Source organism: Podarcis bocagei (assembly GCF_964188305.1).
Source record: "Podarcis bocagei genome assembly, chromosome: 7".
Taxonomy (NCBI): domain Eukaryota; kingdom Metazoa; phylum Chordata; class Lepidosauria; order Squamata; family Lacertidae; genus Podarcis; species Podarcis bocagei.
Genome location: NC_138132.1, coordinates 4,017,609 through 4,562,382, shown reverse-complemented (window position 1 = coordinate 4,562,382; position 544,774 = coordinate 4,017,609). Strand labels below are relative to the sequence as shown.

At 49.4% G+C, this 544,774-nt stretch overlaps 12 protein-coding genes, 3 long non-coding RNA genes and 1 pseudogene across 30 annotated transcripts; 8 read left to right on the top strand and 8 right to left on the bottom strand.

Annotated features, from left to right (window-relative positions):
* Positions 1-6: 6 nt before the first annotated feature.
* Positions 7-3,656, bottom strand: LOC308590609 (uncharacterized protein). The gene is made up of 3 exons (XM_081200806.1): positions 2,194-3,656; positions 2,014-2,103; positions 7-155 (listed from the first exon to the last, which is right to left on the bottom strand). The coding sequence occupies exons 1-3, from the start codon at positions 2,261-2,263 to the stop codon at positions 61-63; spliced, it is 255 nt and encodes an 84-aa protein (XP_081056932.1). The 5' UTR covers positions 2,264-3,656; the 3' UTR covers positions 7-60.
* Positions 3,657-10,284: 6,628 nt separating this feature from the next.
* On the top strand, positions 10,285-24,967 carry ERCC1 (ERCC excision repair 1, endonuclease non-catalytic subunit). Of its 3 annotated transcripts, none has more exons than XM_081200576.1 (10): positions 10,288-10,422; positions 13,154-13,245; positions 13,995-14,306; positions 15,681-15,784; positions 16,053-16,152; positions 18,761-18,837; positions 20,548-20,647; positions 21,474-21,545; positions 22,837-22,905; positions 24,672-24,967. In XM_081200576.1, exons 2-10 carry the CDS (start codon positions 13,165-13,167, stop codon positions 24,723-24,725), a joined length of 969 nt encoding a protein of 322 aa, XP_081056702.1. In that variant the 5' UTR covers positions 10,288-10,422; positions 13,154-13,164; the 3' UTR covers positions 24,726-24,967. The 3 variants fall into 3 exon arrangements, with proteins under 3 accessions (XP_081056701.1, XP_081056702.1, XP_081056703.1); XM_081200577.1 differs by lacking the exon at positions 10,288-10,422 and adding an exon at positions 10,558-10,579; XM_081200575.1 differs by lacking the exon at positions 13,154-13,245 and having other exon boundaries at positions 10,285-10,422.
* POLR1G (RNA polymerase I subunit G) lies at positions 24,877-29,454 on the bottom strand. The gene is made up of 3 exons (XM_081200509.1): positions 29,370-29,454; positions 27,388-27,526; positions 24,877-26,343 (listed from the first exon to the last, which is right to left on the bottom strand). Exons 1-3 carry the CDS (start codon positions 29,410-29,412, stop codon positions 25,272-25,274), a joined length of 1,254 nt encoding a protein of 417 aa, XP_081056635.1. The 5' UTR covers positions 29,413-29,454; the 3' UTR covers positions 24,877-25,271.
* Positions 29,455-56,724: 27,270 nt separating this feature from the next.
* On the bottom strand, positions 56,725-110,740 carry EXOC3L2 (exocyst complex component 3 like 2). Its single transcript, XM_081200248.1, has 12 exons — positions 110,440-110,740; positions 98,086-98,780; positions 86,353-86,995; positions 81,658-81,772; positions 80,536-80,646; positions 78,061-78,161; positions 75,188-75,298; positions 73,799-73,934; positions 72,417-72,539; positions 71,031-71,186; positions 66,559-66,680; positions 56,725-58,022 (listed from the first exon to the last, which is right to left on the bottom strand). The coding sequence occupies exons 2-12, from the start codon at positions 98,756-98,758 to the stop codon at positions 57,710-57,712; spliced, it is 2,604 nt and encodes an 867-aa protein (XP_081056374.1). The 5' UTR covers positions 98,759-98,780; positions 110,440-110,740; the 3' UTR covers positions 56,725-57,709.
* A 24,662-nt stretch (positions 110,741-135,402) lies between these two features.
* On the top strand, positions 135,403-151,962 carry LOC308590467 (creatine kinase M-type-like). The gene is made up of 7 exons (XM_081200551.1): positions 135,403-135,649; positions 139,467-139,621; positions 140,096-140,228; positions 144,021-144,192; positions 145,935-146,058; positions 148,363-148,552; positions 151,533-151,962. Exons 1-7 carry the CDS (start codon positions 135,457-135,459, stop codon positions 151,709-151,711), a joined length of 1,146 nt encoding a protein of 381 aa, XP_081056677.1. The 5' UTR covers positions 135,403-135,456; the 3' UTR covers positions 151,712-151,962.
* On the bottom strand, positions 141,143-141,753 carry LOC308591476 (small nuclear ribonucleoprotein E pseudogene; annotated as a pseudogene). Its single transcript has one exon. The product of its transcript is annotated as a small nuclear ribonucleoprotein E pseudogene (transcript).
* A 2,005-nt stretch (positions 151,963-153,967) lies between the features above and the next one.
* Positions 153,968-182,249, top strand: LOC308590667. Its single transcript, XR_014009857.1, has 2 exons — positions 153,968-154,418; positions 181,376-182,249. It is a non-coding gene; the product is annotated as an uncharacterized lncRNA (long non-coding RNA).
* Positions 173,525-178,939, top strand: LOC308590506 (creatine kinase M-type-like). The gene is made up of 4 exons (XM_081200613.1): positions 173,525-173,796; positions 175,517-175,640; positions 177,457-177,646; positions 178,510-178,939. The coding sequence occupies exons 1-4, from the start codon at positions 173,540-173,542 to the stop codon at positions 178,686-178,688; spliced, it is 750 nt and encodes a 249-aa protein (XP_081056739.1). The 5' UTR covers positions 173,525-173,539; the 3' UTR covers positions 178,689-178,939.
* Positions 182,250-189,662: 7,413 nt separating the features above from the next.
* LOC308590672 lies at positions 189,663-192,423 on the top strand. Its single transcript, XR_014009861.1, has 2 exons — positions 189,663-192,108; positions 192,186-192,423. It is a non-coding gene; the product is annotated as an uncharacterized lncRNA (long non-coding RNA).
* Positions 192,424-195,576: 3,153 nt separating this feature from the next.
* On the top strand, positions 195,577-272,978 carry MARK4 (microtubule affinity regulating kinase 4). 5 transcript variants are annotated; one of them, XM_081200281.1, is made up of 18 exons: positions 195,580-196,436; positions 233,058-233,324; positions 239,908-239,961; positions 243,231-243,279; positions 243,457-243,522; positions 245,056-245,126; positions 247,204-247,260; positions 247,684-247,920; positions 250,729-250,848; positions 253,134-253,233; positions 255,606-255,715; positions 256,575-256,737; positions 259,167-259,384; positions 260,402-260,505; positions 262,863-263,132; positions 266,661-266,740; positions 267,985-268,029; positions 270,554-270,765. In XM_081200281.1, exons 1-18 carry the CDS (start codon positions 196,386-196,388, stop codon positions 270,616-270,618), a joined length of 2,127 nt encoding a protein of 708 aa, XP_081056407.1. In that variant the 5' UTR covers positions 195,580-196,385; the 3' UTR covers positions 270,619-270,765. The 5 variants fall into 5 exon arrangements, with proteins under 5 accessions (XP_081056405.1, XP_081056406.1, XP_081056404.1 ...); XM_081200282.1 differs by lacking the exon at positions 270,554-270,765 and adding an exon at positions 267,103-267,159 and having other exon boundaries at positions 195,581-196,436; positions 267,985-268,032; XM_081200279.1 differs by lacking the exon at positions 266,661-266,740 and having other exon boundaries at positions 195,577-196,436; positions 256,578-256,737; positions 270,554-272,978.
* Positions 242,701-470,961, bottom strand: PPP1R13L (protein phosphatase 1 regulatory subunit 13 like). Of its 3 annotated transcripts, XR_014009747.1 has the most exons (15): positions 470,819-470,909; positions 452,529-452,605; positions 444,830-444,948; positions 437,506-437,636; positions 436,231-436,801; positions 434,733-434,831; positions 433,124-433,221; positions 430,738-431,134; positions 428,635-429,185; positions 427,030-427,167; positions 424,460-424,593; positions 422,042-422,208; positions 419,728-419,927; positions 417,929-418,602; positions 242,701-242,762 (listed from the first exon to the last, which is right to left on the bottom strand). XR_014009747.1 is itself a non-coding variant. In XM_081200253.1 (14 exons), exons 3-14 carry the CDS (start codon positions 444,882-444,884, stop codon positions 418,564-418,566), a joined length of 2,580 nt encoding a protein of 859 aa, XP_081056379.1. In that variant the 5' UTR covers positions 444,885-444,948; positions 452,529-452,605; positions 470,819-470,909; the 3' UTR covers positions 415,213-418,563. The 3 variants fall into 3 exon arrangements, 2 of the variants coding, with proteins under 2 accessions (XP_081056379.1, XP_081056380.1); XM_081200253.1 differs by lacking the exon at positions 242,701-242,762 and having other exon boundaries at positions 415,213-418,602; XM_081200254.1 differs by lacking the exons at positions 242,701-242,762; positions 452,529-452,605 and having other exon boundaries at positions 415,213-418,602; positions 470,819-470,961.
* On the bottom strand, positions 274,657-290,374 carry CKM (creatine kinase, M-type). Its single transcript, XM_081200550.1, has 8 exons — positions 290,238-290,374; positions 287,803-288,018; positions 285,167-285,321; positions 284,509-284,641; positions 280,600-280,771; positions 278,626-278,749; positions 278,040-278,229; positions 274,657-275,087 (listed from the first exon to the last, which is right to left on the bottom strand). Exons 2-8 carry the CDS (start codon positions 287,993-287,995, stop codon positions 274,909-274,911), a joined length of 1,146 nt encoding a protein of 381 aa, XP_081056676.1. The 5' UTR covers positions 287,996-288,018; positions 290,238-290,374; the 3' UTR covers positions 274,657-274,908.
* On the top strand, positions 329,290-357,477 carry KLC3 (kinesin light chain 3). Of its 6 annotated transcripts, none has more exons than XM_081200425.1 (13): positions 329,290-329,423; positions 335,112-335,492; positions 338,507-338,734; positions 340,716-340,794; positions 342,849-343,071; positions 344,640-344,727; positions 347,120-347,221; positions 347,796-347,969; positions 352,125-352,224; positions 353,216-353,259; positions 354,240-354,373; positions 355,662-355,728; positions 356,863-357,477. In XM_081200425.1, the coding sequence occupies exons 2-13, from the start codon at positions 335,193-335,195 to the stop codon at positions 356,941-356,943; spliced, it is 1,620 nt and encodes a 539-aa protein (XP_081056551.1). In that variant the 5' UTR covers positions 329,290-329,423; positions 335,112-335,192; the 3' UTR covers positions 356,944-357,477. The 6 variants fall into 6 exon arrangements, with proteins under 6 accessions (XP_081056551.1, XP_081056554.1, XP_081056549.1 ...); XM_081200428.1 differs by lacking the exon at positions 329,290-329,423 and adding an exon at positions 329,491-329,874 and having other exon boundaries at positions 356,866-357,477; XM_081200423.1 differs by lacking the exon at positions 329,290-329,423 and adding an exon at positions 329,491-329,874.
* Positions 358,470-408,715, bottom strand: ERCC2 (ERCC excision repair 2, TFIIH core complex helicase subunit). The gene is made up of 23 exons (XM_081200289.1): positions 408,560-408,715; positions 404,599-404,698; positions 401,867-401,944; positions 399,897-399,959; positions 392,059-392,172; positions 391,692-391,808; positions 389,124-389,240; positions 379,290-379,413; positions 378,755-378,851; positions 376,790-376,923; positions 376,009-376,177; positions 375,163-375,281; positions 372,391-372,460; positions 369,950-370,019; positions 369,705-369,806; positions 369,229-369,292; positions 367,949-368,070; positions 364,982-365,074; positions 364,024-364,096; positions 362,718-362,788; positions 359,432-359,575; positions 359,157-359,300; positions 358,470-358,762 (listed from the first exon to the last, which is right to left on the bottom strand). The coding sequence occupies exons 1-23, from the start codon at positions 408,562-408,564 to the stop codon at positions 358,670-358,672; spliced, it is 2,283 nt and encodes a 760-aa protein (XP_081056415.1). The 5' UTR covers positions 408,565-408,715; the 3' UTR covers positions 358,470-358,669.
* A 4,571-nt stretch (positions 470,962-475,532) lies between the features above and the next one.
* Positions 475,533-532,517, bottom strand: LOC308590569 (snake venom vascular endothelial growth factor toxin HF-like). 2 transcript variants are annotated; one of them, XM_081200722.1, is made up of 8 exons: positions 532,359-532,517; positions 489,704-489,938; positions 487,520-487,550; positions 485,318-485,514; positions 482,635-482,714; positions 480,680-480,709; positions 479,028-479,090; positions 475,533-477,553 (listed from the first exon to the last, which is right to left on the bottom strand). In XM_081200722.1, the coding sequence occupies exons 2-8, from the start codon at positions 489,749-489,751 to the stop codon at positions 477,415-477,417; spliced, it is 588 nt and encodes a 195-aa protein (XP_081056848.1). In that variant the 5' UTR covers positions 489,752-489,938; positions 532,359-532,517; the 3' UTR covers positions 475,533-477,414. The 2 variants fall into 2 exon arrangements, with proteins under 2 accessions (XP_081056848.1, XP_081056849.1); XM_081200723.1 differs by lacking the exon at positions 532,359-532,517 and having other exon boundaries at positions 475,533-477,514; positions 489,704-490,429.
* Positions 488,578-511,965, top strand: LOC308590644. Its single transcript, XR_014009834.1, has 3 exons — positions 488,578-489,733; positions 508,743-508,862; positions 511,165-511,965. It is a non-coding gene; the product is annotated as an uncharacterized lncRNA (long non-coding RNA).
* Positions 532,518-544,774: the final 12,257 nt, after the last annotated feature.

Genomic DNA, 544,774 nt, shown 5'->3' with positions numbered 1-544,774 from the left:
TCAGTCTGGGACCACGTGAATCCTGAAGAGTGGCAGGTTACAAACAGCTTAAATAAATACTCACAAACTGACTACGAATCCGACAGTGGTGGCAAAGAAGAGGAGGGAGACGGCCAGGAGGGCCACAGCTGCATAGTAGGTTTGACGCCTCGGCCCTAGAAGAGAAACCCGGGAGGGGATGAACTGTGGAACTCCCTCCCACAGGAGGCAGGAATGTCCAACTTGGATGGCTTCAAAATCGAGCTGGGAAATTCGTGGAGGAGTAGGAGAGGGCTGCCAAAGGCTCCTAGCCACTGTGGCTCTGCTCAGTCTCCACAGTCAAGAGGCAGGAAACGATTCTGAATCCCAGTTGATGGAAACTGCAGGAGTGGGAGAGATCCTGCTTCCTGGTTTGCCTTTGGGGCATATGGTTCTTAAAAGAGGTCTTATGGCTACCTGCCGGGGATTCTCAAGTTGTGATTTCTGCAATGCAGGGGGTTGGGCTAGAGGACCCGTGGGGGCCACCTTCCAAATCTACAATTCTATGATCCCTCCCCTAATAATAATAATAATATAATTTATTATTTATACCCCACCCATCTGGCTGGGTATCTCCAGCCACTCTGGGTGGCTCCCAACAGAATATTAAAAACACTATAAAACATCAAACATTAAAAACTTCCCTAAACAGGGCTGCCTTCGGATGTCTTCTAAAAAGCTGTGGATGGGGGGGGGGGAGGGAAGAGGAACCACGGATCTGCATCTCCAGAACAAATCAGCTCACGGCAATATTCATGAAACACCATGCTGTTTCCAAATTAGAACTATGAAAGAAATGCATTTGTGAGGGGCAGGGAGAGGAGGACACTGAAATAATAATAATAATAATAATAATAATAATAATAATAATAATAATAATAATAATAATAATAATAATAATTTGTTATTTATACCCCGCCCATCTGGCTGAGTTTCCCCAGCCACTCTGGGCGGCTTCCAACAGAACACTAAAATACAATAACCTATTAAACATTAAAAGCTTCCCTAAACAGGGCTGCCTTCAGATGTCTTCTAAGGGGGCAATGACAATAAAGATATTATTATTATTATTATTATTAATTATTATTATTACTAAAAGTTTGGTAGTAATTTTTCTCTTTGACATCTGGTGGGAGGGCCTTCCACAGGGTGGGTGCCACCACCGAGAAGGCCCTCTGCCTGGTTCCCTGTAACTTGGCTTCTCGCAGCGAAGGAAACACCAGAAGGCCCTCAGCACTGGACCTCAGTGTCCGGGCAGAACGATGGAGGTGGAGACGCTCCTTCAGGTATACTGGACCGAGGCCGTTTAGGGCTTGAAAGGTCAGCACCAACACTTTGAATTGTGCTCGGAAACGTACTGGGAGCCAGTGAACTCAGCACCAAAACAGAGAAGTGTACAAGAAACCTCCTATGTATGCAGAACATTTAGTTCCTAAGAGTTCAGAAGCAGGCGCTGTCGTTATGCTTTTGTTTGAAAGATAACCTACCACCCGCCCTTTCCTAAATGATAGCCCAAAGCAGCAAACAGCATCACTACTGGAATAATAACTAAAGCATTAAACACAAGAATCGCCTCCTGGGTCAAGCCATCTAGTCCTGTAGACACTTCTTTCATTACCCAAACGTCCCAGGGAGGGTAACAGCAATTAGAGCACCATATTTAAAACAAACTACAGTCACACAAAAATAAGTTGGGTCCTTAAGAACACACACAGCCAGGGTCAAAGCCAGGGGGAAGCATCCTCTGGAAGCTGTGCAATGAGGGTGCCACAGCTTAGGGGCCGCCACAAAGGAGGCCCTGTCCTGCTGGACCACCCCAGAAGCCTCTGAGGGGAGAGGAACCACCAAGAAGGCTCCCTCTGCCAATCTCAACACCTGGGAGTTTCTGCAGGTAAGGAGGTGGGTTTTCAAGCATCTTAGCTCTAGTCCTTACTGGCAGGAGGTCTTCCTGGCAGTGGCAAGACCTACCTCACCAGGGCAATACTCAGCACTCACTTTTTGCAGGCTCTAAGCTGCTGGGGGCCTTTTCTTCCTCAGGCCTGGCCCCCTGGACGTTCTCGTAGGTGAGCTCCTCCTCAGTTGTCTCTGGAAAAGGAGACGGGAGTGAGCAGCAAACTTTGCCGTAGTATTGAAAAAGCTGCAAAGCCGTTGGAGGTTTGGACAGACAGAAAGTACCTTGCCGCTGGATCTTCTCCAGAGGAACCTTCCCGAATCTCAGGTCCGCGTAGGTCACATCCTGAGACATCCTGGGGATGGGAGAACCCGGGTCACTGCTCTTGTGGCACCCGAGAGTGACTTATGGTACTTTGGAGGGAAGTCACTTGGTCTCTGCTGAAAAGGGGTTTCATCGCCGCTGGTTCCAGTAAGCAGAAGTTTGTGGAGACCAGGTGGAGTCAGCCATGCTTGAGTAAAAACCCTCCCTTGACTGGGCTGATGTCATTTGAGAAGGGAAAGTCTTCTCTCATCTCTAACTTTCTCTTCACTTCTGTTTCCCTGGGGGAAGCAGGAGGCTGCTGAGATTGGCAAGTGATTCTTCCGATGTGTAGTTTTTGAGATGTGCTGTAGAGTCTAAGAAGAGCTTGCTTTGGGCAAGAGATGTTGGACACCATATAATGCTGGAAGATTGGGAAAAGCTGTGGAAGAAAGTGATTAAGTTTACTGCATGTACTGTGTTAAAAGAAATTATTATGAAAATGATGTCTAGATGGTACTTAGCCCCGGTGAAATTAGCAAAGATCTGTCATACAAATTAGCAAAGATCTATCATAGGGACACGGGTGGCGCTGTGGGTTAAACCACAGAGCCTAGGACTTGCCGATTGGAAGGTCGGCAGTTCGAATCCCCATGACGGGGTGAGCTCCCGTTGTTCGGTCCCTGCTCCTGCCAACCTAGCAGTTCAAAAGCACGTCCAAGTGCAAGTAGATAAATAGGTACCACTCCAGCGGGAAGGTAAACGGCATTTCCGTGCGCTGCTCTGGTTCACCAGAAGCGGCTTAGTCATGCTGGCCACATGACCCGGAAGCTGTACGCCGGCTCCGTCGGCCAATAAAGTGAGATGAGCGCCGCAACCCCAGAGTCAGTCACGACTAGACCTAATGGTCAGGGGTCCCTTTATCCTTTACCTATCATACAAATGATAATCAATGTTGGAAATGTAAAGAAAAAGAAGGTACTTTTTATCATATGTGGTGGACATGTCCCAAGGTGAAAGACTTCTGGGAAAAGATTCATAATGAGTTGAAAAAAAATGTTGAAAAATACATTTATTAAGAAACAAGAAGCCTTTCTACTTGGAATACTAGGACTGGAAATGCCCCCAAAAGATGTTAGACGGTTTTTGTATGCCACTACAGCGGCAAGACTTTTATTAGCCAAAAACTGGAAATCACAAGAAATACCAACAATAGAAGAATGGCAGATGAAGATGTTGGACTTTTTGGAGCTGGCCGACCCGACTGGAAGAATCCGCAACCAGAAAGAGGAGATACATGAGGATTGGAGGAAATGCAAAGAACATTTAGCTAAATATTGTGATATAAGATAAATAGAAAATTCTTGGAAATAATAAATAGGCTTAGGGGTAGAATAAGAATACGTGATAGTAAATATTAAGGATTAAAATATTAATAAAGGAGAGGAAGTTAGTAAAAGAAAGGAGTTAATATTATTAGAAGCATGAATTTGGAGAACTGTTATATAGGTGACATAACGAAATTCAGTTACAGGGGTTTTGAGGAAGTCAGTTATGAATGAAATGAGAATTAGGTATTTGAAGAAACAATTTTTCTTTGTGTTTAATGTATTGTAGTGTAATGTGTTTTTCCAATCCAACCCCCACCACCTTGACCGGACGAAGGAACTCCTGTTTTGCAGGGGGTTGGACTAGATGACCCATGGAGCCCTTTCTTCCCACTCTACAATCTGATGGGTCTGCGGAAAGAGGGCGAAAGGGCTCCTGCATGGCTTCCACAGTTTGTTATGTGATTTTTGTGATAAATGTGGAAAATCAATAAAAAATTGGGGGGTGGGGGTAGAAGAGTCTGCTGGGCCAGGCCAGTTGCCCATCTGCCATGGCATCCTGATCTCACAGAACCCAAACACAGGAGCCCTTTCCCCTGCAACGGTGGAGAGCAGAGCATTGCCGTTGTGGCCAATAGCCATCAATACCTTTCAACAATCAGGATTCGAACACAAAAGCGCTTTCTCCCCTCTTGTGGCTTCCAGCAACTGGGATTCGGAAACATTGCTACTGCCTCAAACTATGGCAGCAGGGCAGAGCCATTCTGGCTGGTAGCCGTCAGTAGCCCTCTCCTCCTCCATGAAATTCCCTTGTCCTCTTTTAAAGGATGCGGGTGACACTGTGGGTTAAACCACAGAGCCTAGGACTTGCCGATCAGAAGGTCGGCGGTTCGAATCCCCGCGACGGGGTGAGCTCCCGTTGCTCGGTCCCTGCTCCTGCCAACCTAGCAGTTTGAAAGCACGCCAAAGTGCAAGTAGATAAATAGGTACCGCTCCGGCGGGAAGGTAAACGGCATTTCCGTGCACTGCTCTGGTTCGCCAGAAGCGGCATAGTCATACTGGCCACACGACCCAGAAGCTGTACGCTGGCTCCCTCGGCCAATAAAGCGAGATGAGCGCCTCAACCCCAGAGTCGGCCACAACTCGACCTAATGGTCAGGGGTCCCTTTTACCTTACTAGGTTGCCTCCCGTTTGAGGGGTTGGAATTTGGAAGGGAACAAATCTGTAGATTAAAATTTAAACCTCCTGACCCACGTGTGGGAGAGACAAAGAACAAGCGACTGGGAAGCCTTTCAGCAGAGTAAAATATCGAGTGTGTTTTTCAGCTTATTAAGAAGCTTAGGAATATTATTGATTTGATTTGTATACCTCCCTTCATCCAAAGATCACAGGGGGGGTTCACAATAGGCTATTATTATCTGTTGATATTTCCCACAGGAGGTTCTACAGCTTAACTATGCACTGCATGAAGTCCTCTTTCTTTAATCTGTGCTGAATCTTCCAGCATTCATTTTCATTTTCCACGATTTCTACTACTGTAAAGGTATAGGTAAAGGGACCCCTGACCATTAGGTCCAGTCGTGACTGACTCTGGGGTTGCAGTGCTCATCTCGCTTTCTTGGCCGAGGGAGCCGGCGTACAGCTTCCGGGTCATGCGGCCAGCAGGACTAAGCCGCTTCTGGCAAACCAGAGCAGTGCACGAAAACACTGTTTACCGTATTTTTCGCCCTATAGGACACACTTTTTCCCCTCCAAAAATGAAGGGGAAATCTGGGTGCGTCCTATGGGGCGAATGCAGGCTTTTGCTGAAGCTTGGAGAGCGAGAGGGGTCAGTGCGCACCGACCCCTCTCGCTCTCCAGGCTTCAGGAACACATCCGCAGCCTAGGCAGCCCTACGGGAGGTCCGGCAGGGATGTCTAGGCTGTGGATAGCAGCCTGCTGCCCAGCGCGAGGGGCGCCCTGAAGCAGAGCGCCCCCCGCGCCAGGCAGACACCCGCAGCGTGGGGAGCCTTGCAGCAGCCTGCGGCCCGGCGGGCGGGGCGCCGGGCAGACATCCGCAGCGTGGGGAGCCTTGCAGGAGTTCCCCGCAAGGCTCCCCACGCTGCGGATAGCAGCCTGCCGCCCGGCGGATGGGGCACCCTGAAGCAGAACGCCCCCCGCACCAGGCAGACATCCGCAGCGTGGGGAGCCTTGCAGGAGTTCCCCGCAAGGCTCCCCACGCTGCGGATAGCAGCCTGCCGCCCGGCGGGCGGGGCGCCCTGAAGCAGAGCGCCCCCCGCGCAAGGCAGACATCCGCAGCGTGGGGAGCCTTGCAGGAGTTCCCCGCAGGGCTCCCCACGCTGCGGATAGCAGCCTGCCGCCCCGCAGGGGGGGCCGCCCTGATGCAGAGCGCCCCTCGCGCGGGGCAGACATCGGCCAGCCCCACAAGCTCGGGGGACAGCAGGGAGGCGCAGCGCCGCCATCCCGCTGTTCCTCGACCTGGTTCTGTTTCCTGACCTGCTTTTGGGGGGGAAATAAAGGGAATTTTTTTTCCTTTATTTCCCCCCCCCCAAAAAAAAAAACTAGGTGCGTCCTATGGGACGGAGCATCCTATGGGACGAAAAATACGGTACCTTCCCACCAGAGCAGTACCTATTTATCTACTTGCACTTTTGACATGCTTTCGAACTGCTAGATTGGCAGGAACAGGAACCGAGTGACTTCATGCAGTGCATAGTTAAGCTGTAGAACCTCCTGTGGGAAATATCAACAGATAATAATAGCCTATTGTGAACCCCCCCTGTGATCTTTGGATGAAGGGAGGTATACAAATCAAATCAATAATATTCCTAAGCTTCTTAATAAGCTGAAAAACACACTCGATATTTTACTCTGCTGAAAGGCTTCCCAGTCGCTTGTTCTTTGTCTCTCCCACACGTGGGTCAGGAGGTTTAAATTTTAATCTACAGATTCGTTCCCTTCCAAATTCCAACCCCTCAAACGGGAGGCAACCTAGTAAGGTAAAAGGGACCCCTGACCATTAGGTCGAGTTGTGGCCGACTCTGGGGTTGAGGCGCTCATCTCGCTTTATTGGCCGAGGGAGCCAGCGTACAGCTTCCGGGTCGTGTGGCCAGTATGACTATGCCGCTTCTGGCGAACCAGAGCAGTGCACGGAAATGCCGTTTACCTTCCCACCAGAGCAGTACCTATTTATCTACTTGCACTTTTGACATGCTTTCGAACTGCTAGATTGGCAGGAACAGGAACCGAGCAACAGGAGCCCATACCGTCATGGGGATTCGAACCGCCGACCTTCTGATCGGCAAGCCCTAGGCTCTGTGGTTTAGACCACAGCGCCACCCGCGTCCCTCTACTACTGTAAGAAAGGGACAAAAACCTTTCTCTACCATCTTTCCCTGTGCTATGCATCAGTTTATTAACTTCTATCATGCCACCACCTACTCGCCTTGTCTCTAAACTAAAAAGTCCCAAAAACAGCAACCTTTCCTCATAAGGGGAAGCCATCTTGACCATTTTTGCGGCTTTTCTAAAACCTTTTCCACCTCTACAATACCCTTTTGGAGGGGAGGCGACCAGAACTGTACGTGGTATTCCAAACGCAGTCACACCATAGATTGCATAATGGCATTTGGGAAAGTCATAGAAGAGTCCTTAAAATCAGGGATTAGATTACAATTGTGTACACGTTACTGGCAAAAAATGCAGGCTAGGTCATTTTCTGAGTTTGGATTGAAGCTGGTTGGGGGTGAAATCAAAATGCAGTATTTTATAAGAAACATGATAAAGATTGTGATCAATGTGTGCAGTGTGTTTCCCAAACCACCGATGAGAGCACACTGAATGCAGAGTAAATAGACTTGGTCCCAGATGGAGTTTCGGAACTGAGGCAAGTGCTTTTTGAGGTAAGTGCCTAGACTTTGGAATTCCCTTCCTAGAGAAACCAGGCTGGCTCCCTCCTCGCTGCCAAGATCTTATTCCAACAGGCTTTTGGGGAATGACTGCTTGTAATGAGGCGACTGGTGCCACGTTGTTTTTACAGTGGTACCTCGGGTTAAGTACTTAATTTGTTCCGGAGGCCCATTCTTAACCTGAAACTGTTCTTAACCTGAAGCACCACTTTAGCTAATGGGGCTTCCTGCTGCCGCCGCTGCGCGATTTCTGTTCTCATCCTGAAGCAAAGTTCTTAACCCGAGGTACTATTTCTGGGTTAGTGGAGTCTGTAACCTGAAGCATATGTAACCTGAAGCGTATGTAACCTGAAGCGTATGTAACCTGAAGCGTATGTAACCCAAGGTACCATTGTACTATCTTTTCGTTTTTAGAAATCTTATCTATGTCTGTATAAATGATTTTAATTCTATTAATGTTTAATTGTTTTCTTAATGACTGGCCCTGCCTCCCCTTTATGCTTTTAGCTGTTCTTATTTTTATCTGTAAGGCACCTTGAGTATAAATAAATATATACTAACAATAATAAATGCGGGGTGGAAGGAAAAAGCATTTGGGTTGCAGCATTTTGCTCTTGCCCGTCTAATCACAAGAAAAGTAAAAAAAAGCAGACCTTCAATTATTTCAAAAGCTTTAAAAAAAAAAAGTGTCTTGGCAACTTGCTGCTCCCTATGGAGGGAAAGAGGCAGGCAAGAGAGGGCCTCCTTCAGACCTATGAGTTACATTTATTTTATTCATTTATTATACTGCACGTCATCTGAAGATCAGAGGGCGGTTCACAACATTTAAATACAAAATAAGAGCATGAAATACATAAAATAAAAGCAGAAGCAGACCAAGAAACACCCCTTTCCAAAACACATTTACAAGGACACTGAATGTTAGCCAGCCCAAGGCCTAGCTTCGCATTTTGAGCATCTATAAGGTGCATTCTTTTACGTTTAAAAAGATCGAAAGAAGAAGCAGAGCCCTTGTGGCAGTCCAAGCATTCTTACGTCCTCACCACTTCATGGGTTCTCTGGTGTGCGATAAGCTGTGCGCTGAACTGGAAGCCCTGCTCACATTCCGAGCATTTAAAAGTCCTTTTGTTCGTGTGAACAAGTTGATGCCTAACAAGGTTTGATTGAGAACTGAACCCTCTACCACAGTCTGAACACTTGTGCAGCTTCTCTCCTACGTGGCTTCTCTGGTGTGCAGTAAGCTGCGTGCTAAGCTGGAAGCTCTGTTCACAATCCGGGCATTTGTAAGGCCTCCCTCCAGTGTGGATTTTCCGATGTTTAACAAGGCCCGACAGAGAAGTATACCTCCGGTCACAGTCTGAGCACTTGTGAGGCCTCTCCCTGGTGTGGCTTTTCCAATGTACTTTAAGGCTGTTTCTGTAATAGAAGCTCTGCCCGCATTCCGAACACTGAAAAGGCTTCTCTTTCGTGTGGATTCTCCGGTGCACACTAAGGTTGGAGTGAGAAGTATACCTCTTGCCACAGTCTGAGCACTTGTAGGGCTTCTCCCCCGTGTGGGTTCTCTGGTGCGCCTGAAGGCTGGTGCTGTAATTGAAGCTCTGCCCACATTCGGAGCATTTATACGGCCTTTCTCCGGTGTGGGTCCTTTCATGCTCAATCAGCTTCGCCTTGTAACAGAAGCCTTTCCCGCACACTCGGCACACGTACGGCCTCTCGGCGGTGTGGGTCACCTGGTGCACGGTAAGGCTCGACTTGCGCATGAAGCTCTTGTCACACCGCTCGCACTTATACGGGGTCTCCCCCGTGTGAATCCTCCGGTGGTCCGTCAGGGCGGAGTTGCGCTTGAAGCTTTTCCCACACAGCTCGCACTTGTAGGGGGCCTCTCCCGTGTGCACCCTCTGGTGCTCCGTAAGGTTCGACTTGGATTTGAAGCTTTTCTCACACAGGCTGCACCGAAAGGGTCTCTCGCTCGTCTTCTGGGTTCTGCGCACGCCGCTCCCATCTATATGCTCAGATCCTGCTGGCAGCATCGCACAAGGTCCTCCTCCTTCGTGCCTAGGATCACCTGCCAAACCTCTGGCCTCCCCGTTTTCCTTCTGCCTCTCTTCGAGGGAACACAGAGCCTGGCCTGCCTCTTCCTCCTCCTCCTCCTTTACTACCACCTGGAGGGAGCGCAGGACCTCTTCGAACCGCCCCGGTTCTCCCCTCCAGGCAGGATCCGAGGGGTCCGGGGCGCTGCTCCCCCCCAGGGAGAGAACATTGGCGTAGTTCTCCAGCGTGACCTCCTTGTACAGAGCCCTCTGCCACGGGCCCAGCAGGTCCCACTCGCCCGGGCTGAAGCGCACCGCCACCTCCGCGAAGGACACCCGCAGCCCGGAGCGGGACAAGGCAGGCCCTCCGGGAAGCGAAGGCCCCTCCTGGGCCTCCTCGGGCGCCATGGCTCTCGACCCCGAAAAGCCTCTTTCCCCTCAGCTTCACCCTCAGCGACGCTTCCGGCGGAAGCCCAACGAGGACTGCCATAGAGGACGAATGCTAGAGTGATTTCCGGCTCCGCCTTGTGCCCATGGCGGCGCCCAGGTTGGGTGTAAATTCGCTTTTTCCTGAGTCGGTTGACTGTGAGGGAAATAAATGTTTGAGAGCTTTTTTAATACGTTTATTCTGGAGGCGGATTCGCCCCAGAGATAGGAAAAGCCTTGCCTGGCTTCTCCTTAACCATAGAGTTGGGGCAAAGGAAGGGGCTAGAGCGCCCGGAAGAAGAAACATCCGGGTTCCTCTCGGGAAACGACGGCCGCCGGAAGGAGCGGCCCGGCCTCGCCTCACGCGCTGCCCGCCGCGCGGCCCTTTCCGCTATAAATGCACTGGCGGCTAAAGAAGACTCAGTGGCTGCTCTGCGCTTCGCTTGGCGTCGGTGTCTATCGTCCGGGAGTCAGAGAGAACGAGCCAGCCGCGAGAACTGATGCGCATGCGCCTGAGCAGGTGAGCCCCTGTCGTCCAATCAAGAGGCAGAATTTATGATGGACGGCGCGAAGGGGAAGGGGAGGGCGTTTCCCCGTTACCATGGTGATTCTGACACGACCCAAGTTTGGAGGTCGTGACCCCTCCCCATATCCCAATAATAAGCAACACACAAATTGTAATTGGCAAAAGAGCAGAATGGAAGGTCCCTGCCTGCAAAGAGCTCACAGTTGTGGGCATTTGGAAGAGGGAGGCTGGGGGGGGGGAAGGCTCCCCTCCCAAAATATTCTGATTTTAATGCTTTTATTTTTTATAATATTCCTGTCAAGGGTTTCCCATAAAGGGCATCTGGTCGGCCACTTTGAGAGCAGGAGGCTGGGCTGAGATGGGTCGATTCCTTGGCCTGATCCAGCAGCCAGGCTCTTCCTACACTCTAATGATCACTGTTATCCCTTTGATTTCCTTCAGAATGGAGAGGTTTGATCTTCTTGCAATCCATGGGACTCTCAAGAGTCTCCTCCAGCACCAGAATTCAAAAGCATCCATTCTTCGGCGATCAGCCTTCTTTATGGTCCAGCTCTCACTTCCATACATCACTACTGGGAAAACCAGAGCTTGAACCAGTGTTTTTCAACCACTGTTCCACGGCACACTAGTGTGCCGCGAGATGTTGCCTGGTGTGCCGTGGGAAAAATTGAAAAATTCGAAAGATTTAAAAATAAAGTATTTTATAATTTTTCACATTTCTGTTTACTTACTATTTCATAATAAAGTAATTATAAAATACTTTATTTGTGTTTATTTGATTCCTATTCAAGAGAATTACTTTATATATAGTCAATATAGGCACTGAGTTAAATTTTTTAACATTTTCTAATGGTGGTGTGCCTCGTGATTTTTTTTTCATGAAACAAGTGTGCCTTTGCCGAAAAAAGGTTGAAAAACACTGGCTTAAACTATACAGAGCTTTAACTATACAGAGCTTTAACTATACGGACCTTTGTCAGCAAGGTGATGTCTCTGCTTTTTAAGATGCTGTCTAGGTTTGTCATTGACTCTCATACTAGTAGTAATAATAATAATAATTGTTGTTGTTTAGTCGTTTATTCGTGTCCGCCTCTTCGTGACCCCCTGGACCAGAGCACGCCAGGCACTCCTGTCTTCCACAGCCTCCCGCAGTTTGGTCAAACTCATGCTGGTAGCTTCGAGAACACTGTCCCACCATCTCGTCCTCTGTCGCCCCCTTCTCCTTGTGCCCTCCATCTTTCTCAACATCAGGGTCTTTTCCAGGGAGTCTTCTCTTCTCATGAGGTGGCCAAAGTATTGGAGCCTCAGCTTCAGGATCTGTCCTTCCAGTGAGCACTCAGGGCTGATTTCCTTCAGAATGGAGAGGCTGGATCTTCTTGCAGTCCATGGGACTCTCAAGAGTCTCCTCCAGCACCAGAATTCAAAAGCATCAATTCTTTGGCAATCAGCCTTTTTTATGGTTCAGCTCTCACTTCCATATATCACTACTGGAAAAACCAGAGCTTTAACTATACGGACCTTTGTTGGCAAGGTGATGTCTCTGCTTTTTAAGATTAGTCCATCTCTATCCTGCCTTTCTTGCAGCACAGAACTTAAGAGTCTTGATGGGGTTTTTCCCAGGCAGTGTCTCCTCCAACCACTCCAAATCATACCCAGACCTGTTTAGCTGGAGCAAAAGGGCAGGTGCCCTCATACCATTCCCTTAGGGGCCCGTTGCTCCCATTTAATGGGTGAGAAAGCCGAGAGAACGTCCTGAATAAACACACAGTGCCCACTCAAACAGGTCGGGTGGAGCCAAAAGCATTTCAGCAGTTTTCACCCACTCAAGACAAAAACACATTTGCCTGGAATGCAGAAAGCATTTAGTTGTCGTGCACATAAGCTCGTTTTCGTTGACCTTCTGTGATGCATATATAAACTATTGATTTATAATAATAAATAATAAATTTTATTTATACCCCGCCCTCCCCAGCCAGAGGTTCAGGGCAGCTAACACCAGTAAAATTACAGTAAAATCATAATGGGGGGGGGACCAATTTAAAATACAGGTTAAAATGCAATTTAAAATGCAGCCTCATTTTAAAAGTAGCCCATAGATCAAAACCATAAGGGGAGGGAAACATAATTCCTAGCCTGCCCCCCATGCCTAGTTCCGCTTCTCACATAAAATGATTCCTTCCTTGCAGGGGTTGGGCTAGATGACCCTGTTGCTCCCTTCCAACTCTGATTCTGTGCTTGAGAAATGGGTGTGTGGCTGGCGGATAAGGTATTCCTCCTGGATTCTGGCAGCTGGTGAACATCATGAAATAAGAGGAGAATCTTTCAGAGCTGTGCCGTGCCAGCTTTTAGCCTGCTTCTCTTGTGCCACACTACTCTTGAGCCAGTGTGGTGTAGTGGTTAGGAGCGGGAGACTCGTAATCTGATGAACTGGGTTCGTGTCTCTGCTCCTCCACATGCAGCTGCTGGGTGACCTTGGGCCAGTCACACTTCTCTGAAGTCTCTCAGCCCCACTCACCTCACAGAGTGTTTGTTGTGGGGGAGGAAGGGAAAGGAGAATGTTAGCCGCTTTGAGACTCCTTAAAAGGAGTGAACGGCAGGATATCAAATCCAAATCCAAGCTCTTCTTGGAAAACACATGTGCTGCCATAGGGCTACAAGCTGGCATCCTACAGCAGCAGGTGGAGAGACTGAGCAAGGCTTTCAGATGTACCTTGACTCTTGCCAGGAACTGGAGACATGGAGCCCCCAGCATCTGAGAAGGCATCGGAAGGGAGGAAGAAGTTCACTGTGAAGATGGACGATGAAGACGTCGCTCCGGTACGACGGGAGGTTTTGGGTGGGGTTGTGAAGATCTCTCTTGGAGGACTATTCCCTCCCACCCCCCGAAATCTTCATCAGTTGGTTTCATGACCGGGAAGGTCTGACCTCTGTAGTCTGTATTGCATACTGGATTGCTGCAATGCGCTCTGGGTGAGGATTCCCTCACACTCGTCCCAGAAGTTGCAGTTAGTGCAGAATGCTGCAGCATGGACCGGTTCACCCGTGAGATCCCCTTACCCTACAAGTGTCCACTCGACAGCTTCGATCAGTGGAACTGGCCCTGTTACAGGTGCAACATAATACCCATTCCACATTTGTAAGAACGAAATATTTTAGTGTGGTGGCATCTACACTTAGGAACTCCCTGCCTATGGATATCAGGCAGGTGCCTTCACTAAACTCTTTCCTGCACCTGCTAAAAGCATTTTTGTTCAGAAAAGCCTAGCCAGAGATGCAAAATGAGCACGCAGAATGTTTGGTCCATGTTTTAATCTGTTTTTGGTTTATTGCTGATTTTATAATGATATAAAGAGTTGTTTTTACTGATAGTTTTGTGGTATTATTCCCATTGTAAACCACTTTGAGCTTTGTTTGTTTTTATGAAATAATCAGTAAATAATCACACTGAAACCCAACGCATGCACAGAGCTCCCTCCCTCACGGAAGCCACCGTCTCTTCTCTCCAACAGAGCCAAAATGAATTCCTCAGTCACCCAACATTCTCTCCCCACCCTCTCTATTTCCAGGTGAAACTTCTTTTCAAACCCTCTTCTGCAGCCAAAGCCTTGCCAGCCTCCGAGGCCCCAGTTGCGCCAGGGGGCGCATCGTACGCAGACTATGTCGTTGGACAAGTGGCGGCCTCCTCAGCTCCTCAGGCGAAGCAAGGAGCACCTGTTGCCACAACCGCTGCCTCTGCTCTCCCAAGAGTGCCCCCTCCACATGGCGAAAACAAGAGCCTCCCTGTCGTGCAAAGGGCAACGGAAGACAGAGCACCCCCCTTGAACCCAGCGCCGAAACCAGGAACCAAACACAATAGCATCATCGTCAGCCCCCGTCAGGTGAGAGAGGGGAGTGGGCAAGCAGGCAGGGGACTCCTCCTCCTCCTCTCTCAGCCCTTGCCCCTTTGGGCAATTCTGCTGGCGTTATGTGTTACCCAGAGGCTGCTCTAGAAAGGTCAAGCTGTGGTGGATTTCGAACAGAGCCCAGGGCAGTTCCGAAATCCCAAATGAACCATAGAATTGTAAGGGACACCACGTGCTATCTAATCCAACCCCATGCAATGCCGGAATCACAGCCAATGTGTGTAACCGACTGCACTTACTGTATAAACCTCCATGGCTTTGCAGGAATTCCAGTCCAGACCTCCTGAACTCAAATCCAGAAACTCTGTCCATTGGACGGCCCTGCTTAGTTTCGCAAAGGGAAAAGCCTCAGACCCCACCTTGCTTGTAAACCATTCTTCCTCCATCTTGGCAGCCTTCGAGGGTTCAGAGACTACCTTCTCTGTATGAGCAGGCCAGGCATTCACAACTGCTTCCAGGGCTGAGCCCCAGTTTAAATCTGAAAGAGTCACATGCTCACAGCTGTCAAGAAAACCGCTCCAGGTGTCCATGTAAAAGGGCCTTGGCAGAATTTGGCAGGAGGCGGCAAGATCTTTTGCCTCTCCTTTCTGGCCCCTTCCTTCTGTGTCTGCCTTCCCACTTTCCTCTCTCACTTACCCCACATTCTAGTTGCTTCTATTTTTTTTTAAAAAAAATATTTATTAAGCATTTTAAACATTAAATTCACCAAACACATATAAAACCAACACCAAAATGCAACAAACAAAGAAAGACAGAACAAAGCAAAAAAATTTAAACATATAGTAAAAATATACAACAAAATCAGATATCCAACATCCATCTTTTCTTAAGCTTTTGGACTTCCTCACATCTCCCAATCCTGCGTTCCAGTTCTAAGATTACAAACAGCAATTTATCACCTTATTTCAACTCTTATTTTGTAGTGTTCAAATATTATGTCCCCGACTTTAAACATTTTTATCAAATACTCAAATACTTAATTTAGACATAATGTTATTCCAAAGTTTATCTTATTTCTCAAATCTCAACTTATTCTCATTTTTCTTTTAACTAAATTGCTGGTGCCATGTTGTTTTCAGTCCTGCACCCTTCTTAACACTCATACAGTTTACAATGTTTTTGTAAATAGTCCTTAAACTTTTTCCAGTCCTCTTCCACTGCCTCTTCTCCCAGGTCTCGGATTCTGCCAGTCATTTCTGCCAGTTCCATATAGTCTATCAGTTGCGTCTGCCATTCTTCCACGGTGGGCAAATCTTGGGTCTTCCAATATTTTGCACATTCTAGTTGCTTCTATGACCTCTGAAACCCTGACGCCCATTGACTCCCCACTTTACCCCCTTCTTTCCTCAGAGGGGGAACCCTATCCTGAAGTTCATCCGCAATGTACCCTGGGAGTTTGGCGACAGTGTCCCGGATTACGTGCTGGGCCAAAGCACCTGCGCCCTTTTCCTGAGGTGAGAATTGGCAGACATGGGCATCTGAGCACACCCCAAGCCGCTCAGGCAGCCTGCAAATCAGGCATTGAACCATATAGCATCTTTGCTGGGAAAGGGGTCTCTCCAGCAATGTAACATTTCACCTGTGCCCCGAGATTTGGCAAAGGCCATTTAAAGGGCCCGGCAGCCTCTCCCACACAGCTGGTGCACCCCTTTTGACAAAATAAAATTTGCTCTGAATGGTCTCTTTTCTCTCTCTCTCTCTCTCTCTCTCTGCCACCCGCAGTCTCCGGTACCACAACCTGAACCCCGGCTACATCCACGAACGCTTGCGCCAGCTCGGAAAGACGTACATGCTACAGGTGCTGCTGCTTCAAGTCGATGTGGTGAGACACCTTGAACCACCTTACCTCCTCTGACTCCAGCCCTCTCCTTCCCTCCGGCTCGGGCTGCCAGCTCCACAAAACCCGCCAACCCCTATTCTCAGTCCCTGGACCACAGAAGCCACTTCTTTTCAATCTTCTCTTTCAGTTTAGAGAAAAGGCAAGCAAGGTGTGTCAGGGTAGCTTATCAAATTACGCATGGCAAGGAGAAAGCAGGTAAGAGAGACGTTTTTCTCTCCTAATGCTAGAACTCGTGGCCACGCAGCGAAGCTGAATGTTGGAAGATTCGGGACAGACCAAAGGAAGTCCTCCTTCGCGCAGCAGAGTTAAACTGTGGAACTCACGCCTGCAGGAGGAAGTGAAGGCCACCAAACTGGATAGTTTTAAGAGGGTTGGACAAAGTCATGGAAGATAAGGTTATCAGTCATGGCTCAGCTCTGGCTCCACAGCTGGAAACCTAAATGAAGGGAGAGGGGATCCTGCTTGTTTTATTTATTTTTTTACTTTATTTATATTTATATTTATACCCTGCCCTCCCCAGCCAAGACCGGGCTCAGGGTGGCTAACAACCGGTAATAAAAACAGGTTGATTAAAATACAATTTAAAAAATAAGATTAAAATGCAACATTAAAACATTAGGATGCAGCCTCTTCACAGGAGGAGAAAGGAAAAAGAAAGAGGGGGAGGGAATCAAACTGATTCTAACCCAAAGGCCAGCCGGAACAACTCTGTCTTACAGGCCCTGCGGAAAGAAATCAGATCCTGCAGGGCCCTGGTCTCATGAGACAGAGCGTTCCACCAGGCCGGGGCCAGTGTTGAGAAGGCCCTGGCTCTGGTTGAGGCTAATCTGACTTCCTTAGGGCCCGGGACCTCTAGGGTGTTGCTATTTATGGACCTTAAGGTCCTCCGTGGGGCATACCGGGAGAGGCAGTCTCGTAGGTACAAGGGTCCTAGGCCGTGAAGGGCTTTAAAGGTCAAAACCAGCACTTTGAACCTGACCCGATACTCCACTAGGAGCCAGTGCAGCTGGAAAAGCACTGGGTGAATATGCTCCCATGGCAGAGACCTCGTGAGGAGCCTCGCTGCAGCATTCTGCACCCGCTGGAGTTTCTGGGACAGCTTCAAGGGCAGCCCCACACAGAGCGAATTACAGTAGTCAAGCCTGGAGGTGACTGTCGCATGGAACACTGTGGCCAGGGCGGGGCGGGAAAGGTCAGGGAGTAAGTTTCCCTTTGGAGTATATGTTTGTTCACTGTGAGAACAGGATGCTGAACTAAGCCCTTTGTGGCTTAGGGCCCTTGTATCTCTGGGACCGCCTCTCCTGGTATGCCCCGCAGAGGACTTTAAGGTCCATGAATAACCATAGTTTAGAGGTCCCGGGCCCTAAGGAAGTCAGACTATCCTCCACCAGGGCCAGGGCCTTCTCAGTGATGGCTCCTACCTAGTGGAATGCTCTGTCCCAAGAGACCAGGGCCCTGCAGGATTTAACCTCCTTCCGCCGGGCCTGTAAGACAGAGCTATTCCGCCTGGCCTTTAATTTCAATTCAGCCTGATCTTTTAATTCCCTTCTCTTCCCTCCCCCTCCCCTTTTATGAAGATCACCCGCTCTGAGACCCCACAGCTAATTCTCCCCTGGTCTCCTCGCTGGCCCAAGTAGGACCAATTCAGCCAGCTAGCCCTGGGGATTGTCTAATGCTTATTTCCCCTAAATTGATTTTTATTGTTATTCATGTTATTATACTGTATTTTATGCTGCTTTTATAATTGTTTTAAAGTTGTTGTTAGCCGCCCTGAGCCCGGTTTTTGAACCGGGAAGGGCAGGGTATAAACAAAAAATTATTATTATTATTATTATTGTTATTAATATTAGCCATTGGCCTGAGCCAGGTTCTTATGTCCTTATGGATCCTCCAGGCCCAGAGGCAGTCTCATCTAGATTCCTAGGTTCGTTAGGGTATTTAGCCACTGGGAGAAGAGGATGCTAGACTAGACAAGCCCCTTTTGGCCTGATCCACCAGGCACTTCTTGTGTTCATTCCCTCTCCGTGACGTCAGAGGAATCCCCAGACACCAGTTGTGAACTGTCCCCTTCACGTTCTGCTTGAGAGAGGGAATGCTGGGCTGGGCGGGTCTTTGCTTTGATGCTGCAGCCAGATTCCCTTCCTCCCACAAGTAAAGGTAAAGGGACCCCTGACCATTAGGTCCAGTCGTGGCTGACTCTGGGGTTGTGGCGCTCATCTTGCTTTACTGGCCGAGGAAGCCGGCGTACAGCTTCCGGGTCATGTGGCCAGCAGGACTAAGCTGCTTCTGGCGAACCAGAGCAGCGCACGGAAACACCGTTTGCCTTCCCGCTGGAGTGGTACCTATTTATCTACTTGCACTTTGGTGTGCTTTCAAACTGCTAGGTTGGCAGGATCAGGGACTGAGCAATTGGAGCTCACCCCGTCGCGGGGATTCGAACCGCTGACCTTCTGATCAGCAAGCCCTAGGCTCTATGGTTTAAGCCACAGCGCCACCCACGTCCCACTCCTTCCACAGAGACACCCCTCATTCTCTACCCCCTCCAGACCTGTGTGGCTCATCTTCCCAACTCCTTCCTTGTTCCCTTTAGAAAGACCCACACCAGGCACTGAAGGAACTGGCCAAGATCTGCATCCTCGCTGACTGTACCCTCATCCTGGCCTGGAGGTGAGGACCAAAGACTGGGGGGGGGGGGAGAGGGGGCGTCTGCAGAAACTCGAAACAACAGCATAGAGGAAGTTCCCAGCTTCTGAATCACTGTCCTGAATGCGGTCTAGCTCTGGCCCAAGGTAGTTTGGAGGGGGCAGGGATTCAGCGGCAGGGCAAGCACTTGGTGTGCAGAAGACCCAGGGTGCAAATCCAGGTTAAAAAGCCAGATTTCTAGCAGCAGGACCTGGAATTCGCTCTGCCCCAGAAAACGGTGGATGGCTGCATTCTTTCAATGGCTGGTCTGTGTACTGGGAAGCCCAGCCAGATGGGCGGGGTATAAATAATAAATTATTATTATTATTATTATTATTATTATTATTATTATTATTACTCAGCGAGTTCCCTCTCAATCCAGCCCTCAGCCTCTTCCCATCACAAAGACTTTTCTGCTGCTAGAGTTCATGGCAGAGGGTGTATTCCTGTGCGTCAGGAGGCAGGCTGCCCCAGCCCACCCCTGGGGGTAATATATAATATATAATAAATAATAATATTAATTTATTATTTATACCCCGCCCATCTAGCTGGGCTTCCCCAGCCACTCTGGGCAGCTTCCAACAAAATATTAAAATACCGTAATACATCAAACATTAAAAGCTTCCCTGAACAGGGCTGCCTTCAGATGTCTTCTAAAAGTCTGGTAGTTGTTCTCTTTGACATATAGTGGGAGGGTGTTCCACAGGGAGGGCACCACTACCGAGAAGGCCCTCTGCCTGGTTCCCTGTAACTGGGCTTCTCGCAGGGAGGGAACCGCCAGAAGGCCCTCGGTGCTGGACCTCAGTGTCCGGGTAGAACAATGGGGGTGGAGATTCTCCTTCAGATATACTGGACCGTGGCCATTTAGGGCTTTAAAGGTCAGCACCAACACTTTGAATTGTGCTCGGTACTGGGAGCCAGTGTAGGTCTTTCAAGACCGGTATTATGTGGTCTTGGCCGCCACTCCCAGTCACCAGTCTAGCTGCCGCATTCTGGATTAGTTGTAGTTTCTGCGTCACCTTCAAAGGTAGCCCCATGTACAGTGCATTGCAGTAGTCCAAGTGGGAGATAACCAGAGCATTCTCCACTCTGGCGAGGCAGTCCACGGGCAGATAGGGTCTCATCCTGCGTACCAGATGGAGCTGGTAAACAGCTGCCCTGGACACAGAATTGACCTGCACCTCCATGGACAGCTGTGAGTCCAAAATGACTCGCAGGCTGCGTACCTGGTCCTTCAGCGACACAGTTACCCCATTCAGGGCCAGGGAGTCCCCCACACCCGCCCACCTTCTGTCCCCCAAAAACAGTACTTCTGTCTTGTCAGGATTCAACCTCAATCTGTTAGCCGCCATCCATCCTCCAACTGCAGTTGCATTGCTCCAAAGATCTAGGGAATGAGACGCTCCCTTTTGGAAAGCATTTCCCAGCCCCCAAAATCTTGTGAGATGACACCTGCCTCCCCTCCCCTGTCGAGGTGGCGACACACATTGCACCACGTGCAGAATCCCCAGCTTGTCAGCTACTCGAGGAACCTAAGTTTCCAGTCCTCATTGTCAATAGATTAGATTTCCCCCCCCCCCCAGGAAAAAAAAAGGCAATAATGAAACTTGCTGTCAAGCTTTGCTCACGAAACAGGGGGTGTTGTGTTCCGAGGTGGGTCTGCTGAGCCCTCCGGCTTCTCTTTCCCCTCTCCAGCCCGGAGGAAGCAGGACGCTACTTGGAAACCTACAAAGCCTACGAGCAGAAGCCGGCTGACTTGCTGAAGGAGAAAGTGGACCGGGACTACCTGTCGAGAGTAAGAAACTCCTTGCCACCAGCCTCAGCCGTGTTAGCTAGAGAGCCACAGACCTAGATCAGGCTCGTTTTCCCCAGTTGCTGATTGCCCCCTTTTTATTCCCACTCTCACACACAGAGAGCCCTTTCCAACTCTGCCACTTGGGTAACAGGTTGTCAGCATCTATTTCCTCCCATGCCTGTCATCCAAATAATCCCAGATGGAAAAAGGATGAAGGCGGCACTGTTTTTAAGGAGACAGTGGCCGTAAGTCCTTGACCACCACATGTATGACAGATCACCCTTTGCCCTGCTGTTCTTTGCCATCTCTAAAACCAAGCATCTCCCTCCCATGCTTTTACTGAAAGCACCTGAAATGCTACTAGCATTCATTCCTCTCTGAAGCTTGCAAAATAAATAGAAACACCAACCATGGTCAGGTGCTGCAGAGCTCTCCACAGAATCATAGAGTTGGCAGGGACCACGAGGCTCATCTACCGCAACTGCTTGCAACACAAGAATCTTGAACCCGCAACCCTGAGATTAAGAGCATCCTGCTGTACTGACTGAGCTATCCCAGGCTTGGCCAGTGTGGTGTAGTGCTTAAGAGCGGTGGACTCGTAATCTGGTGAACCGGGTTCGCGTCTCCGCTCCTCCACACACAGCTGCTGGGTGACCTTGGGCCAGTCACACTTCTCTGAAGTCTCTCAGCCCCACTCACCTCACAGAGTGTTTGTTGTGGGGGAGGAAGGGAAAGGAGCATGTTAGCCGCTTTGAGACTCCTTTGGGTAGTGATAAAGCGGGATATCAAATCCAAACTCTTCTTCTTCTTCCTTCTCTCATTGCAGGTGACAGACTGCCTGACCAGCGTGAAATCGGTGAACAAGACAGACACCCTGAGTCTGCTCACCACCTTCGGAGTGAGTGTCTTTCCTTGGCATGGGAGGGGCAAGTTTTCAAGAGAAGCACCCATTTCAAGTCTGGCAGCCTATGCCCTTTGACCCAAAAGCCCTTCCCTTTAATCCCAGAAATGAGATATTCTGGGGGGACAGGACTGCTTCAGCGCTAAAAATACACTCAGGGTGCCGCCACCCCCACTCCCTTTTGGAAACGCTTCCTGTGGCCCTCCTACAGAACAGGACTGGGGAACCTCAGGCCTGGGCACAAATGTGGCCCTCTAAGCCTCTTCTGCCGGGCCTTCAGGTCTCTCCCCAGCCCCCACCACCCGTCAGCCCTGCCTCAAACTCTCCTTGAGCATTTCTGACAAGCTGGAATGTTGCAATAATGCCTCTCGGGGCGGCCAGAGAGGGATGTGGGTGTCTGTGTAGCAGCTAGCTCACTGTACAAAGGTAGTATTTGCATCCACCTAGAATCATAGAATCCTAGAGTTGGAAGAGACCACAAGGGCCATCGAGTCCAACCCCCTGCCAAGCAGGAAACACCATCAGAGCACTCCTGACATATGGTTGTCAAGCCTCTGCTTAAAGACCTCCAAAGAAGGAGACTCCACCACACTCCTTGGCAGCAAATTCCACTGTCAAACAGCTCTTACTGTCAGGAAGTTCTTCCTAATGTTTAGGTGGAATCTTCTTTCTTGTAGTTTGGATCCATTGCTCCGTGTCCGCTTCTCTGGAGCAGCAGAAAACAACCTTTCTCCCTCCTCTATGTGACATCCTTTTATATATTTGAACATGGCTATCATATCACCCCTTAACCTCCTCTTCTCCAGGCTAAACATGCCCAGCTCCCTTAGCCGTTCCTCATAAGGCATCGTTTCCAGGCCTTTGACCATTTTGGTTGCCCTCCTCTGGACACGTTCCAGTTTGTCAGTGTCCTTCTTGAATTGTGGTGCCCAGAACTGGACACAGTACTCCAGGTGAGGTCTGACCAGAGCAGAATACAGTGGCACTATTACTTCCCTTGATCTAGATGCTATACTCCTATTGATGCAGCCCAGAATTGCATTGGCTTTTTTAGCTGTCGCATCACACTGTTGGCTCATGTCAAGTTTGTGGTCAACCAAGACTCCTAGATCCTTTTCACATGTACTGCTCTCAAGCCAGGTGTCTTAGCATCTGGTCCCACCCGGGGAACGCGGCCCCTAGACTTGAAAAGGGTTCCCCAGCCCTGCTGCAGAACACTTTGTGAACTCTTAAGCCCTGTTCTTCCTTCTTAGACTTCCTTTTTAACTTTTTAACTCTTGCCTTGTAGTCGCTGCAAAGCATCATCCAAGCTTCCAAGGAGGATCTGTCCCTGTGCCCAGGGATCGGGCCCCAAAAGGTACAGCTGGCCAATGCACAAATAGTTTTTCGTCGGCTTGTGGGAGGTCAAGGCCTGCCACATTGTAGTACTGTAGTCAGGTACTTTGCAAGGTAAAAGGTAAAGGACCCCCGGACGGTTAAGTCCAGTCAAAGGCGACTATGGGGTTGCGGCCCTCATCTCACTTTCAGGCCAAGGTAGCCAGTGTTTGTCCACAGACAACTTTCCAGGTCATGTGGCCAGCATGACTAAACCGCTTCTGGCACAACAGAACACTGTGATGGAAACCAGAGCGCACGGAAACGGAGGTGGCGCTGTGGTCTAAACCACCAAGCCTCTTGGGCTTGCCGATTGCAAGGTTGGCGGTTCGAATCCGCATAATGGTTGCGAGCTCCCGTTGCTTGGTCCCTGCTTCTGCCAACCTAGCAGTTCAAAAGCACACCAGTGCAAGTAGATAAATAGGTACCACTGTGGCGGGAAGGTAAACAGCATTTCTGTGCGCTGCTCTGGTTTCCGTCACGGTGTTCTGTTGCACCAGAAGCGGTTTAATCCTGCTGGCCACATGACCCAGAAAGCTGTCTGTGGACAAACGCCGACACCCTTGGCCTGAAAGCGAGATGAGCGCCGCAACCCCATAGTCGCCTTTGACTGGACTTAACTATCCAGGGGTCCTTTACCTTTTTTACCTTTACTTTGCAAGGTCTCCCAGGAACTACTTTTGAGGCCTCAATCTTCTCGCTCTCAGGACTGAAGGGGGAGAAAGTGCAAAATGGCTGGATTTGCATCCTGGGCTGCATTTCCCGTGGGTGACGCAGCTGCAGCAGCGTAGCCTCGTAGGCCCTATCAAAAGTGACTTTGAGATCGGAAGGGAGTCAGGGACTTCATTGTGGGAAACTAAGTGTGCAATGACTGGGAGGCTGCTGGTGGTGAACAGGGAGCACGGCAGAAGCACCAAATCGCAGCAGGTAATAGGAATCTCAGGGCACAAGCAGCTAAGCTGTGGGCCTTATTCTGAAAAGTAAACACCCCAGTCTTCAATGATTCTCAACTCAGAGCTGATTTACCGTATTTTTCGCTCTATAGGACGCACTTTTCCCCCTCCAAAAATGAAGGGGAAATGTGTGTGCGTCCTATGGAGCGAACGCAGGGTCCTTGGCTTCAGCGAAAGCAACGCGAAGCCTCCGAAGGAGTGCTCCCTCCACGCTCCAGAGGCTTCGCGTTGCTTTTGCTGAAGCCTGGAGAGCAAAAGCGGTCAGTGCACACCGATCCCTCTTGCTCTCCAGGCTTCGCTTCGCTGGAGAGGCGCTGCACAGTTTTCCCTCTCTGCGCAGCTCCCCTTCAGTGAAGGGGAAGGAGAAATGGAAGGGGCTCCGTTTCTTCTGCCACTTTGCTGAAGGGGTGCTGAGCAGAGGGGGGGGATTTTTTTTTCTCCTGTTCTCCCCCTTCTATGGTCGGGTGTGTCCTATAGAGCGAAAAATACGGTAAATAGCAACAGAAGCTGCTGCCTGATATCACAATAGACCATCTAACTGGCATCAGGCTCTCTAGGGTTTCAGGCATCTGTCCTGTTGGGGACTGAGCGTAGGATGCTCTCCCACTGATCTGCAATGGCCCTTCTCCAAAGGCTTTGGGGTCTCCTAGGGCTGGGACTGCTTGGGGGAAGAGGGTGACAGAGAGAGCCTCCTTTTCCACTCACAGGTCCCCACAGAGCAGCACCCACGGGAATCCCCACATACACATACGGAACATTTGTCTCCCCAATTTTCAATGGCACCCTTTTCTTCCAGGCCAGAAGGCTCTTTGACGTCCTGCACCAGCCGTTCCTCAAAGCTACGAAGTGAGCAGGGGCCTCCGTGTCAAGAAGACCAGGAGCACATTCTCTGCAAGTCTGTTGTCTGGCGCCCCGTCCCCCCACCCCTCAAACTTCCCAGCTCAAAAACTCAGCCGCCTGCAGAGCCTTGAGGAAGTCTGGCAGAGCAGCACAACCTCCTGGAAGGGGACAAAACCTTTTATTTTTCTAGCAGCCAATGATATTTCTCTTCCTCCTCACCCACTTTGCAATAAAACACCACTGTGTGGCAAACTGCCCCCGCCCCCCGATTCTCCCTTATTCTTCTTGGGTGGAGGGAGCAAGCTTTGCTGAAAAAGAAAGTTTGGTTCCTGCTTCACAGCTCCTTATCTAATCCAGAGGCAGAAAATAAGGATCTGAGCAGCTGTGGGCAAACCAAGGACCCCTTCAAATCTCCGTCTCCTGCAGCAACCGGACAAGCTGCGTAAAGAGTTTGTGGAGGTGATGGGGGGGACACTGTTCTCAGAAAAGGCAGGAGTTTCTGTCCCCCGCCCTCACACCCGCAAGATGTCCCAGACCTGAGCTGGAGGGCAGCTTTTCATTCCTGCTCGCTCGCCGGCTCCTCCTTCCATGACGCTTCCTCCTCCCTCCTGTTCTTCTTCTTTTTCTTCTTGTGATGCTTCTGGCTGAGCTCCTCCGCTCTGGGCTCAGAGGACTCCCCTTCCCACTGCCCCTCTCCTCCTCCTCCGGGTGGCCCAGAGGGGGCTTCCAGGTCCCCCCAACCCCCCAGCTCCTGCTTCACAGAGCTGGGCTCCAGCGACGCTGTCCCCCGTTCCTCCTCGGCTTTCTCCCTCTTCTTCTTTTTCTTCTTCTTGGGAGGGCTAAGCTCAGGCTCCTCTTTGACTTGTGCCAGGCAGGCCTGGGGGCAGCCCTCCAGGCTGCTCAGCTCCCTCCCCGGCTCGGTCTCGAGGCAGACAGGGCCCACCAAGACCGTTGGCACTGCAGCTGCCTCCTCTTCATGCTTCCGTTTCTTCTTATGCTTGTGTGCAGCCTTCCCCCCTGCCTGGGACCTGGGCTCAGCCTTCCCGGGTGCCACCACCCTCTCTTCCTCCTCTTCTTTCCTCTTCTCCTTCTTCCTCTTCTTGCTCCTGCGCTCCTCCTCCCCAGCCCCTTCCTCGGGGGCTATCTCCTCTCGCGCCACCAGCCCTTCGGAAATTGCCTCCAGACCTCGACTCCCCCGGGACTCCTCTTGCTTCACCAGGGGGTGCTCCTGGGGGTCTTCCACCCTCTCGAGGGTCCGCTTCTTTTTCTTCTTCTTCCGGGGGTGCTCCTCGGCAGCTTCCTGCACGGGAGGGGGCCGCTTCGGACAGCCCCCAAAAGGCAGGAAGCGCTGCTTGAGGCCTTCGGGGATCTGGGGGGCCGGTCTGGCTGCCACAGGGAAGAGGGGCTGGTTGGCACTGGGGTCTCCATACCTCTCGCAAAAAGTCAGGGAGCTGCTGAAAGGGGGTGCGCAGGTGAGGAGGTCCAAGTGGCCCGATGGGACGAGCAGGCGGGCACTGCTGCCCCGGTCCCCTGGAGTCGCTTGGACATGGTAGACCTTCTGGGTCCCGTCCGACTGCGGCGCCTTCAGAATCTGGAAGCCCACGAGGGGCACGGCGTGGCCTTCAAGGCTGCGGGGCAGGAACCAAGGAACATGTTGAGAGAGTTAGCCATGGAAGAGAACGCAGATGCATTTCCACACAGATGCAACAAAGCTTTTAAAATGGATTATTTTACAGGATGTTGGTTGCACAAGCGAACGCTGTATTTGCAGAACCTGGGAACAGCGAGACCTGCCCTGCACACTCGTACGCAGACTGTCCCCACTCCTCCCCAAGGAAAAGAGCGATTGGGGGGGGGGGTACTGCTGGTTTTGACCTACAAAGGCATACACAGCTCAGGACCCCAACGCCTCAAGGACCACCTCTCCCCATGTGAACCAGCCTGGACCCCACAACCATCATTCAAGGCCTTTCTTTGTGTCCCCCCTCAATGAAAGGTCCACAGGGTGGTGACACGAGAATGGGGCCCTTTCAGTGGTGGCTCCTCACAAGACGTTCTCCTGGCATCATTACTCCATATCTTCTGGCAGGCACCAGAAAAAAACATTCCTTTTTAACCAGGCCTTTGACTTTTAAGTCTCTAGGGCCTTTTTGCATGGATGGGACGCTTTAGTGTAAAATAAATACGGTCAAACCTTGGTTCCCGAACGGTTTAGTTGCTAAACAAATGAGCTCCCAAACGCCGTAAGTGTTCCGCTTTGCAAACATTTTTTGGAAGGTTTTCAAACGGTTTTGGGAGTCGAACGGACTTCTTGAACGGATTAAGTTCGAGAACCAAGGTACCGCTCTAAATATATTACATCCTTGTCTTTTAGATTTTTTCAAAAGTTGGTTTTAAGGTATATATGTGATTGCTTAAAATACGGCAAGTCGCTTTTGAGCAGCAAAAAAAGGTGAATATAAATGCAATTAACAATAGTAATACCCCCATCTTAAGGCAGCTTTCTCCAGCCTGGTCCCAGGACTACAACTCCCCTCGGCTGAAACCAGTGTGGCCCTGTGACGCTGAGGCTGATGGGAGTTGTAGTCCAACACGCAGGGCAGCAGGTTGTGGAAAGGTGACCTGAGGCTTCCGTAGCTCGCTCATACTCACATGCACACAAACATGCTTACCACTCAGGGCTGAAGTTAGCGGGGGCTCTGATCAGCACCAGCTTCTTCGAGGGGCTCCGGAGCGACTCAGGGCTGAGAGGCGGCCCCGGGGCAAACGGGCTGGCAGCAAACTCCTCCGGGCACTCAAAACGCAACGGTCCTGGGGGAGGGGAGAGATTGGAGAGGTCAGTAAATAGCCCCCAGTATTATGGCAAGTAAGGGACGCGGGTGGCGCTGTGGGTTAAACCACAGAGCCTAGGACTTGCCGATCAGAAGGTCGGCGGTTCGAATCCCCGCAACGGGGTGAGCTCCCGTTGCTCAGTCCCTGCTCCTGCCAACCTAGCAGTTCGAAAGCACGTCAAAGTGGTACCTCATGTTACATATGCTTCAGGTTACAGGCTCCGCTAACCCAGAAATAGTGCTTCAGGTTAAGAAGTTTGCTTCTGGATGAGAACAGAAATCGTGCTCCGGCGGCACGGCAGCAGCAGGAGGCCCCATTAGCTAAAGTGGTGCTTCAGGTTAAGAACAGTTTCAGGTTAGGAATGGACCTCCAGAACGAATTAAGTACTTAACCTGACGTACCACTGTAGATAAATAGGTACCACTCTGGCAGGAAGGTAAACGGTGTTTCCGTGCACTGCTCTGGTTCGCCAGAAGCAGCTTAGTCCTGCTGGCCACATGACCCGGAAGCTGTACGCCGGCTCCCTCGGCCAATAAAGCGAGATGAGCACCACAACCCCAGAGTCGTTCGCGACTGGACCTAATGGTGAGGGGTCTCTTTACCTTTACTATTAAGGCAAGTTCTTAAAGAAATGGGAGTGCCTGATCACCTCATCTGTCTCCTGAGAAATCTCTATGTGGGACAAGAAGCTACAGTTAGAACTGGATAAGGAACAACTGATCGGTTCAAAATTGGGAAAGGAGTACGACAAGGCTGTATATTGTCTCCCTGCTTATTTAACTTATATGCAGAATTCATCATGCGAAAGGCTGGGCTGGATGAATCCCAAGCCGGAATTAAGATTGCCGGAAGAAATATCAACAACCTCAGATATGCAGATGACACAACCTTGATGGCAGAAAGTGAGGAGGAATTAAAGAATCTTATAATGAGGGTGAAAGAGGAGAGCGCAAAATATGGTCTGAAGCTCAGCATCAAAAAAACTAAGATCATGGCCACTGGTCCCATCACCTCCTGGCAAATAGAAGGGGAAGAAATGGAGGCAGTGAGAGATTTTACTTTCTTGGGCTCCATGATCACTGCAGATGGTGACAGCAGTCAGGGAATTAAAAGATGCCTGCTTCTTGGGAGAAAAGCAATGACAAATCTAGACAGCATCTTAAAAAACAGGGACATCACCTTGCCAACAAAGGTCCGTATAGTTAAAGCCATGGTTTTCCCAGTAGTGATGTATGGAAGTGAGAGCTGGACCATAAAGAAGGCTGATCGCTGAAGAATGGATGCTTTTGAATTCTGATGCTGGAGGAGACTCTGGAGAGTCCCATGGACGGCAAGAAGATCCAACCTCTCCATTCTGAAGGAAATCAGCCCTGAGTGCTCACTGGAAGGACAGATCCTGAAGCTGAGGCTCCAAGACTTTGGCCACCTCATGAGAAGAGAAGACTCCCTGGAAAAGACCCTGATGTTGGGAAAGATGGAGGGCGCAAGGAGAAGGGGACGACAGAGGACGAGATGGTGGGACAGTGTTCTCGAAGCTACCAGCATGAGTCTGACCAAACTGCGGGAGGCAGTGGAAGACAGGAGTACCTGGCGTGCTCTGGTCCAGGGGGTCACGAAGAGGCGGACACAACTAAACATCCGGGAGACCTTGCAGGCCCTTTGGCATCAGGACCACCGGCCCCCTCTGCTCTTCAACCTCCGCAGGTACACTGCCCTTGCACATGGAGGCTCCACTCCGCTCCCACCCTCCCCGCAGCTGCCTCGCCCCCTTCTTAGGCTTCTTCTGGGAAACGGGGGCCGAAGAACCCCACCCCCAGCTCACCCTCCGGGGCTCCGCTCCGGCCGCCGCCGCCCCGCACCTCCATGGCTGCAGCGCCCACGTGGAGCTCCTGGCCGCCCCAGCCGCTTCCGGGTTCTCACCGGAGGGGGGGAGGCTCTTGGTACGCTCCACGCTCTCAGGCACTCTCGGCTGGATGACGTCAGCGGCGTCCCCCGGACAGAGCACAATGGTACCTTCCCAGCCCTTAAAGGGGAAACGAGCTCGCCTTTTCCCTTTGTTTTTTGTCCGCCGACATCAATGGGATTTTTCTACAGAGAGCTGCCGTTGTTCCAAACGGGGGTTGGCACAGGGGGATTTAGCAGGAGGGCAGCACAAGGGATGGGGAGGGACGGTCAGGGCATCTGGCTGCTAACTAGAAGGTTGCTGGTTCGAGCCCACCTAGGGTTGGCTGTGGTGGTCAGGATTCCTGCCTTGCAGCGGGTTGAGCTAGATGACCCTGGGGGAGCCCTTCCAACTCTACAATTCCATGCTCCTGAGTCGATGTGCTTAGGATTGGGTCTTCTCCATGCGTCCCCCCCCCCCCGGTTTGTCTGGACTCTTATACAGTGGTACCTCGGGTTACATACTCTTCAGGTTACAGACTCCGCTAGTTGAGGCTCCAAGACTTTGGCCACCTCATGAGAAGAGAAGACTCCCTGGAAAAGACCCTGATGTTGGGAAAGATGGAGGGCACAAGGAGAAGGGGACGCCAGAGGACGAGATGGTGGGACAGTGTTCTCAAGGCGACCAGCATGAGTTTGACCAAACTGCGGGAGGCAGTGGAAGACAGGAGTGCCTGGCGTGCTCTGGTCCAGGGGGTCACGAAGAGTCGGACACGACTAAACAACAAACAACAACAACTTCATTTTATCTTCTGACATTCAGCTTCACGGGATGCCCATGGGTTCTCGTGTTCTGAGAGAGGGAGAGAAACATTTCTCTCTGCTCTTTCTCCATGCCGTGCATAACGCTGCAAACTTCTATCACGTTGCTTCTTCCTCGCCTTTTCTCTAAACTAAAGGTAAAGGGACCCCTGACCATTAGGTCCAGTCATTTCTGACTCTGGGGTTGTGGCGCTTATCTCGCTTTATTGGCCGAGGGAGCCGGCGTACAGCTTCCGGGTCATGTGGCCAGCATGACTAAGCCGCTTCTGGCGAACCAGAGCAGCGCACGGAAACGCCGTTTACCTTCCTGCCGGAGCGGTACCTATTTATCTACTTGCACTTTGACGTGCTTTCGAACTGCTAGGTTGACAGGAGCAGGGACCGAGCAACGGGAGCTCATCCCGTCGTGGGGATTCGAACCGCCGACCTTCTGATCGGCAAGTCCTAGGCTCTGTGGTTTAGACAGTCCCAAAAGCTGCAACCTTAACTCTGTTGATATGGATGCCCCAGCCAGCAGCAATATATCCAGGGGCTCAAAGGGAAATGAAACATATCTGAGTTTCCCCAACTCGCTTATACAGTGGTACCCCGGGTTAAGAACTTAATTCGTCCTGGAGGTCCGTTCTTAACCTGAAACTGTTCTTAACCTGGAGCACCACTTTAGCTAATGGGGCCTCCCGCTGCCGCCGTGCTATTTCTGTTCTCATCCTGAAGCAAAGTTCTTAACCCGAGGTACTATTTCTGGGTTAGCGGAGTCTGTAACCTGAAGCATATGTAACCTGAAGCGTAAGTAACCTGAAGCGTGTGTAACCCGAGGTACCACTGTGGTGATGTATGGAAGTGAGAGCTGGGCCATAAAGAAGGCTGATCGCCGAAGAATTGATGCTTTTGAATTATGGTCGGGAGGAGACTCTTGAGAGTCCCATGGACTGCAAAAACGAAGAGCATATGGTTAAACTGCGGAACTCCCTGCCACAGGAGGCTGTGATGCTTCTGAATCCCAGTTGCTGGAAACTGCAGGAGCGGAGAGTTGCTCTCGCTCTCAGATCCATCTTGTGGCATCTGGTTGCTGGTCTACATGGGCCCTTGGCCTGATCCAGTAGGCTCTTCTCATGTGCTTATGTCCTTAAATGTAATAATAAGGTCAAAATCAATTCAAGTGGGGTAAAGGTAAAGGTACCCCTGCCCGTACGGGCCAGTCTTGCCAGACTCTAGGGTTGTGCGCTCATCTCACTCTATAGGCCGGGAGCCAGCGCTGTCCGCAAACACTTCCGGGTCACGTGGCCGGTGTGACAAGCTGCATCTGGCGAGCCAGCGCAGCACACGGAAACGCCATTTACCTTCCCGCTGGTAAGCGGTCCCTAATTATCTACTTGCACCCAGGGGTGCTTTCGAACTGCTAGGTTGGCAGGCGCTGGGACCGAGCAACGGGAGCTCACCCCACCGCGGGGATTCGAACCGCCAACCTTCTGACTGGCAAGTCCTAGGCTCTGTGGTTTAACCCACAGTGCCACCCGCGTAAGGGAAGTAATAAAGGTAAAGGTACCCCTGCCCGAACGGGCCAGTCTTGACAGACTCTGGGGTTTGTGCGCTCATCTCACTCTATAGGCCGTGGGCCAGCGCTGTCCGGAGACACTTCCGGGTCACGTGGCCAGCGTGACAAGCTGCATCTGGCGAGCCAGCGCAGCACACGGAAACGCCGATTACCTTCCCGCTGGTAAGCGGTCCCTATTTATCTACTTGCACCCAGGGGTGCTTTCGAACTGCTAGGTTGGCAGGCGCTGGGACCGAGCAACGGGAGCGCACCCCACCGCGGGGATTCGAACCGCCGACCATGCGATCGGCAAGCCCTAGCCGCTGACAACGCCACCCGCGTCCCCATAAAGTGGGGTTAGTTATTTACTATTTAAAGTTCGTGTTCAGTCAGGCTTCGTGGCCAAAGCGAAGCAGAGAGGCTGATGCATTTGCAGTGTGTGCTTGTGGGTAATGCATGAAGATCCCGATCAACTCTAGTGAACAGGGTCGTGACCCTTGGTTAATCCAAAGGAAAAGGAGAGTGATCTTGCATATTAATTACGGTATATAATTTGTGATCCATATGCACCCTGCAATTCTACTTTAAGCCACTGGGTGTCACTGTTGCATTGCCAGTTGGTGCTTCCGTATGTAAAAAAAATAACCTGAATTTTAATCCGGTTTGGTATTTTAACTTGTATGTTTTAAACCATTGTTGTTTCCCTCGATTTTATTGTTTTGTCTTTTTGTAAGCAGCTTTGAGGGTGTGTGTTTTTTTACTTTCAAGCGGAGTATAATTTTTATGGAGTAAATGAGTTTTTAAAAATGAATTTTGCAGCAGGAAAAAAAGATTAATGCACAGCTCGGTGTGCAACAGTACGATTCTCACCAGACGATTATTTTAACTAAATTAAGCAATGTGAGCAGGGGAGGTAAGAGCAGGAACCAACCAGAACTAAATCGGTAACGGCCTTAGAGACACAGCTGTCAACTTTTCCCTTTTCTCACGAGTAATCCTATTTGGAATAAAGGGAAACATTGACAGCTATGCTTAGAGGATCAGACCTAAGTGCTCCCACCTCCCTCAGAGCCCAGTATCCTCTTTCTCTCATTGCCCAGCCAGACACCCCAGTGGGGTCCCCATAAGGCAAAAGGCCTCTCCAGGGTTTATTCATCTTTTACGCCCAGCAACTGTCGGGCAGACGTGTGCAACCATTGATCTATCAAGCTCAGCTGGCAGCAATGGCTGTCCAGTGCTCCAGGGTAGGAATCTTTCTCAGCTCTTATTTGTTTCACAAAATCTATATACCACTTGATTGTTTAAAATAAAAAAAATCAGCAAGAACCTCCAAGTGGTTTACAAAAGGGGGGGGGGGATAAAATCAAGCGAAATTTACAACAATGGTTTAAAACATACAAAAACTTAAAATACTAAAACTTTCACACCAACTTTCTAAGCATCTGGACAGGCCTGTGTAAACAAGGATGTTTTTTTGCAGTCAGCAAAAAGAGCACAGGGAAGTTGCCTGCTTGATGTAAATAGGGAATTCCAAAGTGTGGGAATGTTCAGGGTGGCAGGAGAGGATATGTTGTTTATTAGTATCCTAATATTAGGTCCGTATAGTTAAAGCCATGGTTTTCCCAGTAGTGATGTATGGAAGTGAGAGCTGGACTATAAAGAAGGCTGATCACCAAAGAATGGATGCTTTTGAATTCTGGTGCTGGAGGAGACTCTTGAGAGTCCCATGGACTGCAAGAAGATCCAACCTCTCCATTCTGAAGGAAATCAGCCCTGAGTGCTCACTGGAAGGACAGATCCTGAAGCTGAGGCTCCAAGACTTTGGCCACCTCATGAGAAGAGAAGACTCCCTGGAAAAGACCCTGATGTTGGGAAACATGGTGGGCACAAGGAGAAGGGGACGACAGAGGACAAGATGGTGGGACAGTGTTCTCGAAGCTGCCAGCATGAGTTTGACCAAACTGCGGGAGGCAGTGGAAGACAGGAGTGCCTGGCGTGCTCTGGTCCAGGGGGTCACGAAGAGGCAGATACAACTAAATGACTAAACAAAGTATCCTTCTTAATTTGCATTAGCCAGTTTCTTTACTTAGCAGAGTTTACATCCACCTTTTTACATGCTCAGCAGATAGCTGGTTGCAGGCTCGTGTGAGCCTCTCACTATTCTACAGTTCAGTCTGTCTCAGATTGAATTGTACGTTCCTGGTATGCTCCCTTGAATCCCTCTTAAAAGAATAAAGACGCCACAATCTTATTCAAAGTCAATAAAATAAGCTTACTTACATCAGTTCACAGTTGGATCCCTGAAGGCAGACTTAGTTACCAATATGTACATGTGGATCTACCCCATATGGGGGAATAATCCCAGTGCTTCTGCTAGCTGAGAGCTAGCAGAGTCCTAGCCAAAAGCTGGTCAAATGAAGAAGGAAGTAAAAAAGAGAGAGAGAGTGCTGCGTGACTCGTCCTTTTGTTACCTGGACAGGTTAGGTCACGCCCACCTTCTATCACATGCAAAGGAAGGATGGTCCAGCCAGGAGGAACAGGAAGTTTCGACTGGCTGGACCAAACATTCCCTCATATGTCTTCTCTAGTGTTATAAGGAATGTTGTACTTGACTGCTTCTCATGGATCACATCCCACACAAAGTTTATGTGCTACCACTCTTAAGTTGTGCCAGTTCCACTAATTGAATAGGTCAAGTGGGCATACATGGGGCAAGACGATCTCGTAGGTACACCATGTTGAATGGTCTCTTTAAATTTGAAGGTTCATTATTGTTCCTCAAGATGCGTATTTCTTTAAAGGCCTGAGCAAATAATGTGACCTAGTATTACAGCTGTGAAGCAGTATACAGTGGTGCCCCGCAAGACGAATGCCTCGCAAGACGGAAAACTCGCTAGACGAAAGAGTTTTCCGTTTTGGAGGTGCTTCGCAAAACGAATCTCCTATGGGCTTGCTTCGCAAGATGACAATGTCTTGCGAGTTCCTGCGGGTTCCCCCCCCCTTTTCTAAGCCACTAAGCCGCTTATCAGCTGATCCGATCAGCAGATAAGCCGCTAAAAGCCGCTAAAAGCCGCTAAAAGCGCTAATCCGCTAATCTGTCAATGGGCTTGCCTCACAAGATGAAAAAACCGCTAGACGAAAGAGTTTTCCGTTTTGGAGGTGCTTCGCAAAACGAATCTCCTATGGGCTTGCTTCACAAGATGACAATGTCTTGCGAGTTCCTGCTGGTTTTTTCCCCTCCCCCCTTTTTCTAAGCCGCTAAGCCGCTTATCAGCTGATCCGATCAGCAGATAAGCCACTAAAAGCCGCTAAAAGCCTCTAATAGCACTAATAGCGCTAATCCTTCAATGGGATGCTTCGCAAGACGAAAAAACCGCTAGACGAAGAGAATCACAGAACAGATTCTTTTCGTCTTGCGAGGCACCACTGTAGCAGGTGCTGTTAAGTTGTGGTAATTAAGCTGTTGGGTATGGTATATAAAGAGCAGCATGTAGTTGGATGGGTCATGCTTATGGATATATTGTAATTTAGTGTAAAAGGAGTTTTTGTTATTAAAACCTAGCAAAAGTTATTTTGCGTTTCTCGAATCTGTGGTCTCCCCAGCCCACCTTCTGCAGTGCAACTAATCTGCAAAATAACCAACACACTGGTCCCAGGTTGTTAAGGGTTTTATATGCTAGTAGTAACACCTGAAAAGGGACACGGGTGGCGCTTTGGGTTAAACCACAGAGCCTAGGGCTTGCCAGTCAGAAGGTCGGCAGTTCGAATCCCCGCGATGGGGTGAGCTCCCGTTGCTCGGTCCCTGCTCCTGCCAACCTAGCAGTTCAAAAGCACCTCAAAGTGCAAGTAGATAAATAGGTACCGCTGCGGCGGGAAGGTAAACGGCGTTTCCGTGTGCTGCTCTGGTTCTCCAGAAGCGGCTTAGTCATGCTGGCCACATGACCTGGAAGCTGTACGCCGGCTCCCTCGGCCAATAAAGCGAGATGAGCGCCGCAACCCCAGAGTTGGTCACGACTGGACCTAATGGTCAGGGGTCCCTTTACCTTTAGTAAAGTAATCTGTTTAGTTAGTAATCTGAGGGTCTTGGGTTTGGGCACCACATCGGGCAAAAGGGTTCCTGCATTGCAGGGGGTTGGACTGGATGACCCTTGCAGTCCCTTTCCCACGCTACGATTCTGGGTTCCATGGCGCAGAGCAACTTTGGCTAGGCCAGTCACGAGGCTTAACCAGTCAGCCAGAACCGTTCCCCTAGACGAAGGAACTGGTTTGGCAAGCTCGCTCACCTACGTTCCACCTCCACAGATTCAGAATTCGTGGAGAAGAGGGCTGCTGATCAGGAGGCAGCAATGAAAGCCACTTGCTGGGAACCGCTCTGCACTGGTCCTGTTTACTGGTTTCCCTTTAGAGCAGTGATGGCCAAACTTGGCCCTCCTGCTGTTTTGGGACTACAACTCCCATCATCCCTAGCTAACAGGACCAGGGGTCAGGAGTGATGATGGGAACTGTAGTCCCAAAACAGCTGGAGGGCCATCGCTGCTTTAGGGTATCACTGTGAGAACAGGATGCTGGAACTAGATGGGCCTTTGGCCTGATCCAGCAGCCTCTTCTGATGTTCTTGTTATCTTCCAATCCTGAGAACAGGAAGGGACTCAGGGCATCATCCAGACTGACCCCTCCCACCAAACCCACAGCAATATGCAGACTTCGGTTTTGCATAAGTGTGCACAGCTAAAAGTACGGGGTTTGCTCTCAAGGGATACGATGATGGCCGCAGTGTCAGGATCCAGCAAATCTGTGGAGGAGGCACAAAGTTAAACAGACAAGGCCCATCGCCCGGAGCTCTCATCCGTCTCAGTTGGGCTGGTTTCTCCCTGAAAAACACACCAGTATTTGTCCTGGCACTGCCAGCTGGCTTGTGGGGAGGGCAATTCTTCTTGCCCTGCAAGTGAACCCTCTCCTTTCTGGGGCAGAGTCGCCATTACTGCATGTGGTTTGAGACTGAGCCATGAGGAGGGAGGATCCGGCCCATTTCTTTGGCTCTCTGCTCTCTCCTCCCTGGAATGGTGCCCTGACTCTACAGGAGGGGCTGGGGGGGGCTGAGCGTCTGCAGAGGGGGTGTCATCCGCCTAGATTTCTGCAGGGGTGTCTGATCAGAGAGAGCGCCTGGAGCCTGTTGCCCTCTGTGCCCCATTCCCTCGCCTTTGCCCCCCCCCACTGTCTGCTTATTTGATTAAATCCACTTATTGCACCATCGAGATCTTTGCACCTTTGCTTTCCCTTCTCACCATGAAGACTCAGGCACAAGATGTTGATGAACAGGACCAAAATGTTGATGGCATTTTCAGTGGCGTAGTGTGGGGGGTGCAGGGGGGGCCGGCCGCACCGGGCGCAACATCTGGGGGGGGGCGCTCGCTCGCACTCGCAGCTCTCTGCCCCTAGGGCAGAGGGGGCGCAAATTACTTGCCTTGCCCCGGGTGCTGACAACCCACGCTATGCCACTGGGCATTTTACCATTGTGCTGTGGAGAGAGTATTAAATTATGGTCTCTGTGTGTGGTTTGGGAGCTGCACGGTCAGGGGGAAAACAATGCTGTCCAGGGTTGTAAAGACTGCGGAGAGAATAATTGGGTGCACTCTTCCCACCTTGGATCAAATCTATGCTTCCAGGTGCCATAAGAAAGCTGCAGAGATAGCGCAGGATAGTGCACACCCCGGAAATGATCTCTTTCAGCTTCTGCCTTCTGGAAGAAGGTAAAAGGTAAAGGTAAAGGGACCCCTGACCATTAGGTCCAGTCGTGGCCGACTCTGGGATTGCAATGCTCATCTCGCTTTATTGGCCGAGGGAGCCGGCGTACAGCTTCCAGGTCATGTAGCCAGCATGACTAAGCCACTTCTGGCAAACCAGAGCAGTGCACGGAAACGCCGTTTACCTTCCCGCCAGAGTGGTACCTATTTATCTACTTGCACTTTGATGTGTTTTCGAACTGCTAGGTGGGCAGGAGCAGGGACTGAGCAACGGGAGCTCACCCCGTCACGGGGATTCGAACAGCCAACCTTCTGATTGGCAAGTCCTAGGCTCTGTGGTTTAGCCCAAAGCCCCACCTGTGTCCCTTAACATGGGGATTAGCAGCTAATAAAAGTTTGGGTTCTCTTTTGTTCGGGGCTTCCACCTTGTTCCACCTTGTGGCAGGTGGGAGTCCTGTCGCGACAGCCTTCAATCAAGACCAAGCCTACTGGCTGCTGTTTTGCTCTGGTATTCCTGGCTGGTGTCCTTGTTTTTTGTACAAAGGAGCCCTCAGAGTTCTCTGTTAACAAGCCCATGCCATGGTTCCCCTTCAGACAGTCTGCAGTGCTTCTGATTGCCTGTTGCCCAAAACCGCAGGAATGGGAGAGTTTCCTTTTGTGCTCATGACCTCCTTGTGGATTTCCCAGTGTGGCAACTGGCTGGTCACTGTGATTGCAGGATGCTGGACTCGATGGCCCTTTGGCCTCATCCTGCAGCCTCTTCCTCTGTCCTCACCCCACCCCCTCCGAACTGCATTTAAGCCAAGCACCCAGGGGTGCCGTGCAGCAAGGCCACAAATGCGTCTGTCGTTGAACTCTTGTTTTGCTTCGGTTTAATGTCCTTAAGCCTAGATTGCATTTTCTTTTCTTTTTGTTGGTAATATTGAATTTCTTGCCAAACTGTGGGATTTTTGCCATTTTATAACTCAACGGCACACTCCCCATTTTGCATAGCCGTATTTTCAATGCTCTGCATTTCGGAAGTTTTTGAATATTCACCATAACTTTGGGCAACTGCTCAAAGGGAGCTGGGATGACTGATTTGTGGTTGTTCTTATTTTTACTATTATTATTTTGTGTGTGGGGGGGGTTGTATTGTATATTTTTGGGTGGAGATCTGCCCTGGGATCAGCAGATGAAGGCGGCACACAAATTTAATTAATGAATTCTAATAGCAGCTCATGGTGGGAAAGGGCCATATCACTCAATCGATCGGTTTTCAACCCAACATCTTCACGTTCTCTGTGCCCATTCAGGAAATGACTTGAAGCTCTCAAAAGCCCAGGAAAGGCCACCTCTTCCCTCATCCGGACATTACAGCATTTGTTGTTGTTTTTTCAATATAGCGACCGGGTGGCACATTTTTGCCAAGCCCCTCCCATTTTACGCACTCTGCCCCCCCTTTCCTCCGCAACAGATACGGTCAGTACCCCCTAATAGCTTATTCCCCAGGCTTTCGTCTGTCTGGCCTAGAGGAAGCGGGTTTTCTTTTGTCGACTGGGATCCAGAACGGGGAGGGAAGGGAATTTGAAGAAAAAACAACCCCATCCATGTCCTTGGCTCACCTCGCAGCCAAAGGGATGCTTGGGCTTCCTCCAGAGGACCAGACCTCTTACGCTGGGGATGTGTCTCAAAATAGTGCGGGGCTGTTCCTGCTTCCTTGATGCGCTTAAGCAAAGTTTGTGGCACCAGACATAAAGGTGGTTGCTTTTTTATTCTCCTGGGGGTGGGGGGGTGGGAGGGAGATGACCGGTTGCTCTCAGGGGTGAAGGAAGGCCCGGAAATGCAACAGCTCTTTGGCCGCTGACAGAAATCACAGGACTGTAGAGTTGGAAGGGACCCCCAAGGGTCATCTAGTCCAACCCCCTTCATGGCCTAGGACCCTTGTAGCTACGGGACCGCCTCTCCCGGTATGCCCTCTCCCGGAGGACCTTAAGGTCGATAAACAGCAACACCCTGGTGGTCCCGGGCCCTAAGGAAGTTAGATTAGCCTCAACTAGAGCCAGGGCCTTTTCAACACTGGCCCCGGCCTGGAGGAACGCTGGAGTTTCTGGGTCAGCTTCAAGGGCAGCCCCACATAGAGCCTGGCTTGAGTACAAGCAGGATTCGAACCCAATAACAACTTTCCCCTCCTGCCTTTTCCAGCAACCAGCTCACAGGAATCGATAGTCCTCTCCTATTGCATGGGTTTGTCCCATCCTCTTTGAAAGCCATCCATGTTCGTGGCCCTCACTGCCTCCTGTGGCAGGGAGTTCCGTAGTTTAACTGTGCACTGGGTGAAGAAGAACCTCCTCTTATCCCAAATGGAAGATTTGAGACTGGGCGATAGTTGGCCATCGTGGCCGCTTCTAAAGATGGTTTTTTAAGAAGCGGTTTAATAACCGCCTCTTTCAGCGGGTCTGGGAAGGCTCCCTCACGGAGGGAAGCATTCACCACCCCACGAAGCCCATCGCCCAGTCCTTCCCGGCTAGCTTTTATAAGCCAGGATGGGCAAGGATCCAGGAGACAGGTGGTTGGTTTCACTCATCCAAGCAGCCTGTCCACATCCTCGGAGGTAACATCACAACTACTTTTCAGATACTCAGTAAATTTAGTCCAGTCTTCGGTAAACCTCTGGTCCCGCCGGTCTCGGATCCTTCCTGTTAGCTTGTCTAATTCTGCGTAGTCCTTCAATTTCATTCTCCATTCTTCTAATGTTGGTAGTTCCCTGAGATCTATGTGTGAGGAGTAAAAATGTGGCTTTTTCAAAAGGCCATAAGGTTGCAACAGCCAGGTAACCACAAACTTGCTTGATACTTATATCTAGAACGGCTTGTGATTAGAACACCCATTATCAGGGCGGCGTTGCAGCTGAAAGATGGGTTATCTGTATGTTTTCAGCAGATATAGAACTCATTCCCACCCTGCTAGTGGTCAGGTTGTGGTGTTATTGCTTGAGTCAATGTGCAAAAGCATAAAAACATGGGCAAAATAAGGTGAAAGAAGACCCCTAGGCAGAATAAACACACATTCAATTACAGAATAAACATATCGTAGGTCTTTGCCCTTCTCTCCTTTTCAGAAAAGCAGCCCTGTGAAAAAGGGTCCCCTTCACTGAATGAACCCAAAACAAACAAGATGAATTTTAACAGGGAGAAATGTAAAGTATTGCACTTGGGCAAAAAAAATGAGAGGCACAAATACAAGATGGGTGACACCTGGCTTGAGAGCAGTACATGTGAAAAGGATCTAGGAGTCTTGGTTGACCACAAACTTGACATGAGCCAACAGTGTGACGCGGCAGCTAAAAAAGCCAATGCAATTCTGGGCTGCATTAATAGGAGTATAGCATCTAGATCAAGGGAAGTAATAGTGCCACTGTATTCTGCTCTGGTCAGACCTCACCTGGAGTACTGTGTCCAGTTCTGGGCACCACAGTTCAAGAAGGACACTGACAAACTGGAACGTGTCCAGAGGAGGGCAACCAAAATGGTCAAAGGCCTGGAAATGGTGCCTTATGAGGAACGGCTAAGGGAGCTGGGCATGTTTAGCCTGGAGAAGAGGAGGTTAAGGGGTGATATGATAGCCATGTTCAAATATATAAAAGGATGTCACATAGAGGAGGGAGAAAGGTTGTTTTCTGCTGCTCCAGAGAAGCGGACACGGAGCAATGGATCCAAACTACAAGAAAGAAGATTCCACCTAAACATTAGGAAGAACTTCCTGACAGTAAGAGCTGTTCGACAGTGGAATTTGCTGCCAAGGAGTGTGGTGGAGTCTCCTTTTTTGGAGGTCTTTAAGCAGAGGCTTGACAACCATATGTCAGGAGTGCTCTGATGGTGTTTCCTGCTTGGCAGGGGGTTGGACTCGATGGCCCTTGTGGTCTCTTCCAACTCTATGATTCTATGATTCTAATACCAGTGTACTGAAAGAAGCAAAGAACACCAGTGTTGAAGCAATGATTCTTCAACATCAACTTCGCTGGACTGGTCATGTTGTGCGGATGCCTGATGATCGTCTTCCAAAGCAACTGCTCTATTCCAAACTTAAAAATGGAAAGCTTAATGCTGGTGGTCAACAAAAGAGGTTTAAAGACTGTCTCAAGGCAAATCTTAAAAAATGTAGTACAGTGGACGCTCGGGTTGCAAATGTGATCCGTGCGGAAAGCACATTCGCAACCCACAGTGTCCGCAACCCACAGCGCCACGTCTGCGCATGCATGGGTCGCGATTCAGTGCTTCTGCGCATGCGCAAGTGCCGAAACCCGGAAGTAACCCTTTCCAGTATTTCCAGGTTCGGTGTGGTGCGCAACCCAAAATTGCGCAACCCGAAGCGTCTGTAACCCGAGGTATGACTGTATAAACACCAACAATTGGGAAACACTGGCCTGTGAGCGCTCCAGTTGGAGAACAGGCTTTACCAAAGGTGTCATGGGCTTTGAAGACTCTCGAACTCAGGACGCAAGGGAGAAATGTGCCAAGAGGAAGGCACGCTTGGCAAATCCACACCGTGATCAACTTCCGCCTGGAAACCAATGTCCCCACTGTGGAAGGACGTGTGGATCCAGAATTGGCCTCCACAGTCACTCACGGACTTATTGTTAAAGCCGTGTTTATGGAAGACAATCTTACTCGGCTACAAGGGATCGCCACAGAAGAAGAGTTGGAAGGGACTCCCAAGGGGTATCTAGTCCAACCCCCTGCGATGCAGGAATCACAGCTCAAGAATCCCTAACTGAGGACTTCCTGATTCACAAATGACAACACCTTGGAGGTCCCAAGCCACAAGGTGGTTAGATTGGTCTCAACTAGGGCCAGGGCCTTTTCCGTACTGGCCCCGACTTGGTGGAACGCTCTGTCACAAGAGACCAGGGCCCTGTGGGACTTGACATCTTTCCGCAGGGCCTGCAAGACAGAGCTGTTCCGCCTGGCCTTTGGTTTGGACTCAGTCTGACCCTTATGTTTCCCTCCCCTTAGGGTTTTGATTTATCAGCTACTTTTAAAATGAGGCTGCATTTTAAATTATATTTTAACCTGTATTTTAAATTGGTTTGGTTTTTTTAATTGTAATTTTACTGGTGTTAGCCACCCTGAGCCCTGCTCTGGCCAGTGAGGGTGGGGTATAAATAAAAATATATTATTATTATTATTATTATTATTATTATTATTATTATTATTATTATTATTATTATTGGTGCGGGGAGACAGGGAATCCTCTAGACAAAGATGAGTCCTTGTTCACAGCTCATACCCTTTCCTTTTTGAAATATACCTAGCATGCTCCCCAACATTTCTCTGATGAAAATAGGGACGCCCCATTCCATAATGATAATTTTATTCTTTATACCCCACACATCTGACTGGGTTGCCCCAGCCACTCTGGGCGGCATTCAACATATATAAAAACATAACAGAGCATTAAACGTTTTAAAAAACCCCTTCACTGTACAGGATTGCCTTCAGACGGCTCGGGAGTCGGATAACTCCATACCCCCCAACATTTCTCCATTGAAAATAGGGACACCCTAAGGAAAAGAGATTAACAGTAATCCCTCTAGTTGGTTGGCTGATTGGTTTGGCTATGAGTTGGTTAATTGGTTAATTGGTGAGCTATGGTCAGATACCTTGTCAACCAATCAGAGGCAGCTTTGTCAATCCCTTCTTCTCCCCCCACACCTACGGTAAGTATATTTCAAAAAGTAAAGGGTCTGGTTGCTAGATCAGGGCACAAAGATTTGTAAACAAGAGAGAACGTTAAAGGTGTCTGTCTCTCAGCCATCCACACCCCTGGCGTGCGGGCCTGCCGCTCTCCCTGCTCCAGCGCCTGCCCCACCCGGCTGCCCCGTCGGCTCCTGACGTGGGTGATGCATGCGTATGAAGCATTTCCTCCCGTCCGTCCGTCTGTCCATCCTTCGCTTTGCTGCCTTCCAGGCCAAGAAGGTGTTATTTCTGTCCTCCAGGCCATGCCCTCCTCCGGCTTGCTCACCGCCATGGCAATGTGTCATCCTCACAACAGAAGGGCCCCCGAGACGGGCAGCTTAAAATAGCCTCCCTGCTGTTCGTTGAAAGAAAATCATAGAAAAATGATGTGCCGTTTGGTATTTTAACACCTGGTAAAATTGCCAAAATGTATAGAACCAGTTCAAACATGTGCTGGAAAAAGGAAAGAGGCTACGTTTTATCATATGTGGTGGTTGTGTGGGGTGGTAAAAGCTTTCTGGGACATGATATATAATGAGGTGGGGGAAATGTTTGTTAACTTTTGTTAAAAAAAAACCCAGAGGCTTTTTTGTTAGGCATGGCCACTGGTCCCATCACCTCCTGGCAAACAGAAGGGGAAGAAATGGAGGCAGTGAGAGATTTTACTTTCTTGGGCTCCATGATCACTGCAGATGGGGACAGCAGTCACAAAATTAAAAGACGCCTGCTTCTTGGGAGAAAAGCAATGACAAACCTAGACAGCATCTTAAAAAAGCAGAGAATCACCTTCCCGACAAAGGTCTGTATAGTTCAAGCTCTGGTTTTCCCAGGAGTGATGTATGGAAGTGAGAGCTGGACCATAAAGAAGGCTGATCGCCAAAGAATGGATGCTTTTGAATTCTGGTGCTGGAGGAGATTCTGGAGAGTCCCATGGACTGCAAGAAGATCAAACCTATCCATTCTGAAGGAAATCAGCCCTGGGTGCTCACTGGAAGGACAGATCCTGAAGCTGAGGCTCCAAGACTTTGGCCACCTCAGGAGAAGAGAAGACTCCCTGGAAAAGACCCTGATGTTGGGAAAGATGGAGGGCACAAGGAGAAGGGGATGACAGAGGACGAGATGGTGGGACAGTGTTCTCAAAGCTACCAGCATGAGTTTGACCAAACTGCGGGAGGCAGTGGAAGACAGGAGTGCCTGGCATGCTCTGGTCCAGGGGGTCACGAAGAGTCGGACACGACTAAACAACAACAACAAGGTTCTTAGGGATATTTGGCCACTGCCTCCTTTGGCCTGCCCCAGCAGGGCTCTCTGTATGAAGGTCTACTGAAACAGCAGAACCTCCATGGCTGGGGCAGTCTACCTCTGGGAATGGCAGGAACTGCTCATGAACTCAGATCCTGGGTTTCCTAGGATGGGCATCTGATTGGTCGTTGTGATACTGGACCCGACCTTTGCCCTGATTCAGCAGGCTGTAGTGTTCTTGGAGAACCTCCAGGTCCAGAGGCAGTCTATCTAGATTTCTAGGTTCCTTTTGGCCACAGGATGCTGGACTAGAGAAGGCCCTTGCCTGGTACAGAAACCGGGCTCTCCTGACGTTCTCACGCACCGCCACCCCCTTCTCTCTCCGGCCCTCGCTGGGCTGCTCCCTTCCCTGCACGAAAACGTATTTTATCCCTTTTTTGGAGAGGCAGGGCTGTTTTGAAGGAAATGCACTTCTGAGCTGGAGCGTTTTCCTGCGTTTCCCAGATAATAAACATCCCTCTGACCCCCCTCACCCCCTCGCCTTTGGTGCTCCGTCCAGGGGGAATACGTGCAGGAGGGCAGTTGGAAAAGGGGGGCCCTTCCTTCCCCCAGGCCGCTGCCCAGTGACCCACAGCGCCCTGACCCCTTGCGCCAAGCGTCTTCCCACTGAGGAGGGCTGCCAGGCGCCCCCCCTCCAAGGCCTAACCGACCTCCAGGTCTGACGCTATCGCTAGATTTATTTCTTCCCTTGCCACCTCATTCTAGTCGGGCCGGTTTCCCTGGCAGCCTCCTGACCGGCGGTGGGGTGGGGTGGGGGAAGCTGGCCAGGCCATCTGTGGGGCAGCTAATAATAGAGGCCACTTTCTTCCTCACTGGGGCTGGACACTGTTTCAAAGCAGACCGCCCCCCCCTTCCCCAAGTTGGAAATGATTCGTTTGTGGGGCTGGTTCTCTCTCCCCTCCCCCCCCATCCTGCCCTTCTTTTAGACCTGGTCATCTACTCAATAGCTAAGAGACAAGCAGCTCAGGACAGAAGTGCTCATTCTATTCCAATGGGTAGGGCCTGCGGAACTCCCTTCCACTGGATATTTGCTGTTCTCCGGCGGGATTATCGGGCCACGTAAAAACCCAGGTTGTTTTAATGGGAGTTGGCTGAGCACCCCCTTCCTTTGCGTAAAAAGCTCCCCCGCTTCTCAAAATAATCAGGCTTTTTTGCAAATAAGAAAGAGACGAGGAGATGCTACAGGAAGGGTGGAGAAGCATTTGCAGCGCCACAAAGCTGATTTTATCTTTCGAATGATTCAAAGAGTTGTTTTTACCGTGGAGCTTATTGCTTTATCTTTTTCGTAAACGGCTTCGGGGTGGGTTGGTTTGACGAGCAAGCGCTGTATAGTTTTTCCGAAATAAATTAGTAAGCAAACCTCAGCCTGCTCCTTCCATAGTTTCTACAAGAATGCAATGAGAGCCCATCTCGTCCGGCGTCCTGTTCTCGCAGTGGCCAACCAACTGCCCAGTAATATCCAAAGGCAACACGATGACCAAGTACAACAATGCGATGTCAATATACTCTGTATAATCTATACAGAACATTGAACAATATGAAATATATGAAATATGCACTCTCTGCAAAACCAAATAAACAGAAATCTTTTAAATCTTTAAAAGTCACAAAATATGCACTCTTGATGGATTCCTTTTGAAAACATAGAACCAAATAAACATAGGTCTTATAGGTCTCTGGAAGTCTTTGTGGGCTATGCAAATCTCTGAAAGAAGCAATGGGTCTTATCTGGTGAAAACAAGCTGCAAAGCTTTGTTTTATGACGCTGAAGTGGTCCGCAAACAGACGTAGTGAAGAGTGATTCTGGATATAACCGCTGTTTCATGGAATTCTTCTTCAGCGCAGCAGAAGGGTACAGAAATGCTTCATAAACCCATCTATAAGGTGAATGGAATTGTATAACGGCAATTGCTATGGACTAGACAGCATCTTGAGACGCGGGTGGCGCTGTGGGTAAAAACCTCAGCGCCTAGGGCTTGCCGATCGAAAGGTCGACGGTTCAAATCCCCGCGGTGGGTGCACTCCCGTCGCTCGGTCCCAGCACCTGCCAACCTAGCAGTTCGAAAGCACATCAAAGTGCAAGTAGATTAATAGGGACCGCTTACTGGCGGGAAGGTAAACAGCGTTTCCGTGTGCTGCGCTGGCTTGCCAGATGCAGCTTGTCATGCTGGCCACGTGACCCGGAAGTGTCTCCGGACAGCACTGGCCCCCGGCCTCTTAAGTGAGATGGGCGCACAACCCTAGAGTCTGTCAAGACTGGCCCGTACGGGCAGGGGTACCTTTACCTTTACCTTTAGACAGCATCTTAAAAAGCAGAGACATCACCTTGCCAAAAAAGGTCCGTATAGTTAAAGCTCTGGTTTTCCCAGTAGTGATGTATGGAAGTGGGAGCTGGACCATAAAGAAGGCTGATCGCCGAAGAATGGATGCTTTTGCATTATGGTGCTGGAGGAGACTCTTGAGAGTCCCATGGACTGCAAGAAGATCCAACCTCTCCATTCTGAAGGAAATCAGCCCTGAGTGCTCACTGGAAGGACAGATCCTGAAGCTGAGGCTCCAAGACTTTGGCCACCTCAGGAGAAGAGAAGACTCCCTGGAAAAGACCCTGATGTTGGGAAAGATGGAGGGCACAAAGAGAAGGGGACGACGGAGGACGAGATGGTGGGACAGTGTTCTTGAAGCTACCAGCATTAGTTTGACCAAACTGCGGGAGGCAGTGGAAGACAGGAGGGCCTGGCGTGCTCTGGTCCAGGGAGTCACGAAGAGGCGGACATGACTAAACGACTAAACGACTAAACGACTAAACGACTAAACGACTAAACGACTAAACGACTAAACATCAACAACAATTGCTATGGAGCAGTGGTCATAAAGTTATGTAGAAGTGCTGGAGAAGAATTCCACGAAACAGTGGGTCATCGTGTTGCCTTTGGATATTACTGATATTTGTTTGAAACACAGGGGTTTCATCATTATAGGAAGCCCGACAGTAGGATCTGGCAGTTCCCTCACTACGAGAAGCCAAGTTACAGGGAACCAGGCAGAGGGCCTTCTCGGTGGTGGCGCCTTCCCTGTGGAACACCCTCCCACCAGATGTCGAAGAGAACAACAACTACCAGGCTTTTAGAAGACATCTGAAGGCAGCCCTGTTTCGGGAAGCTTTTAATGTTTGATGTATTATAGTATTTTAATATTCTTTTGGAAGCCGCCCAGAGTGGCTGGGGAAGCCCAGCCAGATGGGCGGGGTATAAATAATAAATTATTATTATATTATTATTATTATTATTTCCCCTCTTGCGGTTTCCAGCAAACGGCGTTCCGAAGCATTGCGGCCTCCAACTGTGGCTAGTAGCCGCTGCTAGCCTTCTCCACGAATTTGCCCAATCCTCTTTCAAACCCATCTCTGTCGGTCATTGTAATAGAACTTTAAGGTCATATATATATAATAAATGTTCATAAATGTACCAATGTCTGGAGCAGCACAGGAAGACCTCCTGAAACCATTTTGACTCCCAAACTAAACCAAATGTTTCTCTGCAAGGAGGGAGGGTGTGTGTGAGGGAACCTTCCCATTGTCGCAGGAATTAAGTAATCACCATTTCAAAAGGAACGGGCAGACTATCAGGAAAGGCAATCAGATAAGGCATTATCAGAAAACCTTCCAGACGGGAAAAACAACAATACTCAAATTTCTGTTGTAGACCGCCTTTTCTGTTATGTATGTATGATGTATGGAGGAGTGGTCTTGAGCTGCAGGGCAGGGAATTTAAAATGTCTATATAAGAGCAGGCACACCTTTGTTCTGGGTCCTCCTCCTTTCCTGCGTGTGAGGGGAGCACCCTGTTCCAACAGATCAATAAAGATCAGGCTTACTAGCTGCTTTGCTTCTCAATATTCTCTGCTTGGCCTCTGTTATTTTCTCCTACCAATAGGGAACCTATGTAAGGACTCTATACGGGCTCTTGGATACCCCATAAGGTGACCCGGAAACTACAACTAATCCAAAATGTGCAGCTATACTGGGGACTGGGAGCGGCCGCCGAGACCACATAACACCGGTCTTGAAAGACCTACATTGGCTCCCAGTACATTTCCGAGCACAATTCAAAGTGTTGGCGCTGACCTTGAAAGCCCTAAACGGCCTCAAAGGTCCAGTATACCTGAAGGAGCATCTCCACCCTCATTGTCCAGCCCAAACACTGAGGTCCAGCGCCGAGGGCCTTCTGACGGTTCCCTCATTGCGAGAAGCAAAGCTACAGAGAACCAGGCAGCGGGCCTTCTCGGTAGTGGCACCCGCCCTGTGGAACGCCCTCCCTTCAGATGTCAAAGAGATAAACAACTACCTGACATTCAGACGACATTCAGGGAAGTTTTTAATGTGTGACATTTTTGTGTATTTTTGCTCTTTGTTGGAAGCTGCCCAGAGCGGCTGGGGAAACCCAGCCAGATGGGCGGGGGCGGGGTACAGATAATAAATTATTATTATTATTATTATTATTATTATTATTATTATTATTATTTATTATTATTATTGGAAAAGGGCAAATTTTGTTTGCAACATCATCACAGTCTCCTCTGGCAGGGAGTTCCATAGTTCAACCGTATGTTACATGAACGGCTTTCTTTTACAGTGGTACCATGGGTTAAGTATTTAATTCGTTCCTGAGGTCCATTCTTAACCTGAAATTGTTCTTAACCTGAAGTACCACTTTAGCTAATCGGGCCTCTTGCTGCTGCCGCGCCGCCAGAGAACAATTTCTGTTCTTATCCTGAAGCAAAGTTCTTAACCCGAGGTAATATTTCTGGGTTAGCGGAGTCTGTAACCTGAAGCGTATGTAACCTGAAGCGTATGTAACCCGAGGTACCACTGTATTCGTCTGGCATTCAGCTCACGAATTCTAGTGTCACGGGAGAGGGAGGCAAGCTTTTTCTGGTCACCCAGAATTGTGGGTTGGGGAGCGCAGAATATATCCTGGCACAGACATTTTTCTCAGGGTGTTTGTTTTGTTTTTGACGGAGGGGATGGCGGCCGGGGGGAGAGGAGGAGGACTGTTCTAGGAAATGTCACCGAGGACAAGTGTCAACTTTCCTAACACAAGCAGACCGCCAAGTGGTCCCTGGAGGCGTCTGCGTTGGCAGGAGGGCCCTGGCCACGGCCGCAGCTATTCTTCATCCATCAAGAGAGTTTACATCTCGCAGGATAAATGGTCCGGCCTTTTCCCGCCTGTGTTTACTTCTGGACAGGTCAGGACACGAGAGGGATTGATAGGGGATGCTGTGCTGGCGGTGGAATATCCCCTGACGGGGCCGGCGGGGAGGAGGCTGGGGGGGTTGTCTTTCCAAGTTGGATCCAAAAAAACGTCCCTTAGAAACTGAGACATAGCCTGTGTGCCGGGACAGGCCGTGCCGCCCCAGTGCGCTGCTTCCGCCAATGTGTCCGGATTGCGGCAGCCCCTGCAGGAACAGAGCATGCTGATTTATACTGAGTCAGACCACTGGTCCATGCAGCTAAGTAATGTGTCCAGGGCAACTGTCTACCAGCTCCATCTGGTACGCAGGATGAGACCCTATCTGCCCGCAGACTGTCTTGCCAGAGTGGTGCATTCTCTGGTTATCTCCCGCTTGGACTACTGCAATGCGCTCTACGTGGGGCTACCTTTGAAGGTGACTCGGAAACTGCAACTAATCCAGAATGCGGCCACTAGACTGGTGACGGGGAGTGGCCGCCGAGATCACATAACATTAGTCCTGAGAGATCTGCATTGGCTCCCCGTATGTTTCCGAGCACAATTCAAAGTGTTGTTGCTGACCTTTAAAGCCCTAAACGGCCTCGGCCCAGTAGACCTGAAGGAGTGTCTCCACCCCCATCGTTCTGCCTGGACACTGAGGTCCAGCGCCAAGGGCCTTCTGGCGGTTCCCTCCCTGCGAGAAGCCAAGTTACAGGGAACCAGTCAGAGGGACTTCTCCGTAGTGGCGCCCACCCTGTGGAAAGCCCTCCCTTCAGATGCAAAGGAAATAAGCAGCTATCTTCTCTTTAAAAGACATCTGAAGGCAGCCCTGTTTAGGGACGTTTTTAATACTTGATGCTGTATTGTTTTTAACACTTGATTGGAAGCCGCCCAGAGTGGCTGGGGAAACTCAGCCAGATGGGTGGGGTATAAATATTATTATTATTATTATTATTATTATTATTATTATTATTATTATTATTATAATAATATCATTTATCAGCTACGTTAAAATAAGGTTGCATTTTAAATTGTATTTTAACCTGTATTTTAAATTGGTTTCCCCCCCTCTCTTTCCCCCCATTATGTTTTTACTGTGATTTTATTGGTGTTAGCTGCCCTGAGCCTGGCTCTTGACGGGGAGGGCGGGGTATAAATACAATTATTATTTCTTCTTCTTCTTCTTCTTCTTCTTCTTCTTCTTCTTCTTCTTCTTCTTCTTCTTCTTCTTCTTCTTCTTCTGGCCAAGGAAGGTTCCACCAAGAAGCAAAAATGGGCAGGAATATGCTTGGGGAAATGCAAAATTGTAACAGATTTAAAACAACCACCAGCACCCATCCTCAACCCAAAAATCAGCCCACTGGCTCCCAGTATGTTTCCGAGCACAATTCAGTGTTGGTGCTGAAATTTAAAGCCCTCAACGGCCCAGTATACCTGAAGGAGCGTCCCACCCCGATCGCTGAGGTCCAGCGCCAAGGGCCTTCTGGCAGTTCCCTCACTGCAAGAAGTGAGGTTACAGGGAACCAGGGACAGGGCCTTCTCAGTGGTGGCGCCCGCCCTGGGGGACGCCCTCCCAGCAGATGTCAGGGGAGATAAAGAGCTACACAACTTTTAGAAGACATCTGAAGGCAACCCTGTATTGGGAGGTTTTTAGAGGTGGAAGGGATCTAGGATCCAGACACGGCTGGCTGGCTGGTCGCAGTCCTGAGCAGGTGGGGCATTCCTCTCAGGAGGCGAAGGTGTCATGCTGCAACATTTTGTTGCAAGCTCAGCTTTTGAATATGCGGGTGTTTGACAGTTCTCCTGTCTCCAGCGATTCCCCGGCAGGCAGTAAAAAACAGGAGGCTTGTTGTTAAATCCCCGGTTGGTTGGCTGCACTAAGTTTGAAGAGGACGCAAGCCTGTCAGCTGAGATGTAAGGCGAGAGGCTCTGGGTGCATCTGGAAGTCACGTTCTGCTGCAGGCACTCAGAGTGGAGCACCTCTGAGCCTGCACAGAGTGTCTCCTCCTGGCGAACTTCCTGCCTTACCCTGCCCTCAGAAAATGGGAGCCTCAAAAGGGAAGGAATTAATTCCATTTGAGAAGGGGATCCATTACTGGGCTCATGCTTTATTTTTTTAGAGTACCTCAGACCATGTGCAGAGTGCACCCCTGCAAGTAATCTTTTGGGGTTCATCGTTTTAAAGAAACAATATCTCTCTCTCTCTCTCTCTCTCTCTCTCTCTCTCTCTCTCTCTCTCTCTGTGTGTGTGTATATATACAAACAATTCCTCTCCCACCGTCCCCTCCTGAGTTTATTTGGTCCTAGCTCTGGCTAGGGAAGGGAAAATCTCTCTGTTTCTGGTTCTCTCAGTTCCTCCTTTTTCCAATCAAAAGCTCAGTTCTCTACATTTGCACATCAGTTTGCAACGTGCTTTTTAGGCCCTTGTGAAAATTCAGCAGCATTTTATCGGGGATTTGCTAACATTTTTGCACAACGATTTGTGTGTTCTTGATAGGATGCATTCTTGCATGCCGTTTCCCCTGCTACGGGCATCTTATATTGCATACTTTGCCCTTGTATGTGCCGCTCTGTGAGCACTATTTTAGTGGAGGTGTGTGTGATGGCCTGGGACTGGGGCTCGGACTTGGAACCAGAGGAGTCTCAGTCCGCACCGGATCCTTTGCCTCAGGCATCATCTGAACCAAGTCTGGGGCCTGATCCTGAAGAGTCCCAGTCTGCACAGGTTCCCCTGCAGCAAACCCCAGCTGGGCCGAGTCCGGGGCCTGATCCTGCCCTGGCTCCAGATACAGGGATAACCTCGTTGCCTCCAGCTGGGCCATCACTTACAGCTGCTCCACTACCAGTTGGGTCAGGGGAGGCTGAGGCGGCCCCTGGGTCTAGTAACCCACCGAAGTCTCCCGAGCTGCAGAGACTGAGGTCTGAGAGAAGGAGAGACCTGAGTACTCGCAGGAGGAGTGCTCGCCTTCGGGCGAGACAGGGAGGTGAGTCGCCGGGGGATCAGGACCGGCCGCTACCCTGACAAAGATAAAAGGCTGCCGGACCCTGTCCCAGGTTAACATTGCTGTATGCTAGATTCTGCCTAAGATCCTGTACCTGTCCTAGCCTGGTTCCAGTGGCGTAGCATGGGTTGTCAGCACCCGGGGCAAAGCAAGTAATTTGCGCCCCCTAACCTGTGGATTTGCGCCCCCTAACCCGTGGATTTGCGCCCCCTAACCCTAACCCCCAGATGTTGCGCCCGGTGCGGCCGGCCCCCCCTGCACCCCCCACGCTACGCCACTGCCTGGTTCCCTGCTTTGGCCCTGTCGGACTGACTCCTAGCGGAACCTTGTGATTCTAGACCGGTCCTGGACTGTGTTTCAAAGATTACCCCTGGACCCAGCACAGTGTGCAGTGCAAAATTCAGAGCAATGCAAATTTCAGAGAACAGCTGTGATTTGGTTCTTCGTGAAACGGTTTCCAAAAGTGCAGGTTGTTGTTGTTGTTTAGTCTTTTAGTCGTGTCCGTCTCTCCGTGACCCCCTGGACCAGAGCACGCCAGGCCCTCCTGTCTTCCACTGCCTCCCGCAGTTGGGTCAAACTCATGCTGGTAGCTTCAAGAACACTGTCCCACCATCTCGTCCTCTGTCGTCCCCTTCTCCTTGTGCCCTCCATCTTTCCCAACATCAGGGTCTTTTCCAGGGAGTCTCCTCTTCTCATGAGGTGGCCAAAGTCTTGGAGCCTCAGCTTCAGGATCTGTCCTTCCAGTGAGCACTCAGGGCTGATTTCCTTCAGAATGGAGAGGTTGGATCTTCTTGCAGTCCATGGGACTCTCAAGAGTCTCCTCCAGCACCATAATTCAAAAGCATCCATTCTTCGGCGATCAGCCTTCTTTATGGTCCAGCTCTCACTTCCATACATCACTACTGGGAAAACCATGGCTTTAACTATACGGACCTTTGTTGGCAAGGTGATGTCTCTGCTTTTTTAAGAAGCTGTCTCGGTTTGTCTTTGCTTTTCTCCCATTTCGTGACTGAAAGTGCAGGGGTCACCTTTAAATGTGACCTGAGCCAGATTCCTCTTCTGCATCCTTAGCCTCTGGCCATAGCAAACCCTGGCCCCTTGCACTCTTGCTTCCTCCACCTTGGGCTTGACCTTTCGTACCAGTCCCCTCAGCGCTCTGCCAGCCAAGATCTTCCCTGTACCTCCATCCCTTGGACGTTTCCAGGAACATACAAAGCCTACCTTTGACTCACAATGTCCCCTGACCCAGGGAGGGAGAACATTATGTCTGCAAACCATGTCTCCAAATTGATTACGATCTGGGCCTGACCTCGAACCTTCGTCACACAAAGCCCCACCAACGGCTCAGGTGGCAAACTAGCCCCGGCCCCGCTGTCGGACAGGAGGCAGAAGTGGGCTGCTTCGGACAGCTTATGAGGCACAGCTAAAACTTGCCATTCAGTTGTTAATGATTCACCACTGGAAGAGGAAGGAATAAGATGTTTTCTGCCTTAGGCACCAAAATGTCTGGGGTGTGTGTGTGTGTGATTTGAGTCCCGGACTCTGACTCCGTCTCGCTGCCCTGCCCCCTGCCCCAGCCCCCTCCATCACTGGGGGAAGCCGCTGGGATCCAGCAGATCCCAGAGGAAGGAGGCTGTGTGAGAGCAATTAAGCCGTGTGGCTGGGAAACTCATTAAGCCAGCCTCAGGTTAGCTCCTGCCCCATTGCGTCTGGGAGCTGAGGGGGCGGATGTGCTGGGAGGGGAGTCCCCGTCCTCAGCCGTTAAGTGGGGTGGGGGAGCCTGGGGTGGGCAAGAAGGGTCTTCCTGGAAGCTTTTCTGAGTCTCACCGGAGAAGGACTAATGGCAGGCCGGGAGGAAGGGGAGCTTTCCCCTCCTCTAAAAAGCAATCAAGACACATTAGCAAGAACATCAGGCAATTGTTCTTTCAAGCCCATAGCTATTAGCTCCTGAAGGCAGGCTTCCAGGAGCACTTGGCCTAGTCACCCACTGCGAGCGGATCTTGCCAGCGCGGATCTTGCCAGCAGGCGACTAGGTAGATGTTGCAGGAATTTATGTATAGGTTGGGGGGGGGGTTGCCCCTCTAGCAGATATCCTGCATATGCAGCCCACTACCAAAACCAGCACAATAGCTTTTGTGACTTGTCCCCATAAAACACCCCATCAGTTTCTTCCTATCTATTCAAAGGGCCTTTTCTGCACGATACCAAATGTAACAATTCACTGATAAATGCATCTATGTACTGGCTCACTTCAGAAATTCATATAGACATGTGAGCTCAGCTCCTCAGCAGTCCCTCTGCCTGAGTGATAATCCCTGGCATCCTGATACCTGAGTGCCAGACAGGTAGCCATGCCAGAAATAACAAACCCAGATGAAGACAAAAGGGTGTGATTGACTTGGCTGGGAAACAGGGAAATTTAAGTATCTCTTTTGCTACACATGATGGGTGTTTGGTGGAGGGCAAGGGGAACCATGGGGCAGGGTCCAGGATGCTCAGATTCCTGCCACCAGACCTCCCCTTTCATGATGTAACCATGATGTAGTTTTTTTGGGGGGTGTAACATGGGGATTAGCAGCTAATAAAAGTTTGGGTTCTCTTTTGTTCGGGGCTTCCATCTTGTTCCACCTGGTGGCAGGCGGGAGTCCTGTCGCGACAGCCTTCAATAAAGACCAAGCCTACTGGCTGCTGTTTTGCTCTGGTATTCCTGGCTGGTGTCCTCGTTTTTTGTCCAAGGGAGCCCTCAGATTTCTCCGTTAACAGTTGAAAGACCTTTGTGACTTGGAAGGCGGTTAGTCTTTCTCTCTTTGGGCTTCTCCGCCCTTCCTCTGGTCCCGCCGCTTTTCCCTGGGGAAAATCACTCTTTAGTGCTCAGTCGGAGCAAAGAGCAATACAGGTCGTCCCCTCCATTTGTTCCGATCTGTCACTAAAGAGTGTGTTTGCCCTTGAAAAGGAAATCGCTTGGACCCATTACAAGTGGAAAACCTCTGGGAACGGTGCTTTCTAGCCACAGCGCAAGTAGAACCTTCCTTGTAGGCAAGCTTTCTTTCCTGCTGCTCCAGAGGGTAGCACCTGAACCGCTGGATTCAGATGACGAGGAAGGAGATTCCAACTAATTTATTAAGAATAATTTTCTGAGGATAATAGCTGCTTGCCATTGGAACAGCCTCCCTCAGAAGGACGTTTTAAAGCAGAGATTGGATGGCCATCGGTCAGGGCTTCTTTAGCTGAGATTCCTGCATTGCAGGGGGTTGGAATAGATGACCTTTGGAGGTCCCTTCCAACTCCATAGCTCTAGGAGTCTGCAAGTGACACGGGCCAGGAATTCCTTGGTGTATCTGAACGTGTCCAGAGGAGGGCAACCAAAATGGTCAAAGGCCTGGAAACAATGCCTTATGAGGAACGGCTAAGGGAGCTGGGCATGTTTAGCCTGGAGAAGAGGAGGTTAAGGGGTGATATGATAGCCATGTTCAAATATATAAAAGGATGTCACATAGAGGAGGGTGAAAGGTTGTTTTCTGCTGCTCCAGAGAAGCGGACACGGAGCAATGGATCCAAACTACAAGAAAGAAGATTCCACCTAAACATTAGGAAGAACTTCCTGACAGTAAGAGCTGTTCGACAGTGGAAAGCTGCAAAAGATTGCAGTCATGCTAATCATGGAATTTGCTGCCAAGGAGTGTGGTGGAGTCTCCTCCTTTGGAGGTCTTTAAGCAGAGGCTTGACAACCATATGTCAGGAGTGCTCTGATGGTGTTTCCTGCTTGGCAGGGGGTTGGACTCGATGGCCCTTGTGGTCTCTTCCAACTCTAGGATTCTATGATTCTATGATTCTATCCCAAGATACACCAAGAATTCCCAAGACGAGAGAAAGGCCTCATTTGAAGATGCTGGAGGCGGTTTAGAGCCATGCACCCCCCCCCCAAATATGCAAAAGAAAGGGTGGTATTAAATTAATATGCATTTATTTATTTATTTATTTATACATACATACATACATCCAGAGCAGGTATACTTACTCCCTTAAGGCCTTGCTTACTCCAACCCTCGCTTTGCCCTGTGCCAACCATCCGCCCCCTGGTCCAAGGGAGAAACTGAGTCGCAGAAGTGGGGGGAGGTGAGGTGTGCCCCCTACTTTGAGCGGAGGGTCGGGTAACCCCCAATACATCTCTTGCCATATAAGGAACTGAATTATGCAGTGGAGCCTCGACGTGTGAACAGTTCACGTTGTAGGTGTGTGTCTGGATCTGAATGTGGCCCCCCGGAGTCCTCTCCACGTGGCCCCCAGAACATTCTCCAGGCCACACCCCTCCCTGGGCCTGCTGAAAATTTTCCACCAGGCCTGGAACTCTGGTTTGCCTCTCGAGGGAGCATGCGCAGAAACGAGCCCACTTTACATTGGTAAAAATTTACATCCATTGCCCCGCCCACTTTGACGCCTGGCACCGCCCACCTGTGGCCCTTGGGAGGTTAATTCAGAAGAAATGTGGCCCTCTGCCTGGAAAAGGTTCCCAACGCAACTTAAATAAATGATTTTGCCCATCTCTCATGATACACCAGTGGATCGATTATCCCTGTTCCAGGCAGAACTGGATTCTTTAACGGATAAAATTCTCCCTCCGTGTCCCCATTTGCAACCTTAGTTTTAAGGTTTTAAACCTGCAGCCCAGTTAATAGGAGAGGAGTCCTTTCCTTCAACTGCCCAGGTACTTTGAAAGGCAGCCAGGATGCCTGCGAAATCTGGGCTGCGGAATAAAATGCAGGCAACAGATACAGCCGGCTCTTGCAGGCAGCGGATGCCGCAGCCTTTGTTTGGAGTGTGAGCCCTCTGGGGGGGGGCAGAAAAGGCACCCCCCCATGGGAGGCTCCTAGCCCCCGCCCCGTAACCTGGCAGCTGAGAGAGGGAGTCCACCATTTGGCGGGGCGCCCGTCCTCACACCTGCGACTCGGCCCCGCTCTCTTTGGACCGCCGCCTGTGCTGCCGCTGCTGCTGCTGCTGCCGCCGCCGCCAAGGCATCTGGCGGAGCCGGGAGAGTCCGGTCACCCCCAGGACCGAGATGCACCACAGCTGGAGGCGGACGCAGAAGACCTTGCTGGTGGGGATCTCGTTGAAGAAGGCCCGGTCCAGGCAGGGAACCTCCCCATCCTCGGTCAGCTCCAGGCTCTCTATGGCGGCCAGGACGTCCTGCCGGTGGGACTGGTTCTGCAGACCGCGGATGTCCAAGATGGCAGACACATGCTTTCTCCTGCAGAAGGAAGAAGAGAAGTTTTTTCTTCTTCTTTTCTTGAATTTGCATTTTATTTGTTAACGTTCTTATATTACATTGGTAAACGTTGTCATAGTACATTACAGGACTTAAAAGGTAAAGGTAAAGAGACCCCTGACCAGTCGTGGCCGACTCTGGGGTTGCGGTGCTCATCTCGCTTTACTGGCCAAGGGAGCCAGCATACAGCTTCCGGGTCATGTGGCCAGCATGACTAAGCCGCTTCATAGAATCATAGAATCCTAGAGTTGGAAGAGACCACAAGGGCCATCGAGTCCAACCCCCTGCCAAGCAGGAAACACCATCAGAGCCCTCCTGACATATGATTGTCAAGCCTCTGCTTAAAGACCTCCAAAGTAGGAGACTCCACCACACTCCTTGGCAGCAAATTCCACTGTCGAACAGCTCTTACTGTCAGGAAGTTCTTCCTAATGTTTAGGTGGAATCTTCTTTCTTGTAGTTTGGATCCATTGCTCCGTGTCCGCTTCTCTGGAGCAGCAGAAAACAACCTTTCTCCCTCCTCTATGTGACATCCTTTTATATATTTGAACATGGCTATCATATCACCCCTTAACCTCCTCTTCTCCAGGCTAAACATGCCCAGCTCCCTTAGCCGTTCCTCATAAGGCATCATTTCCAGGCCTTTGACCATTTTGGTTGCCCTCCTCTGGACACGTTCCAGTTTTACCGTTGCGAACCAGAACAGCGTGCGGAAACGGCATTTACCTTCCCGCCGGAACACCCTTCCTGCTGTTTTTACATGACTAGAACTCGTCCTTTTATTTAAAATGCATCTCTGGGTCATTTGTGGGGCATAGCAATTCGTTCATTTTTTTTCTTCTTCAAAATATAGTCTGGCCCCCCACATGGTCTGAGGGACAGTGGACCAACCCACAGCTGATAAAGGTTGCTGACCCCTGGTCCAGCCCTACCCCAGACCCAAACAGCTCTGTCCTCCCCCTCTCGCCCCTTCTCCCGCCGCTGCCCCCACGACCAAGCGAGGCAAGAGTCCGCAGGAGCTGCCCCCTGGCTCCACAAAAACGTGCCTTTGCGAGACGGTTTATTTAAAGCCCTGCTGCTGCTGCTGCTGCTGTTACTGCTGCTTCGGATGTCTCGTTAACTTCAGGAAGCTGGCGCTGGGCCCGTGTAATCAGCCAAGCCCCGTTCTGCCGGCTGCCCAGAAGCGCGGCAGGCGGGGGCGAGAGGCCTGGCGCAAGGCTGGCCGCCGCATTAATGGGCCCTCTGTGGTCCTTTTTCCCAGCACTGGAGAACCCTGCGGTGTGGAGGGGAAGTCGCCGAGCTTCTTCGGAAAGGCCTCTGCTAATTAGGAATTTGCATCCGTCCCCTGCCGACCATCCCCACCGCTGCCACCCGGGCGCAACAGCCTTGCTGCCACCCCCCATCGTAGCAGGGTCTTCTCAGAGGAAGTCTCGCCTGGCAAAGCGCAGAGCTTCCTTCCTCCGCAATTCTCTGGGAGCACGGTCCGGCGAGGGTGGCGATTCTGGGTGACGGGGGGGGGCTGTCCTTTCCTCCCTGACCTCCCTGCAATACTCCTGTGGCAACAGGATCTGTTCCCTTCTCCCCTGCAAGCTGCAGCCGGGTTGAAGAAGAAGAAGAGTTTGGATTTGATATCCCGCCTTTCACTCCCTTTAAGGAGTCTCAAAGCGGCTAACAATCTCCTTTCCCTTCCTCCCCCACAACAAACACTCTGTGAGGTGAGTGGGGCTGAGAGACTTCAGAGAAGTGTGACTGGCCCAAGGTCACCCAGCAGCTGCATGTGGAGGAGAAGGGAATCGAACCCAGTTCACCAGATTACGAGACTACCGCTCTTAACCACTACACCACGCTGGCTGAGGTGCAAGCTCAAAGGGAAGGATTAGAGTGATTGCTCAGCAGGGCAACTTTGGGGGAATCTTTCAGGGTTCAAGGCTCCTGCTGTGCAAAAGTTTAATAGCCAGAAAGTTTAAAATGCAGAACTCGATCCTTGGGCTCGGACTCGGAACCAGAGGAGACTCAGTCCGCACCGGATCCTTTGCCTCAGGCATCACCTGAACCAAGTCTGGGGCCTGATCCTGAAGAGTCCCAGTCTGCACAGGTTCCCCTGCAACAAACACCAGCTGGGCCGAGTCAGGGGCCTGATCCTGCTCTGGCTCCAGATGCGGGGATGACCTGTGGTTCCAGATCTGTGTGCATGTGTGTGTCTGTATATGAGAAAGATGGGCTCTACGGACCCAGAGGCTGACTATTAATCTGGATCCATCCATTCGCATGCTGAGTGGCTGGGGCAACCCAGTCAGAGGGGCGCAACAAATTTCTTCTTATTATTATTACAAGGTTTGTGCTCTCCCTTCCTAAGGCCTGAAGTTAGAGACATGGCGCCGGGCGGACTTTTGCTCCAGTCCTCAACATTCTCAAAACCTTTTCTTCCTCCAAGAATTCAGAACAACACCTTACTAGCCTAAAAGGGTTGCAGAGACCTCTGGCTCCCAGCACCGCCAGCCCAATTCTTGCCCTGCCACCCACTCCAGGAAGTTGCTACAGAGCCCACTTCCCGTCTGAAAGCCAGCCGCTTGTTTTTCTCCTGCTGAATCTCTCTCTCTCTCTCTCTCTCTTTCCTCTTCCAAGAAACAAGAAACCCGAAATGGTCCAGATAAAACAGGAAACGTCCGTCAGCCACACTTAGCGGGCAATCTGTCGCCTCCGAAACAATTCCTAAGGATGCAATAAGCAGGAAGATGGAAAGGGAAACAAACAGAGGAGGCACGATAAGGCAGCGCCTTCGCCCTCTCTGAGTGACGCAGCCGGCTGGTAGCTGGAGGGAGCTGCGAGGGCAGCGTGGAAGCAGGCGGCGGGTATTTATAGCTTGCCAGCCTCCCCTCCGTCCTGGGAAAACCGGGAGTGACTCCATCCTTGGAGGAAGGAGGAAGACACCCTCTGGCATCCCTAAGGGACTTGAGCTACCTGCCTCACATTCCGCTTCAGGGGTCAAGCAGGAGTTAGGAAGATATATTGGGAATGTGTGTTGTCAAAAGAGGGGTGGGGTGGGTGGGGGAGAAGGCAAGGAGATGAGAAGAGCCAGCTGGGTCCGGCCAAAAGGGACTCATCCAGCCCAGCATCCTGTTCTCAGTAAAGGTAAAGGGACCCCTGACCGTTAGGTCTAGTAGTGGCTGACTCTGGGGTTGCGGCGCTCATCTCGCTTTATTGGCCGAGGGAGCCGGCGTACAGCTGGGTCATGTGGCCAGCAGGACTAAGCCACTTCTGGCGAACCAGAGCAGCGCACGGAAACGCCGTTTACCTTCCCACCAGAGTGGTACCTATTTATCTACTTGCACTTTTACGTGCTTTTGAACTGCTAGGTGGGCAGGAGCAGGGACCGAGCAACGGGAGCTCACCCCGTCGTGGGGATTTGAACCGCCAACCTTCTGATCGGCAAGCCCTAGGCTCTGTGGTTTAACCCACAGCGCCACCCACATCCCATCCTGTTCTCAGAGTAGAAGCCAAATACCCCAAATACTTTCCTGTGAAAAGGATCTAGGAGTCTTTGTTGACCACAAACTTGACATGAGCCAACAGTGTGACGCGGCAGCTAAAAAAGCCAATGCAATTCTGGGCCTCATCAATAGGAGTATAGCATCTAGATCAAGGGACGTAATAGTGCCACTGTATTCTGCTCTGGTCAGACCTCACCTGGAGTACTGTGTCCAGTTCTGGGCACCACAGTTCAAGAAGGACACTGACAAACTGGAACGTGTCCAGAGGAGGGCAACCAAAATGGTCCAAGGCCTGGAAACGATGCCTTATGAGGAACGGCTAAGGGAGCTGGGCATGTTTAGCCTGGAGAAGAGGAGGTTAAGGGGTGATATGATAGCCATGTTCAAATATATAAAAGGATGTCACATAGAGGAGGGAGAAAGGTTGTTTTCTGCTGCTCCAGAGAAGCGGACACGGAGCAATGGATCCAAACTACAAGAAAGAAGATTCCACCTAAACATTAGGAAGAACTTCCTGACAGTAAGAGCTGTTTGACAGTGGAATTTGCTGCCAAGGAGTGTGGTGGAGTCTCCTTCTTTGGAGGTCTTTAAGCAGAGGCTTGACAACCATATGTCAGGAGTGCTCTGATGGTGTTTCCTGCTTGGCAGGGGGTTGGACTCGATGGCCCTTGTGGTCTCTTCCAACTCTAGGATTCTAGGATTCTATTCTATGATTCTATACCCCTAAGAACCCAGGAATCTAGATAGACTGCCTCTGGGCCTGGAGGGTCCATTAGAATATGAGTCCAGCATCCTGTTCTCAGGACGCAAATGTCAAGGGATCGAACCCACCTGCTTGCAACGCATCAGGCTCAACATAGAGGCCAAGCAGATGCCTCACTGGGAGACCAGCAAGCAGGATCCGACCGCAAGAGCTCTCTCCCTTCCACAGCAACTGGTGTTAAGAAGCATTGCTCCCTCTGACCGTGGAGACAGATCATAGCAGCCATTGATAGTCCTCTCCTCCATGAATTTGTCTAATCCCCTTTTAAAGCCCTCCAAGCCGGTGGATTATACAGTGGTGCCTCGCAAGACGAAATTAATCCGTTCCGCGAGTCTCTTCGTCTAGCGGTTTTTTCGTCTTGCGAAGCAAGCCCATTGACGGCTTAGCGGATTAGCGCTATTAACGGTTTAGTGGCTATTAAAGGCTTAGCGGCTAAGCGGCTAAAGGGCTATTAGCGGCTTAGCGGCTTAGAAAAAGGGGGGGTGAAAAAAATCTCAAGACTCGCAAGACATTTTCGTCTTGCGAAGCAAGCCCATAGGGAAATTCGTCCTGCGAAGCGCATCGAAAAACAAAAAACCCTTTTGTCTAGCGGGTTTTTCGTCTTGCGAGGCATTCGTCTTGCGGGGCACCACTGTATGGAACTTGCCGAACTGACCGGGAGACTCCGAGACCAGAGAGAAGAGACGGTGGAAGAAGACTGGAAGAAGTTTAAAGAATACTTGAAAGACTATGTTAATATTTAAATCTTAGAATAGCTCTGGAAGTGGATATAGGCTGTAGGGTTAGAAGTAGAAGGTAGGGTATTTTAAAATAGTATTATTTGTAAGTGATAAAATGTGAAGATTTTTATGGTAAAAGTGAGCTTGATAAAAAAATGGCTAGAAATTATGATATATGTAAATGCTAAAGGTGAGGTAAAATGAAAATCAGATAGGAGGACTTGGGGAAGCTCAGCTAGCGATGCTTAGAAAAAATAAGGGTAAGACAAGAATTTGTTTGTATTGCTTGTTTTTCTGTTTGTGTTGTTTAGTTGTGCTATAAAATGAATAATTTTTTTTTGGGAAAAAAATAAAAATAAAGCCCTCCAAGTCGGCGGCCACTGCTGCCAACTGTGGCAGGGAGTTCCACAGTTTAACTGCGTCAAGAAAGACTTTATCTGCCCTGAACCTCCCAACGTTCAGCCCCGTTCAGGAAAGAGGCAGAGGATGCCAGAGGCAGAGAGAGAGAGAGAGAGAGGACCTCTGTGGAGCCACACGACCACAGGGTCAAGCGACCACAGAGCCCAACCCTTTTCCGCAGTGCTGAGAAACTTTATCTAGCTCCCTCTCAGAACTGGCACGAGGACAGGCATCCTCCCTGAGCAGCCAGTTCCCCCAGGGGAGCTGTTTCCCCTCCTCTTAGGAAGTCCCACCTAAGCACGCTTCCCTTGTCTCCTCTTCTCGCACCCTCAGAAGATGCGACCGGGCTGCCCGATCCACGCCAGAACCTCCAGCCACGGCACGGGAAAAGGCGCTGAGCGGCCGCTGACCCCGCTGTGGCCCTGAGCCGCTGGCTTTGCTTCTCCACAGGGAAGAGGTCAAGGTCTGGAGCGTCCTGTTTCGGGGCCTGAGAAGCTTCCTCGCTGGCCGGGAGCCACGGCCTCAGGTTGCGCACATCCCCACCTGATGGGCCTTTTCCTCTCCCGATGGGAGATCGCAGCCTTGATGGATAACTGAGCTCTGAGCTCGTGCTTCTTTCGCACGGAGCGAGGCTGCCTGGCGCTGGCCAAGGGCCCATTCGCATGGGATCAGGAGGTCAGGCAAGGACTTGGGTGAGGCCAGGGTGGCCCCTGCAGACAGCCTTGTGGCTTCACAGAAGCTGCTGCCACTCAGAACGCAGAACAGGAACTGTTCTGAAGTAGCATCACAAAGACAGAGGAATAAGCTGAAGGAGCGTTTCCACCCCCATTGTTCTGCCCGGATACTGAGGTCCAGCTCCAAGGGCCTTCTGGCGGTTCCCTCATTGCGGGAAGCAAAGCTACAGGGAACCAGGCAGAGGGCCTTCTCGGTGGTGGCGCCCGCCCTGTGGAACACCCTCCCACCAGATGTGAAGGAAATAAGCAGCTATCCTATCTTTAAAAGACATCTGAAGGCAGCCCTGTTCAGGGAGGTTTTTAATATTTAACACTGTACTGTTTTTAACACTTGATTGGGAGCCGCCCAGAGTGGCTGGGGAAACTCAGCCAGATGGGCGGGGTATAAATAATAATAATAATAATAATAATAATAATAATAATAATAATAATAATCAAAGGCCTCATGGCTAGTAGCCCTCGACAGCCCTCTCCTCCTCCATGAATTTTTCCATCCCTCTTTTAAAGCCATCCAAGCTGGTGGCCATCCCTGCCTCCTGTGGCAGGGAGTTCCACAGTTTAACACTGCACTGCACGGAGAAGGACTTTCTTTTACTGCCCTGATCCTTCCAGCGTCCAAGCTCCTTTGAATGTTCTACGACTTCTAGAATTATGGGAGGAGGAGAAAAACTTTTCTCTGTTCTCTCTTTCTCATTTTTATAAGCTTCTTGCAACCACCAATAAAAACTTTGCCTCCACTAATGTTCTAGCGTTTGTCCGGTCTTCCAATAGGAACCTGACATAGTGAGCCTCTGATTTTCCCGGGAAAGGTACCAGCAAGGGTAATTTTATCAGTTCAGCCCTGGCTTGCTCATATTTCGCACAGTGCAGCAAAATATGTTTTATGGAATCGATGTCTTGAGCACACGAGCGAAGTCTGTCCTGGTAGGGAACTCCTCTCAACCTGCCATCCAACACTGCAGAAGGAAAGACGTTTAGTCTGGCTTTGGTGAAAAGCCTTCGATAGTTTGGTACTGACAGGTTTTTAATGTAAGATGTTAACTTAAAGACATGCCCATATTGTACTCCTACTGCCAGCAGACTACAGACTGCGTGTGATCGCGATTGCAAGTCACTGTGTGCATTATCCCATAATCTTTGCTTTAACATCTTTTGGGCACCTTCATAATAAAGATTGATTGATTGATTGATTGATTGATTGATTGATTATAAGCTTCCACCTGGAGGAGGAACAGGCAAGCCACTCCAGTATCCCTGCCAAGAAAACTCCATGGACAAAGACAATAGGCATATGCTCACTGGAAGGACAGATCCTGAAGCTGAGGCTCCAAGACTTTGGCCACCTCATGGGAAGAGAAGACTCCCTGGAAAAGACCCTGATGTTGGGAAAGATGGAGGGCACAAGGAGAAGGGGACGGCAGAGGACGAGTTGGTGGGACAGTGTTCTCGAAGCTACCAGCATGAGTTTGACCAGACTGCGGGAGGCAGTGGAAGACAGGAGTGCCTGGCGTGCTCTGGTCCAGGGGGTCACGAAGAGGCAGACACGACTAAACGACTAAACAACAACAACAAATCATGTCGCCACTTCTCTAAATCCCAGAGGTTGCAACCTTTCTTCATCCCCTCGATCATTTTGGTGGCCCTTTGCTGAACCTTTTCCAGCACTACAGTATCCCTTTCGGAGACGAGGGAACCAAAACTGCACACATTGCACCGTAGATTTGCATTAATGGCATTTATGATTTCGGGACTTATATTTTCAATTCATTTCCTAATGATTCCTAGCATGCAATTCGCCTTTTTATTTGCAGCTGCCATGCCCTGGGTCATAGAATCATAGAATCATAGAGTTGGAAGAGACCACAAGGGCCATCGAGTCCAACCCCCTACCAAGCAGGAAACACCATCAGAGCACTCCTGACATATGGTTGTCAAGCCTCTGCTTAAAGACCTCCAAAGGAGGAGACTCCACCACACTCCTTGGCTGCCAATTACACTGTCAAACAGCTCTTACTGTCAGGAAGTTCTTCCTAATGTTTAGGTGGAATCTTCTTTCTTGTAGTTTGGATCCATTGCTCCGTGTCCGCTTCTCTGGAGCAGCAGAAAACAACCTTTCTCCCTCCTTTATGTGACATCCTTTTATATATTTGAACATGGCTATCGTATCACCCCTTAACCTCCTCTTCTCCAGGGTCAATGTCTGCAAACTCTGAAAACCCAGACAAGTTCTTGTTAAGTTCTGTTGTCCGTGTTACATTCTCATAAGATGCTGCCTGTTTTGTTTTTTTCTAGCCTTCAGATCTGGGAAATGTTCTGCTACAAATGTTGATGGGTACAACAACCCGCCCCCCCCCGGCAATTAAAGAAGGTTTGGCTTCCCCACCCCCACAAAAAATGAGTGCGGGAACTCACTGCACGTCGGGAAAATCTCTTGCGAGGAAGCCCACTTGCAGTTGGATGGCAGCGATGTTTTCCAGCTCTATGATCTCTGCCAGGTGTGGAACAACCTTGTCCAGCCAGGATGAGGTGGATTCCTGCGAGGAAGGGGAGGGAGACAGGAGACGGTCAAGCAAGGGACATCGGCAGCCTTAAAGTAGGGACGGGAGTTAATTATAGATAACCCCTTCCTCGTCCCGACTCGCGAGTTTATGAACTGCTTCTGCAAAACAAACACCAGGAAATGACTTTTTTGGGGGGAGAAAAACAAAATAAAATCAGAACTGACCTTTGGAACTCCCTGCTATGGGTCACACCCAGTGAGCCTCGTGCTCGTGTGGAGGATTTGAACCCAGGTCCCTCCCAGGTCCTAACCACACCGCCATCACTGGCTCTCAGCAGCTGGCAAACCACACCCAGAATCCCCTATTGTGTTTTATGCTTCTTTAATTTTGTTTCCATAAAGAGGGCTGATTTCCAAAGAATGGATGCTTTTGAATTCTGGTGCTGGAGGAGACCCTTGAGAGTCCCATGGACTGCAAGAAGATCAAACCTCTCCATTCTGAAGGAAATCAGCCCTGAGTGCTCACTGGAAGGACAGATCCTGAAGCTGAGGCTCCAAGACTTTGGCCACCTCAGGAGAAGAGAAGACTCCCTGGAAAAGACCCTGATGTTGGGAAAGATGGAGGGCCCAAGGAGAAGGGGACGCCAGAGGACGAGATGGTGGGACAGTGTTCTCGAAGCTACCAGCATGAGTTTGACCAAACTGGGGGAGGCAGTGGAAGACAGGAGTGCCTGGCGTGCTCTGGTCCAGGGGGGTCACAAAGAGTCGGTCATGACTAAACAACAACAACAAATTTTGTTTCGCTTTACATTGTGTTGTCACGGACCGCGATAATAACGATTTGATCTTATTTTGTTTGACCCAACATCCCCTTGTACACCTCCTCTGTGCTGGCACCTACAATAGCACGTCCTTCCTGACCTTTCTGGAATATATTGGTTGGTGCCTCTAACTCAGCTTCAGGGAGAGAAGATGATAATCTTGCACCCTCAGCCATCCATCTTTTTCACAGAATCATAGCTGGAAGGGACCCGGAGGTCATCCAGTCCAACCCAAGCTTTCTCCATGTGATAACCTTTCAGATATTTAAAGATGGCTGCCCTATTGCGCTCTAAAGGGCAGGACTCGAACCCACGGCTTCCAGTTACAAGAATGGAAATTCAAGCTAAACACCAGGAAGAACTTTCAGAGCTGTTCGTAGAGCACCACCGAAAACATTTTTCTTCTGACCGGCTTTTAATGCCAACCATTCTACCATTTTAAAAGGGATTTCAGAAATTCGGCTGATTTCAAGTTGCCTTTGTGTCGTGACTGGCCGGGTGCAGAGGATTGGGGGGGGGGGGAACCCCCTAGGGAAGAAAGGTCAGAGCCAGGGGTGGTGGGATGTGGTCAGAGGGAGAAGGAGGAGCAGACTGGGGGGAGGAGTTGCTGGAAGCTGGAAGCGTAGCAGGATTTGGTGAGCGGGAAGAGGCTGTGGCGGAGAGCAGTCTAGACTCAGAGGCAGGAGAGGAAGCTGGAGAGGAGAAGGTCCAAGAGGCAGAGTGAAGGCAGACTGGGGAAGAAGCCAGGGAGTCTCCCCCTCCTGCTGCGACAGGCTCCCCTCCCCTCTGGTCTCCCAGGACCCAAAGAGGTATGAAGAGAGAGGACAGATACAGGCACATTGGCATAGTCTCAGATTGCTGGGGAAGGACTAGGTGGAGGAGGAGACTTAGAGTTGAGGGAAGACGTGGATCTTTAGCCTCCACAACTGCTTCGTAGGGGCAAGACCTTCCGAGAAGAGTTGCTGTGCTCCTGAGCCGACCAGGATAAATAAAGAGCTGGCTTGCTCCATGTGATTTAATGCTGACCCAGTCCTGACAACCGCCCTGACACTTCGTGAACATTGCTCTTGGGACAGCTGGTTTTAAGTTTCAGGAACAAAGGAATCTGCTGCCATGGAATTGTAGAATTGGAAGGGGCACCAAGAGTCATCTAGTCCAACCCCCTGCAATGCAGGAATCTCAGCTAAAGCATCCATGACGGATGGCCATCCAACCTCTGCTTTATACCTCTGCTTTATACTGAGTCAGACTACTGGGTCCATCTAGCTCAGGACGGTCTGGGCTGGCAGTAGCAGCTGCTCCCCAGGACTTCAGGCAGGGTTCCTGGCGATGCTTTCAGGGATGGGATCCCTCGCCAGGGGATCACACTCACCCGGTGCTATACCAGCTGCACTGGCTACCGGTGGAATACAGGATCAGGTTCAAGGTGCTGGTTTTAACCTTTAAAGCCATATATGGCCTAGGACCCTCATACCTACGGGACCGCCTCTCCTGGTATGTCCCACGGAGGTCCTTACGGTCTTCAAACAAAAATATCTTGGAGGTCCCGGGCCACAGGGAGGTTAGGCTGGCCTCAACCAGAGCCAGGGCTTTTTTGGCAGTGGCCCCGATCTGGTGGAATGCTCTGTCACAAGAGACTAGGACCTTGCAGGACTTGACATCTTTCCGCAGGGCCTGCAAGACGGAGCTGTTCCACCAGGCCTTTGGCCAAGGCACAGTCTTGAAGGAAGGTGAGGACAGGTGACCTCACCTAGGCCCAAAGTCACCCCCCCACCAAAGCAGGCTCAAAGCTTCTCAAAGTTTTTCAAGATCATTTTCTCAGCAGCTAAGCATCAGAAACATTCCGCTTGCTGTAACTAAAAAGATTGCAACAAGGTAGAGAACAGAGCCCATTGTCTTCTCAGGCCTTTCTCAGAACCACATTGCAACTTGCTTTCTCTCCGGGAACCATGCCAAAGCAGAAGAATGAAACAACGGGAACACTCTGAAAACCCCCTCACCCCCTTTCCTGCCAAGAGTCCAATAGTCCCAAGACAGCTTTCTGTTCATGCTCAGAGGACTCCTGAGGGAGGAGAAAGGAGGAGGGAACTGGAAAGGGGTATATATGTTTGTGCACATGACTGTGAACTTTGTGCATGCTTTTTGTGACTTATCACACTTGCTCCTTCTACCAGTTCATGGATGGTAGAAATAAAACCTTTTTCTCCGAAACTATTCCTTGAGTGTCTGTTGACTCCCACTTCCCTTTCCCAGGCGCAATCTTTTTCCCACCCGAGGGCAAAGCCTCATAAGGCTACAGTCTGACCCCCTCCTTCTGTAATCCTCATAGAACTCTAGCCCAAAGGTTGCCATTAATTTGATTCTGAATTGATTTTAGAAGGTATTTTAATTAATTGACTGTGTGATTTTATGTACACTGTGCTATTTTGACTTGCTGTTAGCCGCTCTGAGCCCGGCTTTGGCTGGGGAGGGCGGGATATAAATAAAATATATTATTATTATTATTATTATTATTATTATTATTATTATTATTATTATTATTATTATTATTATTATTATTATTATGGACCTCCTGTATGCAGAACAGACTCTGCCAACTGAGCTATGGCCCTTTGAGAGCCTGCTATTTTTACTGCTTTTGTTTTTGATTGCACCTTTTTTAAAAAAACAAAACAAAACACTGCTTCTATTTTTGCAGCAATCTGCCTTGAATGATTCTCAGAGAAGGGGATATAATTACTACCCCGGCTCCTCCTCCTAGAACAACAAGGAAAGCAACTCTGATAAACAATGCCTTGGCGCTGGGGGTGACTGGAGGTAAAGGACACGGAAGAAAGCTCAGTTTTCGGCACCCCTGTGCGGGTGCCTGATGAAATCCGACTATTTATCAGGACTTTCGCTTTAGTAGAAGAAGGCAAGGTGTTTTAGCAGTAGGGGAAAAAACAACTCAGAAATTACGTGTTGCCAAAAGTTCAGAGAACACCCCCCCCCAAAAAAAACCCCCATAATTCTGGCATTTTATCACACGTGAATTGTCGGTGATGGGGTATCAGTCTGCAGGTGGGGTATAAATAATAAATTATTATTATTATTATTATTATTATTATTATTATTATTATTATTATTATTATTCAACTTCTGAGCCCCTCCCAGCCAAAGGCAGAAAGCCCAGCCAGCAGCCAAACGAAGCCTCAAGCGGTGGTTCCCACAGCGCAGCAACCCGGCAAAAGGGATGCAGCAAGGGAAACCACCGTCACCTCTCCGCTGGGAAGCGCTGAGCAAAGGCGAGTCCCCAGGCAACGCGGCCGATTTGATCTGCACAAGGCATGCAAGCTCCACCCCCCAGTCGTTCTGAGACTCCTTATTGGGTGAGCAACGCAGCCAAGCAACCCAGTTGGAGCCTCCCTCCTCCCTGGCCGGCAGGGAGGGAGGGAGAGGAGCTGCTTCCTTTGAAACCCGGGAAATTTAAGGGACATCATCAATAAGGGACAGCAGCGGGACACGGCGCTGGGATAAGGGACTTTCCCGCCAAATTAGGGACGGTTGACAGCTATGGTCCTCACCAGCTGGATGAAGAACTCCTCCAGCTGTTTGGCTTCGCACCGCAGCTTGTTTGCCATCTTGATCCTCATCTTGGAGGTGGTGCAGACGAAGCGCACTCGCATCAGGGGCCGGACGTACTCGATGAGCACCCGGCGGTGCACATCCTTCAGCAACATCTGGCGAGAGACAGGGAAACAGCTGCCTAAATTGCAGAGAAACTTATTCATGTATGCAGCTACAGAGGCAAGAACAGTACTTGCCCAAAAGATGGACAGAAGAAGTCCCAGCAAAGGAGAAAGAATGGATACAAAAACCTATGGAATACAGTGGTACCTTGGGTTACATACGCTTCAGGTTACAGACTCCGCTAACCCAGAAATAATACCTCGGGTTAAGAACTTTGCTTCAGGATGAGAACAAAAATTGCGCGGCAGCAGAGGGAGGCCCCATTAGCTAAAGTGGTGCTTCAGGTTAAGAACAGTTTCAGGTTAAGAACGGACCTCCGGAACGAATTAAGTACGTAACCAGAGGTACCACTGTATGCAGAAATGGCGAAACTTACCGGAAGGATAAGACATCAAGATAACAAACTTTTTATAAAAGAGTGGAAATGGTTTACGGAACGTTTACAGATAAATTGTAAACAGATAAAAGCACTGGCAGGATAACTGTAATAACCTGCATAAGAGTATCTATTTAAAGAAGATAAATAAATCAGTAAGTTGCGAATTTGGATATGCAGAAGGTATTAAAAATAAATTTAAGGAACCGCAGAAAGATGGGAAAGGAAGTCCAGTTTTGAAATGTCATAATGATTGCGAAACCAGTGAAATGTGTATATCTGAAAAGTATAAATAATAATACTGGTCTGGAAACAACAGCAAATACCAACAGTAGAAGAATGGCGACAGAAGGTAATGGAATATGCAGCAATAGCCAAACATTTGGTCAGTTTGGGAGTCAAAATGGTTTCAGGTTGGTCTTCCTGTGCCGGTAAATGTACCAACATGCTTGGTTGGTACATTTATGAACATTGATTACCGTATTTTACGCTCCATAGGGTGCACCGGACTATAGGGTGCACGGAGTTTTTAGGGAGGGAAATAAAAAAAAAAATGCGCACCGACCCCTCTCGCTCTCCAGGCTTCAGCGAAAGCAACGCAAAGCCTCTGGAGCGCAGAGGGAGCGCTCCCTCTGTGCTCCGGAGGCTTCCCGTTGCTATCGCTAAAGCCAAGGACCCTGCATTCGCTCCATAGGACGCACACACATTTCCCCTTCATTTTTGGAGGGGGAAAAGTGCGTCCTATAGAGCGAAAAATACGGTATATATCTAAGACCTGAAAATTCTTATCACAGCAGCAATGGCTTGGGGGCAGGGCCATTTGACTTCCTGGCAGGACACTCACCTGGTACGGCTCCAGCTTCATCTTCCTCAGCTTCCGGGCGTGTTCTTCCAGGGTGCCCATGATGGTGGAGAAGGCCTCTGAGTTGCTGAGCCACTTTCTTTTCATCAGCTTTTGGAAGTGGGGCTACATGGGGCAGAGGAGGGAAGGAGGAGGAATGAGAAACGATTGAGAAAGATTGTGGAAAGAAAGAATAAAATTTACAGCTTGTGATGCCTTGAAAAAGAACATGATGATGATGATTTATTATTTATACCCCGCCCATCTGGCTGGGTTTCCCCAGCCACTCTGGGCGGCTTCCAACGGAATATTAAAATACAATAACCTATTAAACATTAAAAGCTTCCCTAAACAGGGCTGCCTTCAGGTGTCTTCTAAAAGTCTGGTAGTTATTTTTCTCTTTGACATCTGACAGGAGGGTGTTCCACATGGCGGGTGCCACCACCGAGAAGGCCCTCTGCCTGGTTTCCTGTAACTTGGCTTCTCGCAGTGAAAATGATGTATAGATGGTATATTACACCTGTGAAATTAGCTAGAATGTATAAGACAAATAACAAATATTGGAAATGTAAAGAAAAAGAAGGAACAATATGTGGTGGGAATGTAAGAAAGTCAAAAACTTCTGGGAAATGATATATAATGAGATGAAAAGATGTTGAAATATACATTTTTTAAAACACCAGAAGCATTTTTACTTGGTATTATAGGTGAGGACATTAATAGACAAGATGTTAAATTGTTTTTATATGCAACAACAGAGGCAAGCGTATTGTTAGCCCAGAAATGAAAGCAAGAAGAAATCCCGACAAAAGAAGAATGGAAGATAAAATTAATGGGCTACGCAGAATTGGATAAAATGACAGGAAGGATTCGAAATCTGCGAGACCAGAGATTTACAGAAGATTGGAAGAAATATACAAACTATTTGAAGAGCAACTGTAATCAACAAATTACGCTAGTAGGACTACAAGAAGTTTGTAAGGGGAAATATATGAAATATTGCAAAGTAGAGAAAGAACAGAGATATTAGTTACGAGTTTAAATGCAATAGTGAAAGCAAGAAATGCAAATTAAGTGAATAGATTGGGAAATTTTCAGATGTGATTGATGGAAGTCAAAAAAAAATTGTATAAGATATAAAAGTATGTTTAATTATTGTTGAAAATGACATGTTAAAAAATTATAAATAAATAAATAAAGCCGTCTTCGGTGGGGGAAATCACTGCTTCCTGCAGCAGTGAGTTCCACAGTTTAACCATGCGTTAGTTCCTCCCCGATATTCCTCACCCACTCCGAGATCATGTTGGACGAGGCCATTGATTTCTCCCTCCCGCAGTCTGCTCCCACTAACATCCCTCTGGGGAGGTCTTCCCCAAAACCAGTACCTTGAGGTTTTGAAAGAGGTGGTCAGCCAAGACCCTGTTGCACAGTCGAGTCACTCTGTCAAGAGAGGCGTTGGCCTGGCATCTCACCGCCTCGCTCTCGGGGTGGCCGAACCTCGCCAAACGCTCCACGTAATCCCTGTGGGAGAGATTCTGGTCAGGGGGGCAGCACACAGGGCCTACATTCTCGCCATGGGGAGGAGGCACGGGCAGAGAATCGTATGGAAAATCCAGAGAGAGATTTTGCTTGACCGAGCTTCGGTTCAGCAGGTAGGGTTGGATTGCCGCAAAAGGAGCAAAGCTCTCAGATCCGAGAAAATAATAATAAATTTTTATTTATACGCCGCCCTTCCCGGTTCAAAAACCGGGCTCAGGGCGGCTAACAACAAATTTAAAACACTTAATTGATGCAACAAAAAACAGCATAAAATACAGTATAAAACGTGAATAACAATAAATTCAAAATCCAAAAATCAATTTAGGGGGGAAATCCATCCAATAAACATTAGACGATCACCAGGGCTAGCTGGCTAAATTAGTCCTATTTGGGTGAGCGTGGAGACCAGGGGAGAATTAGCTGTGGGATCCCAGAGCGGGTAATCTTCATAAAAGGGGGACGGAAGGAAGGGGAATAAAAGATCAGGCTAAGTTCAAGTTGAAAGCCAGGTGGATTAGCTCTGTCTTACAGGCCCTGCGAAAGGAGGTTAAATCCTGCAGGGCCCTGGTCTCATGGGACAGAGCATTCCACCAGGTCGGAGCCACCACTGAGAAGGCCCTGGCCCTGGTGGAGGATAGTCTGACTTCCTTAGGGCCCGGGACCTCTGAACTATTATCATTCATGGAGGTCCTTAAGGTCCTCTGCGGAGCAGACCAGGAGAGGCGGTCCCGTAAAAACGAATGAGTACCCAATACAACCCAAATAGGGGTGAAGTGAAAATGGGGGTGAGCTTTTCAATGTCGTTGTGCAAGTGGAGAGGGTCCACGTTCAGGCCGATACACAACAGGTTAGGACATGGTTGTGGGGGGACAGGAGAATTTGCAACGATTGTGGGGGCCAGAGGAGAAGGGGTTGAACTTTCAGCTGCTCTGGTTTTCCCCTGGCACTCAAGGCTTAAACGGGGATAATAATAATAATAATAATAATAATAATAATAATAATAATAATTATTATTATTATTATTATTATTATTATTATTATTATTATTTATACCCTGCCCTTCCCAGCCAAGGCCGGGCTCAGGGTGGCTAACAAGCAATAATAAAAAGAAGTTGAATGAATACAACTTAAAAACAAGATTAAAAGACAACATTAAAATATTGAAATATTAAAATATTAAAATGCAGCCTCATCACAGGAGGAGAAAGGAAAAAGAATGAGAGTCCGTCTCTCACCTAAAAGGTGGGCAGTGGTTGATGAGCATGATGGTCCGGTCCATTAAGGCGTCGGCAGTGAGGGGGGTCTCAATCTGCCCCTCGTGGAACCTTTCGACCTTCCTCTGAAAACTGAGGGGGGGGGCGCAAAGAGGGAGAGAAAAGGCAGAGTGAAATTCAGGCGGTGCAAAGAGTACCTGGAGTACTGTGTCCAGTTCTGGGCACCACAGTTCAAGAAGGACACTGACAAACTGGAACGTGTCCAGAGGAGGGCAACCAAAATGGTCAAAGGCCTGGAAACGATGCCTTATGAGGAACGGCTAAGGGAGCTGGGCATGTTTAGCCTGGAGAAGAGGAGGTTAAGGGGTGATATGATAGCCATGTTCAAATATATAAAAGGATGTCACATAGAGGAGGGAGAAAGGTTGTTTTCTGCTGCTCCAGAGAAGCGGACACGGAGCAATGGATCCAAACTACAAGAAAGAAGATTCCACCTAAACCTTAGGAAGAACTTCCTGACAGTAAGAGCTGTTCGACAGTGGAATTTGCTGCCTGGGAGTGTGGTGGAGTCTCCTACTTTGGAGGTCTTTAAGCAGAGGCTTGACAACCATATGTCAGGAGTGCTCTGATGGTGTTTCCTGCTTGGCAGGGGGTTGGACTCGATGGCCCTTGTGGTCTCTTCCAACTCTATGATTCTATGATTCTAAGTCCTGCTCAAAGGCACCCGCCGTGCTTCACAGCATCTTCCCACAACCATCTGTCATGGTTGGACCTGGGAAATCGGGGTTCAAATCCCGCCAAGGCCAGGAAGCTCACTGGGCGCTGCTAAAACCAGTAGGTGGCTCTTCCAAGCCCCCATCATCCCACTGTTAACCGGGGTAGCAGCCCCACGGTGAACCTCTGGACTTCCTTGGGTTTTCGCGTCCCCACAGGACACGGACATCCCATTCAGACAAACAACGACACACACACCCAGCTTTCTGAAACAGGCGCACCAGGAAGCAGACCTGCTAAGAATAGCTTTGGATTTCCATCCCTGGCTGACTCCACCGGGGGCAGGGGGGGGCCTTTGTCCTCTGGCTCCATCTTGCTGGCATTTCCTTACGGAGCGGCTATTTATACCCCGGGATGACCCTGGTCCTCGGCGGCCAGTTTGAAATGGAAACGGCATGCCATTCTGCTGCCACCGTCCGGGGGGGGGGGTGTTCCTAAACCCGCTACCCCAGCCTCAGCTGCCTCCTGCGTGCCACCCACACGGAAAGCGGTTGCGGCAAGAGCAGTTCAGGGCAGGCTTTGGTTTCCTTGGGACGATTGCCTCCTCCCCAGGCCGGCGGGAAAACAAGGGGGGTTTTTTGCAACCCTCGCCTGCGCAGCTTATTCCTTGGTCCTGTGCCACAACATGCTTTGCCGCCGCCACTGCTGCCTTCTGCAGCACACCCGCTGCCTTGCAAGTGGCGCAGACTGCAAGACTCAGGCTGGCCTACCTCGCCAGATTGTTGCAAAAAGAGAGAGGGAACGACCGGGTTATGTTCCCTCAGAGGAAGGGCAGGATAGAAGGGCTATTATTTGGGGTTCAGCTCCCTCCCCCTGGATCTCCAGAAGCATGCAGTATATTTGCATCTGAATATTGTGTTTAATACTGTATTGCAGTATTGTAATGTTGTTTACAGTGGTACCTCATGTTAAGAACTTAAGTCGTTCCGGAGGTCCATTCTTAACCTGAAACTGTTCTTAAACTGAAACACCACTTTAGCTAATGGGGCCTCCTGCTGCCGCTGCGCAGCCGCCGCACGATTTCTGTTCTCATCCTGAACCAAAGTTCTTAACCCGAGGTACTATTTCTGGGTTAGCGGGGTCTGTAACCTGAAGCGTCTGTAACCCAAGGTACCACTGTTACCCCACATTGTTTCTCTGTCCGTCTTGTCCTCTCCAGGGCCTCATGCGACTTGAGATCCTTTTGACTGAGACGGGAGGGCTGGATCCTGCACGCTAAGCCTTTGCTCTGTCGTCAGCTGCAGCGAAGCCACATATTGTGTTTTCATAGAATCATAGAATCATAGAGTTGGAAGAGACCACAAGGGCCATCGAGTCCAACCCCCTGCCAAGCAGGAAACACCATCAGAGCACTCCTGACATATGGTTGTCAAGCCTCTGCTTAAAGACCTCCAAAGTAGGAGACTCCACCACACTCCTTGGCAGCAAATTCCACTGTCGAACAGCTCTTACTGTCAGGAAGTTCTTCCTAATGTTTAGGTGGAATCTTCTTTCTTGTAGTTTGGATCCATTGCTCCGTGTCCGCTTCTCTGGAGCAGCAGAAAACAACCTTTCTCCCTCCTCTATGTGACATCCTTTTATATATTGGAACATGGCTATCATATCACCCCTTAACCTCCTCTTCTCCAGGCTAAACATGCCCAGCTCCCTTAGCCGTTTCAAAGAGCCTAGGGCTTGCCGATCAGAAGGTCGGCAGTTCGAATTAAAATATATATATTATATTATAATATATATATAATTTAAAATTCCACCAGGCCTTTGGCCAAGGCACAGTCTGACCCCCTCCTTTGGTAATCCTCACAGAACTCTAGCCCAATGGTTGCCATTAATTTAGCTTGATTTTGAATTGATTTTAAAATGAATTGATTTTAGAATGCTGTGTTACTTTTATTGTTGTTAGCTGCTCTGAGCCTGGTTTCGGCTGGGGAGGGCAGGATATAAATAAATTATTATTATTATTATTATTATTATTATTATTATTATTATTATTATTATTATTAGCAAGGCTTCTATCAATGCTCTAGACCACGCGCTGCTTCCCCACCGAACCCGCAGCGAAAAGAAGAGCTTGGTTTTCTTTTCCCGGGGTCCCCCTCGCCCGTCCTTCAGAAGGGAACTACCTCTGCAGGAAGTCCGCCAAGCAGCTCAGGCAGCAATGTGCCATCCTCCTTCCAAAATCTTCTGTGATCTGGGGCGCTTTGTCTACGTGAGCCTTTAGCACCTGTAGAGAGGGAGAAAAGGCCTGTCAGAAAATCAAGAGATGGGTGCCTTTGGAGAGCCACGCTGTCAACATTCCCTTTTTTGCGGGATATTCCCTTATTCCAGTGCTGTTTCCCGCTGCTATCCCTGATTGTTAGATATCCTCTATAAATCATATATATCGCAAAGGGTACCCACCGGAACACCAGGTCCTCAGAACGCTCGATCTGAGGGTTTTTTGGGGTTCTGCGACGCTCTCGCGGTCACCCCAAACTTCAAAGCTCTGGGGCTCTTTCATCTGAAAGAGCTCCCATCCAGCATTAATTGTGCGGCCAACCGGAAGTCTATCCCGGATTGTTAAGATATCCCGTAGACTGTCCCTGGGGCAGGTGAGGCTGCTGATCCCTTATTTTCAGATCTGAAAGTTGACAGCTATGCACCCTGCCCAGTCCCAAAGGACTCCCCCCAGCCACCCTTCAGTCCCAGGAGAGGGAACATCTCAGAGAAAGATGAAGCAGGGAAGGAACAGGCAAGAGTAGGAAGGGATGAAGTCTTTCTTAAGAGGAAGTACTGGAGTCCCGTGCCCAGTTCCCGGTTTAAGAAGGGTACGAACAAGCTGGAAGGTGTGCAGAAGAGGGCAAGCAACATGATCAAAGGTCTGGAAGCCGAGCCTTGGGAGCTGGGTATGTTCAGCATGGAGAAGAGTAGATGGACAGCTGCCTTCAAACATCTGAAGGCCCATGCAAGCTCGTATTCTGCTACTCCAGTGGGCAGGACCTGAACCAGTGGATTCAAATGGAGGTGCCAACTAAATGTCATGAAGAACTTTCTGGTGGTAAAAGCCTTTTGACAGTGGAACAGATCACTTCAGAAGGTCTTGAGGTTTTTAAGCAGAGGTTGGGTGGTCACCCGCCAGGGACTCTTCAGCTGTGATTCCTACATTTCAGCGGGTGTGGGAACGTTCAGGGATGCAGGAGAGGCTATATTGTTTTCTTATATCCTTTCCAACTTGTGTTAACAAGTTCTACAATTTAGCAGAGTAACATTCCCCTTTTTAAACTTTGCATAGCGGATGCGTTTGCTCAGGCTCGCAAAAGCCTCTAAATAAATTTTAAAGGTAATTCCCCATTTAGAAGAGTTTGAATTTGATATCCTGCTTTATCACTACCCGAAGGAGTCTCAAAGCAGCTAACATTCTCCTTTCCCTTTCTCCCCCACAACAAACACTCAGTGAGGTGAGTGGGGCTGAGAGACTTCAGAGAAGTGTGACTGGCCCAAGGTCACCCAGCAGCTTTATGTGGAGGAGCAGGGAAGCGAACCCGGTTCACCAGATTACGAGTCCACCGCTCTTAACCACTACACCACACTGGCTCCCTAGTCCCTCATAAAAAGATAAGACACAATACAGTCTTCTATAAAAGTATAAAAAGAGTTTACTCACTCACATTCTGTTCACAGTTGGATCCCAGAAGGCAGACTTAGCTTAGAAGAGTAATGTACACCGGGAAACTATCTCATAAGGAGACAGTCCCTTTGTCCTCTCTTGGCTGGAAGAGAGCATCTTAGGCTAAGCAAAAGTTGCTTCTTCAACGAAAGTAGTCAGAGAGAGAGAGATGGCTGACCGGTCCTATGCTTTTGTTACCTGCACAGGTGTGGCCACGCCCACCTCTAGTCACATGCAGAGGAAGTCTGTCCCAGACAGGAGAAACAGGAAGTTCCGACTGGCTGGTCCAGAGATCCCCTTTTATGTCCACTCTAGGGATGTTGTACTTGACTGCTCTTGTGTTTCACATCCCACAGTGGGCTGCACTAAGTGATCCTTGAGGTCCCTTACAACTCTTTGATCCTATGATTCTAGGTGGTCCAGCCCTTCTCTCCTGGTGACATTGAGAATGCACACTGGCAAAAACACCTGCATGTATGCCAACCCAGGAACTCAGTATCACAAGGGAACAGGGCGGCTAGCTCCAAGCACCGGATAGTTCATTGTTCCAGGAGGTGAGACCAAAAGAGCGAGGAATTGGCTAGCTGGCACCACACTCGGCAACACCAGCGAATCTCCCAGACGGGTTTGTTTGCCTCCGATTCTCCCATGTCAGAAGTCACAGGAATGAGTGAGAATCCAGTCTGGGTTTCTAAGGGACATTCCATGGGAAAGAGACATGGCTCAGGGACAGAACACCTGTTCAACCCCTTGGATTTCTGGGCAGGGCTGGGAAAGATCCAGAATCCTGCCTAGTGACCGTAATAAACAAATTGCCGCCTTGCCAAACTGCGGCCAGTAAGTGTAAATGGCTGAAGCTCCATGCGGACATGAAGGAAGAGCGAGAGCATGCAGGCAGAAGTCCAACAGACGGAGCCGCTGGCTCCTTTGGGTGGCCAAGTCTCCCACCTACCAGTATGACTTTGCCAGACAGGCCGAACTGGAAGCCGTCGCCTGCATCTTCTTGTGCCCACCTCTCCTCCTCCTTCTGAAGCTCTTGGTTCATGTCCTCGGTGATCTTCGCCTACGAACAAGCAAGGAAAGGCGCATACCAGGGAGGGAATGGGCAAAATCGGCGGCTTGTCTACATGCCTGCCACCCTAAGAACGTAAGAAGAGCCTTGCAGGATGAGGCCCGTGGCCCTTCTGGTCCAGCAACCTGTTCTCCCAGTGGCCAACAAGATGCCCATTATGGGAAATCTGCAAGCAAGGCCCCTCTCTCCTCCTCTGGCTCCCAGACCCTGACATTCAGAAGAATTGCTTCCTCCAACTGGCCCTCTCTGCCATGAATTTGCCCAGTTGCTCTTTTAAACCCAATTAGCTTGGTGGCCGTCCCTGACTCCTACAGGAGGGACTTCTTACGTTCTCATTAGCTGCCATGATGGCCTGGGACTCAGACTTGGAACCAGAGGAGTCTCAGTCCACACTGTCCACACTGTCCACTCAGTCCTTTGCCTCAGGCATCATCTGAACCAAGTCTGGGGCCTGATCCTGAAGAGTCCCAGGTTCCCCTGCAACAAACACCAGCTGGGCCGAGTCAGGGGCCTGATCCTGCCCTGGCTCCAGATGCGGGGATTCCCCCGTTGCCTCCAGCTGCGCCATCCCTTACAGCTGCTCCACTACCGGTTGGGTCAGGGGAGGCTGAGGCGGCCCCTGGGTCTAGTCACCCACCGACGTCTCCTGAGCTGCAGAGACTCAGGTCCGAGAAAACGAGAGACCTGAGTACTCGCAGGAGGAGTGCTCGCCTTCGGGCGGAACAGGGAGGTGAGTCGCCGGGGGATCAGGACCGGCCGCTACCCCGACAAAGATAAAAGGATGTCGGACCCTGCCCCAGGTTGCAGGAGCAATATTGCTGTATGCTAGATCCTGCACCTGTCCTTGCCTGGTTTCCTGCCTTGGCCCTGTCAGACTGACTCCTAGCGGAACCTTTAGATTCTGGACTAGTCCCGGACCACGTTTCCTGGGTTACCCCCGGGCCCAGCGCAGCCACAGCGGAAAGCTGCTTCCCCATCACCCTTTTGCGATTCACCGCTTACCTTCACAGCAGCGACGAGGTCCTCTTCTAGGCTCAGCTGGGTCTCGGGGGACAGCAGTGGGCCCAGCTCCTGGCTCTTGACCAGGGAGGAGATTTCTGCTCGGCCGAGAACTTCTCTGTGCAGCGGAGAGAAAGAGAGCGGGGGTGAGAAGCACGAACTCCTCCAGAGGGATGCAAAGTACATCACACACACTGACCCAAAAAAATGCCCTCACATGGACGCTTTATGGGGCAGCGGGAGAGAGCTTTGTTGGCGGCGGCAGCTGCCAAACAACTTTGGAACTCCCTTCTTAGAGAAGCCAAACTGGACCCCTCCTTGCCGTCCTTCCACTGGCAGGCGAAGATATATTGATACAGTGGTACCTCGGGTTACATACGCTTCAGGTTACAGACTCCGCTAACCCAGAAATAGTATCTCAGGTTAAGAACTTTGCTTCAGGATGAGAACAGAAATCGCGCAGCGGCGGCAGCAGGAGGCCCCATTAGCTAAAGTGGTGCTTCAGGTTAAGAACAGTTTCAGGTTAAGTACGGACCTCCGGAACGGATTAAGTACATAACCTGAGGTAACACTGTATATCAATATATCGTCCAGTTTGAAGTCCATATTGTGATGATGATGATGATTTATTTATTCCCCAGCCACTCTGGGCGGCTCCCAACAAAATATTAAAATACAGTAATGCATCAAACATTAAAAGCTTCCCTAAACAGGGCTGCCTTCATGTCCTCTAAAAGTCTGGTTGTTGTTTATCTCTTTGACATCTGATGGGAGGGCGTTCCACAGGGCGGGTGCCACTACCAAGAAGGCTCTCTGCCTGGTTCCCTGTAGCTTTGCTTCTCGCAGTGAGGGAACCGCCAGAAAACCCTTGGTGCTGGACCTCAGTGTCCGGGCAGACTGATGGGGGTGGAGACGCTCCTTCAGGTCTACTGGGCCTTTGAGGCCGTTTAGGGCTTTCAAGGTCAGCACCAACACTTTGAATTGTGCTCGGAAACGTACTGGGAGCCAATGTAGGTCTTTCAAGACTGGTGTTATGTGATCTCGACAGCCACTCCCAGTCACTAGTGTAACTGCCGCATTCTGATAATGGTTTCATAATTTTTGTTCTGGCGATATATTGCAAATCATGGTGTGTGGGTATGTGGGTGTGTGTGCACTATGCAACAATCGCAATGTGGGGAAAACCATGAAGCCAGCCAATGCCGCTACATAGCTCCATCCTTATTTCAGACTTCACAACATATAGGTATATCACAATGTTTAGCTGGTGATATATGACAATGCTGAAAACCAGATATCGCCCAATCCTACAGAAGACTTTGTTTTGATAGGCCTTAGGGACTAATTGTTTTTAAAGGAAAGGACGTATACATAGCGTTCTGCTGCTTTTACTATCTGTAGTCAAATATATCTATTTTAAAATATTGTTTCAACTCTATTAGAGTTTAATGACTCTTTAATGATGGTCTTTTATACAATTTTAGCTTCTTATATTTTATATGAAAGTTTTAATTTGTGTAAGCTGCCTTGATCCCCGATCTGGAGGGAAGCTGGGATATTAATAATAATTAATAAGTTTCGCTCACAACCTCCCTACCTTCTGTGCGCAAAGGCAAGACTGTGACAGCCTCTCAGGCTGGAGTCAGATGCGTCTGGGGCAAAGCTTGTAGTGAGCAAGGAGTCACTCTGGACATGCTCAAGGGTTGCTCTGTTATGACTTCATACATCCCTGCGCTGAACTTTACCCTCCAAAATCAGCTGCGGGATTAACATTGGCTTTGGTGTTCAAAGCCCTTAATCAAGGGAGCTTCATCAAAGGGACAGGCTGTGTGTTAAGTATTAGTCACATATCTGAACTATCTTGTTTATTACGAAGAAAAATAAGAACAAAACCAGGTCAGAACAAACGTCTGACTTCCCCAAGCCTGGGTGCATGGGGTCATTTGGCTCTGTGAGGATCAGTGCTTGGTAAAACATGCCTATAAATAGAAGGGGGAAAGGGAATAACAGAATCCTAGAGGTGGAGGGAACCCTAAGGGTCATCTAGTCCAGCCCCCTCCAGTGCAGGAACATATACATTTCCAAGCACAATTCAAAATGTTGGCGCTGACCTTGAAAGCCCTAAACGGCCTCAAAAGCCCAGTATACCTGAAGGAGCGTCTCCATACCCATCGTTCAGCCCAGACACTGAGGTCCAGCGCTGAGGGCCTTCTGGCGGCTCCCTCACTGCGAGAAGTGAGGTTACAGGGAACCAGGCAGAGGGCCTTCTCGGTGGTGGCACCCGCCCTGTGGAATGCCCTCCCATCAGATGTCAAGGAAATAAACAACTATCTGACTTTTAGAAGACATCTGAAGGCAGCCCTGTACAGGGAAGTTTTTAACGTTTGACGTTTACCGTGTTTTTAGTATTCTGTTGGGAGCCGCCCAGAGTGGCTGGGGAAACCCAGCCAGATGGGCGGGGTATAAATAAATAAATAAATAAATTATTATTATTATTATTATTATTATTATTATTATTATTATTATTATTATGCTGCCCCGTACGGGGATTGAACCTGCAACCTTGGCATTATCACACCAGGCTCTAACCCACTGAACTGTCCAGGACGAGCCCACACTAATGCCCCACAGACGCTGTTGGTCTCCCAGCTCCCTTGTCCCTGGAGGTGGTAGACTCTTCTCCACTGGAGATTTTTTGAGCAGAGGTTGGGCGGCCCTCTGCCAGGGTTCCTTTCACTAAGGTTCCTGCATCACAGAGGGTTGGACTGGATGACCTTTGGGGCTCCCTTCCCACTCGACAATTATATGACCATCAGCCCACACTGGCTGGAGCCCATAGGAGAGAACCATGCTAGCTACCTCAGTATATAGGGTGACCTTTGGACAGCAATGATGTGTGGGAGATCCGCCCTTCGGAGGAGGTGGGGTTGCAAGCTTCACGGCCCCACAGCACGGGGTGGATGGAACCCAGCCCCCACGAGATTGGGGGGGAATCCCGGCCGCGTCACCTCCTGGCCAGCCAATCGGCTGGCTCTGGGGGCATGGCCTACCCTATTTAAACCAGGACACAGCCAGGGATCTCCCTCTTTGCCGCCTGCCAGCTGTTCCTGCTTTCCCCACCCTACCACCCTATAAGGTTTTTGACCTTGCTATGGACCTTGGTTGGTCGCCATTAAGCGGCCTGGTAGGAATTTTTCCACTTGACAAATTGGCACCAGCCACTTGGTTTTCGCCTAGGTAAAGGTAAAGGGACCCCTGACCATTAGGTCCAGTCGTGGCCGACTCTGGGGTTGCGGCGCTCATCTCGCTTTACTGGCTGAGAAAGCCGGCGTACAGCTTCCGGGTCATGTGGCCAGCATGACTAAGCCGCTTCTGGCGAACCAGAGCAGCGCACGGAAACGCCGTTTACCTTCCTGCCGGAGCGGTACCTATTGATCTACTTGCACTTTGACGTGCTTTCGAACTGCTAGGTTGGCAGGAGCAGAGACCGAGCAACGGGAGCTCACTCCGTCGCGGGGATTCGAACCGCTGACCTTCTGATCGGCAAGTCCTAGGCTCTGTGGTTTAACCCACAGCGCCAACTGCATCCCCTCTTTTCCCTGGGACGTCCCTATTTTGATTGGAAAACGTTGGAGGGTCTGGGGTTATGTGATCCCCGAGTCACGGAGATATGTAACTATACAACCTTTAGAAGACATTTGAAGGCAGCCCTGTATAGTGGTACCTGAGGTTACAGACGCTTCAGATTACAGACTCCACTAACCCAGAAATAGCACCTCAGGTAAAGAACTTTGCTTCAGGATGAGACCAGAAATCGCGTGGCAGCAGCAGCAGCAGGGGGAGGCCCCATTAGCTAAAGTGGAACCTCAGGTTAAGAACAGTTTCAGGTTAGGAACGGACCTCCAGAACGAATTAAGTTCTTAACCTGAGGTACCACTGTATAGGGATGATTTTTTATTTTATTAAAAAGTTCAGTGTTTAACTATCTTTTTATATATAGTGGTACCTCGGGTTAAGTGCTTAATTCGTTCCGGAGGTCCTGAAACTGTTCTTAACCTGAGGTACCACTTTAGCTAATGGGGCCTCCCGCTGCTGCCACAAAATTTCTGTTCTCATCCTGAAGCAAAGTTCTTAACCTGAGGTACTGTTTCTGGGTTAGCGGAGTCTGTAACCTGAAGTGTATGTAACCCGAGGTACCACTGTATGTTGGAAGCCACCCAGTCACTGGGGCAACTTAGTCAGATGGGCGAGGTATATATAATAAAATTATTATTAATATTATTATAGAATAATAATACAGTGGTGCCTCACAAGACGAAAAGAATCCGTTCTGTGATTCTCTTCGTCTAGCGGTTTTTTCGTCTTGCGAAGCAAGCCCATTGACGGAATAGCGGATTATCGCTATTAGCGCTATTAGCGATTTTTAGCGGCTTATCTGCTGATCGGATCAGCTGATAAGCGGCTTAGCGGCTTAGAAAAAGGGGGGGAAGGGAAAAAAACAGCAGGAACTCGCAAGACATTGTCGTCTTGTGAAGCAAGCCCATAGGAAATTCGTTTTGCGAAGCACCTCCAAAACGGAAAACTCTTTCGTCTAGCGAGTTTTCCGTCTTGCGAGGCATTCGTCTTGCGGGGCACCACTGTATCAGAAAAATGATGGAGGGCATGCCGACCGCCCAGACCCGTCCCTGCCCTTTTTACCTCTGGTAGATGTTGCTGCTCCAATCCAGGACGAAGTAGAGGTCTGAGATGCTCAGCTTCTTCTGGACCGCCTCGGCCAGGCACCTGGCAAGTCCCTGGTGGAAGCTGCACAGGTAGACCCCGAAGGCCTCGTATTCCTTGGGGTAGGCGTGCAAGAGGTGGAACTTGACGGTGCACAGGTCCTCCAGGGCGCACTTGGCCAGGCGGTCCATCTTCGTGGCCACGGGGAGGACCCTGCCCTCGGTGCACTGGCGCAGCCGCTCTCCGACCAGCTGGCTCACTGCCTCGGCCCACTGCTGCTTCATGGCCCGTGGCCGGGGTCCGCAACCCCCTGCCCGGTCCCCTTGAGCCGCCAGCCACTTGCGGTCGGTGTCCTCCTCCTGCTCGATCACTCGCACCACGAGCTCCAGGGCCGGGCAGGAGCTCTTGGCGGCCAGAGACTCGGCCAGGACAGCCCAGAGCTCCTTCTGCAAGGCCTCGTACAGCAGCGCCACATCCTTGGCCTTCCGGCTCCCGGATTTCCGGACCTCGCTGCCCTCCGTGCTCTGCTGCCCATCCTGCTCACACTCGGCCTCCAGTTCGATGATGTGTTCGTCGGCCACCATGAGATCCCTTTTGTGGATCAGGTTCAGGATTTCCAGAACTGGAGCACAAGGAGGAAAAAGAGATCCAAAGTGTGTCTAGGAGCCATTTCAGCGTACAGCATGTAAAGGTAAAGGGACCCCTGACCATTAGGTTCAGTCGTGACTGACTCTGGGGTTGCGGCGCTCATCTCGCTTTACTGGCCGAGGGAGCCGGTGTACAGCTTCCAGGTCATGTGGCCAGCATGACTAAGCTGCTTCTGGCGAACCAGAGCAGCCCACGGAAACGCCGTTTACCTTCCCACCAGAGAGGTACCTATTTATCTACTTGCACTTTGACATGCTTTCGAACTGCTAGGTTGGCAGGAGCAGGGACCGAGCAACGGGATTTGAACCGCCGACCTTCTGATCAGCAAGCCCTAGGCTCTGTGGTTTAACCCACAGCGCCACCTGTGTACAGCATAGCTGTCAACTTTTCCCTTTTTTAAAGGGAAACTCCCTTATTCCGAATAGGATTCCTCACAAGAAAAGGGGAAAGTTGACAGCCATGGCGTACAGTCATTCCTTGAAAGCCAAACGCCTTGCGAGTCGAGTGTTTTGGCTCCCGGATGCCGCAAACCCGGAAGTGAGTGTTCCGGTTTGCGCACGTCCTTTGGAAATATTAGCAGGATTTGAAACCCACTTCTAATGTAACAAATACTATGGATAATACGGATTGATTTAAAACATAGATTATGGAATATTATGCAGTTGTAAATGTTGACCCATGGAAGTCTCAAGATTCAGAGTAATCTCTATACCTCAGCACAAAGGGCTGCCGGCAATTTGATGGTGAAAATAGAAAAACACGCCACAAAAGCTGTTCGACGTCCGAGGCGCGTTCGAAAATGGAAGCAATTACTTCTGGGTTTTCGGTGTTCAGGTTCCGAAATGTTCGGCTTCCGAGACACTCGAAAACCGAGGTTCCACTGTATATGGATATGCATTACAAATTTATATTTGTAAAATCAAATAAAAACGATTTCAAAAAAGCAAAAACAAAGTGTGTCCAGGGGTGTATGTAACAGACTGGAGGTTTGTTTGTTGTATATTGCATTTATATCCTACCTTTTCCTTCAAGGTGCCCTGCACATGGTTCTCCCCTTGCTCATTTTAACTGCCACAACAACCTTGCAAGGTAGGGTAGGCTGAGAGGCAGTGGCTGGCTCCCAAGGTCCCATGGCTGCATGGAGATTTGAACCCTGGTCTCCCAGGTCCTGGTCTGACACTAACCATTGTACCGCACTGGCTCTCACCTCTCTGCCTGCCAAGGGTCACCAGGGCGATGCGCCTGGAGCCTTGTAGTTAGTATGCTTGAGGGGTGCCCCTCTGGGATGCAAGGAAGAGGGCATCAAAGGTGGCGTTAACCTTCACCCTCTGCCAGCCCACTGGTTCTCTGGGTCCTGCCCAAGCTACGGTTTGGATAGGTCAGTGGTTCTCAAAGCAGGTGGTATTTCCCTCCTGGGGTCAGCAGGATTACCTAGGCAGCGTGATAAGGGTCAAGTGGACATCAGGGGGCACTGGCAGGGGTAAATGACTATCAGACTTTGAAAAGCTGGTATCTCTGGATCAAGTTCATCAATTTGGGCAAATTAATTTAACTAGTTTTCCTTTGTCACTGCAGATGGTAACAGCAGTCACGAAATTAAAAGACGCCTGCTTCTTGGGAGAAAAGCAATGACAAACCTGGACAGCATCTTAAAAAGCAGAGACATCACCTTGCCGACAAAGGTCCGTATAGTTAAAGCTATGGTTTTCCCAGTAGTGATGTATGGAAGTGAGAGCTGGACCATAAAGAAGGCTGATCGCCGAAGAATGGATGCTTTTGAATTCTGGTGCTGGAGGAGACTCTTGAGAGTCCCTTGGACTGCAAGAAGATCCAACCTCTCCATTCTGAAGGAAATCAGCCCTGAGTGCTCACTGGAAGGACAGATCGTGAAGCTGAGGCTCCAAGACTTTGGCCACCTCGTGAGAAGAGAAGACTCCCTGGAATAGACCCTGATGTTGGGAAAGATGGAGGGCCCAAGGAGTAGGGGATGACAGATGGTGGGACAGTGTTGTCGAAGCTACCAGCATGAGTCTGACCAAACTGCGGGAGGGAGTGGAAGACAGGAGTGCCTGGCGTGCTCTGGTCCAGGGGGTCACGAAGAGGCGGACACGACTAAACGACTAAACAACAACAAGTTTTCCTTTTATTTTGAATAGACGTGCAATTCATTGTTGGCTGTTTTGCGTTTTATTATGTTATTATCTTCCTTAGTGGACCATGCAAAGTGCTAGGATGCTTTTTATAGGACCGAGTCAAGGGCACTGGGAACGACTTTATGGAACCAATGGAACGGTGGTCTAATGAAAACCTTTGGGGACCACTGCAATAGGTGAAGGGTTTGGTTTCAGACAGCTCCTCCCCGCACGCTGCCCCCAACCTCAGACCAAAAAGGGTCTTGGAGCAACCTGGGAAGTGATGACCTCTGACCCCAGAGGTACTTGGTCTGGCTATGCGTCTGACGGCACTTCACGGCAATCTTGGTGTGACCTTGCAAGGAGATAATGTCTGCCCACACACAGACTGAAACAACGGCTGGATTTTGGGGTTGCCGTCACTAATGCCATTATCTCTGGCGATCCCGTGTTGACTCTGCACACAGACAATGCACCCTTGTTCCATGTTCCAAGTCACAAGGTTTTCCATCATTTCTCAGCTCCTGGCCCCTTCCTAACCCACATTCCTGCATTAGCCAGGGGCTAATATTTAAAAGGTGATCAGGCTTGCTTGGAATCTGCGCTTCCTGGCTTGTAAACCCCGATGCCTTATGTCTTGTGTTTAATCTCTGGTGCGAGAAACAATGTCACAAGACACATGGGGCGCGACCTGAGACATCCTGCATCACGTTATACGTGGGGCCGCCTATTAAGACAGTTTGGAAACTCCAGCTGGGGCAGAATTTGGCAGCTAGGTTGTTCACCGGGTCAAGACGGTCTTGCACGGGCTACCAATTAGTTTCCGGGCCCAATTCAAAGTGCTGGTTTTGATCTATAAAGCCTTAAATGGCTCAGGACCGCAATACTTCAAGGATGGCCTCTTTCCATATTGTAATGGGTATGAGTTACTCGTGCGTAAACTGGTGCCTTTCTCGGTTAATTTGCCTTGTTAAACCTTTCTGACTGCACAGCCCCTTCTCATGGTGGCTGCCTCAGTCACTGGCAGAATCCATCAGTGGGCGTTTCTTGAACCTCTTCCAACATAAAAGTTGTTTGACACCCAGTCTCCTCCTCCTCTCACTGCGCGGGAGTCTTCTGCGCAGGGAAGGCGTGGGTAGCGGAGGACCCGTGCTCTCCCCGCTGGTGTCCAGTGAAGAGTCCTGGAGCCCTCTCTCCAATTCCCCCGTCTGCCTCTCTTTATCCCCGGTGTTGCGCTGATTGGCTTCCCCCTCTACTGAGATGTTTCTCCCCCTGCTGCTGGGTCCTTCGCCAGCATCATCTGGGAGCCTCCCCTTCGCCTCTCGCTCCGATGTCAGTTCCCTGACACATATAAACCCACCCGGACCCTGAAATCATCTCCTGAGGCCCTTCTTTGTGTGTCTTCTCCACGTGGGGTCCGTAGGGTGGCAACACAAGAACGGGGCCTTTTCTGCGGTGGCTCCCCATTGTGGAATGCTCTCCCCAGGGAAGTCCACCTGGTGCCTTCATTATACACCTTTAGGTGCTAGGCAAAAACGTTCCTCTTCAACCAGGCCTTTGACTGATTGGCATGCGATACCCTTTTAAATTTGTTGTGGGAGGGAGTGGAGAGGTTACGTTTTTATTCTTTTTTATATATTTTGTGGGTTTTTTATCTTTTATTTTAATATTGTGAACCACCCCGAGATTTACAGATGAAGGGTGGTACGGTGGTACCTCGGGTTAAGTACTTAATTCGTTCTGGAGGTCTGTACTTAACCTGAAACTGTTCTTAACCTGAAGCACCACTTTAGCTAATGGGGCCGCGCTGCCAGAGCACAATTTCAGTTCTCATCCTGAAGCAAAGTTCTTAACCTGAAGTGTATGTAACCTGCAGCCTATGTAACCCGAGATACCACTGTATAACAAACAAACAAATGGATAAATAAATAAATAAGACCCTGTACACCCCACCAGCGACCCATCCTTGGTGGATGATGGGAGACACCACAGCACAGTGACGGAGTAGGTGCTTTGCGTGTACAGTCAACCCCTCTCAACTCCACTTCAAAGAATCTCAGATAGCATGAGACCCTGTAGGGAACTCGACTAGATGAATGGAGAGCCAGCACAGTTTAGTGGTTAGAGCAGGGGTGAGCAAACTTTTCCAGCAGGGGGCCATTCCAGCGTTCCTCAGACCATGTGGTGGGCCGGACTATATTTTGAAAAAATAATAATGAACCAATTCCTATGTCCCACAAATAACCCAGAGATGCATTTTAAATAAAAGGACACATTCTGCTCATGTAAAAACACGCTGATTCCCGGACCATCCGCAGGCCGGATTTAGAAGGTGATTGGGCCGGATCCGGCCCCTGGGCCTTAGTTTGCCTACCCATGGGTTAGAGCAGGGGTTGGCAACGTGCGGCCCACGGGCTGGATGCAGCCCATGAAAACCGTTTTACCGTCCCACAACCCACCCCCAAACCAAGTCGCCCATTCGGCAAGTCCCCCGCACGCTGCGCTAAACCAGCGCAGCACAGTGCAGCGACACGCTGAGCGGCGCCTGAAATCGCATCTGCGCATGTGCAGGTACCGGAAATCATGTCTGCGCATGTCCATATGCCGAAAATCGCTTCTGCGCATGCCCAGACGCCGAAAATCATGGCTGCGCAGAAGCGATTTTCGGCATTGCGCTGCGCCAGTACGGCCCACGGACGATCTCTGTGGGAGTGATCTGGCCCATGGGCGGTAAATCTTGCTGACCCCTGGATTAGAGTGTCAGACTAGGGTTCGAATCACCACTCAACCATAAAGCTCCAGTGGCCAGTCGCCCTCTCAGCCTAACCTACCTCGCAGGGTCGTAGTGGGGGTTGAAAGGGGGCAGGAACCATCCTTTGGGAGGCAAAGGTGGGATATCAAGAGGGAAAGCGGTGACAGGGTGGGCACTGGAGGTGCAAAGGATGGCCAGGCTTTGAAAAGCTCTGGATCAAGTTCATCTGTTTTGCAGAAATTAATTCAACTGAAGAGTTTTAACGGGGCTCTGAATAAATGTGCAATTACCGTCTTTTTCACTCCACAAGACACACTTTTTTCTTCCTAAAAAGTAAGGGGAAATGTCTGTGCATCTTGTGGAGCAAATGCATGGTCCCTGGAGCCCAATTGCCCAGGGGCAAAAAACAGATCATGCTCTTTTTTTTGGAAAGAGGGAAGTGGGTGTTGAAACAAAGCCGCTAATCGGCAAGTGATCGGGGAAGGAGATAAGGGACTCTAGCAATAAAGGAGGCTGCCTGGGAGCGGGGGAGGTAAAGACAGCGAACTTGCAAGGAGAGGAGACAGGAAGACTAAAGCAAGGAGCAGAGAAATTAGAAGAAAAGGAGGAGCAAAAAACTGCTCCAGCTAAGGAAAAGACACTAAGGCAAAGAAGAGGGAAGGGGGTGTTGAAAGGAAACAGCTGATCGGTGGGATCGGAAGAGAGATAAGGGACCCTAGTGGAGGCTGCCTGGGAGGGGGGAGGTAAAAGCCCATGGAGCCTCAGGATTTTTACATTGGGTCACCCCAAATTCACCATCAGATCACATAGCATGTCCATGGCTACAGCCTGCACCAAAAAAACACGCACCCACTGTTTCCTGGGGCCGCAATGGTGCAAAAACATGGTTACAAAGGACGGATCCACATGGATCCTCAGGATTTTTGCATTTGCTCACCCCAAATTCACTATCAGATCACATAGCATGTCCATGGCTACAGCCTGCACCAAAAAAATCACGCACCCACTGTTGCCTGGGGCCGCAACGGCGCAAAAACGTGGTTACAAAGCATGGATCCACGTGGATTTTTGCATTGAGCTACCCCAAACTCACCATCAAATCACATGTCTGTGGCCACAGCATGAACCACAAAAATCATACATCCACTGTTTCGTTCAGAATATTTTTTTCTTCTTGTTTTCCTCTAAAAACTAGGTGCGCCTTATGGTCGGGTGCGACTTATGGAGCGAAAAATACGGCAATTGCCCCTTGTTTTGAATCTGAGTGTGCTACAGTATTCCTTAGCAGGCCATGCAAACTGCTCTTCCGAATAATGCTTTTTTATCGGGCAGGATAGCGGGCAATTGCGGGGGGGGGGACACAAGTTCATGGAACCAAGCGGGTGTGGGGGCCCAACAAAAGTTTGGGAGCCACTGGGCCACAACCTCCATCGTCCTAAATGACCTTGACCGACCCCGATGAGAGCTGGGAGACCCAAGGACATCTTATGGGTCACAGGGTCTCCCTGCCTGTAAGCTCACAGCTCCACAGGCTGTGGGGCACCCCATCAGCCTCGGTGCTTTGGGTGCTGTTTCTACTTGTTGCAGCGGTGCGTGCAGCCCGGTGGTGGGGTCAGGGGCGACAGAACTGGCTCCCGGCCGCAGTCCTCACCTCTCCCAGCCCCAGAAACATGTTGTTTAACTTATTGCTTCCGTTAGCTGCCTCCGCTGTGTATTTATACAGCAGCCTCCCACCACCCTGGGCGGAACGGCTGCCAGGACTCAAGATCTTCCCCGCATGGGATGGCAGATGCACGGATACAGAAACACAAGCTTGACCCCTGCCGGTCGGGGTGGGATGGAAGCCCCCTGGCGCTGGGCAACCTGGGCAAAATTGGGCCGCTTCCGTTCAGCCATAGAAACCCCCGTTTTGAAACAGCGGAGAGGGTTCCCAGGTCGTTTCAGGGCCCAATTTGAGGTGCTCACGTTGGGGACCCAGGGTCTGAGGACCTGGAAACCCGCCTCCTTCCCGGCAGACCCTCTCAGGCAGGGCAAGGCGAGGCGATGGCCTCAGGCAGCAGGATGCAGAGGGACGGCCAGGAATGCATTGCCTACTGCAGTCTGCCCCTAGGAGGCCCGTTTTGTTTTTGTTTTTTATAAAATATTTATTAAGATTTTCAAAATATTACAAAAATAAATAAATAAATAAAAATACAGAATAAAAATAATTAAAAACAACCCCATCTTTCCATTACTTATTTTTCATTAGCTTATTTCCCGGACCTCCTCACGCCTCCCTTTTTTGTATTCCAATTCAGTTTGTTGGTTCAGCAAATCCTTCCCCTCTTTGTTTATCCAAATCTTTAATCTTAAAATATTATAACATTAAATCTTTACCTATTAATAATCCATTTTTCATATTCCCTTATAGTATTGCAGCTAAAAACCCCTTAGTTTCTATCCAACATCATTCTAACATTCATTAATTTTACAATATTTCTGTAAATAGTATTTAAATTTCTTCCAATCTTCTTCCACCGACTCTTCTCCCTGGTCTAGGAGGCCAGTTTTGTTGCCTCTTTGGCAGCCCCCCATGTCGCCTCTACAGCAGCCCCTTGGCGGAAAAAAGGGGCTGCAGCCATGGGCATAGCTGGGGGTTGGCAGAGGGGCAGCTGCCCCCCCCCCAAATCAAGTAAATAAACAAAAATCCTTTACTAAATGACCAATTGCATCTCAGGTAAGTCGGTTCTGCCGCCCAAACTTAAAGCCTGCCACCCCAAAAATAAATCCCGCGTATGCCCATGGCTACCACCCCCAGCTCAGTCAGTAGACATGAGACTCTTAATCTTGCGGCCATGGGTTCAAACCCCACATTGGGCAAAAGATTCCTGCCTTGCCAAGGGTTGGACTCTCGGCGTCCCTTCCAATTCTACAGTTCTACGATTCCTCCTGCCCTTGTTCCTGCTGTAGATCTTCACTCACACCATTGTGGGGGGCGCACAACATTTTGTGGTTCGCCTCTCTTGGGCCAGCCCTACTCTTGGGTGCTGAGCTGGCCAGAGTTGGCAGTTCCTCTACCCTCAGAGGCTTGTGGGGTGGCCCAGCGGGAGACACTTTTCTCTAGGGCAGCCCCTAAACTGTGGAACTCCTTCCCCACAGAGACATCCCTGAACCTTCATTGCACACCTGACATTGCACACCTGTTCACCCTGGCGTTTGGTACCCAAGGTCATGGGTCGGCAACCTAAGGCCCGGGGGCCGGATGCGGCCCCACCACCTTCTAAATCCAGCCTGCGGACAGTCCGGGAATCAGCATGTTTTACATGAGTAGAATGTGTCCTTTTATTTAAAAGGCATCTCTGGGTTATTTGTGGGGCATAGGAATTTGTTCATTCCCCCCCAAAAAAAAAAAATTAGTCCGCCCCCCCAAGGTCTGAGGGACAGTGGACCAGCCACCTGCTGAAAAAGTTTGCTGACCCCTGCCCAAGGTGTATGTTTCTACGAGCCTTTTGTGACTGTAAAGGTAAAGGGACCCCAGACGACTCTGCGGTTGTGCGCTCATCTCGCTCTACAGGCCGAGGGAGCCAGTGTTTGTCTGTAGACAGCTTCCGAGTCATGTGGCCAGCATGACTAAGCTGCTTCTGGCGAAACCAGAGCAGCGCACGGAAACGCCGTTTACCTTCCCGCCGGAGCGGTACCTATTTATCTACTTGCACTCTGATGTGCTTTCGAACTGCTAGGTTGGCAGGAGCAGGGACCGAGCAACGGGAGCTCACCCCGTCGCAGGGATTCGAACCGCCGACCTTCTGATCGGCAAGCCCTAGGCTCTGTGGTTTAGACCACAGCGCCACTTGTTTTAAAACGTTTTCAGTACTGTGATTAAACTGCTGTCGCCCATCCTGGGACCTTAGTTGAAGAACTAACAAGTAAATAATACGAATTGCCACGTCTGGTTGCATTCAAGAGTCAGTGTGGTGCAGCGGTTTGTTATAGTGTCAGGCTGGGACCCAGAAGACCTGGGTTCGAATTCCCCACTTCGCCATGAGGCTTGTGGGGCAGGCAGTCTAGCCTACCTCTCAGCCTAGCCTCCCTCACAAGGTTGTTCTGGGGATGGGGTGAATAAGGAGAGAACCATGTGTGTCACCTTCAGCTGATTGGAGGAAAAGTTGGGATATAAAGGCAAATTAATAACTGGTTTTATAGGTGTTTTGTTTTTTAATTTAGAAGAATGCTTTGGGTTGAGTTTCTGAGCACCGCAGATCTTCGAAATGGGTGTTTTGCAGGTCACATTGGGCAGAAGATTTCTGCGTTGCGGGGGGTTGGACTAGATGACCCTCGTGGTTCCTTCCAACTCAACAATGCTATGATTCTGTGCTGGGGCAGCAGAAGGCAGCCAGGCAAACAAGCCAGCAAGCAGAGGCGTGAGACACAGTTTTATAAGGAGGGGGGGGGTTGTTTTCAGTCTTGCAATCTAGGGTGATGGAGGCTATCTTTGGCAAGCGGCTGAAATTTTGGGAGAGGAAGGAAGGCTCTCTCTCCAGGCTTGTGGAGCAAAGTTGAATTGCATATTCATTTCCCCCCTTTGCCCTGCTCTCTCCCAAGCGCTCTTGGAGTCTTTTTCCTTCCCTCTGGGCACATTCTCCAGCAAGGTCAATGGGCTGCATTTCTACCTCTGCAATCAGGCTGGAACAATGAGCCGGGGAGAACAAAAAGCAAAAAATAAGCAAAAAAAGAAAGACCCCTTCATTAGCTTCTCCCCAGTCATAACCTGAGTAAACAGGCTGGCCCTGGAGCGAAGAGGGGGAAAAATAAAACCATCAGGTCTTGTTTCCAGTCCCCTTGGGAAGGACTTTGCAGACAGCCAAAGATCAGCTGCCAAAGCACAACTTTCAACAGCTCAACATTAAAGTCTTTTCGATGAGAAACGGCCGGGTCAATTCTGTGAGGTTCTGGGCCAAGGCTGATCCCGTCAGAAGAAAGGAAGCTGGCTTACACAGTGTCCCGTCTTTGCCCAGTGTCCATCACAGCACTGCACACACCAGCTCTCTCCAGAACAGTGTACATTGTGAAGGGGATACGCCAGCCGTTTTCAAATAGGCGAAAGGCTGTCACATAGAAGAAGGAGAAAGCTCCTTTTCCGCTGTTCCAGAGGGGATGGCCCAACGAGAAAGGAGATTCCAATTAAACATTAGAAGGCTTCGAAAAATGCAGAAGAGCTAGGGGGTGAACCAATGGAGGAAAAAACTGAATAAGCCAAGGCGTGCTCGAAAACAGAAGCATTCTGGGTTGTCGACGTTCGAAAGCCGAAACGTTTGGCAACCGAAGTTCCACTGTGTATAGAAGCAAGAACAACACAACTAATCCAGAATGCGGCAGCTAGACTGGGGACCGGGAGCGGCCGCCGAGACCACATAACACCAGTCCCGAAAGACCTACATTGGCTCCCAGTATGTTTCCGAGCACAATTCAAAGTGTTGTTTAAAGCCCTAAACGGCCTCGGTCCAGTATACCTGAAGGAGCGTCTCCACCCCCATCGTTCTGCCTGGACGTTGAGGTCCAGCGCCGAGGGCCTTCTGGTGGTTCCCTCGGTGCGAGAAGCAAAGCTACAGGGAACCAGGCAGAGGGCCTTCTTGGTGGTGGCACCCGCCCTGTGGAACACCCTCCCACCAGATGTCAAAGAGATAAACAACTACAGTGGTACCTCGGGTTACATACGCTTCAGGTTACATACGCTTCAGATTACAGACTCCAGTAACCAGAAAAAGTACCTCGGGTTAAGAACTTTGCTTCAGGATGAGAACAGAAATTGTGCTCCGGCAGCACAGCAGCAGCAGGAGGCCCCATTAGCTAAAGTGGTGCTTCAGGTTAAGAACAGTTTCAGGTTAAGAACGGACCTCCGGAACGAATTAAGTACTTAACCCGAGGTACCACTGTACCTGACATTTAGAAGACATCTGAAGGCAGCCCTGTTCAGGGAGGTTTTTAATGTGTGAAATGTATTTTAAATTTTTGTTGGAAGCCACCCAGAGTGGCTGGGGAAACCCAGCCAGATGGGCGGGGTGCAAATAATAAATTATTATTATTATTATTATTATTATTATTATTATTATTATTATTATTATTATTATTATTATTATCAACAACTCCAACATGAAGGCTGGGGAACTCTCCTGCTGAAGAAGGCAAAAATGACAGACTCACCAGAAAGCGGCTCCTTGACCTTGACCTCGGCCTCCTCTGTGACGGGGGCCGGATCCGGCGCCTCGGTCTGGTTGAGCTTCTCCACCAGCGAAGCCCTGCGCACCTTCCCTCCCAGCCCGATCTTGAGGAAGGACATGCGCTTGTCTCCCCCACCGTTCTCCTTCTCCGAGAGGCCGCAGTCGAGACCGTAGAGGCTCTCCTTGCGGCGGCCGTTCAGGAGCTGGAGCAGGCTGAAGTCTTCGGAGCTGCGCCGGGTCTTCCTCTTCTCCGGCGTCCCCTGGTTGCCCTCCGTCAAGGGGATCATCATGCGTCCCAAAAAGGACCTCCTGTCCGAGCCCTTCTCCCCGGGGGACTTCTTCTCGCCGCTCTTCTTCCCTTTGCCCATGCGGAAGGGGGACAGCCCCACCAGCTTCTCCAGTGTCGCCCGCCGCCTGTAGCGCCCCTCGGGGCTGCCGTTGAAAAGGCCCCGCTCGAAGGTGCCGCTGCCGCCGTCCGGGGAAGGGTTCCTGCTCTCGGGGGAGTCGCTGCCCAGGAAAGAGTCTCTCTCGTTCTCCTCAAGGTCTTCCTCAAAAGGGTTGGTTCCCCGGTGGCTTTCCTTCTCAAGGATCAGCGAGCCGCTGCTGGTGTCACCGTTGGCCATCTTGGGCTTGCAGGGGTTCTTAAGGACCGGCATGGCAGCCAACGCACTGCAGGACCTGGAAGGGAAGGTGGGAAAATGGTCAAGTGGTTGCAATGGGAGAGGCTGAGGAGGTTTTGGGGAGACATTCTGAACATTTTAATGTGTAATGTTTCCTTCTGTTTTTATATACCGTATTTTTCGCCCTATAGGATGCACTTTTTCCCCTCCAAAAATGAAGGGGAAATGTGTGTACGTCCTATGGGGCGAATGCAGGCTTTCGCTGAAGCCTGGAGAGCGAGAGGGGTCGGTGCGCACCGACCCCTCTCGCTCTCCAGGCTTCGCGGACCTCTCTGCAAGCAGCGGGAGCGCTCCTGCTGCTTGCGGAGAGTTGCCGGCATGCCGAAGCCTGCGCGCGCTGAGATCAGCGCGTCCAGGCTTCGCGGACCTCTCTGCAAGCAGCGGGAGCCAGCGCTGGGCTCCCACGACTTGCAGAGAGCTGCCGGTTTGGGGGCTGGGGTCGGGGGAAGCTCGGGCCTCCCCAGCCCCGCGCCTGGGGGGGGGAATATTTTTTTCCCCTTTATTTCCCCCCCCAAAAAACTAGGTGCGCCTTATGGGACGGTGCGTCCTATAGGGTGAAAAATACGGTATGTTGGAAGCCACCCAGGGGAGATGGGGCAACCCATTCAGATCGATGGGGTATAACAACAACAACAACAACAACAACAACAACAACAACAACAACAACAACAACAACAATGCTTTGGGAGCTTTGCTTGTTTTCCACAGGTATAAATTTTATTTATACCCCGCTGTCCCCAGCTAAGACCAGGCTCAGGGCGGCTAACAGCAGATATAAAAACAACTGATTGAAATACAGTGGTACCTCAGGTTACATACGCTTCAGGTTACATACGCTTCAGGTTACAGACTCCGCTAACCCAGAAATAGTGCTTCAGGTTAAGAACTTTGCTTCAGGATGAGAACAGAAATCGTGCTCCAGTAGCGCGGCGGCAGCAGGAGGCCCCATTAGCTAAAGTGGTGCTTCAGGTTAAGAACAGTTTCAGGTTAAGTATGGACCTCCGGAACGAATTAAGTACTTAACCTGAGGTACCACTGTACAACTTAAAAAACAAGATTAAAATACAACATTAAAACATTAAAATGCAGCCTCATTTCAGTGGAAACTCAAATCAAAAACTTTTTGGGGGGATGGAAGCATCAAGTCTTCACCAAGGCTAATATTTTAATGTGTAATGTTTCCTTCTGTTTTTATATCTGTTGGAAGCTGGGGCAACGCATTCAGATGGGTGGGATATAATAAAAACAACAACAATAACAATAATAATAATAATGCTTTGGGGAGCTTTGCTTGTTTTTCACAGGTGCCCGGCCTCAGCATATACCCCTGAAATCCTAACCAAAATCAAATTCCAACCCCCGTTCGCCAAATCTTATTATTATTCTTCATTTATGGATAAGCCATGGATAAGGAACATAAATGAATACTGTCACAGCAGGTTGAAATCAGCATAAGGTTGGATATTAACATGGGACTTGTTCTTAATATAGAGGAAGAAGAAGAGTTTGGATTTGATATCCCGCTTTATCACTACCCGAAGGAGTCTCAAAGCGGCTAACATTCTCCTTTCCCTTCCTCCCCCACAACAAACACTCTGTGAGGTGAGTGGGGCTGAGAGACTTCAGAGAAGTGTGACTGGCCCAAGGTCACCCAGCAGCTGCATGTGGAGGAGTGGGGAATCGAACCCGGTTCACCAGATTACGAGTCGACCGCTCTTAACCACTACACCACACCATGTGTGTTTATTGCAATCGTGCTGAAATGCAAGCTTAACAGAGGAATGGGGGGGGGGAGCACAGAGGGAGGTGTACATGAAAGTTTTAGAAGCTCACTAAGCCATGATATTTAAGAAAAGGTGAAAACAGAAACATGTCTTCAGCCCAGGTCTGCCTTTGCCGTTAAGCCGACTGTCAGCTCATAGCAACAAATGGCTTGCAGATCCAACCTAGGTCTGACTTATTGTACTGTTATGGATTCGGGGGTGCCCTGACTCCCCCTAGATTCCTGGCTGTTGGGGTTTAATCAGTGTTTAGAGAATTAAGGTGCGCTAACAGGGGTTGTAAAAGTACAGACTACACTGGTTTTCCTGTTCAGGAGATCAGTTGATAGAGGTGCCATTAAGAAACAAAGAGACCAGAGGACAGGACCATTAAGAGTGATTAACAAGGCAATTACTGTCCTTCATCTGCCCTGAGTAATGGGAGGAGATAATAAAAAAAAAAAGTTGGGAGGGAGAGGGCACCAGGGTTATGAGGAGCCTGATGTCAGCACAGGAAAAAAGTGTCCTTTTGCCGGAGGGTTTTGGAAACAGCTAAAAGGATGTGGGGCAGCAGAACTCCATGGAGGCTGGCTGGGAGCGTCTGAAGGAGTGTCTCCACCCCCATCGTTCTGCCCGGACACTGAGGTCCAGCGCCGAGGGCCTTCTGGTGGTTCCCTCACTGCGAGAAGCCAACTTACAGGGAACCAGGCAGAGGGCCTTCTTGGTGGTGGCGCCCGCCCTGTGGAACGCCCTCCCACCAGATGTCAAAGAGAAAAGCAGCTACCAAACTTTTAGAAGACATCTGAAGGCAGCACTGTTTTGGGAAGCTTTTAATGTTTAATAGGTTATTGCATTTTAGTGTTTTGTTGGACGCCGCCCAGAGTGGCTGGGGAAACCCAGCCAGATGGGCGGGATATAAATAATAAAATTATTATTATTATTATTATTATTATTATTATTATTATTATTATTATTATTATTAGGGAGAGATTGGGGAGCGCGGCTGCCTTCTGCTCTGGACCCCAGGTTTCATGAAGCTCTAGGAGACGCAACCAGAGGCACACTTTGAGGTGTAACGTTCTGCACTCCCTCCATCAAAACTCAGGTTCATATATGGGCAAATAAAACGTGGAACTGTGATCTAAACCACAGAGCCTTGGGTTTGCCAATCGGAAGGTCGGCAGTTCGAATCTCTGCGACGGGGTGAGCTCCCATTGCTCGGTCCCTGCTCCTGCCCACCTAGCAGTTCGAAAGCACGTCAAAGTGCAAGTAGATAAATAGGTACCGCTCCGGTGGGAAGGTAAACGGCATTTCCGTGCACTGCTCTGGTTCGCCAGAAGCAGCTTAGTCATGCTGGCCACATGACCCGGAAGATGTACGCCGGCTCCCTCAGCCAATAAAGCGAGATGAGCGCCGCAACCCCAGAGTCGTCCACGACTGGACCTAACGGTCAGGGGTACCTTTACCTTTATCACATTTATACATACATAATCTTACTTGTATGCCACCTTTCCACTGTTCAAACCATGCTCTGGGCGGCTTACGACATGAAGAAAGCACATAACTACAACAGAAGTGTTAGCGAGCGGCCACTCATATCCCAACAAGAAGTCGTCATAAACCACGTCAGAAAATAGACAAGCGAATTAAACCACTTACATCCCGCCATTTTTCTCCAAGGAGCACAAGATGGTCTGCATGGTTCTGTTAGCCCCCAAATGGAAAGTGAGCCAGGTCCCACAGAGAGGATTGGCAACTTTAAGACGTTAGAGTATGCAGAACTTGCAAGCTTAATACACAGAATAAGAGAGCAAGAATAATGCATATTTAAAGAAGAGTGGAGAATAACACAGAAAATAATTGTACACAGCTAAAAACGCTGGCAGCATGAAGATAAATTAAACAGAGTAAACAATATTGGATGTAAAAGGGGGAAATTGATTTGAATGGTTACAGCAAAATGTGCAGGAATGTATGATATGTGATATGAACCGTGGGAGGAGAAGAAGGGAAGTCATTGGGTATGTTAAAAGTTTGCAAAATGTTTATTTTGAAATGGAAAAAACCCTGAAAACTCAATAAAAAAAGTTTTTTTAAAAAATAAATAGAAACACATCTGGGGCACACGGGGCACCAGGAAAGGCAGCGCCCCAGAGAGAGCGCAAGAGGTCCAAGCCCTGCTTGACCCTTGCACCCCTCTGCAAAGTCTTGACCGGGACCAGGGACCCACAGTGTGGGAGCAGGAAGTTTATGAAGAAGGGATCTTCCACACTGGGAATCCCCAGAGCTGGGTTGACCCAAAGTCAGCGTACAGGAAGCCCTACCTGAGTTTCCATGCTCCTGTTTGCAGAAGGGGCTTTTTCGCTCCTGCTTTTTCACGCCAGCCAGATAACAGCTGAACCTCTCTCTGTGTGGAAGTGTCTCAAATGACCAGCTGATAGCAGATTTATCTGCCGGTCTATGGACCCTCCCCTTGCTGCCACGTGAGCTGCCTTCTCTTAAAACTGCCCTCATTCCGGGAAGGCAGAAGGGAGGGGACCCTGCACAGTGGCGTATCGTGGGTTGTCAGCACCTGGGGCAAGGCAAGTAATCTGCGCCCCCTAACCCGTGGATTTGCGCCCCCTAACCCTAACCCCCAGATGTTGCACCCGGTGCGGCCGGCCCCCCCTGCACCCCCCACGCTACGCCACTGACCCTGCAAGAGAGATCCATGAGACCTTTTTCTTTCCTTCCTTCTTTTTAAAATCCTCTTTCTGACTCTTCTTTGTCTACATTGCAGCTGCAACACATACAGGGGCTACAATCCAGTTTCAAATATCTCTCTCCTCCCTTTTATCCCCATGTAAATGCTCCCGTTTGCGGACACCTGCTTTGGATGCAGAAGGTCCTGGGTTCAGGTGCTGACAGCATCTCCGGCTAGGGCTGGGAGTGCCCCCTGCCTGAAATCCTGGACAGCTGCTGCCAGTCAGTGTAGACTGAACTAGGCGGGCCAGTTGCCTGAGGCTAAGGCAGTTTTTTGCGTCCGTATAGTTAAAGCTATGGCTTTCCCAGTACAATAGTACCTGGGGTTAAGTACTTAATTTGTTCCGGAGGTCCGTTCTTGACCTGAAACTGTTCTTAACCTGAAGCACCACTTTAGCTAATGGGACCTCCTGCTGCCGCCACACATTTTCTGTTCTCATCCTGAAGCAAAGTTCTTAACCCGAGGTACTATTTCTGGGTTAGCGGAGTCTGTAACCTGAAGCGTATGTAACCAGAGGTACACTGTCGTGATGTAGGGAAGTGAGAGCTGGACCATAAAGAAGGCTGATCGCTGAAGAATGGATGCTTTTGAATTCTGGTGCTGGAGGAGACTCTTGAGAGTCCCATGGACTGCAAGAAGATCAAACCTCTCCATTCTGAAGGAAATCAGCCCTGAGTGCTCACTGGAAGGACAGATCCTGAAGCTGAGGCTCCAAGACTTTGGCCAACTCATGAGAAGAGAAGACTCCCTGGAAAAGACCCTGATGTGGGGAAAGATGGAGGGCACAAGGAGAAGGGGATGACAGAGGACGAGATGGTTGGACAGTGTTCTCAAAGCTACCAGCATGAGTTTGACCAAACTGCGGGAGGCAGTGGAAGACAGGAGTGCCTGGCGTGCTCTGGTCCAGGGGGTCACGAAGAGGCGGACACCACTAAACGACTAAACAACAACAACAAAGGCAGTTTCTTGCGTTCCTGTGCAGCCAGTACTGTACGTGTTTCTGGCATTGCGCCCGCTTGAATGCCAGGGGTCTTAATGAGAATCCCTGCTGTTTCTTCCCGCTCAGGGTGTGCTCTGACGGGTGGTACGGATCTGACCTTGGGGTGGGGGTGGGGGCGTTGGAAGTCGGGCCGTTCTTCCAGAGCGGCCAGCCATTTGGGAGACCCTGAGTCATAATTTCGCAGAAGTTCTGGGAGACGAGGAAATTACACAGCAGGATGGAGAGGCAGGAAACCGGTTTTTTCTCAAGGAGGAGAGCCTTCGTGTATATATATGCACAGCAGAGAGTCGCGCTCCTTATAATGTATAAGCGGCTCACGTCCAGCACCCCTGTTCTCACAGTGGCTGATCAGCTGCCTCTTGTGGGAAACCAGCAACCAGGATCCGGGCACAAGAGAAATACTATCTCCTAATGGGTTCCAGCAACTGGGATCCAGAAGCATTTATTGCCTCTGACCAAAGAGCAAAGTACGTTTCCGAGCACAATTCAAAGTGTTGGTGCTGACCTTGAAAGCCCTAAACAGCTTCAGTCCTGTATACCTGAAGGAGTGTCTCCACCCCCATCATTCAGCCCAGACACTGAGATCCAGCTCCGAGGGCCTTCTGGCGGTTCCCTCATTGCGGGAAGTGAGGTTACAGGGAACCAGACAGAGGGCCTTCTTGGTGGTGGCGCCCGCCCTGTGGAACGCCCTCCCTTCAGATGTGAAGGAAATAAGCAGCTATCCTATCTTTAAAAGACATCTGAAGGCAGCCCTGTTTAGGGAAGTTTTTAATATTTAATGCTGTATTGTTTTTAACACGTGATCGGAAGCCGCCCAGAGTGGGGGAAACTCAGCCAGATGGGCGGGGTATAAATAATAAATTATTATTATTATTATTATTATTATTATTATTATTATTATTATTATTGTTATTATTATTATTATTATCATTATCATCATGGCTAGTAGCCATTGAGAGCCCTCTCCTCCTCCATGAATTGGTCCAATCCTGTTTGAAAGCCACCCAAGAAATAGGAACAATAATACATATGTGGTGGAGGTGTGAGGAAATTAAGAAATTTTGGATAGTAGTATATGAAGAACGAAAGAAGATGTTGAAAATATCAATAACAAAGAAACCAGAGACATATCTCCTCGGACTGATAGCTAGAATAGTGATTGCTGCTAGGTGGAAGTCACAAACAATACCCACAGAGGGGGAATGGATTTGTAAACTAAATGAATATATAATTTTGGCAAAATTAACTGCTATAATAAGAAAGCAGTCGAATCAAAAATGAAAAAAGGAGTGGAAATGTTTTGATGAATATTGCTCAGAAAAAGATATGCTAACATGCCTAGATTAAAACTTGAAGTACTGGAGGGAAGAAAAATTTGTAAGGGAAGATAATGAGAATAGATAGATAGATGATTTGAGAAGACTGTGGAATGCAAAGATTATTGTAAATTGTGTAACGTGGAGGAAATTGAGTGGGGGCAGAGGGAAGTGGGAGGAGGGAGAAAAGAATAATATGGTGGATTGAGGAAATATAAATGTAAATGTATGGGGGGATGGGGAGGAAATGGTGTTGGCTTTGGTACATTTGTATTGTAATGTAATATGTGAAAACCAATAAATAAATAAACAAACAAAGAAGAAGAAGAAGACCACCCAAGTTGGCTTCCTGTGGCAGGGAGTTCCACAGTTTAACATGCACTGCATAAAGAAGTGCTTCCTTTTATGTGTCCTGAATCTTCCAACATCCTGCGTCGCTGCATACCCACACGTTCTGGTGTTAAGAGAGAGGGAGAGCAACTTTTCCCCGTGCACTTTCTCTGTGACAGGCCTAATTTTGTCAACTTCTAGCATGTCGCCTCTTTACTTTTCTCTAAACTAAAAAGTCCCAAACTCTGCAAGCTTTCTTTGTAGGGGAGCAGTTGTAGCTTCTAAAGAGCTACACAAGAGGCCTTGTATTCTTAGAAGCCGGAGTTCCCCGACCCAGTGCCCTCCAGGTATCATGGATTACATTTCCTATCAGCACCAACCAGCCCTGCCACACTGCCACCTGCCCCAGAATCATATGACTGGTTTCACTGGCGCTGAGTTGCAGTCTTCACTATCAGCGCCGGCCAGCAAAGCCACACAACCAGCGTCACGCGACTTGGGCTGGTAGGAACTGTGGTGTGGCTTCCTTTTTTTCTTTTTGCACTGCAGCAAAAAAATAACCCCAAATAACACTGGGGCACCTTAATGGAGAGCTGCTTTAAATCTGCCACAGCAAAATTGTTGGTCCCTAAAATGCCCAAAGCCTCTCTTGTTGTTTTTTCTCTCAAGGCTGAGCTCTGGGGAGCGCCAGCATAAATTCAGCCCCACTGGCAACCTACCATATTTTTTGCTCCGTAAGACGCAAGTTTTTCCTCCTAAAAAGTAAGGGGAAATGTCTGTGTGTCTTATGGAGCGAATGCGTGGTCCCTGGAGCCAAATTGCCCAGGGGAGAAAAGCAGACCGTGCTTTCTTTTTTTTTAGAAAGAGGGAAGGGGGTGTTGAAACAAAGCCGCTGATCATTTGCCGATCGGGAGGGAGATAAGGGACGCTAGCAATAAAGGAGGCTGCCTGGGAGTGGGGAGGTAAAGACAGCGAACTTGCAAGGAGAGGAGACAGGAAGATTAAAGCAATGAGGAGAGAAATTAGAAGAATAGGAAGAGCAAAAAACTGTTCCACCTAAGGAAAAGACACTAAGGCAAACAAGAGGGAAGGGGGTGTTGAAACAAAGCCGCTGATCAGCTGATCAGCAAGCGATTGGGAGGGAGATAAGGGACTCTAGAGATAAAGGAGGCTGCCTGGGAGGGGGGAGGTAAAAGCACATGGATCCTCAGGATTTTTGCATTGGGTCACCCCAAATTCACCATCAGATCACACAGCATGTCCATGGCTACAGTCTGCACACAAAAAAATCATACATCCATTGTTTCGTTCAGAATACTTTTTCCCCTTGTTTTCCTCCTCTAAAAACTAGGTGCGTCTTATGGTCAAGTGTGTCTTATGGAGCGAAAAACACGGTATATGTGGGCATAAATCATCCTCTTACTCCTCCTCCTCCTCGAGAGGAGGCACATTCATTGCCAGGAACTGTACCTAAGAGGCAGGTAGACTGCAGGCTTGCTGAATTTTACTAGGAATCACACACACACACCCTCAAGATCAACCAACAAGAGCCCAGTAGCCATACAAGACATAACAATTAGAATTTAAGGGCAGGGTGCCTCTTTCCATTCCAGAACCAGATATTCCACGCAACTCCTGGCTCCAACTCAGGTGGGCATAGCAGTTTTGTTGCTGATGTTACGAAACAGTCGGCGCAGAATTTCGGAATGGGCAATGTACCTTAAATGGTGGGAAGTTTACTTGAGACATTAGGCCTGCAAACAGATGTAAAGTTCTGCCAATGGACTGCAGCCCTTCTCCCCACTTTAAGGTGAATACCCCCCCCAAAAAAACCCCCACTTGCGATCTGCAATAGATGGAGGGGTGGGGGAAGAGGTGCCTGCACACACCTGGGCTACTCACCTGCCTGGGGCCTGAAAGAAAGGAAATCACAGCCAGAGTTTGCGGTGCTTCGCTGCCTGGCTGCAGGGAGGCAAGCAGCAATTTGCAGGATATTTTTTTGCCCCATTTTTTTGCATTTATACCCCACACTTTTGTTATCCAAGGAGCTGAAGGAGGCATGCATGTCTGCCCCCTTCCTCATTTAATACCCGCAACAATCCTGTGAGGTAGTCTAGACTGAGAAGAAGACAGCCCTCTGATGTATAGATTTAAAAAGGGGTAAAGGGGACCCCTGACCATTAGTTCCAGTCGTGTCCGACTGGGGTTGCGGCGCTCATCTTGCTTTATTGGCCAAGGGAGCCGGCGTACAGCTTCCGGGTCATGTGGCCAGCATGACTAAGCCGCTTCTGGCAAACCAGAGCAGCGCACAGAAATGCTGTTTACCTTCCTACCGGAGCGGTACCTGTTTATCTACTTGCACTTTGAGGTGCTTTTGAACTGCTAGGTTGGCAGGAGCAGGGACCAAACAACGGGAGCTCACCCTGTCGCAGGGATTCGAACCGCCGACCTTCTGATCGGCAAGCCCTAGGCTCAGTGGTTTAACCCACAGCACCACCCGTGTCCCTTGGAGATGGTATATTACACCAGTGAAATTAGCTAAAATGTATAAGACAAATAATAAATGTTGGAAATGTAAAGAAAAAGAAGGAACATTTTATCATATGTGGTGGGAATGTAAACAAGTAAAGAACTTCTGGGAAATGATATATAATGAGATGAAAAAGGTGTTAAAATATACATTTTTTTAAAAACCAGAAGCATTCTTACTTGATATTATAGGTCAGGACATTAAAAGGCAAGATGTTAAATTGTTTTTATACGCAACAACAGCGGCAAGAGTATTGTTAGCCCAGAAATGGAAACAAGAAGAAATTCCGACGAAAGAAGAATGGCAGACAAAATTAATGGACTGTGCAGAATTGGACAAAATGACAGGAAGGATTTGAAACCTGCGGGACCAGAGATTTACAGAAGATTGGAAGAAGTACCAGTATATAAACTATTTAAAAAGCAACTGTAATCAACAAATTACGCTACTACAAGAAGTTTTGTAAGGTGAGATATACGAAGTGTTACAAAGTAGAAAAAAATAGAGATATTGGTTATGAGTTTGAAATGTAATAGGGAAAATAAGAAATGCATACTGAGAGATTAGATTGGAAAATTATCAGGCAGGATTGATGGAAGTCAAAAATTTGAATAAGATGCAAATGTATGTTTAATTACTGTTGAAAATGATACGTTAAAAAAAAACTAATAAAAATTTATTTTAAAAAAGAGAGAGAGAAAGAAGACCTTGATAGAATCAGATTTTGCCAGGGGTGGGAAGGAGGGATACTTTCAAGGAAAAGAAAGCATAACTTGCAACTCTGAGCAAATGGAAATAGGGCCATGCCTGTCATTCCAGAATAATTTTCATATGAGGAGTTATCGCCTGAGGGGTCCCCACATTGGAGGCAGTGTGGTGTAGTGGTTGGAGCGTCAGGCTAGGAACTGGGAGACTGGGGTTCAAATCCCCCCACTCAGCCTCTTTCAGCCTAACCTACCTTGCCAACAAAGGTCTGTATAGTTAAAGCTATGGTTTTCCCAATAGTGAGAGCTGGACCATAAAGAAGGCTGATCGCTGAACAATTGATGTATGGTGCTGGAGGAGGCTCTTGAGAGTCCTATAAACTGCAAGAAGATCAAACCTCTCCATTCTTAAGGAAATCAGCTCTGAGTGCTCACTGGAAGGACAGATCCTGAAGCTGAGGCTCCAAGACTTTGGCCACCTCAGGAGAAGAGAAGACTCCCTGGAAAAGACCCTGATGTTGGGAAAGATGGAGGGCACAAGGAGAAGGGGACGACAGAGGACGAGATGGTGGGACAGTGTTCTCGAAGCTACCAGCATGAGTTTGACCAGACTGCGGGAGGCAGTGGAAGACAGGAGTGCCTGGCGTGCTCTGGTCCAGGGAGTCACAAAGAGTCGGACACGACTAAACGACTAGACAACAACCTCACAGGGATGTTGCGTGGATTAAATGAGGGGGAAGAATAACGCGAGGCACCTTGAGTGGCCGGGAGAAAAATGCGGGATATAAATGCAATCGGTCATTAACACCGGGAGACTCTGTGCAACAGCCTCCCCCGGAACATAATTCCTCACAAAACTTTGCAAAAATATACCTTGGCATTTTGCAGTGCGCGCGCGTAAAACTAAGACTCTGCGCGACGCCTTAGCTTTCATGCGCTAGTGCATTTATCCACATGCGCTCGGGGGAGACTTGATACACCCCCCCCCCTTATCCACCCAGAGAGCATCCTGGGGAGGGACCCGATATTGAAGAAGGGCGACTCTAGCAACTGATGCGAACAGCGTTTCCCACGAAGCACCCCCAGCCGGCAAAAGCAGACGTGAAAAAGGACCGTGGGAAAATGTGGGGGGAACAGGGGGCTGCTGCGCCCTGGCTGGTGGGAACAGCTGGAGATCAAAAGAGCAAAGAATACCATTTAGCAGCAGTGAAACCTGCACCTCCAGGAAACTGCGGGGGGGGGCAGGGGATGGGGGCGCACGAGGAGGACCCTACCTGATTCGTGCGTCCTTTGGATCAATCCCTGGTGCTCAGTCCATTCTCTGCGCGCTCGACTCCTCGTCTTCCAGCTCTGTGCGATTCCTCGGCTGCTCTGAAGGAGGAAAGTGGAGGTGGGGACCTCTGAGGCGAAGGAAGCTTGGGGCTCGATTCTTTGTCGTTGTTGTTTTTTGGAGAGGATGTCCCTCCCAGTAGCCTTGGTAGTTAAAACTGCTGCTTTATATAATCAGGGAAACCGACCCTTCTGGCGCACTTAGCGCTGCTGGGTCAAGGAGCTGCGACCACAGTGCGGGACGTATTTTCCTTTTCCTTTCCTTTTATTTGAGAGGGGGAGGAAAACCTTTGGATCAGGGCGAGAGAGAATGTCCGTGATGTGTTTCCCCCCAGCAACAAGGCTAATAACTGATGCGTGCAAAGTCACAATAAAGGGTCTCCTGACCATGGGCAGAGTGCCCTTTCCTTCCGCCTTGCAAACGAGTGGACACAGTCCGCCAGCTCCCCACCACACGTACAGGTGTGTGTTTTTTTGGGGGGGGGAGAGTATTAATGTTGCTTTTCATTCAAAGGATTCCCAAAGCAGCTTGCAAACGATAAATAATAAGAACACGACAGAATACCACAGACACAGCACAAGTCATATAGAATAATCGACAAATCGTCGGTGAAACAACTGGAATCTATAAAACACTGTTAAAGCAACAGCTAAAAAAAATTAAGCTAAGCGTCACAATTAAAGCAAAAGTCCTATTATATGATTAACAAATCCATACAGCATTTATGATCTATAAATCAGTTTTAACAACGTTAACGAAACGGCAGCCAGAATCTAAAACAAACGCTGAGATGTCCCAGTGGGGCTCAAGTCTTTCAGAACCCTGTTTTTTGTGTTGTTTTGAGAGCACTGCCAGCATTTGCACATATATTCTGATTCTTTTTTATTATTTAACTGCCTTTCACCCTCAGGTGACTTACAGCATTAAGACACAATGCTAAAAACAGCTAAAAACAACTTACAGTCACAAAACTAAAGGTAGGGCCTACACAGTCAATTTCCTGCAGGATGTGAACAACCAACAGTTGATCTGTATGTATAATCTAGCATATTTTGGGGGTGCAAATCTGCCTCCTGGACCTTGTGCACCGGCCGCCCCCTTTCTGCCTGAGTATTTGAAATGCCTAGCAGTGCCTTTGCCTACCATGAGGCCAGGACAGGTAGCTGAAGGTAGCAAGCGGCCACGGGCCTGTCATTTTTAGAGAAAAGGCAGTCAAGTGGAGATATTAGAGAAGTTCATAAAATGATGTCTGGCATGGAGAAAGTGGAGAGAGGAATGTCTGTCCGTCCCCAAAACTGGACATCCAGTGAAGCTGAACCCTGGAAGATTTGGGACACGTAAATGGAAGTAATTCTTTATGCAGTTAAACTGTGGAACTCCCTGCCACAGGAAGCAGCGATGGCCACCAACTTGGATGGCTTTAGAAGAGGATTAGGCAAATTCAAGGGGGAGGAGAGGGCTTTTGATGGGTGTTAGCCAGGATAGCTGTGTGGCAGCGATGCTTCTGAATCACAGTTGCTGGAGGCCACAGGAGGAGAGAACATTCTCATGCTCGGATCCTGCGTGCGAGGTCCTGCGTGCGAGGCATCCGCTGAGCCCTCCATTAATAATAATAATAATAATAATAATAATAATAATAATAATAATAATAATAATAATAATAATTTATTATTTATACCCCACCCATCTGGTTAGGTTTCCTCAGCCATTCTGGGCGGCTTCCAACAGAATATTAAAATGCAAAACCTATTAAACATAAAAAGCTTCCTTGAACAGGGCTTCCTTCAGATGTCTTCTGAATGTCAGATAGTTGTTTATCTCTTTGACAACTGGTGGGAGGGTGTTCCACAGGGCGGGTGCAACCACCGAGAAGGCCCTCTGCCTGGTTCCCTGTAACTTGGCTTCTCGCAGCGAGGGAACCACCAGAAGGCCCTCGGTGCTGGACCTCGGTGTCCGGGCAGAACAACGGGGGTGGAGACGCTCCTTCAGGTATACTGGGCCTTTGAGGCTATTTAGGGCTTTAAAGGTCAACACCAACACTTTGAGTTGTGCTCGGAAACTTAAGGCTCTTTGCACCTCTTGTTCATGCCAATGAGGCTCAGGCAAGTGGGATAACTGCCCAGCTCACGGGAACCAGCGGGCTAGAATTGGTTTACCCTTTGGAATTTTCCATCCCAGCCTTGTTTGTGGGCAGGCAATCCTGCCCTTGGAATCTCCTGCTTCAGTTGCTACTTGGGCAGACTCCCTGCCCCGGACACGCAAGCTCATCTAAGCCAAGTCTAGCTCTCTCCTGCCACCCTGTGGACACTCCTTTTGGGGAAAAAGAACAAAAGAAAATATTTTTATGCAGAAAGTGGGTGCCGTTTAAATAACATAATAGCAGCAGGAGAACAAATGAACCAGTAAGGTCAATGTCAATTTTGTTGTTGTTGTTTAGTCGTTTAGTCGTGTCCGCCTCTTCGTGACCCCCTGGACCAGAGCACACCAGGCACTCCTGTCTTCCACTGCCTCCCACAGTTCGGTCAAACTCATGCTGGTAGCTTCAAGAACACTGTCCCACCATCTCGTCCTCTGTCATCCCCTTCTCCTTGTGTTATTTTTGCCATCTCGTTTTTGACCACATCCAACTTACCGAGGTTCATGGTTCTTACATTCCAGGTTCCTATGCAATATTTTTCTTTACAGCATTGGACTTTCCTTTCGCTTCCAGTCAATTTCAATATCAACACCCCCCCCAAAAAAAAAAAAGAAAAGAAAGAAAAAGAAAAGAAAAGAAAAGGAGAGAGAGAGAGAGAGAGAGAAAAGAAAAGAAAACACGACATATTCTGATCGTCTTGTATGAGCACTCTCCGCGTGTCAAGAAAGGTAGCAAAAATCCCATGTTTCACCAGAAAACAAAACCATACTACAGTGGTACCTCGGGTTACATACACTTCAGGTTACATATGCTTCAGGTTACAGACTCCGCTAACCCAGAAATAGTGCTTCAGGTTAAGAACTTTGCTTCAGGACGAGAACAGAAATCATGCTCTGGCGGCGCGGCAGCAGCGGGAGGCCCCATTAGCTAAATTGGTGCTTCGGGTTAAGAACAGTTTCAGGTTAAGAACGGACCTCCAGAACGAATTAAGTACTTAACCCGAGGTACCACTGTATAATGTTGTGGAAGGGCACCAGTTGGTGTGGAAGCAGTGCAAACTCAGTGTGGCCATGTCTGGCCATGGGGTGGGGGCTGTATGGCGTGGGGCAGGGCGGAACAGCATGGATCAGTTTGTCATTGGTCACAATAAAGGAAACTCAGGAGATACAATACCATGGTCTGTCCAGAGGACAGGACGCTGTCCATCTCTCGAGTGCTTCGATATTAACATTCAGTTAAAACGAGTCTAACCGGTAAGGTCACAGCTGGCCCATACATTTGAAGAGAGACAGTGTGGTGCAGTGGTTAGAGCAGAGCTTTCCAAACCGTGCGTCGCGACACGTTGGTGTGCCGGCTTGCAGTGTGCAGGTGCGTCGTGCAAATGCTCCTCCCAGGGCTGGAAAGGGGTTAGTTCAAGCTCCGGTTTGCTAGTAAAACTGAATTACTGTGTCGTGAAATGAGGCATGTCTAAAAGGGGGGTCACCAAGAGGAAAAGTTTGGAAAGCTCTGGGTTAGAGTGATGGGACTCGGACCTGGGAAGGAGCAGGGCTCGGATTCTCATTCTACCCGGACACTGAGGTCCAGTGCCGAGGGCCTTCTGGCGATTCCCTCCCTGCGAGAAGCGAAGTTACAGGGAACCAGACAGAGGGCCTTCTCGGTGGTGGCGCCCTCCGTGTGGAACGCCTTCCCATCAGATGTCAAAGAGAAAAACAACAGCTACCAGATTTTTAGAAGACATCTGAGGCAGCCTTGTTTAGGGAAGCTTTTAATGTTTGATGCATTACTGTATTTTAATATTTTGTTGGAAGCCGCCCAGAGTGGCTGGGGAAGCCCAGCCAGATGGGCAGGGTATAAATAAATTATTATTATTATTATTATTATTATTATTATTATTATTATTATTTCTCCCACTCATTGGCCATGAAGCTCCCTGGGCGACCTTGGGGGCCAGTCACTGCCTCTCTCAGACTGACCTACCTTGCAGGATCGTTGTTGGGATTAGATGGAGGACCGCGTAGGCCACTGTGAGCTCCTTGGAGGAAAATATGGGATGCAAATAAAATAAACAAATAATGCAGCCCAGGACTGTTGGCACCTAGCCATGATGGCTGTGCTCTTTCTCCACAGTCAGCCATGCTTCTGAATCCCAGTTTCTGGAAACCACAGGAGGGGAGAGTGTTGGTCTTGTGTTCGAATCCTGCTTCTGGTTTTCCAATGGGGCAGCTGGTTGGCCACAGCGAGAGCAGGAGGCTGGACCCGATGGGCCACTGGTCTGATCCAGCAGCCAGGCTTTTTCTTTCGTTCTCATGGAACCTCCAGGCCCAGAGCAGTCTATCTGGATTCCTGGGTTCTTTTTTCCCCCTTCAATTTTTTTTATTGATTTTATTGATTTTCCAGATTTTTAAACAAACAAACATAAATCTTAGCTGTACTTACTCCAACCTTAGTAACATTGTTAAGTGACTTCCTCGCATCCCCCAGCTGAGTTTCAGTGTATATCGTCGTAACAGTTTTCCGAAACCAAATTCCTCATAAAAGTTAACTTAATCACTTAACATCTTTCTTTCTTTTCATTTTAACTTTAAACATATTATTCTCTAAGATCACATATTTAAATCCTAAGCCTATCTGGTATTTGCATGTTTTTCCAATTAAGTTATCTTAGCATATTTAACTCCATGATCACTGCAGATGGTGACAGCAGCCACAAAATTAAAAGACTCCTGCTTCTTGGGAGAAAAGCAATGACAAACCTAGACAGCATCTTAAAATGCAGAGACATCACCTTGCCAACAAAGGTCTGTATAGTTAAAGCTATGGTTTTCCCGGTAGTGATGTATGGAAGTGAGAGCTGGACCATAAAGAAGGCTAATCGCCGAAGAATGGATGCTTTTGAATTCTGGTGCTGGAGGAGACTCTTGAGAGTCCCATGGACTGCAAGAAGAGCAAACCTCTCCATTCTGAAGGAAATCAGCCCTGAGTGCTCACTGGAAGGACAGATCCTGAAGCTGAGGCTCCAAGACTTTGGCCACCTCATGAGAAGAGAAGACTCCCTGGAAAAGACCCTGATGTTGGGAAAGATGGAGGGCACAAGGAGAAGGGGACGACAGAGGACGAGATGGTTGGACAGTGTTCTCGAAGCTACCAGCATGAGTTTGACCAAACTGTGGGAGGCAGTGGAAGACAGGAGGGCCTGGCGTGCTCTGGTCCAGGGGGTCACGAAGAGTCGGACACGACTAAACGACTAAACAACAACAAAGCATATTTAACTTAATAGTCTTTAAATTTCACCCATTCCTTCTGGTACTCCTCCTCCTTTGGGTCGTGGACTCTTCCAGTCAGGTCGGCTAGCTCCGGAAAGTCCATCATCTTCATGGATTCCTGGGTTCTATGGGGCATTTGGTCCATGGTGAGAACAGGAGATGGGTCTCCTCTGGCTCTTCTTATGCCACTGTAAGAGCCCTGAGAATCAGCTGCGCATGATTCTAAAATTTTGTCTGAAATGTATAAATTGCTGCTTGAATGGCATTTGAAGGGCGAGGATGTTAAGTCAGTTATGATTCACTGGGCCAAAGATTTTGGGTATAATACATAGCTGTCAACCGTCCCTTATTTGGCGGGAAAGTTCCTTATCCCAGCACTGTGTCCCGCTGCTGTCCCTTATTGATGATGTCCCTTATATTTCCTGGGTTTCAAAGGAAGCAGCTCCTCTCCCTCCCTCCCTGCCGGCCAGGGAGGAGGGAGGCTCCAGCTGTGTTGCTTGGCTGCGTTGCTCACCCAATAAGGAGTCTAAGAACGACTGGGGGGTGGAGCTTGCATGCCTTGTGCCGATCCAATCGGCCGCGTTGCCTGGGGACTCGCCTTTGCTCAGCGCTTCCCAGCGGAGAGGTGACGATGGTTTTCCTTGCTGCATCCCCTTTGCTGGGTTGCTGCGCTGTGGGAACCACCGCTTGAGGCTTCATTTGGCTGCTGGCTGGGCTTTCTGCCTTTGGCTGGGAGAGGCTCAGAAGTTGAACATACCTGTGCCCTGAAAATCCCTTATTTTGGCTCCTGGTCCCTTATTTTTGAGGCTGCTGGTCCCTTATTTTCAAATCTGTAAGTTGACAGCTATGGTATAACATACAGCTGAGTGATTGGGTAAAATTATGGAAAGAGGGTTTAAAATTTATTGCATGCAATGCGCTAAAAGAAAATGTGATGAAAATGATGTATAGATGGTATATTACACCTGTCAAGTTAGCGAAAATATATAAAGTCAGTAATAAATGTTGGAAATGTAAAGAAAAGGAGGGAACATTTTATCACATTTGGTGGGAATGTAAAAAGGTGAAATGCTTCTGGGAGATGATATATAATGAGAAGGAAAAAATGTTGAAATATACATTTATAAAGAAACCAGAAGCATTTTTACTGGGCATTGTTGGGAGTGATATAAATAGAAAGGAATATAAGCTCTTTTTATATGCAATAACAGCAGCAAGAATATTACTGGCCCAAAAATGGAAGCAAGAAGAATTACCGACGATTGAAGAATGGAGGATGAAGTTAATGGACTATGCAGAACTAGATAAACTAGCAGGAAGGATTCGAAACCGGCGGGACCAGAAATTCACGGAAGACTGGAGTAAATTTACGGACTATTTGAAAAGTAATTGTGAAGATCAGACGATGTTTGGAGGTTTGCAAGAAGTTTTGTGAGGTGTGTTATTGGAAGTATTGCAAAAATGGAGAAGGGGAAGGATGATTTGTTAAGAGACTTAAAGGCAATATAAAGTTAAGAAATGCATAAGAAGAGGTTAAAACGGTGGATCATCAGAGGTGCTGATGGAAGTCTAAAAAGATTGTATAAGTGATAAGTTTTGTGGTACATTTTATAATTTATATGTTAAGATAAAGGTAAAGGGACCCCTGACTATTAGGTCCAGTCGTGGCCGACTCTGGAGTTGCGGCGCTCATCTCGCTTTATTGGCCAAGGGAGCCGGTGTACAGCTTCCGGGTCATGTGGCCAGCAGGACTAAGCCGCTTCTGGTGAACCAGAGCAGCACACGGAAACGCCATTTACCTCCCCGCTGGAGCGGTACCTATTTATCTACTTGCACTTCGTGCTTTCAAACTGCTAGGTTGGCAGGAGCAGGGACCGAACAACAGGAGCTCACCCCGTTGCGGGGATTCAAACCACCGACCTTCTGATCGGCAAGCCCTAGGCTCAGTGGTTTAACCCACAGCGCCACCCGCGTCCCAATTTATATATTAAATCAATAAAAATTATTTAAAGAGAGAGAGAGAGAGATTCAACTGTGCAGGCTGTTGCTGCTGATGCGACTCAGAAAGGCTTTTCCAGCGGCCTTTGTTTTGTTGCCGATGAAAAGCAGCCAGAAAGAGACAACTGGCCTGTGTTGCATCCCCAAGCTCCTATCCGAGGAACCCTCAGTCCTTCCCCAGCTCCATTATTGTCTCCAGGAGTCCAATTTCAAGACGGGAACCATCCGTGGGGACTTCATATGTCGCTGGCCACGTGCGGAGAGAGGAGTCTGGCTGGCCGCTGGCCAAGCCCAGACAAAGGCCCAGTGAGAGAGGCACACGTGGTCGGTCCTGAGGGACGCCTTGCCGCTCAGCAGCCTTCCACAACTGGGTGCCCTCCAGATGTTTTATTGTTATTCGTTGCATTTGTGGCCTTTTCCTCTAAAGAGCTCAATGGGGCGTACAAGGTCTCGCCACAACAACCCTGTGAGGCAGGGACTGCCCCAAGGTCAGCTTCAAGGCCTGTGGGTGGGGATTCGAACCCTGGTCTCCCAGTTCCTAGTCCCACACTCTAACCACTGTGCCACACTGCCTCCAGTCCAAAGTCATATTAAAAAAAATCCCTCTGTAATGTTCTTCCTGCGAGCTTCAGTTCTGGTTCGTGTGTTTGTTTGTCTGTGTGTGTGTGTCAAGTTTAGTGGTGAAGCACAGAAGATTTCATCTTAAATCCCTCCAGACTGAGAAACACCGTGCTCTAAGAACCCGCAGAACTGCTGGAGGTCCCTTCAGGCCTGCCTTTCCCCGAACTGGATGTCCTCCAGATGTTTCAGACTACAATCCCCATCAGCCCCAGCACCATGCAGCTGTTCTCGCCGGGGCTGATGGGAATTGTAGTCCAAAACATTAGGCATATGCACAGCTCTTAGCTAGATAGTCTGGGCTGGCATAATGGCAGCTTTTGATGTTCTGCCTGCGCGTACAGTCACAGAGTCATAGAACTGTGGAATTGGAGGGACCCCCAAAGGTCATCCAGTCCAACCCCCTGCAATGCAGGAATCCCAGCTAAGGAATCCTTGAGGGAGGGCCATCCAATCTCTGCTTAAAAACCTCCAATGTGGGCGAGCCCACCGTCTTTGAGGTAGTCACCTCCACTGTCAAACAGCTTTTACAATACAGTGGACGCTCGGGTTGCGAATGTGATCCATGCGGGATACATGTTTGGCGCATCTGTGCACGTACGGGTTGCGATTCAGCACTTCTGCACATGCACAAAGCACAATTTAGTGCTTCTGCGCATGCGTGACTGCCGAAACCCGGAAGTAACCCATTCCAGTACTTCCAGGTTTTGGCAGGTCTGTAACCCAAAAAAAACCGCAATTCTGAAGCATTTGTAACCCGAGGCATGACTGTAATAAGAATAAGAATAAGAATAATTTATTATTTATACCCTGCCCATCTGGCTGGGTTTCCGCAGCCACTCTGGGCGGCTTCCAACAAAATATTAAAATACAATGTTATTCCTAAGGTTTACTTAGAATTTCCTTTCTTGCAATTTAAACCCATTGGTTAGAGTCCTCTCCTTTGGAGCATCAGAAAACAAGCTTGCTCTGTCTTCCACGTGACAACCCCTTTATGCATTTGCAAATGGCTATCCTAGCAGTTTGAAAGCATGTCAAAGTGCAAGTAAATAAATAGGTACCACTCCGGAGAGAAGGTAAACGGCGTTTCCGTGCGCTGCTCTGGTTCGCCAGAAGCGGCTTAGTCATGCTGGCCACATGATCCAGAAGCTGTACGCCGGCTCCCTTGACAAAAAAATGAGATAAGCGCCGCAACCCCAGAGTCGGCCATGAGTGGACCTAATGGTCAGGGGTCCCTTTACCTTTAAGAAGATCAAACCGATCCATTCTGAAGGAAATCAGCCCTGAGTACTCACTGGAAGGACAGATCCTGAAGCTGAGGCTCCAAGACTTTGGCCAACTCATGAGAAGAGAAGACTCCCTGGAAAAGACCCTGGTGCTGGGAAAGATGGAGGGCACAAGGAGAAGGGGACGACAGAGGACGAGATGGTGGGACAGTGTTCTCGAAGCTACCAGCATGAGTCTGACCAAACTGCAGGAGGCAGTGGAAGACAGGAGTGCCTGGTGTGCTCTGGTCCAGGGGGTCACGAAGAGTCGGACACGACTAAACGACTAAACAACCTGATTGGCTCCTGCAAGAACTAGATGGGCACTTGGCCTCATCCTGCAGGCTCCTCCAATATTCTGATGTTATGTTCTTACGAAGTTCCTTCAGTGGAGAGGCCAAATCCTAATGTTGTTGATTTTTCTGGCTGAACAGCAGATGGCACCTGAGTCCTGCTTGTTCCCTCCTTCCCTTTCCAAGAAGACTTTTTCCTTCGGGGTCATCTCCGTGGAGCAAAAGGGCTGGTGGCGCTTCTACAGTTCACCACCCACCCGGTCCACTTCCTCATCTTCCTCTCCATAATTATATCGGTGCCCCAGATATTACCAGTGGAATAGGTCAGGAGGGCCAGTGAGAAAAGCCTCACCCTATCAGGTGGTGCTATTAAAGGAGGAGAGCGCAAAATATGGTCTGAAGCTCAACATCAAAAAAACCAAGATCTTGGCCACTGGGCCCATCAGCTCCTGGCAAATAGAAGGGGAAGAAATGGAGGCAGTGAGAGATTCTACTTTCTTGGGCTCCATGATCACTGCAGATGGGGACAGCAGTCACGAAATTAAAAGACGCCTGCTTCTTGGGAGAAAAGCGATGACAAACCTAGACAGCATCTTAAAAAGCAGAGACCTCACCTTGCCAACAAAGGTCCGTATAGTTAAAGCTCTGGTTTTCCCAGTAGTGATGTATGGAAGTGAGAGCTGGACCATAAAGAAGGCTGTTCGCCGAAGAATGGATGCTTTTGAATTCTGGTGCTGGAGGAGACTCTTGAGCGTCCCATGGACTGCCAGAAGATCAAACCTCTCCATTCTGAAGGAAATCAGCCCTGAGTGCTCACTGGAAGGACAGATCCTGAAGCTGAGGCTCCAATACTTTGGCCAACTCATGAGAAGAGAAGACTCCCTGGAAAAGACCCTGATGTTGGGAAAGATTGAGGGTACAAGGAGAAGGGGGCGGCAGAGGGCGAGATGGTGGGACAGTGTTCTCAAAGCTACCAGCATGAGTTTGACCAAACTGCGGGAGGCAGTGGAAGACAGGAGTGCCTGGCGTGCTCTGGTCCAGGGGGTCACGAAGAGGCGGACATGAATAAACAACAACAATGGGGCTGGTGGGTGCCTTGCGGTTCACTCGCTGGAAAGGGTTGTGTCCCTCCCCTCGGTGATTTTGTTCTGTGATATGCCCTAGCCGAATCCTAAAACCGAACATGCCTCTGAAAGCTGGGAATTGCAAGTGCTTAGTGTGCTGTTGTGCTCAAGTCTTTTTGCAGTCTTCCCAGAGACGTCTGGTTGTTCCATTGAGAGGAGGGCAAATGTTGTCCCTATTTTCAAAAAGGGGAAAAGAGAGGACCCAAATAATTATCGCCCAGTCAGTCTGACATCAATACCAGGGAAGATTCTGGAGCAGATCATTAAGCAAACAGTCTGTGAGCACCTAGAAAGGAATGCTGTGATCACCAATAGTCAGCATGGATTTCTGAAAAATAAGTCATGTCAGACTAACCTGATCTCGTTTTTTGACAGAATTACAAGCCTGGTAGATGAAGGGAACTCAGTGGATATAGCCTACCTTGATTTCAGTAAGGCATTTGACAAGGTGCCCCATGATATTCTTGTAAAGAAGCTGGTAAAATGCGGTCTTGACTATGCTACCACTCAGTGGATTTGTAACTGGCTGACTGACCGAACCCAAAGGGTGCTCATCAATGGTTCCTCTTCATCCTGGAGAAGAGTGACTAGTGGGGTGCCACAGGGTTCTGTCTTGGGCCCGGTCTTATTCAACATCTTTATCAACGACTTGGATGATGGACTCAAGGGCATCCTGATCAAATTTGCAGATGACACCAAACTGGGAGGGGTGGCTAACACCCCAGAGGACAGGAGCACACTTCAAAACGACCTTAACAGATTAGAAAACTGGGCCAAAACAAACAAGATGAATTTTAACAGGGAGAAATGTAAAGTATTGCACTTGGGCAAAAAAAAATGAGAGGCACAAATACAAGATGGGTGACACCTGGCTTGAGAGCAGTACATGTGAAAAGGATCTAGGAGTCTTGGTTGACCACAAACTTGACATGAGCCAACAGTGTGACGCGGCAGCTAAAAAAGCCAATGCAATTCTGGGCCTCATCAATAGGAGTATAGCATCTAGATCAAGGGAAGTAATAGTGCCACTGTATTCTGCTCTGGTCAGACCTCACCTGGAGTACTGTGTCCAGTTCTGGGCACCACAATTCAAGAAGGACACTGACAAACTGGAACGTGTCCAGAGGAGGGCAACCAAAATGGTCAAAGGCCTGGAAACGATGCCTTATGAGGAACGGCTAAGGGAGCTGGGCATGTTTAGCCTAGAGAAGAGGAGGTTAAGGGGTGATATGATAGCCATGTTCAAATATATAAAAGGATGTCACATAGAGGAGGGAGAAAGGTTGTTTTCTGCTGCTCCAGAGAAGCGGACACGGAGCAATGGAGCCAAACTACAAGAAAGAAGATTCCACCTAAACATTAGGAAGAACTTCCTGACAGTAAGAGCTGTTTGACAGTGGAATTTGCTGCCAAGGAGTGTGGTGGAGTCTCCTACTTTGGAGGTCTTTAAGCAGAGGCTTGACAACCATATGTCAGGAGTGCTCTGATGGTGTTTCCTGCTTGGCAGGGGGTTGGACTCGATGGCCCTTGTGGTCTCTTCCAACTCTATGATTCTATGATTCTATGAGAAGAGTATTATGGGCTAGATGAGCCTTTGGGCCTCAGGCTATTCTTAACCATCTTAAAATAGATTCCCATAATAAGACGGGCTTTCCCCCATTGTCCCTGCATGTGGGAAGCCGCCCAGAGACTGGTGGACCTGAAATTCTGAGACCTAACTTGTTCTACTTTTTTATATTGTTGTAAACCGCTGTGATGTGTTTCCATGACAAAGCAGTATATAAATATTTTTACCCCCCCCCCCAAAAAAAAGCAGCCTCTGGGATGGGGGTAGGCCAAGGATTTGAGAATGGTATGGGTGCAATATATTCTGAACAAAAGGCTAAGTTAATTGTAAATAATGTGGTTACAGAAGAATTTAAAATAGAAAAAGGGACACGACAGGGGTGCCCAATCTCCCCATTTCTTTTTATATTGGTCCTGGAGGTTTTGCTAAACATGATTAGAAGGGACCAGCTGGTTAAAGGGGTTCAGGTCGGAGCTAAACAGTACAAATTGAGAGCATTTGCAGATGACTTGGTACTTACATTACAAGAGCCAGACACTAGTACTAAAAGAGTTTTAGAACTAATTCAAGAGTTTGGTCAAGTTGCAGGATTTAAACTGAACAAACTAAAAACTAAGGTATTAGAGAAAAATTTAACAGCTACTGAAAGGGAGAGGTTCCAGAATGAAACAGGTTTAACTGTGGCTAAGAAAGTGAAATACTTGGGGATTAACATGACAGCTAAAAATGTGAACTTATTTAAAGATAATTATGAGAAATGCTGGGCAGAAGTAAAAAAAGATTTGGAAATATGGTCAAATTTGAAGCTTTCACTGTTAGGCCGCATTGCTGTGATCAAAATGAATGTATTGCCTAGAATGTTTTTGTTTCAAACATTGCAAATTGTGGACAAGATGGATTGTTTCAAGACGTGGCAGAAAGACATTTCGAAATTTGTCTGGCAGGGCAAGAAACCCAGAATAAAATTTAAGATTTTAACTGATGCAAAGGAAAGGGGGGGATTTGCCCTGCCAGACTTTAAACTTTACTATGAATCAGCAGCCTTCTGCTGGTTGAAAGACTGGCTGCTTCTTGAGAACACAGACATTTTGGACTTAGAAGGTTTTAACAATATTTTTGGGTGGCATGCATATTTATAGTACGACAAGGTTAAAGCTCACAAAGCTTTTAAAAATCATATTGTCAGGAAAGCATTATATAATGTCTGGATTAAATATAAAGACTTGTTGGAAAATAAAACCCCAAGGTGGTTGTCCCCAATGGAGGCAAAGGCTCTGAAAAAACTCAATATGGAGGCCAAATGGCCGAAATATTGGGAAATTTTGGAACAAGAAGGGGACAAACTGAAATTGCAGAGTTTCGAGAAATTAAAAGATAAAGTGCGAGATTGGCTTCATTATTACCAAATAATGGAGGTTTACAAGTTGGACAAGAAAATTGGCTTCCAGGTGGAGAAATCAAAATTAGAAACAGAACTGTTAGAACCCAATACTAAGAACTTGTCAAGAATGTATAACTTGCTGTTGAAATGGAATACACAAGATGAAACAGTGAAATCAGCCATGATAAAGTGGGCACAAGACATTGGTCATAACATTATGTTTGCTGACTGGGAACAGTTGTGGACCACCGGTATGAAATTTACGGCATGTAATGCCTTAAAGGAAAATATTATGAAAATGATTTATAGGTGGTACATGACCCCAGTCAAGCTTGCAAAAATTTACCACTTGCCTGATAATAAATGTTGGAAATGTAAAGAAACTGAAGGTACCTTCTTTCACCTTTGGTGGGCATGCCCAAAGATTAGGGCTTTCTGGGAAATGATATATAATGAAATGAAAAAGGTATTTAAATATACCTTTCTTAAGAAACCAGAGGCCTTTCTCCTAGGCATTGTCGGCCAATTGGTGTCAAAGAAAGAAAGAACATTCTTTATGTATGCTACAACAGCAGCAAGAATACTCATCGCAAAGTATTGGAAGACACAAGATCTACCCACCTTGGAAGAATGGCAGATGAAGGTGATAGACTATATGGGACTGGCAGAAATGACTGGCAGAATCCGAGACCAGGGAAAAGAGACGGCGGAAGAAGATTGGAAGAAATTTAAGGACTATCTTAAGAAACATTGTAAAATTAATGAGTGTTAAAATGATGCGGCTTTAGAAATTAAGTGGTTTACAGCTGTAAAGATTAAGTTAAAAGAAAAGAAAGGTTAACAATTAGATAAAATTAAGGGTGAGGATTTGCTGAACTGAATATTTGAAATTGGAATGCAGAAAGGGGAGGTATGAGGAGGTCGGTGAAGTAAGTTCTAAGAAAATAAGGATTTGAAATTATACTTGTTTTTTCTTGTTTGTGTGTGTTTGTATTGTTGTGTCTGATTATATAATTTGTGAAACTTCAATAATTTTATTTTTTTTTAAAGCAGCCTCGCCCGACTGCCCCAGAAGTGATCCTGCCAGCTGGCTTAGACCTCAGAAGATCAAGAGATCCTTTCTGCTTGCGGCAAAGCTTATGAAAAGCAGGTTGAACGATCAAACAGGACTGGACTGGCAAATAGAACTGTGGTGAAATTGCACAGACATTTAAATTTGATTGTGTTTGAATCCAGAGTTTCCATAATTTTAATTCTGAGAAACTCTTTGGGCACTGGGGGGCTGAATTTGTTGGTTAGCGTTCGGCTGGTAACAACTGAAACAAGTTAATCCTTGTTTCAAATTTCCACTTTGCCGTGTGAGAGGCAGTGTGGTGTAGTGGTTAGAGTGTCAGACTAGGACCCAGGAGACCAGGGTTCAAATCACCACTTGGCTGTGAAGCTTACTGGGTGTGTACCTGGGGGCTAGCTGTTGCCTAAAGTACCTCACAGGGATGTCGTGAGGATAGGTAAAGGTAAATGGACCCCTGACTATTAGGTCCAGTTGTGGCCGACTCTGGGGTTGCGGCGCTCATCTCACTTTACTGGCTGAGGGAGCCGGCGTACAGCTTCCGGGTCATGTGGCCGGCATGACTAAGCCGCTTCTGGCGAACCAGAGCAGTGCATGGAAACGCCGTTTACCTTCCCGCCAGAGTGATACCTATTTATCTACTTGCACTTTGACGTGCTTTCGAACAGCTAGGTTGACAGGATAAATGAGGATGGGGAGGTATAAATACATGAATGAATAATGATAGTAGTAGTAGTAGTGAGGTTTACTGCCTTCAGCTGTGGAATAAAAGATGAATTAAACAGTCTTAGCCAAGCTGGTGCCCTAAAGCTGTTTTGGACTACAACCCCCATCAGCCCCCCTGTGCAGTGCAGCCAATGGTCATAGATAGTGGGAGTTGTAAGGTAAAGGTAAAGGGACCCCTGACCATTAGGTCCAGTCGTGGCCGACTCTGGGGTTGCGGCGCTCATCTCGCTTTACTGGCCGAGGGAGCCGGTGTACAGCTTCCGGGTCATGTGGCCAGCATGACTAAGCCGCTTCTGGTGAACCAGAGCAGCGCACGGAAACGCCGTTTACCTTCCCGCCACAGTGACACCTATTTATCTACTTGCACTGGTGTGCTTTTGAACTGCTAGGCTGGCAGGAGCAGGGACCGAGCAACGGGAGCTCACCCCGTCGCAGGGATTCGAACCGCTGACCTTCTGATTGGCAAGTCCTAGGCTCTGTGGTTTAACCCACAGCGCCACCCACGTCCCTTCCAGGTTTGGTTACCATAGTTTAAAAAACCTCTGCCTTAGTCCATAGGTAATACCATTTCCATTTTCACTGTGGTTTTCTCTTTCCTGAACACTGGGACAAGGGAATTGTTGTAAGAGCAAGCTGTGTCCTTGAGATCATAGAATTGTAGCGTTGGAAGGGACCCAGAGAGCCATCTAGTTCAGGGGGACTTCCGGGGAGGCGCCTCCGAGAATGGCGGAATTCCTCTGACCTGGAGGAATCTGTTCCGTGGAAATCTAGGTCTGGCCGCCACGGCGAAGGCGGAGACCCACTAAAATCACAGGCAGGAGAAGCCTGTGAGCGTGGGATTCGGCGGGCACCTTTTGCACCTCCCCCACTCGTGGGGAACCCCGGTTTTGGGGGCTCCAGAGCGACGTGGGGTGAGCGGTGCGGTGCATCGAATCGTCTGCTTCTTCCACAGAGCGAAGCTGCATAGCCGTTGCCGGAGAGCGCTGACCTTTTCCTGTGGACAATTTGATTTGATTTTTTTATAATATTTTTTATTGCATTTTTTCCAGATAAAGATACACAGTCAGATATACAAAGACATAAGAACAACAAGAAAAGAAAAGAGAGAAAAATGAGTCATTTCAAAGCTTTTTTCAGTCTTCTACCGGACTTCCCCACATCTCCCTCACCGTGCATTCTTAACAATAAAAGTATCAGCAAATTATAACCTTGTTTCATGCGTTTCTTTTGTACTTTCAGCTAATTGCTTTTTAAGTTTAAATTACTTAATTAATTTACTCTAAAAACCAATATAATGTTATTTTAAACATTTAAACATTAAACCTTTCATTAATATTACTTAGTTTCATATATCCTCCACTCTCATTGCAAGAGCTAACCTTTCCAAATCTTGCGAATTCTTATGATTCATATAACTTATAGAATTTTTGCAGATAGTCCTTAAATTTTTTCCAGTCCTCCTCCATTGCTTCTTCTCCCAAATCTCGGATCCTGGCAGTCATCTCGGCCAATTCCATATAGTCCATCAATTGCGTTTGCCACTCTTCCAGTGTGGGTAAATCTTGAGTCTTCCAATATTTTGCAATAAGAATTCTTGCTGCTGTAGTTGCATACATAAAAAACGTTCTGTCCTTCTTTGACACCTTTTGGCCGACAATGCCCAAGAGGAAGGCCTCCGGTTTCTTAGGGAAGGTGTACTTAAACACCTTTTTTAACTCATTGTAAATCATTTCCCAGAAGGCCTTCACTTTTGGACAAGTCCACCATAGGTGAAAGAATGTCCCTTCAGCCTCCTTACATTTCCAGCATTTATTATCAGACAAATGATATATCTTAGCAAGCTTGACTGGGGTCATGTACCACCTGTATATCATTTTCATAATGTTTTCTTTCAAGGCATTACATGCCGTAAATTTCATACCGGTGGTCCATAACCTTTCCCAGTCTTCAAACATAATGTTGTACCCAATGTCTTGAGCCCATTTTATCATGGCTGATTTAACTGTCTCATCCTGAGTGTTCCATTTAAGCAGCAAGTTATACATTCTCGATAATACCTTAGTCTTTGGTTCTAACAGTTCTGTCTCTAGCTTCGATTTTTCCACCTGGAATCCTGTTTTTTTATCCAACTTAAACACCTCTTGAATTTGAGCATAATGAAACCAATCTTGCACCTTATTCTTTAGTTTTTCATAGCTCTGTAACCTCCAATTATCTCCAATTTTTTCTACTATTTCCCCATATTTCAGCCAGCCGGCCTCCATATTGGGGTTTTTTCGAGCCTTAGCCTCCACTGGTGATAGCCACCTCGGGGTTGGACAATTTGATTTTAAAGTAATTACCCGTGAGTAGAGTTCAAGCGGAAGAATTGGCTTTCTAAATGTTTAATTTGGCATCGTAACGGGGAGGTTCAAAACAGGAAGTCCGCCTTCCCTTTTGTAAATAGACTGAGGCAATGAAGTTGCAAGCTGGAGTCCTGGAAAGTCTTTTGTAAAAGATTAAATTTCCATCGGTAAAGAACAAAACCCCCCTTTGGAGGCAGGAGAAGAGGGGGTGAAGTTGTGGACTGAGTATGCCTGCAGGAGAGAGTGAAGAGATCTCAAACACCGCCGCTCTGACCCTGGAAACGGGCTGCTAGTAGGACTGACATACTTTGGAATGTTCATTGACAGCGTTTAGAACGTTCATTGACAGCTAGTTAAACAAGAGAAATACATTGTTTCTACTGTCTCCGGCTGCTTTAAAAAGGAGTAAAAGTAACTGAAAATTGAAACTAATTTGAAACTAATTTTGGATTGTTTAAAAGAGGATACTATTGACTATTACAAATAGAAACTGTTTCCTCCTAGTGGAAGCCTTTGAAACCGGTTGCTTTACAAGAGCTGGACTAGGGGAATTTATAGCTGCAAGTTAAAAACCGTGAGACTCTGGGACTGACCTTGAATCTTTTAAGTGTTATGGTAAATTGAAGAGGAAAAACAGACCAGTCAGCTGCTGACAAAACATTAAGGTCCGGGAGGACTTGGCAACAATCCAGGAGAGGTCCATCATCAGGCCCCCTGCTCCTTTCGTTGCAGCTTTTGTACCAGTATATGTAAAACTAAGAGAAATGTCGGCAGAAGAGGCTCTAGTGGCTGCATCTTATAAGATAAATGACTCATTGGATCAGCTTAACAGGAAAATGGACACGATAAATGCGAAAGTGGATGTTTCAATCACTAAAATTAACTTAAATATAGAAAGTATAAATAATACCAATATAGAAACCACCCAGAAATTGACACAGGAACCTATTTTGATACGGCAAACTGCGGAGGAGGCCAGGGAAAAAGCTGTTGTTGCTGAATGTAAAGAAACACAACTGGAGAGAAAGAGAAAGAGAGCCCCAGCCCTACAGAAGCAACTTGATGAACATAAGTTGACGCCTGCTATGACTCAACTTAAAGAAAAACAGACGAATTTGAGGATTAGAGTTCACCTTGGGTGGACGTGCCCAAGGATTAAGACACTTTGGGAGATGATTCATAACGAAATGAAAAAGGTATTTAAATATACCCTTTTGAAGAAGCCAGAGGCTTTTCTCCTGGGCATGGTCAGCCAATTGGTGTTAAAGAAGGATAGAACTCTTTTCACGTATGCAACAATAGCAGCAAGAATACTCATTGTGAAGTACTGGAAGACACAAGATTTATCTATCCGGGAAGAATGGCAGATGAAGTTGATGGACTATATGGAATTGGTGGAAACGACTGGCAGAAATCCAAGACCAGGGAGAAGAGTCGGTGGAAGAAGACTGGAAAAAGTTTAAGACTATATATAGAAATATTGTAAAAATAATGAATGTTAGAAAAATGTTGGAATGAAGTTATATGGCTTTAGTAGAAATGCTATAAGGAATTAAGTATAAATAGATTAATAGAGTATTAAAGGGAAAAATAAGGTTAGAATATGTTAAGATAATTATAGGATAGAAAACAGAGGAAGATGGAAAGGAATTGCTGAAACAATTAATAGAAGTGGAATACAAAAAGGGAGGTGTGAGGAGGTCGTGGAAATAAGGGAATGAAAGTTAAGATATTGAAAATGTTTTGTGTTTTAAATGGTTTGCGTTTTGTTTTGTTAATCTTATGTTCTTCTTTTTTCTCTTCTTTGCCTTTTTCTTTTTCTTTTTTATTTCTCTGCTTTATTGTGTTTAAATGGTTGGAAAATCAATAAATATTATTTAAAAAACAAAAAAAACCCAAGATTGGAGAACTGGAGATTCCTGTATTGCAGGAGGTTGGAATAGATGAATGCATGGATGTAATACTGATGTGATTGGTATTGGATATATTATATGCGGATGGTCTATAAATATTGTTTATACATAATTAATAAATAAATAACCCACTGGTACACTAATGCTCATTTGAACCTAGCGTATCTTTCCAGTGAACTATAATTGCTGAATTGATAATGCATTATATATACAGTACTGGGTTGAACATGTTGTATCTGTAACAAATAAATAACTGCAATGTGCAAAGAAACGGACTCTGTGACTGTGAGAAAAAAAAGAGAGAGCCATCTAGTTCAACCCCGCCGGTGACAGCAACCTAGGTTTAAGGCGCTATTTACCACCTAGCTTATATACCTGAGCTCCTAACACTAGCTCTGGAGTGTGTGTGAACAGGGGTCTCCCAATGTCTCTCAGCGGGTAGCGCTGTGGTGTAAACCACAGAGCCTAGGGCTTGCTGATCAGAAGGTCGGCGGTTCAAATCCCCGCGATGGGGTGAGCTCCCGTTGCTTGCTCCCTGCTCCTGCCAACCTAGCAGTTTGAAAGCACGTCAAAGTGCAAGTAGATAAATAGATACCGCTCTGGCGAGAATCATAGAATCATAGAATCATAGCATCCTAGAGTTGGAAGAGACCACAAGGGCCATCGAGTCCAACCTCCTGCCAAGCAGGAAACACCATCAGAGCACTCCTGACATATGGTTGTCGAGCCTCTGCTTAAAGACCTCCAAAGTAGGAGACTCCACCACACTCCTTGGCAGCAAATTCCACTGTCCAACAGCTCTTACTGTCAGGAAGTTCTTCCTAATGTTTAGGTGGAATCTTCTTTCTTGTAGTTTGGATCCATTGCTCCGTGCCCGCTTCTCTGGAGCAGCAGAAAACAACCTTTCTCCCTCCTCTATGTGACATCCTTTTATATATTTGAACAGGGCTATCATATCACCCCTTAACCTCCTCTTCTCCAGCAGGCATGTCTAGGCTGCAGGGATGTCTAGGCTGCGGATAGCAGCCTGCTGCCCAGCGTGAGGGGCGCCCTGATGCAGACCGCCCCTCGCTCGGGGCAGACATCGGCCAGCCCCACAAGCTCGGGGGACAGCAGGGAGGTGCAGCGCCGCCATCCCGCTGTTCCTCGACCTGGTTCTGTTTCCTCGACCTGCTTTTTGGGGGGAAATAAAGGGAAATTTTTTCCCCTTTATTTCCCCCCCAAAAAACTAGGTGCGTCCTATGGGACGGAGCGTCCTATGGGACAAAAAATATGGTATATCTCCAAAGCTATACAAATATATATATTTCAGTCTTGTCTTTGCGTCTCCGAAAAAGCCAGGAGCTTTTCAAATTTGAGCGTCAGCCGGAATGTCTTGGGGTTTGCTAGGTGACCTTTGAGTATCTCACTGCCTCTTGCACCTCGATCTGCAATGTTGGCAAGGCTCCAGGACTACCCTGCAGGGCTCTACGGAGACCGTGGTGGTGTTTGTGAAGTATGTTGAATGCTGTGGAGTGCTCGATCAATGCTCAATGTGCTTGTATTTGGCCTAATCTCTGCTTCGTTCTCCAGTCCCAACCTGGTTATTGAGTTTGGGGTGGGTTTAAAATCTCAGCAGCAACCATGGCAGTGCAGCAGTGTTAGAAACTCAAATATTTAAGCTAGGAGCCATCTGGCTCCTTAAACCAAGGTTGCAGTTGCCCAAAACGGAATATCTAGTTGCCATTTAAGGGCACGACTGCTCTCAATTCTTATTTTTTGAATGATGGACTGACTGTGATTGATTCTCACTTAAACATCTGGCTAGTTCAGATGGCAACCTTGAGCTAGGGCACAAACTTTGAGAACTTAAAGAAGAAAATCACTTCATCCAGGGACAGTCCACATAGATATTGGCCTATTCCAACCTCTCTTTCTTTATGGCGACTGCTCCTGCTCAGGCTGCACAGAAAAAGCAATTTGGTTCCAGAAATTCATTCCAGTTGTGCAGATAGTATGTAACTGATACAATTCTACAAGATGGGGTATTAGTGTGTGAAAACAGTCCAGATCCAATGATCCCCAGATGGTGGAGAGGTTAGGCACTATCCTGGCCCCCAGGCATCTTCACTTGGTCCCAAGTGATCGAAGGTAAAGGTAAAGGGACCCCTGACCATTAGGTCCAGTCGTGGCCGACTCTGGGGTTGCGGCGCTCATCTCGCTTTACTGGCCAAGGGAGCCGGTGTCATGTGGCCAGCATGACGAAGCCGCTTCTGGCGAACCAGAGCAGCGCACGGAAACACCGTTTACCTTCCCGCCAGAGTGGTACCTATTGATCTACTTGCACTTTGACGTGCTTTCGAACTGCTAGGTTGTCAGGAGCAGGCACCAAGCAACGGGAGCTCACCCCATCGCGGGGATTCGAACCACTGACCTTCCGATCGGCAAGCCCTAGGCTCTGTGGTTTAACCCACAGCTCCACCCACGTCCTGCAGCTTCTGTTACATCATCATTAAAAATGCTGGGAGGGGGGATACACATAATCATGTAAAGCAAGATTTAAAACCAGAGATCCCGAAACTCCACTTTCTTAAAAAGGCAATTGTTGTGTATTAAGTCACAGTGACATATTTGTTTATCGACCGTGAAGTAAATTGAGCTGGATAAATCGCTGACTGGCAGATGCACTGGAGAGTGACCTTTTCTTTCCTTGTGTTTTAAGTCCACCTCTCTCTCTTTGCATATACCTAACAGGCAGTACAAGGCTTGCTTGCGAAGCAACTTTGCTAATCCTGAGCCGCCACGCACCTCAGCTCTTGCAAGGGCAGCTTAAGGCAGGGCTTGGCAGAATCAAGCCGCCGTGACAGCCGCAACTGGCTGGTGTTGCCGCTTTTGCAGGTGGCAGAGAAACAGGGTGGGGACTGGGGAGCATTCAGAGGTCAGTAATGTCACACAAAGGAACAAGGAAGGAAGCCTCTGTGTCACACAGGTCACCTAGCCGTGCACCCAGCCGGCAGCCTCTTAACTGGACAAGGTGGTTCGAAGGACGGCTTTCTTTCCTCCGTCCCAAATCATCCAACACTCAGCCTCATTGTGTTATGGAGAGAGAAGAAGAAGAAGAAGAGTTTGGATTTGATATCCCGCTTTATCACTACCCTAAGGAGTCTCAAAGCGGCTAACATTCTCCTTTCCCTTCCTCCCCCACAACAAACACTCTGTGAGGTGAGTGGAGCTGAGAGACTTCAGAGAAGTGTGACTGGCCCAAGGTCACCCAGCAGCTGCATGTGGAGGAGCGGAGACGCGAACCCTGTTCCCCAGATTACAAGACTACCGCTCTTAACCACTACACCATGCAGATGGCACTGTGGTCTAAACCACAGAGCTTAGGGCTTGCCGATCAGAAGGTTGGCGGTTCGAATCCCCGCGACGGGGTGAGCTCCCGTTGTTCGGTACCTGCTCCTGCCAACCTAGCAGTTTGAAAGCACATCAAAGTGCAAGTAGATAAATAGGTACCGCTCCGGCGGGAAGGTAAACGGCGTTTCCATGCACTGCTCTGGTTTGCCAGAAGTGGCTTAGTCATGCTGGCCACATGACCCGGAAGCTGTACGCCGGCTCCCTCGGCCAATAAAGCGAGATGAGCGCCACAACCCCAGAGTTGTCCACGACTGGACCTAATGGTCAGGGGTCCCTTTACTTTTACCTTGCGGGGTGGAAAAACCTCTCTCTGCTATCTCCATGCGCATTTTTCACTCTATAAGACGCGCCAGACCACAAGACGCACCTAGTTTTTGGAGGAGGAAAACAAGAAAAAAATATTCTGAATCTCACAAGCCAGAACAGCAAGAGGGATCGCTGTGCAGTGAAAGCAGCGATCCCTTTTGCTGTTCTGGCTTCTGGAATAGCTGCGCAGCCTGCATTCGCTCCATAAGACGCACACACATTTCCCCTTACTTATTAGAAGGAAAAAAGTGAATCTTATAGAGCAAAAATTACGGTAATTTTTATAAAGCCCTATTGAGGCATCTGACGAAGATCTGCATTTTTAAAATGAGCTTAAAAATATATTTGTAAATGTTTGTATCTCTCAATCTCTCATGCCAGGCATAAAGCAGCTGGCAGATGCTTTCCTAAACAAAGGCCCCTCTGATTTATTTATAGAAGGAGCCAAAATTCTCAAGGTTGTAAAAAAGGGAATTACAGGCTGAGAGCAAAGGTTACTAGGTTACTGACCCTACAGAATACAATTAAGCTGCAAAGATACAATTAAGAATTGGTAAATAGTGAAATTTATTGTTTAACAGATAATATACCATGTGTCTCCCATTAGAGACTTGAGCCAAATGTTAAAAGGGCAAAGCAGCTGGCCAGGAAAGAGTTGTAAACTAAAAAAAGCTGCTTTCGAAGATGTTTTACTGAGTCCTTCTCTTTGAAAAGACCTTTCCTTCCCTTCTAAAAATCTATCTATGTTATGTATTAAATATATTGGCTTAAATGTAATTATGCAAAGGATTTAGAAAGTAAGAAATGTTAGATTCTTATGTTAGATTCTTATTTCATAGAATCATAGAATCATGGAGTTGGAGTGGATCACAAGGGCCATTGAGTCCAACCCCCTGCCGGGCAGGAAACACCATCAGAGCACTCCTGACATATGGTTGTCGGGCCTCTGCTTAAAGACCTCCAAAGAAGGAGATCTTTCATTGATGATGCGTGAGAATGTGAACCCAAAATCTCTGACCTCTGTTTAAGATAAAAATTTAAAACCATTAGCCATCTGTTCTGGAGGGCAATGGGGCAAGGAGGGCAAGAGGTGAGCTGGTAATTAAGGTGCCTTGTCGAGGCAAATGTAAGATATATGGCTACTTGTTTGCCATTTATAGATAGAAGGAAATATAGCTCTTTGTCTCCCATAAAAGGCAATAGGAAATGGGTGTATCTTTTATGATTGGTTCTAGCAAAGAGCCAATAGGAATTTCAACCAGGCTGATTGGACAGAGGCAGCCAAAGGAGGAGCAAGGGGGCTGGGCTGAGGGAATATAAGTGCTGGCCATCAGGGCTGGAAGGGCAGAGCATTGGTAATCATATACCACTGTGTCTCTCATTTATTTGTCTGACAAATAAATTATTATTTTAATTTCTCTATTGCTGCATTGAATATTTCATTCCAGCTAAGCGTTAACCACAAGCAGGGTGCTACACTATTGCACCTACCTGCAAACTTAAAAAGCCCTCAACGCTGTGCCCTGCATTCTTGCCACAGGACTCGCCCCGCCAACCACCACTATGCCTTTCGGAAACACCCACAACAAGTACAAGCTGAACTACAAGTGTGATGAGGAGTATCCTGACCTCTCCAAACACAACAACCACATGGCCAAAGTCCTCACCAAGGAGCTTTACGGACAGCTGCGTGACAAGGAGACTCCTAGTGGCTTCACCCTGGACGACTGCATCCAGACCGGTGTGGACAACCCAGGTAGGTGCTCCCTCTTGGACGAACCAAACGCTAAAGCAAAGATGTCACCCAGTGTGGTGTAGTGGTTAAGAGCGGTGGACTCGTAATCTGGGGAACCGGGTTCGCGTCTCCGCTCCTCCACATGCAGCTGCTGGGTGACCTTGGGCTAGTCACACTTCTCTGAAGTCTCTCAGCCCCACTCACCTCACAGAGTGTTTGTTGTGGGGGAGGAAGGGAAAGGAGAATGTTAGCCACTTTGAGACTCCTTAAGGGGAGTGAAAGGAGGGATATCAAATCCAAACTCCTCTTCTTCTTCTTCCAAAGCCAGGCATGCAATTTCTCCCCAATCCGGCTTGCCATCTCGCTCTGGTGGCCAGTTTGCATAATTTTACATGCATTTGCCACACAGTGCAGGGTGGGGATGGAGGAAACAAAAGAGTCCAGAGTCCAGCCTGCTTTGAGCCCCAGCAGCTAGAAAGAGTAGCAAGGTATGAGAATCGCAGGAGAGCAGAGCTGGAAGGGATCCCAAGGTCATCTGGTCCAACCCGTTGCAATGGAGGAATAGCACCTATAATTCAGAACAACCCCTTTTCCCATGGAGATTTAATTGGAAGGTCCCTGTGGCAGAACATCTGCCTGGAAGCCCTGGCCATAGCTGTCAACTTACAGATTTGAAAATAAGGGACCAGCAGCCTCGAAAATAAGGGATCAGCAGCCAAAATAAGGGATTTTAGTCAACCAGCAGCCAAACGAAGCCTCAAGCAGTGGTTCCCACGGCGCAGCAACCCAGCAAAGGGGATGCAGCAAGGAAAACCACCGTCACCTCTCCGCTGGGAAGCGCTGAGCAAAGGCGAGTCCCCAGGCAATGCGGCCGATTTGATCGGCACAAGGCATGCAAGCTCCACCCCCCAGTCGTTCTTAGACTCCTTATTGGGTGAGCAACACAGCCAAGCAACACAGTTGGAGCCTCCCTCCTCCCTGGCCGGCAGGGAGGGAGGGAGAGGAGCTGCTTCCTTTGAAACCCGGGAAATTTAAGGGACATCATCAATAAGGGACAGCAGCGAGACATGGAGCTGGGATAATGGACTGTCCCGCCAAATAAGGGACGCTTGACAGCTATGGCTATGGCCCTGGCAATGTCACCCTTCTGAAACCCTGGGGAGCTGGGCTGCCAGTCAGTGTTGGGAACACTTGGCTCAATGGGCCAGTGGGTCTGACTTGACATAAGACAGCTTCCTAGGTTCCTAACTGAGAAAATATTAAAGGTAAAGGGACCCCTGACCATTAGGTCCAGTCGTGGCCGACTCTGGGGTTGCGGCGCTCATCTTGCTTTACTGGCCAAGCCTATGTGGTCCCTTTATGGGGTGCCTTTGTAAACCTCTTGCCTCTGGTGACATTGCAAAATCTTTTTCTAAGACGCCTTCTGAAACTACCCTCTTGTGTAAGCAACTCTGCCATTCGCTTAGAACTTAAGACCCCCTCCCTTGAGATTCTGATGTGGAGACATGCCTTTAATTATTGGCTGTCCCTTTGGCATAAATTGCCAAACTACCATCTTATTCAGTGCCTTTGGAGAGATGAATTCACCAGCCCATGGGCAACAAAAATCCATTCCAAACTGTTGTCCTATGGAATCTCTCCTTCCGATATACTTAATTTAGATCTAATTACAGCTAAAAAGGTCATCAAACAAAGACTGGAGGAGGTAGATTTGCAACAAAATCTTACCACAGGTGGAGGTACATGTTCCCCGACATATCAGGGCATTACATCTATGTCCCAGATACCTCGATATCTGTCTACTTTATCGGCTGCATCACATAGATTCGCATTTGTTAGAGCCAGATTTAATGTGTTCCCCTCAAATGTGCTGAGCAGTAGATTTTCTAACGGTAAAATCTCTGTTTTATGCGCATGTGACAACAAATCGATAGAATCCCTTTATCATATCTTGTTTAATTGCCCCTTATACAATGTTCCCCGATCAAGGATCCTGAGTTCAATCATTCTGGAAATTGCTGCTAAACCACCTGAATTACATCTAGCTTATCTACTCCAGGACATTGACTCTTATAGAACTTTACAGGTTGCTAGATTCCTGATCTCAGTTCTGTCATATAAAAGACTTCATGGAATGCTGCATGATATTAAAAATTCAGTAAACTCTATGCACCATCTTTATCTTCAAGGCCATAACACGGTACATCTAGAGATTATGCGTTGAAATATTTTAGTTGATATTTTAGATTGTAAAATGCTATTGATTTTATCTATTGATTTTTATCTATTGATTTGTTTTACCTTGTGGGCTTATAGCCGAATAAAGTATTATCTATCTATCTTTACTGGCCAAGGGAGCCGGCGTACAGCTTCCGGGTCGTGTGGCCAGCATGACTAAGCCGCTTCTGGCAAACCAGAGCAGCGCACGGAAACGCCATTTACCTCCCCGCCGGAGCGGTGCCTATTTATCTACTTGCACTTTGCTGTGCTTTCGAACTGCTAGATTGGCAGGAGCAGGGACCGAGCAACTGGAGCTCACCCCGTTGCGGGGATTCGAACCACCGATCTTCTGATCGGCAAGCCCTAGGCTCTGTGGTTTAACCCACAGCACCACCTGCGTCCCTTGAGAAAAGATTAGACCATAACAATTTATCAAATCAGGTCCCAGCTGTAGTATAAATACAAGGACCCACGTATTACATAAAAAAGCCCAAACAAACCTCTTGCAAGTTGCAAATATTACTGGGAGTGTTGACTTCCAGCCAACCACAGGAAGTGGTTTCCAGCTGACCACCCCTGGATTAAATAGCCAAGCCCCCTTGCTGGGTTCAATTTGTGGGGGATGCACATAAAACCCTGCGTATAATTCTGCACGTCTCCAGCAGAGACACAGGCTTCATTCATTCATTTGTATGCAATTTTTCCACAAACACACACACACACCAAAAATCATGCTCAAAGCGACTTACAACAAAGAAAACAGGAAAACGCTTCCAACACTATGAAAACAATTGCATCATAGCATGGCAAAATATCAAATACAATAACGTACAAAAAAACCCATTTCAATGCCAAAAATACAAGACGTTTGCTGAAGCAACATGCAGCACCCAGTAACAAAAACAGCAAGGGAGCTTCACAGTCTCACGTTAATCCTAGAAAGCCCCTTCCCATGATATTGCTCAAGATTCTTCTCCTCCTTTATGTGGGTTGCTTTGCTGTGCTTTGAAGGAGCCCCCTGCTAAATCCCGAGGGGGGGCATTATTTCAGCAGACAGGGGGACACCAAGTACTGGGGAAAATAATTTCATTGATGTAGAGGAAATTGAGGGGATGCAACAGGAACCTGCTAATGCTCAGGAAAAGACACTGGAGGGAAATGCTTGTGGTTTTGGTTGTCTCTATACTAATGCACAGAGCATGGCAAATAAGCAAAATGAGCTGGAGCTCTTAACACAGGAGCCTACAATTCTACGATTCCCTGACCCTGCAGAGTGAGATCTCACATGCAGTGCCTGTTCCTTTTCAACAAGGCTTGTCAAAGAGAGCACCCCACTGGTCATACCTGCCAATCTTCCACTTTGAACACTCTAATCCCATTCCCACAGGCCTCTGGGAGTCATCCATTTTTTAAGGGGCAGGGCAATATGTCCCTGATCATATCATTTATGAATTATAAAGTTTGAAGGGACTCGCTCCCCCCCCCAAGGGTCATGTACTCCAGCCTCCTGCAACGAGAGAATCACAGCTAAAATAATCCCTGGCAGATGGCCATCAATGAAGAACGCTGCTTCAGGCCCTTCTCCTAATCTAATGCCTCCTCCCTCGTTCACACACAGGCCACCCCGACGACATGACCGTGGGCTGTGTGGCTGGTGATGAAGAGAGCTATACCGTATTCAGCGGACTCTTTGACCCTGTCATCCGGGACCGTCATGGCGGCTACAAGCCAACTGACAAGCATAAGACCGACCTGAACCACGAGAACCTGAAGGTAGGAACCAGGACTGGCCAGGGCTGAGGGGCTGGAGGGCTGAGCCGTGGTTCTATATGCTCTGGACATGCAAATTTTTAACCCCCACCCCAGTGCCTGGTTCCCTGAACAAGGGAACTCACCTGCACAGGAGGCAGCGACAACTATCAACCTGGATTCAGGACAGATAAAAAGAAGGACAGAGTCCAAGTTAGCCTGTGGAACTCCCTCCCACAAGAGGCAGGGATGGCCACCAAAACTTGATGGGCCCCGATCCAGCAGCCAGGCTCTTCTTGCCAGTCAGAGTAGACCCGCCTTTGCCAACCTGCTGCCCCAAACATCTGCTTGACAGATTCGTGGTTTGACTTGGGAGGGGGGCAGGTTCAGACGCTCGCACGGAACGGGGAGGGACCGCCGTGCTTGTGAGAAAGGGAAGTGTGTCGGGGGCTTGCCTGGCCAACTCACGGCAGGCCTCTGCCTCTCTGTTCCCCACAGGGTGGAGATGACCTGGACCCCAACTATGTCCTCAGCAGCCACTTGAGGACTGGGCGCAGCATCAAGGGGTACACCCTGCCCCCCCACTGCAGCCGCGGAGAGCGACGGGCTGTTGAGAACCTCTCCATCACTGGTAAGGCTGGAAGAATCGTGTCGGGCAAAACAGATTCCTTCTTTGGGTAGCGCAAGACTTGAACTGCGGAACTCCCTGCCACAGTATGGCTTCGAAATACAATTAGTCAAATTCAGGGAGAAGGAGAGGGCTGTCAGCCACGATGGCTGGGCTCTGGGCCCCACAGCTGGAGGCAGCTGGGCTCCTGAATACCAGTGGCTGGAAACCGCAAGAGGGAAATGTGCTCTTCTGTTCAAATCCTGCTGGTAGGTTTCCTGTGGGGGGAACAGGATGCTGGAATATTTGAACTCCCTTCGCCTGATCCAGCCAGGTTTCCTTATGTTCTTAAGGTGACAAGAGGAACTGGGAATGTCTTAAGGGCTCTCTCTTTGAAAGATCAGTGCATTCCCCCTAATTTTGGGCCATTTCTGCACTATTCACACTAATTTAAGTCATTCCTTCTTCCTAAGGAGGCCTGGGAACTGTAGGTTTAGGGTGTCTTTTTTGAAAAGCCTTTGCAGGGCCAAACTAGATTACAAGAAGAAGAAATTCTAAGTTTGAAGTGCAGTTAAAGAGGGCTTTTTGCAGCCTCTAGAATGAAGAGGGAACAATCTGCTCAGGATCTCTTTTGGGATGAAAATCCATCAGACGTTCGCCAAATATCTGCTGACTCTGGGCAGCGTTTGATTTCAGTCTCTGAATTGCTTGAGAGCTGACATGCAATGGCATGAGGCATTTGGCAAAGGTCTGATGATGTTTACTTCTGTGTTTAGTAAATAGCAGGCAATGGCATCCAGTCTTTAACAGATGTCAGTTCATGAAGCTTCAAATTTGACATATGACCCAAATCAGAAGAATGAGGGAGAATGCCCTCAGCTACAAAGCACACCCAAAATTCGAAGTTGGGAGAGAGGCCCCCTATTCAGAATGTGCTGTGTACGTACACAGATAGACGAAATATGCTTTTATTTGGCAATATGGGGAGCATATTAAGACCTTGGTGGGGTTTTTTTTTTGTTTTTTTACTAACAAAAAGTTTTATTTATAAAGAACTACAATTCAACACCAATGTAGAAAAGTTACTGAAAATTATGCAAGCACAAATTAAGTAACTGGCTTCATTCTTCGCTCTTCAGATACCAACGGTAGAATTGGGAGTGATACAATGAAACCACTGCATATTTTCTTCTATAGGTTTAAAGATTAAAATAATAAGCAAAACAGACTCAATAGCTATTTCTAGTCAGAAACACTCTGTAGAAGAGTAATATTGTCTCCTTTTAACATGATTTGACCCAGCTGTTTCCTTGATTTTGTCTTGGAGTGAATCTCCTCAGCATCATCCAGAAACAAGTTCATATATTCATCAAATCCAATAATACAGCCTTCTAGCCTCACGTTCACCTGTTCATACAGCCACACCTGAATTCTAGACCTATTCTGTAGGTATCTGCACCATCACTTTCTGCACCTTCTGGCCTTGGCCGGCAGCTGGGCTGGGAACAACTCCTGACAGGACAAGCCGACTTAGGCGGGATGGGGCAGCCGATGGTCAACTCCTCTCACTCCTTGCTTTCATTGTTGTTGTTGTTTAGTTGTTTAGTCGTGTCCGCCTCTTCGTGACCCCCTGGACCAGAGCACGCCAGGCACTCCTGTCTTCCACTGTCTCCCACAGTTTGGTCAAACTCATGCTGGTAGCTTCGAGAACACTGTCCCACCATCTTGTCCTCTGTCGTCCCCTTCTCCTTGTGCCTTCCATCTTTCCCAACATCAGGGTGTTTTCCAAGGAGTCTTCTCTTCTCATGAGGTGGCCAAAGTCTTGGAGCCTCAGCTTCACGATCTGTCCTTCCAGTGAGCACTCAGGGCTGATTTCCTTCAGAATGGAGAGGTTGGATCTTCTTGCAGTCCATGGGACTCTCAAGAGTCTCCTCCAGCACCAGAATTCAAAAGCATCCATTCTTCAGCGATCAGCCTTCTTTATGGTCCAGCTCTCACTTCCATACATCACTACTGGGAAAACCATTGCTTTAACTATAAGGATCTTTGTTGGCAAGGTGATGTCTCTGCTTTTTAAGATGCTGTCTAGGTTTGTCATTGCTTTTCTCCCAAGAAGCAGGGGTCTTTTAATTTCGTGGCTGCTGTCACCATCTGCAGTGATCATGGAGCCCAAGAAAGTATAATCTCTCACTGCCTCCATTTCTCGCTTTCATTAAGACCTTGTTTTAAACCAGCCTTCAGCAACCAGATGTTTGGGACTGCAATTCCCTTCAGCTCCAACTTCATACAGCTGCGCTGGCTGGGACTGATGGGAGCTGTGGTCAAAAACAGTGTTGCACAGGCGATGAGCAGGGAGACGCTGGTTGGAATCTCCACCCCGGCTAAAAGCTTATATTGGGGTGACCATGAGCCAGTCACTCTCTTAAAACCGATCATTTAACTGATCGACATCAGGTATGTGGATCAGGTGGCCTGCAAAGCCTCCCCTAAGAGAACGAGTCTACTTCACAGGGTTGTTTTGAGGATAAAAAGCAGAATTGTAAAGTTAGATGGAACACCCAAGGCTCATCTAGTTCAACCCCATGCAATGCATGAGTAACAGCTAAAGCATCCCTGGCAGATGACCAGCCAACCTCCGTTTAAAAATCTCCAACTGCTCTAAACAGGCTTGGTTTCCAGACCCTTGACCATCTCTGTCACCTTCTTCTGCCCACATTCCAGCTTGTCAACATCCTTGTTAAATTGTGGTACCCAGAACTGGGCACAGGACTCCAGGTGTGGTCTGACCAAGGCAGAATAGAGCGGGACAATGACTTCCTTTGATCTGGACACTAGATTTCTGTTGATGCAGCCGAGAATTGTTGTTTTGTCGTTTAGTCGTGTCCGCCTCTTCGTGACCCCCTGGACCAGAGCACGCCAGGCACTCCTGTCTTCCACTGCCTCCCGCAGTTTGGTCAAACTCATGCTGGTAGCTTCGAGAACACTGTCCCACCATCTCGTCCTCTGTCGCCCCCTTCTCCTTGTGCCCTCCATCTTTCCCAACATCAGGGTCTTTTCCAGGGAGTCTTCTCTTCTCATGAGGTGGCCAAAGTCTTGGAGCCTCAGCTTCAGGATCTGTCCTTCCAGTGAGCACTCAGGGCTGATTTCCTTCAGAATGGAGAGGTTTGATCTTCTTGCAGTCCATGGGACTCTCAAGAGTCTCCTCCAGCACCAGAATTCAAAAGCATCCATTCTTTGGCGATCAGCCTTCTTGATGGTCCACCTCTCACTTCCATACATCACTACTGGGAAAACCAGAGCTTGAACTATACAGACCTTTGTAGACTAGGTGATGTCTAGCGTTAGCCTTTATTGCTGCTGCATCACAAAGTCAACTCATGTTTGGCTCGTGGTCCACAAAGTCCCATAGATGCTTTCCACATGTACTGCTGGCAAGCCAGGCGTCCCCCATCTTATATTCCTACCTGAGTGTAGAACCTTGGGGGGAGAAAAGCAAAACAGGAAATAAACGACAGTGCCAAAATGTGTGGGTGTCACAGGATGAAATAGCGAGCCACACATCCAGATAGCAACTGCTAGAGATAGGCGGTCGTGGCTGTAAGGCCTCTTTGGTCCACACTCCCATGCACCAAAGCGGGCCATGCAGGCTGTGTCCAAATGGTCCTCCATTGCAGCGGGTTGGGCTAGATGACCTTTGGGGGTCCCTCCCAATTCTGCAACTCTATGGTTCTACGAAATGGTCAGCGCCTAGGCGTGGCCTCCTCCACTTGGTGTCTCTCCCCAGCTCACCTCCCTGCCTTTCCCCCTATTCCACAGCCTTGAACAGCTTGACCGGAGAGTTCAAGGGCAAGTACTACCCTCTGAAGAACATGACCGACGCAGAACAGCAGCAGCTCATTGACGACCACTTCCTCTTCGACAAGCCCGTCTCTCCTCTCCTGCTCGCCTCAGGCATGGCCCGGGACTGGCCCGACGCCAGAGGCATCTGGTAAGCAGCAACACATTGATACCCCGCAACGTTTTTCTGATGAAAATAGGGACATCGTATTCAGTGACAGAGGGAGGTGGGTGGTGCTGTGGTCTAAACCACTGAGCCTCTCGGGCTTGCTGATCGGAAGGTCGGCAGTTCAAATCCCTGTGACGGGGTGAGCTCCCATTGCTCGGTCCCTGCTCCTGCCAATCTAGCAGTTCGAAAGCACACCAGTGCAAGTAGATAAATAGGTACCACTCTGGCAGGAAGGTAAACGGCGTTTCCATGCACTGCTCTGGTTCGCCAGAAGCGGCTTAGTCATGCTGGCCACATGACCTGGAAGCTGTACACCAGCTCCCTCAGCCAGTAAAGTGAGATGAGCGCCGCAACCCCAGAGTCTGGACCTAACTGTCAGGAGTCATTTACCTTTTTCATTCAGTGACAACAACAAGAACAATTTTATTGTTTACACCCTGTGCATCTGACTGGGTTGCCCCAGCCACTCTGGGCACGTCCAGCTCCACCCAACCTCTCACACCCTTCCCTCGCAGCTTGCAAAATGTTTAAGGGAGCAGGGGCCACCCGAGTTGCATTGTGCGGCTTGCAAAAATATAGCATAGATACGTTTTTTCTGCAAATGATACAAACTTTTTCTCTCTGTTCTACGTGTCCTCCCCTTTTTTTGAAAGCGTTGCACTGCGTATCTGCATTGTACTGCCCGATCACGTCATGTGTGCAATAATCTCATGTGGTTTCAACCTTACACTGGTTGAAATCTTGCAGATTAATTGCATGCAAGGCTGTGAGTTTAAAAGCCCCTTTTGCACCAAGTTTTCCTGACATGGGAAGAGCTTCTAAGCCTTGCTGTGGTGGGAATTTGGACGGCCCACGAGATCTTGCGAGAGCATCCCAGATTCACCTTGCTTGCAAAGTAAGGATGGGGGTGGTTCGGCTATGTGCGTTTTTGCATATATACACCACCCTACAACATACCCCCTGTGCAAAATGCATTCGTACTGTATGGTTTCTAGCTTCTGTTGAAAGTTGCCTCGAACACCCTGGTAGAAAGGTTGGTTAGAAATGATCATGATAAAGATGATAATTAATAATAATAATAATAATAATAATAATAATAATATAATAATAATAAAATAATAATAATAATAATAATAATAATAATAATAATAATAATTTATTATTTATACCCCGCCCATCTGGCTGAGTTTCCCCAGCCACTCTGGGCGGCTTCCAATCAAGTGTTAAAAACAATACAGCATTAAATATTAAAAACTTCCCTAAACAGGGCTGCCTTCAGATGTCTTTTAAAGATAGGATAACTGCTTATTTCCTTCACATCTGAAGGGAGGGTGTTCCACAGGGCGGGCGCCACCACTGAGAAGGCCCTCTGTCTGGTTCCCTGTAACCTCACTTCTCTCAATGAGGGAACCGCCAGAAGGCCCTTGGTGCTGGACCTCAGTGTCCGGGCAGAACGATGGGGGTGGAGACGCTCCTTCAGGTATACTGGGCCGAGGCCGTTTAGGGCTTGAAAGGTCAGCACCAACACTTTGAATTGTACTCGGAAACGTACTGGGAGCCAATGCAGATCTCTCAGGACCGGTGTTATGTGTAAATGATAATAATTACATTCCTGGAGTGCTTCAATGCCCTTTTGTGCTGTCACCGTACCTCCAATGCACTCGAGAGGTTTGAGGCACTCAGGCCTGCGGCGTTCACACTCTCCCCTCTGCCCCCCCCCCCAGGCACAATGACAACAAAACCTTCCTGGTCTGGGTGAACGAGGAAGACCACCTCCGCGTCATCTCCATGCAGAAGGGCGGCAACATGAAGGAGGTCTTCCGGCGCTTCTGTGTCGGGCTGCAGAAGGTGAGCTTTGCAGAGGGGCTGCTTTGAAGGGGGGGGGGGAGAGAGTCACCTGGCTGTCTCAGAGGCCATGTGGGGAGAGCTGTGGGGTTTGGGGCTGGCAGAGAACGGTAGCCCAGAGAGAAAGTCCCTGGCAGGCAGAGGAGCATCATGTGATGCATGATTCCCGCATCGCAGGGGGTTAGACTAGAGGACCTCTGGGGGTCCCTTCCAACTCTACGATTCTCATCGCCAGCAACTATTTATTCCAATTCTACGATTCGTTGGCAGGCACCTGACAGGCTCACAGGTGACTCAGGCAGGCTGCAGTCAGTTGACAGTGCCCTAGCTGGTACCACCTGCAGTTCTGCCTCTTCACTGACTGAGCTGGGTTTAAGGTCCGGGATGCTTGCCACAATTGCTAGCAGGAGTGAGGCTTTGGCAGCCCAAAGCACCTGTGCTCAAAGATCTGTGCCACCTGCCGAGGTCCCTCTGGGCTGAGTTAACGTTCTTGCAGTTCCTAACAACTTGAAGCCCATTTAGTTAAAGGTAAAGGGACCCCTGACCATTAGGTCCAGTCGTGGACGACTCTGGGGTTGCGGCGCTCATCTCGCTTTATTGGCCGAGGGAGCCGGCATACAGCTTCCGGGTCATGTGGCCAGCATGACTAAGCCGCTTCTGGCGAACCAGAGCAGCGCACAGAAACGCCCTTTACCTTCCCGCCGGAGCGGTACCTATTTATCTAATTGCACTTTGACGTGCTTTCGAACTGCTAGGTTGGCAGAAGCAGGGACCGAGCAACGGGAGCTCACCCCGTCGCGGGGATTCGAATTGCCGACCTTCTGATCGGCAAGCCCTAGGCTCTGTGGTTTAACCCACAGCGCCACCCACGTCCCCTGAAGCCCATTTACCTCACTCCAAATGTGCCTCACCCCATATGTGCCCGCTTCAATCGGTGGAACTGGCACTATTATAGGTGCCATGTAAGACCCATTTCACACTGGTTAGCAATCGATCATTTAGTGTGGCTCCACCTACACTTTGGAACTCCCTGCCTGTTGACACCAGGCCCTTTGCTGTACTTTTTCCTAAAAACATTCCTGCCTAAAGAACCCAGAGGCTTAGAAGGTTGGCGCAGGTTTTGATCCGTTTTTAACTTTTTGAAAGTTTCAAAGTGTCCTTATTGATATTTCCTATTTGATCTTTTATGCAAACCGCTTTGAGGTGTCATCCCTCCTGCCAATCAATTGGTGGTAAAAATTTCATGAAATAAACCAGAGGTCAGCAAACTTTTTCAGCAGGGGGCCGGTCCACTGTCCCTCAGACCCTGTGGGGGGCCAGACTATATTGTGAAAAAAATAATGAACAAATTCCTATGCCCCACAAATAACCCAGAGATGCATTTTAAATAAAAGGACACATTCTATTTATATAAGACCTACATTGGCTCCCAGTACGTTTCCGAGCACAATTCAAAGTGTTGGTGCTGACCTTTAAAGCCCTAAACGGTCAGTATACCTGAAGGAGCGTCTCCACCTCCATCGTTCTACCCGGACACTGAAGTCCAGCACCGAGGGCCTTCTGGCGGTTCCCTCCCTGCGAGATGCAAAGCTACAGGGAACCAGGCAGAGGGCCTTCTTGGTGGTGGCACCCGCTCTGAGGAACGCCCTCCCACCAGATGTCAAAGAGAACAACAACTACCAGACTTTTAGAAGACATCTGAAGGCAGCCCTGTTTAGGGAAGCTTTTAATGTTTGATGTATCATAGTATTTTAATATTCTTTTGGAAGCCGCCCAGAGTGGCTGGGGAAACCCAGCCAGATGGGCGGGGTATAAATAATAAATTATTATTATTATTATTATTATTATTATTATTATTATTATTATTATTATAAAAACACGCGGATTCCCGGACCGTCCGCGGGCTGGATTTAGAAGGCGATTGGGCCGGATCCGGCCCTTGGGCCTTAGTCTGCCTACTCATGAAATAAATGAATGAAAACTCCCAGTCCTGGGCACTGCCACCTCCCTACAAGGTCCTACAATGGGCATTCCCAGTTTTGCAGATAAAAGACTGAAGGAGCTTCTTTAGAAGACATCTGAAGGCAGCCCTGTTTAGGGAAGTTTTTAATATTTAATGCTGTATTGTTTTTAACACTCGATTGGAAGCCGCCTGGAGTGGCTGGAGAAACTCAGCCAGATGGGCGGGGTATAAATAATATATTATTATTATTATTATTATTATTATTATTATTATTATTATTATTATTATTATTATTATTTATTATATCTCTCATCGTGCTAATCTTTTCCTTTTTCTTGGGGAAGATTGAGGAGATCTTCAAGAAAGCTGGCCACCCCTTCAGCTGGAATGAGCACTTGGGCTACATTCTGACCTGCCCCTCTAACCTGGGCACTGGGCTGCGTGGGGGTGTCCACGTCAAACTGCCCCATCTCAGCAAGCATGCCAAGTTTGAGGAAATCCTCACGCGTCTCCGTCTGCAGAAACGTGGCACAGGTGAGAGGGCGGGAGGGGATTTCCATCCTTATTCCCACGATGGAAATATGACAAGCTGGAGCCACCTCAAAGGGACTAGGGACTTGAATTTATTTTTAATCGCTCCCTTGGCCCCACTTACCTGGGAACGAGCCCTGGGGGGTGGGGATTCAGTCCCTGCACTTCTGAATAGACAGGGTTAGGCTCGTGCTGTTATTTGTGGCTCTCCTCGCCCATCTCGTGCCATGCAATTGACTGGCGGTTGCTGCGTTGCAGGGGGTTGGAGTAGATGACCTCTGGGTGTCCCCCTCCAGCTTTACAGTTCAATGACTGCATGTTGAATTAGGCAGAGGGGTGAGGGGAAGGGGCTGGGGAATGCGCTTCTTTGCAGAGATAAATCTTTGGTCTGGAATCCAGTCCTTATGAGGGATGCCTGAGGGAGCTGGGTATTTTTAGACTGGAGAAGAGATGGCCAAGAGCTGATACAATGACCCTCTTCAAATATCTGAAGGGCTGTTGCTGTCTCCCAGCTCCAGGGCAGCTGTCTCCCAGCTCCATCTGCTACGCAGGATGAGACCCTCCCTGCCCGCAGACTGTCTCACCAGAGTGGTGCATGCTCTGGTTATCTCCCACTTGGACTACTGCAATGCGCTCTACGTGGGGCTACCTTTGAATTGGAAACTGCAATTAATCCAGAATGCGGCAGCTAGACTGGTGACTTATTTGGCTGAGACCACATAACACCGGTCTTGAAAGACCTATATTGGCTCCCAGTATGTTTCCAAGCACAATTCAAAGTGTTGGTGCTGGTCTTTAAAGCCCTAAACGGCCTCAAAGGCCCAGTAGACCTGAAGGAGCGTCTCCACCCCCATCGTTCTGCCCGGACACTGAGGTCCAGCTCCGAGGGCCTTCTGGCGGTTCCCTCATTGCGAGAAGCAAAGCTACAGGGAACCAGGCAGAGGGCCTTCTTGGTAGTGGCTCCCGCCCTGTGGAACGCCCTCCCATCAGATGTCCAAGCGATAAACAACTATCTTGACATTTAGAAGACATCTGAAGGCAGCCCTGTTCAGGGAAGTTTTTAATGTGTGACATCTTAGTGTATTTTTGGTCTTTGTGGAAGCCGCCCAGAGTGGCTGGGGAAACCCAGCCAGATGGGAGGGGTACAAATAATAAATTATTATTATTATTATTCTTATTCTTATTGCACCAAGGAGGGAGCCAGCAGGCCCCGAAGCGATAGATTCCGGACGACCAGGAAGGAGATTCCTTCAAACAGACTCTCTCCTTCCTTGGAGGTTTCTGAGCAGAGTTTAGATGGCCATCTCTCAGGGATGCTTTGCAAGAACTGCACTGCAAGGGTTTTGAGCTTGACGAGCCTTGGGGGTCCCTACAATTTTATGAAATCCACACTACAAGGAAAAAATAACCTGGGCAGATGTTTATTTTTAAATATCTTCCACCACCTGCCTCCCAAAACTGTGGGCATACATTTTTATTTATTTTTATTTATACCCCGCCCTCCCCAGCCAAGACCGGGCTCAGGGCAGCTAACACCAGGTATAAAAACAACTGATTAAAATACAACGTTAAAATGCAGCCTCGTTTCAGTAGAAACTCAAATCAAAAACTTTTTGGGGATGAAAATGTCAAATCTTCACCAAGGCCAACTATCCAGACTGGTCCTACGTGGGCCAGAAAAAAGCCAGGGAAGTCCCCAAATAGGAGTTCCATCACAGAAGGAGAATGGAAAAAGGAAAGAGGGGAAGGGGATCAAGTTGATTCCAAGCCGAAGGCCAGGTGGAACAACTCTGTCTTACAGGCCTTGCGGAAAGAAATCAGATCCTGCAGGGCCCTGGTCTCATGAGGCAGAGCGTTCCACCAGGCCGGAGCCATCACTGAGAAGGCCCTGGCTCTGGTTCAGGCTAATCTGACTTCCTTAGGTCCCGGGACCTCTAGGGTGTTGCTATTTATGGACCTTAAGGTCCTCCGCGGGGCATATCGGGAGAGGCGGTCCCGTAGGTACGAGGGTCCTAGGCCCATTTGTGTGCATTGCGCCCTTGGGGAAACTTAGCACCGTGACGCAAAAGGTGTCCATAGGCAAATAGAACGGACTTCCTCTGAAGGTGATGGACTCTCCTTCATTGGGTGGCTATATCTCAGGGATTCTTTAGCTGTGATGCCTGCATTGCAAGGGGTTGGACTAGATGACCCTTAGGGGTCCCTTCTAACCCTACAATTCTACTAAACGGATTCCTGGCTCAGTAGGGAGTGCAGTTTTAGGGGGTGAACATGAATTATTCAGCGAGCAGTCTTAAAAAACACATTTTGGGGGCGTGAGGAATTCCAACCAGCTATTATTTCTGTGGCAGCGCAGGCACCATTTAGCCTGGTAAGTCTATGGTTTAACGACAAAGCGCATAAACCAGAAAGCCGAATTCTTTTAGCTTTACCTTCCGAAAATGTTGTATAATGCTAAATACTAATAAAAAATGTTAATATATAGCATAACAGCAAGCAATGACCGCTACGTCATTGCATACACGCATTCTGCTTACCGACCAAAAACTAAATCCTATCATTTAAGCAAAATATCCGTATTTTTCGCTCTATAAGACGCACCTAGTTTTTGAAGGAGGAAAACAAGAAAAAAATATTCTGAATCTCAGAAGCCAGAACAGCAAGAGGGATTGCTGCGCAGTGAAAGCAGCAATCCCTCTTGCTGTTCTGGCTTCTGGGTTAGCTGCGCAGCCTGCATTCGCTCCATAAAACACACACACATTTCCCCTAACTTTTTAGGAGGGAAAAGTGAGTCTTATAGAGCAAAAAATACAGTATTTCAAATGGCTGAGTCGCTTGTTGCAACTTACAAGCAGTTCTTGGCAACTGAAAGTTGCAAAACGAAATGCGCCCTATGGGCTCTGCAACCCACTTCCAGTTTCCAGAGGGTCTGGAGGGGGCGATCCAAGTAACGGCGACTCCCCCCCCCCTAAAAAACCCGCAGGTGGTGTGGACACAGAGGCCGTGGGCGCCGTTTTCGACATCTCCAACGCTGACCGCCTGGGCTCCTCCGAGGTGGAACAGGTGCAGCTGGTGGTGGACGGCGTGAAGCTGATGGTGGAGATGGAGAAGAAACTGGAGAAGGGCCAGGCCATCGACGACATGGTCCCTGCGCAGAAGTGAGAGGTTTCCCGCGGCCGCCGTCCTGCTGACCCCGCGTGGACTGGGGCTTGGACTCCGGGGGGGTGACCCCAACCCTGCCACTCCCGGCCACCCACCGCCCCGTCCCTGGGCGCCCTCCCTTCTCTTGCGAAGGAGGGCGGAGGGCCGCCTGGGGTGGGGCAGGGCAGCTGGGACGCTCGTGACACCTGAGTCCTAGTGGAAGGAGTTAATAAAGCGAATTACGGCCCCCAGAGCCTTGCCTCCTCCCAAAAGGAGTCTCTTGTGCTGGTTTTTTTTAAAAAAGGTATTTTTTCGTAAGCATTGCAGGGGGTTGGGTTAGATGACCCCTGGGACCCTACTCTACAATTCTATGATGAGTGCCGCAACCCCAGAGTCGTCTGCGACTGGACTTAACTGTCAGGGGTCCTTTACCTTTACCTTTTTTAAGAAAGAGTACAGTGAAGGCAAATGGGATGCGGGTGGCACTGTGGGTTAAACCACAGAGCCTAGGGATTGCCAATCAGAAGGCTGACTGTTCGAATCCCTGCAATGGGGTGAGCTCCTGTTGCGCGGTTCCTGCTCCTGCCAACCTAGCAGTTCAAAAGCGCAAAGTGCAAGTAGATAAATAGGTACCGCTCTGGTGGGAAGGTAAATGGCATTTCCGTGCGCTGCTCTGGTTTGCCAAAAGTGGCTTAGTCATGCTGGCCACATGACCCGGAAGCTGTACGCCGGCTCCCTTTGTCAGTAAAGCGAGATGAGCGCTGCAACCCCAGTCGGCCATGACTGGACCTAATGGTCAGGGGTCCCTTTACCTTTTGACAAGGGCTATGAATTACCTGCTGCCACCAAACGAGGAAGCAGTGCTTCTGGATACGAGTTGCAAACCTGTTTGCAGGTTTTGGCTGGCCACTGTGAGAAGTGAATGCTGGCCTTGCACGGGCCATTTTTTGGTAGAGCAGGGCGAACCTTATGTACCTAGAAAACCTCCAGGTCCAGAGGCAGTCTATCTCGGTTCCTAGGTCCTTAGGGACATTTGGCTGCGGTGAGGATTCTGGAGCAGATGGGCACTGGGTAGCCCAGCTTGGAGAGAAGAGATTATGAAGGTGTGAGTGTCAGGATCCTACAGACGTTCCCTGCCATCACCAGCGTCAAGAGTTTCACAGGGCTGGGGTTTTGACATCCTGATGTGTAGGAAGGGTTACTAGGCTATGAGCCAGAGAGCTTGCAGCATGCGTCCCTTGTCTCAGTTCAGCTCTTCCCCGTCACACGCCAGCTGTCCCCAAAGCGTCAAAAGTACCCCAGTGGCAACCCCACACTCAACCCAGTACCCACAAACGTACTGGAGGAGGTCTCCGCAAGTCTTGTAACCCCGACAGAGGCCAGGTCAGCAAACCCCAAAAGCGAGAGATTCAAAAACGGGCCTTTCTCCACGCAGCACAGCACCTATTTGTGGAGTTTGCTGCCATGGGAGGCGATTTTGGGCACCGGCTGAGACATCTCTAGAAGTGGTTTAAGCACACATCCGCCTCTTGGGGGTTATTGTAGCTGCAATGGTTCAGTGGAGCCTCCATTGGGAGGGGCAGTGTACCCCGACATAGAAGGGGAAGAGCAGGAGAAGCTGATCTAGGTCCTTCTCAGGCACTCCTTGGAATCAGAGTCCTGTTTCAACCACCCCACGCCGAATATGAGAAGGAAGCAGAGCACCTCTGAACATGGGCAGAGGGCTGCTCTCAAAACCGAGTGATCCCAAGACACAAACACACAAACAGAGAGACACCTCAGGCACACAAAGGGTGTGAGTTCCACGGACTCTACCTCTCCGTTGAGAAGTGGGGTTGGGCTGGATGACCTTTGGGGTTCCCTTCAGTTTCCACCAAGGGCCGCTTCGAGCCCCATTGCACCCCCGCGGACGAGAGAAGCGGCTCAGGAGCGGACGAGGCAGAGAAGACGACGGGCGGAGGCTTTCTACGTTTATTAAGGGTTTGGTACAGAACTGTCGCTCTGGGGCCGGAATAACTTACAATCGTCCCAAGGCTAAAGGGTGGGCTCATTTAATAATATCGCTAACCCAATGATAACGGGGGCTAACCGGACAATTATTTACAGGGGAGTCTGTACAGATGGGGAGGGGATGTGCGCCCAAAGAGGCAGGGTCCGGGAGGAAGGGGGGGAGGTCACAGCAGGGGGACCCAGTGTACAGAAGTGGGGTGAGGCGAAAGGAGCAAGGGGGGAAAGGGGGCAGGAGGAAGGAAACCCACTTAAAATTTCTCCCCGAAATTCGTGTCGCCGCTGTCGCCCGCGAGCTCCGCCAGGACCCCCCTCCTCCAAGCCGCCCCACCACCAGAGACCAGGCTGCCCCTCTCCTCCGCCCCGGGATGTGGGGGGTGCTGGCCGCAAGGCCCCCTCCACACCGCTGAGCCCATTTCCCAGGCGAGGAAGAGAAGGCAGGGAGCAGGGCGGCCGTGCCCGAACCAGTGTGCAATGCCCGTTTGTCCGGTGTGCAAGAAGCAGCCTTTTCTTTTTGGGGAGGGGGGTGGACGCTGCCCCCTCCCCTCCTGAGGGGAGCCGCAACCCCCCCAACGTTGCACCAGCTCTGGCGGGGGGCCCAGCTGTCAGGACGATGGATCTGAGCCCTTGAAGCGACCGCCGGGAGGGCCAGCCTCTTCTCCAGAAGGCCGTCTCAGCACCGGGGTTCTGGTTTGCGAGGGTGTCTAGCAATGTGGGGCTGGTGGGGAATGGCGGTGAGGGGGCCGGCCCGCCACTCAAGGCCTTGGTGCGCTGCGGGGGAAGTTCAACAGGAGAAGCCAAAACCCAAACCCCCAACCCACCCTCCCCGAGAGGAGAAGCAGCTCAGCGGCCGTCTACCACCACGGCTGCTGCACCGGTTGAATGGCTGCCGCCGCATCCTGCAGCCAGGGGGCTGAGCACCGACCGGGACCCCAAACTGCCCTCGTAGGCCAAGCCAGCCCCTCGGCAAGACGGGGTCACCCCAGCCCCAGGACCTCCCAACTCTCCCCCTGTTTCTCCCCACCACTGCCTGGGCAAGAGGATATCCTCTTTTGGCAACATTGCCCCCCAAGTTTGGCTAATGGCTGGGGTCCCCCCTTCCTGCTCCAGAAAGACTTTGGCAGATTTTGCTTTGTGGCCACTGGCTTCTCTGGCAATTGAACAGCCGCCCCCCCCCGCAAAGAACTGGGATTCGCATCAGTCAGAGACATAATTGTGTCCCAAATACTAAAATGGAGCTGGAATTCAGACACCCGTCCAAAAAAGTGGTTTGCCAGAGGGAAAGTTTGCAACTTCTGGGTGTAGCATTTGCCAATGGATGGAAGTGGGGGGGGGGCCGGGGAGGGGGGGGGCAAAATTATTATTATTATTTTATTGAATTTATATACTGCCCTATACCGGGGGGGGGGGGGCGGGTCTCAAGGGTCTCTGACAGAGACCTGCTTTGCATGGATCCCAGTTCCTACACTCTCTCCTGCAATGGGCAAACTGGGTAAGAGAGGGGTCTGCAACACCACAATTTGCCAAAGAACCCCCCCTTTTGCTTTCGAGGCTCCCCATGCCATGCGTCTGCTAGTTAACTGAGTAAAGCCCCCCCAAAAAAAAACTTAGGAAGGGAGGCAGGCCGAGAAAGAGAGAGCTCCCCCTTTAAGATTCCCACAGCAGCTGAGGACCCCCCCTGGGGCGATCCGGGGACCCCCCTAGAGGCAATCCTTGGACCAAGGACGGTGGCAAGGGCAAGGCCAGCCCCGGTGGTGGCGGTGACGTGACCCCATTTCCTCAACACCCCCCTCTCTTTCCCCTCCCCCAACCCCACAGCCCTTAGCGCAGTGGGCAGGCCAGTGGGAGACCCACAAGAGCAGCTCTGCATGTGGGGCAGCAGAACTCCATGGAGGCTGGCTGGGAGCGTCTGAAGGAGCGTCTCCACCCCCATCGTTCTGCCCGGACACTTAGGTCCAGCTCCGAGGGCCTTCTGGCAGTTCCCTCCCTGCAAGAAGCCAAGTTTCAGGGAACCAGGCAGAGGGCCTTCTCGCTAGTGGCACCCACCCTGTGGAATGCCCTCTCAAAGAGAAAAACAACTACCAAACTTTTAAAAGACATTTGAAGGCAGCCCTGTTTTTGTCGGGAATCAAGCCTTTATTAGGAGAAACTGGCAACTCTCCAGGCACCCGGCTTCATCTCCTGTTGACCTCCCTGTATGCATTCCCCAGCAGGATACAGGCTAGGTCGCGATAGGCGATCCTTCTCGGCGTGAGAAGAACACACACCCCTCTTTCCTGCCCCCCCGGCAGGGGAAAGAGATAGACAGAAACGTATTTACATGCCTTTATTTCTGTCTTTGCAGCGTTACAAAAAACATGACTGCTCTCTTCAAGCTCCAGCAGTCGAGAGACACAAACACTTCCTGTACTTCCTGTACAAGAGCAAAAGGAAGAGCTCATATTACACTCTGAGCTAATTCCGGTGCATTGCCCTGTGAATTGACTCTCCCTCTGTTTCCCACAGAACAGTCCTAACATTCCATCATGTGCTGTTTTCAAGCTAGCAGCTCGCGGCTGCATTGCTTCTATATCGTAACAGTTTTGGGAAGTTTTTAATGTTTAATAGGTTATTGTATTTTAGTGTTTTGTTGGAAGCTGTCGAGAGTGGCTGGGGAAACCCAGCCAGATGGGCGGGGTATAAATAAATTATTATTATTATTATTATTATTATTATTATTATTATTAGGGAGAGATTGGGGAGCGCGGCTGCCTTCTGCTCTGGACCCCAGGTTTGATGAAGCTCTAGGAGACGCAACCGGAGACAATCTTTGAGGTGTAACGTTCTGCACTCCATCAAAACTCAGGTGCATATATGGATAAATAAAGCGTGGCGCTGTGGTCTAAACCACAGAGCCTAGGGCTTGCCGATCAGAAGGTCGGCAGTTTGAATCCCCGTGACGGGGCGAGCTTCCATTGCTCGGTCCCAGCTCCTGCCAACCTAGCAGTTCAAAAGCACGTTAAAGTGCAAGTAGATAAATAGGTACCACTCTGGCGGAAAGGTAAACGGCGTTTCCGTGCGCTGCTCTGGTTCGCCGGAAGCGGCTCAGTCCTGCTGGCCACATGACCCGGAAGATGTACGCCGGCTCCCTCGGCCAGTAAAGCGAGATGAGCGCCGCAACCCCAGAGTTGGCCACGACTGGACCTAATGGTCAGGGGTCCTTTACCTTTACCTTTATTGCATTTATACATACATAATCTTACTTGTATGCCATCTTTCCTCTGTTCAAACCATGCTCTGGGCAGCTTACGACATGAAAAAGGCACATAACTACAACAGAAGTAGTCATAAACCGCGTCAGAAAATAGACAACCGAATTAAACCACTTACATCCCAGCATTTTACTCCAAGGAGCACAAGGTGGTCTGCGTAGTTCTGTTAGCCCCCAAATGGAAAGTGATTGAGGTCCCACATTGAGAGGATTGGCAACTTTAAGACATTAGAATATGCAGAACTTGCAGGCTTAACACACAGAAAAAGAGAGCAAGAACAACGTATATTTAAAGAAGAGTGTAGAATAATTATTGAATACATGGAAAATAATTGGACACAGCTCAAAACACTGGCAGCATAAAGATAAACAGAGTAAACAATATTGGATGTAAAAGTGGGAAATTGATTTGACTGGTTACAGCAAAATGTGCAGGAATGTATGATATGTGATATGAACCGTGGAAGGAGAAGAAGGGAAGTCGTTGGATATGTTAAAGTTTGTAAAATGTTTATTTTGAAAGCCCTGCTTGACCCTTGCACCCCTCTGCAAAGACTTGACCGGGACCAGGGACCCACAGTGTGGGAGCAGGAAGTTTATGAAGAAGGGATCTTCCACACTGGGAATCCCCAGAGCTGGGTTGACCCAAAGTCAGCGTACAGGAAGCCCTACCTGAGTTTCCATGCTCCTGTTTGCAGAAGGGGCTTTTTCGCTCCTGCTTTTTCACGCCAGCCAGATAACAGCTGAACCTCTCTCTGTGTGGAAGTGTCTCAAATGACCAGCTGATAGCAGATTTATCTGCCGGTCTATGGACCCTCCCCTTGCTGCCACGTGAGCTGCCTTCTCTTAAAACTGCCCTCATTCCGGGAAGGAGAGATCCACGAGACTTCCTTCTTTCTTTCTTTCTTTCTTTCTTTCTTTCTTTCTTTCTTTCTTTCTTTCTTTCTTTCTTTCTTTCTTTCTTTCTTTCTTTCTTTCTTTCTTTCTTTCTTTCTTTCTTTCTTTCTTTCTTTCTTTCTTTCTTTCTTTCTTTCTTTTCTTTCTTTCTCCTTCTGACTCTTCTTTGTCCACATCGCAGCTGCTACACATACAGAGGCTACAATCCAGTTTCAGAAATCTCTCTCCTCCCTTTTATCCCCACGTAAATGCTCCCGTTTGCGGACACCTGCTTTGCATGCAAAAGGTATTGGGTTCAGGTGCTGACAGCATCTCCGGTTAGGGCTGGGAGTGCCCCCTGGACAGCTGCTGCCAGTCAGTGTAGACATTAATGAACTAGGTGGGCCAGTTGCCTGAAGCTAAGGAAGTTTCTTGTGTCCGTACAGTAGTACCTCGGGTTACATATGCTTCAGGTTACAGATTCCACTAACCCAGAAATAGTGCTTCAGGTTAAGAAATGCTTCAGGATGAGAACAGAAATTGGGCTCCGGCAGCGCGGCAGCAGCAGGAGGCCCCATTAGCTAAAGTGGTGCTTCAGGTTAAGAACAGTTTCAGGTTAAGAACGGACCTCCACAATGAATTACTGTATTTTTTGCACCATAACACTCACTTTTTTCCTCCTAGAAAGTAAGGGGAAATGTCTGTGCGTGTTATGGAGGGAATGCCTACGGGTGGCATGCCTACGGATTTTCCTCCTCTAAAAACTATGTGTGTGTTATGGTCGGGTGAGTGTTATAGGGTGAAAAATACGGTAAGTACTTAACCTGAGGTGCCACTGTATAGTTAAAGCTATGGTTTTCCCAGTACAGTGGTACCTCGGGTTAAGTACTTAATTTGTTTGGGAGGTCCATTCTTAACCTGAAACTGTTCAGATGTCTTCTAAATGTCAGGTACAGTCAGTGGCGTAGCGTGGGGGGTGCAGGGGGGGCCGGCCTCACCGGGCGCAACATCTGGGGGGGGCGTTCGCACTCGCAGCTCTCTGCCCCTACCTGGCTTACTCTCTCACACTGCAGTGCTGGCTGTGCGAATCCGATCCGAGCTGCTGGGTCGCCGCCCACTGTGGAGGGGGTGGGTGCCAGGCGTGCGGTGCGGAGAGAGAGCGAGGGACTATCTGGGGGAGGGACAGTGCAGCGGCCGCCCAGTGCAGCGCTGAGCGCGGGAGAGAACCACACCAGACCAGACCAGGCAGGAGCAAGAAGAAGCTGGCAGCGGCAGCAGGTTAGGGGTTAGGGGGCGCAAATTACTTGCCTTGCCCCGGGTGCTGACAACCCACACTACGCCGCTGGGTACAGTGGTACCTCGGGTTACATACGCTTCAGGTTACAGACTCCACTAACCCAGAAATAGTACCTCGGGTTAAGAACTTTGCTTCAGGGTGAGAACAGAAATCGTGCTCCGGCGGCGCGGCGGCAGCAGGAGGCCCCATTAGCTAAAATGGTGCTTCAGGTTAAGAACAGTTTCAGGTTAAGAACGGACCTCCGGAACGAATTAAGTACTTAACCCGAGGTACCAGTGTAGTTGTTTATCTCTTTGACATCTGATGGGAGGGCGTTCCATAGGGCGGGTGCCACCACCGAGAAGGCCCTCTGCCTGGATCCCTGTAACCTCACTTCTCGAAGGGAGGGAACTGCCAGAAGGCCCTCAGAGCTGGACCTCAGTGTCCGGGCAGAACGATGGGGGTGGAGATGCTCCTTCAGGTATACTGGACTGAGGCCATTTAGGGCTTTAAAGGTCAGCACCAACACTTTGAATTGTGCTCGGAAACTTAAGGCTCTTTGCACCTCTTGTTCATGCCAATGAGGCTCAGGCAAGTGGGATAACTGCCCAGCTCACGGGAACCAGCGGGCTAGAATTGGTTTACCCTTTGGAATTTTCCATCCCAGCCTTGTTTGTGGGCAGGCAATCCTGCCCTTGAAATCTCCTGCTTCAGTTGCTACCTGAGTGCGTCTGGGCAGACTCCCTGCCCTGGACACGCAAGCTCATCTAAGCCAAGTCTAGCTCTCTCCTGCCACCCTGTGGACACTCCTTTTGGGGAAAAAGAACAAAAGAAAATATTTTTATGCAGAAAGTGGGTGCCGTTTAAATAACATAATAGCAGCAGGAGAACAAATGAACCAGTAAGGTCAATGTCAATATCAACACTAAAAAGAAAGAAAAGGAGAGAGAAAGAGAGAGAAGAGAAAAGAAAACACAACATATTCTATTATTTTTATTGGAAATTTTATTTACAACATAACATAAACCCCCCACCCCCCAGTACAGAAATACAATAAACATAACATAAAACAATACAAATAACCAAATAAAAGACTTCCTTTATCCTGTATCTGGCCTCCTTATTTACTTCTTATAAACTGTTTCCTTTATGACTAATTATTAAGATTTTTCTAATTATAACTTAAATATCCACAAAGTCTCCTGCAGATATTAATCCAAACAAGTCCAGGTATGTATTTTAGGGCACTGTTTTGTGAAGTATTCTCTGCATTTCCCCCGTGCTTTTTGAAACTCTTGTCTAGTGCGATCTCTAATTGCCTCCGTTAATCTAGCCAGTTCAATATAACTCTAACAGTTTGGCAAATACGACATATTCTGATCGTCTTGTATGAGCGCTCTCTGCGAGTCAAGAAAGGCAGCAAGTTTCACCTGAAAACAAAACCAAACTATAATGTTGCGCAAGAGGACAAGTTGGTGTGGAAGCAATGCAAACTGAGTGTGGCCATGTCTGGGCATGGGGTGGGGGCTGTATGGCGTGGGGCAGGGCGGAACAGCATGGATCACTTTGTCATTGATCGCAAGAAGGGAAAGCCAGGAGATACAATACTATGGTCTGCCCAGAGGACAGGACGCTGTCCATCTCTCGAGTGCTTAGATATTTGTTGTTGTTGTCGTTTAGTTGTTTAGTCGTGTCCGACTCTTCGTGACCCCCTGGACCAGAGCACACCAGGCACTTCTGTCTTCCACTGCCTCCCACAGTTTGGTCAAACTCATGCTGGTAGCTTCGAGAACACTGTCCCACCATCTTGTCCTCTGTCGTCCCCTTCTCTTTCCCACCATCAGGGTGTTTTCCATGGAGTCTTCTCTTCTCATGAGGTGGCCAAAGTCTTGGAGCCTCAGCTTCACGATCTGTCCTTCCAGTGAGCACTCAGGGCTGATTTCCTTCAGAATGGAGAGGTTTGATCTTCTTGCAGTTCATGGGACTCTCAAGAGTCTCCTCCAGCACCAGAATTCAAAAGCATCCATTCTTCGGCGATTAGCCTTCTTTATGGTCCAGCTCTCACTTCCATACATCACTACTGGGAAAACCATAGCTTTAACTATACAGACCTTTGTTGGCAAGGTGATGTCTTTGCTTTTTAACATTCAGTTAAAACGAGTCTAACCAGTAAGGTCACAGCCGGCTCATACATTTGAAGAGAGACAGTGTGGTGCAGTGGTTAGAGCAGAGCTTTCCAAACCGTGCGTCGCGACACGTTGGTGTGCCGGCTTGCAGTGTGCAGGTGCATCGTGTAAATGCTCCCCCAGGGCTGGGAAGGGGTTAGTTTAAGATCCAGTTTGCTAGAAAACTGAATTACTGTGTCGTGAAATGAGGCATGTCTAAAAGGGGCGTCACCAACAGGGAAAGTTTGGAAAGCTCTGGGTTAGAGTGATGGGATTCGGACCTGGGAAGGAGCAGGGTTCAGATTCTCATTCTACCCGGACACTGAGGTCCAATGCTGAGGGCCTTCTGGCGGTTCCCTCCCTTCGAGAAGTGAGGTTACAGGGATCCAGGCAGAGGGCCTTCTTGATGGTGGCACCCGCCCTGTGGAACGCCCTCCCACCAGATGTCAAAGAGAAAAATAACTACCAGACTTTTAGAAGACATCTGAAGGCAGCCCTGTTCAGGGAAGCTTTTAATGTGTAATAGGTTATTGTGTTTTAATATTTTGTTGGAAGCAGCCCAGAGTGGCTGGGGAAGCCCAGCCAGGTGGGCGGGGTATAAATGATAAATTATTATTATTACAGTGGTACCTCGGGTTAAGTACTTAATCCGTTCTGGAGGTCCGTTCTTAACCTGAAACTGTTCTTAACCTGAAACTTTTCTTAACCTGAAGCACCACTTTAGCTAATGGGGCCTCCTGCTGCTGTCGCGCCGCCGGAGCACAATTTCTGTTCTCATCCTGAAGCAAAGTTCTTAACCCGAGGTAATATTTCTGGGTTAGTGGAGTCTATAACCTGAAGCATCTGTAACCTGAAGTTTATGTAACCCAAGGTTCCACTGTATTATTATTATTATTATTATTATTATTATTATTATTATTATTATTATTTCTCCCACTCATTGGCCATGAAGCTCCCTGGGCGACCTGGGGGGCCAGTCACTGCCCCTCTCAGAGTGACCTACCTTGCAGGATCGTTGTTGGGATTAAATGAGGAAGAGGAGGACCGTGCAGGCCACTGTGAGCTCCTTGGAGAAAAAAATAGGATGCAAATAAAATAAACAAATAATGCATCCCTGGACCGTTGGCCCCAAGCCAGGATGGCTGTGCTCTTTCTCCACGATCAGCCATGCTTCTGAATCCCAGTTTCTGGAAACCACAGGAGGGGAGAGTGTTGGTCTTGTGTTCGAATCCTGCTTCTGGTTTTCCACTGTGTTTCCTGTGTTCTTTTTATTTCCTTCAAATTTTTTTGTTAATTTTCCAGAATTTTAAACAAACAAACATAAATCTTATGTGTACTTACTCCAATCTTAGTAACATTGTTAAGTGACTTCCTCGCATCCCCCTGGCTGAGTTTCGGTGTATATCGTCGTAACAGTTTTCCAAAACCAAATTTCTCATAAAAGTTAACTTAATCACTTAACATCTTTCTTTCTTTTCATTTTAACCTTAAACATATTGTTCTCTAACATCACATATTTAAATCCTAAGCCTATCTGGTATTTGCAGGTTTTTCCAATTAAGTTATCTTAGCATATTTAACTCCATGATCACTGCAGATGGTGACAGCAGCCACGAAATTAAAAGACGCCTGCTTCTTGGGAGAAAAGCAATGGCAAACCTAGACAGCATCTTAAAAAGCAGAGACATCACCTTGCCAACAAAGGTCCGTATAGTTAAAGCTATGGTTTTCCCGGTAGTGATGTATGGAAGTGAGAGCTGGACCATAAAGAAGGCTGATCGCCGAAGAATGGATGCTTTTGAATTCTGGTGCTGGAGGAGACTCTTGAGAGGCCCATGGACTGCAAGAAGATCCAACCTCTCCATTCTGAAGGAAATCAGCCCTGAGTGCTCACTGGAAGGACAGATCCTGAAGCTGAGGCTCCAAGACTTTGGCCACCTCAGGAGAAGAGAAGACTCCCTGGAAAAGACCCTGATGTTGGGAAAGATGGAGGGCACAAGGAGAAGGGGACGACAGAGGACGAGATGATGGGACAGTGTTCTCAAAGCTACGAACATGAGTTTGACCAAACTGCGGGAGGCAGTGGAAGACAGGAGTGCCTGGTGTGCTCTGGTCCAGGGGATCACGAAGAGCCGGACACGACTAAACAACACAACAACCTGATTGGCTCCTGCAAAAACTAGATGGGCACTTGGCCTCAACCTGCAGGCTCCTCCAATATTCTGATGTTATGTTCTCACGAAGTTCCTTCAGTGGAGAGGCCAAATCCTAATGTTGTTGATTTTTCTGGCTGAACACCAGATGGCACCGGAGTCCTGCTTGTTCCCTCCTTCCCTTTCCAAGAAGACTTTTTCCTTCGGGGTCATCTCCGTGGAGCAAAGGGGCTGGTGTCACTTCTACAGTTCACCACCCACTCAGTCCACTTCCTCATCTTCCTCTCCATAATTATATTGGTGCCCCAGATATTACCAGTGGAATCGGCCAGGAGGGCCAGTGAGAAAAGCCTCACCCTATCAGGTGGTGCTATTAAAGGAGGAGAGTGCAGAATATGGTCTGAAGCTCCACATCAATAAAACCAAGATCATGGCCACTGGGCCCATCACCTCCTGGCAAATAGAAGGGGAAGAAATGGAGGCAGTGAGAGATTTTACTTTCTTGGGCTCCATGATCACTGCAGATGGTGACAGCAGTCACAAAATTAAAAGACGACTGCTTCTTGGGAGGAAAGCGATGACAAACCTAGACAGCATCTTAAAAAGCAGAGACATCACCTCGCCAAAAAAGGTCCGTATAGTTAAAGCTCTGGTAGTGATGTATGGAAGTGAGAGCTGGACCATAAAGAAGGCTGATCGCCGAAGAATGGATGCTTTTGAATTCTGGTGCTGGAGGAGACTCTTGAGAGTCCCATGGACTGCAGGAAGATCAAAAATCTCCATTCTGAAGGAAATCAGCCCTGAGTGCTCACTGGAAGGACGGATCCTGAAGCTGAGGCTCCACTACTTTGGCCACCTCACGAGAAGAGAAGACTCCCTGGAAAAGACCCTGATGTTGGGAAAGATGGACGGCACAAGGAGAAGGGGGGGACGGCAGAGGACGAGATGGTGGGACAGTGTCACAGAAGCTACGAACATGAGTTTGACCAAACTGCGGGACGCAGTGGAAAACAGGAGGGCCTGGTGTGCTCTGGTCCAGGGGATCATGAAGTCGGACACGACTAAACGACTAAACAACAACAACAACATTAGAGGAGAGCCATTTGCAAGCTGCTTTGTCTGCCAGAACCGCTTTATTCCCCCCCCCCCGCCCTCCTTCCCCTCCGAGCTTGCCAACCTGTGGTCTATCCATGCGCAAAGGCGCATCTGCCTGCAACACCACGCTGGCGCGCAAGGGTTAATGCCCAGCTGGTTGGGGGCTGGGGATTGGCTGTGGCCGGAAGCCAATGGGGAGTGAGCATGGAGGCTGAAAGTCACCCTCGGCAAGGATTTGGGTGGGGAGGGAGAGGGGAGGGTGACAGGCAGGCCGGTCTTGTCTCCATGCCACCTCGCAGCCAATCGCAGCCCGGCGGGGCTGGCTCCCCACCACTGCGGCGGCTGGGCATTGGCTGGCGTGCTTGGCAGGGTGGGCACCGCCAGCCCTGTGCAACCACCTCGAGGGCCAGGCTGGGTCATGCCTGCCCTTTGGTGCACTCTAGCCTGCAAGAGGCGGCCGGGTGTGTGTTCGCGCATCCTTGCAGAGACAAGGCTTAGATAACCCCCTTGCCAGATCCCCTGCTTGCATTGCTCCGAAATGTCAAACCCTTTGTTGCGATGGAGCGCAATTCATGCGTGTGCAAGAGGCTTAACTTCAGACGGCACCTTTCCTTTAGATTAAAAACCTTTCAGGTTGGGAGGGAAAGGCAAGCAGGGAGCGGACTGTTCCAAACATGAATCCATAGCAGGCAGGCACCTGGCAAATGTCAGGCCTCCTGGGCCTGAGGGGTGGCAAGGCAGCAGCTGAGACCGCCATTGTGGGCTGAGAGATGCCACCACCGATCTCTCCTCAGGCTCAAATTTAGAGAAGAACCTCAGCCTCGGGACACTCGCCCCTGCGTGCAATAGGACAGCAGCAATGGGCGGCTTCCACAAAGACCAAAAATACACTAATATGTCATACATTAAAAACTTCCCTAAACAGGGCTGCCTTAAGATGTCTTCTGAATGTCAGGTAGTTGTTTATCTCTTTGACATCTGGTGGGAGGGCATTCCACAGGGCGGGTGCCACTACCGAGAAGGCCCTCTGCCTGGTTCCCTGTAACTTGGCTTCTCGCAGTGAGGGAACCACCAGAAGGCCCTCGGTGCTGGACCTCAGTGTCCAGGCTGAAAGATGGGGGTGGAGACGCTCCTTCAGGATGCAGCAAGATGCTGCGCATTTGAAATGTGCTATATTAGGTATGTGGGTGGCACTGTGGGTTAAACCACAGAGCCTAGGACTTGCTGATCAGAAGGTCGGCGGTTCGAATCTCCGCGACGCGTGAGCTCCCATTGCTCAGTCCCTGCTCTTGCCAACCTAGCAGTTTGAAAGCACGTCAAAGCGCAAGTAGATAAATAGGTACCACTCCGGCGGGAAGGTAAACGCCGTTTCCGTGCGCTGCTCTGGTTCGCCAGAAGCGGCTCAGTCATGCTGGCCACATGACCCAGAAGCTGTACGCCGGCTCCCTCGACCAGTAAAGCGAGATGAGCATCACAACCCCAGAGTCATTCGCGACTGGACCTAATGGTCAGTGGTCCCTTTACCTTTATATTAGCATCACCAGAAGCGAGGATTCGCTGAGGTTTTCTAGGAGAGGGAAAACTCACCAGAACAGTTTCCTTTGATGCTTTCCCGAGGGACCTGATAAATTAAGCCTGGCTGTAGCGGTTCTGGGTGCTTTCAGAAGAAAGCAGGAACTTATTAATGGCATTAATATGTGTTAATACTAGGCTAGAACTCATGGGCATGCAATGATGAAGCAGAATGTCGGAAGGTCCCAGGCAGAAGGTTTTAATTCTCGCAGCGCGAGGTGAAACTATGAATCTCCCAACAGTTAGTTTCATTGAAGAATCTCAGCTTCTGGTTATGAGAAGAAAGGGAGGGGAACTTCTCTCTATCCAATTTCTCCACACTGTACATAACTGTATATGCTCCCCTATCCCTTTACTACCTTTCTTTCTAAGCTAATCCTAGAACTGCAGAGCTGGAAGGGAACACCAAAGGTCATCCAGCCAAACCCCCTGCAATGCAAAAAGCCCAGATGTTGCCTTCCTTCCGGGGGGCCTCGCTCAAACCCTGTTTCTTTGCTATCATGGAACCAGAGGTAGCCTCTGGAGGGGTTCCCAATAATTTCCCTCCAACTAGCCTCCCAACCTTAGGGACGCGGGTGGTGCTATGGGTTAAACCACAGAGCCTAGGACTTGCCGATCAGAAGGTCGGCGGTTCAAATCCCCATGACAGGGTGAGCTCCCGTTGTTCGGTCCCAGCTCCTGCCAACCTAGCAGTTCAAAAGCACGTCAAAGTGCAAGTAGATAAATAGGTACCGCTCCGGCGGGAAGGTAAACGGCGTTTCCGTGTGCTGCTCTGGTTCTCCAGAAGCGGCTTAGTCATGCTGGCCACATGACCCAGAAGCTGTATGCCAGCTCCCTCGGCCAATAAAGCGAGATGAGCGCCGCAAACCCAGAGTTGGTCACGACTGGACCTAATGGTCAGGGGTCCCTTTACCTTTAGCCCCCCATCCTGCTTAACATCAGCAAGGCCCTCAGACTCCATTCCCTGGGACTCTCTGACAGCAGCCTTGGATTTCAAAGGAAGTCCCAACCCCTAAATTAGGGGAGTGTTAAAAAAAAAGAAAACAGGCACCCAAACTCTCCTTTGGGAATTTTCTGTTTTGAAACCAGTCCAGGGTTTGCCACTGCACACAGACAAACGCTGTGTCAGCAGAAATGCCTTTAACTGGGCCATTTCTGCCATGCCCCTTTCAAAGAGGAACGAGAGCCCAGCTGGCAACGGCTTTTGCCAGGCCAGCACAGCTTTACGCGTCTAATTATTAGGGAAATGGGGGAAATGAGCCTGCCCAGGAAAATGGATTGCCCATCTGCGTCCTCTAAATGTCAGCAGAGGCTCAGCGATAAGGGCCCACTTCACCCAAGCCGGCGCATTGACGCAAACTGGAGTGCAGCAGGTCGAGGGCCGAGATAAAGCCAGATTTAAGGGGAAGTTCTGGTGCAAGTTCTCCCGGTCTGATTTTGCAGCATAGAGTTCTGCTTTCCCTAAGGTGGCTTTGTAAACATTTCCAGCTATGGGTGTTTCATTCTTTTACTACAACTCCCACTAAGGGACGCGGGTGGCACTGTGGGTTAAACCATAGAGCCTAGGACTTGCCAATCAGAAGGTTAGCAGTTCGAATCCCTGCGACGGGGTGAGCTCCCGTTGCTCGGTCCCTGCTCCTGCCAACCTAGCAGTTTGAAAGCACATCAAAGTGCAAGTAGATAAATAGGTACCACTCCGGCAGGAAGGTAAATGGCGTTTCCGTGCTCTGCTCTGGTTCGCCAGAAGCGGCTTAGTCATGCTGGCCACATGACCCGGAAGCTGTACGCCGGCTCCCTCGGCCAATAAAGCGAGATGAGCGCCGCAACCCCAGAGTCGGTCACAACTGGACCTAATGGTAAGGGGTCCCTTTACCTTTACCTTACAACTCCCACTATCTGTGACCATTGGCTGCACTGCCCAGGGGGGCTGATGGGATTTGTAGTGCAAAACAGCTTTTGGGCACCAGGTTGGCAAAGACTGTTTAATTCATCTTTTATTCCACAGCTGAAGGCAGTAAACCTCACTACTACTACTACTACTACTACTATCACTACTACTATCATTATTCATTCATTTATTTATATCTCCCCATCCTCATTTATCCTGCCAACCTAGCTGTTCGAAAGCACATCAAAGTGCAAGTAGATAAATAGGTACCACTCCTGCGGGAAGGTAAATGGCATTTCCGTGCGCTGCTCTGGTTCGCCAGAAGCGGCTTAGTCATGCCGGCCACATGACCCGGAAGCTGTATGCCGGCTCCCTCGGCCAATAAAGCGAGATGAGCGCCGCAACCCCAGAGTCGGCCACAACTGGACCTAATGGTCGGGGTCCCTTTACCTTTACCTATCCTCACGACATCCCTGTGAGGTAGGTTAGGCAACGGCTAGCCCCCAGGTACACACCCAGTAAGCTTCACAGCCAAGTGGTGATTTGAACCCTGGTCTCCTGGGTCCTAGTCTGACACTCTAATCACTACACCACACTGCCTCTCACATGGCAAAGTGGAAATTTGAAACAAGGATTAACTTGTTTCAGTTGTTACCAGCCGAACGCTAACCAACAAATTCAGCCGCCCCAGTGCCCAAAGAGTTTCTCAGAATTAAAATTCTGGAAACTCTGGATTCAAACACAATCAAATTTAAATGTCTGTGCAATTTCACCGCAGTTCTATTTGCCAGTCCAGTCCTGTTTGATCGTTCAACCCGCTTTTCATAAGCTTTGCCGCAAGCAGAAAGGATCTCTTGATCTTCTGAGGTCTAAGCCAGCTGGCAGGATCACTTCTGGGGCAGTCGGGCGAGGCTGCTTTTTTTTGGGGGGGGGATAAAAATGTTTATATACTGCTGTGTCATGGAAACGCATCACAGCGGTTTACAACAATATAAAAAAGTAGAACAAGTTAGGTCTCAGAATTTCAGGTCTACCAGTCTCTGGGCGGCTTCCCACATGCAGGGACAATGGGGGAAAGCCCGTCTTATTATGGGAATCTATTTTCAGAGCGTTAAGAATAGCCTGAGGCTGGATCAGGCCCAAAGGCTCATCTAGCCCATAATACTCTTCTCTCAATGGAACAACCAGATGTCTCTGGGAAGACTGCAAAAAGACTTGAGCACAACAGCACACTAAGTACTTGTGATTCCCAGCTTTCAGTGGCATGTTCGGTTTTAGGATTCGGCTATGGCATATCACAGAACAAAAGGAACGGCTCCTGAGCACGTGCAGAGCGCTACCGCCGGAGCAACCCCAGACCACTACCTCAGGAATCCGGGTTCAAGGGGTGAGATTTTCAGGTCATGTGTTGCAAGGCAGGTTTAATTTCAGCGGGGCTTCTGCAGGAATTGATGCGAGCAAGCCGGCACACGACTCCAGAGAACCACCTTTGTACACACTTCTTCAAGTGCTGAACTAAATATTCCTGCGCTAACAAGTTCCTTCCTGGGAGGTTTGCCTGCTACGCCACCCCTTTCCGAAACCAGGCAGCTAGGTTGCAGAGTTCTGCATGCTTCCCACTGAACTGAGCAGCCTTTTCCGCCAGGAACCTGCGCAGGAACCAGATGTGTGTCTTCCTGTTCATTGCTGCTGCAGAGGCAGCGAGAAGAGTCACCCTAGCCAGGAATGTCTGCCCTGGAGGACTAAAGCTTTGACCCCCCAAAATACAGATGATAATAATATATTTTCATTTATATGCCCCCCATCCACTCTGGGTGGCTTTCAATAATTAAACTCTCTCTATATATATTAGAGGGACGCAGGTGGCGCTGTGGGTTAAACCACAGAGCCTAGGACTTGCCGATCAGAAGGTTGGTGGTTCGAATCCCCGCGATGGGGTGAGCTTCCGTTGCTCAGTCCCTGCTCCTGCCAACCTAGCAGTTCGAAAACCCATCAAAGTACAAGTAGATAAATAGGTACTGCTCCGGCGGGAAGATAAACGGCGTTTCAGTGCGCTGCTCTGGTTCGCCAGAAGCGGCTTAGTCATGCTGGCCACATGACCCGGAAGCTGTACACCGGCTCCCTCGGCCAATAAAGTGAGATGAACGCCGCGACCCGAGTCGGTCACGACTGGACCTAATGGTCAGGGGTCCCTTTACCTTTATATATATTAGAGTACACCCTATTTTCTGGACTGTAATTTGTTTTAATGGATTTTAATACTATATTCAGGCATATCCAACTCACAATAGACTGCGATCTACTCCCACTAAAAAAAAAACCCTGGCAGTGATCACGTGATCTGACAGGGGTGCCCCGCGATCGACCGGTAGATCACAATGGACCGGTTGGACATGCCTATTGTACTGTATGTCAGGCATAGGCAAACTCCGGCCCTCCAGATGTTTAGACTACAATTCCCATCATCCCTAGATACCAGGACCAGTGGTCCAGGGATGATGGGGATTGTAGTCCTAAACATCTGGAGGGCCAAAGTTTGCCTATGCCTGCTGTATATTTAAAATGTTGTGTTCTGTCCTGCAACCCCATGGTGAAGGGTGGGCAATAGTCTAAATAACAATAGAAGTAATGATCTAATAAGTATAATATCGCTTCCCCTGACTTAGTACCAGTGGCGTAGCGTGGGGGGTGCAGGGGGGGCCCGCCGTACCGGGCGCAACATCTGGGGGTTAGGGTTAGGGGGCGCAAATCCACGGGTTGGGGGCGCAAATTACTTGCCTTGCCCCGGGTGCTGACAACCCACGCTACGCCACTGCTTAGTACAGTTGGTATTAAACTTGTGTTTCATCTTTTTTTGCCAAAGCTGTCGTAAGCTGTTCCTGGAGTGTTTCCCCATAGATTTCAGGTATCTGGTGGCGGAGGTGGGCTTCTTGCTCAAGTGTGCAAAGGCATGGCACTCTGCAGATGGTCAGAGGCAGCCAGTGGTGGGTGGCCAAAGCTCTGGGACGGAGTCTCGCCGCAGCGCGTCTCCACCAGACACCAAATAACCCAGACGAAACGCTCCTAAAAACCACTGTTGTCGTGTTTAAAAGATCCCACGTCTTAACGATCAATTAGCACCCCTCCTCCAGCCGTTGGAGGCTTAAAAAAAGCCCCCCCCCTTGGCCACATAATCAGCGGGTGCCTGGATCCCAGTGACCAACTGCTGGCGAGCTCTTCCGCGACTCGGATGTCATGCCTTTCTGGCAGTCCAGCGGCGCACCAGCAGGGAGTTCCGCAGGTTTTTCCCAAGGCAAGGAAAAAAATAATTAAAAAATCCCAACCCGCTTTGCTTTTTCGGTGTGTTCCAATACAGGCGTCCCGTTTGCAGCCGCGTCACTTTAAGAAAATGCTAAATGAGCGTTTTTGCCTTTGAGAGGCGGAACAAAACAGGCCAAAGAAACTGATTGTTACCTGGCGCTGAGTAGCTCAGGGGACGGGCAGAACCTCGCACACTCCTGACAGGACGAGCCAACATAGGCGGGATGGGGCAGCCGATGGTCAACTCCTCTCACTCCTCGCTTTCATTGTTGTTGTTGTTTAGTTGTTTAGTCATGTCCGATTCTTCGTGACCCCCTGGACCAGAGCACGCCAGGCACTCCTGTCTTCCACTGCCTCCTCAAACTCATCCTGGTAGCTTCAAGAACACTGTCCAACCATCTCGTCCTCTGTCGTCCCCTTCTCCTTGTGCCCTCCATCTTTCCCAACATCAGGGTCTTTTCCAGGGAGTCTTCTCTTCTCATGAGGTGGCCAAAGTCTTGGAGCCTCAGCTTCAGGATCTGTCCTTCCAGTGAGCACTCAGGGCTGATTTCCTTCAGAATGGAGAGGTTTGATCTTCTTGCAGTCCATGGGACTCTCCAGAGTCTCCTCCAGCACCAGAATTCAAAAGCATCAATTCTTCAGCGATCAGCCTTCTTTATGGTCCAGCTCTCACTTCCGTACATCTCTACTTGGGAAAACCATTGCTTTAACTATAAGGATCTTTGTTGGCAAGGTGATGTCTCTGCTTTTTAAGATGCTGTCTAGGTTTGTCATTGCTTTTCTCCCAAGAAGCAGGCGTCTTTTAATTTCGTGGCTGCTGTCACCATCTACAGTGATCATGGAGCCCAAGAAAGTAAAATCTCTCACTGCCTCCATTTCTCGCTTTCATTAAGACCTTGTTTTAAACCAGCCTTCAGCAATTCCCTTCAGCTCCAACTTCATACAGCTGCGCTGGCTGGGACTGATGGGAGCTGTGGTCAAAAACAGTGTTGCACAGGCGATGAGCAGGGAGACGCTGGTTCGAATCTCCACCCCGGCTAAAAGCTTATATTGGGGTGGCCATGAGCCAGTCACTCTCTTAAAACCGATCATTTAACTGATCGACATCAGGTATGTGGATCAGGTGGCCTGCAAAGCCTCCCTTAAGTGAATGAGTCTACTTCACAGGGTTGTTTTGAGGATAAAAAGCAGAATTGTAAAGTTAGATGGGACACCCAAGGCTCATCTAGACCAACCCCCTGAAATGCATGAGTAACAGCTAAAGCATCCCTGGCAGATGACCAGCCAACCTCCGTTTAAAAATCTCCAACTGCTCTAAACAGGCTTGGTTTCCAGACCCTTGACCATCTCTCTCACCTTCTTCTGCCCACGTTCCAGCTTGTCAACATCCTTGTTAAATTGTGGTACCCAGAACCGGGCACAGGACTCCAGTCTGACCAAGGAGAATAGAGTGGGATAATGACTTCCTTTGATCTGGAGACTAGATTTCTGTTGATGCAGCCGAGAATAGTACTAGCTTTTTTTGCTGCTGCATCACACGGTCGACTTATGTTTGGCTTGTGGTGTGGGTTAAACCACAGAGCCTAGGACTTGCTGATCAGAAGGTTGGCAGTTCAAATCCCTGCGAGGGGGTGAGCTCCCGTTGCTCGGTCCCTGCTCCTGCCCACCTAGCAGTTCAAAAGCACGTCAAAGTGCAAGTAGATAAATAGGTACAACTTCAGCGGGAAGAAAAATGGCGTTTCCGTGCGCTGCTCTGGTTCGCCAGAAGCAGCTCAGTCATGCTGGCCACATGACCCGGAAGCTGTACACCGGATCCCTTAGCCAATAAAGCGAGATGAGTGCCATGACCCCAGAGTCAGCCATGACTGGACCTAATGGTCAGGGGTCCCTTTACCTTTACACACGGTCGACTCATGTTTGGCTTGTGGTCCACAAAGTCCCATAGATGCTTCCCACATGTACTGCTGGCAAGCCAGATGCCCCCCATATTTTATTCCTGCCTAAGTGTAGAACCTTGGGGGGAGAAAAGCAAAATGGGAAATAAACGACAGTGCCAAAATGTGTGGGTGTCACAGGATGAAACAGCGAGCCACACATCCAGACAGCAACTGCTAGAGATAGGCGGTTGTGGCTGTAAGGCCTCTTTGGTCCACACTCCCATGCACCATAGCGGGCCATGCAGGCTGTGTCCAAATGGTCCTCCATCGCAGCGGGTTGGGCTAGATGACCTTTGGGGGTCCCTCCCAATTCTGCAACTCTATGGTTCTATGAAATGGTCCGTGCCTAGGCGTGGCCTCCTCCACTTGGTGTCTCTCCCCACCTCACCTCCCTGCCTTTCCCCCTATTCCACAGCCTTGAACAGCTTGACCGGAGAGTTCAAGGGCAAGTACTACCCTCTGAAGAACATGACCGACGCAGAACAGCAGCAGCTCATTGACGACCACTTCCTCTTTGACAAGCCCGTCTCTCCTCTCCTGCTCGCTTCAGGCATGGCCCGGGACTGGCCTGATGCCAGAGGCATCTGGTAAGCAGCAACACATTGATACCCCGCCACGTTTTTCTGATGAAAATAGGGACATCGCATTCAGTGACAGAGGGACGCGGGTAGCGCTGTGGTCTAAACCACTGAGCCTCTTGGGCTTGCTGATCAGAAGGTCGGCGGTTCAAATCCCTGTGACGGGGTGAGCTCCCATTGCTTGGTCCCTGCTCCTGCCAACCTAGCAGTTCGAAAGCACACCAGTGCAAGTAGATAAATAGGTACCACTCTGGCAGGAAGTGGTAAACGGCGTTTCCGTGCGCTGCTCTGGTTTCGCCAGAAGCAGCTTAGTCATGCTGGCCACATGACCCGGAAGCTGTACGCCGGCTCCCTCGGCCAATAAAGCAAGATGAGCGCCGCAACCCCAGAGTCATTTGCGACTGGACCTAACTGTCAGGAGTCATTTACCTTTTTCATTCAGTGACAACAACAAGAACAATTTTATTGTTTATACCCTGTCCATCTGACTGGTTTGCCCCAGCCACTCTGGGCACGTCCAGCTCCACCCAACCTCTCACACCCTTCCTTCGCAGCTTGCAAAATGTTTAAGGGAGCAGGGGCCACCCAAACTGCATTGTGCGGATTGCAAAAATATAGCATAGATACATTTTTTCTGCAAATGATACAAACTTTTTCTCTCTGTTCTACGTGTCCTCCCCTTTTTTTGAAAGCGTTGCACTGCGTATCTGCATTGTACCGCCTGATCACGTCATGTGTGCAATAATCTCATGCGGTTTCAACCTTACGCGGTTGAAAGTTGGTTGAGATCCTGCAGATTAATTGCATGCAAGGCGGAGAGCTTAAAAGCCCCTTTTGCACCAAGTTTTTCTGACATGGGAAGAGCTTCTAAACCTTGCTCTGGTGGGAATTTGGACGGCCCACGAGATCTCGCGAGAGCATCCCAGATTCACCTTGCTTGCAAAGTAAGGATGGGGGTGGTTCAGCTATGTGCGTTTTTGCATATATACACCACCCTACAACATACCCCCTGTGCAAAATGCATTCGTACTGTATGGCTTCTAGCTTCTGTTGAAAGTTGCCTCAAACACCCTGGTAGAAAGGTTGGCTAGAAATGATCATGATAAAGATGAATTATTATTATTATTATTATTATTATTATTATTATTATTATTATTATTATTTATTATTTATACCCCGCCCATCTGGCTGAGTTTCCCCAGCCACTCTGGGAGGCTTCCAATCAAGTGTTAAAAACAATACAGCATTAAATATTAAAAACTTCCCTAAACAGGGCTGCCTTCAGATGTCTTTTAAAGAGAAGATAGCTGCTTATTTCCTTCACATCTGAAGGGAGGGTGTTCCACAGGGCGGGCGCCACCACCGAGAAGGCCCTCTGCCTGGTTCCCTGTAACCTCACTTCTCTCAATGAGGGAACCGCCAGAAGGCCCTCGGAGCTGGACCTCAGTGTCCGGGCAGAACGATGGGGGTGGAGACGCTCCTTCAGGTATACTGGGCCGAGGCCGTTTAGGGCTTGAAAGGTCAGCACCAACACTTTGAATTGTACTCGGAAACGTACTGGGAGCCAATGCAGATCTCTCAGGACCGGTGTTATGTGTAAATGATAATAATTACATTCCTGGAGCTCTTCAATGCCCTTTTGTGCTGTCACAGTACCTCCAATGCACTCGAGAGGTTTGAGGCACTCAGGCCTGCGGCGTTCACACCCTCCCCTCTGCCCCCCCCCCAGGCACAATGACAGCAAAACCTTCCTGGTCTGGGTGAACGAGGAAGACCACCTGCGCGTCATCTCCATGCAGAAGGGCGGCAACATGAAGGAGGTTTTCCGGCGCTTCTGCGTCGGGCTGCAGAAGGTGAGCTTTGCAGAGGGGCTGCTTTGAAGGGGGGGGGAGAGAGGCACCTGGCTGTCTCAGAGGCCACCATGTGGGGAGAGCTGTGGGGTTTTGGGCTGGCAGAGAACGGTAGCCCAGAGAGAAAGTCCCTGGCAGGCAGAGGAGCATCATGTGATGCATGATTCCCGCATCGCAGGGGGTTAGACTAGAGGACCTCTGGGGGTCCCTTCCAACTCTACAATTCTCATCGCCAACAACTATTTATTCCAATTCTACGATTCGTTGGCAGGCACCTGACAGGCTCACAGGTGACGCAGGCAGGCTGCGGTCAGTTGACAGTGCCCTAGCTGGTACCACCTGCAGTTCTGCCTCTTTACTGGCTGAGCTGGGTTTGAGGTCCCGGATGCTTGCCACAATTGCTAGCAGGAGTGAGGCTTTGGCAGCCCAAAGCACCTGTGCTCAAAGATCTGTGCCAGCTGCCGAGGTCCCTCTGGGCTGAGTTAACGTTCTTGCGGTTCCTAACAACTTGAAGCCCATTTAGTTAAAGGTAAAGGGACCCCTGACCATTAGGTCCAGTCGTGGACAACTCCGGGGTTGCGGCGCTCATCTTGCTTTACTGGCCGAGGGAGCCAGCATACAGCTTCCGGGTCATGTGGCCAGCATGACTAAGCCACTTCTGGCGAACCAGAGCAGCGCATGGAAGTGCCGTTTGCCTTCCCGCTGGAGCGGTACCTATTTATCTACTTGCACTTTGACATGCTTTCGAACTGCTAGGTTGGCAGGAGCAGGGACCGAGCAACGGGAGCTCACCCTGTCGCGGGGATTCGAACCACCGACCTTCTGATTGGCAAATCCTAGGCTCTGTGGTTTAACTCATGGCGCCACCCGCGTCCCCCAAAGCCCATTTACCTCACTCCAAATGTGCCTCACCCCATATGTGCCCGCTTCAATCGGTGGAACTGGCACTATTATAGGTGTAATGTAAGACCCATTTCACACTGGTTAGCAATTGATCATTTAGTGTGGCTCCACCTACACTTTGGAACTCCTTGCCAGTTGACACCAGGCCCGTTGCTGTACTTTTTCCTAAAAACATTCCTGCCTAAAGAACCCAGAGGCTTAGAAGGTTGGCGCAAGTTTCGATCCGTTTTTAACTTTTTGAAAGTTTCAAAGTCTCCTTGTTGATATTTCCTATTTGATCTTTTATGCAAACCACTTTGAGGTGTTATCCCTCCTGCCAATCAATTGGTGGTAAAAAAATTCATGAAATAAACCAGAGGTCAGCAAACTTTTTCAGCAGGGGGCCGGTCCACTGTCCCTCAGACCCTGTGGGGGGCCAGACTATATTGTGGGGGAAAAAATGAACGAATTCCTATGCCCCACAAATAACCCAGAGATGCATTTTAAATAAAAGGACACATTCTATTTATATAAAAACACGCGGATTCCCGGACCATCCGCGGGCTGGATTTAGAAGGCGATTGGGCCGGATCCGGCCATTGGGCCTTAGTCTGCCTACTCATGAAATAAATGAATGAAAACTCCCAGTCCTGGGCACTGCCACCTCCCTACAAGGTCCTACAATGGGCATTCCCAGTTTTGCAGATAAAAGACTGAAGGAGCTTCTTTAGAAGACATCTGAAGGCAGCCCTGTTTAGGGAAGTTTTTAATATTTAATGCTGTATTGTTTTTAACACTTGATTGGAAGCCGCCCAGAGTGGCTGGAGAAACTCAGCCAGATGGGCGGGGTATAAATAATTTATTATTATTATTATTATTATTATTATTATTATTATTATTATTATTATTATTATTATTATTATTATTCTCGGGGAAGATTGAGGAGATCTTCAAGAAAGCTGGCCACCCCTTCAGCTGGAACGAGCACTTGGGCTACATTCTGACCTGCCCCTCTAACCTGGGCACTGGGCTGCGTGGGGGTGTCCACGTCAAACTGCCCCATCTCAGCAAGCATGCCAAGTTTGAGGAAATCCTCACGCGTCTCCGTCTGCAGAAACGTGGCACAGGTGAGAGGGCGGGAGGGGATTTCCATCCTTATTCCCACGATGGAAATATGACAAGCTGGAGCCACCTCAAAGGGACTAGGGACTTGAATTTATTTTTAATCGCTCCCTTGGCCCCACTTACCTGGGAGCGAGCCTAAATGTTTGCAATTTTATCCAGTGAGCAGTCTTAAAAAACACATTTTGGGGGCGTGAGGAATTCCAACCAGCTATTATTTCTGTGGCAGCGCAGGCACCATTTAGCCTGGTAAGTCTATGGTTTAACGACAAAGCGCATAAACCAGAAAGCCGAATTCTTTTAGCTTTACCTTCCGAAAATGTTGTATAATGCTAAATACTAATAAAAAATGTTAATATATAGCATAACAGCAAGCAACGACCGCTACGTCATTGCACACACGCATTCTGCTTACCGACCAAAAACTAAATCCTATTCATTTAAGCAAAATATCCGTATTTTTCGATCTATAAGACGCACCTAGTTTTTGAAGGAGGAAAACAAGAAAAAAAATATTCTGAATCTCAGAAGCCAGAACAGCAAGAGGGATCGCTGTGCAGTGAAAGCAGCAATCCCTCATGCTGTTCTGGCTTCTGGGATAGCTGCGCAGCCTGCATTCGCTCCATAAGACGCACACACATTTCCTCTTACTTTTTAGGAGGGAAAAGTGAGTCTTATAGAGCAAAAAATACATTATTTCAAATGGCCGAGTCGCTTGTTGCAACTTACAAGCAGTTCCTGGCAACTGAAAGTTGCAAAATGAAATGCGCCCTATGGGCTCTGCAACCCACTTCCAGTTTCCGGAGGGTCTGGAGGGGGCGATACAAGTAACGGCAACTCTCCCCCCCACCCCCAAAAAACCCTGCAGGTGGTGTGGACACAGAGGCCGTGGGCGCCGTTTTCGACATCTCCAACGCTGACCGCCTGGGCTCCTCCGAGGTGGAACAGGTGCAGCTGGTGGTGGACGGCGTGAAGCTGATGGTGGAGATGGAGAAGAAACTGGAGAAGGGCCAGGCCATCGACGACATGGTCCCTGCGCAGAAGTGAGAGGTTTCCCGCGGCCGCCGTCCTGCTGACCCCGCGTGGACTGGGGCTTGGACTCCGGGGGGGTGACCCCAACCCTGCCACTCCCGGCCACCCACCGCCCCGTCCCTGGGCGCCCTCCCTTCTCTTGCGAAGGAGGGCGGAGGGCCGCCTGGGGTGGGGCGGGGCAGCTGGGACGCTCGTGACACCTGAGTCCTAGTGGAAGGAGTTAATAAAGCGAATTATGGCCCCCAGAGCCTTGCCTCCTCCCAAAAGGAGTCTCTTGTGCTGGTTTTTTTTAAAAAAGGTATTTTTTAGTAAGCATTGGAGGGGGTTAGGCTAGATGACCCCTGGGACCCAACTCTACGATTCTATGATGAGCGCTGCAACCCCAGAGTCGTCTGCGACTGGACTTAACTGTCAGGGGTCCTTTACCTTTTTAAAGAAAGGGTACAGTGAAGGCAAATGGGATGTGGGTGGCACTGTGGATTAAACCAGAGAGCCTAGGACTTGCCGATCAGAAGGTTGGCGGTTCAAATCCCCGTGATGGGGTGAGCTCCCGTTGCTCAGTCCCTGCTCGTGCCAACCTAGCAGTTCGAAAGCACCTCAAAGTGCAAGTAGATAAATAGGTACCACTCCAGCGGGAAGGTTAAAGGTGTTTCCGTGTGCTGCTCTGGTTCGCCAGAAGCGGCTTAGTCATGCTGGCCACGTGACCCGGAAGCTGCACGCCGGCTCCCTCGGCCAAGAAAGCGAGATGAGCGCCACAACCCCAGAGTCTGTCACGACTGGACCTAATGGTCAGGGGTCCCTTTACCTTTTGACAAGGGCTATGAATTACCTGCTGCCACCAAACGAGGAAGCAGTGCTTCTGGATACGAGTTGCAAACCTGTTTGCAGGTTTTGGCTGGCCACTGTGAGAAGTGAATGCTGGCCTTGCACGGGCCATTTTTTGGTAGAGCAGGGCGAACCTTATGTACCTAGAAAACCTCCAGGTCCAGAGGCAGTCTATCTCGGTTCCTAGGTCCTTAGGGACATTTGGCTGCGGTGAGGATTCTGGAGCAGACGGGCACTGGGTAGCCCAGCTTGGAGAGAAGAGATTATGAAGGTGTGAGTGGCAGGATCCTACAAACGTTCCCTGCCATCACCAGTGTCAAGAGTTCCACAGGGCTGGGCTTTTGACATCCTGACGTTTAGGAAGGGTTACTAGGCTGTGAGCCGGGGAGCTTGCATTGTGCGCCCCTTGTCTCAGTTCAGCTCTTCCCCGTCACACACCAGATGTCCCCAAAGTGTCAAAGGAATCCCAATGGCAACCCCACACTCAACCCAGTACCCACAAACGTACTGGAGGAGCTCTCCGCAAGTCTTGTAACCCCGCCAGAGGCCAGGTCAGCAAACCCCAAAAGTGAGAGATTAAAAAACGGGCCTTTCTCCACGCAACACAGCACCTATTTGTGGAGTTTGCTGCCGTGGGGGGCGATTTTGGGCACCGGCTGAGACATCTCTAGAAGTGGTTTAAACACACGTCCGCCTCTTGGGGGTCATTGTAGCTGCAATGGTTCAGTGGAGCCTCCATTGGGAGGAGCAGTGTACCCCGACATAGAAGGGCAAGAGCAGGAGAAGCTGATCTAGGTCCTTCTCAGGCACTCCTTGGAATCAGAGTCCTGTTTCAACCACCCCACGCCGAATAGGAGAAGGAAGCAGAGCACCTCTGAACATGAGCAGAGGGCTGCTCTCAAAACCGAGTGATCCCAAGACACAAACACACAAACAGAGACACACCTCCTCAGGCACACAAAGGGTACGAGTTCCACGGACTCTACCTCTCCGTTGAGAAGTGGGGTTGGGCTGGATGACCTTTGGGGTTCCCTTCAGTTTCCACCAAGGGCCGCTTCGAGCCCCATTCCACCCCCGCGGACGAGAGGAGCGGCTCAGGAGCGGACGAGGCAGAGAAGACGACGGGCGGAGGCTTTCTACGTTTATTAAGGGTTTGGTACAGAACTGTCGCTCTGGGGCCGGAATAACTTACAATCGTCCCAAGGCTAAAGGGTGGGCTCATTTAATAATATCGCTAACCCAATGATAACGGGGGCTAACCGGGCAATTATTTACAGGGGAGTCTGTACAGATGGGGAGGGGATGTGCGCCCAAAGAGGCAGGGTCCGGGAGGAAGGGGGGAGGTCACAGCAGGGGGACCCAGTGTACAGAAGTGGGGTGAGGCGAAAGGCGCAAGGGGGAAAGGGGGCAGGAGGAAGGAAACCCACTTAAAATTTCTCCCCGAATTTCGTGTCGCCCCTGTCGCCCGCGAGCTCCGCCAGGACCCCCCTCCTCCAAGCCCCCCACCACCAGAGACCAGGCTGCCCCTCTCCTCCGCCCTGGGATGTGGGGGGTGCTGGCCACAAGGCCCCCTCCCCACCGCTGAGCCCATTTCCCAGGCGAGGAAGAGAAGGCAGGGAGCAGGGCGGCCGTGCCCGAACCAGTGTGCAATGCCCGTTTGTCCGGTGTGCAAGAAGCAGCCTTTTCTTTTTGGGGAGGGGGGTGGACCCTGCCCCCTCCCCTCCTGAGGGGAGCCACAACCCCCCCCCCAACGTTGTACCAGCTCTGGCGGGGGGCCCAGCTGTCAGGACGATGGATCTGAGCCCTTGAAGCGACCGCCGGGAGGGCCAGCCTCCTCTCCAGAAAGCTGTCTCAGCACCGGGGTTCTGGGTTGCGAGTGTGTCTAGCGATGTGGGGCTGGTGGGGCATGGCGGTGAGGGGGCCGGCCCGCCACTCAAGGCCTTGGTGCGCTGCGGGGGAAGTTCAGCAGGAGAAGCCAAAACCCAAACCCCCAGCCCTCCCTCCCCGAGAGGAGAAGCAGCTCAGCGGCCGTCTACCACCACGGCTGCTGCACCGGTTGAATGGCTGCCGCCGCATCCTGCAGCCAGGGGGCTGAGCACCGACCGGGACCCAAAACTGCCCTCGTAGGCCAAGCCAGCCCCTCGGCAAGACGGGGTCACACCAGCCCCAGGACCTCCCAAGTCTCCCCCTGTTTCTCCCCACCACTGCCTGGGCAAGAGGATATCCTCTTTTGGCAACATTGCCCCCCAAGTTTGGCTAAAGGCTGGGGTCCCCCCTCCCTGCTCCAGAAAGACTTTGGCAGATTTTGCTTTGTGGCCACTGGCTTCTCTGGCAATCGAACAGCCGCCCCCCCCCCCCGCAAAGAACTGGGATTTGCATCAGCCAGAGACATAATTGTGTCCCAAATACTAAAATGGAGCTGGAATTCAGACACCCATCCAAAAAAGTGGTTTGCCAGAGGGAAAGTTTGCAACTTCTGGGTGTAGCATTTGCCAATGGATGGAAGCGGGGGCGACCAAAATTATTATTATTATTTTATTTATTGAATTTATATACTGCCCTATACCCGGGGGGGGGGGGTCTCAAGGGTCTCTGAGAGAGACTTGCTTTGCAGAGATCCCAGTTCCTACACTGCATTGGGCAAACTGGGTAAGAGAGGGGTTTGCAACACCACAATTTGCCAAAGACCCCCCTTTTGCTTTCCAGGCTCCCCATGCCATGCGTCTGCTAGTTAACTGAGTAAAGCCCCCCCCCAAAAAAAAACTTAGAAAGGGAGGCAGGCCGAGAGAGAGCTCCCCCTTTAAGATTCCCGCAGCAGCTGAGGACCCCCCTGGGGCGATCCGGGGACCCCCCTAGAGGCGATCCTTGGACCAAGGACGGTGGCAAGGGCAAGGCCAGCCCCGGTGGTGGCGGTGACATGACCCCATTTCCTCAACACCCCCTCTCTTTCCCCTCCCCCAACCCCACAGCCCTTAGCGCAGCGGGCAGGCCGGTGGGAGACCCACAAGAGCAGCTCTGCATGTGGGGCAGCAGAACTCCATGGAGGCTGGCTGGGAGCGTCTCCAGCCCCATCATTCTACCCAGACACTGAGGTCCAGCTCCGAGGGCCTTCTGGTGGTTCCCTCACTGCAAGAAGCCAAGTTACAGGGAACCAGGCAGAGGGCCTTCTCGGTAGTGGCACCCACCCTGTGGAATGCCCTCTCAAAGAGAAAAACAACTACAGTACCAAACTTTTAAAAGACATTTGAGGGCAGCCCTGCTTTTGTCGGGAATCAAGCCTTTATCAGCAGATACTGGCACGGCGGCAGCGGGAGGCCCCATTAGCTAAAATGGTGCTTCAGGTTAAGAACAGTTTCAGGTTAAGAATGGACCTCCGGGACGAATTAAGTACTTAACCCGAGGTACCAGTGTAGTTGTTTATCTCTCTGACATCTGATGGGAGGGCGTTCCACAGGGCGGGTGCCACCACCAAGAAGGTCCTCTGCCTGGTTCCCTGTAACTTGGCTTCTCGCAGCAAGGGAACCACCAGAAGGCCCTCAGAGCTGGACCTCAGTGTCCGGGTAGAATGATGGGGGTGGAGACGCTCCTTCAGGTATACTGGACTGAGGCCATTTAGGGCTTTAAAGGTCAACACCAACACTTTGAATTGTGCTCGGAAACTTAAAGCTCTTTTGCACCTCTTGTTCATGCCAATGAGGCTCAGGCAAGCCAGATAACTGCCCAGCTCACGGGAACCAGCGGGCTAGAATTGGTTTACCCTTTGGAATTTTCCATCCCAGCCATGTTTGTGGGCAGGCAATCCTGCCCTTGGAATCTCCTGCTTCAGTTGCTACCTGAGTGCGTCTGGGCAGACTCCCTGCCCTGGACACGCAAGCTCATCTAAGCCAAGTCTAGCCCTCTCCTGCCACCCTGTGGACACTCCTTTTGGGGAAAAAGAACAAAAGAAAAGAAATACTTTTATGCAGAAAGTGGGTGCCATTTAAATAACATAATAGCAGCAGGAGAACAAATGAACCAGTAAGGTCAATGTCAATATCAGCACTAAAAAGAAAGAAAAGGAGAGAGAAAGAGAGAGAAGAGAAATGAAAACACAACATATTCTATTATTTTTATTGGAACTTTTATTTACAACATAACATAAACCCCCCACCCCCCCCAGTACAGAAATACAATAAACATAACATAAAACAATACAAATAACCAAATAAAAGACTTCCTTTATCCTGTATCTGGCCTCCTTATTTACTTCTTATAAATTGTTTCCTTTATGACTAATTATTAAGATTTTTCTAATTATAACTTAAATATCCACAAAGTCTCCTGCAGACATTAATCGAAACAAGTTCCAGGTATGTCTTTTAGGGCACTGTTTTGTGAAGTATTCTCTGCATTTCCCCCATGCTTTTTGAAACTCTTGTCTAGTGTGATCTCTAATTGCCTCCATTAATCTAGCCAGTTCAATATACTCTAACAGTTTGGCAAATAGGACATATTCTGATCGTCTTGTATGAGCACTCTCTGCGAGTCAAGAAAGGCAGCAAGTTTAACCTGAAAACAAAACCAAACTATAATGTTGTGCAAGAGCACAAGTTGGTGTGGAAGCAATGCAAACTGAGTGTGGCCATGTCTGGCCATGGGGTGGGGGCTGTATGGCATGGGGCAGGGCGGAACAGCATGGATCACTTTGTCATTGGCCACAAGAAGGGAAAGCCAGGAGATACAACACTATGGTCTGCCCAGAGGACAAGACGCTGTCCATCTCTCGAGTGCTTAGATATTTGTTGTTGTTGTCGTTTATTCGTTAAGTCGTGTCCGACTCTTCATGATCCCCTGGACCAGAGCACGCCAGGCACTCCTGTCTTCCACTGCCTCCCGCAGTTTGGTCAAACTCAAGCTGGTAGCTTCAAGAACACTGTCCAACCATCTCGTCCTCTGTCGCCCCCTTCTCCTTGGGCCCTCCATCTTTCCCAGCATCAGGGTCTTTCTCAGGGAGTCTTCTCTTCTCCTGAGGTGGCCAAAGTCTTGGAGCCTCAGCTTCAGGATCTGTCCTTCCAGTGAGCACTCAGGGCTGATTTCCTTCAGAATGGAGAGGTCTGATCTTCTTGCAGTCCATGGGACTTTCAAGAGTCTCCTCCAGCACCAGAATTCAAAAGCATCCATTCTTTGGCGATCAGCCTTCTTTATGGTCCAGCTCTCACTTCCATACATCACTACTGGGAAAACCATAGCTTTAACTATACAGACCTTTGTTGGCAAGGTGATGTCTTTGCTTTTAAACATTCAGTTAAAACGAGTCTAACCAGTAAGGTCACAGCCGGCTCATACATTTGAAGAGAGACAGTGTGGTGCAGTGGTTAGAGCAGAGCTTTCCAAACTGTGCGTCGTGACACGTTGGTGTGCCAGCTTGCAGTGTGCAGGTGCATCGTGTAAATTCTCCCCCAGGGCTGGGAAGGGGTTAGTTTAAGATCCAGTTTGCTAGTAAAACTGAATTACTGTGTCGTGAAATGAGGCATGTCTAAAAGGGGCGTCACCAACAGGGAAAGTTTGGAAAGCTCTGGGTTAGAGTGATGGGATTCGGACCTGGGAAGGAGCAGGGTTTGGATTCTCGTTCTACCCGGACACTGAGGTCCAGTGCTGAGGGCCTTCTGGCAGTTCCCTCCCTTCGAGAAGTGAGGTTACAGGGATCCAGGCAGAGGGCCTTCTTGGTGGTGGCACCCGCCCTGTGGAACGCCCTCCCACCAGATGTCAAAGAGAAAAATAACTACCAGACTTTTAGAAGACATCTGAAGGCAGCCCTGTTCAGGGAAGCTTTTAATGTGTAATAGGTTATTGTGTTTTAATATTTTGTTGGAAGCCGCCCAGAGTGGCTGGGGAAGCCCAGCCAGGTGGGCGGGGTATAAATGATAAATTACTATTATTGCAGTGGTACCTCGGGTTAAGTACTTAATCCGTTCCGGAGGTCCGTTCTTAACCTGAAACTTTTCTTAACCTGAAGCACCACTTTAGCTAATGGGGCCTCCTGCTGCTGTCGCGCCGCCGGAGCACGATTTCTGTTCTCACCCTGAAGCAAAGTTCTTAACCCGAGGTAATATTTCTGGGTTAGTGGAGTCTGTAACCTGAAGCATCTGTAACCTGAAGTTTATGTAACCCAAGGTTCCACTGTAGTATTATTATTATTATTATTATTATTATTATTATTATTATTATTATTATTATTTCTCCCACTCATTGGCCATGAAGCTCCCTGGGCGACCTTGGGGGCCAGTCACTGCCCCTCTCAGAGTGACCTACCTTGCAGGATCGTTGTTGGGATTAGATGAGGAAGAGGAGGACCGCGTAGGCCACTGTGAGCTCCTTGGAGAAAAAAATAGGATGCAAATAAAATAAACAAATAATGCAGCCCTGGACCATTGGCCCCAAGCCAGGATGGCTTTGCTCTGCCTCCACGGTCAGCCATGCTTCTAAATCAAAGATTCTGGAAACCACAGGAGGGGAGAGTGTTGGTCTTGTGTTCGAATCCTGATTCTGGTTTTCCACTGTGTTTCCTGTGTTCTTTTTATTTCCTTCAAATTTTTTTTGTTAATTTTCCAGAATTTTAAACAAACAAACATAAATCTTATGTGTACTTACTCCAATCTTAGTAACATTGTTAAGTGACTTCCTTGCATCCCCCTGGCTGAGTTTCGGTGTATATCGTCGTAACAGTTTTCCAAAACAAATTTCTCATAAAAGTTAACTTAATCACTTAACATCTTTCTTTCTTTTCATTTTAACCTTAAACATATTGTTCTCTTACGTCACATATTTAAATCCTAAGCCTATCTGGTATTTGCAGGTTTTTCCAATTAAGTTATCTTAGCATATTTAACTCCATGATCACTGCAGATGGTGACAGCAGCCACGAAATTAAAAGACGCCTGCTTCTTGGGAGAAAAGCAATGGCAAACCTAGACAGCATCTTAAAAAGCAGAGACATCACCTTGCCAACAAAGGTCCGTATAGTTAAAGCTATGGTTTTCCCGGTAGTGATGTATGGAAGTGAGAGCTGGACCATAAAGAAGGCTGATCGCCGAAGAATGGATGCTTTTGAATTCTGGTGCTGGAGGAGACTCTTGAGAGGCCCATGGACTGCAAGAAGATCCAACCTCTCCATTCTGAAGGAAATCAGCCCTGAGTGCTCACTGGAAGGACAGATCCTGAAGCTGAGGCTCCAAGACTTTGGCCACCTCAGGAGAAGAGAAGACTCCCTGGAAAAGACCCTGATGTTGGGAAAGATGGAGGGCACAAGGAGAAGGGGACGACAGAGGACGAGATGATGGGACAGTGTTCTCAAAGCTACGAACATGAGTTTGACCAAACTGCGGGAGGCAGTGGAAGACAGGAGTGCCTGGTGTGCTCTGGTCCAGGGGATCACGAAGAGCCGGACACGACTAAACAACACAACAACCTGATTGGCTCCTGCAAAAACTAGATGGGCACTTGGCCTCAACCTGCAGGCTCCTCCAATATTCTGATGTTATGTTCTCACGAAGTTCCTTCAGTGGAGAGGCCAAATCCTAATGTTGTTGATTTTTCTGGCTGAACACCAGATGGCACCGGAGTCCTGCTTGTTCCCTCCTTCCCTTTCCAAGAAGACTTTTTCCTTCGGGGTCATCTCCGTGGAGCAAAGGGGCTGGTGTCACTTCTACAGTTCACCACCCACTCAGTCCACTTCCTCATCTTCCTCTCCATAATTATATTGGTGCCCCAGATATTACCAGTGGAATCGGCCAGGAGGGCCAGTGAGAAAAGCCTCACCCTATCAGGTGGTGCTATTAAAGGAGGAGAGTGCAGAATATGGTCTGAAGCTCCACATCAATAAAACCAAGATCATGGCCACTGGGCCCATCACCTCCTGGCAAATAGAAGGGGAAGAAATGGAGGCAGTGAGAGATTTTACTTTCTTGGGCTCCATGATCACTGCAGATGGTGACAGCAGTCACAAAATTAAAAGACGACTGCTTCTTGGGAGGAAAGCGATGACAAACCTAGACAGCATCTTAAAAAGCAGAGACATCACCTCGCCAAAAAAGGTCCGTATAGTTAAAGCTCTGGTAGTGATGTATGGAAGTGAGAGCTGGACCATAAAGAAGGCTGATCGCCGAAGAATGGATGCTTTTGAATTCTGGTGCTGGAGGAGACTCTTGAGAGTCCCATGGACTGCAGGAAGATCAAAAATCTCCATTCTGAAGGAAATCAGCCCTGAGTGCTCACTGGAAGGACGGATCCTGAAGCTGAGGCTCCACTACTTTGGCCACCTCACGAGAAGAGAAGACTCCCTGGAAAAGACCCTGATGTTGGGAAAGATGGACGGCACAAGGAGAAGGGGGGGACGGCAGAGGACGAGATGGTGGGACAGTGTCACAGAAGCTACGAACATGAGTTTGACCAAACTGCGGGACGCAGTGGAAAACAGGAGGGCCTGGTGTGCTCTGGTCCAGGGGATCATGAAGTCGGACACGACTAAACGACTAAACAACAACAACAACATTAGAGGAGAGCCATTTGCAAGCTGCTTTGTCTGCCAGAACCGCTTTATTCCCCCCCCCCCGCCCTCCTTCCCCTCCGAGCTTGCCAACCTGTGGTCTATCCATGCGCAAAGGCGCATCTGCCTGCAACACCACGCTGGCGCGCAAGGGTTAATGCCCAGCTGGTTGGGGGCTGGGGATTGGCTGTGGCCGGAAGCCAATGGGGAGTGAGCATGGAGGCTGAAAGTCACCCTCGGCAAGGATTTGGGTGGGGAGGGAGAGGGGAGGGTGACAGGCAGGCCGGTCTTGTCTCCATGCCACCTCGCAGCCAATCGCAGCCCGGCGGGGCTGGCTCCCCACCACTGCGGCGGCTGGGCATTGGCTGGCGTGCTTGGCAGGGTGGGCACCGCCAGCCCTGTGCAACCACCTCGAGGGCCAGGCTGGGTCATGCCTGCCCTTTGGTGCACTCTAGCCTGCAAGAGGCGGCCGGGTGTGTGTTCGCGCATCCTTGCAGAGACAAGGCTTAGATAACCCCCTTGCCAGATCCCCTGCTTGCATTGCTCCGAAATGTCAAACCCTTTGTTGCGATGGAGCGCAATTCATGCGTGTGCAAGAGGCTTAACTTCAGACGGCACCTTTCCTTTAGATTAAAAACCTTTCAGGTTGGGAGGGAAAGGCAAGCAGGGAGCGGACTGTTCCAAACATGAATCCATAGCAGGCAGGCACCTGGCAAATGTCAGGCCTCCTGGGCCTGAGGGGTGGCAAGGCAGCAGCTGAGACCGCCATTGTGGGCTGAGAGATGCCACCACCGATCTCTCCTCAGGCTCAAATTTAGAGAAGAACCTCAGCCTCGGGACACTCGCCCCTGCGTGCAATAGGACAGCAGCAATGGGCGGCTTCCACAAAGACCAAAAATACACTAATATGTCATACATTAAAAACTTCCCTAAACAGGGCTGCCTTAAGATGTCTTCTGAATGTCAGGTAGTTGTTTATCTCTTTGACATCTGGTGGGAGGGCATTCCACAGGGCGGGTGCCACTACCGAGAAGGCCCTCTGCCTGGTTCCCTGTAACTTGGCTTCTCGCAGTGAGGGAACCACCAGAAGGCCCTCGGTGCTGGACCTCAGTGTCCAGGCTGAAAGATGGGGGTGGAGACGCTCCTTCAGGATGCAGCAAGATGCTGCGCATTTGAAATGTGCTATATTAGGTATGTGGGTGGCACTGTGGGTTAAACCACAGAGCCTAGGACTTGCTGATCAGAAGGTCGGCGGTTCGAATCTCCGCGACGCGTGAGCTCCCATTGCTCAGTCCCTGCTCTTGCCAACCTAGCAGTTTGAAAGCACGTCAAAGCGCAAGTAGATAAATAGGTACCACTCCGGCGGGAAGGTAAACGCCGTTTCCGTGCGCTGCTCTGGTTCGCCAGAAGCGGCTCAGTCATGCTGGCCACATGACCCAGAAGCTGTACGCCGGCTCCCTCGACCAGTAAAGCGAGATGAGCATCACAACCCCAGAGTCATTCGCGACTGGACCTAATGGTCAGTGGTCCCTTTACCTTTATATTAGCATCACCAGAAGCGAGGATTCGCTGAGGTTTTCTAGGAGAGGGAAAACTCACCAGAACAGTTTCCTTTGATGCTTTCCCGAGGGACCTGATAAATTAAGCCTGGCTGTAGCGGTTCTGGGTGCTTTCAGAAGAAAGCAGGAACTTATTAATGGCATTAATATGTGTTAATACTAGGCTAGAACTCATGGGCATGCAATGATGAAGCAGAATGTCGGAAGGTCCCAGGCAGAAGGTTTTAATTCTCGCAGCGCGAGGTGAAACTATGAATCTCCCAACAGTTAGTTTCATTGAAGAATCTCAGCTTCTGGTTATGAGAAGAAAGGGAGGGGAACTTCTCTCTATCCAATTTCTCCACACTGTACATAACTGTATATGCTCCCCTATCCCTTTACTACCTTTCTTTCTAAGCTAATCCTAGAACTGCAGAGCTGGAAGGGAACACCAAAGGTCATCCAGCCAAACCCCCTGCAATGCAAAAAGCCCAGATGTTGCCTTCCTTCCGGGGGGCCTCGCTCAAACCCTGTTTCTTTGCTATCATGGAACCAGAGGTAGCCTCTGGAGGGGTTCCCAATAATTTCCCTCCAACTAGCCTCCCAACCTTAGGGACGCGGGTGGTGCTATGGGTTAAACCACAGAGCCTAGGACTTGCCGATCAGAAGGTCGGCGGTTCAAATCCCCATGACAGGGTGAGCTCCCGTTGTTCGGTCCCAGCTCCTGCCAACCTAGCAGTTCAAAAGCACGTCAAAGTGCAAGTAGATAAATAGGTACCGCTCCGGCGGGAAGGTAAACGGCGTTTCCGTGTGCTGCTCTGGTTCTCCAGAAGCGGCTTAGTCATGCTGGCCACATGACCCAGAAGCTGTATGCCAGCTCCCTCGGCCAATAAAGCGAGATGAGCGCCGCAAACCCAGAGTTGGTCACGACTGGACCTAATGGTCAGGGGTCCCTTTACCTTTAGCCCCCCATCCTGCTTAACATCAGCAAGGCCCTCAGACTCCATTCCCTGGGACTCTCTGACAGCAGCCTTGGATTTCAAAGGAAGTCCCAACCCCTAAATTAGGGGAGTGTTAAAAAAAAAGAAAACAGGCACCCAAACTCTCCTTTGGGAATTTTCTGTTTTGAAACCAGTCCAGGGTTTGCCACTGCACACAGACAAACGCTGTGTCAGCAGAAATGCCTTTAACTGGGCCATTTCTGCCATGCCCCTTTCAAAGAGGAACGAGAGCCCAGCTGGCAACGGCTTTTGCCAGGCCAGCACAGCTTTACGCGTCTAATTATTAGGGAAATGGGGGAAATGAGCCTGCCCAGGAAAATGGATTGCCCATCTGCGTCCTCTAAATGTCAGCAGAGGCTCAGCGATAAGGGCCCACTTCACCCAAGCCGGCGCATTGACGCAAACTGGAGTGCAGCAGGTCGAGGGCCGAGATAAAGCCAGATTTAAGGGGAAGTTCTGGTGCAAGTTCTCCCGGTCTGATTTTGCAGCATAGAGTTCTGCTTTCCCTAAGGTGGCTTTGTAAACATTTCCAGCTATGGGTGTTTCATTCTTTTACTACAACTCCCACTAAGGGACGCGGGTGGCACTGTGGGTTAAACCATAGAGCCTAGGACTTGCCAATCAGAAGGTTAGCAGTTCGAATCCCTGCGACGGGGTGAGCTCCCGTTGCTCGGTCCCTGCTCCTGCCAACCTAGCAGTTTGAAAGCACATCAAAGTGCAAGTAGATAAATAGGTACCACTCCGGCAGGAAGGTAAATGGCGTTTCCGTGCTCTGCTCTGGTTCGCCAGAAGCGGCTTAGTCATGCTGGCCACATGACCCGGAAGCTGTACGCCGGCTCCCTCGGCCAATAAAGCGAGATGAGCGCCGCAACCCCAGAGTCGGTCACAACTGGACCTAATGGTAAGGGGTCCCTTTACCTTTACCTTACAACTCCCACTATCTGTGACCATTGGCTGCACTGCCCAGGGGGGCTGATGGGATTTGTAGTGCAAAACAGCTTTTGGGCACCAGGTTGGCAAAGACTGTTTAATTCATCTTTTATTCCACAGCTGAAGGCAGTAAACCTCACTACTACTACTACTACTACTACTATCACTACTACTATCATTATTCATTCATTTATTTATATCTCCCCATCCTCATTTATCCTGCCAACCTAGCTGTTCGAAAGCACATCAAAGTGCAAGTAGATAAATAGGTACCACTCCTGCGGGAAGGTAAATGGCATTTCCGTGCGCTGCTCTGGTTCGCCAGAAGCGGCTTAGTCATGCCGGCCACATGACCCGGAAGCTGTATGCCGGCTCCCTCGGCCAATAAAGCGAGATGAGCGCCGCAACCCCAGAGTCGGCCACAACTGGACCTAATGGTCGGGGTCCCTTTACCTTTACCTATCCTCACGACATCCCTGTGAGGTAGGTTAGGCAACGGCTAGCCCCCAGGTACACACCCAGTAAGCTTCACAGCCAAGTGGTGATTTGAACCCTGGTCTCCTGGGTCCTAGTCTGACACTCTAATCACTACACCACACTGCCTCTCACATGGCAAAGTGGAAATTTGAAACAAGGATTAACTTGTTTCAGTTGTTACCAGCCGAACGCTAACCAACAAATTCAGCCGCCCCAGTGCCCAAAGAGTTTCTCAGAATTAAAATTCTGGAAACTCTGGATTCAAACACAATCAAATTTAAATGTCTGTGCAATTTCACCGCAGTTCTATTTGCCAGTCCAGTCCTGTTTGATCGTTCAACCCGCTTTTCATAAGCTTTGCCGCAAGCAGAAAGGATCTCTTGATCTTCTGAGGTCTAAGCCAGCTGGCAGGATCACTTCTGGGGCAGTCGGGCGAGGCTGCTTTTTTTGGGGGGGGGGATAAAAATGTTTATATACTGCTGTGTCATGGAAACGCATCACAGCGGTTTACAACAATATAAAAAAGTAGAACAAGTTAGGTCTCAGAATTTCAGGTCTACCAGTCTCTGGGCGGCTTCCCACATGCAGGGACAATGGGGGAAAGCCCGTCTTATTATGGGAATCTATTTTCAGAGCGTTAAGAATAGCCTGAGGCTGGATCAGGCCCAAAGGCTCATCTAGCCCATAATACTCTTCTCTCAATGGAACAACCAGATGTCTCTGGGAAGACTGCAAAAAGACTTGAGCACAACAGCACACTAAGTACTTGTGATTCCCAGCTTTCAGTGGCATGTTCGGTTTTAGGATTCGGCTATGGCATATCACAGAACAAAAGGAACGGCTCCTGAGCACGTGCAGAGCGCTACCGCCGGAGCAACCCCAGACCACTACCTCAGGAATCCGGGTTCAAGGGGTGAGATTTTCAGGTCATGTGTTGCAAGGCAGGTTTAATTTCAGCGGGGCTTCTGCAGGAATTGATGCGAGCAAGCCGGCACACGACTCCAGAGAACCACCTTTGTACACACTTCTTCAAGTGCTGAACTAAATATTCCTGCGCTAACAAGTTCCTTCCTGGGAGGTTTGCCTGCTACGCCACCCCTTTCCGAAACCAGGCAGCTAGGTTGCAGAGTTCTGCATGCTTCCCACTGAACTGAGCAGCCTTTTCCGCCAGGAACCTGCGCAGGAACCAGATGTGTGTCTTCCTGTTCATTGCTGCTGCAGAGGCAGCGAGAAGAGTCACCCTAGCCAGGAATGTCTGCCCTGGAGGACTAAAGCTTTGACCCCCCAAAATACAGATGATAATAATATATTTTCATTTATATGCCCCCCATCCACTCTGGGTGGCTTTCAATAATTAAACTCTCTCTATATATATTAGAGGGACGCAGGTGGCGCTGTGGGTTAAACCACAGAGCCTAGGACTTGCCGATCAGAAGGTTGGTGGTTCGAATCCCCGCGATGGGGTGAGCTTCCGTTGCTCAGTCCCTGCTCCTGCCAACCTAGCAGTTCGAAAACCCATCAAAGTACAAGTAGATAAATAGGTACTGCTCCGGCGGGAAGATAAACGGCGTTTCAGTGCGCTGCTCTGGTTCGCCAGAAGCGGCTTAGTCATGCTGGCCACATGACCCGGAAGCTGTACACCGGCTCCCTCGGCCAATAAAGTGAGATGAACGCCGCGACCCGAGTCGGTCACGACTGGACCTAATGGTCAGGGGTCCCTTTACCTTTATATATATTAGAGTACACCCTATTTTCTGGACTGTAATTTGTTTTAATGGATTTTAATACTATATTCAGGCATATCCAACTCACAATAGACTGCGATCTACTCCCACTAAAAAAAAAACCCTGGCAGTGATCACGTGATCTGACAGGGGTGCCCCGCGATCGACCGGTAGATCACAATGGACCGGTTGGACATGCCTATTGTACTGTATGTCAGGCATAGGCAAACTCCGGCCCTCCAGATGTTTAGACTACAATTCCCATCATCCCTAGATACCAGGACCAGTGGTCCAGGGATGATGGGGATTGTAGTCCTAAACATCTGGAGGGCCAAAGTTTGCCTATGCCTGCTGTATATTTAAAATGTTGTGTTCTGTCCTGCAACCCCATGGTGAAGGGTGGGCAATAGTCTAAATAACAATAGAAGTAATGATCTAATAAGTATAATATCGCTTCCCCTGACTTAGTACCAGTGGCGTAGCGTGGGGGGTGCAGGGGGGGCCCGCCGTACCGGGCGCAACATCTGGGGGTTAGGGTTAGGGGGCGCAAATCCACGGGTTGGGGGCGCAAATTACTTGCCTTGCCCCGGGTGCTGACAACCCACGCTACGCCACTGCTTAGTACAGTTGGTATTAAACTTGTGTTTCATCTTTTTTTGCCAAAGCTGTCGTAAGCTGTTCCTGGAGTGTTTCCCCATAGATTTCAGGTATCTGGTGGCGGAGGTGGGCTTCTTGCTCAAGTGTGCAAAGGCATGGCACTCTGCAGATGGTCAGAGGCAGCCAGTGGTGGGTGGCCAAAGCTCTGGGACGGAGTCTCGCCGCAGCGCGTCTCCACCAGACACCAAATAACCCAGACGAAACGCTCCTAAAAACCACTGTTGTCGTGTTTAAAAGATCCCACGTCTTAACGATCAATTAGCACCCCTCCTCCAGCCGTTGGAGGCTTAAAAAAAGCCCCCCCCCCTTGGCCACATAATCAGCGGGTGCCTGGATCCCAGTGACCAACTGCTGGCGAGCTCTTCCGCGACTCGGATGTCATGCCTTTCTGGCAGTCCAGCGGCGCACCAGCAGGGAGTTCCGCAGGTTTTTCCCAAGGCAAGGAAAAAAATAATTAAAAAATCCCAACCCGCTTTGCTTTTTCGGTGTGTTCCAATACAGGCGTCCCGTTTGCAGCCGCGTCACTTTAAGAAAATGCTAAATGAGCGTTTTTGCCTTTGAGAGGCGGAACAAAACAGGCCAAAGAAACTGATTGTTACCTGGCGCTGAGTAGCTCAGGGGACGGGCAGAACCTCGCACACTTTTAATTACGTTTTTTTAAAAAAATAGGCCCGGGGAAGCTTCCTTCCCTTCCTCATTCCAGTATAGTTGAGTGAAAGCTTCGTGCGGTTCCTCAAAGAAAAGCACTCTGCACATGCTCAAGAGCACGCTCTTCATTGCGCCTTCCTGCGGGTCGACATCCTGGCTTTGAAAATGGCAGGCCCCAAGAGAATTGGCCCCGATCTCCCTGCGCTCTCCTTTGCTTGGCGCGTTTGCTTCCCGTTTTCCTCTTAGCCCGGTCTTGGATGAAGCGGGGCGCTCTGCCCATGCTCAGAGGCACCCTTCCTTACCAACACGCGCCCTCCCCATTGCCTGTGTGGTGGTGGGGGGGGGGAGAAAAAGCACCTTCTTCTCCTGGCGCTCCAGGGCGGCGTCCCTTTCCAACAATCCCCATAATTTTCCGTGCGCCCTCGCCCCGCTGCGCGTTTTTACGCAGGCGGCGGCGGTGGCGACGGCGCCTTTAAGCGGCGCCCGCTTCCTCCGCCTGGCGTGTGTGAGTCGTCCGGCCCAGCCCAGCCTCCTCCTCCTCCTCGGCGTCCTTTTTCCTTCCCCTTTTCCCCCTCTGCTCCTCCTCCTCCTCTTCCTCCCTCCTCGCGGTCTCCCGTCGGTGTTGGCAGGCTCCTGCGGGGGGCGCTCTCTTTCGGCTTCCTCCCCAAGCCCCCCTCCCCGCCCCGACCGCCTCCAGCCCGCCTGCCGATGGCGGGGAGCCCCGATGGCTCCCTCTCCGCCCGCCCGGAGCCCCGGCAGCCTTAGGTGAACCCCGCCTCGGCCGGCGCAGGAGCAGCGGCGACGGCGGCAGCAGCAGCAGAGCCACCGATCTTTGTGCTGGCGGCGGCGGCAACGACGGGAGGGGGCCTGCCGGTGGCTCGGATTGCGCCCGCCCGCCTTGGACGCCCGCATCCCGGGCGGACCTCTCTCCCTCCGCAGCCCTCCTCCCCGCTCGGGAGCCTTATGGGGGGTGGCAGGAAGCGCCTCTGCCCTTTCCTGCCTGCGGGGAGAACGCGGCGGCCGGGCTGGGCGCGCAGGCTCTGAGAGGCAGCCCCGGCACCAGCAACTGACCAGTGGCCTTTGCAGCAGCAGCGGCGGCGGCGGCACCAGCAGCGGCGGCAGCCTGCCCCCCCCACTCCAAACATGAGCCCCCCCTTGGGGAAATAAGCCCCCTTTCCTCGGGGGCGCACGGAGCGCCTTTCGCCTTCTTCCCCCCACCCATCGCATCTCCCTTTCCAGCGCCCTCCGTCCGTCCGTCCGTCCCTCCCTCCGCCGGCCCGGTGCTTGGAGGCTTCTATGAGTGTCCGCTTGGGGGGAGGCCAGCAGGAAGGTAGCCCCCCTCGCCCCCGCGGCGGCCCGGCTCCGGGAGGAGGAAGAGGAGGAGGACGATGTCTTTGCGCACCGCGCTGGCGACGGGCAATGAGCGCAATGCCGAGACGGTGAGTCCCGTTTGTTTACCGGGCGCTATGTGTGTGTGTGTGCGCGCGCGCGCGTGCAAGAGCCGGTGGGGTGTGTGTGTATGGGTGGGTGGACGGGGTGGGGTGGGGTCGGGGTGCGCCGGTGGCCCCTCGTTTGGCCGGTGCGCGCGCGCGCCCGCCGGCTAGCCAGATGGGGGGCTCGCTTTTGCGCCCCCAGCCACGGAGCTGGGCACTGCGGAATGACTGGCAAAGGCAGGAGCCTTCTCTCCACCCCACCCCCCACTGCCCCATCCCCCAATCACTAGGGCGGGCAGCAAAAATCATCACAGGCTTTTTTCTCCCATCGATCCGTTCCGGGACGGCTGAGCCAAGCCCGGCGTTGTTTTCCGGAGGCGGCTCTCGAGGTGACCCACCGGGCCCGGCTTCTTGGATCTCTCTCTCCGGGGGATGGAGCGCGCGACCCCGAGACCTCCTTCACCCTCTTCTGATGCGGCCTGAAAACACGGGTGGATAAGCCGCAGGGGGAGGGAGGGGGACACCCCACCCTCCTAACATTCTCCCTCGATTTGGCAAAGGATCCGCCCGCGAGGAAGGCCTGATGCCATCGGGATGGGCACCGTGCCCAGCCCTGAATGCCCGTTTTGCTTCCTCTGGCCTGCTGTTGTTAGGTAACATTTGGGTCTGGCAGCCAGGAGGTTTGGTGGCTCTGGGTTGCGGTGGTGCCTGCCGGTCAGTCGGGCAGGGTGGGCTCTCTCCCATGCGCACCCCCCCAGGTGGGCAGTCAGTAGGGGATATTCGCGCGGCTGGTTGGCAGAGCCCCAGAGAGATGCACCTGTGTGTTCAGGAGGGGGGGGTCCTCTCTGAGAAGGCAGGGGGGTTCTGCTAATCTCTGCAGAGCTCCATGCGGCGGCTGCTCATTTTGATGTGATTGAAAGGGCCTTTGGCTGCTGTCCGTGGGGGCCGGAGGGCAATCCTTTGTCAGCCATGGAGGGTTTAAGTGGGTGCTTTGGAGGCAACGTGCAAACACTCAGGCTGGGGCCTGTGTTCAGGATCCAGGTGTGTGTCCCCCGCCATGCCAGAAGGCCCGTACACAGTGGCAGGCCTACACAGAGAGGAAGCAAGCTGTGAAGTCGAGGGATTCTCAGCCTTCATTCCTCTGCCTGTTGTGAACCCCCAAAAGCAGCACACCAAAGGCACCCCGGAGATCACAAGAGGAACGTTTTCCAAGCCAATTTGTTCAGAGTGCTTGGTCTCTCTGCTCTGGGGAAAACGCTCTGTTCCAAAATATTATTCCTCAAGGCTGCAAGATGGATGGCTACTTGGCGGATATTGTGTGGAGCTCTGAATGGCCACATACTGACCCACAAGGCTCACGCCTCCTGCACGCAGCTGGCAGTAGTCCCTCCCTCTGCCAAAATATGCCCAGTGGCACTACCAGAATCCTTCATGGCCAGCTCTACATCTTACTCTGAATATTAGGCATTTGGCCTTCCGGAAATTTAACACACGCATGCACACACAAGTACCGAGCCCTTATGATGGCTTAGATAAGCCAGGAAACGGAATACATAGCTTGAGATCTCGGGCGCTGCAGTGTGTTTGGGTGAGAGAAAGCTCAGGGTGGTGGTGGCAGTCCAGGGGGGGTGAGTTTCTCCTTCCCCTCCACCCGTGTGGAGCAGCGGGTCCTGGGACAGGCGTCTAGAGCAGCCTTTCTCAACCTGTGAGTCCCCAGATGTTGTTGAACCACAACTCCCATCACCCCTAGCTTGCAAGGCCAGAGCTCAGGGATGATGGGAGTTGTAGTCCAACAACATCTGGGGACCCACAGGTGGAGAACCGCTGGTCTAGAGGCATCGTCCTTTAGCGCAGGGGGTGAGAGAGGGCCGCCCCAGGTTATAAGAACATAAGAAGAGCCAGGTACTGGATTAGACCAGTGACTCACCCCGTCCAGCTTCCTTTTGTGACTGTGGCCAGCCAGGTGTGTCTCCTGGAAAACTCTCGAGCACAACTACAACTTTGGAGGTGTTTTTAAGCAGCGGTTAGATGGCCGCGGGTGGCGCTGTGGGTTAAACCACAGAGCCTAGGACTTCCCGATCAGAAGGTCGGCGGTTCGAATCCCCGCGACGGGGTGAGCTCCCGTTGCTCAGTCCCTGCTCCCGCCAACCTAGCAGTTCGAAAGCACATCAAAGTGCAAGTAGATAAGTAGGGACCACTCCGGTGGGAAGGCAAATGGTGTTTCTCTGCACTGCTCTGGTTCGCCAGAAGTGGCTTAGTCATGCTGGCCACATGACCCAGAAGCTGTACGCCGGCTCCCTCGGCCAATAAAGCGAGATGAGCGCCGCAACCCCAGAGTCGGCCACGACTGGACCTAATGGTCAGGGGTCCCTTTACCTTTACCTTTAGATGGCCGCCTGTCGTGTATGATCTAGCTGAGATCCCTGCATTTCAGGGGGTTGGACTAGATGACCCCTGGCGTCCCTTCCAATGCCCCAGTTCTGTGATTCCATGGCATAACTTTCACTGATCTTGGAATAAATTGCTTTGGGGTTAGGTGCTGGGAAGGGGTTCACAGACCTAACTACAGAATGCAGTTCTCACGGGTAGAGGGGGAGAGAAGGAACCCCCAACAATTTCTGCTCTTTTAATACAATAACCCCAGTCTTAAAACATATGCTTTTGTTTTTACCCAGAGGTAAGTCCACTGGGTTTTATGACCAAAAAAGTATACGATAGGTTCTGGTTTTCGACTTTAAAATTCTCAGGTGAGCCACGGGCTTCCTGGGCGTGTCTCTCCCAGCCTCGGTTCCCCTGCGTGCGAAAATCGTAATGAGACGGCCTACCTCTCAGGCTTGTGGCAGGAAGGGGCGGGAAGGGCTGTCGCCCAGCGCTTGGCATGCACAGGGTCCCTGGAGCATCTCTGGGTAGGGCTGGGGGAGAGAGCCCTTGTCTGAAACCCCCGGAGAGCCCATCTAATCAATCAAGAGGGACAGAGATGAGCCAGGGGTCCGATTCAGTGTGAGGCGGCAGTGGCGTAGCGTGGGGGGTGCAGGGGGGCCAGCCGCACTGGGCGCAACATCTGGGGGTTAGGGTTAGGGGGCGCAAATCCACGGGTTAGGGGGCGCAAATCCACGGGTTAGGGGGCGCAAATTACTTGCCTTGCCCCGGGTACTGACAACCCACGCTACGCCACTGTGAGGCGGTTTCCTCTGTTCCTCAAGAAGGAAGCGTCATTGGCCAGGCAAGCCGCAAATGTACATGGTGATGATAATGAAGATAGCAGTAATAGAAGAAATCTGTTATCCAGTCTGATAGGCGTGTGATTCCAGTTGCATCTGGCATGCGTGAGAGAGAGAGAGAGAGAGAGAAAGAGAGAGAGAGGAAGGCATGTCTTCCTTCTCCCCCAGACGGTTCATTGTGAAATCCAGGTCTTCAGCCGTCATGGCCCACGTGGCTTTGAACGCACAGGTGAGACCGGCTCCCAACCCAAACAACGCTAGTTCACACCTTTGCTGTTGTCATCAGAGGCATTTCAGGATCTCGGGCCCCACCCTGTGTTGCTGCTGCGGCTGCTGTTAGCCGTTCTCGCCAACAACAAGAGCTCTTCTCTGTTGCAACCACCACCACTGCTGTGTTTCCATGGAAGCGAAATCCTTGCCACGGCAGCCACGTGGGCCTCGCCCCACAGCCTGTCCTCGGTGGCAGCCACGCTCAAACTCGCAGGGCGGTGGCGAGGAGAAGGGTGCCTCTGAGCATGCGCCAAGTCCTCAGTGCCGAGCTCGTCTCTGCCCGCCTGAGTTGGGGGCTCGGGGACTCTGCAGAAACATTCCCTGCGGGTCAAGGGACGCACCCAAAGGACAGCGATGGCCACCGACGCGGATGGCTTTGAAAGCGGATTGGGCAAGTTAACGGAGGACAGGGCGATGGTTTTCTCAGGTTTTGGGGTGGCGCTGTAGAGAAGATGCAGTCCTGGTCCTTGCGGTTGGCAGGTATTGCGAAGCCAGGATGAGGCCTTCTCCTCTGCCGGAATCAAGGGATGGGAACTTCCTCCTCTGTTTCAACAGCTCTGAGGCTCAAACCCTGAGATGCAGCCATTGACCTCAAGGGCCCTCAGCTGGAGAATATTTCTCTCCCCGCTGACCCCTAGACCACGGCATGGCTGCCCACTGCTAGCGCTGACCTGCTCCTGACATATTTGGTTTATCCTCCTGGCCTACTTCGCATGGTTGTTGTAAGCATTCCGGCGGTGGTTACGTGAAGTCTTTTACATGCGCAGAAACTAAGCATGAAGAAGATTATGACGGTGGGTCAGCGTAGGGGGCAGGTGTAAGGGCCTCCCCAGAATTCTTTGACCTCCCAGCCAACAGGGAGTTGTAGCACATCTAGAGGGTGCAGGGTTGGGGAAATCTGATGTCAGGCCACATCACACCATACAGTGGTACCTCGGGTTACATACGCTTCAGGTTACAGACTTCGCTAACCCAGAAATAGTACCTCGAGTTAAGAACTTTGCTTCAGGATGAGAACAGAAATTGTGCTCTGGCGGCATGGCAGCAGCAGGAGGCCCCATTAGCTAAAGTGGTGCTTCAGGTTAAGAACAGTTTCAGGTTAAGAACAGACCTCCGGAACGAATTAAGTACTTAACCTGAGGTACCACTATACTTCTAAAGTTCTCTGATGCCACTTCAAAGAGTCATGGCTTCTTCCCCCCAAAGAATTCTGGCAACTGAAGTTTAAGGATGCTGAGAATTATTAGGAGGCACCCCCCCCCCATTCCCCTCCCAGAGCCAAAAGGCCCAAAGCTTGTTTGCACTGATAAACCACCTTCTTCTCAAGTGACTTACCTGTTTCTCCTCTTCTTTGTTTAATGCCCACAACAACCCTATGAGGTAATTTAGGCTGAGGGAGGCGGTGACTGGCTCAAGGTCACACAGTGAGCTTCATGGCTGAGTGGGGATTCGAACCCTAGTCTCCCAGGTCCTAGTCCGGCACACTAACCACCACACCACACTGGATCTCATTGGGAAGAGGATTTGAGGGTTAAACCTCTCTGAGAATTGTAGCTCGAGGTGGTGTTTGAAATTCCCCAGGCGCCAGGTGTGTGTTGCTACTGACACGAGTCCAGTTGCAAGTATGAGGAGATTTCTCAGTGCCAGGTTTGGTTAAAGGTAAAGGGACCCCTGACCATTAGGTCCAGTCGTGGCCGACTCTGGGGTTGCGGCGCTCATCTCGCTTTACTGGCTGAGGAAGCCGGCGTACAGCTTCCAGGTCATGTGGCCGGCATGACTAAGCCGCTTCTGGAGAACCAGAGCAACGCATGGAAACGCCGTTTACCTTCCCGCTGGAGCGGTACCTATTTATCTACTTGCACTTTGACGTGCTTTCGAACTGCTAGGTGGGCAGGAGCAGGGACTGAGCAATGGGAGCTCACCCTGTCACGGGGATTCGAACCGCCGACCTTCTGATTGGCAAGTCCTAGGCTCTGGTTTAACCCACAGCGCCACCCGTGTCCCTTCCAGGTTTGGTTACTACAGTTTAAAAAACCTCTGCCTTAGTCCATAGTTAATACCATTTCCATTTCCACTGTGGTATTCTCTTTCCTGAACACTGGGACATGGGAATTGTAAGAGCAAGCTGCAGCCAAGCTGTGTACTTGAGATCATAGAATTGTAGCTTCCAGCCCTCCCGGTGAACAGACATTCCGTTGTGGCGACCGCAACCTAGGTTTAAGGTGCTATTTGGCACCTAGCTTATACACCTGAGCTCCAAACACTAGCTCTGGAGTGTGTGTGAACAGGGGTCTCCCAATGTCTCTCAGCGGGTGGTGCTGTGGGTTAAACCTCAGAGCCTAGGGCTTGCCGATCAGAAGGTTGGCGGTTCGAATCCCCGCAACAGGGTGAGCTCCCGTTGCTCGGTCCCTGCTCCTGCCAACCTAGCAGTTCGAAAGCACGTCAAAGTGCAAGTAGATAAATAGGTACTGCTCTGGTGGGAAGGTAAACGGCGTTTCCATGCGCTGCTCTGGTTTGCCAGAAGCGGCTTAGTCATGCTGGCCACATGACCCGGAACACTGGCTGCCTCGGCCAATAAAGTGAGATGAGCGCCACCACCCCAGAGTCGTTCACGACTGGACTTAACTGTCAGGGGTCCTTTACCTTTAATGTCTCTCAGCACCCTCAAAACTATTCTTCCCACGATTCTTTGGGGGGAAGCGAGCCGTGGCTGTTTTGAAGTGTTGTCGTGGTGCTTTAAAGGCATGGTGTGAATGTGGCCGTAGACTGAGGGCAACCCACAAGTGCGCTGGGTCCTTAGCTTTGTTCCCTTGGTGGTGCATTTATATACCACTTTGTGCCGAAATCTCCGTGCCTCCCTTCTCCAACGAGGCGGTCGCTGTGTTGCGCTGAGTGTCGGCAACCTCCCCGCAGCGTGAGGTGACCCGAGTGCCATACCGGTTTCTCTTGAAATTGCAGCTGGTTTTGCGGCCTCTGCACGCAGTTGTCTTTCGGGGTGAGGTGTCAGGGCAGGGCTCTGCTTCCTGGCCGGCCTCCCTGCTCTGTTGATCTTCCTGAATGAAGAAGCCGATAGCATTTCATCAGTTTGGCGGAAAGCACAGCTCTCCTCCCTCATCCTCGGCTAGACGCTTTGGCCGACTACCCCCCAAATCCACCGGGCTCCTGTTGCGGCTTGAGGGCTCCCTCTGCACGGAAACATCCGCGGCTGTCTGGGCGGGAGAAAGCCGGATCCCGCCCCAAGGAAATTGGAATCCTGCGCTCAGCAGAAATCGCGTGAGTCAAGGGAACTTAATGGGCCCTGTTTGTTTGCTCCAGGGTTTCCACTTTTAATACTGCGACGGCTTCGTAAGGAAAGCAAACCTGTACTTTTATTTTTTTATTTTTTAAAGTGTCTCAAAAGTGAGGGCCGTTTTGCTCCCCAAGGAAAGCCCAGGGTAAAAGCGTACCTTTTTACTGGGACAGCTTAGATTGGCGTGAGAACATCTCAGCCCTTGAGTTGTGTGGAAGTTTTCATTGGGAAGGACGCCAATGTTTATATCTCCAAAGCTATACAAATATATATATTTCAGTCTGAAAAAGCCAGGAGCTTTTCAAACCTGAGCGTCGGCTGGAATGTCTCATCCAAGTCTTGGGATTTGCTAGGTGATCTTTGAGTATCACGCTGCCTCTGGAACCTCGATCTGCAATGTTGACAAGGCTCCTGGGCTACCCTGCAGGGCTCCACAGAGACCGTGGTGGTGTTTGTGAAGTATGTTGAATGCTGTGGAGTGCTCGATCAACGCTGAATGTGCCTGTATTTGGCCTAATCTCTGCTTCGTTCTCCAGTCCCAACCTGGTTATTGAGTTTGGGGTGGGTTAAAAAACTCGGCAGTGGAGCAGTGTTGTTGTTGTTGTTTAGTTGTTTAGTCGTGTCCGACTCTTCGTGACCCCCTGGACCAGAGCACGCCAGGCACTTCTGTCTTCCACTGCCTCCCGTAGTTTGGTCAGACTCATGCTAGTTGCTTCTATGACACTGTCCCACCATCTCATCCTCTGTCGCCCCCTTCTCCTTGGGCCCTCCATCTTTCCCAACATCAGGGTCTTTTCCAGGGAGTCTTCTCATGAGGTGGCCAAAGTCTTGGAGCCTCAGCTTCAGGATCTGTCCTTCCAGTGAGCACTCAGGGCTGATTTCCTTCAGAATGGAGAGGTTGGATCTTATTGCAGTCCATGGGACTCTCCAGAGTCTCCTCCAGCACCAGAATTCAAAAGCATCCATTCTTCGGCGATCAGCCTTCTTTATGGTCCAGCTCTCACTTCCATACATCACTACTGGGAAAACCAGAGCTTGAACTATACGGACCTTTGTTGGCAAGGTGATGTCTCTGCTTTTTAAGATGCTGTCTAGGTTTGCCATTGCCTTTCTCCCAAGAAGCAGGCGTCTTTTAATTTGATGACTGCTGTCACCATCTGCAGTGATCGGAGCGGTGTTAGAAACTTAAATATATAAGCTAGGAGCCATCTGGCTCCTTAAACCAAGGTTGCAGTTGCCAAAATGGAATGTCTAGTTGCCATTTAAGGGCAAGACAGCTCTCAATTCTTTTTTTTTCGAATGATGGACTGACTGTGATTGATTCTCAGTTAAACATCTGGCTAGCTCAGATGACAACCTTGAGCTAGGGCACAAACTTTGAGAACTTAAAGAAGAAAAGTCGCTTGGTCCAGGGACAGTCCACATAGATATTGGCCTAGAATCATAGAATCATAGAATCATAGAATCATAGAGTTGGAAGAGACCACAAGGGCCATCGAGTCCAACCCCCTGCCAAGCAGGAAACACCATCAGAGCACTCCTGACATATGGTTGTCAAGCCTCTGCTTAAAGACCTCCAAAGTAGGAGACTCCACCACACTCCTTGGCAGCAAATTCCACTGTCGAACAGCTCTTACTGTCAGGAAGTTCTTCCTAATGTTTAGGTGGAATCTTCTTTCTTGTAGTTTGGATCCATTGCTCCGTGTCCGCTTCTCTGGAGCAGCAGAAAACAACCTTTCTCCCTCCTCTATGTGACATCCTTTTATATATTTGAACATGGCTATCATATCACCCCTTAACCTCCTCTTCTCCAGGCTAAACATGCCCAGCTCCCTATTCCAACCTCTTTTTCTTGATGGTGACTGTTCCTGCTCAGGCTGCACAGAAAAAGCAATTTGGTTCCAGAAATTCATTCCAGTTGTGCAGATAATATGTAACCGATACAATTCTACAAGATGGGGTACTAGTGTGTGAAAACAGTCCAGATCCAATGATCCCCAGATGGTGGAGAGGTTAGGCACTATCCTGGCCCCCAGGCATCTTCACTTGGTCCCAAGTGATCGAAGGTAAAGGTAAAGGGACCCCTGACCATTAGGTCCAGTCGTGGCCAACTCTGGGGTTGCGGCGCTCATCTCGCTTTACTGGCCAAGGGAGCCGGCGTACAGCTTCCAGGTCATGTGGCCAGCATGACTAAGCCGCTTCTGGCAAACCAGAGCAGCGCACGGAAACGCCATTTACCTTCCCCGCGGAGCAGTACCTATTTATCTACTTGCACTGGTGTGCTTTCGAACTGCTAGGTTGGCAGGAGCAGGGACCGAGCAACGGGAGCTCACCCCGTCACTGGGATTCGAACCACCGACCTTCTGATTGGCAAGTCCTAGGCTCTGTGGTTTAACCCACAGCTCCACCCGAAAGCCAGGTGCAAAATGCGTCGGGTGCCTGGCTAATTTTGAATACTGCAGTGGAGTAAGAATGGAGGACTCAGTACATCACTGGGCATGGCAGTTTGGGGAGGGGGCTTTGAGGGCAAGGTTTACTATGAGGGAATAATAAGGAAACTGTGTGGTGGTTTGGCTTGGCGAAGGGCAGGTGTGGCCTGTCAATTTCTGAGCATCTCCGCTTGCGCCTAGAGCAGAGACAGATTTTTGCGGAGCTCAACCTATTCGCCTACACCGGGTGCTGAGCCGAAAGGGCGCTGCGACAATGATGTGGAATGGAAGTCGAGAGGCAGGGGGGTGCAGAATTTTGGCGTCTCACATGGCGCTGCTGAAATTTGAAAGCCCAAAGTCCGGCACTGTCCAGAGCTGTGTTCTAGGTAAAATGTCACTGAGATTAGGCTAAGAAGCACCAGTTTGAAACTGAAGAGGGGTAGGTGACGCGCAGACTGTGTGTGTTGCCAACACATAGTTAATCTGTGGAACTCCATCCCACTGGAGGTGGGGATGGTCCCTAATGTGGATGGCTTTAAAAGAGGATAGGACACGGAGGAGAGTGGAATTGCTGGCTGCCAGCCGTAATGGCTGTGCTCTGTCAGAGGCAGCGATGTTTCTGAATCCTTGTCGCTAGAAAGCACAGAAGGGGAGCATTCCTCTTGCGCACAAACGCTGCTTGTTGGTTTCCCACAGGCATCCGCTTGGCCGCTGTGAGATCTGAATCCTAGGCTCCATGGGCCATGTGCAAGATCTTCTTACGTTCTTAATGCTCAGTTCAAGTTCCCCCTGCCTGGAAGATGCCAGGACCGTGGAGAAAGAGAGATCCCCTTCTGCGTTGTGTGAGGACCAAAAAGCTTCCTGAGCCAGCCGTCCCCTTCTCTGGGGTCCTTGCCCATCCCCTTGGCTGCCAGGGGAAGATCCATCAGATCCGTCTGAATCCTGCAATCCCCACCTGCTTTCTCACTGCCTGAATTGCCCAACCTGTATATCTTTCAGTCAAGTTACCTGTGATTTGGCTTGGACTCGGTGAGCCTCAGCAACCCCAGTCTGCCGCTCCACGATTCTAGTTTAGTGGAAGCTGTTTGGGTCGCTTCCGTGGCCTTTTCCAATTTTTTGCGCAACGTTTCATATGCATTTGGCTGTGTTGTTGTTTTTTGAATTTCGCACAATGCAGCAGCGCCTTCAATCCTTCTCTGCCTCATCTTGAGCAGATTCTAAATGAATAAATCCCCCCCCCTCTCTCGCATGCAACACAAAAGCAGCCTCCTCTTTGCACACCTGTGTGCATGTGTGTGTGTTTTCATCCGTCCCCTGCTGGCACCCAGCACATCCCCTCGCCCTGCCCTCCGTTCCTTGTGGCGCACGGCGTGTTGTGTTCCAGTGCATTATTGATGGGCTTTGAGGTGGAGGCTGCAGAGTGGGGGGTGGGTGGGCTGTGTGTGGTGTTAGGCCCTCCCCCCCTTTGCTAGCCTGACAGGCGTCCTTCCTCGGCGTCCCACAATGCAGCGAGGCATTCCTGAATAGCCTCCCGTGGGAATGCAGAGCCAGCTTTTCAGAAAGGCCAGGCTGTGACAGCGAGCATGTTACCAACACCAGCTCCCCCCCCCCCAAATCTTTCCCAGACGGCACAAAAACCCCCAAACGCCAGAATGTGGTTCCCCCCCCCCCCAGGGCTTGTGCGCAAGATATGCTTGCAAGCAGTTCTCCCACCCCTTCCCCTGTCACCTGCCTCCGTCTCCGGAACCAAATTTGCCCTTTCCTTGCTGGGGAGCGAGCCAGATTCCTGGTCTGCGCACCCCCTGGAGACCAAGCTAGTTGCGTCCCAGAATGCATTGCTGCCGGCCAGTGCCGTCTCCTCTGGTTCGCGTTGGCACCTGTTGCCCAGGGCGCTTAATTTGGGGAGATCTCTAATCCCCCTTCCCATTGAGTCTCTCTCTCCCCTTTATTTTGCAAATGTAAAAAAAAAACAACAACCCGAACCACCAAAATAAGTAATTGGGAGTCTGGAGCTTTGATTTGGGCTGAGTTTGGCCTCTTTTGAGTAAGCCAAAGCAGTGGGGCATTCCCAGAAAGAAAGAACACTGGCCTGGGTGGGAAATTGGGCTTTTGGCTGAATGTTAGTGGAGTCCAATTTCGGGAATCGCACCTGTTTTTGCTGGGAAGGGATTCTGGTTCGAGATGGCAGGAGACATGGATGGTGTCGGTTTGGCTTTTTTTTGCTCTTGTTTCCCACTTTCTTCTTCAAAGAGCTCAAGATTGGCGTAAGTGGTTCTTCTCCCCCCTCCTCATATATAGTGGTACCTGAGGTTAAGTACTTATTTCGTTCCGGAGGTCCGTTCTTAACCTGAAACTGTTCTTAACCTGAAGCACGACTTTAGCTAATGGGGCCTCCTGCTGCCGCCGCACCGCCAGAGCACGATTTCTGTTCTTACCCTGAAGCAAAGTTCTTAACCTGAGGTAATATTTCTGGGTTAGCGGAGTATGTAACCTGAAGCGTATGTAACCTGAGGTACCACTGTAATCCCCACGAAAACCCTGGGAGGTAGGCTGGGCTGAGAGAGGCAGTGATTGTCCCAAGATCACCACCTAGCAAGCTTCATGGCCAGGTCAAGATTTGAACCCTGGTCCCTCCCAGGCCCATTTCCCCATTAGGTCCAGTCGTGGCCGACTCTGGGGTTGCGGCGCTCATCTTGCTTTATTGGCCGAGGGAGCTGGCGTACAGCTTCCAGCATGACTAAGCCACTTCTGGCGAACCAGAGTAGTGCACGGAAACACCGTTTACTTTCCCGCCGGAGCAGTACCTATTTATCTACTTGCACTTTGACGTGCTTTCGAACTGCTAGGTTGGCAGGAGCAGGGACCGAGCAACGGGAGCTCACCCTGTCTTGGGGATCTGAACTGATGACCTTCTGATCGGCAAGTCTGTGGTTTAACCCACAGTGCCACCCGCATCCCATTAAAGTATTAATTAAAGAGATTAAAGTAAAGAAAGAAAAATAGGAAAAGGGCAAAAGAAAGGTGATATATGAGTTTGGCACTATTAACCGCTACACCACCCTTTGGAAGAAGAGGATGTACAGGAAAACACATAACTAGCTCTGTCGAAAGCAGGTAAACCTAGGAATGTAGGAATCTGCCCTTACACTGATTACACCATTGGCCCACATTGATGTCTACACTGATGGGCAGCAGAGGCGCTCCAGGATTTGAGGGAGGTAGTCTCTGCCAGCCCTGCTTGGAGATGCCAATGGGGTTGAACCCAGACCTTCTACTTGCAAGGGAGATTCTACGTCACTCGGCCACGCACCTTCACCTTGAAAACCAGGTGGACTTAAAATCCACCATGACATCTGCACTGCCTATGATTCTGCTGAGGTTTAGGTATGTGTCCTGCTTGTTGTTGCTGGACAGATAGCCTGTAAATGTTGGCATAGCCCAAATACTATATATATACTAGATAGATAGATAGATAGATAGATAGATAGATAGATAGATAGATAGATAGATGATATAGATATATAGTGTGGCCCTTATTTGCCCTCCCTGTTTTATTCTCGCAGCAACAATTTGAGGAAGTTTATGTTGAGAGTGTTTGTATGTATAAATATATATATATATATATATATATATATGCTTTCGTAGATTTTCATACACACATACATATATACACACAGTGGTACCTCGGGTTAAGTACTTAATTCATTCCGGAGGTCCGTACTTAACCTGAAACTGTTCTTTTTTTAAAAAAAAAATATATATTTATTAAATTTTCACAAATTTTTGAAAACACACACAATACACACAATACAAAGATATACATACAGTAACAAACAAACACGTATAATTTCAACTCCTTTTTTCTTAAACTTACTTCATCGACTTCCCCATACCTCCCCTTTCTGCATTCCAATTCTCCAAATTGTTTCAGCAAATCCTTACCCTTAATTTTATTAACCTGAAACTGTTCTTAACCTGAAGCACCACTTTAGCTAATGGGGCCTCCCGCTGCTGCCGTGCCACCGGAGCACGATTTCTGTTCTCATCCTGAAGCAAAGTTCTTAACCTGAGGTACTATTTCTGGGTTAGCAGAGTCTGTAACCTGAAGCTTATGTAACCTGAAGCGTCTGTAACCCGAGGTACCACTGTAAATAGACACACACACAGTGGTACCTCGGGTTACAGACGCTTCAGGTTACAGACTCCACTAACCCAGAAATAGTACCTCAGGTTAAGAACTTTGCTTCAGGATGAAAGAGAAATCGTGCGGCAGCGGCAGAATGGCAGTGGGAGGCCCCATTAGCTAAAGTGTTACCTCGGGTTAAGAACAGTTTCAGGTTAAGAACGGACCTCCGGAATGAATTACGTTCTTAACCCGAGGTACCACTGTAATCAGTGTGGCACACGTGGTCCTTATTCTCCCCCCCCCCCCGGTTTTATTCTTGCAGCAACAATTTGAGGAAGTTTATCTTGAGAGAGAGAGACTGAATCAGGGATTCGAACTCAGGCCTCTCCAGCCCTAGGCCAGCGCTCTAACCACTGCTACGGCTTTCTTGGCTAAGTCCTCCTATCAGCTTGTGAAGCCAGAGCTCTGTGATCTAGGGAACAACTCCTTGTTGCCAAATGGAGTATGCAGAGATACCAAAGGGCTTAGTTCTTAAGGGCTTCAGCAGGGGTACAAAAAAAAACATTTGCAAACTTCAGGACCTGAGCAGAGATTAAAGAGCAGCAGGAGGAGGCACGGCTAACTCTGGGGTTTTTTTTTACACATGCCCCACAAACTTTTATGCACTTCCTACTCTCTTTAGCCACACACCCCACATTTCCTGTCTGCCTCCCACCAGCCTGAACTTCTGTAATTCTAGTTCACAGCCTATTTCAGTGCCGAAATGATCAGCGCGCCGTTAACCTGTGGAACTCCCTGCCACTGGAGGCAGCGACGGCTATCCACTTGGATGGCTTTAAAAGAGGACCGGGCAAATTCACAGAGGAGGAGAGAGCTATCCAATGTCTGCTAGCCAGGACGGCTCTGCTCTCGCTCTGTGGCCGGAGGCAGCAGTTACTGGAAACCACAGGAGGAGGGGAGACTTGGGTTCGAATCCTGCTTGAGGGTTCCCCATGACGGGCACCTGGTTGGTCACTGTGAGAACTAGATGGGCCCCCTTTGCCCTGATCCGGCGGGAGAGGAGATGGAGGTGCAGAGGGCCAGGGTTATCAATAGCTCCTGGTCACGATGGCCGCCAGGATCAGAGAAACCCCAATATTAAAGCTATTGTATGGTCAACGCAGGACGCAGGTGGCGCTGTGGGTTAAACCACGGAGCCTAGGACTTGCCGGTCAGAAGGTTGGCGGTTCAAATCCCCACGACGGGGTGAGCTCCCATTGCTCTGTCCCTGCTCCTGCCAACCTAGCAGTTCGAAAGCATGTCAAAGTGCAAGTAGATAAATAGGTACCACTCCGGTGGGAAGGCAAACGGTGTTTCTGTGTGCTGCTCTGGTTCGCCAGAAGCGGCTGTCATGCTGGCCACATGACCCGGAAGCTGTATGCCGGCTCCCTCGGCCAGTAAAGCGAGATGAGTGCCGCAACCCCAGAGTCGGCCACGACTGGACCTAATGGTCAGGGGTCCCTTTACCTTTATGGTCAACACAACAGAATATCTGTTCTCCAGGGGGTTGGACTAGATGACTCTTGGGGTTCCTTCCAGCACGCTAACCACTGCACCAAACCGACTAGCTAGGCCAGGGGCAGGCAACCTAAGTCCCGGGGGCTGGATGCGGCCGAATTGCCTTCTCAATCCTGCCTGAGGACGATCCGGGAATCAGCATGTTTTTACATGAGTAGAATGTGTCCTTTTATTTCAAATGCATCTCTGGGTTATTTGTGGGGCCTGCCTGGTGTTTTTACATGAGTAGAATGTGTCCTTTTATTTCAAATGCATCTCTGGGTTATTTGTGGGGCATAGGAATTTGTTAATTTCCCCCCAAAAAATATAGTCCTGCCCCCCCACAAGGTCTGAGGGGCAGTGGACCGGCCCATGGCAGAAAAAGGTTGCTGACCCCTGAGCTTGGCCTTTGGTCTGATCCACCTTCTGGACTCTTCTTGAAGTCCTATCAGGGTTTGGAGAGCATCGTAGGTATCTGCCCTTGGCTCCCCTTCCGAGTTTCCTTCTCCCAATGTAGGTTTTCTTTTACTCGAAAGAACCGAAAAGTAATTGACAGGCGGCACTTGCAAGTTAAGAAGTTCACTGTGCGGAATGGAGCAGGCTTTTGGTGGTAATCATTTTTATTAATTTGCCAATAAAAAAACATCCAATTAATACATCCAGTCATAATCCAATTAAAATAAAAAACTAAAATAAAAAAACACCAAATTATAATTATTGATTTTACGGAGCTCCCCGTAGTCTGGACCTCTGAAGCATAACTCCACATCTCAGGCCTGCCTCTCCTTGGTGGTTCCAAGTTGCCCCACTTAATTTATGTCTTTGGGGAGTGTTGCCGTGGGCACCGAAGGCGGCGCCTCCTCGCCCCCAGACAAGTTGCCATCTTATCAGCCGCTGCCTCCCAAAGCAATCTCCGCTGCCCCAGAGCACGGTGCGTGATGGGTCACAGAAAGGCGCTTTGTTCTCATTGGAAACAAGTAAACCGAACAGTTGCGCATCGTCGGGGCTGCTTCTTCCCAGAAAAACCTTCACTGCTCTTGAAACATAACCTCTTGAAAGCCCCCCAGGGCCTGTCGGCCGAGCAAAATGCAAAGCATAGTGTGGCCTTCTACATCGCAGAGAGAACCTCTTACGCTCCCCCCCAAAAAAAAATCCCAGGCAGGCAGAAAAAAAGGCGAGGCTATTTATTTCTGTATTGCATTTATAGTCTACTTTTTTTTAGTTTCGTGGCCTAAATTGTGCGTGGGGCAGGATTTGAACTCCGCTCTATCCCAAGTCCTAGTCTGACTCTAACCACTGCCCCACACTGGCTCTCAGTGGCTGGTAGGCTGTGCCCGGCTTGGTGGGCACCACCTTGGGCATCCTGGGTACAGTCATACCTCAGGTTACAGCCGCTTCAGGTTGCGTTTTTTCAGGTGGCGGACTGCCGAAACCAGGAAATACCAGAATGGGTTACTTCCAGGTTTCGGCGGTTGCGCATGCGCAGAAGCGCTAAATCGTGCTTTGCGCATGCGCAGAGGTGCTTAATCTCAACCCGCGCATGTGCAGACGCTGGTTGCGAACGCCGTGGGTTGCAAATGTGCATCCTGCATGGCTCACGTTCGCAACACAAGCGTCCACCGTATCGGTAAAGGGGCAGGTGTCTCATGCCATGCACAGAGGTAATAAAATCATCGAATTGTACATTTGGAAGGGTTCCCAAGGGGCATCTAGTCCAGCCCACTGCAGTGCAGAAATCTCAGACAGAAGGCCATCCTCCCTCTGCTTAAAAACATTCCCACAAAATCCATTTCCCTGTCCAACAGACTCCCTCGGAAGGTGGACATCTCCCTCCCATGACAGCCATCAAGGACAGCCTCTCCGTACCACCAGATAAATTACCGTATTTTTTGCTCTATAAGACTCACTTTTCCCCTCCTAAAAAGTAAGGGGAAATGTGTGTGCGTCTTATGGAGCGAATGCAGGCTGCGCGGCTATCCAAGAAGCCAGAACAGCAAGAAGGATCGCTGCTTTCGCTGCGCAGCGATCCCTCTTGCTGTTCTGGCTTCTGAGATTCAGAATATTTTTTTTCTTGTTTTCCTCCTCCAAAAACTAGGCGCGTCTTGTGGTCTGGTGCGTCTTATAGGGCGAAAAATACGGTAGATGTAGCTGAGATTTCGGAACAGGTGTAGGCCCCGGTACCTCCCTCTGGGGACTCAGTGGCTGAACAGCTGCTTGGCATGCAGAAAGCCACAAACTCGAACGTTGGCATTCGTAGTGATGCAGTCTCACTTTGCAAGTCTGGCAAAGACCCCCCCCCCCATCTGCAAGAGACCCCAGGGAGCCTGTAGGGAGCAAGCTGTTCTAGACTTGATGAACCAGTGGTCCAAGTCAGTATGACAACAGCAACACAGCTCTCGCTGCTCTGTTTAGCCGGTAGGATCATAGTCGTCTCCTCCTCCTCCTCCTCCTCCTCCTTAGAACAGAACACTCTAATGCGAGTTATCTCTCGCTTGGACTACTACAATGCGCTCTATGTGGGGCTACCTTTGAAGGTGACTCGGAAACTACAACTAATCCAGAATGCGGCAGCTAGACTGGTGACTGGGAGCGGCCGCTGAGAACACATAACACCGGTCTTGAAAGACCTACATTGGCTCCCAGGACGTTTCCGAGCACAATTCAAAGTGTTGGTGCTGACCTTTAAAGCCCTAAACGGCCTCAAAGGCCCAGTATACCTGAAGGAGCGTCTCCACCCCCATCGTTCTGCCCGGACACTGAGGTCCAGCGCCGAGGGCCTTCTGGCGGTTCCCTCACTGCGAGAAGCGAGGTTATAGGGAACCAGAAAGAGGGCCTTCTCAGTGGTGGCATCCACCCTGTGGAATGCCCTTTCATCAGATGTCAATGAAATAAACAATTATTTGACTTTTAGAAGACATTTAAAGGCAGCCCTCTTTAGGGAAGATTTAATGTTTAATTGTTGTTGTTGTTGTTTAGTCATTTAGTTGTGTCCGCCTCTTCGTGACCCCCTGGACCAGAGCACACCAGGCACTCCTGTCTTTCACTGCCTCCCGCAGTTTGGTCAGACTCATGCTGGTAGCTTTGAGAACATTATCCAACCATCTCGTCCTCTGCTGTCCCCGTCTCCTGACCTCAGTCTAATAGGTTATTGTATTTTAGTGTTCTGTTGGAAGCTACCCAGAGTGGCTGGGGAAACCCAGCCAGATGGGCGGGGTATTAATAATAATAATAATAATAATAATAATAATAATAATAATAATAATAATAATAAATAATTATGGAACCTCCAGGTCCAAAGGAAGTCTAGATAGACTTCTACTGGACCTGGAGGTTCCATTATAATATAGTTCTAGGGTCTTAGGGCTATGGGAAAGGGATTCTGGACTAGCAGCCAGGCTCTTTGTGGGTTCTTAGGCCAAGGAGGTTTGAAGCGGCTGTTCTCTCTCGGGCACATCCCTCCTCCCGAGAGGCCCATGGCAAGAGAGGCGCACGTCCTGAGTTCAGGATCGGCCCTATGAACCATCAGCGGAAGAAGGAGCTGCTAGCTGCAGAGTTTTACGGTGAGGGGTTCCCCAGGAGATTGCAGCAAGTTTTCGGGGAGCTCAGAGAGGTCATGGCCACAGCTGCCACAACCAGTGGAGCCGACCTTGCAGTGGTCATAAGAACCACCTTGTGCAATTAAGAGGCTGCCGGCTGGGTGCACGGCTAGGTGACCTGTGTGACGCAGAGGTTTCCTTCCTTGTTCCTTTGTGTGACATTACTGACCTCTGAATGCTCCCCAGTCCCCACCCTGTTTCTCTGCCACCTGCAAAAGTGGCAACACCAGCCAGTTGCGGCTGTCACGGCGGCTTGATTCTGCCAAGCCCTGCCTTAAGCTGCCCTTGCAAGAGCTGAGGTGCGTGGCGGCTCAGGATTAGCAAAGTTGCTTCACAAGCGAGCCTTGTGCTGGCTGTTAGGTATATGCAGAGAGAGAGGTGGACTTAAAACACAAGGAAAGAAAAAGTCACTCTCCAGTGCATCTGCCAGTCAGTGATTTATCCAGCTCAATTCTAGGTCTATCCACAAATATGTCACTGTGACTTAATACACAACAATTACCTTTTTTTTTTTAAGAAAGGGGGGTTTCGAAATCTCTGGTTTTAAATGTTGCTTTACATGATTATGTGTATTCCCCCCCCTAGCATTTTTAATGATGATTTAACAGAAGCTGTGGGACGCGGGTGGCGCTGTGGGTTAAACCACAGAGCCTAGGACTTGCTGATCAGAAGGTCGGCAGTTCGAATCCCCGCGACGGGGTGAGCTCCCGTTGCTCGGTCCCTGCTCCTGCCAACCTAGCAGTTCGAAAGCATGTCAAAGTGCAAGTAGATCAATAGATACCTCTCTGGCAGGAAGGTAAACAACGTTTCTGTGTGCTGCTCTGGTTTGCCAGAAGCGGCTTAGTCATGGTGGCCACACGACCCGGAAGCTGTACGCCGGCTCCCTCAGCCAGTAAAGCGAGATGAGTGCCGCAATCCCAGAGTCGGCCATGACTGGACCTAATGGTCAGTGGTCCCTTTACCTTTACCTTTAACAGAAGCTGCATGTGGAAGATTCCAGACAGATAAAATAGAGCACGTAGTTAAACTGCGGAACTCCCTGCCACAGTGATGGCCACCAGCCTCGATGGCTTTAAAAGAGGGTGAGACAAATTCATGGAGGAAGAGAGGGCTATTGATGGCTACCAGCCAGGATGGATGTCCTCTGGCCTCCACAGTTGGAGGCAGTAACGCATCTGAATATCAGTTGCTAGAAACCCCAGTGCCCAAATCCTGATGGCCAGGTTCCCATTGGGGCATTTGGTTTGCTACTGTGAGACCAGGATTCTGGATTCAATGGGCCCTTGGCCTGTTTTTATGTTCTCCTTTCGCTCCTTTTCCAAACACATTTAGGAACAGGATAATAATAATAATAATAATAATAATAATAATAATAATAATAATATATTATTTATACCCTGCCCATCTGGCTGGGTTTCCCCAGCCACTCTGGGCAGCTTCCAACACAATATTAAAAAACACTAATGCATCAAACATTAAAAGCTTCCCTAAACAGGGATGCCTTCAGATGTCTTCTAAAAGTCTGGTAGTTGTTTTTCTCTTTGACATCTGGTGGGAGGACATTCCACAGGGCAGGTGCCACTACCGAGAAGGCCCTCTGCCTGGTTCCCTGTAACGTGGCTTCTTGCAGCGAGGGAACCGCCAGAAGGCCCTCGGCGCTGGACCTCAGTGTCCGGGCTGAACGGTGGGGGTGGAGACGCTCCTTCAGGTATCCTGGACCTTTGAGGCCGTTTAGGGCTTTAAAGGTCAGCACCAACACTTTGATTTGTGCACAGAAATGTATGGGGTGGGAGTGAGTGGCCTTGGGGCCGGGCTCATCGGCCACAGACCATGAGCCTCTGAGCACAGCCACCATTGAGACGGCTCGCTTTGAAAATAACCATTGCAAGGATGGCTAACCCTCTCTTTGTCTGCCCAGCCCATAATGTCTTGCTGCTACCGACGTTTTGCAGGCTGGCCTCGTGGAGAGCAGCAACGGACTCGGGGCTCCGAGCCCAGGCCCTGATCCTCCACACAAACCCTCTTGTGGCATTTACTGTCCTCCGCTGTGCGATGAGCAGAGCGACTGGTGGCTGCAGCACAGCTTGCCTCCCTGCGCCGGGTCTGCCTTCTCCGCCACGCTCAGAGAAAGCGTCTTCTGAGGCAGAAAAATGCGCCTCCCGGCTCTCTCGTTCGGTCCACTCAAGGAAGAAATGGGGCAGAAAAGGGTTCCTTTGTGTGTGCGGAGAAGGGAAGCCCGGTGTGTGTGTGTGTGTGTGTGTGTGTGTGTGTGTGTGTGTTGCAATGTGTCCTTTGGAGACAAAATTTGCTTGCACAGATTCTTCTGGTCTTCACAGGGACGTTGACAACATTTCCATTTACGGTTCCTGCTGGAATACTAGCAGTTTTGGAAGGGGCGAGTCTTGTCCGATTCATGCTTGTCTGTTTTGAAACTAGGCAGCAGGTTTGATAGAGTTGTAGCTTTGCAAGCCACCCAAAGGACATCTAGTCCAACCCCCTTGCAGTGCAGGAAATTTTGCCAGCCTCTTATTCCCTTGGGATCATAAAGAGTATCAAAAGGGTGCCTGCTCCCACTCAGCCTTTGAGGTCATTCCTTGTGGGGGGGGGGCTCCCCACCCGCTGAGGGGCTCCAGCCCAGGGCTGACGCTTGTGAGATTTTGGGGCCAACCTGGAAAAAATATTTCATTTCCCCCAGCCAATTTGCCCAACAGTGATGTGGCTTTATCTGCCTCCTGTGTTTACAGCTTTTAATAGAGGGCTCTCCATCACTGGAGATTTGCAAACAGAGGTTGGATGGCCACCTGTCAGGGATTATTTGTGATTCTTGAATTCCAGGGGTTGGACTAGATGGCCCTTGGGTTCCCTTCCACGATCCTGTGAATATGCTTTTTAATGCTGCATCGACCGCTGACATTCCTTTTGCTTTCCAATTGCCGCACAAGGGCCTTGTTAGCCGCTTGGAAACCCTGTTTTAGAAAACCAGGTATAAATACGTAAGTGGTTTTAAAATAGGATTAGGCTGATTAATTCGGGATAAGGCTATCGATGGCTGCTCACCACAATGACTATGTTCTGTCTACCTGGCTGGTAAGAGGAAGGGAGGAGTCATTGAGGCTTTTTGGAGGCACCTGGTAGTCACAGGTGAGAACAGAATGCTGGATTAGATGGTTGCGCCATTGGCTTGAACCATCCAGCAGGCTCCTCTCAGCTTCTCACGTCAATCAATCAATCAAACATTTTATTATACAGTCACACACCTGCTAACAAATTCTTACATCCCCAAGTTGGATTTCTGAGATCCAGCTTTCCCCCCCCCAACCTGGTACTTCGCCCCCTTAGTGCCATGGGGTGTTTTGGGGGGGGTTGTCTAGGCCAGGCACCCCCAAGCTCTTCACTCCAGCTGATTTGGGACTACAGTTCCCATCATCCCTGACCGCTGGTCCTGTTAGCTAGGGATGATGGGAGTTGTAGTCCCAAAACAGCTGGAGGGCTTTGTTTAGGGATGCCTGGTCTAGGCTGATGGAAGCCTCAACCTGAGCAGGTTCTGGGCTCAGCAAAGGGTGAAGGGGATGGCTGTTAGGTGGCAGGGACAGAGAACGCATTTGGACATATCTCACGGCCATAATGCAGTTTTGGGTGGGAATAAAGGTAAAGGGACCCCTGACCATTAGGTCCAGTCGTGGCCGACTCTGGGGTTGCGGCGCTCATCTCGCTTTACTGGCCGAGGGAGCCGGCGTACAGCTTCCAGGTCATGTGGTCAGCATGTCTAAGCCACTTCTGGCGAACCAGAGCAGCGCACGGAAACGCCGTTTACCTTTCCGCCAGAGTGGTACCTATTTATCTACTTGCACTTTGATGTGCTTTCGAACTGCTAGGTTGGCAGGAGCAGAGACCGAGCAACGGGAGCTCACCCCGTCGCGGGGATTTGAACCACTGACCTTCTGATTGGCAAGTCCTAGGCTCTGTGGTTTAACCCACAGCGCCACCCGCGTCCCTTTGAGTGGGAATACTCCACAGCAATTCATCAGTGGGGTCGATGGCATTTGGGGGGTCATTTATCTTCCCGGAGCCACAGAATGAAGAGCGACCGCTGGCAAGTAGCGTGGGTTCATCTGGTCAGACTCCTAGGACCGACCCCCTCAGACAGCAACTGCTGGAGGGGGGGTGGACTTGTTGACAACCCCCCCCCTCCCAGCCGTTCCTCCTAAACTTCCCTGTCAATTGTGCATGTTTAGGGGTCAGAGTAAGGCTACCCCACCACCAGGGCTGAAAGAAGATGCAACTGCTGGTCAGCTTCTGCATGTGGAATTGGGAACACATGGGCACCACCTTGCTCTTCTCAGGGAGCAAAACACCCTGGGCTTCTTGCTCCACATTTTCCATAGTTCAGCTTGGACTACTGCAATGCGCTCTACGTGGGGCTACCTTTGAAGGTGACCCAGAAACTACAACTAATCCAGAACGCGGCAGCTAGACTGGGGACTGGGGGCAGCCGCCGAGACCACATAACACCAGTCTTGAAAGACCTACATTGGCTCCCAGGACATTTCCGAGCACAATTCAAAGTGTTGGTGCTGACCTTGAAAGCCCTAAATGGCCTCAAAGGCCCAGTATACCTGAAGGAGCGTCTCCATCCCCATTGTCCATCCCAGACTCTGAGGGCCTTCTGGCGGTTCCCTCATTGCGTGAAGCCAAGTTACAGGGAACCAGGCAGAGGGCCTTCTCGGTAGTGGCACCCGCCCTGTGGAATGCCCTCCCATCAGATGTCAAAGAGAACAACAACTACCAGACTTTTAGAAGACATCTGAAGGCAGCCCTGTTCAGGGAAGTTTTTAATGTGCAACATTTAAATGTATTTTTAATCTTTGTTGGAAGCCGCCCAGAGTGGCTGGGGAAGCCCAGCCAGATGGGTGGGGCACAAATAATAAATTATTATTATTATTATTATTATTATTATTGGATCCTGCTTGCAGGTTTCCTACTAGGGCATCTGGCTGGCCCCTGAGGGAACACGATGCTGGACTAGATGGCCCTCTGGCCTGATCCAGCAGCCTCTTCAGGTGGCCCCACCTGGCCTGGGATGGTAGACACATAGTTCAGTCCATAGAGTGCCAGGCTCTTAATCTTAGGGTAGATTAATGCCACGTAGAGTGCATTGCAGTAGTCCAAGCAGGAGATAAGCAGAGCATGCACCACTCCGGCAAGACAGTCCAAGGGCAGGCAGGGTCTCATCCTGCATACCAGATGGAACTGGCAGACAGCTGCCCTGGACACAGAACTGACCTGCGCCTCCATGGACAGCTGTGAGTCCAAAATGACTCCCAGGCTGCGCACCTGGTCCTTCAGGGGCACAGTTACCCCATTCAGGACCAGGGAGTCCTCCACACCAGCCCGCCTCCTGTCCCCCAAGAGCTCTCTCATTTTCTGTGATTTCCAGCAACTGGGATTCAGAAGCATTCCTGCCCCCTCCTTCTCCATTAATTTACCATTTCCGCTTTTAAAGCAGTCTAGGTTGGTGGCCATCACTGAATCCTGTGGCAGGGAGTTCCACTGTTTAACGTTTAGCCAAAATACTAACGTTGAGCCGAAATCTGGTTCCCTGCCACGTTCACCCTCTCTTGGTTCTCCTTCTGCCCCCGGAGGGCAACCTAGAGGGGCAAGCCTGCTCTTGCCCTGTGCTGGGGCGAACGGGGAGGGTCTCCTTGTGTCGTGGCAGCAGATTCGAGACCGACGAAAGGAAATTCGGATGCCACGAAACCAAGTCATCTCCCACAGGACATCGTGGCAGCTGCTTCCTTTGGTGGCTCTCTCTCTAGAAAAAAATGTAGACAAAGTCATAAAGGACAATGTCTGTCGATTCCTATTAGTCATGATAGCTAAGAATAGAACCTCTGTATCCAGAACCAGTATACCTCCCACATCAAGTGGGCTTGCGTTTACTTCCTCCTCTTGTTTCAGCGTTAAATTCCAAGGGATGTTTTTAACTGTTAATTGATGGTTTCGTCTTCGTCCGCCACTTTGAACTCTTGGAGGGAAGGCAGGGGATAAATGTGTTAAATATTTCCCCCCCAGTCTTAATCGTCTGTTTCCTAACCCAAACATACCCCAACCTTTTTAACTATTCCTCTGAGGACTTTAGGCCTCATCTATTCTGGTCTCCCTCCTTCTCAAAAGTGTTGGCAGGCAGCTATAAGGAGGAGACAGGCTCTACCAGGCTATCTCTTTCCTGTGCCCCCCCCAAAAAAATACATGTAGGGTTGCCAACATTTTTGCTCACTTTGCTCCTGTGCTGTTACCAGCTGCCTGAGATGAGCAGGCGAAGCTTTTCCTGCCTGCTTTTCTCTGTGCCTGGAAAAGTTTCACCGGCTGAAATGTCAACATCTAAGGCTGCTTTTAAAGCCAGCTGAGCAGGACCCACTAAATAAAATAAAATAAAATCAACTTTGCAACTATGTGGTCTTGCGGCAAACCAAGGAGGAGAGGACTGCGTTGCAGGGAGACGGTCTAGATCAGTGTTTCCCAACCACTGTTCCGCGGCACACTAGTGTGCCGCGAGATGTTGCCTGGTGTGCCGCGAGATGTTGCCTGGAGGGAGGCGGGCGAGTCGGGCGGCGAGAGGCGGGGCGGCGGCGACGAGGAGAGGCCGCCCAGCGCGGGGCTCTCGCCGTCTGCCTGCCTGGCTGCCTGCGAGCTCGGCGGGCAGCGCCTCCGTCCGCAGCGCCCGCCTCGCGGCTCTCATTCCCTGCCCCTGCCAAAGCTCGCCCAGCCAAGCCGCGCTCTCCTTCCTGCCTCGCTTTGCTGCCTCCTCCCCCCCCCACCCCCAAAGCTTGGAGGTTCCCCGGCAAGGGGGAGGGAAAAAAATTGAAACTTACACTTTCATGCGTCCCTCCCGGCGTGACGCTGCGCGCTGACGTCACGGGGCTGTAATGGTGGTGTGCCTCAAGATTTTTTTCATCAAACAAGTGTGCCTTTGCCCAAAAAAGGTTGGGAAACACTGGTCTAGATGACTCTTGGGGTGCCTCTGTGATTCTGTGACTGTCCTGGGTTTTTATAGGGGCAAAGACGAGCCCTCGGTTTATCTGCCAGGCAACTACCGAAACATCCTTTTGCTTGTTCAAACACATTCGAAAGTGCGATGAAATGTAGATGTGAATTTATGCCTTGGTTCTAGTCCAGGGGTCAGCAAACTTTTTCAGCTGGGGGCTGGTCCACAGTCCCTCAGTCCTTTGCAACTGTTGCTTTTTATATGATATGAATTTGCAGAACCAATTTTCCAAAGGGATACAAAAAAGGGAGGCGTGAGGAAGTCAGGAAAATAAGTTAACTAAAGATGAGAAATTAAAGAAAGAGGGAGTATTGTTTTCTTTTATATGTGTTTCTTTTTCCTTCTTCTTTTTCGTGTTTAATGTTTGTATTTTTGTATTTTGTAATTTTGTATTTTTTTGTTTTTGTATTTTTCTGAACTTTTTTACTGATAAAACTTAATAAAATATTAATAATATATATATATATATATATATATATATATATATATATATATATATATAGAATTTTTTTTAAAAAAAATGAACAAATGCCTATGCCCCACAAATAACCCGGAGAGGCATTTTAAATAAAAGGGCACATTCTACTCATGTAAAAGCATGCTGATTCCCAGAACGTCCGCGGGCTGGATTTAGAAGGCGATTGGGCTGGATCCGGCCCCCGGGCCTTAGTTTGCCTATCCATGTTCTAGCCCAGTGTTCCCCAGCCTTGGACCTCCAGCTGTTTTTGGACTACAGTTCCCATCATCCCTGACCACTGGTCTTGCTAGCTAGGGATTATGGGAGTTGTAGTCCACAAACAGCTGGAGGCCCAAGGTTGGGGAACACTGTTCTAGCCTAACCCTCACCCTCGCCAGATGTTTGGAACTACAACTACCATCAGCCCTAATCAGCATGCCCAGAGGCATGATGGGAATTGTAGTCCAACATCAACTGAAGGGAACCAGGATGGGGAAGACTCCCCTGCTGCCAACGAGCATAATAGAATCATAGAATTGCAGGGTCAGAAACGACCAGGAGGGTCATCTAGTCCAACCCGCTGCAAGGCAGGAATTTTTTTTTTTTGCACAACATGGGGCTCGAACCCGCAACCCAGAGATTAAGAACTCCATGCTCTGCCAACCGAGTTTATAATCAAGAGGCAGCTGTGAGGTGGAGGCTTCAAGGCCTTTGGGGATGTTTGTGTGACTTGTGGTTTTGTATGCTGAAGGCTGCGGGTTCAACCTCCGGGTGGGGCTTCAAAAAAAGTCCTCTTTTGCCTGAAACCCTGGGGAGCAGCTGCCAGTCTGGGTAAGCATCACTGGGTTCGATAGGCAGTGTGGTGCAGTGGTGAGAGTGTTGGAGTAGGACCTGGGAGACTGTTGTTGTTTAGTCGTTTAGTCGTGTCCGCCTCTTCGTGACCCCCTGGACCAGAGCACGCCAGGCACTCCTGTCTTCCACTGCCTCCCGCAGTTTGCTCAAACTCATGTTCATAGCTTCGAGAACACCGTCCAACCATCTCGTCCTCTGTCGTCCCCTTCTCCTTGTGCCCTCCATCTTTCCCAACATCAGGGTCTTTTCCAGGGAGTCTCCTCTTCTCATGAGGTGGCCAAAGTCTTGGAGCCTCAGCTTCAGGATCTGTCCTTCCAGTGAGCACTCAGGGCTGATTTCCTTCAGAATGGAGAGGTTTGATCTTCTTGCAATCCATGGGACTCTCAAGAGTCTCCTCCAGCACCAGAATTCAAAAGCATCCATTCTTCGGCGATCAGGTGGCGATCCTTGACGGATCACTGCCTTGCTGTGGCGAAGGGGTTTGAGTAACTCAGAGAAGCTATGAACTATGCCGTGCAGGGCCACCCAAGATGGACAGGTCATAGTGGAGAGTTTGGACCAAACGTGATCCACCTGGAGGAGGAACTGGCAAGCCACTCCAGTATCCCTGCCAAGAAAACTCCATGGACAAAGACAAAAGGCATATAAATACAATTAATAAACGAATAATTGCAGAGGGACATGATCGATGGCAGCTTCCTTGGGCAGGAAAAAAAAGAAAGCAGTGCAGAGTTGAACTGTGGAACTCACTGCCACAGGAGGAGGCAGGGAAGGCCGCCAACCTAGATGGCTTTAAAAGAGGAGTTGTGGGGAGTGCTACCGATGGCTACCTGCCATGATGCCAATCTGCAGTTGGAGGCAGCCGTTCTTCTGAATCCCAGTTTCCGGAATCCACAAGAGGGAGCAGAGTGGTCCTGTGTTCGAGTCCTGCTTTCTGGTTTCTCCCAGGCACCTGTGAGAACAGGAGGCTGGACCAGCTGAGACATTGGCCTGATCCTGCGGGCTCCTCGCTTGCATCTCCTGGGGAAAACCCTGAGTGCTGGGCCCCAAGATTAAGGCTTTCTGTGAAATGATATATAATGAAATGAAAAAGGTATTTAAATATACCTTCCTTAAGAAACCAGAGGCCTTTCTCCTGGGCATGGTCGGCCAATTGGTGCCAAAGAAAGACAGAACATTTTTAATGTATGCTACAACAGCAGCAAGAATACTCATCGCAAAGTATTGGAAGACACAAGATCTACCCACCTTGGAAGAGTGGCAGATGAAGGTGATGGACTATATGGGACTGGCAGAAATGACTGGCAGAATCTGAGACCAGGGGAAAGAGACGGCGGAAGAAGATTGGAAGAAATTTAAGAACTATCTTAAGAAACATTGTAAAATCAATGAGTGTTAAAATGATGCGGCATTAGAAATTAAGTGGTTTACAGCTGTAAAGATTAAGTTAAAAGAAAAGAAAGGTTAACAATTAGATAAAATTAAGGGTGAGGATTTGCTGAACTGAATATTTGAAATTGGAATGCAGAAAGGGGAGGTATGAGGAGGTCGGTGAAGTAAGTTTTAAGAAAATAAGGATTTGAAATTATACTTGTTTTTTCTTGTTTGTGTTTGTTTGTATTGTTGTGTCTGATTATATAATTTGTGAAACTTTAATAAATATTTTATATATATATAAAAAAAAACCCTGAGTGCTGGCCCCTTATCCCTGCTCCATCAGGGTGGCAAGTGGTGCATCTCTGAACCTGGCCAGAATCCAGCTCCTAATAAGCACCTTTCCACCTTTCGACAAGCTTCCCTCGGATGGGACAAAAGGGGATCCGCCTTTTCTCTTTCCTGTGAGCTTTGTGGCTGCGCCCTGCCTTTCAGGTTGGTTTTCATACCAACCCACTCTCTTTGCTCGCCAATTTTTGGAAGAGCCAGGCTTGCCTTCCGCAGGCCTGGATTCATAACTGGTTGGTGGAGATTCCCCCCCCCCCTTTCCGCAGACAAGGCTGAGTCAAAAGGAGCGAAGCGGTCGTTTGGCAAACCCACGGGGGATCAGGGTGTGTGTTTGTTTGTGTGTGTGTGTGCGTGCGCGCGCGCGCGCCTTTCTCAGCTGCCACGCCAGAAAGAGCAAAACTTCATTCAAGCAACCCAGCAGTCTGGCACTCCGAGGTTGCCATGGTCTCTATCGCGGGTAGGCAAACTAAGGTCCGGGGGCCAGATGCGGCCCAATCGCCTTCTCAATCCGGCCCACGGACGGTCTGGGAATCAGCATGTTTTTACATGAGTGTGATATTTTATTGTATTTTTGGTTTTTATGGAAGCCGCCCAGAGTGGCTGGGGAGGCCCAGCCAGATGGGCGGGGTATAAATAATAAATTATTATTAAATTATTATTATGAGTAGAACGTGTGATTTTATTTAAAATGCATCTCTGGGTTATTTGTGGGGCCTGCCTGGTGTTTTTACATGAGGAGAATGTGTGCTTTTATTTAAAATGCATCTCTGGGTTATTTGTGGGGCATAGGAATTCATTCTTTTCCCCCCTTCAAAATATAGTCCAGCCCCCCACAAGGTCTGAGGGACAGTGGACCTTGCTGAAAAAGTTTGCTGACCCCTGGTCTCTATGATCGATGGCTTTTGCCGTGGCTTAAAAAGCAAGCCCTGTCGCCATGTGCTGCGGCTAGTGTGGCCAAGGCAGTGCGCTCCACTTGTCTCTTCACCCCTGACCATTGAGCATGTGCTGCCTGGGGCTTATGGGAATTGGAGTCACATGGAAGAGGGAACAAGCTTGTTTTCTGCTGCTCTGGAGGGTAAGACTTGAACCCGTGGCTTCAAGTAACAAAAAGGGAGATTCCGACGAAACATCAGGAAGAGCTTTCTGACAGTAGGAGCTGTTTGACCATTCGATGGAAGGTGGTGGACACTCCTTCCCTGGAGATTTTTAAGCAGAGGTTGGATGGCCATCTGCCATTGATACTTTAGCTGAGATTCGTGCATTGCCGGGGTTGGACTGGATGACCTTTGGGTGTCCCTTCCAACTACAGTTTTGTGGCTCTATGATTCTAGCGGCCCACTAATGAATGGAGCTGCATGTGGGGAGATTCGGAACAGATAAAAGAAAACCCTTCTTCACACAATGTGTAGTTAAACTGCGGAACTCCCTGCCACAGGAGGCAGTGAGAACACCAGCTGGATGGCTTTAAAAGGGGACAAGACAGCTTTGCAACTATATTATGAGGCCTCGTGTCTATGCTGGGTCAAGGAATGGATAGTTTTGGATAATACCGACTTGCTGGACTTGGAGGGTTTTGATGCTAGGTTTGGGTGGCATGCATACCTGTGGCATGATAAGGGGAGAGTGCATAAAGGTTTTTCCAATCACATCATAAGAGGGGCGTTGTTAGAGGTGTGGAATATATGTAAGAATTTGGTAGAAAAAGATACCCCACTGTGGCTGTCACCCATTGATATTCTAGCAATCAAGAAATTTAATATGGAAGGTAAAAGGTGGACATACGCTGATCTTTTGAAAAGATCTGAGAAAGGATGGGAAATTAGACCCTACGAAGAGTTAAAAGACAAACTATCGGGGTGGATACAATTCCACCAAATTAATTCCTTATGGAACGAACATTAAAAAATCGGAATGAGTAAGAACAAGTCCAAATTCCAGTTAGAAATAATAGAAGGGAAGTCTAAACTCTTAACCAAAATGTATAACCAACTATTAGACTGGGACACTATGGATGAGGAAGTCAAAGAGGTCATGATCAAGTGGGCCATAGACTTAGGACACCCCCTAGATTATGAAAAATGGAAAAAACTATGGAATAAGGATATGAAATTTTCAGCGTGTGTCGGCCTCCGAGAAAACATGGAAAAGATGGTGTACCGTTGGTACATCACCCCAACAAAATTAGCTAAAATGTATAAAACCGGAGATAAGACCTGTTGGAAATGCAAAAAGAAAGAGGGAGATTTCTTCCATATGTGGTGGTCCTGCGACGAAGTAAAGAAGTTCTGGGGCTCCGTCTACGATGAATTAAAAAGGATTCTAAAGTATACTTTCCCAAAAAAACCTGAGGCATTCCTTCTGGGAATGGTGGGGAATGAGATCAATAAGGACGACCAAACCCTATTCCAGTATGCGACAGTAGCCGCTAGGATACTGCTAGCGCAGAATTGGAAAAAACCCAGCATCCCAACAATTAGGGACTGGCAAACCAAGTTAATTGAATATATTGATTTAGCAATAATGACACAGAAGATCAGGCATCAGAAAAACACTAAATTTATTAATGACTGGAATAAATTCTTTTCATACATGGAGACGATATCAGGAAACATCAAAATCACAGTAGGTATAATATAAAAACCGTGAGGTAGAATACGATGATTAGCAAAAGATACTGCTGTACATATTGTTGAGATAGAGGTCACGTCGTGGTGGTGGGAAGTCAAATAATGTAAAAGATTGTATATTGATTTTTGTATTTTCTTACTCTCCTTTGCTTTGTTTTATTAATAATGTATATGTGTTTTTTAGATGTTGGATTATAATAAAAAATTTTAATGATTAAAAAAAAAAGGGGGGGGGACAAGACAAATTCATGGAGAAAAGAGCTGTCAATGGCTACTAGCCACAATGGCTATGCTGTGGTCAGAGGCAGCAATGCTTCTTAATACCTACGGGACCACCTCTCCTGGTATGCCCCGCGGAGGACCTCAAGGTCTACAAATGACAACATTTTGGAGGTCCCAAGTCGCAAGGTGGTTAGGCTGGCCTCAACTAGGGCCAGGGCCTTTTCAGTACTGGCCCCGACATGGTAGAACGCTCTGCCACAAGAGACCAGGGCCCTGCGGGACTTGACATCTTTCCGCAGGACCTGAAAGACAGAGCTGTTCCGCCTGGCCTTTGGTTTGGACTCAGTCTGACCCTTATGCTTCCCTCCCCTTATGGTTTTGATCTACGGGCTATTATTAAAATGAGGCTGCATTTTAAATTGCATTTTAACCTGTATTTTAAATTGGTTCCCCTCCCCCATTATGTTTTTTGCTGTGATTTTACTGGTGTTAGCTGCCCTGAACCTGGCTCTGGCCGGAGAGGGCGGGGTATAAATAAAAGTTTTTATTATTATTAATATCTGTTGCTGGAAACCAAAGGAGGGGAGTGTTGGGCTTCTGTTCAGATCCTGCCGGTGGGGTTCCCTTTGAGGCATCTGATCGGCCACTGTGAGAACAGGACCCTGAACTAGATGGGCCATTGGCCGGATCCAGCAGGCTCTTTTGATGCTCCTAGGCTTATTTTTCCTATCTGAGATTTAACCCAAAGTACCCGTGGGAGAAAGGGGACGCGGGTGGCACTGTGGGTTAAACCACAGAGCCTAGGACTTGCCGATCAGAAGGTCGGCAGTTCGAATCCCCACGACAGGGTGAGCTCCCGTTGCTCGGTCCCTGCTCCTGCCAACCTAGCAGTTTGAAAGCACGTCAAAGTGCAAGTAGATAAATAGGTACCCCTCCAGCGGGAAGGTAAACTGCATTTCCGTGCGCTGCTCTGGTTTCGCCAGAAACGGCTTAGTCATGCTGGCCACATGACCCGGAAGCTGTACGCCGGCTCCCTCGGCCAATAAAGCGAGATGAGCGCCGCAACCCCAGAGTCGGCCACGACTGGACCTAATGGTCAGGGGTCCCTTTACCTTTACCTGTGGGAGAAACGGGGCTCAGGGGGCACTATGGTCTAAACCACAGAGCCTAGTGCTTGCCGATCAGAAGGTTGGTGGTTCGAATCCCCATGACGGGGTGACCTCCCGTTGCTCTGTCCCTGCTCCTGCCAACCTAGCAGTTCAAAAGCACATCAAAGTGCAAGTAGATAAATAGGTACCGCTTTGGCGGGTAGGTAAATGGCGTTTCCGTGCGCTGCTCTGGTTTGCCAGAAGCGGCTTAGTCATGCTAGACACATGACCCAAAAGCTGTACGCCGGACAAACTCCTGGTCCCTCGGCCTATAGAGCGAGATGTGCGCGCAACCCCAGAGTTGTCCGCGACTGGACCTAACGGTTAGGGGTACCTTTACCCATGGGAGAAGCTCTGTTAAATTCGAGTAGGATTTCAGAACCACAGTTAAAATGACCTCATGGTTGTGTTTATTGGAATTTGATTTTTGAAAATACGTTGTCTGTTTGAAGCTAGTTTCGAACTGGAGGTCCTGTTTTTATTGTGTGTGTGTGTATGATTTGCAGATTCAAATCCAGGTTTTCTTGATTCCTAAAATGACGTTATGTGCTGAGATTCCCCTGGCTTGCCAAGGAGAAGGTCTCTTGAGGTGGGCCACCCCTTGGCAGGAGCTGGGATGGGGCACTCGGCAGCCTCCTCTTCCGGCCTGTGCCAGGCGGTTAAGATTGGGCCTCGGACGCATCGCGGTGGCTCTTGATCTCCATAATCTCCTCGGACTTAAAGATCTTTTGCTGTCTAAGCTTGTTAAGGCGAACGGCCTCCCAGGGGAGTTTTCTGGGACGTGGGCTTGCCAGACCGGGATGCCTCCGTGAACCCGGGCCGGGTGCAATCGCAGCCCCGCCAACGGTGCTCAGATCGCAAGCAGGCACAAAGAATATCTTTTAACCTTGCCTTGCAGTTTATTATCAATTGGAGTTGGGGGGGGGCTTCAACATAGCTATCAACCGTCCCTTATTTGGCGGGAAACTCCCTTATCCCAGCGCCGTGTCCTGCTGCTGTCCCGGATTGATGATGTCCCTTAAATTTCCCGGGTTTCAAAGGAAGCAGCTCCTCTCCCTCCCTCCCTGCTGGCCAGGGAGGAGGGAGGCTCCAACTGTGTTGCTTGGCTGCGTTGCTCACCCAATAAGGAGTCTAAGAACGACTGGGGGGTGGAGCTTGCATGCCTTGTGCCAATCAAATCGGCCGCGTTGCCTGGGGACTCGCCTTTGCTCAGCGCTTCCCAGCGGAGAGGTGACGGTGGTTTCCCTTGCTGCATCCCCTTTGCCGGGTTGCTGCGCTGTGGGAACCACCGCTTGAGGCTTCGTTTGGAAGCTGGCTGGGCTTTCTGCCTTTGGCTCGGAGGGGCTCAGAAGTTGAACATACCTGTGCTGGGAAAATCCCTTATTTTCAAGGCTGCTGATCCCTTATTTTCGAGGCTGCTGGTCCCTTATTTTCAAATCTGTAAGTTGACAGCTATGGGCTTCAATGGATATCTATCTTTCTCTCATCATGGGACCCAAGGCCTTGGACAGGTAGTTTCGAGGGCGTCACCTGCTAGTAGATTGGCAGGACCCGCATCTGCCTCTTTCGGTGAGCAGCTGGCCCCACGGACCTGTAAGCCAGTGGTTCAAAGGTGATGAGACCTGAGGACCAGCAACATCTGGACCGGGGTAATTTTACGGTGACACGCAAGGACCAACGTGATATTTATTTATAAAAGTTGTTGGTGCACCGCTGTGCCAAAGAATATGAAAGTATTAAAGCAGGTGTTTGTTTTGTTTAGTCGTTTAGTCATGTCCGACTCTTCCTGACCCCCTGGACCAGAGCATGCCAGGGACTCCTGTCTTCCACTGCCTCCCGCAATTTGGTCAAACTCATGCTGGTAGCTTTGAGAACACTGTCCGACCATCTCGCCCTCTGTCGTCCCCTTCTCCTTGTGCCCTCCATCTTTCCCAACATCAGGGTCTTTTCCAGGGAGTCTTCTCTTCTCCTGAGGTGGCCAAAGTCTTGGAGCCTCAGCTTCAGGATCTGTCCTTCCAGTCAGCACTCAGGGCTGGTTTCCTTAAGAATGGAGAGGCTTGATCTTCTTGCAGTCCATGGGACTCTCCAGAGTCTCCTCCAGCACCAGAATTCAAAAGCATCCATTCTTCGGCGATCAGCCCTCTTTATGGTCCAGCTCTCACTTCCATACATCACTACTGGGATGTATGGAAGTTAGCAAAGCAGTTAGCAGCAGCCAAACACAAAAACCATCTAATAAAATCTGTAAAGAAGTTAAGAGTTTTAAAACAGGTGTCAAATAACCGGTGTGGGGAAGATGTATTCTTAATTGCCTGCCTAGGCCTGGCAGAACAGAAATGTGTTCTGTAGGCATCTAAAAGTTGGCACAGAAGGCGCCTGCTGAATCTCTAGTGGCAGAGAGTTGCACAGGACTTGGTTTCTTTCTCCCCTGTGATCTCCTGGCGGGGTCTGTGTGTCCCTCTTTGCTACTGCAGTCAGTAGACCATCTGCTGCACCGCTGCTATGATACAGATGGTCCTGAGTTCAAAACTCCATGACATCTCCAGGCAGGGCTGCTGCCAGTCAGAGCAGACTATACTGAGTTTGGTGAATTAGTACAAAGCAGCTGTCAAAATGTTCCTGCGACCCTAACACTATACCCCACCAACTCCTGGACAACTACAGTGGCACTGGTTGGCAGAGGGGAGGAAGATTTGGCAAGAAATAGGGGGTTGAAGCTCGTGTAATGAGTAATGAATGACTCCCCTATCCCCAAAAATGTACAGCGAGAAGCGTGAAGAGGGCCAACTGCCAGACTGGCCCTGCTCTGAATCCTCTGCCCCTTTGTGTGTTTTTTAAAATCTTTTTTATTCTATTTTACATTATACATTTAAATTAAACATTGATCATAATCATCAACATTTAGTATTCCCTGAATCCTTAGACTCCACCCCCATTCTTTCCATTATCAAACATTTTCTACTGCATCATATATTTTCTCTATTTTTCTTAAAATAATCCATTATTACCTTAGCTTTTTAATACATTACAAGCATTACTCTAATCCTGCCAAAGTTTTTAGTTGTTTACGGTGTTCTCTTAAGGAAATTGTAATCCCCCCCCCCATTCCTTCTTAAAGTTTCTATCTTCCTGGTTTCTGATTTTCCCGGTCAGTTTTGCCATTCTGGCATAGTCCATCATCTTCATCAACCATTCGTCTCCGGTCGGGACTTTATCTTCTTTCCATCTCTGGGCCAGTAGTGTCATCGCATAGACGAATAATCATTCTGCATCTAGAATTCCTAGTAAAAAAAGACTTCTGGTTTCCCCCCACAAATTTTAAACATTTTTGTTCAACTCGTTATATATCACTCATTATATGTTGTATCAATAGGGACGCGGGTGGCGCTCTGGTCTAAACCACAGAGCCTAGGACTTGCTAATCAGAAGGTCGGCAGTTCAAATCCCCGTGACAGAGTGAGCTCCCGTTGCTCAGTCCCTGCTCCTGCCAACCTAGCAGTTCGAAAGCACGTCAAAGTGCAAGTAGATAAATAGGTACCGCTCCGGCAGGAAGGTAAACGGCGTTTCTGTGCGCTGCTCTGGTTTCGCCAGAAGCGGCTTAGTCATGCTGGCCACATGACCCGGAAAAACTGTCTGCGGACAAATGTTGGCTCCCTCGGCCTATAGAGCAAGATGAGCGCGTAACCCAGAGTTGTCTGCGACTGGACCTAACTGTCAGGGGTCCTTTACCTTTACCGTATACCGTCATACCTTGAGTTACAGACGCTTCAGGTTGTGTTTTTTCAGGTTACGGACCGCCAAAACCCGGAAGTACTGGAACAGGTTACTTCCAGGTTTCAGCGGTTGCACATGCGCAGAAGCACTAAGTTACGCTTTGCACATGCGCAGAAGCACTGAATCTCAAGCCGCACGTGCGCAGCTGCGGGTTGCCAACGTGCATCCCGCACGGACCACGTTCGCGACCCGAGTGTCCACTGTATATTGTATCCCATGTGGTGATGGACATGGAAGATAACAAAAGCATTCTGGGAAATGATATACCTTTGCTCCTTCGTATGTAACGTCTCCGTCTTCCTTTTCTCCCCAGCACCAGCGCTGCCCGGTGGTCACCCTCGACCCGCCCCCCGCCCCGGCCACGCCTCCGCTGTCCCCGCAGCCCTCCACCCTGGCCAGCAGCCGCTCGGAAAAGGGTTCGTCATGGTCCAGCCGCTCTCTGGGCGCTCGCTGCCGCAACTCCATCGCCTCCTGCGCCGACGAGCAGCCCCACATTGGCAACTACCGGCTCCTCAAGACCATCGGGAAGGGGAATTTCGCCAAGGTCAAGCTGGCCAGGCACATCCTGACAGGAAGGGAGGTAAGCGGGGGCCGGAAGGGGTGGGGAGCAAGGATGGGCGAGAAGGGTGGATGGATGGATGGATGGATGGATGGATGGATGGATGGATGGATGGATGAGTTAGGCTCACTCACAGACCTCTTCCCACCAGCTTACAGCAAACATTCGAAACATCGAAATGCAAGCAGGTGAACACAGAGCACAGCAGCAAATTCCAAAATCAACTACTTAACCAGCACAGAATAAATTGAATTTCACATACACACACACATATACACATATATTTTCTAGGTTTAAGTGCAGCATACCGTTTTACCTCCAATTGTGGACAGGATCTGTTCCAGAGCTCTGGACAGATCCTGAGGAATCTGCAACCGGAGGCCCTTGTTCTGCGCATGCGCACAGTGCAATTTAGCGCTTCTGTGCATGCGGTGAAACCTGGAAAAACACTTCTTGGTTTGCCGCAGACGTATTCCAAAGGATATGTAACTGAAGGTGACTGTAAGTAGTAGTAGTAGTAGTAGTAGTAATAATAATAATTAATAATAATAAATTCTATTTATACCCCACCCTCCCCAGCCAAGACCGGGCTCAGGATGGCTAACACCAAAACAATTGATTGAAATACAGCTTTTAAAAAAGATTAAAATACAACATAAAAACATTAAAATGCAGCCTCATTTCAGCTGAAACTCAAATCAAAAACTTTGGGGGGGATGAAAACATCAAGTCTTCACCAAGACTAACTATCCAGACTGGTCCTACGTGGGCCAGAAAAAAGCCAGGGAAGTCCCCAAATAGGAGTTCCATCACAGGAGGAGAAAGGAAAAAGAAAGAGGGGGAGGGAATCAAGTTGATTCCAAGCCAAAGGCCAGGCGGAACAACTCTGTCTTGCAGGCCCTGCGGAAAGATGTCAAGTCCTGGTCTCATGAGACAGAGCATTCCACCAGGCCGGAGCCATCACTGAAAAGGCCCTGGCTCTGGTTAAAGTACCACTGTAATTACAAAGCAAAACAAGAGTTAACTGTCAATACATTTTTCTGGCACTGGTCTTCCTGTACTCCAAGAAGTTGGGCTCAGATGCGGTTCAGAGCGGAGGGGTCCTCTCATCAGGGTAGAGGGCATACTGCTATCTCCCATATGGGGTTGGTATCTGGGGCACTTGTGGGGCGACACATCCTGTTCCAGCTGCCCTGAAAGCACCTCCCTCCCCACCAAGAGAGACTAGAGCATTTGGCTTCCTAAAGGTAAAGGGACCCCTGACCATTAGGTCCAGTCATGGCCGACTCTGGGGTTGCGGCGCTCATCTCACTTTACTGGCCGAGGGAGCCGGCGTACAGCTTCTGGGTCATGTGGCCAGCAGGACTAAGCCGCTTCTGGCGAACCAGAGCAGCGCACGGAAACGCCGTTTACCTTCCCGCCGGAGCGGTACCTATTTATCTACTTGCACTTTGACGTGCTTTCGAACTGCTAGGTTGGCAGGAGCAGGGACCGAGCAACGGGAGCTCACCCCGTCGTGGGGATTCGAACTGCCGACCTTCTGATCGGCAAGCCCTAGGCTCAGTGGTTTAGAGCATAGTGCCACCCACGTCCCTTTTGGCTTCCTAAAGCCGCCTGGTAATTTGAGTTGTCGACAAACTTTTCCTCCCTCTTCCAGAAGACCAGCTGATCCCTCAATTTTAATAAAGTTCACAAACAATAGATTCAAAACAGATGCAGAGAGCGGGGAGCTCTCCTTTGTACGATGCAGAATGGACTCTCGTCAAAGGAGGTTAGTTAAATTACTGAGTGACTCTGTGGAACCGCCATGGCCAAAGGCAGTGTATCAGCTGCTGGGGGGGGGGGGCAACTGCTCTCTTGGTGCCTGCTCTGTTTTTGGGCTTCCTATTGGTGGCATCCACTTAAAAAGCAGAGACATCACCTTGCCGACAAAGGTCCGTATCGTTCACTCTATGGTTTTCCCAGTAGTGATGTATGGAAGTAAGAGTTAGACCATAAAGAAGGCTGATCACCGAAGAATTGATGCTTTTGAATTCTGGTGCTGGAGGAGACTCTTGAGAGTCCCATGGACTGCAAGAAGAACAAACCTCTCCATTCTGAAGGAAATCGGCCCTGAGTGCTCACTGGAAGGACAGATCCTGAAGCTGAGGCTCCAAGACTTTGGCCACCTCCTGAAAAGAGAAGACTCCCTGGAAAAGACCCTGATGCTGGGAAAGATGGAGGGCACAAGGAGAAGGGGACGACAGAGGATGAGATGGTTGGACAGTGTTCTCGAAGCTACCAGCATGAGTTTGACCAAACTGCGGGAGGCAGTGGAAGACAGGAGGGCCTGGCGTGCTCTGGTCCAGGGGGTCACGAAGAGTCGGACACAACTAAACAACAACAATTGGGGCATCTGGTTGGCCTCGGCCCAGTATACCTGAAGGAACGTCTCCACCCCCATCGTTCTACCTGGACACTGAGGTCCGGCTCCAAGGGCCTTCTGGCAGTTCCCTCACTGTGAGAAGCCAACTTACAGGGAACTAGGCAGGGGGCCTTCTCAGTGGTGGCACCCGCCCTGTGGAACACCCTCCCGCCAGATGTCAAAGAGAAAAATAACAACCGGTCATTGTATTTTAGTGTTTTGTTGGAAGCCGCCCAGAGTGACTGGGGAAACCCAGCCAGATGGGCGGAGTATAAATAATAAACTATTATATATTATATATTATATATTATATATTATATATTATATATTATATATTATATATTATATATTATATATTATATATTATATATTATATATTATATATTATATATTATATATTATATATTATACAGTGGTGCCCCACAAGACGAATGCCTCGCAAGACGGAAAACTCGCTAGACGAAAGAGTTTTCCGTTTTGGAGATGCTTCGCAAAACAAATCTCCTATGGGCTTGCTTCCCAAGACGACAATGTCTTGCGAGTTCCTGCTGGTTTTTTTTCCTTCCCCCCTTTTTCTAAGCCGCTAAGCCGCTTATCTGCTGATCCAATCAGCAGATAAGCCACTAAAAGCCGCTAATAGCGCTAATCCACTAATCCGTCAATGGGCTTGCTTCGCAAGACGAAAAAACCGCTAGACGAAGAGAATCACAGAACGGATTCTTTTCGTCTTGCGAGGCACCACTGTATATTTTATATTTTATATTTTATATTTTATATTTTATATTTTATATTTTATATTTTATATTTTATATTTTATATTTTATATTTTATATTTTATATATTGTATATTGTATATTGTATATTGTATTATAATTGGCAGCTAGACCAGAAAGACCCACTTTGGGTCTGATTCAGCTGCAGGGCACTTGAGGCAGAAGGGGTCTCTGGAGGAAAAAGAAGGGGGAAGAAGCCTAAAAACACTCATTGCAGCAGGAAACCTTGTTTGGTGGGCTGCCGCAAGGCTGGGTCCCTGTGTCCCCCTCTCAGGAGACCCCAAAGCACAGGACTCCAGTTGCCGATTTATAAACCAGCTCATAGCCTACTGAAGCAGTGCGGAACAAGCCAAGATAAACTGCGGAAGGTTACTAACTCGGTGAACTAAGAGCAATAAAACCCTTTCTGCAATTGTGGCAGTTAATATTCCATAAAATGACTCCGGTCACACTCCAAGGGAAGCCTTCTTGTACAAAATGTCTTGAGCAGACACCTAAGATAGCAAGGTGCCTGTTGAATCTCGGTTCCCGGACTGATGCTGAAAGTCCACCCGTTGTCGCAGCTCTCGTGCCGCCAAATTTTGGAGGTGGCGGCTCTTTGTATCTTCTCATGGAACCTCCAGCTTCACGGGCAGTCTATCTGCGAGAACAGGATGCCAGGCTAGGCGGGCATCTGGGAAGTTGGGTTGCTTCTTTGTTTGTCCAGAACTCACGCCCTGCCTTCTGTCACAAAGGTCCCAGTTATCACAAATCAATGCATAGAACAAGTTATCGGAGATAACAAATGCAGTGGTACCTCTGGTCGCGAAAGGGATCCGTTCCAGAGGCCCGTTCGCAACATGAAAAGAGCGCAACCTGCAGCTGCATGTCTGCGCAGGCGCGGGTTGCGCATTGCCGCTTCTGCACATGCACGTGACATCATTTTGCGCTTCTGTGCATGCGCGAGTGGCGAAACCCAGAAGTAACCCTTTCTGGTACTTCCGGGCCGCCGCAGGACGTAACCTGAAAGAACGTAACATGAAGCAGACGTAACATGAGATATGACTATACTTTCTTTTTTCTTTTTTTAATAATTTTTATTGAATGGTTTTATGTTACAAAAAACAATACAGCCATACTACCACTAAATATAATTAAGAAATAAAAATTACATACATTGATATTTAGTTTGTTATTTGTTATTTACCGTCTTATTTCCTCCCAAACATTGCACACAACAACACACATATGTGCAGACACCCACACACCCACACCCGCACAGAAAATGATAATAACGAAAGTAAATATTTTCCCCCTTTTATCTTCCAAAATCTTTTCTTCAACTTTGACTTCCTGTCAAGTCCCTTCCCATATATTTTATCTTACATTTGAATGTACACTAAACAATAAACCTTTCTATATAATTTTTCTAATACATTCTGAAAACATAATAAAGCCTTAATTGTTGTCCACCTCCTTTTAGTTCCTTTATCACTCGAATGCTAGCACCGAGAAGGTATGACTGCACTTTCAGGGTCTGTCAGTTTCTCACACAGACCAATATGGTCCCAGCCTTTCTGAAAGTCAGTCTTCACCTGGTCCCTGGGTCCCAACCTGACGTGTGTGTGTGTGTGTGTGTGTGTGTGTGTGTGTGTTCCACAACTGGGGTTGCCAATCCTGAGGAGAGCCTCAAGATTTCACTTAAGGCCAGAAATCGGCTTCAGTTTATTGTCCCGCACAAGAAGAGCTTAGCAGACCAGGCCAAAGCATCTCGTGGTAGCCAAATGCCCCAAAGGACCTGGGAATCTAGGTAGACTGCGCCTGAATCTGGAGGCTCCATTACAGCATCCGAAGATTAGTTACAGATAGGTAGCCGTGTTGGTCTGCCATAGTCAAAATAAAAAAATTCCTTCCAGTAGCACCTTAAAGACCAACTAAGTTAGTTCTTGGTATGAGCTTTCGTGTGCATGCACACTTCTTCAGATACACTGAAACAGAAGTTGCCAGACCCTTCTATATAGTGAGACGGTGGGGAGGGGTATTACTCAGAAGGGTGGTGGGAATGGGAGATTGGCAGGTAGCTGAGATGAGCCTGTTGACGACTCTTAACGACTGCAATAGGTCTTACAGGAAAAGGCAAGGGGTGAGAAGGTGAGAAATGGCTTAGTCATGTATAATGAGATAAGAATCCAATGTCTCTGTTCAGACCAGGTCTCTCCATGGTTTTGAGTTTGGTAATGAGTTGCAATTCAGCAGCTTCTCTTTCCAGTCTATTTCTGAAATTCCTTTGTAGTAAAACAGCTACTTTGAGATCTTGTATAGAATGTCCTGGGAGATTGAAGTGTTCTCCTACTGGTTTCTCTGTTTTGTGATTCTTGATGTCAGATTTATGTCCGAAGATTTAGCATCCGAAGAGCCAGTCCTGTTCTCACAGCCTGAATGTGAAGCCTGCCCAGCTTACCCTTCTGCCAGGGAGAGTTAGAGCAGTTAACATTTTGAGTGCATGTGCGAATGGCGTTCTGGGTCCTCTTCTATCCAGGCACCCCAGAGCCACTTGGGGAGAGGTGATCTGAGGGGTTGTACCCCAGGACCAATCAGACACTGTCCTGGCACCCTCCTCGACGACGTTTTTTGCAGCCATGGGGGAGGGGTGGAGCCAGCCTCAGGTGCGTCTGTCCTGAGCAGGTGGGATGCAGCTGCGACTTATAGGTGGCGAGGGGGCAGGCGTATAGGGCTCCACCCTTAGCCACTGGCTACTTCTGGTGCTGGGGGCAGTCTAGATGGGGGTGGGGAGGGAGAATGAGGAAAGGCAGAAAAGAAATCACAGGGGGGGCTGGATTTGGAAAGGAGGATTTAGCAAATTATTGCTGGCAGGAACCAACTATTGCATGGCCTTCTTTTTTTATACGTTTCAAGTTTATACATATCATTAGTTTTACCATCAACTGAACATTTCAGAGTTTGACTTCCTTCCTCCTCTTTCTGCGGTTCGTTAAATGTATTTTTTTAATACCTTCTGCGTATCCAGATCCATTTGATTTGCTCATTTAATTATCTGCTTTAAATATACACTCTTATGAAACTGCAGGTTATTACAATAATCCTGCCAGGGTTTTTATCTGTTTGCAATTTATCTGTAAATATCCAATAAAACCCTTTCCATTCTTTTATAAAAAAAAGTTTGCTATTTTGATTTCTTATTCTTCCTGGTAAGTTTCACCATTTCTGCATATTCCATAAGTTGTTGTTTTTTAATCCGTTCTTCCTTTGCTGGGACTTCGGCTTCTTTTCACTTTGGGGCAAGAAGTATTCATAAGTCAATTTCTATACAATTCAGCTCGTTCTGTCCCTATAATTCCCAAAATTGCATAGCCTTTCTCTCTCTCTCCACCCCCAGCCGCCCCCACTTTTTCACCAGTCTGATTTTCTGGCATTTCATTTCTTCCAGGTGGCTATAAAAATAATCGACAAGACGCAGCTGAATCCAACAAGCCTCCAGAAGGTCTGTATGTCTGTTGTTGTTTCGAACCCACCACCTCTTTGATCAGAATCGTAAGAACTCTAGATTTGGAAGGGACCCCTAGAGTCATCTAGTCCAACCCCTTTGCAGTGCACGAATGCCCCAAAGGGTGTTTTGGCCCTGGGAGGGGGGGGTATTAGGGACTGCAGGGGTCGGCTGCTGGGGAACACCATTACCCAGAGGGGATTCCCCAGGAGGGCACTAAGAGGCAGAAGGCAGCTGGGGGGGGGCGGACTCTAGAGGTGTAAATAACAACAACAATAATAATTATTATTTTTACCCTGCCCATCTGGCTGGGTCTCCTCAGAAGCTGCTGGATCAGGCCAGAGGGCCATCTACTCCAGCATCGTGTTCCCTCAGGGGCCAGCCAGATGCCCTAGTAGGAAATCTGCAAGCAGGATCCAATAATAATAATAATAATAATAATAATAATAATAATAATAATAATAATAATAATAATAATTTATTATTTGTACCCCGCCCATCTGGCTGGGTTTCCCCGGCCTCTCCGGGCGGCTTCCAACAAAGATTAAAAAGACATCAAAATGTCACACATTAAAAGCTTCCCTAAACAGGGCTGCCTTCAGATGTCTTCTAAAAGTCTGGTAGTTGTTGTTCTCTTTGACATCTGGTGGGAGGGTGTTCCACGGCGGGCGCCACCACCGAGAAGGCCCTCTGCCTGGTTCCCTGTAGCTTTGCTTCTCGCAATGAGGGAACCGCCAGAAGGCCCTCTGCGCTGGAACTCAGCGTCTGGAAAGAACAATGGGGGTGGAGACCCTCCTTCAGGTCTACTGGACCGAGGCTGTTGAGGGCTTGAAAGGTCAGCACCAACACTTTGAATTGTGCTCGGAAATGTACTGGGAGCCAAGGTAGGTCTTTCAAGACCGGTGTTGGTGCTGACCTTTAAAGCCCTAAACGGCCTCGGTCCTTTATACCTGAAGGAGCGTCTCCACCCCCATCGTTCTGCCTGGACACTGAGGTCCAGCTCCGAGGGCCTTCTGGCAGTTCCCTCACTGCGAGAAGCAAAGCTACAGGGAACCAGGCAGAGGGCCTTCTCGGTGGTGGTGCCCGCCCTGTGGAACACCCTCCCACCAGATGTCAAAGAGAACAACAACTACCAGACATCTGAAGGCAGCCCTGTTTAGGGAAGCTTTTAATGTTTGATGTATTACAGTATTTTAATATATTCTTGGAAGCCGCCCATAGTGGCTGGGGAAGCCCAGCCAGATGGGTGGGGTATAAATAATAAATTATTATTATTATTATTATTATTATTATTATTATTATTATTATTATTATTATTATTTAATATTCCTTGTCTGGTTCACACAAATGCTTCCCCCCAATAAATAAATATGTTTAGGGGTACTCTCATTTTGACTCGAGACAATCACCATTTTATAGTTCAAATTGGGAAAAATAATTACAGTAAATGGACAAAAGTATGAAGATTCACAAAATGTTTAGGGGTATGCGTACCCCTGCGCCCCACCCCCGAAAAAAGCACTGGGTTCACGGGGACCTCTGTCTCCCACAAACCACTGACCCCCCACCCCACCTTTCCCTCCTCTGGTGTGCTCATTGCCAAAGACACCCATCGCTCTTCACCCCCCCTTTCTGCCCCCCCTTCCCTAATTAGCGCCTGGAGTCCAAGTTGGTCGCTGTGGTAACGCCAGCTCCTGCCAGCATCTCGCTGTGGGGGAGGTTGTGGGGGGTGGAGCTGCTAATTAGCGGCTGGATTTTCCAGGCCAAATGAGCTTGGGGAAGATGGGGGGGGAGAGAGAGATGGATATTGAAGGCTTTTTCTCACCCCCCCTTTCAAATTAGTCATTTCCCCTGGCAAGGGGGTGAGGGAAGCTCCCTGTTCAATGGGAGTCTTCCCAGTTGCAGCTCCCTGTTCAATCCAGTCTTCCCAGTTGCAGCCAGACTGACACTCTCAGCATCCTTTTGGCCGGGGGGGGGGGGGGAGGCCTTGTACTCCCTTGAAAGCCTCTTTCCTTCTCCCCCCCCCCCCCCGAAATTCATCTGCCATCCATCTTACAGCTCCTTTTAAGGGGAAAACCCCCCATGAAATGAGTGCCTCCCACTGACTGCCCCCATTGATGGGTTTCATAAACAGATCGCATTCCTAATCCTGACATTTAATTAATAGAATCACAGGACTGAGCTGTGCCGAAGAGGCAGTGTGGGGCAGTGGTTAGAGTACACAATCTGGGAGAGATCAGGGTTCAGATTTCCCCAACTTGGCCACCTTGAAGCTCACTGAGAGAAAGCTTGTTTTCTGCTGCTCTAGAGTGGCTCAAACACTTAATACGATACCAAAGGCAAGAGGGCCTCTGAGCATGCGCAGAATGTTTTTGGCTGCTGTTGCCACTGCCAAATTGTCAGGGGTTTGCCAGGATTATGGGGAGAGGCTTCCATGTTAAAGGCCTCTTGCCTTGGCACCTCTCCTTTTTAGAAATTAACCTCTCCTGCCAGCCGCCTTTGGAATAAAGGTAAAGGTAAAGGGACCCCTGACCGTTAGGTCCATTTGTGGCCAACTCTGGGATTGTGGCGCTCATCTCGCTTTACTGGCCAAGGGAGCCGGCGTACAGCTTCCGGGTCATGTGCCAAGTATGACTAAGCCGCTTCTGGCGAACCAGAGCAGCACACGGAAATGCCGTTTACCTTCCCGCCAGAGCGGTACCTATTTATCTACTTGCACTTTGATCCGCTTTCGAACTGCTAGGTGGGCAGGAGCAGGGACCGAGCAACGGGAGCTCACCCCATCACGGGGATTCGAACTGCCAACCTTCTGATCGGCAAGTCCTAGGCTCTGTGGTTTAACCCACAGCGCCACCTGCACATAGCTGTCAACTTTCAGATTTGAAAATAAGGGATCGGCAGACTCACCTGTCCCGGTGACAGTCTACGGGATATCTAACAATCCGGGATAGCAGCGGGAAATGGTGCTGGAATAAGGGGATTTCCTGCAAAAAAAGGGAAGGTTGACAGCTATGCATCCACGCCTTTGGAATACCTAAGAGCAAAGTATCCGTGTGGAGGAAAAAACTGCCTCCAAAGCAATTTTGGGAACAGAGTTTACTTGGGGAGGAACCCCACTTCCATTCCAAAAAAAATCGTTTCCCCAAATACGTTCCTGCAATGGGAGCACGTCCAAAATGTGTGTTTGTGTGTGAAAACATGCTGCGACCGGCCCTAGGGGAGGATGACTTGGCTTAACCCACCTTCCTCCTCCTGTTTCTTTGCAGCTCTTCCGAGAAGTGAGGATCATGAAGGGTCTGAATCACCCCAACATTGGTAAGAGAGCCCGGAGCCCGGAAAGAGGTCTGCCTCCGTTCACATTGACAGCTGCCTTTCTCTTAAGGAGCGCGAGGGCAGGACCGGGAGGGAGGGAGAGGGTCGAGTTCAAGAAATCCAGGCAGATCTTGCTCCATGGAATCCGGGGGCTGAAATCTCTCTCTCTCGCTGTTGCAGTGAAACTCTTTGAGGTGATAGAGACGGAGAAGACACTATACCTAGTGATGGAGTATGCCAGCGCAGGTGAGTTTGGAGCATGTAGTGTTCCCTAAACAAGGAAGGATTGGACTCTGATTAATAGAATACACACAAGACTCTGGGTTGTTGTTGTTTAGTCGTTTAGTTGTGTCTGCCTCTTCGTGACCCCATGGACCAGAGCACGCCAGGCACCAGGTTCTTTTGTGAATAAAACGACCTGGGCCGAGGGGTGGACAGGAATTATTATTGGCACCTCCATCTTAAAAAGCAGAGACATCTCCTTGCCAACAAAGGTCCGTATAGTTCAAGCTCTGGTTTTCCCAGTAGTGATGTATGGAAGTGAGAGCTGGACCATAAAGAAGGCTGATTGCCGAAGAATAGATGCTTTTGAATTCTGGTGCTGGAGGAGACTCTTGAGAGTCCCATGGACTGCAAGAAGATCCAACCTCTCCATTCTGAAGGAAATCAGCCCTGAGTGCTCACTGGAAGGACAGATCCTGAAGCTGAGGCTCCAAGACTTCGGCCTCCTCATGAGAAGAGAAGACTCCCTGGAAAAGACCCTGATGTTGGGAAAGATGGAGGGCACAAGGAGAAGGGGATGACAGAGGACGAGATGGCTGGACAGTGTTCTCGAAGCTACCAGCATAAGTTTGACCAAAGTGCGGGAGGCAGTGGAAGACAGGAGTCTGGTCCAGGGGGTGACGAAGAGGCGGACACGACTAAACGACTAAACAACAACAACAAAGAGGCAAAATGATGGAAGTTTATGAAAATAAGCATTGCCTGGGGAAAAGTGAGGAGGGGAAAGGTTTTCTCCTTTTCTCATTATACCCACATTAATTTATTTACTTTTTCCTATTTTTTTATTATACAGACAGCAAAACAAAGAAGTCTAAATTAACATTGCCTTCTACCAATAAGAAATAATAATATTACAATAATGAAAATACTAAAAGTACATTTACTTCCGCTTTTAAACTTCTATTCTTATTACTTTATATTACTATTCTATAAGAATCTATTCTTTCCTTTGCTGTCCCATATATTATTTTATTTCCCAAAGTCAACCTAACCCTCCTCTCCTCCCCACTGCTCTTCCCATCATAATATATTTTTTTCTAGTTGCTTTGGTAAGATTGAGTAACTTGAAAACTGTTAAATTATAATTACTTATTTTGATCTTTCACGCTTAACAAATGCCTATTAAGAGTTCTGCTTTAACACCATATTTCTTCACGTATTCCCCTATGCATTCCCATTCTGTATTGAATTTTTGATTGGAGCAGCCCCTAATTGCTGCGGTCATTTTCGCCATCTCTGCCCACATTTAATTAAGCTGAATGTTGGAAGATGCAGGACAGATAAAATGATTTTTTTTTCATGCAGCACATAGTTAACCTTTGGAACTCCCTGCCACAAGAGGCAATAATGGGCACCTACTTGTGTGGCTTTAAAAGAGGAATAGACAAATTCATGGAAAAGGAGAGGGCTTCTCATGGCGACTAGCCAGGATTCCACTGGCCTGATCCTGCAGACTCTTCTGATGTCAGCCTAACGTCCTTTTCTCTCCGCCTGTAGGAGAAGTCTTTGACTACCTGGTTTCCCACGGGCGCATGAAGGAGAAGGAAGCTCGGGCCAAGTTCAGACAGGTGAGGAAACCCCAGCCGGGGAGCCGGTTTCTCTTTGGGTACCAGGAAAGGGGTGAGGGGTGATTGGCGGGAACATGGCTTGGCTGATGTTTTTGTTTTTTTAAAAAAAAATATTTAATCACTTTTTCAATACAAACAACCGCCGCAAACAACAGAAACCATAATGACACTAATAATTTGACAATTCAGATTTGAATACACAGATATACCTATGACTACACCTTTTGTGTGTTTTTTGCATTTTATTTATTCATTAACATTCTTCTATTACATCGGTAAACATTGTCATATTACATTCCAGGACTTACTAGAATATAATTTCCAACATGTATACAAAAATTATATACAAATTTTATATACCTAAAAAGAAAATGAAACAGCAACAAAAAAGAAGGAAAGAACAAAGAAATTCCCCCCCCAAAAAAAAATCATATACATACCAACACACTAAACCTTTACTGTATTTTTGAACATATGTTTTATATCTATCCCACTTTTCCATAATTTTTTGTTTTGAATTGCCTCTCAGGGTATTTGTGACTACACCTTTTTAACAAAGTTTTCCCACCACACTCTCCTCCCGCCACTTCCCACCACTATCCGCCTTATCACTTAAATATTCCTTCCAGATTTCTTCATATTTATCCAATCTTTCGTATGCAGCTAGTCTGTCCATATTATCAATCCATGTGCTCAATTCATCAAAACAAGTTTTTCATCTTCCAATTAATCAAAACAAGTTTTTTTGCTTCTAATATAGCACGGTAAAGCCATTTTTTTGACCCCTTGTAATCTACCACATATTCTGGAATATAATTTAGAATTAAATTCAATTCCCCTACATAACAATTTCTTTTTGGCTGATGTTCTGGGGCAGAGAGGATATCAGACACTCCCTGGTCCAGTTCCATCCCCCATGGCTTTCTCACGTGGCCAAGGATTGATTTCCTTTCTCTTTCCAGGCGAGGGGGCGGGGTAAGGATTGATCCTGGCAGCCTGGCTTGTTTTGCTTTAAAGGGGGGGCACTCACGACTCTAGGCGGGGGGGGGGAGACGGAGTGTCATCTCCGTAGGAAGTGGGAGAGCCTTTCAGGGATCTTTCCCACACCCCAGGACATTTTCACCCACCACATTATCTCCCACTTGGACTACTGCAATGCGCTCTACGTGGGGCTACCTTTGAAGATGACCCGGAAACTACAACTAATCCAGAATGCGGCAGCTAGACTGGGGACTGGGAGTGGCCGCCGAGACCATATAACACTGGTCTTGAAAGACCTACATTGGCTCCCAGTACGTTTCCGAGCACAATTCAAAGTGTTGGGGCTCGGCTTGAAAACCCTAAACGGCCTCAAAGGCCCAGTATACCTGAAGGAACGTCTCCACGCCCATCGTTCAGCCCAGACACTGAGGTCCAGCTCCAAGGGCCTTCTGGCGGTTCCCTCACTGCGAGAAGCAAAGCTACAGGGAACCAGGCAGAGGGCCTTCTCGGTGGTGGCGCCCGCCCTGTGGAACACCCTGCCACCAGATGTGAAAGAGATAAACAACTACCTGACATTTAGAAGACATCTGAAGGCAGCCTTGTTTAGGGAAGTTTTTAATGTGTGACATTTTGATGTATTTTTAATCCTTGTTGGAAGCCGCCCAGAGTGGCTGGGGAAACCCAGCCAGATGGCCGGGGTAGAAATAAATTACAGTGGTGCCCCGCAAGACGAATGCCTCACAAGACGAAAAACCCACTAGACAAAAGGGATTTCTGTTTTTCGATGCGCTTCGCAAGACGAATTTCCCTATGGGCTTGCTTCGCAAGACGAAAACGTCTTGCAAGTCTTGTGCAAGTCCCCCCCCTTTTTTCTAAGCCGCTAAGCCGCTAATAGCCTTTTAGCCGCTAAGCCTTTAATAGCCGCTAATCCGCTAATAGCGCTAATCTGCTAAGCCGCTAATAGGGTTGCTTCGCAAGACGAAAAAACCGCTAGACGAAGAGACTCGCGAAATGGATTATTTTCGTCTTGCGAGGCACCACTGTATTCCATTATTATTATTATTATTATTATTATTATTATTATTATTGCTCCTAGATTGTCTCGGCCGTGCACTACTGTCACCAGAAGAATATTGTCCACAGGGACCTGAAGGTGAGAGGGTTCTGGGCTGCTCCCCTCCATTTCATCTCCCTCCCCTTCACCCCCTCCCAGTAACTACGATGTCACTCAGTAGAACAGCTGGGCTGCAAGCCTCTGCCCTGGACTTCACAGCATGGTCTGGGGCAAATCGCTCTATGCCTCCATTTCTCCATCTGTAAAATGGGCATACATATTACGCTGTTGGATGAGCAGGGCTGGGGTGGCCTTCAGCATTTTCTCTGCTTCGTGCCACCTCTTAAGAACCCAAATCCAGGTACCCCAAAGCTGATTCAGATTCCTAGAATATTTCTGTGCCCCTCGCCTCACCGGGGGTTGGGCTAGTTGACCTTTGGGGGTCCCTTCCAACTTTCCAGCTCTGTCGTTCTGTGACTTCATCGTCCGTTCTGTGACTCTCCCCTTTGCTACCCAAAACAGGCCGAGAACCTTTTGCTGGACGCTGACGCCAACATAAAGATCGCCGACTTTGGCTTCAGCAACGAGTTCACGTTGGGCTCCAAGCTGGACACCTTTTGCGGGAGCCCCCCCTACGCCGCCCCGGAACTCTTCCAGGGCAAGAAGTACGACGGCCCCGAGGTGGACATCTGGAGCCTGGGGGTCATCCTCTATACGCTGGTCAGCGGCTCCCTGCCTTTCGACGGCCAGAACCTCAAGGTGGGGCAGAGCAGGGGTCGCCAGGAAGCCTTGAAGGGGGAAGTGGGGGGTTATGGGGCTCCCTGCCTTTCGACGGCCAGAACCTCAAGGTGGGGCAGAGCAGGGGTCGCCAGGAAGCCTTGAAGGGGGAAGTGGGGGGTTATGGGGCTGGAGCCAGGCCCGGCGGACTGCGGGGTCTCCCAAGCCAGAAGCAGAGATAGGGTGGAGGCAAGGAGGGGGTCTGTTTGGGACCCTTGAACTTTTCTCTTTTTGCAGACAGGTGTTTTTTTTCAGGTTAAGAATCGTTTTATTCGAGTTGGGATTTTTACATACATTATATTATCTCCTTCCAATTTTTAAATACAGTGGTGCCCCGCAAGACGAATGCCTCGCAAGACGGAAAACCCGCTAGACCAGGGGTCTGCAACCTGCGGCTCCGGAGCCGCATGTGGCTCTTTTACACCTTTGCTGCGGCTCCGGGGCGGATACTAGCGAGGGGAGGACGTGCATTGTGCGCCCCAACACTCCCCACTGTAGCAGGCGCTGTACTGGCTGTGACGTCGCATGGGGGCGGTGCGTGCATTAGTCATGCACCGTCCCGACGTCACCTTCCCGCCCGCTGTCAGATCATGGCTCCGGAGATATATTTGTTTTAAATGTCGCAATGGTTTTGCGGGTCCCAGGTTTTTTTTCCTTCGGAAACGGGTCCAAGTGGCTCTTTTTGTCTTAAAGGTTGCAGACCCCTGCGCTAGACGAAAGGGTTTTCCGTTTTGGAGGTGCTTCGCAAGACGAATTTCGAAAATGTCTTGCGAGTTCCTGCGGGTTTTTCCCCCTCCCCCCCCTTTTCCCCAAGCCGCTAAGCCACTTATCAGCTGATCCTAAGCCGCTAAGCCGCTTAACAGCTGATCGCTAAGCCTCTTATCAGCTGATCCGCTAAGCCGCTTATCAGCTGATCCGTTAAGCCCGCTAAGCCGCTAATAGCGCTAAGCCGCTAATGGGCTTGCTTCGCAAGACGAAAAAACCGCAAGACGAAGAGTCTCGCGGAACGGATTCTTTTCGTCTTGCGAGGCACCACTGTATCCTGTACAATTTTTTCCTTTCCCTCCCATATTCATTAGAAGGGTTCAAACAATTATCCTCAGCCACGGGCATAGCATCTTTAAAGGTAAAGGTAAAGGGACCCCTGACCATTAGGTCCAGTCATGGCCGACTCTGGGGTTATGGCGCTCATCTCGCTTTACTGGCCGAGGGAGCCGGTGTACAGCTTCCGGATCATGTGGCCAGCATGACTGAGCCGCTTCTGGTGAACCAGAGCAGCGCACGGAAACACCGTTTACCTTCCCGCCGGAGTGGTACCTATTTATCTACTAGCACTTTGAAGTGCTTTCGAACTGCTAGGTTGGCAGGAGCAGGGACCGAGCAACGGGAGCTCACCCCATCGCGGGGATTTGAACCGCCGACCTTCTGATCGGCAAGCCCTAGGCTCTGTGCTTTAACCCACAGCGCCACCCGTGCATAGCGTCTTTAGTTTCCACCGAATGTCTTTTGTTCCAGTAGTTTTTATCCACTGAAGATAAGGGCTCCATCTGTTCCTTATCATGGTGGACTTGACCTTCCGCATTGTTTCCTGTGACGTTACTGCGACAAAGTCCGACTGAATAAGTTGAAACAAATAATTATTCCATGCCTCTACTTGCAGACAGCTTTGTTGAAATAGCAAAAGGGGTTCCTCTCCCCAAAAGCTTAGCCCACCTCCCCAAACTACACTTCTCCCCTGAATTGTACATCCTTGCCTTTTGTGTTTTATGTTATGGAAATGCTTCCCAAATGAATTTTTTACAGGGGCAGACTGTTGACATCAGGCAGGTTGCCTTCACTGTACTTCTTCCTGCTAAAAGCTTGCTTATTTATTTATTTATTTATTTATGTCTACCCGGACATAATAATAATAGTAACAACAACAACATTTTCCTATAATAGATTATTATAAATAAGAATACATTTATTATCACATTGTCACTGGTCATTTCATTGTTTTATCCATTGTGTGAACCCTTTCGAAGTCCATTTCTTTTTTAACGATCACGCAGTACGTAACTTTTATGAAATAAACTGGTAAAAAAAAGACCCGAAACAAAAAGATGAGGAACCAGAGAAAGGAATGACTCTGTGACAAAATGTGAAAGCCACAGATATTGTGCACGTCCTGCCCAGATAATGCCAATTCCTCTGCCCAGCAACTCTTTATTTTATTTTTGTTTCATAAAATTTGCACACTGCTTGATTATAACAACCCTCAGAGCAGCTATCACCAAGAAAGATTAACGGTAATTTAAAACTTTCAAAAACTCGCATCAGTGTTCTAAACATCCGAGCGGAATTGTCTAAACAAAAATGGTTTTTTTTAGCAGGCGCCGAATTATATCATCATTACTATATTTATTCAAATCCCACCTTTTTCCCAGACCAGGAATCCAGGATAGTGAAGGCACCTGCCTGATTTCAATAGGCAGGGAGTTCCACAGGGCAGATCCCTGAGCGCCAAGGTGTTACAGGCCTTGCTCCTGTCAGCAATTCTACTGCAGCATTCCTTAACCACCGACGACCCCAGGCTGTGGCTTATGGGGCGGAAACCAGTGGCGGTGGCGCCCACAAAGACTGGAAGCACCATTAACTCCTTGCGGGTGCCCTTCCCCACCCCAAACCTCCCGCTTGTCTGCTGGTATAGGGCGAAGCTGACCCAAAAGTGGGGGGAAAGGAGGGTGAATTTGAGGCAGGACGGGGGAACCCGGTTTGGATATGACTGACGCTTCCACCTGCTCAATCCAGGAGCTGCGGGAACGAGTCCTTCGTGGCAAATACCGCGTGCCCTTCTACATGTCGACGGACTGCGAGAACATCCTGCGGCGCTTCTTGGTCCTGAACCCCTCCAAGCGCTGCACCCTGGAGGTAGGGGCACCTAAGATGGCTGGGCGGGGGGGGAGGGGCTTGGTGAGTGGGTCTGGTGAAGATGGCCGGGGGGGCGGCAGCTGAGCCACGTCGCAGGGACCAGGGCTTTACTGTGTGGAAGAGAGAGAGGGAGAGATTCCTGCACTGAAGATTGAGGTTGAATCCTGACAAGTACTGTTTTGGGGGGACAGGAGGTGGGTGGGTGTGGAGGACTCCCTGGTCCAGAATGGGGTACCTGTGCCCCTGAAGGACCAGGTGCGCAGCCTGGGAGTCATTTTGGACTCACAGCTGTGCATGCAGTCACAGGTTAATTCTGTGTCCAGGGCGGCTGTCTACCAGCTCCACATGGTACACAGGATGAGACCCTACCTGCCCACAGACTGTCTCGCCAGAGTGGTGCATGCTCTGGTTATCTCCCGCTTGGACTACTGCAATGCGCTCTACATGGGGCTCCCTTTGAAGGTGACCTGGAAACTGCAATTAATCCAGAATGCGGCAGCTAGACTGGTGACTGGGAGTGGCCGCCGGGACCACATAACACCCGTTCTGAGAGATCTGCATTGGCTCCCAGTAAATGTTGGAGCCAAATGTTTATTGAATACATGGGGAATAACCGCGTACAGCTGAAAACGCTGTCAGCATTGAGATAGATTCAACAGTTGCGATGGATGTAATAATGGAATACCGAATGGGATAGTTTCTGCAAAACACGCAGGGATTCAGGATGTGTAAAATGAACGATGGAAAGAAAGGAAGTCGTTAAGGAGGTGAAAATGAGTGTTTTAAATGGCAAAACAGAAAATTGGATAAAAATTATATAAAATAAAAAATTGATAGATTGCCTCTGGGCCATAAAAACATAAGAAAAGACAGCCCAAAGGGGGCCTTCTCTTAGTCCAGCATCCTATTCCCGCATTGGCCAACCGGATGCCCATTATGAGAAACCCGTAATCAGGATCCGGGTGCAAGAGCAACTCTCGCCTACCATTTTTCCCGCAGCTGGCATTCGGAAGCATTGACCCTGGAACCGCTGCTTGCCTTTTCTTCCCTGTTCTCTAAGCCATTGCTTGAGACCTTGCTCGTTCCCTGGGGGAGAACGAGGGAGCGCAGCTGGTGCCCCCGCCTCCTCCGAGCCACGATTCCACCCCCCCCCCGACCCGTTCTCCAGCTCCATCTTCTGCCCTCCAACTCGTTTCTCCTTACAGGAAGCTGTTGCTGCTGCGGGAGAAGGCCTTTAATTAGCTAATGTCTCCGTGGGATCTGGCCCTGCCCACCCGCCTCTCCCTCCCCCCCCTCCCCCCACGGATGGCTGTAATTAGCCTAATCGACTCAGGGATAATTATACCGTGTGTCAGGGAGGCAGAGAGCAGCCTCAGCTCCCTGCCTGCCTGCCTGCCTTTTCCCCCAGCGTAGTTCGCAGGCTTCTGGGGGGGGGGGAGATGCTGTGAGATGGGGGGGTGCCCTAAGAGTGGGGGGGGGAGGGTCTTCTTCGCTGAGGGGGTCCCTTCTGGATAAAGATGATCTCAGAGCCTCTGCTTTCCTGGATCCAGGTGGTGTTGTTTTTTAAAGGAAGCTGCCTTACCCCGCGTCAGGGTGTTGATCCATCTAGTGCAATACTGTCTTCACTGACCGGCAGTTTTTAAGCAGAGAGCCTCTTCCAGCCTTACCTGGATTTGAACCCAACGCCCTTTCTGCTTGCAAAGCAGATGCTCTGAGCTGCGGCCCTGTTGTTGTTCATTTTTATTTTTTTAAAGGTAGTTTGTGCCTGGTGCTATTTTGTGACAACCAAGGGTGCCCTTGAGCAGGTGCAGAGTGCCTCTCCCTCGCGGCTGAGCTTGCAGGAATTTGAACCGCGGCTCCCAAAGCGCAAGCGATACACGGGGTGACCTAGCAGAATGCTAAGATGCATGTTGGGTGCAAACAATTTTGAGGTGCAAACGATTTCGTAAACCTGCTAGCACTGGTCCAACTGAATGAACTACTTCAACTGAATAGTTTTAATTGGGCTTTGAATAAGTGCGCAAGTAATTGTGGCTGTTCTGGATTTTATGGGGCTGTTGCCTTCCTTGGTGTGCCATTCAAAGGGCTATTCCGAAAAAATTCTTTTTTTATATATAGGTTAGGGTAGAGCCCACTGGGAGTGAGTACGTGGAACCCCCAAAAAAGTTAGGGAGCCACTGGGGTGAGAGAGAGGAAGGAGTTTCCAGGCATGGACAGAGGGTGTGTGTGTGTCTAGGCCTCCCCTTCTCACCCCTCCATTTCACGAACGCTCTTCTTCTCCGCAGCAAATCATGAAGGACAAGTGGATCAATATTGGCTACGAGGGGGACGAACTAAAACCCTATAGAGAGCCGGAAGAGGACTTTGCAGACGCCAAGCGCATCGGTAAGGGCGTGTGGTGTGTTTTCGCTGGGTATGAAACAGCAGGTGCTGCCACACTCAAAGACGGAGCGCTTCCAAATGTGGACCCTGCCACAGGGTCGGTTCTGTTAAGCTGTGGGTGAACATATCAGACGACACAGCGATTCTTCAAACAGCTCTTGTTTATTCACAGGCCAGAACTGAACTGAACTGAAGGGTTCAGTCCAGCCTGCTTATATAGAGCTCCACTACAACGCAACAGTAACCACTTTCTGTAACTATCCAATCACTGAACGTCACTTTCGATCCCTTATTTGCATATGTGGACCTGAGTGAAAACTATCTGCAGTATCCCCCTGCTGGCCCAGGGTGAGAACTTCAGCACATAACAGGTTCCACACTTTGAAGCAGTTGGGGGACAGGGGGCGGGCGGGTGTGCAGGACTCTTGGGTCCTGAATGGGGCAACTGTGTCCCTGAAGGACCAGGTGCGCAGCCTGGAAGTCATTTTGGACTCACAGCTGTCCATGGAGGCGCAGGTCCATTCTGTGTCCAGGGCAGCTCCATCTGGTACGCAAGATGAGACCCTGCCTGCCCACAGACTGTCTCACTAGAGTGGTGCATGCTGTGGTTTTCTCGCGCTTGGACTACTGCAATGCGCTCTACGTGGGGCTACCTTTGAAGGTGACCCGGAAACCACAACTAATCCGGAATGCGGCAGCTAGACTGGTGACTGGAAATGGTTGCCGAGACCACTGGTCCTGAAAGACCTACATTGGCTCCCAGTACGTTTCCGAGCACAATTCAAAGTGTTGGTGCTGACCTTTGAAGCCCTAAACGGCCTCAGCCCAGTATACCTGAAGGAGCGTCTCCACCCCCATCGTTTTGCCCGGACACTGAGGTCCAGCTCCGAGGGCCTTCTGGTGGTTCCCTCACTGCGGGAAGCGAAGTTACAGGGAAGCAGGCAGAGGGCCTTCTCAGTAGTGGCACCCGCCCTGTGGAAAACCCTCCCATCAGATGTCAAAGAGATAAACAACTACCTGACGTTTAGAAGACATCTGAAGGCAGCCCTGTTCAGGGAAGTTTTTAATGTGTGACATTGTTGGATTTAATTTAATGTGTTAAATTGTTGGAAGCACAACAAAGATTAAATTGTTGGAAGCCGCCCAGAGTGGCTGGGGAAACCCAGCCAGGTGGGCGGGGTATAAGTAATTGATGATGATTATGATGATGATATTGGGTGAGGTGATCTTGCAGGTAAACTGTTCCCAAATTGTTATGGGCTTTATACACCAGTTCCTATCCCAGGTTAATCTTTGTATAGAAGGTAATAAATAGTCCAGGGTAACCAAAGAATTTTGCAATGTGAGGGGAGCCCTCTGCCTTTCAGTTGTGCCTTTCAATCCCTGAGGAGTTTTTGTGCTTCAAGCCTTGTGCCAACCACCCTTTAAGTTTCCTGGATCTGGTTATCGTCAGCCTGGCCGCTAGGTGAAGAGAACTTACTGTACTAGGGACTTAAAGCTGCAAATTTAATATTATCTCCCGTGAAAAAAATTGAGGAGAGCTGGCTCCGGGCATTGGGTGACATTTTGTCTGGGAATTGCTTTTTATTTGGACGGACACTTCCTCCCAGAACTCAGAGGGTCATCAAAACATAGGATTGTAGAGTTGGAAGGGGGCACCCAAAGGTCATCCAGCCCAACCCCCACAATGGAGAAATCCTAACTAAAGCATCCATGACAGAGGGCCATCCAAACTCTACTTAAAAGCCTCCAAGGAAGGAGGATGTGCCAGCTTCTGAGAGAGCCCATTCCACAGCCAAATGGCTCTAACTAACCCTAAGAAAGTCGGGACACGGGTGGCGCTGTGGGTTAAACCACAGAGCCTAGGGCTTGCCGATCAGAAGGTCGGCGGTTCGAATCCCCGTGACAGGGTGAGCTCCCATTGCTCGGTCCCTGCTCCTGCCAACCTAGCAGTTCAAAAGCACGTCAAAGTGCAAGTAGATAAATAGGTACCACTCCGGCAGGAAGGTAAATGGCGTTTCCGTGCGCTGCTCTGGTTCGCCAGAAGCGGCTTAGTCCTGCTGGCCACATGACCCGGAAGCTGTACGCCGGCTCCCTCGGCCAATAAAGCGAGATGAGCGCTGCAACCCCAGAGTCGGCCACGACTGGACCTAACGGTCAGGGTTCCCTTTACCTTTAACCCTAAGAAAAATCCTTCCTAATGTTTAGTCGGACTCTCCTTCCTTGCCATTTGAATCCGTTGGTTCGGAGCCTGCCCTCTGGAGCAGCAGAAACACCTTCTAACTTCCTCCATCTGAGCCACCTTCTCTTGTGTCACGTAAGTTGGTGACTTAGAGCCTAACCTTCTTCGCCGTCTCTTTCCTCTCCCTGCCCAGAAGTGATGGTGGGCATGGGCTACACCCGCGAAGAGATCAAGGAAGCTCTGACCAGCCAGAAGTACAACGAGGTCACGGCCACCTACCTCCTGCTGGGCAGGAAGAACGAGGTGAGGCCCGGGGTTACGGGCGGGGTGGGGGGTGTTTCAGGAATTTATGTCTAGGTTGGGGGGGGTTGCCCCTCCAGCAGATACCATGCGCATGCAGCCCACTACCAAAACCAGCACAATCGCTTTTGTGACTTCTGTGATTTGCCCCCACAAAACACTTCATCACAGTTTCTTCCTATCTATTCAAAGGGCCTTTGCTGCACGATACCAAATGTAAGAATTCACTGATAAATGTATATCTGTACTGGCTCACTGGGAAAACTTCAGAAATTCATATAGACATGTGAGCTCAGCTCCTCAGCAGCCCCTCTGCCTGAGTGATAATTCCTGGCCTCCTGATACCTGAGTGCCAGACAGGTAGCCATTCCAGAAAGAACAAACCCAGATGAAGACCAAAGGGTGTGATGAACTTGGCTGGGAAACAGGGAAATGTAAATATCTCTTTTGTTACACTTGATGGGTGTTTGGTGGAGGGCAAGGGGAACCATGGGGCAGGGTCCAGGATGCTCAGATTACAGCCACCAGACCTCCCCTTTCATGATGTAACTGTGATGTAGTTTGGGGGGTATAACATGGGGATGAGCAGCTAATAAAAGTTTGGGTTCTCTTTTGTTCGGGGCTTCCATCTTGTTCCACCTGGTGGCAGGTGGGAGTCCTGTCGCGACAGTCTTCAATAAAGACCAAGCCTACTGGTTTTCTGGCTGGTGTCCTTGTTTTTTGCCCAAGGGAGCCCTCAGATTTCTCCGTTAATGGTTTTTGCTGCGACTTTTTCCCCTTTCCGTTTTTGGGATAGGTCGTTGTCTCGTTGTGCTGTGCGTAATCTTATAAGCGTCTGCCGTGTCGCCTCCCTGTCTCCCAGCAGGTGGAAGGGAGCGATTCTCGCACGGGCAGCAGCCTCTCGCTGGCCCGGGTGCGGGCGCCCAGCGAGGTTTCCAACGGCACGAGCAAGTCCTCTTCGTCTCACTCCAAGAGCCAGCGGAGCTCCTCCACTTACCACCGGCAGCGGCGGCACAGCGATTTCTGTGAGTGACGTGGGCTCCCTTCCCTCCCTGCGCCCCCCCCCACCACTCCGTCCCAGTCTCGTACCACCACCCAAACTGATCAGTGCAGGGCTGAAACGGCTCCTTGCTCCATTTCCCGTGTGAGTCCCTAGGAGATTGTTCCAGTCCATCGGCGGTTCGTGACACCTTGGTTGCCTGAAAGGAAAAGGGAACCTTCTCCTCCTTCTTCTCCTTCTCCTTCTTCTTCTCCTTCTTATGCTTCTTCTCCTTCTTCTTCTTCTTCTTCCTCTTCTTCTTCCTCCTCTTCTTCTTCTTCATCTTCGGTAATCCTTCATAGCCGAGTAAGATTGTCTTCCATAAACACGGCCTTAACAGTGAGTCTGTAAGTGACTGTGGAGGCCAATTCTGGATCCACACGTCCTTCCACAGTGGGGACATTAGTTTCCGGGCGGGAGTTGATCCCGGTGTGGATTTGCCAAGCGTGCCTTCCTCTTAGCACGTCTCTCCCTTGTGTCCTGAGTTCGAGTGTCTTCAAAGCGCATGACACCTTTGGTCAAGGCTGTTCTCCAACTGGAGCGCTCGCAGGCCAGTGTTTCCCAGTTGTCGGTGTTTATACTACATTTTTGTAGATTTGCCTTGAGATGGTCTTTAAACCTCTTTTGTTGACCACCAGCATTGCGCTTCCTGTTTTTAAGTTGGGAATAGAGTAGTTGCTTTGGAAGACGATAATGAGGCATCTGCAAAACATGACCAGTCCAACGAAGTTGATGTTGAAGAATCATTGCTTCAATACAGTGGTGCCTCGCAAGACGAAAAGAATCCATTCTGTGATTCTCTTCGTCTAGCGGTTTTTTCATCTTGCGAAGCAAGCCCATTGAAGGATTAGCGGATTAGCGCTATTAGCGGCTTTTAGCGGCTTATCTGCTTATCGGATCAGCTGATAAGCGGCTTAGCGGCTTAGAAAAAGGGGGGAGGAGGGGGAAAAAACCAGCAGGAACTCGCAAGACAAGCCCATAGGAAATTCGTTTTGCGAAGCACCTCCAAAACGGAAAACTCTTTCGTCTAGCGGGTTTTCCGTCTTGTGAGGCATTCGTCTTGCGGGGCACCACTGTACCGGTGATCTTTGCTTCTTCCAATATTAGTTCGCCTGTCTTCCCAAGTGATGTGTAAAATTTTTCGGAGGCATTGGAAAATGCTGACAAGGCAATGATGCAGCAAGTGAGAAAAAAGGAACCTAAGAAAAGCCAGGCTGGTGGATCAGGCCAGGGGCCCCCCTAGTCCATCATCAAATACCCCTGAGAACCTAGAATTCTAGATAGACTGCCCCTATTTGTTCACTTTTTTCCTTCAAAATATAGTCTGGCCCCCCACAAGGTCTGAGGGACAGTGGACCGGCCCCCTGCTGAAAAGGTTTGCTGACCCCTGTGGCTCTAGTCCAACCACAGTGGCTCTCGCCTTGCTTTTGTTTTTTTGTTTTTATAATATTTTATTAGGTTTTAACAATAAAAGAGTTTTTTTTTAAAAAATAGGAAAGACAAAAAAGATACAAAGTTATAAAATACAAAAATACAGATATTAAACACAGAAAAAGAAAAGAAAAAAAACACATATAAAAAAGACAAAAAATCCCTCTTTCTTAATTTCTCCTCTTTGGTTAACTTATTTTCCTGACTCCCTCACGTCTCCCATTTTTGTATCCCTTTTAAAAGTTGGTTCAGCAAATTCATGTCCTGTTAGTCTATCTATTATTAATCCAATCTTACATTTTACCTTGTTGCTAAAACCCCTGCAATTCATTTCAATGTCCTCAACATTCAAAAATTTTACAATATTTCTGCAAATACATTTTAAATTTCCTCCAATCTTCTTCCACCGACTCTTCTCCCTGGTCTCGGATTCTGCCAGTCATTTCCGCCATCTCCATATAGTCTATTAGTTGCATCTGCCATTCTTCCAAGGTGGGTAGGTCTTGTGTCTTCCAATGCTTTGCAATAAGAATTCTTGTTGCTGCTGTAGCATACATAAAGAGAGTTCTGTCTTTCTTTAACACTGATTGGCCAACTATGCCCAGGAGGAAGGCCTCTGGTTTCTTCGGGAAAGTATATTTAAATACCTTTTTCAATTAATTCTATATCATTTCCCAGAAAGTCTTGATCCTTGGGCACGTCCACCAAAGGTGAAATAAAGTACCTTCAACTTCTTTACATTTCCAACATTTGTTATCGGGCATGTGGTATATTTTTGCAAGCTTGACTGGAGTCATGTACCACCTGTACATCATTTTCATAATATTCTCTCTGGCTCTCGCCTTGCTTTTGTTTTCCGTGAACTAAAAGCTTCGCAGAGACCTGCGTTCGAATCCTGCTCGGCCGAGGAGCGCTCCTTTGGACCAGCCGCGGGTTCTCTCCTCTCTGTCTCTGACGCCCTCTCTTTCCTCCTGCCCTCCCCAGGCGGTCCATCACCAGTGCCCATGCACCCCAAGCGCAGCCCCACCAGCACGGGGGACGGGGAGCTGAAAGAGGAGCGCATGCCTTCGCGCAAGGCCAGCTGCAGCGTCGTCAGCAGTAGCGGCAGAGGCATCCCGCCCTCCAGCCCCATGGTGAGCAGTGCCAATAACCCCAACAAATCTGAGATCCCCGACCGCCGCAAGGAGAGTGCCGTGAACACGGTGAGCAGCAGCGGGCTCCGGGGTCCTGCGGGCGCCCCATCCCAGTGACCCCCACCCATGGGGAGGAAGGGGTAGGGGCCTGCAGCTCTGGCGTGGCTGGAGCCCCATCCGCTTCTGAGCTGCGTGGCAGAGAAAACGAAACTTTCCTCCCCTAAACACACATTGCTTTTTGTGCCCCAGAAGCCCTTGCGGAAGCTGTGCGTCCTTCTGGGCGCTGGCCTGGCCTGTGAGTTATTCCCAGGCAGCGGGTCGAGGTGGGGGGAGGCATGGCTGGGTCCGAGCGAGAGGCAAAAGCCTCAAACTACCCTGGAACGCGGGTGGCGCTGTGGGTTAAACCACTGAGCCTAGGGCTTGCCGATCAGAAGGTCGGCGGTTCGAATCCCCGCGACGGGGTGAGCTCCCGTTGCTTGGTCCCTGCTCCTGCCAACCTAGAAGTTTGAAAGCATGTCAGAGTGCAAGTAGATAAATAGGTACCACTCCGGCGGGAAGGTAAACAGTGTTCTGGTTCGCCGGAAGCGGCTTAGTCATGCTGGCCACATGACCCAGAAGCTGTACGCCGGCTCCCTCGGCCAGTAAAGCAATATGAGCGCCGCAACCCCAGAGTCATCCACGACTGGACCTCTAATGGTCAGGGGTCCCTTTACCTTTACCTTTACCCTGGGACCAGATTCACAGCACCCTGCAGTAGCCAAGTCCGGCAGGTCTTTTCTGGGAGTCTTGTAATGTGCAGCAACCCCACACAGGCAGCAAGCATGCATTCAGGCTGGAATCTGTCTCAGCAACAGCAAAATCCCTCTTGGACACACAGCCTTGACTTGCACCCCAAATCCCCATTCTGAGACGCCTGGGCATTCGGCTGCCTGCTTCACGGTTTGGAGAGCTCTGAGCTGATCCGGCGAAAAGCCGGTTTGCCGAAACAAGTCCAGCTTCTCAAAAGCTCTGTCTTGGGGGGTTTTTTGCCACCGTTTCTCTCCCGCCTCCGCCTCTTCAGCCTGGGCTCTTCCTCTCTCGTTGCAGAATAACATTCCCTCGAGTATGATGACCCGGAGGAATACCTACGTCTGTACGGATCGGCCCGGCGGAGAACGACACTCCCTGCTCCAGAACGGGAAGGAGAACAGGTATTGCTGTGGTTATTCCCCTAAGGTCCTAGGACAGGCTGCAGCAATCAGAACACGACACTGGGGGAAGGTTTCAAAACAACTTGGAAAGGCAAATGTACACCTACAAATGTACGCCTTAGCTACTCTGTTCGAAATTTGCCAGGTGCATTTTGCACCAGGCTGTCGGCCATTTGCAACCAGGTGAAGATGCCCAGGTGCCGGGATGACAACTAACATCTCCACCCTCTTTAGGTGCAAGCTGGGAGCCCTTGACTATTTTCACATTCAGTGGTGCCTCGCAAGACGAAAAGAATCCGTTCTGTGATTCTCTTCGTCTAGCAGTTTTTTCGTCTTGCGAAGCAAGCCCATTGACGGATTAGCGCTATTAGCGTCTTTTAGCGGCTTATCGTCTTATCGGATCAGCTGATAAGCGGCTTAGTGGCTTAGAAAAAGGGGGGGAAAGGGGAAAAAAACCGCAGGAACTCGCAAGACATTTTCGTCTTGCGAAGCAAGCCCATAGGAGATTTGTTTTGCGAAGCACCTCCAAAACGGAAAACTCTTTCGTCTAGCGAGTTTTCCGTCTTGCGAGGCATTCGTCTTGCGGGGCACCACTGTACTAGCCACACATCATGTAGAATTTTATCGACACAGTCGGAAGGAATTTCAGAAACCAAAACGGCTGTAATGAAAAATACGACTTTCCAGTCCTCTGGCTCAAAAATGGCAACTAGGCATTCTGTTTCGGCGGCTGTAACCCTGGTTTCGGAAACCATCTGGCTTCTATATCTAAATTTCTAACACTGCTTAGCTGTGATTTCTGCATTGCAGGGGGTTTGGACTAGATGCCTTCCAATTCTGTAATTCCATTGCTATGCAAAAATCTCGACATCTTTCCGCAGGGCCTGCAAGACAGAGCTGTTCCGCCTGGCCTTTGGTTTGGACTCAGTCTGACCCTTATGTTTCCCTCCCCTTACGGTTTTGACTTTTAAAATAAGGCTGCATTTTAAATTGCATTTTAACCTGTATTTTAAATAGTTTTTCTTTTTTTTCTTTTATTCTTATAATGTTTTTACTGAAATTTTATTGCTGTTAGCCGCCCTAACCCCGGCTCCGGCTGGGGAGGGCGGGGTATAATTTATTATTATTATTATTATTATTATTATTATTATTATTATTATTATTATTATTATTATTTTATAGGGAGATTAGCCTCTCTTGGTTTCCCTGCTCTTCCCGAGTTCTTCTGGCCTGGGAGCTGGGCTCTGGCCTCCCCCTGCTCACCTCTCCATCCCTGTCCCTTCCCACAGACTTCAGCTTGCCGCTGGATGCCTGCCCAGTTTCCACTGGTCTCGTTCTGGCTCAATGCTGCCCTGGCCCCAGGGAGTCTCCAGGCCCTGGTCGGTCACCCGTGTGACTGGCTGTGGGAGAATCCAAAACAGTCTCCAGAGACTGGGGCGGGGGGGAGAGAAGCCCTGTCTCTTTCAGCTCCTAGGAGGGTCCATTTGGGCGGCCTCCTCCTCCTCCTCAGCTCAGAGTATGGACCAGAGGAACTCTGAAAACAGACCTTGTGGAAGAGCAGAAGGACATTTCTATGTCTCTTTGGGGAGGGCAGGCTGTAGGGGGTCATCTTATCGCTTTCCATTCCTGTTGTTGTTTAGTCGTTTAGTGGTGTCCGACTCTTTGTGACCCCCTGGACCAGAGCACGCCAGGCACTCCTGTCTTCCACTGCCTCCCGCAGTTTGGTCAAACTCATGTTGGTCGCTTCTATAACACTGTCCCACCATCTCGTCCTCTGCCGTCCCCTTCTCCTTGTGCCCTCCAATCTTCCCAACATCAGGGTCTTTTCCAGGGAGTCTTCTCTTCTCCTGAGGTGGCCAAAGTCTTGGAGCCTCAGCTTCAGGATCTGTCCTTCCAGTGAGCACTCAGGGCTGATTTCCTTCAGAATGGAGAGGTTTGATCTTCTTGCAGTCCATGGGACTCTCAAGAGTCTCCTCCAGCACCAGAATTCAAAAGCATCCATTCTTTGGCGATCAGCCTTCTTTATGGTCCAGCTCTCACTTCCATACATCACTACTGGGAAAATCATAGCTTTTACTATACGGACCTTTGTTGGCAGGGTGATGTCTCTAATTTGTTTGTTTGTAGTTAGGATGGGACTGAAGGACTGTGATGGGGTGGTTTGTAATATTCGGTGCTGTTAATTACGGACAGCAGGCAATCGTTTCTTTAGAAATATTCTATCATTTCTGTCCAAAGGAAACCCCCAAAATGATGGGTGATGCTGACTTCTGCCTCATATCTCTCTCTCTCTCTCTCTCTCTCTCTCTCTCTCTCTCTCTCTCTGTCGTTCCCCCCCCCCCCGCCGCCCCATACAGCTCTGCCACCAGTCGTGTGCCCCCTGCCTCCCCCTCCAGCCACAGCATCGCCACCTCATCCACCTCCTCGGACCGCACCCGGCTGTCTCGCGGCACCAACATCCGCAGCACCTTCCACGGGGGCCAGGTGCGGGACCGGCGTGGGACCGGCGTTCAGAACGGGCCCCCCACCTCGCCCACGCTCTCCCACGAAGCCACCCCTCTGCCTCAGAGCCGCAGCCGCGCCACCTCCAACCTCTTCAGCAAGCTCACGTCGAAACTCACGCGGAGGTGAGTAGCCGGCCGCAACAAAGCCGGCAGGCGGGCGGGCGACGAGGGTAATGAAATCGAGAACGCTGGCTGGGTGGTTGCCGCTCCCCGACTCCTCTTCCTCCCGCCCCCCTGCCCCCCCAGTTTGATTTACTGCAATGCAGGGTGGATTTGATTTAAATCAAATTGATTTAAGTTACGATTTAAATCACTAGTCAGTAAGACTTGGTTTAAATCACTGGTCAGTAAGACTTGGTTTAATTCACTGGTAAGATAGACTTGGTTTAAATCACTAGTCAGTAAGACTTAAAACGGTATACATGCATATATCTAAAAGCAAACAGGTACCGTATTTTTCGCCCTATAGGACGCACTTTTTCCCCTCCAAAAATGAAGGGGAAATGTGTGTGCGTCCTATGGGGCGAATGCAGGCTTTCGCTGAAGCCTGGAGAGCCCCACTGCCAGACCCACAAGCTCGGGGGACAGTGGGGAGGTGCAGCGCGCCTTTCCTGCTGTCCCCCGACTTGGTTGGAAGGCTGGGGGGGGGGAAGAAGCCTGCTCCTCCCCGTCGCAAGCCCCGCAAACTCAGGAGACAGCGGGAGGCGCAGCGCGCCTTTCCCGCTGTCCCCCAACTTGGTTTGAAGGCTGGCGGGGGGCTTCCCCCTCCTCCAGCCCCGCAAGCTCCCAGAGCCATGCCAAAGCTTCACGCAGCTGTGGCATCACTCTGGGTCCTGTTCTGGGGGCCCCGCGCCTGGGGGAGGGGGAAATAATTTTTTCCCCTTTATTTCCCCCCCCCCAAAAAATCTAGGTGCGTCCTATGGGCCGGTGTGTCCTATAGGGCGAAAAATACAGTAATTACAATGATCAAAGCAGTAAAAAGGGCACGGCGCCAGCCCTTTCATTAAAAGCAGTCAGTTCCCCAAAAGCCAGTTGGGAAAAGAAAGGCTTCACCTGGAGGACAGCAAGGAGGGGGCCAGCCTGGCTTCTCTTGGCAGGGAGTTCCAAAGTTGCCTGGAAGCAGCCACCACCGAGAAGGCCCTGCAAAGGTTTTGGGGGAAGGGGTCGTTTCCGATCAGTGCAGACCCTGCAAAACCTGAAATCCCGCAACGTCTCTTGGCACAGATGTTCTGGTGTGTGTGTTTGCTTCCTTGAAGGTTTTTGAGCAGAGGTTGGAAGGCCATCTGTCAGGGATGCTTTAGCTGATATTCCAAGAAAAAGGCACGCCAAGAACTCAGGCCAATGTAAGTTTCAATAGTGGGAGTGGTCCCTTCTCGCCAGTGGCGTAGCGTGGGGGGTGCAGGGGGGGCGGGCCGCACCGGGCGCAACATCTGGGGGTTAGGGTTAGGGGGCGCAAATCCACGGGTTAGGGGGCGCAATTCCACGGGTTAGGGGGTGCAAATCCACGGGTTAGGGGGCGCAAATTACTTGCCTTGCCCCGGGTGCTGACAACCCATGCTACGCCACTGCTTCTCGCAAATCAATAGTCAATAGTAAAAAACTAATCCATTCAAAAGTATGTATTCTGGCAAGGATTACAAACTCAAATAGAGATGACAAACTCTAACAGAGATTACAAACTCAAACTCATAAAGATATGTATAACACAATAATTTGTTACAGAATTAGAAATAAGAGTTTATGAGTAGAAATAAGTTTATGTTAGTCCGTAGTCAGATTTGACGTGAAGGTCTTCATAGAGCAGGAGTCAGAAGTCAATTATAGATTAGAAACCAGGACAGGGCCCTGTTTTGATGTATTCACCTTTATCAGCTGGAAGCATCAAATATTACATGAAAATACATTTAAATTCTAAATTATCATAAATTATAAAACAGTCATAAATTATAAAACAATACTATATAACATTTGGTTCCTTACCTAATTTTTAAAGGATCGTGTGAAGACTTTCGGATAAATAGATCCTGTTATTTTCCACTGTTTAATAATTTATGATCATTTAGAATTTAAAAGTTTCTAATCTAATAGATTCTCTATTTGAGTTTGTAATCCTTGTCAGAATACATACTTTTGAATGGATTAGTTTTTGTTACTATTGGTTATTGATTTGCGAGGAGGGACCACTCCCACTATTAAAACTTACATTGGACAGAGTTGGTGTGCTTTTTTCTTGGTATATTTAATAACGAGAACTCCAACTTATTTATCGTTAGCTGAGATTCCTGCATTTCAGGGGGCTAGACTAGATGACTCTTGGGGTCCCTTCCAACTCTACAAACCTTTGATATTATGATTCCTCTTTTGGCTGCGCTGCAAGCCCTCCATGCGGCCGTCGTGTCGGCCGAGTCACAGAACGGCTAGCAAAACAGGCTGAATCTGCCACAGACAAAAAATTCCTGCGGCCACGTTCATGGCGGGTGTTTTAAAGCCTCTTTAAACCGCCGCCGCTTCCCCCAAAGAGTTCTGGGAGATGTAGTGTAGCCTTCCTAGACTTTACTGACTGGTGGGGTCTGGGTTGCTCCCGGACGGGAGGAAGGAAGTCAAATGACACCGAGGTTCGGTTCAGAGAAAGAGTATATTCTGCTCTCCGGATAGCAGAAGGCACTTGCGTGGCCAGTCCACAGCAAGTCCAAAGAAATGAGAAATTTCATGCAGTATATATATCCTCCAGGCACCCTCTCCCCTCTTCCCCAGGAATCCAACCACGTCAGCTTATACACGTAAGTTGACATCCATGACCATAAACAGATGTTCCTGTTCCGGTACTCTTGACCATAAAAGGTTGTTCCTGATCCTATACTCTTATCTTGGGGCAGGAGGTCACCAACTCTAAGAGCACTCCTGGCGCCGTTCCCGGGTCTCTTGTCAGACCTGACAAGGTCTGTGCGTCTTTGTGTTCAGGTTGTAAGATAAGACCCAGACGTGTCATCTCTGCTCCACTCGGAACTGGCAAGGCCATCCATTGCCGTCACGGACTGATAAAGGAGAAGGCTTTGAGCACTTGTTTATACAGCTGGCTTTCTGTTTACACATTGGCTCAAGAGCTCAAGTTAATGCATTTTAGAAATGCTCCCTTAGAGGAGGAAAAATGAGGATTTTGGGTCCCGTTTCAGACTGACTGCACCCATTCCATCAGTAGCTTGTTAAGTGTGGCGAGATTGTGTTGGGGGGGGGGTGTCCAAATTCCCTTCTCAGAGCTACCAGCGTGGTTTGATAATCAGATCTGACGAGGAACCCTGGGAATTGAAACTCCGGGACTTGGCTCTCTCGGCCCACGAGGTGCCGGTTCCGATTCTTGCACGGCATCGGGGTTGGGCTAGATGACCTTTGGAGGGTCCCAGCTGTACGATCCTGTCCCCTCACCCCCCCCCCATTTGGAGGCGTTTCTGCTGGAAGGAAGAGATTGCTCTCCCCACTAACCATAGCTGTCAACGTTTCCCTTTTTAAGGGAAATTCCCTTATTCCAAATAGGATTCCTCGCAAGAAAAGGGGAAAGTTGACACTAACCTCTCTTGCTCCCTTCTCCTCCTCCTGCTGCTGCTATCGCTTTCCCCTCTGTGCTGGTTTCATTCTGCTTTTCTCTGTTTTCAGGGTCACTCTTGACCCCTCTAAGCGCCAGAATTCTAACAGGTGTGTCTCGGGTGCTTCAATGCCTCAAGGATCTAAAATCAGTAAGTCCGGCTGCCTTTTCTTCTTCGCTGGGGGTGCTGGGGGGGGAAGCCTTGCCTGCCTGCCTCCAGCCCCTTCCCCTCCTGCCTCCTCCCCACTTGCTCCCCCCCAAAAAAAATCCCATAAAAGCTTTTGCTTCTTTCTCGCTTGACTAGAAATCTAGAGGTTCCCCCCCCCAAAAAAGTGTGTTGTTCGGGGCTTAGCTTCTAACACGAGTGCTTGGCGGGGTAGAAGGGGCTCCCCCACTCCACCCCCCCCCACCCCCCGCTTCCAATCCCGGAAGCCCCTCGGCCCCCTCGATCCTGGATGGCTGCGGAAAGGCGCTCTGCACGTTCTCAAAAGCACTCTCTTCCTTACATTCCAGGTCTGAGCTAGGCTCTATGGCTCCACCCCCTCCCCGGGAGCTCTTAAGCAAGGCTGGGTAAGAGCCAGGCCAGGAGGATAGCTGGGCTAGCCGAGAGATAGCGTGGTGTAGTGGTTAGAGTGGTGGGGAGAGAGAGAGAGAGACCAGGGTTCGAATCCCCTGCCCGGCCCCACTTGGCTGTGAAGCTCAGGGCGTGACCCCAGGGCCCAGTCGCTGCTAGCCTGCCTCCCAGGGTTGTTGTAGTGAGGGGGGGGGTTAAATCAGGAGGCAGAGAACCATGGGGTTGCCGCCTTGAGAAATAAATATGCAAGAAATAAAAAAATAAACGAAGAATAGTTTGCACCACACCATATCTGAGCAGCGCAGAGGGGCTTGTGAGACTGACCGAATGCCCCTTTACATTGTTGACACAAGTTCCAGGCTGGGGAGAAGGCCCTTCTCCCTGATGCACTGGCTTTCTCCTTGCAGTGCGTTCCCCTCCCCAAGCCCCAGCCGGTATCAGCCATGTGATCCTACCCCCCCCCCCACAAATGCAGTTGGAAGTGGTACAGCCCTCATGCAGGTAGAAGAGCCCCAATCCCCGGGGAAGGTCTCTAATGCAGCCTCACTTAGCTGCCATTCCCAGCCTTGCAAGGGGGTTGGGCTGGATGACCTCTGGGGGTCCCAACTCCACGGTTCTGTGGCTCAGCCCGGGAAGGTTGGGCTCTCTCCTCACAGGGAAGGTTTGAGGGCGGGGCTCTCGGTCCCTCCACCTCTCTCCTGGCCCGGGTTCAAGGTTCCCCCGGCGGCTGGGAAGGGGGAAAGAGCCTGCCCACTCTTTGGTCCACCTCCCCACCCTCGGCCATGCCTTCTTCATCGCTCTCCTCTTCTTCCTCTTTCCAGGGTCGCAGACGAACCTGAGAGAATCAGGGGACCTGCGCTCACAAGGTGGGTACCCGGCACCCTCGCCGTCAGGGTCATTCATTCTTTTTTTTTTTTTTTTTTTTAGAGCACAATTTTTATTAATTTAAAAAGACTACCACGGGTGGCGCTGTGGGTAAAACCTCAGTGCCTAGGGCTTGGTGATCGCATGGTCGGCATTTCGAATCCCCGCAGCGGGGTGAGCTCCCGTCTTTCGGTCCCTGCTCCTGCCAACCTAGCGTTCAAAAGCACACCAGTGCAAGTAGATAAATAGGTACCACTCCGGCGGGAAGGTAAACGGCGTTTCCATGCGCTGCTCTGGTTCGCCAGAAGTGGCTTAGTCATGCAGGTCACATGACCCGGAAGCTGTACGCCGGCTCCCTCGGCCAATAAAGTGAGATTAGCCGCAACCCCAGAGTCGGCTACGACTGGACCTAACAGACAGGGTTCCCTTTACCTTTACCAGCTTTTAGTACAGTTCCATGCAGTAGCTTCAATACAGGTGTACAGCAACAGACAATCTCATAAAGTTTAGTCAGTTAAAGAGAAAGATTGCAGGGGAGGGTTGTGGTTTTTTTCTCTTTTATTTTGAAAGAGTAAGAAGAAAGCAAGATGAACTGGGAATGTATCAAGTTGTTTAATCACAGTTCTCCAGAGCTTTTGCTTTAGTTTAAACAAAACCTATGCAACTATACATTGTGACATTATGTTAGGGGAAATAGGGGGGAAACACTGTGGAAAACACTTGTTGCGAATTCTGACTGGAAGTCAGGGTCATTCATTTGTTTGCAGAAATATTTGAAGGCCTCTGTGTCAGGGAAATATATATATATATCAGCACAGCTTGCAACAATGAGAATATAAAACCATACAATGAAAACCATATTTAAAAAGTTAGAATCTGAAATCAGTTAGCCGAAGTAGAAGGGTGTATTCTTGCATAGGCCTGGTGGAATAGAGAAAAATTTCAGCAGGCATTAGAAAGTTGGCACAGAGGAACTATTTTCTTCTTCTCTTCTCCTTTTCCTTCTCTTCCTTTTCTGTTTCTTTGTTTTCTTCTCTTCCTTTTGTTTGCTTCTCTTCTGTTTATCTTCTTTAGTTTGGTTTTCATTGTATCTTATGTTAAAGACTCTCAATAGAATTGATTTTAAACGAAAGTCGGCCCGCAAGGCGACTTTCGGATCTCTAGTGGCAGAGAGTTCCACGGAACCCGGGCCAGCTCCAAAGTGCAGCTGCCAGCCCACAAAAAAAAGTCAATTTCCTACAAGCGCAGAACATGTGTTAGGCGGCACCTGCCAATCATCGGGGCCAAGCGGGCACATGTGGTTTGTGTGCCCTAAACTTCTCTCCCTCTCAGTATGCTGATGACACCCAACTCTATCTGTTGATGGACGGCCATCCTGACTCAGCCCCAGACACACTGATCAGATGTTTGGAAGCTGTGGCTGGATGGTTACGTGGGAGCCAGTTGAAGTTAAATCCTTCGAAGACAGAGGTCCTTTGGCTGGGTCGGGACGATATGGGATTGGGGGAGCAACTCCCATCTCTTGCGGGGGCGCAATTAGTGCCAGCACCGTCCGTTAAGAGTTTGGGTGTAATCTTCAACACCTCCCTTTCCATGGAGGCGCAGATTGCAGCTACAACAAAGGCGGCATTTTTCCATCTCTGCCAAGCTAAGCAGTTGGCTCCTTACCTCTCTCGCCCTGACCTAGCCACTGTGATCCACTCAACGGTCACCTCTAGACTGGATTATTGTAACTCGCTCTACGTGGGGCTACCCTTGAGACTGACCCAGAAACTCCAGCGGGTGCAGAATGCCGCGGCGAGATTCCTTACGGGGTCCTCGCCGTGGGATCACACTCACCCGGTGCTATACCAGCTGCACTGGCTCCCGGTGGAGTACAGGATCAGGTTTAAAGTGCTGGTTTTGACCTTTAAAACCCTATACGCTTAGGACCCTCGTACCTACGGGACCGCCTATCCTGATATGTCCCATGGAGGACCTTACGGTCTTCAAATAAAAACATCTTGGAGATCCTGGGCCACAGGGAGGTTAGGCTGGCCTCGACCAGAGCCAGGGCTTTCTCGGCTGCGGCTCCAATCTGGTGGAACGCTCTGTCACAAGAGACTAGGGCCCTGCGGGACTTGACATCTTTCCGCAGGGCCTGCAAGACGGAGCTGTTCCACCAGGCCTTTGGCCAAGGCACAGCCTGACCCCCTCCTTTGGTCATCCACACAGAAGTCTGACCCAATGGTTGCCATTAATTTGATTTTGAATTGATTGTTAGCATGAATTGACTTTAGAATCCTGTGTTACTTTTATTGTTGTTAGCCGCTCTGAGCCCGGCTTCGGCTGGGGAGGGCGGGATATACAGTATTTTTTGCTCTATAAGACTCACATTTTCCCTCCTAAAAAGTAAGGGGAAATGTGTGTGCGTCTTATGGAGCGAATGCAGGCTGCGCAGCTATCCAAGAAGCCAGAACAGCAAGAAGGATCGCTGCTGTAAATAGAATTTTGTTATTATTTATTATTATTCTTTCCCCTGCGCAGTTGCAATCTACCTTGGCATCAAAAGGAAGCAGAACCCCGGCTGCTCCGATTTACCTGGAATGTGAAGCTGACCAGCACCCGCTCTGCCGAGGCCATTCTGGCTGCCCTCCGCCAGGCCACGGACTCCGCCAGCTGCTGCTGCCGCCAGACGGAGCCCTTCGTCCTGTCCTGCACCCACGAGAAGAGCCCCAGCGAGCACTTCTGCTCCTTCGAGGTGGAGGTGTGTCGCCTGCAGCGCCTGGGCGGCCTCCACGGCGTCCTCTTCCGGCGCCAGGCGGGCACCTCTCTGGCCTTCCGCACCCTGGTGGCTAAAATCTCGGACCAGCTGCAACTCTAGGCCAGCCGCAGGGGCACAGCGCTGGCTGGCGGGGCTTCCTCCTTCCGCGCCAACCCCAGGGGCTGTTGGGGGGCCAGAGAGGGGGCGTGACCCTCGGACACCCTCTCCGTTGCGTCACCCCGGGGGCTTTCATCTGGGGCCTGATCCTGCTGCCTGATAGGACAAGGAGCTGCTCTTGGGGGGCTCCCCCCGGCCTGCCCGCTGCGCTAGGGGCTGTGGGGTTGGGGGAGGGAAAAGAGGAGGGGCGTTGAGGAAAGGGGGTCATGCTACCACCACCACCGGGGCTGGCCTCACCCTTGCCACCATATCTGGCCCAAGGATTGCCTCTAGGGGGGTCCCCGGATCGCCCCAGGGGGGTCCTCAGCTGCTGCGGGAATCTTAAAGGGGGAGCTCTCTCTTTCTCAGCCTGCCTCCCTTCCTAAGTTTTTTTTGGGGGGGGGCTTTACTCAGTTAACTAGCAGACGCATGGCATGGGGAGCTTTGAAAGCAAAAGGGGGGGTCTTTGGCAAATTGTGGTGTTGCAAACCCCTCTCTTACCCAGTTTGCCCATTGCAGGAGAGAGTGTAGGAACTGGGATCCATGCAAAGCAGGTCTCTGTCAGACACCCTTGAGACCCGCCCCCCCCCCCCCGGGTATAGGGCAGTATATAAATTCAATAAAATAATAATAATAATTTTGCCCCCCCCTCCCCGGCACCCCGCTTCCATCCATTGGCAAATGCTACACCCAGAAGTTGCAAACTTTCCCTCTGGCAAACCACTTTTTTGGACGGGTGTCTGAATTCCAGCTCCATTTTAGTATTTGGGACACAATTATGTCTCTGACTGATGCGAATCCCAGTTCTTTGCGGGGGGGGGGGGCGCTGTTCAATTGCCAGAGAAGCCAGTGGCCACAAAGCAAAATCTGCCAAAGTCTTTCTGGAGCAGGGAGGGGGGACCCCGGCCTTTAGCCAAACTTGGGGGGCAATGTTGCCAAAAGAGGATATCCTCTTGCCCAGGCAGTGGTGGGGAGAAACAGGGGGAGAGTTGAGAGGTCCTGGGGCTGGTGTGACCCCGTCTTGCCGAGGGGCTGGCTTGGCCTACGAGGGCAGTTTTGGGTCCTGGTCGGTGCTCAGCCCCCTGGCTGCAGGATGCGGCGGCAGCCATTCAACCGGTGCAGCAGCCGTGGTGGTAGAAGGCCGCTGAGCTGCTTCTCCTCTCGGGGAGGGTGGGTTGGGGGTTTGGGTTCTGGCTTCTCCTGTTGAACTTCCCCCGCAGCGCACCAAGGCCTTGAGTGGCGGGCCGGCCCCCTCACCGCCATTCCCCACCAGCCCCACATCGCTAGACACCCTCGCAAACCAGAACCCCGGTGCTGAGACGGCCTTCTGGAGAGGAGGCTGGCCCTCCCGGCGGTCGCTTCAAGGGCTCAGATCCATCGTCCTGACAGCTGGGCCCCCCGCCAGAGCTGGTGCAACGTTGGGGGGGTTGCGGCTCCCCTCAGGAGGGGAGGGGGCAGCGTCCACCCCCCTCCCCAAAAAGAAAAGGCTGCTTCTCGCACACCGGACAAACGGGCATTGCACACTGGTTCGGGCACGGCCGCCATGCTCCCTGCCTTCTCTTCCTCGCCTGGAAAATGGGCTCAGCGGTGTGGAGGGGGCCTTGCGGCCAGCACCCCCCACATCCCGGGGCGGAGGAGAGGGGCAGCCTGGTCTCTGGTGGTGGGGCGGCTTGGAGGAGGGGGGTCCTGGCGGAGCTCGCGGGCGACAGCGGCAACACGAAATTCGGCAGCTCTGGCGGGGAGAAATTTTAAGTGGGTTTCCTTCCTCCTGCCCCCTTTCCCCCCTTGCTCCTTTCGCCTCACCCCACTTCTGTACACTGGGTCCCCCTGCTGTGACCTCCCCCCCTTCCTCCCGGACCCTGCCTCTTTGGGCGCACACCCCTCCCCATCTGTACAGACTCCTCTGTAAATAATTGTCCGGTTAGCCCCCGTTATCATTGGGTTAGCGATATTATTAAATGAGCCCACCCTTTAGCCTTGGGACGATTGTAAGTTATTCCGGCCCCAGAGCGACAGTTCTGTACCAAACCCTTAATAAACGTAGAAAGCCTCCGCCCGTCGTCTTCTCTGCCTCGTCCGCTCCTGAGCCGCTTCTCTCGTCCGCGGGGGTGGAATGGGGCTCGAAGCGGTCCTTGGTGGAAACTGAAGGGAACCCCAAAGGTCATCCAGCCCAACTCCACTTCTCAACGGAGAGGTAGAGTCCGTGGAACTCACACCCTTTGTGTGCCTGAGGAGGTGTGTCTCTGTTTGTGTCTTGGGATCACTTGGTTTTGAGAGCAGCCCTCTGCCCATGTTCAGAGGTGCTCTGCTTCCTTCTCATATTCGGCGTGGGGTGGTTGAAACAGGACTCTGATTCCAAGGAGTGCCTGAGAAGGACCTAGATCAGCTTCTCCTGCTCTTCCCCTTCTATGTCGGGGTACACTGCCCCTCCCAATGGAGGCTCCACTGAACCATTGTAGCTACAATAACCCCCAAGAGGCGGATGTGTGTTTAAACCACTTCTAGAGATGTCTCAGCCGGTGCCCAAAATCGCCTCCCATGGCAGCAAACTCCAGAAATAGGTGCTGTGCTGCGTGGAGAAAGGCCCGTTTTTGAATCTCTCACTTTTGGGGTTTGCTGACCTGGCCTCTGGCGGGGTTACAAGACTTGCGGAGAGCTCCTCCAGTACGTTTGTGGGTACTGGGTTGAGTGTGGGGTTGCCACTGGGGTACTTTTGACGCTTTGGGGACAGCTGGCGTGTGACGGGGAAGAGCTGAACTGAGACAAGGGATGCATGCTGCAAGCTCTCTGGCTCATAGCCTAGTAACCCTTCCTACACATCAGGATGTCAAAACCCCAGCCCTGTGGAACTCTTGACGCTGGTGATGGCAGGGAACGTTTGTAGGATCCTGCCACTCACACCTTCATAATCTCTTCTCTCCAAGCTGGGCTACCCAGTGCCCATCTGCTCCAGAATCCTCACCGCAGCCAAATGTCCCTAAGGACCTAGGAACCGAGATAGACTGCCTCTGGACCTGGAGGTTTTCTAGGTACATAAGGTTCGCCCTGCTCTACCAAAAAATGGCCCGTGCAAGGCCAGCATTCACTTCTCACAGTGGCCAGCCAAAACCTGCAAACAGGTTTGCAACTCGTATCCAGAAGCACTGCTTCCTCGTTTGGTGGCAGCAGGTAATTCATAGCCCTTGTCAAAAGGTAAAGGGACCCCTGACCATTAGGTCCAGTCATGACAGACTGTGGGGTTGCGGCGCTCATCTCGCTTTACTGGCCGAGGGAGCCGGCGTGCAGCTTCCGGGTCATGTGGCCAGCATGACTAAGCCGCTTCTGGCGAACCAGAGCAGCGCACGGAAACGCCGTTTACCTTCCCGCCGGAGCGGTACCTATTTATCTACTTGCACTTTGATGTGCTTTCGAACTGCTAGGTTGGCAGGAGCAGGGACCGAGCAACGGGAGCTCACCCCATCACGGGGATTCGAACCACCAACCTTCTGATCGGCAAGTCCTAGGCTCTGTGGTTTAATCCACAGTGCCACCCACATCCCATTTACCTTCACTGTACCCTTTCTTTAAAAAGGTAAAGGACCCCTGACAGTTAAGTCCAGTCGCAGACGACTCTGGGGTTGCGGCGCTCATCATAGAATCGTAGAGTTGGGTCCCAGGGGTCATCTAGCCCAACCCCTGCAATGCTTACTAAAAAATACCTTTTTAAAAAAAAAACAGCACGAGAGACTCCTTTTGGGAGGAGGCAAGGCTCTGGGGGCCGTAATTCGCTTTATTAACTCCTTCCACTAGGACTCAGGTGTCACGAGCGTCCCAGCTGCCCCGCCCCACCCCAGGCGGCCCTCCGCCCTCCTTCGCAAGAGAAGGGAGGGCGCCCAGGGATGGGGCGGTGGGTGGCCGGGAGTGGCAGGGTTGGGGTCACCCCCCCCGGAGTCCAAGCCCCAGTCCACGCGGGGTCAGCAGGACGGCGGCCGCGGGAAACCTCTCACTTCTGCGCAGGGACCATGTCGTCGATGGCCTGGCCCTTCTCCAGTTTCTTCTCCATCTCCACCATCAGCTTCACGCCGTCCACCACCAGCTGCACCTGTTCCACCTCGGAGGAGCCCAGGCGGTCAGCGTTGGAGATGTCGAAAACGGCGCCCACGGCCTCTGTGTCCACACCACCTGCAGGGTTTTTTGGGGGTGGGGGAGAGAGTCGCCATTACTTGGATCGCCCCCTCCAGACCCTCCGGAAACTGGAAGTGGGTTGCTGAGCCCATAAGGTGTGTTTCGCTTTGCAACTTTCAGTTTCCAAGAAACGGAGAAGTTCTTGTAAGTCACAACAAGCGACTCGGCCGTTCAAAATACTGTATTTTTTGCTCTATAAGACTCACTTTTTCCCTCTTAAAAAGTAAGGGGAAATGTGTCTGCTATCCCAGAAGCCAGAACAGCAAGAGGAATTGTTGCTTTTGCTGCGCAGCGATCCCTCTTGCTGTTCTGGCTTCTGAGATTCAGAGTATTTTTTTTCTTGTTTTCCTCCTCTAAAAACTAGGTGCTTCTTGTGCGTCTTATAGAGCGAAAAATATGGTATATTTTGCTTAAATGAATAGGATTTAGTTTTTGGTCGGTAGGCAGAATGCGTGTGTGCAATGACGCAGCGGTCGTTGCTTGCCGTTGCGCTATATATTAACATTTTTTATTAGTATTTAGCATTAGGCGACATTTTCAGAAGGTAAAGCGAAAAGAATTTGGCTTTCAAGTTTATGCGATTTGTCGTTAAACCATAGGCTTGCCGAGCTAAATGGTGCCTGCGCTGCCACAGAAATAATAGCTGGTCGGAATTCCTCACGCCCCAAAATGTGTTTTTTTAAGACTGCTCGCTGAATAATTCAGGTTCACCCCCTAAAATTGCACACCCTACTGAGCCAGGAATCCATTTTGTAGAATCGTAGGGTTAGAAGGGACCCCTAAGGGTCATCTAGTCCAACCCCTTGCAATGCAGGCATCACAGCTAAAGAATCCCTGAGATATAGCCACCCAATGAAGGAGAGTCCATCACCTTCAGAGGAAGTCCATTCCATTTGCCCATGGACACCTTTTGTATCATGTTGCTAAGTTTCCCCAAGGGCGCAATGCACACAAATGGGCCTAGGACCCTCGTACCTACGGGACCGCCTCTCCCGGTCTGCCCCGCGGAGGACCTTAAGGTCCATAAATAGCAACACCCTAGAGCTCCCGGGACCTAAGGAAGTCAGATTAGCCTGAACCAGAGCCAGGGCCTTCTCAGTGTTGGCTCCGGCCTGGTGGAACGCTCTGCCTCATGAGACCAGGGCCCTGCGGGATCTGATTTCTTTCCGCAGGGCCTGCAAGACAGAGTTGTTCCGCCTGGCCTTCGGCTTGGAATCAACTTGATCCCCTTCCCCTCTTTCCTTTCTCCTTCTGTGATGGAACTCCTATTTGGGGACTTCCCTGGCTTTTTTCTGGCCCACGTAGGACCAGTCTGGATAGTTGGCCTTGGTGAAGACTTGAGGTTTTCATCCCCAAAAAAGTTTTTGATTTGAGTTTCTACTGAAACGAGGCTGCATTTTAACGTTGTATTTTAATCAGTTGTTTTTATACCTGGCGTTAGCCGCCCTGAGCCCGGTCTTGGCTGGGGAGGGCGGGGTATAAATAAAAATAAATAAAAATGTATACCCACAGTTTTGGGAGGCAGGTGGTGGAAGATATTTAAAAATAATCATCTGCCCGGGTTATTTTTTCCTTGTAGTGTGGATTTCATAAAATCGTAGGGACCCCCAAGGCTCGTCGAGCTCAAAACCCTTGCAGTGCAGTTCTTGCAAAGCATCCCTGAGAGATGGCCATCTAAACTCTGCTCAGAAACCTCCAAGGAAGGAGAGAGTCTGTTTGAAGGAATCGCCTTCCTGGTCGTCCGGAATCTATCGCTTCGGGGCCTGCTGGCTCCCTCCTTGGTGCAATAATAATAATAATAATAATTTATTATTTGTACCCCGCCCATCTGGCTGGGTTTCCCCAGCCACTCTGGGCGGCTTCCACAGAGACCAAAAATACACTAAAATGTCACACATTAAAAACTTCCCTGAACAGGGCTGCCTTCAGATGTATTCTATATGTCAAGATAGTTGTTTATCGCTTTGACATCTGATGGGAGGGCGTTCCACAGGGCGGGAGCCACTACCAAGAAGGCCCTCTGCCTGGTTCCCTGTAGCTTTGCTTCTTGCAGTGAGGGAACTGCCAGAAGGCCCTCGGAGCTGGACCTCAGTGTCCGGGCAGAACGATGGGAGTGGAGACGCTCCTTCAGGTCTACTGGGCCTTTGAGGCCGTTTAGGGCTTTAAAGACCAGCACCAACACTTTGAATTGTGCTTGGAAACATACTGGGAGCCAATATAGGTCTTTCAGGACCGGTGTTATGTGGTCTCAGCCAAATAAGTCACCAGTCTAGCTGCCGCATTCTGGATTAATTGCAGTTTCCAATTCAAAGGTAGCCCCACGTAGAGCGCATGGCAGTAGTCCAAGTGGGAGATAACCAGAGCATGCACCACTCTGGTGAGACAGTCTGCGGGCAGGGAGGGTCTCAGCCTGCGTAGCAGATGGAGCTGGGAGACAGCTGCCCTGGAGCTGGGAGACAGCAACAGCCCTTCAGATATTTGAAGAGGGTCATTGTATCAGCTCTTGGCCATCTCTTCTCCAGTCTAAAAATACCCAGCTCCCTCAGGCATCCCTCATAAGGACTGGATTCCAGACCAAAGATTTATCTCTGCAAAGAAGCGCATTCCCCAGCCCCTTCCCCTCACCCCTCTGCCTAATTCAACATGCAGTCATTGAACTGTAAAGCTGGAGGGGGACACCCAGAGGTCATCTACTCCAACCCCCTGCAACGCAGCAACCGCCAGTCAATTGCATGGCACGAGATGGGCGAGGAGAGCCACAAATAACAGCACGAGCCTAACCATGCCTACTCAGAAGTGCAGGGACTGAATCCCCCCCGGGGCTCGCTCCCAGGTAAGTGGGGCCAAGGGAGCGATTAAAAATAAATTCAAGTCCCTAGTCCCTTTGAGGTGGCTCCAGCTTGTCTTATTTCTGGAAATAAGGATGGAAATCCCCTCCTGCCCTCTCACCTGTGCCACGTTTCTGCAGACGGAGACGCGTGAGGATTTCCTCAAACTTGGCATGCTTGCTGAGATGGGGCAGTTTCACGTGGACACCCCCACGCAGCCCAGTGCCCAGGTTAGAGGGGCAGGTCAGAATGTAGCCCAAGTGCTCATTCCAGCTGAAGGGGTGGCCAGCTTTCTTGAAGATCTCCTCAATCTTCCCCGAGAAAAAGGAAAAGATGAGCGGGATGAGAGATTATTATTATTATTATTATTATTATTATTATTATTATTATTATTTATGATTTATGCCCCGCCCATCTGGCTGAGTTTCCCCAGCCACTCTGGGCGGCTTCCAATTGAGTGTTAAAAACAATACAGCATTAAATATTAAAAACGTCCCTAAAAACGTCCCCCAGAGGTCCTCTAGTCTAACCCCCTGCGATGCGGGAATCATGCATCACATGATACTCCTCTGCCTGCCAGGGACTTTCTCCCTGGGCTCCCGTTCTCTGCCAGCCCCAAACCCCACAGCTCTCCCCACATGGCCTGTGAGACAGCCAGGTGCCTCTCTCCCCCCCCCCCTTCAAAGCAGCCCCTCTGCAAAGCTCACCTTCTGCAGCCCGACGCAGAAGCGCCGGAAAACCTCCTTCATGTTGCCGCCCTTCTGCATGGAGATGACGCGGAGGTGGTCTTCCTCGTTCACCCAGACCAGGAAGGTTTTGTTGTCATTGTGCCTGGGGGGGGGGGCAGAGGGGAGAGTGTGAACGCCGCAGGCCTGAGTGCCTCAAACCTCTCGAGTGCATTGGAGGTACTGTGACAGCACAACAGGGCATTGAAGAGCTCCAGGAATGTAATTATTATCATTTACACATAACACCAGTCCTGAGAGATCTGCATTGGCTCCCAGTACGTTTGTGTTGGTGCTGACCTTTAAAGCCCTAAACGGCCTCAGTCCAGTATACCTGAAGGAGCGTCTCCACCCCCATCGTTTAGCCCGGACACTGAGGTCCAGCGCCGAGGGCCTTCTGGCGGTTCCCTCCCTCCCTGCAAGAAGTGGGCCTTCTCGGTAGTGGCACCCGCCCTGTGAAATGCCTTCCAGTTAGATGTCAAGGAAATAAACAACTCTCTGACTTTTAGAAGACTTCTCAAGGCAGCCCTGTTTAGGGAAGTTTTTAATGTTTGATGTTTTATTGCGTTTTTAGTAGTGAGGTTACAGGGAACCAGACAGAGGGCCTTCTCGGTAGTGGCACTCTGTGGAACACCCTCCCTTCAGATGTGAAGGAAATAAGCAGCTATCTTCTTTTTAAAAGACATCTGAAGGCAGCCCTGTTTAGGGAAGTTTTTAATATTAATGCTGTATTGTTTTTAACACTTGATTGGAAGCCGCCCAGAGTGGCTGGGAAAACTCAGCCAGATGGGTGGGGTATAAATAAATTATTATTATTATTATTATTATTATTATTATTATTATTATTATTATTTATTAGCAGCTTTATCATGATAATTTCTATCCAACCTTTCTACCAGGGTGTTCGAGGCAGCTTTCAACAGAAGATAGAAACCATATGGTATGAATGCATTTTGCACAGGGGGTATGTTGTAGGATGGTGTATATATGCGAAAATGCACATAGCCGAACCACCCCTGAACGACCATCCTTACTTCACAAGCAAGGCGAATCTGGGATGCTCTCGTGAGATCTTGTGGGCCCTCCAAATTCCCACCAGAGCAAGGCTTAGAAGCTCTTCCCATGTCAGGAAAACCTGGTGCAAAAGGGGCTTTTAAGTTCACGATCTTGCATGCAATTAATCTGCAAGATTTCAACCAGTGTAAGGTTGAAACCGCATAAGATAATTGCACACATGACGTGATCGGGCGGTACAATGCAGATACGCAGTGCAACGCTTTCAAAAAAAGGGGAGGACACGTAGAACAGGGAGGAAAAGTTTGTATCATTTGCAGAAAAAACGTATCTATGCTATATTTTTGCAAGCCGCACAATGCAACTTGGGTGGCCCCTGCTCCATTCAACATTTTGCAAGCTGCGAGGGAAGGGCGTGAGAGGTTGGGTGGAGCTGGACATGCCCAGAGTGGCTGGGGCAAACCAGTCAGATGGACGGGGTATAAACAATAAAATTGTTCTTGTTGTTGTCACTGAATGAAAAAGGTAAAGAACCCCTGACAGTTAAGTCCAGTTGCGAACGATTCTGGGGCTGCGGCGCTCATCTCACTTTACTGGCCAAGGGAGCCGGCGTACAGCTTCCGGGTCATGTGGCCAGCATGACCAAGCCGCTTCTTGCGAACCAGAGCAGCGCATGGAAACGCCCTTTACCTTCCCGCCGGAGCGGTACCTATTTATCTACTTGCACTTTGACGTGCTTTCGAACTGCTAGGTTGGCAGGAGCAGGGACCGAGCAACGGGTGCTCACCCCATCGCGGGGATTCAAACCGCCAACCTGCTGATCGGCAAGTCCTAGGCTCAGTGGTTTAACCCACAGTGCCACCCGCGTCCCTCTGTCACTGAACAGGATGTCCCTATTTTCATCAGAAAAACGTTGCAGGGTATCAATGTGTTGCTGCTTACCAGATGCCTCTGGCGTCGGGCCAGTCCCGGGCCATGCCTGAGGCGAGCAGGAGAGGAGAGACGGGCTTGTCAAAGAGGAAGTGGTCGTCAATGAGCTGCTGCTGTTCTGCGTCGGTCATGTTCTTCAGAGGGTAGTACTTGCCCTTGAACTCTCCGGTCAAGCTGTTCAAGGCTGTGGAATAGGGGGAAAGGCAGGGAGGTGAGGTGGGGAGAGACACCAAGTGGAGGAGGCCTGACCATTTCGTAGAACCATAGAGTTGCAGAATTGGGAGGGACCCCCAAAGGTCATCTAGCCCAACCCGCTGCGACGGAGGACCATTTGGACACAGCCTGCATGGCCCGCTATGGTGCATGGGAGTGTGGACCAAAGAGGCCTTACAGCCACGACCGCCTATCTCTAGCAGTTGCTGTCTGGATGTGTGGCTCGCTATTTCATCCTGTGACACCCACACATTTTGGTGGTGGCGCTTATTTACCGTTTTACTTCCCCCCCCCCAAGGTTCTACACTCAGGTAGGAATATAAGATGGGGGACACCTGGCTTGCCAGCAGTACATGTGGAAAGCATCTATGGGACTTTGTGGACCACAAGCCAAACATGAGTTGACTGTGTGATGCAGCAGCAAAAAAGGCTAACACTAGACATCACCTAGCCTACAAAGGTCTGTATAGTTCAAGCTATGGTTTTCCCAGGAGTGATGTACGGAAGTGAGAGCTGGACCATAAAGAAGGCTGATCGCCGGAGAATGGATGCTTTTGAATTCTGGTGCTGGAGGAGACTCTTGAGAGTCCCATGGACTGCAAGAAGATCAAACCTCTCCATTCTGAAGGAAATCAGCCCTGAGTGCTCACTGGAAGGACAGATCCTGAAGCTGAGGCTTCAAGACTTTGGCCACCTCATGAGAAGAGAAGACTCCCTGGAAAAGACCCTGATGTTGGGAAAGATGGAGGGCACAAGGAGAAGGGGATGACAGAGGACGAGATGGTGGGACAGTGTTCTCGAAGCTACCAGCATGAGTTTGACCAAACTGCGGGAGGCAGTGGAAGACAGGAGTGCCTGGCATGCTCTGGTCCAGGGGGCCACGAAGAGGCGGACACGACTAAACGACGAAACAACAATTCTCGGCTGCATCAACAGAAATCTAGCGTCCAGATCAAAGGAAGTCATTGTCCCGCTCTATTCTGCCTTGGTCAGACCACACCTGGAGTCCTGTGCCCGGTTCTGGGTACCACAATTTAACAAGGATGTTGACAAGCTGGAACGTGGGCAGAAGAAGGTGACAGAGATGATCAAGGGTTTGGAAACCAAGCCTATTTAGAGCAGTTGGAGAGTTTTAAACAGAGGTTGGCTGGTCATCTGCCAGGGATGCTTTAGCTGTTACTCATGCATTTCAGGGGGTTGGTCTAGATGAGCCTTGGGTGTCCCATCTAACTTTACAATTCTGCTTTTTATCCTCAAAACAACCCTGTGAAGTAGACTCATTCACTTAGGGGAGGCTTTGCAGGCCACCTGATCCACATACCTGATGTTGATCAGTTAAATGATCGGTTTTAAGAGAGAGACTGGATCGTGGTCACCCCAATATAAGCTTTTAGCCGGGGTGGAGATTCGAACCAGCGTCTCCCTGCTCATCGCCTGTGCAACACTGTTTTTGACCACAGCTCCCATCAGTCCCAGCCAGCGCAGCTGTATGAAGTTGGAGCTGAAGGGAATTGCAGTCCCAAACATCTGGTTACTGAAGGCTGGTTTAAAACAAGGTCTTAATGAAAGCGAGAAATGGAGGCAGTGAGAGATTTTACTTTCTTGGGCTCCATGATCACTGCAGATGGTGACAGCAGCCACGAAATTAAAAGACGCCTGCTTCTTGGGAGAAAAGCAATGACAAACCTAGACAGCATCTTAAAAAGCAGAGACATCACCTTGCCAACAAAGGTCCGTATAGTTAAAGTTATGGTTTTCCCAGTAGTGATGTATGGAAGTGAGAGCTGGACCATAAAGAAGGCTGATCGCCAGAGAATGGATGCTTCTGAATTATGGTGCTGGATGAGACTCTTGAGAGTCCCATGGACTGCAAGAAGATCAAACCTCTCCATTCTGAAGGAAATCAGCCCTGAGTGCTCACTGGAAGGACAGATCCTGAAGCTGAGGCTCCAAGACTTTGGCCACCTCAGGAGAAGAGAAGACTCCCTGGAAAAGACCCTGGTGTTGGGAAAGATGGAGGGCGCAAGGAGAAGGGGACGAGATGGTGGGACAGTGTTCTCGAAGCTACCAGTATGAGTTTGACCAACTGCGGGAGGCAGTGGAAGACAGGAGCGCCTGGCGTGCTCTGGTCCAAGGGGTCACGAAGAGGCGGACATGACTAAACGACTAAACAGCAACAACAATGAAAGCGAGGAGTGAGAGGAGTTGACCATTGGGTGCCCCGTCCCGCCTATGTTGGCTCGTCCTGTCAGGAGTTGTTCCCAGCCCAGCTGCCGGGCAAGGCCAGAAGGTGCAGAAAGTGATGGTGCAGATACCTACAGATACCTACAGAATAGGTCCAGAATTCAGGTGTGGCTGTATGAACAGGTGAACGTGAGGCTAGAAGGCTGTATTATTGGATTTGATGAATATATGAACTTGGTTCTGGATGTTGCTGAGGAGATTCACTCCAAGACAAAATCAAGGAAACAGCTGAGTCGAATCATGTTAAAAGGAGACTAGAAATAGCTATTGAGTCTGTTTTGCTTATTATTTTAATCTTTAAACCTATAGAGGAAAATATGCAGTGGTTTCAGTGTATCACTCCCAATTCTACCGTTGGTATCTGAAGAGCGAAGAATGAAGCCAGTTACTTAATTTGTGCTTGCATAATTTTCAATAACTTTTCTACATTGGTGTTGAATTGTAGTTCTTTATAAATAAAACTTTTTGTTAGTAAAAAAAACGAAAAAAACCCACCAAGGTCTTAATATGCTCCCCATATTGCCAAATAAAAGCATATTTCGTCTATCTGTGTACGTACACAGCACATTCTGAATAGGAGGCGTCTCTCCCAACTTTGAATTTTGGGTGTGCTTTGTAGCTGAGGGCATTCTCCCTCATTCTTTTGATTTGGGTCATATGTCAAATTTGAAGCTTCATGAACTGACATCTGTTAAAGACTGGATGCCATTGCCTGCTATTTACTAAACACAGAAGTAAACATCATCAGACCTTTGCCAAATACCTCATGCCATTGCATGTCAGCTCTCAAACAATTCAGAGACTGAAATCAAACGCTGCCCAGAGTCAGCAGATATTTGGCGAACGTCTGATGGATTTTCATCCCGAAAGAGATCCTGAGCAGACTGTTCCCTCTTCATTCTAGAGGCTGCAAAAAGCCCTCTTTAACTGCACTTCAAACTCAGAATTTCTTCTTCTTGTAATCTAGTTTGGCCCTGCAAAGGCTTTTCAAAAAAGGTACCCTAAACCTACAGTTCCCAGGCCTCCTTAGGAAGAAGGAATGACTTAAATTGGTGTGAATAGTGCAGAAATCGCCCAAAATTAGGGGGAATTCACTGATCTTTCAAAGAGAGAGCCCTTAAGACATTCCCGGTTCCTCTTGTCACCTTAAGAACATAAGGAAAGCTGGCTGGATCAGGCAAATACTCCAGCATCCTGTTTCCCCCCACAGGAAACCTACCAGCAGGATTCGAACAGAAGAGCACATTTCCCTCTTGCGGTTTCCAGCCACTGGTATTCAGGAGCCCAGCTGCCTCCAGCTGTGGGGCCCAGAGCCCAGCCATCGTGGCTGACAGCCCTCTCCTTCTCCCTGAATTTGACTAATTGTATTTCGAAGCCATCCTGTGGCAGGGAGTTCCGCAGTTCAACTCTTGCGCTACCCAAAGAAGGAATCTGTTTTGCCCGACGCGATTCTTCCAGCCTTACCAGTGATGGAGAGGTTCTCAACAGCCCGGCGCTCTCCGCGGCTGCAGTGGGGGGGCAGGGTGTACCCCTTGATGCTGCGCCCAGTCCTCACGCGGCTGCTGAGGACATAGTTGGGGTCCAGGTCATCTCCACCCTGTGGGGAACAGAGAGGCAGAGGCCTGCCGTGAGTTGGCCAGGCAAGCCCCTGACACACTTCCCTTTCTCACAAGCACGGCGGTCCCTCCCCGTTCCGTGCGAGCGTCTGAACCTGCCCCCCTCCCAAGTCAAACCACGAATCTGTCAAGCACAGTGCCGTCTCTTCCAGCCTTTGCCAACCTGGCGCCCTCCAGATGTTTGGGGCAGCAGGTTGGCAAAGGCGGGTCTACTCTGACTGGCAAGAAGAGCCTGGCTGCTGGATCGGGGCCCATCAAGTTTTGGTGGCCATCCCTGACTCTTGTGGGAGGGAGTTCCACAGACTAACTTGGACTCTGTCCTTCTTTTTATCTGTCCTGAATCCAGGTTGATAGTTGTCGCTGCCTCCTGTGCAGGTGAGTTCCCTTGTTCAGGGAACCAGGCACTGGGGGGGGGGTTAAAATTTGCGTGTCCAGAGCATGGACGCCCCTATAGAACCACGGCTCAGCCCTCCAGCCCCTCAGCCCTGGCCAGTCCTGGTTCCTACCTTCAGGTTCTCGTGGTTCAGGTCGGTCTTATGCTTGTCAGTTGGCTTGTAGCCGCCATGACGGTCCCGGATGACAGGGTCAAAGAGTCCGCTGAATACGGTATAGCTCTCTTCATCACCAGCCACACAGCCCACGGTCATGATGTAGGGGTGGCCTGTGTGTCAATGAGGGAGGAGGCGTTAGATTAGGAGAAGGGCCTGAAGCAGCGTTCTTCATTGATGGCCATCTGCCAGGGATTATTTTAGCTGTGATTCTCTCGTTGCAGGAGGCTGGAGTACATGACCCTTGGGGGGGGCGAGTCCCTTCAAACTTTACAATTCTATAATTCATAAATAATATGATCAGGGACATTGCCCTGCCCCTTAAAAAACGGATGACTCCCAGAGGCCTGTGGGAATGGAAATGTTCAAAGTGGGAGATTGGCAGGTATGACCAGTGGGGTGCTCTCTTTGGCAAGCCTTGTTGAAAAGGAACAGGCGCTGCACGTGAAATCTCACTCTGCAGGGTCAGGGAATCATAGAATTGTAGGCTCCTGTGTTAAGAGCTCCAGCTCATTTTGCTAATTTCCCATGCTCTGGGCATTAGTATAGAGACAACCAAAACCACAAGTATTTCCCTCCAGTGTCTTTTTTTCATGCTATGATGCAATTGTTTTCATAACGTTGTTTTCTTTGTTGTAAGTCGCTTTAAGCATGATTTTTGGTGTGTGTGTGTTTGTGGAAAAATTGCATACAAATGAATGAATGAAGCCTGTGTCTCTGCTGGAGACATGCAGAATTATACGCAGGGTTTTATGTGCATCCCCCACAAATTGAACCCAGCAAGGGGGCCTGGCTATTTAATTCAGGGGTGGTCAGCTGGAAACCACTTCCTGTGGTTGGCTGGAAGTCACCACTCCCAGTAATATTTGCAACTTGCAAGAGGTTTGTTTGGGCTTTTGTATGTAATATGTGGGTCCTTGTATTCATACTACAGCTGGGAACCTGATTTGATAAATTGTTATGGTCTAATCTTTTCTCAAGGGACACAGGTGGCGCTGTGGGTTAAACCACAGAGCCTAGGACTTGCCGATCAGAAGGTCAGCGGTTTGAATCCCCGCGACGGGGTGAGCTCCCATTGTTCGATCCCAGCTCCTGCCAACCTAGCAGTTCGAAAGCATGTCAAAGTGCAAGTAGATAAATAGGCACCGCTCCGGCAGGAAGGTAAATGGCGTTTCCGTGCGCTGCTCTGGTTCACCAGAAGCGGCTTAGTCATGCTGGCCACATGACCCGGAAGCTGTACACCGGCTCCCTCGGCCAGTAAAGCGAGATGAGCGCCGCAACCCCAGAGTCGGCCACGACTGGACCTAATGATCAGGGGTCCCTTTACCTTTAATCTTTTCTCAGTTAGGAACCTAGGAAGCTGTCTTATGTCAAGTCAGACCCACTGGCCCATTGAGCCAAGTGTTCCCAACACTGACTGGCAGCCCAGCTCTCCAGGGTTTCAGAAGGGTGACATTGTCAGGGCCATAGCTGTCAAGCGCCCCTTATTTGGCGGAACAGTCCCTTATCTCAGCGCTGTGTCCCGCTGCTGTCCTTTATTGATGATGTCCCTTAAATTTCCCGGGTTTCAAAGGAAGCAGCTCCTCTCCCTCCCTCCCTGCCGGCCAGGGAGGAGGGAGGCTCCAACTGTGTTGCTTGGCTGTGTTGCTCACCCAACAAGGAGTCTGAGAACGACTGGGGGGTGGAGCTTGCATGCCTTGTGCCGATCCAATTGGCCGCGTTGCCTGGGGACTCGCCTTTGCTCAGCGCTTCCCAGCGGAGAGGTGACGGTGGTTTTCTTGCTGCATCCCCTTTGCCGGGTTGCTGCGCTGTGGGAACCACCGCTTGAGGCTTCGTTGGGCTGCTAGTTGACTAAAATCCCTTATTTTGGCTGCTGATCCCTTATTTTCGAGGCTGCTGGTCCCTTATTTTCAAATCTGTAAGTTGACAGCTATGGCCAGGGCTTCCAGGCAGATGTTCTGCCACAGGGACCTTCCAATTAAATCTCCACAGGAAAAGGAGTTGTTCTGAATTACAGGTGCTATTCCTCCATTGCAACGGGTTGGACCAGATGACCTTGGGATCCCTTTCAGCTCTGCTCTCCTGTGATTCTCATGCCTTGCTACTCTTTCTAGCTGCTGGGGCTCAAAGCAGGCTGGACTCTGGACTCTTTTGTTTCCTCCCCCTTCCCCACCCCCCCTGGCCTCCACCCCCACCCCACCCCGCACTGTGTGGCAAATGCATGTAAAATTATGCAAACTGGCCACCAGAGGGAGATGGCAAGCCGGATTGGGGAGAAATTGCATGCCTGGCTTTGGAAGAAGAAGAAGAGGAGTTTGGATTTGATATCCCTCCTTTTACTCCCCTTAAGGAGTCTCAAAGCGGCTAACATTCTCCTTTCCCTTCCTCCCCCACAACAAACACTCTGTGAGGTGAGTGGGGCTGAGAGACTTCAGAGAAGTGTGACTGGCCCAAGGTCACCCAGCAGCTGCAGGTGGAGGAGCGGGGAATCGAACCCGGTTCCCCAGATTACGAGTCCACCGCTCTTAACCACTACACCACACTGGGTGACATCTTTGCTTTAGCGTTTGGTTCGTCCAAGAGGGAGCACCTACCTGGGTTGTCCACACCGGTCTGGATGCAGTCGTCCAGGGTGAAGCCGCTGGGAGTCTCCTTGTCACGCAGCTGTCCGTAAAGCTCCTTGGTGAGGACTTTGGCCATGTGGTTGTTGTGTTTGGAGAGGTCAGGATACTCCTCATCACACTTGTAGTTCAGCTTGTACTTGTTGTGGGTGTTTCCGAAAGGCATGGTGGCGGGTGGCGGGGCGAGTCCTGTGGCAAGAAAGCAGGGCGTTGAGGGCTTTTCAAGTTTGCAGGTAGGTGCAATAGGGCTTTATAAAAATTACCGTGTTTTTTGCTCTATAAGATTCACTTTTTCCCTCCTAAAAAGTAAGGGGAAATGTGTGTGCGTCTTATGGAGCGAATGCAGGCTGCGCAGCTATCCCAGAAGCCAGAACATCAAGAGGGATTGCTGCTTTCACTGCGCAGCGATCCCTCTTGCTGTTCTGGCTTGTGAGATTCAGATATATTTTTTTCTTGTTTTCCTTCTCCAAAAACTAGGTGCGTCTTGTGGTCTGGTGCGTCTTATAGAGTGAAAAATACGCTATGTGTGGCATGGAGATAGCAGAAAGAGAGGTTTTTCCACCCCGCAAGGTAAAGGTAAAGGGACCCCTGACCATTAGGTCCAGTCGTGGCTGACTCTGGGGTTGCGACGCTCATCTCACTTTACTGGCCGAGGGAGCCGGCGTACAGCTTCCGGGTCATGTGGCCAGCATGACTAAGCCACTTCTGGCGAACCAGAGCAGCGCATGGAAACGCCGTTTACCTTCCCACTGGAGCGCTACCTATTTATCTACTTGCACTTTGCCGTGCTTTCGAACTGCTAGGTTGGCAGGAGCAGGGACTGAGCAAAGGGAGCTCACCCCGTTGCGGGGATTCAAACTGCCAGCCTTCTGATCGGCAAGCCCTAGGCTCTGTGGCTTAGACCACAGTGCCATCTGCATCCTCTCTCCATAACGCAATGAGACTGAGCGTTGGATGATTTGGGACGGAGGAAAGAAAGTCGTCCTTCGTACAGCACATAGTTAAACTATGGAACTCGCTGCTGAAGGAAACAGCGACAGCCACGAACCTGGATGGCATTAAAAGAGGATGGGGAAAATTCATGGAGGAAGAGATGCCTATTGATATCTATTAGCCATAACGGTTATTGCTCTGCCTCCACCGTTGGAGGCAGCAGTGCTCCTATATCCCAGCTGCTGTACACCACAGGAGGAGAGGAGAGGGCTCTGGGTTCGAATCCTGTTTGCAGGTTCCCCAGAAGAAGCATCTGGGATGCTGGACTTGTTGGGCTGTTGGCGTGAACCAGCAGCCAGGCTCTTCGGATGTTCTTAATGAGGGGCCTATCCACTTTCTCCACCTCCTTCTTAATTTGCCAAGCCGTTTTTCTTGAGATCCGGGAACTTGAAGCGTGCAAAGCACACCGGCAGCCCCTGTGGCAAGGGCCGTTCCATGGGTCAGTGCTTATTCTAGATATGCATTATTAATTATTATTATTATTATTATTATTATTATTATTATTATTATTAATTCCCCTTGCGCCCAGCCTCTCTGCTGGGGAGTGGAGAGTTCCCAAGGTGGCGAGGAATCCCATTCCCAGCTCTGTGGCCTGTCTGTACGGAACCCATATGGAGAGGTCAAGAGGGCCCCCCCTGGGTGCCAAGTGGGTGGGGAGGTGTGGGGCGGGGGGGCGTGCAGGCTCCAGCACTCCTATCTAGTTGCCGCCGGTGGAGAGCCAGGGATAATTTTAGCCCTCGGCCCCTCGGAAACCGGTTTATTTATAGCCGACTTTCTTGTCCGCAAAAGGGCCCCCGATGGCGTGGAGGAACAGTTTGGCTGCCAGCTCAGCTTGCATTCCTGCGGCTACTTTTGCAAAGTGTCAGCGGTCCCCGGATCCAAGTGCCCAGCGAGGAATCCAATCTCCAGGCGGGGTGAGGGGGGTGGGTAGGGAAGCGGGGAAAGCACTCTGTATGCAGCAAGGGAGGAGAGAGGGGGAGAGTTTGGCAGGCGCTTGCAGGAGGGCTGGCCAGTGGGCGCGTGCCAGGGTCTTCCTGGACCTCCTCTCCAGCTCACAAACAGCAAGAACGCCCGTCTAGGGCGCTCAGCAAGGTCATTGCAAGGTTTGGGGTCACTGGCGCCATTTGGGGCCGTCCGGAAAGAAGGGCAGCTCTAGGAGCCTGGCAACCCTATACTTGGCCATTCTAGGGGGCGAAGCACCGAAGCAGATTGCTGGAGTAGGGGGTCCCTGCTGGCGCCCCAAATTCTCTGGACTGCCACCCACGCTCCCCATCCACTTGATAGATCAAATTCCAGATTTTAAAAAATCTGGCCTGCTTTGTAGGCGACGCACCTGCAGCTGTTGCCGCCCGTTTCTCTGTCCTCCCTTCTCCCACCCCACGCGCCCAAATCTGGGAACCAGAGACGGCTGTTACCTGACAGGGAGAATCAAATCCTGCAAAATCCCCAGGGGCTTGGTGCTGCCTTGTCTCACTCCAGCACAACAGGTGACCCGAAAGCCTGGCTCAAGGACCTAGACATATATACCCTGTGCCCCGCTGCCATTGGCCCAACACTGACAAGCAGCCAGCCTCTGATTGGGCGTTGCTTCCCCGTCCACGCTTGAAATTTAGGTCGGGAGCTTTCTTCGCCTCCGTCCCCTGATGGAGCACAAGCGTCTCCTGCAGGGCTCTCCTTCCCCCCCCAGAGGCAAAGCTCAGCCCGAGGTTCTGCTTCCTCAATGCAGGGCCCAAAAATACGTGAAGCAAGTGGATTGGAGCATGTGCAGAGTGCTCCTTCACAGTGTGTCGGGACCAGGAGCTGGCTCTTATGTAATTAAAGTGCAAAAGAAGAGGTTGCTGGATCAGGCCCATCTAGTCCTCCAGAATCCTGTTCTCACATAATACCCCTAAGAACCTGGGAATCTGGGTAGATGCTCTCCGGAGCTGGAGGTTATAATAATAATAATTTAATAATAATTTATTATTTATACCCCGCCCATCTGGCTGAGTTTCCCCAGCCACTCTGGGCGGCTTCCAATCAAGTGTTAAAAACAATACAGCATTAAATATTAAAAACTTCCCTGATCAGGGCTGCCTTCAGATGTCTTTAAAAAAAAAGATAGCTGCGTATTTCCTTCACATCTGATGGGAGGGCGTTCCACAGGGCGGGCGCCACTACCAAGAAGGCCCTCTGTCTGGTTCCCTGTAGCCTCACTTCTCGCAGGGAGGGAACTGCCAGAAGGCCCTCGGCGCTGGACCTCAGTGTCCAGGTAGAACAATGGGGGTGGAGACGCTCCTTCAGATATACTGGACTGAGGCCGTTTAGGGCTTTAAAGGTCAGCACCAACACTTTGAATTGTGCTTGGAAACGTACTGGGAGCCAATGCAGATCTCTCAGGACTGGTGTTATGTGGTCTCAGCAGCCACTCCCAGTCACCAGTCTAGCTGCCGCATTCTGGATTAGTTGTAGTTTCCGGGTCACCTTCAAAAGTAGCCCCACGTAGAGCGCATTGCAGTAGTCCAAGCGGGAGATAACCAGAGCATGCACCACTCCGGCAAGACAGTCTGCAGGTAGGTGGGGTCTCAGCCGGCATACCAGATGGAGCAGGCAGACAGCCACCCTGGACACAGAACGGACCTGCGCCTCCATGGAGAGCTGCGAGTCCAAAATGACTCCCAGGCTGCGCACCTGGTCCTTCCGGGGCTCATTTAACCCATTCAGGACCAGGGAGTCCCCCACACCCGCCTGCCCCCTGTCCCCCCAAAACAGTACTTCAGTCTTGTCAGGATTCAACCTCAATCCATTAGCCGCCATCCATAAGAACATAGGATGAGCCTGGTTGCTGGATCAGGCCAATGGCTCATCGAGTCCGGCATCCCGTTCTCTCAGGGGCCACCCAGATGCCTGGATCCTCGCGAGCAGGATTCAAACACAAGAACCCACTCCCTGGGCCAAACCCTGCTGAATCAGACAAATGGATTCATCCTGGCATCCTGCTTCTGCTATCCAGATGCTTCTATGAAGTTCAGAACACGATGGTGACAAGAGCCCACCCTTCCCTAGGAACTGGTATTCAGAGCTAGACTGCCTCTGAGCATGCAAAGAGGCCTGCGTCTGATCCTGCACCCTGTTCTCACAGTGGCCGCCAAGATATAGAATCATAGAATCCTAGAGTTGGAAGAGACCACAAGGGCCATCGAGTCCAACCCCCTGCCAAGCAGGAAACACCATCAGAGCACTCCTGACATATGGTTGTTAAGCCTCTGCTTAAAGACCTCCAAAGTAGGAGACTCCACCACACTCCTTGGCAGCAAATTCCACTCTCAAACAGCTCTTACTGTCAGGAAGTTCTTCCTAATGTTTAGGTGGAATCTTCTTTCTTGTAGTTTGGATCCATTGCTCCGTGTCCGCTTCTCTGGAGCAGCAGAAAACAACTTTTCTCCCTCCTCTATGTGACATCCTTTTATATATTTGAACAGGGCTATCATATCACCCCTTAACCTCCTCTTCTCCAGGCTAAACATGCCCAGCTCCCTTAGCCGTTCCTCATAAGGCATCATTTCTGGGCCTTTGACCATTTTGGTCGCCCTCCTCTGGACACGTTCCAGTTTGTCAGTGTCCTTCTTGAACTGTGGTGCCCAGAACTGGACACAGTACTCCAGGTGAGGTCTGACCAGAGCAGAATTCCAATGGGAAGTGCACCAATGGGCCTGAGTGGATCTGCGGCCCTCTCCCCACTTCTGAGACCCCTCAGTGGGTATTCAGAGGCGTGCCTTCTCTGAATACAGCCATCCTGCCTAGTAGCCCTTTTCTCCGCCGTAAATTGGTCCAATCATCTTTTAAAGCCATACGCGCTCCTGCAGCAGGGAGTTCCAGGGTTTAACTCTGCACTGTGCGATTTCCAACAGTTATGAACAAGTTGAAATGAGGTTGAGTCGAGGATAATTTTTTGTAAAGCGTATAAAAAATGTTTGGCAGTCTTTTATTTTTTACGTAAATGACGTTGAGAACATCCAAAGTGTTCCTGCGAGAGATGCCAGCTCGACTCCTGCCAGTGAGCGCTGGCGGTTGAGGACGAACCTTTGGATCCTGGAAACGGAAGCTGCGAATGCAAAGAACTGGGCAAGTTTTAATTTAAGGCCACGGCAGTGTTTCCGTGGCAGGTTGCTGATCTCACCTCTTTTCCTTCTCCTTGGATTTCTATACTGCCTTCTTTTAACTTACAAACCTGTCTGTGTCCCTTATTGAAAATGAAATGGAAATACATATATTTAAAGACAAAACTCTGCTGCGTGAAGAAGGACTATCTTTGTCTTGAACCTCCGCAACATTCACCTTCTTTGGGTGTCCGTGGGTTCTGGTGTTAGGCGAGACAGAGAAAGGACTTTCTCTCTCCAATTTCTCCATGACATGCCTAATTTTATAAACTTCTATCACGCTGCCTCTTCCTCAGCTTTCCTCTAAACTACAGGCTCCATCCCTCTGATACTTTTTTGTGGTCCTTTTCTGACCCTTTCCTAACTGTAAAGGTAAAGGTAAAGGGACCCCTGACCATTAGGTCCAGTCGTGGCCGACTCTGGGGTTGCAGCGCTCATCTCATTTTATTGGCCAAGGGAGCCTGCGTCCAGCTTCCGGGTCATGTGGCCAGCAGGACTAAGCCGCTTCTGGCGAACTAGAGCAGCGCACGGAAACACCATTTACCTTCCTGCCGGAGCAGTACCTATTTATCTACTCGCACTTTGTTCTGCTTTTGAACTGCTAGGTTGGCAGGAGCAAGGAACGAGCAACAGGAGCTCACCCCGTCGCGGGGATTTGAACCGCCAACCTTCTGATCGGCAAGCCCTAGGCTCTGTGGTTTTACCCACAGCGCCACCCGTGTTCCTTAACTGTACAGCATCCTTTTTGAGGTGAGGCAGCCAGAACACTATGCAGTGCGTTGCAAGGGGTTTGACCAGATGACTCTTTAGTTCCCTTCCAGTTCAGCAATGCTATGATTCGATGATTCCCTGTTTGTAGAGCAGCCTTATGTTAATTGGCAGTTTTGTTTTCAGTTTCTTCCCTAATGATTCCTGGCAGAGCGTGTGCCTTTTCGCACAGCTGCTGCACCCGGGTAGCGCTTTGAGCTGCCCTGGCAAAGAGGTCCAGACCAGACCCCTTCTGCCTCCATCCAATCGCTCTCACCCTCCCTAAGGACCCTCTGAGTCAGAGACCATTATCACCCTCTGCGCCAGCAGGTGCCAATCATTTGTCGTCGGCAGAAGGACCTTCTGTTTTCGGCTGTCCTTTGGCAAGCAATTGCAAAACCACCTATCATTTGTTTTTGTTTTTGTTTTGATTTTATTTAACATAATTATTACAAAATATAAGCAAAATATTGCAAATACATGCATACATATATATTTCAGATAAGCACACATATAAAAAAGAACAAAAAAGAAAAAAGGAAGAAAAGAAAAAAAAGGAGAAAAAGAAGAAGAAAAGTTGGAAGAATTTCTTCCCAATTTATTCCACAGAGATCTCAATAATAAAATTTCACTGATTGACTTCCATCGCTTACACTGCACTTCCTATATACATTTTAAGCAAAATCGTATCTGTTGTTCCGTATTTTCCCCATACAATCTCATACAAATATTCCAACCGATAAGTTTCCTAAATCTTTCATAAACCTATTCTAAACACAACCAATACCTTACGTTTAATCTTTGTCTACATAAATAATCATTTAAGCATCTCCATTGTTTCTGGATTATATTGTTGGGTGCAAAACCATCTTATCATTTGCATAAGGTTGAGCCATCGCTGGGTGTCGGGGGGCAGCCTGCTAATTGCTCTCCCCGCCCCCTAAATCCAGTGGGTCTCATCCAGCGGGCGGAGAGGGGGGCGGTTTAGCCCTGAAAAATGCCCACCCCGCTTGGCAGCAAAAGCTGGAGGAAGCTGTAGAAATTCTTGCCCTTCCTGGAGTCGCAGGCCTGGGAGAGCCACAAGGCGTTTCTTCCCCAGGGTCTTTCCTTTTGGCCGTGCCAAAGGGCCCCCCCCCCCGAACATCCCAGCCCCCAACTAGACAGCCTCCACCCCGCCCCCAAGTGGCATGTTGCACCTGCTGGGGGCTGCAAGATGCTCAACACACAAACACCATTCCAGGACTGGTATGCGTTGCAGACGGACCTTCTCTGCTTTATCCAAATGGAGGAGACCCCCTCTGCGCTGCTGACAGCTGCAGGGAAAGTGGGGCCCCAGCCACAGATGACACTGGTGGTAACTGGAACCCTGACAGATGCAATGGGGGGGTTGATCTCCTGCCGCCCCCTCCCTCCTTGGGCACGAGGGAATCCCCCCAGGGCATGTCTGTTGGATTAGAACAGTGGAGTGGATGAATTCATGGAGGGCAAAGCTATTTGACACCTGCAATTTTTAATTTGCAGCTACTGCTCTCATCATAGCATCAACAGGCGAGAGGAGCCAGCGGGGCGTAGTGGTTAGAGCAGCGGTTCTCGAACTTTTGTCCCTGGGCCACACTTTCAGAAGAAAAAAATGTCGCCGTCACACCAGTTTGTTTTACTGATAAGAAATGCGTTGGGAAACGCAACAGGGATTGTCTTCTGTATAACGCAGAATCGTAGAATTGTGGAGTCAGAAGGGATTGCAAGTCCAACCGCGCAGCAATGCAGGTATCCTTTGTCCAATGTGGGGCTCAAACCCACAAGAGTCTCGTCCTCTACCAATGCTCTCATTTTGAGAAGCTATCTCTCCATATTCTGCAAATAACAAAAAATATTTTGATAAAATACTGTACTGTTTAAATGTTTCTTTTATCATCCTGGAGTCTTCCTGCCACATTTTAGCCTCCTCTCCTGCCCCAATCTTTGAGAACCTCTGGGTCAGAGTGTCGGACTAGGACCTGGGCGAGACCTGGGTTCAAATCCCCCCTTCAGACATGGAATTCACATGTGACCTTGGGGACCAGTCTCTCTCTCTCTCTCTCTCTCTCTCTCTCTCTCTCTCTCTCTCTGCCTAACCTTATCTCACAGGGTTTCGCTGTGGGGATTAAATGAGGAAGGGGAGAATCATGCAAGCCACCTAGGACACCTTGGAGAAATTAGGTGGGATATAAATTCAGTAAAAGGGACGCAGGTGGTGCTGTGGGTTAAACCACAGAGCCTAGGGCTTGCCGATCAGAAGGTCGGCGGTTCAAATCCCCGCGACATGGTGAGCTCCCATTGCTCGGTCCCTGCTCCTGCCCACCTAGCAGTTCCAAAGCACGTCAAAGTGCAAGTAGATAAATAGGTACCACTCTGGCGGGAAGGTAAACGGCGTTTCCGTGCGCTGCTCTAGTTCACCAGAAGCAGCTTAGTCCTGCTGGCAACATGACCCGGAAGCTGTACACCGGCTCCCTCGGCCAATAAAGCAAGATGAGCGCCACAACCCCAGAGTTGGCCATGACTGGACCTAACAATCAGGGGTCCCTTTACCTTTACCTTAAGTTCAGGAAACAAAAAAATAAATAAATAACATGGCAGAAAATTGAGAATAAATAACATGGCAGAAAATTGAGAACCTAGCTGGAGCTGGGTGGCCTTTCTAGTCCAGAATCCTGTGGCTGCCCAGATGTATCCATGGGGAACCCGCAAGCAGCATTCAAGGGCAATAACTACCTCCCCTCCTGCCGTTTCCAGCAACTGCTGTTCAGAAGTATTACTGTCTCCAACTGTGGAGGCAGTACATAGCCATTGCATTGTAGCAGCCATTGATAGCCCTCTCCTCCTCCTCTGTGAATTTCTCCAGTCCTCTTCTAAAGCCTTCTGTGTCAGTGGCTATTGCTGCCTAAAGTGGCAGGGAGTTCCACAGTCTTAACTCTGCGCCGCATGAAGAATAGCGGGTCCTTGCAGAACAGCAGAGCACCACCAGCTGCCCACAGATGCTTGGTGCTGATGCCAGCCTTGGGAGATAATAATAATAATAATAATAATAATAATAATAATAATAATAATAAAATTTATTCATACCCTGCCCTCCTCAGCCGAAGCTGGGCTCAGAGCGGCTAACAACAATAAAAGTACAGTGGTACCTCAGGTTACATACGCTTCAGGTTACAGACTCCGCTAACCCAGAAATAGTGCTTCAAGTTAAGAACTTTGCTTCAGGATGAGAACAGAAATCGTGCTCCAGCAGCGCAACAGCAGCGGGAGGCCCCATTAGCTACAGTGGTACTTCAGGTTAAGAACAGTTTCAGGTTAAGTACGGACCTCCAGAACGAATTAAGTACGTAACCAGAGGTACCACTGTAACACAGTTTACATAAAATCACAATCAATTGCCGTATTTTTCGCTCTATAAGACGCACCAGACCAGAAGACGCACCTAGTTTTTGGAGGAGGAAAACAAGAAAAAAAGTATTCTGAATCTCAGAAGCCAGAACAGCAAGAGGGATCGCTGCGCAGTGAAAGCAGCAATCCCTCTTGCTGTTCTGGCTTCTGGGACAGCTGCGCAGCCTGCATTCGCTCCATAAGACGCGCACACATTTCCCCTTACTTTTTAGGAGGGAAAAAGTGAGTCTTATAGAGCAAAAAATACGGTGATTGAAATATATGATGTCAGAGGGTGGGATGTGGTGGCAAGCAGGAACAGGTGAAGGATATCATCCTTCGATCTGAACACAGCTGGGGAATTGTGGGGTGTGGGACGGGGGGGGACTGAGGGCTTGTGCTCCAGGTGCCCCTCTATCTTATTTGACATCTGCCCCCCCTAAAGACTGGATACCTCCTGGGCTGCCCCCTTAGATTATGGGGGGCGGGCGGAGGGAAGACACCTCCTGCATGTAATTTAACATCCACAAAACCTTCCAGGGCGCGGGGTCATCTTCCTTGCTGCCGCCACCCCCCAGGCACACATTTCTAAGCTCAGGGCTTTATATAGGCTGCAATTTCTCAGCTGGCCCCCTTCCCAACCTCTGCACCCTGGGGCCCCCAAACAGCCGGGCGATTGGGTTTCGCCCTCCCAGCCCCCTTTATAAAGGGGCAGTGAAAGGAGGACGGGGGGCTGACAGCAGCTGCTTCTCAACAGTGATTTGTGGCAACCTGATCTCATCATCTCGCGTGGCCCCCACCCCCAGGTTGGCATGCCCGCTGCCTCCTGGCGAAGGACTGCCCACTCAACTGACCTTGAGGCCTGCGAAGGAAGGGAGAGGCCTCGGGGGGTGGCATGGAGAGATTAGAGGTGTGGGTTTTGGAGGGTGAAAGCATTTTGCAGAGCTGATATGGGGGGGTCATAGAATCACAGAACTGTAGCGTGACCGGAAGGGTTCCCAGAGGCCATCCATCCCAACCCCTTGCAACGCAGCAGGATCAAGGGTCATCTAGGGAGAGGCCGTTGCTCAGAGGGCAGAATGTCTGCTTTGCATGCAGAATGGCACAGGGTTCAATCCCTGAACGGCTTCTCCAGGTAAGGATGGGAATCTTCCCCTTCACTGCCTGAAAACCCAGAGAGCAGTGTAGACCAGGGGTCAGCAAGCTTTTTCAGCGGGGGGCCGGTCCACTGTCCCTCAAACCTTGTGGGGGGCCGGACTACATTTTGGAAAAAAATAAATGAATGAATTCCTGTGCCCCACAAATAACCCAGAGATGCGTTATCAATAAAAAGGCACATTCTACTCATGTAAAAGCATGCTGGTTCCTGGACCGTCCACAGGCGGATCTAGAAGGCAGTTGGGCTGGATCCGGCCCCCGGGCCTTAGTTTGCCTATCCATGGTGTGTAGACAGCACTGCACTAGATGGGCCAATAGGTTTGGCTCAGGATAAGGCAAGGTTCCTGCCTTCCCCTATCCCTGACTTGTTTGCTACTACAGTGGTACCTCGGGTTAAGTACTTAATTCATTCCGGAGGTCCGTACTTAACCTGAAACTGTTCTTAACCTGAAGCACCACTTTAGCTAATGGGGCCTCCCGCTGCCGCCACACGATTTCTGTTCTCATCCTGAAGCAAAGTTCTTAACCTGAAGCACTATTTTTTAAAAAAATGATATTTATTGAGATTTTACAGACAATAAAAAGTTACAAGATTAAAAATAAGAAATAAGAAAAATAACAATAATAAGAAAAAAGATACAAAAATACAAAAACAAAACACATAAAAAGTAAGAAAAAGTTAAAAAGAAATCAATATTTTCATGTCTTATATTTCATTTACTTGTTTCCTGACCTCCTCACACCCCCCTTTTTTGTATTCCAATTCACATAATTAATTCAGCAAATCCTTACCCTCTATCATTTATTTTTACTCACTATCTTAACCTATTATGACTATATATTTTAAACCATTGTCAATCCGTATTCACATATTCTTGTTAATCTTTTTACCAATACCGCTTATTTTCAATCCAACATCCCTTTAACATTCATTAATTTTACAGTATTTCTGCAAGTAGTCTTTAAATTTCTTCCAGTCTTCTTCCGCAGACTCTTCTCCCTGGTCTCGGATTCTGCCAGTCATTTCTGCCAGTTCCATGTAGTCCATCACCTTCATCTGCCATTCTTCCAGGGTGGGTAAATCTTGTGTCTTCCACTTAACCTGAAGCACTATTGCTGGGTTAGCAGAGTATGTAACCTGAAGCATCTTTAACCTGAAGCATACGTAACCTGAGGCACCACTGTAGTTAGAGCACAGTCCCCAATCCTTTCGTAGCACTAGGAACCTGTGGATGTCCATTGATCCTGAACGCTGCTGGAAGATCGAGGACAGAGAAAAGAAAGTCCTTTTTTTAATGATCTGAAGCTCAACATCAAAAAAATGAAGATCATGGCCACTGGTCCCATTACCTCCTGGCAAATAGAAGGGGAAGAAATGGAGGCAGTGAGAGATTTTACTTTCTTGGGCTCCATGATCACTGCAGATGGTGACAGCAGTCATCAAATTAAAAGACGCCTGCTCCTTGGGAGAAAGGCGATGGCAAACCTAGACAGCATCCTAAAAAGCAGAGACATCACCTTGCCAACAAAGGTCCGTATAGTTAAAGCTATGGTTTTCCCAGTAGTGATGTATGGAAGTGAGAGCTGGACCATAAAGAAGGCTAATCGCCGAAGAATGGATGCTTTTGAATTCTGGTGCTGGAGGAGACTCTTGAGAGTCCCATGGACTGCAAGAAGATCAAACCTCTCCATTCTGAAGGAAATCAGCCCTGAGTGCTCACTGGAAGGACAGATCCTGAAGCTGAGGCTCCAAGACTTTGGCCACCTCAGGAGAAGAGAAGGCTCCCTGGAAAAGACCCTGATGTTGGGAAAGATGGAGGGCACAAGGAGAAGGGGACGACAGAGGATGAGATGGTGGGACAGTGTTCTCGAAGCTACCAGCATGAGTCTGACCAAACTGCGGGAGGCAGTGGAAGACAGGAGGAGTGCCTGGCGTGCTCTGGTCCAGGGGGTCACGAAGAGTCGGACACAACTAAACAATTAAACAACAACAACAAAAAGATCTCAGGGTGCTTTGCAACATAAAAATACAAGGAGAAGAAAAACACAAAATACCGCTCAGAGTTGAACTATGGAACTCCCTGCCACAGGAGGCAGTGACGGCCACCAATCCAGATGGATTTAAAAGAGAATTAGGCAAATTCATGGAGGAGAGGGCTGTCGGTGGCTGTGCTCCATGGTCAGAGGCCGAAATGTTCAAGAGATCAAATGTCTTGCATCTTCCAGTGAATCCCAGTGTTTTGAGAGAGGATGCAAGCTTTTCCCAAGCCACACGCTCCATGCCATTGTATAAATTCCTATCATGTCAGTTCTCCCTCTGCTTTTCTCTAAACTGGAAGTCCCAAACGCTGCAGCCTCCATCCCTTCGACCATCTTGTTTGCCCTTCTCTGAACTGTACAATGTCCTTCCTGAGTTGACGTGACTCTGCCCTCTGGCTGGCCGCTGACCAGCAGGTCGAGAAGCAAAGAGGTGGTGAGATTGGTGCAGAGGCAGCTGGGTGCTCCATAGACGCTGGGTTTGCACCTTGCTGCCCTCGCCTCACCCCTCTCCCTGCCGGCAAGAGTTCAGGTGAGAAGACCGCGGCCAAGCCAGGACCCTCTAAGTGTCCCTATTTTCCATGCAGACTCCCAGATTTGGTCCCAGAATGCCTCACTTTTCCTTAGGACAACATCCCTGCTTTCATCCGAGAAATTATATATATATATATATATATATATGCAGGTTTTGGTGTCTTCAGGTGTCTTCCCGTGTAAGAGTTGGGGTGTCTAGGCGACGTTTCGACGAGGTCTCACTCGTCATCTTCAGGCTGGTGCTTTCGGCTTCTTGTTACTGGAACAGAGCAGGATCTCAGTGTTTGAGTTCCTATAAATACTGTTGAGGGGGTGTGGTGTATAGCCTCCAACGTTCTGGGCAGAGAGGAAGTTCCCAGGTTAGTGTGCCTTATCTTCTTTTGTTCATTAATTACTTGAGGGATATCTTGAGTGATTTCTTGAGTGATATTCTGAGTACCACTTAGGAGGGTCGTTAGGTGTGGATTAGTTGCTAAAGCTTTCGTGTCTTGACCTCTTGAGCTTGTGAATAGTTTTTCTGAGAATTCTGCAATCCCTACACAGATCTGGCTGGCACAGGGCACAAAACCACAGCTCGCCCCTATACACGAAGCCAAGCCAGAGCACAACTATTTGCAGTACAACCATCTTCTCAGAAAAACTATTCACAAGCTCAAGAGGTCAAGACACGAAAGCTTTAGCAACTAATCCACACCTAACGACCCTCCTAAGTGGTACTCAGAATATCACTCAAGAAATCACTCAAGATATCCCTCAAGTAATTAATGAACAAAAGAAGATAAGGCACACTAACCTGGGAACTTCCTCTCTGCCCAGAACGTTGGAGGCTATACACCACACCCCCTCAACAGTATTTATAGGAACTCAAACACTGAGATCCTGCTCTGTTCCAGTAACAAGAAGCCGAAAGCACCAGCCTGAAGATGACGAGTGAGACCTCGTCGAAACGTCGCCTAGACACCCCAACTCTTACACGGGAAGACACCCGAAGACACCAAAACCTGCATTCCTGTACCCGTGAAAATCTAAGAAAGCAAATATATATATATATATATATATATATATATATATGCTTTCGTAGATATATATATATATATATAGTCTTTTTTGCTCTATAAGACTCACTTTTTCCCTCCTAAAAAGTAAGGGGAAATGTGTGTGCGTCTTATGGAGCGAATGCAGGCTGCGCAGCTATCCCAGAAGCCAGAACAGCAAGAGGGATCGCTGCTTTCGCTGCGCAGCGACCCCTCTTGTTGTTCTTGTTAAGTTGTGGGCGAACATATCAGACGACACAGTGATTCTTCCAAAGCAGCTCTTTATTTGTAAGCTGGAACAGAACTGAACTGAGGAGCTCAGTCAGCCTGCTTATATAGAGCTCCAGAACAATGTAACTGTTGCCATTTTCTAGAACTATCCAATCACTGAATGTCACTTTCGATCCTTCATTTGCATACAAACTATCCAATCACTGAACATCACTTTCAATCCTTCATTTGCATAACTATCTACAGTATCCCCCTGCTGGCCCAGGGTGAGAACTTCAGTACATAACAGTTCTGGCTTCTGAGATTCAGAATATTTTGTTTCTTGTTTTCCTCCTCCAAAAACTAGGTGCATCTTATGGTCTGGTGCGTCTTATAGAGCGAAAAATACGGTAAGTTTTTTAAACATATGATTTTCAACAGTAATTAAACATACTTTTACATCTTATACGGTTTTTTTTTGACTTCCATCGATCACATCTGAAAATTTTCCAATCTGATCACTTAATATACATTTCTTGTGGGTTAAACCACTGAGCTTGCCGATCAGAAGGCTGGTGGTTCGAATCCCTGCGATGGGGTGAGCTCCCATTGTTCGGTCCCTGCTCCTGCCAACCTAGCAGTTCGAAAGCACGTCAAAGTGCAAGTAGATAAATAGGTACCACTCCGTCAGGAAGGTAAATGGTGTTTCCGTGCGCTGCTCTGGTTCGCCAGAAGCGGCTTAGTCATGCTGGCCACATGACCCGGAAGCTGTACACCAGCTCCCTCAGCCAGTAAAGCAAGATGAACGCCGCAACCCCAGAGTCATCCGTGACTGGACCTAACGGTCAGGAGTCCCTTTACCTATACATTTCTTACTTTCACGATTACATTTAAATCTCATAACTGATATCTCTATCCTTTTTCTACTTTGCAATGTTTCATATATTCCTCCTAACAAAACTTCTTTGTAGTCCTACCAACGTAATTTGTTGATTACAGCTGCTCTTCAAATAGTTCATATATTTCTTCCAATCTTCTGTGAATCTCTGGTCCCGCAGGTTTCGTAACCTTTTATCCAATTCTGCATAGTCCATTAATATTGCCTCCCATTCTTCTTTCGTCAGAATTTCTTCCTGCTTCCATTTCTGGGCTAACAATACAGTGGTACCTCAGGATGCAAACAGGATCCATTTCGGAGCCCCGTTCGCATCCCGAACGGAACGCAAGACACGACGGCGCATCTGTGCATTCGTGGGTCGTGTTTCGCCGCTTCCGCGCATGCGCGTGACGTCGTTTTGAGTGCACATGCGCAAGCGGCGAAACCTGGAAGTAACGCGCTCCGTTACTTCCGGATTGCCGCAGAGCGCAAGTTGAACACACTCAACCTGAAGCACATTCAACTCGAGGTATGACTGTACTTTCATCCAAGAAATGTTGGAGCATTTGGCAATCTCGCTGGCTGCCGCCTGGAGCCCAGAGACACTGCCCCATCTTGTCTTTCTCCTCTTGGCCAGCCTTGGCGACCCAGTGGCCAGCTCCCAGCAGCCTTTGTGTCCCGAGCAGATGGAGACCGGGAAGAGAACACCAGCCCTGGGACCCGTTCTTTGGCTCTGGTTTGCTTGGAGAGGGAGGAAAGGGAGACCCTGAGCACACGCAGAGCGAAACAAACGCCCTACATGGGAACGTGGGGAGGCACTTTCCAGGCCGCTGGGCCCCTGAAGCTTTGGGGAAGGAAGTGCCTCCGTGAACATGAAGAATTTGGGCCTGAGCTCTGCACTGGATGGGGGGTTGGACTGGATGACCTTTGGGTACCCTTCCAAGTTCAAATAAAAAATTCCTTCCAGTAGCACCTTAAAGACCAACTAAGTTAGTTCTTGGTATGAGCTTTCGTGTGCATGCACACTTCTTCAGATACACTGAAACAGAAGTCACCAGACCTTTATATATAGTGAGAGGGTGGGGAGGGGTATTACTCAGAAGGGTGGTGGGAATGGGAGATTGGCAGATAGCTGAGATGAGCCTGTTGATGACTCTTAACGACTGTAATAGGTCTTACAGGAAAAGGTCTTACAGGACCTGGTCTGAACAGAGACATTGGATTCTTATCTCATTATACATGACTAAGCCATTTCTCACCTTCCCACCACTTGCCTTTTCCTGTAAGACCTATTACAGTCATTAAGAGTCGTCAACAGGCTCATCTCAGCTATCTGCCAATCTCCCATTCCCACCACCCTTCTGAGTAATACCCCTCCCCACCTTCTAACTATATAGAAGGGTCTGGCAACTTCTGTTTCAGTGTATCTGAAGAGGTGTGCATGCACACGAAAGCTCATACCAAGAACTAACTTAGTTGGTCTTTAAGGTGCTACTGGAAGGAATTTTTTATTTTGACTATGGCAGACCAACACGGCTACCTATCTGTAACTGCTTCCAAGTTCAGTGATTCTTTCCCTCCAGAAAGAGCATATCTGGCCTCAAGCCTTTTTGCTGAGCGGGTGGGGTGGGGAAATGGATGCTTTAGAGCTGGCCGGAATATGGATCGGGACCAAGAGAAAGGCGAAACCATTTGGCTGAAATGCGTAACAGGACCTCGCACTCCTTTTTAAGAAGACGCGCAAACCGCTGATTAGTATCTTCATCGCTGCAGCAGCCCACCAGGCCTGTAGTGGGGCTCCCTCGCTTCTGGGTTCACACGCATCACAGAGAGAGCAAAATTGGCAAGATCCACTGTATTCTCCCCTGTATTCGGATTTTAAAAAGTAACGTAGCATCGGGAGAGAGAGAGACACGGGAATCCAGAACCCCATAGGGACGTGGGCACTCGGCATATGCTCAGAGGAACCCTCCGCCAAACATACCCTCTTTGCACTTTTCAGGATTTGATTCTTTTGGGGAAATCCGCGTTTGGCGTTTCTCTCTCTCCCCCCGCCTCTCGGCCTGACGTATGACTTGGTTGGAACAAACTGTCCCGGGGACATCGGATCAGTTTCGGTTCCTCGTATTTGATAGCTGAGGCGGCAGAAATCTAGACCTCGAGCTGCGTCTCCTTGCGGGGCAGGGGGCGGGCGAGAAGCATGCCAAATCAGACATTTTGGAAACTGAGGTCCAGGTGAATTGGGGAGGGGGAGTTGGACACACATATCTGCAGCGTCAGGGCAAAAAAACCCCACATCAACAACCTCTACACAGTCTCTCTGGCAGAAAAATAAAAAACCCTAAATCCAGATTCCAGGCCACCGTTAATTTCCCCAATTAGCCCTTTCGCTAATGGGAAGGGGGGGAGCACACAGGATACCTGGTGTTAGAGGTTTGGGAGTTGTCTCTCTACATAGTTTGCAAGGAGAGTGAAGGACTGGGGGCCTTGTGGGGCTGCTCTTTGCCTCCACACCCCAATAAATCAGCCCACTCATGGGAATTCAATCCTGGCAGACGGTCAGAACTAGGCTGGGCAGCGTATTTTTAGAGACCTCTCCAGCTGCAAGTCCTGTCTCCAGTTTCACGCCAAAGAGAGGCAGGTTTTGGAAAGGAGGGTGCAGAAAACTTTTTCCCTGTCCCCGGCTCCCCAGAGAAGCGGCCAGCATGCTCAGGCTAGCGGTGCAAATCCTGACCCCCACCCCCCAGAAAGCAGAGGGCTGGAGCTTTTAAAGATTTGAAATGTTTTTTAAGGTCTTATGGTTTTTAAGTGGAGGTCGGATGGCTCCCTGACAGGGATCCTTTCGTTGCGATTCCCACGGTCCACGGGGTGAGACTAGATGATCCCTTGGGAACCCTCCCAGCCCTACAATACTATGGAAACCGGAGAAGGGGAGAGTTGTGGTCTGAAACACACCCTGCTTTTCTGGGGTTAGGGCATGGGGCGAAACACCTTTGCACTGGACCGTTTGGCCATTGCCTGTGAGCACCTCCCTGCTTGGGTGCAAGCGCATTCCTGTGCTGCAGGCGGGTTGGTCTGGATGACCTTTGGGGGTCCCTTCGAATTCTGAACTCTGCAATTCGGGTCTCTTGCAGGGAGCCACCGCTTGCCCTGACCCACATCTGCGACAAGCCAACACCGGCAGCCGTTTTGGGGAGGCTTCCGTTGCGTTTCAGCACCGAGGCTTCCAGAGGAGAAGTGCGCTCCATGTGCAGACCAGGGGCGGGGTGTGGAGGCGCCACTCGCCGTTTTCCTCCTTGGGAACCAAAGAAGGAAAGCTGCTTGCTGCAGAAGGTGGCGTCGGCTCCTGCAAGGTTTCAGAATCGCCTGCCAGTAGCAGCTGTCTCTGGCCCAGCATTCATATATCAGCTGACCCACACATGCACACTCACACACTGACACACACACACCCCATGGCCTCCCTCCTGTGGCATTCCAAGGCTCACAGGTTCGCTGGGGCTCCCCGCGCCACCTGCCGCACCTGTCGCAGGGCTCTTCCTTGCACCTGTGGGGAGAGATTATGGGATGCAGAGCTCATTAATGGGTCGCAGCATGAGGCCATACCAACAAACGAAAAAGCAGGCAGGGGTTGTGGGTGGCATGCCATGCCCCCCAGCTCTCCTCACACACACACAGAAAAATTCCCTCCCAAGGAGACCGGCATCTCGCCGGCGCATTCCTTAGAAGCCCAGCCCAGCTCCTTAAGAACTTAAGAAGAGCCTGCAGGATCAGGCCCAAGGGACCAGGAACTGCCTCTTCTTATGTAATTAAAGCGCAAAAGAAGTGCTGCTGGATCCGGCCAAAGGGGTCCCACCCAGTCTTCCAGAATCCTGTTCTCACAGCGGCCTAATACTCCTAAGAACCTGAGAATCTGGATAGACTGTCTCTGGAGCTGGAGGTTCCATTTATTCTTGTTGTTTAGTCGTTTAGTGGTGTCCGCCTCTTCATGACCCCCTGGACCAGAGCACGCCAGGCATTCCTGTCTTCCACTGCCTCCTGCAGTTTGGTCAAACTCATGCTGGTAGCTTCAAGAACACTGTCCCACCATCTCGTCCTCTGTCGTCCCCTTCTCCTTGTGCCCTCCATCTTTCCCAACATCAGGGTCTTTTCCAGGGAGTCTTCTCTTCTCACAAGATGGCCAAAGTCTTGGAGCCTCAGCTTCAGGATCTGTCCTTCCAGTGAGCACTCAGGGCTGATTTCCTTCAGAATGGAGAGGTTTGATCTTCTTGCAGTCCATGGGACTCTCAAGAGTCTCCTCCAGCACCAGAATTCAAAAGCATCCATTCTTCGGTGATCAGCCTTCTTTGTGGTCCAGCTCTCACTTCCATACATCATTACTAGGAAAACCAGAGCTTGAACTATACGGACCTTCGTCGGCGAGGTGATGTCTCTGCTTTTTAAGATGCTGTCTAGGTTTGCCATCACCTTTCTCCCAAGGAGCAGTCATCTTTTAATTTTGTGACTGCTTTCACCATCTGAAATTATTTCACCATCTGAAATTGTTGGAAATTATATTATAGTAAGTCCTGTAATGTAATATGACAACGTTTACCAATATAATATAAGAATGTTAACAAATAAATAAAATGCAAATTCAAAAAATAAATAAATCAGAGAGTTGGAAGGGACCCTGTGGATAATCTAGTCTGACTCCCAGAAATGCAGGAATAGGCAGCTGTCCCACAGGGGGATCGAACCTGCGACCTTGCGACGAGGCCCAAAGTCGCAGCCAGCGAGCTTCGCAGCCAAGTGGGGTTCTGCGCAAGCAACTTGCATCTTGCTCATCAATCCATGTGCCAGCATTAAGGGAGCTTGGATGTGACCCATATTTTGGGGAAGGGGGGGGGAGAAAAAGCGCAGCTCGTTAGCTCAGGCCACCCCCAGAGGCCAGCCGGTGATTAACACACTTTCTGTGACTTAAGCACAGTTTGGTCCCTGTGGGGGGAACCTGTCTGCCAGAACGGCTCCTGCCCCACATTCTGGCTCAGGAGACCCAGCTGGCAGCAGTTTTCTGAAAAGCACGGGGGGGGGGGGGACGGCTGCCGGGAGCCCTCCAATGAGAAAACCCAGCCCCTGTTAACCGGGGGTGGGGGTGGGATGGGGACGACTGACTCTGGTTCCTTAGTGGTGTGCTTTCTGCACATGCGCAGAGGCACACACACCCCTTGCCCAGATTGTCTGGAGCTTTGGGCTGGGTTGTCGCCAATACAGTGGTACCTCTGGTTGCGAACGGGATCCATTCCAGAGGCACGTTCGCAACATGAAATGAGCGCAACCTGCAGTGGCTCGTCTGCGCATGCGCGAGTTGCGATTTGCCGCTTCTGCGCGTGCACATTATGTCATTCTGTGCATGTGCGAGCGACAAAGCCCAGAAGTAACCCTTTCCGGTACTTCCGGGTCGCTGCGGGACGTAACCTGAAAGAACGGAACATGAAGCGGACGTAACATGAGGTATGACTATATGCTGATGACACTCAGCTCTATCTGCTGACCGAGCAGTGTGTATACTGAGATATACACACTGACTCGGCCCCGGACACACTGACCAGATGCTTGGAGGCTGTGGCTGGATGGTTTTGTGGGAGCCGATTGAAATTAAATCCTTCGAAGACAGAGGTCCTCTGGCTGGGTCGGGATGGCATGGGGACGAGGGACCAACTCCCTTCTCTTGCGGGGGCCTAATTAGTGCCATTGCCTTCCGTTAAGGGTTGGGTGTAATCCTTGACGCCTCCCTTTCCAGGATCGCTGTGCTTACACATCACTTGGGAAGACAGGCGAACTAATATCAGTGTACTGGATGAAGCAAAGATCACCAGTGTTGAAGCAATGATTCTTCAACATCAACTTCTTTGGACTGGTCATGTTGTGCAGATGCCTGATGATCGTCTTCCAAAGCAACAACTCTACAGTGGTACCTTGGGTTAAGTACTTAATTCGTTTCGGAGGTCTGTTCTTAACCTGAAACTGTTCTTAACCTGAAGCACCACTTTAGCTAATGGGGCCTCCTGCTACCGCTGCACCGCCGGAGCACGATTTCTGTTCTCATCCTGAAGCAAAGTTCTTAACCTGAGGTACTACTTTCGGGTTAGTGGAGTCTGTAACCTGAAGTTTATGTAACCTGAAGCGTATGTAACCCGAGGTACCACTGTACTCTGAACTTAAAATGCTGCCGGTCAACAAAAGAGGTTTAAAGACTGTCTCCAGGCAAATCTTAAAAAATGTAGTATAAACACCGACAACTGGAAAACACTGGCCTGCAAGCGCTCCAGTTGGAGAACAGCCTTTACCAAAGGTGTCACGGGCTTTGAAGACCCTCGAACTCAGGACGCAAGGGAGAAACGTGCTAAGAGGAAGGCATGCTTGGCAAATCCACACCGGGATCAACTCCTGCCTAGAAACCTATGACCCCACTGTGGAAGGACGTGTGGATCCAGAATTGGCCTCCACAATCACTTATGGACTCATTGTTAAAACTGTGTTTATGGAAGACAATCTTACTCAGCTATGAGGGATCGCCAAAGAAGAAGAATGAGTCCATAAGTGATTGTAAGTGTTGTTCTGCTGAAGGCAGCTGTCTACAAACCAGCCCCAACAGTTCATGAAGCTACTGGGGAAACAGCAGGCGATTCTGTCCTGTGGAAACAGGTCCAGAACTTTGTCAGGGGACTGCAAGGACTTGCAAATGGGATCGAGGGTCCCAGGCTGGTTCCTCCAGCAACCGCTTGCAAACATTCACCGCCCAGTTGGCATTGCTGCTGGGGGTTTCTCAGGGCCTTTGAGGAAGGGGCTGGAGGAGTCTTGGCAGGCGAGTAAAATGGTGAGATGCTGTCCTCTCGTGGCCGGTTGCAAACGCCACTCTTTCCGACTGCAGAAGAAGGGAATCCTAAGTGCAGGGTGAAGAGGCCTTTCCAGGCAAAGATAAGAGCAGAAAAACACCCACCTGCTCATCGATTAAGCAGGGGTTCCTGGGCACCTTAAGACGCATGGCAATTTTCTGCTTAGTTGCTCATTGATATTTAACTGAACCTTTCGTTGACTGTGTTCCATGAAAAACTTACCTGCTTCACCTTCTCTTTTTTTAAGTAAAAACAAAGTGGTTTTTAAAAAATAAATAAATCATTTTTTCAACACAAACAGCAACCACAAAAGACACATACAACAAAAACCACAATAACACTTATAACACAATTTAACCATTCAGATTTGAATACACTGATATACCTATGACTACACCTTTTTAACAATATTTCCCCACCTCTCCTCCCCCTACTTCCCACCATTGTCCGCCTTATCGCTTAAGTATTTCTTCCAGATTTCTTCATATTTATCCATTCTTTTTTTTATAATAATTTTTATTGCATTTTTCCAGTTTCAGATAATACAGAAAGAAGAAAAAACAGAAAAGATAAAAAGAAAAAGAAATAAAAAATCAAACCCTTCCAACAACTTATTTCAATCTTCTATCGGACTTCCCCACATCTCCCGCATAATGCATTCTTATCAATAAATTTAATCAGCAAGTTGTAACCTTGTTTCGCGTGTTTCTTTGTACTTTCAATTAGAATTTGAGTTTAAATCCCTTATTTTCCAATTACTCTAAAAACATAACCTATTATCACTTTTAGCCATTTAAACATTGGTTCTTTCAAAGATATTATCCAATTTCATATAAAATCCACTTTCATTACTGGGGCTAACCTTCCAAATCATGCGGCATATTATAGTTCATATAACTTATAATGTTTTTGTAGATAATCTTTAAATTTTTCCCAGTCCTCCTCCATCGTCTCTTCTCCCAAGTCTCGGATCCTGGCAGTCATCTCGGCTAATTCCATGTAGTTCATCAGTTGCGTCTGCCAATCTTCCAGTGTGGGCAAATCTTGAGTCTTCCAATGCTTAGCGATAAGAATTCTTGCTGCTGTAGTAGCATACATAAAAAACGTTCTGTCCTTCTTTGACACCTTTTGGCCGACAATGCCCAAGAGGAAGGCCTCCGGTTTCTTAGGAAAGGTGTACTTAAACACCTTTTTTAACTCATTGTAGATCATTTCCCAGAAGGCCTTCACTTTTGGACAAGTCCACCAAAGGTGAAAGAATGTCCCTTCAGCCTCCTTGCATTTCCAACATTTATTATCAGACAAATGGTATATCTTAGCAAGCTTGACTGGGGTCATGTACCACCTGTATACCATTTTCATAATGTTTTCTTTCAGAGCATTACATGCAGTAAACTTCATACCGGTGGTCCATAACCTTTCCCAGTCCTCCGACATGATATTGTAACCAATGTCCTGAGCCCATTTTATCATGGCTGATTTGACTATCTCATCCTGAGTATTCCATTTAAGCAGCAAGTTATACATTCTCGATAATAACTTGGTCTTTGGTTCTAACAACTCTGTCTCAAGTTTCGATTTTTCCACCTGGAATCCTATTTTTTTGTCTAGCTTAAACACCTCGTTAATTTGGGCATAATGAAACCAATCTTGCACCTTACCCTTTAATTTTTCAAAGCTCTGCAACCTCCAATTACCTCCAATGTTTTCTAATATTTCCCAATATTTCGGCCAGCCGGCCTCCATATTAGGTTTTTTCCGAGCCTTGGCCTCTATTGGTGAGACCCACCTCGGAGTTTTACTTTCCAGTAAGTCTTTGTATTTTTTCCAGACCATAAATATTGCTTTTCTGACAATATGGTTTTTGAACATTCCATATGTTTTAGCCTTGTCATACCACAGGTACGCATGCCAACCTAACGAATTGTTAAAGCCTTCCAGATCTAGGACATCAGTGTTTTCTAGCAGAATCCAATCTTTCATCCAGCAGAAGGCAGCAGCTTCATAGTATAACCTTAAGTCTGGCAGGGCAAAACCCCCTCTCTCCTTTGCGTCAGTTAGTATTTTAAACTTTATTCGGGGCTTTTTGCCCTGCCAAACAAATTTCGATATATCCTTCTGCCACTTTCCAAAACATTCCACTCTGTCCACAACCTGCAAGGCTTGAAACAAAAACAACATTTTTGGCAAAACGTTCATTTTTATAGCTGCGATTCGGCCTAACAAGGATAGTTTCAGTCTTGACCAAATTTCTAGATCTTTTTTGACTTCTGTCCAACATTTCTCATAATTATCTTTAAATAAGTTCAGGTTCTTAGAGGACAGATTGACCCCCAGGTATTTCACTTTTTTAACAATGTTTAGTTCTGTTTCCTTCTGAAACTCCTCTGTTTCAGTAGCTGTCAAATTTTTCCCTAAAACCTTAGTTTTTTGTTTATTCAGCTTAAAACCCGCCACCCGACCAAATTTCTGAATCAATTCTAAAACTCTTTTTGTACTAGCTTCTGGCTCCTGTAATGTCAAAACCAAGTCATCTGCAAATGCTTTCAATTTATATTGTTTCGCTCCGACCCGTATTCCTTGTACCTGCCGATCTTTCCTAATCATATTCAGCAACACCTCCAGGACCGAAATAAATAATAAAGGGGAAAGGGGGCACCCCTGTCTTGTTCCTTTTTCAATGTAAAATTCTTCTGTCACCACATTGTTCACTATCAGCTTAGCCTTTTGTTCTGAGTAAATTGCATCTATTCCATTCTCAAACCCCCGTCCCACTCCCATCCCTTCCAAATTTTTCTTCATAAACTTCCAAGAGATATTATCAAAGGCCTTCTCTGCATCAATAAATATAAGCACTGCTTTGGTGTTAATATTTGTTTGCAACAGTTCCAAAATGTCGATAATATTCCTGGTATTGTCAAACAAATGCCTGCCTGGGAGAAAGCCTGCTTGGTCCTTATGAATCACTTCATTAAGTACTTTTTTAAATCTATTTGCCAAAATATCTGCAAATATTTTATAATCCACATTTAGTAGTGAGATGGGACGGTAGTTCTTAAGTTGAGTCTTTTCAGTTTCCACTTTAGGTATCAATGTGATGAATGCTTCTTTCCACGTTTCTGGTGCCCTCCCTCCCCCCATAATCTGATTGCAAACCTCCATTAATGGTTGTGTCAGGTAGTCTTTTAACGTCCTATAATACTTGGAGGTAAGTCCATCAGGGCCTGGAGATTTGCCTAACTGCATGTTCTGAATGGCATCCTCAATTTCCTGTTGTGTTATTTTGGAATTTAAAATTACTCTCTTCTCCTGAGATAGTTCTGGTAGGCCATTGTCTTTCAGAAATTGTTCTATCTCAATCGCTTCCTCAGACCCTTGTGTATATAGTTTTTTAAAGTATTTCTGGAAACACTTTCTAATTTCTCCCGGTTTCTGAATGTTTTTCCCTTCAACTTCTAAGTTGGTAACGTAGTTTAATTTTTGTCTCTTTTTCAACTGCCAAGCCAACAGTTTCCCACATTTATTCGCTGATTCAAAAGATCTTTGTTTCATTTGTTTAATTTTCCATTCCACTTCTTGGTTAATCAATTTCGTATATTGTGACTGGTGGAATTTAATTTCTCTTAAAATCTCCTTTGATTTTGGATTCAGTCTTAATTTTTTCTCTCCATCTCTTATCCTCTCTAATATCTTATCTTTTTTCCCATTCCAGAATTTTTTCTTAATCGTATTCTGTTGTATCAGAAACCCTCTCATAACAGCTTTGCTTGCGTCCCAGACTGTTCTTTTTTCCACCGGGGTGTTCAATTTGATTTCAAAATAGTCCTTTAAAGCTTTTTGGGCCTTCTTTACAATCTCTTGATCTCTTAACAGGTTGTCATTCATTTTCCATCTAAAGGAATCGGCAGTAGTAAATCTCATTTCCATTTTCAAGGCGTTGTGGTCGGAGCAGGTCTTTGGGCAGATTTCCACTCTTATAGTCTTAGGTGCCAGCCCTCTGGTTGTCCAAATTTGGTCGATTCTTGTCCAGGACAGGTGAGCCTCAGAAAAGAAAGTTCCTTCTTTACCTAGGGGGTTTCTCGTCCTCCATAAGTCAATCAAGTCCATATTGTCAGTTAGTTCGAAAAAAGTTTTTGGTAGTCTTCCGTCCTTGGTCAGATTCTGATTCTGTGACTTATCCATATAAGTAGAGACCACCCCATTCATGTCTCCCATCAGAATGATGTTAGAATAGTCCAGATAGTCCAGCAGTGTCTCATGTAGCTTCTTGTAAAATTCTGATTTCCCCTCATTAGGTGCGTAGATTCCTAATATCAAAACTTTTTCCCCTTGGGTTTGTATTTCAATTGCCAGGATTCTTCCTTGTTCATCTTTAAACAAAAATTTTGGTAGTAAGTTCTCTTTTGCATAGATCACCACGCCTCTCTTTTTGACTCTGTCTGATGAGATAAATTCTTGGCCTAGTCTTTTGTTTATTAACACTTTCCTGTGAAGCCTAGTCACGTGAGTTTCTTGCAAACAGATTATATCCAAATGTTCTTTTTTCAGAATATGAAAAATCCTTTTGCGTTTTTCCGGGGAATTTGCGCCATTAATGTTCCAACTGTACAGCTGCAGAGACATCCTGTATCAATCTGTTGTTGCTCTTTATGGGGTGTCTTCTTTTTTATCCGAACCCGGAGGTGTTGGTTCTTTCCCAGATTCTGGTGGGGGCCAAGGAACTGCTGTACCCTTCTGCAGGTCTTCTCCGTGGTCGTGTAGGAACTTCTGGCTGTCCTCTTTCGTTCTAATTTTGACCTTCTTTTCTTTGTAGTTGAATGATAGACCTTGCGGGAACTCCCACCTATAAGGTATCCCGTTACTTCTCAAAAGTCCAGCTAGATCAGTGTAGTTAGCTCTGAGATCTAACAATTGTTTAGGAATATCCTTGTAGATTTGCGCTCTTCTGTCCTGGATCTCGAGTGCTTTGTTAAAGTGAAGGTCAAGTAGTTTGTCTCTCTCTTGTTTGGTCCTTAGGATGATCAAGCAGTCTCTAGGTCTGTCCTTCCTGGCAACTCTTCCCAGTCTAAATGCAGTTGTAATTTTGAAGTCTGTGTCTTCCTTTATACCCCAAAATTTAGAGAATTCTGTTGTCAAAAAGCCAGTCAGATCTTCTTTCTCGATCTCAGGGATAGAGCGTAATCTTAAATTATTTTCCCGATTTTTCAGTTCCACCATAGACAGATAGGCCTGTTGGTCACTAATGTGTTTATGTAGTGGCCTTACCTCTCCTTTCAATTCGTCCACTTTCTGAACAGCTTGATCAGCTTTTTCGTTTGCAGCCTCGGCCAATTTCCGAATCTCAGATGTAGCGTCCTTTAAATTCCCAATTTCTTGTGAATGCTGAGCCACTTGTTCCGATAGTTTGGTAATTGAGGATGTGGCTAAGTCGATTTTAGCTGTTTGGTCATCAACCTTCTTATTTAAAATTGCAAATTGTTGTAGCATTTCATCTAGAAGGGTATTAGATCCCCCTGCTGCCATATCCTCAGTTGTTGGTTGTTCAGGTTCCTTTAATAGTGCTGTTGTTGAGGGTGCAACTCCCTGTAGAACGGCAGGGACTGAAGATCTACGAGACTGAGAAATCAGGGTTGTTTGTACAAGTTGGCCTTTCCCTGCTTTCGATTTTGCAGATCTTGTTTTCGGAGGGCCACTCATTCCACACCTGTCTTTGGATTCAAGGTCAGACTGTCAAATGTTCCATGGGAAAGACAGGCCTCAGAGTAGATAACCAAACAACAGAAAGTCAAAACAAAGTTAGTTCCCAGGAATTTGTAAATCCCAAGCTCCACTAGAGGGAGTGTTGTTAAAGTTCAGAAAGAAAGAAGGAAAGTTTTGGTCGCCATTAAAGTTCCTACGCAGAATAAAATAAGAATAGTCCTTAAAGCTTTTTTCCACTTGCAGAGCCCTTTCAATGTTGCCACAGTAATCCCATCTGAAGGAGCAAGATACAGTTACTAAGTTGTTTCTTCCAATAATGCCTCTATGTATCCGTTTCGACTTTATAAATTGTATCCGCAAAGAACCCTTTTTCCCCTGTCAGCCCGGGGCTGGGTTTTAAAGTTTTTAGAGTCAACAAAAGGAGAAGGTCCCCAGGTTAAAACTGCACAATAACATAAAAAGAAGGTTTGCCTTTCCTTTCAGTTGCCAGCTCTGCCAGTCGCACGATGCTTCCCGTTTTAAAATCCCTTTCTAATGCTTCCAGCTTGTCGTTTCCTTTGCCTTTGATCTCTAAGCGCTACCGGGAGACGGACTTCCTTTTTCTCGTCTCCCGCTTTCAGCCAATTTTACAATTTGTAATTCCAGATTTAAAGTGTTTCTTACTCACGAGTAAGTAGTTTGGAGTCCAATGCTTAAGGAAGAAAGGTCGGCGCTCATCAGCAGCAGCCGCGCGGCTTCGCTCCCGCAGAAAGAGCGATGTACTCTCAGCACCGCTTCCCCTCCGCGCTTCCGGAGCCCCTTACGGGGTCCCTTCGTCGTTTTGGGGGTCGCTCCAGGTGCCCGCCGAGTCCCACGGCCACGAGCTCACTCTGCTCGTGGTTTTTCTTAATGGGTCGTCGCTGTGCCGCAGCGAACGACCCTTTCCTGCGGAGCTCCTCTTCACAGAGCAAAGAGGACCGCCATTGCTTGTTTTGCGCCGCCTCCGGAAGTCCCATATTTATCCATTCTTAATTTGCGTCGATATGCAATTCGTTCGTATGTCGCTAGTCTGTCCATATTGTCAGTCCATGTGCTCAGTGGAATCTTTTCGCGGCTCTTCCAATTCATCAAAACAAGGTTTTTTTGCTTCTAATATGGCACGGTACATCCTTTTTTTTTTTGACCCATTGTAATCTCCCACGTTTCTGATATATGATTTAGAATTAAGCTCAAATCCCCTAAATAACAATTCCTTTTTATTACTCCTGCTGTATAAACAAAGTTAACCTCTTTCATCCGAGTTTGGTGGGATGTTATTGAAAGCATAAAGAGATTATATCTGTCTCTTCCACAAATCTCTCAAGAAATCTGGGATAAGTTACATCTAATTGGCTGAATATTTTCTGATGTAACATGGAGTCTTTTATTCTGAATACACCTTGTGCCTCTGAGGGGTTCAGCGCTAGGCTTACGTATATCTTGCGAGTCAGGTGTGCTCTCGCTCTCTCGATTTTTACGACGGCTCTCTTAACTTGTACCTGCCTGTTAGAAAGGTAAAGGGACCTCTGACCATTAGGTCCAGTCGTGGCCGACTCTGGGGTTGTGGCGCTCATCTCGCTTTACTGGCTGAGGGAGCCAGCGTACAGCTTCCGGGTCATGTGGCCAGCAGAACTAAGCTGCTTCTGGCAAACCAGAGCAGCGCACAGAAACGCCATTTACCTTCCCGCCGGAGTGGTACCTATTTATCTACTTGCACTTTGACGTGCTTTCGAACTTCTAGGTTGGCAGGAGCAGGGACTGAGCAACGGGAGCTCACCCCGTCACGGGGATTCAAACCGCCGACCTTCTGATCGGCAAGTCCTAGGCTCTGTGGTTTAACCCACAGCACCACCTGCGTCCCTTACCTGCCTGTTATCTCATCGCAAATATCCAGATAACCTGCTTCATCATTTCTTCCGGCAAATCCAGCATCCCACTCCAGGCTTGGTTTGGATCGGTTTGCTTTTTTATGTGTTGGTCTCATGAAGTTCTGTTTTGTTATTTGGGTTATAGGGATGAAAATCAATAAATATAGTTCAGGAAAAACAGGCAGGCTGTTTGGAGCTGCTTGAGGCACCAAAGTGGAGCCGAATCAAGGGGCAGAAACTCAGGAAAGGATTCTTTCTTATTGCACCAACACTGTTTGTAGAACATAACAGTTCTGGTCCAATAAAGCAGATTGGCTTTCCGGTTCCCGTCGGCCGGGAACAAGGCAGAAAGTGCAGCGCAGGCTCTGGTTTCTGCCAAGGGGGTGCCTGGCTTGGCCTCCCCCACCCCCTGCACTCAGCCAGCCTTTTACTGCCTGCGCCTCCCACCTCCCTCATCGATCCGAGACAGCTTCTGCCCGCTCAGCATCCGCACTGGGCGTCCATCATATTTATTTCCCCTCTGCGCTCCCCCTCCACTCCACCTTCCACTGGAGAGGAAGGCTGGGAGCTTGTCTGGCCTCTTGCCAGCACAGCTCTTTATGGGCTGAGCAGGGAGATGGAAGCACTTTCCATGCAATATTCAGCGGGGATGTCTGCAGGCCAGGCAAAAAGGCGGCCAAGCCCCCCTTCGCCTCCTGCACAACAGCAGGTAATCACTTCCCTGCAGCAGAGTCTGAATCAGGGATAGGGGGGGTGTTCAGGTCTGGGGGGGCAAATGTGGCCCTTTGCACCCCACAATCTGGCCCATGGGACTCTCCCCAGACCATCCTGCAGCCTTCCCCTCACCAGCCTAGATTTGCAGTGCCCTTGAGGGCTTTTTTTTAGGGACGTGGGTGGCACTGTGGGTTAAACCACAGAGCCTAGGGCTTGCTGATCAGAAGGTCGGCGGTTCGAATCCCCGCGACGGAATGAGCTCCCGTTGCTTGGTCCCTGCTCCTGCCAACCTAGCAGTTCGAATGCACATCAAAGTGCAAGTAGATAAATAGGTACTGCTCCGGCGGGAAGGTAAACGGCGTTTCCGTGCGCTGCTCTGGTTCGCCAGAAGTGGCTTAGTCATGCTGGCCACATGACCTGGAAGCTGTATGCCGGCTCCTTCAGCCAGTAAAGCGAGATGAGCGCCGCAACCCCAGAGTCGGACACGACTGGACCTAATGGTCAGGGGTCCCTTTACCTTTACCTGAGGGCTTTTGCTTGCCTGCAGAGCATCCTGCAACTCTCCTCACGCTGCTTCTTTGTGTAGATCTAGGGCAGGAGGGGTTGTGTGAGTGTGAAGAACCTGGTTTATTGCACAGGTAAAAAAATAATCATCACATTCATCACCCACATCTGTCTGTGGTCCTCAGAAGATGGCCTACATCAGAACATGAGGAGAGTCGGTGTGATGGCCTGGGACTTGGGTTCGGAACCAGAGGAGTCTCAGTCCGCACCGGATCCTTTGCCTCAGGCATCATCTGAACCAAGTCTGGGGCCTGATCCTGAAGACTCTGCACAGGTTCCCCTGCAGCAAACCCCAGCTGGGCCAAGTCAGGGGCCTGATCCTGCCCTGGCTCCAGATTTGGCAATTACCTCGTTGTCTTCAGCTGGGCCATCCCTTACAGCTGCTCCACTACCAGTTGGGGCAGGGGAGGCTGAGGCGGCCCCCGGGTCTAGTAACCCACCGACGTATCCTGAGCTGCAGAGACTCAGGTCTGAGAGAAGGAGAGACCTGAATACTCGCAGGAGGAGTGCTCGCCTTCGGGTGAAACAGGGAGGTGAGTCGCTGGGGGATCAGGACCGGCCGCTACCCCGACAAAGATAAAAGGCTGTTGGACCCTGTCCCAGGTTGCGGAAGCAACATTACTGCATGCCAGATCCTGTCTGAGATCCTGTACCTGTCCTTGCCTGGTTTCCTGCCTCGTGTCCTGCCTTGGCCCTGTCAGATGCCTGCAGGAAACCCCCAAGCAAGCAGGATTGAGCATGTTATGGAAAACATTTCGGGGTGAGAGGCTGCCCAACAGCCCAGCTCATCGGGGTGCATGTCCCCCATGGGTCTATGCAGTCAGTAAAAGAAGGAAGTTCCAGCCAAGTAATTTGGAGCAAAACAGCAGTCAGTAGACCATGTTCTATATTGTTGTGCGACAGGTTCCCACAGGAGTAAGAACCCTGAGCACGGGGTGACATCCTCTTTCAAAACTTCCCTCTTTCCCCCAGAATACACTTCGAGCAGCAGCATTGATACATCATCACTACATCACTAGCATGTCACAAATGGGGAGGGGTACACAAGGGTTACACAAGTTCAACATTAGGTCACTTGATCAGAGACCTTTCCCAACAACCTCTTAAGTGTTGTTGTTTAGTCGTGTCCAACTCTTCGTGACCCCCTGGACCAGAGCACGCCAGGCACTCCTGTCTTCCACTGCCTCCCGCAGTTTGGTCAAACTCATGCTGGCAGCTTCGAGAACACTGCCCCACCATCTCGTCCTCTAGCGTCCCCTTCTCCTTGTGCCCTCCATCTTTCCCAACATCAGGGTCTTTTCCAAGGAGTCTCCTCTTCTCAGGAGGTGGCCAAAGTCTTGGAGCCTCAGCTTCAGGATCTGTCCTTCCAGTGAGCACTCAGGGCTGATTTCCTTCAGAATGGAGAGGTTGGATCTTCTTGCAGTCCATGGGACTCTCAAGAGTCTCCCCCAGCACCATAATTCAAAAGCATCCATTCTTCAGCGATCAGCCTTCTTTATGGTCCAGCTCTCACTTCCACACATCACTACTGGGAAAACCAGAGCTTTAACAATAAGGACCTCTTAAGTACCCATCGCGGAAAGAGCAATAAAACTCTTGACATCTTCTTGCGCTCAGGACTGGTCTGGAGATGGGCTTTCACCTGAGTTGCTCAACTGCCTCTGCGGATGTCCAGTGTTGCCCCCTTGGTCACTCCCTGGGTGGGGGGCCGTGTATTTGCTCTCACGCTTGGGGAATTATGGCAGGATGCCCCATGTGACTTCCTGCTTTTTGGTTTGTGGAGGGAGGTGGAGCCCAAATTCACCTTTCTTTAAGGGTTAAAATGGCACTGGAATGAGGTTAAAGTATGGATTTCCTACGAATTTATAAAGCTAGGTACTGTATCTTCCCTGAGCTGTCAAGTCAAAAGGATACATTCAGGCATAATATCTCTAACACTGTAACAACTTTAAAGATATGCCCCCCCCCCAGGTCATTTCTGTAACAAGCACAGGAGAATTCCCATCTCCTATTATTTTTCTGAACATGTTGGCAGAGCAGAGCTAGTAGCTTCTTCTCCATTAATCCTCTCTTAAAGGCATCTAGGTTGGTGGCTGCTATAATAAATGAAAATCTGCCCTTATTCCCTTATGGGGGACACAAGAGCCTCTATAGAGTCCTTTGTAGGTTCTCCATCGGTCGGAGAAAAGAACAGAGGCCAAGCAGAGAATACTGAGAAGCAAAGCAGCTCGTAAGCCTGATCTTTATTGAACTGTTGCAACAGGGTGCCCCCTTCACATGCAGGAAAGGAGGAGGACCCGGAACCAAGGTGTGCCCGCCCTTATAGAGACACTTTAAATTGCCCACCTTGGAGTCCAAGACCACCCCCAGACACATCATACCTACATCACAGAGAGGGCGGTCTACAACAGAAATCTGAGTGCGTTGTTTACCTCCTGTCTGGCAAGTTACCTGTTAATGCTCACTTGATTGGATACCCTGGGGAGCTTGGCCAGTCTTTTGTAATGATAAATACAGTGGTACCTCTGGTTACGTACTTAATTCGTTCCGGAGGTCCGTTCTTAACCTGAAACTGTTCTTAACCTGAAGCACCACTTTAGCTAATGGGGCCTCCTGCTGCTGCTGCGCCGCTGGAGCACGATTTCTGTTCTCATCCTGAAGCAAAGTTCTTAACCTGAAGCACTATTTCTGGGTTAGCGGAGTCTGTAACCTGAAGCATATGTAACATGAAGTGTATGTAACCTGAGGTACCACTGTACTTAGTTCATACCTACATAACAGAAAGAGCGGTCTACAGCAGAAATCTGAGTGCATTGTTTATCTCCTGTCTGGCAGGTCACCTGTTAATGCTTACTTGATTGGATACCCTGGGGAGCCTGGCCAGTCTTTTGTAATGATAAATACATAGTTCCTGAGCCAGGTCACAGGCTCACCCTATTCATACACAGACATACCCTTAAGACAGGATTTGTGAAGGAAAAGACAATGGGGAGGCTTTTCCATTTTCCTTTCACCTTGTAGAGAAAACATTTAGTAAGTTTGGGAGTCACAATGGTTCCAGGGCTGTTTTCCTGTGCTGCTTCAGACCTGTGGTTTATACTATATATTTATGTATGTGTTTGCTTGGTACATTTATGAACATTTTTTATATATATAAGACCTTGATTTGTTTATTTCATGGCCATCACTGCCTCCTGCAGGAGGGAGTTCCACAGTTTTATTCTGTTCTGAGTGAAAACTAGCGCTAATATGCCCAGGAACCTCACCAAAATGCTGGAGAGGGTGCACCTCCACAGGCACATACCTCCACATGTGGTGGGAGTGCCCCAAAATCCAACTATTCTGGACAGCAGCCATACAAGAAATATGTAAATCAACTAAGCAAGTATTAAAACCATCCCAGAATTGGCCCTACTAAACATCTTCCTGTCAGGAAAAAGCAGCAATGCGAAAGCCAGCTGCAGGTGTCTGGAATGCAAAACAGGATGTTGATGTCTGGGACTGTACTATTGGAACAAAGGGGCAGTCTATTCACTGTACTGAGCACCGGATGTTAGCTCAGAGTGTCATCTGACCTGTACTGGAAGTACAGGGGTGGAGCTAATCTCTCTGCTGTTGGAGATTGAACTGTGCAGACGCATTTCTCTGTACTGCTGGAATGACAGGAATAAAGACATGTAAATAGATTTCTGCCTGTCTCTTTACCCCTCCCTGAGGGAACCAGGGAGGAGGGGTAGAGGTGTGTCCCTCTCACGCTGAGTGGGATCGCCGATTGGTGACCTTGCCTGTATCCTGCCGGGAGACGCAGACGGGGAGGTCAACAAGGATCTCAAGCCGAATGCCTGGAGTGAGGCCAGTTACCTCTGACTGCGGCTGAGAATCTGACACTTCCAAGACAACAATGCCCATTTACACCACAAAGAACTGATAACCCACCTACTTTCAGCAGCCAGAAACACCATAACCAGACATTGGAGAGACCTGTCAGGAGGAAGCATGGACCAATGGTGCCAAATAGTATGGGAAACAGCCCTACTAGAAAAATTAACCAATGAACTGAAACTGACATGGGGAGAAATAGAAGACGCCTTCACCCCGGTACGGCTCCTCTTTATCACATACACAGCCCAACAAAACAATGACAAAAATCCACCAACAGCATACAAATCAGTGTGGCTAACCTGATCCAAAACACCCACCCACCCCATTCACACATGAAAACAAAGACCACCACAGCCAACCACAAATGAACAGCCACACCCTAGGCCAACCCCAACCTCTCTCACCACCAAAGGAACACAAGCGAACAGCACAGAACCTGCACAAGCAACGCTGACACCAAATCCTACATAAAGCAAAATAGAATCATCACCACCTGATCCCCCCACCCCACCCACCTTCCCCCCCCTCTTCCAAATCTCAAGAAATGAAACTGATCTGTAAAAAATGTTACTTGGAGAGAGAAAAAGAGCGAGAGACATTGCACATACATTTGTAAACTAAGAAAATATTTCATAAAAGTACATTTTAAAATAATAAAATTCTGCTCTGAGTGAAGGAGATGCATCTGAAAGTCCAGACTGCAAAGCAGAAGGGAGAGATGCAGTCCCTGAGGGGGCCCCGGGCCCCTCGCCAGCTGCCCCTTCTGCCAGGGACTCCACCCTGCGGAGCTTCTTCAGATCTCCCGCTGAGTCTGCCCCTCTCTTGCCCTGCCAGCGCTGTGATGTCAGCCGCCTGCCTTCGCTTCTGGCCTTCGGGGGCAGGGAGTGGCTCCCTAGCCTGGCACCGGGCAGCCTTTGCTCCTCCCCAGTGACGTCTGCGGTGCCAACAGGGACTGCGGTTGTGGAGGGGAGAGATTGAGCAGAAGGGGCCCGGAAGGCAGAGGGTGGCGGCACGTAGAATCATAGAATCATAGAATCATAGAGTTGGAAGAGACCACAAGGGCCATCGAGTCCAACCCCCTGCCAAGCACGAAACACCATCAGAGCACTCCTGACATATGGTTGTCAAGCCTCTGCTTAAAGACCTCCAAAGTAGGAGACTCCACCACACTCCCAGGCAGCAAATTCCACTGTCAAACAGCTCTTACTGTCAGGAAGTTCTTCCTAATGTTTAGGTGGAATCTTCTTTCTTGTAGTTTGGATCCATTGCTCCGTGTCCGCTTCTCTGGAGCAGCAGAAAACAACCTTTCTCCCTCCTCTATCTGACATCCTTTTATATATTTGAACATGGCTATCATATCACCCCTTAACCTCCTCTTCTCCAGGCTAAACATGCCCAGCTCCCTTAGCCGTTCCTCATAAGGCATCGTTTCCAGGCCTTTGACCATTTTGGTTGCCCTCCTCTGGACACGTTCCAGTTTGCCAGTGTCCTTCTTGAACTGTGGTGCCCAGAACTGGACACAGTACTCCAGGTGAGGTCTGACCAGAGCAGAATACAGTGGCACTATTACTTCCCTTGATCTAGATGCTATACTCCTATTGATGAGGCCCAGAATTGCATTGGCTTTTTTAGCTGCCGCGTCACACTGTTGGCTCATGTCAAGTTTGTGGTCAACCAAGACTCCTAGATCCTTTTCACATGTACTGCTCTCAAGCCAGGTGTCACCCATCTTGTATTTGTGCCTCTCATTTTTTTGCCCAAGTGCAATACTTTACATTTACGTGGTGGGGCAAACTCAACACCAGTCACAGAAATGGGTGTTGATTCTTCTCCCCCCACAGGGATTCCCACAATGCCTTGCTCCGTCAGTGGGGCAGAAGGGGGGTGGGAGCAGTGCCGGATTTATGTATACAGTGGACGCTCGGGTTGCGAACGTGATCCATGTGGGAGGCACGTTCGCAATCTGCAGCATTTGCAACCCGTGTCTGAGCATGTGCGGGTTGCAATTCAGTGCTTCTGTGCATGTGCAAAGTGTGCTTTTTGTGCTTCTGCGCATGCGTGAGCTCCGAAACCCGGAAGTAACCAGTTCCGGTACTTTGGGGTTCAGCGCGGTGCGCCACCCGAAAACGAGCAGCCTGAAGCGTCTGTAACCTGAGGTATGACTGTAGAGGATCAGGCTAATTCAAATTGACCCGGCGAAAGGAAATCAAGTCCTGCGGGGCCCTAGTCTCGTGGGTCAGAGCCGGGTTAAAATGGCGCTGGAATTAGGAGAGTCGGTTAAAGTATGGATTTTCTAGGAATTCATAAAGCTAGGTACAGTCATACTTCGGGTTGAAGTAGCTTCGGGATAAGTCTATCTTTCGCTCTTCACAGAGCTCTGTTGGTTCCTGCAAATTGCCCACAGGCAGAGAGAGGCCTTGAGGATCCGGGAAGGTGGCAGTGGGAAGGGATCCTTGGAGGGATCCAGAACTACCGGTACCTGTAGAAGGCAGGAAGCCAGGCTGCAGGTTGGTAGCTTTCTTCTCGTTCTAGTTACAGGTCAGTAGCCGTGTTGGTGTGCCGTAATCGAAACAAAACAAAAAAAAATCCTTCCAGTAGCACCTTAGAGACCAACTCAGTTTGTTATCGGTATGAGCTTTTGTGTGCATGCACAAAATATCTGAAGAAGGTATCTGAAGAAAGTATTTGAAGAAGTGTGCATGCACACGAAAGCTCATACCGATAACATGCCTGTCATAAGAGCAGAAGATCTCTGCTGGATCAGATCAGTGGGGGCCCATCTAGGCATACTGTAGAATCATAGAGTTGGAAGGGACCTCAAGAGTAATCTAGTCCAAAACCAGTGCTTTTTCTGTTATGTACTGAGTTGAATAGGATCCAAAATGCAGCAGTCTGATTGGTCCACAGGAGCCACCCGATCCAGCTCCAGGTGGAAGTGAATCCGCAACCTGATTGGCCTACAGGAGAATCCCGGAATTAGCCAATCACGTGGGGCCCATTGTGTAAATAATGTATATAAAGCAGATATTCTGGAGGAACATTCATTCCTCCTCAACACTATGAGCTGAATAAAGAGCATGAAATCCACTCTTCACTCTGAGTAGATTTCATTTTCCCTAGAAAAATCAATGCCAGTACTCACCTTGAAGTTGTTACAGTAAATGTCACACTGTTTAACTCCCCCCCTAAAAAAAAAGAGGGGCTGCTACTGCGTACCCTCGCATACCCCCAGAAAAACAGCACTGCCACCCCCCTGCAAGGCAGGAATCGCTGCTAAAACATCCATAACAGATGGCCACCCAACCTCTGCTTAAAGACCTCTAAGCATGGAGAGTCTGCAACCTCCCGAGGGAAACTGTTCCAGCCTCCTGTTCTCACAGTGTCCCACCAGATGCCCATTATGGGAAACCCGCAAGCAGGATTCGAACACAGGAGCGCTCTCCCATCTTGTGGCTTCCAGTAACTGCTGTTCAGACGAATTGCTGCCTCCAGCTGCGGAGGCAGAGCGGAGCCCTCGTAGCCAGTAGCCATCACAGAATTATAGAATTTCTGTGTTGGAAGGGTCTCCCAGAGGTCATCTAGTCCAACCCCCTGCAATGCCGGCCTCTCCTCCATGAATTTGCCTGAGGGGAGAGACTTCATCAGGCAAGGCCTCCTTCCACCTGCCTTGCTCCCCCCTCTAGCCTCTGCTTCTCGATTTGTATTGTGTTATTTGATGTACTGGGGCTTGCCGTTGTGTTATTTACAGTGGTGCCCCGCAAGACGAATGCCTCGCAAGACGGAAAACTCGCTAGACGAAAGAGTTTTCCGTTTTGGAGGTGCTTCACAAAACGAATCTCCTATGGGCTTGCTTCGCAAGACGACAATGTCTTGCGAGTTCCTGCTGGTTTTTTCCCCTCCCCCCCTTTTTCCTAAGCTGCTAAGCCGCTTATCAGCTGATCAGATCAGCAGATAAGACGCTAAAAGCCGCTAATAGCGCTAATCTGCTAATCCTTCAATGGGCTTGCTTCGCAAGACGAAAAAACCGCTAGACGAAGAGAATCACAGAACGGATTCTTTTCGTCTTGCGAGGCACCACTGTATTGTAGTTTATAAATTATTTATTGTAACTGTTATGAGTGAATCTCTGTTTAACTTTTATATGCTGATATTATTATTTTATGTTATTCTAATGATGGTTGAATGTTTCTTTTTTTATGTAGGTTGCTTAAAGTTATGTTTTATTATCAAATTTTTGTATTGCATTAGATGGCTATAAGATGTACATTTTTTGTTTCTTCAGCTTGTAAACCGCCTTGAGTATTGTAAGATAGAAAGACAGTATACAAATAAAAAATGATGATGATGCCAAGTTGGTTGCCGTCATTGCCTGTGGTGGCAGAGAGTTCCATAGTCTTACTATGTGAAGAAGTCCTTTCTTTTATCGGCCTTCCGTCACGGATGCTTTAGCTGAGATTCCTACATTGCAGCAGGTTGGTCTAGATGACTCTAGGGGTACCTTCTGACTCTACAAATCCTATAATTCTATGATTCTTGAATCTGTCTGCAGTTCTAGTATTTTGGGGGGGGGAGAGCTGTTCTCTTTCCACCTTCTCCATGTCTGGCATCATTTTATAAACTTATGTCGTGTCACCTCTCAGATTTTCTCTAAACTAAAAAGGACCAAACACCGTAGGTTTTCCTCCTAGGGGAATGGCTCCATTCCCTGGATCATTTTAGCTGCCCTTTTTGGAACATTTTTAACTCTGCAATATCCTTTCTCAGCCGAGGCATAAATAAATAAGCACACAGATATACTATGCAGCTAATATCAGAGAAGAGGCCTGCCATTTCTGTGTGGTGCTTAGTATATAAATGTCTACGATAGGGTAAAATGGATTTCTGACAAGTGAGGTGACTGAGAAATTTGTTCCCAAGTCCGCCCCTCTCACCTGCCATCCTGGTGACGTTGGGACCCTCAACAATTTCTCTCTCTGGGCTGCCACCTTTTGCTCTGGGGAAGAAGTCACACACACACCGAGGCAGTGTTGTACAGTGGTTAGAGTCCGTCATCTGGGAGAGAGACCAAGGTGCAAATCCCCCACTTGGCCACGAAGCTCACTGGGTTGACCTTGGGGTCCAGTCACTCACTCTCTGCCTGACCTATCCTGCAAGGTTGTTGTGAGAATTAAATGACGGCAGGGAAAACTCACGTCTGCCAACTCGAGCTCCTTCCTTGGCCGCCGGGACCACATAACACCAGTCCTGAGAGATCTGCATTGGCTCCCAGTACGTGTCTGAGCACAATTCAAAGTGTTGGTGCTGACCTTGAAAGCCCTCAACTGTCCAGTATATTTGAAGGAGCGTCTCCACCCCCATCGTCCAGCCCGGACACTGAGGTCCAGCTCCGAGGGCCTTCTGGCGGTTCCCTCACTGCGATAAGTGAGGTTACAAGGAACCAGGCAGAGGGCCTTCTTGGTAGTGGTGCCTGCCCTGCGGAACGCCCTCCCTTCAAATGTGAAGGAAATAAGCAGCTATCTTATCTTTAGAAGACATCTGAAGGCAGCCCTGTTTAGGGAAGTTTTTAATATTTAATGCTGTATTGTTTTTAACACTCAATTGGGAGCTGCCCAGAGTGGCTGGGGAAACTGAGCCAGATGGGCGGGGTGTAAATAATAATAATAATAATAATAATAATAATTATTATTATTATTATTATTATTATTATTATTAAAGTGGAATATACAGGCAATAAATAAAGCAATAAATAAATAACAAACCAGGAGTCTGGAAAGCTGATTGCCACCCCAGCATAGTGAATCCAGCCCCAGGAACGAAGCCTCCTCAAGTCAAGGCTGGGAAGATATTTTTCCTTAATTATTGCACTGGGAGCCCATTGCCCTGGTTTGATGAGCAATGGGAAGATGCACATGTATTTTGTGTATTTTTGGTCTTTGTTGGAAGCCGCCCAGAGTGGCTGGGGAAACCCAGCCAGATGGGCGGGGTACAAATAATAACTTCTTCTTATTATTATTTATTTAAACAAAAGGAGCCGTTTGCACGGGCTTAGTTCTGCCTGCACCTCACTGCGAGAGGCCAAGTTACAGGGAACCAGGCAGAGGGCCTTCTCGGTAGTGGCGCCCGCCCATCAGATGTCAAAGCGATAAACAACTACCTGACATTTAGAAGACATCTGAAGGCAGCCCTGTTCAGGGAAGTTTTTAATATGTGACATTTTAGTGTATTTTTCATCTTTGTTGGAAGCTGCCCAGAGTGGCTGGGGAAACCCAGCCAGATGGGCGGGGTACAAATAATAAATTATTATTAAATTATTATTATTATAACCTCCAGCTCCAGAGAGCGTCTACCCAGATTCCCAGGTTCTTAGGGGTATTATGTGAGAACAGGATTCTGGAGGATTATTATTATTATTATTATTATTATTATTATTATTATTATTATTATTATTATTATTATTATTATTATCTTGCCCTCTGCTCCTTCCTCGGACACCTGCTCCGCATGCAGAACGCCCCTGGCTTCGCTCCTCCCGGGACCCGCTGCCGCCGGAGGCGCATCTCACTACGACTCCCAGCGGCTCGCCAGATGTGCTGCACTACAACTCCCATCGGCCCCGGGACCTCGCCATCTCCGACCCACCCAGCCACCCCACCCACCCAGCGCGAGCTGGGCGCCAGCTGCTGCCCAGGACCGGCTGGCCCCGTCCGCTTTCTGCGCAGCCCAGCGATGCCCTGCCTGCCTGCCGCGCCCCGGGCGCGCCAAAGAAGGAGCAGCAGCAGAGGCGCGCCGGGGCCGGATGGGGGAGCCCCGGGGGCCGGCGCTGCGCGAGGCGGAGCAGGCAGGTGAGCCGGCCCAGCGGGGCGGGGAGGAGCCGCCGGGGAGGCCGGGAGGGGCGAGGCCGAAGCTGCTCCGGCGGGCAGGTGCGCGGATCGGGGCGCGCAGCTGGCGACGCGCCTCCCTCGCCATCCTCGGCTCTTCTTGCAAGCGGCGCCTCGCCATCCTGCAACTCTCCTTCCCCGCAGTCTCCGGCTCGGACGCCCCCCCTCCCCACCAGAGCATGACCCGGGGTGGTCTTTTCTCCAGTGGGGCGCAGATCTAAGCTCCCCCCCCCCCAAAAAAAACCCCCAGCTCGCATTGGAGACACCTCCAAGGATTTAGCAGCGTCGGTTTCCAGCTGCCCCACCCGCCTTGCGCGCCAGCTGCGGGCGCTTTTCTCGCAGGAGGGGCAGAATAAAAGGGGGCTGGATTCTATCCCCCCCCCAAAGCGCGTCCTTCTCCCTCCTTCTGAGCCAGGTAAGGAGAAAATAAAAGACCCTCTTTCTCCCCGCCGGACTTTTGTTCTTAATCTAGCTGCTCCTCCCACTGTTGACGGTTTGTGGGTTTATAAAAAAAAATAAAAAATCGTTTTTTTCTTGTTGTTTACGACGAAGTACCCGAGGCGCTGCAAGGAGATTTCACGAATAAAAAGGAGGAAAGTAAGCTGGGAAGCGCCTCCTGACCTGGCAAGACTTGAGCGCCTCTCGTCAGAAGTCAGCGCCCTTTCGTTCCTTGGAGCTAATTCCCAGGGAATTAGTTCCTCGCAGCTAATTCCCACCTTTAGTTCTGCCATTTTAGCTTGTTTCAAACTGGTGTTTTTTTTTATGTTAGGGCTGTGGTTGCTGTAACCCAGCGCAGGGACCTTGTTGTAAAGGGTGGGCGGGTGTGCAAATAAATTGGAATCAATAATAAAATGTTGTTTTTGAAAGTGTGCCGAGATGTGTCTCGAACCTCTGGCTGAGAGTCAGCAACTTCCAGGAGGCCCTCGGATGTTTTGGACTACAGTTCCCGTCAGGTGCTGGCTGGAGCTGGTGGGAGTTGTAGTCTGAAATGTCAGAGTGGGGGCGCCGGGTTGAGGAAGGCTGCTGTAAGGCTTGAGGTCATCATTCCTGCATTTCCATGCAAGCACCACTCCCTGGCCGGGGCAGACGTATTGCTTGCAAACTGAGCCCATCCCATTGCACAAGCAATCCAGGAGGATGCTGGGTGTGTGTGTGTGATATTTCAAAGCGAGTTGACAAAAGCAGGTAGGAGTGGCCAGTGGCATAGCGTGGGGGGTGCAGGGGGGGCCCGGCCGCACCGGGCGCAACATCTGGGGGTTAGGGTTAGGGGGCGCAAATCCACGGGTTAGGGGGCGCAAATTACTTGCCTTGCCCCGGGTTCTGACAACCCACGCTACGCCACTGGGAGTGGCTCCCCCAGAGTCTTGGACCATGCACAGGCGAGGCTGCGCTGCACACAATCCATGTGGCAGATCCCAGCCTTCTCTCTGTGCATTGCAAGCCGGCCTGCGTTCATCCTTCTCGGGACTTGGAGCTGAGGGACCTCTGGCTACCTGGGTGCAATGTGTGTAAAGGGTAAAGGGACCCCTGACCATTAGGTCCAATCATGGCCGACTCTGGGTTTACGGCGCTCATCTCGCTTTATTGGCTGAGGGAGCCGGCGTTCAGCTTCCGGGTCATGTGGCCGGCATGACTAAGCCGCTCTGGTGAACCAGAGCAGCGCACAGAAATGCCATTTACCTTCCAGCCGGAGCGGTACCTATTTATCTACAGTGGTACCTCAGGTTACATACGCTTCAGGTTACAGACTCCACTAACCCAGGAATATTACCTCGGGTTAAGAACTTTGCTTCAGGATGAGAACAGAAATCGTGCTCCGGCGGCGCAGCGGCGGCTGCAGGAGGCCCCATTAGCTAAAGTGGTGCTCCAGGTTAAGAACAGTTTCAGGTTAAGAACGGACCTCTGGAACGAATTAAGTACTTAACCCGCGGTACCACTGTACTTGCACTTTTGACGTGCTTTTGAACTGCTAGGTTGGCAGGAGCAGGGACCGAGCAACGGGAGCTCACCCCGTTGCGGGGACTCGAACCACCAACCTTCTGATCGCCAAGCCCAAGAGGCTCAGTGGTTTAACCCACAGCGCCACCCGCTCTGCAAAACGTCTTGAAATTGACGGGCCCGGATGGGCTGGCATTTGTCATTTGTCTTATTCAGGACAGAGGGATAGGAGAGTCACCTTTTGTCCTGCCTCAGGAAAGGTCCCCTGTTGGGTTGCCTAGAAAAGCTTCCGAGTCGCCACAGGTGAGTGTGTATTCTAAGCCAGAGAGGGCCTGGCTGCTTTTGGGCTTCTCAGGAAGGTGGGGTTGGGTGCTCTCCAGAAACAGGATGCTGGCGTGAAAAGGTCTTTGGTCCTACCCAAAAGGCCTTTGCTTCTCCTTTCCAGGTAGAACAACACCTAGAAAATTGTTGGGGTTGAATCGACGTCCCCCAGGTGCTGTTGGACTACAACTCCCATCATCCCTGACGATTGCCATGCTGGATAGAAATGATGGGAGTTGTAGTCTAGCAACCTCCGGGGACCCAAGGATGGGAAAAGCTGGTGTAGCAGTTGGAGCATAGTTGCGGAGTCTAGTTCCAATGGAAAGGAGAGGTGTGTCTGCGGACTGGAGCTCTCCCAAGCCTTCCAGTTAGTGTCCGGGCCCAATTTAAAGTGCTGGTTCTGACCTATGAAGCCTTACACAGCTCAGGACCTCAATACCTTAAGAACTGCCTCTCCTCATACAAATTGACCAGGGCCTTGCAATCATCATCTGAGGTCCTTCATGAGAAGTTCGGAGGGCGGCAACCCAAAAGCGGGGCCTTATCAGTGGTGGCTCCCTATCTGTGGAAGGCTCTCCCTAGAGAGGCTTCATTACGTGTCTTCAGGCGCCAGGCGAAAGCAGTCCTCTTTACCCAGGGGTCTTCAGCCGTTAAATAATCTATGGCCTGTTAAAACTGGGGTGGGGGGCTATTATGACGATTATTTTGTTACCGTGCCGAGTAAATTATGTTCTTAATGTTGCACACATTAAGTCAGCCTTCCCCAACCAGGTTTGCTGGTTGCCTTGTTTCAAAAAGGGCATTATATGGTTAGAAAAGGGCAACCAAAATAGGGGCCACTCCTCTGGCAAGAACGGTTGCAACATTTTGGACTGTTTAGTTTAGAGAAAAGGCGAGCAGGGAAGCAACATGATGGAAGCTTATAAGATAAGGCACGGCATAGAGAAATTGCCTAGAAAAAGGTTATCCTCCTCCCTCACGACTCGTGGGCAGCCAGGGAAGCTGACTGGAGATTCAGAATGGAGAAAACAAAGTCCTTCTTCATGCACTGCCTAGTTAGCCTATGGAACCCCCTCCCACTGGAGGCATGGATGGCCGCCAACTTGGATGGCTTTGAAAAAGGATTTGACAAATTAATGGAGGAGGAGAGGGCTATTGATGCCTATTAGCTCTGCTCTCCCCAGTTGGAGGCAGCAAAACGTCTCAAAACCAGAAGGAGAGGGCTCTGTGTTCGAATCCTGATTGCAGGTTTCCCATAATTGGCGTCTGGTCAGCTACTTTGAAAGAGGATGCTGGACCAGATGGTTCCCTCTTTGGCCTGATCCAGCAACCTCCTCTTATGTTCTGTTGTAGTCGAAAACATCTGGAAGATCCCTAGGTGGGAAAGGCTGCCCTGAGTCAATGATCCGGCGTGTTTTCTCGCCTTCTTAAGCACTCACTTCGTGTTTTTTGCACAGAGGCAGAGAACTCTCTGCCAGCAAACGCGTCTCGGCTTGTTCTGGCGGGCGCGTCCGCTGGCGGGACCTGTTCTGGCGAGAGCCGAGGTGGCGAAGGGAAGCTGGCGGGGCGAAACCTTCCCAAGAGGTGAGAAGGGAGCCGGCCAAACCGTCTCCCATGGGGGTCCGCCAAACCTTGGACTAAGCTCAGCTTGTCTGCTGCAGTTTATCTCCTGTCTGGCTGGTGAGATCACCATCCTTTCTTGGTGTGGGGTTTTTACTTTGTATTGCTAAATCCCAAACTTAGAGCAAACTTGCATCCAGTGCCAGAAAATATTGCAGGTGTTAATTTTCCTCCCCATAACATTTCTGAATTTGGGTTCTTTTAATAAAAAGCATTGGAAAAATCTGATTCCCAGCTCCCAGTTATTCCTTTAGAATTTTAGAGTTTTATTTGGTAGCGTATATTTTTAAACCGAAATCATATATTGATAATTTTTAGCTTAATTTGCTTTTTAGCATTCAATCTTATAATAAGGATGAACATTTTATATTCCAATGTGCAAACTGTTTAAGGGATTATTTATGTAATATATAAATCCTGTTGAATAAAAATAAAATAAGTGATGGATTCTGGCTTAGTGGATCGAGAGCAAAAAGAGAGTAGGGCTTGGAAGTGGCCCTGAAATAATGATAATTTTATTACTGCCCTTCGGCTTGGAATCAACTTGATCCCCTTCCCCTCTTTCCTTTTTCCTTTCTCCTTCTGTGATGAAACTCTTATTTGGGGACTTCCCTGGCTTTTTTCTGGCCCACGTAGGACCAGTCCGGATAGTTGGCCTTGGTGAAGATTTGACGTTTTCATCCCCAAAAAAGTTTTTGATTTGAGTTTCTACTGAAATGAGGCTGCATTTTAACGTTGTAGTTTAATCTTGTTTTTAAGTTGTATTTTAATCAATTGTTTTTATAACTGGTGTTTGCCGCCCTGAGCCCTGTCTTGAATGGGGAGGGCAGGGTATAAATAAAATTTATTATGATTACAGTGGTACCTTGGGTTAAGAACTTAATTCGTTCCGGAGGTCCGTTCTTAACCTGAAACTGTTCTTAACCTGAAGCACCACTTTAGCTAAAGGGGTCTCCTGCTGCTGCCGTGCCGCCGCCACTCGATTTCTGTTCTTGTTCTGAAGCAAAGTTCTTAATCTGAGGTACTATTTCTGGGTTAGTGGAGTCTGTAACCTGAAGTGTATATAACCTGAAGTGTATGTAACCCGAGGTACCACTGTACAGTAATGCATCAAACATTAAAAGCTTCCCTGAACAGGGCTGCCTTCAGATGTCTTCTGAATGTCTGGTAGTTTTTTATCTCTTTGACATCTGGTGGGAGGGCATTCCACAAGGTGGGCGCCACCACCGAGAAGGCCCTCTGCCTGGTTCCCTGTAACTTGGCTTCTTGCAGTGAGGGAACCACCAGAAGGCCCTCAGAGCTGGACCTCAGTATCCGGGCTGAACGATGGGGGTGGAGATGCTCCTTCAGATATACAGTGGTACCTTGGGTTAAGAACTTAATTCGTTCCGGAGGTCTGTTCTTAACCTGAAACTGTTCTTAACCTGAAGCACCACTTTACCTAATGGGGCCTCCAGCTGCCGTCACGCCGCTGGAGCACGATTTCTGTTCTCATCCTGAAGCAAAGTTCTTAACCCGAGGTACTATTTCTGGGTTAGCGGAGTCTGTAACCTAAAGCGTATGTAACCTGAAGCGCCTGTAACCCGAGGTACCACTGTATTATTATTATGATGATGATGATGATGATGATGACTTATACCCTGCTCACCTGGCTGGGTTTCTGAGTCTGCGCAGAGTGCCAATCAGCCCTCACTGCTGGGATCGGAGGAGAAGCTACATTCTCGAAAGCCGCAACTCGGGCCTTGACCCCAGCACCTATTTTTCTTATTCCAGAAGCTGAGCATCGCCCAAAGGGCGGAGACACCATCTTTGGGCTCCTCTTCCCCTCTCCTTCCCGGCTGACTTGACCCCGCCATGTCAGTCCTGGTGGAGATTGGCGACAACCAATCAGAGAGGATGACGGCCGACGACATCATCGTCCACACGCGGCAGGTGATGAAAGGGCTGGAGGCTCTACGCAGCGAGAACAAGAGCATCCATCACCGGCTGCAGGAGGCTTTGCTGAGGGACAGGCAGCTACTGGACGAGAGAGAGGAGGCCGTGGAGGCAGATGCGGAGGCCGTGAACATCCAGGCGCTGGAGCTGCTGGAGGAAAAGCACGACCTCGTCTATAAGAGTCTGGAAGGGATTGAGCTGGGAATTGCGGAGGCCCAGGTATGCTGCAGCGAAGCCATTGGCTGGGCTGCTGTGATGTCACGGAATGTCCGCCAGAGTTCCAGCTTCGGAGGGTGGCGGGTGCTCACAATTTCTGGGAAGGAACCCAAATCTGGGTGCAGTTGGGAGTTGTGGGGAGAACCTGAGGGGTTTTAGGAATCTGTGGGGGCAAGGCCTTATCCCCCCACATTAGAAAGTGGGGGGAAGAGGTGCCAGAGAGGCAGGCTGGGGTGGTGATGCTGGGGATCGTGGCCACCTCACCTGCAAAAGGATACGGTAGAGTTGGGAAAGCTTTGGGAAAGGGCGACCAAAATGATCGAGGGGATGGAGCGATTGCAAAAGCTGCAGCGTTTGAGGGTTTTCAGTTTGGAGAAAAAGCGAGGAAGGGGGCCGCAGGATAGTCGATTGTAAAATTACCGTATTTTTCGCTGTATAGGACGCACCGGACCATAGGAGGGGGAGAACAGGGGGAAAAAATTCTTCCCCTCTCTGCTCAGCGCCCCTTCAGCGAAGCGGCAGGAGAAATGGAGCCCCTTCCATTTCTCCTCCCGCTTCGCTGAAGGGGCGCTGCGCTGCTCTCCCTCTCCGCTGAAGCCAGGAGACTCTTGCTTTCCCAGCTTCAGCAAAAGGAACCCGAATCCTCCGGAGCGCAGCAGGACCTCCCGCTGTGTCCCAGAGGCTTCAGGCAGCTATCACTGAAACCTGGAGAGCAAGAGGGGTCGGTGTGCACCAACCCCTTCGCTCTCCAGGCTTCAGCGAAAGCAACGCAAAGCCTCTGGAGCACGGAGAGAGCGCTCCCTCTGCGCTTTGCATTGCTATCGCTGAAGCCAAGGAGCCTGCATTCGCTCCATAGGACACACACACATTTCCCCTTAATTTTTGGAGGGGAAAAAGTGCGTCCTATAGAGCGAAATATACGGTATGCGTGGCATGAGGAACGCAGCTAGAGAAAAGTTTTTTTCTGTGTTGTAACAAAAGAGCTCGTGAACATCGGATGAAGTTTAGGTTCAGGGCTGATAAAAGCAAGGATTTCTTTTTTTTACACATTTTGCTTTATTTAAGCCCACCTTCCCATCAAACTCAAGATGGTATTACACCTGTTGTCCCGCTTCTGAAACTTAATGCAATATAATTCATTGAATTCCAACACTTAAGTTTATTTAGTATATACAAAATTCAAATTTTGCACATAGTTTTGAATGAGGGTGGTTCAGTTTTCTGGAGCCTTTCCCCTTTGGCCCAGGGGTTATGGAGATGTTGCCCCTGGGCAGAGATTTTCCTGCAAAAGCCTTCCCTGGTACCCATGGCATCCACTACCCTGCCTTTCCCCGCTGCTGAAATTAGGCTCGAAAAGAGCATTATGTTGTAGCTAATAGAAAAGGTTGCTGTAATCAGTGTGTGCAACTCTTTTGGCAACTCCCGGTGCATTGTATAACAAACAATTTATGCTTTTGATAAAAGCCAGGACTTCTTCACGCAGCTCGTAGTTAACCTACGGAACTCCCTCCCACTGGAGACAGACAGGGATTGAAGGAATGGGTTTCCAAAATCTAAAATCTGACTGTGCAGGCAGTCTGAAACGGGCCCCAAAATCCTCATTTTTCCTTCTCCAAGGGTGCATGAGCTAAATGCATTAACCTGAGCACTTGAGCAAATGCATAACAAGAACACAGCTGTATAAACAAAGCTCTCTCCTTTATCAGTCCGTGACGCCTAATGAATGGCCTTGTCAGTTCCAAAGTGGAGCAGGGATGACACATCTGGGTCTTATCTTACCCCCTGACCACACAGACGCACAGACCTTGTCAGCCCCCGGGAATGGCGCCAGGAAACCCATTCCTTCAGGCTGCCCACCAACTTGGATGGCTTTAGAAGAGGATTAGGCAAATCCCAGCCACAAAGGCTGCCTCCTCTTTCCACTGTCAGAGGCAGCAATTGCTTCTGAATACCAGCTGCTTGTAACCGCAGGAAGGGAGATGATCCGCACTCGGATCCTGATGTTGGGTTTTCCACGGGGATCTGGTCGGCCGGCGAGAGAACAGGATGCTAGACTAGATGGGCCATTGGCCTGATCCAGCGGCCAGTCTCTTCTGATATTTTTATGGAACCTCCAGGTTCAGAGGCAGTCTATCTCGGTTCTATCTGACCTAGCCACTGTGATCCACGCGACAGTCACCTCCAGACTGGATTATTGTAACTCGCTCTACGTGGGGCTGCCCTTGAGACTGACCCAGAAACTCCAGCGGGTGCAGAATGCCGTGGTGAGACTCCTTACGGGGTCCTCGCTGCGAGATCACATTCACCCAGTGCTATACCAGCTGAACTGGCTCCCGGTGGAGTACAGGGTCAGGTTTAAGGTGCTGGTTTTAACCTTTAAAGCCCTATATGGCCTAGGACCCTCGTACCTACGGGACCGCCTCTCCTGGTATGTCCCATGGAGGACCTTACGGTCTTCAAACAAAAACATCTTGGAGGTCCCAGGCCTCAGAGAGGTTAGGCTGGCCTCAACTAGAGCCAGGGCCTTCTCGGCTGTGGCTCCAACCTGGTGGAACGCTCTGTCACAAGAGACCAGGGCCCTGCGGGACTTGACATCTTTCCGCAGGGCCTGCAAGACAGAGCTGTTCCACCAGGCCTTTGGTCAGGGCGCAGCCTGACTCCCTCCTCTGGCAATCTGCACAGAATTTTTGCTTAATGGTTGCCATCAATTCTGATTTTAATTATTTTTTATAATGAAATGTTTTTAGAATGTTGGATTATTTGGTTGTTGTTAGCCGCCCTGAGCCCGGCTTCGGCTGGGGAGGGTGGGATATAAATAAAAATTATTATTATTATTATTATTATTATTATTATTATTATTATTATTATTATTATTCTATGGAGCATTTGGCCACTGTGAGAAAAGGATAGTGGGCTGTTTGGGGGAGCTGTTGTCGTGGGGGCTGCAGAAGTTTAGAGTTTGCAAAGAGTCCACCTGCAAACCCAGTTTCCTTCCTCCATCTCGCCCTGCCCCACAGATGATGGTAGCTCTGTCCTCTCACATCGGGTCGCTGGAGGCGGAGAAGCAGAAGCTACGGGCACAGGTCAAGCGTCTCTGCCAGGAGAACCTCTGGCTGCGGGACGAGTTGGCGCTCACCCAACTGCGCCTTCAGCACAGCGAGGAATCGGTGGCGCAGTTGGAGGAGGAAAAGAAGCACCTGGAATTCCTCAACCAGCTCAGGCAATACGACCCGAGGGATGACCAGGTACGGACAGCGGGATGTGGCAGCCGTTCAGTCCCCAAAATGAGAGGTGCAGGGACGTCCGAAGCTGCCTTCTACTGAATCTGTAATGCTGGACAGAGCTCTCTAAGCATGCGCAAAGTGTCTTGTCCTTACTCCCAGCAAATCTGAAACCTACCCAGGTTTAGAGGGTGAGCCACGGAGGCAAGCGGCCTCTCGGCAGCCGTTAGCCCCAGCACCTTTGAAAACTAACCAGACACCCTCGCTTATTCATTCCACCAGGCCTTGTTGAGCAGGGAACCAGGCAGAGGGCCTTCTCGGTGGTGGCGCCCACCCTGTGGAACGCCCTCCCACCAGATGTCAAGGAGTACAACAACTACCAGACTTTTAGAAGACATCTGAAGGCAGCCCTGTTTAGGGAAGCTTTTAATGTTTTATAGATTATTGTATTTTAATATTTTGTTGGAAGCCGCCCAGAGTGGCTGGGGAAACCCGTCCAGATGGGCAGGGTATAAATAAATTATTATTATTATTATTATTATTAATTGGAGCAGATCCTCAGACCCCACCCAAAAGGAGATGTTCGAAATGCTCGTCCTGCAAAGCTCCCCGAATCACATTTCCAATCTCCCTTGGTTTTCAGGAATGCAGTATTTTGAATATGCAGCTGCTGTATAGCCAGGCCAGACCGCCTGGCCCATGTAGTAGTAGTAGTAGTAGTAATTATTATTATTATTATTATTATTATTATTATTATTATTATTTATTCATTCATTCATTCATTCATTCATACATACATACCCTGCCCATCTGGCTGGGTTTCCCCAGCCACGCTGGGTGGCTCCCAACAGAATTAATGGATAATAATAGTTTAAAAAAGATAAAACATCAGACATTAAAAACTTCCCTGAACAGGGCTGCCTTCAGGTGTCTTCTAAAAGTCTGGTACTTGTTGTTCTCTTTGACATCTGGTGGGAGGACGTTCCACAGGGCGGGTGCCACCACCGAGAAGGCCCTCTGCCTGGTTCCCTGTAACTTGGCTTCTCGCAGGGAGGGAACCGCCAGAAGGCCCTCAGCGCTGGACCTCAGTGTCCGGGTAGAACGATGGGGGTGGAGGCGCTCCTTTAGGTATACTGAGCCTTTGAGGCCTTTTAGGGCTTTCAAGGTCAACACCAACACTTTGAATTGTGCTCGGAAACATACTGGGAGCCAGTGTAGGTCTTTCAAGACCAGTGTTATATGGTCTCGGCGGCCGCTCCCAGTCCCCAGTCTAGCTGCTGCATTCTGGATTAGTTGTAGTTTCCGGGTCACCTTCAAAGGTAGCCCCATGTAGAACGCATTGCAGTATTCAAAGCGGGAGATAACCAGAGCATGCACCACTCTGGCAAGACAGTCTGTGGGCATGGAGGGTCTCATCCTGTGTACCAGATGGAGCTGGTAGACAGCCGCCCTGGACACAGAATGGACCTGCGCTTCCATGGGCAGCTGTGAGTCCAAAATGACTCCCAGGCTGCGCAACTGGTCCTCAATTCAAAGTGTTGGTGTTGACCTTTAAAGCCCTAAACGGCCTCGGTCCAGTATACCTGAAGGAGCTTCTCTACCCCCATCGTCCTGCCCGGACACTGAGGTCCAGCGCTGAGGGGCTTCTGGCGGTTCCCTCCCTGCGAGAAGCCAAGTTACAGGGAACCAGGCAGAGGGCCTTTTCGGTAGTGGCGCCCGCCCTGTGGAACGCCCTCCCACCAGATGTCAAAGAGATAAACAACTACCTGACATTTAGAAGACATCTTAAGGCAGCCCTCTTTAGGGAAGCTTTAATGTGTGACATTTTAGTGTATTTTTGGTCTCTGTGGAAGCTGCCCAGAGTGGCTGGGGAAACCCAGCCAGATGGGCGGGGTACAAATAATAAATTATTATTATTATTATTATTATTATTATTATTATTATTATTATTATTATTATTATTTATTTCTAAACCAGGAGATGCGGGACTTTACTCTCTTTGCAGGCGGAGAAGGACGACTCGGAGCAGAGGAAGGACAGCCTGTCTTCGCTCTTCCCCAACGATGACGATGAGCAGAGGCAGGGTGCGTACATGGGCCGATGATGCGCGTTAACCTGCGCATGTCTTTTGAGGCTTAACCCCAACTTGTGATGAAACCGAGGCCCGTCCAGAGGTTCAGTTGGAGCTCATTTCTGGCTTCAAGTCAACTTTCTGTTTCCAGTTGCACAAAAGCAGCACCTCAGGCCGGCATTACCCAACTGGGTGCCCTCCTTTTGGGGTGGGGGGCGGGACTACAGTGGTCCCTTGGTTCTCAAACGCTTTGGTACTCAAACAACTTGGAACCCAAACACTGCAAACCAGAAAGCAGGTGTTCTGGTTTGCAACCTTTTTTCGGAAGCCGAAAATTCTCCAATTTGAGTGTTACGCTTCCGATTTGAGTGTTACGCTGAGGTCTGCCTGTTTTTGCAATTTATTTTGCGTTTTTGCGGCTCTTTTCGTTTTGTTTTTGCGACGGTGAGGAACCCAGTTCAGCTACCGACTGACTGATTGTGCGATTGCAGTACATTGTTCATTGCTTTCATTTTACGGATCAATGGTCTTGTTAGATCAGGCTTCCTCAAACTCGGCGCTCCAGATGTTTTGATCGTCCCATCATCCCTGACCACTGGTTCTGCTAGCTAGGGATCATGGGAGTTGTAGGCAAAAAACATCTAGGGGGGCCGAGTTTGAGGAAGCTTGTGTTAGATAGCAAAATTCATGTTAAGTTGCTGTTTTAGGGGTTGGTTGCAGCAATGATCCTGAATCCCAGTCGATGGAAACAGCAGGAGGGGAGATTTGCTCTTCTTGCTTGAATTCTGCTTTGCTGGTTTCGCACAGGCAGATGGTTGGCCACTGCGAAGGCAGGATGCTGGATTAGACTGGCCCTTGGCCTGATCCAGCACCCTCTTCTTGGGTTCGTTCTTATTTCCCTTCCCTGGTGTGGTGACCCCGCGGTCAGAGATAGAATGTCTTGGGAAAGTAGAATTAAGTGATTGCCTAGTAACCTAAAACTCCCACTGGTCTTCTTTCTGGTAGCTAGACAGGAGGGCCAGTTTTCGGCTGGGTTACACGGGGTTGCGTTTAACCTTCACCCCACCCCAGTGAAGGCCACATTCTAACCCAGTGGGTGGTTTCTCCCGCTTGTGGGGGGCCGTGGGGTGACCTGGGGGCAGCGCTAATAGGCAAAGGGAGGGCGCTTGGAGGTGCGAACAAGTATCCGGGCATCACAGGATCAAATCAATCAGTTTTGTTGAACTAATTAAACTCAATAGTTTTGAACAAATGTGCAATTAATTATTCCCGATTATAATTTTATTGGGACACGGGTGGCGCCGTGGGTTAAACCACAGAGCCTAGGATTTGCTGATCAGAAGGTCAGCGGTTCGAATCCCCGCGATGGGGTGAGCTCCCGTTGCTCAGTCCCTGCTCCTGCCAACCTAGCAGTTCGAAAGCACGTCAAAGTGCAAGTAGATAAATAGGTACCGCTCCAGCGGGAAGGTAAACGGCGTTTCCGTGCGTTGCTCTGGTTCACCAGAAGCAGCTTAGTCCTGCTGGCCACATGACCCGGAAGCTGTACACCGGCTCCCTCAGCCAATAAAGCGAGATGAGCGCCACAACCCCAGAGTCGTCCGCGACTGGACCTAATGGTCAGGGGTCCCTTTACCGTTACCTTATAATTTTATTGTGACATTATCTTCCTTAGTGGGTTGTGCAAACTGCTATTCTGAATAACACTGAGTTTCTGGAACCGAGGGACAGTGGCTCTCAAAAGTTTGGGAAGCACTGTTCTTCTTTTTGTTAAATCATTTGTATTAATTTTCCAATAAAAAACATCCAATTAACATATCAAATCACAATCCAATAAAAAACTAAAATAAAAAAAGGTTGAATTATCTTCCAAATTGCAATTATTAATTTTGGGGGCTTTCCATAACCTTGAAGCATAACTCCAAATCTCAATCCTGGCGCCCGTCGTTGTTTCCATATTTCCACATTAGAAGCACTGTTCTAACCCCCCGACATTTTTGGATGGGTTCTGGGTTCAAGAATCTCCTCCTGCAATGGGCCCGACTTACCTGTCTCTCTCGTCTGTGGCAGGAGGGAGCCCGAGCGCAGCCGCTTCAGCCGCTCAGCAAGGGGGCTACGAGATCCCGGCGCGGCTTCGGACCCTCCACAACCTGGTGATCCAGTACGCCTCCCAGGGGCGCTACGAAGTGGCCGTCCCCCTCTGCAAACAGGCGCTGGAAGACCTAGAGAAGAGCTCTGGACACAGCCACCCAGATGTGGCCACCATGCTGAACATCTTAGCCTTGGTTTATAGGTAAGGGGGGTGGCAGGGGGCGTGTTGTGTGGGAAAGGGTCCCGGGCTGCTGAGAAGAGCCTTGGAAAGAGAAGACTTAGATCTTTGATTCCTGCATTGCATGGGGTTGGGCTAGATGGCCTTTGGGCGCCCCTGCCAACTCCCCAATTCTATAAGCATCCTCTGCAGGAACCTGAGGTTGCAACTTTTAGAGATGTCCTGCCGTGTTTGGCCAAGTCCTGCTGGCCAGCTCCTTCATCATGTGTGGCTGAGGCACCGATGCTTTTCATATGACATATATAGAATAATAATAATATTTTTTTATTTAAGCCCCGCCCTTCCCGGTTTAAAAACCCGGCTCAGGGCAGCTAACAGCAAATATAAAACATTGGTTAAAATGTGACTTTAAAACAGCATAAAAGACAGCATAAAATGCAACATCAATATCAATAAAATTCAAAAATTCAGGGATCATTTTTTGGGGGGAGGGGACCCCAGTCAGTACACATCGAATGATCACCAGGGCTAACTGGACAAGTTGGTCCTACTAGGGCCAGCAAGGAGACCAGGGAAGAATTTAAATATGGAGTCCCAGAAAGGGTTTCTTCGTAGAAGAGGAAAGGGAAAAGGGAATAGAGGATCAGGCTAACTCAAATTGAAGGCCATCTCTCTCTGTGTGTGTCTGTCTATCTATCTATCTATCATCTATCTATCTATCTATCTATCTATCTATCTATCTATCTATCTATCATCTATCATCTATCATCTATCATCTATAATTAAATTTTCTATTTTACAATTTAAAGTCCTCATTTATACATCCTTAAGTACCTCACCTGGAGTACTGTGTCCAGTTCTGGGCACCACAATTCAAGAAGGACACTGACAAACTGGAACGTGTCCAGAGGAGGGCAACCAAAATGGTCAAAGGCCTGGAAACGATGCCTTATGAGGAACGGCTAAGGGAGCTGGGCATGTTTAGCCTGGAGAAGAGGAGGTTAAGGGGTGATATGATAGCCATGTTCAAATATATAAAAGGATGTCATATAGAGGAGGGAGAAAGGTTGTTTTCTGCTGCTCCAGAGAAGCGGACACGGAGCAATGGATCCAAACTACAAGAAAGAAGATTCCACCTAAACATTAGGAAGAACTTCCTGACAGTAAGAGCTGTTTGACAGTGGAATTTGCTGCCAAGGAGTGTGGTGGAGTCTCCTACTTTGGAGGTCTTTAAGCAGAGGCTTGACAACCATATGTCAGGAGTGCTCTGATGGTGTTTCCTGCTTGGCAGGGGGTTGGACTCGATGGCCCTTGGGGTCTCTTCCAACTCTAGGATTCTATGATTCTAAGTTATCAACGACTTCCCTTCTTCTCTTTCCATGGTTCACGTTACATATAATAAATCCCTGCATAGTTTACAAAAACTATACCGTTCAGTACTCCATTATTGCATCCACCAAAACTTATTTACACTGTTGAATTCATCTCAACGCTGCCAGCGTTTTCAGCTGTACGCTGTTATTTCTCATATATTCAATAAACATTTTCGAATCTCCTGTTTCTTTCCATGCTGCCGACTTCTTCCGCCGCAGGGACCAGAACAAGTACAAGGAGGCCACAGAGCTGCTGAACGATGCCCTTGATATCCGGGAGCAGACGCTGGGTGTGGAGCACCCTGCTGTGAGTGTCCATCTGGGGCTCGGTGGAGGGTGATGCTGCTTGCGTCCTGTTAAGTCTTCTCTTCCTTGTGTCTTCTCCTCTAGGAGTATTTGGATGGGGGGGGCAGAGATCATTTGTGCTGGTCCCGTGGGTTAATGGAGAAGCGAGGTCCAAGTCCAGTCTGAGGTCAAAGGTGCAATATGGAGGCAGTCCGTAAAAGCTGGAGCTGGGTGCAGGGCAGGGAGTCAGGTGAGGTCAGGAACGCAGGACAGGCTTCAGGCAGGAACAGGTTACCAACAACGTTGCTCCCGCAACCTGGGACTGGGCTGGCCGGCTTTTATCTGCCCCGAGGCATAGGGCGGCCCCGATCCACAGGTGACTCACCTCTCCTGGCCTGGAAGCGAGCACTCCTCCTGCGGGAACTTAGTTCCCTCTGCCTCTCTGCCCTGAGCCTCTGCAGCTCAGGAGAGGCTGGAGGGTTACTGGACCCAGAGGCAACCTCAGCTTCCCCTGACGGGGCTGAGAGTGGAGCACCTGCAGGCAATGGGTCCTCCATCACCTCAGGAGCCAGAGCAGACTCAGCTGGTGCCTGCACCTGAGGATCCAGCACAGCTGAGGACCCTTCAGGCTCAGGCCCCAGCTGGTTATGGAGATGGGGAATCCTGTGCAGGCTGGGATCCCTCAGGTTCAGCATCCGAGTCCGAATCCCAGGCCATCACACCATTTTTCTTGGGAGGGGCAGGTCACTCTCTTAGTAAAAATACAACTCTTCTGGATGCCCTTGGGATGCTCCCAAAGATTTGTTGTTTTTTTAGTCTTTTAGTCGTGTCCGTCTCTCCGTGACCCCCTGGACCAGAGCACGCCAGGCACTCCTGTCTTCCACTGCCTCCCACGGTTTAGTCAAACTCATGCTGGTAGCTTCGAGAACACTGTCCCACCATCTCGTCCTCTGTCGTCCCCTTCTCCTTGTGCCCTCCATCTTTCCCAACATCAGGGTCTTTTCCAGGGAGTCTTCTCTTCTCCTGAGGTGGCCAAAGTCTTGGAGCCTCAGCTTCAGGATCTGTCCTTCCAGTGAGCACTCAGGGCTGATTTCCTTCAGAATGGAGAGGTTGGATCTTCTTGCAGTCCATGGGACTCAAGAGTCTCCTCCAGCACCAGCATTCAAAAGCATCAACTCTTCGGTGATCAGCCTTCTTTATGGTCCAAGCTCCCAAAGATGCAGTGTTTAAAAGGTGCTAGGCCTTAGAGGAGGTGTGTGAGGAGAGCTTGGATGATGCCCCTCCCCAAATGGTGCAGTTAGTGCCAGATGCTGCAGCACAATTGCTGACAGCATTGAGGAATCATCTGCATGGAAGTCCTGCGCTCAGAGGTCTGCTCAGAGGATGCTGATTTGGTACCTGCCCAAGTTCAGGGTGTTGCTATTAGTACAGTGGTACCTCAGGTTACAAGGGACGCGGGTGGCGCTGTGGGTTAAATCACAGAGCCTAGCGCTTGCCGATCAGAAGGTCGCCGGTTCGAATCCCTGCAACAGGGTGAGCTCCCGTTGCTCGGTCCCTGCTCCTGCCAACCTAGCAGTTCAAAAGCATGTCAGAGTGCAAGTAGATAAATAGGTACCACTCCGGCGGGAAGGTAAATGGCGTTTCCGTGCGCTGCTCTGGTTCGCCAGAAGCGGCTTAGTCCTGCTGGCCACATGACCCGGAAGCTGTACGCTGGCTCCCTCGGCCAGTAAAGCGAGATGAGTGCTGCAACCCCCGAGTCGTCCGCGACTGGACCTAATGGTTAGGGGTCCCTTTACCTTTACCTCAGGTTACATACGCTTCAGGTTACATACGCTTCAGGTTACAGACTCTGCTAACCCAGAAATAGTACCTTGGGTTAAGAACTTTGCTCCAAGATGAGAACAGAAATCGCACGGCGTCAGCGGGAGGCCCCATTAGCTAAAGTGGTGCTTCAGGTTATGAACAGTTTCAGGTTAAGAACGGACCTCCGGAACGAATTAACTTCTTAACCCGAGATACCACTGTACTGTTGTTTTTATTTTGATTCTGCATTTTGTGGTTTTATATTTTGATTTTATTCTGTCAACCGCCCTGATACCTCCTGTATATACAGTGGTACCAGAAAAACAAATAATAACAATAAGATACTGTGTATAAAATAATAAATGAGATACAGTACAATGAGAATAATCGGAAGTTTATTTTATTTCATTTAATCCATCCTTTATCTTTTATTTTCTTCTTTTTCTCTCTCTTTTTTCCCCTTCTTTTTCTACATAAAGTATGTCCATGTAGCTTGTAGAAAATCTAACATGGTGTATTGTTGTGTAAATTTGTGTTGAATGCTTAATAAAGGTTTTTTTTTAAAAAAATAAAAAAAGGAATAAACAGACCTTTCCTCCTGTTTCTGACAGGTGGCCGCCACTCTTAATAACCTGGCCGTGCTCTACGGCAAGAGGGGGAAGTACACGGAAGCCGAGCCGCTCTGCAAAAGAGCCTTAGAGATCAGAGAGAAGGTACAGGCTTTACCGGAGGCCCCAAGAAAAACCGTATTCAACCTGTCTTAAGGACTAGAAACTTAACCTCGCTTTTAAAAAAACCAGACAGACAGACAAGGTTCCAATTACGCTGATCTCAGCACTCAGACTCTGACCAGACCCAGAATTGCGGAATACACAATACTTTCAAATTCACATTTTAACAGTAGGATGGTCTGACAATATCAACCTCTTTCTGGTCTCTGCAACTAAAGCGGTGTGTGTGCGTGTGCATGTGCACTGCATCAATCTGCATTTTTAAAAAGAAAAGTACACAAACTCGCATTTCTTTTCTCCCAAAACTTGTTTTTTTTTTTAAAAAAAAAAAGCTGAGAATGAATGCATTTATATCTCACCATTTCCACCCCCCGCCCCCCGAGGAGCTCTAGATGGTATATGCCTGGTTTCCCCTCCTCCTTCATTTAATCCCCATCACAACAGCCCTGCAAGGCATGCCAGGCTGAGAGAGGCAGTGACACCCAGTGGGAGGATCTGAACCCTGGTCTCTCCCAGGTCCCAATGCTAGAATCTCTTACCCGCTCTTGTTTTTTAGGTCTTGGGCACCGATCACCCAGACGTGGCCAAGCAGCTGAACAACCTGGCGCTCCTGTGCCAGAACCAGGGGAAGTTTGAGGAGGTGGAGCAGTACTACCAGAGGGCTCTCTGCATCTACCAGACCCGGCTGGGGCCCGGCGACCCAAACGTGGCCAAGACCAAGAACAACCTGGTAAACGATGGGGAGACGTTTTGTGTGTGTGTCGGCCAGAGGACGTTTACTTTTCAGGATCAAAATAAAAAAATTCCTTCCAGTAGCACCTTAAAGACCAACTAAGTTAGTTCTTGGTATGAGCTTTCATGTGCACGCACACTTCTTCAGATACACTGAAACAGAAGTTGCCAGATCCTTCTATATAGTGAGAAGGTGGGGAGGGGTATTACTCAGAAGGCTGGTGGGAATGGGAGATTGGCAGATAGCTGAGATGAGCCTGTTGACGACTCTTAACGACTGTAATAGGTGTTACAGGAAAAGGCAAGGGGTGAGAAGGTGAGAAATGGCTTAGTCATGTATAATGTATACTTTTCAGGATATTTCAGAAGAGCCTGGCCACTAGAGATCCATCTAGTCCAGCATCCTCGCAGTGGCCAAATAACCCTAAGAACCTAGGAAACAAGGTAGACTGCCTCTGGAGCTGGAGGCTCCACAAGAACCTAAGAACTGGCAGCAGCAGCAGCAGCAGCAGCAGCAACAACAACAACAACAACAACAACAACAACAACAACAACAACAACAACAACAATAATAATAATAATAATAATAAATTTATTATTTATACCCCGTCCATCTGGCCGGGCTTCCCCAGCCACTCTGGGCGGCTTCCAACAAAATATTACAATACCGTAATCCAGCAAACATTAAAAGCTTCCCGAAACAGGGCTGCCTTCAGATGTCTTCTAGAAGTCTGGTAGTTGTTCTGTTTGACATCTGGTGGGAGGACGTTCCACAAGGCAGGCGCCACCACCGAGAAGGCCCTCTGCCTGGTTCCCTGTAACTTGGCTTCTCGCAATGAGCGAACCGCCAGAAGGCCCTCGGCGCTGGACCTCAGTGTCCGGGCAGAACGTTGGGGGTGGAGACGCTTCTTCAGGTATACTGGGCCTTTGAGGCCGTTTAGGTCTTTAAAGGTCAGCACCAACACTTTGAATTGTGCTCGGAAACGTCCTGGGAGCCAATGCAGATCTCTCAGGACCGGTGTTACGTGGTCTCAGGGGCCGCTCCCAGTCCCCAGTCTAGCTGCCGCATTCTGGATTAGTTGTAGTTTCCGGGTCACCTTCAAAGGTAGCCCCACGTAGAGTGCATTGCAGTAGTCCAAGCATTCCGAAGCATCGCTGTCTCCAACTGCCAGAGGCAGAGCATGGTCATTGTGGCTGGTAGCCATCAGTAGACCTCTCCTCCATGAGTTTATTACTGACTTTCTCAATAATCAAAAGGTCCCAAAATGATTTACAAGAGTAAAATACAGTAGGAAAAAAATACACAGAAATCAAGAGTAAAAGCATCCCATGATTGGCGCAGCCCAAACGATGACAAGGTTGTTGCCAGGCAGGCTTCCCAGGTGGGTGGACATTTAACAGACAGGATCTACTATAGAAGATGACTATTCAGCAACACGACTGCCCTGGTCATTGCAGGACTGTTCGACTTAGGGGTTCCTTTTGACTTACTCGGTTCTGGTGTTTCATTTAGAAATGGTTCATAATGATTCAGTATTTGTGCTGTTTTTAATGTATTGTAACAACAGCGATGAGGTGTTCTTGTGCACAAACAACACACATTTCAATATTTGCAGCATTTGCACAACAGCCACTTTAAAGCTTTATCTTTCATTTATTTTTGCAATGGCTTTGCTGCCTCGGCGCAACTCAGGAAAAAGCCACCGATTGCAAAGATCAGCCATTATATATATATGCATGCAATATGACTGCGGAAGAATAGAAAAATCCGCAAGCAGGATTTCCTAGGTGATAAAGGTTAGGCTGTTCTTGGAGATGAAAAAACGTTCGGCTGGAGGTTCCAGCTGTCAGTGCAAATTAAAACCAGCTAAAATTCAGCCTAGGTTATCAAAGTGCAAAGTGCAACTTACTTACAGGGGAACAGGCCCCGTAAAAAGGGTTTCATTGCCAGTACATAAAATTAGAATGATGTAAAAGCTAGTTAATTGTTTTTTCGTTTTTTCTTTTTTTGTATTTTTCAGGTTTATATATTTCACTGATTTTGCAATCATTTTGACATTTCAAAATCGACTTCCTTCCCCCTCTTTCTACGGTCCTTAAATTTATTTTTAATATCTTCTGCGTATCCAAATTAACTTAATTCGCTCATTTATTCATCTTCTTTAAGTATAAACTCTTGTGAAACGGCAGGTTATTACAATAATCCTGCCAATTTTTCTTATCTGTTTAGTTTATCTGCAAACATTCAATAAACCATTTCCGTTCTTTTATAAAAAGTTTATCTTGATTTCTTATTCTTCCGGTGAGTCCCACCATTTCTGCATATTCCATAAGTTTTTGTATCCGTTCTTCCTTTGCTGGGACTTCTGCTTCTTTCCATTTTGGGGCAAGTAACATTCTTTCTACAGTAGTCGCATACATGAATAAATCTCTATACAGTTTAGGTAGTTCTGTCCTTATAATGCCCAAAAGGAAAGCCTCTGGGTTGATGTTTTTTTACAAACCTTATTTTAAACATCCTTTTCATTTCATTGTATATCATTTCCCAGTAAGCCTTTTTTTTAAAAAAAAAATTATTGGAAATTTTATTTACAACATAACATAACCCCCACCCCCCAATACAGAAATCCACCCTCATTAAACATGAACATAACATACAGTGAGCATAACATACAACAATACAAACAACCAAATAAAAGACTTCCTTTATCCTGTATCTGGCCTCCTTGATACTTCTTATGAACTGTTTCCTTTATGAATAATTATTAAGATTTTTCTAATTATAACTTAAATATCCACAAAGTCTCCTGCAGACATTAATCGAAACAAGTTCTAGGTATGTATTTTAGGGCACTGTTTTGTGAAGTATTCTCTGCATTTCCCCCATGCTTTTTGAAACTCTTGTCTAGTGTGATCTCTAATTGCCTCTGTTAATCTAGCCAGTTCAACATACTCTAACGGTTTGTCTTGCCATTCCTTTTTTGTTGGCACAGTTTCTTCCCCCCCCCCCCCCAGTTTTTAGCAATTAGGACCCTTCCGCTCCTGTGCCATAAAGGAATATTTTCTGATCTTCCCTTGCTGTACCTGTGTCCGTTATCCCTAGTAGAAAAGTTTCTGCATTTTTCATGAAGTTATACTTAAACATTTTTTTAAGCTCATCATATGCTATGTTCTGGAAGCTTTTGATTTTTTCACAGGTCCACCAAACATGTATAAGTGTCCCTTCTGTTTTGCCACACCTCCAGCACAGATTTGTTTTTGTCTTATACATTTTAGCTATTTTGGTAGGTGTTAAGTACCATCTATAAAACATCTTGATTAGATTTTCCCTCGATATTTCACACGCTGGAAATTTCCAGTTCTTTCTCCATAGTTCTTCCCATGCTGTTAAGTTAATGGTTTTTTTCTTGACCTGTTTGTCTTTGACCTTCCACTCCAATAATGCTCATTTCCCAGTAAGCCTTAACCTTACTAGAAGACCACCACGTAAGATAAGAGAACCTTGAAATACACATTTATAAAGAAACCAGAAGCATTTTTACTGGGCATTGTAGGAAGTGATATAAATAGAAAAGAATATAAGCTGTTTTTATATGCAACGACATCAGCAAGAATATTATTGGCACAAAAATGGAAGCAAGAAGAATTACCGACGAAAGAAGAATGGAGGATGAAATTAATGTGTGGACTATGCAGAACTAGATAAACTAAAAGGAAGGATCCGAAATCTGCGGGACCAGAAATTCACGGAAGACTGGAGTAATTTTACAGCTATTTGAAAAGTAGTTGTGATGATCAGACTACGTTTGTAGGTTTGCAAGAAGTTTTGTGAGGTGAATTATTGGAACTATTGCAAAAATGGATAAAGGGGAGGATGGTTAGTTAAGATAATTAAAGGCAATATGAATTTAAGAAATGCATAAGAAGTGGTTAAAACGGTAGATCATCAGAGGTGCTGATGGAAGTCCAAAAAAAAGATTGTACAAGTGGTGAAGTTTTGTGGTATGTATTATAATTTATATATTAAAATTGATAAAAGTTATTATAAAAAAGAACCTTCTTTCTAGTTAATTGTTTTTTCAGTAGGGAAACAGGTGACGTCATCGGGTATGGAGCCACCCAGCTAAAACTGCCTTCCTCTCTTCTCGCCCAGGCATCGTCTTACCTGAAGCAGGGCAAGTACCAACAGGCTGAGGAGCTCTACAAGGAAATTCTGTCCACACATGACCAGGATTTGGGCGTCAGCAGAGGCGGTGAGCAGCCGGCTTGCAGTTGCGTTTCTCTGCAGCAGAGTATGGAGAGGGAAGTTTGGGGAAGGGCGATGTAGCAGCAAACGGTGCATAATAATAATAATAATAATAATAATAATAATAATAATAATAATAATAATATATTTATATCCCGCCCTCCCCAGCCGAAGCCGGGCTCAGAGCGGCTAACAACAATAAAAGTAACACAGCATTCTAAAATAATAATAATAATAATAAATTTTATTTATATCCCGCCCTCCCCAGCCGAAGCTGGGCTCAGGGCGGCTAACAACAGTAAAACAGTAGGCCTGGTGGAACAGCTCTGTCTTGCAGGCCCTGCGGAAAGATGTCAAGTCCTGCAGGGCCCTAGTCTCTTGTGACAGAGCGTTCCACCAAGTCGGGGCCAGTACTGAAAAGGCCCTGGCCCTAGTTGAGACCAATCTAACTGCCTTGCGACCTGGGACCTCCAAAATGTTATCATTGGTGGACCTTAAGCTCCTCCCTGGGACATACCAGGAGAGGCGGTCCCATAGGTATGAGGGTCCTAGGCCGTATAGGGCTTTAAAGGTTAAAACCAGCACCTTAAACCTGATCCTGTACTCCACCGGGAGCCAGTGCAGCTGGTATAATACCGGATGAATGTGCTCTCGCAGCGAAGACCCCGTAAGGAGTCTTGCCGCGGCATTCTGCACCCGCTGGAGTTTCTGGGTCAGTCTCAGGGGCAGCCCCACGTAGAGCGAGTTACAATAATCCAGTCTGGAGGTGACCGTCGCGTGGATCACTGTGGCCAGATCAGGGCGAGAAAGGTAAGGAGAATCTTCTTCTAAGGTTACCAGGTTTTTTTCAATGAATCCGGGGACACTTTTCAACTTCCTGCTAAATAGATGGATTTTGTCAGGGGGCTGATTTGTAAATCTGGGGGACTGTCCCTGGGAAACGGAAATGTCTGGCAACCTTTTCTTATTCTCTCCATCCTTTCCCCTGCATCTTTCAGATGAGAGCAGAACAGGACCCGGAAGAGGCACTCTGTATAGCCAGGTTTGTGTTGGGGCTGCTTTGGGGGGCTTCCCCACCTTTTCTCTGCTTTTAGGTCTTGACCCCACCTCCCCACCCTAGTCTGCAGAAAGATTGTGTTACCCTTTGCACCCGCAGCAGGATTTAACTGTGGCTCCTGCATTTCAGAGGGACGCGGGTGGCGCTGTGGGTTAAACCACAGAGCCTAGGGCTTGCCGATCAGAAGGTCGGCGGTTTGAATCCCCGTAACGAGGTGAGCTCCCGTTGCTCGGTCCCTGCTCCTGCCAACCTAGCAGTTCAAAAGCACGTCAAAGTGCAAGTAGCTCAATAGGTACCGCTCTGGCGGGAAGGTAAACAGCGTTTCTGTGCACTGCTCTGGTTCGCCAGAAGCGGCTTAGTCATGCTGGCCACATGACCCGGAAGCTGTACGCCGGCTCCCTCGGCCAATAAAGCGAGATGAGCGCCACAACCCCAGAGTCGGCCACGACTGGACCTAATGGTCAGGGGTCCCTTTACCTTTACCTTTTTACCTGCATTTCAGGGGGTTGGACTAGATGATCCTTTGGGTCCCTTCCAACTCTACAATTCTGTAGAGGGACACTGGTAGCACTGTGGTCTATACCAATGAGCCTCTTGGTCTTGCCGATCAGAAGGTCGGCGGTTCGAATCCCTGCGACGGGGTGAGCTCCCATTGCTCGGTCCCTGCTCCTGCCAACCTAGCAGTTCGAAAGCACACCAGTGCAAGTAGATAAATAGGTACCGCTCCGGTGGGAAAGTAAATGGCGTTTCCGTGTGCTCTGGTTTCCGTCACACTGTACTGTTGTGCCAGAAGCGATTTAGTCCTGCTGGCCACATGACCCAGAAAGCTGTCTGTGGACAAACGCCGGCTCCCTCGGCCTGAAAGCGAGATGAATGCTGCAACCCCATAGTTACCTTTGACTGGATTTAACCGTCCAGGCGTCCTTTACCTTTTTACAATTCTGTGATCCCTCCCTTTTTGCCAGGACTCCCTGGGGAACCTGAGGCGTAGCAGCTCCTTTTCCCGCTTCCGCGAGTCCCTCAAGCGAGGCAGCGAGAAACTCGTCTCCAAACTCAAAGGGGAAGGCGGACGGCGACCCATTGCAGCCTCGGCCCCAGGGTGAGTCTGGGTCTCCCTGGAATCTGGAGGCAGAAACGTTTGCCTCCAAGCAAGCAGTTGTCACACAAACACCGTTTTCGTATGGAACAATTGAGGGAGTTGGGGGTGCTTAGACGGAGAGGGTGAGATGACAGCCATCTTCAAATAGCTGAAGGGCTGATGGAGCAAGCGTGTTTTATCCTGCTCTGGAGGGGCAGGAGCCGATACAATGGCTTCAAGTTACAAGGAAGTATATTCTGACTAAATATTAGGAAGAACTATCTGAGGGGAAGAACTCTTAACAATAGAAGAGGCTCCCTGGGAAGCTGGTCCCCTCTTCCCGACTTTGGAGGTTTTTAAGCAGAGATTTGGATGGCTGTCTGTCTTGGATGCTTTAGTTGAGATTCCTGCGTTGTTGCAAAGGGCTGGAATAGATGACCTTTGGGGGTCCCTTCCAACTCCATGATTCGCTGGTTGTTGGACAGCCATCGGTCAGGGATTCTTGAGCTGCAATTACTGCCTTGCAGGAGGTTGCGCTAGATTACAGTGGGTGGGGGGAGCGGAGCGCTGCTTCCAACTTTCCAATTCTATGATTCTTTAAAAAGCCATTATTATTATTATTATTATTTATTATTATTAATTTATTATTTATACCCCGTTCGTCTGGCTGGGTTTCCCCAGCCACTCTGGGCAGCTCCCAACAGAATACAGTCATACCTCGGGTTACAGACGCTTCAGGTTGCGTTTTACGGGTTATGGACCCGCCAAAACCCAGAAGTACCAGAACAGGTTACTTCCAGGTTTCGGTGGTCGCAGAAGCGCTAAACTGTGCTTTGCACATGTGCAGAAGCACCAAATTGCAACCCATGCGTGCGCAGATGCGTCGCTGCGGGTTGCGAACATGCATCCCGCACAGATCACGTTCGCAACCCGAGCTTCCGCTGTACTAAAAACGCAATAAAACATCAAACATTAAAAACTCCCCTAAACAGGGCTGCCTTGAGAAGTCTTCTAAAAGTCAGGTAGTTGTTTATTTCCTTGACATCTAACTGGAAGGCATTTCACAGGGCGGGTGCCACTACCGAGAAGGCCCACTTCTTGCAGGGAGGGAGGGAACCGCCAGAAGGCCCTCGGCGCTGGACCTCAGTGTCCGGGCTAAACGATGGGGGTGGAGACGCTCCTTCAGGTATACTGGGCCTTTGAGGCCGTTTGGGGCTTTAAAGGTCAGCACCAACGCTTTGAATTGTGCTCAGAAACCAGGCATGCACAGGTGCGTTAGAACTTGACAGGTGTTTGTCTTTTTGGACAGGATGAAAAGGGCCACTTCCCTGAACGTCTTGCATGTGGGTGAGAGAGCGGCTGCTGCGTCCCCGACGGTGAGTCTGTGGCAGGGGAGAGGAGGGGCAAGGTGCCAGGGCTGCGGGGACAGAGCCCTGACTCACATGCAAGAAATCCTGGGGGGTCAGTTTCCCTTGTGGCTGGCGGAAGGGGGCCCTAGCAGCCCAGCCAGCAAAGGCTGTGCGTTGCCACTCCCTGCCCTGGCATGTGCCTTCCTGGCATTACTGGCCTGCCAGTCAGTTTGGAAGATGCTGGCGTACAGCCCCTTAGAAGTGCATCTGTGTAACTCGCTGCCACAGGAAACCCAAACTGGGTGGCTTTAAATGATGAGATAGAGGGTTTTAAGATGGCTGCCGAATCCTTGAAGCGGGGTTTTGAGCTCTAAGGCAAGTTTCTGCTCTATAACCAACCCTTAGCATTTATTTTTATCTTCTCTTCCATTTTATTTCTTAACTCCTTTTAGTGCTTCGTTTTGTTGTTTTAATTTATCGTTTCATCTCATGGTTTTATTGTTCTAACTCCCCTAAACTGGGAGGCTGCGTGATGGTGGGCTACGCTGAGCCCTTTGCTAGGCAGTGCCAAACGCAAAGTCGAGCCAAAGTTTACAAGATACTAGTTATAAATTAAGGAAGAGAAACATCTTGATGATCCGAACTGTTGACGAGCCAGCCCAGGTGGCAGCTGCAGAGTCTCCCAAACGCTCCCTTCCGCTGGATGGCACTGACTCCTGACTCGTAAATTCAAGGCCGTCACATTTGGAGATAATTGATTTCTGCAAGCTGCCGACAAATAATCATGATCATTATGGTATTTACTAGAAAGAACTGCAAAGATAAATTCATGGCTAGTAGCCACGCTGGCTGGGCTCAAAGGCCTCAAGTTTCTGAATGCCAGTGGCTGGATACCACAGCAGGGGAGAGTTGCTCTCGCACTCGGGTCCTGCTCGTGGGTTTTCCGTGCTGGGCACCTGGTTGGTGCTGTAAGAAGAGTAACCTGGGCTCTTATGTTTATGCTCTTTTAGGCAGGGCCTCATAGAATCTTAGAGTTGGAAGAGACCACAAGGGCCATTGAGTCCAACCCCCCTTCAAAGGACGGAGTTGCAGCCCGAAGCGATGAGGGCTAGAAACTTGGCTTTTGCTGCAGTGCTGTAGCCTTGTTTCTTTGTTTTGCAGCAGCCCAGCAGCAGGACCCTGACTGGCGCCCGGACGCTGAGCTCCAGCTCCCAGGACCTCATGCAAAGCAGCTCCACTTAGGCCTGGCCCGGCCCCTCTTCCCACCGCGCTTCCCTCGCTGCTGCCTTTAGGCTGGGCTGAAGCTTGAGCCTCTCTCTCCGCCCCTCAGCCAGCCTTCAGCTGAGCTTGTGGGGCTGCTGGAACCAGGGCTGGGTGTCCTGCACCAAGTGGAGACCCCCCCATCCCACACCTGGAACGCCCCTGTTCCCTGGGGCCTCTGGGGCTGCATGAGAGGTCTTCCCTGCAAGAGGTGGGCCAGGATGGAGATCAGGTCCGGACCCCCTGCAATCAGGACAAACAGGCTCTTATTTCTCAGGACCTTTGGGGGGGCATTAGGTGGGCCTTTCCAAAGCAGCTGGACAGGAGGGTGTCTGCCCCCCCACTCCGCTGCTGCCTTAACTCTTTGCGTATGACCAGGTAAAGTTGCACTCCTCTTCCCGCCCCCCAGAGGGAAAAAAATCGCTGCTGTTTCCCTCCAGCCAAAGTCACAATATTTATTGTATTTATGCAACTGGAAGCATATCTCTCTGCCCCAAATAAATGGTTGTAAATGGATACTGGACCAGTGACTGCTGAATGTTGTCTGCTTCATTAATTTAGTGGACAGGGAGAAGGGGAAGAGTCCTGTGTGGGTATCTGGAGGTGGTTGGAGGATGGATGGCGGCTAACAGATTGAGGTTGAATCCTGACAAGACAGAAGTTCTAAACGGGGTAACTGTGCCCCTGAAGGACCAGGTGCGTAGCCTGGGAGTCATTTTGGACTCACAGCTGTCCATGGAGGCTCAGGTCAGTTCTGTGTCCAGGGCAGCTGTCCACCAGCTCAATCTGGTATGCAGGATGAGACCCTCCCTGCCCGCAGACTGTCTCACCAGAATGGTGCATGCTCTGGTTATCTCCCGCTTGGACTCCGGCAATGCGCTCTATGTGGGGCTACCTTTGAAGGTGACTCGGAAACTACAACTAATCCAGAATGCGGCAGCTAGACTGGTGACTGAGAGCGGCCACAGAGACCACATAAAACCAGTCCTGAAAGACCTACATTGGCTCCCAGGACATTTCCGAGCAAAATTCAAAGTGTTGGTGCTGACCTTGAAAGCCCTAAAGGCCTCAAAGGCCCAGTAGACCTGAAGGAGCGTCTCCCCCCCCCCATCATTCTGCCCGGACACTGAGGTCCAGCGCCGAGGGCCTTCTGGTGGTTCCCTCCCTGTGAGAAGTGAGGTTACAGGGAAGCAGGCAGAGGGCCTTCTCGGTGGTGGCGCCTGCCCTGTGGAACGCCCTCCCACCAGATGTCAAAGAGAAGAACAACTACCAGACTACATCTGAAGGCAGCCCTTTTTAGGGAAGCTTTTAATGTTTGATGCATTACTGTATTTTAATATTTTGTTGGAAGCCGCCCAGAGTGGCTGGGGAAACCCAGCCAGATGGGCGGGGTATAAATAATAATAATTTATTATTATTATTATTATTATTATTATTATTATTATTATTATTATTATTATTATTATTATTATGGCAGATAGCAAAGCAGAATGAATAACACTCAGCACTTAAGAAAAACCAAAAAACTATTTTATTTCAACCTGAGTCCAAAATCTGGAACTGGCAAGCAGAGTCTTTTTGGGTGTGTGGGGTATGAAATCCGTGTGAGTTTGGCCCCTCTGATTTCATCTCCGCCGGTGGGCCAGGCTGAGGCAGGAGCTGCGGGGAGACCCCCATTTCTGCTTTCTGCTTCCTCTTCCTGCTCGCCTCACACCTGGTGGGCAATTTCCTGCACCTTGCGTAGCGTCTCCTCCGACTGCAGCTGCTCAAAGGTGAGGAGAGACAGACCCAGCTGGTCCTCCTGGCGAAAGAGAGGACGGGATCTGGGCTCAGGAGTAGGAAGGGCTCGTCCTCATACCCGCCACCCCCTCCAGTCCAAAGGTAAAGGGACCCCTGACCATTAGGTCCAGTCGTGGCCGACTCTGGGGTTGCGGCGCTCATCTTGCTTTATTGGCCGAGGGAGCCGGTGTACAGCTTCCGGGTCATGTGGCCAGCAGGACTAAGCCGCTTCTGGCAAACCAGAGCAGCGCACGGAAACGCCGTTTATCCCAGCAGTGACATAGCGTGGGTTGCCTGTACACGGGGCAAGGCAAGTATTGCTCCCCCTAACCTGTGGAGCGTTGGCACTCCCCAACTCCCTTCCTCCAGCCCAGTTAAAAGTCTGCCAACCCGGAACCTCCTCCCCCACCACTCACCTTGCGGAACGGCTGGGCCATTTGGCGCAAGAAGAACTTTGACACCTGCACGGCCTCATCCACCGTCAAGTTGAGGTTGGCGTCCGTGATGTGCTCCTGGATCCAGCGGGGGAGCTTGCCCCGCTTGTCCGCCCGCGCGAAGCGCTGCCGAGAGTCGTGGGGCATGTTACCTGGGGAGAATGTTTGCCTGCCATAGCCCACACGCCCCCCTCCCCCTCCGAGTCTGCGGAACAGTGCGCCACTGCTCAGGATTTCTTCCCCCCCCCCCGGCAAACCTTGTCAGCGAAGACCATCAGGCCGTAGTCGGTCTTGCCGCGAATGGCTCTCCCCACGCACTGGGCTGCGTGGCGCATGGCGTCGAAGGTCAGGAAGTCGTTTTCGCGTATCTGGAACTGGTCCCGCAGGTAGTCTAGACGGGCCTGGGGAAAGGGGGCGGCCATGGAGGTCTCTCTGTGTGTTTGTGTGTCCTTTTTCGGATCTCCTCCCCGCTCCCAGTGAGAAAACACACACACACACACACACACACACACACCCCAGAGACACAGATACAAATGCAGTTCCCTGCATGCCAAAATCCGCTGATCTGAATGTGAAAATTAGCAGCAAAGAACACTAATGCAAATAAATAAATAAATAAATAATGATAATAATAAATTTTATTTATACCCCACCCCACCCCCCAGCCAAGACAGGGCTCAGGGCGGCTAACAACCGATAAAAAAAAACAAATTGATTGAAATACAACTTAAAAACGAGATTAAAGTACAACATTAAGACATTAAAATGCAGCCTCGTTTCAATGGAAACTCAAATCAAAAACTTTTTTGGGGGATGAAAACATCAGGTCTTCACCAAGGCTAACTGTCCAGCTATTCTCAGCCGCATCCGTGTCCAGATCAAGGAAAGCAATAGGCTCTATTCCGCCTTGGTCAGACTCACACCTGGAATACTGTGTCAAATTCTTGGTGCCACAATTTAAGAAGCATTTTGATAAGACACAGGGGGAGGCGCCGGAACTGACTTTCAGACTTTGAAAAGTTGGCATCGTGGCATGTGTTGTTGAACAGATTCCGCCATACCGTAGACCCTCGGGTTAGGTTACTCTCGAGTAACAGAAACTTCGGGTTACGAAAGCGGCAAACCCGTTAGTATTTTTCCAGGTTTTGCCGCTTGCGCATGCACAGAAGTGGCACCTCTGGATACAGATTTTTCAGGGTGCGCACGAACCCCCGGAACGAATTAAATTCGTATCCAGAGGGCCCACTGTATGGTGTTCGTTGACGTCAGAATAGAAGCGCAGCTCATTGCAACGGTTTTGAATTTTGCTGTGCTGTTGTCTTCCTTGGTAGGTCATGCAGACCCAAATAAAGCTGTAAGATGCTGGATCAAGCCAATGACCTATCTAGTTATAATGACCTACAGGACCGCCTCTCCTGGTATGTCCTACAGAGGACCTTAAGGTCCATAAATAGCAACACCCTAGTGATCCCGGGCCCTAGGGAAAGTCAGATTAGCCTCAACCAGAGCCAGGGCCTTTTCAGTGATGGCTCCAGCCTGGTGGAACGCTCTGTCTCATAAGACCAGGGCCCTGCAGGATCTGATTTCTTTCCGCAGGGCCTGCAAGACAGAGTTGTTCCACCTGGCCTTTGGCTTGGAATCAACTTGATTGCCTTCCCCTCTTTCTTTTTTCTTTCTCCTTCTGTGATGGAACCCCTATCTGGGGACTTCCCTGGCTTTTTTCTGGCCCACGTAGGACCAGTCTGGATAGTTGGCCTTAGGGAAGATTTGACGTTTTTATCCCCAAAAAAGTTTTTGATTTGAGTTTCTACTGAAATGAGGCTGCATTTTAATGTTGTATTTTAATCCTGTTTTTAAGTTGTATTTTAATCAATTGTTTTTCTACCTGGTGTTAGCTGCCCTGAGCCCGGTTGAGGGAGGGAGGGAGGGAGGGAGGGAGGGAGGGAGGGAGGGAGGGAAGGAAGGAAGGAAGGAAGGAAATAATAATAATAATAATAATAATAATAATAATAATAATAATAATAATAATAATAATAATAATAAGTTCAGCATCCTGTGCTTACGGGGGAGCCGACCAGAAGGTGCCCAACTTGGAAAACCAGTGAGCAGGATCCGGGCCCAAGAGCTACTCTCACCACCTGCATTTCCTGGTATCCCCAGTGCATTTTTACAGCGTTGGGGGCACAGTGGGTGAGTGTGTGGAACCAAGGGGGCAGTGTCCCCCCCCAAAAAAATGTTTGTGAACCAGTGGCTTAACCCTTTTCCAAGAAGCCGTTTAAATACAACGAAGGAAATACAGCAAAATCCTGGGCTGGGATTTTGACAGCGCTAGGTCTCTCCTGAAAGCTTATTTCTTTCCTAGAAGCAGGCTGGCGGCTCCTTAATCTGACTTAATTGGGATCAAGTCAGCCAATTCAGATCCCAGACTCTCTGCCAGGGGTTTTAGCGCTGGGCACGGGGCTGGCAACATCCCAACATGCACACAGCCTTGCCAACCAGGCATCCTCTGGCTCTTTCGGACTACAACTCCCACCAGCCCCTTCCTGGTGAAGGCTGCTATCAAAGCTCTTCTTTAAGCAATACGTAGTTCATCTTCTTGAGACATCACCTTGCCAACAAAGGTCCGTATAGTTAAGCTATGCTTTTCCCAGTAGTGAGAGCTGGAAGTGAGAGCTGGACCATAAAGAAGGCTGATCGCCGAAGAATGGATGCTTTCCAGGCAGTCTTCTCTTCTCATGAGGTGGCCAAAGTCTTGGAGCCTCAGCTTCAGGATCTGTCCTTCCAGTGAGCACTCAGGGCTGATTTCCTTCAGAATGGAGAGGTTGGATCTTCTTGCAGTCCATGGGACTCTCAAGAGTCTCCTCCAGCACCAGAATTCAAAAGCATCCATTCTCCGGTGATCAGCCTTCTTTATGGTCCAGCTCTCACTTCCATACATCACTACTGGGAAAACCAGAGCTTTAACTATACGGACCTTTGTTGGCAAGGTGATGTCTCTGCTTTTTAAGAGGCTGTCTAGGTTTGTCAATGCTTTTCTCCCAAGAAGCAGGTGTCCTTTAATTTCATGGCTGCTGTCACCATCTGCAGTGATCATGGAGCCCAAGAAAGTAAAATCTCTTAACTGCCTCCATTTCTTCCCCTTCAGGAGGTGATGGGACCAGTGGCCATGATCTTCGTTTTTTTGATGTTGAGCTTCAGACCATATTTTGCGCTCTCCTCTTTCACCCTCAATAAAAGGTTCTTTCTGCATATCTGAAGTTATATGTGTGTGTGTGTGTGTCTCACAACAGTTTCCCCTCCTTGCTTGCTGTACAGAAATTCCCACCTCCAGCTCAGCAGAAGAGGAGCTGGGAAGAGACATCCTCTTCGCCCTCCCCGTATCCAGGAGACGCCAAGGTTTGTTTTGCGCCGGTGGAGCCCCAGGAGAGTCGCGCAGCCTTGAGGAGGCAGCTCCTGGGAAGCACCTGCTCTGGAGCCAAGACGGAGGAAGGAGGCAGGGAGCCCAGCGTGAATGCGCAGGCAGAGAGGAGACGCCGGACTCACCTTCAGAATTCGGCTCTGGGTGTAGACGTAGGGCACGCCAAACATGATCACGGCTCTCCCGTAGTGGTGGACTGCGGAGAAGGACACAAATCTAAACCGGGTTGAATGACATGCAGTGGCTGAGATTCCGGGGGTGGGGTTGGACTAGATGGGCTCTGGGGGTCTCTTCCAACGATACGATGCTATGATTCCATTGTCCCTTGGAGGTTTTACAGCAGGGAGGTAGACGACCACCTGCCAGGGATCCTTTAGCTGCAATTCTTGCGTCATTACATGAGGTTGGGCTAGATGACCCCTTAGGGTCCCTTAAAAGGTACCTGCCTGTTAGAAAGGTAAAGGGACCCCTGACCATTAGGTCCAGTTGTGGGCGACTTTGGGGTTGCGGCGCTCATCTCGCTTTATTGGCCGACGGAGCCGGCGTACAGCTTCCGGGTCATGTGGCCAGCATGACTAAGCCGCTTCTGGCGAACCAGAGCAGCGCACGGAAACGCCGTTTACCTTCCCGCCGGAGTGGTACCTATTTATCTACTTGCACGTTGACGTGCTTTCGAACTGCTAGGTGGGCAGGAGCACGGACCGAGCAACGGGAGCTCATCCCATCGTGGGGATTCGAACCGCCGACCTTCTGATCGGCAAGTGGTAGGCTCTGTGTTTTAATCCACAGCGCCACCCGCGTCCCTTACAACTATATAATTCTACGATTCCAACAAGATCCCTGCTGGATGAGGCCCCTCGCCCATCTGGTCCAGGGTGTGAAGGCAGCAAGCATATTCGGTTGTTGGGCTCCAAGCAACCACATTCACAGTGGCATCTTGCCTCCCTGAACCTAATATCTGCTGTGCTTCCCTGTGTGTGTGTGTGTGTGTCATCTTCTAAGTCAGGGGTCAGCAAACTTTATTAACAGGGGGCCGGTCTACTGTCCCTCAGACCTTGTGGGGGGCCAGACTATATTTTGAAGGGGCGGGGAAAATGAATGAATTCCTGTGCCCCACAAAGAATGCAGAGATGCATTTTAAATAAAAGCACACGTTCTATTCATGTAAAAACACCAGGCAGGCCCCACAAATAACCCAGAGATGCATTTTAAATAAAAGGACACATTCTACTCCTGTAAAAACATGCTGATTCCCAGATTTAGAAGGCGATTGGGCTGGATCCGGCCCCCGGGCCTTAGTTTGCCTACCCATGTTCTAAGTTTCTAGTCCACATGCTTAAATCTCTTCCTTTTTTCTCTCTGGCAGAGAAAGAGACAGAGATGAGAGGAATTTCAGGAGAAAAATAGGAGAGGGCAGGTAGAGGTACTCACCGAAGTCGATCCCTTCAGAGACCTTCCCCCTGGCTACAGACAGCAAAATGGCTCCCCGTCCATTTTCGCAGGCCTGGTAAACAAGAGACAAGACACGCATTGCAAAATCCGGTCAGCTCATCCACATGGCGGCCACCACTTGAGGGGGGAATAATTTTGCCCTGACTTTCCTCCTGGATTTATGTCAGCATTCTACATAACTGGTTAGGCTTGCCAGAACGAAAACAGTGTTTATAGCAGGCACCGAAAACAGTTCAGTGATGGTGCCAGACTGACATCAACAGGGAGTTCCACAGTTTGGTTCCTGCCACGCTGAAAAATCAATTTATTATAAAGACAGAATGAATATTCTGCCACACCTGAATCTTCTTGCCCAGACTTTCCCTTAAATGTAAGATTGGATTTTGTCAACCCACATTTTTATACTACTGTTTTACTGGCTTTATATTTTTGTTTTGAGGATGCTGTTTAGCTAGCTAAAACAGATATTCCATACCAAACTCTGCTCCAAAAGTTTCAAGAGTATTAATGTAAATTACTAAACACACCCTGGTCAGGAACAGTATTTCAGGATTCAGATTAACTCCTTTATAGCACAATAAATTTAACTCTTATTTCTTCCCTTACGGCGGTCGTTGTTTTCTATAAGCTACAATCAAAACAGATGACTCTTATCATCCATTACACCAGCATTTCCATTCTTCTTAATTCACTTAATCCTCAATGAATCCTATTTTAACGGTACTGTTAACTGTTCTAATGTTTTTACACTGCTCAGAGATTTCTTCAAAAATAAAGTAAGTTTTCAAACATTGGAAATAAATAAACTGGGCTGGTAAAAGGAACGGGGGGGGGGATTCATTCAGTAATGGTGAGTACTTCGAGGTCACTGCTTATTAGCCTTGCCCCACTGTTCACCAGGGGAACTGCCTGCCACCGCGTCCCGCTGGCGGCTCACCTCCTGGTACTTCTCAAGGGCCATGCTCGTCTCCGCTCCGTCCTGCGTCTCGATGAAGATGAGTTTGTTGCGCTGGATGTTCTCTAGGATCCCCTGCAGCGGCCGGAGAGAAAAACCGGGGGGTGGGGGGGTGGCAGGTGCGTGAAATTCAAAAAGTCACAAGGCTTCTTCACGCAGCAGGTGGTTAGACTGTGGAACTCTCTCCCACAAGAAGCCGTAACGGCCCGAGAGACGGCTCGAAGAGAGGATTCGGTCAGAGGCCATCCTTGTGGCAGGGAGTTCCACAGTTTAACTTGGTGCTGCGTGAAGAAGTTCCTTCCTTTTTTCTGCCCCGAATTTTCCAATGCTCAGCTTTGTTGAATATCTAGCGTTGTTACGAGAGAGAGGGAAAACCTTTTCTCATAATTTTATAAGCTTCTGTGAAGCAACTTTTACTTGCCTTTTCTCTAAATTAAAAAGTCTAAAACGCTGCATTCTTTCTTTCCTTTTTTTAAACATTTTTATTAATTTTTAACATATTAATTAACATTCATACAACAGAACTTCTCATACATTATTATTTGGACTTCCGTCAACACCTCTGATGATTTTCTGCACTTATCACTTATTATGCATTTCTTAATTTCATATTACCTTTAAATATCTCTAACTAATAATTCTCCTCATTGTCTTTTTTTTTTTTGGCAATATTTCTAATAATTCACCTTACAAAACTTGCAAACCTACCAGCGTAATCGGTTCATCGCAATTACTTATCAAGAAGCCTCGCTTTACTGCTTTACTGGCATCCCATAACATGATCACTTTTGTTTCTTCATTACAATTATTCACAAAGTATTCCGTCAACATCTTCTGGGCTTTCTCATTTATCGTTTGATCATCCAATAAGCTTTAATTTAGTCTCCATCAAAAAAGTTTTTTCCTCAATTTCCTTTATCTCACATTTTATTGCATTGTGATCCGAAAATGTCTTTGGCTGTATTTCATAGAATCATAGAATCCTAGAGTTGGAAGAGACCACAAGGGCCATCGAGTCCAGCCCCCTGCCAAGCAGGAAACACCATCAGAGCACTCCTGACATATGGTTGTCAAGCCTCTGCTTAAAGACCTCCAAAGTTGGAGACTCCACCACACTCCTTGGCAGCAAATTCCACTGTCAAACAGCTCTTACTGTCAGGAAGTTCTTCCTAATGTTCAGGTGGAATCTTCTTTCTTGTAGTTTGGATCCATTGCTCCGTGTCCGCTTCTCTGGAGCAGCAGAAAACAACCTTTCTCCCTCCTCTATGTCACATCCTTTTATATATTTGAACATGGCTATCATATCACCCCTTAACCTCCTCTTCTCCAGGCTAAACATGCCCAGCTCCCTTAGCCGTTCCTCATAAGGCATCGTTTCCAGGCCTTTGACCATTTTGGTTGCCCTCCTCTGGACACGTTCCAGTTTGTCAGTGTCCTTCTTGAACTGTGGTGCCCAGAACTGGACACAGTACTCCAGGTGAGGTCTGACCAGAGCAGAATACAGTGGCACTATTACTTCCCTTGATCTAGATGCTATACTCCTATTGATGCAGCCCAGAATTGCATTGGCTTTTTTAGCTGCCGCATCACACTGTTGGCTCATGTCAAGTTTGTGGTCAACCAAGACTCCTAGATCCTTTTCACATGTACTGCTCTCAAGCCAGGTGTCCCCCATCTTGTATTTGGGCCTCTCATTTTTTTTGCCCAAGTGCAATACTTTACATTTCTCCCTGTTAAAATTCATCTTGTTTGTTTTTGCCCAGTTCTCTAATCTGTCAAGGTCGTTTTGAAGTGTGATCCTGTCCTCTGGGGTGTTAGCCACCCCTCCCAGTTTGGTGTCATCTGCAAATTTGATCAGGATGCCCTTGAGTCCCTCATCCAAGTCGTTGATAAAGATGTTGAATAAGACCGGGCCCAAAAAATATTTCTGTTTTTGTTACTCTTATGTATGGATAGCCGGCGAATTAACACTCACAGTCAACCCTGTGACCATTTTGGCTGCCCTTTCCTGGACCTTTCCACAATTCAGGGGCAATTTTCAGCTGGGCAAAAACTCTCAAGGAAGGCAAAAAGCAGAGCTGATGACAGCTGCGGCTGGCAGAGAGCCAAAGGGCCACATACAAAGGTCTTGAGGGCCATATCTTTTTTTTTAATATAATTTTTAATAGTATTTTTTTAACATATCATTTTCAACAGTAATTAAACATACTTTTACATCTTACTCAAATTTTTGACTTCCATCAATCCTGCCTGAAAATTTTCCAATCTAATCTCTCAGTATGCATTTCTTATCTTCCCTATTAAATTTAAATTCATAACCAATATCTCTATCTTTTTCTACTTTGTACCACTTCGTATATCTCTCCTTACAAAACTTCTTGTAGTAGCGTAATTTGTTGATTACAGTTGCTTTTCAAATAGTTCATATACTTCTTCCAATCTTCTGTAAATCTCTGGTCTCGCAGGTTTCGAATCCTTCCTGCCATTTTGTCCAATTCTGCATAGTCCATTAATTTTGTCTGCCATTCTTCTTTCGTCAAAATTTCTTCTTGTTTCCATTTCTGGGCTAACAATACTCTTGCCGCAGTTGTTGCATATAAAAACAATTTAACATCTTGCCTATTAATGTCCTGACCTATAATACCAAGTAAGAATACTTCTGGTTTTTTAAAAAATGTATATTTCAACATCTTTTTCATCTCATTATATATCATTTCCCAGAGGTTCTTTCCTTTTTTACATTCCCACCACATATGATAAAATGTTCCTTCTTTTTCTTCACATTTCCAACTTGAGGGCCATATCTAGCTCCTAAGACCAAGATTCAAAGCGTTCCCAACTGTCCCAGCTTAAGAAACCCACCACCCTCCAAAGGTCACTCTCAGGAGCCTCCCAGCCAGCAGCAAAGACCCGGACCCCAAACATGCGTGCGCGCACACTCGAACGTACCTGCTCATACCATGAGGCCACAATGTTCTCCATGTACTGGTAGCTGGTGAAAAAGGCCACGATGCCGTCCGGGACAATGGCTGACATCTCCAGCAACAGATTCCCATAGTTGCGGATTACGGCTGCGAGAAAATCAAGGATTGTTTTGGGGAGAGAGCCACACGGAAGCCTTCCCTCTGTCAACCCCTGCCATGAAGGAGGGCACCCATGACCCAACCACGTTCTCACTCCTGGCCGCTGCCCAAGCCAGGCATTTAAAGCCCTATAAACAGCACAGCTTTCCCCTAAAGAATCCTGGAAATTGTAGTTTGCGAAAGGCGCTGAGATTTGTTAGGAGACCCTCTGGGAACTACAATTCCCAAAGCTCCCTGTGAGTGAGGAATAGGGACGGATTGTTAAAACCACCCTGTAGCTCTGCGAGGGGAGCCTTAGAACTCACAGCGCCCTGTTGTTTAGTCGTTTAGTCGTGTCCGACTCTTCGTGACCCCCTGGACCAGAGCACGCCAGGCACTCCTGTCTTCCACTGCCTCCCGCAGTTGGGTCAAACTCATGCTGGTAGCTTCGACAACACTGTCCCACCATCTCGTCCTCCGTCGTCCCCTTCTCCTTGTGCCCTCCATCTTTCCCAACATCAGGGTCTTTTCTCTTCTCCTGAGGTGGCCAAAGTCTTGGAGCCTCAGCTTCAGGATCTGTCCTTCCAGTGAGCACTCAGGGCTGATTTCCTTCAGAATGGAGAGGTTGGATCTTCTTGCAGTCCATGGGACTCTCAAGAGTCTCCTCCAGCACCAGAATTCAAAAGCATCCATTCTTCGGCGATCAGCCTTCTTTATGGTCCAGCTCTCACTTCCATACATCACTACTGGGAAAACCAGAGCTTGAACTATACGGACCTTTGTTGGCAAGGTGATTCTCTGCTTTTTAAGATGCTGTCTAGGTTTTTCATTGCTTTTCTTTCAAGAAGCAGGCGTCTTTTAATTTTGTGGCTGCTGTCACCATCTGCAGTGATCATGGAGCCCAAGAAAGTAAAATCTCTCACTGCCTCCATTTCTTCCCCTTCTATTTGCCAGGAGGTGATGGGCTCAGTGGCCATGATCTTCGTTTTTTGATGTTGAGCTTCAGCGCCCTTAACAAACTACAACTCCCAGAATGCTTTGTGGTGGCGGGAGAAACCACGGCTGTTTGAAGCCCTTTAAAAATGCTTAGTGTGAATTTGCATTTTAGGCAAGAAGGGGTGGGGTGCAAAGTCCACGCAAGGCAAATATTCTGCTCCCCCTCCTTACCAATGTCTTCGCGTGTCTCGAACTTGGAGCTGATGGTCACCTGGTCGTTCCCTCTCCCCACAATCTGAAATGGGAAAGGGGATTTAGAGAAACAGCCCGTTTTTTTGGGGGGGGAAGGAAATGGGGGAAGTTGGGTGGTTGATTAATTGAACACCCCTCTTTTTACAGAAGGAAAGGGAACCTCAAAAAAATCCTTTAGGGGTGGAACATCCGACGAAAAGGCATTTATTTTATTGCCTTTGTACCCTGCTTTTTCCTCCAGGGATCTCAAAGGGGGCATCTCTCTTCACAACAACAACCCTGAAAGGTTGGACCGAGAGGCAGTGACCAGCCCCGAAGGTTTGGAGGTTGGGGGGCCGCGTCCGGACCCTTAAAGAAAGCAGACGGCCTCTTCACCCTTTGCTCCTCTGGACTGATGGCGGCCCTGGCACTGTGGGGAGAGCCCTCTGCCAACCGCCCCGTCTCCTTGCACTCACCATCGGGCAAAGGCAGGTCCTGGCGAGGGTCATGGTGAACGTTGCCATGGTGACGGGCCTGAAGTCCAGGATTTTGGGGTAGATGTCCAGCGGCGAAAGGGTCTGCGCCCGAATGAGGAGGAAATTGGGGTGGGAAATGTGGCCACAAATCACAGTTTTCTTTCACGCAAACACACACAAACTCACACCGGTTTGGGCCTGCAGGAAGAGGACCCTCATGGACCCGGTAAAAAGGCCACACTTACTCCTGAGGTGATAATGACCGACTGGAACCTCTCAAAGACCGGCTTGATAGCGATGGAGGCGTCCATGCAGCTGTGGAGAATCACAGAATTGTTGGGCGGGACACCCAAGGGACATCTAGTCCACCCCCTCGCAACACCCAGGCTTCCCGCCCCCTCAATAATAATTAATAATAATAATTATTATTATTATTTATACCCCGCCCATCTGGCTGAGTTTCCCCAGCCACTCTGGGCGGCTCCCAATCGAGTGTAAAAAACAATACAGCAGTAAATATTAAAAACTTCCCTAAAGAGGGCTGCCTTCAGATGTCTTCTAAACGTCAGATAGTTGTTTATCTCTTTGACATCTGGTGGGAGGGTGTTCCACAGGGCGGGTGCCACCACCGAGAAGGCCCTCTGCCTGGTTCCCTGTAACTTGGCTCCTCTTAGTGAGGGAACTACCAGAAGGCCCTCGGAACTGGACCTCAGTGTCTGGACTGGACAATGGGGGTGGAGACACTCCTTCAGGTATACTGGATCGAGGCCGTTTGGGGCTTTAAAGATCAACACCAACATTTTGAATTTTGCTCGGAAATGTCCTGGGAGCCAACGTAGGTCTTTCAGGACCGGTGTTATGTGGTCTTAGCGGCCGCTCCCAGTCACCAGTCTAGCTGGCGCATTTTGGATTAATTGCAGTTTCTAAGTCACCTTCAAAGGTAGCCCTACGTAGAGCGCATGGCAGTAGTCCAAGTGGGAGATAACCAGAGCATGCACCACTCTGGTGAGACAGTCTGCGGGCAGGTAGGGTCTCATCCTGCGTACCAGATGGAGCTGATAAACAGCTGCCCTGGACACAGAACTGACCTGCGCCTCCATGGACAGCTGTGAGTCCAAAATGACTCCCAGGCTGCGCACCTGGTCCTTCAGGGGCACAGTTACCCCATTCAGGACCAGGGAATCCCCCACACCCGCCCGCCTCCTGTTCCCCCAAAACAGTACTTCAGTCTTGTCAAGATTCAACCTCAATCTGTTGGCCGCCATCCATCCTTCAACCTCAAAAAACAACATTTTGCAAACATAGCTTTGGCCTCGAAAGGACGTTCTGATTTCCACTCAACTACGGCCTTCCCCAACCTGGTGCCGTCCGGATGTTGTCAAACTATAACTCCCGTCAGCCCCAGCGTCGCACGGGGAGTTCTGGTTCAGAACATCTCAGGAAGGTGCAGGATTGGGGAAGATTTCACGAGAAACTGAGGCAGGGAAACGGGGTAGATTCTGCACACACACCCCGCACAGAAAAAGGAAAATAATATTGGTAGGGGCCCACAAAAGCCATTGTCTATCTCAGCCTTTCTCAAGTCTGTGTCCCTGGATTTTGTGGGGCTACAACGTCTGCCATTCCTTGCCAGTGGTCAGGGATTATGGGAGTCGTAGTTCAAGAACATCTGGGGACCCAAAGTTGAGAAATGATGGTGTCACTAATGCCTCTGGCAAGCTGGTCATTGTAATTAATAATAATAATAATAATAATAATAATAATAATAATAATAATAATAATAATATTTATATCCTGCCCTCCCCGGCCAGAGCTGGGCTCAGGGTGGCTAACACCAGTAAAATTACAATAAAAACATAATAGGGGGGGAGACCAATTTAAAATACAGGTTAAAATGCAATTTAAAATGCGGCCTCATTTTAAAAGTCAAAACCATAAGGGGAGGGAAACCTAAGGGTCAGACTGAGTCCAAACCAAAGGCCAGGCGGAACAGCTCTGTCTTTCAGGCCCTGCAGAAAGATGTCAAGTCCCGCAGGGCCCTAGTCTCTTGTGACAGAGCGTTCCACCATGTCGGGGCCAGTACTGCAAAGGCCCTGGCCCTCGTTGAGACCAATATAACCATCTTGCGACTTGGGACCTCCAAACTGTTGTCATTTGTGAACCTTAAGGTCCTCCGTGGGGCATACCAGGAGCAACTGTCTAATGATTGGTGTTCGATTCTTTCCTCTACCCTCCTCATCCCTTTCCCTTGTGTCGTGTGTGTGTGTTTTAGATTGTAAGACTGCCCCTTTGGCTTATGAGCTGGCTTCAGAGATTCTAAACATTCAGAAAGCTGGTGTGAATTTTAACCTGTTCTTAGCCTATTGTTATTTTAACTTTGGGAAAGTCTTAATGATTGTCATTGGTTTTTCTCAATGGTCATTTTACCGTCTTGCCTTTAAAAACTGCTTTGAGGTGTTTTTTTAAAGAAATATTCAAGCAGCGTACAAATTTTATGAAATAAATAAATTAAATAAATATGACCTTCCAGCTGACAGGCAGATGACTCCTGGGGTTACCTGTCGCCCGTCAAGACTGACCACTGCCCCCCCCGTGCATCTTTTTAGAGAAAAAAGGGACCCAAGGATCCCCCCCCCAAAAAATTGGGTGCCCTCTAGATTTCCCGGGGTGCCCTCATGGCGCTCACCTGAAGTGCAGGATGGGGTTGGTGATAGTGGGAGTTCGGTCGTCAAACGGTTCGATGATTATAGTAAAACCTGCGGTGGGATAATTAAACAAAGATGTTTGGGTATCTGGCACGAGCACACACACACACACAATCAACAAAAAATTATGCACAAAATCAGGATGCTAATCTCCCTATATAATAATAATAATATATAATAATTTATTATTTATACCCCGCCCATCTGGCTGAGTTTCCCCAGCCACTCTGGGCAGCTCCCAATTGAGTGTTAAAAGCAATACAGAATTATTGGCCATTCCAGAGAGTGCACAGCTTTCCTTAGAATAAAGGAAGGATGCAAGCTTCTAGCCCTTCCTTACGGGGTCCTTGCCGCGGGATCACATTCACCCAGTGCTTTACCAACTGCACTGGCTCCCGGTGGAGTACATGATCAGCTTTAAGGTGCTGGTTTTGACCTTTAAAGCCCTATGCGGCCTAGGACCCTCGTACCTACGGGACTGCCACTCCCGGTATGCCCCACGGAGGACCTTAAGGTCCTCAAATGACAACACTTTGGAGGTCCCAGGTCGCAAGGTGGTTAGGTTGGTCCCAACTAGGGCCAGGGCCTTTTCAGTACTGGCCCCAACTTGGTAGAACGCTCTGTCACAAGAGACTAGGGCCCTGCGGGACTTGACTTCTTTCTGCAGGGCCTGAAAGACGGAGCTGTTCCGCCTGACCCTTATGTTTCCCTCCCCTTATGGTTTTGATTTATCGGCTACTTTTAAAATGAGGCTGCATTTTAAATTGCATGTTAACCTGTATTTTAAATTGGTACACAAATAGACTGTGGTCTGTCTCCCTATTATGTTTTTTACTGTGATTTTATTGGTGTTAGCCGCCCTGAACCCGGCTCTGGCCGGGGAGGGCGGGGTATAAATAAAATTATTATTATTATTATTATTATTATTACTACTACTACTACTACTACTACTACTACTACCGGGGGGGGGGGGTTGAGAGCCACGCTAACTTATTTCAAGCTTCCGGGCTCGAAATTTTAAATGTTCATTTTACCTACTATAAATGAACTGTTGTTTTATCTCCCATATTCTTACAAACTATGTTACTCAGTATTTTTGTTTTAAGCTTTTCACTGCAGAAGCAGCAGCTTGAAGATCTAACCCAGGGGTGGCTAACGCTCCAGGGTTAGCTGCGATTTCTGGGGTTGGGCTGGATGACCCTTGGGGTCCCTTCCAGATCTATGATTTATGCAGAAAGCATTGCAGGCTGGAATATTTCTTGCCCTGGGCCTGCAAGCCAGTCGAGGCCCAAGCTTCCAGGACACCAGAAAGCTTTCCTTCCGAGAGCCGAGGAGGAAGAATTAAGCTTCTTAAAGGCGGGTGGACTGACTCATCCTCAGGGCTAAGAACTTAAGAGACTTAGGAGGTATTTATATGCCGTGGCAACGTCAGACAAAAAACACACGGAGCCCGTCCCCTTCTCCTCTCGGCTTGAGGAGATGGTGCAGCAGTCCTCAGCGCATGAGAGCACCATCGTGCTTTGCTCCAGCGCACCTCCGGGCTGTGGCACAGAGGAGAGCCCCCTGGTGGCTTCAAGGCCTGGACACAGCAGTTCAGGCACTGGCGACTTCAAGACTGGATGAGTGCGATGCACTCTCTGTGGGGCATCCCTCGCCCTTGATCCCAAAGCTGTGGCTGCTCCAGAACATATTTGTTTAGACAAGCCTGTCCAAATGTTTAGAAAGTCGATGGAAGTTTTAATATTAGTCTTGTTGCAGGAATTTATGTATAGGTTGGGGGGTTGCCCCTCCAGCAGATATCATGCACATGCAGCCCACTACCAAAATCAGCACAATCACTTTTGTGACTTCTGTGATTTGTCCCCACAAAACACTTCATCACAGTTTCTTCCTATCTATTCAAAGGGCCTTTGCTGCACAATACCAAATGTAAGAATTCACTGATAAATGTATCTCTGTACTGGCTCACTGGGGAAACTTCAGAAATTCATCTAGACATGTGAGCTCAGCTACTCAGCAGCCCCTCTGCCTGAGTGATAATCCCTGGCCTCCTGATACCTGAGTGCCAGACAGGTAGCCATTCCAGGACTTACAAAACCAGATGAAGACAAAAGGATGTGATAACTTGGCTGGGAAACAGGGAAATGTAAATATCTCTTTTGCTTCACTTGATGGGTGTTTGGTGGAGGGCAAGGGGAACCATGGGGCAGGGTCCAGGATGCTCAGATTACTGCCACCAGACCTCCCCTTTCATGATGTAACCATGATGTAGGGTTTTTTTTGGGGGGGGGGAAACATGGGGATTAGCAGCTAATAAAAGTTTGGGTTCTCTTTTGTTCGGGGCTTCCATCTTGTTCCACCTGGTGGCAGGTGGGAGTCCTGTCGCGACAGTCTTCAATCAAGACCAAGCCTACTGGCTGCTGTTTTGCTCTGGTATTCCTGGCTGGTGTCCTTGTTTTTTTCTCCAGGGCAGCCCCTCAGATTTCTCTGTTAACAGTCTACAGGCCACGGCTGATTTGTGTACCAATTTGGCAAACATGCACCAAACCCGGAAGTGACCCAAAAAGTCACAAAAGGGGGCTTACACAGGCCCCACTGACGTCCACAAGGGTCTGGAACATAAGCCTTGCACAAATCAGTTGTTACCTCTGCTGCTATTTGAACTTTTTCAGACACAGCCACTGCCAGAGAGCTAAGGGTTTTGCTTTTTAAAGGCGCGAACTACCCTATCAGACGCAGAAAGTCTCCCTTACCTTTGGAGTAAGTGCTGACCAGGGTGGCGAAATTGGAAATCAGCGTGATGGGAGAGAAATCAGAGATGTCGGCGATTTCCAGTGTTCGAAGAAGGGAGCGGAGGCGCTCTGCACAGAATCTGCAAAAGGAAGGAAAGCCCCAGTTTGCAGGAAGGCAGGGGTTGCCTTCGGGGGAGAAGGTTTGTGTGAAGGAACAGTGATGGGGAATCAGCCTTCTTGATGGTCCAGCTCTCACTTCCATACATCACTACTGGGAAAACCATGGCTTTAACTATACGGACCTTTGTCGGCAAAGTGGTTTACACACAATAAATAGTAGCACAGCAGAACTTCACCATTGAAACATAAATCGTACAGTGGTGCCCCGCAAGACGAATGCCTCTCAAGACGGAAAACTCGCTAGACGAAAGAGTTTTCCGTTTTGGAGGTGCTTCGCAAAACAAATCTATGGGCTTGCTTCGCAAGACGAAAATGTCTTACGAGTTCCTACGGGTTTTTTTTCCTTTCCCCCCCTTTTTCTAAGCCGCTGAGCCGCTTATCCGCTTATCTGCTAAGCCGATAAGCCGCTAAAAGCCGCTAATCCGTCAATGGGCTTGCTTCACAAGACGAAAAAACCGCTAGACGAAGAGAATCACAGAACGGATTCTTTTTGTCTTGCGAGGCACCACTGTATCAAAGAATTAACAAACCGTCAGTAAAACAACTGGAAACAGAACCTGAAGACACCGCTGTCTCTGCCCTGGAGTCGAACGCCACTCACAGGTTGGGGTGTAAGCAAGGGTACGAAGGGTGGGGTTGGCTTTTGGGGGTGGGATATTCTCCCTCCTGACCCCCCCCCCCACTTACCGAAGGGGCTTGCGCTCAATGCAGACCTTCTCGAAGATGTCCTTCAGGAACGACGGGGGGCTTTCCTGGACCACGTGGTGAACCCGCAAGCGGGACTTCAAGTACTCCAGGAAGCGTTTCAGGAAGCCCACAAAGTGCTCCGCGGTCCGGATGTTGCCCGGGATGGCCTCTGCCAAGAGGGGACAGAAAGGCAGGTCGGACCTTTGCCGTTACGCTTGTGGGGCAGCCCAGTCCAGCAGGCAGGAGGCCCCAGGGCAGCCAGAACAAATCTCTCCCCTCCCCCTTTTCAAGAATGAGAAATGGGTCAATGCTGGATCAAACCAAGGGTACACCTCACCTGGAGTAGGTAAAGGTAAAGGGACCCCTGACCATTAGGTCCAGTCGTGGCCGACTCTGGGGTTGCGGCGCTCATCTTGCTTTATTGGCCGAGGGAGCCGGCGTACAGCTTCCGGGTCATGTGGCCAGCATGACTGAGCCCCTTCTGGCGAACCAGAAGCTCATGGAAACACCGCTTACCTTCCCGCCAGAGTGGTACCTATTTATCTACTTGCACTTTGATGTGCTTTTGAACTGCTAGGTTGGCAGGAGCAGGGACCGAACAATGGGAGCTCACCCCGTCACGGGGATTCGAACTGCCGACCTTCTGATCAGCAAGCCCTAGGCTCTGTGGTTTAACCCACAGCGCCACCCGCGTCCCAACACCTCGCCTGGAGTCTTGTCTTAAATGGGGGACAACCACCACAGGCTCCCCACCTCCCGCTGCAGAAAGAGGCACAAGCACCTTGCAGGACCTCGTCGGGCAGCACCGGGTTGGCCAAATAGACGTCCGTTTCGCGGGCGACGTTCGCCTCCCGCAGACCTTCCACCAGGCGCCGGTATTCCTCCTTCAGCTTCTGAGCATCCGTCTCCTTGATCCTTGAGGAAACAGGGAGAAGGGGGTTGTATACCTGAAGGAGCGTCTCCACCCCCATCGTTCTTCCTGGACACTGAGGTCCAGCTCCAAGGGCCTTATGGCGGTTCCCTCATTGCGAGAAGTGAGGTTACAGGGAACCAGGCAGAGGGCCTTCTCGGTGGTGGCACCCGCCCTGTGGAACGCCCTCTTTTCAGATGTCAAGGAAATAAGAGCTGTCTTATCTTTAAAAGACATCTGAAGGCAGCCCTGTTTAGGGAAGTTTTTAATATTTAATGCTGTATTGTTTTTAACACTCGATTGGGAGCCGCCCAGAGTGGCTGGGGAAACTCAGCCAGATAGGCAGAGTATGAATATTATTATTATTATTATTATTATTATTATTATTATTATTATACCTGTGGGTCATGAGCAGCCAGGGCTGTACGCAATCCCAGGATGGCGCAGGGGACCTGCAGGATGTGGCCCTCAAACAAACAAATGGGTAAGCAACCCCTCCATGTACGGAACGCCTCCGACCCCCACGGAGCGTACAGCGTGGATCCCAGTGGCAGTCTGACGCAGTAGGAAACATCTTCCCAAGTTCCTAATTCAGTTCCCTGGGTATTTCAGCTATCAGTATAGAAATGGACCAAGATTCTAGCTCTCATGGAGGCAAGGGTGGTTGGAAAAGGTCTCCCCCTGCCCCCAAGGAGGGTTTCCAGGGCTTTACAGTGGCTCCTTGCCGCACCCGCTTCATGACCCAACAAGCTGTGATTCCTGAGTTGCGGGGGGTTGGGCTAGATGACCCTTAGGGTCCCCTTCCAACTCTACAATTCTATAACTGGAATCATGCATGTGGGACGTCCCATAGAATCAGGGGCTGATCTTAGTGCAGGATTTCGACATTGTGCTCATGGGTATTTGCTGAGTCAAGGCTGCCGGGTGGGAAAATAAGAGGGTCCTATCTTAATTTATCTTAATAATAATAATTTTTTATTTATACCCCGCCCTTCCCAGTTCAAAAAACCGGGCTCAGGGCGGCTAACAACAAATTTAAAACACTTAATTGATGCAACAAAAACAGCATAAAATACAGTATAAAACGTGGATAACAATAAGAATTCAAAAATCAATTTAGGGGGGAAAGCCATCCAATAAACATCAGACGATCCCCAGGGCTAGCTGGCTAAATTTGTCCTATTTGGGCCAGTGAGGAGACCAGGGGAGAATTAGCTGTGGGATCCCAGAGCTGGCAATCTTCATAAAAAGGGGAGGGGGAGGGAAGGAAGAGGAATAAAAGATCAGGCTGAGTTCAAATTAAAGGCCAGGGGGAATAGCTCTGTCTTACAGGCCCTGCGGAAGGAAGTTAAATCCTGCAGGGCGCTGGTCTCATGGGACAGAGCATTCCACCAGATTGGAGCCACCACTGAGAAGGCCCTGGCCCTGGTGGAGGATAGTTTGGCTTCCTTAGGGCCCGGGACCTCTAAACTGTGGTTGTTCATGGACCTTAAGGTCCTCTGCGGGGCAGACCAGGAGAGGCGGTCCTGTAAATACGAGGGCCGTAAGCCACAAAGGGCTTTAAAGGTCAAAACCAGCACCTTAAAGCTGACCCAATACTCCACCGGGAGCCAGATAAATTCAACAGTGTAAGTAAGTTTTGATGGAAGTAATCATGAAATACTGAATGGTTTATTTATATACAACTTGCAGGGACTTATGCTATGCAAAATGAACCATGTGAAGAGAAGAAGGGAAGTCATTGATATTTTAAGGTAGTCTAAGTGAATATTCTAAATTGTAAAACAGAAAATTGAATTTTAAAAAATGGGAAAATGAGAGGGTCTCCTCACTCACTTCTGGATGCTAGCTTGGAGTGTGGCCACGTTCCCCTGGCACCGGTCCAGCATCTTGCGCGTGATGTTGACACCCATGGAATCGATGCAGACGTTGTCTGTGGGAGAAGAAAGGGGCTGGCCGGCCGGTCTATGTGACTTTCCAGGCAGGTGAAGACAGACCAACAATTTTCCGGCACAGCAACTGAGCCACCACACTTGTCAGGATGGGGCAGCAAGGCCTCCTTTCGTGAGAGAATCTTCTTCCCACAACGCCTCCTCAAATTTTAACACACCCTGCACTGATAACCATCGTGGCACCATGTAGCGGTGAGTTCCGCAGGCTCTGCGTGTGCTACATGAACCACCACCCTCACCCTGTCAGCTCAGGAAAGGCCCTGCTACGCTTGGCCCTAAAGGGACAGTCGCATTATCCCCCCCACATTGCAGGGGGTTGGACTAGATGGCACCTGGGGTCCCCGCCCAACTCAACAATTCTATGATTCTAGGTATGTGCTTGCAGATGTTCAAGACAGACAAGAGGCGCTCTTACATACCGATATTGTGAGCCTCGTCGAAGACGACGACAGATTTCTTGGCCAGTTCTTTCGACACCAGGTCAGCGATCTTGGGGTCCAGGAGATAGTGGTAGCTGTACACCACGATGTTGGCGTGAAGGATCTGGTCCAGCGTGGAGAGAAACAGCAGAACAAGGACACACGTGGCATGAAAATCTATACTGTATTGGACCAAGTTATCACATCCTTTTTTTGAAAAAATGAAAGGATCTAGGAGTCTTGGTTGACCACAAACTTGACATGAGCCAACAGTGTGACGCGGCAGCTAAAAAAGCCAATGCAATTCTGGGCTGCATCAATAGGAGTATAGCATCTAGATCAAGGGAAGTAATAGTGCCACTGTATTCTGCTCTGGTCAGACCTCACCTGGAGTACTGTGTCCAGTTCTGGGCACCACAGTTCAAGAAGGACACTGACAAACTGGAACGTGTCCAGAGGAGGGCAACCAAAATGGTCAAAGGCCTGGAAACGATGCCTTATGAGGAACGGCTAAGGGAGCTGGGCATGTTTAGCCTGGAGAAGAGGAGGTTAAGGGGTGATATGATAGCCATGTTCAAATATATAAAAGGATGTCACATAGAGGAGGGAGAAAGGTTGTTTTCTGCTGCTCCAGAGAAGCAGACACGGAGCAATGGATCCAAACTACAAGAAAGAAAATTCCACCTAAACATTAGGAAGAACCTGATAGTAAGAGCTGTTCGACAGTGGAATTTGCTGCCAAGGAGTGTGTTGGAGTCTCCTACTTTGGAGGTCTTTAAGCAGAGGCTTGACAACCATATGTCAGGAGTGCTCTGATGGTGTTTCCTGCTTGGCAGGGGGTTGGACTCAATGGCCCTTGTGGTCTCTTCCAACTCTATGATTCTATGATTCTATGAAATAAAATAATTCATTTGATTTTTCAACTTAACGTTTTACAGAGATATATCAAACATAAATTATAAAAACCAGATTCCAAGGAATATCCTGGACTTCCATCCTCCCCTTTGTGGGTCCTCCACCTCCACCGTTCTGCCCGGACACTGAGGTCCAGCGCCAAGGGCCTTCTGGTGGTTCCCTCACTAAGAGGAGCCAAGTTACAGGGAACCAGGCAGAGGGCCTTCTCGGTAGTGGCACCCGCCCTGTGGAACGCCCTCCCACCAGATGTCAATGAGAACAACAACTACCAGACTTTTAGAAGACATTTGAAGGCAGCCCTGTTTAGGGAAGCTTTTAATGTTTGATGCATTACTGTATTTTAATATTTTGTTGGAAGCCGCCCAGAGTGGCTGGGGAAGCGCAGCCAGATGTGTGGGGTATAAATAATAAATTATTATTATTATTATTATTATTATTATTATTATTATTATTATTATTATTATTCAGTTCCTCCCACATCTTTTATGATAATCCAAACCCTTTACTTCTTCCATTATGTCCAGAATCAATCATAACTACAAGTAATATTCCAGTCCTACTAACAATTTTTACTGTTTACAGTAGTCTTTAAGATAAGTTATCAATTGCCCCCACTCCTTATTAAAATTTTGGTCTTCCTGATTTCTGATTCTTCCGGTCATTTTAGCCATTTCAGCGTAGTCCATTAACTTAACCTGCCATTCTTCTCTGGTAGGGACTTTATCTCCTTCCCATCTCTGGGCCAGTAACATCCGTTTTCCAGTCCTCTTGGGGTGGAGGGAGCGGGGAACCAACTCTCCACCCCCCTCAAAAGGACAGTCACATTAAAAGGTATCCATAGATGCTCAAAACATGTAAAGAGATGTGCTCTTAAAAAAAAAATTAGGAGCAGCACCTGTGCAAGCTTTCAAGCTACACAGAAAACTTCAGGCAGGCAGGGAATGGAGGTAATGAAAAATGAGGTGTACCCTTAAAAAAAACAACCAAAAACACAACCTTACTTCATATGTGGTGGACTTGTCCCAAGGTGAAAGACTTTTGGGAAAAGATTTATAATGAATTGAAAAAAATGTTAAAATGTACATTTATTAAGAAACCAGAGGCCTTTCTTCTTGGAATAATAGGTTTGGAATTGCCCAAGAAAGATGTTAGATTGTTTTTTGTATGCCACAACTGCTGCTAGAATTTTGCTGGCCAAAAATTGGAAATCACAAGTGCCACCAACAGTGGAGGAATGGCAGATGAAGACGATGGATTTTTCGGAGCTAGCCAACCTGACCAGAAGAGTCCGCGACCAGAAGGAGGAGGAGTATCAAGAGGAATGGAGGAAATTTAAAGAATATTTAGTTAAATATAGAATCATAGAATCATAGAGTTGGAAGAGACCACAAGGGCCATCGAGTCCAACCCCCTGCCAAGCAGGAAACACCATCAGAGCGCTCCTGACACTCCTTAATATGTTAAGATAATTTAAATAGAATTACTTGTGAGTACCAAATTGGCCTAGGATTTAAATGTGTGATGTTGTAGAATACTATGGATAAAAGTCAAAATGAAAAGAAAGAAAGATGTTAATAGGACTATGTAAATTTTATGTGAAATTAGTTTTCGAAAACTGCTACAATGATTTATATGGAAACTCAGCCAGGGAGATTCGAGGAAGTCACTTAGCAATGTTAACAAAAGTGGATTTTCCACAGTTAGGATATATGTTTGTTTGTTGCTTGTTTTTTGATGTTTTCTTTTTATCTTTGTTGATATGTCTGTTTTAAACTTGGAAAACGAATAAAAAATTTGGGGGGGGAAACAACAGCACAACCTTATATTGCACATTTATTCTAATTTAGTGAGTAATGGGTGGTGAGAAGGCACTGAAATCCCCACCCCCCACCCCCAATTATTGGAAATTTAAGCAGAAAATGCCAGCTGCAGAGGGGGAAAAGCAAACAGGACTCATCTCCATCACCTCTGCCACCTTTGGTTCTCCCTCTCTCCTCACAGCAGGCGTTCCATCAGGCTACCAGCTTCCCTCCCAGCAGGTCATGAGAAGAACCGTAATGTTCAAGAACAGGTGCCTGAGCTTTTCCCCTTCCTCTTCCCTCCCCATCCCTTTTTCCTTGCATGCCGTGTCCTTTCCATTCTAAGCCCGGGAGCAGCAATCTCTAGCTGCCGATATTGTGTTTCTGAGCGGGTTTTCAACTAAAGAGCCCATCAATATGCTTCAAACAAAATTATTTGCATTCATTAGTTTGTACTTGGCTCTCTGGCCTCAGATATTCCAGCAGGCCTTGCACTCTTTGAGCTATGAGGTCAGGAATCATAGAATCACAGAATCATAGACTCATAGAGTTGGAAGAGACCACAAGGGCCATCGAGTCCAACCCCCTGCCAAGCAGGAAACACCATCAGAGCACTCCTGACATATGGTTGTCAAGCCTCTGCTTAAAGACCTCCAAAGTAGGAGACTCCACCACACTCCCAGGCAGCAAATTCCACTGTCGAACAGCTCTTACTGTCAGGAAGTTCTTCCTAATGTTTAGGTGAAGAAGAAGAAGAGTTTAGATTTGATATCCCGCCTTTCACTCCCTTTAAGGAGTCTCAAAGCGGCTAACATTCTCCTTTCTCTTCCTCCCCCACAACAAACACTCTGTGAGGTGAGTGGGGCTGAGAGACTTCAAAGAAGTGTGACTGGCCCAAGGTCACCCAGCAGCTGCATGTGGAGGAGCGGAGACGCGAACCCTGTTCCCCAGATTACGAGACTACCGCTCTTAACCACTACACCACACTGGCTCTTGTAGTTTGGATCCATTGCTCCGTGTCCGCTTCTCTGGAGCAGCAGAAAACAACCTTTCTCCCTCCTCCATGTGACATCCTTTTATATATTTGAACATGGCTATCATATCACCCCTTAACCTCCTCTTCTCCAGGCTAAACATGCCCAGCTCCCTTAGCCGTTCCTCATAAGGCATCGTTTCCAGGCCTTTGACCATTTTGGTTGCCCTCCTCTGGACACGTTCCAGTTTGTCAGTGTCCTTCTTGAACTGTGGTGCCCAGAACTGGACACAGTACTCCAGGTGAGGTCTGACCAGAGCAGAATACAATGGCACTATTACTTCCCTTGATCTAGATGCTATACTCCTATTGATGCAGCAACTTGGCATCTATAAAGCCGCCCAGAGTGGCTGGGGAAAATCAGCCAGATGGGCGGGGTATAAATAATAAATTATTATTATTATTATTATTATTATTATTATTATTATTATTATTATTATTATTATTAAAGAGGAGGTTCTTAAGAAGCTGAATAGTATTTTTAATCTGTTTTAGTATTATTAGTACAGCGGTACCTCAGGTTACATACGCTTCAGGTTACATACACTTCAGGTTACAGACTCCGCTAACCCAGAAATAGTGCTTCAGGTTAAGAACTTTGCTTCAGGATGAGAACAGAAATCGTGCTCCGGCGGCACGGCAGCAGCGGGAGGCCCCATTAGCTAAAGTGGTGCTTCAGGTTAAGAACAGTTTCAGGTTAAGAACAGACCTCCAGAACGAATTAAGTACTTAACCCAAGGTACCACTGTATTATTAGGGAAGTTTTTAATATTTAATGCTGTATTGTTTTTAGCACTCGATTGGGAGCCACCCAGAGTGGCTGGGGAAACTCAGCCAGATGGACGGGGTATAAATAATAAATTATTATTACTACTACTACTACTACTACTACTACTACTACTACTACTACTACCACTCATCAAGTAGGCCACACGCTGGATCTGATCTTTGGGGTTGGCATAGATGTGATCATGCTCCCCGCTGTGAAAGTGCCATGGTCTGATCACTACGCTTTAAAAGCCAAGATTGAATTCCCGCTCCTCCCCGGCTCGGGTGGCGAACCTATTTGGGCTCGTCCGCGAAAACTGATGGATCCTGATAGATTCCGACAAGCCTTGCGGAACCCTGCTCCTCCTGGCGACTCATTAGATGACCTTGTTGAGGACTGGAATAACCGGCTCTTGGCAGCCATTGATGAGATCGCGCCCTCTGCGACCCCGTCGAAACCGGGCCCCTTGGTTTACTGAGGAGCTCCGGAAAATGAAGCGGGATCTCAGACGGCTAGAGCGAGTATGGCGACGGACTCGTGACGGAGCCTCAAGAACATCTTATAGGACGCTTATGAAAGCCTATGAGATGGCTATGAAAGCTGCTAAGAAATCTTACTTTGCAGCTTCCATTGCATCCGCTAGCTCTCGCCCGGCACAACTTTTTAGAATAATTAGGTCAACAACGTCCTTAGGAGGACAACCAAATTTAAGCACAAATTCGACCCACAGCTGTGAGGCATTCGCGAGCTTTTTTGCGGAGAAAGTCCTGTTGTTCCGCCGTGACCTCCCTGCCAATTTAGATACAGTAACTGAACTGGAGGCCCCTCGACTGACTTCTGGTCCAGTGTTGGACCATTTCGATCGGATACTCCCTACTGATGTGGATAGATTCCTCCAAGTTGGTAGGCCCACCACCTGCCTCCTTGATCCGTGCCCGTCTTGGCTGATTAGGGAGTGTCCAGATGTTGCGCGGACCCCCCTGGTTGAAATTATCAATTTGTCCCTTGACACCGGGACATTCCCAGGGGAACTGAAGGAAGCAGTGGTGCGTCCACTCTTAAAGAAAACTTCATTAGATCCCTTAGACCTATCCAATTACCGCCCAGTTTCAAATCTTCCATACCTGGGTAAGGTAATTGAGAGAGCGGTTGCTGAACAGCTTGGTAGGTTTCTGGAGGAAACATCGGCATTAGATCCATTTCAGTCCGGTTTCCGTCCTGGTTTTGGGACGGAGACGGCTCTGGTTGCCCTAACAGATGATATCCGTAGACAACTGGATCGAGGCGGGTCAGGGCTGCTGATCCTTTTAGATTTGTCAGCAGCCTTTGACATGGTCGATCATGATCTTCTGGACCATCGCCTTGCAGACGTGGGGATACAGGGCATAGCCCGTAACTGGTTGTGCTCTTTTATCTCTGGTCGGGGACAGAGGGTGGCACTAGGGAGGGAAATGTCGTCACGCCACTCCTTGGTGTGTGGAGTGCCGCAGGGCGCAATTCTCTCCCCGATGCTTTTTAACATCTTTATGCGCCCCCTTGCCCAGATTATCCGGAGCTTCGGGCTGGGCTGTCATCAATATGCTGATGACACTCAGCTCTATCTACTGATGGATGGCCACACCGACTCGGCCACTTACACACTGACCAGATGCTTGGAAGCTGTGGCTGGATGGTTTCGTGGGAGCCGATTGAAACTAAATCCTTCGAAGACAGAGGTCCTATGGCTGGGTCGGGATGGTATGGGGATGTGGGACCAACTCCCTTCTCTTGAGGGGGCCCAATTAGTGCCATTGCCTTCCGTTAAGAGTTTCATAGAATCATAGAATCATAGAATCATAGAGTTGGAAGAGACCACAAGGGCCATTGAGTCCAACCCCCTGCCAAGCAGGAAACACCATCAGAGCACTCCTGACATATGGTTGTCAAGCCTCTGCTTAAAGACCTCCAAAGTAGGAGACTCCACCACACTCCTTGGCAGCAAATTCCACTGTCGAACAGCTCTTACTGTCAGGAAGTTCTTCCTAATGTTTAGGTGGAATCTTCTTTCTTGTAGTTTGGATCCATTGCTCCGTGTCCGCTTCTCTGGAGCAGCAGAAAACAACCTTTCTCCCTCCTCTATGTGACATCCTTTTATATATTTGAACATGGCTATCATATCACCCCTTAACCTCCTCTTCTCCAGGCTAAACATGCCCAGCTCCCTTAGCCGTTCCTCATAAGGCATCGTTTCCAGGCCTTTGACCATTTTGGTTGCCCTCCTCTGGACACATTCCAGTTTGTCAGTGTCCTTCTTGAATTGTGGTGCCCAGAACTGGACACAGTACTCCAGGTGTGGTCTGACCAGAGCAGAATACAGTGGCACTATTACTTCCCTTGATCTAGATGCTATACTCCTATTGATGCAGCCCAGAATTGCATTGGCTTTTTTAGCTGCCGCGTCACACTGTTGGCTCATGTCAAGTTTGTGGTCAACCAAGACTCCTAGATCCTTTTCACATGTACTGCTCTCAAGCCAGGTGTCACCCATCTTGTATTTGTGCCTCTCATTTTTTTTGCCCAAGTGCAATACTTTACATTTCTCCCTGTTAAAATTCATTTTGTTTGTTTTTGCCCAGTTCTCTAATCTGTCAAGGTCGTTTTGAAGTGTGATCCTGTCCTCTGGGGTGTTAGCCACCCCTCCCAGTTTGGTGTCATCTGCAAATTTGATCAGGATGCCCTTGAGTCCATCATCCAAGTCGTTGATAAAGATGTTAAATAAGACCGGGCCCAAGACAGAACCCTGTGGCACCCCACTAGTCACTCTTCTCCAGGATGAAGAGGAACCATTGATGAGCACCCTTTGGGTTCGGTCAGTCAGCCAGTTACAAATCCACTGAGTGGTAGCAGAGTCAAGACCGCATTTTACCAGCTTCTTTACAAGAATATCATGGGGCACCTTGTCAAATGCCTTACTGAAATCAAGGTAGGCTATATCCACTGAGTTCCCTTCATCTACCAGGCTTGTAATTCTGTCAAAAAATGAGATCAGGTTAGTCTGACATGACTTATTTTTCAGAAATCCATGCTGACTATTGGTGATCACAGCATTCCTTTCTAGGTGCTCACAGACTGTTTGCTTAATGATCTGCTCCAGAATCTTCCCTGCTATTGATGTCAGACTGACTGGGCGGTAATTATTTGGGTCCTCTCTTTTCCCCTTTTTGAAAATAGGGACAACATTTGCCCTCCTCCAGTCTGCCGGGACTTCGCCTGTTCTCCAGGATTTCTCGAAGATGACTGCCAGTGGTTCTGAGATCACATCTGCCAGTTCTTTTAATACTCTTGGATGCAGTTCATCTGGCCCTGGAGACTTGAATACATCTAAACTAGCCAAATATTCTTGTACTGTCTCCTTAGTTATTCTGGGCTGTGTTTCCTCTGCTGAATCATTTGCTCCAAATTCTTCAGGTCGGGCATTGTTTTCTTTATCGGAGAAGACTGAGGCAAAGAAGGCATTGAGGAGTTCAGCCCTTTCTGTGTCCCCTGTTTGCATTTCACCATCTTCTCCTCTGAGTGACCCCACTGTTTCTTTGTTCTTCCTTTTGCTACGAACATACCCATAAAAGCCTTTTTTGTTGCTTTTAACCTCTCTAGCAAGCCTGAGTTCATTCTGTGCTTTAGCTTTTCTGACTTTGTGTCTACACGTGCTGGCTATTTGTTTGAATTCCTCTTTGGTGGTTTCCCCCCTTTTCCATTTTTTGTACACATCCTTTTTTAATCTTAATTCAGTTAAAAGTTCTTTAGATAGCCACCCTGGCTTCTTTAGGCACCTTCCATGTTTCCGTCTCATTGGTATTGCCTGACGTTGTGCTTTTACTATCTCCCTCTTAACAAACTCCCAGCCATCATGAACTCCCTTTCCTTTTAGTATTACTGTCCATGGGATCTCACCCAGCACTTCCCTAAGTTTTATGAAGTCGGCTTTCTTAAAGTCAAGAAATTGAGTCCTAGTATGCTTGGCTGCTCCTTTCCGCTGTATAGTAAACTTCAGAAGAGCATGATCACTCGCGCCTAATGATCCTTCCACTTCTACCCCACTAACCAGGTCATCAACATTGGTTAGGACCAGATCTAAAATGGCTGTTCCTCTTGTTGCTTCTCCCACTTTCTGGACAATGAAGTTGTTTGGGTGTAATCCTTGACGCCTCCCTTTCCATGGAGGCGCAAGTTACAGCAACAGCCAAGGCGACATTTTTCCACCTTCGCCGCATCAAGCAGTTGGTCCCTTACCTTTCCCGCCCCGACCTGGCCACAGTGATCCATGCGACAGTCATCTCCAGGCTTGACTACTGTAATTCGCTCTATGCGGGGCTGCCCTTGAAGCTGTCCCAGAAACTCCAGCGGGTACAGAATGCTGCAGCGAGGCTCCTCACGGGGTCTCTGCCATGGGAGCATATTCATCCAGTGCTTTACAAGCTGCACTGGCTCCCGGTGGAGTACAGGGTCAGATTTAAGGTGCTGCTTTTGACCTTTAAAGCCCTTCACGGCCTAGGACCCTCGTACCTACGGGACCGCCTCGCCTGGTATGCCCCACAGAGAGCCTCAAGGTCCATAAATAACAACACCCTAGTGGTCCCAGGCCCTAAGGAAGTTAGATTGGCTTCAACCAGAGCCAGGGCCTTTTCAGCACTGGCCCCAACTTGGTGGAACGCTCTGTCTCATGAGACCAGGGCCCTGCAGGATCTGATTTCTTTCCGCAGGGCCTGTAAGACAGAGTTGTTCCGCCTGGCCTTTGGATTGGAGCCAATTTGATTCCCTCCCCCCCCCCCCATTTTCTTTTTTCTTTTCCTTCTCCTGCAATGAGGCTACATTTTAATATTTTAATGTTCCACTGTTTTAATGTTGTATTTTATTTTTGTTTTTAAGTTGTAATCATTCATCTTGTTTTTATTATTGCTTGTAAGCCGCTCTGAGCCCGGCCTTGGCTGGGGAGGGCGGGGTATAAATAAAAAATTATTATTATTATTATTATTACTACTACTATTACTATCATTATTATTAAGTTTTGTGTGTTTTAAAGAAGGGCTGCAAATCTTTCTTAATTTTATTGTTTTATCTTTCATAAACTGCTTTTAGTTTGTGTTTTGTTTTGTTTTTCAAATCAACCAGTGTATAAATTTTATTATATTTTATGCCATGGCCATTTGGGCTGTTTTTTCCCCCCTCCAGAAATTTATGATGGCAGTCACATGGAGGCAGAGGAAGGGGACCCAAACAAAATATACCTGGTTACCTATTATGCACAAAAAAAGACAGCTAGGTGATCACAGCCACATTACCGAGTATCGTGCAAGGAAGTAGGGGCACCATCCTTTCTGGCGACCAAAGGCCTTCAAGTCGTCGAGATTGTACACGCCGTATGGGAGAGGCACCTGCCGCCCGTGGGCATCAAATTCCTGCCAAAGAAGGGAAAAGCACATGGCGAGCTGCGGTTTGAATCAGAGAGTTGGAAGGGAGCCTTGAGGGCCAGGTATTCTTTTTGGCACCTGCTAAAAACATCATTTTCTAAGACGAGATGCTTAGAAAGTTGATGTCGATTCCATCATATAGAATAAGAGAACAAGAATATAGTGTGGCGTTCGTACGGAGCCCCCGGTCGTCTCACGGACTATTAACCCGTACACCACTAATCCGCTGCCACCAACCAGGCCCTCCGTGGTAAAATCACTTCAGTCTCAGTCAGCTTCTCAATTAATAAAGAAGAGTGTACAGTGGTGCCCTGCAAGACGAACGCCTCGGAAGACGAAAAACTCGCTAGACGAAGGAGTTTTTCGTTTTCTTAGCCGCTTCGCAAGACACATTTCCCTATGGGCTTGCTTCGCAAAATGAAGCTTGCCCCGCAAGCTCCGGGGATAGCGGGGAAGCGCAGCGCGCTTTCCCCTCTCTCCCCGAACCCCTATTGAACCAAGGGGCGGCAACGGGGAGAAGCGATCTTCTCCTCTCCGCCCCTTGCTTCAAAAGAGGGGACAGAGGGGAAGGCGCGCGCCTTCCCCTCTCTCCCCGGACCCCTTTTGAACCAAGGGGCGGCAACGGGGAGAAGCGATTCTCCCCGCTGCCCCTTCCCTTGCTTTAAACAGGTCCGGGGACAGAGGGGAAGGCACGCGGCGCTTCCTCTCTGTCCCCGGACAGTCTCCATTGATTGATTTGCAATGCATTCCTATGGGAAACCGTGCTTCGCAAGACGAAAAACTCGCAAGAAGAAAAAACTTGCGGAACGAATTAATTTCGTCTTGTGAAGCACCACTGTATTTTATTTCAGACACAATCAAACTTTTACGGCATTCCAAACGTTGTTGCTCTTTACTTTCTTCGTCTTATTTTCCTCTCTCTATCTCTTCTACCTCCCCACACTCAAGAACCCACTGCCCTGTCTCTCTATTACCAACTGCCTTTCCCAACCAGCCAACCCACTAAAACCAACCAACTACCCACCAACAACTCCCAACAAACTCCTCCCAGAACTTGTTTTATAGTCTCACTCACTCCAGCCCCCTGGGTCCTGACTGTGCAACCTGTTTAAATATTTCTCCTCCAGCACTCTCTCATATATGTTAACGTCACACATACGTCTAGAGAAAATTGGAAAATGTGTATTGATACAACTGTGTACAGCTGAAAACGCTGGCAGTGTTGAGATAAATTCAACAGTGTAAATAAGTTATGATGGATCTAATAGGTAAAGGGACAACTGGACAGTTAAATCCAGACAAAGTTGACTCTGGGGTTGCGGCGCTCATCTCGTTTTCAGGCCGAGGGAGCCGGCGTACAGCTTCCAGGTCATGTGGCCAGCATGACTAAGCCGCTTCTGGCAAACCAGAGCAGCGCATGGAAACGCCGTTTACCTTCCCGCCGGAGTGGTACCTATTTATCTACTTGCACTTTGATGTGCTTTCAAACTGCTGGGTTGACAGGAGCAACAGGAGCTCACCCCGTCGCGGGGATTCGAACCACAAACCTTCTGATCGGCAAGTCCTAGGCTCTGTGGTTTAACCCACAGCGCCACCCGCGTCCCATAATCGGTCATACCAACAGGCTAAAAAACAGTTTCTATCCGTGGGCTGTTAGGCTGCTGAACAGAAAAGAATATAGTGCAATTGACTTTCGGGGTGGGTGTGTTGTGTGACAAGCACAGAGTGCAATGACATTGGGTGTTTGGGGTGGGGAGAGAAGCTCGGTTAATTTCACTGTACACAGGTTGTACATTGACAATAAAGGTATTATTATTATTATTATTATTATTATTATTATTATTATTATTATTATTATTTCAGGCATACTTAAAGCTATGGTTTTCCCAGTAGTGATAGTTTTCGCCGAAGAATGGATGCTTTTGAATTATGGTGCTGGAGGAGACTCTTGAGAGTCCCATGGACTGCAAGAAGATCAAACCAATCCATTCTTCAGGAAATCAGCCCTGAGTGCTCACTGGAAGGACAGATCCTGAAGTTGAGGCTCCAATACTTTGGCGACCTCATGAGAAGTGAAGACTCCCTGGAAAAGACCCTGATGTTGGGAAAGATGGAGGGCACAAGGAGAAGGGGACGACAGAGGACAGAGTGTTCTTGAAGCTACCAGCATGGGTTTGACCAAACTGTGGGAGGCAATGGAAGACAGGAGTGCCTGGAGTGCTCTGGTCCAGGAGGTCACGAAGGGGCGGACACAACTAAACAACAAAAATCAGGCATCCCCAACCTTTGGCCTTCCAGATGTTTTCGACTTCAATTCCCATCATCCCTAACCACTGGTCCTGTTAGCTAGGGATCATGGGAGTTGTAGGCCCAAACATCTGGAGGGCCAAAGGTTGGGGACGCCTACTCTAAATGAAACAGCGATTATTATCGCGATACCTCGAAGAAGCGGCAAGAGGGGATGCTGCTGTCCTGCTGCTGCTGAGCCCGGACGTAGGAAGCAGTCAGGCTGAAGCATTTCCCGTCCACCTCCTTCCCGAAGCGAAAGGCGCTCACCTGCAGGGAGGAATAACGATTATTAGAACTGCAGAGCTGGCAGAGACCCCAAGGGTGATGGACTACAGCTCCCATCACCTCCAGCACCCACAGATGGTGCCAGGTTGGGGGTAAGCTGGGATAAGGGGCAAGTGGGTGAGCACAGAGGGGCTGACCCCAAGGTGTCTGAACGCCCTGAAAGGCAGCGACGTGGGCGACTCCCAAGTAAGCCCATTGGGCAGAACGGCGCTAATCAAAACAACGGGCAAACCTCCGGGTGGATGCAGAGGTTCTTCCTGGAGCTAAGCGCCAAGCCCAGGAAGGGCAGCTTGTCTCCTGTCTGCTTCTCGTGGAAATCCAGGAGTTTGCGCAGTTCCTCGATGACCTGGGGAAAAAGCACAGCACTCGCGCCAAAGACTCAGCGATGCCTTATGAGGAACGGCTAAGGGAGCTGGGCATGTTTAGCCTGGAGAAGAGGAGGTTAAGGGGTGATATGATAGCTGTCAGGGGTTCAGGAGCAGAGGCAAGGGCAAGGGAGGAAACAGAGAGCGAGGGGGAGGAGGCAGAAGAAAAGATGAGTGATGACGACGACCCGAGATCTCCGAGTCTTTCCAGTGAATCAGAAGATTCACAGAAAGGAGCACCAGTGGTCAGGGCAAGGGGGGAGCCTAGGGGGACACCCCAGGAAGATAGAGCCAGAGGGGACTCAGAGGAGAGCAGTTGGAAATCGGGACCAGCGTCACAGCCAGAGAGCAGGGAAGAGGAAGAGCGCCAGAGATCAAGCGCTGGCAGCTCGCAACAGGGGGGAGGGCACGAGTCAGGAGTGGCCACACCTCCATCGGGGAGCGAAGAAACGGTCAGACGGAAAGTGGAAGGTTGGGCGCGCGCGCCAAGTTCAAATGCACAGGAAAGTGACGCAGTAGGCAGCCAGGAAAGGGAGCCAGGTCCTAAAGCCCGGCGCAAGGAGACAGGGAGTTCCGGGGGGTCGGCGTCAGAAGAATCCCGGAAGGAAGAGACCCCGGGGGGCAGAGGGACCCAGAGGAGAGCAGTCAGGCGGAAAAGGTGGAGCAGGGCTAGGATATTAAGTTGGTGCACAAGGGGCGGAGACTCAGACGGAGCTTCGCCGATCTAGCCATTAGACGTAGAGTTGCACGCAGCAGCTTGGGAATGGAAACTGTAACTCAATAAAGACTTTTACTTAATGACCGCTGGCTAGCGTGATCCTCTGTGAGCTAGGATCTTGAAGCAGCTCTGACAGTAAGCTCCGTCCCCTTAAAATTGTGGGCATCTACAGCCTCGAGGAGAGGAGAGAAGCAGGTGCCTACTAGCTAGCTCACGAACGGCAGACAACATGACGGCTGAGCAGCAGATAGAGGAACTCAGAAAAGCAGTGTCACAACTGAATGCCGAGGCTCTCGCATCCAGGAAGAGAGAGGAGGAGGCAGCTGCCGCCTGCAGGGATCTCCAGGTCAGGTTGGACATGCTTACGAAGCACGGGCAACTGACACCCAGACAGGAGGGAATTGGGTTGGCGAGACGAACAGGCGGTCTGGTCTCTCACTTCGATGGGAACCTGCAGCAGTACCCCAACTTTAGAGCAGATGTAATGTGCGCACTGGAACTGCTGAAAAAAGACTTTAGAGATGAGCAAGAGAAAGTGGGGTTCATCATGTCCCATTTGCATGGGGAAGCTAAAGCATGGCTACGCAATTTGTGGAGGGATAAGGATCCGGCGCTCCAAAATGCGGATGCCCTTATTAAAGCGATGGATGGGTGTTTCTTATCAAGCATTGACGTGGATCTTGCTCGGCAGCAGATACATGGACTGAAACAAGGGAGGGCCAGCGTAAGGCAGTATCATGCCCGCTTTTTCGCTTTGGTCAGTGCTCTGGAATGGGACAGGGATTCGGCTCCTGTAAGAGACCTGTTTTGGGAGGGATTGCACGGCTCTGTTAAAGATGAAATTGCGAGGGGGGAGAGACCCCGGACCACGCAGGAGATCGTTCAGAGGGCGCTAGCCGTGGGGGTGCGGCTGGAAGAACGTCCGTGGAGCAGGGACGAGGGGCGTGGAGGGCGCGAACCAGCCAGGGGCTCCTCCTTCCTTCCCAGAGAAGCAGCGCGTGCGCAATCCACGCCTCCGCCAGGAGGAGGAGTGGAACCTATGGAGGTTGGAAGTGCAAGGGCTCAATCAGCAGCCAGAGCCCTAGCACCGACAACAGTGAAAGCGAAGCCTCCTAGAGGGAACAGGAAGTGTTACATCTGCGAGGATCCAGGGCATATGGCGAAAGAGTGTCCCCGGAGGCTCCACAAGCACACTGCAGCCTCAGCAATGGTAACTGCAGCAACGCAACAAGGAGGACCACAGCAGGGAAACGACGATGTCTGGCTGGAGGAAGAGGCAATGGGGCCCAGCCAGACGTGTCAGTGAAGAAGTCCCCGGAGATTTCACAGCCCATGGACCCCCTCCCGCCCAAACCAGTAGTGAGGCTCACCGCATCGCTCCAGCTGCCCAATGGAATCACCATGGACGTGCCGCTCACCATTGACTCGGGAAGCAATGCGGACTTTATAGGGCAAGACTTTGTAGACCGGCACGCTATACAGTTGCTGCCGGCCACGCTGCCCCTGCAGGTGGTCACGGTGGATGGCAGGGAGCTGCTAGGGGGGCAAGTGGTGAAGCAGACGCCACCAATGGTGATGCGCCTTGGGAATCACAAGGAAATCATCAGCTTCAACGTCACTCAACTATCGGACACGCCCATTGTATTGGGCATGAGTTGGCTGGACAAGCACAGCCCAACGCTGGCTTGGTACCAGAGGCAGCTGACCTTCGGCTCTTCCTTTTGTGCTGAACACTGCATCGTCCCCCGGCAGGAAGGAGAGGAAGAGGAGACACAGCTGCTGCTAGGCACGCTGCAAGCGATTCCCCACAAGTACGCAGAATTTTTGGAGGTTTTCTGCGAGAAGGAGGCAGACAGGCTACCCCCCCACAGACCATATGACTGCAAAATTGACCTGCTGCCGGGGGCGGCGCTGCCTAAAGGGAAGCTGTATTCCATGTCTGAGGACGAACTGCAGGAACTCAAAGAGTTCATAGATCATAATTTGGAGCGCGGTTTCATCCGGGAGTCCAAGGCAGCGGGGGGCAGTCCTGTATTCTTTGTTAAGAAGCGGGACACGCCCCAAAAAAGACTTGTGGTGGACTATCGCATCTTAAACAGTGTGACCAAGCCATCGGACTTCCCCATGCCCCGAATCGACGACCTCCTCGCAAAGGTACGGAAGGGCAGCGTGTTCACCAAGTTAGACCTGCGAGGGGCGTACAACCTCATTCGCATGCGGGAAGGGGATGAGTGGAAGACAGCCATGTTCACGCCGCTGGGCACCTACGAATATAGAGTTATGCCTTTTGGATTGCAAAATGGCTCCCACGTTTTTCAAGCGTTCATGCATCACGTGTTGGCGGGGCTCCTCTACAAGACGTGCGTCTGTTTCTTAGATGACATCCTGATCTTTTCGGAATCGCAGCAGGAGCATGACAGACACGTCAAAGAAGTGCTAAGCAGGCTACAGCAGCATAGGCTCTACGCCAAGCTGGAGAAGTGCCAATTCGACGTGACGGAGGTGGATTTTCTGGGCTACAAGTTGTCTGACAAGGGGCTCGCCATGGACAGCGCCAAGGTTCGAGCGGTGTTGGATTGGAAAAGCCCACGCAACCGGAAGGAGGTCCAACGGTTTGTCGGCTTCGCGAACTTCTATCGCAAGTTTATCAAAGGCTTCGCTATGCAGACAGCGGCCATCACGGACACGCTTAGCTCCAAAAAAAAGAAGTTCATCTGGACAGAGCAGGCGGAGCAGTCCTTTCAGGCACTCAAGCGTCTCTTCGCGTCGGAAGAGCAGCTGCTGCATGTCGACCCCAGCAGGCCGATGAGGGTGGAGACAGACGCCTCGGACAGAGCCGTGGGAGCAGTCCTGCTGCAGAAAGACCCGCAGGGGGTTTGGCGGCCGGGAGCGTTTTACTCCAGGAAGCTCAGCAAGTCCGAACAGAACTACACCATCTGGGACAGGGAGTTGCTGGCCATTCATGCAGCATTCAAAGCATGGAGGCACTTCCTGATCGGCGCCAAGCACACGGTGCAGGTCTGCACGGACCACAAGAATCTGGAGCACTGGCGCACGGCACAGTTCCTGAATCAAAGGCAGATACGTTGGGCTGAGTTCTTTGCCAACTTTAACTTCCGAATAGAGTATGTCCCGGGGGACACCAACATCATGGCGGACGCTCTCTCTCGTAAGCCACAATATCTGGAGGACGCCAAGCCAGCGGCCGCCATGCACATCTTCGCACCAACAGTGTGGGCGTGCGCTGCGGCAACAGTGGACCTGGAGGCGGTGCGGCGAGCGTTGCAGGATGACTCCTTCGCGCAAGCGAAGATGGCAGAGGTGCACAGGGGCACGGCAGCGACCGACGAGTTCCAGCTGCGAGATGGATTGCTCATCCGTAAAGGAGCCATCTACGTGCCGGGAGACGAACTTCGCGCCAAGGTACTGCAGCAGCTGCACGACGCGCCCACTGCCGGGCACTTTGGCAAGGAGAAGACGGTGGAATTAGTCGCCAGGGACTTCTGGTGGCCCGGAATGAGAGGGGAGGTCGCGGACTACGTAGCGAGGTGTGACACCTGCCAGAGGGCCAAACCGGTGCACAAACCACCGGCCGGACTGTTGGAACCGCTGCAAACTCCGGTCGAACCATGGGAGAGGGTGGCCCTGGACTTTGTCACGGATCTGCCCAGCTCGAGGGGCAAGACGGCCGTGCTGGTGGTGGTGGACTTGTTCTCCAAGATGGCACATTTCATTCCGTGTGCCAAGGTGGCCACGGCGGAGCAAACCGCCAAACTGTTCATAGACCACGTGTTCAAGGTTCACGGTCTGCCACGGTCTATTCTGTCCGACCGGGGGCGACAGTTCATCTCGAATTTCTGGCAGAAGCTGATGGGCTTCCTGAACGTCAAGATCAACCTGGCGTCGGCGAGACACCCGCAGACCAACGGGCAGGCGGAGCGGGTCAATGCCATCATGCAGCAGTACCTGAGATGTTATGCGAATCAACAGCCTGCGACGTGGGTGGATTACCTGCCGCTCGCCGAGTTTGCCTACAACAACACGAAGCACGTGTCCACGGGGGTCACGCCGTTCTTCGCTAACAACGGGAGGCACCCCAGAACCTTCCCGGGACTGGAAAGGATGGAAGAGGGGGAGCCGCAGACAGCAGATGCGTTCGCGTCGGAGTTGCAGGAGGTCCACGATCAGCTGCGGCGACACCTGGAGCTGGCCAAACATGCATACAAGGTGCAAGCGGACAAACACAGAAGGGTTGGCGAAGAGATCCATGTGGGAGACTGGGTCTGGTTAGCAGCCCACGCAGTGCCGGCCAGGTCGTTGGCCAAGAAGAAGCTGGGGCATAAGCAACTGGGGCCCTACCAAGTCGAAGAGCAGGTCAACCCGGTGGCTTTCAGGCTGGCGCTTCCGGAGGGTTCCAGAATGCATCCGGTGTTCCACAGATCGGTGCTCACCCCCTACAAGGCACCGCACAGGTTTCAGGAACCCGGAACGGCACCGAGTCCGTTCAGAGAAGGAACCGGGCACGCGGGAGTGGCACAGAAGGAACGCATCAACGAAGTCACGGAGATTTTGGACTCCAGATGGGGGGAAGAAGGGGTAGAATACCTTCTCGCCAAGGAGGGCACCCCGGCCAGTGCGAACAGCTGGGTGTCGGGCTACGCCTTGGACGAACCTCTGCTCAAAGACGAGTTTCATGCCCTCTTCCCACATAGACCAATGCCAGCAGAATTTTTCGACGACTGGCTTTTCACGCCAACGCTTTCTGCCAGCACGTTCCGGGGGTTCGACTCGGACGAGGACCCGATACGAGACGCCCGTTCCCCGGAGGGGTCACCCTCGGGATCTGCCTCAGAACCCTCGTATTGGTGGGACGATAGACCAGAGGAGCAGTGGCGCAGGAAGTGGCAGGAAGGTCCAGGACGAGCAACGCCGCCAGGAGGAAGTGAGGGAGAGACGGACATGGACGTTTTCGGGGACGACCCTGGTTTCGAGCACGGCGGCACAGAGATGGAAGCGGAGGTGACCGTCGTCGACGAGAGCAGGGAGGCAGAACCGGGAGACTTCAGATGGAGGCCCGCCACGGGAAGCGAACTGTATCCGACGTTCGTCCCTCTGACACAGCAGCACCCAGTTCCCGCACCGGAAGGAGGGGAGGGGGGAACGGGGGGCTTCGAGGGGGGGATGGATGTCAGGGGTTCAGGAGCAGAGGCAAGGGCAAGGGAGGAAACAGAGAGCGAGGGGGAGGAGGCAGAAGAAAAGATGAGTGATGACGACGACCCGAGATCTCCGAGTCTTTCCAGTGAATCAGAAGATTCACAGAAAGGAGCACCAGTGGTCAGGGCAAGGGGGGAGCCTAGGGGGACACCCCAGGAAGATAGAGCCAGAGGGGACTCAGAGGAGAGCAGTTGGAAATCGGGACCAGCGTCACAGCCAGAGAGCAGGGAAGAGGAGGAGCGCCAGAGATCAAGCGCTGGCAGCTCGCAACAGGGGGGAGGGCACGAGTCAGGAGTGGCCACACCTCCATCGGGGAGCGAAGAAACGGTCAGACGGAAAGTGGAAGGTTGGGCGCGCGCGCCAAGTTCAAATGCACAGGAAAGTGACGCAGTAGGCAGCCAGGAAAGGGAGCCAGGTCCTAAAGCCCGGCGCAAGGAGACAGGGAGTTCCGGGGGGTCGGCGTCAGAAGAATCCCGGAAGGAAGAGACCCCGGGGGGCAGAGGGACCCAGAGGAGAGCAGTCAGGCGGAAAAGGTGGAGCAGGGCTAGGATATTAAGTTGGTGCACAAGGGGCGGAGACTCAGACGGAGCTTCGCCGATCTAGCCATTAGACGTAGAGTTGCACGCAGCAGCTTGGGAATGGAAACTGTAACTCAATAAAGACTTTTACTTAATGACCGCTGGCTAGCGTGATCTTCTGTGAGCTAGGATCTTGAAGCAGCTCTGACAATAGCCATGTTCAAATATATAAAAGGATGTCATATAGAGGAGGGAGAAAGGTTGTTTTCTGCTGCTCCAGAGAAGCGGACACGGAGCAATGGATCCAAACTACAAGAAAGAAGATTCCACCTAAACATTAGGAAGAACTTCCTGACAGTAAGAGCTGTTTGACAGTGGAATTTGCTGCCAAGGAGTGTGATGGAGTCTCCTCCTATGGAGGTCTTTAAGCAGAGGCTTGACAACCATATGTCATGAGTGCTCTGATGGTGTTTCCTGCTTGGCAGGGGGTTGGACTCGACGGCCCTTGTGGTCTCTTCCAACTCTAGGATTCTATGATTCTATGACTCCTTGGTCCTCTCTCTCTCTCTGTGAGCCACGGAGGATGGAGGCAAGTCGAGGGGTCAGGGACAGAGGCGCAGGCTGGACTCCAGCTCCCATCATTCTCCAACTTCTCACTCTCAGCACTCCTCAGAACTAACCACACCACACTAACAGTCTCCAACACACACCAGTGTTATAGGTAAAGGGGACCCCTGACCATTAGGTCCAGTCATGACTGACTCTGGGGTTGTGGCGCTCATCTCGCTTTATTGGCCGAGGGAGCCGGCGTACAGCTTCCGGGTCATGTGGCCAGCAGGACTAAGCCGCTTCTGGCGAACCAGAGCACTGCACGGAAATGCCGTTTACCTTCCCACCGGAGTGGTACCTATTTATCTACTTGCACTTTGATGTGCTTTCGAACTGCTAGGTTGGCAGGAGCAGGGACCGAGCAACAGGAGCTCACCCCGTCGCGGGGATTTGAACCGCCGACCTTCTGATCGGCAAGCCCTAGGCTCTGTGGTTTAACCCACAGCGCCACCCGCGTCCCTATCAGTGTTATAGGTCATGCCTATATAAGGAACTCAGCCAATCACTTGCTTGTTGCTGGGTCTCCTTATTTCTGGGCAGATTCCTTTCATGTTCTGTATTCCCACGCTGTGGAGATTCTAACTGCAAACTTGCTAAGCTGCCTGCAGATCATGGATTCCAACAAACCCAACCATGTCCCAGTTACCTTTTCAATCTCTGGCACCGTTCGGGAGCAGTAAATGAGCTTGGTCACTTCCAGGGGATGAGCCTGAGGGGGGAAAGGGAAAATGGGTTTACTTAGAAAGAGCTTTTTGGGTGGGTGGGTGGACATCGGCCAAAAGAGGGGCCCAATTGGCAGGAGGGGATGCGGAAGAGTGGCCAGTCACACGGGTGGGGGGGGGCAGGGTCCAGAAAGCAATATATTTTACCTTTTTTTAATAATCATTTTTATTGATTTTCCATAAAAACAGCCAATCAACATATCCGCATGATAATCCAATTAAAAACAATAAACTAAAATAAAAAATGACCAAATTATAGTCCAAATTGTAATTATTAATTTTTCCGGGCTCCCCATAGTCTGGACCTCTGAAGCGTATCTCCAAATCTTCATTCCTGCCTCTTCTCGTTGCTTTCATATTTTCCGCCTTCTGATCTTAACATTTTAAAGTTCTCCGTCCCTCGCTATGCGATTCTCAGTCATGTCAAAAATCATATATCCTTTCATCCATCGAATACCGATTTATTTGTAAATATATATAGCAATGTATTTCATATTGCATTTTTAAAACACTTGCTTTTATTGTACTGGCTTAACGTAAATCATCTTCGTTACAAGGCAGGCCATAAAGGAATTGACTAAATTTAGCTTCCGGCCACATGACCAGGAAAAACTGTCTGCGGACAAACGCCAGCTCCCTCGGCCAGTAAAGCGAGATGAGCGCCGCAACCCCAGAGTCATACACGACTTAACTGTCAGGGGTCCTTTACCTTTTTTTTAATAGGAAACCAGGTTCTTTAGCTTTAGAAAACAGCAATTTCTGCTCAAACGGATGACACAAACCAGTACATCCAACGCCCCGTTTTAAAGGATAGATCTATTTTCTATTTTATTGTACTACTAGGGGATTAACTTTGGTGCCCAGTTTGATAGAGAGAAGTTAGCTTCCTATCTAGACGCTTGTGTTCTTCGGGGGTACACAGAAAATAAATCATAAGGACACGGGAATGGGGGGATATTTTAAATGCATATGTGTATTTAATCTCAAGAACTCTTGAGGTGTTGTTGTTTATTCATTTAGTCGTGTCTGCCTCTTTGTGACCCCCTGGACCAGAGCACGCCAGGCACTCCTGTCTTCCACTGCCTCCCGTAGTTTGGTCAAACTCATGCTGGTAGCTTCGAGAACACTGTCCCACCATCTCGTCCTCTGTCGTCCCCTTCTCCTTGTGCCCTCCATCTTTCCCAACATCAGGGTCTTCTCCAGGGAGTCTTCTCTTCTCATGAGGTGGCCAAAGTCTTGGAGCCTCAGCTTCAGGATCTGTCCTTCCAGTGAGCACTCAGGGCTGATTTCCTTCAGAATGGAGAGGTTGGATCTTCTTGCAGTCCATGCGGCTCTCAAGAGTCTCCTCCAGAACCAGAATTCAAAAACTCTTGAGGTAGGCTAGACCAAACTGCGGGAGGCAGTGGAAGACAGGAGTGCCTGGTGTGCTCTGGTCCATGGGGTCACGAAGAGTCGGACAGGACTAAACGACTAAACAACAACAAGACTGAGAGGCAGTGATCAACCCAAGCAAGCTTCATGGCCAAGTGGGGATTCAAACCCTGGTCTTTCCCAGGTCCTAGTCCAACACTCTAACCACTGGCCTCTCTTATTGATGTTTCTGCAGACAAAGTACTAATAATGGAAGGCTGCAGACCCACTGTCCCCATTCCCAATGGTGTTGGACTCCCATCAGCCCAAATGGCCAAGGGTTGGGGTGATCAAGGGAGCTGTAGTCCAGCTGGAATAATACTTCATCTTCATGAAGCCCTTTGGAGCATTCAAAGTGTTTCACGATCTCCCGGCGATCGTTACATCAACCCTGCAAAGTAGGCCAGGTGTTCTTATCTGCATGAGGGGCTGACAGCAGCGTAAACCAGGCTGCCTTTACGGAAGCCGAGGCAAGGCCACTCACCCGTTGGTAGGCCACAATCAGAGACAGGAGGGAGATTGTCTTTCCGGTGCCCGATGGCATTTCCAAAACGCCATGACCCTAGCGGAGAAACAGAGAGAGCCGGTATGAACTAGCGGCGATACTGCAATGCTGCTTACGTCAAATCTCAAAGTGGAAAAAGTATGCTGTCAGGGGCTCAGGAGCAGAGGTACAAGGGAGAGAGGAAATGGAAAGCGAAGGGGAAGAATCTGAGGGCAGCGTAGGGGAATACGACAGTGACCCGAGAGATTCCATGAGCTTCTCCAGCGAATCAGAAGATTCCCAGAAGGAGGCGCCCATGGTCAGGGCAAGGGGGGTCCCGGGGGGACGCACCAGAATCAAGGGGCCAGCGGGGACTCCCAAAGCAGCAGCTGGAAATCAGGACCAGCTTCCCCACCAGAGCGTAGTGGGGTGGAAGAGTCCCATGGGGCAGGGCCAGCGTCTCCTCCAGCAGGGAGAGAAGAGGAGTCAGGGCTGACCACGCCTCTATCGGAGAGTGAGGGAACGGAAGGGAGGTCGGGTCCAGCTAGCCCCCCCGAAGGGGGAAGCAGTGACAGGAGCAGTGTAACGGTCAGGAGGAAAGTTGCCGGCTGGGCGCGCGCGCCAAGTTCAAATGTACAGGCGCGCGGGACAGCAGAAAACCCAGATTGGGAACCAGGTCCTAAAGCCCGCCGGAGGCAAGGAGAAGAGTCAGGGGATTCAGCGTCAGAAGAGTCTAGGAAGGGCGAGACCCCAGCTGACAGGCGGAGCCAGAGGCGGAAAGAGCAGCGGAAAAGGTGGAGCAAGGCTAGAGTCTTAAATTGGTGTATGGGGGGAGGAGATTCAGACGGAGCTTCGCCGGTCTAGAGTTTCAGACGTAGAGTTGCACGCTGCTGATGTGAAAGACAAACTGAACTTCAATAAAGACTTTTGTATATAACAACGAAGTGGCGTTGGTCCTTTGTGAGCTGGGACCTAGGGCAGCTCTGACATATGCATTCACGCAATTTAAAACAGGCTGTTCTCCATTCGATGGTTGTGATGCTGACGATGTAAAAGCTTTGCTATCAAGTCTAGACTCTATTATTATTATTATTTTTAAATGATATTTATTAAAGTTTCAGAAAAATTACAAAAGTAAGGGGAAAAAGGGGGGAAAGGGGAAAAAAGAAAATACAAAATACAGAAAAATAAAAACAATTAAAAACAAATCAATCTTTCCATGTCTTGTCTTTCATTTACTTGTTTCCCTGACCTCCTCACACCTCCCTTTTTTGTATTCCAGTTGTTAGTTAATTCAGCAAATCCTTTCCCTCTTTGTTTTTATCTTAATCCTTTATCTTAATATATTATAACTTTAGATTCTCACCTATTAACAATCCATTTTTACATACTCCTTTGTAACATTACTGCTAAAACCACTTAACTTCATTCCGACATCATTCTAACATTCATTAATTTTGCAGTATTTCTGTAAATAGTCTTTAAATTTCTTCCAATCTTCTTCCACCGACTCTTCTCCCTGGTCTCAAATTCTGCCAGTCATTTCCGCCAGTTCCATATAGTCCATCACCTTCATCTGCCATTCTTCCAGGGTCGGTAGATCTTGTGTCTTCCAATACTTTGCAATAAGTATTCTTGCTGCTGTTGTGGCATACATAAAGAAAGTTCTATCCTTCTTTAACACCAATTGGCCGACCATGCCCAGGAGAAAGGCCTCTGGTTTCTTCAGAAAGGTATATTTAAATACCTTTTTCATTTCATTATAGATCATCTCCCAGAAAGCCTTAATCCTTGGGCACGTCCACCAAAGGTGAAAGAATGTACCTTCAGTTTCTTTACATTTCCAACATTTATTATCGGGCAAATGATAGATTTTTGCAAGCTTGACTGGTGTCATGTACCACCTGTAAATCATTTTCATAATATTCTCTCTTAAGGCATTACATGCCGTAAACTTCATACCTGTGGTCCATAACTGTTCCCAGTCAGCCATCATTATGTTATGTCCAACATCTTGTGCCCATTTAATCATAGCAGATTTCACCGTTTCATCCTGAGTATTCCATTTCAACAGCAAGTTATACATCTTTGACAGAATCTTGGTTTTGGGATCTAACAGTTCTGTTTCCAATTTTGATTTTTCCACCCGGAAGCCAATTTTCTTGTCCAAATTATATGCCTCCATTATCTGGTAATAATGAAGCCAATCTCGCACTTTATTTTTTAGTTTTTCAAAACTCTGCAATTTCAATTTGTCTCCCTCTTGTCCCAAAATTTCCCAATATTTCGTCCTATCAAGTCTAGACTCTAGACCAGGGGTCAGCAAACCTTTTCAGCAGGGGGCCGGTCCACCGTCCCTCAGACCTTGTGGGGGGCCGGACAATATTGGGGGGGGAGAATGAATTCCTATGCCCCACAAATATCCCAGAGATGCGTTTTAAATAAAAGGACACATTCTACTCATGTAAAAACACGCTGATTCCCGGACCATCCGTGGGCCGGATAGAAGGTGATTGGGCCGGATCCGGCCCCCGGGCCTTAGTTTGCCTACCCATGGTCTAGATGTCTGTTGATGAAACCTAGAACAGCATCAACTATTTTTTGCTGGTGCATCCCATTACTCCACCTCACCTCTTGAAACAAGAAACTGATTTGCACTGAGGTCAAGCGCAGCAACGCCCTCCTCCTCCTCCTAAACCGGCACCCCAAAGAAACCCAGCCTCTGGTCAAACCTTGGCATCCAATGTCCTCTTCAGCTCCAGCATGTAAGAATACTGCTCCGGGTAGATGTAATCATAGGGGAAATAAACAAGAAGTCCATCTATGTTCAGCCTGAAGGAAGGGAAAGCGAGAGAGGCATCAGAGAAATGTCCTGGGAAAAGAATTGCCCATAAGGAGGTGCTTGACTCACAGCCAAGCTCCTAGTCCTTAGGCTTTAAACTGCCAGTCAGTGTAGGCAGCACTGAGGGGATCATAGGAATTCTAAGGTCTTATATATATAAATGTACATGGCAAACACATACATAAGTATATAAACCACGTGGCTGAAATAGTACAGAACAATCCTGAAGCCATTTTGACTCTCCCACATTAACCTCAAATATTTCTCTGCAAGGAGGAAGGAAATGAGAAAAGCTTTCTAGTTGTCTTTGTTGTTTTTTTAATATATTTATTAACTTTTCAAAGTTTATACAAAAAAGACAAAAAACAAAAATTAAAAACACATATAATTTCATTCACTTATTTTCTTTTAACTTATTTCTCGGACCTCCTCATACCTCCCCTTTTTGTATTCCAATTCAAATTATTCATTCAGCAAATCCTCACCCTTAATTTTCACTTAATTTTACACCTTTCTTTCTTCTTCCCCCCCCCCAATTATCTTAATCATTACAGCTGATAACCACTTAGATTCTATCCAACATCAATCTAACATTCCCTAATTTTATAATATTTCCCAAGATAGTCCTTAAATTTCTTCCAATCTTCTTCCGCCGTCTCTCTTCCCTGGTTTCGGATTCTGCCAGTCATTTCTGCCAGTCCCATGTAGTCTATCACCTTCATCTGCCACTCTTCCAAGATGGGTAGATCTTGTGTCTTCCAGTACTTTGCAATAAGTATTCTTGCTGCCGTTGTTGCGTACATAAAAAATGTTTTGTCTTTCTTTGGCACCAATTGGCCGACCATGCCCAGGAGAAAGGCCCAGTTGTCTTTGGACTGTAGGGGCTTACACCTCCCAGTAAATACAGTCTGGCAAGTATCTGTTAAGCTGAACACATATGCGTAAGGATTCAGGAACTAAGCATTTACCATCTCCAAGGAATGGCCAGGCTACCCAGAAAATCAGATAAGGCAGGCAGGGGTCAGCAAGCTAAGGCCCATGACCAGCCCACCAGCCGCCCCTGAATTGAGCTGCCCACTCGCACGCTGCGCTAAAGCAGCACAGCGCGGCACAGGGACTTGCTTCCACGGCGCATGCACAGACGCTGAAATCACATCTGCGGAGACAACGAAAATCACATCTGCGGAGACGCCAAAGGCAAGATAAACCTTGCTGATTCTAAGATACGGCATTATCAGGTATCCTGGCAGACAGGAGAGAAACAACACACTCACATTTCTGCTGGGGACCACCTCTTTCTGTGATGCATGTATGATGTTTTGGGGTGGTGGTCTTGAGCTACAGGGTGGGCAATTTCAAAAGTCTATGTAAGATCTTGCACACCAATGTTCTGGGTTCCTCTTCTCCCTCTCTGCATGTGGTGGTGGGGAGCAGCCTGTTGCAACAGTTTAATAAAGATCAGGCTTACTAGCTGCTTTGCTTCTCAATATTCTCTGGTTGGCCTCTGATACAGTGGTGCCTCGCAAGACGAAAAGAATCCGTTCTGTGATTCTCTTCGTCTAGCGGTTTTTTCGTCTTGCGAAGCAAGCCCATTGAAGGATTAGCAGATTAGCGCTTTTAGCGGCTTATCAGCTTATCGGATCAGCTGATAAGTGGCTTAGCGGCTTAGAAAAGGGGGGGAAGGGGGGGAAAACCCGCAGGAACTCGCAAGACATTTTCGTCTTGCGAAGCAAGCCCATAGGAAATTCGTTTTGCGAAGCACCTCCAAAATGGAAAACTCTTTCGTCTAGCGAGTTTTCCGTCTTGCGAGGCATTCGTCTTGCGGGGCACCACTGTATTTTCTCCTATCGATGGGGAACCCACTTAAGGACTCTACAAGGGCTCTTAGATACCCCATCCAGGGGTGCCCAAACTTTTTCAAAGAGGGCCAGATTTGATGAAGTGAACATGCATGAGGGCCGACAAAAGTTGTAGACTTTTTTTTAGAATTTTTAAGAATTTTTATACTTTTTAAAGAATTTTTTATAAGTTGTCCAGCTTTGTTTATGATTTTACCCCAAAGTTGCTGAGCTTTTTTTAGGATTGAAGTTGCCACAGACCAGCTCCGATGTCCCTATTGAATCCTATGTTTCTCCAGAGAATCATGAGGACTGGAATCTTAGCTCCTTTTAAGGGATTGGGCCACAGCTCAGGGGGGCAGCACCCGCTTCGCAAGCAGGCGGTGTCCCAGGTGGGGTTGGGAGTGCCCCCTGGCTGAAACCCTCAAGAGCCACTGCTGCCACTCAGTGTTGGGAATATTGAGGTAGATGGACCCAGTGGTCTGACTTAGCGGCTTTCCTAGAATCCTGAGCAGAGTAATAATAATAATAATAATAATAATAATAATAATAATAATAATAATTTATTATTTATACCCCGCCCATCTGCCTGAGTTTCCCCAGCCACTCTGGGCGGCTTCCAATCAAGGATTAAAAACAACACAGCATTAAACATTAAAAACTTCCCTAAACAGGGCTGCCTTCAGATGTCTTTTAAAAAGAAGATAGCTGCTTATTTCCTTTACATCTGAAGGGAGGGCGTTCCACAGGGTGGGCGCCACCACCGAGAAGGCCCTCTGCCTGGTTCCCTGTAACCTCACTTCTCGCAATGAGGGAACCGCCAGAAGGCCCTCGGAGCTGGACCTCAGTGTCCGGGCTGAACAGCGGGGGTGGAGACGCTCCTTCAGGTATACAGGGCCAACACTTTGAATTTTGCTCAGAAGCGTACTGGGAGCCAATGCAGATCTCTCAGGACCGGTGTTATGTGGTCTCGGTGGCTGCTCCCAGTCACCAGTCTAGCTGCCGCATTCTGGATTAGTTGCAGTTTCCGGCTCACCTTCAAAGGTAGCCCCACGTAGAGCGCATTGCAGTAGTCCAAGCTGGAGATAACTAGAGCATGCACCACTCTGGGGAGACCGTCTGTGGGCAGGGAGGGTCTCATCCTGCGTACCAGATGGAGCTGGTAGACAGCTGCCCTGGACACGGATTTAACCTGCGCCTCCATGGACAGCTGTGAGTCCAAAATGACTCCCAGGCTGCGCACCTGGTCCTTCAGGGGCTAAGTTACCCCATTCAGGACCAGGGAGTCCTCCACACCTGCCCGCCTCCTGTCCCCCAAAAACAGTCCTTCTGTCTTGTCAGGATTCAACCTCAATCTGTTAGCCGCCATCCATCCTCCAACCGCCCCCAGACACTCACACAGGACCTTCACCGCCTTCACTGGTTCTGATTTAAGAGACAGATAGGTAGCCGTGTTGGTCTGCCATAGTCAAAATAAAAAAATTCCTTCCAGTAGCACCTTAAAGACCAACAAAGTTAGTTCTTGGTATGAGCTTTCGTGTGCATGCACACTTCTTCAGATACACGAAATCTCATACCAAGAACTAACTTTGTTGGTCTTTAAGGTGCTACTGGAAGGAATTTTTTTATTTTGATTTAAGAGAGTTATGGAATTAATGCATGGGGAGGGGGGGCTGCATGCAAAGATATGGGGGTGCACCTTTCTCTGGCTGGTGGAAAAGGGTTGCTTTTGCACCCCCACCCCCCAAAAAATGTCCCCCCCCAAATATTGCACCCACAGAGAGAGTGGAATTGGTCATGCCAATGACCACAGCAAATGCCTCCCCTTTAACCCAAGCAATGAATTCCAAACGCCTCCAAGTATTTGCCCCCCCCCGCCCACTCAACGCCCCCCCCCCACAATAGCCCCTCTTTTTTAATAATTCCCACTTAGTCTATATCTGTCCCCAATAACACTCCCCCCCTCCCTGTTGCCCTAGTGGTATTTCCCAGGTCTCCGCTCCCCCCACTCACTTCATGGTCTCTCCCAGCCTCCAATCCCATTGGCCGCCGCAGCTGCTCACGCCGCTCCACTCTAGGTAAGCTTTTTCTTCTTCTGCGCATGCCTTCGCCGCTGCGCTCTATTGGTCAGAAGGACTCGTCGGGTCGCGCTTCTGGTTGGCTAAGATGAATAAAGCTCCGCCCTACATTTAAGCGGGTACTTACAGCCCTAGCCCAAAGGGAGTTGGGCTGCGCTGTGAAAAGGCATCGTAAGCCGCTCGAGAGCTAATCGTACGCAGCTGTTGAAGGCTGAAGTAGTCGAGCCCAGAAATAGGGATGGCCTTGGATGGAGAGATGCTAAAAACCATGAATGATAAAGCTTGCTTGCTTGCTTCTTTGATTGATTGATTGATGGATGGATGGATGGATGGATGGATGGATGGATGGATTGCATTTATAGTGTCCCACCTTTCCTGCAAGGTAGAATAAAAAAATTCCTTCCAGTAGCACCTTAAAGACCAACTAAGTTAGTTCTTGGTATGAGCTTTCGTGTGCATGCACACTTCTTCAGATACTTTCGTGTGCGTGCATGCACACGAAAGCTCATACCAAGAACTAACTTACTTGGTCTTTAAGGTGCTACTGGAAGGAATTTTTTTATTTTGACTATGGCAGACCAACACGGCTACCTATCTGTAACTTTCCTGCAAGGTTCTCTTCCTCCCTATTTTATCCTCGCACAACAGCCCTGTAGGTTAGGCTTGAGGCTGGGCAGGGTGCAACGCAGGGCTAAAAGAAAAAACTGCTCCTTTTCTCTTATGGGGTATCCAAGAGCCTGTTCTTCTGCGATCCCTCGTAGCCGAGTAAGATTGTCTTCCATAAACACGGCCTTAAGAGTGAGTCCATAAGTGACTGTGGAAGCCAATTCTGGATCCACACGTCCTTCCACAGTGGGGACATTGGTTTCCGGGCAGGAGCTGATTACGATGTGGATTTGCCAAGCGTGCCTTCCTCTCAGCACGTTTCTCCCTTGCGTCCTGAGTTCGAGTGTCTTCAAGGCCCATTACACCTTTGATCAAGGCTGTTCTCCAACTGGAGTGCTCACAAGCCAGTGTTTCACAATTGTCAGTGTTTATACAGTGGTACCTCTGGATACGAACGGGATCTGTTCCGGAGCCCCATTCGCATCCAGAAGCGAACGCAAACCGCAACTGCACGTGCGCGGGTCGCGATTTGCCGCTTCCGTGCATGCACGTGACATCATTTTGACCATCTGCGCATGTGTGAGCGGCGAAACTCAAAAGCGCTCAACCTGAAGCACATTTAACCCGAGGTATGACTGTACTAGGGACGCGGGTGGCTCTGTGGGTAAAACCTCAGCGCCTAGGACTTGCCGATCGCATGGTCGGCGGTTCGAATCCCCGCGGTGGGGTGAGCTCCCGTTGCTCGGTCCCAGCGCCTGCCAACCTAGCAGTTCGAAAGCACCCCCGGGTGCAAGTAGATAAATAGGGACCGCTTACTAGCGGGAAGGTAAACGGCGTTTCCGTGTGCTGCTCTGGTGCCGGTTCGCCAGAGCAGCTTTGTCACACTGGCCACGTGACCCGGAAGTGTCTGCGGACAGCGCTGGCTCCCGGCCTCTAGAGTGAGATGGGCGCACAACCCTAGAGTCTGTCAAGACTGGCCTGTACGGGCAGGGGTACCTTTACCTTTATGACTGTACTACATTTTTTAAGATTTGCCTTGAGACAGTCTTTAAACCTCTTTTGTTGACCACCAGCATTACGCTTTCCATTTTTAAGTTCGGAATAGAGTAGTTGCTTTGGAAGACGATCATCAGGCATCCGCAGAACGTATAGAGTCCTGAAGTGGGTTCCCTATCGGTAGGAGAAAATAACAGAGGCCAACCAGAGTATGTTGAGTAGCAAAGCAGCTAGTAAGCCTGATCTTTATTAAACTGTTGCAACAGGGTGTTCACTCACCACATGCAGGAGGGAGGAGGGACCCTGAACAGTGGTGTGCAAGCTCTTAAATAGAATTTTAAAGTCTTTAAAATAGACTTTGAGCCTGTGGCTCAAGGCCAAACCCCAATACATTGTTAGGGAAAAATCTAGGTGTGAGGCTGCTCAGTCACCCAGCTCGTCAGGCAGAGCCCACGGGTCCCTGCAGAATAAAGGAAGGAGTCCAGCCAACCGGAGCAAATAGCTGTAGACCAAAGTTTATTGCGCAACAGGTTCAAAGAGCAAATTTGAACCCCGAGGATGAGGTGACAAAGACTTTTAAAACTTTCCCACCATATCCCAGAATACAGTTCGTACAGCATCATTGCTACATCACTGACATGTCACAAAAGGGGAGGGGTTAACCTTGGCAAACAGGTCCAGACCAAGCCTTGGTACCAGATTAGCATAAGCAGACATGGCAGGGCAAGACTCAGGTATAAGATTAGCATAGACAAATATGTCTTAAGTACCCACCACCCAAAAGTACAATAGAAGTTCCTTTGCATGTCTGGAGCCTGAGGTGAGTCAGGTGATGAGATCTGGCTTCCTTTGGCTAACAATGAGCCCAGCAATTGTCACCTCTGGGAACTTCCTGGAGTCCCTTTTCAAGGTGAAAATAGCTTTGGAATGGGGGAAACTGGGAAAGGAGATGATTTTATATTATCTTTAAAGCTAGGTAACTTCCCTGAGCTGTCAAGGATACATTCAGGTATAATATTTGTAATATTTAACTTTAAAGATGTGCCCCCCCCCCCGGTAATTTCCGTAACACATCATACATACATCACAGAAGGAGCGGTCTACAACAAAAATACATCACAGGGGTGGTCTACAGCAGAAATCTTGCCTGCCAGGATACCTGATAATGGTCAATGACTGCTTTTACCTGGGCATCCTGGCCATTCTTTTGTGATGGTAAATACAGTGGTACCTCGGGTTACAAATGCTTCAGGTTACAAACACTTCAGGTTACAAACTCGACCTCCGGAACGAATTAAGTTTGTAACCCGAGGTACCACTGTACTCAGTTCCTGAATCCAGGTCACAGGCTCACCCTATTCATACACAGATACGCCCTTAAGACAGGATTTGTGAGCAAAGAGACAACGGGGAGGGCTTTCCCATTTCCTTCCTCCTTACAGAGTGTTATGTACTGAGTTGAATAGGATCCAAACTGCAGCAGTCTGATTGGTCCTAGAACAATAGGATCCAGAATGCAGCAGTCTGATTGGTCCTAGAACAATAGGATTCAGAATGCAGCAGTCTGATTGGTCCTAGAACAATGCAGCAGTATGATTGGTTGGCAGGAACCACCCAATCCTGCTCCAGATAGAAGTGAATCCACAACCTGATTGGCTTACAGTAGAATTCCGGAATTAGCCAATCATGTGCAGCCCATTGTGTAAATAGTGTATATAAAGCAGATACTGTGAGGGGACTTTCATTCATTCCTCCTCACCACTATGAGCTGAATAAAGAGCATAAAATCACTTTGCGACTCTGAGTATATTTCACAGAGAAATATTTGAGATCTATTTGGGAGGGTCAAAATGGCTTCAAGATTGTTCTTGTTATGTACTGAAGTTCTCACCCTGGGCCAGCAGGGGGATACTGTAGATAGTTTTCACTCAGGTCCAGGTCAGTTACTTTAGGCGGGAAACCCTGGGTTATTGTTGCTACAATGTTGACAGCTGGCTGCCTATAAAAGCAGGCCGGCTGAGCTGTTTGCTGTTCAGTTCTGTTCCAGCTTACAAAATAAAGAGCTGCTTTGGAGAAATCGCTGTGTCGTCTGCCATGTCTACCCACTATTCAACAGTTCTCCTATACTATTTCAGACACGTGGTTTATATACTTATGTACCTGCTTGCCTTGTACATTTATGAACATTTGATTGATATATTTGAGACCTTAAATTCTTATAACATGGAGAATGGCAATAAGGCCCCCAAGCAGGGCCTGAGCACAGCAAGTGGGGTATAAATAAATATACAATAATAAATATGGAACGGGGGGTGAACAGGTCCCCCACCATTTCCCCAGTGTCCCCCCCCCAAGGCCTCCACACCTTTAATTTCTACAGACCTATCCGTGGATGTGGTGCTTTGCGAAACTGCGAAGAACCGGTTTGGCAAACCTGTAGCCCGTGGGGGCTTGCAAGCTCCAACTAGACCCAGGGAACTAAAGAAGGAAAGGCCTGGGAAGGGAGGCGTAAAGGATAAAAAGGTTTCCCAACCACAGACTCTCGGAATGAGCACCTCCAGCAGCAACAGCCCTTTGCAATCCTCAGTAGAGCTGTGGGTTTCTGGTCTTGTAGCCTTATGAGGCTTTGCCCTCGGGTGTGAAAAATATTGCGCCTGGGAAAGGGAAGTGGGAGTCAACAGACACTCAAGGAATAGTTTCGGAGAAAAGGCTTTTATTTCTACCATCCATGAACTGGTAGAAGGAGCAAGTGTGATAAGTCACAAAAAGCATGCACAAAGTTCACAGTCATGTGCACAAGGATATATACCCCTTTCCAGTTCCCTCCTCCTTTCTCCTCCCTCAGGAGTCCTCTGAGCATGTACAGAAAGCTGTCTTGGGACTATTGTGGACTCTTGGCAGGAAAGGGGGTGAGGGGGTTTCAGTGTGTTCCCGTTGTTTCATTCCCGGAGAGAAAGCAAGTTGCAATGTGGTTCTGAGAAAGGCCTGAGAAGACAATGGGCTCTGTTCTCTACCTTGTTGCAATCTTTTTAGTTACAGCAAGCGGAATGTTTCTGATGCTTAGCTGCTGAGAAAATGATTTTGAAAAGCTTTGAGAAGCTTTGAGCCTGCTTTGGTGGGGGGGGGGTGACTTTGGGCCTAGGTGAGGTCACCTGTCCTCACCTTCCTTCAGTCTGACCCCAGTGACGCACGCCTTAGTCATCCCATTTGGACTACTGCAATGTGCTGTGCTTGGGGCTATCCTTTGAAAAGCGCGCAGGAATTTCAACTGGCCCAAAGAGCTGCAGACACATTGCTGGTTATCGGGAGCATAGGGAGAGACCGGAATAGTTAAATGGTTCAGTTAAGCTGTCTTGAAGAGAAGCTGCTAAGTGGAAAGAAAATAAGTCCATATTTGACGGGTTCGAAAAGGAGTGAGCAAGAAGTGTTTCAGGAGATGGAAATGATATAAGGAAAAAAAACCTGCTCTTTTCCCCTTCCCAAGAGCCCATATAGAGTCCTCTTTTTAGGTTCTCTATCGGTAGGAGAAAATAACAGAGGCCAACCAGAGAATATTGAGAAGCAAAGCAGCTAGTAAGCCTGTTATTTATTAACTGTTGCAATAGGGTGCTCCCCAAATGCAAGAGAGATAAGGAGGACCCAGAGCCATGCGTGCAAGCCCTTATATAGACATTTTAAATTGCCCACCCTGGAGTCCAGGACCACCCCAGAAACATCATACATACATCACAGAAGGGGTGTAGCCCAAGACCACCCTCTAGATACATCATACCTACATCACAGAAAAGGTGGTCTACAACAGAAATTTGAGTGCGTTGTGCATCTCCTGTCTGGCAAGTTACCTGATTGCATTATCTAGGTTTTGACCACTCTTTTGTTGTTATAACTGAATCTATAATTCCTGAATCTAGGTCACAGGTCACAGGCTCGCACCCTGTTCATATCTTGTATCTGAAGAAGTGTTTATACACACAAAAATTCATACCAATAACAAACTTAGTTGGTCTCTAAGGTGCTACTGGAAGGATTTTTTTTATTTTATATATTGAATGTGCCCTTAAGACAGGATTTGTGAGGGCAGGTTTGTGAGGAAAGAGACCATGGGGAGGTTTCCCACATTGACCTCACAGAGTAATATTTGAGGTCAATTTGTTCAGGACCTTTTCTGTGGGGTTTCAGACATGCGGTTTATATATACAGTTATGAACATTTTTTTTTTTATATATGACCTTAAAATTCTTATAACAGAAATCATGCTGTATTTCAAGGCGAATTGCAGGTCAAGCACTTATTCATAGCTGATGGTAGAAATTAGGGTAGGAACAAGGGAAACTAACTGTGCATGTTTCTGTCTAACCTGAATCTGTTAAAGGCAGCTTCTGTTAGGGCCAAAAGAGAACAGTAAATTAGCTGGGGTGCATAGTTGTCAACTGTCCCTTATTTGGCGGGAAACTCCCTTATCCCAGCGCTGTGTCCCACTGCTGTCCCTTATTGATGATGTCCCTTAAATTTCCCGGGTTTCAAAGGAAGCAGCTCCTCTCCCTCCCTCCCTGCCGGCCAGGGAGGAGGGAGGCTCCAACAGGGTTGCTTGGCTGCGTTGCTCACCCAATAAGGAGTCTAAGAACGACAGGAGGTGGAGCTTGCATGCCTTGTGCCAATCAAATCGGCCACGTTGCCTGGGGACTCGCCTTTGCTCAGCGCTTCCCAGCGGAGAGGTGACGGTGGTTTTCCTTGCTGCATCCCCTTTGCCGGGTTGCTGCGCTGTGGGAACCACCGCTTGAGGCTTTGTTTGGCTGCTGGTTGACTAAAATCCCTTATTTTGGCTGCTGATCCCTTATTTTCGAGGCTGCTGGTCCCTTATTTTCAAATCTGTAAGTTGACAGCTATGCTGGGGTGTGCGCACGAAATCCACCCTCCTCCCTACCCCAATACCTCCACAATTCAGCAGAGGCACTTGACCAATAAATGGAAGCAACACATCAATGATCCAGTTAGTCCACTTTTATTATTATTTTTTAAAACATACTTTTTAGATATAAGCAATTACAAATACATCATCAACAGAAAAGTAATTCCCCTCGCCATAAAGTGTGGCTCCAGTTTTATGCCTAATACAATATCCATTACACGCTACAGGTGCAGAAACAGGAAGCGAGTGTCATTCCACAGGGTCCCTGTGCATTTTTGGAGGGAAGAATCGATGCTCGGTCGATTGTACATAGTGAATAACCACGTTGCATTAAAAGGAGTGCCTTTTCCCTGTTTGAGGTTCTCGTAGCAAAGTGGTTCCTAAGTATTAAGTTCCTAAGTATTAAGTTCCAAATTTATGTGTTCCAGTTCCTAGATAAGAGAGTTTAGTATCTGGGATATTTCCAATGATTCCAATTCTCCCTTTTTTCCCAAGGCTTACAGTAAACTCTTTTCCTTTGTGTGCATATGTTTTGTTTCAAGCTCCCCGTAGTAGTATTCCTTGTAGTAATTTGAGCATTAATGTTACTTTTCGCCTTTTTAACGCCACATTTTTTACTAATACAGTTTCCACGGAAAAAAACTTCAAATGTGTCCCAGATTATTGCTAGGGTTTGCCGTCCCATTTAATGAAAAAGGCATGGAATCTCCTTGAGGAGTTTTTCCCTTTGTGGTTTCTCTTTCTTTCTGTTACCCAATTTCCCGTGGGTCATGTTGAAAAAGTGTCTTGACAGGGGCAAGATCAGAGAACCCCATCAGAGCCATCTCCAAGCGAGGCCCATCCCTTGGAAATATTTAATTGTGTGGCCTTGCATGACTTTTATTTCTAGCAGACGTGCGTGGAGAACCCCTGAGATCAGGGTTAGCCATTCCCCAAGAATCGAAAGAATATATTCACAAAATATTAAACAGAGGAGTCCTGAAAGAAGGATTACGAGGAGTCTGTGTAGGAGCAGTCCAATTTTTAATAGTTAAAGGTAAAGGGACCCCTGACCATTAGGTCCAGTCGTGGCCGACTCTGGGGTTGCAGCTCTAATCTCACTTTATTGGCCGAGGGAGCCGGCGTACAGCTTCCGGGTCATGTGACCAGCATAACTAAGCCGCTTCTGGTGAACCAGAGCAGCGCACGGAAACGCCGTTTACCTTCCCGCCGGAGTGGTACCTACTTATCTACTTGCACTTTGATGTGCTTTCGAACTGCTAGGTTGGCAGGAGCAGGGACCGAGCAACAGGAGCTCACCCCGTGGTGGGGATTCGAACCGCCAACCTTATGATCAGCAAGCCCAGGGCTCAGTGGTTTAGACCACAGCGCCACCCGCGTCCCTCCTTAGCAGAATAACAGCCCACAAAATAAGGTAGGGAGGACGTGGGGCACCTTGCCCAAGGAGGGTGAGTGTCGGTGTGATGGGAAGGCTTTAGGAGTGGAAAAAGGCAGAGCAAAACAGAGCTTCTGCAATTGAGCCGGGGTTTCCTCTGCAGTCTGAAGGGAGGCAGCCTAGCTCTGGAGCAGAGACCATGCTTGACATGAATTACGTCTTGGGTTCAAACCGGGGCCTTTCCAGCTAGGAAGATCAGGGAGCTAGCAGCAGAGAAGGTATCTCTCTGCCCAGTCAGTGCAGGCCACACTGGGCTAGATGGAGCTGTGTAGAAGGCAACACCCTCTTGGTGAGACAAACTCGCCAAGACACAAACTCCCTCGTGGCTCCCGTTTGTGCAAAAGCCAAAAGAGCAGAAAGAGGCAGGAAGCAGCGGATTTTGCCCAGGCCATGGTCCCGTCCTGCGGAGCCCTCCTCCTGGGCAGAGAGGGAGCTCTCCTCAAGGATCCCGCTGAAACTGTGAGTCCCGGGGAAGCGAGGTCCTCTTCTATCATGTCTCCAGTTTCAACGCTGGGACAGGGAGCTGGAGATTCGTGGAGGGAGAACCGGAGCTGAGCAGCGATCGCAGAAATGAGAGGGGGAAGCAGTTGTTGTTGCTCAAGTTTTCATGCAGAGGCCCAAAGGAAGCCGTTGGCGATGTGGCCGGAGCTGGGAGCGGAGGGGTCAGCTGGTGGTGGACGTGTCCAGAGAGGCAAGGAAGCCAGGGGGATGGAGAGAGGGTCAGGCACCTCTGAATGTGCTCAGGGTAGGAGCTGGGAGGGAGGAGGGGGGCAATCTCTTTGAGAGGCAAGGCTGGAGCAGGAGCAAAAAAAAGAGGGTCCTGTGGGTGGATTTATGGGAAGGATTCCCCCAGAGGTGCGCTACGTACCCCTTGGGCAAATCAATTAGTCACCCCAGCATCTGAATTTTCGTTTGGATGAAAGGGGCAAAAACCTTCCAGCTGCTGGAGCTAGAATCCTAAGTGGTGGGGGCTTTCCTTCCTTGGAGATTGGGATTCCCATCCACCAGGGATTCCTCAGCTGAAAGGGTTGGGCTAGATGCCTCTCAGGGACTCCCTTAAAGGTAAAGGTACAGGGACCCCTGACCATTAGGTCCAGTCGTGGCCGACTCTGGGGTTGTGGCGCTCATCTCGCTTTACAGGCCGAGGGAGCCGGCGTACAGCTTCCGGGTCATGTGGCCAGCATGACTAAGCCGCTTCTGGCGAACCAGAGCAGCACACGGAAACGCCCTTTACCTTCCCGCCGGAGTGGTACCTATTTATCTACTTGCACTTTGACGTGCTTTCGAACTGCTAGGTTGGCAGGAGCAGGGACCGAGCAACGAGAGCTCACCCTGTCACGGGGATTGGAACCGCCAACCTTCTGATCGGCAAGTCCTAGGCTCTGTGGTTTAACCCACAGCGCCACCCGCGTCCCAGGGACTCCCTTACAACACTACAATTCTATGCAAAACAAAAAAATAAAAATACCATAGCTGTCAACTTTCAGATTTGAAAATAAGGGATCAGCAGCCTCGAAAATAAGGGATCAGCAGCCTCACCTGTCCCAGGGACAGTCTACGGGATATCTAGCAATCCGGGATAGCAGCGGGAAAAGGCACTGGAATAAGGGAATTTCCTGCCAAAAAAGGGAAGGTTGACAGCTATGAAATACTATCACCCTTCCTAGCGTCATGGCAGGTCCTTAACAGAAGCAGGAGGAGAGGAAGGCAGATCTTTTAGGCATGCTTTTCCAGACACCCAGACACACACACACACACACACACACACACACACACACACACACACAGCGAGAGAGCCAAGGATTCGCCCATCTTCTCATGTCTCTCCCTTCCCTCCACCATTATAGCGCGTCTGAGGATGCCAGACAGCCGCCCTCCTCAGGCAGGCAAGGCGATTCATCCGCACTGCGAAGCTGTTCTTCGGGATCCTGTCCAGGCGCATTCCTCAGGTTCCTCCTGGGATGGCAGCGACGGGGTTCCTCCCTCCGAAACGTCACGCCTTCCTCTGCTGCGGCCTCACCCTGGGGAAGAGCTGCGGAGGAGAGAAGCACAGGTGGGATGCGTATTTTGGAACAGAGCAAGCCCAGCAAGGCAGAGAAACCAGCAGGCCAGGCTGGATCCTGGCGGCCGCAGGAAGCTCATCGCTGGTGAACAACGTAAGCAGAGGCTCACCCAGGTGCTTTTACGCAGCAGCTAGACTGGTGACTGGGAGGGGCCGCCGAGACCACATAACACCGGTCCTGAGAGATCTGCATTGGCTCCCAGTACGTTTCTGAGCACAATTCAAAGTGTTGGTGCTGAACTTTCAAGCCCTAAATGGCCTCAAAGTCCCAGTAGACCTGAAGGAGCATCTCCACCCCCATCGTTCTGAGGTCCAGCTCCGAGGGCCTTCTGGCAGTTCCCTCCCTGCGATAAGTGAGGTTACAGGGAACCAGGCACAGGGCCTTCTCGGTGGTGGCACCCACCCTATGGAACACCCTCCCATCAGAAGTCAAGGAAATAAACAGAATCATAGAATCATAGAATCACAGAGTTGGAAGAGACCACAAGGGCCATCGAGTCCAACCCCCTGACGTTTAGAAGACATCTGAAGGCAGCCCTGTTTAGGGAGGTTTTTAATGTTTGATGTTTTATCATGGTTTTAATATTTGGTTGGGAGCTGTCCCGAGTGGCTAGGGAAATTTATTTATTTATTAATTGTTGTTGTTGTTATTATTATTATTATTATTCAGCATAAACAAAGGGCCCTCACACGTGTGTGTGTGTCTTTTCAAAATTATTTTTTAATTTTGACAAAGTAATAATCCTAAATAAATAAGAATAACTACTGTAACTTTCCAACCTCCCAGAATTTCAACGCGTCTTGCGATGGTTTGACCCCTTTCTGTTTTAGCAGTACAAATTCTACAAACACCCTCCATATCTCCTCAAAATCATTTCTCCTGCATATTCCCCATCTTACCTTGATGGCACATGTTAATTTCTCATTAACAGCTAAATCCCACACCTCTTTGTACCGTTCTTCCATTTTATATTCACCTTGTTCCTTCCACTTCCTAGCTATAATAATTCGTGCAGCTGTCAATATATTTGTGAACGAGTCCTTCGTAGCCTGCAAACCTCCCATCCCATCCTTGTGCATGTTTTGAACACTCACCCCAAAGTAGTTCTTGGGCACATAGCCCTCCTGGCCGTAGAGAGATGCCCACCACCAGTCCGTTTCATCGGGGTTGTCGTGGCGCAAGACAGTGACAGGCTCGCCCTCACGGAAGGACAGCTCGTCGCTGAACTCGGCGCTATAATCCCACAAGGCGTAGACCACCCCGTTGTTCATCAGGCCCATGTTCTGCTCAACATCTGCAAAGAGGAATGGGGAGCCCCCCCAAAATGTGGATCAACATTCATTCAAAACTCATGACTTCACTGCCGCCCGCCATCTGAATCCTAGAATTGTAGTGTCGGCTGCTCTGCTTCTAGGGAGGAAAGCAATGACAAACCTAGGCAGCATCTTAAAAAGCAGAGACATCACCTTGCCAACAAAGGTCTGTATAGTTCAAGCTCTGGTTTTCCCAGTAGTGATGTATGGAAGTGAGAGCTGGACCATAAAGAAGGCTGATCGCCAAGAATTGATGCTTTTGAATTCTGGTGCTGGAGGAGACTCTAGAGAGTCCCATGGACTGCAAGAAGCTCCAACCTCTCCATTCTGGAGGAAATCAGCCCTGAGTGCTCACTGGAAGGACAGATCCTGAAGCTGAGGCTCCAAGACTTTGGCCACCTCAGGAGAAGAGAAGACTCCCTGGAAAAGACCCTGATGTTGGGAAAGACGGAGGGCACAAGGAGAAGGGGACGACAGAGGACGAGATGGTGGGACAGTGTTCTCGAAGCTACCAGTGTGAGTTTGACCAACTGTGGGAGACAGTGGAAGACAGGAGTGCCTGGTGTGCTCTGGTCCAGGGGGTCACAAAGAGGCGGACACGACTAAACAACAACAACATGCTCTGCCAGGCACCCCCAAACTTGGCCCTCCAGCTGTTTTGAAACTACAATTCCCATCATCCCTGACCACTGGTGCTATTAGCTAGGGATGATGGGAGTTGTAGTCCCAAAAACAGCTGAAGGGCCGAATTTGGGGGTGCCTGCTTCCAAACACCACTTGCTGGAAACTGGGGTGGGTAGAGAATTGCCCTTGTGCTCAGGGGTCCTGTTTGAGAGTTTCCACTTTGGGGGAACCTCATTGGACACTGAGAGAAGAGGTCATTGGAGCTGATCCAGCAGACATGCTCTTGGTATGTCCTCATGGAACCTCCAAGTCCAGGAGAAGTCTATCCAGACCCCCAGGTTCTTAGGGGTATTTGGCCACCGCGAGGGCAGGAGGCTGGACTAGGTGGGCCCCCTTTGGACTGATCCAGCAGCTTCTCCCCACAGCTCAGAGACCCATAGCCCGTTTGTTTGTTTTGCCCCGTCTGGGAAAAATCGCCAGACTAAATTTGCAGCTGCAATATCTATAATTTAGCACATGGAAATGTTTTGCAGCTGTGTGGCACAGGACTTTCCGGTGCATCCACACAGAAACGTATCATTTTACTTCAGCTCACTTGTGGAAACAACTCAGAGGCAGTGAAAGAAGGAAAGCAACAGGAAGAAGAAGAAGAAGAGTTTGCATTTGATATCCCGCTTTATCACTACCCGAAGGTAGCTAACAAAGCGGCTAACATTCTCCTTTCCCTTCCTCCCCCACAACAAACGCTCTGTGAGGTGAGTGAGGCTGAGAGACTTCAGAGAAGTATGACTGGCCCAAGGTCACCCAGCAGCTGCATGTGGAGGAGCGGAGACGCGAACCTGGTTCCCCAGATTACAAATCTACCGCTCTTAACCACCACACCACACTGGAACTATTAGAAATGACTATCAAAAGCAGCAGAGATATGAGATGATCAGAGCCCACCCCTGAACTCAAATCATAGGAAGCCCCGGCAAAAGATTTATAATTCTTCAGAATATTTGGATTACCTATACGAAATGTATATGTATAATTTTCCATTCTTAAGGAAATCAGCCCTGAGTGCTCACTGGAAGGACAGATCGTGAAGCGGAGGCTCCAATACTTTGGCCACCTCATGAGAAGAGAAAACTCCCTGGAAAAGACCCTGATGTTGGGAAAGATGGAGGGCACAAGGAGAAGGGGACGACAGAGGACGAGATGGTGGGACAGTGTTCTCGAAGCTACCAGCATGAGTTTGACCAAACTGCGGGAGGCAGTGGAAGACAGGAGGGCCTGGCGTGCTCTGGTCCAGGGGGTCACGAAGAGTCGGACACGACTAAACAACTAAACAACAATATGTATAATTTGGAATATTTAATGTGATTTGAGTGGATTGTTAAAATGGAAAATTTAATACAAGTTACTATTATTTTATTTTTTTAAAAAGGACTTCCTGGTGCCTTTCCCATGTGCCCTCCTGCCGCCTCACCTGCCAGGTAGCTGAAGCAGTCGCTGTAGCCCTCACGGTACGGGTCGCACTTCTCAATGGCCATGCTGCCGTCGCTGAAAGTGGTGGCGAAAATGGCCGCTCCGTGCTTCACCAGGGCTACGCAGATGGCCGTGTCGTTGCAGGAGGCAGCGCAGTGCAGGGGTGTCCTGGGAAAGAGACGGGGGGTGGAAAAACACCAAAGCTCAGTTAAAGTGTGCGTGCGTGTGCCCTGTTCGTGGCGGGCGGGTGTGGGGGACTCTCTGTTCCTGAATGGGGTAACTGTGCCCCTGAAGGACCAGGTGCGCAGCCTGGGAGTCATTCTGGACTCACAGCTGTCCATAAAGGCGCAGGTTAATTCTGTGTCCAGGGCGGCTGTCTACCAGCTCCACCTGGTACGCAGGATGAGAGCCTCCCTGCCCACAGACTGTCTCACCAGAGTGGTACATGCTCTAGTTATCTTGAAGGTGACCCGGAAACTGCAATTAATCCAGAATGCGGCAGCTAGATTGGTGACTGGGAGCGGCCGCCAAGACCATATAACACCAGTCCTGAGAGATCTGCACGGGCTCCCAGTACATTTCCGAGCACAATTCAAAGTGTTGGTGCTGACCTTTAAAGCCCCAAATGGCCTCGGACCTGTATACCTGAAGGAGTGTCTCTACCCCCATCGTTCTGCCCAGACACTGAGGTCCAGCGCCGAGGGCCTTCTGGCGGTTCCCTCATTGCGAGAAGTGAGGTTACAGGGAACCAGGCAGAGGGCCTTCTCAGTAGTGGCACCCACCCTGTGGAACACCCTCCCTTCAGATGTGAAGGAAATAAGGAGCTATCCTATCTTTAAAAGACATCTGAAGGCAGCCCTGTTTAGGGAAGTTTTAAATATTTAATGCTGTACTGTTTTTAACATTTGATTGGGAGCCGCCCAGAGTGGCTGGGGAAACTCAGCCAGATGGGCGGGGTATGTATGTATGTATGTATGAATGAATGAATGAATGAATGATAATAATAATAATAATTTAACTGCGATTCCTGCATTGCTGGGGTTGGACTAGATGGCCACTAGGGTTCCCTTCCAGCTCTACAGTTCTGTGGTTCTGCAGCTTCCTCCTGGGGGATGGCGGGAATGTAGGGAGAGAAGGAAGCTGTGGAGCATTGCAGCTGCACTTCCTACCTTCCCCCAGGGAATAGCTGCAGCCCGATTGCTTACAAAAGCCAAGGGCTTGCCAGGATAGAACACCTGTGCTCAGAGATCCATATTTGCTGCCAGGTTTAAGGTGTTAATAACTAGTACACAAAGCCCTTAACAACTTGGGAAACCGGTTTGTCTGTGAGATCACTTCACCCCACAAACACCCACTCAGGTCGGTGGATCTGGCCCTGTCACAGGTGCCCCATATTCTCCATTCTGCATCTGTAGATGGCTTACTGCGGCAGTGCCTACACTTCGGAACTCCCTGCCTCATGATAAGACAGGCACCTTTGCTGTAAAGCCCTTTCAGCACTTGCTAAAAACATCCTTGTTTAGACAAGCCCACCCGGCTGCTCAGAAAACTGGGCCATTTTTTCTTTTTAGGTGATTGTTATTGTAACTTTCTAAATATCGTATTATTATTATTTTAGGACGCGGGTGGCGCTGTGGGTTAAACCACAGAGCCTAGGAATTGCCGATCAGAAGGTCGGCGGTTCGAATCCCCACGACGGGGTGAGCTCCTGTTGCTCGGTCCCTGCTCCTGCCAACCTAGCAGTTCAAAAGCACGTCAAAGTGGAAGTAGATAAATAGGTACCACTCCGGCGGGAAGGTAAACGGTGTTTCCGTGCGCTGCTCTGATTCGCCAGAAGCGGCTTAGTCATGCTGGCCACATGACCCGGAAGCTGTACGCCGGCTCCCTCGGCCAGTAAAGCGAGATGAGCGCTGCAACCCCAGAGTCGGCCACGACTGGACCTAATGGTCAGGGATCCCTTTACCTTTACAGTGGTACCTCAGGTTACATACGCTTCAGGTTACATACGCTTCAGGTTACAGACTCCGCTAACCCAGAAATTGTGCTTCAGGTTAAGAACTTTGCTTCGGGATGAGAACAGAAATTGTGCTCTGGTGGCGTGGTGGCAGCAGGAGGCCCATTAGCTAAAGTGGTGCTTCTGGTTAAGAACAGTTTCAGGTTAAAAACAGACCTCCAGAACGAATTAAGTACTTAACCTGAGGTACCACTGTACTATTATTATTTTATTTATTACATATGTACACGTTCCTATACCTGAAGGTGGTTCACAACATAAAATTATGCTCTAAAAGACACAGAACCCATAATGAAAATGAAAAACAAGGAAAACCCAAGAATCCTAAGAGCAACAATTTAATTGTTTTAGCTTCTTTTAGTAAGCTGCTTTGAGGATTTTTGGATAAATAAATAAAAAGCTCACCATCCATGGCTGTCCGGGGAGTTGACGTTGGCCCCAATGTTGATCAGGTAGTCCACGATGTTGTAGTTGGCACCGCAGATGGCATTGTGGAGAGCAGTGATGCCCTCGTCGTTGGGCTGACTCGGGTCGTTCAGCTGGGGGGAGAAGCAGAGAAATGCACTTTTGGAGGGTCTGTGTGCTTGTGTGTGTTTCAGCTCCCATGGTTTTATTTTACTTATGATAATAATCCTATACCGCTACAGTGGTACCTTGGTTCTCAAACGCTTTAGTTCTCAAACACCTTGGTTCCCAAACGCCGTAAACCTGGACGTGTTCCAGTTTTCAAATGTTTTTTTGGAAACTGAACATCCGATGCAGCGGTTGGCTATTGTTTCCACGGCGCCTGCACCAATCAGAAGCTGCGCCTTGGTTTTTGAACATTTCGGAAGTCAAATGAGCTTCCAGAATGGATTACGTTTGGTGCTTTCGTTTTTGCTATTTATTTGGTGCTTTCGTTTTTGCTATTTATTTGGTGTTTTCGTTTTTGAGGCTTTTTCAGTTAATTTGTTTTTGCGACTGTGTGGAACCCAGTTCAGCTACTGACTGATTGTGTGACTGTGGAAATGGATACAAGCCCCCCATCCAAACAATGACTATCATCAGTGCAAGTAAGAAAAAAATTATTATTTTTATCATCTACAATACTGTCTTATTTATTTTATAGTACAGTACATTGATTATTGCTTTCATTTTATGGATCCATGGTCTCGTTAAATAGTAAAATTCATGTTCAATTGCTGTTTTAGGGGTTATTTAAAAAAATCTGGAATGGTTTGATCCGTTTTGCATTACTTTCTATGGGAACGTGTGCCTTGGTTTTGGAGCGCTTTGGTTTTGGAATGGACTTCCGGAATGGATTAAGTTTGAGAACCAAGGTACCACTGTATTCATTAAAAAGATATCAGAGCCACAAAAGTCCTATGACAAAAACCACGTGAATATGTTAAGGTCAGAGAAAAGGTGAACAAGAAGGGACGTGATGGAAGCTCATAAAACTACACATGGCACTGAAAAAGTGGAGAAATTAAAGGCATGTCAGAAGCTACATGAGTTTATAAAATGATGCATGCCAAGGAGAAAGGCAGGGAAAGGATTCCCTGCCTCTCTCCTGGACTTGTGGACATCCAAGGAATCTGAACGTTGGAAGATTCAGGACCGATAAAATAAAATCCTTCTTCATGCAGTGCAAACTGTGGAACTCCCTGCCACTTGAGAAGAGGCTGTTGGGCCAGGCCAAAAGGGGCCCGTCTGGTCCAGCGGCCTGTTCTCACAGGGTCCGACCAGATGCTCAAAGAGAAACCAGCGATCAGGATTTGAACAGAAGACCAACTCTCCCCTCCTGCGCTTTCCAGCAAGGCATTGGTGCCTTCTGCTAAGAACACTGAGTACAGCCATTGTGGCTAGAAGCCGTCAATAGCCCTCCATGAATTTGTGCAGTCCTCTTTTAAAGCAATCTAGATTGGTAGCCTGTTGTCTTTGTCCATGGAGTTTTCTTGGCTGGGATACTGGAGTGACTTGCTGGTTCCTGCTCCAGGAAATGAGGGTGAAAGAGGAGAGCGCAAAATATGGTCTGAAGCTCAACATCAAAAACCGAAGATCATGGCCACTGGTCCCATCACCTCCTGGCAAACAGAAGGGGAAGAAATGGAGGCAGTGAGAGATTTTACTTTCTTGGGCTCCATGATCACTGCAGATGGTGACAGCATTCACGAAATTAAAAGACGCCTGTTTCTTGGGAGAAAGGCGATGACAAACATAGACAGCGTCTTAAAAAGCAGAGACATCATCTTGCCAACAAAGGTCCGTATACTTAAAGCTCTGGTTTTCCCAGTAGTGATGTAAGGAAGTGAGAGCTGGACCATAAAGAAGGCTGATCGCCGAAGAATTTATGCTTTTGAATTCTGGTGCTGGAGGAGACTCTTGAGAGTCCCATGGACTGCAAGAAGATCAAACCTCTCCATTCTGAAGGAAATCAGCCCTGAGTGCTCCCTGGAAGGACAGATCCTGAAGCTGAGGCTCCAAGACTTTGGCCACCTCCTGAGAAGAGAAGACTCCCTGGAAAAGACCCTGATGTTGGGAAAGATGGAGGGCACAAGGAGAAGGGGACGACAGAGGACGAGATGGTTGGACAGTGTTCTCGAAGCTATGAACATGAGTTTGAACATGAGGCCGTGGAAGACAGGAGTGCCTGCCATGCTCTGGTCCAGGGGGTCACAAAGAGGCGTCTTTTAATTTCGTGGCTGCTGTCACCATCTGCAGTGATCATGGAGCCCAAGAAAGTGAAATCTCTCACTGCCTCCATTTCTTCCCCTTCTATTTGCCAGGAGGTGATGGGCCCAGTGGCCATGATCTTCGTTTTTTTGATGTTGAGCTTCAGACCATATTTTGCGCTCTCCTCTTTCACCCTCACTAAAAGGTTCTTTAATTCCTCCTCACTTTCTACTGTCAGTGTTGTGTCATCTGCATATCTGAGGTTGTTGATATTTTTGGTTGTCCCCAAAGATAAGCCCCCCCCCCAAAAAAAACCTCACCTCCTTCATGGCTTCCTTCACGACTTCCAACTCGCCGGTCAGGGCCGCATCCAGCAGCAGCACCAGGGGGTTGAGTCGCGCCCTCTTTGACAGCCGCTTCCGTGGGGAGGCCGCCTTGCGCAGTACCGAACGCTTCTCCTGTTGAATGGCAGAGGGCAGGCAGCCATCAGCAGGGAGGCCGCCTTGGGAAGGGCCAACACCCCACACACAGCCAGTCCCCACTCCCTCTGCCTTTCGAAGCCAAAGCTCAATCCAGCGTGTTGTTTGTTTAAAGGCCACAAGTGCCTCTGAGCAGGTGCAGAGCGCTCTCTTGTCAATAACTACAGCACAGCTACAAGGGACAGCCAGGGACTGGGTTCGAGGTCTCGCAGGTTTAGTCTCTTTGGCTCCATTTATTATTATTAAGTGGTGCATGCTCTAGTTATCTCCCGCTTGGACTACTGCAACACGCTCTACGTGGGGCTGCCTTTTAAGGTGACCCGGAAACTACAACTAATCCAGAATGCGGCAGCTAGACTGGTGACTGGGAGCGGCCGCCGGGACCACATAACACCGGTTCTGAGAGATCTGCATTGGCTCCCAGTGTGTTTCCAAGCAGAATTCAAAGTGTTGGTGCTGGTCTTTAAAGCCCTAAACGGCCTCGGTCCAGTATACCTGAAGGAGCGTCTCCACCCCCATTGTTCTGCTGAGATCCAGCGCCAAGGGCCTTCTGGCAGTTCCCTCCCTGCAAGAAGCCAAGTTACAGGGAACCAAGCAGAGGGCCTTCTCGGTGGTGGCACCCGCCCTGTGGAATGCCCTCCCACCAGATGTCAAAGAGAAAAACAACTACCAGACTGTTAGAAGACATCTGAAGGCAGCCCTCTTTAGGGAAGCTTTTAATGTTTAACAGACTACTGTATTTTAATACTTTGTTGGAAGCCGCCCAGAGTGGCTGGGGAAACCCAGCCAGATGGGTGGGGTATAAATAATAAATTCTATTCTATTCTATTGAATGGCAGGCCAGTTGCCATGTGCTGTAGAGACCGAATGAAGGTGCCCAGTTTCTAATGTGGGCAGAAATGGCATTTAAAGGCAGAGACCAGGGGTGGGAGATCTCAGGCCCCTGGGCTGGATGAACCCTCACAAGCCTCTGTATCGGACTCAAAGGCCCTGATCCACACCCTCAGAGTGTTTTTGCTTGGCTGGAGTATGTCCTTGCCTGCCCGGATGAAGAGGCGAGTGTGTTTGTGGGGTGGGTGGCGGCACGTTTGTGTTTGCACGCTTGTGCACGTGCCTTTGCCTGGAGTGCCACCCCCCGTGCAAAGGCAAGAGACCACCCCCCATCGCTCCGCCCAGCTTTTCCTTCCGGCCCCGGCAACTGCTGGTCCCGAAAGGAAATGGCACAAAAGGAAAAAGGAATGGGGAGGGAGGAAGAAAAAGAAAAGCACGGTTGTGCACCATTTCTTAAAAGAGAACTGCTTGGGCGGAAATTCAGCCCAATCAAATGATTCTTAAGTTGTTGAGCCTCAGAAATTTCATAAATAATGATGATAATAGTGCAACCACATGCAGACCCCAGTAGCTTGCCCACAAGGCAATGCGGCCCCACCCCTGCCATAGACCTACCGGACTGGGCAAAGGACTGAAGCTCACTGGGCTCTCTGGCAGAGGCGGAGGCGGGATGGGGGGTGCCGGCATTGGTGGCAGGGGGGCTGCTGGAATGGGGGCCACGACAGCCCCAGGCGCCTTCTGCTCCATGGCCTCGGTGATGGGCGAGAGCTCCGTCTGCGGGGATGCGTCTCCGGCCATGGCAGCGTCCTCCTTGCGGGGATGGTGGTGGAAGAGGCGGCTGATGATCTGGCGGTACTGGTTCTTGTGGGTGGGGGGCAGGGCGGGGCCGGGGCACTGCTCCATGGAGCCGCGGCGCTTCAGGGGCCGGGGCATTTCGGCCAGGACCCGCGCCACCTCCTCGAACTCGGGCACTTTCTGGGCCTCGGGGGGCAGCAGTGGCTGCAGGCGGGTGGGGCTCAGAGGCCGGGGGACCTCTTCCGCTTCGGCCGGCTCCCCTCCCGGAAGGAGGTTCTCTAACTCGGCCTCTGCGTCGCCCCCGGTCAAGACGATGGGGATGATGCGGACGGGCTCGGACGGGGGGCTGGCCACTTTGGCGACGCCGTTCCCTGGAAGAGAAAGAAGAGAGGGGTCACCACGGGGGATGCCGTTCCTGGGGAAGGGAGAGCTTCCTGGGAAACGAATGTTGGAGTTGTGGCGTCGGAAGGGACCCCTGGGGTCATCCAGTCCAACCCACTGCAATGTAGGAATCTCAGCTAAAGCATCAATGGCAGATGGCGACACAACCTCTGCTTAAAAACCTCCAAAGAAGGAGAGTCCACAAGTTCCCAAGGGAGGCTGTTCTACTGCCAAACAGCTCTTCCATTCAGAAGGTTATTCCTGATCTTTAGACAGAATCTCCTTTCTTATACAGTCATACCTAATAATAATAATAATAATAATAATAATAATAATAATAATAATAATAATAATTTATTTATACCCCGCCCATCTGGCTGGCTCTGAGCAACTTCCAACCAAATATTAAAATACAATAACCTATTAAACATTCCAAAGCTTCCCTAAAGAGGGCTGCCTTCAGATGTCTTCTGAAAGTCTGGTAGTTGTTTTTCTCTTTGACATCTGGTGGGAGGGCGTTCCACAGAGAGGGCGCCACCACCGAGAAGGCCCTCTGCCTGCTTCCCTGTAACTTTGCTTCTCGCAGCGAGGGAACCGCCAGAAGGCCCTCGGAGCTGGACTTCAGTGTCCGGGCAGAACGATGGGGGTGGAAACGCTCCTTCAGATATACTGGACCGAGGCCATTTAGGGCTTTAAAGGTCAGCATCAACATGTTATGTTTGCTTCAGGTTGAGCGTTCTCAGGTTGCGTCCTGCGGTGACCCGGAAGTAACGGAACGGGTTACTTCCAGGTTTCGCCGCTCGTGCATGCGCAGATGTGCAAAATGACACCATGCACATGCGCAGAAGCAGTGAATCGCAGCACGTGGGTTGCGTTCTGTTCAGGTTGTGAATGGGCCTCCAGAACGGATCCCATTCACAACCAGAGGTACCCCTGTACAGAGGTACCTCAGTTCTCGAACGTCTCCGTTGACGAACGTTTCGGAACTCGAACGCCGAAAACCCAGATGTGACTGCTTCAGTTTTCAAACGATACTCGGAAGCCCAACAGCTTCCGCACAACTTCAGTTTTGAGTTTCCCTATTGTACTGAGGCTTCCACTTTCATTTTTTGCTTCTTTGAACATTTTGGAAGTCAAACGGTCTTCTGGAACGGATTACGTTCGAAAACCGAGGTTCCACTGTAACATCAATTCATTAGTTCGGGTCCTCCTCTCTGGAGCAGGGGAAAGCGAGCTTTCTCCATCCTCCACGGGGCAGCCCTTCAGATATATCCTATCCCCTCTCAAGTCTCCTCTTTTCCAGGCTAAACAGACCCAACTCCTTCAACCGCTCCTCACCAGGCTTTGTTTCCAGACCCTTGGTCATCTTGGTTGCCCTCCTCTGCCCACCTCCCGGCTTGTCAACATCCTTCCTAAACTGTGATGCTCTGAATTGGACACAGCATTTCAGGTATGGACTGACTAAGGCAGAAGACAGAGGCAGAAGAGAGTTGATGCAGCCAAGAATGGTATTAGCCTCTTTCGCCGCCACGTGACGCTTACCTTCGCTCCCGAGCGAGGCCATGCGCAGGTGGTGCTGGCTCTGGGGCAGAGTGGGCTGCATCAGCTGCTTGTGGAGGGAGCGGAGGAAAAGCGAGGAGCCCGGGGGCCCCTGGGGAAGGGGGAACTTCTGCCCAGCTGCCCCGTACTCCCAGAAGGCGTTCTGCAGCCGGAAGATCATGGAGAGCGGCAGGGGTTTGTGGCGCTTGGGGAGGCTGCCCTGCGGGTTGGGGGGCGGCATGGGGATGCGGGAGATGGGCTGCCAGTTGCGGGGCAGGGTTCCCGTCGGGTTGCTGGGGAGGGAGCGGCGGAAGGAGGTGTCCGGGCGGCGCTCGCTGGCGAGCGGCGAGACCTTGTAATTCCTGGGCAAGGTGGCGCTGTGCATCCCATAATGCTCCTCCTAGGGGAGAGGAAGCAAAGAGAGGTGAGACATCCCATGGCCCTGTTTTTGAAGTGGCCCTAACAAACTAGGAACCTAGATAGACTGCCCCTGGACCTGGAGGTTCCATAAAAAAACACCGTATTTTTTGCCCTATAGGGCGCACCAGCCCATAGGGCACACTTATTTTGGGGGGGAATAAAGGGGGGGATTATTCCCCCCCCAGCCCCAAAGAGCAACCTCACCATCGCTCCCGGAGCTTGCTGGGCTGGGGCGGAACAGGCTGCTATCCGCAAGCCTTGGGAGCCCGGCGGAAATTCCCGTCGGGCTCTCCAGGCTTGCGGATATCTGCCCGGAGCCCGGGGCGCGCTTCGCTGTGCTCCCCGGGTTTTGGGTTGCAGGCTGCTGTCCGCAAGCCTTGGGAGCCCGGTGGGAAGTCGCGCCGGGCTCCCAAGGCTTGCGGATAGTTTCCTGAAGCCTGGAGAGCGAGAGGGGTCGGTGCGCACCGACCCCTCTGACTCTCCAGGCTTCAGCGAAAGCCTGCATTCGCCCCATAGGACGCACACACATTTCCCCTTCATTTTTGGAGGGGGAAAAGTGTGTCCTAAAGGGCGAATGCCCCTGAGGTTACCTCCCCTTACTTTAATTTGTCACCATCGCCCAAGATTTCAACCCGCCATTAGTTGCAGGGTTCCCAATGAGCGCCCTCCCCTGGAAAGTCTTCCTTGAGAGTTAGTCATAGAATCATAGAATCCTAGAGTTGGAAGAGACCACAAGGGCCATCGAGTCCAACCCCCTGCCAAGCAGGAAACACCATCAGAGCACTCCTGACATATGGTTGTCAAGCCTCTGCTGAAAGACCTCCAAAGTAGGAGACTCCACCACACTCCTTGGCAGCAAATTCCACTGTCAAACAGCTCTTACTGTCAGGAAGTTCTTCCTAATGTTTAGGTGGAATCTTCTTTCTTGTCGTTTGGATCCATTGCTCCGTGTCCGCTTCTCTGGAGCAGCAGAAAACAACCTTTCTCCCTCCTCTATGTGACATCCTTTTATATATTTGAACATGGCTATCACATCACCCCTTAACCTCCTCTTCTCCAGGCTAAACATGCCCAGCTCCCTTAGCCGTTCCTCATAAGGCATCGTTTCCAGGCCTTTGACCATTTTGGTTGCCCTCCTCTGGACACGTTCCAGTTTGTCAGTGTCCTTCTTGAACTGTGGTGCCCAGAACTGGACACAGTACTCCAGTGTTGTGTAGTGGTTAGAGCGCTGGACTAGGACCTGGGAGAGACCGGGGTTCGAATTTCCGCTCAGCCATGAAGCTCCCTGGGTGACCTTGGGCCAGCCTAAGCTACCTCGCAGGGTTGTCGTGGAGATTTAAATGAGGAGGAGAACAAGAAAGGGGAAAAAGGTGGGATATACGTGAAATGAGTAAACCCCACAGACCATAGCTGTCAACCGTCCCTTATTTGGCGGGAAAGTCCCTTATCCCAGCGCCGTGTCCAGCTGCTGTCCCTTATTGATGATGTCCCTTAAATTTCCCGGGTTTCAAAGGAAGCAGCTCCTCTCCCTCCCTCCCTCCCTGCCACCCAGGGAGGAGGGAGGCTCCAACTGTGTTGCTTGGCAGCGTTGCTCACCCAATAAGGAGTCTAAGAACGACTGGGGGGTGGAGCTTGCATGCCTTGTGCCAATCAAATCGGCCACGTTGCCTGGGGACTCGCCTTTGCTCAGCGCTTCCCAGCGGAGAGGTGACGTGGTTTTCCTTGCTGCATCCCCTTTGCCGGGTTGCTGCGCTGTGGGAACCATCGCTTGAAGCTTCCTTTGGCTGCTGGCTGGGCTTTCTGCCTTTGGCTCGGAGGGGCTCAGAAGTTGAACATAGCTGTGCTCTGAAAATCCCTTGTTTTGGCTGCTGATCCCTTATTTTCGAGGCTGCTGGTCCCTTATTTTCAAATCTGCAAGTTGACAGCTATGCCACAGACCCAAAGGGGAGCCGCGCAGGCCCAAACTTACCTTGCTTGGCCCGATGCCCCCGTCTAAACTCGATTCCCTCCAAGGAGACAGCGGGACGCCTGCCGGGCTCTGACGGAGCCCCATGTGGGCGTCTCCTCCTGGACGGGGGGTGAAGAAAGAGAGACTGATTGGGGATGGGATGCTCAGTGCTGGATAAACCATTAAGCAAAATAAGCACTTACTTAGGGCATCGAGGAAAGGGGGGGCAACCACAGAAATTCCCCATTGCCAGATTTTTACCATTAATGGTCTGAAATGGTTCAGCTGAGCATTCCTTTTCTCAGCTGAAGTCTATTAGAAATCCCAGCAAAACAACTAATGTGACAAGGCAAGTATAGGAGGAGATGTGTCACGTGAGATTGGTTTTGAGGTTCTGATCAAAAGACTTTGCAATGAGAAAAAATAGGAGAAATGTTTTTTTGCAAATGTAAAGAAAGTGGAAGTAATAATAATAATAATAATAATAATAATAATAATAATAATAATAATAATAAATTTTTATTTATACCCCGCCCTCCCCAGCCAGAGCCAGGCTCAGGGCGGCTAACACCAGTAAAATTACAATAAAAACATAATTGGGGGGGACACACACACAATTTAAAATACAGGTTAAAAATACAATTTAAAATGCAGCCTCATTTTAATAATAGCCCATAGATCAAAAACATAAGGGGAGAGAAATATAAGGGTCAGACTGAGTCCAAACCAAAGGCCAGGCGGAACAGCTCCGTCTTGCACGCTCTGCGGAAAGATGTCAAGTCCCACAGGGCCCTAGTCTCTTGTGACAGAGCGTTCCACCAAGTCGGGGCCAGTACTGAAAAGGCCCTGGCCCTACTTGAGACCAATCCAACCTCCTTGAGGCTTGGGACCTCCAAAGTGTTGTTATTTGTGGACCTTAAGGTCCTCCGCAGGGCATACCAGGAGAGACGGTCCTGTAGGTATGTGGGTCCTAGGCATTGTTTTCCACCTTACTGTAGGTAAAGGTAAAGGGACCCCTGACCATTAGGTCCAGTCGTGGCCAACTCTGGGGTTGCAGTGCTCATCTCACTGTAGTGGCTGAGGGAGCCGGCGTTTGTCCGCAGACAGTTTTTCCGTGTCATGTGGCCAGCATGACTAAGCCGCTTCTGGCAAACCAGAGCAGTGCACAGAAATGCAGTTTACCTTCCCGCCGGAGCGGTACCTATTTATCTACTTGCACTTTGATGTGCTTTCGAACTGCTAGGTTGGCAGGAGCAGGGACCGAGCAACGGGAGCTCACCCTGTTGTGGGGATTCGAACCACCAGCCTTCTGATTGGCAAGTCCTAGGCTCTGTGGTTTAACCCACAGCGCCACCCGCATCCCTAGTGTAAGTTTTATTGAATCTCAAAAATTAAAATTTTATTTGACGGTTTATTATTGCCTATATTTTCAATTAGATATATATGGGGGGGTCTCTAAAGGCCTTAATCCGGCCCTGCAGATGCCCCAGCAGCCAGGCTGCCCCACTATGATGCCCCGGGGTGAAGCCCTTTCCATGCCCCCCCCCACTTTGCCTTCCGCCTGCCCGCCGACTGATGCATCAAGACATCTCTTCCTCTCCGCCTTCCAGAGACCCCGGCCGACACTCACGCTCATAACCAACTGGGTGGGTCGCCTTCTTCTCATACGCCACGTCCAAGTCAGATTCGTTCCACCCTTTCTGCACCCTCCTCCGGATCACAAGGTCATCTGCAGAGAGAGAGATCTTCAGAGATCCACCAGAGGACCTTTCTATGGGGATACGCCGTTGCCATCCCTTGGCCCAGAACCTCTGTCTCACCCCGTCTTTCCAGACCTTCCAGCCCAGCTGTTCCCAAAGCTTTTCAAGCCATTGCCGCCTTGAGCTCATCCCAATAGGGGGCACTTACCTATTATTATTATTATTATTATTATACCTGAAGGAGCGTCTCCACCCCCATTGTTCTGCCCAGACACTGAGGTCCAGCTCCAAGGGCCTTCCGGTGGTTCCCTCACTGCGAGAAGCCAAGTTACAGGGAACCAGGCAGAGGGCCTTCTCGGTGGTGGCACCCATCCTGTGGAACGCCCTCCCACCAGATGTCAAAGAGAACAACAACTACCAGACTTTTAGAAGACATCTGTAGGCAGCCCTGTTTAGGGAAGCTTTTAATGTTTAATAGGTTATTGTATTTTAATATTCCGTTGGAAGCCGGCCAGAGTGGGGAAACCCAGCCAGATGGGCAGTGTATAAATAATAAATAATAAATAAATTATTATCATCATCATCATCATCATCATCATCATTATTATTATTATTTATTAGAATCTACCGTATATACTGCCCTTTACCCAGAGGCCTCAGGGCAGCTCAAAGAACCTACCCTTTATTATTATTATTATATTATATTATATTATATTATATTATATTATATTATATTATATTATATTATATTATATTATATTATATTATATTATTATACAGTGGTACCTCTGGTTAAGTACTTAATTCGTTCCAGAGGTCTGTACTTAACCTGAAACTGTTCTTAACCTGAAGCACCACTTTAGCTAATGGGGCCTCCCGCTGCCGCCGCACGATTTCTGTTCTCATCCTGAAGCAAAGTTCCTAACCTGAAGCACTATTTCTGGGTTAGCGGAGTCTATAACCTGAATCGTATGTAACCTGAAGCGTATGTAACCCGAGGTACCACTTTTATTATATTATATTATATTATATTATATTATATTATATTATATTATATTATACTATACTATACTATACTATACTATACTATACTATACTATACTATACTATACTATACTATATTATATTACATTACATTATATTATATTATATTATATTTATTATATTATATTATTTATTATAACCTACCCTTTATTAGAACCTACCCTTTATTATAAAGAAGCCACATTCAGAAAGCAATTCGCATGACCCGCCAAGGCTGATAACACAACAGAATTCGAATTGCACACTTATCCAAAATCCAATTAATTCTTTCATCAACTTGACGAAACTGATGGGCTCATGACCCAAAGGCTAGCAGTCCCACCCCGCCTCAAAAATGCCCCCTACACCAGACCGCCCCCCCCTCAGTCCTCGCCTGACCTTTACCTTGAGACCGGAAAGGTGCAAAAGTGCTGGGTGGCGATGGGTACAGGCTATGGCTCTCGTACGGCGGCGGCAGAGGCGGCCGTGGCGACGGCACCCGGTCCGGGAAGAAGGACTGGGGCGCAGCTCCTTCTGTGGGCATCCGTGGGGAGCTGGCTCGCCCCAGTGGCCCGCCATAGGTCTTGTAGTCATACTGGCGCTCCAGGGAGAGGCTGGGCCGGAGGGAGCGCGGAGAGGCCGTGGGGCTGGGCGCCGTCTCGTAGGGTACAGGCAGCACCTTAGGCCTGGGGGGCGGCAGTGCCCGGTCCACCTCCGGCTGGAGGAAGAGGGACGGCCGCGGCGAGGTGGGGCGGCCCAGCGGGGATCTGGGTGCGAGGAGCTGGCTGGGGGACGGCGAGCCGTAGGTGGAGCTGTGTGCGAATCCCGGCGCCGTTTCCCCAAAGGAGTAGTGGGCGCTCTCCGTGGTCTCCGTCGACAGGCTCTTGCGGGGGAAGAGCGGCAGTGGGGAGGGGGCGATGGGACTCATCCTGCCCAGCAGCTCGTGGGATGGGCTGGTGCTGAATCTCTCCATAGCCTGCCAGAAACAGAGAAAGGAGATTGGGGGGTGACTCCACAGGCCAGGGTTGCGGGACTTGGTTGGCAAGCAAGCTTTCCCCACAAGGCTGCTTGTGGGGACCCTGTTTGGTGTCTCCCCACCTCCAATTCCCCAACAACTGGCTTCTCTTGAAGATATTTGCAATAGCATCCAGAAGAGGCCGCTGTATTTTGTTGTAATGTTCATGAAATGATGTGCCAGCAAGAATTCTTTCAATGCATTAATTCTATCATGCAGTCACAAGCTATCACTCGGCTTTGCAGAGGACCTTAAGGTCCACGAATAACCACAGTTTAGAGGTCCCGGGCCCTAAGGAAGTCAGACTATCCTCCACCAGGGCCAGGGCCTTCTCAGTGGTGGCTCCAGTCTGGTGGAATGCTCTGTCCCATGAGACCAGGGCCCTTCAGGATTTAACCTCCTTCCGCAGGGCCTGTAAGACAGAGCTATTCCGCCTGGCTTTCAACTTGAACTTAGCCTGATCTTTTATTCCCCTTCCTTCCGTCCCCCTCCCCTTTTTATGAAGATTACCCGCTCTGGGATCCCACAGCTAATTCTCCCCTGGTCTCCACGCTGGCCCAAATAGGACTAATTTAGCCAGCTAGCCCTGGGGATCATCTAATGTTTATTGGATGGATGCTGGTTCCAGGAATGCCCCCCCCAAGGCTCCGTTGCTGCCCCCGCACCTTCAGCTGCCCGAGAGGCTGGGCTGGGTTCTCTGTCCAGAGGGACTCCAGTTGCTTGGAGAGCTCATCCACTTTGGCCACCGCCGTGTCCAGTTCCAACTGCTTCAGGTCCATGTGCTTCGAGGCCAGAGCTGTGGGGAATGCAAGAGAGGAGGGTAAGAGAGGGAGAGGAGAGGCAGGTCTCTGCCTGGGAAGCGGGTTGGGCTAGATGACCTCTGGGGTGTCCCCCCGACTCTAAACCTCTATCATTTTTAAAGCGAAGGGACCAAAACACTGGGTTCCCGAAGGATGCCTGGACCCAGAGATGTTCAGAGCAGGGCTAGCAGTGGTCCAAGATGCCCCTCACCCCCGAGGGCCAGACACAGCTCTCTGACTGGCCCTTGGACCTCTCCTTAGCCGCCCTCCCCCCCCACCAGCCAGCCCTGCTGAGATGATGTGAGTGCATGTAGAGAGCCTAGCCTACTGGGCAAGGCAGAAAATCCACAGGTGTTGCTTTTGTCCATTTGGCCCCGCCTAACATTCACATGCGGCCCCCAGAAGGGATTGCGGCCCTCAGGCCCCCCCCCCAAGCGCTCCCTGCTACTGCCCCAGGAAGGAGAGCACCAATTGATAGATAACGAGACTCTGGGTTGTGGGTTCGTGCCCTACGTGGGGCAAAATATTCCCACATTGCAAGGGGTTGCACTAGATAACACTTGTGGGCCCTTATAATTCTATGCAGATGACACCCAGCTCTACCTCTCTTTTAAATCTGAACCAGTGAAGGCGGTGAAGGTCCTGTGTGAGTGTCTGGAGGTGGTTGGAGGATGGATGGCAGCTAGCAGATTGAGGCTGAATCCTGACAAGACAGAAGGACTGTTTTGGGGGGACTGGAGGTGGGCTGGTGTGGAGGATTGGCTGGTCCTGAATGGGGTAACTTAGCCCCTGAAGGACCAGGAGCGCAGCCTGGGAGTCATTTTGGACTCCCAGCTGTCCATGGAGGCACAGGTCAATTCTGTGTCCAGGGCAGCTGTTTACCTGCTCCATCTGGTACGCAGGATGAGACCCTCCCTGTCCGCAGACTGTCTCGCCAGAGTGGTGCATGCTCTAGTGCACGCTTGGACTACTGTAAGGCGCTCTACGTGGGGCTACCTTTGAAGGTGACCCGGAAACTGCAATGAATCCAGAATGCGGCAGCTAGACTGGTGACTGGGAGCGGCCGCCAGGACCAGTCCTGAGAGATCTGTATTGGCTCCCAGTACGTTTCCGAGCACAATTCAAAGTGTTGGTGCTGACCTTTCAAGCCCTAAACGGCCTCAAAGGCCCAGTATACCTGAAGGAGCGTCTCCACCCCCATTGTTCTGCCTGGACACTGAGGTCCAGCTCAGAGGGCCTTCTGGCGGTTCCCTCCCTGCGAGGAGTGAGGTTACAGGGAACCAAGCAGAGGGCCTTCTCAGTAGTGGCTCCCGCCCTGTGGAACGCCCTCCCATCAGATGTCAAGGAAATAAGCAGCTATCTTATCTTTAAAAAACATCTGAAGGTAGCCCTGTTTAGGGAAATTTATAATATTTAATACTGTATTTTTTTAAACACTTGATTGGGAGCCACCCAGAGTGGCTGGGGAAACTCAGCCAGATGGGCGGGGTATAAATAATAAATTATTATATAATTATATGATTCTACGATCTACCGTATTCCCTTTTTTTGCAAGAATTTTGGCCCTGACATGTGGGTGGAACAAACAGAAAACGCGAACACAAAATACTGGACAGCCTAGGTAAAGGTAAAGGGACCCCTGACCATTAGGTCCAGTCGTGACCGACTCTGGGGTTGCGGTGCTCATCTCGCTTTATTGGCCGAGGGAGCCGGCGTCCAGCTTCCGGGTCATGTGGCCAGCGTGACTAATCCGCTTCTGGCGAACCAGAGCAGCGCACGGAAACGCCGTTTACCTTCCCGCCAGAGTGGTGCCTATTTATCTACTTGCACTTTGTCGTGCTTTCGAACTGCTAGGTTGGCAGGAGCAGGGACTGAACAACGGGAGCTCACCCTGGCAGAGGGGATTCGAACTGTCGACCTTCTGATCAGCAAGTCCCGGGCTCTGTTGTTTAACCCACAGCGCCACCCGCATCCCACTGGACAGCCTACCAGGATGCTATTTAGGATTTCTGTTTAAATGGATCTGGATTACCGGAGTAGGGTATGGCAAAGGCCTGGGTTCGAATTCCCGCTCGTTTGCATGATGCGCACTGGGTGTCCCCTTGGGCCATCCTCACCTCCCTCGCAGGGTTGTTGTGTGAGGACAAAACGGGAAGGGAGGGAGCTGTGTGATCACCTTTGAGCTAGAAGGTGGGACGACTATGTAATAAACCAATAAATAGTTCCGCTAAGGATCTGGGGAAACCAGATTTCTCTCCAATGTGTTTTTTTAGCTGCCGGGGGGGCTTGGCACTTTACGGCCCTGTAGCATACGAGATCCAAGCAGATACACACAGAAAGACTCCTCAGCCACCAGGCTGCAAAATTCCTAGCAGGTGCCACCCATTTTTCCCGGAAAGCTGTCTACAGCACCCCCAAGGGAAGGGAGGCCCATGGGGCAGGATTAAGCCTGGCACCCGCTCACAAAGACATGCTGGCCCTGCAGTGCGGGCCCAGCCCTCCTTGTTTCCTCACCCGCTTGCCACGGGGCCATTACGCCACCTGCCTCCTGGGCAGCTCAGCAGGCTACAAAGGGTTCGGCCGAAAATGCCGCAGGAATGTCAAGACAAGCCCAGGACGTCCCGGGGAAGAGCCCCGCTTTGCTCGCGGCTATGAAATGCCGGGCCAGTTGCCAAGTGAAGAAAATTAAAATTAAAAAGGGCAGGCGTTTGCTCCCATAGAGCAACACACGCCAGCAGGTGATGCAATATTGAATGTGTGTGTGTGTGTGTTTTAAAAACATTTCTGAGTCACTTTTCATGGCAGAGCCTGAGCAAAGTGGCTTACATACACACTTTTGTATTTTTAAATTGTTCGCGCTGTGGGTTAAACCACAGAGCCTAGGACTTGCCGATCAGAAGGTCAGCGGTTCGAATCCCCGTGATGGGGTGAGCTCCCGTTGCTCAGTCCCTGCTCCTGCCAACCTAGCAGCTCGAAAGCACCTCAAAGTGCAAGCAGATAAATAGGTACCACTCTGGCGGGAAGGTAAGCGGCATTCCGTGCGCTGCTCTGGTTCACCAGAAGCGGCATATTCATGCTGGCCACATGACCCAGAAGCTGTACGCTGGCTGCCTTGGCCAATAAAGCGAGATGAGCGCCGCAACCCCAGAGTCGTCCGCGACTGGACCTAATGGTCAGGGGTCCCTTTACCTTTTGTATGCTATTTTGTATTTTTGGGTTTTATAAGGCTAACATTCTACTGCCTTTTCAATGTGTTTCTGGGGGGTATTGTTTTGTTGTTTTATATATTTTTTATCCTGCGTAGCTCCCTGAGAACTTGTGAAAAAGGGTTCTAAAGGTAAAGGTACCCCTACCCGTATGGGCCAGTCGTGTCCGACTCTGGGGTTGCGTGCCCATCTCGCTTAAGAGGCCAGGGGCCAGCACTGCCCGAAGACACTTCCGGGTCACGTGGCCAGCGTGACAAGCTGCATCTGGCGAGCCAGCGCAGCACACGGAAACGCCGTTTACCTTCCTGACAGTAAGCGGTCCCTATTTATCTACTTGCACCCGGGGGTGCTTTCGAACTGCTAGATTGGCAGACGCTGGGACCGAGCAACGGGAGCGCACCCCGCTGCGGGGATTCGAACCGCCGACCTGACGATTGGCAAGTCCTAGGCGCCGAGGTTTTACCCACAGTGCCACCCGCGTCCCACTGAAAAAGAGTTCTATATAAATTTAATAAATAATAATAATAACCTCACGCTCTTTTAACTTGCGCGGTTCCAACTGTACGCGGTAGCAGGCAAGGGGGCTGAAACTGCCCAAGTTGCATCTGAGCAAGGCAGGGAGTTCGAAAGCTCTTTTTGCGCCAGGTCTGCTTCAGGTTTGCTGGGGCAGAAAGAGGGTTGAAGCTCTCTGCCTTGCGTGCACTTGGGCAAAAAAAATGAGAGGCACAAATACAAGATGGGTGACACCTGGCTTGAGAGCAGTACATGTGAAAAGGATCTAGGAGTCTTGGTTGACCACAAACTTGACATGAGCCAACAGTGTGACGCGGCAGCTAAAAAAGCCAATGCAATTCTGGGCTGCATCAATAGGAGTATAGCATCTAGATCAAGGGAAGTAATAGTGCCACTGTATTTTGCTCTGGTCAGACCTCACCTGGAGTACTGTGTCCAGTTCTGGGCACCACAGTTCAAGAAGGACACTGACAAACTGGAACGTGTCCAGAGGAGGGCAACCAAAATGGTCAAAGGCCTGGAAACGATGCCTTATGAGGAACGGCTAAGGGAGCTGGGCATGTTTAGCCTGGAGAAGAGGAGGTTAAGGGGTGATATGATAGCCATGTTCAAATATATAAAAGGATGTCACATAGAGGAGGGAGAAAGGTGGTTTTCTGCTGCTCCAGAGAAGCGGACACGGAGCAATGGATCCAAACTACAAGAAAGAAGATTCCACCTAAACATTAGGAAGAATTTGCTGCCAAGGAGTGTGGTGGAGTCTCCTACTTTGGAGGTCTTTAAGCAGAGGCTTGACAACCATATGTCAGGAGTGCTCTGATGGGGTTTCCTGCTTGGCAGGGGGTTGGACTCGATGGCCCTTGTGGTCTCTTCCAACTCTAGGATTCTATGATTCTAAGGCGTGCTCAATGCACCAGCTCTGGGATGCTTTTGTGAGATCCTGTGGGGCCGTCCGAGTTTGTGTGAGATTTGCTGCAAGCATCCCTAGCGTGCAGAGACGATCTTGCCCAGAAAGCAAGGCAGAGAGCTCTTTTTGTGCCTGCTTGGGGTTTCCTGGCTTGTCGATATTCTTCTTAAATTGTGGTGACCAGAATTGGACACAGTATTCCAGGTGTGGCCTGACCAAGGCAGAATAGAGTGGGACTATGCCTGGACTATGGACTTCTGTTGATGCAGCCTAGAATAGCATTAGCTTTTCTTGCTGCTGCATCACACTGTTGACTCTAATAATAATAATAATAATAATAATAATAATAATAATAATAATAATAATAATTTATTTATACCCCACCCATCTGGCTGGGTTCCACTCTGGGCGGCTTCCAACAAAATATTAAAATACAGTAATGCATCAAACATTAGAAGCTTCCCTCAACAGGGCTGCCTTCAGATGTCTTCTATTATTTTAATTTATTTATTTATTTAATAAAGTTGTATTGTAAAAATAAGAATAAAAGCTTCCCTAAACAGGGCTGCCTTCAGATGTCTTCTAAAAGTCTGGTAATTTGTTTATCTCTTTGACATCTGGTGGGAGGGTGTTCCACAGGGCGGGTGCCACCACCGAGAAGGCCCTCTGCCTGGTTCCCTGTAACTTGCCTTCTCGCAGGGAGGGAACCACCAGAAGGCCCTCGGCAATGGACCTCCGTGTCCGGGCTGGATGATGGAGGTGGAGACGCTCCTTCAGATGTTTAGTTTGTGGTCCACTAAGACCCCTAGATCCTTTTCACACGTATTGCTGTCGGGTCAGGTGTCCCCATCCTAAATTTGTGCGCCTGGTTCTTCCTGCCTAAGCAGAACCTGACATTTGTCTCTGTTGACAAAAGAACTGCCCATACTGAGCTAATTGGAGCAGAAAAGCCGTGTCTTCTGTTCCTCTCTCCCTCTCTGGCATTCCTGTTTGCTTGAGTGGAGATCTAGTGTTTGTGTCTTGATTTGGGCAACCAGGACAGATTAAGGAATCTGCTTGTCTACTGCCTGCCTCCCGTGTCAAATCTTAGGTTGCAAAAGTCCCGGGGGGGGGGGAGTAGGACACTCTCCTCTGCTACTTTGCAAAGCAACATACGCATTGGAGAGTGTTTATTACGATTATTATTATTGCTATCCGGTCGTTTTCTCCCTTTGAAATTAGTTGGGCATTTCAAAGCGGAGATGAGCAACGCAAAGTCTTCGGCCTGCAGCCTCTTTTGACATTCCTGGGGCGGGCTCAGCAAAGCCCGCCGTAGCCCCAAAGGCAGATTGCATAATCGCCCCGCGGAAAGGCCCAGTTTGCAACCGCTCACGTAACACGTTTGGGAGCCAGAGACGCTTTTCAAAGGCTCAGGACGATACCCAACACCCTCACACTTCGGTCAGAGAAAACAGCCAAACCCTGCTCTCTTCATGTTCCAAAGCATAGCAGCCAAACCAGGAACACCAAAAATGCAGGAGACAAAAGGCAGACCTAGCTGCTTCCGGCCTTATTTGTTTATCCTCAGCATAATTTACCGTATTTTCCGCTCTATAGGACGCACCCGACCACAGGACGCACCTTGTTTTAGAGGGGGAGAACAAGAGAGAGAAAAATTCCCCCCCCTCTCTGCTCAGCGCTCCCCGAGCTTGTGGGGCTGGCGGTGGGGGGAAGAGCTGCTTTCCCCCACCGCCAGCCTCAAAGATCCCTGAAGCCTTCAGAGCGCAGCGCAGTTCCCGCTGACTCTCCCGGCTTCAGCAAAAGGAACCTGAAACCTCCGGAACGCAGCGGGAACTCGCGTTGCGCTCCGAAGGCTTCAGGCGGCTATCCCTGAAGCCTGGAGATCGAGAGGGGTCAGTGCGCACTGACCCCCTCACTCTCCAGGCTTCAGCGAAAGCAACGCGAAGCCTCTGGAGCGCGGAGGGAGCGCTCCCTCTGTGCTTCAGAGGCTTCGTGTTGCTATCGCTGAAGCCGAGGAGCCTGCATTCGCTCCATAGGACACGCACACATTTCCCCTTAATTTTTGGAGGGGGGAAGTGCGTCCTATAAAGCGAAAAATACGGTACCAAACTTTTATCCCAATCGTTTTCGCCAACAGCGGGTTTAGAATGTACTGAGCCAGACTCTTGGTCCCTTCTAGAACTACATTCATGCCAAACATTTAAAGCACTCTGGTAGCACTTTAAACGGTCACGGCTTCTCCCCACCCCAAATCCTGGGAGTTGTAGTTCGTTGAGGGAGGTGCATATTCCCGCCACGCTGCTTTTCCCAGAGCTCCTAGGGAAGTGGGATTGACAGTTTACAACTCTGGAAATTGTTGCTCTATGATACCACTTGGCTTCCTTCAAAGAATCCTGGGAGTTATAGTTTCTTAAGGGCGTTGAGGGTTGTTAGGAGACCCCCCCCCATTCCTCTGGCAGAGCTGCAATTCCCTGCTCACAGGACAACAGGTGAATAATCTTTTCTAGGGTAATTTCTTCCCCAAGGCAACCTGGAAATCTGCTGGTGAGCTCCCCTCACTCACACTTGAAGCTGAGGTCCAAGAGATCCTGCGCACTGGTGATGTCTTCGCTCGCCATAATGCCAGCTGCCAATCGGGGTCCCGATCCTGTCGGCCACCAGCACCCCAAGCGTCGCAGGGACCTAGGAAGATGGAGCAACTCCATGGTTGGTGTGTGTGGACACGGGCCACCTGCTAAAAGAGCACCCCAGCTTTCCCACCCCCCCTGGCCCGCCCCAGCCCACCCCCTGTCCCACCGACACTCTCCACCCCTCTCTTCCCAGGGATGTTTTGCAGCAAACTGAGAAGCCAGCCTTGCCAGTCAACCGCTTACACCGTATTTTTTGCTCCATAAGAAGCACCCGACCATAAGACGCACCTAGTTTTTAGAGGAGGAAAACAAGAAAAAAAAATCTGTATGAAGCAGTGGGTGTATGATTTTGGCGGTTCATGCTGTGGCCACAAACATGTGATTTGATAGTGTGTTTTGAGAATCCATGTGGATAACCACATTTTTGCGCCATTGCAGCCCCACAAAACAGGGGATGCGTGGTTTTTTTGGTGCAGGCTGTAGCCATGGACATGCTATGTGATCTGATAGTGAATTTGGGGTGACCCAATGCAAAAATCCTGAGGATCCCCACAGGAGTAAGAACACCGAACACGGGGTGACAGCCTCTTTTAAAACTTCTCTCTTCCCCACAGAATATGCTTCAAGCAGCATCACTGATAACATCATCACTACATCACTAAAAAGTAAAGGTACCCCTGACCGTTAGGTCCAGTTGTGGACAACTCTGGGGTTGCGGCACTCATCTCACTCTATAGGCCGAGGGAGCCGGCGTTTGTCTGCAGACAGCTTCCAGGTCATGTGGCCAGCATGACTAAGCCGCTTCTGGCGAACCAGAGCAGCGCATGGAAACGCCGTTTACCTTCCCGCTGGAGTGGTACCTATTTATCTACTTGCACTTTGACGTGCTAGGTGGGCAGGAGCAGGGACCGAGCAACGGGAGCTCACACCGTCGCGGGGATTCAAACCGCCGACCTTCTGATCGGCAAGCCATAGGCCCACTGGTTTAGACCACAGCACCACCCACGTCCCTTCACTACGTCACTAGCATGTCACAAATGGGGAGGGGTACATAAGGGTTACACAAGTTCAACATTAGGTCACTTGATCAGACCCCTTTCCCAACACCATCACCGAAAGAACAATAAAGCTCTTGACATCTCCTTGCCCTCAGAACTGGTCTGGAGATGGGCTTTCAGAACACCTGACTTGCTCAACTGCCTCTGCGTATGTCCAGTGTTGCCCCCCGGTCACTCCCTGGATGGGGGGTCGTGTATGTGCTCTCACGCTTGGGGAATTATGGTGGGATGCCCTGCGTGACTTCTTGCTTTTTGGTTCATGGAGGGAGGTGGAGCCCAAATTCACCTTTCTTTATAATAATATTAAAATTTTATTTATACCTCGCCCTTCCCGGTTTAAAAACCATGCTCAGGGCGGCTAACAGCAAATATAAAACACTGATTAAAATGCAGCTTAAAAAGAGCATAAAACAGCATAAAAGACAAAATAAAATACAGCATCAATATCAATAAAATTCAAAAATTAAGGGGTCATTTTTGGGAGGTCCTACTAGGGCCAGCAAGGAGACCAAAGAAGAATTTAAATGTGGAGTTCCAGAAAGGGTTTCTTCATAGAAGAGGAAAGGGAAAAGGGAATACAGTGGACGCTCAGGTTGCGAACGTGATCTGTATGGGATGCACATTCACAACCTGCAGCGTTCGCAACCCGTGTCTGCGCACGCGCAGGTTGCAATTGTCCGATTCTGCACATGCGCAAAGCACGATTTAGCACTCCTGTGCATGCGCAACTGCCAGAAGTAACCCGGCGGTCCGTAACCCAAAAAAACGCAACCTGAAGCGTCTGTAACCCGAGGTATGACTGTAGAGGATCAGGCTAATTCAAATTGAATGCCAGGCGGAATAGCTCTGTCTTACAGGCCCGGCGGAAGGAGATCAAGTCCTGCAGGGCCCTAATCTCGTGGGTCAGAGTTGGGTTAAAATGGCGCTGGAATGAGGAGAGTCGGTTAAAGTATGGATTTTCTACCAATTCATAAAGCTAGGTATCTTCCCTGAGCCGTCAAGTCGAAAGGTTACATTCAGGCATAACATTTGTAAAAACTTTAAATATTTGGTCCGTCCCGGAGGCAGCGATGCTTCTGAATTCAAGTTGCTGGAAAGTGGAAGAGTGAGTTTCCCATAAAGGTTGGCGTCTGTGAGAACAGGAGTCTGGACCAGATGGGCCCCTGGCCTGATCCAGGACCCAGGCTCTTCTTATGGTCGTATGCTCCTATCTGAGTACAGTGGTGCCTCGCAAGACGAAATTAATTTGTTCCGCAAGTTTTTTCTTCTTGCGAGTTTTTCGTCTTGCGAAGCACGGTTTCCCATAGGAATGCATTGAAAATCAATCAATGCGTTCCTATGGAGACCGTCCGGGGACAGAGGGGAATGGCCGCGCGCCTTCCCCTCTGTCCCCTCTTTTGAAGCAAGGGGCGGAGGGGAGAAGATCGCTTCTCCCCCTTGCCGCCCCTTGGTTCAAAAGGGGTCCGGGGAGAGAGGGGAATGGCCGCGAGCCTTCCCCTCTGTCCCCGGAGATTGCGGGGCAAGCTTCGTTTTGCGAAGCAAGCCCATAGGGAAATTCGTCTTGCGAAGCAACTCGAAAACGAAAAAACCTTTCGTCTTGCGAGTTTTTCGTCTCGCGGGGCACCACTGTAATTGGGGAGAGTCAACCACTTCCCACAACTTCCCATTCCTTGAACTAAGAATTGTGAAGCAAAATCCTCCGTTATCATCACCATGGCTTCTCCCACACTGCCGGTTGACAACTCTTTCCTTTCGCTCCTGCCTCAATGTAAGACCCTCAGGGCAGGGAACAAGTTTCTATAAAACTCTGGGCTGTCCGTAAACCAACAGCAGGGGACAATGCGAAAGCAAACATGCAAAGGAATCTCACCACTCAATATCCTTAAGTTAATCCTTAAGCAAATGGCACATCTTTTTCTCAACTCCACGCGCACTTTTCATGCGCTGGCTGCGTTTAAAGCCATCAAGCAAACATCAGAAGTAGAACAGAAGAAATAACATCGCCAGTTGCCAGAAGAAAAACTAGGGGGGATTAATGGAATTATTTTTTTAAAAAAAATGAATTAAAACAATATGCTCTTCTAAAAACAATTAAAAGCAAAAGCTTCCGTTTTTAAAAAATATTGGGTGATAGCCACCAAAGTCATACTCAGAGAAAGTAACGGTAAAGGGACTACTGACAATTAGGTCCAGTCGTGGCCGACTCTGTGGTTGCGGCGCTCACCTCGCTTTATTGGCCGAGGGAGCCGGCGTACAGCTTCCGGGTCATGTGGCCAGCAGGACTAAACCGCTTCTGGCGAACCAGAGCAGCGCACGGAAACGCCGTTTACCTTCCTGCCGGAGCGGTACCTATTTATCTAATAGCACTTTGACATGCTTTCGAACTGCTAGGTTGGCAGGAGCAGGGACCGAGCAACGGGAGCTCACCCCGTGGTGGGGATTCGAACCGCCAACCTTCTGATTGGCAAGTCCTAGGCTCTGTGGTTTAACCCACAGCACCACTGTGGGTTAAACCACAGAGTAGACCCACTCAAATCCATGGACAAGTCACAAAACCCCACTGAACTCGTGAGTATGGTTAATAATAATAATAATAATAATAATAATAATAATAATAAATTTTTTTACCCTGCTCATCTGGCTGGGTTTCCCCAGCCACTCTGGGCGGCTTCCAACAGAATATTAAAATGCAATAACCTAATGCAGAATATTAACTTATCTGTTGTCTCATTTGGGTCTTCAAAGAGGGCATGGTATACCGTATTTTTTGCTCTATAGGACTCACTTTTTCCCTCCTAAAAAGTAAGGGGAGATTTGTGTGCGTATTATGGAGCGAATGCAGGCTGCGCAGCTATTCCAGAAGCCAGAACAGCAAGAGGGACTGCTGCTTTCACTGCGCAGTGATCCCTCTTGCTGTTCTGGCTTCTGAGATTCAGAATATTTTTTTATTGTTTTCCTCCTCCAAAAACTAGGTGCGTCTTGTGGTCTGGTGCGTCTTATAGAGCGAAAAATACGGTAGTTTAAATTGGCTGAGGTATGCAGAAGGTACCTTTATTAACATTTGAACATTTTATCCTTTTTATTGTTATATTTAAGGTTACAATGTTGTATTTTTGAACACTGTTTAAGCTCCACAACTCTAAACACACCTGCAAGGCCGCAAGTCCCTTTGAACACAGCAGAAGTTGCTCAGAGGCACATTTGCGGAGATATTACAGCACGCAAACATGCAAACATTTATTCAGTGCGTGATCAGATCAGTCAAGTTTAAAGCTAACCACCTAATTGCACCAGTCGAGGCACTGGGCTGGGACCAGGGAGAGAGCTGGGTTCGAATCCTCACGTACCTGCCACTTTGAGCTCTTTGGAGGAGAGGAAAAAGTGGGATGTAAAAGCAATACATAAATAAATAAATTAGGCAGCAGCTGTTGTTTACAAAAACACGTGGAGGAAATATATTTAGACCAATTTACATGCCTGATCTAATTTGCCCTCACGGAAGAAACTTTTAAATGTGTTTGCGGCGAGGCAGGGTTACTGTTTTGTTCCTGTTCTTGTTTTTATTGTGTACTTTGTGGTTTTTGTTCCGTATTTCGTGCTGCGAAGTGCCCTGAGGGCTTTGGATGAAGGCCGGTACAACGTCAATTTAATAGATGTGATAGGAATTTTATGGTCTTAAATACATGGTAATGTTCATAAGTGTACCAACCAAGCACATACATAGATCAGCGCAGGAAGGCCAACCTGGAACCATTTTGATTCCTAAACTGACCAAATCTTTTCTCTGCAAGGTCAAAATGCAAAAGCCTCCCCATTGTCTTTTCCTTCACAAATCCTGTCTTAAGGGTACAGTGGTGCCTCGCAAGACGAAAAGAATCCGTTCTGTGATTCTCTTCGTCTAGCGGTTTTTTCGTCTTGCGAAGCAAGCCCATTGACGGATTAGCGGATTAGCGCTATTAGCGGTTTATCGGCTTATCGGATCAGCTGATATGCGGCTTAGCGGCTTAGAAAAGGGGGGGAGGGGGAAAAACCCGCAGGAACTCGCAAGACATTTTCGTCTTGCGAAGCAAGCCCATAGGAGATTCGTTTTGCGAAGCACCTCCAAAACGGAAAACTCTTTCGTCTAGCGAGTTTTCCGTCTTGCGAGGCAGTCGTCTTGCGGGGCACCACTGTATGTCTGTGTTTTGAATAGGGTGTGAGCCTGTGACCTGGCCCAGGAACTAAGTATTTATCATTACAAAAGTCTGGCCAGGCTACCCAGGAAATCCAATCAAGTAACTTGCCAGACAGGAGATAAACAACAACAGGAGAAAAAAACAGTATTAAAATTTCTGTTTTAGACCGCCTTTTCTGTGATGTAGGTGTGATGTATCTGGGGGGTGGTCTTAAGTTACACCCCTTCTGTGATGTGTGCATGATGTTTCTGGGGGTGGTCTTGATCTAGAGGATGGGAATTTCAAAAGTCTTTATAAGGGCTTGCACACCATTTTTCTGGGTCTTTCCTCTCTCCTGCAAGTGAAGGGAATACCCTGTTGCAACAGTTCAATAAAGGCCAAGCCTACAGGCTGCTGTTTTGCTCCAAGTAATCCTGGTTGGTGTCTTTGTTTTTTGTCCAAGGGAGCCCTCGGATTTTTCCGTTAACATAGATATATAAGTAAAGGACAAAATTGGACTGGCAGAATCCGAGACCAGGGAGAAGAGCTCGTGGAAGAAGATTGGAGGAAATTTAAAATTTATTTACAGAAACATTGTAAAACTTTTGAATGCTGATGACGTTGAAATGAACTGAAGGGGTTCTAGCAACAAGGTAAAATGTAAGATGGGATTGATAATAGATAAATTAATTTGGATATGAATTTGCTGAACCAAATTTTGAAGAAGGGATACAAAAAAGGGAGGCGTGAGGAAGTCAGGAGAATAAGTTAACTAAAGATGAGAATTTTTTTTTAAAAAGGGAGTTTTGTTTTTATGTGGTTTCTTTTTTCTTTTGTGTTTAATGTTGGTATTTTTGTATTTTGTGATTTTGTATTTTTCTGTTTTTGTACTTTTTTCTGAATTACTTTATTGATAAAACTTAATAAAATATTAATTAAAAAAACAAAAAAAAATTTGGGGATCTGGGAGACGGGGTGCAGCCAGATTTCTCCCAAGAGGCCATCCTTAATCAGGAAGGAATCTGGCAGCCCAATTCTGCCTGCAAAGCATTGTTCTCTACAAAAGAGAGCCCTTTGTCTAGGAGGAGAGATTCCCCGGGCAGAGTGCCAAATCCATTTTGTAATGCCCAGGGAACCAGTTCAGGCAAGGACGGAGCCAGCCCTAAACCTCTCTCGCAGTTCCTCCACCCCCAGCACCACCAACAATAAAAGGGACACCCCATTTCCCAAGGCAGATCGCATCCTGCACACCTGCCAAACCAGTCTGGAAATGACAAACCACCGATTTTAGAGGCCTCGTAGGGTCCCAAACACGAGGGCGTCGGTTGCACAATAAGAACATGACGTAAGAACATAACAAGTGTTGCTGGGTGCCGGTCAGGCCAATGGGGGCCCATTAGTCCGGCATCCCAATCTCATAAAAAACTAAGAATAGTCTGCTGGAAAGAGATGGAAAAACACAAGGTCCCTACCAGAGGAGAATGTCAGGTGGACTATGCTGAAATGACTACGTTTTTAACGTGTGACATTTTGATGTACCTTTTAATCTTTGTTGGAAGCCGCCCAGAGTGGCTGGGGAAACCCAGCCAGATGGGCGGGGTACAAATAAATTATTATTATTATTATTATTATTATCATTATCATTATTATTATTATTATTAAGATGACCGCAAGAATCAGAAATCAGGAAGACCAAAATTTCAATAAGGAATGGGGGAAATTTGTAACTTATCTTAAAGACCATTGCAAACAGTTAAAATCGTTAGTAGGATTGGAGTATCACTTGTAGTTTAAGGGTGAATTCTGGACATAATAGAGATGTAAAAGATGCCAAAGGAAATGATTAATAACAGGACCCACAAAGGAGAGAATGGAAGATTCCTTGGAATCTTGTTTTTATGATTTATGTTTGATATATCTTTGTAAAATTTTAATTTGAAAAACCAAACATTATTGTTTTTTAAAGAAAAACTAGAGTTCTCCAGATAGCGTACTGGATCAGACCAATGGCCCATCTAAGCCAGCATCCTGCTCTCACAGTGGCCAACCAGATGCCCCAACGTCAGCAGGATTCGAACACAGACCAACTCTCTCCTCCTGTGGTTTCCAGCTGGTATTCAGAAGAATGGTCGCCTCTGGCTAGGAGCCCTCGGTAGCCCCCTCCTCCGCGAAACTATCCACTACTCTTTTAAACCCATCCGAGTTGGCGGCCATCGCTGCCTCCTGTGGCAGGGAGTTCCGTAGTTTAACGACGCATGAAAAGCTCTTTCTTCCTTTGATCCTGCCCTGAATATTCCACCCTTCAATGAGAAGGAGACGGTATTCTGCACATGCTCAGAGGACGTTCCTCCCTGGTGGCGCCTTTGCCTCCCTCACGGAAAAACAAACAGGTTGTATGTAGATCTGACCCCTGAGCTCACCTTAAGCCCTGAGGACAGAGCTGGAGGCACAACCCTGACCTCTCCTAGGAGCTCATTTTCTCCTCTGTAATCGGCAGCTAAAAGAGAGGGGGAAATGAATTATTCCTTTAATTATACTTTTCGTAGGGGATTGCAAGGCAAAACAGCATGCAATCTAGGCCAGGCTGCCCCTTCTCTTCCCCAATTTTTGTTGCAGTTTAAAAGAAGGAAATTGGGGTTCCTTTCCTCCACCCGGGATGCAGAGAAGCCAAGCCATTAAAGGTAAAGGTAAAGGGACCCCTGACCATTAGGTCCAGTCATGGCTGACTCTGGGGTTGCGACACTCATCTCGCTTTATTGGCCGAGGGAGCCGGCGTACAGCTTCCAGGTCATGTAGCCAGCATGACTAAGCCGCTTCTGGCGAACCAGAGCAGCGCACGGAAACGCCGTTTACCTTTCCGCCAGAGCGGTACCTATTTATCTACTTGGACTTGCTTTCGAACTGCTAGGTTGGCAGGAGCAGGGACTGAGCAACGGGAGCTCACCCCGTCGCGGGGATTGAACCACCGACCTTCTGATCGGCAAGTCCTAGGCTCTGTGGTTTAACCCACAGCGCAACCCATGTCCCTCAAGCCAAGCCATTAGCCACTCCCAAAGGCCTTCATGTCCTGTTTACAGACATCTTTGTAAAATTGGTCTGCCAACAGGCCTGGTGCCTGAAGCCAGCTGTTCGTACAGCATATCCTTTGGGATCCTGCCTGCTTGGGCTGTACCATAACCAGGAAATTCTCCATTGACGCTGTGCTGGATATGCATATTGGCAAGGCTCGCCTCTCCGAAAGGGTGTGGGAGAATGTGATGCTAACATCTAAGGCCTGCCAGACTTGTGCATTGAGCACGCTGCTTTATGGAAGTGAGTCGCAGGCAAGCTGCAACGGCCAGGAGCGATGTGTCAAGGCCTTGCATCAGGATTTTGAGCATCGCACAGCAGGACAGAACTCCAAGCAAAAATGTGCTCTCCCAAGTCGACATTCCGAGCCGGTTTGCACTCCTGTCTCAGCCACGTCTTCGCTGGTTTGGTCATGTCCACAGAACGGAAGATGGAAGGGACCCAAAGCAGCCTCAGCAAATTTAGAGGGAGGCGTTACTCGTTCCACATGTTAGAGAGAGAAAAGGTGATGAAGAGCATTATAATAATATAGTAATAATAATTTATTATTTATACCCCGCCCATCTGGCTGGGCTTCCCTAGCCACTCTGGGCGGCTTCCAACAAAATATTAAAATACAGTGGTGCCCCGCAAGACGAATGCCTCGCAAGACGGAAAACTCGCTAGACGAAAGAGTTTTCCGTTTTGGAGGTGCTTCGCAAAACAAATTTCCTATGGGCTTGCTTTGCAAGACGACAATGTCTTGCGAGTTCCTGCTGGTTTTTTCCCCTCCCCCCCCTTTTTCCTAAGCCGCTAAGCCGCTTATCAGCTGATCCGATCAGCAGATAAGCCGCTAAAAGCCGCTAATAGCGCTAATCCGCTAATCCTTCAATGGGCTTGCTCCGCAAGACGAAAAAACCGCTAGACGAAGAGAATCACAGAACGGATTCTTTTCGTCTTGCGAGGCACCACTGTACAGGAATGCACCAAACATTAAAAGCTTCCCTCAACAGGTCTGCCTTCAGATGTCTTCTAAAAGTCTGATAGTTGTTCTTCTCTTTGACATCTGGTGGGAGGGCGTTCCACAGGGCGGGCGCCACCACTGAGAAGGCCCTCTGCCTGGTTCCCTGTAGCTTGGCTTCTCGCAGGGAGGGAACCGCCAGAAGGCCCTCGGTGCTGGACCTCAGTGTTCGGGAAGAACAATGGGGGTTTCTTAACTGAAACATCTTCCACGAGGGATCCTGGCTGCGATGCCTTCACTCCAGTTCAGTTGTGCGAGGCTGTTATTGCGATGGGAAGGTGACTTTCCTCCCAGCCAACATTTATCCTGCGCTCGGCAGCCTTCCCAGGTCCTCTGCTTCCGACCAGATCTTCTGCACCGGCCCATGGTAGCGCTTGCAACAGAGAACTTGATGGATTCTGGTCCAAATCTCTGTGGTTGATGGCCGAGGGTCTCCAGAGGAACACGATCGCCAGGATGATGGAGAAGAGGAACCTACGAAGGTGTCGTCGATCCACAGCTCTCGCCCGACAGATAATGGCCCATATTATGAAGATAATGAATGGAATGAGGGCAGTGTTAGAAATTCAGATATATAAGCTAGTTGCCAAATGTCTAGTTGCCTTTTTTGGGCACAGCGGCTCTCAAGTCTTAGAATCATAGAATCCTAGAGTTGGAAGAGACCACAAGGGCCATTGAGTCCAACCCCCTGCCAAGCAGGAAACACCATCAGAGCACTCCTGACATATGATTGTCAAGCCTCTGCTTAAAGACCTCCAAAGTAGGAGACTCCACCACACTCCTTGGCAGCAAATTCCACTGTCAAACAGCTCTTACTGTCAGGAAGTTCTTCCTAATGTTTAGGTGGAATCTTCTTTCTTGTAGTTTGGATCCATTGCTCCGTGTCCTCTTCTCTGGAGCAGCAGAAAACAACCTTTCTCCCTCCTCCATGTGACATCCTTTTATATATTTGAACATGGCTATCATATCACCCCTTAACCTCCTCTTCTCCAGGCTAAACATGCCCAGCTCCCTTAGCCGTTCCTCATAAGGCATCGTTTCCAGGCCTTTGACCATTTTGGTTGCCCTCCTCTGGACACGTTCCAGTTTGTCAGTGTCCTTCTTGAACTGTGGTGCCCAGAACTGGACACAGTACTCCAGGTGTGGTCTGACCAGAGCAGAATACAGTGGCACTATTACTTCCCTTGATCTAGATGCTATACTCCTATTGATGCAGCCCAGAATTGCATTGGCTTTTTTAGCTGCCGCGTCACACTGCTGGCTCATGTCAAGTTTGTGGTCAACCAAGACTCCTAGATCCTATTCACATGTACTGCTCTCAAGCCAGGTGTCCCCCATCTTGTTTCTTAATTCTTCAAATGATGTCTTAATTCTTCTCATTCTTCAAATGAGTCTTCAAATTCTCATTCTTCAAATGAGTCTTAATTCTTCAAATGATGGAATGACTGTGATTGATTCTCAGTTAAACATCTCGCTAGTTCAGGTGACAACCTTGAGCCAGATAAAGAGCTTTGAGAACTTAAAAGAAGAAAAGTTGCTTGATCCAGGGACTCTGACCTCTTTTTCATACTGGTGGCTGCTCCTGCGTTGTGGTTCCTGAAATTCATTCCGATTGTGCAGATAGAATTCTACAAGTAGTCAAAAGCCAGGTGCAAAATGCGCCTGGCTAATTTTGAACATGGGCTGAGGGTGTTGGTGAAGTGTCAGTAGAGCGAGAGCTTGAGCAGAATCCGACACAGCTTCAGCAACTTCATGCTTTGTTGTTGTTGTTTAGTCATTTAGTCATGTCCGACTCTTCGTGACCCCCTGGACCAGAGCACGCCAGGCACTCCTGTCTTCCACTGCCTCCCGCAGTTTGGTCAAACTCAGGCTGGTAGCTTCGAGAACACTGTCCCACCACCTCGTCCTCTGTCGTCCCCTTCTCCTTGTGCCCTCCATCTTTCCCAACATCAGGGGCTTTTCCAGGGAGTCTTCTCTTCTCCTGAGGTGGCCAAAGTCTTGGAGCCTCAGCTTCAGGATCTGTCCTTCCAGTGAGCACTCAGGGCTGATTTCCTTCAGAATGGAGAGGTTGGATCTTCTTGCAGTCCATGGGACTCTTGAGTCTCCTCCAGCACCAGAATTCAAAAGCATCCATTCTTCAGTGATCAGCCTTCTTTATGGTCCAGCTCTCACTTCCAACTTTCATGCTTTGCACCAGGCTAATGAGGACCCACCAGACGATACCCAAACCCACAAAAGCCAGGGAAAATACATTTATTTGTTCACAATACCCTACATCTTTCGGTATTGTAAAGACAAACAGAAAATAGGAAAGAATCAAAACTATTAATCTCAGGTGTAGGTGCTTCACCTGAGATTAAGATTGGTTCTTTTCTTGTACATGGTAGGTCCTTTACTCTCAGTTTTTGGACAATTTTGTAAATACTGCTTCTGGTGACTGAGGAGGTGGGGAAGGAGTAGGCTTCATTTTTAGTTTTTTGATGGTACTTCAAATAACATGTTTGGTTTACATGCAAATAAATTTTGTTTGATGGGGGGGGGGGGGGAGATGCAAGGCCCTTCATCCCGGTTCATGGCTCCTGTCAAAAACTCCAGCTTCTCCTCCTTTGTCGGCACTTTGTTCTTGGGATCTCTGACTGCCTTCTCTTTGACCCAGGGCGACAACTTCCCCCCAGGGACCTCACCCAGCTCTGCTCACCTGTTTGGTTCTTTTCTCCTTTCCCTTCTCCTCTTCCTTAGCCTCTGGCTGTATGCAAGCTTCCCTCTTATTCACTCCTGACCGGGGCGAATTCACCACGCCTTACTCTCGGAAAGGCTTCTGCATCTAGGTTGTGAACACTGAACCTGGGTCGTGTACCAACTACCTGACGTTTAGAAGACATCTGAAGGCAGCCCTGTTTAGGGAGGTTTTTAACAACTGATGTTTTAATGTACCGCATTTTCCGGCGTATAAGACGACTGGGTGTATAAGACGTCCCCCCAACTTTTCCAGTTAAAATACAGTGGTACCTCGGGTTAAGTACTTAATTCGTTCCGGAGGTCCGTACTTAACCTGAAACTGTTCTTAACCTGAAGCACTACTTTAGCTAATGGGGCCTCCTGCTACTGCCGCGCCGCCGGAGCACGATTTCTGTCCTCATCCTGAAGCAAAGTTCTTAAACTGAAGCACTATTTCTGGGTTAGCGGAGTCTGTAACCTGAAGCGTATGTAACCTGAAGCGTATATAACCCAAGGTGCCACTGTATAGAGTCTGGGATATACTCGCCGTATAAGACTACCCCTCTTCCAACGTACACCAAATAAAAATTAAAAAACCAGTCTCCAGTCCGGCTCGGAAATCCGCTCCACTTCCCAGTGGCCAGGGGCTTCTGGGGCCAATTTTCAAGCGTACATCTGCTTCATCTAGAGAGCTTGGTGTCCTCTGATTTAATTTGCTGTCGTTTTATCCTTTGATGGGGAGTTGCTGCAGGAGCTGCTGCTGTAACCGGCGTATTAGACAACCCCCGACTTTTGGGAAGATTTTCCTGGGTTAAAAAGTAGTCTTATACGCCAGAAAATACAGTATTTTTTAATCCTTTGTTGGAAGCCGCCCTGAGTTGCTGGGGAAACGCAGCCAGATGGGCAGGGTATAAATAAGAAATTTATTATTATTATTATTTAAAACATTGTTTTGGGGAAGCCCACAGCTACTAGATGTCAGCGGCCAGGCTCCGATGCGACTCTGCCAACTGGTGCTATTCCGCACCCCCCCGGCAAGTAGCAGCCCAAACTGGAACAGGAGTCGTGTCCCCATGAAGCCCAACCTACTGGGCCCAATTCACAGTGCTGGTTTCGACTATAAAGCCTTAAATGGCTCAGGACCGCAATACCGCAAGGACCGCCTCTTTCCATATGAACCTACCCGGCCCCCGAGATCATCTTCTGAGGCCCTTCTTCGTGTGCCGCCTCCTCGAGACGTCCGGAGGGTGGCAACATGAGAACGGGGCCTTCTCTGCAGTGGCTCCCCATCTGTGGAATGCTCTCCCCAAGGAAATTTGACTGGCGCCTTCATTATACAGCTTTAGGCGCCAGGCAAAAACGTTCTTTTTTAACCAGGCCTTTGGTGGATCTGATTGACAAGCTATGCCCTTTTAAAATGTTTTTTTGGGGGGCGGCTATTGGGTTGTTGTTTTTATTTTTATTAGGTATTTTACGGTTTTATATCTTGATTTTATTCTGTGAACAGCCCTGAGACTCCCAGGTATAGGGCAGTATATAAATTTGATAATGATGTTGTTGTTTAGTTGTTTAGTTGTGTCCGCCTCTTTGTGACCCCCTGGACAAGAGCACGCCAGGCACTCCTGTCTTCCACTGCCTCACGCAGTTTGGTCAAATTCAACAACAACAACAACAATAACAACAACAACAACAACAATAACAACCCTCTTCTGGAACCGGGAGCCACCGTGGCTCGACCCACTAAGGAAGTTAGTAGCACAGAATGATTCAAAATAGCAACAATTACTTGCACATTTATTCAACATCCCATTAAAACTATGTAGTTTAATGAATTCAACTGAACTTGACACAACTTGTCAAAGTCTGATACTCATTTACATCTCTGCCGTCTCTTTGCACCAGGAAATGCCACTGTCATCACTCCCCAGGGGACAGTATTCCCCATAGCGGGAATTTAGAGCTTTATAAAGGGGTGTGGAGTGTGTGTGTGTATCTCAATATCATCATGAGTTGGAAACAAATAAAGGTAAAGGGACCCCTGACCATTAGGTCCAGTCGTGGCCGACTCTGGGGTTGCGGTGCTCATCTCACTTTATTGGCCGAGGAAGCCGGCGTCCAGCTTCTGGGTCATGTGGCCAGCAGGACTAAGCCGCTTCTAGCGAACCAGAGCAGCGCACGGAAATGCCGTTTACCTTCCCGCCGGAGCGGTACCTATTTATCTACTTGCACTTTGAACTGCTAGGTTGGCAGGAGCAGGGACCGAGCAACGGGAGCTCACCCCGTTGCGGGGATTCGAACCGCCTTCTGATCGGCAAGTCCTAGGCTCTGTGGTTTAACCCACAGCGCCACCCGCGTCCCTTGGAAACAAATAAAAAACCAATAAAAATGAATATTGGTGTAATGAGATTGGGCCCGAAATAGGAATCTAAATGGCCACGTTCTGCACCAACCGAGGTTACTGAACAGTCTTCAAAAGCAGCCCCAGGCACAGTGCATTGTAGCCGTCTAACCTGGATGCAGCCGCAGCCTGCAGAAATAGGGCAAGCAGAGCTCAGAGCTGCACACCGGTCTTCTTTGTTACCTGTCATTAAAGTGGCAGCTTTGAGGCTTGCCTCCTCCCATGGCAGACGCAGGGCTGCAGGGCGTGTGCTAATTGCCCGGGATAAATGAGCTACTAGAGATGTGCAGAGTGCCTTTCCCTTCTTTGCTGTGAAGTTTCCAAATATTCAGAATTTGGGAGAAGGTCTGCCCAATCGCTGAGTGATGCTTCCAGGGAGGGTCTGAACCCTGGGTCTCCTTTTTCCAAAATAAAGTCCACAGGGAGGACCATTTAAGAGGTTTCGTTTACAAATTAAGCAGAGTGCAAATTCTGCTAAATAAAACAGGGGTTGGACCAGATGGCCCCACTCTACAATTCTACGATTCCATGGGAAATAAATGAATGCTGTAGGATTGCTGAAGTTAAGTAAGCCGGGATCTAATTGGGAGTAAGAAGGGGGAACCACTGGGAAGCCCCAAATCAGAGCAGGATAGTCAATAGATTTTACACACCCCAAACACATTCTCAAGACACAAAGTGCTTTTCTGGAGCCCAGCAAAAGGATGGCACGCAACCGCTCCGTAGCCACTCCTCTGCAAGAGGCACGAGTGCGAAATTAGCCACTGCGTAGGGGCATTTGCCCCGGGTTCCCTGGCACATGGCATGCGCCGAAACTCCTTTCGGAAGGCGTCTGACTGAAACAAACCGCCGCTACGCAAGACTCTTCCGCCCCACAGCTGCTCTTCCCGGCCCCATCCGGAGGGAAAAACCTGTTCTTATTTTTCTCAGCCCACACCCAGTTCCAGAGAGCCAGGCAAGTTAGCATATTAATCTGTGTTGCCAAACCCACATGGATTTGCCAAGGAGAGAGGGCAAGGCTTTGGCGTTTCACTTGGCAAAAAAACAAAAAACCCAACCAATTTGATGAAATGGAAGAAATAAATTGATCCCATGCCTGCGTCTGATCTATATTGGCCTAGGACCCTCGTACCTATAGGACCGCCTCTCCCTGTATGCCCTGCAGAGGACCTTAAGGTCCATAAATAGCAACACCCTCGAGGTCCCGGGCCCTAAGGAAGTCAGATTAGCCTCAACCAGAGCCAGGGCCTTTTCAACACTGGCCCCGGCCTGGTGGAACGCTCTGTCTCATGAGACCAGGGCCCTGCGGAATCTGATTTCTTTCCGCAGGGCCTGTAAGACAGAGTTGTTCCGCCTGGCCTCCGGCTTGGAATCAACTTGATCCCCTTCCCCTCTTTCCTCTTTCCTCCTGTGATGGAACTCCTATTTGGGGACTTCCCTGGCTTTTTTCTGGCCCACGTAGGACTAGTCTGGATAGTTGGCCTTGGTGAAGACTTGAGGTTTTCATCCCTAAAAAGTTTCTGATTTGAGTTTCTATTGAAATGAGGCTGCATTTTAATGTTATGTTTTAATCTTGGTTTTAAGTTGCATCTTAATCAATTGTTTTATACCTGGTGTTAGCCGCCCCGAGCCCGGTCTTGGCTGCGGAGGGCAGGGTATAAATATATGATGATGATGATGATGATGATGATGATGATGATGATGATGTCTCCAGGGCTTCCAGAAAAGGCAGACAGAGCAGGGTGCCCAAAAACAAGAAGCACTTTGCAAGAGGTGAGCTGCAAGCTCTAGCCAAACGTAAGGAAATAAGAAGAGCTTGGCTGCTGGATCAGACCCAAAGCCCATCTGGTTCGGTATCCTGTTCCCACAGGGGCCACCCAGCTGCCCACTGTGGCCACAGCCCCAAAGTCTGCCCAAGAACCATCACCTTCTAGGAATGGCCAGCTGCGCAGCTTATTTCTAGCGGAGAAGCGCCACGAGGGGACAGGAGGCAGCGCCTTCCAGCGACGGCACCTAAACTCTCGGCTGCTTCCCATCCGAAGGAGGTGGCAGAACTTGCTGTGACTTTTTTTTTGCAAAGCATTTTGAGGATAGAATCGTTTGCGTCATTAATAATAATAATAATAATAATAATAATAATAATAATAATAATAATTTATTTATATGCCGCCCATCTGGCTGGGTTTTCCCAGACACTCTGGGCAGCTTTCAACAAAATATTAAAATACAATAATGTATCAAACATTAAAAGCTTCCCTAAAGAGGGCTGCCTTCAGATGTCTTCTGAAAGTCTGGTAGTTGTTGTTCTCTTTGACATCTGGTGGGAGGGCGTTCCACAGGGAGGGCGCCACTACCGAGAAGGCCCTCTGCCTGGTTCCCTGTAACTTGGCTTCTCGCAATGAGGGAACCGCCAGAAGGCCCTTGGAGCTGGACCTCAGTGTCTGGGCAGAACGATGGGGGTGGAGACGCTCCTTCTACTGGGATTTTGACTCTGCTGTGACAGCAGATTTATCTCCTGGGGTGTCCAGAGCACAGCTGAGTCCTGTTGTGCTGGATGAGTTTCAGTTGGTAAGGCTCGATAACATGGACAAAGTCCTTGTTTCGGTCAGGGCGACTGCTTGTGCCCTGGACACTCGTGGCTGATAAAAACTAGGAGGGACAGCTGGCTGGGCCAGGGAGGTGATGAATGTTTTCCTGGTGGTCCCTGCCTGCTTGAAGGAGGCAGAGAGGGGTAATAATAATAATAATAATAATAATGATAATAATAATAATAATTTTTATTTATACCCCGCCCTCCTCGGCCAAGGCCGGGCTCAGGGCGGCTAACAAGCAATAATAAAAATAAGTTGAATGAATAAGACCGCTTCTCAAGAACTGCCCCTCCAGATCTGGAAAATCTAAGTTAGTACTGGCCAACAGCTCATCTCCCCTTCTTGGGAAAGGTTCTTAAGCGGGTGCTTGTGGACCAGATCCAGGCACTCTCAGAGGAAACTGATTTTCTAGATCCATTTCAGTCATGGTTTAGGCCCGGTTTTGGCACAGAAACTGCCTCGGTTGCCCTCCGTCGGGAGAGAGGCAGGGAAAATGTGCCCCTGTTAATCCTCCTCAACTTCTCTCTCTCTTTTTTAAGATAATTTTTATTGATTTTAACATATAAGTTATAAAACGTACCACAAAACCTTATAACCAATCTTTTTAGACTTCCATCAGCACCTCTGATGAAGTTCTAACCACTTCTTATGCATTTCTTAACGATATTGCCTTTACATCTCTTAATAAATCATCCTAATCCTCCTCAACTTCTCAGCAGCTTTTGATACCATCGACCACGGTGTCCTTCTGGAGTGGCTGTCCAAGTTAGGGATGGCTGGCACTACTCTGAGGTGGTCACGGTCCTACTGGGATGGTCATTCCCAGAGAGTGAAGAAGAAGAGTTTGGATTTGATATCCCGCTTTATCACTACCCTAAGGAGTCTCAAAGCGGCTAACATTCTCCTTTCCCTTCCTCCCCCACAACAAACACTCTGTGAGGTGAGTGGGGCTGAGAGACTTCAGAGAAGTGGGACTGGCCCAAGGTCACCCAGCAGCTGCATGTGGAGGAGCGGAGACGCGAACCCGGTTCCCCAGATTACGAGACTACCGCTCTTAACCACTACACCACACTGATGCACACGCCCCATGGAGTCTTCGACGTGGGGTTCCTCAGGGCTCAATTTTATCCCCCAGGCTGTTTAAATGAAGCTGCTGGGTGGGGTTATCTGCAGGTTTGGGGAATGTTGTCAGCAATATGCTGGTGGCTCTCAGCTCTATGTCTCCTTAACATCTGCAGGTGAGGCAGTGGAAGTGCTGGACCAGTCTCTTGCCTGGGTAATGGACTGGATGAGAGCCAACAAACTGAAGCACAGTCCAGATAAGACGGAGGCACTGTTAGTGGGGGGTTCCCTAGACCGGATGGGTGGGAGACTGCCTTCTCTTGATGGGGTTACTCTTCCTCTGAAGGAGCAGGTTCGCAGCTTGGGGGGTCCTCCTGGATCCTTTGCTGTCGCTCAAGGCTCATGTGGCCTCAGTTCCTTCCATCAGCTTTGGCCGGTGGCACAGCTTGCACCCCTATCTGGAGAGGGATAGCCTAACTACTGTTGTCTATGCTCTGGTAACCTCAAGGTTAAAGGTAAAGGTAAAGGGACCCTTGACCATTAGGTCCAGTCGTGGCCGACTCTGGGGTTGTGGCGCTCATCTCGCTTTACTGGCCGAGGGAGCCGGCGTACAGCTTCCGGGTCATGTGGCCAGCATGACTAAGCCGCTTCTGGCGAACCAGAGCAGCGCACGGAAACGCCGTTTACCTTCCCGCCGGAGTGGTACCTATTTATCTACTTGCACTTTGACGTGCTTTCAAACTGCTAGGTTGGCAGGAGCAGGGACCGAGCAACAGGAGCTCACCCCGTCACGAGGATTCGAACCACTGACCTTCTGATCGGCAAGCCCTAGGCTCTGTGGTTTAACCCACAACGCCACCCGCGTCCCTTAACCTCAAGGTTAGATTACTGCAAAGTGTTATAAGTAGGGCTGCCCCTGAAGACAGTTTGGAAACCTCAGCTGGTGCAGAATTCAGTGGCCAGGTTGCTCAAGACCATGGGTAGGTAAACTAAGTCCCGGGGGCCAGATCCGGCCCAATCGCCTTCTAAATCCGGCCCGCGGACGGTCCGGGAATCAGCGTGTTTTTACATGAGTAGAATGTGTGCTTTTATTTAAAACGCATCTCTGGGTTATTTGTGGGGCATAGGAATTCCTTCATTTATTTATTTTTTCAAAATATAGTCCAGCCCCCCGCACAGGGTCTGAGGAACTGTGGACCGGCCCCCTGCTGAAAATTTGCTGACCCCTGCTCTAGATGGTATGAGCATATTACACCGATCCTGGTCTGACTGCAATGGCTACCAATTACCTTCCGGGCCCCATTCAAAGGGCTGGTTTTGACCTATAAAGCCTTAAACGGCTCAGGACCACAATACCTCAAGGACCACCTCTTTCCTTATGGACATACCCAGACCGAGGTCATCTTATGAAGCCCTTCTTTGTGTGTCTCCTCCTTGAGAGGTCCGGAGGGTGGCAACACGGGAACAGGGCCTTCTCTGCAGCGGCTCCCCATCTGTGGAATGCTCTCCCCAGGACGGCTGGCCTGGCACCTTCATTACATAACATTAGGTGCCAGGCAAAAACATTCCTCTTCAACCAGTCTTTCAGCTGATTAACATTCTATGGCTTTTAAAATGAGTTTGCGGGGTGTGTGTAATTATTGGTTTGTTTTCGTATGTATTTTGTGTTCTCGTTTTGTTTTTGTTTTTATATATAATGATCTTTATTGGTTTTTCAGTTACATACTCCACATACAAATATGGTTTTACATTTTACATTTACCGTATTTTTCGCTCTATAGGGCGCACTTTTTCCCCTTCAAAAATGAAGGGGAAATGTGTGTGCGTCCTATGGAGCGAAGAAGCCATAGCCCCGTGACCCTCTCCCGGCTGGAGAGGTGGCGGGCGGTTTGGGCAGAAGTCTCTTTAGCCGCGCACCACCTCTCCAGCCGGGAGAGCGCGCGCGCGGCTAAAGCACCCCCCCGCGACCCTCTCCCAGCTGGAGAGGTGACGCGCAACTATGGCAGGAGCCTCTTTAGCCGCGCACCACCTTTCCAGCCGGGAGAGCACGCGCACGGCTAAAGCAGCCCCCCGCAACCCTCTCCCAGCTGGAGAGGTGACGCGCGGCTATGGCAGGAGCCTCTCCGCTGCGTGCCTTTCCCCGCTCCCCGACCTGCTCTTTGGGGCTGGTGGTGGGCTTCCCCCTGCCAGCCCAAAAGAGCAGGTCGAAAGGAACCTGAAGCCTGGAGAGCGAGGGGGGGTGGGCACCGACCCCTTTCGCTCTCCAGGCTTCCAAGGTAGCCGCCTGAAGGCGACTGAACGCACCTTAAACGGCACCTTGTTTTAGAGCGAGAAAACAAGAGGGGGAAAGTTCTCCCCCTCTCTGTGCAGCGCCTCCTGCCGCTTCGCTGAAGGGGCGCTGGGCAGAGAGGGGGAGAATTTTTTCTTCTTGTTTCCCCCCCTCTAAAACAAGGTGCGTCCTATTGTCCGGTGCGTCCTATAGAGCGAAAAATGCGGTATACTTGCTCCTAAGAGCTGACTTCCCTCCTTCCTCCTTCTGGCTTTTTTACATCATATCTAAATTTTTTCGCATTGTCGTGTGTTCTCATTTTGTATTATTCTGCCTCAGACCGCCCTGTGATCTCCAGACAAAGGGCGGCATACAGATTTAAATAAATAACAAAATAATAATTGTTATTCATTTCATGCCTAAGGATGCATGGACAGCAATCTTAGGTGTACTTCCTTGTGGATCTATAGGAGTTATTCCTACCTATTCCTTCTCTTTGCTTCTCACCTGCCTTCTCATCACGCAGGGGCCAGGCACATCGAATACGAAATCTAAAACAGGGATTGGGAACCCGAGGGCCAAATTCCCTCCTGGGCAATGTTCTGGGGGCCGAATGCCAACGCTGGGCAGGGCCAGAGGCGAAAAGAGGGTGAGGCGTTGAATTTCACTTTGGCATCGTAGGCCAGTTTCGACAAGACACTTACACACAGGCTCTCTCTGTCTTCCAGCCAAGTGAGCAGGAGATACCGTATTTTTCGCTCTATAAGACGCACCAGACCATAAGACGCACCTAGTTTTTGGAGGAAGAAAACAAGAAAAAAAAAATTTGAATCCCAGAAGCCAGAACAACAAGAGGGATCGCTGCACAGCGAAAGCTGCAATCCCTCTTGCTGTTCTGGCTTCTGGGAAAGCTGTGCAGCCTGCATTCGCCCCATAAGACGCACACACATTTCCCCTTACTTTTTAGGAGGGAAAAAGTGAGTCTTATAGAGCAAAAAATACGGTAGATTCAGAGCTGAAGGACACTTCCCAACCAGGGAAGAATACTCAAGGAGGGTGAAAATTAGAATTGGTGGCCTGGGAAGAACCCTGTGGACCACATTTGCCCATAACACAGGCCTGATCTATCTTCATCATCATCATCATTATTATTAGATTATTCTTCATTGTTGTTGTTGTTATTATTATTATTATTATTATTATTATTATTATTATTAGATTTTTTTCTAGAGATATTTTTCTTAGCATGGCAACGGCGCCCACCTGAGAGTTGCCAAGTTCCAGTGAGTTCTGGCTGAAAAAAGCCCTGATTATTATTATTAAAATTTACATACCGCCCTTAGTCCGTAGACCTCAGACCTGAAGCATTAAAACTGTCAAAACAATATTAACCGCTCCTTCTCACCCCGGCCAATTAGTAGCCTAAAACCTCAGGGCTCTGCATTGTTAAAACCCTGGAGGAAGAGGCAAGTTTTCACTGGGGCAAAAACTAAGCAGAGTCTGTGCTGCGTGGCTTTTCCAGCAACCACGGGGCCACCACCAGGAAGGCCCTTGTCATGAGTGATGGATATTCATGCCTTATTTGGTGGTGGAATAACAAGCAAGGCTTTTGTAGCAGATCTTATAGCCAAGGTAGGAAGATGCCTTCTCTGCAACTGAGTCCTTCAGGAAAGCTGGCATTAAAACCAGGAGCCGTGCAGGCTGTAAGTAAGTCTGTAAGTAACTCTGGAACGTGTCCAGAGGAGGGCAACCAAAATGGCCAAAGGCCTGGAAACGATGCCTTATGAAGAACGGCTAAGGGAGCTGGGCATGTTTAGCCTGGAGAAGAGGAGGTTAAGGGGTGATATGATAGCCATGTTCAAATATATAAAAGGATGTCACCTAGAGGAGGGAGAAAGGTTGTTTTCTGCTGCTCCAGAGAAGCGGACACGGAGCAATGGATCCAAACTACAAGAAAGAAGATTCCACCTAAACATTAGGAAGAACTTCCTGACAGTAAGAGCTGTTCGACAGTGGAATTTGCTGCCAAGGAGTGTGGTGGAGTCTCCTACTTTGGAGGTCTTTAAGCAGAGGCTTGACAACCATATGTCAGGAGTGCTCTGATGGTGTTTCCTGCTTGGCAGGGGGTTGGACTCGATGGCCCTTGTGGTCTCTTCCAACTCTAGGATTCTATGATTCTATGATTCTAAGTCTGAATGGTGAGCAGGCCAGGAGGCCAGGCAAGCTGACCCTCACCCGTAGACCCACCACCAAGGGGGCTGGCACTTAACCCTGTGCCTCATCTACTCAATTTCTGCATATTGAGCTGCAGACTTAGCTTTCTTTTCTACTACCACAAAACTGAATTTCTGTGTGGCACTGCGAGAAATGGACTCAGGACTGGGTGGACCCTGGTCCATTAGGAGTCCCCTGACGTCCTCAGCTAGCCATGCATCATAGAAACCCCGGAATGGAAGAGTAGGAAGGGACCACGAGGGTCATCTAGTCCAACCCCCTGCAAGGCAGGAATTTTTTTTGCCCCACATGGGGCTCGAACCCACAACCATGAAATTAAGAGTCTTGTGCTCTACCGACTGAGCTATCCCGCAGATCCTGGCCTTACGGTCTGTGTGTGAGGCCACGTGATCAGGAGAAGGGAAGGGTGACATTGAGGTTATCGGCAGAGGAGGAAGCAGTTTCAACAGCCACGGGAGAGAAGGAGATTCCTTTTTTGGGGACTTGCAGGGCCAGGAATGCATTGGCTTATCTGTCTAAAAGCCTCAGCTCTTTTGAGCTCAGCCTGGGCCAGCCAAGGCTATCATAACAACAACAGAACAGCCTGCAGGATCAGGCCCATCGAGTCCAGCATCCTGTTCCCCCAGATGCCGCAAAGGAAACCCTTAAGCCCTCTCCTCCTCCACAAATCTGTCTAGTCCTCTTTTAAAGCCATCCAGGCCATCACTGCCTCTTGTGGCAGAGAGTTCCAAAGTTTAACCACGTGACAAAGTCATTATCTTTCCTGAATCTTCCAAAGTTCCGCTTCATTGGATGAACATGGGTTCTAGTGTTATGGGGGGGGGATCCTCTCTGCCCACTTTCCCCAGGCCACGAATTATTTTATAATAAGCTTCTATTGTATAATAATAATAATAATAATAATAATAATAATAATTTATTTATATCCCGCCCTCCCCAGCCGAAGCCGGGCTCAGAGCGGCTAACAGCAATAAAAGTAACACAGCATTCTATGATCAATATTCTAAAATCAATTCAAAACCAAATGGCAACCATTGTGCCAGAGTTCTACGAGGAACACCAAAGGAGGGGGGGTCAGACTGTTTTTTGGCCAAAGACCTGGTGGAACAGCTCTGTCTTGCAGGCCCTGCGGAAAGATGTCAAGTCCCGCAGGGCCCTGGTCTCTTGGGACAGAGCGTTCCACCAGATCGGGGCCACTGACTCTGGTTGAGGCCAGCCTTACCCCCCCTTGGCCCGGGACCTCCAAGATGTTTCTGTTTGAAGACTGTAAGGTCCTCCGTGAGACATACCAGGAGAGGCGGTCCCGTAGGTACAAGGGTCCTAGGCTGTATTGGGCTTTAAAGGTTAAAAGGTATCACTTGCCTTTTCTCTAAACTAAAGAGTCCAAAACGCTACAACCCTTTTTTCCCTAGTCTTTCCGTCTCTCTGATTGTTTTGGTTGCTCCATCCTCCTCCATCACACGCTGAATCACACATATCAGAAATAAATGGATATTTCCTCCGCTCTGTTCCCCCCTGCCTCCCTTTTCCTCTGAGGAACCCCTTGTGCTGCTTACAGGTGGTCAAACCCCCCCTTTTTTTGGAGTGCGTGAGATAGGGTGCGTTGGGTAAAGCGCCATTAACTTGGATCAGGATAACCCAAGGCCGATTCGGGCGTGCCCATCCTTTACACGTACGGATTATCCTAATTATCGCACAATGCCTTTGCCACTGGAAGCTTTCCTCACGTGGCACGGGGCCACCGGAGGCAGCTGGGCCCAGGAGAACATGCCGCCCGCCACACCCTCTGCCTGGGCAGCTGCCCACACCAAGCCTCCGGTGAAACCGCAGCCGCACCTTCTCACACAGCAAAGAAAACGCAAAATATTTTTAGCTGCCGGTGTGTCATTTGCCGTTGGGACTCCTGCGTCGCAGCAGGTCACGCTGGATGACCCTTGGCTTCCCTTCTTAAACTGCTTATTCCATGTATCATTTGCCGAAGCTTCTTTGACGACAACACAATATTCAAGGGAGATTTGGGGCCTGTTTTGTGACCCTATGACACACGCACAGAGGGCACTTGAGGGCAGCCACCCTCGCCAAGGTCCCGTCGGGAGAGCGGTGGCTACTGGTGCCCAGTGCGAGGGGCTGGCAGACCCTTTTGGGGGTGATGTCCGAGCCCCATGGCAGGCAGCGACAACCCTGGGCCGGTTGTTTGTAGGAAATCAGGCCAGGAGATGGGGAGGGGGCCGACTGAGGTTTTGGGGGCAGCGTCTGAACATAGAGAGTTGCAGCACATGGAAATGCCGTTTACCTTCCCGCCGGAGTGGTACCTATTTATCTACTTGCACTTTGATGTGCTTTCAAACTGCTAGGTTGGCAGGAGCAGGGACCGAGCAACGGGAGCTCAGCCCGTCACAGGGATTCGAACCGCCAACCTTCTGATCGGCAAGTCCTAGGCTCTGTGGCTTAACCCACAGCGCCACCCGCGTCCCTGAACCCGGGACACCCTTCTGCATGCCAAGCAGCTCTCCGCCGCTGACCTCCTTTCCCCCCCCCCCCAATGTACCAGCCGCCAAAAATAGGAGAGGATGAAATTTGCAAACTCAGAAGGGGAAAGAAACCCGCGAGGCTGGGCTCTCTTTTGGCAAACATCTTTTTTGCAAAACATAATAAATACATCTCTTTTTTTGCGCGTGGTGGGGGGGGGGTGCGTTATCTCTTCCAAGTCAAATTCCAGGGCGGCCCCTCCCTCCCCGCTCCCCTCCAGCCTTTGGTGGAAGGGGGGGGGGTTGAGGCTGCTTGCCTCCCTCCCTGCCTGGCTCTGCCGCGGTGAATAATCGCACCCAAAATGTCTGCAGCGCAGGGCGAGAGCAAGCCCGGGCGTGAATCGGATCCGCCTGCCGGCCGACCCCCCACCTCCAGCCGCCGCGGTGCCCTGGAGACAGGCGGATCCGATTCCCAAAGAGAGAGAAACAGGGAGGAGAGGAAAAGGGGAGACGGAAAGCAGGCAGACCGCCCCCTCGAAAATTGGGGCATCTTGGAAAACCCCCCCAAAAAAGCGGCAAGAAAAACGCAGAGCAGCAGTTTCCCACGCAGATGTAGGAGGCGCGTTGGACGGCTTTGGGGAGGGGGGACCCCCATTCCTCCGCCCAGTCCCCGCCTGGCAAAGTTTGGGAAAGGTTTTTTTTGGAGGGGGGTTGAAGGATCCGCGCCCCCCAAACCCTTGGCCGCCCCCACCTAAAGGAGGCTTTTCGACCCCGGCTGGGCGCTTAGAGGGAAAAGTTTGCCAAAGTTTGGCCAAGTTTGCCAAAGTTTAGCCAAGTTTCCCCAAGTTTGGCCAAGTTTGCCAAACTTTGCCCCCGTCCCCTCTCCCTCCGCGGACCGACCTGGGGCGGAACAGGCGCTGCTGGTGCTTCTCCCGGGGGGGCTCCGGCCGCCGCCGTCGCCGTCGGGGCTCTTCCTGGGACTGATCCGCCGCCGCCGCCGCCGCCGTGCGCCCCACGCCTCTTCCCGGGAACAGGTCGGGCTCCCTGCCTGCTGCCTCCGCCCACCGCGGCTTCCCTTGGCCGTCTAACAGGTAGGACAGCTCCGGAGCGGCTCCTGCTGCATTCTGGGACTGGTAGTCCTGCCCTGAACCGGATTATTAGGGCCGTTCACACGCACAAAGAATTGCACTGAATTTTGTGTTTTTGGGATTTTGTGGCATGGATATGTTTGCGTGCGAGTGTTGCTCACGAAAGGTATCCAATTTTTCTTTTTTTTCTTTGCTTCTTTTCTTGGTCTCTAAATATTGTTGAACAATGGGTGAATGATTGTGGTTATATGCATATGTTTGAAATTTGTCTCTTTTTTAATATTCTTGTATTATTTAATAAAATTAATAAAAATTAAAACACACACACACACAAGGTCCCGCGACAGGGCGCAGTGGGATCCGATTGGAGGCCCGCCGGGGACCGACGCTGCAGGGAGACCTCTGAGCATGGGCAGAGTGCCCAGGCTGTCCCCGCAAGCCCTTCCCCTCTTTTTTTTCTGGGGGGACGAATCTGAAGTCGCTCCGCCTGCTGGTCCGTCGGGGGGTGGAGGGCACTTATTTTAAGGTGTGGATAGGGGGGTACAACGCACCCCACCCCATGGGTTTTAATGTTGTATTTTAATCTTGTTTTTAAAGTTGTATTTTAATCAACTTGTTTTTATTATTGATAGTTATCCGCTCTGAGCCCGGTCTTGGCTGGGGAGGGCGGGGTATAAATAAAATTGTACAGTATTATTATTATTGGAAACACTGCGCCTTCTTTCAATTGCATTCCCTGTTGTTGTTTTTTCATTCTGATTCGCCCTGGATTCCCTGGAGGGGGGCAAAAGTACTTTGCCCATGCTCAGATGCCACATCACTGTCTCTGATGAACTGGCCCGTGGAGGGCAGGCGGCGTGGGGGCCAGCTAAAACAGCCGAGGAGAGGAACGGGAAAGAGAAAAGGTGACTGCAGCCCACCTGGGACTTCTCCAGCTGGAGGGGGGAGAAGACTACAACTCCCAGCATCCCCCGCGCCCGCCGGGTGACACATGGCTTTGGAATGCCAGTCGCTGCCAGCCTTTCTCTCGGGCTCCAAAACCGGTCCAGAGAGCCGGGAGTCAGCAGCGCCTCTCCCCGAAAGCAGAAAAGTAGCAGCCAAGCCAGGAGCGGTTCCTGGCCTTGCCAGCTTGGCATTTCTCTCCCCTGCTGAAGATTAAGAAGTCCAACACCAGATTCATAGAATCATAGAATCATAGAATCCTAGAGTTGGAAGAGACCACAAGGGCCATCGAGTCCAACCCCCTGCCAAGCAGGAAACACCATCAGAGCACTCCTGACATATGGTTGTCAAGCCTCTGCTTAAAGACCTCCAAAGTAGGAGACTCCACCACACTCCTTGGCAGCAAATCCCACTGTCAAACAGCTCTTACTGTCAGGAAGTTCTGCCTAATGTTTAGGTGGAATCTTCTTTCTTGTAGTTTGGCTCCTTTCTCCCTCCTCTATGTGACATCCTTTTATATATTTGAACATGGCTATCATATCACCCCTTAACCTCCTCTTCTCCAGGCTAAACATGCCCAGCTCCCTTAGCCGTTCCTCATAAGGCATCGTTTCCAGGCCTCTGACCATTTGGGTTGCCCTCCTCTGGACACGTTCCAGTTTGTCAGTGTCCTTCTTGAACTGTGGTGCCCAGAACTGGGCACAGTACTCCAGGTGAGGTCTGACCAGAGCAGAATACAGTGGCACTATTACTTCCCTTGATCTAGATGCTATACTCCTATTGATTCCCTCCAGGGCTTCCTCTCCACCTTGGAAAAAACTCCATCCTTAATAAGAGGGTGGCTGATTTGGAAGGGCTCCCCCGGGGTCATCTAGTCCAACCGACTGCAATGTAGAAATCACTGCTGAAGAATCCCTGGCACCCAACCTCTGCTTAAAGACTGCCAAGGGAGTTGGTGCCACTGCTGAATGTCTCTTACCATCAGAAGGTTCTTCGTGATATTCAGTCGGAATTTCCTTTCTTGTAACTTGAAGCCACGGGTTCGAGTCCTACCCTCCAGAGTAGGAGAAAACAAGCTTCCTCCATCTACCATATGACAACCCTTGAGATATTTGAAGATGGTTATCATATCATATTAACTATGCAAGCCTTTGACTGTGTCGACCACAGCAAACTATGGCAAGTTCTTAAAGAAATGGGAGTGCCTGATCACCTCATCTGTCTGCTGAGAAATCTCTATGTGGGACAAGAAGCTACAGTTAGAACTGGAAATAATAATAATAATAATAATAATAATAATAATAATAATAATAATAATTTATTATTTATACCCCGCGGCTTCCAAAAGAATATTAAAATACTATAATACATCAAACATTAAAAGCTTCCCTAAAGAGGGCTGCCTTCAGATGTCTTCTAAAAGCCTGGTAGTTGTTGTTCTCTTTGACATCTGGTGGGAGGGTGTTCCACAGGGAAGGCGCCACTACCGAGAAGGCCCTCTGCCTGGTTCCCTGTAACTTGGCTTCTCGCAATGAGGGAGCTGCCAGAAGGCCCTCGGAGCTGGACCTCAGTGTCCAGGTAGAACAATGGGGGTGGAGATGCTCCTTCAGATATACTGGACCAAGGCCGTTTAGGGCTTTAAAGGTCAGCACCAACACTTTGAATTGTGCTCAGAAACATACTGATTGGTTCAAAATTGGGAAAGCAGTACGGCAAGGCTGTATATTGTCTCCCTGCTTATTTAACTTATATGCAGAATTCATCATGCGAAAGGCTGGGCTGAATTAATCCCTAGCCGGAATTAAGATTGCCAGAAGAGTTCACCATCCCTCAGACCTTGTGGGGGGCCAGACTATATTTTGGGGGGGGGGTATGAACGAATTCCTATGCCCCAAAAATAACCCAGAGATGCATTTTAAATAAAATGACACATTCTACTCATGTAAAAAGAGGCTGATTCCTGGACCGTCCGCGAGCCGGATTGAGAAGGCGATTGGGCTGGATCCGGCCCCTGGGCCTTAGGTTGCCTACCCCTGTCCTAGTGTGATGCTCTAACCACTATACCACACTGTCTCTTAATCAGCAAATTTCCCTCCACTGCACCCGCAAAAAGTGCCTGGGAACTTTTTTGAAAGCTGAATTCTCTCTCTCTCTCTCTCTCTCTTTTTTAAAATGGCGCTTAAGAAAAAATAAATCTTTAAGCTGTCTATAGAAAAATGTCTGGTGACCTTTCTATAGGATGGAGTCAAAGCAAAGCAAATGGCCTTTTCATTTGAAAACGGTTCCTTGTGTGTATGTCCCATTCAAATCAAACCTTTTAAAAGAATTTAGCTGCAGCATTAATGCTTTTTAATATATATATATATTTTAAAATCCCGAAATCCAACGACGTCCACAATTTGAAACACTTGCCAAAAAAAGGGGGGAAATATCTGTTTACAAATAAGACTACTCATGTGCATTTTTGTAAAGCAAACACCAGCAGGGCGAGAATTTATTTGGCCATAATTGAGGAGAGGCGAGTGAATCACCGTCGGACTCTTGTAAATTTAACATCCCCAAAGAGGAAACAGATAAAACGCACCTTTACAACCACCTCACTCAATCAGAACATAAAAAGCCACATGTCTGAAACCACAAAAGCAACCACTATGTCACAGATCTTTCCCTCAGAAACAGATAAAAATTTTAATAGTAGTTTGATCGCCAGAATTTACATAGAACTAGGAAGGAAGCCAGCACCCAAGTCTCATTCTTCCTTCTTAAGCTGATTCCCACCTCCCAATAAAAACTGAAAGACACAACGCACAAACACAAACCCTATCAATTTGTTTAATCTCTGCAGTCATAAGAACCTGGTCTTGCAGGTCTTAATCTGACACTCTAACCACTACACCAGGCTGCCTCTTAATCAGGAAATGCCCCCCACCCCTCAAAAAGTGCCTGGGAACTTTTTCACTTTACAGTTAAGAATATCCATGTGCATTTTTGTAAAGCAAACACCAGCAGGGAGAGAGAATTTATTTGGCCATAATTGGGAGCGAGCCGAATGAATCACAGTCGGACTCTTGAAGATTTAACAGTCCAGAAAAGGAAGCAGATAAAACTCACCTTTACAACCGGCTCACTCGATCGGAACATCAAAACCACACGCCGGAAACCACAAAATCTTTCCCTTTGTGACATATCTTTCCCATAGGCACGGATATAATTTTTGCAAGTGGTTTGATCTCCAGGATTTAAAGGTAAAGGTAAAGGGACCCCTGACCATTAGGTCCTGTCACGGACGACTCTGGGGTAGCAGTGCTCATCTCGCTTTATTGGCCGAGGGAGCCGGCGTACAGCTTCCAGGTCATGTGGCCAGCATGACTAAGCCGCTTCTGGCGAACCAGAGCAGCGCACGGAAACGCCGTTTACCTTCCCGCCGGAGCAGTACCTATTTATCTACTTGCACTTTGACGTGCTTTTGAACTGCTAGGTTGGCAGGAGCAGGGACCGAGCAACGGGAGCTCACCCCGTCATTGTGGGATTCGAACCGCCGACCTTCTGATCGGCAAGTCCTAGGCTCTGTGGTTTAACCCGCAGTGCCATCCGCGTCTAGGATAGAGCCAGAAAGGAAGCGAACATCCCAGTCTCGTTTTGCTTCCTCAATCTATTTCCCAACTCCCAGTAAAGGTTGAAAGACACAGCACATGCACAAACCCTTTCAGTTTGTTTAAGCTCTGCAGTCATAAGGCCATAAGATCAGGCCACCATCCTGTTCTCCCAGTGGCCAAATACCTCTAGGAACCCAGGTAGACTGCCTCTGGACCTGGAGGCTCTATAAGTTGACCCTGCTGGACCAGGTCGATGGCCAATTTGGCCAGCATCCTGTTCTCCCAGTGGCCGACAAGGTGTTCGAATGGGAAGCTGAGAAGCAGGATCTGACCACAAAAACGCTCTCCCCTCCTGGTATTCAGAATTAATGCCTCTGTCTGTAGAGGCATAGCTGTTGTGGCTCTAAGCCACTGATAGTCACGGGTAAGTCTTATCCTTTGCAATCCCGCGTATCAAATGAAATCAAACCACCGCACAGAAGTTGCAGGTGGTGTTTTAGGTGGTAGATCTGTTCTTAGCCATCTACAGAGCATGCATGCAAATATATAATCCTCTCTTTCGTCCATGCAGGTGGGTGTGTCTTTTAAAGTGGAATTGTGGCCATAATAACCAAAAGGCTACCAGCGCCACACCTAGGTTTACCGTCGACTTTCCTTCTACACTTCAGGATCTCCTGGCGCAGGATTCCTACCCTCTCGGGGCCTAGTTTTAAAAAGTGCTATTCTCTTCCCCAGAGCATCCCTGGCAGTAGGGTTAAGGAAAGCAACAGCTCCATCTGTTGGTGCTTAAAAAGAAACACGCAGCAGACTTCAACGCGGTTTAGCGCTGTACAATTAACTCCAAGGCACTTCAAAAGGCAGGCTTCTCGGCAGTGCGGAAGGAAAGGCTCTGCGGTGTTTCGTCGAGGAAATGAAGGAGGCGTGAGTGGCTTCATAAGCCAGTGGCTAAAAAGAAATATCAATGAGGTGGGCTTCAATGCCCTTCAGCGCTGCTCAAGTAATTCTAACGCACTTGGAAGGCTAACTTGCAAGATGAGAGGATAATGAAGACATAAACTGAAATATATGGTATAGTAATAATAATAGTGGAAAGAGTGTCATTGCACATGTGCGGAGTGCCTTTCCCTCACCACCGCTGAGTAGCCAAAGCTGACTCCCACTTATCTGGGGTTTGAAGTGCCTCGATTTTGGTCAGCCAGCCCATATAACATCTCCTGTTTTCAAAAATTAGCACTAGGTTTTTCCCTGATGGCAGGGTATGGAAAACACTGTTTTAAAAACACAACATTTCAAAAAGCTGTGGCTTCTTTCGTGCTAGGAGCGCACGGGAGCCAATGCAACGTCTTTTGGGTGAACACACAAACACTCACTTCCACACATACAGCCACACGCGAGACGCATGCCTGGACCAGACGTGTGTTTCAGACCTAAGAACGATGCGTCATAAATAAAAGAGGGAGGGAGGGAGGCAATGATGGGGTGGAGGGCAGGAATGCTTTGCAAAAGGCCCTTTTTTAGTGCAGAAACAGAACATGCTTTGTTGGGTCATCAGAAGAAGGGGGAAACACGTAGGCACGCCACGGTCCGGCCACCCCAACATGGTGCTCTCTTTGGAGTTCTGAGTTCGAAACAGCTGGCGGGGACCAGATCAGGGAAGTCTGTAAGACATATCTGGGGACCAGTCAGGGCGCAGGACTCTTTAATGGATAGTCAGCGGACGTCTGCCCCACCCCTCTGCAGATGGAGGGTCTCCCGATCCCATCAGCGTCCAGAAAAGGGCAGCCCCCAGACTGGGCCTTGCAGGGATTTTTCTGTCCGCCATTCTTGCATGGGCAGCTGGGAACGAGGCAGCCCTGCCTGCGTCCGGACTTCAGACAGGAATGTCTCTCTCGGACAGGGGCAAATTCTTGGCTTCTTCTTGGTCTCTGTTCTGGGCCTCTGGTCTCCCCGCACCGGGGAGTTTGCAGCTGCTGAAATAAAACCACATGCAACAGGTTTGGGGGGTGATGCTGGTGAAATAAAAAAATTAAGGTCTTATATATATAATAAATGTTCATAAATGTACCAAGCAAACACGCACATAACGATGTAAACCACATGTCTGAAGCAGCACAGGGAAACAGCCCTGAAAACCATTTTGACTCCCAAACTGACCAAATGATTTCTCTTGCAAGGTCAAGGAAAATGGAAAAGCTTCCTCCTTGTCTTTTCCTTCACAAATCCTGTCTTAAGGGTATGTCTGTGTATGAATAGGGTGAGCCTGTGATCTGGCTCAGGAACTAAGTATTTATCATTACAAAAGACTGGCCAGGCTCCCCAGGGTATCCAATCAAGTGAGCATTAACAGGTAACCTGCCAGACAGGAGGTAAAACAGCGCACTCAGATTTCTGTTGTGGACCGCCCTTTCTGTGATGTAGGTATGATGTATCTGGGGGGTGGTATTGAGCTACACCCCTTTCTGTGATGTATGTATGATGTTTCTGGGGGTGGTCTTGGACTCCAGGGCTGGCAATTTAAAATGTCTATATAAGGGCAGGTACACCTTGGTTCTGGGTCCTTCTCCTGAGTGTGAAGGGGGCACCCTGTTGCAACAGTTCAATAAAGATCAGGCTTACGAGCTGCTTTGCTTCTCAATATTCTCTGGTTGGCCTCTGTTATTTTCTCCGACCGATGGAGAACCTGCAAAGGACTCTATAAGGGCTCTTGTGTTCCCCATAAGGGAATAAGGGCAGATTTTCGTTTATTACACTGGAAAGGTCTGAAGGTGCCAGTCCCCAGCAGACCTGCTGACTTTACAGAATTCTGCACTGCAGGAGAGGAGAATTGGGCAGATAAAGGGCTGATTTAAATAGGAAGGTACCTTATGGTGCTCCTTATGCCAGGGCTGAAGCAACAGTGGCACCTACAGGCAGCCCAGGACATTGCTAACCCTATCATAACATTGCCCTCTCTCCCTCCCTCCATCCCAGCCAGAGGGGGGGGGGTTATGCTCTGGCCCCCACCCACCATCTAGAGAACTAAGGGGTGCTGGTCGGGTGTGAAATATGCTAGTAAAAGCACGGTGCCCCTCCAAATCAGACTGCACTGCTCTGAGTATGTAACTTCAAGCATTGGCAACTGTGCTCGCTACTTTTCCTCTGCCCTCCCCATTCCTCTTTCCTCTTGCGCCTTTTCAATCGAGAGCCTGCAGGCAAGGCTTGCCTGACCTTTCAATCTCCTAGAACACCTGAGATGCTTTACAAGTAAGGAATAATGTTATGAAACCACCTGGGTCAGAGCGTTGGTCCATCTAACCATGTTGTCTACTCTGGCTGGCAGCCACTCTCAGTCTTTCCCATCACATCCTCCCAATGGACCTTTTATTTTTAATTTGGAGATGCTTTTGTATTAAATGTAGGCAATCTCTCGCCCCGCCAATTAGCTAAGGCCTCTTTCCTATTGTTGCCAACTGCCACGCAGACACCATGCTCTCGTGTACCTACAGTGGTGTGAAAGACGTTAGGCTTGGCTCCCGGGGTCTCCTCTTGGCCCCAATCCGATGGCTCCTGGGGAAAGGAGAGACAGGTAAATCTTTTTAATCTTTTTTGGCAATTTTATTTATTTATTAACGTTCTTATGTAGATTCCTGTGCTGTAAGTCACAAAATTAAAAGACGCCTGCTTCTTGGGAGAAAAGCAATGACAAACCTAGACAGCATCTTAAAAAGCAGAGAAACCACCTTGCTGACAAAGGTCCGTATAGTTATAACTATGCTTTTCCCAGTAGTGATGTATGGAAGTGAGAGCTGGACCATAAAGAAGGCTGATCGCCAAATAATGGATGCTTTTGAATTCTGGTGCTGGAGGAGACTCTTGAGAGTCCCATGGACTGCAAGAAGATCAGACCTATCCATTCTGAAGGAAATCAGCCCTGAGTGCTCACTGGAAGGACAGATCGTGAAGCTGAGGCTCCAAGACTTTGGCCACCTCATGAGAAGAGAAAACTCTCTGGAAAAGACCCTGATGTTGGGAAAGATGGAGGGCACAAGGAGAAGGGGACGCCAGAGGATGAGATGGTGGGACAGTGTTCTCGAAGCTGCCAGCATGAGTTTGACCAAACTGCGGGAGGCAGTGGAAGACAGGAGTGCCTGGCATGCTCTGGTCCAGGGGGTCACGAAGAGGCGGACACGACTAAACGACTAAAAAAACAACAAATGATGTGAGTCAAGGGCCCCGCCTGCTAGGCTGCTCCCTAAAATATCACTGGTTTGCTCATTTCTATATCAATTACTTTGGTGAAATACATATTTTGTTATGTACAAATGGCTTTAGATTCCTATTAGGTCCATAAATTACCATATAGCATATATTCAACCCAAAAAAACATTGGCCATTTGTTGTTGACAAAGTACAGCTGGACATTTAAAGGGCCCCATTACCTTCAGGAGCTTAGGGCTTCATCAAACCTAAATCCGGCCCTGGGCAGGAAGGTAGCCTTGGCAACACCTGTGCTCAGAGATCTGCTCTGCTTCCCAATGGCCACAGTCAAGGTGCTGCTATTAATATATAAAGCCCTGGACAATTTGGGACCAGTTCACCTGTGAGATCACCTTATCCCAAGTACCTCCCTCTCAACCGCTTTGATCTATGGAAGTGGTCCTGTTCCAGCTGCCACATAAGACCCCATTCCACATTTGTAAGAAGTCAATGTTTTAGTGTGGCAGCACCTGCACTCTGGCACCAGGCAAGCAGATGTTGATGCATGTTTTCATTGTTTATTTTATCTTCCGAATGTTTTGAAGAGTTTTCATGGTTAGTTCTGCTGTTCTGGCTGTTCCCTCGCTGCGAGAAGCCAAGTTACAGGGAACCAGGCAGAGGGCCTTCTCGGTGGTGGCGCCTGCCCTGTGGAACTCCCTCCCACCAGATGTCAAAGAGATAAACAACTACCTGACATTTAGAAGACATCTGAAGGCAGTCCTGTTTAAGGAAGCTTTTAATGTTTAATAGGTTATTATATTTTAATATTCCGTTGGAAGCCGCCCAGAGTGGCTGGGGAAACCCAGCCAGATGGGCAGGGTATAAATAATAAATTATTATTATTATTATTATTATTATTATTATTATTATTATTATTATTATTATTATATACCACTTACCTCTCACCTTTCAAACGTTTCCGCCGAGGCCTGGAAAAAGAGGAAAACATATATTTACACAAGCGGAAGCGGATGGATTGGTTGAAGGTGATCTGGTGTGTGTGTGCCTCCCGTAGAAAAAGCACCCAGTCCGGCGTCCTGTTTTCGAAGTGGCCAAATATCCCTAAGAACCTAGGAATGCAGATAGACTGCCGCTGGAGCTGGAGGTTCCACAGGGACCTAAGAAGAGCCTGGCAGTTGGATCAGGCCAATGGCCCAACTAGTGCAGCGTCCTCCATGAATTTGTCTCTTCCTCTTCTAAAGCCATCCAAGCGGGTGGCCATCCCTGCTTCCTGTGGCAGTGAGTTCCACGGTCTAACTCTCTGCTGTGTGAAAGGAGCCCTTTCCCATATCTGTCCTGAATTTCCAGCTTCATTTTATGTCCATGAGTTCTAGTCTTATGAGAGAGGGAGACGAGAAATTGCCACTTTCTCCGTGCCACACATGCAAAACATGCTCTAAGTGTGATTTGACGAATGATGAATATCTACACGAGTTTGGAAGGCAGAATAGCCTGGTGTGGGCACAAAACCCAATCCTTTCTCAATAATAATAATAATAATAATAAAATTTTATTTATATCCCGCCCTCCCCAGCCGAAGCCGGGCTCAGAGCAGCTAACAACAGTAAAATAATACATTCTAAAATCAGTTCATTATAAAATGAGTTCAAATCGAATTAATGGCAACCATTGGGCTAGAGTTCTGTTTGGATTACCAAAGGAGGGGGTCAGACTGTGCCTTGGCCAAAGGCCTGGTGGAACAGCTCCGTCTTGCAGGCCCTGTGGAAAGATGTCAAGTCCTGCACGGCCCTAGTCTCTTGTGACAGAGCGTTCCACCAGGCCGGGGCCAGTACTGAAAAGGCCCTGGCTCTGGTTGAGGCCAGCCTAACCTCCCTGTGGCCCGGGATCTCCAAGATGTTTTTGTTTGAAGACCGTAAGGGCCTCCGTGGGACATACCAGGAGAGGCAGTCCTGTAGGTACGAGGGTCCTAGGCCGTATAGGGCTTTAATATACTTAATTCTGCTCTAGTTAAATTATGAGAAGACAAATTAACAACGAGCGATTCTGTTGAAATCCTTTTCTCCTGTGAGGACATGTCATCTGGCTCTTGCGAAATTCCGGACAGCGCCTACTGGATCTAAGCTGCAGCTCCCTATCTCTCTCCATGTCACTGTGACTGGAGGCACTAATGGAATCACAGTCACTAGGGAAATCATGTGGCATATTACCACCATCATGTCTCCTGATCTGTTTGTTCTTGTTTTTATCATTGTCACTGAACCACCAATATACGTTGTTGTGAGCATAATCATTTTTGTCCCCGTTGAATTTCTGCACTTTCAATTACCTGACCTCCTCCTGTGTATCTGAAGAAGTGTGCATGCACACGAAAGCTCATACCAAGAACTAACTTAGTTGGTCTTTAAGGTGCTACTGGAAGGAATTTTTTTATTTTGACTATGGCAGACCAGCACGGCTACCTATCTACTACTGACCTCCTCCGTGAAGGTCTTTAGATCCTTCTCTACATTCTGCATCAATTTGTCCACTTCCTGAGTTTTTAGTTGAGCTTTCAGATTATCCAATACCATACTTATTTATAAACTTCGACCATATCGCTCCTTCCTCTTCTTTTCCCCTGAACTAAAGAGTCCCAAATGCACATTTTCTAAAATTCAGGGAATGGGTGGATGTGGGAGAGAGCGAGAAGAAACACTCTGCACGTGCTCAGGGGCACTTTTTACAAGTGCACCGTACATTATAGGGATGAGCTGTGGTTTGGAAAATAAGTTCCGGGGTGCAGCGAGAATGAGCTGTGGTGTGAAAGTGAACACTTTATGCCACCCCCCGACATCCAACCGCAGACCCTCCCCGCCAAACCTCCCAGATGGCTCCTGCTTGGCCTTCGTCTCACCTGCAAGAGCAGCGAGTGTGCTCCACGAACTTCATTTCTTCCTGCTGAGTCGTGCCCAGGATGGGGCTCACTCGGACCACCTGCCAAGGGGGAAGGGGGACACGTCACCTTCCACCACCTGCACCCACTCCAGCTCCCGTCCTCCCCGGGCACCTGCCCCACTAGATGACCATAGCTGTCAACTTACAGATTTGAAAATAAGGGACCAGCAGCCTCGAAAATAAGGATTCAGGAGCCAAAATAAGGGATTTTCCAAGGGGCACAGGTATGTTCAGCTTCTGAGCCCCTCCGAGCCAAAGGCAGAAAGCCCAGCCAGCAGCCAAACGAAGCCTCAAGCGTTGGTTCCCACAGCGCAGCAACCCGGCAAAGGGGATGCAGCAAGGAAAACCACCGTCACCTCTCCGCTGGGAAGCACTGAGCAAAGGCGAGTCCCCAGGCAACGCGGCCAATTGGATCGGCACAAGGGATGCAAGCTCCACCCCCCAGTCGTTCTTAGACTCCTTATTGGGTGAGCAACGCAGCCAAGCAACACAGTTGGAGCCTCCCTCCTCCCTGGCCGGCAGGGAGGGAGGGAGAGGAGCTGCTTCCTTTGAAACCCGGGAAATTTAAGGGACATCATCAATAAGGGACAGCAGCGGGACACGGCGCTGGGATAAGGGAGTTTCCCGCCAAATAAGGGACGGTTGACAGCTATGGCGGAGACAGTGTGCTGGGGCAGACTGAAGTTTGGGCCTCATCCAGCCAGACATACCCTCGCGTGCCTGCTAGGCGTCTCGCCAAATCCTGGGTCAGATCCAATGTTAGTCATACGGATTCGACCCATTGGCATCCATCGTGGAATAACAGAATTGGAAGGGGCAACCAAGGGTCATCTAGTCCAACCCACTGCAATGTAGGAATCTCAACTGAAGCATTCATGACTGATAGCCGTCCGGCCACTGCTTAAAAACCTCCAGTCAAGGAGAATCCATCACCTTCCGAGGTGTTGAACAGCTCTTCACTGTCTTGCCTAAGGTTTAGTCGGAATCTCCCGTCTTGTATCTCGAAGCTCAGGGTTCGAGTCCTACTTTCTGGAGCAGGAGAAAACAAGCTAGTTCCATGTGATGAAAATGACGTATAGGTGGCACATTACACCGGTGAAACTGGCTAAAATGTATAAAACAAGTAATAAGGTTGGAAATGTAAAGAAAAGGAAGGAACATTTTATCAGATGTGTTGGGAATGTAAAAAAGTGAAAAACTTCTGGGAAATAATGAGATGAAAAAGATGTTGAAATATACATTTATTAAGAAATCAGAAGCATTTTTACTTGACATTGTAGGAGATGAAATTAATAGACAGTTGTTTTTATATGCAGTGACGGCAGCAAGAATATTATTGGCACAAAAATGGAAGCAAGAAGAATTACCGACGATAGAAGAATGGCAGATGAAATTGATGGACTATGCAGAATTGGACAAATTAACTAGAAGGATTCGAAACCTACAGGATCAGAGATTCTTAGAAGACTGGAGTAAATATATGAATTGTTTGAAAAGTAATAGTAATGAACAGATTACGCTAGTAGGATCGCAAGAAGTTTTGTAAGGAGAACTATATGAAATATTGCAAGAAAGACTATGAAAGAATTATTAAGGTAAAGGTAAAGGTACCCCTGCCCGTACGGGCCAGTCTTGCCAGACTCTAGGGTTGTGTGCCCATCTCACTCAAGAGGCCGGGGGCCAGCGCTGTCCAAAGACACTTCCGGGTCACGTGGCCAGCGTGACATCGCTGCTCTGGCGAACCAGAGCCGCACACGGAAACACCGTTTACCTTCCCGCTTGTAAGCGGTCCCTATTTATCTACTTGCACCCGGGGGTGCTTTCGAACTGCTAGGTTGGCAGGCGCTGGGACCGAACGACGGGAGCGCACCCCGTCGCAGGGATTCGAACCGCCGACCTTTCGATCGGCAAGCCCTAGGTGCTGAGGCTTTTACCCACAGCGCCACCTGCGTCCTTCTATGAAAGAATTATTAGATGACGGCAATTAAGAATAACAGAAATGCAGAATAAGTGAAAAAAGGCGGAAAATCATCAGAGGTGTTGACGGAGGTCTAAAACAATGTATAAGATAAGAAGATATGTGATTGTTGGAAATGATATGTTTTTAAAACACACACACACACACACACACACACACACACACACACACATATATGCACACACACACAAACTAGTTCCCTCTTCCATATGCAAAGGTGGCTATCATATCACCTTTCAGTTTCCTCTTTTCTAGGCTCAGCTACCTCAACCGTTCCTTGTAAGACTTGGAAGGTTCATCTGCCATGAGTTCTTTAGTTGTGATCCCTACATTGACTGGGGGTTCGGCCACATGACCCCTAGGGGACCCTTCCAACCCTACAGTACTATGAGCATTAAATGTGCCTCTGGTTTTACATGTAATGAAGGAACTATGAGTCTGGGACCCTGAGCAGACCCCAGTTTCTGCAATAAGTGGAGTGAGGTTGAGGGAACACCACCAGAGCTTTGCAAGGAGATGACGTTAAGGAAGGGCTAAAGTTGCGATTCCTGCTTTGCAGCGGGTTGAGCTGGATGACCTTTGGGGGTCCCTTTGAACTCTACAATTCCGTGATGCCTCTGTGGTGCTAGGACCCAGGGCAGCAGCCCTTTCCCCACCGGCGCACCTGCAAGTCGATGGTCCGGGTCTCCACGGCGATGCACTCCAGGCTCTCGTCTCCACAGCAACCGGCACATCTCCAGAGGGGGACGCAGGGGGGCTTGAAGATGTGCTCAGCCTCGTGGGGGAATTCACTCAGGATGTCCACCAGGGTCTCCCGGGCTCGGCAGTAGCTGCGGCTCCAGACCTCCTCAAAGGGCACCACTGCAGAACATATAGTCAATATCTAGATGAAGCTTCTGGGAGAGATCATCAGGGGGTTTGGGCTGGGTGTCCATCAATATGAGGATGATACCCAGCTCTACCTCTCTCTTAAATCAGAACCAGTGAAGGTCCTGTGTGAGTGTCTGGAGGCAGTTGGGGGATGGATGGCGGCTAACAGATTGAGGTTGAATCCTGACAAGACAGAAGGACTGTTTTGGGGGGCAGGAGGCGGGCGGGTGTGGAGGACTCCCTGGTCCTGAATGGGGCAACTGTGCCCCTGAAGGACCAGGTGCGCAGCCTGGGAGTCATTCTGGACTCACAGCTGTCCATGGAGGTGCAGGTCAATTGTGTCCAGGGTAGCTGTTTATCAGCTCCATCTGGTACGCAGGATGAGACCCTCCCTGCCCGCATACTGTCTTGCCAGAGTGGTGCATGCTCTGGTTATCTCCCGCTTGGACTACTGCAATGCGCTCTATGTGGAGCTACCTTTGAAGGTGACCCGGAAACTGCAACTAATCCAGAATGCGGCAGCTAGACTGGTGACTGGGAGAGGTGTGGTTAGTTCTGAGGAATGCTGAGAGTGAGAAGTTGTGTTGTAAATAGTAACTTTTGCATTGGCTCCCAGTATGTTTCTGAGCACAATTAAAAGTGTTGGGGCTGACCTTTAAAGCCCTAAACAGCCTCGGCCCAGTATACCTGAAGGAGCATCTCCACCCCCATAGATCAGCCCGGACACTGAGGTCCAGCTCTGAGGGCCTTCTGGCGGTTCCCTCGCTACGAGAAGTGAGATACGCTGCCCAGGCTTGAGCCCCGGGGACAGTGCTGGATTTACGTACCGTATTTTTTGCTCTATAAGACTCACTTTTCCCCTCCTAAAAAGTAAGGGGAAATGTGTGTGCGTCTTATGGAGCGAATGCAGGCTGCACAGCTATCCCAGAAGCCAGAACAGCAAGAGGGATTGCTGCTTTTACTGCACAGCGATCCCTCTTGCTGTTCTGGCTTCTGGGATTCAGAATTCCCCCCCCCCCTTGTTTTCCTCCTCCAAAAACTAGGTGCGTCTTGTGGTCTGGTGCGTCTTATAGAGCGAAAAATACGGTATATAAGCTAAACAAGCTCTAGCCTAGGGCCCCACTCTCTTGGGGGCCCCAAATAAATTTAAAGGAAAAAACCTGGATGTACATTTCCAAAATATAAGATACAAAACAAATAAAATAAATACAGTGTTTTGTGTTGTGTAGGCTCCTGTGATGTAAGCAATGGGCCCCGCCTGCTAGGCTGCTCCCTCAAATATCACTGGTTTGCTGCTTTCTATACATAGGGTGCCGACATTCTGCATGTGCAAATGGCCTGAGATACCTATTAAAAGTAAAGTTAAAGGGACCCCTGACCATTAGGTCCAGTCGTGGCCAACTCTGGGGTTGCGGCGCTCATCTCGCTTTATTGGCCGGCGTACAGCTTCCGGGTCATGTGGCCAGCATGACTAAGCCGCTTCTGGCGAACCAGAGCAGTGCATGGAAACGCCGTTTACCCTCCCGCTGGAGTGGTACCTATTTATCTACTTGCACTGGCGTGCTTTCGAACTGCTAGGTTGGCAGGAGCAGTGACCGAGCAACAGGAGCTCACCCCGTCGCAGGGATTCGAACCACCGACCTTCTGATCGGCAAGCCAAGACTAAGTGGTTTAACCCACAGTGCCACCCGCGTCCCCGTTTACTTTTACCTTTTTATAAAATCTAAATGGAACTCCATTCAGTAATCTGGCCGAAGCATTTTGGACCGACTGACATTTCCATTTTGGACCGCCTGAAAACTCCATGTGGATCACATTGCAGTGAACCAGCCTGAAAGTTACCAGTGCCTGGAGTGCAGTGGCCAAGTCATCTCTGTCCGAACAAAATCCTCTTTGCCACTGGGTGCAAACTTTGTAGTTCGGAAGGTTGTGGCTTTTCCACGTGGGGAAGGCAGTGAGTTTTTCAGAAAGGGGAAGGTGGGAACAAGAAACTCACCTCCTGCTGGCTGCTCGGAAGTCAACACCGGCTGTAAGTGAATGGAGGACCAGTTAGAAAGGAGCACCCTTGGGTGGGGTCTGCGATAGTACACTGAGGTCCTGCTCCGAGGGCCTTCTGGAGGTTCCCTCCCTGCGAGAAGTGAAGCTACAGAGAACCAGGCAGAGGGCCTTCTTGGTAGTGGCACCCGCCCTTCCCTCCCTTCAGATGTCAAGGAAATAAACAGCTACAGTGGCACCTTGGTTCTCAAACGCCTTGATACTCAAACGACTTGGAACCCAAACATTGCAAACCTGGAAGTAAGTGTTCTGGTTTGCGGACTTTTTTCGGAAGCCAAATATGCTCCGTTTTGAGTGTTACGCTTCTGATTTGAGTGTTACGCTGAGGTCTGTCTGTTTTTGCTATTTTGCATTTTTGTTTTTGCAGCTTTTTTGTTTTGGTTTTGTGACTGTGTGAAACCCAATTCAGCTACAAATTGATTGATTGTGTGACTGCAGTACATTGTTTATTGTTTTCATTTTATGGATCAATGGTCTCGTTAGATAGTAAAATTCATGTTAAATTGCTGTTTTAGGGGTTGTTTTTAAAAGTCTGGAACAGATTAATCCGTTTTGCATTACTTTCTATAGGAAAGCACACCTTGGTTTTGGAACACTTTGGTTTTGGAACAGACTTTTGGAATGGATTAAGTTTGAGAACCAAGGTACCACTGTGCATGACTTTTAGAAGACACCTCAAGGCAGCCCTGTGTAGGGAAGTTTTTAATGTTTGATGCTTTATTCTCGGTAGACCTTATTTCTAAAGCAGTTCTTTTAAAACTATCTAGAAGCTGCCGTACCAGGCATAGCCACTAGATGGCGGTCCACCGCTACAAGACAATTAAAAGTTAGCTTCAGCTCAAGTGAATCCATCGGCTGTTTTTCGGGGCCAAAAATTATTGTCTATAATCATTTTATGCATTTTATTATTCCATAAAATTAATACACCGTTTAATTGTATAAAAAAAGAGATCGACAGCAGTTTACAAAAAACCCCAATGAAATTAGCAATAAGAAGAACTGACGACAATAATTCTTTCAAAAAGTTGAACAGGCTAAAAACAGATTAAAACTCGCACCAGCTTTCTAAATATCTGGGCAAAACGGCGTTAATTCATTTATTTACAGGCTACAGCTCGTCTCGCCATGCTTTTGAACGTGCGCATGTCCACGTGCAGAGAGAGTCTTGCCCTGGAATTTCTTAAATAAATTAATAGCTTTGCCTAGTGGTCGACCGTGTCGCTGCCTCTCAGCCTAACCTACCCCGCGGGGTTGTTGTGGGGATTAAATGAGGACGGGAGGGATGCAGGCGGAGCTCCTCGGAGAAACAGGTGGGACAGAAATATGGTAAATAAATAACAATAAATAAATATATTTTTTAAGGCAAAGACCTTCTCCTTTTCTCAGGCTTCCGAATGAATTCGAGCTGTTTTGCCTCCGCTGGGTTTGCTGGTTTCTCTGCCGCCTCTAGGGATATTTCTGGGGCGCGGCGGTGTGCCATATTTTCCCCTACTTTTAATTTGGCTTATTTGGCTGTCGCTTAGACGATGGAGCGCATCTCGTTTCGGCTGATCCAGAGGACAGGACCCAAACCAAACCAGAAAGGGCGAATTCAAGCTCAACACGAGAAATACCCTCTGGACGGGACAGGCGCAGAGCTGCCCTTCGCTGGAGGCTCATAAGTAGAAGCGATAAAATTAATAATGTCTAATAAATACAAGAAACGTTCGCTAATGAACGCCCGCCGGGTTGATTCATCCCCATACGGAGAAGAAATCCGTGCCCCTGCTGCCAAAAAAAACCCCGCTTTGCAAGGACCACGGCGCGCTCCGCCTGGGACAGAAATAGTTTCTTGCCTCCTTCCAAACTCTCTGCACCCCCAGATGCATTTTTTAAAAATACGCAAGGCTGGATAGTTCAGGGGAATTTAACACCCGTCTCCCGCTGGCTCTGCCCACGGCAACAGCGAGGCGAGGCTTCCTTGGACACATGGCAAGACCTTCGTGCTGGGTAGAAGAACGGTCTTTTTCTTCCCTTTTCCACTTTTTGAAGAGGGCCTGCAGGAGCCCCGAGCCCTGGAAGAGACCCCCGCGCCTTTCCCTCCTCCTCCAGACCCCACCCGGTGCCACCCGGAGGCTCTTTTTACCTGAGCGCACAAGAGGGCGATTGCCACCAGGTACCCAGGGACTGGCATCCTCTTCCTCCTGGATCTGCTCGAGGAGCGGCCGATGGGTGTTGAGGCAGCGAGGTCCAGGCTTGCCCAGCTCCGGAGTCAGCAGAGGAGGGCATCAGCCAAGCCGGAGGGTGGCAAGCGGGTGGCACGGACCGGGCGCTCCATGGATGGCAGCGGAGAGGGAGACCCTTCTTCTGACCCGCTTCTCCTGGAAGTTGGAAGCAAATAAGAGGATGGACGAAATGAGGGAGGGAGAGGCTGGGGGGGCTGGGGGGCGGCAGGAAGGGGCAGAGGGAAGCGGGATCAGGGCATGTCCTGGAGAGAAGGAAATAAAGTTGGAGCTCCACCCCAGCTGGAAAAAGGAGGGGCTTTCAAAGGCAGGCTGCCCCCCCCCGTTGAAGCTACAGCTGGAGCCTCTCCAGGGCTCTGTCTGTGCTCAGGGGACCGGGGGTGAGGCGGGGGGGGGGTGGCAACTTGGCAGAGGCTAGGGAAGGATCCCTGCGCCCTGGCACGGGCAGCGGCGCCTGCGTGCGTCTTGGCGCACGGACACGGGGCGCTCCTGTGGCCACGCAGGTGTAAGAGTCTTGTGGCATCTGAAAGGAGGGCGGTGCCAGTGTTGTGCGGTGGTCAGAGTGGGGGTTCGCAAAGTGGGCCGTGGCGCCCCCTGGGGGCGGGGGCGGGGGCGGGATTAACCGAGTGGCGCTGGAAGTGGTGATTTAAGAACCCTGCTTTGCTGTTGTTGTTTAGTCGTTTAGTCGTGTCCGACACTTCGTGACCCCCTGGACCAGAGCATGCCAGGCACTCCTGCCTCCCACAGTTTGGTCAAAACTCATGTTAGCAGCTTCGAGAACACTGTCCCACCATCTCGTCCTCAGTCGTCCCTTCTCCTTGTGCCCTCCATCTTTCCCAACATGAGGGTCTTTTCCAAGGAGTCTTCTCTTCTGCTGAGGTGGCCAAAGTCTTGGAGCCTCAGCTTCAGGATCTGTCCTTCCAGGGAGCACTCAGGGCTGATTTCCTTCAGAATGGAGAGGTTTGATCTTCTTGCAGCCCATGGGACTCTCAAGAGTCTCCTCCAGCACCAGAATTCAAAAGCATCCATTCTTCGGCGATCAGCCTTCTTTATGGTCCAGCTCTCACTTCCATACATCACTCCTGGGAAAACCAGAGCTTGAACTATACGGACCTTTGCGGGAAGGTGATTCTCTGCTTTTTTAAGATGCTGTCTAGGTTTGTCATTGCTTTTCTGCCAAGAAGCAGGCGTCTTTTAATTTCGTGGCTGCTGTCACCATCTGCAGTGATCATGGAGCACAAGAAAGTAAAATCTCTCACTGCCTCCATTTCTTCCCCTTCTATTTGCCAGGAGGTGATGGGAAGAACCCTGCTAAAGCGGCTTTATTAAGCCAGACTTGTGGAAACTGGTTATCACTTCATCAAGGCCACCCATTGCATTGAGAATGTGCTGAGTAGTAATGTGGAATGTTAAGACTCTTGCTAAATGGCTGTCAGATTTTGAAAGACGGGGCCGCTCGACTGAGTTCATCTGTGCTGTTGTATTAGTTAAACTACATCGTTTAGATTGGAATCCGAATAAAGATGCAATTAATCTTCCCTGCTTTGAATTTTATTGGGCTATTATCTTCCTCAGTGGGTCGTGAAATCTGCTATTTTGAATAATGCTTTTTATAGGGTGGGTGGGGCTCTGGGACATGAGTTTATGGAAGCGATGGGGTGTCTGAGTTTGGGAGCCACTGCTATAATAATAATAATAATAATTTATTATTTATACCCTGCCCATCTGGCTGGGTTTCCCCAGCCACTCTGGGCAGCTCAGTGGCGTAGCGTGGGTTGTCAGCACCCGGGGCAAGGCAAGTAATTTGCGCCCCCTAACCCGTGGATTTGCGCCCCCTAACCCTAACCCCCAGATGTTGCGCCTGGTGCGGCCGGCCCCCCTGCACCCCCCCACGCTACGCCACTGGGGCAGCTTCCAACAAAATATTAAAATACAGTAATGCATCAAACATTAAAAGCTTCCCTAAACAGGGCTGCCTTCAGATGTCTTCTAAAAGTCTGGTAGTTGTTCTTCTCTTTGACATCTGGTGGGAGGGCGTTCCACAGGGTGGGCGCCACCACCGAGAAGGCCCTCTGCCTGGTTCCCTGTAACTTGGCTTCTCGCAGCGAGGGAACCGCCAGAAGACCCTCTGAGCTGGACCTCAGTGTCTGGGCTGGATGATGGGGGTGGAGACGCTCCTTCAGGTCTACTGGGCCTTTGAGGCCGTTTAGGGATTTAAAGGTCAGCACCAACACTTTGAACACTGCTTTAGCATGTAGGACTGAGACCTGGGAGAGACCAGGGTTCAAATCCTCCCACTTGGCCATGGGGTTCACCAAGTGTAGCCTTCAGGGCCAGTCACTGCCTGACAGCTTAGCCTACCTCGAAGGGCTGTTGTGAAGATTAAATGAGGAGCAGGAGGAGAACCTTGGCACCACCTGGAGCTCCTTGGAGAAAAGGGGGAGATATAAATACAACAAGTAAACAATAAGAACACAATGAGTGGGAAAGAATACACTTATCTGATCCCTAGAATGTCATCCTGAATTGCATGGCTATCTAAGTCCATATTGAGGCCTGCGGAGATGTAACCCATGTTTAACCCATTGTTTTAAATGGTTTTTAGCATGGGTTTTTAATGGTTGTAGCTGCCCTGGGACCTTGGAGTGGATGGTAGGTGATAAATGATTGTAATTAATGATACAATGCATACCTTTATTAGGCCGGCCAAAATACCACCACAAAATGAAATATCGCAAAATCAGCTTCTGAGTCCTCCAGAAATCTTCATCAGGCTTGATGGGAAAAGGGAGGAGGGGGAGGGGAAGGGTTTTGGTTTTTCGGCTGTTGAAAACATGAAGATTCAGGCCAACATTTCCCCCTCCCTGCCTGCTTCCCATCCCATCTCACTGTTCCGTTTTCTTGCTGGCCTGTTGAAGGACTGTGAAGAAACCAAAAGCTTCCAGCCTATTTTGCAATATTTGGTTTGGCCTGTTATGAGCTCTGGAATTTTTTCTTACAGACCAACATATGTGTGTGTGTGTGTGTGTGTGTGTGTGTGTGTGTGTGTGTGTCACTTAGACAGAGAGATATTTGATGCAGGCATCTGAAAGATCACCACATCTGCTGAGGAAAGGGGTCTCTGCACATGCTCTGGGGTACTCTCTTCCACCGCCACCCAGAACAGCAGCCCCCACCAGGCAAGACAACATTCTGCAGCAATGGGGGAGGGAGCATAATTCCCAGGCCCTCTTACATTTCTTGCCTTTTTTATCATTTAATGGCTTTCATTTGCTAGGAAAGCGCTCTCTGCACATGCTCCACTTTGTGGTTTTCCAATAATGATGATGATGATGATGAAGATGATGATGATGATGATGATGATGATGATGATGATAATAATAATAATTTATTTATATCCCACCCTCCCCAGCTGAAGCCGGGCTCAGAGTGGCTAACAACAATAAAAGTAACACAGCATTCTAAAATCTATTCATTTTAAAATCAATTCAAAATCAAATTAATGACAACCATTGGGCTAGAGTTCTGTGAGGATTATCAAAGGAGTGCAAAGGAGTGCAATGCAAAAGCCCCAAGGGGAGAAGAGAAGACTGGGTGGTGATACGATAAAGGTAAAGGTAAAGGGACCCCTGACCATTAGGTCCAGCCGTGACCGACTCTGGGGTTGCAGCACTCATCTCGCTTTACTGGCCGAGGGAGCCGGCGTATAGCTTCCGGGTCATGTGGCCAGCATGACTAAGCCGCTTCTGGCAAACCAGAGCAGCGCACGGAAACACCGTTTACCTTCCCGCTGGAGTGGTACCTATTTATCTACCTTCCCGCCAGTGCGATACCTATTTATCTACTTGCACTTTGACGTGCTTTCAAACTGCTAGGTTGGAAGGAGCAGGGACCGAGCAACGGGAGCTAACCCCGTCACGGGGATTTGAACCGCCGACCTTCTGATGGGCAAGTCCTAGGCTCTGTGGTTTAACCCACAGCACCACCCGCGTCCATTGGTGATACGATAGCCATCTTCAGATATCTGAAGGGTTGTCAGGGGGAAGATGGAGTAGACTTCTTTCCTCCTGCTCTGGAGGGTAGGACTTGAACCCATGGCTTCAAATTATGACCCCTTGGGATCCCTTCCGACTCGAGAAGTCTATGATTCTGTGAGATTCCAGGACTAAATAGCGGTGTGCCATCAGGGCAGCTCCAAAGAATCCCCCTGAATCTCTTTGGGCTGAACGAAGAGGCATTGTAGGGGGGGGGATTCCCACCCCATTTTTCTTGCTGTGTCATTTCCCAGCTGAGGAAGCCCTGTCTCCCGTGGATCCTGTCCGCCTCACACCGCAGTCAACAAAGCTAACAGGGTCATGCGCTTTGGACCAGCTGGGATCACCGCACAGGTGTCTTCTACACGACCCTCCGAAAAGCAGGGATGGCGTCAGTCCAAGGACCTCAATTCCTGGATGCAGCTGCCGGACATTTGCCGACCCAGCAGCTGGGTCCTGCATGGCTCACAGCTACAGAACGGGACAGGCTTTTGGCATTGGGACGGCCCCGGCATTGCTGGAGTCAGCGGACACTTTGCAAGGCTGGGAAGCCAGCTCAGCACACAAGGAACCAAGGCTGGGCCGGATGAGGGGATTTGACCAACAGTCATCAATCGTGGACCTGCTGACAGCTTGCATGTCTGTTTGACTTTGATCAGCGGAGGGAGGAGGAGGAGGAGGGGAGCCCGGTCAGAGGGAAGGGAAGTGACCCCATTTAGGGAGATCTCCGCTGGTGGGGTGAGGAAGCATCCCTTCCACAAGGAGACCACAGGGACATAATTCACCCTCCCTCTTGTGCTCTGGCCTTCATTCCCTCGCTTAAGGAATCATGGAACTGTAGAGTTGGAAGGGAACATCAACGGTCATCTAGCCAACCCCTTGCATGCAAGAATCCCAGCTAAAGAATCGGCCCAGTATACCTGAAGGAACGTCTCCACCTCCATGATTCTGCCTGGTCACTCAGGTCCAGCTCCAAGAGCCTTCTGGCAGTTCCCTCACTGTGAGAAGTGAAGCTACAGGGAACCAGGCACAGGGCCTTCTCAGTGGTGGCGCCCGCCCTATGGAACGCCCTCCCATCAGATGTCAAGGAAATAAACAACTATCTGACATTTAGAAGACATCAGAAAGCAGCCCTATTTAGGGACATTTTTCATGTTTGATGTTTTATCATGCTTTTAATATTCTGTTGAGAGCTGCCCAGAGTGGCTGGGGAAACCCAGCCAGATGGATGTAGTATAATTTGTTGTTGTTGTTGTTGTTGTTGTTGTTGTTGTTGTTGTTGTTGTTGTTGTTGTTGTTGTTATATGCCCATACAACCTTTCTTTCAACAGAGAAGAGGGCGCCACTTCCCGAGGGAGTCTCACTGCCAACTTCATAGAATCACAGAATTGTGGAGATGGAAGGGACCCCCGAGGGTCATCTATTCCAACCCCCTGCAATGCGACTTCTTTGTAGTATCTGGTTGGTGGGCTCTGGGATGGCAAAACCAGAAGAGAAGGACCCACTTTGGTCTGCCTACCTTCGTCTCTCCTCTCTGTCAATGCCCTAGTTTGCGTGGCCTAGGTGGTGGTGTCTTGTTATTTTAGGCAGTGAGTGGGGTCAGCCTAGATGGCCTTTGGATTCATTCCCCACCAATCATTATTATGAGTAATCATGATCTATGCCACGGGGCTATCCAGGTATATAGGCCTTTTTAAAGCGTAAAGTGGGGGGAGCAATGGAGAGAGAAGAAGGGGGCAATGGGAGGGGCACCCAAAGGCCAGGGTGTCGGATGGGAAGAACAGGCATAGAGCTGCTCTGAGCCTTTGCTGCCCTTATACAAATCTATGGTGCAACCACAGTTGCAATGCTGTGTGGCACTGGGGTCTAAGCCACTGAGCCTCTTGGGCTTGCCGATCGGAAGGTCGGCGGTTCGAATCCCCGCGACGGGGTCAGGGGTGTAGCTAGCTGCTCCAGCTCCTGAAGCAGCGGGGGCAGGGCGATCCGCTGTGGCGATCGCCCGGGGGGGCAGCGTAGGGCCCACGGAGTCTTCCTGGGGGTGCAAACCCCACATTGATGATTCGGGCAGCGCAGGGCCCCGAGCCACTGTGTCACTCTCAGGAGAGACGCGTGGCTTGGGCACACTGCAGGCCAGGCCCCGCGGTAAGTGCCACCCCCCCCCCACGGTGTGCTATTTTGTCACCCCCTCAGGGATCACACCCAGGGCAGACCGCACCCCCGACCCTTCCTAGGGCCCGTGACAGGGTGAGCTCCCTTTGCTCCGTCCCAGCTCCTGCCAACCTAGCAGGTCGAAAGCACACCAGCGCAAGTAGATAAATAGGCACCACTCCGGCGGGAAGGTAAACGGCGCTTCCGTGCGCTCTGGTTTCCGTCACGGTGTCCCGTTGCGCCGGAAGTGGTTTAGTTCTGCTGGCCACATGACCCGGAAAGCTGTCTGTGGACAAACACCGGCTCCCTCGGCCTGAAAGCAAGATCAACCCCACAACCCCATAGTCGCCTTTGACTGGACTTAACCGTCCAGGGATCCTTTACCTTTTACCTTGCTAGCCACGTTGCCCATGCTCTGCTTTTGTTTGTTTTTTTATAAAATTTTTTATTGCGTTTCTTTCCATAGGTTAACAGATTTGTTTACACAGCAACATGCAAGAAACATTTTTTTTTATATATATGAAGAAAAGTAAAGAAAAGAAGAAAAAGTTAAGATACTTTCATAACGTCCTTCGACAGCTCATTTTTTGGACCTCCTCACATCCTCTCAGCATTGCATTCATTATTCTAGCCAGTTCAGCAATTTGTTATCTTGTTTCCCATCTTATTATACCTTTAAATTTATTATGTTACCAATTTCGAAAATTTGTAATTTAGTTTTAACACTCTTAATAAACATAATATTTTGTTTCTAATTTGTCTCGTTTTTTTCCATCAATACTTACTTTGTCATTTACTTAAGATAAATTGCAGAAGCATAACGTTTCTTAATCGTGCGCAATCTTAACATTCAAACAACTTATAATGTTTTTGCAAATAGTCCTTAAATTTTTTCCAGTCCTCCTCCATTGTTTCTTCGCTCAGATCTCGAATTCTGCCAGTCATTTCTGCCAACTCCATGTAATCCATCAGCTGCGTCTGCCAGTCCTCCAGTGTGGGTAAATCTGGTGTCTTCCAGAACTTTGCGATAAGAATCCTAGCTGCTGTGGTTGCATACATAAACAAGGTTCTGTCCTTCTTTGGCACCTTCCGGTCCACCATGCCCAGAAGAAAGGCCTCTGGTTTCTTAGAAAAGGTATATCTGAATACCTTTTTCAGCTCATTATGTATCATTTCCCAAAAGGCCTTTACTTTCGGGCAGGTCCACCAGAGGTGAAAGAATGTCCCTTCTGCCTCCTTACATTTCCAACACTTATTATCAGAAAGATGATATATTTTAGCCAGCTTGACTGGGGTCATGTACCACCGGTATACCATTTTCATAATGTTCTCTTTCAAGGCACTACATGCCGTGAATTTCATACCGGTGTTCCATAACCTTTCCCAGTCCTCAGACATAATGTTGTGTCCTACATCCTGTGCCCATTTTATCATAGCAGATTTAACTGTCTCATCCTGTGTGTTCCATTTAAGCAGCAAGTCATACATCCTCGAAAGTACCTTAGTCTTTGGTTCTAGTAACTCCGTCTCCAGTTTCGATTTCTCCAACTGGAAACCCACTTTTTTATCCATTTTAAATACCTCTTGAATTTGAGCATAATGTAACCAATCTCGCACCTTGTTTTTTAGTTTGTCCTGGCTTTGGAGCTTCCAATTATCTCCAACTCTTTCAATCAATTCCCAATATTTTGGCCAGTAGGCCTCCATATTGGGCCTTTTTTTAGAAATCTTGGCTTCCACTGGTGATAACCACCTCGGGGTCTTGCTTTCTAATAAGTCCTTATACTTCATCCAGACGGCAAAAATTGATTTTCTGACAATATGGTTTTTAAACAGTTTATGAACCTTCGCCTTGTCATACCACAAGTATGCATGCCAACCATAAACATTGTCAAACCCTTCCAGATCTAGGACATCGGTGTTTTCCAACAGAAACCAATCCTTCAGCCAGCAGAAGGCTGCAGCCTCATAGTACAACCTTAAATCCGGCAGGGCAAACCCCCCTCTTTCTTTTGAGTCAGTTAGTATTTTGAATTTAATTCGGGGCTTTTTGCCCTGCCAGACAAACTTAGAGATATCCTTCTGCCATTTTCCAAAACATTCCATTCTGTCCACGACCTGGAGGGTTTGAAATAGAAATAACATTTTTGGCAAAACACACATCTTTATAGCTGCGATTCGGCCTGACAAGGTAAGTTTCAATCTTGACCAAATATCCAAGTCTTTTTTAATCTCCGACCAACATTTTTCATAATTATCTTTGAATAGATTTAAGTTTTTGGTGGACAAAGATACCCCCAGGTATTTCACTTTTTTAACCACACTTAGCTCTGTCTCTTTCTGGTACCCCTCTATCTCTGTAGGCGTCAAATTTTTGGCCAAAACCTTAGTTTTTTGTTTGTTTAGCTTGAATCCCGCCACCCGACCAAACTCCAAAATAAGTTCAAGAACTCTTTTTGTGCTAGATTCTGGCTCCTGTACTGTAATGACTAGGTCATCTGCAAAAGCTTTCAGTTTGTATTGTTTCGCTCCGACCACTATACCCTGCACCAACTGGTCCTCCCTGATCATATTCAGCAATACCTCCAGAACAGAAATAAATAGCAGAGGGGATAAAGGGCACCCCTGTCGTGTCCCTTTTTCAATTTGGAGTTCCTCCGATACCACATTGTTCACTATCAGTTTAGCTTTTTGTTCTGAATAGATTGCTTCTAATCCATTTTCAAACCCCCGTCCCACTCCCATCCCTTTCAAGTTTTTCTTCATAAACATCCAAGAAATGTTGTCAAATGCTTTCTCCGCATCAATAAAGATTAAAGCAGCCCTTGTGTTTCTAATTCGCAACAACTCCAATATATCAATAATGTTCCTGGTGTTGTCAGACATATGTCTACCAGGGAGAAAGCCTGCTTGGTCCTTGTGAATTACTTCATTTAGTACATTTTTAAGTCTATTTGCTAAAATGTCTGCAAATATTTTGTAATCCACATTCAGGAGTGAGATGGGACGGTAGTTCTTAAGCTGAGTCTTTTCCCTTTCTGACTTGGGAATCAATGTGATGAATGCTTCTTTCCACGTTTCCGGTGCCTTTCTCCCCTCCATGATCTGGTTACAAACCTCCAACAACGGTTGTATCAAGAAGTCCTTCAAAGTCTTATAATATTTGGAGGTAAGTCCATCCGGGCCTGGAGATTTGCCCAGCTGCATGTTCTGGATGGCACCTTCAATTTCCTGTTGAGTTATTTTGCTGTTAAGAATTGATCTTTTATCTTGGCTTATTTTAGGTAGTCCATTTATCCTCAAAAATTGATCTATTTCCGGTTCTTTCTGAGGCCCCTGTGCGTAAAGCTCTTTGAAGTATCTGTGGAAGCACTTTCTTATTTCTTCTGGTTTCTGAACTATTTTTCCTTGAATCTCCAAGTTTGTAACCGTATTTAACTTTTGTCTTTTTTTCAACTGCCAAGCTAGCAACTTTCCACATTTATTTGCTGATTCAAACGATCTCTGCTTCATTTGTTTAATTTTCCACTCAATCTCTTGATTGATCAGTTTCGAATATTGTGCTTGGTGGAATTTGATCTCTCTTAGCACCTCTTTTGACTTCGGTTTGGTTCTCAACTTTTTCTCTCCTTCACTTATTTTCTCTAAAATTTTTTCCTTTTTTCCATTCCAAAATTTTCTCTTTATTGTATTCTGTTGTATCAGAAACCCTCTCATTACAGCTTTACTTGCATCCCAGATTATTCTTTTCTCCACCGTGGTGTTCAAATTTATTTCAAAGTAGTCCTTTAGCGTTTTTTGGGCCTTCTTAACAATCTCTTGATCTCTTAACAAGGTGTCATTCATTCTCCATCTGAAGGATCCAGTTGGGAAAAGTCTCAATTCCATTTTTAAGGCATTATGGTCGGAGCAGGTTTTTGGGCAGATTTCCACTTTTCTTGTTTTCGGGGCCAGCCCTCTAGATATCCAAATTTGGTCAATTCGTGTCCATGACAAGTGGGCCTCAGAGAAGAAGGTTCCTTCTTTACCCAAGGGGTTCCTTGTCCTCCAAATGTCAATCAAGTCCATATTGTCTGTCATTTCAAAAAAGGTTTTAGGGAGTCTGCCGTCTGTTGTTAAGTTTTGATTTTGAGATTTGTCCATATTTGTAGACACCACCCCATTCATGTCTCCCATCACAATAATGTTGGAATAGTCCAAATAGTCCATCATTGTCTCATGCAGCTTCTTATAGAATTCTGATTTTCCATCATTTGGCGCATAAACTCCTAATATCAAAATCTTTTCCCCTTGTGTTTGGATTTCAATTGCAAGAATTCTTCCATGATCATCTTTGAATAGAAATTTTGGTGACAGGTTCTCCTTTGCATAAATTACAATGCCTCTTTTTTTAACTTTGTCTGATGAGATAAATTCTTGGCCAAGTCTTTTGTTGATTAATACTTTCCTATGGAGCCTAGTCACATGTGTTTCTTGAAGGCATATTACATCCAATTGATCTTTTTTTAGGATATGAAATATCCTCCTTCTTTTTTCCGGAGAATTCCCGCCATTTATGTTCCAACTAAGTAGCTGCAGAGACATCCTGTTCTAATTAAGATGTTCTTAGGATGAGGTGTCTTCCTTTTGCTCAGATCCCGAGGGTGCAGGCGTTGGCCCGCTTCCAGGCAGTATTGGTGCTGGTAAGCCTGGAAGCCAATCCACTCCTTTTTGGAGATCTTCTCCGTGGTCGTGAAGGAACTTTTGGTTATCTTCAGGTGTTCTAATTTTAACCTTCCTTTCTTTGTAGGTGAAGGGTAATCCTTGTGGAAACTCCCACCTATAGGGAATTGCGTTGTGTCTCAGCAATTTTGCTAGTTCTGTATAGGTGGCTCTGAGGTCCAGCAACTGTCTCGGAATGTCTCTATAAATTTCCACCCTTTTGTCTTGTATTTCAATTGCTTTTTTGAAGTGAAGACCTAGGATCTTGTCTCTCTCTTCCTTTGATCTTAAAATTATCAAACAGTCTCTGGATCTGTCTTTCCTTACCAATCTTCCCAGTCTATATGCCGAGACAATCCTGAAATCTGTATCTTCCTTTAAACCCCAGAACTTCGAGAATTCCTGTGTCAGGTATCCAATCAAGTCTCCTTGTTCAAGTTCTGGGATGCCTCTCAATTTGATGTTACTCTCGCGATTTTTCAGTTCCACCATTGACAGATAAACTTGTTGTTCACCCACCTGTTTGTGCAGGGGCTTAACTTCTCCCTTTATTTCTTCAACTTCTTTTTGTAAAGCTCCCACTTTCTGGATTGCTTCTCCAGCTAATTCCCGATTTTCCGCTGTTGCTCCTTGCAAATTCTCTATGGCTTGCGTGTGCTGGGAAACTTGATCAGTCAATTTTTGAATCGAGGAAGTCGCTTTATCTATCTTCAGAGACTGGTCGTCCACCTTCTGGTTTAAACTAGATAATTGCTCCAATATTTGTTTTAATAGTGTATCTGACCCACCTGCTGCCATATCTTCCTCAGTGGCCTTCTCAGTTATTTCCCCTTGTTCCCTTTGGGTCACCAGTACAGCTGGAACCGACGATCGGCGTCCTTGGGTCAGTGTTGTTTGTACAAATTGTGCTGGTTTTCTTTCCTTTTCTTTTTCCTTGGCCTCTTTAGATTCCTTAGCTTTAGATGCTCTTGTTCTCCCTGCACCACTCATTACACATCTGTCAGTGTTCAAGGTCAGATTGTCTATTGTTCCATGGGAGAGACAAATTCAGTTATAAACAACCAGTGAAGTGGAATTCAAAACAAAAGTCAGTTCCCAGGATTTTATAATCCGAAAGCCCTGTAGGGGGAGTGCCACCAGGTTTCAAAGACAAAGAAGGAAGTAATCCGCCATTAAAGTTCCAAATTATTTCAACTCAGTAAATTCGATAATCCAACAGTCCCTTCAAAGACTCAAAATTCCCCAAAGCACCTTTTAAAGTTCAGCAAAGTTTCACAAGAGGTGCTTGCAACAGTATCACGTCCAGTCTTTTCTGCTCAAATGTATCAGTTACGCTTACAAAGTTTTTGCAACTGTTTCCGCAGTTTGACACAGTCTCCCTCTCCGGCAGCCCGACGATCTGGCTCTTTAAAAATACGACCCAAAGAAAAAAGGAGGTAGGAGAGAAGTCCCTGTCACTCCTTCTTTTAGTCAATGTCCCTTTCCACCTTCAATTCAGCAGGAAAAAGAGCAGATTTAAAAGCACGAAAAAGTTAAAACTTCCCACAGTCCCGTTTCAAGCGCTTTCCGCTTTTTAGAGCTTTGCTTTGATCTTGTCAGCAATGTCGGAAGACGGACTTCCCTTTTCTCGTCTCCCGTTTTCAGCCAAATTTAACAAATTCTTTGCCAATTTTAGACCCTTTACTCACGGGTATGTTACTTGCAGTTTGATGTTGGTTTTAGGAAGAAGGATCAGCGCTCATCTGCAATGGCCGCGCGGCTTCACTTCCGCGGAAAGAGCGATGAACTCACAGCACCGCTACCCCTCCTTCACTCCGGGTCTCCTTACGGGGTCCCTTCTGTGTTTTCGGAGCAGCTTCTGGCGCCCGCCGAGTCCCACGGCCACGGGCTCACTCTACCCGTGGTTTATCTTGATGGGTCGTCGCTATGCCGCAGCGAACGACCCTTTTCCGCGGAGCCCCTCTTCAGAGCTCGAAGAGGACCGCCATTACAGTTTCGCGCCGCCCCCGGAAGTCACCCATGCTCTGCTTTTGTAGTGGGACGCAGTGATTCTTCTGAATACCAATTGCTGCAAACCACAGCCACAAAATTAAAAGACGCCTGCTTCCTGGGAGAAAAGCGATGACAAACCTAGACAGCCTCTTAAAAAGCAGAGACATCACCTTGCCAACAAAAGTCTGTATAGTTAAAGCGATGGTTTTCCTAGCAGTGATGTATGGAAGTGAGAGCTGGACCATAAAGAAGGCTGATTGCCGAAGAATGGATGCTTTTGAATTCTGGTGCTGGAGGAGACTCTTGAGAGTCCCATGGACTGCAAGAAGATCAGACCTCTCCATTCTGAAGGAAATCAGCCCTGAGTGCTCACTGGAAGGACAGATCCTGAAGCTGAGGCTCCAAGACTTTGGCCACCTCAGCAGAAGAGAAGACTCCCTGGAAAAGACCCTGATGCTGGGAAAGATGGAGGGCACAAGGAGAAGGGGACGACAGAGGACGAGATGTTGGGACAGTGTTCTCGAAGCTACCAGCATGAGTTTGACCAAACTGCGGGAGGCAGTGGAAGACAGGAGGGCCTGGCGTGCTCTGGTCCAGGGGGGCATGAAGAGTCAGACTTGTCGTGTCTAAACAACTAAACGACTAAACAACAACAAGAAGAAGAAGCAGCAGCAGAAGACGACTTGAGGTTTTCAGCTTTCTCCAGAGCATGGAGCACCTTGCGTTCCTTCACTGAGGAGAGATGCTGATAGCACAACACACTTTGCTGCCAACCCACAAAGAACGAACTGTGGGTCCCTAGGAAGTGCTCCTCCCTGCATTACAGAGGGTTGGAATAGATGACCCCTGGAGGTCCCTTGCAAATGTGCAATTCTATTTTTTTTAATATTGTTTATTTATTTATTTAGATTAGATTTATATTCTGCGCTAATATACGCTGGAAGTCGCCCTGAGTGGCTGGGGAACCGCAGCCGAATGGGCGGGGTATAAATGATGAAAATATTATTATTATAATTAAGATTTCAAGGCGGTTCACACAATAAGATACAGGAGAAAAGGAGAAAATAAGGACAATGGGATGGCAAAACAATAACCCTTCCCACAGACGCATTTAAATGACTGCAGAATTCTACGGTACTATGATTATTCAATTGTGGCAGTTGAATTTAATGAGAGTGATAATAATTTGAAGCAAGCAGAGTGGGGGAGAGAGAGGCTATTTATGTCTCCATCAGGAGAGCTTTGGGCATGACCCTCTGTGGGACATTATCCTGGCACCTAATAATAGACATCTCCTATGGTGTGTGTGTGTGTGTGTGTGTGTGTGTGTGTGTGTGTGTTCCTTGCCCAGCACCTGACCCTCCCCAGGACCCCGGCCTCCTCAGAGTTTGCAAGGAGCGCCGGGGGCCTTGGGCACTGATGGCAGGATGAGGAGAGAGAGAGGGCCAGGAGGGGAAAGGCCTTGTCTCCTGTGGGCGGGCAGGTGCCAGGCTGCATTGCAGATCCTTGCATCAGCTGCCGAATCCAAGCCCCTGAGCAGCTGGACATTCCCTGGCTCGTCTTTCCTGCTGGGCAAACTCGGCCGCAGGATCCAGTTTGGAAAGGGGCCGCCATATATGGACACAAGGGGGCCTGGGCAGGGGGCTGTCCCTTGTCTTCCTCAAGCCCGAGACCTTGCCGGCCTTATTCCATCCCCTTTAAGAAGCTAAGGAGAGCCCGTAGCGTCAGGCTGGTGGCTCACGAGGTCAAACATGCCGGACATGCTAACGGGAAGCCCACAGGCAGGATTCGAACGCAAGACCCCTCTCCCCGTCCACTGCCTCCCGCAGTTTGGTCAAACTCATGCTGCTAGCTTCAAGAAGGCTGTCCCACCATCTCGTCCTCTGTCGTCCCCTTCTCCTTGTGCCCTCCATCTTTCCCAACATCAGGGTCTTTTCCAGGGAGTCTTCTCTTCTCATGAGTTGGCCAAAGCCTTGGAGCCTCAGCTTCAGGATCTGTCCTTCCAGTCTTCCTGCTGTTATTTCTGAAGTTGCTGGTTTGCTCGGCTTCCAGGCCAGGCAGGCTGGCAAAGGCGGCTGTTCTTTGGTGGAGAGCACTGTCTCCTGTCCCATGGCAGGCCGGGCTGGGAACTGGGGGGGCGACCAGTGTGGGAATGGCCCCCTAGCTCCCTAGGGGAGTCTCTGCGGCTCTGAGAAATGCCTCCGGCAGCAACTGGTCTGACGTGAATGGCGAAGGGTCGGGTCAGCTCTCCGTATAAACAAGGAGCAAGGTTATTCCCGGGCTTGGCGTGTGTCTGGGAGCCCAGCTGCTGGCTGGCAGCCAGCCCTTCGTATCTCTATGCCCTCCCTCCTCTCGTCTCTCCGGACCCAAATGCCCAGATCAAGGGACGCTCCGAGGCCTAGTCACCCCAAAAAGGATTCCAGATGGCATACCAGCGGGTAGCTCGGTTGGCAGAGCGTGAGACTCTTAATCTCTCTCTTTTTTAAAAACACACACCGTATTTTTCGCTCTATAAGAAGCACCAGACCACAAGACGCACGTAGTTTTTGGAGGAGGAAAACAAGAAAAAAAATATTCTGAATCCCAGAAGCCAGAACAGCAAGAGGGATCGCTGTGCAGTGAAAGCAGCAATCCCTCTTGCTGTTCTGGCTTCTGGGATAGCTGCGCAGGCTGCATTCGCTCCATAAGACGCACACACATTTCCCCTTACTTTTTAGGAGGGATACAGTGGTACCTCGTGTTACATACGCTTCAGGTTACAGACTCTGCTAACCCAGGAATAGTGCTTCAGGTTAAGAACTTTGCTTCAGGATGAGAACAGAAATTGTGCTCCGGCGGCAGCAGGAGGCCCCATTAGCTAAAGTGGTGCTTCAGGTTAAGAACAGTTTCAGGTTAAGTACAGACCTCCGGAACGAATTAAGTATTTAATAATAATAATAATAATAATAATAATAATAATAATAATAATAATAATAACAATAACAATAATAATAATTTATTATTTATACCCCGCCCATCTGGGTTGGCTTCCCCAGCCACTCTGGGCGGCTTCCAAAAGAATATTAAAATTCTATAATACATCAAACATTAAAAGCTTCCCGAAACATGGCTGCCTTCAGATGTCTTCTAAAAGCCTGGTTGCTGTTGTTCTCTTTGACATCTGGTGGGAGGGTGTTCCACAGGGCGGGTGCCACTACCGAGAAGGCCCTCTGCCTGGTTCCCTGTAACTTGGCTTCTCGCAGTGAGGGAACCGCCAGAAGGCCCTCGGCGCTGGACCTCAGTGTCTGGGCTGAACGATGGGGGTGGAGACGCTCCTTCAGATTTAACCCGAGGTACCACTGTATTTCTCTTGAATTTTATCCCTATGACCTAAGCAACAAAATACACAAACGTATAAAACAACTAGACTGATCCAAGCCAAAGGCTGGCATGCGATGTTACATTCGCCGGAAGAAATGATAAAGCAGGTTATCCGGATATTTGCGATGAGATAACAGGCAGGTAAAAGGAGAGAGAGCCGTCATAAAAAGCGAGAGAGCAGGAGGTTTGGCACAGCACCTGACCCCAAAGGGTACCCATAATAAAAGCCTCTATATTACACCAAGAAAAAAACTCGGCCAATTAGATGTCACTTATGCCAAACTTGTGGAGGAGACAAATGTACCATATTTTTCGCTCTATAAGATGCACCAGACCACAAGATGTACCTAGTTTTTGGAGGAGGAAAACAAGAAAAAAATATTCTGAATCTCAGAAGCCAGAACAGCAAGAGGGATCGCTGCACAGCGAAAGCAGCAATCCCTCTTGCTGTTCTGGCTTCTGGGATAGCTGCGCAGGCTGCATTCGCTCCATAAGACGCACACACATTTCCCCTTACTTTTTAGGAGGGAAAAAGTGAATCTTATAGAGCAAAAAATACGTTTCGTCTTTATTGATTTAAAATATCATCTTGCATATCCATTACAAATAGTTACAGCAAAATTAAACACAAAACTATAAAATAAAAATATAAAGAAAATAAAAATAAAAAAGCAAAGAAGAGTTAACAATAAGAGATGAACATCCTATGAAGTCTTCTGAAAGAAACATCCAATCATTCTCGTCGTACTTTTTCCATTGTCTTAATTTTATCACACGGTTTGTTTTATAACTATTCCTGCATATTTTTCTAGTAGTATATTTATTCCATTTGTTTATTATATACAAGTATCATTCAGTTCTGCTAGGATAAGGTCATTTTTACAATATAATCATATATATTGTTTGAATAGTTTCCATTCTCTAAATAATTTTTGATTTGGGGCTCCTCTGATTTTTCCGCTCAGCTTTGATAATTGAAAGTACTAGCATGAGTGATTGCCAATCTATTCTTGTAGGTGTTGTTTCACTTTTCCAACTTCTGGCTATCAGTAATCTCAGGGTTGTGGGTTTGAGCCCCACGTTGGGCAAAAGATTCCTGCATTGCAAGGGGGTTCGACTAGATGACCCCTTGTGACCCTTTGTTGTTGTTTAGTCATTTAGTCGTGTCCAACTCTTCGTGACCTCCTGGACCAGAGCACGCCAGGCACTCCTGTCTTCCACTGCCTCCCGCAGTTTGGTCAAACTCATGCTGGTAGCTTCGAGAACACTGTCCCACCATCTCGTCCTCTGTCGTCCCCTTCTCCTTGTGCCCTCCATCTTTCCCAACATCAGGGTCTTTTCCAGGGAGTCTTCTCTTTTCATGAGGTGGCCAAAGTCTTGGAGCCTCAGCTTCAGGATCTGTCCTTCCAGTGAGCACTCATGGCTGATTTCCTTCAGAATGGATCAGTTTGATCTTCTTGCAGTCTGTGGGACTCTCAAGAGTCTCCTCCAGCACCAGAATTCCAAAGCATCAATTCTTCGGCGATCAGCCTTCTTTATGGTCCAGCTCTCACTTCCATACATCACCACTGGGAAAACCAAACCATTGTGATCCCTTGCAACTCTACAATTCTATGTGTAAGGCAGCTAAAGGGGTTTGATTGGGGCTCCCCCAAGGTGCCCCTTCTCTTTCCCACATTGCTGGATTACTGCAATGTGCTCTTTGTGGAGCTTTCCTTGCGCCCGAGCCGGAAGCTGCAGCTAGCGCAGAATGCTGCAGCACGATTGCTGACAGGAGAGAGGCCTTGTCCGCATATAGAATCTGTGCTCAGAGATCTGCCCTGGCCGCCAATTTGCTACCAGGCCAAGTCTGATGCATTACTATTAATGTGTGACACCCTTAACAACTTGGGATCAGTTTATGGGCCTTGCCCCATAAACAACTAGACGACCACTTTGATAGCACCCTTCAACCTTTGTAAGAAATAGATCTTTTAGTGAGGCAGCACTGACCCTGTGGAACTCCCTGCCTATTGAAATCGTACAGGTGCCTCCACTGTACAGTGGTGGCTCAGGTTACATACGCTTCAGGTTACATACCCTTCAGGTTACAAACTGCGCTAACCCAGATATAGCGCTTCAGGTTAAGAACTTTGCTTCAGGATGAGAACAGAAACCGGGCTCCGGCAGCACAGCAGCAGCAGGAGGCCCCATTAGCTAAAGTGGTGCTTCAGGTTAAGAACCGTTTCAGGTTAAGTACGGACCTCTGGAACGAATTAAGTTCTTAACCCGAGGTACCACTGTAAAGGTAAAGGTAAAGGGACCCCTGACCATTAGAGGTCCAGTCGTGGCCGACTCTGGGGTTGCGGCGCTCATCTCGCTTTATTGGCCAAGGAGCCGGCGTACAGCTTCTGGGTCATGTGGCCAGCAGGACTAAGCCGCTTCTGGCGAACCAGAGCAGCACACGGAAACGCCGTTAACCTTCCTGCTGGAGCAGTACCTGTTTATCTACTTGCACTTTGACGTGCTTTCGAACTGCTAGGTGGGCAGGAGCAGGGACCGAGCAACGGGAGCTCACCCCGTCGCGGGGATTCGAACCGCCGACCTTCTGATTGGCAAGTCCTAGGCTCTGTGGTTTAACCCACAGCGCCACCCGCGTCCCAGGCTCAGGGTCTACATATGTGTAGATAAAACTATATATCCTGAAAGATATATTCTGTTCTCACAGTGGCCAACCAGATGGAAGCAGGACCTGAGAGACCCCAGGGAACACAGAACTGGCTCTGTCTTCAAGAAGGGTGTTTTACGGACAAGGAAATTCATCCCATTGCAATGGACCAGGGCAAAGGTGTGTGACCGAGTGTGTCTGTGAGAGCGAAGTGGGGGGGGGGAGGTCTTGAATGGAGGAGGCGAGTTTTCCACTAGGATCCACTAGGTCACTGGAAGAGGGAGGGGCGGGGCGGAGATGGATGGATGGATGCAGAAGACAATAATAGACAGACGGGGCGATGGGAAACTGAAGAATGCCGTGAGAGAGTCGGATAGAGGAAATAACAGATAGAGGGGCAAGGGTGAAAAGCTGAGCGGCCAGCTCATTATGGGATGGATGGAGCAAACTCTGCCAGCAACGAGCAAGGCCACCAGCCCTGTCCATCATCTCGTCTGGTGAGAGACACGGCCTGTCAGCCCAGCGCCATGATTCTGTCCCTCCACCTGCGACGATGAAGGGTATTTAGCAACACAGCTGCATCAGGCCAGGCCCTCCCCACAGAGCGTCCTGCTCCATCCGTCCACAAATTGTGACTCTCTCTCTTCTGTCTGGTAATTGGGATGCCCCTCTGTGGATTTCATAGGGAGACAGGCTTGTCAGCACACATTAGCCTTGATAACAAATGGAACCCCTCAACAGTTATGTAATAAACAAAAATCTGCCCTTATTCCCTTATGGGGAACACAAGAGCCCTTACAGAGTCCTTTGTAGGTTCTCCATCGGCCGGAGAAAATAACAAAGGCCAACCAGGGAATATTGAGAAGCAAAGCAGCTAGTAAGCTTGATCTTTACTGAACTGTTGCAACAGGGTGCTCCCCTTACACTCAGGAAAGGAGGAGGACCCAGAACCTAGGTGTGCCCGCCCTTATTTTAAACATTTTAAATTGCCCGCCCTGGAGTCCAAGACCACCCCCAGAAACATCATACCTACATCACAGAAAAGGCAGTCTACAACAGAAATCTGAGTGCATTGTTTTTCTCCTGTCTGGCAAGTTACATGTTAATGCTCACTTCATTGGATATCTTGGGGAGCCTGGCCAGTCTTTTGTAATGACAAATACTTAGTTCCTGAGCCAGATCACAGGTTCACCCTAATCATATATAGACATACCCTTAAGACAGGATTTGTGAAGGAAAAGACAATGGGGATGCGTTTCCATTTTCTTTCGACCTTGCAGAGAAAACATTTGCTCAGTTTGGGAGTCAGGGCTGTTTTCCTGTGCTGCTTCTGACATGTAGTTTATATATTTATGTACATGTTTGCGTGCAGTGGTGTAGCGTGGGGGGTGCCAGGGGTGCCGGCCGCACCGGGCGCAACATCTGGGGGGGCGCGAGTCCAGAGGGCCCAGCCCCGTCGTGCCCTCGGCCCGCCCCTATTGTCAGAGCGGCCGGCCAGCCTCTGCCTGCTCCTACCTTGCCCACCCGAGGACTGTGGCAGCGCCCGCCCCCGTGGCCACCTACCCCCGCCTCGCCCATTGGCTTGCCTCCCTCGGCCCCGCCTCTCTCCGATGGCCGCGGGGGTGTCCTGCTCGGCGCCGGCGCCTTTTTTCAGGAGGTAGGGAGGCTGGACGGGGAGGGGGGGTCGGAAGCGGGCAGAGAAGGAGGGGAGCTCGTAGAAAAAAGGGCTGCACTGGCCGGCAAAGGGCCGGGGAAAGTTTGGAGAGGAGAAACGCACCGTCATGATTTCCCGGTGGAAGCGGCAGGATTAGGGATGGCGAAGCGTAATTACGCACAAATTTCGCTGGGTGAGAGCTTCGGGGATCGATCGGCGGAAATGGGAATCAATTGGAATATGAGAAAGAGAGAGAGAGAGGGACCATCATTCATAGGCATAGATTTGTAGGGTTAGGGGGCGCAAATCCACGGGTTAGGGGGCGCAAATTACTTGCCTTGCCCTGGGTTAGGGGGCGCAAATTACTTGCCTTGCCCCGGGTGCTGACAACCCACGCTACGCCGCTGTTTGCGTGGTACATTTATGAACATTTATTATATATATATGGGACGTGGGTGGCGCTGTGGGTTAAACCACAGAGCGTAGGACTTGCCGATCAGAAGGTCGGCGGTTCGAATCCCCACGACGGGGTGAGCTCCCGTTGCTCGGTCCCTGCTCCTGCCCACCTAACAGTTCGAAAGCACGTCAGGTGCAAGTAGATAAATAGGCACCGCTCCGGCGGGAAGGTAAACGGCGTTTCCGTGCGCTGCTCTGGTTCGCCAGAAGCGGCTTAGTCATGCTGGCCACATGACCCGGAAGCTGTACGCCGGCTCCCTCGGCCAGTAAAGCGAGATGAGCGCCACAATCCCAGAGTCAGCCACGACTGGACCTAATGGTCAGGGGTCCCTTTACCTATTTTATATATGAGAACTTTTTTTTTTATTTCAGTTAGAAGCAGTGTACCCCTCCCTTCGAAGCCCAGAAGAAGTGTGGTCTATGGAAGGTGCCTTATCCCAGCAGAAGACTGAGGAATCGCGGTGGGAAAAGGCTAACAGAAAAGCTTTGCAGATGGACCAGACCAAAGTCCTTCCCAGCAAAGCATCCTGTTTCCCACAGTAGGTTGACCAGATGCCTTTGGGAAGCAAGACACAATGGGCTCAGTCATCGCATCCCCCCACCTGGAGCTCCAAGCAACGAGGATTCAGAGGAGATATTCCTGGAGGGAGCTGACAGCCATCAATAGAACAGCCATGCATAGAGGAGAGGGTTATCGGTTGGCTTCTAGCAAGTTCCGGATTTACGTACATTGGTACCTCGGGTTACATACGCTTCAGGTTACATATGCTTCAGGTTACAGACTCCGCTAACCCAGAAATAGTACCTCAGGTTAAGAACTTTGCTTCAGGATGAGAACAGAAATCGTGCTCCAGCGGTGCGGCGGCAGCGGGAGGCCCCATGAGCTAAAGTGGTGCTTCGGGTTACGAACAGTTTCATGTTAAGAACGGACCTTTGGAACGAATTAAGTACTTAACCTGAGGTACTACTGTATAAGCTAAACAAGCCATAGCTTAGGGCCCCACTCTCTTGGGAGCCCGAAAAAAATTAAAGGGAAAAAAACCTGGATGCACATTTCCAAAATATAAGACAAAAAACAAATAAAATAAAACCTACATGCAGCAACAGTGTTTTGTGTTGTGATGCTTTTGAATTCTGGTGCTGGAGGAGACTCTTGAGAGTCCCATGGACTGCAAGAAGATCAGACCTCTCCATTCTGAAGGAAATCAGCCCTGAGTGCTCACTGGAAGGACAGATCCTGAAGCTGAGGTTCCAATACTTTGGCCACCTCATGAGAAGAGAAGCCTCCCTGGAAAAGACCCTGATGTTGGGAAAGATGGAGGGCACAAGGAGAAGGGGACGACAGAGGACGAGATGGTGGGACAGTGTTCTCGAAGATACCAGCATGAGTTTGACCAAACTGTGGGAGGCAGTGGAGGACAGGAGGGCCTGGCGTGCTCTGGTCCAGGGGGTCGCGAAGAGGCGGACACGACTAAACAACAACAATTTGTAACATTTAACAACTTTAAAGATATGGGGGGGCCCCCCATAATTTCCGTAACAAGGTAATTCACACTGTTCCCTGCAAGGATTCATTCTGTGGGCTTCCGTGCACTGCAGGCAGTTGCAGGCTACAGAAACCAAAGCAACAGCTGGAAAATCTGGCATTTGCCTCTCAGCAAAAAAGTCCAACGACAACAACACCATCAGGCCAGCCCATAAATTGCTCCACTCAGCTCATTGCTGCTATCCTGCACTCTTCCTGTGTAGCCCAGATGGGGCCTGTCTGGTTGCAGAAGTCGCTCAAGCCAGAAAGATCACCATGTGGAGGTCTGAGGGTTCAAGGCCCCGATCCTTTGGAAGGTCGTACAGGAGTGTTTGCAAATGGGGCACAACTCTTGGACCATGCACAACTCCCTTCCCCACCCCAACAGACTCGCCAGCATGTTTCGCAACACTAGAAGAAGGTCCTGGGATTTTCTTTCTCTGGTGTTCGGTTCCATAGCAAAATATTCTGGGTTATTTGTCCCTGGAATCAGGAAACCCTCCTGCTATTTTACAAAGTTAATTACGCCATCTAGTGGCCACGGTCCTCTCTGCAAGCCGCATGCTAAACTCAACTCAGGTTTTTATTTTATTTTATTTTAAAAAAAGAAATCAGCCACACAGATACTGCAAAATGAGGCAGCCCATCAGGATAGGACTTTAGGGCAAATGTCCAGGGCCCTCCCTCAAGAGGATGAGGTGGGGGTAGCTGGGCTGGGAAACCACATTTTGAAACGAACACTCACGTCACGAGAACTTGTGGGCATGCAAAGCTGTGGGTTAAACCACAGAGCCTACGACTTGCCGATCAGAAGGTCGGCGGTTCAAATCCCCGCGACGGGGTGAGCTCCCGTTGCTTGGTCCCTGCTCCTGCCCACCTAGCAGTTCGAAAGCACGTCAAAGTGCAAGTAGATAAATAGGTACCACTCCAGTGGGAAGGTAAACGGCGTTTCCGTGCACTGCTCTGGTTCGCCAGAAGCGGCTTAGTCATGCTGGCCACATGACCCGGAAGCTGTACACCGGCTCCCTCCGCCAGTAAAGCGAGATGAGCGCCGCAACGCCAGAGTCGGCCACAAATGGACCTAATGGTCAGGGGTCCCTTTACCTTTTTAAAGCAGATGAATGTTGGAAAATTCAGGACAGATAAAAGAGAGTTTCTTGATTTTTTGATTTCTTTTGATGATTCAGTTATTTAATTTCTATACCGCTTGATATATTTAAAGCGGTTGTACAGAAAACGGATGCAGCAACAGAGAGAACTTCAACAAAACGTTAGAAAAACACAGTTACATATAAAAATGTTGCATTAATGCAAAGTTACTAATATGGAAGTGAGAGCTGGACCATAAAGAAGGCTGATCGTTTGACCAAACTGTGTGAGGCAGTGGAAGACAGGAGTGCCTGGCATGCTCTGGTCCAGGGGGTCACGGAGAGGCGGACACGACTAAACGACTAAACAACAACAACACTAATAGGGACTGCCTTGTTTTCATAAGCCACACATAAGCCAAGCTGCTTGGTTGAAGAGTGAAGGGTACAAATGCTCTAAATAAATAATAATAAATAAATGAAGCAATACTTGGAGAGGTGACCCATAAGACTACTATTTCCAGAGTCTAAAGTTACCTAATTACGCCACTGGGTAGCTTAAATTTCACAGGAACCTAAGAGCTGCCTCGTGCTGGGTCAGGGCGAGGAAAGCACTCTGTACCAAATGGAGCCAAGCAAATGTCTCTGGAAACTCTGAAGACATGGCCTGCCCCTCTTCTTTGTGTGTCCCCCCCTGGAACCTGGTGCACGCAGAGGTAGACTACACCTGTCCATGGAAGTTCTGCTTTTCTGGCATGCAGTATACCGCAGTGGCCACAGTGATCCACGCGACGGTCACCTCCAGGCTTGATTATTGTAACTCGCTCTACGCGGGGCTGCCCTTGAAGCTGGCCCAGAAACACCAGTGGGTGCAGAATGCCGTGGCGAGGCTCCTTTCGGGGTCCTCACCGCAGGATCACATTCACCCAGTGCTTTACCAGCTGCACTGGCTCCCGGTGGAGTACAGGGTCAGGTTTAAGGTGCTGGTTTTGACCTTTAAAGCCCCATGCGGCCTAGGACCCTCGTACCTACGGGACCGCCTCTCCTGGTATGTCCCACAGAGGAACCTACGGTCTGCAAATGACAACATTTTGGAGGTCCCAAGTCGCAAGGTGGTTTGGCTGGTCTCAACTAGGGCCAGGGCCTTTTCGGCTATGGCCCCGACTTGGTGGAACGCTCTGTCACAAGAGACCAGGGCCCTGCGGGACTTGACATCTTTCCGCAGGGCCTGCAAGACAGAGCTGTTCCGCCTGGCCTTTGGTTTGGACTCAGTCTGACCCTTAAGTTTCCCTCCCCCTTAGGGTTTTGATTTATCAGCTACTTTTAAAATGAGGCTGCATTTTAAATTGCATTTTAACCTGCATTTTAAATTGCCCCCCTTTAAATCCTTCGAAGACAGAGGTCTTCTGGTTGGGTTGGGACGATATGGGGTTGGGGGACCAGCTCCCATCTCTTGCGGGGGCTCAATTAGTGCCAGCGCTTTCTGTGAAGAGCTTGGGTGTCACCTTCGACGCCTCCCTTTCCATGGAGCCACAGCAAAGGTGGCCTTTTTCCATCTCCACTGTATTAAGCAGTTGGTCCCTTACCTTTCTCGCCCTGATCTGGCCACAGTGATCCACGCAACGGTCAACTCCAGGCTTGATTATTGTAACTCGCTCTATGCGGGGCTGCCCTTGAAGCTGTCCCAGAAACTCCAGCGGGTGCAGAATGCCGTGGCGAGGCTCCTTATGGGGTCCTTGCCACAGGATCACGTTCATCCAGTGCTTTACCAGCTGCACTGGCTCCCGGTGGAGTACAGGGTCAGGTTGAAGGTGCTGGTTTTGACCTTTAAAGCCCCATGCAGCCTAGAACTCACATACCCACGGGACCGCCTCTCCTGGTATGCCCCGCGGAGGACCTTAAGGTCCACAAATGACAACACTTTGGAGGTCCCAGGTCGCAAGGTGGTTAGACTGGTCTCAACTAGGGCCAGGGCCTTTTCAGCGCTGGCCCCGACTTGGTGGAACGCTCTGTCCCAAGAGACCAGGGCCCTGTGGGACTTGACATCTTTCCGCAGGGCCTGCAAGACAGAGCTGTTCCACCAGGCCTTTGGTTTGGACTCAGTCTGACCCTTATGTTTCCCTCCCCTTAGGGTTTTGATGAGGCTGCATTTTAAATTGCAATTTAAATTCCCCTATTATGTTTTTACTGTAATTTTACTGTTGTTAGCCACCCTGAGCCCGGCTCTGTCTTGGGAGGGCGGGGTATAAATAATAATAATAATAATAATTATTATTATTATTATTATTATTATTATTATTATTATTATTATTTTCTCCTGTTCTGGAGGGTAGGACTCGAACCCAGGGCTTCAAGTTACAAGAAAGGAGATTGCGACTAAACATCAGGAAGAGCTTTCTGACGGTAAGAGCTGTTTGACAGTGAAAAGGTTTCCCTTGAGAGGTTGTGGCCTCCCTTCCTTAGAGGTCTTTAAGCCGAGGTTGGATGGCTATCTGTCAGGGATGCTTTAGCTGAGATTCCTGCATTGCAGGGGGTTGGACTGGATGACCTCAGGGGTCCCCCTTCCAAGTCTACGATTCTATGATTTAATTCGCTTCACCTTCCCTGAAACGCCGAATTCCTCCTCCTTTCCCTCCACCTGCAGAGCCTGCCTGTCTTTTCCCTGCCTGTCTTCAGATCTGGGATGGCGTACACACTCACTTGCGCGTCACTTGTGAATCCGCCCTCGGGGAGGCGGAGGGCTTGGCCCGCAGGAACGCGCATGATGTCAAGCAGGAGCGCGCCGAGAAAAGCCTGGAAAGGGAGAGAAGGATGGAGCCCGAGCGGACTGGCCGGCCAGCCAGCCTGCCTGCGTGCGGGTCCCCGGGCGGGCAAGCGCGCAAGGCGCGGCAGCTAAGAATAGCGCGGCTGACGCGCGGCGCTCAAGGGGGCACCTGCGCACCAGCCCCCGCGCTATTTTTAGCGCCGGGTGAGCTATAAATAGCCGCAGGAGCCAGAGGCCAGGCCGAGATGACGCGGGCCGGAGCGAGCGAGGGGCAGGGGCTGATTCAGAGGCGGCGCGCGCGGCCGGAGGCAGTAGGGCGCAATGGTTACGGCTTGGAAGAGAGCCTCCTCCAGCATCGCCAGCATCCCTCAGGAACCGTGCTCCGAAGCCAGGGGGAGCCCGGACTCCTGGGTCCCTGGTGGAGAGGACTGGGCTCCTTTTACGCGCCGGCCAGCTCTGCACGCGTGGGCTGGATGTGCGCTGCAGCCCCGCTGGTTTCTGGGCTTCTTCCCAGTGGGTCATCTGGGGGGCTACTGGGAGAACAGGAGGCTGGGCTACGACCCCCCCCCCCATTATTTAGACCTGAACCTGCTCCACCCAGTGACTTCGTGGCAAAGGGGCGGGTAGGCGGTGAACCCAGATATCCTGGGTCCTCGCAACAGGTCCCCCACGATAGCACCCTGATTTCTTACTCACCCCAGGCAAGGTGAGGTTCTGGAGTGCAGGCACTAATTAAGGGCAGCAGCAGCGAACGGGTCAGAGCCACAAGGGGGCGCTGCCCCGCGGGAAATGCTCCTGCGCAAGCCCCTGGGTGGCTCTTGCGCAGGAGAAGTGCCCCTTGGACTGGGTTGTCTCCCGAGGGAAGGAGGGAGGGAGGTCCCGCTTTGGTGGCTTCAATCCCAAAAGCTGTTCAGGATTTTCATTCAGGCCTCTGGGTCCTTGGAAGGTGTAAACTATGTGGGTTAGGGAAGAGCCCTAATTGTATTTTCTTGCTGCTGCTAGTTTTGATGAGGCCCAAATAGCTCAGCATCCTGTTCTCACAGTGGCTGAATACCCATAAGAACCTAGGAACCTAGATAGACTGCCCCGGGACCTGGAAGTTCCATAAGAACCTGAGAAAAGTCCAGAAACCTGTACTCACAAGAGCAACACTTTCCCCTCCTTTGTTGCTGTTGTTGTTTAGTCGTGTCCGACTCTTCGTGACCCCCCGGACCAGAGAACGCCAGGCACTCCTGTCTTCCACTGCCTCCCGCAGTTTGGTCAAACTCATGCTGGTCGCTTCGAGAACACTGTCCCACCATCTCGTCCTCTGGCGCCCCCTTCTCCTTGCGCCCTCCATCTTTCCCAACATCAGGGTCTTTTCCAGGGAGTCTTCTCTTCTCATGAGGTGGCCAAAGTCTTGGAGCCTCAGCTTCAGGATCTGTCCTTCCAGTGAGCACTCAGGGCTGATTTCCTTCAGAATGGAGAGGTTTGATCTTCTAGCAGTCCATGGGACTCTCAAGAGTCTCCTCCAGCACCAAAATTCAAAAGCATCCATTCTTCAGTGATCAGCCTTATTTATGGTCCAGCTCTCACTTCCATACATCACTACTGGGAAAACCAGAGCTTGAACTATACGGAGCTTCCCCTCCTCTAGTTTCCAGCAACTGGTATTGGGAAGGAAGCTCTCTGGGCGTGACTTTGGGGGCCAGTCACTGCCTCTCCGCCTCACCTACCTCGCAGGGTTGTCGTGGGGATAAAACGAGGAGGAGGAGGACCATGTATGCCACCTTGAGCACCTTCCAGAAAAAGGTGGGGTGTAAATGCAAATAAATAAAGAAATAATAATAAATAGGGAGTCAGGTGGGGGGGTTCAGGTGTCCGATTGCTGCTGCTCTTAAATGAATTTGGATGTTCTAAATGTTTTGAAGCAGAACACTGGAAGAGTGGCAGACGCAGTTGATGGACTACATGGAACTGGCTGAAATGACTGGCAGAATCCGAGACTTGGGAGAAGAAACAATGGAAGAGGACTGGAAAAAATTTAAGGACTACCTACAAAAATATTATATGAATGTTAAGAATTTGCAGGATTTGGAAAATCTAGCTTCAGCAATCAGGATTTGATACAGGAACTTAAGCTATAAGTATGAAAGGGTCAAAGTTTAAAGTGATATTATATCTAATTTAAGGTATAAGTAGATTGAAAATAAGTATCTTAAACTCAAAATATAATATTTGAAAAGTACAAAGGAATGCATGAAACAAGGTAATAATTTGCTGATATCTTTATTGTAAAGAATGCAGGGTGAGGGAGATGCGGGGAAGTCCGGTTGGTTATGGAAAAATGTCTTGGAATGTCGGATTTCTTTTTTTTCCTTCTTTTTTTGTTTTCTGTTATTTCTTTCTTGTATTTGACTCTATATCTGTACCTGAAAAAAGGAATAAAAAATATTTAAAAAATAAATAAATAAATAAATAAATAAATGTTTTGAAGCAGTAATTCTTTTTTAGTACAAGTTAAAGGGACCCCTGACCATTAGGTCCAGTCGTGGCCGACTCTGGGGTTGTGGCGCTCATCTCGCTTTATTGGCCGAGGGAGCCGGCGTACAGCTTCCGTGTCATGTGGCCAGTGTGACTAAGCCGCTTCTGGCGAACCAGAGCAGCGCACGGAAACACCATTTACCTTCCCGCCGGAGCAGTACCTATTTATCTACTTGCACTTTGACGTGCTTTCGAACTGCTAGGTTGGCAGGAGCAGGGACCAAGCAACAGGAGCTCACCCCGTCGCGAGAATTTGAACCGCCGACCTTCTGATCGGCAAGTCCAACGCTCTGTGGTTTAACCCACAGCGCCACCCGTGTCCCCCCAATTCTTTTTTAAAGTCTTAAATATTGTTTATGACTCTCTTCAACAAGAACAAAACACTAAAATCATGGACAACTTCGGTTACAATGGAGGACTACAGAATTACATAAAATATTAAGTCCGTTATACATCTAAAAGCTCAAACTACATTGACTATATTTTCAAATAGCTCTGCTGTGAAGATGAGTGAGCGGTTAGAGGCTGTGTAAACCTGCGCTCTCCGCAACATCTTTCGTAACCTTAGTTAGTTAGTTAGTTAGTTAGTTGTTTGTTTGTTTGTTTGTTTTACTTGATGGGGGGCAGCTGCCCCCCCCGTTATGCCAATGGCACTTGTCTCCATCGCACTAACCATTACACCACACTGCCTTCAGTCTCCCCTTTGATTATTGGGCGGTAAGTTGGATGTTCCAAGAGAACTAGAGCCCCATATCTTTTGGGATTGGCTCTTGAGATTTCTAGTGGAGTGCTATTATGCACCGTGATCTTCACAGATGTGTGGGGCTTTGAACCCTGGTCTCCAGGGCCCCCTTTTGACACCCTGAAATACTTGCGATGCGTAATAGCACGGGTAATTTGCGCCCCCTAACCCCTGGATTTGCGCCCCCTAACCCTAACCCCCAGATGTTGCACCCGGTGCGGCCGGGCCCCCCTGCACCCCCAACGCTACGCCACTGCTTCTGGCACACAGCAGGATTAAATGGGTTTTCATCTATTTTAAATTGCACTGTTTTAACATTTTGATGCTTTCTGTTTTGGAAGAAAGGGCAAGATAGAGATTTACTGGTTAAATAAAAGAATATTACTAACCGCCCATTCAGTGATTCGCTGTTGTGTGTTTCAGTTGATTTTGTGTGTGTGTGTGTTCTTATTTACTTGTTTTTATTGTAAGCTGCCAGCAGCTTGTGCCAAGGGCAGCATCTGAATCATCCAAATAAATGAACAAATTTCCTTTTCAGGCCTCGGAGTGGAGTTGTGGGGGATTTCAGCAAAGCCTGCTCATCACAGATTGGGATTTGACAAAAGGATGGGAATGCGTGCGCAGAGGAAGGCGACTGAAATGATCAAGGGTCTGGAAAGAAAGCCTTTTGAGGAATGGTTCGGGGAGCTAGGTATGTTTAGCATGGTGGGGGTGGAGACTGAGATGTGATAGCAGTCCATGTGTAAAAGGGATCTAGGGGTCTTGGTAGACCACAAGCTTTCCAGGAGCCAAGAGTTTGATGCAGCAGGAGGAGGGGAACTGATGCAGTGCTAGGCTGCATAAACAGATGTCTCATGTCCAGATCAAGTGAAATGATAAAAAAGGTAAAGGACCCCTGACAGTTAAAGTCCAGTCGCAGACGACTCTGGGGCTGCATGCTCATCTCACTCTATAGACCGAGGGAGCTTGGCCTGCATAACTAAGCCGCTTCTGGTGAACCAGAGAGGCACGGAAATGCCGTTTACCTTCCCGCCACAGCAGTACCTATTTATCTACTTGCACTGGCGTGCTTTCAAACTGCTAGGTTGGCAGGAGCAGGGACCGAGCAACGGGAGCTCACCCCGTCGCGGGGATTCAAACCGCCGACCTTCTGATTGGCGTTTGTCCGCAGACAGCTTCTGGGTCATGTGGCCAGCATGACTAAGCCGCTTCTGGCGAGCCAGAGCAGTGCACGGAAACGCTGTTTACCTTCCCGCCGGAGTGGTACCTATTTATCTACTTGCACTTTGACGTGCTTTTGAACTGTTAGGTTGGCAGGAGCAGGGACCGAACAATGGGAGCTCACCCCGTCGCGGGGAATCGAACTGTCAACCTTCTGACCGGCAAGCCCAAGAGGCTCAGTGGTTTAGACCACAGCGCCACCCGCGTCCCCATAGTGAAATGGTATCACTGTTTTATTCTGCCTTGGTCAGACCACACCTGGAGCCCTGTGTCAAGTTTTGGATACCAGGAGGATATTGATGAGCTGGAAAGTGTTGCAGAGGAAGGTGACCAAGATGAAACCAAGAGTCTTTAAACCAAGCCTTGTGAGGAATGGTTGAAGGAGCTGGGAATGTTTAGCCTAGAGAAGAGGCGACTGAGAGGAGATGTGATAGCCAGTTTCAAATTTCTAAAGGTTTACAGTGATACCTTGGGTTACATACGCTTCAGGTTACATACGCTTCAAGTTACAGACTCCACTAACCCAGAAATATTACCTCGGGTTAAGAACTTTGCTTCAACTATTCCTCACTGGTCTGTGTGTGCTGTGCGTGCACACACGGGGGTCTGCTCTGGGTCTCCCCCGCCCGCCAATAGTTTGCACTTCTTCAAATTAAATCTGAATTCTTTTCAGGAGCGAGAATGTTCTCTGTACAGTGGTACCTCGGGTTAAGAACTTAATTCGTTCCGGAGGTCCCTTCTTAACCTGAAACTGTTCTTAACCTGAGGTACACCTTTAGCTAATGGGGCCTCCCGCTGCCGCCGGAGCACGATTTCTGTTCTCATCCTGAAGCAAAGTTCTTAACCTGAGGTACTATTTCTGAGTTAGCGGAGCCTGCAACCTGAAGCGTCTGTAACCTGAAGCATATGTAACCTGAGGTACCACTGTAGTACTCGAAAGCTGTGGCTGGATGATTACGTGGGAGCCGGTTGAAGTTAAATCCTTCGAAGACAGAGGTCCTCTGGCTGGGACGGGACGATATGGGATTGAGGGGGCAACTCCCATCTCTTGCGGGGGCGCAATTAGTGCCAGCACCGTCCGTTTTGGTGTAATCTTCGATACCTCCCTCTCCATGGAGGCGCAGATTGCAGCTATAACAAAGGCAGCATTTTTTCATCTCCGCCAAGCTAAGCAGTTGGCTCCTTACCTCTCTCGCCCTGACCTAGCCACTGTGATCCATGCGATGGTCACCTCCAGACTGGATTATTGTAACTCACTCTACGTGGGGCTACCCTTGAGACTGACCCAGAAACTCCAGCGGGTGCAGATTGCCGCGGTGAGACTCCTTATGGGGTCTTCGCTGCGAGATCACATTCATCCGGTGCTTATCCAGCTGCACTGGATTTTAACCTTTAAAGCCCTATACAGCCTAGGACCCTCGTACCTACGGGACCGCCTCTCCTGGTATGTCCCACAGAGGAACTTACGGTCTTCAAACAAAAACGTCCTGAAGGTCCCAGGCCACAGAGAGGTTAGGCTGGCCTCAACCAGAACCAAGGCTTTTTTGGCTGTGGCTCCGATCTGGTGGAATGCTCTGTCCCAAGAGACTAGGGCCCTGCAGGACTTGACATCTTTCCGCAGGGCCTGCAAGACAGAGCTGTTCCACCAGGCCTTTGGTCAGGGCGCAGCCTGACTCCCTCCTTTGGCAATCTTTACAGAACTTTTCTTTATGGTTGCCATCAATTTTGATTTTAATTAATTTTTATAATGTTGCACTATTTTAGTGTTGTTAGCCGTCCTGAGCCCGGCTTCGGCTGGGGAGGGCGGGATATAAATAATTTTTTTTATTATTATTATTAAATCGTTGCTCCTGCGGAGAGCGGCCACCAAGGGGCAGCAGAGAGCCGCGGGAAGAGCCGCGGGAGAGCGCGCGTTGGCTAAGCTGCTTGGCATGCCGAACGGTCCATCAGTTCCCCCCTGCTGCTAGGTTGGTATCTGGGTTCCTGGGACTCCTGCGGATCTTCTAGGCGCGCGTCCCGTGCGGATCAAGCCCAGCTCCTTCTTCGTAGAGGAAGGAAGGAAGGAAGGAAGGAATTCACCCATCCCCTTGGACTTTGCACCCAAGAGTTTAGGAGCAGGCGAGCACCTCGGAGGGCTGGCGGGGCGGGGGGCATGGAGATCTGGCCTGGGTGGTGGTGTCCAAGGCCAATTTGGGGGCTCAGAGCTCTGCAGCTCCCTTTATTCAAGATGCGCCCCCCCCCCAGCGTGGGAATAGGGGACCCAGGAGTTCCCCCCCCCCCCTAAGAAGGGAACAGGATCCTTCCCTGCATCCATCCATCCAGGTTCTGGGTGCACCTAAGGTGCCCCATCCGCGCCCGGCCCTCCCCTCCCCGCAATCAGCTGCGCGCTCCTTCGGGCAGCTCAGGAGAGCACCTTCCATTTTTACCCTCCGGCTGCTATAAATAGCCCCTCTCCTCACTCGCTCGGCAGCGCCGCAGCCCGAAATAGCCGCGCGCCTCTATATGGAGCAGCCCGGCGGCGAGGCGCGCGGGCTTCCGGCGGCCACCGCTGGCGTGCGCGCCCGCGCATCTGCTTGCGTCTGCGGGGACAGTCAGCCGGAGAGGCACTCCCCCAGCGCAGACCCCATCATTGCGCGCGCGCAGCCCAACCCCCCAACCCCCCGTCTCGGGAGAGATCAAACCGGGGGCATCCCTTAGGAAGAAGAGGTGCGTTGCTCAGAGAGGATGCTGAGATGCAGCCGCTTCGAAGGGGAGGGGGCAGAGTTTGGGGGGGGGGTTGATTGCTGCGTTTTTTGCCTATCCTTCCTCCGAGCCGCTCGGGGTGGCGCCCCGTGCGCACTGCGATCTGGCCACGCCAAAAGTGGACAGTACCCATCGCAAGATTGCCGGAAGAAATATCAACAACCTCAGATATGCAGATGACACAACCTTGATGGCAGAAAGTGAGGAGGAATTAAAGAGCCTTTTAATGAGGGTGAAAGAGGAGAGCGCAAATTATGGTCTGAAGCTCAACATCAAAAAACGAAGATCATGGCCACTGGTCCCATCACCTCCTGGCAAATAGCAGGGGAAGAAATAGAGGCAGTGAGAGATTTTACTTTCTTGGGCTCCATGATCACTGCAGATGGTGACAGCAGCCACGAAATTAAAAGACGCCTGCTTCTTGGGAGAAAAGCAATGACAAACCTAGACAGCATCTTAAAAAGCAGAGACACCACCTTGCCAACAAAGGTCTGTATAGTAAAAGCTCTGGTTTTCCCAGTAGTGATGTATGGAAGTGAGAGCTGGACCATAAATAAGGCTGAAGAATTGATGCTTTTGAATTGTGGTGCTGGAGGAGACTCTTGAGAGTCCCATGGACTGCAAGAAGATCAAACCTCTCCATTCTGAAGGAAATCAGCCCTGAGTGCTCACTGGAAGGACAGATCCTGAAGACTTTGGCCACCTCATGAGAAGAGAAGACTCCCTGGAAAAGACCCTGATGTTGGGAAAGATGGAGGGCACAAGGAGAAGGGGATGACAGAGGACGAGATGGCTGGACAGTGTTCTCGAAGCGACCAGCATAAGTTTGACCAAACTGCGGGAGGCAGTGGAAGACAGGAGGGCCTGGCATGCTCTGGTCCAGGGGGTCACGAAGTGTTGGACATGACTAAACGACTATAGAACAACAATAACAACCCATCGCAAGGCTGAGGCCAGAGTGCTGCGTGGGCCCACCTGCCACGCTCAGGATCCCACCCCCTCTACAAGCCCGTAGCTTGCCCAAAGGCTCACCCCTCTGGCCTGGCGCTCTGGGGTCCCAGATATGTGGGGTCGGCTGTGTGCACGCGCATTGCTTTGAGGGTGTTGAAGGTTGGCGCAAGAACATAAGAAGACGCTGGCTGGCTGCTGGATCGGGTCAGGGGTCCAGCTAAACAGCAGGAAGAACTTTCTGACATCAGTAAGAGCTGTTCGACAGTGGAACGGTCTCCCACTTGACGTGGTAGACTCGCCTTTCCTGGAAGGTTTTTAAGCAGAGGCTGGGTGTCCTGGGTGCTTTAGCTGAGATCCCTGCATTGCAGGGGGTTGGAATAGATGACCCTTGGGGGTCCCTAGCAACGCTACAATTCTATGGTTCTCTAATTAGATTCTCTAATTCAGCACCGCAGTGGCCAGCCAAGTGCCCCCCAAGGGAAACCCCCAAGCAAGACCGAGCGCAAAAGCAAGTGATATTCAGATGCATTGCAGTCTCCGACTGTGGAGGTGGCAGAGTACGGCCATCCATCGTGGCTAGCAGCCAACGCCATCCATAGCCCTCTCCTACAGCAGAGGCGGATTTAGGACAGAGTGACTGGGTGGCGAGCCGAGAGGGACCTGCAGGGGGCGCTGCAACAGTGATGGAGAGCGGAAGGCAAGAGGCTGGGTGCCTCTGAAATTTTAAAGTCCGCCACTGGGTCCTCTATGAGGAATATTGGGAGCGGTGGGAGATGGGGCAGAAAAGTTCTTGCGGGGAACCCTCATCCATCGTTTAGGGGGCGAGCACTGCTGCAGAGTCCTGGTCTTCCAACAAAACCTGAAGGTCTATCTCACTGACGATGAGCCCGGCGCTCTCTGTAGACAGAACTAATGCAGGGAACTAAGGCTTAAGCCTGAAACGCCCTCATGGTACGTGCTGTTCCAGAGCGGGACAGACGTGCCTCCGGAAATGGGCTCTGATTGCTTGGAATGTGTCCAGGCAGCTGGTAGGGCATAAGTCAGGGAGCCTGACAGTAGGGGGCGCCAGAGTCAAATGACAAGGAATTCTGCTTCAGCCTTCTCCCTGCTGAGCTCTACCAGGGGCAACAAGGAGGAGGCTGGCAGCTTAAGCCTCGGAAGGAGGAGGGGGAGAAGTGATATTGGGAAGGGTCCAGGAGGGATGCATTCAGCTCCTGGGCCTGAAGATCTCCATCTTTCCCATCTGACATCGCATGTCTTGAACCGGACAAGGGGGACCTCCCAGTGCGCAGAGAAAAGTTCTTCTCTGGAGCTTGTGGACCTTCAACGGAGATGGAAGGTTTGGGACGGATAAAAGGAAGGACTTCTTCAGGTGGCGCAGAGCTAAGCTGCGGAACTCACTGCTGCAGGGAGGATAGGGAGCCAACCTGGGTGGCTCTAAAAGAGGATCGCACAAATTGGTGGAGGAAAGGGCTACTGATGGCTACTGGGGTCAGGACAGCTGTGCCCTGCCTCTACTTGCAAATACCTGCTGGTGGAAAACACAGGAGGGGAGAGCTGCTGTCGCACTCAGGTCCCGCTCGCGGGATTCCCGGAATGGGCATCTGGCTGGACACCGTGAGAAGAGGACGCTGGACTTGATGGACCGTTGGCCTCCTCCGGGGGGGGGGGGCTGTTCTTATGTTATTATAAGATACCCTCCAACTCTGTGCGTGGGACTTGACCCAAAGGACAAGAAAACAGATTCCAGCTAAACACCGGGAATAATTTTTGTTTAGACCTTAGAAGGGACTCCCTGGGAAGGTGGAGGACTCCCATTTGCTGGAGGTTTTTCAACAGGAGGTGGAAGGCCACTGGTCGGGGGATCCCTCCGCTGCAATTCCTGCCTTGCGGGGGCGGGTTGGGCTGGATGACCTCTGGGTATCCCACCCCACTCTACAATTCTATCATTCTTTGGTGGAGGAGGGCAAAAACACACAGAAGCGTGGGGCGAAGGAAGCAAGGGGAGGCTGGCTTTGTGACAACAGTGTGTATATAAATATATAGGCGAGGCCTGCTATGCAACCCCCCCCCCCAAACTCCTTAGCGACCCGATAGTTCTAGGCGGGCGGGCGAGCAAACAAACAGAGCCGTGAAGGGGCCTCCAGCAAATGCTGTTTATGTAAGCAACAGGACTTCCAGGAGGGAGGGAGCAGGCGCAGGCTCTTGCCAGCCCCTCGGAGGAATGCGCCCAGCCTGCCAAAATTCTCCGTAGAACCCCCTGGCTAACCCAGGGCAGGTACACACCTTACGGCGGGGGTGGGGAGGGTGAGAGCAGCCCGGGTGACTGGCAAGGGCTGGGCAGGGCGGCTAAGGGAGAGGAGCAGGCGGGCAGAACTTTGGAGAGGGAGGTGCAGAGATTCTGGGTTCACACACACACACACACACACACACACACACACACACACACACAGCACTCCTCCTGAATCTGTTTTGCAGATGCGGCAAAACAGAAAGAGTGTGTGTGTGTGTGTGTGTGTGTGTGTGTGTGTGTGTGTCTGACCGGGTGAACTGCAACTAGAATCAGGCCTCTGTCTCTGTGATCTCAGTGGGTGGCCTCGGGCAAGACACTGCCTTCCCCGCCTCAGTTTTCCCATGTGTGAAATGGGACCAAGCGCGGCCAGGCTCGAAAGGGGTTGCTGCAAGGAGGGGTGAAATAAGGATTGTAAAGCTCCGGGAAGCCAGACGGGTTGTAGCGAGTAATTGGGAAAATGCAGAAGAGCTAGGGGGTGAACCAACAGAGGGAAAAATGGAAAAATACAGTGGTACCTCGGGTTACAGATGCTTCAAGTTACAGACGCTTCAGGTTACAAACTCCGCTAACCCAGAAATAGTACCTCGGGTTAAGAACTTTGCTTCAGGATGAGAACAGAAATCGCACTGCGGCGGTGTTCTCGAAGCTACAGTGTTCGTGACCCCCCGGACCAGAGCATGCCAGGCACTCCTGTCTTCCACTGCCTCCCACAGTTGGGTCAAACTCAGGCTGGTAGAACACTGTCCCACCATCTCGTCCTCTCTCGTCCAGTTCTCCTTACACCCTCCATCTTTCCCAACATCAGGGTCTTTTCCAGGGAGTCTTCTCTTCTCATGAGGTGGCCAAAGTCTTGGAGCCTCAGCTTCACGATCTGTCCTTCCAGTGAGCACTCAGGGCTGATTTCCTTCAGAATGGAGAGGTTTGATCTTCTTGCAGTCCATGGGACTCTCAAGAGTCTCCTCCAGCACCATAATTCAAAAGCATCCATTCTTCGGCGATCAGCCTTCTTTGTGGTCCAGCTCTCACTTCCATATATCACTACTGGGAAAACCATAGCTTGAACTATACGGACGTTTGTTGGCAAGGTGATGTCTCTGCTTTTTAAGATGCTGTCTAGGTTTGTCATTGCTTTTCTCCCAAGAAGCAGGCGTCTTTTAATTTCGTGACTCCTGTCACCATCTGCAGTGATCATGGAGCCCAAGAAAGTAAAATCTCTCACTGCCTCCATTTCGGATTAGACAAATTCACAGAGGAGGAGAGGGCTATCGATGGTTATTTGTAGCCTCAATGGCTCGGCTCTGCCTCCACAGCTGGCGGCACAGATGCTTCTGAATACCAGTTGATGGAAACCACAGGAGGGGAGAATCCTTCTTGCCCACAAGCTTTTGGCCGGCCACCATGAGAACAAGATGCTGGGCTGATCCAAAAAGCTCCTCTGATCTTCTTACGCCCTTAGAAAACTGGGGGAACCTCCTATTCGTTTGCCCCTGGTCTCTTTCCCCCTGCTGGCAGCAGTACCCCACATAAAAAGAAATGAAGTTATACTTCCGCAGAGTTGCCAGGGGGTTGAGCTAGATGACCGCTGGGGGGCCCTTCCAATGCTATGATTCTGTGGTCCCCGTCCCCCCCCCTTCCTCCCTCTGTCCTTGTTCCCAGGCTCCTCGGCCCGCCTCCCTCCCAGACTGGAGGCCCCAGCTTTGCCGGAGCAAAACATTGGTCTCTTAGCAACAAGTTTCGCCTTCCAATTCTGGCTGTTGTTATTTACCGAGGCCAGCGGCCAAATTCCCCTGGTCCGGGGCCAGAAGCCACAGCTGAGGAGGGATAGGCTGAGCTCCTGCTGCTGCCAGAGGCCGCTGGCACGCAATGCGCTGGGAGGGCGCTGCTGGGCTGGAGTCACCTTTCGCACACAAAACCTCCCTGGCACACTCACCCAGATAAGGCAGCTCTGCCTCTGCAACACAAAAACACACATACATCTTGTGTGATTGTGTCTCTGCACAATCACAGGCCAGGAGATGCAGCCAGGCTTTCACCCCCAGCTGGTGCAAACATCTCCGTTTACACACAAACACACACATACAGCGTTACTCGCACAGCTGCACGACCCCTTGCATGAATGTTCACACATGCACGAGCACCAAAACAGAACCGTGAAATTGTCGAGTTGGAAGGGACCCCTTCCCCAGGGGTCATTGAGCCCAACCCCCTGGAGTGCAGGAATCACATCAAAAGAATCCTGAAATAATAATAATAATAATAATAATAATAATAATAATAATAATAATAATAATAATAATAATAATAATATATTATTCATACCGCACCCATCTGGCTGGGTCTCCCCAGCCACCCTGGGCGGCTTCCAACCAAATATTAAAATACAGTAATACATCAAACATTAAAAGCTTCCCTAAACAGGGCTGCCTTCAGATGTCGCCTAAAAGTTTGGCAGTTGTTTTTCTCTTTGACATCTGCAGGGAGGGCGTTCCACAGGGCGGGGGCCACCACCGAGAAGGCCCTCTGCCTGGTTCCCTGTAACTTGCCTTCTCGCAGGGAGGGAACCGCCAGAAGGCCCTTGGAGCTGGATCTCGGTGTCCAGGCAGAACGATGGGGGTGGAGACGCTCCTTCAGGTATACTGGGCCTTTGAGGCTGTTTAGGGCTTTAAAGGTCAGCACCAACACTTTGAATTGTGCTCGGAAATGTACTTGCCTGCCCAAGCTCTGTTTAAATAACCTGCAGAAAGGAGAGCCTGCCATAATCAGGGTCACCAATAAAACAAAGCCTAAATATTCCACTAGTAGTTAACACATGTGGTAGACTCTCGTTTGTTAGAGACCTAGAGGATTGCGCTGTTCTCTGAGAATTCCATTTCTAGGGTTAGATTACTGCAATGCCTTATATTTGGCGCCACTGGTGGAGGATGGGGGCTGCGGGGGGTGCGGTTCACCCCGGGTGTCATCCCTGAGGGGGGTGACATCGCCGCCCTGCCCCCCCGGGATGCTCTCTGCGCCGCCCCCCATAAGACGCTCACCACGGAGCAAGAAGAATTACCGACGAAAGAAGAATGGAGGATGAAATTGATGGACTATGCAGAACTTGATAAATTAACTGGAAGGATTCGAAACCTGCCGGATCAGAGATTCTCAGAAGACTGAAGTAAATACACAAACTACAGTGGTGCCTCGCAAGACGAAATTAATCCGTTCCGCGAGTCTCTTCGTCTTGCGGTTTTTTCGTCTTGTGAAGCACGGCTATTAACGGCTTAGCGGCTTAAAAAAAAGGAAACAAACTCGCAAGAACTCGCAAGACGTTTCGTCTTGCGAAGCAAGCCCATAAGGAAATTCGTCTTGCGGAACGACTCAAAAAACGGAAATATTTCCAATATGACTGTTGGAAATGATATGTTAAAAAAACCAATAAAAATGTGTGTGTGTGTATATATGTATGTATATATGTATGTATATATGTATATGTATGTATGTATGTATGTATGTATGTATGTATATATATGTGTGTGTGTGTGTGTGTGTGTGTGTGTGTGTGTGTGTGTATATACACACACACACACACACACACACACACACAGACACACATGCAGTGGTACCTTGGGTTGCATACGCTTCAGGTTACAGACTCTGCTAACCCAGAAATATTACCTCGGGTTAAGAACTTTTCTTCAGGATGAGAACAGAAATTGTGCTCCAGTGGCGCGGCAGCAGCAGCAGGCCCCATTAGCTAAAGTGGTGCTTCAGGTTAAGAACAGTTTCAGGTTAAGAACGGACCTCCGGAACGAATTAAGTACTTAACCCAAGGTACCACTGTATATATAAAGACACTCAGCACAGACAGCTCCCTGTGGGACGTTCGCTGTGGGTGGCACCACCCCCATGCTTGCTGCCCTGCCCCGTGGGACATTCACGGCGCTGCCCCATGGGTGGCACGCCCCGCCCCTGGGTGCAAAGTGTGCGCGCCGCTCCTCTGCATGGGGCTGCTTTTGAAGACAGTTCGGAAACGTCAGCCGGTGCAGAATTTGGCATCCAGGTTGCTCACAGGAGCAAGAGGGTTTGAGCCTATTGCACCCAACCTGGCCCGACTGTGCTGGCTGCCAGTCAGTTTCCCGGCCCAATTCAAAGTGCTTTTCTTGACTTATAAAGTCTTAAATGGCTCAGGACTGCAATACCTAAAGGACCACTTCTCCCCATAGGAACTACCCTGACCCTGTGATAATCTTCTAAAGTTCTTATTTGTGTGTCTCCTCCACAAGAGGAAGGGGGGGGGGAACCTCGGGTGCAGGGGCCAATCGTGGCTCTTGGCACTCTCCCTATCTGGCCCATCAAATACTCCACGGAGTCACGCATCACATTTCCCCTGCCTGGGCACCCAACCGCTTCCCCAAGTGCTCAGATATGTCCTTTGGCAGTGCCTCTTGTGTGTCTGGATAGAGGTGTGTCTTTGTGTGTGTGTGTGTGTTTGTGTGTAGAATACAAGGAAAGCCTGGCTGGTGGCGATCTAATCCAGCCTCCTTTTCTCACAGTGTCCAGGCAGATGCCCATGATGGAAAAACACACCACAATCAGGATTCGAATACAAGAGCAGAACTCTCCCCTCCTACAGCTTCCAGCACCTCTTCTCCTCCACGAATTGGTCCAATCCTCTTTTCCAGGTTAATGGCCAAAACAGTCTACCGGTGCAAAAGTACAATTTTCACTCACTTTTTGCACCTAGCCCCACACACCCCATGCTGCCCTCAGATGGCTGCCGGAAGCGAATGTGGCCCCCGAGGACTGAAAATGGTTCCCCACTCCCATATATATAAATTGACAAATTTCAGTGGATAAATAAAGTGAAAGAAACCAAAACCAAAAGTTACTTGAAACCGTTATACAGTACGCTATATAGGTATATAATAAATGTTATTATTCTGATGAGTAAAGGTAAGGTAAAAGGTAAAGGATTCCTGGACAGTTAAGTCCAGTCAAAAGCAACTATGGGGTTGTGGCGCTCATTTCACTTTCAGGCCAAGGGAGTCGACGTTTGTCCACAGACAGCTTTCCAGGTCATGTGGCCAGCACCGTGATGGAAACCAGAGTGCATGAAAACACCACTTACCTTCCCGTCGCAGCAGTACCTATTTATGTGCTTTCGAACTGCTATGTTGGCAGGAGCAGGGACAGAGCAATGGGAGCTCAGCCCGTCGCGGGGATTCGAACCACCGACCTTCCGATCAGCAAGCCCAAGAGGCTCAGTGGTTTAGACCACAGAGCCACCCGCATCATTGGTTGTTCAGTGATAGAATTCTCACCTGCCAGGTGGGAGACCCGGGTTCGATTCCTGGCCAATGTAACGGTGGATTCCGACGAGTATGCAATTATGAACAAGTCACTACAATTCATGTTAATGCATTCCAAATATCACTGGATTTATCCGTACACAAGCAAACTATTCCTAGGTTGCAAGGGGGTCCTGACGTCTATCCCATTGATCAAAGGGGGCCACGGTATTATATTTCTCAGTGAATCAATATCAGTACAGTATTTTGGCAGAAGTAATGGCGCGGGGAGTCCATGTACATTGACCAGCTCTCATCCCCACCCCAGATCGACACACATTTCCCTCCCTCCCACACATTTCATCCCACATGCAACCCCCGCAGGGGTCTCCCTATGACATCCTACTAGTAAACAAACTTTTCCCTCCTCCGCCTCCTCTTTCTCACCTGATAAACAAAACCCTCCCCTGGCATTCGTCTAGCGAGTAGTGGGGAGGAGGCTCTACTACAAATCCCTCGTGAGCCCCACTTTCAATGGGGCGGGAGGGGCGGAGAAAGAGCGAGTAGACCCCCCCACTGCCTCGAGGCTGCCTCGCCGAGCGCCGGCAGCCGACTGGCTCCGCCTCCGGAGGGTTGGCTTCTGCCGTTGGCGCTGCCCTCGGGAAGCCCCGCCCCGCCTGCCCCTCCACGCGCCGTCGCCAAGGCAGCGGCGCCGTTGCCGGGCAACGTCAACAAAGCCCCGAACGGCCGGCGTGATGACGCGCGCGGGGAATGGAACGCCGTTGCCGGGGAGACGGGCGGGTTGTTTGTTCTCGGCCGGGATGCCAGCCACGTGGGGCGGCCGGGCGCTCGCACAGCGAGGAGAGGATCGCCGAGCCGAGCCGGGACGCCGGAGCTGGACGGGGCCGGCGGAGAAGGAAGGGAAGGAGGGAAAGGGAAGGGGCTTAGCTGCGGTTCCTGCACTGCAGGGGTGGGGTTGGACTGGATGACCTCTGGGGGTCCCTTCCAACTCCGGAACCCGGGGAGGATCGGAAGGGAGAGGCAAAAGGTTTCGCTGCGGTTCCTGCACTGCAGGGGGTTGGGGGGTCAGACTGGATGACCCCGGGGGATCCCTTCCAACTCTGGAACTCGGAGAGGATTGGAAGGGAGAGGCAAAAGGTTTAGCTGCGGTTCCTGCACTGCAGGGGTGGGGTTGGACTGGATGACCTTTGGGGGTCCCTTCCAACTCTGGAACCCGGAAGGGAGAGGCAAAAGGTTTCGCTGCGGTTCCTGCACTGCAAGGGGTTGGGGGAGGTGGGGGTCAGACTGGATGACCCCGGGGGATCCCTTCCAAATCAACCATTCTATGAAAGCCCCCGAGGCCGGGCCGGAGCATCTGCTGCGCTCCCGTAGCCCGCCTGCTCGCACGGGCTTTCTACTCATTCCCTTTCCTTTCCTGGGACACCCTGGGACTCTGCCTGCCTTCCACCGGTCTCTCGGTCCTTTTGGGTTTCTCCCACCTCCCAGCCCCAGAAGACCCCTTTGCGCATCGCTTCCTGCCTGCACTGGGTCTCCCGCGCCTCCTGCTCCAAATCCAGTCCCCGCCCGCCCTCACAAAAACTGAGCCCCTCCCCCGCTTGCCTGCTCGCCCCCCTCCTGACATGGACGGCACCATAGGTGGGGGGCAGACGATCTCCCCAAGCAAGGACCTCGCCCACCCCCATTCCTCTTCCATTCCTGGAGCCCAGTCATTAACCCACACAGCTCTTTCAGAGAGCTTAACATGGATGCAACTGGAATGATGCTTTGCTGCTTCTCCTGCCCCCAACCATACTCTGCTTATCAGTCTTTCCTCCCCCCTCCACCGCTTCTCTCCTCCTGCTGCCCCCCCCCCCCATCTGCAGCCTCCTGCCTATGATGGATGATCTTTTTGGCCCCCCTGGGGGGTGCTTCCTTGCCCACTAGGCCTGCCAGGTATGTAACTGGGCTTACCAGAGTAGTGCATGCTCTAGTCATCTCCCGCTTGGACTACTGCCATGCGCTCTACATGGGGCTACCTTTGAAGGTGACACGGAAATTACAACTAATCCAGAATGCGGGAGCTAGACTGGGGACTGGGAGCAGCCACTGAGACCACAAAACACCGGTCTTGAAAGATCTACATTGGCTCCCAGTACATTTCCGAGCACAATTCAAAGTTTTGGTGCTGACCTTTAAAGCCCTAAACGGCCTCAAAGGCTCAGTATACCTGAAGGAGCGTCTCCACCCCCATCGTTCTGCCCGGACACTGAGGTCCAGCACCGAGGGCCTTCTGGCAGTTCCCTCCCTGTGAGAAGCCAAGTTACAGGGAACAAGGCAGAGGGCCTTCTCGGTGGTGGCACCCGCCCTGTGGAACGCCCTCCCACCAGATGTCAAAGAGAACAACAACTACCTGACATTCAGAAGACATCTGAAGGCAGCCCTGTTTAGGAAGCTTTTAATATTTAACAGACCACTGTATTTTAATACTTTGTTGGAAGCCGCCCAGGGTGGCTGGGGAGACCCAGCCAGATGGGTGGGGTATAAATAATAAAGAATTATTATTATTATTATTATTATTATTATTATTATTATTATTATTATTATTGCAGGACCCACCAGCCAACCTGGGCACTGGTCTGGGGAGGCGAGAGCAGCACTTGGAGGGGCTGCAGGGGCCTCTCCATCCCTGGTCCAGAGCTCTCTTCTGCATGGTAGATTCCTCTCTCTCTCTTCCTGCCCCCCTCCACTGCCACCCACCTGTTTCCCCCTCCTATCAACCATTCTGGCTGCCCTAGGGTCTTGAGACCCCACCCCTCTTATGCACCGTAAATCATATACTCACGAACTAGAAGAAGGCGATGGTATGGGGGGGGGGGAGTTGGTGTGGCTTTGTTTTGGGGTTTTTTCTGGTGGGAGAGTTGTGGACTAGTTGGTCCCTTGCTGTGACCCAGAAAAGGCTGTTGTTTAGTCGTGTCCGACTCTTTGTGACCCCCTGGACCAGAGCACGCCAGGCACTCCTGTCTTCCACTGCCTCCCGCAGTTTGGTCAAACTCATGCTGGTAGCTTCGAGAACACTGTCCCACCATCTCGTCCTCTGTCGTCCCTTTCTCCTTGTGCCCTCCATCTTTCCAAACATCAGGGGCTTTTCAGGGAGTCTTCTCTTCTCATGAGGTGGCCAAAGTCTTGGAGCCTCAGCTTCAGGATCTGTCCTTCCAGTGAGCACTCAGGGCTGGTTTCCTTCAGAATGGAGAGGTTGGATCTTCTTGCAGTCCATGGGACTCTCAAGAGTCTCCTCCAGCACCAGAATTCAAAAGCATCCATTCTTTGGCGATCAGCCTTCTTTATGGTCCAGCTCTCACTTCCATACATCACTACTGGGAAAACCATAGCTTTAATTATATGGTCCTTTGTAGGCTAGGTGATGTCTCTGCTTTTTAAGATGCTGTCTAGGCTAGCTCCTGCTAAAAGGGAATTGGAAACATTCAAGGAGTAGTTGTTGGCACCCGTCTGTCTAGAGAGGGAATGAAGTGCATCAGAATAAGTAAAACCACTGGAGAATCACAGCGCCTGCTGTGGCAGCAGACACTGGTAACTTGTAACTTGCTGCCTCCCGCATTGTTTTTGCAACACCAAAATGGGGAGCAAACCTGGGAAATGTGCATGGAAGTCCTCGGCTGCCCAGAGGACAGCCTCACTGATGCGGTCCAAATAAAAGCAGAGCAAGACGTTTTGCACCAGTTTGGCTGCAGGAGTTGCTGGGAGGAGGCATAAGCAGCACCGTCCGACGGCCTCAGGGACTCTGTTCAAGATTTGTGTAGGCTTTACTCCTTAGTCCATTCTTTGGAGGAGACACAGTAGCAAAACGAGCATCCACATTCAGGGGCAGTCTATCTTCAAATGCCAGCTGCTGGGGGAGGCTGCCAAGGAGAGCCGTTAAACCTTCAGACTCTGCTTGGTGGGTTTCACAGATGCACATGGCAGTGGGTCTCTGCCATGGGAGCATATTCACCCAGTGCTTTTCCAGATGCACTGGCTCCCGGTGGAGTACAGGGTCAGGTTTAAGGTGCTGGTTTTGACCTTTAAAGCCCTTCACAACCTAGGACCCTCGTACCTATGGGACCGCCTCTCCTGGTATGCCCCACAGAGGACCTTAAGGTCCATAAATAGCAACACCCTAGCGGGCCCTAAGGAAGTCAGATTAGCCTCAACCAGAGCCAGGGCCTTCTCAACACTGGCCCCGGCCTGGAGGAATGCTCTGTCTCATGAGACCAGGGCCCTGCGGGATCTGATTTCTTACCGCAGGGCCTGTAAGAGTTGTTCCACCTGGCCTTTGGCTTAGAATCAGTTTGATTCCCTCCCCCCCTTTCTTTTTTCCTTTCTCCTCCTGTGAAGAGGCTGCATCCTAATGTTTTAATGTCGTATTTTAATCTTGTTTTTTAAATTGTATTTTAATCAACTTGTTTTTATTATTGGTTGTTAGCCTCCCTGAGCCCGGTCTTGGCTGGGGAGGGCGGGGTATAAATATATTATTATTATTATTATTATTATTATTATTATTATTATTATTATTATTAACGCATACGCTGCTTCTTCCAGACATCCCATCCTCAGTCCTTCCCCCCCAGTCTCCGCAGCAGCCAGATTCTGCTCCAGGAACTCCAAGCCATCCTCACGGGTCTCTTATTGCTGGTAGGATTATTATTTCCACAGGGTGTGCCAATTCCTCCCTGCCCCGCCGCAAACACCCACCGCCTCTCCCCCCTGCCCAGCCTTTTCCTTCCAGCTCACATGACCAGCCGCAGTCCAGAAGGACATGTGTGTTTTTGTCAGCTGAGGAAGGAAGGAAGGGGAACCTGAGACACAGTGTGCAGCCAACAGGGCTGGTGGTCCGAATTCTGCACATTTCTCACACTGGCAGCCCTGCTGGAGTGCAGGAGAGAGGGGAAGAAACGTGCACACAAAGTTCTAGGCCAGGGGTAGCCAACCTGGTGCCCTCACACTGCTGCAGACACAGCCTGCATGGCCTAAATCCAGAGGTTATGGTGACCGCAGTCACGAAATTAAAAGACGCCTGCTCCTTGGGAGAAAGGCAATGGCAAACCTAGACAGCATCTTAAAAAGCAGAGACATCACCTTGCCAACAAAGGTCTGTATAGTTCAAGCTCTGGTTTTCCCAGTCGTGATGCATGGAAGTGAGAGCTGGACCATAAAGAAGGCTGATTGCCGAAGAATGGATGCTTTTGAATTCTGCTGCTGGAGGAGACTCTTGAGAGTCCCATGGACTGCAAGAAGATCAAACGTATCCATTCTGAAGGAAATCAGCCCTGAGTGCTCACTGGAAGGACAGATCCTGAAGCTGAGGCTCCAAGACTTTGGCCACCTCATGAGAAGAGAAGACTCCCTGGAAAAGACCCTGATGTTGGGAAAGATGGAGGGCACAAGAAGAAGGGGATGACAGAGGACGAGATGGTGGGACAGTGTTCTCGAAGCTACCAGCATGAGTCTGACCCAACTGCGGGAGGCAGTGGAAGACAGGAGTGCCTGGCGTGCTCTGGTCTAGGGGGACACGACTAAATGACTAAACAACAACATGGGCCTCCTAGTCGCCAGCACGTGGAGGGCACCACGTTGGTGGCCCTTGTTCTGAGCAGTCCAAAAGAGTATCTATCAAATTTACATCTCAGCCTGCCTGCCAAAGGAGCAATTGTTTCTTTTCTAAACTGAGAGGTGAAGGGGAACAAGGCCTTTGTCCCGCTCCATATGTTTCAAGGCTGGGAGCCATTCCTTAATTCGGTGGTGGCTGGGGCTGACGGGAGTTGTAGTTTCCAACACCTGGATGGCACACCAGGTGGGTGAAGGCTGCTTTCGTTTAATTTTGGACTGAGAGCCAAGCACCAAGGGCGTTGCCACAATCAGAGCATCACTAATTTGTCTTAATGTCTTTGCTTTCAAAAGCACATCTTAAGTCTGCATTCCCAAACGTACCTTGCGAGGGATATATAACTCTGGGATTTCTTTCTGAGTAAACATGCAAAGTATTGCACTGAGGTTTTTTTAAATATATATTTGTTTATTTAAACTCTTTGCCCTTTGAAATGCAGATTTTTCGGTTGTAAGCTCACAGGCAGGAACTTGCCTCTGAAGAATTCCCTGCTGCTAGCTAGTTAGTTTTAAACGCTTCATTAAAAACGCAATGAAAACAAAACGTGTGCAAGGGAAATTTTCTTCTGGCATTCTGGGTGGTGGTGCCTCCCCACATTTAACCACAAGGAAAAACAGAGAACCTTCCACAGATCTTGATGAATGGGATGAGAGAGTTTGTGTATGCATGTGCCTGCTCCTGTGACGAAGAGAAAAGCACTCTGTCCATGCTTAGAGGCACTCTTTCCTAGGGCCACCATTCCAGGTCTAACTGGTGGCTTAAGTTTCACAAGTTACAGCTTGATCTCTAAGGGTGATGTTCATGAGCCTGCGTCGCTTAAATAAGGTCCCTTTGGTCACAAAGATCCCCATTAATCATTGTGGCCATAGAAAGGAATTCCAGAGAAGACTTAAGGAAGCCCAGATCCCATCAGAGGTCCATCCAGTCCAGCCCCCTGCTACCCCCGCTGTCCAGGTAGATGCCCCAATGGGAAGCCAGCAAAGCAGGAGTCAAGGTGCTTTAGCTGAGATTCCTGTATTGCAGGGGGTTGGTCTAGATGACCGCTGGGTACCTCCCAGCTCTATGATTCTAAGTCAATTGCCCCCTATTGTTGTTCCTCCCTGGCAGCTGATACCAAATTCTTCCAAGAGCTAGAACCTGGGGGTGGCATTCAGAGAGGGGAGGGGAGGGCCCGGGCAACCTGCCTCCTGAAAGAGCCCACATTTCCTCTTGCACAGGGGTGCCAACTTGAATTAAATATTTGGGGTGGGGGAGGACAGGTAAGCCCCACCCTGCATAATTGATCACAAGACACGGTGCACACAAACATCACTTGAATGGCAATGCCTGTCGAATTGGGGGGGGGGTGCGCGCTCAAATATTTTATTGGGTTGGGTGCCGAAGGGACTTTGGCTCCTAGGAGATGTTCTTGCAGCCTCTCAAAGTACAGAACCGAGGTTCAGCTCCAAGCACCCTCTCCCAGAACACCCCATAAAAACAGACACTCCCACCACCCCATTTTCATCCTCAAGGTGGGTGCGTGGCGGGTATGGAAATCTACCCCTTTCTCAGAAAACCTGTCCTCATAATGTCACTGAATATTTTAGATGATAGCAACGTAGTTGTATTGCCATAAGAACTGGTCTGATATAGGATACGGAAATAGTACCACAGTACTGTTGAGATAAGGGACGCGGGTGGCGCTGTGGGGGGTCTCCGAGATGGGAGACCCTCCGAGAAGTTGCTGAACTCCCATCAAATCGCCCATCAAATCCAGCCAGGATGGGAGTTGCGGTCCAGCAATATCGCTGTGGGTTAAACCACAGAGCCTAGGACTTGCCAATCAGAAGGTTGGCGGTTCGAATCCCCGCGACGGGGTGAGCTCACGTTGCTCGGTCCCTGCTCCTGCCAACCTAGCAGTTCGAAAGCACATCAAAGTGCAAGTAGATAAATAGGTACCGCTCCTGCGGGAAGGTAAACGGCGTTTCCGTGCACTGCTCTGGTTCGCCAGAAGCGGCTTAGTCCTGCTGGCCACATGACCCGGAAGCTGTACACCGGCTCCCTCGGCCTATAGAGCAAGATGAGCGCCGCAACCCCAGAGTCAGCCATGACTGGACCTAATGGTCAGGGGTCCCTTTACCTTACTGTAGATGGAAGGGAACCCCAAGGGTTATCTAGTCCAACCCACTGCGACGCAGGAATCTCAACTAAAGCATCCGTGTGTAATTGCGGCTCAATGGGAACCGCTCGATCTGGAACATGGCTGTCGTGGGGTGGGGTGGAATCGTGCATAACTAGAGGTGTTCCTTTTTGAATTTTCATCCGTCTCTACGGCTGCTCTCCTAGTTTTTATACACATTATAAAATGAATTTCTTAAAATCTTTAGGAAAGAAGAAAGCTGGCCACGTGGCTCTCTTCTTGCTCTGACCATTGCACCTCACTGCCTAGAGACAAAAACCGCGGGCGGGGCTGCTTCCCACCACCCTGACCCCCCAATTAACCCCTGCTTTCCCTGTTGAGAAATAAATGCACGCCTTGGGGAAAAAAGCCCGGTTTCTCATTTCCCCCGCTTTCCTCATTGGGTTACAACGTGAGCCTTAACAGCTGGAAGGATGAATGAATGAATGAATGAATGAACGGAGCAATGGCGAGGCGCCTGTGTCAGCAGCCGGCGAAAGCGCCCAATTGGAGGCTCGGCCCCCAAAGCGTGACTCAGAGCCCAGGAATGGCTGCAGCGTTCTTGGCCGGTGACATCAAAGTGCTGTGTCAGACACGTCGCAGGATTCCACCTCCTTCCCTCCCTCTCCGGCCAGACAGCCAGAAATGTCTCTGGTGTCCGTCTCCCTGTCCAGCCGACCCGATCCATCCCCCGGATCCTGGATCTGAATCACTGACCACCTCTGGATCTGTCTGAAGGGCTGAGGTTTCCTAACGAGGCTTCTCCCTTCCAAAGGGGCGCGATCCGTTCTCCTTTCTCTTTCTCTTCGTGCATCATAAGGCAGGTGACTCAGCAGCAGACACAGAAATAGGCTTTGCTGGGTTGAAATGGCCCCTCCACGTTATGGGGGTGTTGAGTAAGGCCTCCCTGCGAAGGGAAGGCAGCTATTTATGACTAAGCAAAATATATCTCCTAGGAAAGGGGGGGGGGTGAGTAGATTCAGAGAGCAGGAGGTCTGGATTTGACACCCCCCCACCCTGCTTTCTGTAGGAGTGCAGTGGAAGGAAACTTTGAGAGCCACGTTGCCCAAATTTGGGGGAGCCACTGCCCCCCTCAGGGACACGGGTGACGCTGTGGGTTAAACCACAGAGCCTAGGACTTGCCGATCAGAAGGTCGGCGGTTCGAATCCCCGCAATGGGGTGAGCTCCCATTGCTCAGTCCCTGCTCCTGCCAACCTAGCAGTTCAGAAGCACTTCAAGTGCAAGTAGATAAACAGGTACCGATCTGGCGGGAAGGTAAAGGGCGTTTCCGTGCGCTGCTCTGGTTCTCCAGAAGTGGCTTAGTCATGCTGGCCACGTGGCCCGGAAGCTGTACGCCGGCTGCCTCGGCCAATAAAGCGAGATGAGCACCACAACCCCAGAGTTGGCCACAACTGGACCTAACGGTCAGGGGTCCCTTTACCTTTACCTTACTGCCCCCCTCGGTTCCATAAACTCATCCACTCCAGTGCCCCCCCCCATAAAAAGCATTGTTCAGAATAGCGATTTGCACGACCCCCTATGGAAGATCGCAAAATTAAATTGAAAACAGTGACAATTGCCGTATTTTTCCGTCTATAAGACGCCCCCATGTATAAGACGACCCCTATTTTGGGGGACTCCGAGTTAGGAAAATGAGGGGGAGGATGGCCCCTCGTGCATAAGACGCCCCCAAATTTTGGACATTATTTTTTACAGGGGGAAACCTAGTCTTATACATGGGAAAATACGGTAATTGCACATTTATTCCAAACCCAATTAAAATTAATTAACAAAAGGGATGGACTTGACGCAGGGATAGCAGCTTTTCAGAGTCTCACAGCTGTTAATCCCACCCCACAGGGGTTAGTGCCACCCCTTTGGGAACCACAAGACCCGATGATGATGGTGATGAATAATAATAATAATAATAATAATAATAATATACTGCCCTCCAGCCGTAGATCAAAGGGTGATTCACAACATAAAAATACAAGATAAAAAACCACAAAATATATAATAAAAACAAGAACACAAGAACAAACCAGTTACCCCCTCGACCCACCCCTACATATTTAATAATAATAATAATAATAATAATAATAATAATAATTTATTATTTATGTGGCTGAGTTTCCCCAGCTACTCTGGGCGGCTCCCAATCGAGTGTTAAAAACAATACAGCATTAAATATTAAAAACTTCCCGGAACAGGGCTGCCTTCAGATGTCTTTTAAAAATAAGATAGCTGCTTATTTCCTTCACATCTGAAGGGAGGGCGTTCCACAGGGCAGGCGCCACCACCGAGAAGGCATTGGATGTAATCAGCCTAAAGCCTGGTTCAAGCAGCAACATCCAGCAAATGGAAATGCAGGATTTATTTTTTAAGTTTATTGTCAGCATATTAAACCTATCCTGCGTGGAGAACGGATCCCTGCAGCTTCACTACCTGGCAATAGTCGAATGTGCCAGCTTAAAGCTGGCTCTCACCAATAGGGATGGTGATTGCAGTGTGGAGCTTGAGATGGGAAGACTGTACTGCAGGGAGGAGCATAATACTAAATCCCTGCGTGTGTGTGTTTTTTTTACTGGCTGATATCTCAAGATAGGTGCTGGGATCCATGGCTGTCTGGAAGCTGTGCCCTTTTCTGGGCCAGAAAAAAGCCAGGGAAGTCCCCAAATAGGAGTTCCATCACAGAAGGAGAAAGGAAAAAGGATAGAGGGGGAGGGGATCAAGTTGATTCCAAGCCAAAGGCCAGGCAGAACAACTCTGTCTTGCAGGCCCTGCGGAAAGAAATCAGATCCTGCAGGGCCCTGGTCTCATGAGACAGAGCGTTCCACCAGGCCGGGGCCAGTGCTGAAAAGGCCCTGGCTCTGGTTGAAGCCAATCTAACTTCCTTAGGACCCGGGACCACTAGGGTGTTGCTATTTATGGACCTTAAGGTCCTCCGTGGGGCAGACCGGGAGAGGCCGTATCTAGAGGAAGTAGTTCTGTCCTGCCCTGTACCGTTGGGCTAGTGATGAACCACAGACCATAGTTGCTTCCTAATGGAGTAATCCAGAACCCCTAAATTTGCAGCTGCGTCTGGAGTTGCCACTGGGGCTTGAACCCGGGGCATTCAGCATGTGAAGTAGGGGCCACGGAGCTATGGTGGCCCTTCCTCACTTAGGCTTCCCCACGGGAGGAAGGGACTTTGTTGGGAAAGGGGGCAGCCCCTCTGTCTAGTCACCGTCCCTCGGCTTGGGCGGGGGGGGGGGAATCAGACAGCAATGAGATGGCAGCAGCAGTGGGCAGACAGACAGGGGGTGGCACAGTGGGGCAAGGCAGGGGGTGAAAACCAGCTACTCAGAATAGCCAAGCCTCGCCAGGGTCTTGTCTGATTGCTGGTGGGGCAGGCTGGCGGGGTCTATATTTGGTACCCAGGCAGAAATGGCCAGGCCAGGCTCCACCTTGTCATTATTTGTGTCTCGCCTGCTGGTCACTGTCCCCGGGAAGATCAGTTTGTGGCAGCGGCGAGAAAGCCTTTTGCGTTGTGGTTATGAGCCTTACCCAGAGGAATGCAAACAGCCAACCGAGTCAGGAGGTTCCTTGCCTCTAAAGAGAAACTCACGCCCAGCGCAAACTGGAGCAAGAGACATTCCTCCGCAACAGGGAATTCAGTATTGCTTCATCTTTCCAAACTTTTCATCTTGGTGACACACTTTTTTAGACGTGCATCATTTTGTGACACAGTAATTCAGTTTCACTAGTAAACCGGAGGTTCAACTAACCCCTTAAGAGAGATACGGACACATATCAAGGAACGCACCTACACACTGCAGCCGACACACTAATGAATTTGGAAATAGAATAGAACAGAATAGAATTTATTATTTATACCCCGCCCATCTGGCTGGGTTTCCCCAGCCACTCTGGGCGGCTTCCAACAAAGTATTAAAATACAGTAGTCTGTTAAACATTAAAAGCTTCCCTAAAGAGGGCTGCCTTTGGATGTCTTCTAAAAATCTGGTAGTTGTTCTTCTCTTTGACATCTGGTGGGAGGGCGTTCCACAGGGCGGGTGCCACCACCGAGAAGGCCCTGTGCCTGGTTCCTTGTAACTTGGCTTCTTGCAACGAGGGAACTGCCAGAGGCCCTCGACGCTGGACCTCAGTGTCTGGGCAGAACGATGGGGGTGGAGACGCTCCTTCAGGTATACTGGAAAGCTCTGATTTACATCTTTAATCAACTGCAATTGGTTCAACAGCTACAGCCATTCCTGGACCAAGAAAACCTAGCCAGAGTAGTGTTTATGCACCAGTTACTTCAAGACTGGATTCCTGCAAGGTGCTCTCTGTGAGGCTTCCCTCCAGAAGCTGCAGTCTGTGGAGAATGCTGAAGAACAATTGTTGGCAGGAGAGATGCTTTGTCAGCATGTAATGCCTGTGTTCAGAGATCTGCACAGGTTCCTGATTTTCTACTGGGTCATGTTCAAGGCGTTGCTCTTTGTGTATAAATAGTCCTTAACAACTTGGGACCAGTTCACCTGTGAAATCACCTTATCCCATATATGCCCATTTGGCCACTTCGATCGGGGAATTGGCACTGCGACAGGGGCCACATAATCCTGGTTCCACATTTGTAAGAACTCGATCCTGCACTTTGGGACTCCCTGACTATTGACATCAAGCAGGTACCTTTGCGGTACACTTTTCGGCAACTGCTAAAAACATTTTTGTTTAGACAAGCCTAGCCAGATGCTTAAAAGTTGATGTAAGTCTTAATCTGTTTTTAGGTAAAGGTAAAGGGACCCCTGACCGTTAGGTCCAGTCATGGCCGACTCTGGGGTTGCGGCACTCATCTCGCTTTATTGGCCAAGGGAGCCGGCGTACAGCTTCCGGGTCATGTGGCCAGCAGGACTAAGCCGCTTCTGGCAAACCAGAGCAGCACATGGAAACGCCGTTTACCTTCCCGCCAGAGCAGTACCTATTTATCTACTTGCACTTTGACGTGCTTTCGAACTGCTAGGTTGGCAGGAGCAGGGACCCAGCAACGGGAGCTCATGCCA

Excerpts from the sequence above, each read along its gene's own strand:
- LOC308590609 (XM_081200806.1), bottom strand. The coding sequence starts at position 2,263 with ATGTCTCAGGATGTGACCTACGCGGACCTGAGATTCGGGAAGGTTCCT. Across the intron at positions 2,104-2,193 it reads GGAGAAGATCCAGCGGCAAG|AGACAACTGAGGAGGAGCTC; the intron begins GTACTTTCTGTC and ends CTCCTTTTCCAG. Across the intron at positions 156-2,013 it reads CAGCTTAGAGCCTGCAAAAA|GGCCGAGGCGTCAAACCTAC; the intron begins GTGAGTGCTGAG and ends TTTCTCTTCTAG.
- ERCC1 (XM_081200575.1), top strand. The coding sequence starts at position 10,300 with ATGCACTGGCGGCTAAAGAAGACTCAGTGGCTGCTCTGCGCTTCGCTT. Across the intron at positions 14,307-15,680 it reads TCATCGTCAGCCCCCGTCAG|AGGGGGAACCCTATCCTGAA; the intron begins GTGAGAGAGGGG and ends TTCTTTCCTCAG. Across the intron at positions 22,906-24,671 it reads CAGGGATCGGGCCCCAAAAG|GCCAGAAGGCTCTTTGACGT; the intron begins GTACAGCTGGCC and ends CTTTTCTTCCAG.
- POLR1G (XM_081200509.1), bottom strand. The coding sequence starts at position 29,412 with ATGGAGGTGCGGGGCGGCGGCGGCCGGAGCGGAGCCCCGGAGG. Across the intron at positions 27,527-29,369 it reads CCGGAGCGGAGCCCCGGAGG|GACCGTTGCGTTTTGAGTGC; the intron begins GTGAGCTGGGGG and ends CCCCTCCCCCAG. Across the intron at positions 26,344-27,387 it reads GCTAACTTCAGCCCTGAGTG|CCTTGAAGGCCACGCCGTGC; the intron begins GTAAGCATGTTT and ends CCTGCCCCGCAG.
- EXOC3L2 (XM_081200248.1), bottom strand. The coding sequence starts at position 98,758 with ATGCCGGTCCTTAAGAACCCCTGCAAGCCCAAGATGGCCAACGGTGAC. Across the intron at positions 78,162-80,535 it reads TGTCTGGCAAAGTCATACTG|GTGCTAAAGGCTCACGTAGA; the intron begins GTAGGTGGGAGA and ends CCCTCTCTACAG. Across the intron at positions 73,935-75,187 it reads AACCACTGCCCACCTTTTAG|GGATTACGTGGAGCGTTTGG; the intron begins GTGAGAGACGGA and ends TCTCTCCCACAG.
- LOC308590467 (XM_081200551.1), top strand. The coding sequence starts at position 135,457 with ATGCCTTTCGGAAACACCCACAACAAGTACAAGCTGAACTACAAGTGT. Across the intron at positions 135,650-139,466 it reads GACCGGTGTGGACAACCCAG|GCCACCCCGACGACATGACC; the intron begins GTAGGTGCTCCC and ends GTTCACACACAG. Across the intron at positions 148,553-151,532 it reads TCTGCAGAAACGTGGCACAG|GTGGTGTGGACACAGAGGCC; the intron begins GTGAGAGGGCGG and ends AAAAACCCGCAG.
- LOC308590506 (XM_081200613.1), top strand. The coding sequence starts at position 173,540 with ATGAAATGGTCCGTGCCTAGGCGTGGCCTCCTCCACTTGGTGTCTCTC. Across the intron at positions 173,797-175,516 it reads CCTGATGCCAGAGGCATCTG|GCACAATGACAGCAAAACCT; the intron begins GTAAGCAGCAAC and ends CCCCCCCCCCAG. Across the intron at positions 175,641-177,456 it reads TCTGCGTCGGGCTGCAGAAG|ATTGAGGAGATCTTCAAGAA; the intron begins GTGAGCTTTGCA and ends TTCTCGGGGAAG.
- MARK4 (XM_081200278.1), top strand. The coding sequence starts at position 196,386 with ATGTCTTTGCGCACCGCGCTGGCGACGGGCAATGAGCGCAATGCCGAG. Across the intron at positions 233,325-239,907 it reads ACATCCTGACAGGAAGGGAG|GTGGCTATAAAAATAATCGA; the intron begins GTAAGCGGGGGC and ends CATTTCTTCCAG. Across the intron at positions 256,738-259,166 it reads GCGGCGGCACAGCGATTTCT|GCGGTCCATCACCAGTGCCC; the intron begins GTGAGTGACGTG and ends TGCCCTCCCCAG.
- CKM (XM_081200550.1), bottom strand. The coding sequence starts at position 287,995 with ATGCCTTTCGGAAACACCCACAACAAGTACAAGCTGAACTACAAGTGT. Across the intron at positions 284,642-285,166 it reads TGAACCACGAGAACCTGAAG|GGTGGAGATGACCTGGACCC; the intron begins GTAGGAACCAGG and ends TGTTCCCCACAG. Across the intron at positions 275,088-278,039 it reads TCTGCAGAAACGTGGCACAG|GTGGTGTGGACACAGAGGCC; the intron begins GTGAGAGGGCAG and ends AAAACCCTGCAG.
- KLC3 (XM_081200425.1), top strand. The coding sequence starts at position 335,193 with ATGTCAGTCCTGGTGGAGATTGGCGACAACCAATCAGAGAGGATGACG. Across the intron at positions 344,728-347,119 it reads TGGGTGTGGAGCACCCTGCT|GTGGCCGCCACTCTTAATAA; the intron begins GTGAGTGTCCAT and ends TGTTTCTGACAG. Across the intron at positions 353,260-354,239 it reads GAGGCACTCTGTATAGCCAG|GACTCCCTGGGGAACCTGAG; the intron begins GTTTGTGTTGGG and ends CCTTTTTGCCAG.
- ERCC2 (XM_081200289.1), bottom strand. Across the intron at positions 389,241-391,691 it reads CCTCTTGCCGCTTCTTCGAG|GAATTTGATGCCCACGGGCG; the intron begins GTATCGCGATAA and ends CTTCTTTGGCAG. Across the intron at positions 376,924-378,754 it reads CTCCAAGCTAGCATCCAGAA|GATCAAGGAGACGGATGCTC; the intron begins GTGAGTGAGGAG and ends TGTTTCCTCAAG.
- PPP1R13L (XM_081200254.1), bottom strand. The coding sequence starts at position 444,884 with ATGGCGAGCGAAGACATCACCAGTGCGCAGGATCTCTTGGACCTCAGC. Across the intron at positions 424,594-427,029 it reads TGAAGGAAGCCATGAAGGAG|CTGAACGACCCGAGTCAGCC; the intron begins GTGAGGTTTTTT and ends TTCTCCCCCCAG. Across the intron at positions 419,928-422,041 it reads CTGCTTCAGCTACCTGGCAG|ATGTTGAGCAGAACATGGGC; the intron begins GTGAGGCGGCAG and ends TCCTCTTTGCAG.
- LOC308590569 (XM_081200722.1), bottom strand. The coding sequence starts at position 489,751 with ATGCCAGTCCCTGGGTACCTGGTGGCAATCGCCCTCTTGTGCGCTCAG. Across the intron at positions 487,551-489,703 it reads TCGCCCTCTTGTGCGCTCAG|CCGGTGTTGACTTCCGAGCA; the intron begins GTAAAAAGAGCC and ends ATTCACTTACAG. Across the intron at positions 480,710-482,634 it reads CACACTCGCTGCTCTTGCAG|GCCTCGGCGGAAACGTTTGA; the intron begins GTGAGACGAAGG and ends CTCTTTTTCCAG.